The sequence below is a fragment of the Rhinatrema bivittatum genome, chromosome 6 (assembly GCF_901001135.1).
Source record: "Rhinatrema bivittatum chromosome 6, aRhiBiv1.1, whole genome shotgun sequence".
NCBI classification, from domain to species: Eukaryota; Metazoa; Chordata; class Amphibia; order Gymnophiona; family Rhinatrematidae; genus Rhinatrema; species Rhinatrema bivittatum.
The window spans coordinates 202,302,233-202,878,948 of NC_042620.1; the positions used below are offsets into that span (position 1 = coordinate 202,302,233).

Consider the following 576,716-nt stretch of genomic DNA (forward strand, 5'->3'; position numbering starts at 1 on the left):
TCCCAATGCTGCAGCACCTTTCAGGTACTGGGTCACACTGACTGAAAGAGTTAGAATGAAAACTGCTTCTCACTTAAAAAAAAATTACAGCTTTCTACTATATGGTTGGTTTCCAGATCTACAAAGCCAACTGGACTTTTCTCATGCCAAGCCAGGATTCTTTCCTCCCTAGAAAATCTCCAAGAACAAAAGCTAATGTCCACTTATTTATTTATTTAGACATTTTATATACCATCGTTCCATATCAAGATCACAACAATTTAAAAAAAATAACATTCAAAATTGTAAAATTAACATAAAACGAATGTTACATGGCAAACACTCACTCCTTCTTATGTTCATGACTTTAGGGTTTTTGAAAGAAAAAATATAGGAATGTAAAGCTTCAGATTCTTTCCCCTTTCTAAATCTTCAAAAGAGGGAAAAAAACCTCCAGACCCTTGACTTAGGTCTGCAGCTACTTCACTTGAACAAAACAGCCACTCTTGCCTGTGTGCCTTCCTGCTGCAGATAACAAAGAAAAAAACAGAACTCCCTATCAGCTACTACATCACAGTACCCCTTCTAGAAAACTGTAGGAGTGTCTATACTGTTCACATCACAATCCCAAGAAGAGGGCCTTCTGCTTAGAGGAGGTAATCAGAACATTATGAAATTCTTTCCAAAAGGGTAAGTCAGCTGGAGAGACATCCAACCATTTCACTAGAATACAACGCTTAGCAACAAGAGCCACTTCCATCAGAAATAGCTTGAGGCTTTCTTAGTGTATGGATCCTTTTTGTCCCCTACAAGGATTCAGTCAGGATATGCCATTAGTATGGGGAGGAGATATTATAGCAATAGTATGGGTGTAAACTTCCTCCATGTGGAAGGCGGCAAATGGTAAACTCCTCTTGTACTTAAATCATTGCTACCATCTTACTGTGTGGATTCCCCATTTGTTTTTATAGAGGCAGCATGTCTTAGTTGTCCTCTGATTTTTCTATTAAATGAGTTGGTGCCTCCATGGAGAATTTTAAATGGATGGGAGTTTCTTTCAACCCTCCTAATCCCTTTTATATTTCTACATTGATTTAAGTTTGGAGTACCCATTAACTAGGTTCTCAATATAGTTAATTTCTGATCTAACACAAAATGGAAGACGTTCCTTCATGTTTGAAGAACCTGGGGTCATCATCTTCTAAGAAGGATGACTTACCACCAACCTGGTGAGAAGGAGGGAGGGGAGGGGAGAAGGTAGAATGTACCCACAGAAGGACCCAGGAATGTCTACTGGAGATTTGGAGAACAGGAGCAAGAGGTTTCATCCTGATAGTGAAAAGGAGATGAAGACAAGAACCGGTGCCATTTAGGTACTGTGAGGAGATTAAGGAGACAATGTGGAAGAGGTAGGACATAAATGACTGGATAATATGAAATCCATTTTTGATACTTCACCTGCATTGGGTGGGAAGCAATCCACTTGCCCTATACCCATGGGAGGGAAGAAATCATCAGCCTAAAGACTATATCAACTGGCTTTGCCACCTTGAACTTGTACAAGACTTTACAAATGTATTTAAAAGCACTTGTACCATCTAAAAGCAGCTGAAAAGAATTTTATTTCATCATCTTACAACATATCTGTAAAAGTATTGTTGGAAACCATTAAAGCTTCCAGAGTGTTTCCTTGTTAATGACTTTATCACTTATCTGTGCTGTTATCATCATTGCTGTGGACAAGAACTGTGAGCTGGGAATTAATAGTACCAATACCAAAGTAATCTTTCTTCCTGCTCAGGGAACCCTAAAATGATATCTTTAACCATCTTAAAGTGAATCGCTTGGAACTGTAATTTGAGATATGGCCTCTGGAACTACTATCCGGGTTCAACTATTTCAGGGGTTACATTATAAAGGTATTAACAGGACATAGAAATCTCTGGTCATAGATTTCCTTCCTAGCCATGGTCATTAATTCCCCAATTATAGAATGCCAAAACTAGAAAATAACTGGGCCATCACATAAACAGTGTATTAAAGTAGCATTAGCCTGGTAATATTTCAGACAAGCATGCAAAATGAAACATTCCCACTTTATAAGCGTGTAGGAGAGATATATAACAATATGAAAGTATAATTCTCTATTACATTTTCAGCACTTGGATGGATGAAATCTATACAAAAAGTAAATTTTCATCACTGAATTTGATCTGTAAATCCTTTTGCCACACCTCAGTCAGTGCCACTAACAATCTATAGGATGTAATATTGTGTAAATATTTGAATAGGACTGACAAGGAGCCTTCCGCTTCATAAATATGAGCATTACAGTTGTGAAAGGTTTGGAGGTAAAGGGCAACAGTTCAGATCTTAATAAAATATAAATGTAATGCTGCACCTGGAAATAAAGAAAACAGTCTGTTATTTAGTCCCAATGTTTCTTTACATTGCACATTTCTGCAAAGTTGATCGCTCAGGAAAAGTTGATTCCTCAGGAAAAAGGCCAAAATTATAGTATAACCTTGACACACCAGAGATGGATATCTCAGGAACATACTGCCTGTGCCTGGGGTAAAGTTAGGGTTTCCCAGCAAAGGAAGACATGGTGACTCACAAGGAGAAAGAAACAATTTGCTATTTATAAATCTCCATACATCACAGACTGTACTTCCAGGGAAGAGTTCAAGGCATCTGGGAGATCCTGCAAACATGCATGCAATATAAATTTAAGATTTAGAGGCATAGTCATCTGTTCAAAATATAACTCAGAGTAAGTGCTAGCATCCAACAACCAATCCCCCAAATCCCTCAGCAAACAAGTCATAATATTTAAAATTAGGAAAATTAAGACCTCCTTCACTTCTAGGCAACACCAACTTAGAGACAGAGATTTGAGCACTCTTATTCTGCCAGATGAAGCAAATAAACATGTTCTGAAGGCTACAAATGTCTTTTTGAAAAATAGTATAAATGGGATCATATACTCTATAACAGTTTTGGCATCAGAATCATTTTTATCAATGCCATTCTTCCCTGCAGAGAAACGACAACCAAATCAACTTAACTTGACTTGAAATTTCCAATAATGTGTGGAATTTTAGATACATTTTTGGATCCCTATGAATAAGCAAGCCTAAATATTTAAGCATATCCTTACACCTCAAAGAAAAATTAGGCCACGTTCGTCATAAAGTATCCAAGACATCTAATGCTTCTGATTTGTCAAGGTTCAATTTAAGTCCAGAGAAAGTATAACACACTCTAAAAATTTCAGGCACCGTTGGTAAGAAGCAGTGAGCATTAGTCAGAAGCATTAAAAATGTCATCAACAAAAACCCAAGTCTTGAAATGCCTATTCCCTATAGACAAACCAGTGACAATTAGATCCCCCTCCAGCTTATGAACTAAGGGTTCTAAAGTAAGAATAAATAACAGTGGAGAAAATGGACAACCTTGTCTTGTTCTGTGTTGCAGTGCAAAGGGTATTGAAAGGCATCTGGCAAAGATTTGTGCAATAGGGTTAGAATACAGAGTACAAATGCTATCATAGATTTTCCCTGAAAACCATATTTAAATAATGCATGGCTCAAAATGACCAAGAGAGCCAGACACAGCCAGCATGGATCTACCCAAGTGAAATTTTGCCTCACAAATTTATTACACTTTTTTGAAAGATTAATAAATGTGGATAAAGGTGAGCTGGTAGATATAGTGCATTTGGATTTTCAGAAGCTGTTTGACAAAGTCCCTCATGAGAGGCGTCTAAAAAAAATTAAAAAGTCATGGATGAAGAGAGATTATTGAAACCTTTCTCCAAGTTTTCTTGAATATAATTTGACATGATTTCGGGTGTGGATAGGGGGTACATCCCACCCCTGGGGGCATCTCCCCTGGAAACAGGTCTATGGGGCAGTCGGTGCAGCGGTAGTTTTTCTGCCTTACACTTGCTAATAAAAACAGCAACAAAGGCTGCGTACTGGGATGGCAGGCCTGGCAAGTTGAGTGACTGCCCGAGCAATTGTAACTGGTGGCATAACCCAGGAAAGACATTGTGCTTGGCAGGTGGGGTCCTATCTGGCAATCTGCAAGCTGCTCCAGTCAATGTCCAGTTGGTGTAGCTTGAACCAGGGTAGGCCTAGAATAACTGGGTTGACAGCCTTAGGTAGAACATAAAATGTAATGTTTTCCTTGTGGAGGAGGCCCATCTGCATGGAGAGAGGTATGGTGACCTCAGTCAGGCATCCGGGTAGGGGTCACCATCCATCGAAGAGATGGTGAGGACCAAATACAGGATAGTGTAGGCAGTTTGTACTGGCATACAAGAGACTCTTCAATAAAATTGCCACATGCTCCAGAGTCTAAAAATACCTCTGTCTCAACAAAAGTCTTGCCAATGGAGAGATTGACAGGTGGCAAGGAACACGATTGACCCAGGTTTGCCTCTCTGACCAACTCTAATTTCTGGAGTTTCCCGATTTTACCAGACACTGGCTGGCAAAGTGCCCCTAGGTGGTACAGTAGAGGCACAGAGTGAGGTGCCTCTCTTCATCAGACAGTTTGAAATGATCCAGTTGATAGGTTTTTCAGAGGAGGCTATGGCTTCAAGAACTGGGGAAGGGGCTAGAGGGCACTGAAATTTAGGAGGCAACGTATAGAGGTCAGCGAGACACACCTCTCTCCCAGGCTTGTTTCTGGAACCTCGGGTCAATAAGGAGGCATATCTCAGCCAGCCAGCTCATCTTTTATCCACTCTGCCAGTCCTTTCCAGAAGATGGCTGTCAGGCTGTCATCGCCCCACTGGAGCTCGGAAGCCAGTGTGTGGAAGTGAATTGCATACTCATCTACAGAGCAAGCACCTTGCCATCTTTGCAATAGTTCAGCGGCCATGGATGAAGCCAGCCAAGCTCATCAAATATTAAATGAAATTGTTGCAAGAAGTTGTCTAAGTTCTCCAAGAGGGGATTGTCTTGTTCTCACAGTGGGGAGGCCCAGGTCAGAGCAGAGCCTTCTAGCATGGAAAGTATGTGGATGATGACCTTGACACAATCAGATGGAAACAAGGCCACTTGTAACTCAAACTGCATCCAGCATTGGTTAATGAAACTAATGACTCCTTCAGGTCGCCATTCCACCTCTGAGGTGGAGGAAGGTGTAGTATAAGTGTGGGCAGTCGAGGAAGAACAGCTGGAACAGATGCAGTGGCATGATCTGCTGGGCTGCCGAGCCTTGGAGTATATTTGCCATGGTGTTCAGCTGGTCTTGCTGTTTCACAAAACAGACTAAAAAACCACAACCTTTAGAGGGGGCAATTTCAGCATTTTATTTTAATTACAAAACCATTTAAAATACTAGATTCCCATTGTTGCAACTACCATCATGTGCACACTTTCTCCAATTGAATTAACTAACAAAAACCAACCCGTGTCAAATTATAAAACCTAAGTTCTTCACTATATGACAGACATCAATCTAAAAACTCAATCTATCTTGTCACTGTAGAGTCAATATTAATGTTCTCCTGGAATTATCCAGTATCACTTTTAATCCACTCAAAAAACAATACCAGGTACAAGAACAGGTATAGCGGTTTTTGTTATTAGTGGACACTTACTGTTTCACCTGGAGTGCCAATCTGAAAATGGCCTGAGCTAAGGATGAGTTCACCTAACTCATGGCCTCAGCAAACTGTGATGTGGTGTGGTTGTTGCAGCCTAGGAGACAAACTTAGTAGGCACTCATCGACAGCTGGCGAACACTCCCTGGAGAAGCTGGAATTCGCCTATACCAGCCCCGTTTCCCGCAAGTTGAGCCCTTGAGTTCCAGGGGCCGGCAGGACTTAGGAGGATCCCAAGGGAAATCAAAGAGTGAGTCCAGAAATGGGCTAAGGTTAGGACTGGCTGCAATCGGAGATACAGGATCTGGGCTGAAGGTCAGGTCTGGCAGCAGACAAAGCGTAGTCAGTGTCTGTAGCAGAGGTCAAGGCCCATAGCAGAGCTTAAAACTCGAGAGTAGGCAGACAGACTGGACAAGTCAGGGCTGAGCAAGGCAAGGCTGGAAGGCAGGATAAGATGAGCAATACACATTGTGCTAGGCAGGAGGAGCTGTTGCTGAGGCAATAACTGGAAGCGTGGTTGGGATTTAAATACCCAGCCGCACTGTTGTCACTGTTCCCGCTATGGGGCCCACATCATGTGTGCACACTCGCGCGCCTAGGGATCACCAATCCAGGAGTGATGGCAGCACCAAAGGGGCAGCATCGGTGTCCTGTGAGTTCGGGTGAGTGCAGTCAGTCATGGGCTGTCCCACAGCTGGCCAAACATGATAATCATGTGTGATAAGGAACAGGTAAATAGCACAAGAGAATACTCCATGAAGCTATTAGGTAGCACTTTTAAAACAAAATCGATAAAACATTTTTTCACTCAGTGTACAATTAAACTGTGGAATTTGTTGCCAGAGATTATGGGGAAATCAGTTAGTATAGCTGGGTTTAAAAAAGGGTTTGGACAAATTCCTGGAGGAAAAGTCCATTAAACACTATTAAACATGTAGATTTGGGGAAGCCACTGTAGATTCCGATTATGAGCAAGAAGGACTAGACCTATTCTTTGGGATCTTACTGGGTACTTGTTTTCTGGATTGGCCACTGACAGACAAAGATGCTGGTCTGACCAAGTATGGCATTTTTATGTTCCAATTTAACTCTCCTATCTCACATCTATGTTGTGGGCCATGGCCGCTCGTGGCCGCAACCTCCTACCTGAGCCACGGCGTCGGGCTGCCGTGGCAGCACCCGGGAATCCAGCCCACTCATCCCCGCACCTCGCCGGACCTTCCCACGGCGAGTACAGACGGGGGAGATGCCCCAAGCCTCCCCTTGCGGCGCCGGGCCGCTTTACTGGACTTCCAGGATCCAAGATGGCTGCCTCCTTCTTAGGCATGAGGCCATGCCTCCTGTGCTGATTTAAAGGGGCCTCATCTTCCTTATTGCTTGCACCTGCTCCTAATGGATTAGACCAGGGGAAGTATAAAAGGAGACTTCCTCTGCTCACTCTTCAACTTGGCAACTTGATGCTACAAGTCTGCTTGTTTCGGTGAGTCTTCTGGTACCTCGGGTTCCTGATTCCTGGTTCCTGCTTCTTCTTGGTGATTCCTCTGTGTGTGACTTTGGACTGGCAAGCAGTGATTCCTCAGTGTGTGACTTCGGACTGGCAAGTGGAGATCCCTCGGTGTGTGACCTCAGACTGGCAAGCAGCGATCCTCTGGGACTCACCTCGAACATCTTCCGGACCTCCCGACTTCAAGGGCCCACCTAAGTCCCAGCAGCCCAGGTCCCTACGGGCTCCTCCCTGGGGGACCACAGGCTTTCAGTGGCGAAGATCCAGTTGGCCCTTGCACCGACCTCATGCCTCCTCGACCTCTCAAAGGTCCACCTAAGTCCCAGCGGCCCGGGTCCCTACGAGCTCCTCCCGGGGAGGCCGCGGGCTTCCAGTGGCGAAGATCCAGTTGGCTCTGCTCCGACATCACGCCTCTTTGCCCTCTCAACGGCCATCTCAGTCTTCAGCGCCGAAGGACCAGCCAGTCCCATCTTCTGTTCCACCTCACCACTCGACGGGGGAACCTAAGGAGCCGTCTCCTAAGATGATATCAACCTCCCGTCGGTCCAAGGGTTCATCATCCCTCCTGATCATAACAAATTGCCAAGTCCATGAACCCGTCGGAGGTGTCTGCCCACCAGGCCATCCCTGGAATGGCCCAACGTATGATTGACCAGCAAAAAACCCTTGATGCCCTTGTCTCCGCGGTGGAAGGCCTGAATCAGCGCTTTGAGGCGTTAGGGCCCATGAACCCCACCTTGCCATCCCCGTCCATGGCTTCCGGGGGCCGCTCAGTAATCCACCTGCCTACACCGCCACGATTTTCTGGGGAACCCTGGGCTTGCAGGGGTTTCATTAACCAGTGCAATATGCACTTTCGCCTGCAGCTGACCCTCTTTCCCGACGACGCTACCAAAACCACCTTCATTCTCTCTCTCCTCGAAGGGAAGGCCCTGGAATGGGCTTCCCCCCCCTGTGGGAATGGGATGACCCCATCCTGAGAAACCTGAGAGAGTTCTGGGAGCTCTTCCGGATGAGTTTCGGTGACCCCATTCAGGATGTTTCCGCCGGGCCCAAACTTCTCCAACTGCGTCAGGGTTCAAGGACGCTTGCCGAGTTTGCCATCGAATTCCGGACCCTCTCTTCAGAGCTCAGCTGGGGCCCAGACTGCCTACGAACCATCTTCCTACAGGGACTCAGCCCCAGAATCAAGGATGAGCTTGCGGGCCGGGAGCTACCTAGGTCATTGAATGCCCTCATTTACTGGCAGGGCGTATTGATAGGCGCCATCAAGAACGCTGCCAAGAGGCTCAGATGACCATGAAAGCCTCGACTCCTTCGAGATGTCCTCATCGCTTGCCTTCCCCCAAAGGTGAATCGGGAGCCTCCCGGACACCGGCCAAAGAATCCATGCAATTGGGCCAAGGGAAACTCTCTACACAGGAGTGTCGACGGCGAATTAGAGAAGGACTCTGCCTTTACTGCGGCGTGGCGGGCCATCAAGTGGCCGCATGCCTGGTGCGGCCGGGAAACTCCCGGGCCTAGGACCTGAAGGAGATCTTTTCCTGGGCCTAATATCACCTGCACCTCCACTAATCCTACCAGTTGCACTCACATCTGCGGACGGCGAATTCCATACGTTAGCCCTGGTAGACTCAGGGGCCGGGGCGACTTTATCATGAAGTGTCTAGTGGAGCACTTAAAAATTCCACAGGTCTGCGCCCAGGCCCCGTTGGTCATCTCGTCTATCCAAGGCAAGCCCCTTCTGGGGTGAGTGACATACCTCACGGAACCCTTCCAATTGCGGGTTGGGCTTCTTCACCTCGAGCGGATGTCCTTCCACATCCTGGAACACTCCATCCTCCCCATCGTCCTGGGGCTTCCCTGGCTCCAAAAGCATTGTCCCCTGTTTGACTGGAGAACCCTACAGCTAACCCAATGGGGGCCAACTTGTCACGACAATTGCCTCCAACCGGTAGCGCCAGTGCAATGAGTGACCGCTCTTGCCAGTCTCCCAGGCCTGCCGGCCTCCTATGCCGCTTACTCTGACATTTTTTCCAAGCGGAAGGCCGAGACACTCCCGCCTCACCGAACATTCGACTGTGCCATTAACCTTCTTCCTGGCACAGAACCTCCTTGGGGCCGCACCTATGCCCTTTCACCCTCGGAGACTCAATCCATGTCCCATTACATCAAGGAAAATCTAGAAAGAGGCTTCATCCGCAAGTCAACATCCCTGGCAGGGGCCGGTTTCTTCTTCATTGGGAAGAAAGATGGAACCCTTCGCCCTTGCATCGACTACCGGGGCCTGAACACCATAACGATCAAGGACCGGTACCCCTTGTCCCTAATCTCCGAGCTTTTCGATCGCCTTCAGGGTGCGAAAGTCTTTACCAAATTGGCCCTCCGGGGAGCCTATAATCTGATCCACATCAAGGAGGGAGACGAATGGAAAACGGCCTTCAACACCAGAGACGGCCATTACGAATACCTTGTAATGCCATTCGGGCTCTGCAACACCCCAGCGGTGTTTCAAAACACCATGAATGAAATCTTCCTAGACCTGCTATACCATTGAGTGGTCATATACCTCGACGACATCTTGGTTTTCTCCAATTCCCTCACCGCTCACCGCCAGCATGTTATCTAAGTATTACAACGACTAAGAGAAAACCAACTCTACGCCAAGCTAGAGAAATGTCTCTTTGAGCAGGAGTCTCTCCCATTCTTGGTTTACATTGTCTCCAGTGAGGGATTCTGGATGGAACCCCAGAAATTAAAGGCCATTTGAGAATGGCCTCAACCATCTGGGCTGAAACCGCTCCAACAGTTTCTCGGGTTCGCAAATTACTGTCGCTCATTTATCTCCCATTATGCTTTCATCTTCGCATCCTTGACGGCCTTAAACCAGAAAGGCACTGACCCCAAGTACTGGCCCCCCAAAGCGGTATCTGCCTTCCTCTGTCTGAAGGAGGCGTTCCTTCGCCAGCCCTGCCTTCACCATCCTGACCCTCAATGCCCGTTTATTATTGAGGAGCCGTTCTGAATCATAACTCGACCCAACACAAGCCGCACCCAAGTGCCTTCCTATCTCGCCAATTCTCCCCCGCAGAGCGAAACTACGCCATTGGCGATAAGGAGCTGTTGGCTATTAAAATGGCCTTAGAGGAATGGCGTCCTTGGTTGGAAGGAGCTCAACATCCGTTCACGGTCTACACGGACCACAAAAATCTTGAGTATCTGCATCGGGCACAGCGCCTCAACCCCAGACAGGCACGATGGGCGTTATTCTTCACCCAATTCAATTTCGTCCTACGTTATAGGCCGGCCATCAAGAACTTTAAGGCCGATGCCCTGTCCTGGGTCTTTGAGGCTACAGATACCCCAGACCCTCCTCAATTTATCATTGAACCATCACGAGTCCTGCTATCCGCCACCACGGCTATCCCTCCCTGGAAGACTTTTGTCCCACCGCACTTGCGGAAACAAGTTCTGGCGTGGGCCCATGACTCCCGTTGCTCTGGCCATCCAGGACAACATCGGACCTTGCAGGTCCTTCGCCCTAGTATTGGTGGCCCAAGGTCAATAAGGATGTCCGATCCTAAGTGGAATCCTGCCATTTGTATGCCTGTCATAAAAGAATTCCAGGCTTGCTCCAGCCCTTGCCAGTACCCACCGAACCTTGGACCCATCTCTCGACGGACTTCGTGGTCGACTTACCTTCGTCCGGTGGCAAGACTGTCATTTGAGTAGTCGTTGATCGATTCAGAAACATGGCACACTTCGTACCACTCCCCGGCTTGCCTTCCACGCCACAGTTGGCCCAGCTGTTTGTCCAGCACATCTTCAAGCTACATGGACTACCCAAAAGTATCCTCTCAGACCGAGGCCCCCAATTTACTGCAAGATTCTGGAGGGCCCTCTGCCAGAAATTCGACGTCACCTTGGATTATACCTCCGCATACCACCCACAAAACAATGGTCTAGCAGAGAGGACAAATCAAACCCTCAAACAGTTCCTTCGCATCTATGTGAACAATAAACAAGATGACTGGGCAAGTCTACTTCCTTGGGCCGAGTTCGCCATCAATTCACATTCCTCCACTGCCACCGGATCTTCTCCCTTCCAGTTGGTCTATGGGAAGCAACCACGTCGGCCGTTGCCTGTTCCCATTACCATCACGTCTCCGGTGGCCCAACTCTCGGCAGACGAACTCCATCGTCTCTGGACCTCTACACGGCACGCACTGCTCAAGGCCAGCCAGATGGCAAAAAAGTATGTGGACCACCAACGGAGACCGTGTCCTCTGCTGAGACCTGGTCAGAAGGTATGGCTGAGTACCCAATTTATCTGCCTGAAATTATGTTCCGCACGACTGGCCCCGCGGTTCATTGGACCATTTCCCATCCTCCGTCGGATTGGTGCAGTGTCCTATCAGCTTCGGTTACCACCGTCACTTAAGATCCATAACACCTTCCATGCCTCTCTTCTGAAGCCCTTGGTGCTGTCTTGGCCTTCCAACACACCTCCAGCACCCCAAACCGTCATCTCTGATGACGACCTCACCTATCAGGTCCGAGAAGTGCTGGACGTTAAGAACATAAGAACATAAGAAAATGCCATACTGGGTCAGACCAAGGGTCCATCAAGCCCAGCATCCTGTTTTCAACAGTGGTCAAACCAAGCCATAAGAACCTGGCAAGTACCCAAAAACTAAGTCTATTCCATGTTACCGTTGCTAGTAATAGCAGTGGCTATTCTCTAAGTGAACTTAATAGCAGGTAATGGACTTCTCCTCCAAGAACTTATCCAATCCTTTTTTAAACACAGCTATACTAACTGCACTAACCACATCCTCTGGCAACAAATTCCAGAGTTTAATTGTGCGTTGAGTAAAAAAGAACTTTCTCCGATTAGTTTTAAATGTGCCACATGCTAACTTCATGGAGTGCCCCCTAGTCTTTCTACTATCCGAAAGAGTAAATAACCGATTCACATCTACCCATTCTAGACCTCTCATGATTTTAAACACCTCTATCATATCCCCCTTCAGCCGTCTCTTCTCCAAGCTGAAAAGTCCTAACCTCTTTAGTCTTTCCTCATAGGGGAGCTGTTCCATTCCCTTTATCATTTGGTAGCCCTTCTCTGTACCTTCTCCATCTCAAGTGTATCTTTTTTGAGATGCGGCAACCAGAATTGTAGATAGTATTCAAGGTGTGGTCTCACCATGGAGCGATACAGAGGCATTATGATATTTTCCGTTTTATTCACCATTCCCTTTCTAATAATTCCCAACATTCTGTTTGCTTTTTTGACTGCCGCAGCACACTGAACTGACGATTTCCCATTAAATCATGTCTTTCTATATGCTCTACAATTTTGATCTTGAGGATAGTTTCCACTATTTTTCCCGGCACTGAAGTTAGGCTCACTGGTCTATAGTTACCCGGATCACCCCTGGAGCCTTTTTTAAATATTGGGGTTACATTGGCCACCCTCCAGTCTTCAGGTACAATGGATGATTTTAATGATAGGTTACAAATTTTAACTAATAGGTCAGAAATTTCATTTTTGAGTTCCTTTAGTACCCTGGGATGCATACCATCCAGTCCAGGTGACTTGCTACTCTTTAGTTTGTCAATCTGGCCTACTACAGTCCAAAGGTTCACGATCCCTCCTGATCATAACAATCTAACACCCTTACATACCCCCCCCCCTCCAAATCTCCCATTGCTGTACAGTTCTATACTTAATAGCCCCTTCTTAGTGAATCAGAAGGTGTTTACGTTTACTGCCACTCACAAATTCTGTTATACACATCCACTTATGAAACAAACATATACATTTCATATTATAAAAGTAGCACCCCCAATAGATAGTAACTGCAGATCAAGGAGACTCATTCCAAGGGGCCTTCCTGGAGCTTCTATAGCTAGCATAGAAATCTTGAAATAGGGGGAAAAAATGAAGGAAGTGCTTCCACCTGCTGACAAAAAGTGGTTAAATCATGACACAAAATTACATTGAATAGGATCATTCTTTAACCAAGAAAAATGATGTAAAACAACAAAAGTTATGCAGTATTCTAACAGTTTAGACATAGTAAAACATCCTGAATCACAACAGCAATTTAAACCTGCTGTAATCAAGTTCCCAAGTAGGTTGATTGGACACAGTTGGAAACAGGATATTGGGCTTGATGGGCCTTTGGTCTGACCCAGTATGGCAAGTCTGGTAAGTCCCTTGTTATGTTCTTAGCAACTCCTTGTGTAGTTGGCAGGGTATGTTTGAGAGTAATCTGGTTGATTTGTGATTGTGTTGGGTAACTGAGATCTTGTGGATTAGTTATTACTCCCTTGCTCACAAGGAGTAATTAGGTTCAAGTCAGAGAATGGAGGTTTCCAGTCATCCTGAGATTACTATGAATGCGGGGGGGGGGGGGGGGGGGGGAGAGAGAGAGAGAGACCAGATGTGCACAAACTTACTCTCATACTCACAGTCATTAACACACTCACATGTTCACGATCACTTTCAGACATGTCATTTGTTTTTCACATTAACTATCATGTGAATATACTTCCCTGGGATCAGTAACATTATCAAAGGAAGTCCTTGCCCTCTTTTATGGTCTTGGGTTATAATCAGTAAAACACAAACACATATATTAGCTCTAGCAAGATAACCAATTAGCAACATTCCTTCCTGTTTAAATTAGATGAATATGTTCCTTAAGTACCACACCTTCAAAAGGATAAAAGCAAAATGCAGTAGGTCAGGAGGGTAGTTCTAAAATGGTCAGTGGCCTTCTTTAAAAAGCATATGGAGACAGACTTACAGATCTAAACATGCATACCTTAGAGAAAAGTGGGATAAGGGAGAAAGAGCTGGGGAGGGATTTGAACCTGGAGAGGGGGATAAAGAGAAAGAGCAAACTGGAAAGGAACTGACCATGAGATGGGGAGAGAGAGATAAGGTGGGAGAGAGAGCTGGGGGCTTAGTGTGTGTGTATGTTGGGGGGGTGGGGTTTGGCAGAGAACCATGGATTAGGGAGAGAAAGCCTTCTAGTCTGTCTGCTTCACTAGCACAGCAGCAGCAGGGCACCCAAAAATTATAGGTGTTGGCCCGGAGACCTATCAAATCGATTAGAATGCTGGAGTCTCCGGGTCAAAATTGTAGAGTTCCCAGGCATGCTAATCAGGTCACAAGTAGATTCTAAGCTACCCAAGGGTAGATTCTAAGGGGCGGATTTTAAAAGCCCTGCTCGCGTAAATCCGCCCGGATTTATGCGAGCAGGGCCTTGCGTGCCGGCGCGCCTATTTTCCATAGGCCTGCCGGCGCGCGCAGAGCCCCGGGACTCGCGTAAGTCCCGGGGTTTTTCCAGGGGGGCGTGTTGGGGGCGGGGCCGATCGGCGCGGCGTTTTGGGGGCAGGCCCGGGGGCGTGGTTTCGGCCCGGGGCGGTCCGGGGGCGTGGCCGCGCCCTCAGGAACCGCCCCCAGGTCGCGTCTCGGCGCGCTAGCGGCCCGCTGGCGCGCAGGGATTTACTTCTCCCTCCGGGAGGCGTAAATCCCCCAACAAAGGTAGGGGGGGGTTTAGATAGGGCCAGGGGGGTGGGTTAGATAGAGGAAGGGAGGGGAAGGTGAGGGGAGGGCGAAAGCGAGTTCCCTCCGAGGCTGCTCCGATTTCGGAGTGGCCTTGGAGGGAACGGAGGCAGGCTGCGCGGCTTGGCGCACGCCGCCTGCACGAAATCGGCAGCCTTGCGCGCGCCGATCCTGGATTTTAGCAGATACGCGGGTATGTACTAAAATCCAGCGTACTTTTGTTTGCGCCTGGTGCGCCAACAAAAGTACGCGAAGGCGCACTTTTTTAAAATCTACCCCTAAGCTTCTTATCCCAAGAATAAGCAGTGGATTTACTTATTATTGGGATGAGAAGCAGCTTATGGAAATTAGTTGATAATTTCAGATGATAGCCAAGCTCTGATGACTGGCTGGAGTTAGTGCTGTGTGAGAGTCCTTACAGATTAGTTGAGGGGGAGATAGTCATAGAAACAGTGGGGAATCCCTGATATTTCATAACTGGAATCATTTGTGTGAGTACCCTCGTATAGGACAATATCATACATGTATTATATAACACAGGACATACCATTATTCTTGCATTGTAAGTGGATCTTTCTCAGCTATAAATGTGGGCATGTTGATGAAAGGATTTGCAGATGAAAGCAGGGAGTCTTGTGGAGGTAAGATGGCCCTACCAAGAAGGATAGCCAGTGTGAGCAAGTAAAAGGTTTTGCTGTAGTTATAAATACATCAGACACTTGTAGTCATCCAGGTAGGTGATCTTCTCTGAGGAAGAATCCAAGGTAATAATGGCTTACTCAAAGGAGTCTTGAAATGACTCCAGTCAATGCCATTGAGATGGCTTTCCTTACAGGGTAACCAACCCCATCCATAATCCCCAGCTCAACTTGGGTTGCTAAACTCTCCTGCTCTTGCTCCCCTTTTCTGCCTTCCATGCTCATTGATTCATGACCAAAAAGACAGCATTTTCTCACTAGCTCCTGTAAAGACCAGCAGGCCGATACAGTAAAAGTCACGGGAGAGCGGGTGAGTGCCCGCTCTCCTGGTGCGCGCACAGGCCACTCTCCTGTGCGCACAATTCAGTAAAAAAATATATTCAAATTAGGGCCCACGGTAAAAAGAGGCGCTAGGGACACTAGCGCGTCCCTAGCGCCTCTTTTTTAACAGGAGCGGCGGCTGACAACCATGGGTTTGCAAACCGGACGCTGGCAAAATTGAGCATCCGGTTTTCAACCCGTGAGCCGTGGGCCGATTTAAATTTTTTTTTTTTTAAATTTTTAATTATTTTTAACTTTTGGGACCTCCGACTTAATATCGCCATGACATTAAGTCTGAGGGTGTACAGAAAAGCAGAAATTAATGTCTACCTTTGGGTAGGCGCTAATTTCTGAAAGTAAAATGTGCGGCTTGGCCGCACATTTTACTTACTGAATCGCACGGGAATAACTAATAGGGCCATCAACCTGCATTTGCATGTTGCAGGCGCTATTAGTTTCGGGGGGTTGGACGCGCGTTTTCGACGCGCTATTACCCCTTACTGAATAAGGGGTAAAGCTAGCTCGTCAAACACGCACCGGAACGCACTGTACTGTATCAGCCTGTTTGTTAGGGAATTACCATCAAAGGGTTTTTTGGGGTTTATTTTACAAATCTAATGAATGGAAGACACTGGCAGACAATCACATATTTCCTGAAGCAGAGGGCGGCGTTCCTGAAACATTGCAGCATTAGGAGTTTATTCAAGTCCATTTTGTTCCTCTGACTGAGCAATCACCAGCTATCTCCAAAAGATTTTTTTCAGATAAGTGAGGATATCGCTTTATGTGATTTTTTATTTGTATATTTGAAAATAATAATAATAATAATAATAATGCAAACAAACAACCATTTCCTTCTAAGTGAGTATGAACCTTTTACATCCGATGATTGTGCTTTTGACGCCATTTTGGACATTCGCCATCTAAACAAATTGATGCAGTGTCATTATTAAGGTCATTAAAATATTCCTTTAATTTTCTCAAAGATACCTTGATGTATCCAAAGACATTAGAGTAAAAAGACTTCTTTTTAGTATATATTGTATTTCACTCTGGGGTTCTCTTATTCCGGTATTGATTCACCATGGCAACCTTCCACAAGAAGAAACAGGGGTTCTCCTCCAGGTGCTATTAAGCAGTACTTCTCCCAGTGTCATCGAAAGGTTGAGAATGCACTGTTACTCACTCTAGTATCTGGAGGAACAGGATCTACCAATGCACCCAGGCTCAATGTGATATCTAGGTCAGGTTGCAAGCTGGCTCAGTCACTCACAGCCATAGACTCTCTGCTGGACACTTATTGCCACTGGTGCCAAAAAGCTGTCAATCTTCACCTGCCATACTAGACATTCTCCAAGTGGAGCTGAAGGACTTTCTCTAATCTTCCCTTTCTGCTTGAACATAATTAGGTTACAAAAATAAGAAAAAAGTTTAAGGAAAGAGAAACCTCAGTAGATAGACCACAGCTCTGAGCACATCCTCTCATCTGTCTGCAATCTTGGACTCTTCCTACAGATCTCTTTTTTTTTTTTAAGATCATTAAATGTGTTGCTAACATCTGATCTAAGCAACTTAATTTCTTTAACAAGTTCAAATATCACCACCTCTGCCACTGTAATATCCGAGCCATATTTAGAGACCAGAGGAGCTTAGCAGATACATCCAAGGGTGCTTCAGAATGGCCTAAGGATTCTTTTGTTGATCTATTAAATTTTGCCAATGAGGCAGTTTAAGAGAATATTTGCTCTGTCTTCAACAAAAAGAGAGGAAAGACTTCCAAATGTATTTGGCAAAAGGGAAAACAGCCAAAAACCAGGAGATAGTAATTCTTATAGCTCAAGCAGAGTCACATGACATGGAGACCACTCAGCTCTTTCTTATCCTAGGATTATACTGCACAAAAAGAAGGCAGTAGAGTAGACACAAGCAAATGGAAACTAGATCATCTGTCCATAAAAAGATAATAAATCCTCCAAACTGCACGAAAACGAGTATTAGATTAGGACTAGTAGATATTATTGGCTGATGCACACTTCCCCACAGCACAAAGTCAGCTGCAGTCACACATGAGGCCTGTTCATACTGATCCACAATGGTTACGCCACATCAGAGCAATTCGCATTGCAGCACAGGTCTATAAATATATTCAAATCCAACTTGGCAGTCAGCACATCAAACCAGACCAGAACAGAAGCAAAGTTTCTTCATCAGCCGTTAACATAAGTGCTGACCTCAGTGCACTACACTGCCTCTGTATGGCGCCTTGCCTAGGTTCCAGCCCAGCACACCTTCTTAGATGAGGCCCGCTATCACCCTAATCACTTCTTTTGAGCACAGCATTAGACCAACCAAAGCAGCCAAATAAAAACATCCCACAGGCAACCAGTAGGTTGAAACATGTCAGAAAGAACTGTAGCCAGGTATAAGAGATAAAAATAAGCAGAAAAAAAGGGTGCCAAGAGAAAAAAGCCTAAGCAGACATCTTGGATTAGCAACCCCCCTCCCCCCCACCACCCGTTTAGAGAAAAAAACAAAAATAGGTAATGCGGCCCTGCAGCCCGATTCCCCTTCTCCAGCCTGAACATTTCACAAAAGGTCTAGTTGGGACATGCGTCTCCACCCCTGCCCCCCCCCCCAACTAACTAAATATAATCAGGGCCCCTTGTCTCCCATGATTCCTTGGCCATAGGAAGAGCTTGAAAATCTTGTCTTTCCTATGGAATTCATTAATCCTCGCAAAATCACCGCGAGAGAGTGTTGCTGCCGGAGCCAGCAGCAGCAGCAGCAATGATAGTGGCCCTCGTGTCTCTCACCTGCTGTCTTGTCCCCTAGCATGATCCTGGCTTGTGTTTTTTAGCAAACTACAGTGAAACTCTCAAGCTGTGTCCTCCCGCTCTGCCTCCATCCCTGAATGTCGTGCTTTGAACCATACGGCATTACGGTGTCTCGTTTGTTTAAAGCGCGACAGCAGCCCAAGTTTGAAACGCTGCACTGAAGTTGTGCTGCATATAAACCAGGATGGAAGAAGAAGCAATCAGAGGGTGAAGGAAGAGGAGGGAAAGTGAGTGAGGAGCTGGAGTAAGAGTGAGGAAATGTAGAAGGGGGCAAGAGTGAGGGGATAAGGTGGTGAGGGGTAAAAGGGAATGATGGGGTTGAAGAGAGTACAGGAAGAGGAGGAAGAGTTAATGAGAGAATGGGAAGGAGAAGGGGACAAGGGTAAGAGGTTGGGTAGTGAGGGGCAAGTGAGGGAGGGATTGGGGTGAGAGTGAGAGGATGGGTAGTGGAGGCAAGAGAGTAAATGAGGGAATCAGATGAGATGCAGAGGAAGAGTGAATGAGGGGATGAGGCAAGAGGGTGAATAAGGGGTTCAGTGTGTAGGGAGGGGAGAGTGAGTAAAGAGATTGGGGTAAAAGAGTGAGCAGATTGTGAGGGGCTATGTGCTGTATGCTGTTAGTGAATCTAAGGAGGGGCTGCAGAGAGAGAGAGAGAGAGAGAGAGAGAAAAAGGTAATTGGAGGAGCTGTGAATGAGTGTGACAGAAAAATTTCAAAAAAGGGATTGGTGTTGAGAGGAGTGTAAGTGAATTATCCCTTCTTCTCCTGATCCTGGATCCCATTCCTCAGTCCAGGATCCCCGCTTGCTCTTCCCTCCTTCTTGATCCCCCTTTCCTCCCTTCCACTCATTCCCTTTCCCACTGCTTCTTGATTTTCCCATCCTCCCTGCCTTCTGTGCCTCTATCCCCTCCATCTTCTCTCCCTCTGTTCCTCCATCTCCACTGTCATCCTTTGGCATCCTTTCTCTCGCTCCATCCCCAAGATCCTTTCCTCTTGTCTCTATTCCCCTCCTCCCTTCTCAGGACCATAACTAAGATCTATTTCCCCTAAAAAAAAAAAGAGCCCAATAAATTGGGCATTAAAATGTCAGAAAATGGCTTTATTTTTACAAAGTAAAATAAAAATCAGCATTAATATGCAGATATATGCAAAGTTATGCAAACTTTGCTATATGATTGCTGCAGAAATTTGAAAAATCTGCCCAGAATTTGTTAATTCTTGCTGCAAAATCTTGAAAAATCTTGAAAAATCTGCTGCAGAAAAGCTGGGACACTGAATATAATCACTGTCTTTGAGTAATAATTATAAATGTAATAATTAATTATAAAGGTTGTTATTCAATAATATAGAATTTCACAACTTTTATGCAGAATTTCCCCAGCAGTATTGTAAAAGTACACGATAAGACCCAGTCCCTTTTCCCTGGCTCTCTCTGCCTCCTTCCCATGCTTGAGCCCAGCTCTTTTTCTCTCCCTTCTTTTCCAGCTTTTTCTCCCTAATCCAGGCTTCTCTGCCTATCCCCAACTCCCCCCCTCCCCAACACACACACTCTAAGCCCCCAGCTCTCTCTCCCACCTTAACTCTCCCCATCTCATGGTCAGTTCCTTTCCAGTTTGCTCTTTCTCTTTATCCCCCTCTCCAGGTTCAAATCCCCTCCCTTCTGTCTTTCTCCCTTATCTTAACATTTTCTCTAAGGTATGCATGTTTAGATCTGTAAGTCTGTTCTTTTTTAAAAAAAAAAAAAAGGCCACTGACCATTTTAGAACTACCCTCCTGACCTACTGCATTTTGCTTTTATCCTTTTGAAGGTGTGGTACTTAAGGAAAATATTCATCTAATTTAAACAGGAAGGAATGTTGCTAATTGGTTATCTTGCTAGAGCTAATATATGTGTTTGTGTTTTACTGATTATAACCCAAGACCATAAAAGAGGGCAAGGACTTCCTTTGATAATGTTACTGATCCTAAACCATTTTCCCAGGGAAGTATATTTCACATGATAGTTAATGTGAAAAACGAATGACATGCATAGGACTGGAAAGAATACGCAAAGCAGACACCATGGGAATTTGTAGACAACATGAAAGCAAGAAAGAGGGATTACCTCATAAAAGAGATTCTTCATTTGTCTTTGCCAGACAGCCTTCCTCCCCACAAAAATAACCGAGGCTATAAAAACTCAGCTCATATTGTGAGAGAGAATGTATGGCATGCACTAAATGATCTTTTCTATCAGTAGTAATATCAACTCCCTATACTCATGGCTGTCAGTAATAAGCACCATGAAGCCTGATCTTTTCATTAAATGCTTTCATTCTGTTGCCTTGTCCCTTGTATATATTGTACATGGAAATACGGAAACATGGAACATAATGGCAGATAAAAACCACAAGGCCCATATAATCTACTCATTCCTGTTCTAATACCACTGAAATCTACCCCATCTCAGGTTTTACCCTCACATTTTCTTTCTGCTAAAGGTGCTTTGTGCTTATCACACACTTTATTAAATTCTGTTATTGTTTTTATTTTCACTTTCTTCACTAGTAGGCTTTTCTATACATCCACCACTATTTTTATTAATAACGATTTCCTTAAATTATTATTGAGTCTATATCCTTTGAGGTTCATTTCAGGACCCCTTGTTCTGGAACTTCTTTTGCACTGAAAAATGTTTACTATTTGGGCCTTATCAAAGACTGGTTTGGTTTGAAGATTGTGATCCTCTTCTTTAACTCGGAAAATAAAGAAACGCAGATATATGCAAAGTTATGCAAACTTTGCTATATGATTGCTGCAGAAATTTGAAAAATCTGCCCAGAATTTGTTAATTCTTGCTGCAAAATCTTGAAAAATCTTGAAAAATCTGCTGCAGAAAAGCTGGGACACTGAATATAATCACTGTCTTTGAGTAATAATTATAAATGTAATAATTGTTTTTATTTTCACTTTCTTCACTAGTAGGCTTTTCTATACATCCACCACTATTTTTATTAATAACGATTTCCTTAAATTATTATTGAGTCTATATCCTTTGAGGTTCATTTCAGGACCCCTTGTTCTGGAACTTCTTTTGCACTGAAAAATGTTTACTATTTGGGCCTTATCAAAGACTGGTTTGGTTTGAAGATTGTGATCCTCTTCTTTAACTCGGAAAATAAAGAAACATCTTGAGACCCTCAAGATTTTGTGTGGACTGGATTTTACAGAGCAGTGTGAGATCAGTGTTCATAAGAACATAAGAAATTGCCATACTGGGTCAGACCAAGGATCAATCGAGACCAACATCCAGGCTTCAAGTACCTAGCACCCAAACACTAAGTCTATCCCATGCTACTGATGCCAGTAATAGCAGTGGCTATTCTCTAAGACAATCTGGTTAATAGCAGTTAATGGACTTCTCCTTCAAGAACTTATCCAAACCTTTTTAAAACCCAGCTACACTAGCTGCACTAACCACATCCTCTGGCAACAAATTCCAGAGCTTAATTGTGCGTTGAGTGAAAGGATTTTCTCTGATTAGTATTAAATGTGCTACTTGCTAACTTCATGGAGTGCCCCCTAGATCTTCTATTATCTGAGAGAGTAAATAACCGATTTACATTAACTTTTTCAAGTCCTTTCATGATTTTGTAGATATCTATCATATCCCCCCTCAATCATCTCTTCTCTAAACTGAACAGCCCTAAAACTTCCTTAGTCTTACCTCATAGGGCAGGTGTCCCATGCCCCTTATCTTTTTGGTTGCTCTTCTCTGCACTTTTTCCAGTGTAACTATATCTTTTGAGACACGTTATCCAGAATTGTACACAGTACTCATGGTGTGGTCTCACCATGGAACAATACAGAGGCATTATGACATTTTCCGTTTTATTCACCATTCCCTTCCTAATAATTCTTAACATTCTGTTTGCTTTTTTGATTGCCACAGCACACTGAGCCGACTATTTAAATGTATTATCCACTATAACACCTAGATCTCTTTCCTAGGTGGTAACTCCTAAGATAGTACCTAACAACATTGTATAACTACAGAAAGGGTTATTTTTTCCTATATGCATCACTTTGCACTTGTCCACATTAAATTTCATCTGCCATTTGGAAGCCCAATCTTCAGGTTTTGCAAGGTCTTTCTGCAATTTATCATAATCCGCTTGAAATTTAACTACTCTGCATAATTTTGTGTTATCCACAAATTTGATCACCTCACTCATCATACCCCTTTCCAGATCATATTAAAAAGCACTCGTCCAAATACAGATCCCCGAGGCACTCCATTGTTTAACCTTTTCCACTGTGAAAACAGACTATTTAATCCTACTCTGTTTCTTGTCTTTTAACCAGCTTGAAATCCACAAAAGGACATCGCCTCCTATCCCATAACATTTTAGTTTTCTTAGAAGCCTCTCATGTGGGACTTTGGCGAATGCCTTCTGAAAATCCAAATACACCACATTTACCAGTTCACCTTTGTCCACATGTTTATTCACCCCTTCAAATAAATATAGGAGATTTGTGAGGCAAGACTTCCCTTGGGAAAATCCATGCTGGCTGTGTCCCATTAAACCATACCTATCTAAATGTTTTGTGATTTTATTCTTTATAACAGTTTCCATGATTTTTCCTGGCACTGAAGTCAGGCTCACCGGACTATAGTTTCCTGGATCACCCCTGGGGCCCATTTTAAATATTGGGGTTATATTAGCCATCTTCCAATCTTCAGGTACAACAGATGATTTTAATGATAGGTTACAAATTACATTTTTAGTTCTTTCAGAACCTGCTTGTGATTAAACTACCTGAATAATACTGTTCATCTGCGAATTTGATCACCTCACTCAGGGGCAGATCTTATAAAACTACGCGCATGCGTACTTTTGTTCGCCCACCAGGCGCAAACAAAAGTACGCCGGATTTCAATAGATACGCGCGTAGCTGTGCGTATCTGTTAAAATCCGGGTTCAGCGCGCGCAAAGCTGCCCAAAATCGGCAGCCTGCGCGCGCCGATCCTCGCAGCCTGCCTCCCTTCCCTCCGAGGCAGCTCCGAAATCGGAGCGGCCTCAGAGAGAACTTTCCTTCCACCCCCCCCCCCCCACACCTTCCCCTCCCTTCCCCTACCTAACCCAACCCCTCAGCCCTATCTAACCCCCCCCCCCACCTTTGTTGCACAAGTTATTCCTGCCCCAGGCGGGCGTAACTTGCGCGCACTGGGCCGGCCGTCAGCGCGCCAAGGTCCGGTCCGGGGGCTGGTCCGGAGGCCTCGGCCATGCCCCGGAATGCCCCCGATAATGCGCCTGCTGTGACACGCCCCCCAACACGCCCCCGACATGCCTCCCCCCCCAGGAAAGCCCCGGGGCTTACGCGCGTCCCGGGGCTTTGCGCATGCCGGCAGCCTATGCAAGATAGGCTCGGTGCGCACATGGGGGGTTTGGGGTAGGTTTTCGGGGGTTACACGTGTAACCCTTTGAAAATCTACCCCTCATTGTACCTCTTTCCAGATCATTTATAAATATATTAAAAAGCACAGTCCATTTACAGATCCCTGAGGCACTCCACTGTTTACCTTTTTCACCTACTTACCCCTTGGACCAATATCTGTTTTTTACCCTTGCCTGAACCTCTGTTTTCGCCTGTCTGCTGCCATCTCAACCATTGCCTAGACTTCTGTTTTGCCTGTCTGCTGTTCATCTTGACCTTTGTCTGGCCCTAGATTATGCCACTTTTCCTACATCCAGAGACCCTTGCCTAAGTCCAGCCAGCCCAGGCAATAAGGGGAATAAGGGCAATAAGGGCTGGTAAACGTGAAGCTTCTGCCTGTTATCTGCCTCTCCAGGGTCCTCCTGCTCGCAGTAAAAACGTGTGGGGCTCTCTCCACAGGTAGAGCCAACATCACCTCAGTTTAAGGGTCCAGAGACACAACATGTAATATTGTTCTATTTAATATATTGTGAAAAAATAGCATTTATTTGGGCATAATTTTGAAGAGATTTTGGGCATAATTTTTTTCTCACATAATTCTCCAGTATCTATCTAGAGTTGCCAACAAGCAGATATTTATAGTCTTGCTTTTCTTAGGGAATGCAATAGGGAAATCAGAAATCCCAGCATGTAATTGGGTAAAACCAGGACTGGATCAACCTGTCCTGAAAATCTGGACCCAGTTGATAACCTTAGATCTATCTAAGATGCTCCTATAGTAGAATGAAAAGTCAATGTCATTTCAGAATTATAGACTGCTTCTTAATAACATGAATTGGAAATTCATAAGATGCCACCTAATTCCTCTCTTTACAACTAGACATTACTGTGGATCACCTATGTTGTTGCAGTACTGTTGCAGTTGGGTACTGCAGGCAGGATAGTGGACCCTTGGGCCGGGGTGACCAGGTAGGCCGGGAGGCGGAGCCACAGGCTGGTGGTGTTCACCCGGGAACCAGGAGCCCCCCAGGAGGAGCCCATAGGGTCCTGGAACCTTGGGACTTAGGTTATAGCTCAGAGTCAATGGTGGACAAGCCTGGGCAGAGGGTGTAGAAGCAAAGTCAAAAGAGGGAACAGTCTCTAGGCCGGCAGTGCAGGTCGAGGGCCAGCTGAAGGCAGGGCAGCGGGCAGCAGCAATACCTGTAGAGGCCGGACCGTGAGGCAGGGTTCGTAGCATGCAGAAGCAGGTACCGGCTGAAGACTGGAACAGAGTCTGTAGCTGGCTGTGAACTGGAGCAGGCTGTAGACTGGAACGGAGTCTGTAGCTGGCTGTGAGCTGAAGCAGGCTGTAGCAGAATCAGGAACGGACCAAGGTCGGAGGCAGGCAGCAGGCAGAAGTGAAGTCAGGGACGGACCAAGGTCGGAGGCAGGCGGCAGGCAGAAGCGAAGTCAGGAACAGTCCGAGGTCAGAGGCAAGCGGCAGGCTGAAGCGAAGTCAAAGGCAATCCAAAGGTCAGTCAGGAGCGAGGAACAGACGAAGCGCAACTCAGAACTACAAGGCAGTAGTGAACCTCGTTGCAAGGCAAAGCGTAGGCATCTGGACGCCGGTTATATCAGGCTACGGGCGTGGTGGAATTAGCACAGGCAGGGCCAGACTTCCGGGAGCTGTGCGTACATAGTGTACGTCCTCACACGCGCGCGAAGCAGCGGGGAGACGGGCAAGCAATGGCGGCCGCCACGAGGAACCAGCAGAGCCGTAGGCGTCCCGGGCATGCGGAACGCGGCGTTTCCAGCAGCAGAGGTGAGCCCTGTTCAGCGCGAAAGGAGGGGAAGCGGTGGAGACCGCAACATATGTTGCATATCATTTGTATAAATAACTGTTTTGCTTGATGAGTGCTGGCTAGTAATGCCTGAATCTCTGCCAAATGACATATTACAAGACACAGAAGCTTCAATTAGGAAGAAATAAAGAGAAAGGTCAACATTTGTCCAGCTTTTGTATTTGACAGGGGGTATAAAAACCAGTCTGTTTTCAGGATTTCCACAATGAATATGCATGTGATCTATGTGCATTTGCTTTTTCCATTGTATGTGAATATACCTCATGTTTATTCATTGTAGAAATCCTGAAAACCCAATTGGGTTGCAGCTCCGGAAGTCCGAGTTTAGGAACCCCTGCTCTAGAGGAATGTTATGTTGCCTTTGTGCAGGAGTGGTATGAGGAGTGACATGTAGAATCTGAGAGTTTGAGTTGCAGAACTTTGTCTCAAGGGAGTAATGATTCACTAATCTAAACTGTTATTGCTTCAAGTTGATTGTGATGCCTTAACTATAAATCGGCAGACTAAGCCCTATCTATTGTGAAATATCTGCAAAAATCCTGATATTCCAGCAGTTGAGCACATCTAGGATCAATATTCTGACTCACAAGTACTACATGGATAGCTAGGTAACCATCTTATTTGACATCTTGAAATGGGGAGAGGGGAGGGAGAATGGGGAGTTAGGAAGGGATTTAAGTAGATGATTATCTTCTGACTTTGTTTTGTTTATATAGTGCCATAGAAGTGCATAAGAAACACTGTACTTTGAAGGCCATTTTGTACTATTATATGTTGGTTTATTACAAAGTTTGAACACAATTGACATCTTGAATTGAAGTGGAAATTGCTCGATGCCAGTAGAAGGTCTCTATACCATGTCTTAACTCTACATAATTACCTCAGGCTGAGACTAGGAATATTAGATTGGGCATCCAAATGGCAGATGAAATTTAATGTGGACAAGTGCAAGGTGATGCATATAGGGAAAGTAATCATTGCTGTAGTTACATGATGCTAGGTTTCATATTAGGAACTACCACCCAGGAAAAAGATCTAGGAATCATAGTGGATAATACTTTGAAATTGTCAGCTCAATGCGCTGCAGCAGACAAAAAAGCAAACAATGTAGGAATTATTAGGAAGGGAACGGTGAATAAAACAGAAAATGTCATAATGCCTCTGTATCGCTCCATGGTGAAACCGCACCTTGAATACTGTGTACAATTCTGGTCACTGCATCTCATAAAAGATATAGTTGCAATGGAGAAGGTACAGAGAAGGGCAACCAAAATGATAAAGGGGATGGAACACCTGCCATATGAGGAAAGGCTAAGGAAGTTAGGGCTGATCAGTTTGGAGAAGAGACGACTGAGGGGGATTTGATAGAGGTCTATAAGATCATGGAAGGACTTGCAAAAGTTAATGTAAATTGATTATTTACTCTCTCAGATAATAGACGGACTAGAGGGGGCACTCCATGAAGTTAGCAAGTATCTCACTTAAAACAAATCGAAAACAAGTTTTTTCACTCAGCGCATAGTTAAGTTCTGGAATTTGCCAGATGTGGTTAAGGCAACTAGTGTAACTAGGTTTAAAAAAGGGTTGGATAAATTCCTAGAGGAGAAGTACATAAACTGCTGTTAATCAATAGGGAATAGCCACTGACTGTTGCCGGCATTAGTAGCATAGGATTTATTTAATATTTGGGTACTTGCCAGGCATTTGTGACTTGGATTGGCCACTGTTGGAGACAGGATACTGGACTTGATGGACCCTTGGTCTTACCCAGTATGGCATATCTTATGTTCTTATGAAAGACAGAAACCCAATATTTATTTATTTATTTATTTATTTAAGGTTTTTATATACCGGCAATCATGACAACATATCTTGCTGGTTTACATAAAACAGGGGTGCAGTATATACATCAAACTGGAACTGTGTGTCAGAAGGTGCAGTTACATATAACAGGGGTAGCAGAACTGGGAGAAGGAGGAAGAGAAAGGATAGAATAGTAGCGGTTAAACAATATACAAATTAAGTGCTATATACAATGCATGGTTGAAGACTGGTAGTTTTGAGGAGGTGATAGTGGGGTCGTTAGATTGTGTCCGGGAACGCTTGCTTGAAAAGCCAAGTCTTAAGTTTGTTTCTAAAAGTTAGGAGGCAGGGCTCCTGTCTGAGATCTGAAGGAATGGAGTTCCAAATGAGGGGACCAGCTGTGGAAGTGGCACGATCTCTTAGGGTAGCGTGTCTGGTCGTTTTCGCAGGGGGTGCTAGGAGTGAGCCTCTGTAAGCGTCTCTGGTTGGTCTTGACGAGTTGTAAATTTGGATTGGGATTTGCAGATCAAGGGTGGTGAGTTGATGTATTGTTTTGAATATGATGGATATGGCTTTGTACAAAATTCGGAAGTGTACGGGTAGCCAGTGAAGCTCTTTCAGTATGGGCGATATATGATCTCTTCTCCTGGCGCCTGTTAGTAGTCTGGCTGCTGAGTTTTGAACCATCTGCAACGGTTTGGAGTAGGATGAAGGAAGACCTAGCAATAGAGAATTGCAATAATCTAGTTTCGAGAAAATGATTGCTTGGATGATCGTTCTGAAGTCGTGAGCATGGAAGAGGGGTCTAATTCTTTTTAGTACCTGGAGTTTGAAGAAACAGTCTTTGGTTGTTTTGTTGATGTGAGCCTTGAAGTTCAGCCGGTTGTCTATGATCACTCCTAAGTCTCTAACTTGTGTGGTGGGTAGGTTGGTAGGAAGATTATTGTTAGGAATGCTATTCTCAGGCGAGATGAGTAGGATTTCAGTCTTGGAGGAATTTAGGATGAGGTTTAGGTTGTTGAGTAGTTGTTTGATTTTTGATGGCAAGATTCCCAGTATTCAAGAGTTTTAGAGTATGTGTCCTTGATGGGGATGATAATTTGAATATCATCTGCGTATAGAAAATACTTTAGGTTGAGGTTGGTGAGAAGATGGCAAAGAGGAAGAAGGTAAATATTGAAGAGAGTTGGGGATAGTGATGAACCTTGTGGGACTCCTATGGTAGAGTCAAATCTTGAAGATTCCTTGTTTTGTAGTTTAACTTTGTAACCTCTGTTGTTGAGAAAGGTTTTGAACCATGATAGTACGGTGCCGCTGATTCCTATGGACGATAGTTGGTTTAGGAGGATGGCGTGATTGACCGTGTCGAATGCTGCGGATAGGTCTAACAGGATTAGTAGGAATGATTGACCTTTGTCGAGGCCCATTATGATATAGTCTGTCAGAGAGGTGAGGAGGGATTCTGTACCTCGGTTTTTACGGAATCCGTGTTGGGGAGCGCAGAGAATATTGTTGTCTTCAATGAAGTCTGATAGTTGAGTGTTCACTAGTTTTTCCATGATCTTAGCGATGAAAGGGAGATTAGCTATGGGACGGAAGTTGTTGGGGTCCTTCGGGTCAAGGTTAGGTTTCTTTAGGAGAGGAGTGATTGAAGCCATTTTAAGATCATCTGGGAAGGTTCCTTGGGCGAGAGAGCAGTTGATGATGTCTGTCAATGATGAGGCTATGGTGTCTGGGATAGATAGAAGTAGTTTGGTGGGTATGTGGTCCGCAGGATGAGAAGTGGGTTTCATTTTTTTCATGATGGCTTGTATCTCAGAGGAGGAGATGGGTTCAAAGATGTTTAGGCTGATGTTTTTGTAGGGAGGGTGCTGATATGTTGGGAGGGTGGTGGAATTGGTAGGCAGTTGGGTTAAGAGATTGGTAATTTTGTTTTGAAAAAACAGAGCGAGTTCTTCGGCTTTGGATTGTGCTAGGTTATTGGGGATTTCTTGGGGAATGGTGTGAGTGAGGCTGGAGACATAAGCGAAGAGGGCTTTGGCGTCTAAGACCAGGTTGTGGATCTTAGAAGCGTAGTAGTCTTTTTTTGATTTAGAGGTGAGTGATTTGTAGTGGTGTAGAGTGGCTTTGTATGAAGAGATGGTACTGTCACAAGGGGTTTTACGCCATATCGCTTCTTTCTTTCTTAAACTTTGTTTTAGTTTTCTAAGTTCATTGGTGAACCAAGGTTGTCTGTTGGAGGCATTAGTGTGAGATTTTTTAGAGATTGTCGGGCAGAGCTTGTTAGCTATGTTTTCTGTTATATTGTTCCAGGAGTGAATGGCAGAGTTTGGGTCGGTGAGGTCTAATAGAGGGAGCTGTGAATCCAGCTGGTTGTTGAGGTCTTCCGTGGTGCATCGTTTCCTGTAGTGGAAGGAGGGTGAAGGGATATTGGGAGAGATGGATTCTTTCAGTGCGAGAGATGTAGAAATGAGGGTGTGGTCTGACCATGGAACCTTCATACTCTTCAGAGTGGATGACGACGTAATGCCTTTGTTGATGAAGATCAGGTCCAGAGTGTGACCCGCTTTGTGAGTGGGTTTGTTGACCAGTTGTTGGAATCCCATTGCTGAGAGAGCTGTGAGGAGGGTTACACAGCTATTCGATGGTGAGGGATTGTCTATGTGCATATTGAAGTCTCCTAGGATGATTGCTGGAGAATCCAGGTTGAGGAGCGTAGTGGTGATTTCAAGGATGGGAGAGACATCAGATTCTAGCAGTCCCGGAGGGGCGTAGACAAGAAGGATTTGTAGATGTTGTGAAGTAAAGAAGCCGACTTCCAGTTTTGAGTTGGAGGTAAATGGTTGTTGGGTGAAGTTGAGGCTTTTTTTGGTAGCCAGAAGGAGTCCCCCTCCTCTTTTTTTCAGTCTAGGGAGTGAGAAGAAGTCGTAGGTCTGTGTAGGTAGCTGGTTTATTATAGCTGTATCTGAGGGCTTGAGCCATGTTTCCGTTACTGCGCAGATATCTGGATTGGCGTCGGTGAGATAGTCATTGAAAATTAGGGATTTTTTTGTTAGGGATTGTGCATTGAATAGTGAGAGTGAGAAGAGAGTAAGGCCTAAGAGCTGGGTGAATGGTGCAATCAGAATAGGGGTGAGAGATTTTAGGTTGCTATGGAGGGCTTGTCTATAGGATGTTCTTTTAGGTATGATGCGATGTTGCAGGGTTGGGATTGGAAAAGCTGAAGACATTGTGATGGTTAGTTGGTTGGTGCAGAGGGTAGCTGGGCGGCAGGTGGGGGAGTGTGCCGAGGTTGATTGAAGATAGGTTGGTTAGCAGGAGCTCTGGATGGTTGATTGCTGGATGAGCACTATTTGGTTGAATGTAAAGAGAGTGCTGTCTGGGTGATTGTTGAATGAGCTCAGTAGGGTTGCTTGTTGAATGAGGTTGCTTGAATGAGGTTGCTTGTTGAATGAGCTCAGTGAGGTTGCTTGTTGAATGAGCTCAGTGAGGTTGCTTGTTGAATGAGCTCAGTAAGGTTGCTTGTTGAATGAGCTCAGTAAGGTTGCTTGTTGAATGAGCTCAGTAAGGTTGCTTGTTGAATGGAAACACTCACACAATATGGAAACACTCACACACTGGCTAAACCAAAGTTAACTTCCCCAACATATAAAGTATAGGAAGACATTATTTATTTATTTATTTATTATTTTTTTATTTTTATATACCGATGTTCCTGTATAAAATACATATCACACCGGTTTACAAGGAACTAAAACTGTCGCCTCGGGGGCGGAATACATTGAAACAAATAACGATAGCTAACTTAAAGAAAAATAAAAGACGAAATATAACTGAGATATGGTGATACTCTGAAACATATGTGCAGGGGAGAAAGGGGACAGGGGACTATAATGTCATAGTATTCCTCGGGTCTTAGTTCTCCGGGAATGCTTGGGTGAAGAGCCAAGTCTTTAGCTTCTTTTTGAAAGTCATAGAGCAGGGTTCTTGACGCAGGTCCGGAGGGAGCGAATTCCAGAGTGGGGGACCCGCAGTGGAAAGAGCGCGTTTCCTCAGTGAGGTTTTTGCCGGCTGGGTGAGTAGCATGTTCTTGTATGCACTTCTAATCGGTCTCTTAGTGATGTGCTGCTGCAGTTGAAAAGTTAGGTTGAGAGGGGAGATGTTGTGCAGGGCCTTGTGTATCATCATAACCGTTTGCACATTGTATCAGTTTACAGATAACGTATACCATGATAGAGAAAATACAAGGAACGATTTGGTTACATGGTATGGTAAACGGGGGGGGGGGGGGGGGTGGGGGGGGGGGGGGGGGGGGGACGGGACAAACATGGTATGTAGAGAGTATAAGGTGTTGAAGGAAAAATATATATGTAGAAATAAATATAAATATAAACAGAGCTATGTCCACATTAAAAGGTATGGTCTGAGAGGGTACAAGATGTTTATATAGTGGACTTGATGATAACTTATATATATATATATATATTATATAATTGAAACTGTAGTCAAAGTCATGTAGCGAGATAGTACCAGGGGGAGAACGTGCGGGTTAGGGATAGGCTAGCTTGAAGAGCCTCGTTTTCAATTTTTTTTTAAATTTGTGTGCACACCCTCACTCATTCTCACACATACAATCCACCCACTGATCCCCTCCCTTATTGCACACCCGCCCCCCCCATCATCCCCTCTCTCCCACAAACCCCTCATTCACTCACATATACACTTCACACTCCCCCCACTGCACCCTGCCACCTATAACCCCTCACCCACTCTCACACATACAGCCCATACCACATCTAAGACCACCTCTAAGACACAGCCCCACTGTCCCCTCCTATCCAAAATTCTTCCCTAACTTTCACCCCCAACTCCCCTTTGATCCCCTCACTAGCACCCACATAGAGTAAAACCTGCTCTCCCTCCTGAGCCTGTTGCAGCTTCCTTGAGGCAGCACACAGCAGCAAGAATGCAGCATCTCAGGTTGCTTCCTCTTCCTATGCAACGCAGAGCTTGAGATTCATGTTCTGAACTGTGGAGGTTGCCATTGTGCAGCGCAGTTCAAAGCACAACCCTCTGGCCCAGGCTGCACAAGAAGAGGATGCAGCCCAAGGCACCGTGTTCCTGCTGCTGTGTCTCCTTTAAGGAGGCTGCCATGATCACTGCAGACGAGTGAGGAGGGAAAGAGTGGGTAGGAAAACTATCGTACTTGTAGAATTGGCTCCAGATCTCCCACAGTAAATCCTCAGACAAAGAGGCATTCTGCTGGATTTTGCAGCCTGTCCCATGGCTGCTGAATTACAGAAGAGTAGGGGGCCATGTCTGAATTTGTCTCTTCTTAAGTTTGGTTTTGGTGGGAATATTTTGAGGTGGGTTCACAGTCTTTACCAAAATCCTGAAGCTCAGATCAAAGTAAATGGTATGGTTTCTCCAAGGTTCTCATTGTGCAGAAGAACAAGGCAGGGTTGCCCCTTTTACCTCTCTTATTTTCCCTTGCGATGGAGTCTTTGGCTGTTTGGATTAGGCACCATTCTGGTTTCTCGGGTATTGTAGGACCAGATGGAAGTCACAACTGGAGAGCGTGGTTTGCTAATAACATGCTTCTTTGTTACCACCAGTCCTGCCCAGACATTGAAAACAGTGACAGATGTTATTAATTTGTTCAGTAGAGTTTTGGGATATAAATGAGTTTAAAACAGATCCTTGGAATTCAGGTTAGTCTAGATACACAAAGAAGGATGGAAATAGTTTTTCCTTTTAAGTGGAGTAATAGCGCAATAAAATAATTAGAAAGAAGTGTTCCAAAGAAACTGGAGAAGCTTTTAAGTTGAACTATTTCTCTTTGCTTAGTAAAGTGAAGAATTACTTGAAACTGTGGTCTCCATTCCAAATTTCTTGGTTTGGCATGTTTGCTTCGATAAAATGAATATTCCTCCTCAATTTATATTTTTGTTTGAAATGTTGCCTACTTTTCTTTCAGCTGTGTTTTGTTTTGTTTTTTAGGAAACTCAAAAACTTAACTGAGTTTAAATGACAGAGTAAAAAACCTAGTGTGGGGTTTCAGATCTTGACTGATCAGAAGGAAAAAATCATTGCAGAGAGGATTTAAAAAGCCGCCTGTTAACACGCATACATGCTGCTGCATGCACAAGTGAAAAGTTTCCAAAAGGGGGCAGGTTATTGTGGGTAAATAATTACGCGCACTGGTGTGCACTGGAGTCCCCTGAGGTGTAACATACTTCTGCTATGGATGATGTGGAAGTTATAAAATAAAACTATCTAGGTAGATCAGTGGGGTTTTAAAGGTCAGGGCTAACAGGGGGGAAGGCTATTAAACTAGGGGGTTTGGTTTGGAAGTCCTAGCCCTTAAGTGGGCAAACTGGGAATGAACTGGTAAAACTGGCAATGACGTTGGCGCACATGTCTTTTAAAATCCCCCCACTTTCACAATGGAAGTGGCATTTGTGTGCACAGGTACACATCCACTTAAAATTAGGTGCATTCGTGTGTATGCCCAGGCTATTTTATAACATGCGCACATATACTCGGATATGTTATAAAATAGCCACGTCCCTGGGCACGGGCTGACAAATGTGCACATGTGCACCCACGCACTGTTTTTAAAAAGTTACCATCCTTATGTGCAGAAGCCTTTGAAAATTAATCCCTTACTGGCTATCAAATCTGACTCATCTAATCTAACTCCACGACTCTGACCTTCATTGCGGGAGCTTTTTCTAGCCAATAGAACGGTCCCAAAATCTCAGTAGCTACATTCTGTCTCACAAAGTTTTAATGCCTTTCACTGACTGTCTTTACGTGCACAATAATTGGATTAATATGCCCTTTGTCTCCTCTTAAGATTTGCATTCTAAGTTATAATAATTACTATATTGAAGAGATTGGCACAATTAAAAAATAAAATCTGCATCCCTTTGATCTAGAGTTTCCATGAAGTAGCAGTGCAAAAACTATCTATAAGGAGTAGATCAGTAGAAATAAATATTGTAAATTAGTCCAGAATGGGAAACAATAATTAATACCAAAACAAAAAAATCCTGCTTGTTCCACTTAATGTGATATTATTAAACAAATTATTAAATGACAAATGGGATGACATGGGCTGCGTTTTGGATGAAATTCTGTTTCAGAAGATAGTTTCTTCATCAAAATTTTCTCACTATGTCTCAGTAGAAATAAAAACACAAGCATAGTTTGAATAGGTTCTGGTTAGCACTCAAATAAAGCTACTATTTCCACTTTTACTGATCAGGCTAATTGATTCCAAGTTGTCCTTCCAATACATGCTAGGACTCGCAGTCCTATATTTTTTTTTTAAGAGAGATCAGAGTTGCACATGTAATAAGGTAAATCCAGGACTGTATCAGCCTAATCATTAAAAATGCACCCAGCTGATAATCGTAGACTCGGACACCATAGAAATTACTTCTTTTGGTTAATCCTGTGATATTTTAGCCTATGGTCTCTCTTTGACATTTTAAAGCAGCTATCAGCAGGGAAGGTTCAGTTGTATAACACTCTGAGTTGAGGGAAATGGGTTTGAAAGAGTGAGAGACAGCTGGGAATATGGAAAGAGGAGGGGTCCAGAGAGGCTCTGGATGCCATTCCCACATACACAGAGTCTGACCTCGACTGAAATAGGCTCAGCATGCTTAAATCTGCTAATAAACTAAAATATTACAGTAATATTCCAAAGAAGTCATTTGCAATGTTTTTGTGTTAACTGGAAGCAAAATAAAATAATCACAAACCCATGCTTGGAATTCATGAATAGAACTTTTGGCATTATACCCTTTCCAAACTGTTTTTTAATCCATATTTAAAACCTCTGTATCACTTTTGTGATGCAATGTGTTATGTCCGTCGGTCGCAGACGGCTGCGACCGCATTTACTTACTTCCTGCACTGCTCTCCTGCCCTCCCCGGGCCTGCTTGCGGTGCAGGCCAGCTTCCACCGCTGCGTTCCCCAGGACGCCTCGTGGCGGCCTGGATGCCACCGCCACCCACCTCGTCTTTGGGCCTTCCTAGGCGCACGCGTGTGCCACCGGGCCCTCCTTTGAAGCCTCTTTGGCGGGAACCTCGGGGGCGTCCCTGTTTGATGATGTCATCTAACCTGTGTATATAAGTTCCACCTTCGCCCTCAGCTAGCCGACTTGGCAACAAGTTCCGTAAGTCTCTACAACTCCTGCTCTCGTGTTCCTATGGCTACACTATTGGGCTTGTGGACTTGGACTCTGTCTGGTACCTGCTCTTTGGGGGCCAGTGTGCGCACCTATGGGGACTTGCTCTCCTGGCCTACCCCACTCCTAGGGCTGGCTCTGCGCCTCCTGAGTCCTATCCTGCAAGTTCCCCAGCTCCTCAGGATTATCCCTGGAACACCTCTGCAATCCATGAGTTCTCCCCGCTCCTCGGGGTTGCGCTATGTCCTGTACAAGACTGTCTGCACCTTCCCGCTCCTCAAAGCTGCACCTACGTGCTACTCAAGAGACTGCTAGGGCTTCCCCACTCCTCGGGGCAGCGTTCCTGTGCTTCAGTGTGACTGTCAACGCCTCTCCGCTCCTTGGGGTCGTGTCTACATGCTATACTGAGACTGCCTGCACGCCTCCGCTCCTCGGCGCTGTACATACATCACCAGGAGAGGCCTGGCTTGAGCTTCCCTACGCTGCAGGTTGGCCTATGTCATTTCATCGGCATCCTCTGTGCTGCGCAGCTCCGCCCCTCGGGGTTGCCTCTCCGGAGTGCTTCCTGCACGGCCTGTCTCACGCCTCCCACTTTGCGGCCTGTCTGGTGCCTTCCCCTTCGGGGTCTCTACCCAGGTATTGTCTCCAGCCTGCTTCCCTACTGGGATACTCTCCTGGCTCCTTGGGACCTCTCCACAGCTTTGCCCAGAGCTCCCTGCTGTGCCTGACCTCACCTGCTGATGGTGCGGACCTGTGGGGCTCCTCCCCACAGGTGGCAACAACTCGCATCTCGGGCCAAGGGCCCACATACCCATAAATCATATCACAATGAAAATCTTGTATCTATTAAAATCCCAGTTTGTCACACTATGCAGATTGTATGGGTGAATCGACTGCGGCATTTTTACTTCCATATTTAGGATCCATTTAACAATTCTTCCATATTCATGTCTGTGACATGAAGGAAAAATTAGTGGACGATTTTCATACATTTCTTCAAATTGTAGCTGTGCTGTAGAAGAAAACAGTGGATTATTCTTTTTTTTTTTAATTTATATTTTATTGAGTTTTATCACGGAGCACATTACATCCAATTTGTTGTCAGTAGTACTTATTAAATAATGTCTAACCACAACATGATAAACATTATATATATATATATAAGAGCATATACATATTATCGAATAACTGACATTAAAATATGTCTACAATAGTAAAATGACATGTGTAATCCTTTCTATAAATCTGAAAAATACTCCGTAATTTCCCCCCCACCCCCCCCCTACCCATGTGTACTATGCTGAGATGTAATAAATGAGTTTATGCAGTGTAAGACTTTATAGTCTTACACTGCATAAGATGACATAAGACAGACAGATAAGATGCATAAGATGCATAAGACAGACAGATGGAGACAGTAAGAGACTCCTGCAATGAGCTGGAGGAGGCGCTCAGTGAATACAGTCAGCCACCATCAAGGGAAAAAGAGTCTGAGACGACGTCAGTCCTCTCGAAAGCCTTGGGCCAGACATCCTGGCTAAAGACTGAATTCTAGAAGGAAAGAGTTTCATCTTCTCCTTACTCCCTTCTTCTTGTATCAAACACATTATCCACAATTGAAACAAAAGTAAATTAGTAAAATATTAGGATTTCCTTGACCATCATTACGGGCACTACCTCTCAGATGACTTTCAGTCATTGGTCCGGTGTATCAATACATACCTTTTAAACATTTTTTTTTATTTATGCAACAAAACTGTTCGTCTTTAGTAAAGTCCCATTCAGGGCATGGGCTGTGTTTCGACGGATTCTGCCTCAGGGGAAGTGTATCTTGAGTTTCATACCACACTTTCTTAGGTCCATGCATTCTTGTACAATGAGCTGCATTTAAGATCTTGACATTTGTATATTTCTCACTTACAATTTGCATTTAATATTTATATTGATGTTTTGTCATTCATTGCTTCATTTTTATTTCCTAGGAAAACAGCATAGAGCATCTATCACACATACTTCATTACACGGTTAAGGTTTGTTAATTGTTAAATTTGTTAAATATAATTATTATTACTTTCAATGTTCATTGTAATAAGGTTAAATAGTTGTAATAAGGTTCAATGGCTGATTGTTATTGTTCAATGTTCCATGTAAAAAAAACCCCCGGTCTAACCTCCCAGACCAGGGCAATCTTTTCGTTACTTGTAAACCGGATTGATTTGTATTGTATACAGAATTCCGGTATATAAAATTAAAAATAAATAAATAAATAAATAAATAGTAAGTACTTATATAACAGACGAGAACACGACAATTTATGATGGTACTGTATGCATTCCCTTAGTCTCTGTACATTGGTCTAGCCGTGCTTGTAGAGGTCACCACAACCCTTGTTTCTTCTGCTTGGAGACAGCCTGAATGTGAAAGGAGCAAAGCTTTGATAATCTGGTCCTTATATCAGATTCCTTGGGGCAACGTGCTAGATCTCCAGACCCTTGCTAATTCACATCGTGCTGCAAAAATTATGAGAAGTATGCTTTTCCCCTGTTCGGAGGTAACATCCAAGGGCAGGTTCAAAAGGGCATTTTCTGGAGTCAAAGAGAAGTCAAGCCCACTAACTTGCTGTATGATATTGTTAATTGACTGCCAGTAGGTCTCTAGACTGGGGCAAGGCCACCACATATGGTAGTATGTTGTCCTGTCTGACCACACCCCTTCCAGCATTTAGGATCACTAGAAGCATTATATTTATGAAGGCATGCAGGAGTCAGGTACCACCTAAGTAGCACTTTGTAGCTATTCTCTCCTAAGGAGGCGAAAGGAGAGCTCTTTTTTTGGTACATAAAAAAATATAGTCCCATGTGTCCTCTGAAAGCGAGGTGCCCAGGTCTGTCTCCCAAGCCTTCATAAATGCTGGTTTCTCCTTGGGGTCTTTGTTAATAAAGTTGTAGACTTGTGATATTGCCCTTTGAACACTATCAGCCTGGTCGCACCAGTTTTCAATTTGGGTCTTACCCGCCGCTAAATCTTGCCCCATTTTTTCCCCCTGTATAAAGTGGTGAACTTGTAAATAGGGGGAAACATCTCTCTCTGTTATAACTGGGATTTATCTTGTAGTGTTGAGAATGTAAGCACTGCCCCTCCTTCCCACATTTACCCAATATATCTTAATCCCTTATCAGCCCACTGTTGAAAGGTTGTGGATTGGCTCCCTGTGGGAAATCTTATGTTTGTATGCACACTGGAGTTGTAAAAATATCTCCGGTCGCCTACCAATGCCTCCTTCCACTTCTCCCACAGCTTTAAGGTATTACTAGTCGCAGTCGGTATGTATAGCAGCGGTTGCCAAGTATTTCTGGGCTGCCAAATCAAGGACCTAAGTGGTATTCTTCCACTCAGTGACTGTTCTACATCAACCCACTGTTTTTGCTCTCCTTTTCTATGCCAATCAAACATGGCTCTCATTAGGACGGCTAATAGGTACCAACTCAGGTTAGGGACTCCCAGTCCTCCCCGGAGTTTTGGTCTATACATGACAGCGGGAGAGACCCTGGGAGGCCTTCTTTTCCATACGTATGAGAAGATCCGACGTTGCCACTTTTTGAGCATGGCAGAGGGGTTATGGATTGGAAGCGACTTATTCTAACATGGCACTGACTGACATGTCTCTTGCAATGTCTGTGTTGTTGAACTTAAAACTTCAGTATTCTTTTGCAACTCCAAGCAGTGCTTTTCCTGGTGTCTGGCATGCAAAATGTAGTGCAGTTCACATTCAGATTTCTCCTGAAATAATTTTTAAATCAGTTCAAAACTAATTTGGAGAAAGCAGTTAAAGGAGAACTGTGTTAAAGGTGTAATTTTCTCATTCCAGCAGTAAACATAGTTCCATGACATACATACTTAAGTTTGGAATGCCGGACTAAGGCCAAGACCTCATCAGCATGTTTCTCACTGTGTCTGTGTTATAGATTATGGTCCGATTTACTAAGCTTTTTTTTCTCTATAACAGCGGTTACTCAAAACAATGATCAGTGCCTTTGTCATGTGGCATACAATGAGTGTGTGTATGTTTTGAGATTAAACATGATTTGAATGAGGAGTTCATTACAGCATGCCAAAATTCTTTCCAAGGGTGTGTCATCACAAAGTATCCAATTGCATTTACATCTTTTTTTTTTTAACTTTCCAGACATTTTTTGTGCCCTTGGAGGTTCAGGATGCTCGGATTACAGCTTGTGTGGTTACTCAAGCAAGGGCAAAATCTCATGAGATTCACAAGTGACCAAAGGCAGAGACTCAAGTTCTCTACAGTATTTTATATTGGGTTTTTTGTTTTTCATCTGTCTCTGATACCCTAAGTACATAAACTATTAAGAGAAAAAGAAGAGTTAAATAAAACTGACAAAAGAATGCAGTATTTCATTTAGAAACATTTCTGGAGCAAGATATTGACTTCTTCCCAGCAAATGTGAAAGTTAATTGGGGAAATGTTAGTAGTTAAATATGTTGTTTTTCTTCTTTGCAAATTAAACATATTTGTATTTAATTGACCTGGAGGAGCAGTTCTATAATGAGAAATGATGAGGCGGTTGCCTTAGCTGGCAAAATTATAGGTGCCCCAGCCACAAAAATTTTATGAGAAAATAAGGGTCTCATGTCCTGCAAGGAGGAACACAAGCTGCATGGAGGCATGCAGGCCATGGTAGAACCCATCCTGCCACAGATTGAGAAGAGCCCATCCCTCTGTGGTCTGAGAAGATGATGGAACCGCAATGGACCTTATCCCGCCGTGGCTCAAGAAGACTCCGAAGTCTGGAGAGGCTCGGATAGATTCCATCCCTCAAAGGCTTGATATCCAACAGGGCTGCAGCAGAGCACATCCTACCGCAATCTGAGAAGACCTAGAGGCCCAGAAGGGCCATGGGAAAACCCATCCCTCCACAGCCCAAGAAGGTTCATAGGCCCAGCAGGGCCTTAAAGAAAAAGCTTAGAAGAAAAGGTATTCTCTGATCATGTATGAAAATAAGCACTTGCGAGGGAGAGAGAACCTGTATGTGATCATGTGAGTATGAGAGAGAAAGGGTTTATGCCTGAAAGCATGTGTATAAGGGAGTGTTTGACGGGGGGGGGGGGGTGTGAGAGCATATATGTATGAAGAGAAAAAGGGTTTGTGAAAGAGAGGCTTGAGAGGCTATGTGTGTGAATGTGTGTATGTGTGGGTATGTATATATAAATGGAAGGAAGCATGTGTGCGAGAGAGAGCGCATTATCCTGTGATTAAACGTGTGTGTGTATAAGTGAGTGTGTGTGTGTGTGTGTGTGTGTGTGTGATTGAGCATGTGTGCAGTGGCGTACTGAGGGGAGGGTGAGGGGGCAGTACACGTCAGATGACAATCAGGAGAGAGGTGCCAGCGACAGACTCCTAGCAGAGGCCACTGGCAGAGCGGCGATATCCAGAGTGCCGGGAGTGCAACCCATCTCACTTGCGGCAGAAGATGACGGCAGCTCAACACGCTGTGAGCGGAGCCCATCCTGCACATGGCAAAAGATGAAGGAGGCCCAGCGCACCCCGAAAGAAGCCATTCCCCTCATGGCAGAAGAGGGAAGTGGCCCAGAAGTGCCATGAACAGAGCCCATCCTGCTTGTGGCAGAATATAAAGAAGGCCCAGTGCACTGCAAGTGGAGCCCATCCCGCTCATGGCAGAAGATGGAGGAGGCCCAGCGTGAGACAAGGGGAGCCCATCCCATTCACAGCAAAAGAAGGAGGAGGCCGAGCATGCTGCAAGCGGAGCCCATCCCGCTCACAGCAGAAGATGGAGAAGGCCCAGCATGCCGCGAGCGGTGCATAACCCACTCACAGTAATAAACAGGGACGAGAAAGGCTGGATAGCCGTCTGCAGCTGAAGAGGGAGAGACCCAACATGACTGGACCTGAACCTATGTGATTGAGAGAGGAAAGGGTGTGTGTGTGTGTGTGTGTGTGTGAGTAAGAGATTGGGAGCCTGCATGTGTGTATGAGAGTGAGGGTGAGTGTTTGTGTGCGAAAAAAGGAGCCTATGTAAAGGGGTGTGTGAGAGAGAAGGCCTGTAAGAAGGGAGTGTGTGTGTGTGTACATGAGAGAGAGAGGGAGCCTGTGTAATGGAGAGGGGAACCAGAGATCACTGGGAAGAGTGAACCTGGGTGGGGGGGGGGGTGCCAAAGGAAATATCCACCCCAGGTGCCAAATACTTTAGGTATGTCGCTGTGCTGCTTCACCAGTCCAACACCAAATGGCAGCTTTGCATCCTCATACTTTAAAGCACACATGCAACATGAGGTGTAGCCTTGACTTGGAGGGTGAGGAAGTTCTTTCCACCTTTGAGAGAAATGGTAGGAGCAAAGAGGTCCTGTTTTGGTAGCAAAACTCCCCATGCCAGGTCCCCTGCTACATTTCTCTGGGCCATTTAACACAGGTTGCAGGAGAAGCTTCAGAGCACAACCTTGTTAAAATGGCCATGTTCAGTTTAATACTGCCATTTTAATGTGATCGTATTCTTCATAAAAAGTATTTTTGCAAATCCCATATTACCTGATAATTTTAACACTCTAGTACATAGAACTCCATGAGTCACATTTAAGTGCTCCTTTTCTTAGTCTGCACATTTAAACAATTGTTAGAATGTAAATTTGATAGGATAATGAGCTGGTATAGTTTAAACCTGCATTCTGTGGAAACTTAGCAAAAGTCTCATGAACTGAGATCTTTTCTATTTACAGTTGGATTTCAGGGTTAGGGTTAGGAATATACTCATGATTCTCTAGAAAATGTAGTGACATTGCCAAGTTAGGAAGTAAACATCCTGCTGATACACAGCCTCTGTGCAGAATGTAAATGTAAGCTACAGTTTGATTTATAAGAATAACTTTCAAACCTAGATAATAAACAATTATCACCAGTATGTCTTTCTACAATATCTCTTTACCATCTTTCTCTGCCCTGTTGTTTTAGAATGTCACTTTTGAATAATGGTATTGCACTCTGGGACTATGTTTTCATTCATATAAATTTTCTTAGGTGATTGACTTCACTGTTAGCTCATAGCCTTGTCTCATAAACGTGCCCTAGATTTATTGACATAATCAAAACTCTGCCTGTTATGCCTTATCACTTAAATACATTTGTGGAGACTTAAATTATGTGTTCCCTTTAAACTGTGCACATAGAACTCTATTGCAACACATGACTGGTGCTGGGTAAATATATCAGAGTACAGCTTGGGAAGGAGGCAAGAAGAGGTCTTCTCTCTCCTCATCAGCCAGTGCAGAGGTTAGCTAGATTGTGGAAAACACAAACACAGGCTAAATGGGCCTACTAAGATTCAACACCTTCTTCTCATCCCCCAATCTCCCTCTCTTCTCTCGTGCTGTATATAGGACTGTTGGCAGTTTACATGGCACCCTGAGTGGGAGGAAGGGCCCCCTCTCATGGCACGACCAGACTGATGGGAGGGAGGGCCCCCTTTCACGGTATGACCAGACTGATGGGAGGGAGGGCCCCCTCTCACGGTATGACCAGACTGATGGGAGGGAGGGCCCCCTCTCATGGTACGACCAGACTGATGGGAGGGAAGGCCCCCTCTCACGGTACGACCAGACTGATGGGAGGAAGGGCCCCCTCTCACGGTACGACCAGACTGGTGGGAGGGAGGGCTCCCTCTGAAGATGATGCAGCCTCCTTCTGATGATGCGGCCTTGCGGGACCAACAGAGCATGAACTTGCGTCTGCCACGGCTACAGTGACAGTGATGACAGCATGGCAAACCCTACTCTGGCACGCTGGGTGGCCACCCATCACATTCACCACTTCTAAAGCCCTGGCTAAATGCCTACCCTTTCAGGAGCCTCTTCTTCCCACATTTCCCTCTTTTTAAGTTCCTGTCTTCCCTTTCTCTCCTTTCAGGTGTAATCCCATCCCCGGATGCAGCTGCATTCCGATAGGGTTATAAAAGATTTAATAATCTCTGCAGAGCTGGAATTACTCCTGACTAGCTCTAACACTGTTCTCTTTCCCCAAGGGTCAGGATCCTTTGGTGGGTGGGGGTGGGGGGAGAATTACTTTCAAAGCCCAGAGCACTAGGGGTGACCCTTTGTACCTTCTTTCTTGTCGCTAGTAGAGGGTTACCTTTCTTTCACTGTGGGTGGTGTATGTGCCAAATAAAACATTGGAGCCATTTCTCTCTTATTATAGTTCTTCCCTTCTTTCTATGTAGGTGTCTCTGTTACCAGGGGACAAGAGAAACATCCACCTGCCAGGGCTTGGTGGAGTGGAGTTCTCAGGTGGGCAGGATATCCTTTAGTTGGGCAGGAACAAATAGGTGTGAGAGAGAGAGAGAGTATGGAGAGTTTTGGTTTACTTTCCAGCTCTTAGATTCTGGTCTACTACAAACCCCCCCCCCCCGGATGATTACGGAGATCATCATCTGAGAGATTTTCCTGGTCTTCTGGCAGGTTTCAGCTGATGCTGTACTTGGAGCACTGAGTGAGTTGAAAACTCTTGTTGCATTTACTGTGGAATGATTGAGCTGTAGAACTGAGGAGAAAAGAAGAGAATCACAAGGTGATAGAGACGTCCACCTTTGGATCGTGAAATCTTGTAACTGTTGATGGGACTTGTTCTCCCCCTTGCAGCTTGTTCACATTATTTGGACTTTAACAATATTTCTGCTTCTGTGAATAAACAGATGCTTTGGAACCACCAACTCGTTTCTTAGTCTGAATGATTTGCCTGGAGTTGGACCCCTGGGTCCATAACACCATTCAGTTGTTTCCTTTGCCTGTAACGTGGGCAGCAGAATGTCTTTTAGTTTTGAGAGCAGAGCAAGCAAATGAACCAAGTTCCATCCCCAGCAACCATTGCCAATTCTTACTTTATGTTTACAGTTAATGTCATTCTTTCTGTGACCCTTTCATGGTAGGGAGCTAGGGTGCTAAGGGGCACAAAAGTATTTATCTATTGGTGCTAACTTCCATAGGCATATTTCCCCTTCTTTGCTTGTCCAAAGGTGTGGTCCTTTCTATCAGGCCGATACAGTAAAGTGCGGCCACGGTTACCCTGCTTCTAACCCGCTTTGTACCCACAATTTGGCCGCGTAAGTCCAACCCGCGATTCACTATCCCTTTTAACCCATCCTTACTGCTTCTTTAAATCAACGGGTAACCCTTTCCGCCCGCGGCATGTATATTGAGATGTAAACGATCGGATTAGCTATTCCCTCCCATACAGTAACATGCACCCCAATTATTGCCTTTTTAACCTGCAGTTTTGCCATGTGTTTAACCTGCTAATTTACCGCCTACCCTTACCCCCTGCGTTAGTGTGGAGCGTCAGGTCAGAGAGACAAAATTTCATGGGCAAACGACCCCCTCACCCCCCGGGACAAGACCTTTAGAGGAGCCAGGATCGGGCAAACTTTCCCCCAGCCCCCGCTCACCTGCCCTGGTCGCGTCCATGGGTGTCGGTCTCCCGTGCGGGCGCGCTGACAGCTCTGGAGCAGGAAGGAAGGACCTGTTGTTTCCAAGCATAACCTAAACTCTTGCCTGCCCAACCTAAAATCCAATGCACTGGGAAAGCCACTCTTCAGATCGCGACTAATCCCATCAGTGGAAGGACGAAAGTTCCTCTCTCCACTATGTCAATGCATTCTCCTTTCCACTGCAATGCGAACAGTATTCTGAAAAATAACTTTCAAACCCAGGGTGTCCAAGGTCATGGCGTGCGCTCATGGCAGCGAAGGTGCATGAACGCACGCAGTGACTTGAGCGCCTGGCTGGACGTCCGAGGTCACGGCGTGCGCTCAGGATGCAGCCAGGGCAGGTGAGCGGGGGCTGGGGGAAAGTTTGCCTGATCCTGTTGAGTGCAGGTTTTATCAAGCACAACAATGCTCCACCACCCTGGGTTTGAAAGTTATTTTTCAGAATACTGTTCGCATTGCAGTGGAAAGGAGAATGCATTGACATAGTGGAGAGAGGAACTGGGATGCTTAAAAAAATCTTTCGTCCTTCCAGTGATGGGATTAGTCGCGATTTGAAGAGTGGCTTTCCCGGTACGTTGGATTTTAGGTTGGGCAGGCAAGAGTTTAGGTTATGCTTGGAAACAACAGGTCCTTCCTAATACGTTTTTCTTTTGGTCTGATTTGATTGTATTTTTTTTCCCTTAGGGGAATTGTCTTGCTAAATCATGACCCTTGCTGTTAATGGCCGGCTGATACTTCTCTGATCCTTTTCTTTTGCTTAAAGTTGGGATGTATTTCCTGGTACCTGTCATTTCAAATACTGTACCTGTCATTTAAATACTGTATCGAGCAGTATGTGATCCGAACTGTGCGTGTGGCAAACGAGGGTGCGCCCGGCACTGCCGCACTCTTTCTACTGCGTCCTTACTGTATCGGCCTGATTGTAAATTTATCTCTCACAAATAGTCCTCTTCCAGACTCTTTGAAGCAAGAAATTATCCATCCTGTTCTGAAGAAACCAAATACAAACCCAACCATTCTGGCAAATTTCAGACCAATCTTATCCCTACCCTTCCTGTCTAAATTTATCAAAACTATTGTACAAGCCCAGTTATCTGATGTTATTGAAAAATATGCTTTTGCAGGTAAGATTCAATTTGGCTTCAGAAAGTTACATAGTACCAAGACATTACTATTATCTAGTACAGATACCATTATCAGAGGATTTCAAAATGGTGCAGAGTATGTCTTGGTTCATCTCAACATCTCCGCTGCCTTTGATACTGTCAATCATAACATTCTCCTTGCCAGATTGGAATCGCTAGGGATCATCGGGACCATCATTGGCTGGTTTAGCTCCTTCCTACAAAATTGATCTCAGCAGATACATCTGGGAAAGGCATGTTCAATGTGGCAATCAGTCTTGATGGGGAACCCTCAGGGTTCTACCTTGTCAGCCAGTCTCTTCAATAATTACATTGCTCCATGTGTAAAATATTCAGTACTCTTGGCATGCATTATAGAATTTATGCTGATGACATGCAATTTTTTATATTTCTTATTCCCTGTCCTAGACCGAGACTTTCAAACATGTTTCCTTCTGTTCACAATGCGTGGATAAATGGTTATTCCATAACAAACTCCTTTTCAATGTGGAAAAAACTGAGACTTTTGTTCTCAGCAACTTTCCCCTGCACAAAATTTGACTTCTTATTTCCAGTTTAACAATCATAAAGTTCCTGTGAGTCTACAGGTGCAGAATCTTGGAGTGACCCTTGACACCGAGCTGTCCTTTGAGCCTCATATACAATCTGTTCTGAGGGCTTCATTCTTAAAGCTCCAATTGGTTAAGAAATTGCATCCCCTGCTCGATCCCCATGACTTTTGAATGGTTCTGCAATCACTTGTGTTCAGTGGCATAGATTATTGTAATGCCCTATACGTCAGGCTCCTCTATAACTCAGTATGTCCTCTCCAGTTGGTACAAAATGCCACAGCGCAAATTTTGTCTGGCTCTAAAATGCATGACCACATTACATCAGTCTTAGCTGACCTAAACTGGCTGCCTATTAAGTGGCAAATCTTATATAAGTTTGCTGTAACTGTTTTCAGGCTATTGAACTTAGATCATCTCAGCTGGTTGAGCTCAATTCTAAAAGTCAATTGCCTGCCTAAGGCTTTGAGATCAGCCCATAAGAATTTACTGGAAGTTCAAATAGTAAAGTAAAGTTAACCCATATTAACATCACTAGGGATCGGGCTTTTTCAGTGGCAAGTCCCATTCTTTGGAACTCTCTTCCGGAAAAAATTAGAATGGAGCCTTGTGCAAAACCTTTAAAAAGGGCATTAAAATCCTATTTTTATAAGAAAGCTTTTACTGAGCAATGAGTAAGGCAGTTTATTTTTTCTTTTTTTCATCTGATGATTGCATCTTTGTAATTTACTCTGTGAATACTGTTTGATGTGATGTATTTTATTATGTATTGTCTCTGTTGTAAACTGCTTCAATAATTTTTCTGATGAATGCAGTATATAAAATTATATTAAACTAAACTATTTGTGAAGGGATCCCCCAAGTCCTGGAAAAATCCTACCTGAGGTCCACAAGAGCCAGGCTTCTTCACCCCAGTCTGTCCTATGTCCCAAGGGTGCAGATCCAGTGATGGGTCTCCAAAGGTCTTTTTTTTTCTGCTCTCTGGATTTCTTCTGAGGAACCTTTTTAGAGAAAAGGTCTGTAGCACAGTGAAACCAGACTAGTACAGCCTAGATTCAGTGTGAGGAGGGATGGTACAGAAACTCACTTCACTAACAAAAAAGGTAAAACACTTTCCAAATTTCAAAAGTTCCTCTGGGATGAAACAGTCACTGCAGCCCCTTCTATTACAGGGAGATGGGTTCACAGATCATCTGCCAGTCAAAATAAAAAATTAACTAATCTCCAACAGAAGTCTCTTCTTCAAAATGGGAGGCAGATCCTCACATCAGAAAGTGCGCTGAAAATTATCCCTTCTTCACAAAAGACAACAAGTTAGGTTGGTAGGTGCTAACTCAGACAGGGAAACCAAAAAAAGATCCTCATTCCTCAAAAGCTAAACCAAAATGACCACTCTCTCTAAGGGCTTGCCCCCCCTGTACAGAGATTAAACCATCACAGACAATCTAAGAGGGAGGTGCTGAAGGGAATGGTCTGTCCCTACAGCTGTACTCTCAGGGCAGGGAAATAGGGCCATCTAGTGGCGACCAGCTGGGCTCTACATTTCTTACATACATTCTTTGCAAAAATCAGAGTTGAAATATTTATTCCCAGACCAACCAATAAAAAGCTTAATACTAGAAAACCAGACATAGTGATAGAAGAGAAAACCACAAAAACAGCAACACTGGAGAAATAGAAACGTAAATGCATTTCCTTCTCTTCTGAGCAAAATACAAAGATATCAGAGATGCACATTTATGAAACTTGACAGAGAAAATCAGAGGCTTTGAAGTGTCTGAAAACTGGAATATAAAAATGAAATAAATAAATAAAAATAAAAGACTTCCCAGAAAAAAATGAGAAGGAAAAAACTGCATAATCCCAGAGAAACAGGAGAAATAGCAAAATATATTGTACTAGTGGAAAAACCCCTCAGAAATTAGGAATGGGCATTCAGGAGAAACTAAATAGGAAATGAGACAAAATTTCATATTTCTTTTTGGTTCATTTTCAAAATAAAATGATTTAAATTCTGACAGAATTTAGTTAGAATCTTGTTTTTGTTTAGAAAATCTTTAAAAAAAAAAAAAAAAAGTCATCCATCAGGCCTAGGCCTAGGCCCAAGGTCTGATGCCCAGGGAATAGGCCAAGATCCAAAGCAGGGGCAGCAGACTATATTCCTAAGTGTGACACTGGCGTCTCAGCCTATAAATAGGTCCAATGCAATGGCATCATTAGGCACAGGCCATGGCAAGAAGCAGGGGCCATGGCATAAACCCAAGCATGACTCTGGGGTTCTTGACTTAGGCTTGTGCCCATTGCCAGAGCCTTGGCAAGACCCAAGCAAAGGCTCAGGCCCAAACGATTTTTCCAGGGTTGGGAAATTTCCCTTCTCTATAGGGGATCCAATATTACAACCAGTCCCAGGTCCAATGCCGGGGCCCGGCACCAGTGCCTGGGCTTCAGCCTAGCCAGGGCCCAGGTCCAGGCACGATGCTGGAACCCAGCCGGGAGGCCCAATGCCAAACCCTGGGTCTCAGCCCTAATCCCGATACCTGGGCCTCAGCCCAAGCCCTGGTCCAATGACAGAAGCCTGATCCTGACATCAGGGCCTCAGCCCAAGCCCACTCTTGACTCTGGGCCCTAGCTGAGGCCCAGGTATTGAGATTGGGCCTCCAGGCCAAACTCATCATTAGGTCTTGGACTGGGTCCTGGCCTAGGCTAAGACCAAGGTGTCAGGACCTGGCCTCTGGGCCCCAGTGTTGGTCCCAAAGTCTGGGCTTCGGCCAAAGCCCAGGTCTTCCACCATAGCTGAGCCTGGAGGTTGGGTCCCAATGCCTGGGCCTCAGCCCAAGCCCAAGCCTAATGCTGGTGTGGCCTGACCCAGAGGCCCAGTCCTAAAGCCTGAACCTCGGCCCAAGCCCAAACCCGACACTGGTGCCAATTCAGGGCCTGGACTTGGGCTGGGCTGGGCCAAATTCCGGCACTGAACCTAGCCTTAAGCCGAGGCTCATGCGCTGAGATTGAGCCTCCAGCATTAGGTCTGGGCTGGGTCTGGGGACCAGGCACTGGGATCTGGCCTCCAAGTTGAGCCTCAGCATTTTCCCTTGGACTGGGCACTGGCCTACACTGAGGCCTAAGCATTGGGATCCAGCCATCTAGGCCCCAGCATCAGTCCAGATGCCTGGGCTTCAGCCCAAGCCCAGGCCAATCACTGAAGGCCAAATCCCAACTGGGCTTCAGCCTAGGCCGGGTCCCGACACCTTGACCTTGATCTAGGCAAGGACACTGAGGCACTGTCCTGACACCTGGGCCTTGGTCTAGGCAAGAGCCCAGACCCAACACTGAGGCCCAGCCTGGAGGCCAGGTTCTGACACCTGGGCCTTGACCCAAGCCCAAGCCTGACACTGGGGCCTAGGTCAGAGCCCAGTCCCAGGCACAACACCAGGGCCCAGCCCAAAGGCACAGTCCTTATTCCTGGGCATCAGCCCAAAGGACAAGTTCCAATGGCTGGGCATCAGCCAAGAGGCCAGGGCCCAGACTAAGGCTTGATGCTGGGGCCCATGCCAGAGGCCCAGTCCTGATGCTTGGGCATCTACCCAGAGGTCAGGTCCCAATACCTAGGGCCTTGCCAGAAGCCAAGTCCCAACACCTGGGCCTAGGACATATTCTGGTCCAAAGCATGAGTCCGGGGCCTGGCCCAGAGGCCGAATGCCCAGGCCCAATTCCAGAGGCCCAATCTCAATGACTGGGTCTCGGCCTAGACCAGGACCCAGCTCTGAGGTTCTGTCCTGATGTCTGGGCCTCAATCTAGGCAGGGGCCTGTGCCCAGGCCTGACAACAAAGTCCAGCTTGGAGGCCTGGTCCCAATGCCTGGGCCTTGACCCAAGCCCAGTCCTGAAGTTGGTGACCAGCCTGACATCTGGGCCTAGGTCAAACCCCAATCCCAGGCACGATGCCAGGGCCTGGCCCAAAGGCCAGGTCCTGATGCATGGGCCTAGGCCAGAGGCTGGACATAGGCTTGATGCCAGAGCCCGGCTAGAGGCTGGGTCCCAATGCCAGGTTTTCGACCCAGGGTCAAGCCCAGACCCAGAGCCCAGGCCTCAGAGGTCCTCTTGTGACATCTTCTTTCTTGAAATGATGGCATCTACTCAGGAGGGCACTCAATGGAGGTCACCTTTTTGATGTACAAAGGTTCAATTAGCTGCCACACATCAAAATGACACCCTTCGCTGGGGAGTATGATATGAATTAATTAACTCTGGCTCATCCAGAGCGGATGTCATCATTTCAAATAAGAAGAAAAAATATTGCAAGAGGACCTCTGAGCCCTGGTCTCCAGGCCTGGGCCTGATCCCGGGCCAAAGCTTCAGTGTTGAGTCCTGGCCCCCTGTCTAGGATCTGGCATCAGGACCTGGCCTCCAGGTTTATTTCAGGCGTTGGGCCTTGGCTTGAGTTGAGGCCCAGGTGTCAAGACCTGGCCTCTGAGCCAGGCCCCAGCATCAGACCTTGAACGGGTCCCTGGCCTAGGCCAAAGACAAGGCCCTGGCATCCAACTCTTGGCCTTACATGGGACCTAGGACAAGGTCATGGCAACCTATTGTGGCCTAGGCCTATGTAAAGCTGAGTCTTCAACATGGGCCTAGGCCTCTTCTGTTGATCTCCCCTGAATGAGGTAGGTTGGGGCAGGAGAGGATCCTGGCTTTGGCATTCTTCGGGGTGGGTGGGATTGGTAGTGATCATGGGAGGCCTCAGGAGGCCCTGTTTCCTTTTTTTCCTGATTTTGGGGGGGTTTCGAATGTTAATTTTGCTTTTTTTAAACTAAAGAAATGAAATAAACATTAGCCAAAACAAAATTCATTGGTGGAAACCCCTCCAAAAATGAAACGAAAATCAAAGCTAAATTTTTATCCTTGCACACCCCTATACACAGAAGAAATTATGTGGTAAAATGTGCTGCTTCTGCAGCAAAGTATTTATGTGTGTGGTGATGTCTATATGGAGGAGTAGTGAGGTAGGGGATGTGGTTGGGGTGGGTTATATGGAGGTCTATTTACATTTATTAATCATTTCTATGAAATTACCCAAAGCAATGTACAAACTATAAAATATAATATGTACAACAAAATACAGTAACAATATCAAACATAAAAAGTAATACAAAATATAATTCTATTATTAAAATAATAACACTACCCAATTCCACAAACTTCAAACAACCACCTCCCCTCACACCAGCTAATCAGCTAAGCACCCACTACCCCATCTGAAAAGCTGCACTAAATAACCACACTTTAGTCATCTTTCTGAAATGTTCATAATCCTTAATATCACAGAGTTCTCCAGGAACTTTATTCCAAATCATAGGCGCAATTACTGAAAAAGCTCTCCCCCTTGTCCTCTGAAGATATGCTTCCTTCACCGAGGATATACAAAGTTCCTCCTGACTGTGAGGAACATAAAGCTTGAGGAGGGGCATGAACAGGTAAATATGAATGCAGATATCCCAGGCCATTACAAACTTTAAAAGTGAGCACAATAATCTTAAATTGTACCTAAATTCAATTGGTAACCAATATAATCTGTACAGCAATGGTTTCACATGCTCCCTATAACTCACTCCAACCAGAATCTTAGGTACTCTATTTTGAGCTAGCTGCAGCAACCTGTGGGAGCCCCTTAAGTACAACATTACAATAGTCCAACCGAGATGTAATCAATTGGGATATTCAATCGTTTAGGACAAATTAGGCAATTTCAACAAAATTGCAATTTCAACAAAATTGCCTAATTTGTCGTGGTTCGGGGAATCCGAAAACCGAACCAAATTTTCTCGATTTTCGGGAAAATTTGGTTTTCAGGTTAGTGCATGCGCGCTAACCCGAAATTTGGGTCCCCCGAATTACAAAGGCCCGAACCGCGGGAAATACGAAATTCCCTGCGGCAGGCCAAAAATGAAGCCCAAACCAAAAGGTTCGGGCTTTGCACATCTCTAGTAATCAATGTATGGATAACCGAAGCTGAACACTTGGGGCAAAAATGAGATCAGCTGCTGAATTAATCAAAAATTTTAAAATAACCCTTTCATCATATCAGAAATATGGATCCAAAAGGACAAATCCAAGTTCAGTCAAATACCCAGATTCTTCACAACAGCAGAAAAGGATAGCCATCAACCTTTTATCACCCTTTGGGTCCTACATTCAGTTTCAACTTGTTCCTATCTAACCAACATGCTACTGCCTCCAAGCTCTTGTTCAATTTCTCCAACTCCTTTATCTAATTCTGAGTAACAGAGTAGAAGATTTGGATATCATCCGCAAAAGTTTGAAATTTTTAACCCACCAATCTTAAAACATTATACAAGGGAACCTATATAGGTGGCCAACTCTGGCCTTCAAGAGTCACAAACAAGCCAGGTTTGTGTCTCTCGAGGAAGCCTGGCCTGTTGTGGTTCTCGAGGACTGGAGTTGGCTACTCCTAAATTAAAGGTTGAACAAATAAGGAGAGTATGGAGTCCTGTGGAACTCCACACTCCAAAATTCATGGCAATAACTGAACATGTCCCAAGATCACTTTGGGAACAATTACAAAGAAAAGAAGTAAACGACTGAACCTATCCAGCAATCCCTCCTGCTTTCAATTTTCATAGCAGAAGCTTATGATTAACTGTAACAAAGGCCACCTTCAAATCTAAAAAGGTCACCATTACATTATGACCCTGAGCTAACAAATCCATCAAAACTGTCTCAGTACTCATAGCTTTACGGAAGCCTGACTGGCAGGCATCCAACACTGAGTGATTGTCCAAAAAGTCTAATAGCTGGCTGTAATGCCCTCACTTTTTCCAACACCTTACCCAAAAAGGGCAGGTTGGAAATTGGTCTGAAATTATCTTTAACTCCCACATCAAGTATATTTTTCTTAAAGTGGTACAACTCTTTTCAGAGAATCAGGAAAGAACCTCTTCCCAAGTGAGGCACTAACCAACAAAACTAATTTCTCCAAGAGAGTCGATTTGGCAGACTTAACCATTACCTATGCCAATGGAAATGGACCCAAGTGATGTGAATCTGCTGTGATCTCCGTGAGGAGATAGCAATCTGATGTGTTCTCCGTGCGGAGTTAGCCATCTGTTGTCAATGCTCTGTTGTTAAAGCTGGTATTAGCAATCTGTAGTTATTTAGAATAGTTGTGGGTGGATCCTTGGACCAGTGGCAGGTGACCATGCCCTCGGGGGAAACCCCGAGAGGGACCACTGGTCAGGCTTAGTGTAGAAGACAGACACACACTAGTTCTTTTATTAGATAATATGGTAAACCACCAGAGGTGGCAGTAGTGAGCTGGAAGCGCCCGGCTGGGCTGTAGTCCCTCGGGTATTGGAACAGCAATTCCAGGGTGGCTGAGCTGTAGAGAAATTAAGACAGTGAGTAGGCAGTATATGCAGAGTACTGGAACAAGTCCTTGATGGTAACACTCACACAATAGTCTCTTAAAGCAGCCCAGGAGTTGGAATGCATTAGGCCCTCGAGGAGCGAGTACCTGGTTCCAGGGAACGCTCTGAGAGATAGATACAACTCATTGATGTTAAGCAACAAAGACTTCTTAGAAGCAATATATCAAACCACCAAAGGTGGCAGTAGTGAGCTGGAAGCGCCCGGCTAGGCTGAAGTCCCTCAGGTATTGGAACAGTGATCCCAGGGTGGCTGAGCTGTAGAGAAACTAAGACAGTGAGTAGGCAGTATATGCAGAGTACTGGAACAAGTCCTTAATTTATTTATTTATTTATTTGTTTTGGAGCTTTTATATACCAAGGTTTAGCAATTAGCCTTCATCCCGGTTTACAGTAGAACAATTTGATACATTGAACAGGACAAGGAACATAGAACGGCAGAGATTACATTGAACTGTTAGAAAAATAACTTAGAACAAATCTTAAACGCTTGAACAAGGTCGCGTCAATTTTAACTAAACTTTAACAGCAACAAAGAACTGGGAAACGAGTTTCTAAAAACAAGACTATAGAGCAAAGCGATATGCAAGTTAAGGTGGGAGGACGGAGGGAGAAAAAAGGGGGGTGGGGTAAGGGAGGGACGGACGGCGGAAGAAAATGGATCACTGCATTATAAGGGTGGCAAGTTAAGAGGATAGTGAGAGGTGGAGAGCTGATAGCGGTGAAGTGTGGAGAGGGAAAGGGGAGGGAGAGCATTAGGAACTATTAGTGTGATCATCTGGCATGGGTGTTGTTGATGGTGGGGTTATGACGTTTAGCCCACGCCATCTTTGAATGTTTGGCTGAATAACCAGGTTTTCAGTTCTTTTTTGAAGGATTTGCTGTCTATTATTGAGCTTAGGTATTGTGGTAAGGAGTTCCATATGTTTGGTCCTGCAATTGAGAAGGCTCTGTTTCTCGTGCTCGTGAGCTTCGCCGATGGAAGTGAGGGTATGTCCAGGAGTAGTTTGCTGGCAGTTCTGGTATATTGCTGAGGTTTGTGTTGATGGATCATGTTGTTGAGTGTAGTGATCTCCGTTTTGTATTCGATTTTGAATTTGTTTCTCTGTTTGATAGGGAGCCAATACAGACTTCTTAAAACAGGGGTGATGTGTTCTGATTTAGTACTCTGGCTGTGGCTGTGCTGTACTCTGGCTGTGGCATTTTACAGCAGTTGGAGTGGTTTTAGATTAGATTTGGGAAGACCTAGCAGGAGCGAGTTGCAGTAGTCAAGGCTGTTGAAAATCAGCAATTGTAGTACTGTTCGGAATTCCTGATGGTGGAGAAGTGGTTTTAGATGTTTCAGGATGTCCAGTTTTTAGAATCCTTCTTTGGTTTTGGTTGTGATGTTCTTTTTTAAGTTGAGATCTTTGTCAATCCATATGCCGATGTTCTTTGTATCGCTTTTATCAGGATGTTAATGTTGTCGATTACAAGGGAGTGTGTAGTAGGGGTGTGCATTCGTTTTGAACTTAAATGTAAAACGCAACTTTTTTTTTTTTTAACTTAAAAAAGTGATGAGGCGTAAACGATCGGATTTCCAACGTATTCAACATAGCTATGTTGAATACGTTGGAAATCGCGATTGTTGATCTAAATAAAAATTTAAACCCCTCACCCTCCTTAATCCCCCCCCCAAGACTTACCAAAACTCCCCAAGCTGGCCAAAAGTTCCGTGAGGGTCCGGGAGCGGACGCGCGGGGAATCACGTGACGTCCACGCCACTCCGACGTGACGCCGACATCACGTGGTCCATCGCGGTTCCGCTCCCGGACCCCTCGTTGGACCCAAACGGCACTTTTGGCCAGCTTGGGGGGGCCTCCTGACCCCCCCCCCCAAGCTGGCCAAAAGTGCCTTTTGGGCCCAACGAGGGTCCCGGAGCGGACCCGAGGGGAATCACGTGACGCCGCGTCACTCCGACGTGACGCCGACCTCATGTGCTCCTTGCAAAGGAGTTCAGAAATGGCGTCCTGACCCCGCTGGACCACCAGGAAGTTTTGGTAAGTCTTTGGGGGGGGGGGGGGGGATTAAGGCGGGTGAGGGGTTTAAATTTTTATTTGCACATATGGACATAGACTCAACTTATGGAATTCTCCATATGTCCATATTGACCGCAAATGACCCCCCCTTTCGACTTATGGACTTATAAACTTAAACTTTTGGTCTGCACATCCCTACTGTGTAGTGATAGTTTGTTCAGGGAAATTTCTTCCTATGAGGATGCATTCCGTTTTATTCATGTTCAGGCACAGTTTTAGTTGGTTTAGCATGTTTCTAATTGAGGTTAGGTGGTTTGCTGCTGTGATGAGTGCCTCTTCTAGAGTGTTGGAAGTTGGGATGATGAACTGGATGTCATCGGCATACATATAGTAAGTTATTCCGAGACTGGAGATGAGGTGGCATAGAGGGAGAAAATATATTTTGAAGAGGGTGGCAGATAGGGCGGACCCTTGTGGTATGCCAGTTTCGAGGGGAAGGGGGTTTGATGAGTAGTTGTTCAAGGAGACCTTGAAGAATCTGTTCTGTAGGTAAGAGGAGAACCAGTTGAGGGTACTGCCTGTGAGGCCGATGTTAGCAAGCCTTGATGGTAGGCTTTTGTGGTCAATGGTGTCAAAAGCCGCAGATAAGTCGAAAAGTATTAGAAGATGGCTTATTTTGTTGTCGAGTCCTCTTAAGATTTCGTTCGAGAGGTTGATGAGTAGTGTTTCTGTATTACGTTTTTTTCTGAATCCATGTTGTGTATCGTGTAGAATTTTGTTGTTTTCCAGGTGTTCATTTAGTTGAGACAAAGCTGCCTTCTCAGTCAACTTGGCAAGTAGAGGAAGGTTTGAGATCGGACGGTAGTTATTCAGGTCTTTGGGGTCTAGGTTCTTCTTTTTTAATATTGGAGTTATGGTTGCAGTTTTTAGTACGGTTGGCAGCTCACCTTCTTCAGGATACTGTATAGGTGCTGTATACCACTCTATACAGTAAAATGGATTGCGCACGCCTACCACTTCATGGACGCGCTTTGGACGCCGCTTGCATTTGCATCTCATTTGAATACTGTATCGAGCGGTATGTGAACCAAATTGTGCTGGCAGCAAACAAGGGTGCACCCGGCACTGCCGCACTCTTTCTTATGCGTCCTTACTGTATCGGCCTGAATGTTGTAAGCAGCCATTACTTCTTAGCAGAAGTGGTATGCAGGAGCAAGTTCAGGACGTGGGCCCTCGAGGAGCAAGTACCGGTTCCAGACTGAGACCTGCAAAGAAAAAGAGAGAACGAGGCCCCCGAGGAGCGGGTACCTCTAGTGAAGTCCGAGGAGGCAGAGTAGCTAGGGTTGCGGAGAGCAAATCCCATCCGCAGCAACCAGGAGGAAGCTAGGTAACCAATCCCTCGCTAACTAGATCAAACAGAAAATACCTGTGCATATAATCTCACATTCAATTGTTTCCTTAGCTTCAAATAGTCATGCTCATCATGAAAATTTAAAGGAAGGGAATTCCTCAAATCAAAAGCAGCAATACTAAAAACTTTTTCCCTTGTTTCTTCTTGCAAGTGGTACTACTTAAGGAGGAGTCATTAAAAGAGCTTGGGAAGATGATCTTAAAACACATAATGGTACATAACAATTCAACCTTTCCTTTAAACAAAATTGATCAAGATGAATTGATTTGTGCACCACAGTCAATAGCTTAAACTGCACACGGGCAGAGAATGGAAGCCAAAGCAAGTCTTCCATAAATGGGATATAATTGTACCCCAATGCAAGCCAAATATACGTACAGACACATTTTGGACTTAGGGGTCAATTTTAAAAGGAGCACGCGCCCGTCCATGTTCATGCGGTTCCCAGCGCGAACACATGGACGTGGCTATTTTTTAACACGCACGCACCGATGCACGCGTGTTATAAAATACAATATCCGCGTGCACATGCACGGCAGATTTTAACATCCATGCGTGCATGTGTGGGCGGATGGTCTCCTCCGTAAGCAGGGGAGAAACATTTTAAAAGCTCACATGCAATGACGGGAGTAGGGCTTCCCCAGTTCCCTATAACTCTACCTAACCTTCCTACCCTTTCACCTCTCCTCTCCTCTCCTCTCCTCCACGACCCCTAACCCCTTCCCACCTACTTACTTTTTTTTGTTTCATTACTTACTGCTCGAATGGCGCTGTCCCAGCCCAACCCCTGCCCTGCCCTCCCCACCCAGACCACACGCCCCGGCCCTATGGGCCCAGCACTTCTGCGCATAATGGAGGTTATGACCATGACCAGGCGCTTCCGAAAATGCACACGGCACGCACTAGGCCCGGCAATGCGCGTAACCCTCATTATTTATGTGACTGGCCCTTTGAAAATTAACTTGTAATTGTAACACAATTATGGCCAATAATTTGCCATATTCATATATAGAGTACTGAAATAATGAGGTGGGTAAGTACAATCGCCTGTACCACTGTTCTGAAATCCTCTTGTGGCAGATCCCCCCCCCCCCCGGTCTGGCCACCAAATGTCACTGTATTATAACACTCTAGTAAGAAGCCATCCAAACCCCTCAATCCCTCCCAGCTGGAGGGTCTGGATTGGATCCCTGAACACTATTTAGCTCGGCCATTTTAGAACCCTTTGGGGTTCAGTTTGAGGAAGCAGTTGAAGAGTAAGGCTGTCTGATTTGTACATTCTGGTGAGGCCTCCCAGTTTCACCCAAATGGAGTTTCTCTTGGAAGTGATAACTCATCGTGCACTCCCTGCCAGAGGGTCCTTCTTCTATTAATTTGCAGAGAGATAGATTTTTAAACCTGATACACTTTAGTGGCAGAAGGGCTCTTACCAGGGGACCCAAGACCTGTGAGCCTACTCTAAGCCCTAGGTGGGCAAACACCAGTGATGGATCCTGCTGTGAGAGACAGATCTCTCACAGCAGGATCTCATGGTACTGACCTTTGCTTGCTCCTGACTACTCCTGATTGCTGCCTGGACCTGACCTCTGCCTGTTCACTGACTACTCCTGATCGCTGCCTACAACTGTCCTCTGCTGGTCCACTGACTACTTCTGATCGCTACCTGGAACTTGACCTCTGCCTTACTTGACTACTCCTGGACTGACTACAGGTACTGACCCCTGCTTTGGCTGACCATTCTGGACTGGTACTCTGGCCTTGATCCTCACTATCCACTCGGACACTCCCTTTTGGCCTCCTGTGACCTCTGAACATTCCTGTCTGAACATCGACCACGCATCCTTGTTCATAGTGGGCACTCCCCTGTGCTTCCTCTCTAGGAGACCCTGCAAGGCCCACCAAAGACCAGGCAGCCCAGGTAACCAAGGGCTCAACCTGAGGGAACTCCGGGTTGCTATTGGCGAAGCTCCAGTTAGCCTCTGTCTCCTCCTGTGCTCCACCTCCTGGTGGCAGGCGCTCTCTGGGTCCGACCGGAGGGCCATTCCGATCCTGCACTAGGCCAAGGGTCCACCTCCAGCGCAACAGTTAGATCCTCAAATACAGAATAAAGAGACCATGCAGTATAAATAGAAATGTACAAACAAAAACTGAACTGGAAATTGCAACAAGCCAAATTCTGTATGTGTTGCAACCGTCGCTGCCCGACGGCTTCACTCCGCCTACCTTTCTTTTTCTGTGACTCCTCCTGCTCCTTGTGGACGTCTGGCTACCGTGGCGTCTGCCCGCCATCCTCTCCGATGTCCCCGGACCGGCTTGAGCACTGCCTCCTGCCATGCTCCTCAGGTACCTTAGGGCGCACACGCCACGCGGCCCTCATTCTTATTTCCTCTATGGCGCGAACCTCAGGGGCGTCCCCCTGTGATGACGTCACGCTGCCCGGATATTTAAGCCTACTGTTTATTGCTAGCCATTGAGTTAGCAAGGGATTTCCTACGGATGGGATTCGCTCTCCGTACCCAGCTACTCTGCCTCCAACTTCTATTGGACTCTTTTCTGCTAACGGGGTACCAGCTCCTCGGGGGCCTCTCTGCTTCTTTCAGGTCGCTATCAGGAACCGGTACTCGCTCCTTGAGGGCCCATGTTCCCTGACTCGCTGCCTGTGTCCATCTCCTCTTCTACTTGGAAGAATTCGCTACAGACACCATCTGGGAGTACTATTACCATCTACTCCTCAGAGCTGTTTCCCTGGAACCAGGTACTCGCTCCTCGAGGGCCTGCCTCCGTTCCAGCGCCAGTGCCATCTCCTACGTGGAACTGCTGCGTGAGTACTTGCCAATGAGTCTCTGCTCCCAGGGATCTGGTACTCGCTCCTCGAGGGCCAGCTCTTTCTATCTCGGGGCTTCTCCATACTGGGGACTCTGTGAATATCTTATTGTATTCATTCTCTCAGTTCTTTTCACTACAGCACTGCTACCGGAGGAACCTCTGTTCCAGCGCCCTGAGGAATACTAGCCCAGCTGGGCTCCATCTTCTACTTGTTGTAGTTGGAATTGGCAATAAATGGGCACGGGCTGCTTGTTTTGCTGCTTTATCTGCCCATTGGTTTCCTTTTGCAATGGGATCTGACTTTCCAGTGTGGGCTTTACAATGCATGACAGCTACTTTGTACGGTGCCCATACAGCATTTAGCAATTGATGTATTTCGGACGCGTTAGCCAATTGCTTTCCTTCAGCTGTTAGAAACCCTCGCTCCTTATATAGGGCTCCATGTACTTGGATTGTGAGGAAAGCATATTTGGAATCTGTATAAATATTCACAGTCTGTCCTTCTGCCAATTGTAAAGCTCGAGAGAGGGCTATTAGCTCAGCTTTTTGGGCTGATGTCCCAGGAGGTAAGGGCTCAGCTTCAATAATGTCGTCTTCAGACACTACAGCATATCCAGCAACTCGAATTCCATCAATAACTTGGCTACTTCCATCAGTAAACAGTGTCCATGCTCCCTGCCATGGTTGATCTCTCAAGTCTGGTCTGCTGGAATGTATTGTAGTCATGACCTCCTCACAGTCATGTGCGACGGGTTCAGGTGCCGGCATAAGAGTAGCCGGGTTTAAATTTTTGCTATCCTGTATTTGGATTTCAGGAGTTTCACATAGCAGAGCTTGATACTTCACAAGACGTGAATTAGTCATCCATTTTGGTCCGTGAGTTTCTAGCAGTCCTTGAATGGTGTGGGGGGTCGTTACATTCAAGATTTGTCCAAAAGTTAATTTGACTGCTTCTGGAATTAGTAAGCATGCAGCCGCAATGCTTCGAAGACAACCTGGCCATCCTTTTGCAACATTGTCCATTCCTTTTGAGAGATATGCAACAGGTCGCTCCCATGAGCCTAGAGTTTGAGTCAATACCCCAATGGCCATGCCTTTCTTTTCATCGACGAATAGATGGAATGGCTTCATTACATCTGGCAATCCTAGTGCAGGTGGTTCAATCAAGGCATCTTTCAGTTGTTGTAAGCTTGTCAGTTCATGGGTTTCCCACTGAAAAGGCTGAGATTCTGCCTCCTTTCCCCGCAGCTTGTCGTACAGGGACTGGGCAATAACAGCGTAGTTAGCAATCCACAGCCTACAGTATCCTGCAGCTCCAAGGAACGCTCGGAGCTCTTTCTTGCAAGTGGGTACAGGTTGACCTCGTATTGAACTGGTACGGGATATTCCAAGGCAGCGGGTACCTTCCCGAATTTGGAATCCCAAGTATTCTACTTCCAATTCACAAATTTGCACCTTCTTTTTACTTGCACGGTATCCTTTTGAGTACAATGTCTTTAATAAGTGGAGTGTGGCTATAGCACATTCGTGATACGTTTCACGAAACAACAGAAGGTCATCCACATACTGTATGACTGGCCCATACGTGACTTGGTACATCTTCAAGTCTTTTGCCAGTTGCTCCCCGAACATCGTGGGTGAGTGCTTAAATCCTTGCGGTAAGCGAGTCCATGTGTACTGCTGCTTGATTCCAGTTTGTGCATTTTCCCATGTGAAGGCAAAGATCTTCTGGCATTCTTCTGCTACTGGAACGGAGAAGAAAGCATCTTTGAGGTCAATAACACTGTACCACTTGGAGGTAGGGGAAACTTGAGCCAAGATTGAGTATGGATTTGGTACAAGGGCTACTAGATCTGCTACTTGATCATTCACTTTCCGTAAATCTTGTACAGGTCGGTAGTCAGAAGAACCGGGTTTCTTTACGGGCAGTAGAGGGGTGTTCCAAGCAGATCGGATTCGCCTGAGAATTCCCAAATCATACAGCCTCTGCAGGTGTATCTCAATTCCTTGTCTAGCCATATATGGAACGGGGTATTGAGGTTGATTGATAACCTGTGCATTCTGCTTCATCTCTATCCATATGGGGGTAGCATCAATAGCTATTCCTCCCGGGTTCTGTTCGGACCACACTTGGGGTACACTATCCATTAGTTGTCTTCGTTGTTTGTTAAGAGGGGTGTCCCCTTCGTATCGATGTAGAGTGATTTGCTCAAGAACGGGGAGATGTAGTCTCCATTCCTCTTGTAGTGGACATATAAGAGAAACTGGACTATCGGCAAAGGATGCCTTGATTTCACCGCTAGGTTCGAACTGCAGGGTGGCCCTCAATTTACATAGGAGGTCTCTTCCTATGAGTGGTCCCTTCATACTCACTACCGCCACCTCTGGTGGCTTCACAAACTGTCTAAATAAAGATATAATCTGTGTTTTTGTGTCCAGAGCTGAGCCTGAACTGTGGCCCCTCACGGGACTTCCCCCCGTGGGCGTGGTCAGCAGCCACAGAGTCCAAGGGTCCACCCAAACCTTACAAAACATAACAGATTGCTAACTCCATGGATCCGGCACAGTTCAATGCTCTGCAAGCCATTCTGGGCCTGGCCTTGCGCATTGCTGAACAACAAGATGCATTGGAGAAACTCACTTTGTTTTCTTCCTTCTCCATTGCAATTTTTGGCAGTGGCAGTGTGAGTAGTGGGGCTGTGATGCCTACTTCTCCTCTTGGCCTCTCCTGTTTTGTCATTTTTATTATTTTTTCTTTATCGTGACATCCAGCAGAAAATGGTAAAGACGAAGGAGACCCCAGCTGTGCAGGGGGGGGGGACGGGACTTTTGCGCGGGTCCTTTATTGTTTTGGTGGCAGGGTGAGGCAGCTGCTAGAGGAGTTTGGTGGCGGGGGGGGGGGGGGGGGGGGGAGTTTTTGTCACTTTCAAAGTTTTCTGCCTGACGTTGCTGCCTCACCCTGCCTCATTATGGAACTGTCCCTGCCCATGAGCATGCGCAGAGTCAGAGGGCAGGCGATACTGGAAGAGAGGATTGTGTGGAGTTGATGGAGATCCCTGTCTAGGCCACTCAAGCCTGGAGAAGAGAGGGAGAGAAGTGGGAGTGGAATTTTGTGGTCATAGCCTCACTTTTGACTGGAAGAGAAGGAGTCTGCGTTAGATTTGAAAAAGATTTTTTGACTTTCAATTGAGCAGTTTGGAAGTAAGGCTCCCCCTCTGTATCTGGAAAGGCTGAGTCGCTGATCTTTAAGCCCACACTGCAATGCAAAAGCAAGGGCAAGGAGTTTTGTAGAGATTTTTTTTAATCAAGGAGTCTATTTTGGGATTTTGGAACTTTCTATTTTCCTAGTTTACGCTGGAGCTGCTCAGCACCCTACTCTCCAATGGGAAGGAATCATTAAGCCTGGCTGGTGGTGCAACAGGGACACAGAAACCACAGTTTTGACTATTGTGATTTTTATGCAGTCTGATGTTTCCATAGTGGTTGGGACTTTATTTTTTCTGCAAATAAACTTTTACTTTGGACACCAAAGTGGGCTCTGGCTTTTTATTTTTGCTTCTGAAAAAAGATTGCAGATTTTGACTTTAAGGTCCCTTTTTCTATTATTTCTTTTGGAATAGCAGTCATCTTCTTAACTACTGAAAATAGTTTTAAAGGCTTATTTATAGAATTTATAATTAATCATTAAAAATAAGCATGTTTAGGATTTGTAGCAAGCAATTTATACTCTTTCAATACCATGGTATAAATCTCCATATTCTCTGGCAATTTACATTTATGCTGTCTATGTTCAGCTTTTCTAACCAATGTCTTATTTTCTGCCAATTCTTTAGTGTACCACATGGCTGGTTGAGCATTTTTTTTTTTTTTAGTTATTTTAATAGGAGCAGCAGCTTCATATACAGTATTTGATGAACAGAAGTATTCCACTAATCTATTGCTGATTCTGACATCTCCAGTTTTAATTCATCCTTAGCATAAGCTTCCCACAATGTTTTAAACTGGGCCTTATCTACTGAAGCTGTAATGTATGACTCACTGAATTTGCAGTTATCAATTGTAAAATTTTGCTTCATGTGAACATGAATAATTCATGATCTGACCATGGAATCGATATACATTTTACAGAAGAAGTTATCTAATCCTCACAAAAGCGATCTGGGATCAGAACAAAATCCAAAATATGCCCACCACTATGAGTTGGAACATCAAACAATTGGGTTAAGTTTAATGTAAACAAAGAAGATTTTAACTTTTTCACATTAGGAGCACAGTCATCATCAAAGTGTAAATTAAAATCTCCTCAAATTATCAAATCGTTGTACTGCATATAAAGAGATGAAATCAGTGAAACAATTCCTCAATAACACTAACCAGTTGCAAAGGAGGTACATAAAGCAAACAAAAGATAGATGATTGCAATTTTAGTAAAATCCCATCAGTCCCTTTCAGGGCTGTAAACTCCAATTTACTTTTTCTTAAAAATTACCAGAACCCCTCCTCCTTTTCTATTTTCTCTAGACACACCTTCATATCCATAATCCAATGGGAATAAATTATTCACCAATACTGTGTCTGTACTAGAGTGCCATGATTCAGAAATATAAAAATAAATCAACTTTGTGATCCATTGAACAATGTCGAGATTTCATTATCTTTTCTCCTTAGAGATCATACAATAATATAAATAATATAAATAATGCTCACAGGATATTTTTTCTGAAGAAATGGTTATAGCTGGATAAATAAGACATGGTGCTCGATCAGTTACTCTTTTAAACTTAGAAAGAGCACTATGTCTCTCATGCCCCTATAACATAGGTATGTCAAAAGTGAGTCTAGCATACATTATTTGGAACACACTCAAATAAAAATAGAGAATTATAAACCAAATTAAAAACATCTTACATGTCCCACTTAGATAATTGAAGCAACTCATGACTTCCCTCATGGCCTCACTAAGGGACTCACAAAGGCGCAGGCCCTGCATTTATCGGAAGGCAATGAGGATATTGATTGACATCACGTTCTGAGCAAGACTTCCTGCCTTCCAGCGGCAGACTAGGAGCTCAAGAAACAAGCCAGGCAGCTACAGCACAGGTTCTCTTTCAGCTTACAGGTAGGTAGAGCAGCTTCAGCTGGTAAAGTGCAGCATGCCAATAATAAAGTGCAAGAGTACAGTCCCTCAGCAGGTCCTGCTTTTAAGGACTTGGAACTGTTGTTGCTCTTCTCTCAGGATCTGAATCAGATTTTGCTTCTGTTGCTGCTGGGCCTTAAAGATCTGTAACCAGCTCCCTCTGCTGCAGCAGTTGCCTCTATACAAAGACTTGACATCAAGCTTCCATATCCTTCCTGGATCCTGGCAGAGGCTTTCTGGGCAACCCTGCCTTTATTCACAGTCACAATTTTACCTTTTTCTTCAGGGTAGCATTCCAGCAGCAAAACTTCTTTCAAGGGACACACCCTGTTGCAGATCTAGTTTTCTTTCTTTTCTCAGGCTGGCAGCAGAAACTTTTCTTTCAAGGGTAATGCCCTGTGCAAACACACATACATAAACCTTTCCTCTTTTTTCTGATAGGAAAGAAGCTAAACAAAAAAAAAAAAAAACCTGCTTGCCCAGCACTTACTCATTTCCCCTCTCTCAGAGAGAGCTATTATGCTTACCCTGTTGTTTTTTAAATTGCTACTGTAACCATTTAGCTTTAGACTACCTCTTCAGCTAGGCCCAGGAAAATGTCCTTTCCTGTTTTATTCTCTGTGTGCCTTCCTTGCACAAGTCAGGCTCTATGTCCTCTTTAGAAAAAACAATTGTCAAACAGTGGCAAAAGAAAAAAATGTCCTCTTCTTTCTTTCTCTCTTCCTCCTCAGGAGGCTTGAGCCTGCTTTGCTGCTATATTGCCCAGTCTATACTCTATAAATGCTTAGAGCAACCAGGTTTCCAAACAGCTTCCTTTTTTTCTCTTTTCCTCCTGAAGCAAGGATCTCTTGCTGTACTTTGTTTAGCACAGGAAATCCCCAAGATGACAACACATGAGTGGTCAAGGCTTTTCTCAGTGCTTTTATTTTCACTGCTTCAATTCTCAGCATTCACAACAGTATTCTCAAACATGGAACATTAAACCATCCATTCTCCCTTGTCTCTCCTCTCTACTCACAGATAGGACAGTTATGTTTACGGAACTGCCTTCTTCTGGAGTTCATGGGCCTGCCTCTGCTTTCCCTGAGTCTGCATTATGTATCCTGCACTGGGAGCCCCCCGGTACCCATAATGCTCTGTTTTAAGACCAGATGGATTGAACAGGTTCTTTACATTGTTCTGAGGGCTTTCTCATGCATGCTCCTTCATACCTTTGTTACCTGTTTCTTTCTCTTCTCCACCTCTGCTTCATTTTTCCATCTTCTCTTCTCCCCTTTCCTTACTTCTTTCTTCTTCTCCTCACTTTCCTTTTATTTTCATAACGTCCCCCACCATTTTACCTCTCCACCCAATGTTCAACCCTCCATGTGCCATATGTCTGCCCTTTAAGTTCCTCTTATTTCTCCACCCCTTCTTCTGATTCTTCTCTCTTCCTTCCTCCTTTAGTTTCTTATTCTTCCCCTCCAATTTCCTCTTCTCCCCACTCTTACCATAAGATCCCCACAAGTTCCTCTTTCTGTTACCTTCCTCAAGTTCATCCTTAACCTTCTCCCTAGAGATTCTTCTCTTCCCTCAAGGTGTTTCTCCTTGCCCTGCATCTTTCCCTTTCATCATTTCAAATTCCTCTCCTTCCATTTCCCCCTTCAGTTTCTCCTTTTTCCCCATCCCCTATATTTCTCTTCCATTCTTCTCCCTCCAGGTTCTTCTCCTCTCCCTTCCCCTTCTACCTACTCTCCCATAGGGACGTGAATCATTTTTTGATGATTTAAAAAATCGTCTGATATTTTATAAATCATCAAAAATCGTTAGAGTGCGCGATACAATAGCAATTCCCCCGATTTATCGTGAAAAATCTTAAATCGGGGATTTGGGGGAGGGCGGGAAAACCGGCACACCAAAACAACCCCTAAACCCACCCTGACCCTTTAAAACTAAACCCTTACCTTCCCCCACTCTCTCGAACCCCCCCCCCCCCCCCAAAACCTTTTACGAGTACCTGGTGGTCCAGTGGAAGCCCCGGGTCCGATCTACCACTCTCGGGCCATCGGCGCCATTTTGATGCCACTAATGAAAATGGCGCCGATAGCCCAATAAAAAAAAACCCACCGACCCTTTAAAAATCGATTCCTTAGCTTCCCCCACCCTCCCGATCCCCCCAAAAACATTTTAAAATTACCTGGTGGTCCAGTGGGGGCCCGGGGAGCGATCTCCCGCTCTCAGGCCATCGACTGCCACTAATAAAAATGGCGCCGATGGCCCTTTGCCCTTACCATGTGACAGGGTATCCGTGCCATTGGCCAGCCCCTGTCACATGGTAGGAGCACTGGATGGCTGGCGCCATCTTTAAAGATGGCCTGAAAGCGGGAGATCGCTCCCCGCGCCCCCACTGGACTACCAGATAATTTTAAAACATTTTGGGGGGGGGGGTTGGGAGGGGGGGGGGAAGCTAAGGGGTCAGTTTTTAAGGGTCGGGGTGGGTTTATCGGATCGAGCGCAGCCGATAAACAAAAACCCAATTGGGCCAGACGATAAAAATTTTAAGATTTGAATCGGAACCGGAACCGATCAGATTCCGGTTCCGATTCACATCTCTACCATAGCCATGATAGCACCAGCACAGGAAGATATATGTGCCTGATCCTGTTAATTCTCTTGATACTCCTTCATGTGTTTCCTCTCTAGACAGAAAGTATATGGTACAGGGAAGGTGCTGCCTCAGCGAAGAGTATGTTTGCTGGGTTCAAGAAGTTGCTGCTTTCATTGACAGAGCCAGGGCCACTGCTGAGGAGTGGGGTGAGGAAGAGTGGATCTATTGCAGTGGAGCAAAGGGGTAAGGAGGAAGAAAATGACCACTGTCGTCAGCAGTAGAATGGGTCTACCCTGCCATAGTTGGTCTTTCTTTTCTCCTAACATGGATTTGAGTGCAGAAAGTGCTGATACAATGTACTAGTATGTATATATATATGTGTGTGTGTGTGAAGACCTGAAGGGTTTAGAACCATTGACCCTTGGAATGATGAACTGTAGCCTTTCAAGATGAGCCATGCTTAGGCTGGAGAATTATGGAAGCAGTAGCATTGTTATTTCCCAGGTATTTTGGGCTGGTTTTCACTCGGCCAGAGACTCATTGGCTCAAAGGAAGATCCACCCTATTAACATAGCTGTTTTAAGTTCTAGCCAGCAGACGTTTCTCCATTGACTTGGGCTGGGTCTCAATAGAGCTGCTTTGAACCATATTGAAGTGGTTGAATCTCACTCCTCAGTAACCTGTAAGGGAGAAAACATTCTTGACTACCCAGGGTTTTCCCCTGCAGATTGTAAGTCGGGAACATATGTTTGATTTTTGTTTTGTTCTCTTCCAGTAAAATAATAGTTAAAGTATGGCTACTGTGTTTGTGCCTTAATCAGACTCTGACAGTATACCATATAGGATCAGAGAAATGTGATGGTAGAAAATTACCATTATGGCCTATCTAATAGGGATGTGAATCGTGTCCTCGATCGTCTTAACGATCGATTTCGGCTGGGAGGGGGAGGGAATCGTATTGTTGCCGTTTGGGGGGGTAAAATATCGTGAAAAAAATCGTGAAAAATCGAAAAATCGCAAACCGGCACATTAAAACCCCTAAAACCCACCCCCGACCCTTTAAATTAAATCCCCCACCCTCCCGAACCCCCCCCAAATGACTTAAATAACCTGCGGGTCCAGCGGCGGTCCAGAACGGCAGCGGTCCGGAACGGGCTCCTGCTCCTGAATCTTGTTGTCTTCAGCCGGCGCCATTTTCCAAAATGGCGCCGAAAAATGGCGGCGGCCATAGACGAACACGATTGGACGGCAGGAGGTCCTTCCGGACCCCCGCTGGACTTTTGGCAAGTCTCGTGGGGGTCAGGAGGCCCCCCACAAGCTGGCCAAAAGTTCCTGGAGGTCCAGCGGGGGTCAGGGAGCGATTTCCCGCCGCGAATCGTTTTCGTACGGAAAATGGCGCCGGCAGGAGATCGACTGCAGGAGGTTGTTCAGCGAGGCGCCGGAACCCTCGCTGAACGACCTCCTGCAGTCGATCTCCTGCCGGCGCCATTTTCCGTACAGAAAATGGCGCCGGCAGGAGATCGACTGCAGGAGGTTGTTCAGCGAGGCGCCGGAAACCCTCGCTGAACGACCTCCTGCAGTCGATCTCCTGCCGGCGCCATTTTCCGTACGGAAAATGGCGCCGGCCATACGCGTATGGCCGGTGCCATTTTCCATACGAAAACGATTCGCGGCGGGAAATCGCTCCCTGACCCCCGCTGGACCTCCAGGAACTTTTGGCCAGCTTGTGGGGGGCCTCCTGACCCCCACGAGACTTGCCAAAAGTCCAGCGGGGGTCCGGAAGGACCTCCTGCCGTCCAATCGTGTTCGTCTATGGCCGCCGCCATTTTTCGGCGCCATTTTGGAAAATGGCGCCGGCTGAAGACAACAAGATTCAGGAGCAGGAGCCCGTTCCGGACCGCTGCCGTTCCGGACCGCCGCTGGACCCGCAGGTTATTTAAGTCATTTGGGGGGGGTTCGGGAGGGTGGGGGATTTAATTTAAAGGGTCGGGGGTGGGTTTTAGGGGGGTTTTAGTGTGCCGGCTCACGATTCTAACGATTTATAACGATAAATCGTTAGAATCTCTATTGTATTGTGTTCCATAACGGTTTAAGACGATATTAAAATTATCGGACGATAATTTTAATCGTCCTAAAACGATTCACATCCCTACTATCTAATCTACCATCTACTTCAACTATTTAGCTTTACAATCCCTACCATCCCCTCAGTGATCCTCTGTGTTCATTCTATGTTTTCTTGAATCCCGGATACTAGCCGTGTCTCTACCACCTCCATAAGGAGGCTGTTCCATGCATCCACTACCCTCTCAGTGAACAAATATTTCTTTAGATTACTCCTGAGTCTACCTCTTTCACTCTCATCCCATAATATCCTTGTTCTAGAACCTCCTTTTTTTTCTTTTTGAAAGAGGCCTGCCTCCTATGTATTGAAACCTTAGAAGTATTTAAATCTCTCTTTCATTTCTCCTCTATCCTGTCTTTCCTTTGGGTATACATATTTAGATATTTATATCTATCCCATATGCTTTAGAATGTAGACAACTGAACATTTTAGATCTGGACAAACTCCAAATAGGTTATATCCTTTTGAAAATGCAGCCTCCAGAACTTTATACAGTATTCCAAATGAGTTCTCACTAGGGACATACCAGGAACAATATCACCTCCTTTCTTCTGCTGACCATTCTTCTCTCTATGTATCTTTCTGGCATTTGCCATTGCCTTTGCCTTATCCACTTATTTGGCTTCCTTAAGATCTTCAGATATGTTCACACCCAGGTCCTGTTCTTCTCTTATACACTGTACCTCTTCCTTGGGTTTCTGCATTGTAAATGAACAACTAATTTTTTAATATTAAATCTTATCTGCCAGACCCTACATGATCCCTTGAGCTTCCTTCTCATATTTTCTGCACCTTCCTGGCTGCCTATCCTGTTGCAGATTTTGATATCATCAGCAAAAAGACAAGCTTTTCCCAACAATTCCTCTACAATATGACTCACAAAAATGTTGAATAGAATTGGTCCAAGAACCAAACCCTATGGTACCACTACTAACATCCATCTCTTTGGTCTGAACTCCATTTACCACTGCCCTTAGTCATCTTCCACTCAATCAGTTTCTAACCCAGTCATGTTAGAGCCCGTACCAAGGGCGCTCAGTTTATTTATATTACCTTTATAGAAATATGTCAAAGGCCTTATTGAAATCCAAGTACACCACATCTAGTGCTCTTCCCCAATCCAACTTTCTGGCCACCCAAAGAAATTGATCAGATACATTTGACAAAATCTACATCTATAGGTACTATTACTTCTTTAGACATGTTTTTAAAATTCTGAATGAGGCACACACTGCACGGTACACAAGACTGCACACATAAGTCTAAAATTAGTGAGCATGCACAAAATCATTTTGAAAGTTATGAAAAAAATTATTCATCATTTCGAGAGAGTGATTGGCCAATGGTTAGAACTTTAGATTGGAAGCCAGGTAAATGCTGTTTGAATCTTACTTCTGTCATTGACATTTGTTCTAATCTGACAAAAGTCACTTTATTTGCCATTGTCTCAGGTATCTGCTTAGATTGAAAACTTTCTGGATCATTATACCAGTAGGTAAGTTGCAAAGTACCCTAGTTTATGGCATTACATAAATGAAATAATAATCATCTTTATTCTGATTTTGGCATTTGCAACTTTAGCTAAGAAAAAGAATATTTTTTTTTTATATTTTCTCCTCTGTGCGAGCATAACTTTCTACAGGAAAGAGGGATGTTTTTCTTGTTTATAAAACAAATTTTCCTGTGGCAATCAGTTATAGGAAACAGAACTGATGCCATTTCACATATGCTCTGAAATTCTTTGTTTCACCCAGAAAGTTCCGGAGGAAGAGGAGTGGAAACGTCTTGTTATTTATACCTTTCATATCCTCTATATACAGTGGCAGGCTGCAACTTTTCCTTTTGAACTTAATTTAAAGGCTATGAATGAACCATAGGTCAGTAATAAATACTGTTAATTATGCTGTGAAATCAGTAGTTTTACATTTAGTTTTAATTGTTGCACGTTAGGAAAACCCCTAAACCTCCAATTATCCAAAAGTTTAGTAGAGCTGTGTGAGGAGTTCTCTCACCTCAAAATCTATTGCACCAACTAAGAAGCACCATATTTGAAACTACAACCTACTATTAGAACTCTGCAAAAAAATAATATAGAACTGGAAAAAGGACACTTTAAGTCAGGTGCAAACTAGTGGCATTACATATTTTTTCCATAATTATAGTCTTACCAAAATATACACAAACCCAGTCCTTTATTGTTAATCCAGTATTAATATACTGCCCAAAGTTTTTCTGTGCTATACTGAATCAATATCATCAGCATTTATTTATATCATGCTTTTTCAACAAGGGAGCTCAAAGCGTTTTACAATAGGAATAAGTCCTAAATGGATTTATAGAACAATGAATAAATAGAAAATAAAGAACAGTGTCAAAAATAGAAAATAACAAGGAATTGAATACAATATGTAAAACCTAGGAGGCTTTTTCAATAGGAAAAAGAGGTGTTTATATGTTGCAATGTAGAAACTGCAGAGAAAACAGATACAAGGACATCACAGAGTGAGCAGGAATGAAGGATACATAACTAAATAAACAGCAGTAATAAAATATATAATCAATAATTAATAGTGAATAAACAAATTTAGTTCACGAACAGCAAAAATAAATAATAAAAATTAACAAATAATGCCCACAAAGATATAACCCAAAAGTCAACAAAAGTATGTTACGGTTTAGTTCGATATGTGGATCCAAAGTAGCCAACAGTCTTACCTTAGGTCGTGACGGCTGGTCAAAGGGAAGTCCAAATCAGAGAGAATGGTAGGCAAAGAGTAACTTAATCCAGTCCAGTTTGTGGGTCAGCAGCAAAAAAGCACAGTCCAGAATCAGGGCAGGCAGCAGGCAACAGGTCCAAGGTAATCCAAAATCAGGGCAGGCAAACAGGAAGGTCTAAACCAGTCCGGGTCGAGGGTAGGAGGCAGGCAGAAAGGTCCAAAGCAGTCCGAGTCAAAGAAACAGCAAGGCAAAAGACAAAAACCCAAGGGAGCACCAGCACAAGCAAGCCTGTAACTGAGGCAATGCTGTGCTGGGCTCAGGTCTTTAAATACCCAAAGTTCCCACGCAAATGCGGGAACTTCCGGGTAGGAAGATGATGCGCCCCAATGGACGGAGTTTGCACGCGACTCGCATCGGGCCGTGCTGCCGCCAGAAGACGCTGCTGAACGGTGATCGTGCCGGGAGCCCTCTGCCCTGCGGATCCCCATGAGGTAACAAAGTATAGCATAAACAACAGATGACAGGTAACTACAAAATGTAAGGTAAATTTTAAAAGTCTGGTGCATGCCAAAACCGGGAGATACATGCACAAATCAGGCCAGCGTATGCCAAGTGGAATTTTAAAGGCACCCGAGTATGCGCATATCTCCTGCTACATGCACAAAAATATTTTCAAAAAAGGGGCATGGTCTTGTGAGGCCTGGGTATTCCTAAATTTCTCAGTGAAACCAGTGCGTAAATATTTACGTGCACAAGCAAGCGCCAATTTCCTCTGCCAAGTAACTTTTCCTCTGCTATTGATGGCGTGTAAGTTAGAAAACAGAAAAAGTAGAGGTGAGTGGGGTTTTAAAGATCGGGGTTAACAGGGTAAAAGGGAGGCTACTTAACTAGAGGAGTTAGGAAGTCCTACCCCTTACTTGGGCAAACTGAGAACAAACTTGGAAAACTGGTAATTGCATCAGCAGATGTGTCTACTAAAATCCCCCCACTTATGCAGTAGATGTGGCATTTGGCTTACTTAAAATTACGTGCACATGTGCACGCATTCAGCCTATTTTATACCATGCACATATTAACGCGCGTATGTTATAAAATGACCGTGTCCCTGGGCACGAGCTGGCAAACTCACGCACATGGGCGCCCATGCAGCTATTTAAAAGTTACCGTCTATAAGAATAAAAATAAATAAATGTACTTCTTAGGATAAAGAATATCTCAAAAAACATGGAAATCATTGCAAATATGCATACAAAACAAATATATAGTAAGCCAAAGTATGTGTCTACGGTAGTAGTCACCAATAAAAAGCACACGGTCCCTGAAAGAAAACAATCAATATAAAATATGCACTAATCGGAATTTTAACAAATGATTTGCAAAAATGCATCCAAATAATAATACAAAATATTAAAATATAGTAAAAACATAATAAACATATTAGGGTAGATTTTATAATGTGCAAGCATGCGTCCATGTGCACGCACTTCCCGGTGCGCACACATGGATGCGCCGATTTTATAACATGTGCACGCCGGCACACGCATGTTACAAAACACGGTGTCCGTGTGCACATGCGCACTGGATTTTACAATCCACGTGCACAAGTGCAGGCGGCGCGCATAAGGGGGGGAACTTTCGCAATTTCCGCATGGCAATGCAATCGGGCCTTCCTCAGTTCTCTCCCAGTCCACTCCAATTAAGGAGCGGACTGGGAGGGAACTTCCCTGCCCCCCTACCTAAACTCCCTCCCTCTTCCTCTCTCCTCCCCACCCCCTAAACCCTTTCTATCTACCCTTGGTTTTTTTGTTTTCATGCTTACTTCAGGGCCCGATCTGAAGTAAGTTGTGCGGGCCGGCCAGCTCCCGGCATGCAAGTCTTTGGGACAGTGTTCAATGGCGCTCTCCCAACCCGCCCCCCACCCTACCCCTCTCTTCCCAGAACACGTCCCCTGGCCTGTCCCTTTGAGGAGGCCTGACACTTGTGCGCGTACCGGGGTTTTCGCACATGGCCGGCCCCTTCGAAAATTCGCTTGGTGCACTCAAGGCCTAACCATGTGCATAAACCCCGGATTTTATGCACATCCGGGCAATAATAAAGAGTTAAAAATGAACAATATAAATTAATTAATTAATTAATTAAAACATAAGGGGCAGATGTTTAGAGGAGCGCACATGGGGTACATTTGTGCGCGTTACCCGGCACGCACAAATGTACACCCGATTTTATAGTACATTTGTGCACCTTGCACGCGCCGAGCCCGAGTGGAGCCCCGATGGCTTTCCCCGTTCCCTCCAAGGCCGCTCCGAAATCGGGCCCCCCCCCCACCTTCCCTTATCTAACCCACCCCCCAGCCCTAACTAAATCCCCCCCTACCTTTGTTTTCGAAGTTAAACCTGCCCGAGGCAGGCGTAACTTGCGCACGGCTGCCGGCGCGCCATCCCCCGGCACAGGCCGCTGTGCCAGAGGTCTCAGACCGCCCCAGCCTGCCGCCCCGCCCATGGCCCCACTCCGGGACCACCCCTTTCTCGAAGCCCAGGGACATATGCGTATCCCGGGGCTTGCGCGCGCCACCGAGCCTATGCAAAATAGGCTCAGTGCGCAGGGGTAGGTTTTCGGGGGTTCACATGTATATTACACGCATAACCCTTTGAAAATCTACCCCTATATTAAATTTAAAAATACTAAAAATGATGTGCACCTAGAAGGGTTGCACAAAAAAACTTACCATACATCTGGGCCCAACTCAATCCATAGATTTTTTTTTAGTTCAAATATTTTTATTAACATTTTACTATCAAGCAATAACAGAAATAAAAAGAGAAAGATTACAGCAAGGCAAGAAAAAGTAGTGCCGTAATAAAATATACAATCCCTTTGATAACAGCTCAATGTAATATCAGAATTCATAGGGATGGATCCTCTAAATAATCATCCAGTTCCTTCCACATCATCAGCCACTTGGCCATACAATGAAATTTAATGGCTACTGCCCTCGCATATCGATAATATATACACATTGAATTCCACCCAAAATGTTGGTTAAGTAGATCACTATTTTTCCAGTAAGACATTATTATCTTAATAGTTACTGCCATTCAGAAATAAAAGAACTTTTTATTGGGAATAGATAATGTAATGGGAAAGGTTGCTGCTCGTAAAATAATACAGTAACTTAGAGAGTATGAAAAGCCAAAAATACTGTAAATTTCATTCCAAATTGATTTCCAGAAGGCCTGTAGCAAGGGATAAGAAAAAAGCATATGAGATAGTGATTCCTTCAGAGAGCACAGGACCAATATAAATGATCAGTAGAATGACTAGCCCAGAATAAATTCCATGGTGTCCAAAACTCTTCTACGGGATGTGTAGAAGGGGTAAAGCTAGCACATTTTGGACGCGCTAGCTTTACTCCTTATTCAGTAAGGGGTAGTAGCGCGTCCAAAATGCGCGTCCAACCCCCCCCCCCCCCCCCCGAACCTAACGCCCTATTAGGTATTCCCGCGAGATACAGAAAGCAAAATGTGCAGCAAGCTGCACATTTTACTTTCAGAAATTAGCGCCTACCCAAAGGTAGGCTCTAATTTCTCCGGGCACTGGGAAAGTGCACAGAAAAGGATGGCGATATTAAGTCGGAGGTCCTGAAAGTTAAAAAAAGTAAAAAAAAAATAGAAAAAAAATTTTGAAATAGGCCCGCAGCTCGTGGGTCGAAAACCGGATGCTCAATTTTGCCCCTAGAGTGGGGTGATTCCGTTGGCATCTAGTGAGCTCTCACTGGTCTTTTAAAATCTGGTAGAGTTAGCAGATATACAAATGAGAATTTTCAAGGCCGAGGCGGAGGAGGTTACCATGTAAACAGCGGTTCAACATGGGTCAGAGGGTAGATACAGGCTGCTACACCCGGGCAGAGTTCCCTTTCCTTTGAGCCGGGATTGGCTCCCCGGAATGGGTTGGCTCCTAGAGTGGAGCATGAGCCTTCAAAGCGTGGCGACCTGAAGCAGGGTCTCACTGTGAGCATGGTCTCACTGTGTTGTGTTTGCCACAGTTTAAGTACCTTGGAGATCTTTTCTTGTTCTGAACATGGGTCAACAGGTGGTAAGAGATAGGCTACAACAATCGGAAGAGTTCCCGTTCCTTTGAGCAGGAAAGGGCTCCCTGGAATGGGTTGGCCCATAGAGTGTATAATGGTACAAATTGTTAGGATTTAAGCATTTGCAAACAGATCATGACTTCATAAGCAAGACGGAGGAAGTTCTCTTCTCTGCCCTGAAACTAAAGAAAACTGTTTGTTTTATTTAAGGATACATGCTGTGAAGGATTGCTAGTTTGAATTGCCAGAGACTGAGGTTTCCCTTTGCAATGAGGGTTCAGCCGTTAGGACTGGACATAAGGCCTGGCCAGACAGGCACAGCACTGGAGGACAGAGGTCAAGCCTACATAGGGACATAAGGCCTGGACGGACAGGCACAGCATTTGAGTACAGAGGTCAATCCCACATAGTGACATAAGGCCTGGACGAACAGGCACAGCAGTCAAGGACAGAGGTGAATCCCACCTAGGGACATAAGACCTAGATGAACAGGCACAGCAGTCGAGGTCCAACCCTTGTAGGGACATAAGGCCTGGACGGACAGGCACAGCAGTCGAGAACATAGGTGAATCCCACCTAGGGACATAAGGCCTGGACAAACAGGCACAGCAGTTGTGGACAGAGGTCAAGCCCACCTAGGGACATAAGGCCTGGATGAACAGGCACAGCAGTCGAGGTCCAACCCTTGTAGGGACATAAGGCCTGGACGGACAGGCACAGCAGTCGAGAACAGAGGTGAATCCCACCTAGGGACATAAGGCCTGGACAAACAGGTACAGCAGTTGAGGACGGAGGTGAATCCCACCTAGGGACATAAGGCCTGGATGGACAGGCACAGCAGTCGAGGACAGAGGTGAATCCCACCTAGGGACATAAGGCCTGGACGAACAGGCACAGCAGTCGAGGACAGAGGTGAATCCCACCTAGGGACAAAATACCTGGACGGACAGGCACAGCAGTCGAGGACAGAGGTCAAACCCTTGTAGGGACATAAGGCCTGGACGAATAGGCAAAGCAATCAAGGTCAAACCCTTGTAGAGACATAAGGCCTGGACAAACAGGCACAGTAGTTGAGGACAGAGGTGAATCCCACCTAGGGACATAAGCCTGGACAAACAGGTACAGCAGTCGAGGACAGAGGTGAATCCCACCTAGGGACAAAAGACCTGGACGGACAGGCACAGCAGTCGAGGACAGAGGTCAAACCCTTGTAGGGACATAAGGCCTGGACGAACAGGCAAAGCAATCAAGGTCAAACCCTTGTAGAGACATAAGGCCTGGACAAACAGGCACAGTAGTTGAGGACAGAGGTGAATCCCACCTAGGGACATAAGCCTGGACAAACAGGCACAGCAGTTGAGGACAGAGGTCAAGCCCACATAGGGACATAAGGCATGGACAGACAGGCACAGCAATTTCTTTTATTTATTTATTTATTTATTTATATTCTGCTTTTTATGCTTTTCCAGCACTTCATAGTGGATTACACTCAGGTACTATAGGTATTTCCCTATCCCCAGAGGATTTACAATCTAATTCAAACTCTTGTAGGGACATAAGGCCTGGAAGGACAGGCACAGCAGTCGAGGACGGAGGTGAATCCCACCTAGGGACATAAGGCCTGGACAAACAGGCATAGCAGTTGAGGACAGAGGTCAAACCCTTGTAGGGACATAAGGCCTGGATGGACAGGCACAACAATTGAGGTCAAACCCTTGTAGGGACATAAGGCCTGGACGAACAGGCAAAGCAATCGAGGTCAAACCCTTGTAGGGACATAAGGCCTGGACAAACAGGCACAGCAGTTGAGGACAGAGGTCAAGCCCACATAGGGACATAAGGCATGGACAGACAGGCACAGCAATTTCTTTTTTTATTTATTTATTTATATTCCGCTTTTTATGCTTTTCCAGGTACTATAGGTACTATAGGTACTCAGGTACTATAGGTATTTGCCTATCCCCAGAGGGCTTACAATCTAATTCAAACCCTTGTAGGGACATAAGACCTGGAAGGACAGGCACAGCAGTCGAGGACAGAGGTGAATCCCACCTAGGGACATAAGGCCTGGACGAACAGGCACAGCAGTCGAGGACAGAGTCAATCCCACCTAGGGATATAATGCCTGGACAGACAGGCACAGCAGTCGAGGACAGAGGTCAAACCCTTGTAGGGACATAAGGCCTGGACGAACAGGCAAAGCAATCAAGGTAAAACCCTTGTAGGGACATAAGGCCTGGACAGACAGGCACAGCAATCGAGGTTAAACCCTTGTAGGGACATAAGGCCTGGACAGACAGGCACAGCAATACAGGACAGAGTCAATCCCACCTAGGGATATAAGGTCTGGATGGACAGGCACAGCAGTCAAGGACAGAGGTCAAACCCTTGTAGGGACATAAGGCCTGGACAGTGGATGGACAGGCACAACCTTTGAGGTCAGGCCCATGTAGGGATGTACAGCCTGGACAGTGGATGATCAGTGTTATTATTTGTGATAATTGTGGGTGAATCCTTGGGCCGGTAGCAGATGACCACACCCCCGGGGGAAGATCCCAAGAGGGACCACCGGTCAGGCTCAGAGGTGGGAGACAGACACACACTAGATCTTTTATTAGACTGTATAGTAAACCACCAGAAGTGGCAGTAGTGAGCTGGAAAAGCCCGGCTGGGCTGTAGTCCCTCAGGCACTGGAACAGCGATCCCAGGATGGCTGAGCTGTAGAGAAACTAGATATAGTGAGTAGGCAGGGTATGCAGAGTTCAGGAACAGAATCTTGATGGTAACACTCACACAATAGTCTCTTGGAGTAGCCCAGAGGCTGAAATGAAGTAGGCCCTCGAGGAGCGAGTACCTGGTTCCAGGGAAAGCTCTGAGAGAGAGATGGTAACTCACTGGTGTTGTAGGCAGTGGTGACTTCCTGGCAGAAGTAGTATTCGGAAGCAGGTCCGGGAACGTGGGCCCTCGAGGAACGAGTACCGGTCCCTGACTACGACCTGAAAAACAAGAGAGAGAGCGAGGACCCCGAGGACTTTACCCCTGGTAAAGTCCAAGGAGGCAGAGTAGCAAGGTATGCAGAGAGCGAATCCCATCCACAGTGATACCTGGAGGAATCTCCCTTGCTAACTCGAACAGCTAGCAAAAACGAAGACCTTAAATATCCGGGCTTGATGACGTCATCTCAGGGGTACGCCCCTGAGGTTCGCACCACTGTTGGTACTTGAGTCGGGGCCGCGCCGCGCATGCGCCCTTAGGCCTCAGGAGAACATGGCGGAAGGCAGCGTCTAGCCAGTCCGGGGATGCCGGAGGAGGTCAGCAAGATGTCGCCACGGCAGCCAAGCTTCCAACAACCAAAGAGAGAGTCCAAAAGAGGTAAGATGGGAGGAGTGGAGATGTTGGGCAGCGATGGTCGCAACAGTCAGGCACAGTGTTTGAGGTCAGGCCCTTGTAGGGATATACGGCCTGGTCAGTGGACGGTCAGGCACAGTGTTTCAGGTCAGGCCCTTGTAGGGACGTATGGCCTGGACAGTGGACAGTCAGGCACAGCGTTTCAGGTCAGGTACATGTGCTGCAGTGCTTATATTATCTGGAGCATAGGAGGCAGTTGGAGCTGCTGCAAGGCTTTCAATTGCTTTTATTCATCTTGCCATTCACAGGGAGAATTTGGAAACCCAAGGAAAGGCAGGTTTACTTTCAAAAACTCTAGCATTTCCATCAACTCTGGTGCCAGCCTTGAGCGATCAGGGCTCATGATATCCCCTGTCATTGAAAAGACATGTTCACTGGGCACACAGTTTGGTGGACATGACAGATATTGCTGAGCCACTTTGGCTAGGTGTGGCCAGACAGTGGACTTGTGTGCCCAATATGCCAGTGGATCTATCTGCATGTTCTCTATCGCTCTGAGAGATACCGTGTCACTGACAGCTGTGCTGGTGTCTCCTTTGCTTGGGTGGGCTGAGAGTCACTCATGCCAGCTGCTTTCTTTCTTGCCCATCACACAACAGATGAATCTTTATGGGCAACATGCCTTTGGCGTTCTGAAGTGTCACTGGCACAGTGCTGCTCCTGCTTGGGCTAGCAGCACAACTCTCTGAAGTGCCCGCTGTTTCCACCTCTGCTTCACGCTCCTATTCACGGACTTTTGCTAACAGCAGGTCCTTCACCAATAAGGGACAATCGTACTGTAGGGTGAGTTTCCCTTTCACACAGGGATCACAGACTGTGGCGAGCATGTATGTGTTCTGTTCTGTTAAAGGCCTTAATCTCTCTTCCACCTGCTGCTGCAAAACATCCAGACAATGCAGCACCTCAACTGTCATTCCCTCTTCCTGTTTAAAGGCCTCCAAATGTTCATCCAGGAGATTAACAATAGGGATGATGTCAGCCAAGTGGCACTTCTGAACTCAGCTCCTCCGTCACATCCTTGAAGGGCTGCAGGATTTTTACCAGCTGACTCATGACTAACCAGTCATGATGCCCTAGGGGATTCTTCACACCTATGTCCATTGTACCAGAAAGTTCATGAAGGGGTGTCTGCAGCTCCACTAACCTCTCCAGCATCATAAAGGTGGAATTCCACCGGGTGGCAATGTCTTGAATGAGACACTTGTGAGGCATCTCCAAATCAGTCTGTTTTTGTCGGAGAACCTGCCCCGCCTTCACACTTCTGTGGAAGTGCGCTGCTATGTTCCTGCACTTCTGTATTAACCTATGCGGGTATTCATTCTCTTCGTCATTGGAATCCAACCCCAGAGCTGACTTCACTGGCAGGTGCAGAGTATGTGTAAAACATCGGATGTTCTTAAAGTGCCTGTCGTTTATTGCTTTAACCATGTTTGCACCATTGTCTGTGACAAAGAACCCTGCCTAAGGATTCCTGTCTTGCTGGTGTAGTTGCCAGCCCTCCAGCATCTGTCTGATGCATGCTAGAATATTGGCTGCAATATGGGTCTGGTCCGTCAGGTGGGTATACAGTAAAGCCCACCTCCACCCTGATACTTGTTCAGTAATAGAGCTGCTGCCTGCCCCTGCCTCAGCCAGGTCCCACCAGTGCGCTGTCAGGGAGAGGTAAGAGTGTGCAGCATTCATGGCGGTCCAGATATCAAAGGTGAAATGCACTCTCCTCTCTGCCTTAGCTATCAGCACTTGCGATTGCGACACTGCTTGTACAGGCTGGGGATGGCCTTTCTGCTAAATGTGGTTCTGGAGGGGACTTTGGAATTTGGAATTATGACCTTCAGAAAACACTTGAAAACCACATTCTCCACTAACTGCAAGGGCTGGTCATCAAGGGCAATCATTTCCCCAATGCTCCTGGTTACAACCTTTGAGACTGCCTGCCTCCTACCCCAGGATAGCGTTACTGCACTCCACCCCATTTCCTCCATGGTGAGTTGTCGTTTCTGCCACATGTCAGGCGGTTGCTGGCCTGCCACCTGACTGCTAGAAGGGGATGAGGGCGTGGGCTGACTCTGCTGCTTTTGAATCACTTTACGCTGCTTGGAAGGGGTCCCCTGACTGGTACTGCCACCATACCCAGTTGACAGTACTCTTATTGGGTGTTGCCTCTTCATATGATGCGTCATGCCAAAATTAGATAGATGTCCCATTTGCTTGCCTCTGCTAATATCCCTGCCACAGTAATTACACTGATCAAAACGCGGGTCATCCGTCACTTTAAAGTGGCTCCAGTTCGCAGAAGTCTTTCGTGATCCTCCCTTCTCTAAAGTCTTGGGGATGGATGCTGGCACTGGAGCTGAAGTAGTGGGTGCACCCTGAGAAGCAATGCCAGGGGCCTCAGTCACCCTCTGTGCCTGCGCTGACTGCTCTTCCTCCTCCTCCTCCTCCTCATCAGTTTCATCTCTCCCCTGCTGCACTGAAGTGGAGGCTAAGACAGGACAAACAGATCCTCCTAAAGTGTCATCAGCTATTACTTCTTCCGTTTCTGATGAGAATCCCACATAAAATGATACTTTATCTGAATCAGAAGCAAATGGTGACTGTGCTACATTGTCATCGCTAAGTGTTAGTCGAGACTTCTGTCCCCCTGCTGCTTTTGGGTGTCGACATTTTGTCTGGCATGACTCAGCCTTCCCTTCCCTCACCTCCAAAACTACAGGATCAGAAACAGATGGTGGCGATGGCGATGCATAATGGTCAGATTTCATTTTTTTCTGGATGGAACTGCCTGCCCCTCCAAAGAGTTTAGATTGCGACAGGTCCCTTTTTAACTTTAATGGGGGAGTGGCACTAGTGCCTTTTAAAGTGCCTCCTCTGCCAGTCCCAATCACTCGACTACATCTGGCTTTCCCTGACATTATGGATTTAATGTCACTGCCTGGTGCCTACTGGCTGCCCAATGTCACAGTGCCTTGCTATGCACTAATGTACCGAGTGTGGTGTGCACACACACGCAACATGCTTGTAAGCACAAAAGAGGGAGACTGGGGATTTCACTGCACAGACTGTCCCAATAATAAAGTTCAGTCTGTTAAACTACCCACTGCCCACTGTCACAATGCCTTGCTATGCACTAATGTAACGTGTGTGATGTGCGCACACACACGCAGCTTACTTGTAAGCACAAAATAGGCAGACTGGGGATTTCACTGCACAGACTGTCCCAATAATAAAGTTCAGTCTGTTAAACTATCCGCTGCCCACTGTCACAGTGCCTTGCTATGCACTAATGTACCGAGTGTGGTGTGCACACACACGCAACATGCTTGTAAGCACAAAAGAGGGAGACTGGGGATTTCACTGCACAGACTGTCCCAATAATAAAGCTCAGTCTGTTAAACTACCCACTGCCCACTGTCACAATGCCTTGCTATGCACTAATGTAATGTGTGTGATGTGCGCACACACACGCAGCTTGCTTGTAAGCACAAAATAGGCAGACTGGGGATTTCACTGCACAGACTGTCCCAATAATAAAGTTCAGTCTGTTAAACTACCCACTGTCACAGTGCCTTGCTATGCATTAATGTAACGTGTGTGGTGTGCGCATACACACGCAGCTTGCTTGTAAGCACAAAAGAGGCAGACTGGGGATTTCACTGCACAGACTGTCCCAATAATAAAGTTCAGTCTGTTAAACTACCCGCTGCCCACTGTCACAGTGCCTTGCTATGCACTAATGTAACGTGTGTGGTGTGCGCACATACACGCAGCTTGCTTGTAAGCACAAAAGAGGCAGACTGGGGATTTCACTGCACAGACAGTACCAATAATAAAGTTCAGTCTGTTAAATTACCCAGTGCCCACTGTCACAGTGCCTTGCTATGCACTAATGTAACGTGTGTGGTGCACACACACACACAGCTTGCTTGTAAGTACAAAAGAGGGAGACAAGGGATTTCACTGCACAGACTGTCCCAATAATAAAGTTCAGTCTGCTAAACTGCCAGCCCACTGAAGCCCAGTGCACAGAGAGACTGAGTGAGTTGAATTAAACAAACTCAGTTTTACAAATCTGGAATTGTTGGCACAGCAGGAACATAAGAAATTGCCATGCTGGGTCAGACCAAGGGTCCATCAAGTCCAGCATCCTGTTTCCAACAGAGGCCATAAAATCGATGAAATATATTTTCCAATGGAAATTCTAGCAAAATTGAATATATCTCTCCCAGCCTCAACACCCAAATGGTGCTTGCTTGCAGCCTAGCCCAGAGACTGAATGAAACAAAATGGCACTGTTAGCAGCTTCCCTCCCTGGCACAGAGAGACCGTCTCAGATCACCTAAATAAACTGCTTAAAAAACAAACAGGGCACAGGCACTGCAGCCAAATAAAGAATAAATAGCTTTTTTTCCCTACTAACTAGCCTAGCTAGCAATTCAATAGATATTTCTGAACTCAGACTAGCTCTGAGTGCAGCCTGCTTCCACAGAGACCATCTCCCCACACCACCCCTGCAAAGAAAGTGTGTGGCACACCGCGTGCTTAAGTATATATAGTGCTGGGTCATCAGGAAAATCGTCACCGAGCACTGAATGACAACGCGATTGGCTGCATTCAGTGCATTTCACAAAATGTTATCGCTGATACGCTGCATTCCGGTATCCGTGCCAACCCGTCTGACCCTTTCCTGTGAGTCACTGATGACTCACAGGAAAGGGCTGGTTTTTGGCTCTGGATAGTGGATACACCGAAATGGCATCCTCCGATTGCAAATGGTGGTGAAGAAAAGGGCGCGCGCGCACTGCACGCTGTGCAACAAATGAAACGGATGATAAGTTATATCCGTGGGGAGTCGCGATACGTTTTGCTTCCCCACGAATATAATGAATAGGGATATATACGTTGCGGATTGCCAATACGTCGAAAACGAATCCACATCCCTACTGGATTTTTAAACTTGCTCACAGCAAGTTGCAGGAATGAGAAGAACAAAGCAGGACTTAGCAGCACTCTAGCTGGTGGGCCATGGCGACATGGACATCCCCTTTCTGACATATATGCCCTACAGCTTGTGAGCCCTGAGCATGCCCAAACTCCTGTCTGTCTCCAGCTGTGACCAGTCAGTCACCTAAAAGAGCAAGGAGCTGATTGGTGTGGCAGCCCAGAGCAGTGGCGTAGCCACGGGTGGGCCTGGGTGGGCAGGTGCCCACCCAACTTAGACCCAGGCCCACCCAACTGGCACCGGAACTGCAAGGCTGTCGCGGGATCCCATCCCCGCGACAGCAAACAAGAGAACCCACGCCTCGCGCGCCATCACGGCACACATGGGGAAGCGCTGCTGCGGCCGTATGGCCAACCGGTCTTCCTCTTCGGGGGGGGGGGGGGAGCGGAAGCGCCGCGCGCAGCTTCCGCTTCCTCCCCCCAATGCAGGGAGATCAGCTGCCTCTCCTGCTATCTTCGGACCAAACGGCCCGCCGAATTTCCTGTTTGGGGGTGGGGGAGCGGAAGCGCCCACAGCTTCCGCTTTCTCCCCCAAAGCAGGAAGATCAGCTGCTTCTCCTGCTGCCACCGGCCTCCTGCTATCTTCGGGCGTCGGGCCGTACTGCCCGCCGATCTTCCTGCTTGGGGGGGGGGGGGGGGAGGGAGGAAGCGGACGTTGTGCGCTGCGCTTCCGCTCCCCCCCCCCCGACAGGAAGTTCGGACGCCCGAAGATAGCAGGAGGCCGGTGGCAGCAGGAGAGGCAGCTGATCTTCCTGCTCTGGGGGAGAAAGCGGAAGCTGTGCACGTGCTTGAATGTGTATGTGTGGATGAGAATGGGAGTGTGTGTGGGTGAAAACTGGAGCCTGGGTGTGTATGTGGGTGAGAATGGAAGCTTGAATATGTGGGTGAATGGGAGCTCGAATGTGTGTATGTGTGGTTGAGAATGGGAGCCTGGGTTTGTGGGTGGGTGAGAATGGGAGCTTGAATGTGTGTATATATGGGTGAGAATGAGAGCCTGGGTTTGTGTGGGTGGGTGAGAATGGAAGCTTGAATATGTGGATAAGAATGGGTGCTTGAATGTGTGTATGTGTGGGTGAGAATAGTACCTTAAATGTGTATATGTATGGATGAGAATGGGAGCTTGAATATGTGTGGGTGAGACTGGGAGCATGGGTTTGTGGGTGAGAATGGGAGTCTGGGTTTATGTGTGTGGGTGAGAATGGGTGCCTGGATGTGCGTCTGTGTGTGCATAAGAATATAAGCCTGGGGAGGGGTGAGAAAGTGAGAACTTGAATGTGAGCTTGTGGGGGAGGGGGGGGAGAGCATATGAGAGTGAGAGCTTGAGTGTGTGAGAGGGAGTCTGTGAGAGAAAGCGTGTATGTGTGTGTGTGTGTGTGTGTGTGTGTGGAAGGGAAGAAGACAGTAATAGAAGAAAGACACTGAAAAGGAATTAGGAAATGAGCTATAAGGGAAAAAATGGGAAAAAGAGACCAGGACCAACGGATTAGAAAAATACAAAGATCAGACAACAAAGGTAAAAATATATATCTATATTTTGAGATGTTAGCAATCAACCTAATAAACGAAGGTTGACCGACGTGCCGCAAATGCGCAGTAGAGAGCAGCTCTACCGCGCATGCGAGCACGTCGGTCACAGTGTGCCTCTTAAAAATAAAAATGGCGCTGTAGGAGCGGCAGGAGCGGTGGCCCGAAGACCCGGAGCGGCGGGAGCGGCGGCGGCGGCACCGGCCCGAAGACCCGGAGCGGCGGCACCGGCCCGAAGACCCGGAGCGGCGGGAGCGGCAGCGGAGACCCGGAGCGGCGGGAGCGGCAGCGGCGGCCCGAAGAGCGGCGGCGGCGGCACCGGCCCGAAGACCCGGGCTGGAGCGGCGGCCCGAAGACCCGGAGCGGCAGGAGCGGCGGCCCGAAGACCCGGAGCGGCGGCGGCATGCGCGCGAGGGAGGGACAGACGGACGGAAGGAAGTCTGTCCCTCCCTCGCGCGCATGCCGCCGCCGCTCCGGGTCTTCGGGCCGCCGCTCCTGCCGCTCCCGCCGCTCCGGGTCTTCGGGCCGCCGCTCCTGCCGCTCCGGGTCTTCGGGCCGCCGCTGCCCCTCCCGCCGCTCCAGGTCTTCGGGCCGCCGCTCCGGGTCTTCGGCGCAGATCGACTGAGGGGAGGAGGGAGGGGGGGGGAGGAGTGACTGAGGGGAGGGGGGGAGAGAGGAGGGACTGAGGGGGAGGAGGGGGGAGGAGTGACTGAGGGGAAGAGGGAGGGGGAGGGAGGCGTGACTCTCAGGGGAGGAGGGAGGGAGGAAGTGACTGAAGGGGAGGGGGGAGAGAGGAGTGACGTCAGGGGAGGTAGGTGGGAGGGTTGGTGAGAGAGTAAGTAACTGGGTGGGAAGGGTGGGAGTGACTGAGGGGAGTGACTGGGGGTGAGGAGGAGATGGGAGTGACTAAGGGAGGGAGGAGGGGGGAGTGACCTGAGGGGAGGGAGGGAGGTGTGGGAGAGAGCACGGAGTGACTGAGGGGAGCAGAGAGTGAGGGGAGGTGGGAGGGGAGCATGAGGGGGAAGGAAATGATCCAAAAAAATGTTAATGTAGCCCGTTTTAACGGGTCTTAACGGCTTGTTTAAATATAAGCAACACAAACCGCTCTCCTCAAAATTTATGGACAGGTAGGAGCCGTGTATAAAATCGTAATAATAAGAAGGCTAAAGTACCACAAATCACCGTGAATTATGTTTGTATCATTAAGTAAACCTCATACTTAGGCGTAGATGTGAATGCTATGCTGCATAATTTGGCATTATTTATCAGTAAAAAAACAACTAGTAGACCTGCATGCCTACAGCCCACCCATGTTAACCTTGTGCCCACCCAAAAAATCAATTCTGGCTACGCCACTGGCCCAGAGCTAGAGGTACATAAGATAAGAACAAAAGATATGTCATATTGGGTCAGACCAAGAGTCCATCAACCCAGTATTTATATGTACAACTTTTCAAGCAATTGCCAGGGATAATTTGGAATCTTTTAACTCAATCTGTTCTTTACTTCTTGCCTTTATTGGAACCTCTCTTTTGGGATGCTCTAACTCTCCTGTTTGTTAGTATCCATCGCAGATATTTCCTTCTGAACAATGCACTTCTAAGTGACTGTCAGCTTTCCCCCATGTTCTGGTTTAAAAGTTGTTCTGTCTCCTTTTTAAATGTGAGCACCAGCAGCTTGGCTCCACTCTAGTTAAGGTGGAGCCCATCCTTCAGAATAGGCTTCTCTTCTTCAAAATTTGGCCAGTTTGAAACAAAACTAAAGCTCTCTTCCCTGCTCTATCGTCTCATCCATACATTGAGAATCTGGAATGCTGCCTGCCTCTGGGGTCCTGCACGTGGAATGGGGAGCATTTCATCCTATGCTATCCTGGATTTTAACTTTCTACCGAAAAACTAAATGTTGCTTCCAGAATATTTTAGCCTTGCAGTTTTCTTCTATCCTTCCGAGCTTTCATTTTCCGTTATCTGTAGCTTCCCTCCCATTTTTTTAACCATTCCCATTTAGCCCATCCATTGCAGCACAAAGTTTGATCAAGGACCAGAATTCACAGTTCTGTCTGAAACCTAGTATATGCATACACCCCAAATCTGGCTAGGAGAAGCCTTCAAGAAAAAAACAAAACACCTTAAGTCCCTTCTTCTACGAGGCTTATACCACAACAGGGTCTTATGCACTGGCCACAAGGACAGAACTAAAGTTAATAAGGAGAGCCAGTGCCTGCTGGACAGTGATGTTGTCAGGCGCTGATGGACTGACCTCAACCAAGCTGCAAAACAGAGGAAAGAAAGAGACAAAAGAAATCCTCTATCAGAGCAGAGCTCAAGCCTTCCTGCTCAAGAAAATCTTCATGAGTACTTCCTGGATTAGAAAACACAGAAGATGTGTATAGATGGGGAAGGCAGTGAAGCTTGAAGATCGCATTGACTAGAGAGAGAATAGACTGCATTTTAGACTTGAGGTAATGGGAGAGAGGGGAAATTGCTCTCAGCACTATTGGAGCCAGGCAAACTCATCGTGGCACTCTGGCTGCTGTAGCCTGTTTGCATGTGAGAGACAGTTGTTTAATCTTATGTTTGGCTGGACTTAAGGGGCCCTATATTTAAAGTTATCCGGCCACATGTGGCTGGATAACTTAATTTTAACTGGCTATATTCAAAGCAATATAGCTGGTTAAGTGGCTTTAGTGTGACAACAACAACAACAAAAAAATGTGGCACAGCTCCAGCAGCCCAAATCCCTGAGCCCTACCTAATATAGAGGTCCATATTCAAATACATTTAACTAGCTATCTCAGAAGTTAACCAGCTAAATTAATATTTGGGCACATATCCGGCCAAATTCTAGCTGGCTAATAAGTAAAGCGGCTAGAATTTAGCTGGATAAATTAGGGGCATTCTGGGGGCATAACTGGGAGGAGCTGAGTTGGCCGGGTGACTTAGCCATCTAAGTCTGGTAGGGCAAAAGTGCTGTCCTAAAATTAGCCGGCTAAATTTAAGATATCTGGCTATATTTTAATAGTGCGGCTGCACATCTGAAAAGTTTCCAAAAAGGGGTGGGGCGTGGGCATGACCTGAGCAGGGCATGGGCATTTCGGGGCCTGGCCAAGAGACGTGCACATAAATACTTACGCGCTGTGGTGTGCGCCGAGGTCCCCTGCCACATAAATTTACTTCTGCTATGGATGACGTACAAGTTATAAAAGGGTCAAGCCATTTCTGAGGGGCCTAATGGGTCTGGGGTAACTGAGGGGAGTATAGGCTATCAAACCAGGGGGGTTTGGAGGACTTAGCTGTTAACTGGGTGAGCTGCTAAACTGACAATGGCACAGGCGCCTGCCCCTTTTAAAAAAACCCAGCTAATGTGGTAGAACTAGAAGCAGGATTTGTATGCCCACTAGGAATCTGGCACCCATGTGTGCGTGGCCAGGCTATTTTATAACTTGCGTGCATATACAGTGTGCAAGCAAGTTATAAAATGGCCACGTCCCTGGGTGCACGCCAATGTGCGCCCGCGTGCCAGTCTGAAAGTTATCATCCCTTATTTTTAGGAAATATGTTAGGACTGTTTTTTAAAGAAGTTTTTAATGTAAACCTATAATGCCAAGTATTTTCTTGTATGAGCTGTAAGTCTTTGTGTTACAAGGATATGCATGTACAGTACATGATTGTTACCCACACTGGACAATTTTATTGGAAAATGCAGTCTGTAAGATTTTAAAAAAAATAAAGTAATCATCATCACTGTCAAAGAATATCTATCCATAACCTATTCGTGTTTAATGCAATGAGCAAGTAATCACTAATGTAATTATTTACTTTTCTAAAGCAATCTTAACTACGATGACTAACAGACATTTTATACCATTTATTTATTTGATTTGGGTCTGCTTCTTTTCAGGGACTTCAAAAATAATAATCCACCAATTTTTCCCTCAGTATCCTATGTTCTTGACAGATGTGTATCAGTTTATTATTTCACTTGTGTCTGTTAGGAGAAACTGGATTGATGCCAGTAGCTATAAGGTGTTTCCTCTGGATCTCTGACCTCTATCACCCCTGGGAGAAGAGGGCAAGATAGCTGCCAAGGTCACTCTATGCAATCCTGCCTGTCTAGGACATAGCTTCATTAAGGGTGCTGTTTGATCAGAGCAAGTGATAAAACCTAAGGAAACATAGACCCAAAATGTTATAGCAGGCAAAGAGCGATAAGAGAAATTCAGTTGTCATTCCTATGACTCTTAAATGGTTCAGCACATTATTTAGGGGACTTTTACTCTCCATATCTCATTATCACTTGCCTCTCCCAGCTTCCTGTCCATGTACTCCTGGCAATGCTAGGGAAGGCTATTAGAGATTTTAACCCTCTTCACCGCAGCATTCTTTCCCCTAAGATTCATTTTGCTATTTAAACAAAAATCTGTTTTACTGTATCATAGCTAGGCAACTCTAGCACTGGTACTGGAGTACTACAAACAGGTCTAGTTTTCATCATATCCACAATGAATATGCATGAGGTGAATTTGTGGATATCCTGAAACCAGACCTGTTTGTGACATTCCAGGACCAGAGTTGCCTATCCTTGTATTATTTTCAAAGGGATGTCATGTCCATTTTATTAAAAATATCTAATTTATTTGGCAGAGAGACTAGCATAGTGGTTATAGCAGGGCTTCCCAAACCTGTCCTGGGACCCCACAGCCAGTCGGGTTTTCAGATTATCCACAATGAATATGCATGAGATACATTTGCATACCATGGAGACTCTGTATATGCAAATGTATCTCATGCATATTCATTGTGGATATCCTGAATGCCCGACTGGCTGTGGGATCCCCAGGACAGGTTTGGGAAGCCTAGGTTATAGTAATTGATTAGCAACCAGGAAACCAGAGTTGAAATCCTGCTTCTCCTACTGATATTTGTTTAGACTAGAGGTTTCAACCCAGTTCTCGGGACACACCCATCCAGTCAGGTTTTCAGGATATCCATAGTGAATATGCGTGAGATATATTTGAACACACACTGCCTCAGTTCTATGTACATCTATCTCATGCATCTTCATTAGAAATATCTTGAAAACCTGACCAATTTGTGGCCCTTAGGACTGGAAGTAAATACCAAGTGACTTTGGTTCTATTTAGTAGGCCAGAGATTTGCAACCAAGTCTTCGGAATACACCAAACCAGACAGGTTTTCAGGATATCTACAATGAATATGTACAAGATAGATTTATATACAGTAGGGGTGTGAATCGTGTGATCGATCGTCTTAACGATCGATTTTGGCTGGGGGGGGAGGGAAATCTGATCGTCGTGGTTTTTTTTTTTTGTTAAATCGTTAAAAATCGTAAATCGGGGGAGGGCGGGAAAACTGGCACACCAAAACAACCCTAAAACCCACCCCGAACCTTTAAAACAAATCCCCCACCCCTCCCGAAACCCCCCCAAAATGTTTTAAATTACCTGGGGTCCAGTGGGGGGGGTCCCAGCGCGATCTCCCGTGATCTCCCGCTCTCGGGCCACGGCTGCGTTGAGAAATGGAGCCGGTGGCCCTTTGCCCTTATCATGTGACAGGGCAAAGGTAGCGCCGGCGCCATTTTGGTTCCTGGCTCCCGACGTCACACGTGCAGGAGATCGCTCCCGGACCCCCGCTGGACCCCCAGGGACTTTTGGCCAGCTTGGTGGGGGCCTCCTGACCCCCACAAGACTTGCCAAAAGTCCAGCGGGGGTCCGGGAGCGACTTCCTGCACGTGGGCCGTATTGCCAATCTTCAAAATGGCGCCGGCGCTACCTTTGCCCTCACTATGTCGAAGCGCCTGGAGAGTGGATGACTCCACCGAGTCCATGGCCTTGGCAACCTGTTGCGCAGGAGGTGCACCCTTGGGCCAAGGTGGGATTGACTCTACCCCCAGGGCAAGCCCTATGTGTCCCCACCGTCGGCAGATGGAGCTGGCTGATTGATGGAGGCTGTATAGCGCCTATACAGTAAAATGGATTGCGCTTCATGGACGTGCCATGGATGCGCGTTGGACGCAGCTTGCATTTGCATGCCATTTAAATACAGTATCGAGCAGTATGTGATCCAGACTGTGCGTGCGGCAAACGCGGGTGCACCCGGCACTAACGCATCTCTTTCTACCGCACCTTACTGTATTGGCCTGTTAGTATGGGAAGCCTTATGTTCTTATGTTCAGTCCTTGCAGGCTAATGCCTCTGCCTTCTTCTGGCCCATATGGACAATTCATCTGCAAACACTTTCCACCAGTCCAATATGAAAGACAATCTGCAAATGTCCCGTGAATCTCCAGAGACCCAGTAATTTAAGAAACTTTCAGAGTCTCTGGGCAATACTCAAAGAGTTCCCAGGTATGACTATTGAAGAGTAAAATTAAGAAAATATAAATGTTCTTTCAGTCAGCACCCCTTTGTTGCTTGCTGAGAGTAAATTCCCAGTCACTATTCTAGGAATAGTTGACATACTTTTTGAGAGTATCCTATCCTACAGTGTACAGCTTCTTGCTTGGACCTTTTTATCATTTTATCTTCTGCCCAAGTAGTGCTATATGGGTTGTCAGGCAGAGATTTCAACAGTAGGTGACGCTGTGAGAAACCTTATAACCTAATAACAGCGCACACTGTTGCAGAAGTAATGATGAAGGCTAATTAGTTACTTATCAATTCATAGACTTTCCCCGGGCAAAGGCACCCCATGGGAAAAGCACCAATCTAATCTATTCATTTCAACAGCAGCAGCAGCAGAAAGAAAACATTTCTCTGTTTCTGAATGGAAAAGCCAGATGTTCACAGAAAAAGTTTTGGAACAAATTAAAAAAAGAACTCTACAAACAATACCCTAAAGACAGCATTAGTAGAGAATTAGTGAAAATGTATTGAGAGAGTGGTGCTAAAATCATAAATTCAATTTACAGAGCTTGATTAATGATTATATCTTAGTGGTAATGCTAAATAATTTTACTATTGAATTAAAGCAGTGTAAGGTATAGCATGGCAACTCAAAATTCATTCTATGGTCTAACAAAGCGGGGGATAAAATGAAGAAGAAATAGAACTACAATGCATATTGTAGCTGGGCAAAGCATATATTCATGGATCCCTACCAGCCACTTCAGTGTAAAAACAGTTATGCATTTTTAAAGCAGAGAGAATCTCAATGCAAATTCCTCACTGCTCAAGTGCTGAAGTGAAATGTCTAGGTTGAAAGAACATTGTACAAATGTCACCGTTGTGTGAGTTTCTTCACTCCGAAGGACATCAAATCTTCACAAGAGTGCATTGTTCTGTTCGTACGACTCACTCTGCATGTCAAAGTGGCCCCTAACCCCTACACTACTACCTAAACTTCACCTCGAGTTACTAGGTGGGCTCCTATAGTAGCATAAATAGCTAACTACTACACAGCCTTCATAGATAGTCTCTCTCTCATGATTGTGGTGTTAATGTACTTTGTGGTAATACCTGTGCTACAATAACACCCATTGTAATAAATAAGCTATTACCATAAAACACACCCCTCTTCCTATCACATGCAATATTTTGATGAATCTAGCCCAAACTGTGCAAGGCTCCTGAGCTAAACTCACTTAGGGCAGAGTCTGGGTTTAAGATGCCAACAGGCCTCTCTATATATGGAAGTTTCAGGTCAGCAGCAATGCACCAACCAGGACTGGAACAATCCAAGAAATTGAGAAAGCCAAAGTCACTTGGGTGAATGTATCCCAAAGATACAGGCCACTTGGAGTCTTCAGTAAAGGCCCAGGGTTCTTTAGCCAGGTCCTAGAGCAAGAAATTTGATAGCAAGATGTTCTATAATAAGATCCTGTAGCAAGAGGAATGGACAACCTTTTCATTGCTAAGAATACCTCCTTGTTTCCAGTAACCATTTTTCGAGGCCTATCCAGTCCTGGGATCTATTCATCAAAATGCTTTCTCCTGCCTCTCAAGCTTTTCATGTATCACCAGGTTGGCCCAATTAGGGCTTTGGTCCTCCCCCAAGAGTGGCTTCTTGTTCAAGTCTTGTTAGGAAATCACTCTTACAACCCCCTCCTATGGGTGATCTCCAGATGGCCAGGGTTTGGCTTTTGGGAGTACTGTCTGCAAACGGCATGGATTAATGCCAAGATGTGGATATTCTCCACAGGCTCCAGGATCATTATTTTGGACATAGCTTTTCAGTCTATGAAATACATTAGTTTGTTCTGGGTTCTATTTAAATCATCATGAAATGGGGGAGGGGAGGGTAGTGGGAGCAAACAAGACATCACAAGGGGCCCCCTTGAAGAAGCTGAGTGATGTCACTGTGGCAAAGCTGAACTTGTGATTGTGATAGACATTTTGGGGGAGGCAGAGCACCATTGCACTGCAACCAGTGCAATGGAAACTAGACTGCCACTAGCCCATTTTAGTCAGAGTAATCCCCTTACTATCTTTCACATTTAACATGGATCATACTCTGCACTGGAAGAATGATTCTCCATTTGTTAATACTAATAAACATGAACCATCTGAGTGAAAAATTCAAAAGCATAGAAAAAGATCCTACCCTGATAACCACAGCAACAGTGTCAAAAAACAATCCAACAAAACCTTAGCAGATTTGTATTAGATGACCATCATAGAAAAGTGCAAGGACTGCTAAGGAATCACCTGTTATGGTTATTGATGTTTGGGTGGATCCTTGGATACTGTGGCAGCTGACCACGCCCATGGGGGGGCAGTCCCGTGAGGGACCACGGTGTCAGGCTAGACTCTGGACACACAAACACAGATTGAATCTTTATTTAAACAGTTTTGGAAACCACCAGAGGTGGCAGTAGTTTAGTGGCAGCACTAAAGCCGGTCCGGTGACGCCGGAGAGGTCAGCAGACAGACGCCGCAGCAGCCAGTAGTCTGAGGTGAGTGGGAGGAGCCGCAAGAAGAGTAAGGTAGGCTGGGCGAAGCCGTCGTAGACCGACAGTCGCAACATCACCTTATATCTCAAGTTCTATTCTGCACCTATAAATTATAGGTCATGAAGAGCTTAGGCTAATGTTCAAACAATTTTTTTCAATCATATTTTTTTTTTTAATTTATACTTTATTAATCATTACAAACAATATTGACAGCAATATCCGCTTGTCTAAACAGAAGGTACAGGAGTTCACAATACAAGAAAGCAATATAATATACTTGGTAATACCCTGTTATAAAGAAAATAGAGTCTGGTTGATTACTTTCTGAGCAATATCACAGAAATATCTAAATAGTAATAAAGGTGCATTATACTAACATACCTTAGACTAGGATGTAGTGACAGGTAATTTTGCATCAAGAAAACTTCTTAACTCACTTGGTTCTAAGAACACAAACCTTTCCTGTTGGTATTTCACCACACATTTACATGGGTAGTATATAGTACACAAGGCTCCTATTGCCTTTACTTCCTGAACCATTTGTAGGAAAATTTTTCTACGGACTTGAGTTGTCCTAGTAATGTCAGGGAAGGTCCACATTTTTTGACCAAGGAATAACATTTCTCTATTTTTTAAACACAACTTAAGTATCTTATCTCTGTCTGTGGACTTCAGAAATTTGACACACAAGGTGCCTCTAAATTCAACTTGTTCAGTCATAGACTGTTCCAGGAAAGTTGTTAAATTACTTGATGATATCTGTTGTATTTTCTGTGAACTATTCTCAATTCTTTTTCTCCCCATTGCTATAAAATATATTTTCTCAAGCTTTGGTATCTCTCCTTCTGTTAATTTCAAATTTTCTTTCATAAAGTTCTTAAACTGTTCAAAGGAAGATATTAGTTTTACATTTGGGAAGTTTAATAATCTTATATTATTATATCTTATTTGATTTTCAATCATTTCTAATTTTCTGTTATTTAACATCTCACCTTGGATTAGACCTGTCTGGATTTTTTCAACTTGAATACACCTATTCTCTAATTTACTCAATTTCTCTTCATGATTTACAACTGATGGTTCAATTTTTGAGATCTGATTTTGCGTACCTATAATAGTTGCATTTAAATTTAGAATAATGGTCTTCAAATCTGTTAGGGTAGACCAAATAGTTTCTAGAGTAACTGGTTGTGTCTGAGACACACTGGAGTTGTCCAAAATGTTCACCAATCCTTGAGGACAAGCTTTGCTTCTCACTTCGGAGGCCTCTGCCCCCCCTCCACTCCCCTCAGGTGTTGATGTCGAGGGTACACCATTTTGTTTAGTGTTCCCCAGACTAAAATGTCTACTCACTTCTTCCTCCAAAATTCCTTCAATAGGGCTGGCTTCCTTTAACCCTGTGGGTTGGTTATCCTCGACCAAATTTGGTGGTAGTGAAAGACTAGGGGGTAGAGGAGTCTTAGGTTCCCCGGGGCTTAGCGAGATATTAAAGTCCAGTGGTGCTTGTGTTTGCTCTCCACCCACACCAATGCCTGGAAACATACCCGGAGTTTCTGCACCAAGCCGCGTGAAAAAATTCCCAATATTTGGTTGTATAGGAAGACTAGATATTGGGGTTGAAGGTTCCCCTCTAACCTTTCCTTTTCTTTTGGTATGCGGCATCGTGTATATAGGAAATATGATAACAAATATTGGAATCTTCACGCAAATGTAACACTCACCAACCAGACTCAACGGCAGCTGCTGGAAAAGAGACTCCTTCCACCTGTCCGCCGAATCCAGACGAAGCCGGACAAAGCCGCGCGCGCCCCTTAGGCGCGCGCGGCTTTGGCGGCGCGCCGGCGGCGGCGGTGCGCCGGTTAGACGCTGATTTTATGTGTGTCTGTTCCTCCCCTCAGCGTCGCAAGAGGCCAGGAGCGGGGCGAATCAGGTGGAGTCTCTGGTTCCTGTCCAGGCAAGTCTCTAGTCCCGAGCAGCTGCGGCTGTTCACCGCAGTGAAGCCGATTTTATGTGCGTCTGTTCCTCCCCTCAGCGTCGCAAGAGGCCAGGAGCGGGGCGAATCAGGTGGAGTCTCTGGTTCCTGTCCAGGCAAGTCTCTAGTCCTGAGCAGCTGCCTTCAATCATATTTTCACTGCGGCTACGATGTTCAATAAGATGTATCCTGAGAGGATGAGATTTACATCCTATATAAATTTTGTAATAAGGACATTGTACCCATGGCTTGAGATATAAGGTGATTTCTTTTACATACTGGATCCCCCTCCCAGGTTTTCCTTACAGTCCACCTTCTTGCATTCACCAGGGGAATATAATGCCCATACAATATTCATTGTGGATATCCTGAATACCAGATCTGTTTGTGAAACTCCAAGACTGCAGTTGTCTACTCTTGCACTAGAGGCATCTTGTTCTATATTTTAGGGGCAGAACAGCTGAATGCATGCATGTTAGTCTAGATGAAGTCAGTGGTGGGAAGGACAGAATTGCCTATTGAGAAGTTTGAAAATACCTCGTATAGGTGAGCAGAATTTGAGAAAGATATGTGTAACCCCATCAGGATGGCCGCTAACCACTGATGGGGCCATAAAAGTATTTAATGTCTCTTCAGGGCTATCTCTTACATTCTCTTTCTCCTCCAGGGTCAGGATTCTTTGTTGGTGAGGAGAAAGGCTTATCTTTCATGGCCCAGAGTGACAGGGGTGACATTTTACTCTCTTTTCCTGGGACAGGTATAGTTTTTCCTTCACTGTGTGTGTTTTAGGTGGCAAATAACACACTGGAGCCACTGATTGAGAGTACAAAAATAAAGTATTTCCTGATGGGTAATCAGATGAAAAATGAACTCAGTCCTCAGTTCCACAGATGAAATCTTACATTACAGTTTTTCCCTCTATCTGTATATGGGTCTTTATTGCAGGGAAAGGGAAGCGTCCACCCCCCAAGGCTTGGCTAAGTGAAGTTCCCAGGCTGAGCAGGAAAAACCTCTTCCAATACCAGCAAATGAGGATAAAATAGTCTATTGCACAGAGAGTCAAAATTCCTCTCTCTCCCCAGGGGCAAAGACTCCAGATGGGTGTCCTCAAAGGTCTCAGATTGATCTTACTCACAGTTAGATGATCTTCTATGTTCTCTTTCCCTCATACTCAAATCCATGATGGAAGGGATCTTTTCTGGAACATGCAACTCTGGATGATCCCCAGAAGGGTAGGAAAATACTTTCCTCTCTGATCTGCAACCAAAAAAACCCTTTCTCAGGTCACCATTATACCTCCTTCCTCAACAGTATAATGAGACAGGTCTTCCTACACTGGGCACCTTAGACACAGGACTCCCTGTGCCCTGGATCCACTAGATACCCGGAGCTCTCACAAGGCTCCTACCACAAAAATTCAAAATTCCAAAAAATAACCCAGAGGAAAGCCCCATGCAACCAGTTAGTAGACTGGTAGGAACCACCTCCTGACCTTGCTTAGGATTCCCAGGCAGGATTTTCCTGGATCCTCCAAGTAGGCCTGAAAATTCAATGAAACAAATGCTCCTTACTGCCACCTAACTCTCCAAAAACCTAAAAGCATTGCCCACAGACTCTCAGTAGAGAGGGAATAGTGCTTATAAAACCTATCTAGGGGATGGCCACTCCAACACCCTCAAAGGGAGAGGCTTCATCCCCTAATTATTATCCTCACTGTCCCTAGCTGAAGGAAGAAACTAGGGCATATGTAATGAGCCCGAGGAGTCAATTACATATGCAAGGGCCAGTTGATTCACACATTTGAAAGCAAAGTGTTTTAAATTTTATCTTCCTCTCAATCAGGAGCCAGAGTAGGTGATGCAAAATTGGCTTTGCATGATCAATGGATTTGGCCGCTAGCTGCCATGCTCTGCAAAAGTAGGAGGCATTTGAAATTGTATTGTGCAATGCCATGGAATAGAGAGTTAGCAATGTCAGTATGTAATGCTCGTTGGATCTTACATCTAACTGACTGGCAGAAATGTTCAAGTTTCTAAATATCTCATAAACATGTCACCCATCTACAAAATCTATTTTGTGGCAGATTTGTTATGTGAAAACTCAGTCCTTTTATGAGATCACTGCTGTTTCATGATGGATATGTTAAAGAATTACTCCACTTTTCTACAAGTCAAAGCTATTTCACAGCAGCAAACTGACAATCTTAAATCTTAGCATTAAGTCCTTTTTGTTCCAGTGACTTATGATGGAAAAGGAAATCATTTTAACCTTAATGCATGTTGATTAATTCCACTAACAGACAGACATGCCTTATATGATTGATCTTTGGCAACATCTGTGGGTACGAATTAGAAAATGATATCCAGTAAAACACATGCATAAAAATGTAGTATAGATACAATATAAAAACATATCTGCATAAGGAGGAAAGTATACTGACAGTATACTAAATCCTATAATGTTTTGGCACAAGCAATAGCAAAAGTATAGAAATAGCATATCTTTTTTATGTTGACTGTGAATGAAGAGAAGAGGCATGGGGGTAGCTTGTGGGAATGACAGCTACTACCTGGAGATTAATACCCTTATTCAATAAACATACTCACTGCCAATGTGACTCCAGCATTGCTCTATGCTTCAATGCCAAGAGGAAATGTGGTAAAAAGGATTTGCATTCACAAAAATACCGGGGAGTAGCTTGCTTGTTGCGGCGGTTACTACCCCAAACCAAATAAGTCTGATACTTCACTTTCAATGCATATCCACCAGCATAGCTCTCTGCTTCAACAGCAGGGGGGGAAGACTGATATACTTCACTTTCAATGCATATCCAGCATAGCACAGGAGGGAAAGAGGAAATGAGGATTTATATTCAGGCAACAACCAACAAGGACTGAATTATATAGTCTGGATAAAAAAAAATTATGGGTGTGGCTTGATTGTTATGGCAGTTACAACCCCGAATCAATTAAGCCTGATACTTCACTTGGAATACATATCCAGCGCAACTCACTGCTTCAACGGCAGGGGGAATAAAGAAAAGAGGAATTATATTCAGAAAACAACCAACAAGACTGAATGGCACAGGCTGGGTAAACAAATAAGCGTGGGAGTGGCTTGCTTATTGCAGCAGTACTACCCCTAACCAATTAAGCTAGATACTTCACTTAGATGCAGCTCCAGCACTGCTCTCTATATCAATGGCGGGGGTGGAAGTGGAAGGCAACTAGAACCAAAAAGTTACTAATAAGGGCCACGAGTAACAGATAAGTATGAGAAAAAAAAGAAAAAGAAAAAAAAAGTGTGAAAGCTTGCTGGGCAGACTGGATGGGCCGTTTGGTCTTCTTCTGCCGTCATTTCTAAGTTTCTATGTAAATGATTTTCAGGTATATTTATATATAATGCCCCATTATATGCAAATATAGTTCATGCATATTCATTGTGGATATTCTTAATACCAAACCTTTTTGTGGCACTCCAGAACCAGAGTTGCCTATCCCTGGGTTATGATATCATGAGACTTCATTTGCAACACCTTTCGGGAAAGGGGGGGAGGTGAAGGTTTACAGATTTGAAATGATCGCCCCCTCCCATCTAGTCCAGCCATCATTACTTTACTTTATTACAATTTGTTAATCGCTTAACACAATGGCCTAAGCGACGTACATAGCATAACATACATATTTCATTATGTAATACAGACAAAAAATTACTTTACAGTTACTACTTATAGAGGCAGAAGAAAACAGATATGGCGATTCCTCACATTACAAAAAAGCATGCCTATACAAAAAGGTCTTTAGCAAGGTCTTAAACATTTTGCATCTCCGCCGGGAACTAATTCCACAAAACTGGGGCAGCCAACAAGAAGGCACAGTCCCTTATCTCAGAAAGATTAACACACTTTATATATCGAATGTCCAGCATTCCTTTCTGGGAGGACCTAAGCAGACATGTAGGCTGATAAATTTTCAACAGAGTATTTGCCCATGGGCAGGTGTCTGAACTGACTAGTTTGAAGACGATAGTACCTATTTTATAGTCAATATGTTGAGGTAGTGGAAGCCAAAGCAAGTCCATGAGACAGCCCTTGAGAAGGAGCCACAGAGTGCAGTTTCTCAAAAACACAGTACATGTGCATCCTCAATATGGCCACAAGGTGGCTTGGTTTGAATAAAGATATTTGAAACAAAAGCTGGCCCAGTGGCTCAGTAGCAGTGCTGCACACAGCCATCAGGAGACCTGGGTTTGATTCTGAGACAATGCTTCTTTTTCCCAACCTGGCCAGGGCTGGGGGTGATGTAGAAGCTGTTTTCACACTGGGAAGAGGGTGCCTCAGATGTCACTCAACAGTGACACCCAATGGCCAGAGTTAGTGTCCACATTAGTCAAATTCCTGAGGTAACTGCAGTTTGTGGCTGAGCTGACTTGGAAAGGGAATATAAAAGTAGATGAAAAAATGTCAGCTTCACTGTTGCTTTCCAGTGTGCCTCCAAGAACTGATTCACCCAAACACACATACATCATTTGTTCAAATCCCAAAGCCTCAGACACATGTATGTTTACTCTCATTTTAGTCAGAAGTAGCTTTGATTATTAAGGTTGTCACCAGCACATAGTCCTATTTATGTCTATGGAAATTGTTTTCTCTTTATGTGCATTTAAATGTTTAATCAAATATACAAATTTTTGATAGAGAAATAAGAAATTCATATGCAATACTTTGAATGAGACCACCATTGGAGAAATCCAAGAGAAAAATACCTAAAGGGCTCCTAGGTACAATAACAGGAAACCATCAAAAAGAAATCTATTATTTGAGTTCTGACAACTTAATCTTACTTCATAATGGAACAACTCTAGTGCTACCTCAAGGTTCATTCTTAGAGTTCAGGAAAAATATCAATTGAGTTGACAAAAAATATATTTAACTGTGGCCAACACTACAATACACATACAGGGGAAACAAATAAAGCAATTGGCAGCTAGTGCCAACAACTTGGTGCACATAGGGGCGGATTTTCAGAGCCCTGCTCGCCTAAATCCGCCTAAATCCGGGCGGATTTAGGTGAGCAGGGCCCTGCGCGCCGGTGCGCCTATGTTCAATAGGCCTACCGGCGCGCGCAGACCCCGGGACTCGCGTAAGTCCCAGGGTTTGGCGAGGGGGGCGTGTCGGGGGCATTTCGGGGGGCGGGCCCGGTCGGCGCGGCGTTTTGGGGGGTGTCGGCAGTGTTTTGGGGGCGGGCCCGGGGGCGTGGCCGCGTCCTCCGTACCCGCCCCCAGGTCGCGTCCCGGCGCGCTAGCGGCCCGCTGGCGTGCGGGGATTTACGTCTCCCTCCGGGAGGCGTAAATCCCCCGACAAAAGTAAGGGGGGGGGTTTAGACAGGGCCGGGCGGGTGGGTTAGGTAGGGGAAGGGAGGGGAAGGTGAGGGGAGGGCAAAAGAAAGTTCCCTCCGAGGCCGCTCCGATTTCGGAGCGGCCTCGGAGGGAACGGGGGTAGGCTGCGCGGCTCAGCGCGCGCTGGCTATACAGAATTGATAGCCTTGCGCGCGCCGATCCAGGATTTTAGCGGCTACGCGCGTATCTACTAAAATCCCGCGTACTTTTGCTTGCGCCTGATGCGCCAGCAAAAGTATGCCAATTCGCGCGGTTTGAAAATCTATCCCATAGAAAGACACTTTTTCCTGTGTTCCCATGTCAGCTTGCCAGAAATATCTAAATTTTTCAGTCCTTTAAATAACACTTGATGGTTTCGGAAATACAGACCGAGTATAGAGTTCTGTTCTTGAGGAAACACAAAAGTAACTGGCAGAGTAGCTCTTCCATCAGTTTTGTAGATCTCTACAGGAAGCTAGAGAAGTCTCGAGTCTCAGTAAAAACATGCACTTAAGCTTCCATCCATCCCCCCCAAAAAAATATGTCTTTTCAGTAGGGAGATTTGACTAATGGAGAGCAGACCCCTCTCAAAAACATGCAAAATGTCACTGAGATTTGTCTTAAAAAGCTCCTGCGGGGAAAGGAGAGGGATAACAGCAAAATGTAATGCATGTAAATTCAGAAGACTAAATGAATTTTCCAAATTTTCCAGCCTATGATGCACCACTTTTTGATCCTATATCAGCCCAACTTGGACTGACTTCATCTGTGCAATAAAAATCTCCATTTTCCCAATTCTGTTCCCATGAGATACTACCCTGGCCTTCTGGACTTCAAACCAGAAGTGAATATTAACATTTAAGTAAAGCTAATGATGAAATTGTTTGCTCTAATGAAGACATCACATTCCAAACACTCTTCAGAGAGACAACAGAGGGTTTGACAATGGAATTAATCTTCAGCCCAGTAATAGCAGTGGAGATCTCTGAGGGATCGCAAATATCTCCCCCTTGCAGCAGCATGGAGCTTCCACCAGCTTCTGCACCCCACCCAGGGGAACCAGCTCCGGATTCCACTCTCCCAGTTGCTGCTGGAACTCTCCCATTCGCTGCTGGATCCCAGTGCATTGTTAAGATTTATGGCTCACGGGTCAGCCCAGTGAGCTGCTGCACTTACCCCGATGCCGCCAAAAGGCTCTGACTTTGGCAGGGTAGGAATGCTGTCAAGCGTGGCCCCATATGCCGCCATGCCACTGCTATCCAGGTTCTTCCTAAGGTGAGCGCATATGCGCAGATCCTTTCTTTGAAGGGCCCACGGTGGGAAAATTCCTGTGGCGCCCTTTGATGACATCATTCAACTCCCACTATATAAGAGCTCCTCAGTCAGCTTGCCACTGCCTCAGCAATGGGTCTCCTGCATTCGCAGTGCATGTTGCTCTTGTTCCTGATTTCTGACTGTCCTGGCAATCCTGTGTTCCTGTGTCTCCATGTCTTGTCCATCCTTGCCTTGTCCAGCCTCATCTTGTCCAATATTCCCTCATCCAACTGTTGTGTCCATCTGTTCCGACGCCCTCTCTCCAGCCCTTCTTACCTCTTTGGCGCCTCCCTCTTCACCCGCGGGAAGATTGGCTGCCGCAGCGTCCTTCTGCCGAAGTCCTCTGGCATCCCCGGATCGGCTAGACACTGCAACCCGCCATGTTTCCTGGAGGCCTAGGGGTGCGCGCACGGCGCAGCCCCGACTGAAGTACGGGCGATGGCGCGAACTTCAAGAGCGTCCCCCTGAGATGATGTCACCCGCGATGGATATATAAGGTCTTAGAATTTGCTAACAGATCGAGTTAGCAAGGATTTGGGTTACTCTACCTAAGCTACTCTGCCTCCTTGGACTTACCAGGGATACCCACTCCTCGGGGGCCTCGCTCTCTCCTTTGTTTTTCAGGTGACAGTCTGGAACTGGTACTTGCTCCTCGAGGGCCCTCGTTCCCAGACTTCCTCCGTATTCTCTTCTGCCTGGAAGTCATCAGTGAGTTAACATCGCTTTCTCAGAGCTTTCCCTGGAACCAGGTACTCGCTCCTCAAGGGCCTATACATTCCAGCTCCTGGGCTTCTATGAGACATTGTGTGAGTGCTACCATCAGGTTCGGTACATGAACTCTGCATACCCTGCCTACTCAGTATATTTCAGTTTCTCTACAGCTCATCCTCCAGGGATCGCTGTTCCAGTATCTGAGGGACTACAGCCCAGCCGGGCATCCCAGCTCACTACTGCCACCTCTGGAGGTTCAGTATACTGTCTAATAAAAGAACTAGTGTGTGTCTGTCTCCTAACTCTGAGCCTGACTGGTGGTCCCTCTCGGGATCTTCCCCTGGGGGCGTGGTCATCTGCCACCGGCCCAAGGATCCACCCACAACTCTCCTAAATAACAACACCAGCCTTCTCATTCAGCCTCATCTTGTTCAGCCTTCCTCATCCTGACTTGCCTCATCCAGCCTTCTCATCCAACCTTACCTTATCCAGCCTTGCCATGTCTAGTCTTCCTTCTCCAGCAGTGCCTCATCCTGTCCATCCCATCCAGTGTCCTTTGTATGTCTTTGTCTACCCTTGGCGTGACTCTCCAGATCTTGACATAAGAACATAAGAACATAAGAACAAGCCATACTGGTTCAGACCAAGGGTCCATCAAGCCCAGCATCCTGTCTCCAACAGTGGCCAATCCAGGCCATAAGAACCTGGCAAGTACCCAAAAACTAAGTCTATTCCATGTTACCATTGCTAATGGCAGTGGCTATTCTCTAAGTGAACTTAATAGCAGTTAATGGACTTCTCCTCCAAAAACTTATCCAATCCTTTTTTAAACACAGCTATACTAACTGCACTAACCACATCCTCTGGCAACAAATTCCAGAGTTTAAATGTGCATTGATTAAAAAAGAACTTCCTCCGATTAGTTTTAAATGTGCCACATGCTAACTTCATGGAGTGCCCCCTAGTCTTTCTATTATCCGAAAGAGGAAATAGCTGATTCACATCTACCCGTTCTAGACCTCTCATGATTTTAAACACCTCTATCATATCCCCCCTCAGTCGTCTCTTCTCCAAGCTGAAAAGTCCTAACCTCTTTAGTCTTTCCTCATAAGGGAGCTGTTCCATTCCCCTTATCATTTTGGTAGCCCTTCTCTGTACCTTCTCCATCGCAATTATATCTTTTTTGAAATGCGGCGGCCAGAATTGTACACAGTATTCAAGGTGCAGTCTCACCATGGAGCAATACAGAGGCATTATGATATTTTCCGTTTTATTCACCATTCCCTTTCTAATAATTCCCAACATTCTGTTTGCTTTTTTGACTGCCGCAGCACACTGAACCGACGATTTCAATGTATTATCCACTATGATGCCTAGATCTCTTTCTTGGGTTGTAGCACCTAAAATGGAACCCAATATTGTATAACTATAGCATGGGTTATTTTTCCCTATATGCATCACCTTGCACTTGTCCACATTAAATTTCATCTGCCATTTGGATGCCCAATCTTCCAGTCTGGTAAGGTCCTCCTGCAATGTATCACAATCTGTTTGTGATTTAACTACTCTGAATAATTCTGTATCATCTGCAAATTTAATAACTTTACTCATCGTATTCCTTTCCAGATCATTTATAAATATATTGAAAAGCACTGGTCCAAGAACAGATCCCTGAGGCACTCCACTGTTTACCCTTTTCTACTGAGAAAATTGACTATTTAATCATACTCTCTGTTTCCTGTCTTTTAACCAGTTTGTAATCCATGAAAGGACATCGCCTCCTATCCCATTACTTTTTAGTTTTCTTAGAAGTCTCTCATGAGGTACTTTATCAAATGCCTTCTAAAAATCTAAATACACTACATCTGCCCGTTCACCTTTATCTACATGTTTATTAACCCCTTCAAAAAAATGAAGCAGATTTGTGAGGTAAGACTTCCCTTCGGTAAATCCATGTTGACTGTGTTCCATTAAACCTTGTCTTTCAATATGCTCTGTGATTTTGATCTTTAGAATAGTTTTCACTATTTGTTCTGGCACTGAAGACAGGCTCACTGGTCTATAGTTTCCCGGATCACCCCTGGAGCACTTTTAAATATTGGTGTTACATTGGCCACCCTCCAGTCTTCAGGTACAATGGATGATTTTAATGATAGGTTACAAATTTTAACTAATAGATCAGAAATTTCATTTTTTAGTTCCTTCAGAACCCTAGGATGCATACCATCTGGTCCAGGTGATTTACTACTCTTTAATTTGTCAATCTGACCTACTACATCTTCCAGGTTGTTGCAGTTTGGGAAGCTGCAGTCCGGGAGTGAACCCTTGGGCCGAACTACCCCAATGGTAGGGCAGGTCGGGAGGCGGAGCCACAGGCCGAGGTATTCACCAGGGAACCAGGAACCCCCCAGGAGGAGCCCGTAGGGTCCTGGAACCTTGGGACTTAGGAGAACAGTCTGAGTCTCTATAGTAGAAGAAGGCCTGGGCAGAGAATATGATAAGGTAGTCCAATAGGAATGTGGTAGTCTGCGGGCTAGTTGGGTCGGACGTGTACTGGAGCAGACCATGAGCAGAACCAGAGGCTGTAGCGTGCTGAGGACTGGAGCAAGCTATGAGCAGGAACGAAGTCTGTAGCGTGCTGTGAGTTGAAGCAAGCTGTGAGCAGGAACGGAGTCTGTAGTGAGCTGAGAACTGGAACAGTCTGTGAGCAAGAACAGAGTCTGAGGCGTGCTGTGAGCTGAGGCAAGCGGTGAGCAGGAACGGAGTCTGTAACGTGCTCAGAACTGGAACAGACTGTGAGCAGGAACGAAGACGAACCCAGGTCAAAGGCTGGCAGCAGGCAGGAGCGGGATCAGGCACGGGCTGTAGTTGGTGGCTGGCGGCGAGCAGAAACGAAGTCAGGAACAGGCTGAAGTCAAAGGCAGGCGGCAGGCAGGAGCGAAGTCAGGTACAGGCTGAAGTCAAAGGCAGGCGGCAGGCAGGAGCGAAGTCAGGAACAGGCTGAAGTCAAGTCAGGAACGTGGAACAAACGAAGCGCAACTCAGAACTACTAACCAGTAGCGAACCTCATTGCAAGGCAATGAGACGGTAACCGAATGCCGGTTAAATCAGGCTTGGGGCGTGGCGTCGTTAGCCCGGGCGGGGCCAGACTTCCGGCGGCTGTGCGTCGATAGTGCGCGTCCTCACGCACGCGCGTGGTGGCAGGAAGATGGGCCGGTAATGGCGGATGCCCTAGGAGGCCGGCAGAGCCGCGGGAGTGGCGTTTCCACCACTGCAGGTAAGCGCAGTGCAGAGCGGATAGGGGGGAAGCGGTGGAGACCGCAACACAGGTTCACAGTAATTTGGGTCAGTTCATTTGACTCATCACCCTTGAAAACCATCTCTGGAACTGGTATCTCCCCAACATCCTCATTAGTAAACACATAAGCAAAGAATTAATTTAGTCTTTTTGCAATGGCCTTTTCTTCCCTAAGAGCCCCTTTAACCTCTCGGTCATCTAACGGTTCAACCGACTCCCTCATAGGTTTCTTACTTCGGATATATTTTTAAAAGTTGTTATTATGAGTTTGTACCTCTACGCCCAACTTCATTTCAAATTCTTATCAATGTTTTACACTTAACTTGACAATGCTTATGCTTTTTCCTATTTTCTTTTGATGGATCATTCTTCCAATTTTTGAAGCATTTTTTTTTTGGCTAAGACAGCCTCTTTCACCTCACCTTTTAACCATGTCAGTAATCATTTTGCCTTCCTTCCACCTTTTTTAATGCATGGAATACATCTGGACTGCGCGTCTATGATGCTTTGCTGAGTGATTATTTTCTTCTTCCCAGGGTTCCCAGCCGCAGCAGTGATTTCAGTGCAGAAAAGGAAGATGGTGGCTAATCCCACAATCTTGGGGGAAAAGACCACTGTGTGTGCTGCCTGTGGGGTTTGCAGGCCAATGTAACACAGCTCTGCGAAGTTGAGCTGCACTTGCTGGAAGGGGGGGGGGGAAGGAAAATAAGTGCTGCTTTGATTTTGAGGGGTTCCAATGCTATGAGGCTGTCTCCACTATCAGTTCCTGCTGTGGATAAAGGCACCACAGAAGGGAAACAGGGCCTCCTCTTTTCAGCCCCGCAGAACAGTTGGCTGGCAGCTCAACTTTGGAAGAAGCTGGATTGGCACAGATGTCCCTTTTTCGATACAGGCCTCCTCCTTGGCATGGGCAACCATGTCCAAGAAATTTATTCAGTGCATGCACAAGATCTTCTCCATGGGGCAGTGTTTAATTCTTAAATCTGCTCCACCACCATTAGAGGATGCTTGAGGATCCAAAAGACCTCAGAAAGAGGAATTTTGGGGGGAAGTTGATGCTTTTTTCTCAGGTTCTGATGACTCCCTGGAAGATTTTAAGAATGTGACAGATACTGTCTCTGATGGAGAGTTGGAGGAAGGAGAATGCTCTCCTGAAGGCGAGAATGGCTTCACCATGGTCTGCATCTTTCACAAAGAAGAGTTTATTTGTGATTACTCAGGCTTGCAGACCTTGAATATTGCTGATGGTAGGAAGAAGGATGCTTCTGTTTCCTCTAAGGATCCAGTTATGATCAATATTAGAAAGCACTCAAGGTCCTTTCCCCTGCATAAGGTGATACTGGATTTGAGTGAGAAGGAATGGAATTCCCCAGAGGCAAATTTAATATAATTCGCTTCTTATCTAAATTGTACACATTGTAAACTCTGGCGAGGGAGAAGCTAAAGTTACCAAAGGTGGATGCACTAGTATATTTGGTCACCAAGAGGACTACTATATCAGTGGAGGGAGGCACTGTTGTAATTATGTGTGTTTGTGGATCCTTGGATGCTGTGGAGGTGACCACACCCATGGGGAGGAGCCCCGTGAGGAGCCACAGCACTGGGCTAGACTCGTACTACACAAACATAAGAGTTCTTTTATTTCACAGCTTGAAGAGAACCACCAGAGGTGGCAGTAGTGAGGCAGTCTCGTAGTTGCAGTCTCATGGACCTCGGCAGAGGGAGCCCTTCTCTCCTTGGTGACGACAGGAGGTTCCGCAGCAGGTCTCCCAGCAAGGAGATACTGTGGATGAGATAGACTGAGAGTTAGAGTACTCACTAGGTGTTTGCTGTTGATATGCGATTCCACCAGGTCTGTTGTAGAAGGTACAGGCACCGAGGCAGAGTAGTGTAGACAAGAACGGATTTGAGTCCTTGCTAACTCAGGGAGCTAGCAAATGAGTGAAGGTAATATACCCGGATGGTGTGACGTCAGCATGAGAGAATGCCCTTGAGGTTCGCGCCAAGGGTGGTACAAAGACGTGGGTTGCGTGCGTGAGCACCCTAGTAGGTACCTGGGAGAAGCAATGGCGGGAGGCTGCACCATAGCCATTCCAGGAACGCCAGAGAGGTTGGCTTGTAGACGCGGTGGTAGCCATCTTGCCCAGGTAAGCGGGAGGAGTCATGAATAAGGTGAGGCAAACGGGGCGAAGCTGTCGAGGAGCAACGGACACAACAGTACCCCCTTCAAAGGGCGTCCACGCTGTTTCCTACAAGGTCTTGGTTTTTGAGGATGCAAGTGATGAAAGTCCTGTAGCATCTCTTTATTCAGGATATTAGACATTGGTGTCCAAGAGTTTTCTTCAGGGCCATACCCATCCCATGACAGGAGGTATTCCCATACTCTGCCTCGTCTTCTCACATCGAGAACTGCATCTACTTTATATTCGATGTCTTCTTCTGCATCCACAGATGTAACATCAGGTATCTTGTTGGAGAACTCACTAAGGATCAATGGCTTCAATAGTGAGACATGGAATGCATTGTGGATCTTTAAATTAGATGGTAGCTTCAGACTGTAGGTGAGATTGCCCAGTTGGAGGAGAATGGGAAACGGTCCAATGAAACGTGGAGCAAAGCGAGCTAAAGGAAGTTTAAGTCTTAAGTGCTTTGTGGAAAGCCAGACTTTATCACCAGGCTTGAAGTCTGGAGCCTTACAGTGATGAGCGTCGTATCCTTTCTTTGCTCGAAGTCCTGCTTTAACAAGCATCTCTTTTGTCTGAGTCCAAAGTTGTTGGATATCTTTGGCAGTAGATTGAGTTGCCGGGGATGACACAGATAACGGAAGTGGCAGTGGTGGCAGTGGTAGTCGTCCGTAGACCATTTCGAATGGTGTTGATCCGGTGGATGTTGCTGGATGAGAATTGATGGCAAATTCTGCCCAGGGCAACAGTTCACTCCAATCATTCTGGCGAGTGTTCATGTAGGCAAGAATAAACTGCTTGAGAGTCCTATTCATCCTCTCTGTTTGCCCATTGGCTTGAGGATGATATGCCGATGTGAAGTCGAGGGAAATATCGAACTTCTTACATAGTGCCTTCCAGAAAGTTAGCCATGAATTGGGCTCCTCGATCGGAGACTATGTGCTTAGGCAAGCCATGCAGGAGAAAGATGTGCGTAATAAATAGCTTAGTGAGCTCCATGGCGGTGGGTAAGCCTGGGAGAGCCACAAAATGAGCCATCTTCGAGAACCGATCTACGGTTATCCAAATGATGTTGTTTCCTCCTGAAGATGGTAAATTGACCACGAAGTCTGTGGCAATATGTGTCCATGGTTCTTCTGGCACTGGCAAGGGTTGGAGTAGACCCCATGGATGACCCGGCGGCGTCTTCTGTTTAGCACAGTTTGTGCAGGAAGCGACGTAGGAGAATGTGTCTTCCTTCATGGTGGGCCACCAGTAATAGGTCTGAAGTTTAGACAGGGTTCTATGTTGGCCAGGGTGTCCTGAAAGTTTAGAGTCATGGGCCCAAGCCAATAAATTCTTTCTGAGGTTCTTGGGTACGATGGTCTTTCCTGCAGGTTCTGAGTGGGTAGCTGCCAATATGACCTTCTCTGGGTCAATGATGTGTTACGGTTCCTCTGGAATGTCCACAGAGAGGAATGAGCAAGATAGAACGTCAGCTCTGATATTCTTAACTCCAGGGTGGTACTTGAGCACAAAGCTTAATCTGTTGAAAAACAGAGACCATTTCGCTTGTCTATGATTCAGGCACTGTGCGTGGCGGGGATACTCCAGATTCTTATGGTCCTCCTTTGAGCCAAGGGCGCCATTCTTCGAATGCCATCTTAATAGCCAGAAGCTCCTTATCTCCTATTCCGTAATGTTTCTCTGCAGGAGAGAAGCGATGGGAGAAGAATGAGCAAGGTTGTGGAACCTATGAATCACCAGCTTGGCTTAATACGGCCCCTACGCCAATGTCTGAGGCATCAACCTCCACGATGAAAGGCTTGGAGGGATCTGGGTGTTGAAGACATGGCTTGCTTGAAAAGGCATCTTTTAGCTTCTGGAATGCAGCTATAGCCTCTGGAGACCAATTAGCAACATTGGCACCTTTCTTCATCATAGCTGTAAGCGGCACTGTAAGTGAAGAGCAATTCTTGATGAAGGTCCTGTAATAGTTGGTGAAAACTAAGAAGCGACTGAGAGCTTTTAACCCGGTGGGTTGCGCCCATTTCTGGATACTCTCCAGCTTCTGTGGATCCATTTGAAAGCCTTGAATGGAGAGGAAATAGCTTAAGAAAGGCACTGACTCTTTGTGAAATTCACACTTGGATAAATTGGCGTAGAAATGGTTCTTACAGAGCCTCTGTAGTACTCTCTTAACATCCTACAGATGAGTGGTCATGTCTCAAGAGAAAATCAAGATGTCATCCAAGTAAATAACAACACACGTATAGAGGAGATCCCAGAAAATGTTGTTCAATAAATTTTGAAAGACAGCCGGGCTGTTGCACAGGCTGAAGGGTATCACTAGATATTCAAAGTGGCCGTCCCGAGTATTGAAGGCCGTCTTCCACTCATCGCCAGCTTGAATTCGAAGTAAATTGTAGGCTCCTTTCAGATCCAGTTTGGAAAAGATTTGAGCTCCTTGTAGTCTGTCAAATAGCTCTGATATCAGAAGCAGAGGGTAGCCATCCTTTATTGTTATTTCGTTGAGGCCTCTGTAATCTATACATGGACGTAGTGTACCATCCTTTTTGCCCACAAAGAAAAAGTCTGTGCCAGCAGGGGACTTGGATGGTCTTATGAAGCCTTTTTGGAGGTTTTTCTGAATATATTTGGACATGGCGTTATTTTCTGCCACGGGCAGGGGGTACACTCTACCCTTGGATGGCTCCATATTAGGTTTCAGATTAATAGCACAGTCATAAGGTCTGTGAGGTGGAAGTACATCTGCAGTTTCTTTTGAAAAGACATCTTGAAAAGATGCATATTGAGGCAGCAACCTCGGCATTACTGGGGTGGTAGGCATACAGGGTAATGGAGCTACCTCCATCAGGCATTTATCATGGCAGTCTGGACCCCATCTTGACAGTTCCAGTGTAGCTCAATTGAATTGAGGCATATGCTGCTGCAGCCAAGGTAATCCCAGTACTATAGGGTGCATGGCCTTCTCTAAAATAAAGAAGGAGATGGTCTCAGAATGGAGGGCACCGGTCCGTAGACACACTGGTTTGGTGCGTAGTGTTACTTCACCTGGTAAGGGTTCTCCATGGATGGATGAAAGAAGTAGTGGAGGCTTCGTAGTGGAAGTGGGGATCTGTAGGTGCTCCACTAATCGTTGAAGAATAAAATTGCCTCCTGCCCCGGAGTCCCTTAGGGCAAGAGTCTGGAACTCTAAGGGTCCGCAGATAAAAGATACAGGAAGAGAGAGCAGAGGAGAAGGAGTGGTGAGATCTAAGAAGAGTCCTCCCATTGGACTTAGGTCTGCCAGATTCCCGGACATATAGGGCAAGTTTGGACAGTATGGCCAGCTTGTCCACAGTACATGCACAGCCCTAATTTCTTCCACATTCTTCTCTCTTTTGGTGTCAGGTGGCTGTGGCCTAACTGCATAAGTTCTTCTTTGCTGGCTGCTGGGACCGAAGGAACAGGCCTGGGTGTGGACTGGACTCGAACTTCACCGAGAAAGGGTCTCCTGGAAGTCTTGGTCTCTTGAACCTTATCGCGAAGTCAGCGAACAATCCTTGTTGCCAATTTCACTAGTTCAGCCAAGGACTCAGGCATTTCACAAGCGGCAAGTTCATCTTTCAGACGGGAGTTCAGTCCCTCAAAGAAGAGGGTCTTCAGACATCTCAGGCCCCAGGATAATTCAGATGCCAGTGTCTTGAATTCTATAGCGAAGTCAGCTAGTGGTTTGTTCCCTTGTTTAAGGTGAACCAAAGAAGATCCTGCAATGGTATACCAGGCAGGATCATCGAAAACTGAGTTAAAGAGTTTGAGAAATCCTTCCAGGTCAGGAGAATCGGATCCTCGCGCTCCCACAGCGAAGAGGCCCAAGACAATGCTCATCCATCTAGATACAACAGGATATAGGTGGTCTTGGCATAGGCTGTGAGAAAGTGGCCAGGTTGTAATGCAAAGTGCATGCAGTACTGGTTAATGAAGTCTCTGCATCTCCAGACTTCTCCCGAGAAGCGGGTGGGAGATGCAAGAGGCACAGTAGTCTTGACTGTCACCTCAGACAGTTTAGCTTCTTTACCAGAGGTGGAAGGCGAGTTCATCTGTGTGTGCAGTAGATTAAATGCAGCGGTAAGTCCTTCCAGCACTGTCTGCTATTCGGAGATCTGCTGGGCCAGGCCTGGAATGGCCTGCAATGCAGTAAGCTGAGCCGGATCCTTCGAGTTAGCAATCTGTTGTAATTATGTGTGTTTGTGGATCCTTGGGTGCTGTGGAGATGACCACGCCCACATGGAGGAGCCCCATGAGGAGCCACAGCACTGGACTAGACTCGTACTACACAAACACAAGAGTTCTTTTATTTCACAGCAGGAAGAGAACAACCAGAGGTGGCAGTAGTGAAGCAGTCTTGTAGTTGCAGTCTCAGGGATCTCGGCAGAGGGAGCCCTTCTCTCCTTGGTGACATCAGGAGGTTCCACAGCAGGTCTCCCTGCGAGGAGATACTGTGGATGAGATAGACTGAGAGTTAGAGTACTCACTAGGTGTTTGCTTTTGATATGCGATTCCACCAGGTCTGTTGTAGAAGGTACAGGCACCAAGGCAGGGAGAGCAGGCCCTCGAGAAGCGAGTACCTGTTCCTTGTAAGGCACCTGAAATAAAGCAGAGGGCCCCCAAGGAGCGAGTACCCAGGTTAGCATATACCCCGAAGGGCAGAGAAAGAGAACATGCGCACCCTAGTAGGTACTAGGGATGTGAATCGTTTTTTGACGATTTAAAATATCGTCCGATATATTTTAAATCGTCAAAAATCGTTAGGGCCACGATACAATACCAATTCCCCCGATTTATTGTCAAAAAATCATAAATCGGGGGAAGGGGGAGGGCAGGAAAACCGGCACACTAAAACCCCCTAAAACCCACCCCCAACCCTTTAAATTAAATCCCCCACCCTCCCGAACCCCCCCCCAAATGCCTTAAATTACCTGGGGGTCCAGCGGCGGTCCGGAACGGCCTCCTGCAATTGAATCGTGTTGTCTTCAGCCGGCGCCATTCTGCGCCGCCATTTTGCAAAATGGCAGCGCAAAATGGCGGCGGCCATAGACCAACACGATTCGACTGCAGGAGGTCGTTCCGGACCCCCGCTGGACTTTTGGCAAGTCTTGTGGGGGTCAGGAGGCCCCCCCAAGCTGGCCAAAAGTGCCTGGGGGTCGAGCGGGGGTCTGGGAGCGATCTCCTGCCGCGAATCGTTTTCCGTACGGAAAATGGCGCCGGCAGTCGATCTCCTGCCGGCACCATTTTCCGGCAGGAGATCGACTGCCGGCGCCATTTTCCGGCAGGAGATCGACTGCAGGAGGTCGTTCAGCCGGGGTCCGGAACCCCCGCTGAACGACCTCCTGCAGTCGATCTCCTGCCGGCGCCATTTTCCGTACGGAAAACGATTCGCGGCAGGAAATCGCTCCCGGACCCCCGCTGGACCCCCAGGGACTTTTGGCCAGCTTGGGGGGGCCTCCTGACCCCCACAAGACTTGCCAAAAGTCCAGCGGGAGTCCAGAACGACCTCCTGCAGTCGAATCGTGTTGGTCTATGGCCGCCGCCATTTTGCGCCGCCATTTTGCAAAATGGCGGCGCAGAATGGCGCCGGCTGAAGACAACATGATTCAATTGCAGGAGACCATTCCGGACCGCCGCTGGACCCCCAGGTAATTTAAGGCATTTGGGGGGGGGGGGGTTCGGGAGGGTGGGGGATTTAATTTAAAGGGTCGGGGTGGGTTTTAGGGTGTTTTAGTGTGCCGGTTTTCCTGCCCTCCCCCTTCCCCCAATTTAGCTACGGACCGCCGCTGGACCCCCAGGTAATTTAAGGCATTTGGGGGCGGTTCGGGAGGGTGGGGGATTTAATTTAAAGGGTCGGGGGTGGGTTTTAGGGGGTTTTAGTGTGCCGGTTCACGATTTTAACAATTTTCACGATACTCTAAACACCCAAATGGCGACGATACGATTCCCTCCCCCTCCCAGCCGAAATCGATCGTTAAGACGATCGAGGACACGATTCACATCTCTAGTAGGTACCTGGGAGGAGCAATGGCGGGAGGTTGCACCATGGCCGTTCCGGGGACGCCAGAGAGGTCGGCTTGTAGACGCGGCGGTAGCCATCTTGCCCAGGTAAGCGGGAGAAGCCGTAAATAAGGTGAGGCAAACGAGGAGAAGCCGTCGAGGACCGATGGATGCAACAGGCATGACCTTAAAAAATGGACAGGATCAGAAGACTGAGTCAGAGACAGTTAGTATGGCACTGCAGACTGAGGCATGTAACTGCATTGTTGTGAGGTCTGGTTTATGTTTGGATCACATGTTCAAGAGGAAGTGCCAGATTCAGGTGAGGAAGTTGTGGATCAGGCTTCTTAACTGGAGTCAGGGGGAGCCAAGAGTCCTCAGGTGTGAAAGGAAATGGGTGAAAAGGAATCCAATTTTAGAATTGCAAATTGTGGGAGTAGAGAATGTTCAGGTAGACTTTCTCAGCCATAATGCAGTCAATCTGGAAGCGTGGTCATTGTCCAGGATGGTCTTCAATCCCATAGTCAGCAGGTGGGATCATCCTTTGATAGACTAATTAGCAACTGATAGGAATGTAAAAATATGCAGATTTTTCAGTCTCCAGAAATAAAAGGGGTCAGCCAGTCTGGATGCCCTAATTCAAGCCTGGCTGTCACAGGCATTCTGTATGTGTTTCCTACAATCACATTGGTGAGAAAAATGATTCAGAGGATTGCCAATCATCTAGAACTGGTTATTCTTGTTGTCCCGAACTAGCCCAGGCATCCTTGGTATACAGTTGTCATCCAATGGTTGGACGGTCAGCCATTGAGGCTTCCTCACTGCTAAGAGCTTTTGTCCTAGGGTCCTCTCTTTCACGAAGACCTAGAACAGTTTTGTCTTACAGCCTGGCGCTTGAAAAGGCTTGACTAATCAAAACAGAGTACTCTCCAGAAATTGTGATCAGCCTTTTGAAGGCTAGGAGAGTTTCTATGTCACTTGCCTATGTGCGGGTTTGGAGAACATTCGAGTTTTGGTATTCCGCACTCAACCTGGCTCCTAGGAAGGCCTTGGTTGCTTATATTTTTGACTTTCTACAGGAGAGTTTGACGAAGACATTGACCCTTAACTCCATGAAAGTGCATGTAGTAGCTATTGCATGTTTTTGAGGCTATATTATTGGAATGACTTTGTTTTCTTGATTCTTGAGAATTGTCAAACATATCAAGCCTCCAGGGTGGGATTCTATCCCTTTTTGGGACCTGAGTCTGATATTGTCCCTTTTGGTGGATCTTCAGTTTGAGCATATTTGGGACATTCTCTGAGGCTGCTTACATTGAAAGCTGTGTTTCTGGTGGCAATCTGTTCGACCACAAGAATATGCAATTTGCAAGCACTGTCGTATTGGGAGCCTTTTCTGGTGATAACCAGGGACACAGTCAGGATTCAGACAATCATTTCTTTTCTTCTGAAAGTGGTCACATCCTTTCATGTGAACCAAACTGCTGCTTACCTTCTTTTGACAAGTGTCAAGGGGGAGTGCATTCCTGTATACTTCATTCTTGGATGAGAGGAGAGTGTTGCTCAGGTATTTTAAACTCATGAATGAATTTCACAGGTCACATCACCTTTTTATTTTGTTCATTGGAGTTAAGTAGGGGAAAGTGGCTACTATTGTCCATTGGATTAAACAGACCATTACTTAGAAGGATAAGAGTAAGCACTTGCCTAGGCAGGTGTCACACATTCTACCATGGCACAGACTGCCTCTTGAGTGGAATTGCATTTGGTGATCTCGGCGCTCGTTCTCTACCGGTAAGCATTACTGTTTGGATGTCAGTGCTAGAGGAGATTCTTCCTTTGCTGCAAAGGTTTTAATAGCAAGGTTGGCAGTATCCTGCCCAGCTCAGGAATAGCTTGGGTGCATCCCATCCATCTGGACTGGACTGACTAGATGACGAGGAAGGTGAAATTTAATTTTACCTGATAATCTCCATTCCATGAGTATCCTGCTAACTGTTTCCATTTTGCAACTTACAGTGTCCGTACAATGCAAGGTTGAATTGGCTGTTTTTCCTGGTAAGCAGTAGGACTATATGTCAGTATATATATTTAGTTGTTCTTCTTTCATTTTCTGGGTAGCCCTCTGGTTCTGAAGATTTAAAAAAAATTTTTTGAGACAGTTTGTTACAGGTAATACAAGCATGCTGGGGTTAGCACAGATGTTTATAATGAATGACATCAGTGAACTTGTTGATCTCTGTCTCCATCTGCTGGCCAGTGAGCATAACCCATTCATCTGGACTGATCTGACTGGACTCAAGGAAAGGAAATTATCAGGTAAGATTAAATTTCTTCTTACATACTTATTAACACTCTCTCCCTTATATGCACATACACACAGGTTCTCTCTGTCACACACACGCACAAGCTCTCACTTATGTAATCACTGGCTCTTTCAGACTCACACATGCAGGATCTCTCATTCACTCTCTCACACAGGTTATCTCTCACTCTAGACCTCTTCTTTGACTGCTGGTGAGAGGGAAGGTGCTGGCAGACCCACTAGGCCTCTTCCTTAGCTTCCAGTAGGATGGGATGTGCCAGGATCACACTGGGCCTCTTCCTCGATTGCGGATGGGAGGGAGATGTTTGTGGCTCACTAGGCCTCTTGTTCAGCTGCTAGCAGGAGGGAATATGGGTGGTCCTGCTTGGCCTTTTGTTAAGCTGCCAGTGGAAGAGGACATTCCAGCAGACCCATTGAGCCTCATCATCCATCGGTGGGAGGGGATGTGCCGGTGGCTTTGGTGGGCTGCTTGTTCAGCCCTTAGTGAGAGGAGAGGTACCAGTGGCCTTGCTATTTATTTATTTATTTATTTTTAATTTTTATATACCGAAGTTCTTGTATGGACTACAAATCAATCCGGTTTACATAAAACGAAGAACTGCTCAACAGAGAGCGGAGCTTTACATGGAACCGAGGAACATATGGAACAGTATAACTGATTGACAATTTAACATAGTGCTAAATAAAGTAATAATAGTTTAACTGGAAATAAATAAAGCAATATAATATTTTATAAAGACAGTTTAACTGTTTAACGTATCAATAAATATAAATATAAGCAATGCCAAATATATATATAAAATATAGTAAATTTTTGAGCTCAACGGTAATTGTCCAGTAGCAGATTCTAAAATTAGTACTTGATGCAGTGTCCATAATTAGGGTAATTAGGATACTTAGGAATTGGGAAGTCTGTTCGTCACCGTAAAATTAATCGTCTGGGAAAGCTTGTTGGAAGAGAAATGTCTTCAATCTTTTTTTGAATTCTTGATGACTGGGTTCTAGTCTAAGATCTGGGGGAAGCATATTCCACTGGTGAGGGCCTTGCTAGGGCTCTTGTTCAAGTGTCAGCAGAAGGGGATACAGTATGTGTTGCCCCACTGGTGGGGATGTGCTGATGGCCCTTTTGGATCTATTAGTGGCTAAAGAAGCAGAGACATGGGGCACCGAAAAAGAGGCTTGGGGCATGGGCCCCAAGTGCTCCTAGCCAAGAACATCCATACTCAAAAGATTATAATTCCCTAAAGAGACTATTGGAATTAGCATTGACATTCTTTCTCTGTTTTACATATACAGACCACTGTACATAATATACTGCATCAGATTATTTTATTTTTAAATTAGTATTGTCCCATGAACAAATCTATCTTGGATTTTGATATTATTGTTCTCATGTCCAGAAACATCCCTTAAATCCATCTCATCTTAGGTGTCAGGCACAAGGGGTTTTGTACAGAAACACCACATGCACATAAAAGAGAAGTAGCCATTGGGGATTTCAAAGAATGCTTGTACAAGCACCATGAATCAAAAGCTTAAATATAAATAGGAAAAGTGAGGGTATAGAATCACCTACAACAATGGGAACATTTGCTTTGTTTCCCTGTAAAAGGATGTTTTTATTTCCTTCTAAAAACTTTACAGGCAATGCAAGTGAGAAGTTAACTGCAATTAACTTCCCAAGCAATCAGCTAAGGGAACTTAATAATTAACAATTTTAAAATAACAAGTTTTCATATCTGTGGCCAAGAAGAAAACTGCAGACAGAAAACTCAATATTTATATAGAAAACAAAAAATTGGCAAATTTAATGTTTATGGGCCAATACTATGGAAACGATTCCTATTGTTATAATTGAATTTGTCACACAGAACATAACAGCATTCTGAGAAAAATGTTATTAGGTACCAAGAAGAAAGCAAGTTTTGTTTAAATTTAAGAATATTAATTATATCGCATTGACCAATGAACCTGACTTTGTTTTAAGCTTTTTCTTAGTTTCCAAAAATGTTAGAAAATACATTACTGAAGAAAAATAAACCAATTAAATGTTTATCTACAGCAGCCTAAGCTTCCAGGCACTCTTTCTCCACCCTGTCACAGTGCCTCACTCAGAGGCGGATTACAGGAAAATATCAGCTCAAGGGATATTTTTCAAAACTGGTCCAGAGGGTATCTGTCCAATGCCCTTGTGTATGCTCCCTGCAGCATATGTTTCAACAGTTCCTGAAAGCACTCCAAACTGACCTTTCAGAGGTTATGTGATCTGGAGCCTGGCAGAATTCAGCCAAAAAATCAGCAACATAAATGTCACATTTTTTCTAAATAACTAAGTAGTACAGCATATCCTAGACCAGGGAAGAACTGCAGTGTTGGCAATGTGGACCCTAGGACAAGGAGGAGTTGGCACTACCTGCAGGGAGGAGTCCCGAGGGTCCCCACCATTGGCAGATAGAGTTGGCTGAAGCAGAGGCCTGGCTGGAGCTTTGCCAATACCAGCCCATGTTCCTTTTAGATTAAGCCTTCGGGTGCTGGGACTGGCTGATCTTAGGTGGGGGCCTCTGTGCTGCTGGAGAGTCATAGAGGCGAGGAATCAGTAAATTCCTTTTTTTAAACCTCCACGTTCCCATAATTTCCCTTCTGCTATCTATCATAGCCTACCGGTCCTTACACACTTCGCTGTCAATCACAGTCACATGATCTCATTTTTCGCGCGTTTCCCCACTTCGTTTCCGCCCATTTAAACGCTAGTGTTTCAGGACTCTGTCCTGTGACATCACTATTGAAGTGTCTTACTGACTCGCTTGTAAGTTTACTTCATATAATTTGTTTTGCTGAGTCTTTCCTTTATGTTTGGTACTTATCTGTTCATCTCTTTTTCTTGATGTTTTTCAGCTATCGAATCAACAATAGGAACCCTACCCGGTCCAGTTTAATCTAAAACAGTATTAGTATTCATAAGTTTTCAGATTTTTCACCGATTATCGTTTGCCCTCACCCCGTGGTTTTTAGCATCTTCTTATTAACTTCTTCTTAACTTCTTGTGAGTTTAAAGTTCGTTTCCCCGTTACTGAAACTCCTGGGTCATCTTTGTGATACAACTCTTCTCTCTTTCTTTAGGTCCAGTTGTTTAATACATTTTGTGATTTGGCGATGTTCCCAGCATCTTCATAGTTTTGCTCAGTAAACAAACTTAAGGTGTGAAGGTTTGTGCTAGGATCTTCAATTCTGTCAAGTTAATATCATTTTTGCATGGCTTTCTATCCTCGATACCATTTGACTGTTCATCCTCTTTACCTCATCCTTCCCCTACACATTGTTTCAGGTTTTCTACTCATTCGGTGACATGGCTGAGTTTCCTCTGTGGCTCCATGTGAAATAGTTTTACATCTGTCAAATTTAGTGCTGCCTGCTACCCTTCAGGAATTAGATGTTCCTTGATTTTTGATCGTTAGCTCACACAGTTTTTATTTCATCAAGTAGCTTAGCCGGATCGTTGTATCTCCCTTTTCTCTCTTTTAGAATCAATGTGCAGCATGACTTCTACTACTACTAAATACTAAGTAAGTGTTATATGCCTTGGAACAATCGCTTTTTTCTTATTCTTGGCTTTTACCACTCTTGTAATTTTACTTATGCATTCAATGGTCCACCAATACAAGGTTCAATTACTACGTGGATTGAGTACTTTTTTCATTATGGTTTGCTTTCTATCCAGGAATTTAGGTATTTAAGGGTCCCTTGTTTAGGCACCCACATCTTTAATTTTTAACTTTTATTTTTAATTTATTCTGTCTTTTCAACCTGATTTTTCAACTTGCTTGTCTACCTGCTCTGTTGGTTATCATTATGCATTATTTATTTCTACACATTGTCCTGGTTTTTCTCTCCTCTCAGCTTTATATATGATTGTATTTCTGTGCTCTCTTACCTGTACAATAACCTAGTAATGTTTTTGTCATTATAGACTTGTGGATACTATGGTCCCCCTGATGCAGCCCTGATGCGAAACACGGCTGTGTCGGGGTTCTTCAATTACATATTATAATTTATTTTTGAGTTGAATATTATGCACAACTGATGTGTGCGTATGTAAAATAAAAAAGTTTCTACTGTTAACTGTTATTGACCAGAATATTATTTGCCACACATTATTTTTGTTGATATCCTTGGTTAAGCCATGCGTGGTCCAGTTGCTCAGCCAGCACGTGGTGCACCGATCTGCCCTAAAATAGACACCAATCTGCCTTAAAAAAGAACATATCCAATGCCTCCTGATGCTTCAGAGTTTGACTGAAGGTCATCGCTGCTGACTGGGCTAGGAAGCCAGGCTGAGACAACATTGAGCAACTTGGACCATAAATTCAGATCTTCCTTAATGGTCATGCTAACCCACAAATGGTGGTGGTCGCGAACCAGATCTACCATAGACCGAATTACACTGCGCAGGAAAATCCTGCCCATGGGAATAACCTGTACGGCAAAGGCAAGGCTGTGTCTCAGCATGATTTCCTGCTGCTCAAGGTGACAGCCACCAACTCTGACAATTTCGCTAGTTAGTCGCTTGGGAGTCTGGAGTCTGGATTCCATTCATGCGGAATCAAGCTCGATCCCTAAGAAGATAAGGATGGTTACTGGGCCAAGGTACTTGTCTTCTGCCAAAGGGGCACCAAATCTGCTCGCCAGTTTACGAAACATGTCAAACAGCTTAGTGCATTCAAGCGAGCCTCTTTTCCTATGAATAAGAAATCATCCAGATAGTGAACTAGCGATGCTAGTCTGGTTGCCTCTTCAGTCGCCCAATGAAAGAAGGTACTGAATGTTTCAAAATAGGCGCATGAAATTGAGCATCCCATTGGCAGGCACTTATCATAGTAGAAAAACCACCCTCAAAATGGAAACTGAGTAGATGGAAACTGCTCGGCTGTACTGGGAGCAGTCGAAAGGCTGACTTGATGTCTGCTTTGGCCATAAAGGCACCCTGTCCGCAGGATCTTAATATGTCAAATGCAGGATCACAGGATGAATATTGCACTGAGGAGTATTCCGATGGAATATGGTCATTCATGGAAGTTCCAAGTGGGTAAGAGAGGTTATGTATCAATCAGAACTTTTTTTGGGGGGACTCCTTTTTGGGAACAACTGCCAGTAGGGACATCACCAGGTTTCCAAAAGGAGGCTCAGCAAATGGGCTGGCTCTGTGCCCGAGCTGCACCGCCTTTCTGAGTTTCTCTTGTATGATGCCAACCAGAATGCATGCTGAGGGGGCATTGGCCACCTTAGCTGATTGTGGCCGACCCGTGTAGGGGATAGGTAAACCTTCTTGAAAGCCGCTCCATGCATGCCCAATTTATGATCTCTTTTTGCATGGGCTTGGCTGCATCAGTTCCTTTCTCCTCTCCCTCTTAGTCTGGCCTTTCCTCCTATGTCTCTCCATCAAGCAGAACAAGTCAAAGTAGCATGGTGAATGACTTCCCCCCGATCTAGCTAACAGGCCGTGGATACAGAACCTGAACTTCGGGAGGGAGAGGAGAATGAGCTGGAAAAGCCGCTACTTGAGAAGTATGAAGGTGAAGACTGCGTGCAGTACGGCCGCTTGCACCTATCCCTGCCTCTGCACTCCCTTCGAGGAGCTTTTTCCATGTTTCGCGCATCAGGCTTACCCTGTTCCTCGGCAGGCTGTGTCATCTGTGAAGGGATCCTCAGCAGCGGCTTTGGAGTCAAGATCTGAGAACAGTGTTGCTATGATGGGACACGGATGAGTGCGCTGACAACAAATGATGTCGCGGGTTGCATGTGTCTATCTCTGTCTTGATGTGGGGCATCTAATGGTGCTGCAGGCCACTCTCTGTGACCATGAATACCTCTGATTTGGCCTGGGTAGTGGATTAAAAAGGGATAGGAGGTGTGCACAAACTTTCTCCTCTCTCTCATATATATATATATATATATATATATATATATATATATATATATATATATATATATACTCTTTAACATATATGCTCATTCTTACACAAACTCTCTTATATTCTCTCATACATATGCTGACTGGCTCACAAACTCTGGCTCATACACATGTTCACTGACTTGCTCTTGCTCACACACATACTCACTGGTTTAAATAGTTGACTCACTTGTTCTCTTTCACTAGCACACATGCTCACTGGCTCACTCTCTTGCTCACACACATGCTCTGGAAACCACAGCAAGCCTAACTGTATTATTATGCAGTGCAACAATGGAAAAACAGAAACATCATTGTTCCTCATAAAACATTAAGCAATAAAGTAAAAAAAAAAAAAAAAAAAAACATCATTCATAATATTAAACCCATATTAATAAAAAGAATACATGTCAAGCAGGCAACAGCCAATGAACATCCAGTAATTAAAATGACTCACTTTTTAAAAATATTTCCCAAACACCAAATATTCCAAATAGCAGACACATGAAATTTAAAATAATAGGATTAAAAATCTCCTGTTTTCCATACCTGGGATCTTTTGATTTCCAGTCACCCACGGATTGTTGTGGATTGGGTAAGGGGGGCTTCACAATCTTTATCCTCTCCCCACCCCCCCACCCCCAACACACGCTGCTACACACACAGGCTCTCTCTCTCATTCACATATATGCTGTCACAAACACAGGCTCCCTTGCTCTCACACACCCAAACAGTCTCTCTCGTTTTCACATACACACAGATTCTCACAGACCCATGCAGACTCCCTCGCACTCTCATACATATGCAGTCTCTCACACATACACAGGCTCTCTTGCTCTCATACATTACATAGTCTCTCAGACATATGCAGGCTCTGTTGGGGGAGCACTAGGGAGTGATCCTGATTCCGGGAAGATTTAGTGTGCCCAGACCATGGCACAACCTCAGAGGACTCCAGGGAAGCACCGCGGCAAGATGTGTTCAAGCACAGGCGGACAGGCAGAAGACCAGGGAGCCTGACCCCTGCCGAACCCATTGCACCAGAAGAGACCCAACAACGCAATGCTGGTCTCTGGGGTAGCCCTCCGGCCACTCGATAGCCCTTTTGGACCTGCCGCTTGGGAACAGCAGATGCGATGGGACGGACAGAGGTCAAGGACAAGAGATGGTACTGGAACAGGAACAAGACGAGGACCTTGGAGACTTGGACTAGATGAGGAGAAGTGAAGACTTGGACGAGGCGAGGAAACTTGGAACTCAGGCAAGGATTCAGATGTGGACGAAGGTTCAGGATGCTCAAACATGGATGAAGATACAGGATGCTTAGACAAGGATGGAGATAACAGGATGCTCAGAGGTTTCAGATAAGCAAACAGGATCCGAAGAGAGACCAGGACTTGGAACAAAGGTGAAGACAAAGGATCAGGAACCACAGATAAAGACAAGGTAATTCCCACGAAGAACGGAGTACCTTGAAGAAGTGAGGTGAAGCAGAGAAGACTCCTGGAATGAAGAGCTGGAACCAAAGGAACTCCAGGAGTTAACCAACCCCTTGCAAAGGCATCGAGAGATTGAAGAAAGTCCCTCTTTAAAGGCTGAAGAAGGAGACGCCTAGGAACATCAGCAGGAGGAGTGTCAGATCCCTGTTCAGTGCGGGCCCTTTAAATAAAGAGAAGAGGCGCAGCTGCATGCCTAGGATGGGGCAGGACCTCTGACAGTGAAGGCAGCATCCACGCCGCAAAGAGGCTCGCGCAAGTGCGGCACTAGGCTGCAAAACAAGGCCCCGATGATGGTGGCTTCTAGCCGCGAAGACAGGCATGGAAGGCGACAGCTCCCTGCCGCGGGAAGTCCCATGACGGCGGCTCCCTGGCCGCAGGAAGGAGACGATGTCGTCAGTGGCCTCTAGGCCGAAGGAGAAGGATGGCGGCGACCTCCAGGCTGTGAAGAGGACCATCAATAGTGGCAGCTCCCTGCCACAGGGAGATCCAATGGAGGCGGCTCTATCCGCCGCAAGTGGTAGCTTCAGCGGTGGCCTCTTGGGCACGGAAGAAGGCAGGCGATGTTGGCGGCCTCCAGGCCACGAGGAAAGCGGTGGTTGTCGACGACTAAGAGATGAGAGGCTGCTTGTGGGCCTATCCCACAAGCAGAATTGTAACAGCCTCTCTCGCTCTCTTATACACATGCAGGATCACACACACAAGCAGGCTCTGTCACTCTCATATACATGCAGGCTCGCTCCCTCTCTCATGCACACATGCAGGCTCTTACACACTACCACATACAGGCTGTCTCATATATACATGCAGGCTCTCTCTCTCTCACACACACAAGCATACGCACCTACAGCTTTCAGGTCTCTCCCTTTCTTCTGGGCATTGTCTTTGCCGCTGTTGGATGGCAGCCCTGCTCTTCACTGCCTGAAGGGAGGGGGAAGATGGCCACTGCTATTGCGCAGCTCTTGCAAAGTTGGGGGGGGGAGGGGGAGGGTCGTGCAGCCTTGCAGGCCTAACTTCCAGCCAGGGCAGGATGGGCTCTGCCATGGCCTCCCAGGCCTCTTTCCTGGCCACAGCAGGATGGGCTCTGCTGTGGTCCTGCACGGCTTTCTTTGGGCCGCGGCAAGATGGGCTCTGCCACGGACTAGCAGGCCTCTCTCCCAGCTGTGGCAGGATGGGCTCTGCTGTGGCACCAAAATGCTTTCTTCTGGCCATGGCCTTACAGGCCTCGCTTCCAACCCTGCATGGCTGTCTGCCACGGTCCTGCTGGTTTCTCTTCGGGCTGCAATAGCCCCTCTTTTTCTCTTTGGCCAGGAAGTTTCAAAACAAAATAACGTGATGGGAGCAACTGGCCCACCAGGGGAAGCCCAGTCCCCCAATAGGGCAATCCGCCACTGGTTAGGAATAATCAAAAAGGAATTGAGAATAAAACAGAAAATAGCATATTGCCTTTGTACTGATTCGTGGTGCGACTGCACCTTGAGTATTGTGTGCAGGTCTGGTTGCTTTGTCTCCAAAAAGATATAACAAAAATAGAAAAGATGCAGAGGAAGATAACAAAAATGATAAAGGGACAGAGAATCTATGATGAGAAGTTATGCAAGCTAGGCTGTTTAGCTTGGAAAAGAGACAACTGAGAGGGAACATGGTAGAAGTTTATAAAATCGCAAGTAGTGTAATGAGTAAATAAAGGATGATTATTTACCCTTTCAAAAATATTAAAATAAGGAGACCCTCTATGAAACTAACAACCAGCAGATTTCAAACAATCAAGCTGTGGAATCTGCTGCCCGGGGACATGATTAAGGCAACTAGCATAGCAGGCTTTAAAAGAGGTTTGGTCAAGTTCCTGGAGGAAAAGTCCATAAAGCATTATTAGCCTGGTAGACTAAGGAAAGCTATTGCTATCCCAGGCAGTAACAGGAAATAGATCTACTTTATGGGATCTGCTGGGTAATTGCAATACAGACTATCCATTGTTGCAGATAGAATGTTGGGATCAATGGACCTAGCATGGCATTTCCTATACTCTTATGAGGTTGAGCACATAGCATAGTAGAAACCGTCGGTCCCCAAATGCCGAAGAGGTAGCCTTATATGATGGAAGCAGTCAATGCTGATAGGAGAGTTGTTGGAATGTGGCTTTAGACTAATTCTATTAACTTACAGCACAGTATAAGACAGTATAAAAGACAGGAAACAGAGAGTAGGATTAAATGGGCAATTTTCTCAGTGGAAGGGAGTGGACAGTGGAGTGCCTCAGGGATCTGTATTGGGACCCTTACTGTTCAATATATTTATAAATGATCTGGAAAGAAATACGACGAGTGAGATAATCAAATTTGCAGATGACACAAAATTGTTCAGAGTAGTTAAATCACAAGCAGATTGTGATAAATTGCAGGAAGACCTTGTGAGACTGGAAAATTGGGCATCCAAATGGCAGATGAAATTTAATGTGGATAAGTGCAAGGTGATGCATATAGGGAAAAATAACCCATGCTATAATTACACGATGTTGGGTTCCATATTAGGTGCTACAACCCAAGAAAGAGATCTAGGTGTCATAGTGGATAACACATTGAAATCGTCGGTTCAGTGTGCTGCGGCAGTCAAAAAAGCAAACAGAATGTTGGGAATTATTAGAAAAGGAATGATGAATAAAACAGAAAATGTCATAATGCCTCTGTATCGCTCCATGGTGAGACCGCACCTTGAATACTGTGTACAATTCTGGTCGCCGCATCTCAAAAAAGATATAATTGCGATGGAGAAGGTACAGAGAAGGGCTACCAAAATGATAAGGGGAAAGGAACAACTCCCCTATGAGGAAAGACTAAAGAGGTTAGGACTTTTCAGCTTGGAGAAGAGACGACTGAGGGGGGATATGATAGAGGTGTTTAAAATCATGAGAGGTCTAGAACGGGTAGATGTGAATCGGTTATTTACTCTTTCGGATAATAGAAAGACTAGGGGACACTCCATGAAGTTAGCATGGGGCACATTTAAAACTAATCGGAGAAAGTTCTTTTTTACTCAACGCACAATTAAACTCTGGAATTTGTTGCCAGAGAATGTGGTTCGTGCAGTTAGTATAGCTGTGTGTAAAAAAGGATTGGATAAGTTCTTGGAGGAGAAGTCCATTACCTGCTATTAAGTTCACTTAGGGGTAGATTTTAAAAGAAGCGCGATCAGCCTACTTTTGCTTGCGCATCAGACTCAAGCAAAAGTACGCTGGATTTTAGTAGATACGCGCGGAGCCGCGCGTATCCACTAAAATCCTGGATCGGCGCGCGCAAGGCTATCGATTTTGTATAGCCTGCGCGCGCCGAGCCGCGCTGCCTCCCCCCGTTCCCTCCAAGGCCGCTCCGAAATCGGAGCGGCCTCGGAGGGAACTTTCCTTTGCCCTCCCCTCACCTTACCCTCCCTTCCCCTACCTAACCCACCCACCCGGCCCTGTCTACACCCCCCCCTTACCTTTGTCGGGGGATTTACGCCTCCCGGAGGGAGACGTAAATCCCCGCGCGCCAGCGGGCCTGCTGCGCGCCGGGCCGCGACCTGGGGGCGGGTACGGAGGGCGCGGCCACGCCCCCGGGCCGTAGCCACGCCCCCGTACCCGCCCCCCAAAACGCTGCCGACACGCCCCCGGAACGCCACGACGACCGGGCCCGCCCCCCGACACGCCCCCCTCCGAGAATCCCGGGACTTACGCGAGTCCCGGGGCTCTGCGCGCGCCGGGAGGCCTATGTAAAATAGGCTTCCCGGCGCGCAGGGCCCTGCTCGCGTAAATCCGCCCGGTTTTGGGCGGATTTAGGCGAGCAGGGCTCTGAAAATCTACCCCTTAGAGAATAGCCACTGCCATTAGCAATGGTTACATGGAATAGACTTAGTTTTTGGGTACTTGCCAGGTTCTTATGGCCTGGATTGGCCACTGTTGGAAACAGGATGCTGGGCTTGATGGACCCTTGGTCTGACCCAATATGGCATTTTCTTATGTTCTTATGTTCTTATACTGTAATATTAGTAGTTATGCTTCTTCATTTCAAATCATTACTGCATGTATCAAATACATCAGGAAAGGATGACAACAAGCCAGGACTAGTCTATTATTTCCTTCATAAAATGGGTCACTGTGAAAGCTTCTTCCAGCTTTTAACCAGTGGAGGATTTTAGATCGTCCAGCACAAGTGATATATCTCAGTTATTACCTATGAATACGTACAGTACATGAATAAGCATTCTCTTATAAATGTACAAGCTGCTCATTATTTTTCTTTTAAAAATCAGCATGTTACAGAAAACTGTATGAGTCCACTGATACATGTTCATACATTTTTGTCTATTTACTTTTGTTTTCAAATTATTTTTGTATACAGAGCTCCATCTAGTGGTAAATTGACCTTACAACCATCTAGAATTGCATGGTTCCAGGAAATACTCCATAACTTTATTCCTGTTTTATAAAACTTTCAGAAACTAGTTATCATTGCTAGTTAGGTGAGTATCTTGTTATAGTCACTTTTTAACAAAACTACATCTTTCTTTCATTGCCATTTCTGTTTTCTACTTTTTATTTGTGAATTGTGATTCTCCTTTGAGTCAGCACAACCATTTCCAGTTTTAAAAATAATGTATCTGGGCCAGTGTTTTTCCTATAGTTTGCTATGTGGATAAGATCTGGACTGGACGTGAAAATCCGTGATACCATAGAGCCAGCTGCTGTTACACCTGTTACAAGGTTATATTGGATATTAGGATAGCATGGAATGTGTCAGAGCTCTGAATGATTACTATATTAGGCTTGCCCATATTTCTTGTGCACCAATATTTCTTTCCATCTGGAAATAGACTTTATATTTGACAGTATGTATCTTATAGACGCCGATGTAACAAGACCCAAACTGAAATTACCGCTATTTTTCAGCACGTATTTTTTTGAGCGCACGGACAAAAACAGGTGGCCACACAGGATTTAATAAAGGAATGGCATGCAAATGAGATACATGCAAATAAACCTGTGCAAGAGCAAAAACTCGCACAGTTACCCACACTAAAGTCCTGATGCAGAAAGCCACAGGAAAAACAGGCACTAAAATAGGCATTAATGTTGCAGAGTTCCTTTATTTAAAGTGTTTTAGATTTTCAATCTCAGCAAATGTGTTTGCAAATCCATGGCTCATAATTCAAACGGTTCAGTTTTATAGGAGCAAAGTCTGAGGTCCAACATTAATCCAAAACTACACAGCATGGGACACATTCCCCACAGAAACTCGTCACTTGCAGTTCTATAAACAAACACACTGCATTCACAGAAACTCCCCTGGCAATGGCTTGTGACTGATTCTGCTGCATATTTGAGTGTATATACTGTACCTATATCGGATTTCCCTGTTGGATATATATTCCCCATCAGAAATCAGGCATTTGCCCTTTTGAAAGAGCATGCATTGCTGTAATATATTTATTGCACTTGTATCAAAACTAGTGCAATTAATGTATTACAGTGATGTGTGGGCTTTCACTGAGTAAATGCCTGGAGCCCAATATTGAGCACTGGGCGGATAAGTAACTTAGCCGGATATGACTTATCTTGCTAAGTTACAAGGGATATAAGTGCTGTATATGCATTCAAATATGCAGTCACAGTTTTCCTTGCAGACTGCTACTTTAACTTTTACTCATGCCCTGACCCAGGTGCTAAATAACCTGCATAAAAAAACATTCACTAAATGGTTCTCCCTTCTAGCACAGCTCTCCTCATGGACCATAAATACATAATAGCCTCCTTTACATGCTATTGCATGGGCCTGTGTTAAACAATCCACGGGTTTTTGCACGGGTTTGTATGCAGGTTTTTTTTGGCACCAAACATTTTATTACATACACGTGTAATATTAGCGTGGGAAAACTCACACAACGCACGCAAAAATCCGTGGATGGTTTATTATGGCTTATTACATCGGCCCCATAGTCTTTTATATGTGTCACGAGTCTTACAATATATCCAGTCCAGATTTTCTATTCAGACTCTGTTGTTCCTTCGTGCCATAACATTCATGCTCGGGCAGCATAGGATGAATTCTCTTAGCAACTGTATAGGATAGGATGCATACATTTCAGTGTTAATAAATTTAGGAGTGAAGGGTTTCCAGCTAGGCCAGAGTAATGCTTCATGAAAGTGCTGCCGTGACCCAGAGAAATGCCAAGGTTAAACTATGTTTGCATGAGAATTTGATAAGCATAAGACAGAGTGCTGCAGCAGTCAAAAAAGCCAACAGAATGTTAGGAATTATTAGGAATGATTAATAAAATGGAAAATGTCATAATGCCTCTATATCACTCCATGGTGTGACCACACCTTGAATTCTGTGTACAATTCTGGTTGCCGCATCTCAAAAAAGATATAGTTGCGATGGAGAAGGTACAGAGAAGGGCAACCAAAATGATAAAGGGGTGGAACAGCTCCCCTATGAGGAAAGGCTGAAGAGGTTAGGGCTGTTCAGTTTGGAGAAGAGACGGCTGAGGGGGGATATGATAGAGGTCTTTAAGATCATGAGAGTTCTTGAACGAGTAGATATGAATCGGTTATTTACACTTTCGAATAATAGAAGGACTAGGGGGCATTCCATGAAGTTAGCAAGTAGCACATTTAAGACTAATCGGAGAAAATTCTTTTTCAATCAGTGCACATTTAAGCTCTGGAATTTGTTGCCAGAGGATGTGATTGGTGCAGTTAGTATAGCTGGGTTCAAAAAAGATTTGGATAAGTTCTTGGAGGAGAAGTCCATTAACTGCTATTAATCAAGTTTGCTTAGGGAATAGCCACTGTTATTAATTGCATCAGTAGCATGGGATCTTCTTAGTGTTTGGGTAATTGCCAGGTTCTTGTGGTCTGGTTTGGCCTCTGTTAGAAACAGGATGCTGGGCTTGATGGACCCTTGGTCTGACCCAGCAGGGCAATTTCTTATGTTCTTATGAGACAAGGTCATGCTGAGTGTTAGGCTAATAGTGTAGCTGGTGATGGAAACATGACATAGACAAACGTTGAGAAAATCTACCTGATAGTCATATCATGAACTTATCTATAGCCCCATCCCACCTGGCTCACAGCCGATCTAGCCATGTTCTCTTTTTCCAGCATAGCTTCCATGCCTTCTTCTTCAGGTCCTCAATCTATACAGACAAATAAGTATACAGGGCATTGTAGCTGTTACTGGCACCTCCATAGTGGTATGTAACTATGGTTTCTACTGATGTCTGAAGTGAATAGCATGGGTTTTTCCACTCTCTTATTGCACCTAGATTTTATTTTTATTTATTTATTTATTTACCGGTTTTTTATATACCGGTGTTTGTTTACACATCACATCGGTTTACAAATCAACAGTTGGATAAAGAAAGGAAAATACATCGAACAGTTTAAGTAACTATGGGATTAACAATGTGTAACAATTATGTAACAAAAAAAGGGGGGGGAAAGCATGAAGGAACTAAAGGAGAACAAAAGGCTGAGAGGAACAGGTAACGATAATTCTTGAAATCGAGGGAGATTGTGGGTTGGGGGGTGCCGCCACCTGTCCTAAAAGTAGCCCAAAACAGGGACCCTCCATGAACTGCCATGGTACCCCTTTTTCATGAGGCAGCAAGCTGAGCAGTCTAGCCACTGGGAATATCCCTTTCCATTCCCACCAGCCCCCACCTCCATCCCCACACCCCTATAACACCCCTAGTAGCCCTCCATGCACACCCTAACCTGCCCCCACCTCTAACCCAACACCCTTATAACACCCTAGTGACCCTCTTCCATACCCTACTCTGTCTCCACACCCCTATAGACCTTTCTAGTGACCACCATACACACCCTAACCTGCACCCACCCATACTACCCACATTCTACTTATGGGGGTAGATTTTTAAAAAAAGCGCGTTTGCGTACTTTTGTTTGCGCACCAGGCGCAAACAAAAGTACGCTGGATTTTATAAGATACGCGCGTAGCTTCTAAAATCCTGGATCGGCGCGCGCAAGGCTGCCGATTTTGGGCAGCCGGCGTGCACCGAGCCGCGCAGCCTGTCTCCGTTCCCTCCGAGGCCGCTCCGAAATCGGAGCGGCCTCGGAGGGAACTCTCTTTCGCCCTCCCCTCACCTTCCCCTCCCTTCATCTACCTAACCCACCCCCCCGGCCCTATCTAAACCCCTCCCCTTACCTTTGTCCGTAGATTTACGCCTGTAAGAAGCAGACGTAAATCTACGGACAAATCTACGGCGCCATGCCCCCGGTCCCGCCCCCGAAACGCAGCGTCATCGGGTCCCGCCCCCGACACGCCCCCTTCCAAAAACCCCGGGACCTACGCGCGTCCCGGGGCTCTGCGCACGCCGGCGGCCTTTGGAAAATAGGCGCACCGGCGCGCAAGGCCCTGCTCGCGTAAATCCGGGCGGATTTACACGAGCAGGGCTTTTAAAATCCGCCCGATGATACACATGCAAGTTTGCGCATGCATGAAAAACCATGTGCATGTTTATGTACAACGTTTGCACAAAAGTTACGAGTATTTTATTTCAAGCACACATATCTGTGCACTCTAAATAAAATTCACATGCAAATGCATACAAGCCCATATGAGCGCAAATAAAGGGTCGCGTGCATGTTTTTGAAAGTTATCCTCCCTGTATTTAAATTGTTTTTTTAAAAATATAAAGATGTTTTGTTTTTTGACACTAAGATATGAGCTTTTCCTGATGTTGCAAGGGAAACCAAGAAAAAAAAAGTAGAAAAAAAAGGTGTGCTTTCTTGTTATTCAGAACTAAGGTCCTGCAGATTAGTGCTTCCTTTTATTTTAAATATCCTTGTGATTATTTTTCTTTGAACCTTCGTAACCTTCTCTGTAATAAAATTCCAGGTAGTTGTCCTAAGGCTTCTTGAGATACTTTTTTACTCATTCCTGAAGGTCTTGCTATTTGAGCCATTTGTAATTTTTAAATATTTCTTGTTGTTTTATGTTCTTCTCTTGAGGTCATTTGTGGATTGGATCTTTTTTCTTGGTGGACTGGAATCAGCAATGAAAATTGTGTGTGTGTGAGAGAGAGAGAGAAAGAGAGAGAGAGAAAGCATATTTCTGCATGTGAGAGAGAGAGCATATTCTTGTGATTGTGTGTGAGAAAGAGAGCATGTTTCTGTGATTGAGCATGTGTGAGAGCATATTCCTGTGATTAAGCGAATGTGTGTGTGTGTGTGTGAGAGAGAGAGAGAGAGCATGGTCCTGTGATTGAACATTTGCATGAGAGAGAGAGAGGGCATGTTCCTGTGATTAAGCATGTGTGTATGTGAGAGAGATCATACTCCTGTGACTGATCATGAGTATGTGTGAGAAAGGGAGAGAGCATATTTCTGTTACTAAGCATGTGTGTGAAAGAGAGAGCAGGTTCCTGAGATTGAATGTATGTGTGTGAGAGAGAGATCATGTTCTTGGATTAAGCATCTGTGTGTGAGAGAACATGTTCCTGTGATTAAGCATGTGCTGGGGGTGTAAGAGAGATAGCAGGTACTTGTGATTGAGCATGTGTGTGAAAGAGCATGTTCCAGTGATTGAGCATGTGTATGTGTGTGAGTGAGAGAGCATGTTCCTGTGATTGAACATGTGAGTGTGTGTATGTATGTGTGAGAGAGAGAGCATATTCTTGATTGAGCATGTGTGAGAGCATATTCCTGTGATTTAAGCGTATGTGTATGTGTGTGTGTGTGTGTGTGTGAGAGAGAGAGAGAGCATGTTCCTCTGATTGAACATTTGCATGTGAGAGAGAGAGGGCATGTTCCTGTGACTGAGCATGTGTGTGTATGTGAAAGAGAGAGAGAGATCATATTCCTGTGACTGATCATGAGTATGTGCGAGAGAGGGAGTGAGCATATTCCTGTTACTGAGCATGTGTGTGAAAGAGAGAGCAGGTTTCTGAGACTGAGTGTATGTGTGAGAGAGAGAGATCATGTTCTTGGATTGAGCATCTGTGTGAGAGAGCATGTTCCTGTGATTGAGCACGTGTGTGTGTGTGTGTGTGTGTGTATGAGCATGTTTCTATGATTCAGCATGTGTGTTTATGAGAGAGAGAATGTTCCTGTGACTGTGTGTGCACATGTGTGTGTGAGACACAGAGAGAGAGAGCATGTTCTTGTGATTGAGCATGTATGTGTGTGTGAGAGAGAGTGACAGCATGTACCTGATCTGAGCATGTGTTTATGTGTGAGAGAGAAAAAGCATGTTTCTGTGACTGAATGTGTGTATGTGTGTGTGTCTGTGTATGTCTGTGTGTCTATGTGTGTATGAGAGAGAGAGAAAAAAAGAAATGAGAACGTTTGAGAGTAATAACCCCCCTCTTCTTCTCTTGCTATTCTATGACAATCTCAGGCCATCTGGAAATCAAAAGTTCTCAGGTATGGAGAGCACAGAATTTTATTTTTTATCCTTCATTAGTTTTAATTATTGAGTATTATTTGTTTTATCTGCTGTTTTGAAATATTTTGTTTTTTGGGAAATTAAATAAAATAATTTTTATGATTATAATTATTGAATATACTATTTGTCAACTTTTTTGAATATTTATTTTTTTTATTAGTGTGTTTTTTAATATATTTTATTAGTGTGTTTTTTAATATTATGATTTATTTTTTATATTCCTTGATCTTATTGTTTTATGAGGAATGGTGATATTTCTGGTTTTGCATTGTTGTACTGCATGCAGAGTCTAGCTTCTTGTAATTTCTAGTTCAGTTTTTGTGTGCATATTTCTATTTATACTTTATGGTCTCTTTATTCTGTATCTGGAAAGAATCTGTCTGTGTTCCTTATGTGTGACTGAGCTGATGCATTCTGCTAGCCTATAGTTTCTGTGAAGGGATCTATAACAACCAGACTTATTTTATTTCCCTAATAGAAAGTGTATTGGTGTTTTATGGACTAGTGTAATATTTGTAGTTTTGTCTTTTTCATAGGTAGGGTTGTTACTGTTTGAGTGCTTGCAGTTAGTTCTGTTTTGGTATGGGATATTTACTGTATTGTAATGGTATTTCTGATTACTCATGACTTTCTGAGGGCCAAGCCAATATCCAACATGTTTTACAATAGGCTTAACACCATATGGGTTTCAAGTATCCTTTCTTGCAGTGTCTTCTGGTTGGTATCACTGTAGTGCATGTAAATATAATACACATGTTGTTGTACATGATATTTTTACCTCTGAAGACTGTACTTTGAATGTTCTTTTTCATGTAAAATCTTCCTTTTTGGGTCAGGGAAGAGGTTAATGAGAAATGTTAAAATAATAGCATATTTTTAATTGTGCTTGAGGAGAGCCAACTGGCTGGGGGTGGGGAGGGATTGTCATAAGACTATAAGGACACCTAATACATAAGACTATAAGGACGCCTAATACCTTTTGCACCAGTCCTGAATGAGGACTCCAAACACAGATCCCCACCATTCACTCATTTCCTACATCCCCAGGGGCAAGATGCTGGGGAAGGGTGGGAAGGGAGTAGTAGGGTTCCTGGAAGTCTTGTAGCAGGGTTGCCAGCTTACTAGAAATATTATCATTGACACTCTATCTGCCACTCCTCTGGGAACCCTGATCCCTGACTCACCACTTCATAAGAACATAAGAACATGCCATACTGGGTCAGACCAAGGGTCCATCAAGCCCAGCATCCTGTTTCCAACAGTGGCCAATCCAGGCCATAAGAACCTGGCAAGTACCCAAAAACTAAGTCTATTCCATGTTACCATTGCTAATGATAGCAGTGGCTATTTTCTAAGTTAACTTAATTAATAGCAGGTAATGGACTTCTCCTCCAAGAACTTATCCAATCCTTTTTTAAACACAGCTATACTAATTGCACTAACCACATCCTCTGGCAACAAATTCCAGAGTTTAATTGTGAGTTGAGTGAAAAAGAACTTTCTCCAATTAGTTTTAAATGTGCCACATGCTAACTTCATGGAGTGCCCCCTAGTCTTTCTATTATGTGAAAGACTAAGAAACCGATTCACATCTACCCATTCTAGACCTCTCATGATTTTAAACACCTCTATCATATCCCCCCTCAGCCATCTCTTCTCCAAGCTGAAAAGTCATAACCTCTTTAGTCTTTCCTCACAGGGGAGCTGTTCCATTCCCCTTACCATTTTGGTTGCCCTTCTCTGCACCTTCTCCATCGCAATTATATCTTTTTTGAGATGCAGCGGCCAGAATTGTACACAGTATTCAAGGTGGGGTCTCGCCATGGAGCGATACAGAGGCATTATGATATTTTCCGTTTTATTCACCATTCCCTTCCTAATAATTCCCAACATTCTGTTTGCTTTTTTGACTGCCATAGCACACTGAACCGACAATTTCAATGTGTTATCCACTATGATGCCTAGATCTCTTTCTTGGGTGGTAGCACCTAATATGGAACCTAACATTGTAGCATGGGTTATTTTTCCCTATATGCATCACCTTGCACTTATCCACATTAAATTTCATCTGCCATTTCGATGCCCAATTTTCCAGTCTCACAAGGTCTTCCTGCAATTTATCACAATCTGCTTGTGATTTAACTACTCTGAACAATTTTGTATCATTTGCAAATTTGATTACCTCACTTGTCTTATTTCTTTCCAGATCATTTATAAATATATTGAAAAGTGAGGGGCCCAGCATTTCAAATAACTACAAGGGCCAAACTCCATGGGGATGCCCTCCCCTCCAACTTGGCTTTCTCAGTGATTTGATCTACACCATGCCTTGGGTAGAAGAGAGCACAGTCTCATCCCTTGTGTTATGGAGTCTCAGTTTAGTGGAACCTTGTGCCGACCTGCAGGAGACTGGGAAAGGTGGTCAATGTCTCTAGTATGTGGCAGGCCAGGAGGCAGATGTTCAGGCAGGACGTAGAGGTGCTCTTCACCCTGGAAGCTGGTACTCCCCTGGGAGGAGCCCGTAGGAACCCAACCGCTGGGACTTAGGCAGCTTCACCCTTGGAAGCTGAAGCCCCCCTGGGAGGAGCCCGTAGGGGCCCGGCTGCTGGGACTTAGGCGGGTTGTTGATCAGGACTGGGAACTGGAACCAGACTAGGACAGTAGATCGGTACTATAACGGAGCTCGTGTTCTGGAACCAGGCAGGAACTGTAGCAGGACTCGGGTACTGGAACCAGGCAGGAACTGTAGCAGGGCTCGGGTACTGGAACCAGGCAGGAACTGTAGCAGGACTCGGGTACTGGAACCAGGCAGGTAATGTAGCAGGCAAGCAGGAACTAAGTAGGTACTGTAGCAGGCAAGCAGGAACGGAGCGAATAGCAAGGCAGCTCACTCCGGAGCACAACGCAACAGGGAATCGGGAGGTAAACCCGTTGCAAGGCAAAGACTGAATGTCCACAGCCGGCTTATCAAGGCCACGGCGTCTGACATCAGGAACTGGGTGGAGTCACCGCTGGCGGGAAACGGCCTAGAAAAGCATCCAAGTGGCGTGTGCACGCGCCTAGAAGCAGGGCATCCATGGGAAGCTTCCCGGCGGCGCGGCCCCCGTGGGGACACCACCAAACAGGGCACAAACCAGGCCTCCAGAAGCGGGAGTAGGTCCAGGAGCACGGAGGTAAGGGTCTGGTTGCGGCGCTCGCGGCCAGAACCGTAACAGTACCTCCCCTCTTATGCCCCCTCTTAGCCGGTCCAGTTTACTTGGGTGGTCCAGATGGAACTGCCATAATAAGTCCTTGTCGAGGATGTTACGGGCCGGTTCCCAAGAATTATCCTCGGGTCCGTAACCCTCCCAGGCAAGCAAGCACTCCCAGCGGCGTTGATGGAACTGGACATCCAAGACCTCACGTACTTGATACGTAACCTCATCCGGTACTGAAGGGTCCGATGGTTCAGGAGCCAGGGAGTGGTATCTGGATAAAACAAGAGGCTTCAGCAATGACACATGGAACACGTCATGTATGCTCATGGAGGAGGGTAGGCGTAATCGGTATGAGACTGCTCCCACTCATTCGGCGACTCGAAAAGGCCCACAGAACCTCGGAGCTCGTCTTCGAGACGGAATACGTAGCTGTAGATTTTTGGTACTAAGCCAGACGCGGTCTCCTGGGAGGAAGATGGGTGCTGGCTGACGATGCCTATCCGCCCATTTCTTGGTGGACTGGGCGGCTTTACGGATCTTTCCCTGAATAGACGTCCACAAGGAAATAAGCTGGCGAGCTGAAAGTTGCACTGCTGGGAGTGCACTAGGTTCAGGTGAAGGCAAGGGCGGTCGAAGTTGCTTCCCATAGACGACGAGGAAAGGTGAACTTCCAGTAGCAGCATGCGTGTGATTATTATACGAGAACTCTGCCCACGGGAGTAGCTTGGCCCAATTATCTTGTCGTTCATTCACGAACGAACAGAGAAAAGTCTTCAAGGTTCGGTTCGTCTGTTCTGTTTGCCAATTACTTTGAGGATGAAATGCAGAAGAAAGACTAAGTTGCACATTGAAGCGTTTGCAAAGTGCTTTCCAATATCGAGCAGTAAACTGTGGTCCTCGATTGGAGACAATATCTTGAGGGAGACCGTGAAGTCTAAAGATATGCTGAGCGAAGAGGTTAGCTAGGTCAGGTGCAGAAGGAAACTTTGGCAAGGGGACAAAGTGTGCCATCTTGGAGAATCGGTCTACGGTCACCCAAATGACCGAATTACCTCCTGAGACGGGGAGGTCCACGACAAAGTCGGTGGAGATGTGTGTCCAAGGCTCCACCGGGATGGGCAATGGTTGCAACAGGCCTCCTGATGAGCAGCTTTTGAATGGCACAGGTAGGGCACGAGCCCACAAAAGCTTGGACGTCCTGTCTCACCGTCGGCCACCAGTAGAATTGGTTCAACAAGTCTAAGGTCTCTTTACAGCCAGCATGGCCCCCAGTGAGGGTGTCATGGCCCCAAGTGAGAACTGCTCTCCGGGAGCGATGTGGGACGACGGTCTTTCCTTGGGAGGACACCAAGGTTGCTGCAAGGCTCACTTTCACAGGATCCAAAATATACTGAGGCGTGTCAGGAGTCTCTTCGACCTCAGAGGAGCGCGAGAGCACGTCGGCTCGAACATTCTTAGAGCCGGGTCGATAGCGTAAGGTGAAGTCGAACCAATCAAAAAACAGTGACCACCGGGCTTGCCTTGGGTTCAGGCGTTGGGCTTGCTTCAAGAATGCTAAGTTTTTGTGATCAGTGTAAATCGTAACCGGATGTTGGCTCCTTCCAACCACTGTCTCCATTCCTCCAGGGCAAGTTTCACAGCTAGCAACTCTTTATCACCAACACAGTAGTTGCTCTCTGCCGGGGAGAATTTCTTCGAGAAATATGAACAGGGTAACAATTGTCCAGAATCAGAGTACTGGCTCAGCACGGCCCCCACGGCCACATTGGAGGCATCGACTTCCACCACAAAGGGCCGGCTGGGATCCGGATGACAAAGGCAGGTGTCTAACAAGAACACTTCCTTAAGGGCCTCGAAGGCTTGGCAGGTGGGAACAGGCCAATCCACCGCGTTAGCCCCCTTTCGGGTGAGGGCAGTCAACGGGGCCACAATATGGGAGTAGTTAGGGATAAAGTGACGGTAGAAATTGGAAAAGCCAAAGAAGCGTTGCAATGCTTTAAGGCCCTTTGGCCGGGGCCAATTCTTAATTGCCGCCACTTTCTCAGGATCCATTGAAAAGCCAGTTGCAGAGACTATGTAGCCCAGGAACGGCAGGGACGTCTTCTCAAAGCTACATTTTTCCAGTTTCGCGTACAGACCATGCTCCCTAAGTATTTGGAGCACTTGACGGACATGCTGACAGTGTGAAGGCAGGTCCTGGGAGTAGACTAACACATCGTCGAGGTAAATGATTACGCAGGTGTTCAGAAGGTCCCATAACACCTCATTCATAAGGTGCTGGAACACCGCTGGAGCATTACATAAGCCGAAAGGCATCACAAGATACTCATAATGCCCGTCTCTGGTATTAAAAGTGGCTTTCCACTCATCTCCGGGACGGATTCTGACTAAGTTGTATGCACCTCGTAAGTCCAACTTTGTAAAAATCTTCGCTCACTGGAGCTGATCGAGGAGCTCCGGGATTAATGGGAGCAGGTAACTGTCTCGCTTAGTAATGGAATTTAGGCCTCGATAGTCTATGCACGGTCTCAGCGAGCCATCCTTCTTGCTGACAAAGAAGAAGCCTGCCCCTGCAGGCGACTTGGACGGGCGAATGAACCCCTTGGCCAAATTCTCTGAAATATACTCGGACATGGCCCGGGTTTCAGCTAATGATAAGGGATATACCCTTCCTCAGGGGGGGGGGGGGTCATAGTACCAGGTAACAGGTCTATAGCGCAGTCATACGGATGATGCTGCGGAAGGATTTCCGCCTTGGTCTTGGAAAATACATCCGTAAAGTCCTCATAAGATGCAGGAGGACCTAAGGCACTTTCATACAATTAGCTAGGCAGAAAGGGCTCCACTTGACAATCTGTAAAGTATCCCACTGAATCGTGGGTGAGTGCTTCTGTAACCACGGCAACCCTAACACCACAGGGTGGACAGCCTTATCCAACACTAGGAAGGCTATCTCCTCCAAATGGATCGCCCCGGTGCGGACAGTAATGGGTACCATGGACATTAGGACAGGTCTTGGAAGGAGCGTCCCCTGGATAGAGGTAATTCGTAATGGGACCTCCCGTCTACGCGTAGGAATTTGCAACTGGGAGACTAAGTCCTGCAGGATGAAATTACCTCCGGCTTCAGAATCCAGCAACGCCATCGTCTAAATGGACCCTCCAGGATATTCCAGGGTAACAGGCATGGTACATCGAGGAGCTGTAGCACAGCCTAGGAAGAATTCCTTCCGACCTCCTAGGCTTTGGCGTTTTCCGCACGCTCCTGGCAGCCTGCCAAGAAGTGGCCCTTCTGACCACAATATAAACACAATTTCAACAAACAGCGACGTTGCCTCTCTTCAGCAGAGAGCGGGGCCCGTCCCAGCTGCATGGGTTCGCAGGTGGGAGCATCTGGACGAGAAGTCTTAGGAGGAGACACAGGTCTCACCAGCACAACAGCAGGACTGTGGCGAGAGGAGCGCTGCTCCTTGGCCCGTTGTTGTAGGTGGCGGTCAATGCGGTCAGCCATCTCTATCAAGGCATTGAGGTCCTCCGGCAGATCTCGAGCAGCAATCTCATCCTTTAGGCGTCCAGAGAGACCCTCCAAGAAGATGGCCTTAAGACTACATTCCTGCCAACCTACTTCTTGGGCTAAAGTCCGGAATTCCATAGCATAATCTGCCAAGGAGCGAGCCCCCTGATGGAGTTGCAGCAGATCCGAGGTAGCCGAGGCTACTCGGGCGGGCTCATCAAAGGCCTGTCGAAAGTTCGAGATAAATTGTTGTAAGTTCGTTAGTGAGGAATCATTATTTTCCCAAAGGGGAGAAGCCCATATTAAGGCTATTCCATCAAGCAGGGACAGGATATATGCCACTTTCACTGCATCCGAAGGGAACTGTCGGAGCAACAGAGAGAACCGTATAAAACATTGGTTCAGAAAGCCGCGGCAGGTCCTTAAATCACCAGCGTAATGAGAGGGTGCCGGCAGCTGAGTCACTGAAGAGTCTTGACCCTCGGGTGCTGGTTCTGGGGCAGACGAGGCCCTGGCATCCAATCGGGCCGATAACTCCCCTACCGAACCAGTAAGGACCTCGAGGTATTGTTGTTGATACTGCAGCTGCTGGGCCAACCCTGGCAGGTCCAAGGGGACAGGCGCAACCTAGTCCATGGCCTTGCAATCTGTTATGGAGTCTCAGTTTAGTGGACCCTTGGGCCGACCTGCAGGAGACTGGGAAAGGTGGTCAATGTCTCTAGTATGTGGCAGGCCGGGAGGCAGATGTTCAGGCAGGATGTAGAGGTGCTCTTCACCCTGGAAGCTGGCACTCCCCCAGGAGGAGTCCAACAGCTGGGACTTAGGCGGCTTTACCCTTGGAAGCCGAAGCCCCCCCGGGAGGAGCCCGTAGGGGCCCGGCCGCTGGGACATAGGCGGGTTGTTGGTCAGGACTGGGAACTGGAACCAGACTAGGACAGTAGATCGGTACTGTAACGGGGCTCGGGTTCTGGAACCAGGCAGGAACTGTAGCAGGACTCGGGTACTGGAACCAGGCAGGTACTGTAGCAGGCAAGCAGGAACCAAGCAGGTACTGTAGCAGGCAAGCAGGAACAGAGCGAATAGCAAGGCAGCTCACTCCGGGGCACAACGCAACAGGGAAATGGGAGGTAAACCCGTTGCAAGGCAAAGACTGAATGTCCGCGGCCGGCTTATCAAGGCCACGGCGTCTGATGTCAGGAACTGGGCGGAGTCACCGCTGGTGGGAAACGGCCTAGAAAAGCATCCAAGTGGCGCGCGCCTAGAAGCAGGGCGCCCATGGGTGTCGCAATGAAAACACCTCAGACGGTCTTCAGGGTGAAGCGTGCTCCTCCAGGCTTTTGGGAAGGCTGCCCTTTTATTGTAAATGATCTCATAGTATTTGATATGATACATACGTCACATATTTTCCTGCTACAATGTTTTCCACCACAAGTGTTTATGCTGACCTTTTACTACGTGGGTGCAAGTGGGCAGTAGGTGCAAGCGGTCAGTCTTCAGGCAGGGAGGGGGGAGGTCATTAGCTGGTCATTTGTTCTAAACTATCTAGGTGTGAAACACCACATAAATGCAAGTAGGTCATGAGCTGCTGCAAGAGCTTTGCACTAAATATGTTTCCTGCTGACTTCCTGTTAGCTGGGGGCTTTTCATATGCTGCGGTCGGAGCAAACATTTTCTTTATAGGCCTAAGGAGAAAACCAGTTAGAAATGGCAATGGAGTTTCCCTTCCCATGACGTGGTTTTCCAGCGAGCCTGGAAAGCAAAACTCCTATCCCACATCTGGGAAGCTTCCCGGTGGTGCGGCCCCCACGGGGACGCCGTCGAACAGGGCGCAAACCAGGCCTCCAGAAGAGGGAGTAGGTCCAGGAGCACGGAGGTAAGGGTCTGGTCGCGGCGCTCGTGGCCAGAACCGCAACACCTTGTCTCAGGCAGCAGATCTGAGCCACCCCTTCATCACAGATTTTAGCATTTTCAAAGCGAACTTACATAAGTTCGCTTTGGAAACACTCATGTAAATGACTGAGTATGCACACACATTCACTAGTGTAAAGCTACATTTTCTCTTTGGAGGGTGTAACTTACTTATATACACTCATGAACATACTTTTTTTTTTTTTTAAGTTAGCAAATAGCTCATTTAATTTAGAACAATTTTATTATTTTCAACCAAAAAACAATACAGAGAATGCTGAACTCTGATACACTCTCTGTGAAATGTACAACCACTGTATATTCATACGTTCTCATTCTCCAGTTTCTTCTGTCCTTTATTTCCTGGCTACTCTAGCCCCCAAGTTCATTCTCCCTGTTATTTGTATCTGCGCTTCGGCCTTCCTGTTATATGGTTATGTTCAGTTAATCCCTCAGTTTGATGTAAACCGGCCTGATATGAAGCTTGTCATGAAGTTCGGTATAGAAAAATGTTAAATAAATAAATAAATAAAATGTTCCCCTTATGAACCCCTACTCAGTTCTCCAACCTCATCCCTAGATAGCACAAAAACCCACCAAAAAAGATCCCCCCGCCCCCTTTCCCCCCTATCCCTTCCTGAACCATATATTTTTTTCAAGCATTCCATTTGTGTTCAAGGTTGTGTCCCATAAGCGTGTTGATGCAAGAGTGTCCGTCCAAATTTAGTTCACTCATTGAGGATCAAATTGCGTGAGCGATGCAGGAGAGTCTGTATATACCGATCCCAGACTCTCATGAACAGCTTCTTGTTGCGTGGAGATTATCTTGCTGTCGCTGCCTCCATTTGAAGCATCCGGTGTAAGCAGTTACACCAAGTTCAGTAAGATGTACGTTATGCTGCACTCATGCTTATTAAGTCAGATGTAAACCCAACTTTTTGTTGACTGTTATTTGTAATTATTTGCAATTATGGGTATTTATTTATAATGATTTATAATAATTTAATTCTTGTTCTCTGCTTTATCTATAAGTTTGAAGTTCTTACGAAGGTATCCCTGTTATTTGTACCCACTTGTTTGATGTAATTTCCAACTTTGGTTCTATGTAAACCGACACAGTATGTACTAGTACATGAACATCGGTATATAAAAGCCTTTAAAAAAATAAAAAAATAAATAAGATGGAGGGGTAACTTCCCTCCAGTTCAACAAAATGACCTTTTTGGCCACCAAACAAGCTTTACGAATAAGTAACCGAGCCCCCATATCCCTCACCCGTAAGGGAGAAATACAGCCAAAAAGTAGCCATAGGGGAGACATTGGGATTGGTACCTCCAACAAATTAACTAAATACCTTACAATTTTGCCCCAATAGTTCTTTATAGGAGGACATTCCCAAAAAGCATGGGATAAGGTACCCCTAGGGCATTGGCATCTTGGGCAGGTTGCCGAGGATGATATTTTACATTGGTTCACCCCTTGAGCAGAAATATAGCCCCTATGGAGAAACTTGTACTGCATTTCTCTATAATACATATTTGCCGATATTTGTGATATTCGTTTAAGGCACCTTTGCAGTATGGACCTAGTGACTAGAAAAACCCCATCCCCATTCCATCGCTCAACCAGGATAGAGCATGTGTCAATATCCAGTATCTTATTTAAGCTCTTGTAGTATTTTGAAAGGGAGGGCGCCTTAGGTTGCTCGAACATGAATATTTTATCCATGTTGTGAAAAACTGAAGCTTGCTTTGAGACTAAGGGGAGTGACCTCACATAATGCTGAAGTTGTAAGTATGGGAAGACACACCCAGGCTGAAGATCATAAATCTCCCTAAGTTCTTCAAACAATAATATGTGACCTTCAGAAGATAGCACATGACCTAATTGCGTGATTCCCTTACTGGCATACCCACGAAAGACAGCAGTCTGAGACCCTGGTGTAAAATTCGGGTTCCTTTGTATAGGTAACAAATAAGCACAAACTCAAGCAGAATCCAAAATATGGTTAACCGCAGCCAAGACTGATAAAGTGGTTTAGAAAGGACATTTTGCATCAAAAACGTGGGAAGTACACTGGCCTCTGACTGGAGTACAAACTGAAGGTCGAACGGGACTGCTAGCGCTTTATCAGCATTTATATCAATGAATGTGTACTTATCCAGGAACCAGTCTCTCATCACCCGGAGGATGCAGGCCAGATTGTATAAAGCTAGATCAGGAACACCTAAACCTCCCATACCCCATTTTTCTCTTAACCATGCTAGTGGCACTCTCGCCTTTCCTCCACGCCAATAAAAGCTCTGCTGTGCTTTATCCAATTGGATCAATTCAGCGCGTTTTAAGTGAAGGGGCAAATTTTGCAAGAGGTAGAGCCATTTGGGCAAGATAATCATCTTGAAAAGATTGACCCTTCCTCCCAGCGATATTGGCAATTTTTGCCAACTGGGCAATTTGTCTCATGTGAATCTAATCAGTGGTAACACATTAAGTCTGTAAAGCTTAGTCAATGAATGTGGAATAAGGACTCCAAGGTAAGAGAAGGAGTCTCCTGCCCATTGAAGAGGGAAATCCTCCCCCCCAGCGACTCTGTATATCCTCTGGGAATCCGATTCAAAAAATCAAAAAACAAACCAGCCCCAAAAAACTCAGATACCTAGGATGTATGAGATGTGACTTATTCCAAGGATCTTCACGGGTTGGGAATGTGTTTTAAGCAAAATATGAAAAGTCTATAAGTTATGGACATGAAAAAAAGATAAAAATAATAAAAGTGGACCAAAAGGTTATACAACTTATCAGTTGGTTTAAAGTTGTTCCCATGAAGGTCCCACAAAAATAGTTGACAAAATAGGGCTGAGTTAACGTAATAAAACTATACTGAGGAACAGTGTGGTGGTTTTTTTTTACTTTTTTATCTTCTGGGTATGCCAGCGCTGTGGATTTGTTCATATTCAAACGCAGTCCCGAAAATATTCCAAATGCCCAAAATAACCTTAATAAAGGTGAAAGGGACTTTTGCGGATCGGTTAGGAAAACCAATATGTCATCCGCAAAAGCAGCATATTTAAAAGTTGCTGTCTGAAAGCTCATGCCTTTTATTTCCCGGGACATTTGAATGGAACAAAGTAATGGTTCCAGTTGGAGAATAAAAAGAAGCAGTAATAGTGGGCAGCCTTGTCTAGTGCCCCTACTAATGGCGAATGCCGTTGACTTTGAGCCATTGGCTAATATGACTGCCTCAGGGTCCCGATATAGTAGGTTCACTGCCTGGAGAAATAGCCCCTCAAAACCCATCCATTTTAGAACCTGGAAAAGATAGGCCCACTTTACCCTATCAAATGCGTTTTTAGCATCAAAGCTTATAGAGAGAAATGGGGCTTCCATTTGCTAACACATTGTCATAGCCACTAGTACCCTTCGAATACTAGTAGAGGCATAGTGATTCCGCATAAAACCCACCTGGCCGGGTCCAATAAGCGATGGAAGCACCTTCGCCAATCTATCCACCAGTATTTTTGCAAAAATCTTTTGATCAAAATTTAATAAAGAGATTGGGCAGTAGGATTCAGGCAAGAGTGGATCCTTCCCTGTTTTGGGGGATAAGTGTAATATAGGCTGTATTAGTATGGGCTGGAAGAGCTCCTTTTTCTAATAACTCCGCGTACGTCCTTACCAATGGTTCTCCAACCAGGTCAACCACACACTTATAGAATTCAGAATTATACCCATCTGGGCCAGGAGCCTTAAGGCGCTTAGCAGTTCTAATAACAGAGGTTACCTCTGCCAGGGTTATGGGTGCATTCAGTCCCGCTTTCTGCTCCGCCGTAAGCTGAGGGATGTCTATTTGAGAGCAAAAACGGTCACATGCTTCTAGATCCCAACCCCCAGAGGAGTAGACATCACTGTAAAATTCCCTAAACTTCTGCAGTATGGCATCAGTTTCCGTTAAAGCCATCCCCAGGGGAGAACGCAAGGCTGGTATATGACAGGTCCCCCGAACTGCACGCACCAGATTGGCCATCAATTTCCCTGCCTTATTGCTTTGTTGATAAAGCTGATACTGGTAGTACATAAAACTTTTACGGGCTCTCTGATGTAGTAAGATGTTTAGTTCAGCTTGCACCGTTAAATACCGAGCTCAGGCCGAACTAGTATTTGTCCAGTTTAGCACTGCCCGGGCTCTATTCAAGTGGGTAAGAAAATAAGAAAATAAGAAATTGCCATGCTGGGTCAGACCAAGGGTCCATCAAGCCCAGCATCCTGTTTCCAACAGAGGCCAAACCAGGCCACAAGAACCTGGCAATTACCCAAACTCTAAGAAGATCCCATGCTTTTTGCGGTCCATGGCTCTCCGTCTATGGGCCATAAATGAGATTATCTCCCCCCCGTATTACTGCCTTAGCTGTATACCAGAAAAGCACCGGGGATGTAACATGGACTGCATTTGATTCTGCATAGCTCCGCCATTTGGTTCTCACATACTCCTGAAATTTAACATCATTGACTATATAAAAGGGGAATCTCCATGTAGGGGAAGCAGCTTGCCGTCTGTCCAATTCCAGGTCCAGCCAGACTGGGGCATGATCCGAATTGACAATTTCCTCTATCCCTGCAGCACTTACTTTTGATACCGCACTGGTACTGATCAAGAAATAGTCTATTCTAGATAAGGTGCCATGCGCTCTAGACAAATGTGTAAAGTCTTTCTTCCCTGGGTGCAGAGTCCGCCAAATCTCTATCAGGTGTAAAGAATGCTCCAGAAAGGACGGGCCTTTACCACATCCTGAGTCTGTTTTTTGTGGAGGAGATTTATCCAGGAAAGGATCCCGTACTGTATTGAAATCTCCATCTATTATGATACAGTCTCCCAGGAGCGGTACCAAAAGTTGGTACAGTTGTCTGAAGAAGCTAGGACTATAATTATTAGGTGCATATAAGTTACAGAGAACCACCTTACTCTGACGTATATCTGCTTCTAATATAATATACTGTCCCATAGGGTCCTTAATTTCCCTATGTACTCGGAAAGGTACATTCTTATTGATTAGGATAGCCACTTCCGTTGATTTAGTTGTGGCGGAAGCATAATACACTTCTCCCCCCCAGCATCTCCGCAGTTTCTCATGTTCTGCATCATTAAGATGTGTTTCTTGAAGAAATGCAAAACTGGCTTTTTTCTTTTTTAAAAGATACAAAATCTTAGATCTCTTAATGGGTGAATTGATCCCGCATACATTCCAAGTAACTAAGCGAGTGTCAAAATTAGCTATTGTCTTCTGTAAGATTAGGTGTAGTATAGACACAAGTTTTAATCCACAGGGTGAGCCCTCCCAGCCGGGATTCCCCACTGCTTGTCCACCCCGGACAAACTCTTTTGGCATCAACCTGGTGAAACATTATATAAAAAATCACACTATAAACACTTACATGACTCATTACTCCCCCCCCCCCCCCTTCCTTCCTTCCCTCCAACCATTACATCCTCCTCCCTCACTGCATCATGTGATCTCCCTCACGAACATACTTTTTAAAATCACAAATTATATGCATATAGACTGGCTCAACCAAACCTTGCTCCCTGGAATGTCTCTCCTCAGTGTGCGTAAAAGTACGGGTTATGCACATGCTTTTACACACACAGAGCCTAGGTCGGTTTTAGAACACTCCTTTATGTGCATAAGACTGCACATAAATGTCTTTGAAAACTACTCCTTTTAAGTTTAGAGTGGCTGCAGGATAGTATGTGATAGAGAAATCAAGATGTTCAAGGGATGCTTATTACAACTCTCTTGCATATAGCATGTGTGATTGGATAGTTCGTGTGGCTGTCATCTTCCCTTTAGACTGAATGCTTTTTGCCATGTAAAGAAGTGTGTCTTTATTACAGCAACATTATGTGACTAGTTCTAAGAGCCATGAGGTAAGAAAGGATTTAGTTATCTTTTGAAAATTTGTCAGTCAGTGTCTAAATTTAGTTGGTCAAATTCTGGATGGGCCTGGAAGAGGGGTTAAGTCAGGGGGAGAAAGTTAGGTGGCCATGGATCGCCTAGATATCAGCACTTATTATTCATTTATTCACTTTATTGTCAAAAAAGGGTTAAATCCTTGTTCAGAACTAGGTTTGCAGATCAAGCTGTTGAAATGTTGATCAACTAAGTACATATTCAGTCACAATATTAATCAGATAAGTGTCACTGAATATCTAGTAGGGATGTGCATTGCTTTTAAACAAATGAGTAAAATACAATGAATGAGGCCATTTTTGGTTTGTTATGAATGCAACTAACCAAAAATAGCCTCTGACGAAAATACCCAAAAAATTTTGATTATTTTTGTATTTGTGTAATTTAAAAAAAAATAAAAAAAAAATGGGCATCCGGCAGGACTAGATTCCAGCTTGGTTCTCTCTCTGAGGTTTAGGTCCAACACTAGAGCCTGGCCTAAGGCCAGGTCCTGTCACCAAGACCCAATACCAGGTCCAATCAAAGACTCCCAGGCTGAAGCCCAGGCCCGAGACCAGGTCCCAGTCCTAGGCCCAGGTCTGACGTTGGGTTGTGGCCCAAGTTTAGATACCAATGCCAAGGGTCAGGCCTAGGTTAAAGCCTGATGGCAGGGCACAGCCCAAAGCTGGGTCCTTTCACCAAGGCCCAGGCCAAATGCTGGCGCCTGGCCAGATGCCAGGTCCTGTGGCCTAGGCCCAATGTAGAGGTCCAGCCTGAAGCTGGGTCCAGCTGATAAGACCAGACCTAGGACCTAGCCCAGGTCAAGGCTTGATGCCAGGGCTTGGCCAGAGGCCAGGTATAATCACAGAGGCCTGGGCCTAGATCTAGGCCTGACACAGGAACCTAGTCCAATGACAATTGCCATTGCCAAGGCTGAGGACTAGCCCCAGGCCCAGAGGCTTAGGACCAGGTCTTCCACTGTTTTCTTTCTTTTCATCGAATAAAAATGACACAGTCTGTCCAAAGGACATAGCGCAGTGATGCCACTGCTGCAGCTTCCTCCCAAGCAGATAGCACCATTTTGATGCATGGCTGTTAAAATATATGACTATACACCAAAATGATACTATCTGTTCAGGAATAGGGCAGTGCAGTGGCATCACTGCGCTATGTCCTTTGGATGAACAGTCATTTTTTATTTGACAGAAAAAGAAAGAAGATAGTGGAAAGCTTGGTCCTGGGCTTCCAGGCATAGGTTTGGATCTAGGCCTAGGGCCTAGACTTTGATGACGGGACCAGGCCTTAGTGTCATGCTTGGGTCTAGTCCTGGGCCTCTGTGATGGGACCTGTCCTTGGGCCTGGCCCAGTGTTAGACCTAGACATGGCAGTGTTAGTCCCTTAGTAAAGGCATCTGGCCAGACTTTGATATCAGGCTTGGGCCTAGGCCTGGGCCTTGGCAATGGGACCCAGCTTCATGCCAGGCCCCTGAATTAGGCCTGAGCCTTGGAAACAGGGCTTGGGCCTCAGTGATGAGACCCAGCCTCATGCCAGACACAGGCATCAGGCCTGGATCTCAGTTATAGGACCTGGCCTCTGGCCGGACACAGGCATAAGGCCTAGACCTAGGCCCAAACCTCAGCAATGGGACCAAGCCCTGTGATACAGAATGAAAGCAGATACCAACTTTGGGATTGATTTGGATGCTCTGATATAGGAATGTGCTAAAATATGAACTAAGTCTATCTGTTTTGTTTAATTGTGACCTTTCACACTTTTCATTTTCCAGTGAAGACTTTCCAGCTATGGCCAGTGAGATAATTTTAGGAAGTCAATATTGAGCAGGGAAAAGTATCCGGGTAACTTTAGGACAACTATTTTTCAGAGCAGGCTTAGCCAGTTCGTTTAGTCAGGTAGTTTTGAATATTCTCTCTTTGAAATTTGGACATGAAACATTCAAAGGTACAAAATTACCTGCATACTTTGCACCTATCTCTGCAGGTCAGGTCCACAGGGAAAAATACATTTGGACAGTCCATTTAAAAATCAAATCTCCATGCGTACTTTAGCTCCTCTGATCTCCCCCCATCTGGAAATGGCTCTTCTCCCTGCAGTTAAAAGTATATGTGATGTTTCATAGCATGCATGCTTTTAACTTGCAGTAAGGCTGGGCAATTTTTAAAAGACAAGGGAAAACCCTTGTTTGCTCATGTAAAACCTTTTAAAAAATGACCCTTTTACGGAGATTTGTAATCTCTAATTTTATATTTCTGGAAAGTATCAATAAATATTTAATGTACTAAAAAAAAGTAATGTAACAGCAGATAAGATGCTATTCTGTAAGAATCCAGAGTTTATTTGCCAAAATATTTTCTGAACTGTAAATTAAGCTGTGCAAGATCTCATTCTTGAGTAGACTCCTAGCAGCAATAAAGTAGTGATATCTGCCTGTTTCATTATGGGAAATAGAAGACTTACCGATCTTCTATTTCCCATAAACTTTAGAGATGCATCTTCAACATACTCTAGCTTATCACATCCTTGAGGCTAAGGTTTATTCTCCAGCAGGATGGGAATTTTTCACTAAACAATAGGCTGTGTTGAGAAATGGCATTCATAGATCTCAAGTGATCCAGTCTATTGTTATGATCCACCTGTGCTGACTGCAAATTCTACCCCTGTCTCCTCAACAAGCACATCCCATACACTGTTTCTGGAAATCCAATTAAATGCACAATAATTATTTTTATTAGAAAACAAAGGTACTTTACATTATCGGGGAGTGTTGTAAAAGAGGCAACTGGATAAACAAGCACTACTATTGTTTAGCAGCAGATTTTTGAATGGAAATTAATTTCCTTCATGTTTTCTGTAAACTGTCTTTCTCCAACATTTGCTGTAGAGGGCAGACAAAGACTAGATCTAGAGTTAAGAGCATCACACAAATAAACAAAAACATTTAGTAGGAGAAAATTCTCAATATCCTTCTAAATTGTTTATTAGGATTTGGGGGATTTGTTTGTTTTTTCTTTTCAATCTTTACCCAGGTGTTTCATTTAAAAATATTTTTCTCTCACTAAGTTTTTTCTCTTAATATCTGGTTGAGTTTCAGTTTCCAACAAGAGAGAAATAAAGGTGAATATGGTAACCACACTACCTTAATAAAAAATGTAAAGAGAGGAAAAAAAACAGTATCAAATAATACTGATTGCTGAGACATGAGATATACTGCAGCATAGTATGATTCACTATGTATTTATTTTTTCTATCAGTAGTCTTATATCCCTCTGAAGTAACTCCACATTATTAAGGACCAAAGGAAAAGTGAAAATAAGAAAGGAAGCACAGTCCAAGGATTAGATCTTCTGCATCTTTCTTCTGGCAGTTGAAACCATCTATGTTGCATGCAACAATCAGCAATTCCTCTGACTACAACCAGAAGCGTAAAAATAGGTGTGTTTTGGGTACTTGTGCCCCTTCATTTTTGGCTCAGACTTGCATCCCTAACAGTGGGATCATGTCCTATCTAAGTCAGCTTCCTAAAGCTATAGGAGTTAGAGGTTCTGGAAGCATTGGAATCACTGTCAGCTGGTGATCCCATGCACCTTTAAGGAGGCTAACTTGCATGAGAAACACTGCTGCCTTTCAGGTAGGCTTGTAAACGTTTGAGGCCATCAAAGCCTTTGTATTGTTTTTCTCTCTGTTCTAAATCTGTCTTGTGTGTGGCTAAATAGTAGAGTTCTCAATAGAGATAGTAGAATTCTGTTCTCTTGCTAACTGCCTGGTATGTGGCTGTGAGTTATAAGGGGACACCCCCCCCCCCCCCCCAAATAATTCAGTTTTATGCTGTTCTTTTGGTTTGGGGTTGCTGAAGTTCTTACACTTGCATTCTAGTTGGAATAATATTTGCTAGATATTATTCTAATTTCCAAGCTTGTTTTTTTCTTTTTTTTTTTTAAGTGGGAAACAGAGAAATAGTTTCTACTAGAGATTTTAGGTGTGCTTTGAAACTATTTTGAAACTCTTTCACAGCTACAGGTAGCCAGAATCTAGTTTGAACCAGCATCTCTAGGCACATGTCCTACCAGGCTGATCAGTGAGCAGGTTATACCTCAGTGTTGCTGAGCAGTGAGCATCTTCTGCTATAGTGAAAGCCTAATATTTTCTAACTGTTAGTAATCCCAACAGTTTAGTTCCCTCCGTCCCTCCCCCTCTACCCACCCACCCCTGAGTTTATTTTCTTATATAGTCTTCCCTGCTCTCCAAGTTAAGTAGCTTCAATTACTTCTTTTACCATTACATAGTAGTTCCTTATAGCTCAGATAATAACTTAAACTCCCAAGCAGGCCGATACAGTAAAGTCCGCGGGAGAGCGGGCGAATGCCCGCTCTCCCGGTGCGCGCACCGGCCACTCGCCGGTGCGCGCGATTCTGTATTTAAATTAGGCCCGGCGGTAAAAACGGGCAAAAGGAGGCGCTAGGGACACTAGCGCGTCCCTAGCGCCTCCTTTTTGACAGGAGCGGCGGCTGTCAGTGGGTTTGAAAGCCCACGCTCAATTTTGCCGGCATCGGTTCTCGAGCCCGCTGACAGCCATGGGCTCAGAAACTGGACGCCGGCAAAATTGAGCATCCGGTTTTCGGCCTGACAGCCACGGGCCGAATTCAAATTTTTTTTTTTTTTTTTTTACTTTTTTTACTCTTCGGGACCTCCGACTTAATATCACCATGATATTAAGTCAGAGGGTGCACAGAAAAGCAGTTTTTACTGCTTTTCTGTGCACTTTCCCGGTGCCAGAAGAAATTAGCGCCGAAAATGTGCGGCCTGATAATGATTGTTAAATAGGTTTTCAAATTCTACCTATTTATCTTTACAAGCTAACACTAATACTCTTAGTTTTACTTCAAATACCTACAAATAAAAATCCTTGCTAGATTTATATGATAAAAGGAATTAGCAATAAATTAACAAAATGTCTTTCATTCAATGCATCAATTGTGGAGCCTATATCCCAAGGCCTATCATTTGGAGAATCAAAGGTTCTCCCTTTTGCTTTTAGCTGTCTGCAATTAAAATGGAGCTCATTCATCCAAGGGAGGAATTGGTTAGGTTTCAATTAAACTCTTCTTCCTTGAACCACTTCGTATCTCACACCCATCTCCCAAGGAAACCCAGGAAAAAATGGTTTACAGTGGGCTCTGATAGAACAAGACATGTGACAAACAGACAACCACCTTCCCCAACTTTACAGCATCCTATGTATCAACCCCCACTCCCACACAAATGTCTGACATCCAGAATTCAAAAACCCAGGAACAACTGGATAACAGTGGGCTCTGGCAGAATAAGGCCTATAGTAAAAAGACATCCACCCTAATGCTTTTTCTGCATTGGAGAATGAAGAAACCTCAGCAATAGATATTGAAGTGATTTCTAAAAGTGAAGTCACCTAGTGCACCCAGAAGCCCTGCAACAGAATGAAATGTCATAAAAGAAAGCTGCTTCTGCTGGGAGACTCGATCATCAGAGGAACCAATTTGGAAGCACTTTTTGAGGGTGACACAAAAGTTAAATGCATTCCAGGATCCTCAGCTAGTAGAAATGCAAACCCGATAGTCCAAGTCATTGAAGATGAAAGTAGGAACTTTGATATCTTTATTTATTTATCGAGTTTTATATACCGTCTTTGGTTTCGCCATCACAACGGTTTACAAAGTTTCAATGTTTAACAGAGTGTTCAAAAATACATTTGCATGTTAAGTTCATACGCTTGTTAACATAGTTATCTTATTCGTTATAAGCATAGCTTGGTTGTAGATTGTTCAGGTTATCATACGTGTTTTGGATTGGGTCTGAATGTTTATGCAGTCATAGGTTGTTTTGGTAGGCTTTGGTGAACATCCAAGTTTTTAATTCTTTTTTGAAGGTTTTTATATTATGTTGTGTACTCAGTTCAGTTGGGAGAGAGTTCCATAGTTCCGAGCTTCCTAGGGATATGGCTCTCTTCCGAGTTGAGGTAAGTTTGTGACGAGTTGGTGGAATTTTTAATAGACCTTTGCTAGCTGAGCGGAGATATCAGTGTTATCGTTCATCTGAGGACCAATGACCTCAATAGAAATGGTATCCATGAAGTACAAATAGATTTCCAAAATCTAGGCAAGATAATAAGATACACTGCAAGGACCTTTGCCTTTTCAGAAATATTACTTGTTCATGGAAAGGGAAATGAGAAGCTATACCATATAAATAATTTCAATTCCTGGCTCAAAACCAGGTGTACACAAAATGGTTTTGGATACATTGGAGGCTGGGGTCGTGTATGGAGCAGTAAAAGGCTATATGGTAAGGATGGCCAACATTTGTCCATAATAGGAAGGAGGATGCTAAGTGAGAAATTCAGATCATATATTATAAGGCATTTAAACTAAAGAATGGGGGTGGCAGGAGATGGCCAATAAAATTGGCATGTCACCCACAAGCAATACAGGGCATGGGAGGAGAGAATAACACAATCAATCAGCTCAAAAAAGAAGAAAAGGTGCCTAGGAATTGCAACAAATCAAGGGAGAAAAATTGGAAAGCTATGACTACAAATGCTTGTAATTTCGGCAATAAAATCTCTGACCTGCAGGCCCTAATGATGAAAGCAGACTTGGACATTGTTGCTATTACGGAGACATGGTTCACGGATTCACATGATTGGGATATGGCCATACAGGGCTATAACTTTTTAAGGAAGGACAAAGAGGATGGAAAAGGGGGAGGAATAGCACTTTATTGCAAAAATAATATCCAAGCTACTGAAGTACAAGGAATGTGGGGTAGGGAAGAAGCATTATAGGCTGTCCTAAAAAAAGATGATGGTGCATCCATTTTTACTGGTGTGGTTTACAGGCCTCCAACTCAAACAGAAGAACTAGACAGAGATCTAGTCAAAGACATCCAAAAGGTGAGGAAGAAGGGAGAAGAGTTGATTGTTGAAGACCTTAATCTGTTGGGACTGTGGACCCTTGAGCTGGCTCGAGAGTTGGTGACCCACTGAGGGGAGGCCCTCTAGTGGTTCTCGTAGCCAGGAGGCAGTGCAGGGCCAGGAGACCTGACAGGAGCTTCACCTATACCAGCTCTCATTCCCTGCAGGTTGAGCCCTTGGGTGCCGGGCCAGCAGGACTTAGGCAGAGGTCTCCTGGTGGAGGGAAGCCCAGTAATTGGTCCAAGTCAAGACTGGTGGAGGTCCAGAGGAATGAAGAATGTCCAGAAGTCGAGGCGGGCAGCAGAAGTGCAACACATTAAACCAGGCCAGAGGTCAGGGCAGACAGAGGACAATTGGGAGCCAGAGAACACGCCACAGGTCAGGACGGGCAGAAGACAGAAGAATCGAGATACCAGGTTGAAGTCAGAATCGAGGAGACAACCAAAGGCAGGAACAGGAGAAGGAGTGGGACCACAGGAGCAGGAACTCAGGAACAGGTACTGGAACAAGCAGGAACACAAGAACGGAGGCTGGAACAGGCTGAAACACAGGAACGGAGTCTGGAACGCAGGAACAAGCAACTAGCTACTCAAGACGAGCTGACCTGTTGCCAAGGCAAGGAACAGAGTAGGGAGCTAGGCTTAAATAGCCCTGAATGATGACCTCATCTTCGGGGGCTGGGCCAAGATTTCCCACCACAGCCCCTTTAAGAAGAGGCAGCGGACGCGAGGAGGAAGTCAGCAGTGTCTGAGACCGCATGGGTTGTGCGCCTGCCCCACGCCACCGAGGAGAGCAGCAAACACCGGCGCTTGCCAAGCTGTGGCAGTCCGCAGCCGGGATTCCCAACAGTACCCCCCCTTACACCCCCTTCACAGAAGGCCCAGGCTTCTCAGGGTGGTCACGATGGAACTGATGAAGGAGGGATTTATCCAAGATATTGGAGACAGGCTCCCAGGTGTTCTCTTCCGGGCCGAAACCTTCCCAGGAGGTTAAGTATTCCCAATGTCTATCGTTATACCTGACATCCAGTAGGTCTTGGACTTGATAAACAGGGTCCTCTTCAGTAACCGCATCCAGGGGTTCAGGTGGCCTGTGATGAAAGGCAAAAAGGACTAAGGGTTTCAAAAGAGAAACATGAAACTTATTGTGTATCTTCAGACCCAACGGTAAGCGCAGCCAATACAAGACTGAATCCAGGCGCTCACTTACAGAGAAGGGTCCATTGTACTTGGGTGCCAAACACATAGAGGGTACTCTCAAGTGAATGTGGCAACTGCTCACCCATACCCGGGCTCCAGGATTGAAAAGCGGGGCCCGCCGAAGGTGTTTGTCCGCACCCTTCTTGGCGGACTCAACCGCCCGTTGCAGGTTAGCTTGAGTGGAGTTCCAGAGAGCGTGGAGCTGTTGAGCCATAAGCTGAGCTGTCGGCGATGGCACGGCCAATGGTAGGGGCAATGGTGGTGTAGGTTGCTTCCCAGAGACAATTTGGAATGGAGATGCTCCTGTAGCAGAGTGGACATGATGGTTATAGGAGAATTCCGCTCAAGGTAGTAAAGCTGTCTAGTCATCCTGTCTATCTCCCACAAAAGAGCAGAGGTATCCTTTAAGAATGCGGTTAGTCCGCTCAGCCTGGCCGTTTCCTTGCAGATGAAAGGCGGATGTGAAGTCTAGGTGAACCCCGAACTTCTTACACAGTGCCCGCCAGTATTTGGCTGTGAATTGCGATCCCCGATTGGAGGCTATATGTCTAGGTAGTCCATGCAGATGAAAGATATGTTGGGTGAACAACTGGGCAAGTTCGGGTGCAGTGGGGAGTTTCGGGAGTGCCACGAAGTGAGCCATCTTTGAGAACCTGTCAATGGTTAGCCATATGACCTGTTTCTCTTCGGATAGAGGTAGGTCAACTACGAAGTCCGTAGAGATGTGGGTCCAAGGTTCTTCAGGAATGGGGAGCGGCTGTAAGAGGCCCCATGGGCAGCCAGGCAGTGGCTTCTGTTGGGCACAGGTTGGACAAGAACAGACATATGCGCAGACATCTTGATCGATGCAAGACCACCAGTAGTAGCGGGTAAGAAGTTCCAGAGTGCGAGTCCTGCCGGGGTGGCCGGCGGTCAACGAGTCATGCGCCCAAGATAGGACATTCTTGCAAAGGCAGAGTGGTACTACCATCTTGCCTAGTGGAATCAAGTTAGTAGCTGCGAGGTGGACTTTAGCTGGTTCCAGAATGTATTGGGGTACAGCCAGGGCGTCCTTGGTCTCCGACGTGTGGGAGAGAGCATCAGCTCTAGTGTTTTTTGAGGCTGGACGATACCGCAGAGAGAAATTAAATCGGCTGAAGAACAAGGACTATCGTGCTTGCCGAGGATTCAACTGCTGAGCCCGGCACAAGTATTCCATGTTCTTGTGATCTGTATATACAATAACCGGGTGCTGAGCCCCCTCCAACCATTGCCGCCACTCCTCGAAGGCCATCTTTATCGCAAGGAGCTCTTTGTCCCCGATACTATAGTTTCTCTCCACGAGAGAGAATTTCCTGGAGAAATAAGAACAGGGTAATAGAGCACCATTACAAGAGAATTAGCTGAGAACAGCCCCCACCACAGAGTCAGAGGCGTCCACTTCTACCACGAAAGGCCGTGAAGGGTCAGGGTGATGCAGGCAAGAGTCACGAAGGAAAGCCTGCTTCAGTTCTTTGAACGCTTGGAGTGTCTCTGGTGGCCAGTCCTTGGCATTGGAACCTTTCTTAGTAAGAGCAGTGAGTGGAGCTACCAAGTGCAAGTAATGGGGAATGAAGTGCCGGTAGAAGTTAGCGAACCCGAGGAAGCGCTGGAGGGCACGGATCCCCACTGGCGTGGCCAGTCCTTGATAGCTGAGACCTTCTCTGGGTCCATATGGAATCTGGTGGTGGACACTATGTACCCCAGAAAAGGGAGAGACTCCTGCTCAAAGAGACAATTCTCAGGCTTGGCAAAGAGGTGGTGTTCTCGGAAGCATTGGAGTACATGTCGCACCTCCTTGTGATGAGTGGTAAGATCCCTTGAATACACCAGCACATCGTCCAGGTAGACAATCACAAAGGAGTGGAACATGTCCCGAAAGACCTCATTCATGAGGTTTTGGAAGACTGCCGGAGCATTGCACAGTCTGAAGGGCATTACTAAATACTCATAATGCCCGTCGCGGGTATTGAAAGCGGCCTTCCATTCATCGCCAGGCTTTATATGCACTAAGTTGTACGCCCCTCGGAGGTCGAGCTTCGTAAAGATCTTGGCTCCTTGTAGGCGATCTAGCAGCTCAGGGATGAGCGGCAGAGGATATCTGTCCTGACACATGATGGCGTTGAGACCATGATAGTCTAATCATGGCCTTAGGGAGTCATCCTTCTTGGCCATGAAGAAGAATCTGGCTCCTGCCGGAAAGGTCAAGGGTCAATTGAATCCCCTCTTCAGATTATCTTGAATGTAGTGCGTCATTGCTTGAATCTCAGGCAGAAACAATAGGTAAACTCGGACTCGGGGCGGAGTAGAGTCGGGTAATAAATCAATAGAGCAGTCAAAAGGCCGGTGCTCAGGGAAAGTCTCGGCCTTCTCTTTTGAAAACACATCAGCGAAGTCCACATAGTGAGATGGAAGGACCAAGGAAGTGGTTGCCAGAGGTAGTTGGGTTCGGGGTAATTCCAGCAGACAAGAGGAGAAGCAGACCGGACTCCAGGCTGTAATTTGGAGGGTCTCCCAGTCTATGCGTGGGGAGTGCTTTTGGAGCCAAGGTAGCCCCAACACTACAGGATGGATTGCTTTTTCCAGAATAAAGAAGGTGATCCTCTCCTCGTGGAGAATCCCGGTGCAGAGAGACACTGGAGCAGTAATGGTAGTTATCCGACCAGGACGGGGAGTGCCGTGGATGGAGGATATCCGCAATGATGGAGTCCTGGACAGCACTGGGAGCTGTAGCTGTTCCACCAAGTCCGCCAGGATGATGTTTCCTCCGGCGCCAGAGTCAATGAAAGCTAACATAGGGAACGATCCTCCTGAGTACAACAAGGACACAGGAACCATGCATTGGGGAACAGGATTCACACAGCCTAGGGTCAGCTCCCCTGTGACGCCTAGGCTTGGGAGTTTTCCAGACATTCCTTGCACTGAGCCAACAAATAAGAACATAAGAAATTGCCATGCTGGGTCAGACCAAGGGTCTATCAAGCCCAGCATCCTGTTTCCAACAGAGGCCAAACCAGGCCATAAGAACCTGGCAATTACCCAAACATGGCCCTTGCCGCCGCAGTAGAGGCAGAAGTCCAGAGAGCGACGTCGCTGCCTCTCTTCAGGAGGAAGAGGACTGCGGCCCAGCTGCATGGGTTCTTCACCACAGAGAGAAGGATTATATGGTCAGTTTTCACAGTGGAAAAAGGTAAACAGTGGAGTGCCTCAAGGATCTGTACTTGGACTGGTGCTTTTTAATATATTTATAAATGATCTGGAAAGGGGTAAGATGAGTGAGGTGATCAAATTTGCAGACTATTTATTTATTTATATCTATATACCATCATTCTGTAAACAATCACAGCAATTCAACAATAAAATGCATCATAAACAAGTAATAGCAATATTTACAAAGTATCAGAATCATACAATACAAATAAAAATTTTCTGTATACATAAAACGGTTTCTCAGCATTAAATCCCCACAATTCTGTCCTACTTCTAACCAGCGTATGCAAGACCAAATAACCAAGTTTTTAGACCTTTCTTAAAATGCTTTATGTCTTTCTGAATGTGTAGTTCGACTGGCATCATGTTCCATAGTTTCGGCCCAGTGATTGATATTGTTCTTTCTCTCACCTCACTCAAATGAGCAGAGTGCAATGTTGTTGTTTGAAGTAATCCCTTGTTAGTTGATCTTAGGTTTCATTGTGGAGTACATAAATATTATGTTGCACTTAACCAGTCAGTGTTATTATTGTTGATCACACTGTGAAGTATACATAACACTTTATAGTATACCCTGAATTTAACCAGTAGCCAGTGTAGTGATCTGAAGATTGGTGTGATATGATCATATTTGTTATTTCCTGATAGAACTCTTGCAGAGGCATTTTGCAGCAACTGCAGTGCTCTAACTGTACTTTGTGGCAATCCAAGTAATAGGGAATTACAATAATCAAATTCAGTAAATACGAGGGACTGTAAAACAGTCCTAAAATCATTATACTTAAAAAATGGTTTTAGTCTTTTAAGTACATTTAGCTTATTATATCCATTTCTTATTTTACTTAAAATGTGTTTCTTCAAGGTCAGGTTGCTATCTATAAACTTTCAAAAGGGAAACTTTGATAAAATGAGAAAAATTGTTAGAAAAAAACTGAAAGGAGCAGCTATAAAAGTAAAAAGTGTGCAAGAGGCGTGGTCATTGTTAAAAAATACCATCCTAGAAGTACAGTCCAGATATATTCCACAAATTAAGAAAGGTGGAAAGAAGGCAAAACGATTACCGGCATGGTTAAAAGGGGAGGTGAAAGAAGCTATTTTAGCCAAAAGATCTTCATTCAAAAATTGGAAGAAGGATCCAACAGAAGAAAATAGAATAATGCATAAACGTTGGCAAGTTAAATGTAAGACATTGATAAGACAGGCTAAGAGAATTTGAAAAGAAGTTGGCCGTAGAGGCAAAAACTCACAGTAAAAACTTTTAAAAATATATCAGAAGCTGAAAGCCTGTGAGGGAGTCAGTTGGACCGTTAGATAAGACCATAAGAACATAAGAAATTGCCATGCTGGGTCAGACCAAGGGTCCATCAAGCCCAGCATCCTGTTTCCAACATAGGCCAAAACCAGGCCACAAGAACCTGGCAATTACCCAAACACTAAGAAGATCCCATGCTACTGATGTAATTAATAGCAGTGGCTATTCCCTAAGTAAAATTGATTAATAGCCATTAATGGACTTCTCCTCAAAGAACTTATCCAAACCTTTTTTGAACCCAGTTACACTAACTGCACTAACCACATCCTCTGGCAACAAATGATCGAGGAGTTAAAAGGGCACTTAGAGAAGATAAGGCCATCGCGGAAAGATTAAATGATTTCTTTGCTTCGGTGTTTACTGAAGAGGATGATGGGGAGGTACCCGTACTGAAGAAGGTTTTCATGGGTAATGATTCAGATGGACTGAATCAAATCACGGTGAACCTAGAAGATGTGGTAGACCTGATTGACAAACTGAAGAGTAGTAAATCTCCTGGACCGGATGGTATACCCCCTAGAGTTCTGAAGGAACTAAAAAATGAAATTTCAGACCTATTAGTAAAAATTTGTAACCTATCATTAAAATCATCCATTGTACCTGAAGACTGAAGAATAGCTAATGTAACCCCAATATTTTAAAAGGGCTCCAGGGGCGATCCGGGAAACTACAGAATAGTTAGCCTGACTTCTGTGCCAGGAAAAATAGTGGAAAGTGTTCTAAACATCAAAATCACAGAACATATAGAAAGACATGGTTTAATGTAACAAAGTCAGCATGGCTTTACCCAAGGCAAGTCTTGCCTCACAAATCTGCTTCACTATTTTGAAGGCGTTAATAAACATGTGGATAAAGGTGAACCGGTAGATGTAGTGTACTTGGATTTTCAGAAGGCATTTGACAAAGTTCCTCATGAGAGGCTTCTAGTGTTGTGTTACGCAGCCATGGTGCTCCACAACCGTGGCACCCTACCTCGTCCGCGGCGTTCCCTCGCCGCGGGAGCCCTGGGGGAGGGTTCTGATCCGGGCCGCCGCTCCCGCGTGGCCTTCGGTGCTGCTCGCTGCAGGGGGAGCCGTCCTGCTCCCCCCTCGCGGCGTCCAGCGGCATCTCTCCTCCGCGGGGGAAAATCCAAGATGGCCACCGCCATCCTTAGGCGCGAGGCTTCGCCTCCTCTACAGATTTAAAGGGACCTAATCCCTTTAACTGGCTTCACCTGTTCCTGACCAGCCTAGGCAGGGGAAGTATAACGGGAAGCTTCCTCTGCTCATTCAGTGACTTGGCAACGTCCTCCAGCGTTGTCTGGTTTGCTTGGTTCGGTGAGTTCCTTGAGCTATGGATCCTGTTCCTGTTTCGTCTTGGTGTTCCCGGTTCCTGACTTCGGATTGGCTTACGCTGATTCTCTGGTGTACGACTTCGGATTGGCAAGCCGTGATTTTCTAGTGTGTGTCGTTGGACTGGCAAGTGGTGATCCTTCGGTGTGTGACCTCGGACTGGTGAGCGACGACCCTATGGCACTTGACCTAGGACTCCTTCTAGACTACCGTCTCCAAGGGGCCCGCCTAAGTCCCAGCGGCCCGGCTTCCTACGGGCTCCTCCCGGGGGGACCACGGGCTTCCAGGGCGAAGCTCCAGTCAGCCCTTGCACCAACACCCTGACCTCTCAAAAGTCCGCCTAAGTCCCAGCAGTCTGGGTCCCTACGGGCTCCTCCTGGGGGGACCACAGACTTCCAGTGGTGAAGAAGCAGCTCCTCTTCTCGCCTCTTCATCCGCCTCCGCAGTCGCCTCAGTCTCCAGTACCCAGGGTCAGCTGGCCCCGTCTTCTGCTCTGTTTCGCCACTCGACGAGAGAACCTACGGATCCTCCGAAAGGTATACCATCCTCCCATCGGCCAAGGGTTCACAAGCCTGAGCATAACATCTAGGAAATGTAAAAAGTCATGGGATAGGTGGCGATGTCCTTTTGTGGATTACAAACTGGCTAAAAGACAGGAAACAGAGAGTAGGATTAAATGGACAATTTTCTCAGTGGAAGGGAGTAGGCAGTGGAGTGCCTCAGGGATCTGTATTGGGACCCTTACTTTTCAATATATTTATAAATGATCTGGAAAGAAATACCGTGTTTCCCCGAAAATAAGACCTTCCCCGAAAGTAAGACCTAGCACATATTACATGTAAACGATCGAATTAGCTACGGTATTCCCTCCCATACAGTAACGCGCGCCCCTGCCGTTTTGCCGCGCATTTAACCTAACTTACCGCCTACCCTTACCCCTGCGTTAGAGGCAGGGGTAAGGGTAGGCGGCAAACTTTCCCCCAGTCCCCGCTCACCTGCCCTGGCCGCGTCCATGGGTGCTGGTCTCCGAGGCAGCCCCAGTCCTCTCCCCTCCTCCCAAAGCAACGAAAGCGGAAAAAAAAGCAAAAAAGCGAAAAAAAAAAAGTTGCAAGAGAGAGAGGGGAGAGAGGACGGGCAATCCTTCGCTCGGGATTGCCAGTCCTCTCCCCTCCTCCCGAAGCAAGGCGCGAAAAGCAGCCTTGCTCCGGGAGGAGGGGAGAGGACTGGCAGTGTAAAGCAACGAAGTGACTTACTTTTTTCACAGCCCTCCTCCGGAGACGGACATCGACGGACACGGATCGCGGCTCCCTTGCCTCCCGGAGGCGAAGACGGATGCCTGCACGGGCGAAAGCGGCCCCTGTACGTGCGATTGGGCCGCTCAATGCGTGAAGTCACATGCCGTGACGCCAAACGTCGTGACGTCACGCATTGAGCGGCCCAATCGCACGCACAGGGGCCGCTTTCGCCCGTGCAGGCATCCATCTTCGCCTCCGGGAGGCAGGGGAGCCGCGATCCGTCTCCGGAGGAGGGCTGTGAAAAAAGTAAGTCACTTCGCTGCTTTACCGTACACTGCCAGTCCTCTCCCCTCCTCCCGAAGCAAGGCGCGAAAAGCAGCCTTGCTCCGGGAGGAGGGGAGAGGACTGGCAGTGTAAAGCAACGAAGTGACTTACTTTTTTCACAGCCCTCCTCCGGAGACGGACATCGACGGACACGGATCGCGGCTCCCCTGCCTCCCGGAGGCTAAGACGGATGCCTGCACGGGAGAAAGCGGCCCCTGTACGTGCGATTGGGCCGCTCAATGCGTGAAGTCACATGCCGTGACGCCAAACGTCGTGACGTCACGCATTGAGCGGCCCAATTGCACGCACAGGGGCCGCTTTCGCCCGTGCAGGCATCCATCTTCGCCTCCGGGAGGCAGGGGAGCCGCGATCCGTGTCCGTCGATGTCCGTCTCCGGAGGAGGGCTGTGAAAAAAGTAAGTCACTTCGTTGCTTTACACTGCCAGTCCTCTCCCCTCCTCCCGGAGCAAGGCTGCTTTTCGCGCCTTGCTTCGGGAGGAGGGGAGAGGACTGGCAATCCCGAGCGTACCGTAGGATTGCCTGTCCTCTCTCCCCTCTCTCTCTTGCAACTTTTATTTTTTTCACTTTTTCGCTTTTTTTTTTTCCCGCTTTCGTTGCTTGCTTCGGGAGGAGAGGAGAGAGGACTGGCAATCCCAAGCGTAGGAGAACCGTCCACTTCCTGGTACCTGTCATTTCAAATGTCATTTGAAATGACATTTGAAATGACAGATACCGGTACCAGCGTGTCCGTGAAGCGTTAGGCCAACGCACCCAGGATACTGTATAGTGCTCTATACAGTAAAATGGGTTGCGCGGGCCTAACGCTTCACGGATGCTTCTTACCGTAGACGCAGCTTGCATTTTTTTAAATTACTGTATAAAGAGCGTCACTCTTCTTTTTCAGTCAATCTCTGATTCTGTGAGCACACAAGCCCAAAAGGGAAGAGAATGCAAGCTTTATTTTGTTTTGTTCAGCAACTGCCCTATATATTGGTGATATAATTGGACATCTAGATTGATAAAATCTCATTCAAATTGCTATAAGGAAGGAATCAAATTAACCAGATTAGTCTGAGTTTCCTTTCTTCTGCATTCTCTCAAAGATCAACAAATGAATGGAGAAGAATGGATGGAAATGGACAATGTGCTCAACGCCCCGTTCTCTCAGGATTCAGTAACATCAGTGGTCATTTTCTAGGTTTGAGTCAGCAGCAGCCTCCACCTTTCAGTTTTTCCCAATGGGGAAAAGGAAGCAAGTTAAAAATGATCCCAGCAGGCAGAAGTAGTTGAATACAGGCACCGAGGCAGGGAGAGCAGGCCCTCGAGGAGCGAGTTCATTTTTTTGTTCAACAATATAACGGTATGTGAATTCTTCTTCATGGAAAAATAAGACATCCCCTGAAAATAAGGCCTAATGCATCTTTGGTAGCAAAAATGAATATAAGACACTGTCTTATTTTCGGGGAAACAGGGTATGACGAGAGAGATATTCAAATTTGCAGATAATACAAAATTGTTCAGAGTAGTTAAATCATAAGCAGATTGTGATAAATTGCAGGAAGACCTTGTGAGACTGGAAAATTGGGCATCAAGACGGCAGATGAAATTTAATGTGGATAAATGCAAGGTGATGCATATAGGGAAAAATAACCCATGCTATAGTTACACAATGTTAGGTCTATATTAGTATATTAGGTGCTATAAACCAAGAAAGAAATCTAGGCATCATAGTGGATAACACATTGAAATCGTCGGTTCAGTGTGCTGCGGCAGTCAAAAAAGCAAACAGAATGTTGAGAATTATTAGAAAGGGAATGGTGAATAAAACGGAAAATGTCATAATGCCTCTGTATCGCTCCATGGTGAGACCGCACCTTGAATACTGTGTACAATTCTGGTCGCCGAATCTCAAAAAAGATATAATTGCGATGGAGAAGGTACAGAGAAGGGCTAACAAAATGATAAGGGGAATGGAACAGCTCCCCTATGAGGAAAGACTAAAGAGGTTAGGACTTTTCAGCTTGGAGAAGAGACGGCTGAGGGGGGATATGATAGAGGTGTTTAAAATCATGAGAGGTCTAGAACGGGTAGATGTGAATCGGTTATTTACTCTTTCGGATAATAGAAAGACTAGGGGGCACTCCATGAAGCTAGCGTGTGGCACATTTAAAAATAATCGGAGAAAGTTCTTTTTCATTCAACGCACAATTAAACTCTGGAATTTGTTGCCAGAGGATGTGGTTAGTGCAGTTAGTATAGCTGTGTTTAAAAAAGGATTGGATAAGTTCTTAGAGAAGTCCATTAACTGCTATTAATTGAGTTGACTTAGAAAATAGCCACTACTATTACTAGCAACGGTAACATAGAATAGACTTAGTTTTTGGGTACTTGCCAGGTTCTTATGGCCTGGATTGGCCACTGTTGGAAACAGGATGCTGGGCTTGATGGACCCTTGGTCTGACCCAGTGTGGCATGTTCTTATATTCTTATGTTCTTAACTCCAAGGTTTTGTGCCTGTTCTGTCAAATCTATTTTGGTGGAGTCTAACAGAATGAGTTGGGGTTTTTGTAGAAATCTTTTGATTTAGTAACATCATTTCTGTCTTTTGTTTATTAAGGTCCAACTTAATGTGTTTTAACAATTGTATTGCAGAAAGATCCATTTCTAAAGTCTTCAGGTAATGTTCAATTGATGTTTCTATTAGAACTATAAATTGAACATCATCAACGTAGATGTAATAGGTAATTCCCATTCCTGTCAATAGCTGGACAGTTATGAGCACAAATGCTCATACTCTGGACAATAAAATCCCAGACCTGCAGGAATGGTGGAAGCGGATCTGGATATCGTTGCTGTTACAGAAACATGGTTCACAGAATCACATGACTGGGATATAGCCATCCCGAGCTATAACTTATTAAGGAAGGACAGAGATGACAGGAAATGAGGAATAGCGCTTTATGTCAGAACCAATATCCAAGCTTTTGAAATGCAGGGCATGTGGAGTAGGGAAGAAGCATTATGGGCTAGCCTAAAAAAGATGCTGAAGCTTCCATTTAATGGGTATGGTCTATAATGTCCAATTCAGACAGATGAGCTAGACAGAGATCTGATCAGAGACATTGAAAAGATGGGAAAAAAGGGAGAAATGTTTTTTGTTGGAGATGTTAATCTGCTGGATGTAGACTGGAGTATCCGTTCTGTGGAATCTACAAAAGTAGAGAAATACTGGATGCCCTCCAAGGGGCTAAGCTCAAACAAATGGTAATGGATCCCATGAGGGACCATGAGGGACAGTGTGATCCTGGACCTAGTGCTCACAAATGGGGATAATGTCTATAATGTCCAGACAGGTGCCCATCTGAGTACAAGTGATCATCAGACCGTATGGTTTGATATTGCAAATAAGATACAAAGAAGTCACACAAAGACCCGAGTTTTAAATTTCAAATATATGGACTTTGACAAAATGGGGTTGTACCTAGAGGAAGAACTAGAAGACTGGGAAAAAATGGGCAAGGTAGAACAACAGTGGGCTAAATTAAAAGGAGCTATTACAAAGGCCATCTGTTGTGAGGCCCGATCGCAAGAGTGAGGGAGCGGTTAATGATTTCTGAAATGGGTTTGGCTATGATGTCAGGGATAGCCAAGAAGGATTTTGTAGGGATGGGGTCTTCAGGGTGTGTGGAGGCCTTCATTTTCTTTAGGAATCTAGTTATCTCAGAGGCAGAGGTAGGTTCGAAAGAGTCAAGAGTTAAGTGAACTGCAAAATGTGTTTGTGTAACTGTAAAGTTACTACATGTGATTTGGACCCTTGTCCTTCGTTTCTGATCAGGTCTTTGCCAGACAAACTGTTACCTCAACTACAGTTGTTGATTAATGTGTCTTTGGAGGAGGGTAATCTGCCAGAGGTTTTGAAACAGTCTGTGGTGACTCCAGTTTTAAAACGGGCCTTGTTGGATAAGTCTAGTTGTGCTAGTTATCACCCTATTTCTAATTGTCCTAAGTTGTTTAATTAGGTCAAGTGCTTATGACCTGGTAGACCAAGGTCTGCTGTTCGAACGATGTAAACAGCTAGGCTTTGGAGGTAAAGTTAGGGATTAGTTATCTTCCTTTTTGACAGGTCGATCATCTGTGGTGTGTGTGTGTGTGTGTGTGTGGGGGGGGGGGTTGTGTTAAAAGCATATAGATGACATTGCGGGATTCCGATAGGATCCCCTTTATCGCCTCTGTTGTTTAATCTCTTTCTGGAACCATTAGGCTCACTTATTCGAGATGAGGGATTTGAAGTGTTTATTTATGCTGATGATCTGCAGTTATTGTTTCCTAAGGAGGATGAATTGTCGGATTCACTGATCAAAATCTGTTACAGTCCCAGGCTGAGCCCGGGCCCTCCCACTCACCTCAAGGCCGGCTCAGGCCGCTGAGCCTCCTCCTCGGTCGGCAAGGCCCGATCCTGGCCCTGCTGCAGCGCTCCCTCCTCGAGGGAGACACCGCCGGCCCGACACGTCTGGCCCCGTCCCTAGGCACGCACGCGCAGGGGCTCCAGATTTAAAGGGGCCAGCGCGGGAGAAATCAGGACAGCCCTCCGATGACGTCAGACGCTGCAGGGGTTTTTAAACCCTGCAGCTAGGCCTATCCAACGCCTTGCAACGAGGTTCACTCTGGTTAGAGTTGCTAGTTGCCGCTTCGGATCCCTGATCTTGTCTTTGGCTTCTGACTTCTGGTTTTTGACTCCGGCTTCCGTCCCTGGACTTCCGATTCTGCTTCTGTCCTTGGCTTTGACTTCAGCTTCTGACTCCTGGCTTCCGACCTTCCGTCCACTGACTTCTGGCTTCAGCTTCCGTTCCTGGCTGGACTCCGGCTTCTGGCTTCTCTTAATCCACAGGTATCCGGTTCTTCGCCCACCAGGGAGGTTCGCCTAAGTCCCAGCGGCTCAGGTCCTCACGGGCTCCTCCCGGGGGGACCGCGGGCTTCCAAGGGTGAAGCCTTCCAGGGCCATCTCTTCAGCGCCGCCTCCCGGCTGCGACGTCCACTGTGGATTCCCACAGTACATCACCATCCGTCTCAGCCGACTCAAGGGTCCACGTTCCTAACAAAATCAGTAGAGGGTGAAAAAGGATTTTGTAGTGGTATGATTTTCAAAAGCTTTTAATGAATGTTTACAAAACAGAATGGATGTGTATAGGGAAGGAGAGGATCCCTAAGGAATTAGTTAATTTAATGATAGGCGATGTGGCTATTGCGAAAAATCAGAAAGAGAGGAATTTGGGGGTAATAATAGATGAGGCCCCGTCTATGGATTTTCATATTTCCTCAATGGTTCAGAAAGTAAGCTTTCAACTTAGCTGAGGAGACTCCGAGTTTTTTTAGTTTCCTGTTTTCAGATCACTGGTAAAGGTGTTAGTTTGTCCAGTACTAGACTATTGTAATGTAGTATTAGTTGGTCTCCTCAAAAAAAGTTTGCAACCTTTTTAGGAAGTACAAAACATGGCGGCGCATTTGATTTTTGGTCTCCCACGTAGGGTGAGTCTGACACCTTTATTAAGACGCCTTCATTGCTTACCTATTGCAGAGCGGGCTAATTTTAAATTAATTACCTGATGTACAAGGCGTTAAATGGTGGGGGCAGAGATTATCTACAAGAAAAGATTAAGAGTTATGTCCCCGCTCATAATTTATGCTCAGAATCAGCCGCCTTGGTGTTGGTTTCATCTAGACAAGACATTTCTAAGGTATTAAACAGGAAAAGGGTGTTCTCAGTTAGTGGCCCAGAGTTTTGGAATTTGGCTCCATTGGAGGTGAGGGTGGAACAGAATTACCTTAATTTTAGGAAAAAGGTAAAGGCTTGGCTTGTTCATTCATAGCGTGGGCACATAGATTCTGCTGACAGTTTTTACCTCAGGTTTAGTAAGGTATTAAGAAAATTTTTATTTTGTTTTTATATGATTATGTGTATATTTACATTGATTGTATTTTAACTGTGTTTTAATTTTGACCCCCTCTGGCCAGGTATGGAATCTGATGTGTGGTATATAAGAAATGATAAATAAATAAATATCATCTGCAGAGCAATGGGGAAACTGAAAGATCAATCAAATCTTCAAAAGTTTCCTAAGGGCGTACGTCAATGAATGCTAGGACGATTGGGCTTCTCCCCTCCCATGTGCGGAGTTCTGCCACAACAACCATGTGGGGAGTTATATGCGATCCTTCCTCTTCCAGATAGTCTTTGGTCGCCATCCTCAAGTACTACTTCCAGTACCTCTCTCTGTTTCCTGCCCAGCAGCTAATACTATGAATCGCAATCTCAAGGAGTTATGGCACAGAACACATCAATTGCTCACCTCAGCTGCCAGTCGGTTTAAAAAACAAGCTGACGAGACAACGACTGGCACCACAATTTAAGCCAGGAGATCTGCTATGACTAAGCACCTGGAAATTACATCTCAAAATGCCCTCAACCAAGTTTTCCCTTAGGTTCATTGGGCCATTTCCTATCCTGTGACTAATAGGGGCAGTTGCTTATAAACTAAAGCTACCACCCAGGTTGAAAATTCATAATGTATTTCATGTATCACTTACTTTTATCTTGGCCTTCATGCCATCCTCCAAGTCCAACAGCCTGATGTGAAGATGGCGGGGAGGAGCCGGCTGTCTTAGTACATGTGGGTAACAATGATATAGAAAAGTGCAAGAGGAAGGTTCTGGAAGCCAAATTTAGAATTTTAGGTAGAAAGTTGAAATCCAGAACCTCCAAGGTAAGATTCTCAGAAATATTCCCCTTTCCATGTGCGGCATCCCAGAACCAGGCAGGCAGAGCTCTAGAGTCTCAATGCGTGGATGAGACAAGGGTGCAAAGAAGACGGTTTTAGGTTTGTTTGGAACTGGGCATAATTTTGGGGAAGGTGGGGAAAAAGGGAATTGGATTCAGATAGCATCCAACGAGGGCCCAGACTTTTATGGTCTGGGAACTGATAAGCTTGGGGTTAACCTGCACAGAGTAGCAGGCTCTATCTTAACAAAAGGCATTGGATTGAGAGCCACGTGACCTGATGAGCGGGTAGGCTGCAGGCAGACCGCGCTCCTGGCTCCCCAGCTGAAAACGCAGTGTTTTCTGTGCTCACACCACAAAACGTGGTGGCTCCAGCTGAATCGGGGACCCTGCAAACAACGATCGACGCTTTTTTCCCCAGCAGAGAGCCCGGGATGGCGGCAAAGCCGCAAAGAAAAGAAAAAAATGTTGGGTTGGCAACCCGAAGGTAAAATGGCTGCCAGACCGCCGAGCCCCAACTTACCTACAGATAAGCAGGACTTAGTTGGGGAAGTTCCCCAAGCGGTGGTGCAGGCACTGGAACCACGATTTTCAGAGCTTGCTCATAAAATCACTGCAGGGAACGAAATGCTGTAGGAAATAAAGAATCAGGTGGCAGATGCACAGCAGAGGATTGCGGACGTTGAGTCAGAAACACAGAACCTCTTATAAAAGCAGGATACCCTAAAAAACAAGTAATCACCCTGGAAAAGAAAGTGGAGGACTTGGAAAATTGTTTGCGGAGGAACAACATAAGGTTTGTGGGGATCCCAGAAACTATACCTGAGAGGGAACTGGCCAAGACCCTGGAAACATGGCTATTGCAAGAGCTGGGATTAGCAGAGATGGTAGGCAGTGTCATAATTGAAAGGGCGCACAGATTAGGGATCCAGAAACAAGAGGTTACGAGGCCCAGAGTGGTAATAGCAAGATTCCTGAATTTCTGTCACAAAACAGCAATAATGCAAGCATACAGGCGCTGTTCTACGTTGACCTATGAGGGCAGTAAAATAATGATTTTTCAGGAATATTCAGCGGCAGTATCTGCTAAACGTCGGGAATTCTCACCTATATGTGCAGGTCTTTTCAACAGAAAAATGAAGTTCACACTCCAATACTCTGCTCGGCTCCAGTTGGAGTATAAAGGGGCCTGGCATAGTTTTGAATCAGTGGAGGAGGTGAAACAGTTTCTCACTAAAACTTTGAACTTAAGGTGAACCCACTCTCAGAAGTTCTCAGCGTCTTACTCATTCTTCAAGAAGGTTGGAATTGCTTTCAACTGTTTACAACATGCTCATATTGCTGTTATTATGGTTTATGAAAGCTGGCACATGCTCTGTTGTATTGTTTAGTTGAATTCCTATAAGCTGCATAGATGGGCAGGGGAGCCAGTACAGGGGAAAATCAGGTGGTCTCGTACCTCTATTATATGGAGGAGTTAAGTGGATGTACAGGATTTTGTTGAGCAACATGGGTTCAGGACTTGATATGCTTATTTCTGATATTGCTCAAATTGTTTTTTATTGTTGCACAACTGCTAAGAAAATGTATAATGTTCACATTGTTTTTTCTGTTACACAACTGCTAAGAAAAATGTATATTTTTGTAAACCGTTATGATGGCTCTACCGAATGACGGTATATAAAACTCAACAAATAAATAAATACAGCTTTTTAAAATGACTGAACTGCCAAAATGGCTGTATGTCCTGCATATGTTACTGGTCTGGATAGACAGTACGCAAATCACAGAGCTGCACACAGCGCTCCGAAGATACCTATGTCGTAATAAAAAAGCCAGAATTGGACTGGCAATGTTAATGCGCCCAATCTCTGAAGGAAGACTAACCTGACCTAATATTCACCGATACAATGTAGCTCATCTGCTGTGTCACATCAGGGACTGGCTGGGACCCACTGATGTTTTAACACCGAGGAATTTACTCCGAGACTGGTGTACACCATTGGAATTGAGCAATCTTTTGGTGGCCCTGAGATCCTCCCTACCGTATTTTGTAGCCTGTTGTACTGTGTGGAAACGATTATGCTCGCAATTGCACATCTCATGGAAGACACTAACCTTTGCACCTATCGTGGGACTACCAACATTTTCTCCCGGTTGGGAAAATCCAGTGTTCTTTCATTGGAAAGAAGCAGGTCTCACTCACATATCCCAACTACTAGATGCCTCTGGAAGTCACATGTGCTCCTTTGCAGAATTACAAGTAACTTTTGGGATATCACATAGGAGTTTCTTTGCATGCCTCCAAATATGGCACTTTCTGCATGCATGGGACGGACATCCGACGACAGTTTTCAATCAAGACATCTTAGAAAAATATTTCGCACCCCGACAACAGCGGGTATCCTGCGCCTTTATGGTAAAAGTGCTACTCCCTCTAGAAACATCTGACAGGCTAATGAAGTTAGAAAACATGTGGACGCAAGATCTGACTAGCCCCATCACTACGTTCCTACTAGCAGGATGTTTTAAGGCCATTGCAAAAAGTGTAGAAAATGTACAACTACGAGAAACCCAATACAAGCTGTTACACAGAATATACATTGCTCCGAATGTGGCCTGTAAATGGAAGTTAACAATGTCAGAGTCCTGTTTGAAATGTGCGGCTGCTGTTGCAACGTTTCGTCATAACTTCTGGGACTGTGATGCCATTCAACAATTCTGGGTGAAAGTTCTAGGCTATCTTGGGTGCCATCTCGCAGTGGACTTGCCTATGAACCCAAAACTGTGTCTATTACATTTAATTCAAGAATCAACACCAGGAATTTGTCATCAGGCACAACATAGCTTTCTTAGTAAGGCTCTTTTACTGGCCAAACAAACAATCTTAGCACAGTGGCTAGCCAAGGCACCTCCGACACTCATATAATGGAGATTAAAACTGCATAAGCTAGCTGTATATGAACAGCTATCGGCAAAGACCTCGTCCTCAGTCAAGAGATATGATCTGTTCCTAGAGGTCTGGAATCCATATCTACTATCTCTCAATCCTTGGGCTAGAAGTAAAATTCTGGACTTAACAGCATATTTCCGAGATCTCTTTAACGCCATGACGCTTGACGATGCACAGAGTCTATAACGGAAACCAGCTTAAATACTCTGTATGCCTTTGGGCTTGTTGCTATCCTGTCTTCCACAATTCAGTGATCGGGCGTTACGGAGAATATCGGCACATCACGAATACCTGAAGTGTTTAAGCCCTTGGCATTTAGCTTTCCTCTTTCCAAGGGGCCCAGCATCAGTCTATTGGCACTAATTGCTTTCTACTTTGGGTGCTAGGACGGATGTCAGGATCCTTAACATCTCATTCCAGGACATTGCGACCTGCACTTCTACAGTGCCAAGGTTGAGGGCTGACAGCCTCATAATCATTATAAAATGATAACTTTCCGACTTAAGACATCACAGACACGCCATCTCATAGCCTTATTATCTTAATGGCTCCAAAATACCAGTGACTAATGCTCATACTTCTGACCAAGGCAAGGAATCTCTGCCTCCATGGGACAATGTTAATGACGACTCTGAACAGCGCATTCGGGATGAGGGAGGGGGAAAGGGAGGGGGGTGGAAGGAGGGTGGTACGGGGGAAGGTTTGTTTAGTTTATAATTATCCATATATCTATGCTTTGTTGTTTGTCTGATGCATGGTATGTCATTCTACTGCTCCCAGTGCTACATCCTGGGGTCTCTACATATGATCTTTGTACCTGTATCTTGTCGTGTTGATGTTTATATTTGTTATTTGAAAATTAAGAAATATGTAAAAAAAAAAAAAAAGCATTGGATTACTACCCTTAACTAATAAGCCTTGATGCTTTTGATGCAACTGCAACATTGCTGTCTGCTTTGACAGAGAGAGGTGCTGGGTGGAGGGAAAGAGGAATTTGGATTCAGAGACAACCAACATGAGCCATGACTTTTTTTTTACAGTCTGGGGTATGATGCGCAGACATTGGGGAAAAAACACAGGAATGCTTCTATGTCCAAGTCCATAAGCAAAGCACGTCAAGCAGCACTGACTGATACATGGGGATAACCTGCATGGCGCAGCAGATGCTCCATGGGAAGCTTGTTGGGCAGACTGGATGGACATTTGGTCCTTTTCCGGTTTCATTTTTATGTTTCTGAAAGGATGGGCTCCACCTTAACCAGAGTGGAACCAGGCTGTTGGCACTAATCTTTAAAAAGAAGATAGAGCAGCTTATAAACTAGGTGATGTGGGAAAGCCAACCATAGCTCAAAAGCACACGGTTTGGAATGAGGTATCTTTAAAGATAAGAGATCAGGGCAATTGGGGCATCCAAGTAGAGAGGTTGCAATAAATGCTAAAGTGGACCAAGTGCTTTCAATAAAGAGCAGACAGAGCAGAAAGATTCCAAATTATCCTTGTCAACTGATAAGCAGGTTGTTAATACAAACAGAAAACATACTATGAAATGTCTGTATACAAATGCTAGAAGCACTCCAGGAGAGAGGGGGTGCCAGCATGGCCATTTGGCTAGGGCCTACAATGTTCAAGGGGCCTACTTTTGTTGGGCAAAATTTAAAAAAAAGCTAAATATATCTATTTCTAACATGTATAAAACTTTTTTTTCAATTGTAATTGAAGAATTTACTAACAAAAAAGCTCGTAAAACGTTAAATAAATAAAAATTATTTGGGAAATTAAAAAAACGATTTCTCTTAAGTATCACATTAGAACCTTACATAGGGGCCTACTTTTCTTAGCTGGCACAGGTCTAATTCCTGCTCTCTCCGGTCATGGCTAGAAATCTAAAAAATAAGCTGGGAGAGTTACAATGTATAACACCAGATGAAGAGGTAAATATAATTGGCATCTCAGAGACCTGGTGGAAAGAGGAAAACTAATGGGACACTGTGATATCAGGGTACAAATTATATTCAGGCTGATACAGTACCTGTATTGTTAACCTGCCCTTGGATGCGCGTTTTCCCTTACCCCTTATTCAGTAAGGGGAGGAAAACGCGCGTCCAACCCGCGGCACCTAATAGCACCCTCAACATGCAAATGCATGTTGATGCATGTTGATGGCCCTATTAGGTATGCCCGCGCGATACAGTAAGTAAAATGTGCAGCCAAGCCGCACATTTTACTTTAAGAAATTAGCGCCTACCCAAAGGTAGGCGCTAGTTTCTGCCGGCACCGGGAAAGTGCACAGAAAAGCAGTAAAAACTACTTTTCTGTCGGAGGTCCCGAAGATTAAAAAAAGTAAAAAAAAAAAAATGTTAAATGGGCCGGCGGCTATCGGGCCGAAAACCGGACGCTCAATTTTGCCGGCGTCCGGTTTCTGAGCCTGTGGCTGTCAGTGGGCTCGAGAACAGACGCCAGCAAAATTAAGCGTCGGCTGTCAAACCCGCCGACAGCCGCCGCTCCGGGCTAAAAGGAGGTGCTATGGATGCGCTAGTGTCCCTAACGCCTCCTTTTGCCTGTTTCTATCGCACCACCTAATTTAAATACTGAATCACGCGCACCGGGAGAGCGGGCGTTTGTCCGCTCTCCCGCGGACTTTACTGAATCGGCCCGATTGAAAGGATGGATGAAACTGGTGGAGGGGTGTTTATTAAAGACGGCATTGAGTCAAATAGAATAAAAGTTCTGCAGGAAACAAAATGTAATGTTGAATCTTTATGGCCAGAAATTCCAGGTGAAAAGGGAAATAAAATAGCAGTAGGGGGTCTATTACTGTCCACGTGGCCAGAATGAACAAACAATGAATTGCTAATAATGGGTGATTTCAATTAACCCAGTATTGATTGGTATTTTGTAAAAAGGTAAACAACCATTCCCTATATATCAACTACTGGCGGTATTCCCACACTTTTTAAATATTTTTCTTTAAAGGAGGTTAAACTCTCTTGTTATGGCAATGGGACTAATATAATCGTCTCCCTTAATAGGTTTGTATGGTAGGGCATTTTCTCATATTGTACAGGTTCTCAGACTTAGTCAAAAAGGCAAAAGATCGTGCTTAGAACATAGCTCAGAGTTTAAACTTGATTTATGTCAAAAGACTCATAGAACTCCAACGCAAAAAAATGAGTTTCAGAAGTTTTCTTACATCGTGTAAGACAATCCTATGAAGCTATAATCGTAATCTCGGGGAGCTAACTACTCAGACAATTTATTTTCCTCACGAATAATCTAACCCTCGGCAGTTCTTAACTTACAAAACTGACAACAGTTGCTCCTCCAACCAAACCCATCATCACCTTTACAGCCATAGCTGTGAGTATGAAAATTACAAATCCAATCCACGCTAAAGCTTCTTTATACGTCATCACAAAGGGACTGTGAGCGGGCTGTAATCGTCATCACGTAAGGCACGCCAGTTCCCTTCCATTGCTGCGTCGACTAGGTGCAATATGGGAAACAAAATGGCGTTCTGCGTTTGTCTGTGAGAAACCGCTTCTGTAACATCGCCGTGAGAGAGGAGCGCACTGAGCGGGCGGAGCGTAGGTACGCACCGCCTCCCCTTAACACAAGTAGGGAAAAGAATGTCAGCCGTAGCAGTGGGATTGTGACTGGAGAGCTATGGGGCGAGAGACTGGCAGGGACTGGGGATGCAGAGACATATGGGAGTTGACAGGAAAAGAGTGATTATATGTGTGTTTCTTTTCCTGTGTCTGTGTTCTTGTTACCTTGCAGGTTTTCAGTACTAACGACCCTGCTTTATTTACTTCTGTGCATCTCTCCTCTAGTTGGTCTCCCTCCATCCTTGAGAGGTACTCGCCGCGTACCTGTATGAAGATCAATATGCCCTATTTCTAGCACGTCTTTTGATTTCGTCATCAGTATTCAGCTCTTTTGATGTCTCTCTTAAATACTTTGTCATCTAGAGAATTCAGACTTGTTCGCTGCTATTTACTTTTATATGCCTATACATTCCTCATCACTTATCGCTAAGAGATCTTTACAGCATACCTTTTCATTCCTTATTTACTAATGTTTTTTGTTTCATTTACTTTGTAACTCTTGCTTGTTTAAAAGGACACCATTTTATCTAGTAATGCTAGTAATCCTATTGATTCTGGAACATGACATGTGAAGGAAGATCCTATGTGGTTAAAAGCTTATGCACTACAAAATATTTTTGATTGAGCTAATAAAATGTATACCTACAGAGATTCAGGGAGCATAAAAAGAACCTAGCTGATGAAATTACTGTTTCCAATTTTTTAAATATTTTTCTTCAGACCTTCTTTAACAATATAATGCATATTCATTGTGATGTAGGACATTTGTTTATCATTTTAAGAGCAATCTGGAGATTATATCTGATTTCAAGGTGTTTTTTTTATTTATTTAATTTTTGTGATTAATTTAGGAAGAAGTGTTAAGATAGAGGTCCCCAGTATTGGTCCTCAGGGATCACACACAAGTCTGATTTTAAGAAGATTCGCAATGGATTTTCATTATGCATATCTGTATACATTCTGATTTGAGAATTAGGTTATTTTTCATAGTAAATTATGTTTTTATTCAGAAAACCAAACTTGTTTGTAACTCTTGAAGGAACAAATTTAATAATAGACTACAAACATTATGTATACATGTTCCCACAATCCAAACTGATACGTATCCCTATCATAAGAGATAGTAACCAATAGAAGACTTATTAGCAGTGTACAGTGGTTTACCTGAACTTTTTTTTTTACTTGTAAAACCATAATTTATATATGGGTTGCTATAACTTTTGTATATTAAATAGGGTATGACTGTATTCCTTGGATCAATGCTGATTTACAATAAAGCCAGAACAGGCTGTTACCTGACCTATGAGAGATTACTTTATGCCTTCAGATTCTCACATTTTCTCTATTTTATTTCCTTTCATACTTTAACTGTTTTTTCTACTGTTGAGAATCCTAATCTGAAAACGTTGTTGTGACACAAAGCAGAAGGGAGCATCAGTGATATCAGAGCTGCTGTCAACCTTCATCAGGGATAGGCCCTCATTTTCTTGCTCTGCCCACATAAAGAACTAAGCTAATCAATATTTCAAAGGTAGATATGAAACAGAGAGACTATTGCAAACAGTGAAAGATTGTAAGGTCCACCTAAGTCTGCCCAGTTTCTTTCCTTTTGCACTATTCAGGATTGGAAATCTTTTAGAAAACAGGCTCCAGCCAAAATTCTTGGGTGGGGAGGGAGGAGAGAAATCTTTAAAGTTTTTAAATAATTATTAACTTTTTAATTTATCTACTTCATTTTTTGGCTTGGGTTTCTTTTTTGCTCTCCCCTTCTTCTCCCAACCTTTTCCCTTCCCCTCAACAGCCTTTTCTCCCTTTTTGTAGTTTGGCTTTTTGCTCTTGGCCTTGCCCTGGCCACTGCTACTGGCTTCTGGCTCAGCCCTGACCTCACCTATCAGCACAGAGCTGCTACTGCTTAGCCTTTGTCTTGGTTGCTGATGCTGTTTCTGGCCCTGGGCAGTTTCTGTTTTCTATGGCTCCAGAATTTCTGCTGCTTTTTTTTCAACCCCAGCTGATGATGACTTTTCTGGCTGCATCTCCTCCTAGCTGGGGCTGCCTTAGCTTTTTCATGCCACGGTGGCCAATACTTTTTTCTGGCCTGCTGAGGCTCTTTTCAGTCTGGCAACCATTGCTTCTACCCTTTTTGCTTGGCATGGCTCTTCCAGCAGCTGCCAAGTACCTAATTTTAGGAACCTGGGTGATCTAGCATCTGTGTTTTTTTTTTTTTTTTTTTTTCCAGCCCTGGCAATACTATAGATCACCTGTTTAATCTCTAGCTTTCCCATATTGTCTTTGAAATTGAGGATCCTCTACCCAATTAGTTCTTGAATTTTGTTACTTTTCTTGCAGTTATTGCATCTACTGGGAGGCTTTTCCATACATTCACCATGCCTAATAATTGGTAATTGAATAAGCCTAATAATTGGTAATACCTATAGCCCATGAACCCATCCCTGTTTTTTTGTTGTTGTTTTTTTCTTTTTTTAATTTGGAGATGGCAGCCCTCCATCCTTCCGCTCCGTGAAGGTGGAACACCAACCACTGGCCACTGGCATCCCGCTCCGTGAATGCCTCTGTGGCTACTGCCGCTCCGTGCAGTGTTTTGCTGCCTCCTTTTTATACGCTTCCTCTAGACCTGATGGATCCACAGTGTTTATCCCTCGCCCCTTTGAAGTCCTTCGAGGTTTAGTTTAGCAAAGAGAAATCTTGCGTTACCAATCTTTTTAGATTTTTTTTTTTTAAGGTATAAATAAACATGGGGATGAAGATGAGCCAGTTGATTATAAGATATTTGGATTTTCAGAAGGTACTTCTCATGAGGAAAATTAAAAAGTCATGGGATAGGAGCAAGGCTGGCTCTAGGGCAAATGGTGCCCTGGGCACAAAGTGCCTCCTTAACTGGCATCCTCTGGGCCTCTCTTCAGGGTGCCCCCCCCCCCCCCCCCATTTCATGGCACCCTAGGCTGACTGCCCAGCGATCAGTGGGTCTTAAAAAATAGTACATCAGGGCTACCATCAGGGCAACTTCGCATGTTGGCTGATAACCCCACATACTACTGTATTGCCATCCAACCCCAAGCACCTTCCACTTCTATAGCACGAGGTTCGACAACAGAATACAATCCCGGAAGTGCCTCTTTCCCTTCACAGCCAGGGGTTTTATTCCCTATAATTCTTAATTTCAAAGAAGAATGGGGCACTCTCTTCAAACCTAGATCTTTGAAATCTCAATATCTCCATCTAGAAAATTTCAAAATAACTTCACTGAGCACAATTCTCCCATTCATTCAGCAAAATGATTGGATGTGCTCCCTGGACCTCAAAGATGCTTATACGCATATACCAATACACCCTTCGTGTTGGTGTTTCCTTTATTTCAAAGTGGGTACACGTCACTACCAATTCAAAATTCTTCCATTTTGGACTCTTGGCCAACCCATAATTCTTCACGAAATGCCTTGCAGTGATAGTAGCCCAGTTACGCCATCAAGGGATTTGAGTATTTTGTAGGGAGGTTGGGGGGGGGGGGGGGTGGTGCAGGGATCTGTCTGCTAAAAGACATTGGTAGCTGCCCTCCCACCTTCCTTGCAATCCCAAGTCAGGCAAAAGACAATGTGTATGCTCCTCTGAATTAGACTTTTATTTATCAGATTTGTCAGGACCTAACATTTAGGAAAAAATAATTCCAATCTTTAACATTCTGGCTACTAAGCACCAGTTTTCCCTAAAGAATATTCTGTATCATGGGTGGTAACAAAACATCAAATAGGAAGTGGAGACAAAATGGGAGTGGTATAGCGCCAAGAGTTCATGGATCCTTATATTGAATTAATCAGAGAAATAAAGTGAGAAGAGCATTAAATCAAGCGTTTCCACCTTTTATTCATAAATGCTTGAGAAGAGGTTTTGGTCCCCTGACACGGACCCTGTTTCGCCACATGGGCTGCATCAGGAGGGAGGGAGGCCCAGAAAAACAACTGATACTATTGCAAAAGGGTTCTCAGTGCATGAGCCAATGACCATGTCTGTATGTTCTGTCAGGGTAAAATGCTGGTGTTGAGTGAAGGAAACCTTGTGGAGAATTATCCAAAAAGGAGTAAACTGAAAAAGCTGCCAAACAAACAGGCCGATACAGTACAGTGCGCTCCAAGGCCTAGGGTTCTATTCCCGGTACTTTCAAATCCCCAAAATATCAGGGGGTGTTCGTCCAATATTGGACCTACGGGCTCTCAACAAGTACCTTCAGTGGTAACCTTGGGATCACTTCTACCTCTTCTACAAAGAGGAGACTGGCTCTGCTCTCTGGACCTCCAGGACACATACACCCACATTGCGATAACTCCAGTTCATCGCAAGTACCTGAGGTGTTTAGTAGACCCCAAGCACTATCAATACCGAGTGCTTCCATTCGGCCTAGCGTCTGCACCACGAGTCTTTACCTAATGTCTCGTAGTTGTTGCAGCTTTCCTCAGAACCCAAGGTGTTCACGTCTACCCCTATCTGGACGACTGGTTAATCAGGGCTCCAACTTAGCAAACTGTTCGGTCGTCCCTCGATTTAACTCTACATACTCTAATTTTGCTAGGATTTCTCGTCAATTACAAGAAATCTTGTGTAGCCCCATCTCAAAACTTGTCGTTCATTGGAGCAGACTTGGACACCTTGCAAGCAAAAGCTTTTCTGCCTCAACAACGAGCGTTAACTCTCGTGTCTCTTGCTCACCGGTTGCAGTCTCAACATGCTGCAACAGCTCGCCAAGTCCTCATCCTTCTGGGACACATGGCATCCTCAGTCCATGTCACACCAATGTCCTGTTTGGCCATGAGACTCGTGTACTGGACTCTGAGGTCACAATGGATTCAAGCTATTCAGCCTCTGTCGACCATTGTTCACATAACCAACTCACTCCGTCTGTGTCTCGCCTGGTGGGAAAATCAAAGCAATCTCCTCCAGGGATTGCCCTTTCAAGTTCCAAATCCTCAAGTCATTCTCACCACCGACTCTTCCAACCTCTGGTGGGGAGCCCACGTGGACGATCTGCAGACACCAGGGTCTTGGTCTCCAGAGGAAGCTAAACAAATAAATTTCCTGGAACTTCGAGCAATGCGATATGCTCTCAGGGCTGTTCAGGATCGCCTATCAAATCAAGTCATCCTGATTCAGATGGACAACCAGGTGGCCATGTGGTACATCAACAAACAGGGAGGCACATGCTCCTTCCTTCTGTGTCAGGAGGCTGTGCAGATTTGGACGGAAGCTGTCTTCCACTCGATGTACCTCAAGGCCACCTATTTGCCGGGAGTGGACAATGTATTGGCAGACAAGCTGAGTCGGGTCTTCCAACCACACGAGTGGTCTCTCAAACCCTTGGTAGCGAAGTCAATCTTTCAACAATGGGGATATCCTCAGACAGACCTCTTTGCGTCCCCTTAGAACCACAAAGTGGACAATTACTGCTCCCTCATTTGCAGCGAACACTCTCAGCCCAGAGATGCATTTTCCCTCTCCTGGGCAACCGGTCTGCTCTATACATTCCCTTCACTTCCTCTTCTCTCGAAGACTCTCGTGAAGCTACGTCAGGACAAGGGAACCATGATCCTGATAGCACCTCACTGGCCACACCAAGTGTGGTTTCCAATCCTACAGGATCTCTCCATCCGCAGGCACATTCCCTTGGGAAAGGACCCCCTTTTTTGATCACTCAAAACAACGGGTGCCTCCTCCATCCCAATCTTCAGGCCTTGTCCCTGACGGCATGGATGTTGAAAAGTTAATCCTTCAACCACTTAACCTTTCAGACCCAGTTTCCCGTGTCTTGATTGCTTCATGGAATCCTTCCACGAGAAAATCTTACTCCTATAAATGGAAAAGGTTCACATCATGGTGCACTCTTCAGTCCCTTGATCCCTTTTCCTGTCCAATCCCAAAGTTTTTGGACTATCTCTGGCATCTGTCAGAGTCAGGTCTTAAGACTTCTTCCATCAGAATGCATGTCAGTGCGGTAGCCGCCTTCCATAAAGGTATCGGGGATGTCCCTATATCAGTACAACCCCTCGTAACACGCTTTTTGAAGGGCTTGCTCAACATCAAGCCACCTTTACGTCCTCCGGCCCCTTCTTGGGACCTTAACCTGGTTCTCGGTCGGCTCATGAAACCACCATTCGAGCCTCTTCACTCCTGTGACCTAAAATATCTCACATGGAAAGTGATTTTCCTTTTGGCTATCACTTCAGCTCGCAGGGTTAGTGAGTTACAGGCCCTAGTTAATATCTGCCTTACAATAAACTCCTGCACTCACCCCAAGTTTTTTTACCTAAGGTAGTTTCGGAGTTTCACATTAATCAATCCATCATACTACCTACCTTCTTTCCCAGGCCCCATTCCAATCCAGGGGAATAGGCTCTGCATACCCTTGACTGTAAACGAGCTCTAGCTTTTTATCTAGACCGTACAGTTGCCCACAGGAAGAGCACTCAGTTATTCGTCTCTTTCTACCCCAACAAATTAGAGCAACCTGTGGGTAAGCAGACTCTCTCCTCCTGGTTGGCGGACTGCATATCCTTTTGCTATCAGCAAGAGGGCATTCCTTTTCAAGACAGTGTTAAAGCACACTCTGTGAGGGCCATGGCGACTTCAGTAGCACACCTACGATCAGTGTCGCTTCCTGACATTTGCAGGGCTGCCACCTGGAGTTCTCGCCATACCTTCGCAGCCCACTATTGCTTGGACAAAGCCGGAAGACAAGATTCCATCTTCGGCCAGTTGGTCCTGCGTAACCTGTTTCCAACGTGTCGTACCAACACCCTTCCGCCTGCCCAGTGGGGTTCAGAATGCCCTCTACCAAATTCCACCCCAGTTGTTGTGCCTGTTGCACGCCGTTGGGTACATTTGGTGCATGTTTGGACATCCTCAGCTCGGTACTCATCCATATGTGAGGACTACCATCCTGCTTGTCCTGTGAGAAAGCAAATGTTGCTTACCTGTAACAGGTGTTCTCACAAGACAGCAGGATGTTAGTCCTCTCGAAACCCGCCCCGTGGTGTTGGGTTCGTAACGTTTTGTTGTTTTATTTTTCGGCACTGCCTGTAGCTTTCAAATAAGACTGAAGGGGGACCCCTGCTGGCTGCAGGGTTAGTGCCATGCTGGGCATGCCCAGTAGGGGTCAGTCAAAGTTCTGGAAACTTTGACAGAAGTTTTCCGTGATTGGGCTCCATCCTGATGATGTCACCCATATGTGAGGACTAACATCCTGCTGTCCTGTGAACACCTGTTACAGGTAAGCAACATTTGCTTTCTCCATAGACAGCAGGATGAGTTAGTCATGTTAAATACTGTTCTGCCTCCCTGAGTGTCAACTACCTAGCTAAATTCTGCTCCTAAATCGACTGAGGGACTCACGAGGCAATGTGTGCGGAAACTCCCGCACATTCTCAAAACAAAAGCTCTATGAGCTAAGAGAGAAGGGTCCGTTCGGCAGAGTCAGATGACATCACCAGTGTGTTATGACTAATTTATTCTGCTATCTATGGAGAATACAGTTTTTGTGGTAAGCAAACTTGCTTTACCCACAATATGTTTTTATTTATTTATTTAGGTTTTTTATATACTGGCATTTGTGAAAAAATCACATCATGCCGGTTTACATTCGAACAAGGTGTGCAAAAAATACAAAACTGAATTTAGTGCAGAGGAGTTGCAGTTATAATGAAACAGGGGTACTGGAACTGGCACAAGAGAAAAAACAGTAGAAGGTTAAACTCATAAATTAATAATTATTTACAGAACCGGAGTGGCTACATTCTTTGAATAGATGGTTGTGATTCAGATGTGGTCTGGGAAGGCTTGTTTACGTTATCATTGGACTGAGTGCTGGAAAGGAATGAATCGCTATTACAGCTGCGACCTACCATCTGAAATTCTCCTTTCCCTGCTGTAATTTGAGTTGTCCCTGCTGACGTCAGTGTGGGTGATTGGATAAGAGTCACTGAGGATGCCAAGAGAAGCACTATTGCTGGACTGAGTGCCGGAAAGGAGTAAATCGCTATTACAGCTGTGACCTATCATCTTAAATCCTCCTTTCTCTGCTGGAATGTGAACTGTCTCTGATTTGCCATCTCCTTCTATCCCCTGCTGACGTGTAAGGGTCACCGAGGATGCCAAAGGTGTGCTCATTATAGGCATGCACTCACAAAGGAGCGCACAGGGTAGCTTTCTGTGCTGCTTTGTATGCATTTTTTGTCAGTTTTGTGTTATTTTGTGCTTAGGTATTGTACTATTTTGTCTTGATTTCATTTCCTCCATGGAATTTCCTAATACTTACTCGATTCCCCACTGATTATGTGGTGTGGCAGATACAGTAATCCCACAACGAAGTGTGGAATGATGGGCAACCACACTAATATGAACACAAATATGAATAGTTCAATAAAGCTTTGGCATTTTGGAATTATTGAACTTTTCCTGTTTAAATTGTTTTTTCTGGTTTGTTTTACTTGGATCTTTGCAATTGAGTTTGCAACATACCTGTTGGATTGTGTGATGGCAGATACGATGTCATTAAGCCCAAAAGACATTGTAGTATGTGGTCTTCTATGAATTTGATCTCTATTGCTTGCCTTCTTCTTGCAGTTCTCCCTGCTTTAGCCACAGTTTCACTGCTTCTTATTAATGTCCAATCTATAGCTAAGAAAGTTCCTGTCATTTTTTATTTAGTAAGAGACTGCCACCCAGACTGTATATGCTTCTCAGAATCATGGCTGATATCTTGAGCTTTGTCAACCAAGCTATTTCATTTTTTTCTTTACTGAGAGACATTAAGTGTGGAAGTGGCCTTTTAATGATCGCTAGAGACGAGCCGCAATAAATTTAGTTTACTGCCTTCCTGGTTTATTGGCATACAACTGCTCCCATTGATTGATTGTGTTTCTATAAAATTTAAATCTACGATAGTTTTAGGGGATTTCAATCTCCATACGGATGCTTTTCCTCTCTCTGCATCATGTAATCTCCTGTTAGAGGCAATGACAGTATTTGGTTGGTCCCATCTCTGATTTAAAAGCCTGTGCACCATCATGGTCACACCTTAGAACTTATTTTTTGTAATCTTATCCATTTTCTTTTTAATGTGGTGACCCTTTGATTGAAAGAGTTGCATGGTGTGACTATCTTTTGATTTTGTGAATCTGTCTTACACAGTGAGTTGTTTGGATGTGGTCAGGTCTGCTAAATCTATATTAAGGCACTGTCATATAGATGTGGACATCCTTAGGACTCATTTATTGTTATGTTTTGGAATTTGTTGCTACAAATATACAGCAATCAGTAGTTGAGTTAGATTCTATCTTGTGCAAGGTAACAGAGCAATTAACCCCTTTGAAATGGATTATTGTACGTAAGAAATAAACTTCGGCTTTGTACTCTCAAGAGTTGAGATTTGCAAAAACACTAGAACGGAAATGGTGATGCTCACCAGTAACTGTGCATCTAGATTCCTATCAACAATCCCTTTCTATTTATAGAAATCGGGTTAATTATGCTAAACGCAAGATTTATTTAAAAAAAATAAAAGCTGCGTTTAGAATCTCTTAAGTGTTTTTCACAGTTCAGAAGTTGACTGTGTCCCCTGGTCAGAATTTTGAAGAGGATGCTTTATCTATCAGATCTTCATGTCTTTTCTGATTTTTTTTTTTTTTTTTTTTCATAAAAAAATTGTTTATCTCTAATGTTTTCCCTCCTCTTCCTATCCTTTCTACTTTGAATGAGGACATAGATGAGGTGGAGTTCTTTTTTCCCTATTACTGTTTCTGGCACTACCCAGATCATTAGTAAACTGAGTTTATCTGCTTGTTCTCTGAATCCTTGCCTCTTCACCTTCTTCAGGGCACTTAAGGAAGATCTTGCCTCTACTATTCCAGAAGGACAGCTTCCGAGGGCTCTGAAAAAAGCGATTGTTTGTCCCCTCTTGAAGAAACAGTCTGAATCCCCCCTATACTACTCTCTACTGTCCTATCTTCTTCCTTCCTTTTTATTTCCAAAATCATTGTATCTGCAGTTTTAAGGCAATTGACAGAGCTTATTGTTAACTCTATGCTACATTCTAACAGCATCGTTTTCGAAAGAATTTCAGTACTGAAACTGTTAGCCAGCTTTGGCTTTGACTCACACTATATCTGTTGGTCTTATTAACTTTGACTGCTGCTTTTAACACCATAAATCATAATAATCATAATAAAGAGGTTGGGATTGGAAGGGTGGTGTGTTTTTTTCATGGTTTAATTCTTCTCTCTCAGGATTGGAGACCCTTGTGTTGGAGTGAGGTTGGTGCAACCTACTGGGAAGTCCCAGTAGGTCCTCGCTGCCAATTGGCAGAGCAGACTGTGCAGAGACTGAGCTGGAGCTTTTGATTTTATTAGCTCCCTTCCCCTTTGGTTGAGTCTTTGGGTTCCGGGGACTGGCAGGTCTTAGGTGATAGTTTATGGGGTGTATGCTGAAGAAAGACTTCGTTGTCAGGCTGTGGTCAAGGCAGATGGCAAGCAAGAATAGTTGGTCACAGGCTATGGTCGAGGCAGGTGCGAGGGTCAGGTCATAGGCTGAGGTCAGTTCTGAGAATCAATCCGAGGGCAGGCAGGCTGAAGAGACGAGAACAAGACTGGACGAGGCTGAAGTAAAGGGCAAGATTGGAAGCACAGGAAGCAGCAAATCACACTCTCGAGAGAGTCAACCCGTTGCTGAGGCAGTGAATGAAAATCAGCAGAGTCCCTTTATAGGCGTAGGCAGGTGACAGCATCCGAGGGTGCCGTAGGCCGTTTTCCGCCACTGGCCCTTTAAATATGTGTGGGTTTTCCGCGTGTGAGCCTAAGGATGCAAAGGGGGCAGTGGCGTCCTGCCGCATATGGCAGGAGTGGCAGCGCCCTGCCTCTTGTTCGGGAATTGGCGGTGTGGGGTGAGTGAGCCAGTGAACATAACTTTTTTTTTTTTTTTTTTCTCAGTAACTGTTCACAGCAAATAAGGATTTCGTATCATTTTTCATCTTGGCAACAGATTGATACAAGTGTATCTTAGGGGTCAACACTTTCTGCAGAAATTTTTAATATTTATCTGACTCCTTTTATGTAAACTGTTAGCCACCCTGGGAGTATCATTCAAACTGTATGCGGATGACATTCATCTTTTTTTAGTAACATTGGCATGGCACGTCCTTTCAACTTTTTACTGTTTGTATGTCCATCAAAAGTTGGCTGTTTCACAACAGACTAATTTTGAATATTGAAAAAACTGAGATTGTGCAGATTTCCCAGGGATGGCATGCCATCTCAGTTTACATTTGATGGTTTTTTAATTCCTATCAAAACTCAGGCCAAGAACTTAGGAGTGATTGCCTCTTTTTCCATTCATCCACACATTAGAGGAGTTGTCTCTGCTGCCTTCCTTAAATTAAGGATGTTGTGCTGACTGAAACCACCATTTAAACCCATACAATTTTCATTCTGGGTTGCAAATATTCTTTTTTTCCATCACTTGACTATTGCAACTCCTTATTTCTTGGCCTGCCAGCTAGTATTTTGAGGGCACTTAAACTTGTGCAAAATTCTGCAGCATGTATTCTCACCGGCATTCCATTGTCTGACCATATTTTTCCTGTTCTTTGTACCCTGCATTGGTTGCCTATTTTTTTTTGGAAGGTTAAATATAAAATCTTGACCCTGGTATTTAGATTTATTAACAATCGCGTCACCCCTCGGATCGACTCTTGTCTTGAGGCTGTATAAATCCATCTGCTTTTTGCGCTCTGCCAATAAAGGTTTATTAGAAATACCCTCTTCTAAGGCTGCTCATTTAATCAAAACTCGTGGCGTGCATTCTCTGTAGATGTCCCCTTCTTCTGGAATGCTCTTCCAGGGGATCTTTGCTTGCTTTCTGACTGACAACTGTTCAAAAAAGAACTGAAAATATATCTATTATGAGGGGCATTTACTTATGAGACGTTCTCCCATTTATTAAGTGTCCAGCAATGATGTTTTTCTGTCGGTTATTACTTTGTGATTATGATTGTTGTCTTTTTATGATTTTATATTTTTATCATTGTTTTAATTGTGCACTACCTTGATTGTAGGAGAGAGTTAATAAATATAAAAAAAAAAAAACCCAAATACTAAAAATGAATAAATAAGTAAATAAAGTATAATGAAAACTGGTCGCCTTAGCCATTTACTAAACAAATTTGAAATGCATAATTCAGTTTCATTCTAAATGTTATTAATTATAAATGGAAAAATGGGGAAATTGCTAATTACACTGGTTTGCATCCAAAATGCTTCCAAAATGAATGTAGTCAAATATTACTAAATTTATTAAATTGTTTATTCAGCTTTCCCTTCATATGTTTTCTGAGAGCGAAAATGATGCTTTCCTAGCGTGTAGCAGATGGACTCAAAACAAGTGGGATATAGTGTGCTCGTACTAGCAGTTGGAGACAGATCTGACGTCAGCACGGGTACATATACCCCCACAGGAAGTGTAGCAATTCAGTAATTTCCGTCTCCAAAGCAGTTTGGAGCTCCCTCACGCTCGCTGAGTGTGTTTCCATACCTTCTCCAGGTTCTACCGTCTGGACGTTCAGGCCAGGGAGGACACAGCATTTGCGAGGGCAATCCTAAACGGACCTCGGGCAGCCTCCCGCCCAGTCCGGGAGTAGCTTTTGTACATCCCACTTGTTTTGAGTCCATCTGCTACACGCTAGGAAATGTTGAGATTACTTACCTGATAATCTCCTTTTCCTTAGTGTATGCAGATGTACTCAGCATCCCGCCCGGCTGCCGGTATGCATGGGGATTCGCCGACTCACGGTAAGCCATGTTTGCTTATATAGGGCTTCCACCCTGCCGGGTGTCGACGCCTTCCGGTTAAGAACACTGGCGGTCTCCAGCTACCATCAATTGGTCAGGGTAATCCTGTTCATTTAAACGATTGGTCAGTCACACATATATCCATAAAAGCTTTTGCAAGGAAGATTACTGAATTGCTACACTTCCTGTGGGGGTATATGTACCCATGCTGACGTCAGATCCGTCTCCAACTGCTAGCACGAGCCGCATCACTGGAACCCTCTCCCGCCAGATCTCCGCCAGGAACACTGCCATATCACTTTCAGAAAAAAATTAAAAACTTGGCTGTTCGCCCAAGCATACCCTTGAAGAAGCCTCAGGGTCACCCACACAGTCACATACCCCTCGGTTGCGTCCCTTCCGCAACTCAAAGGAACTGTTTTTCGCCTTATTGCACTTTGATAAAATTTGCCTAATCGTAGACACAATGTAAATTTGTATATAATTCCCACCTTGTAAACACTTTCTCCTGCGTATATGCCCTTCTCTCCAGTTAGAAATTGTTTAACCTGTCCTCTTCTAACAGCCTAGTTCCACTTCCCTGTTATAATGTAACTTCTTGCTTTCTTTGTTAACTGGTTTCCCCTAGTTTATTGTAAACCGGTACGATAAGACCTTGTCTTGAGTATCGGTATATTAAAAGAATTTAAATAAATAAATTAAATAAATAATGTTTGGCCTTTTATTTCATAGTAAATTTTATTTCATAGTAAATTTTATTTCTATAATTCTTTTGCTGATTTAATTTTTAAAGTGTTACATAAACAGGATAGGTGAAATTATGCAAATATAAATACATGAAAAGACCTAAGTTTACAATTTATGATTAAAATTCTACTATCTATGCAATAGACAGATGTAAAATGTAAAAACTTGACTTCAAAAGAAACTGTATAGCCACATTAAATTAGAATTTTTTAGTTGATAATTTAATGTGGCTATACAGTTTCTTTTGAAGTCATTAGTGTCAACTGTTTCCACTCAATATTACTTTTGAGGAGATGTTCTTGAAATGTAAAAACTTAACATGGAAATAGCCAATCAGCTGGTGTAATTGTCATATTTGAAATCAACACATGAACATCAATAATAAATGGCACATTTTATCACTGAAGCAGGCGACCTCTAAAAAGCAAGTTTGCTTACCATAAACAGGATGATTTAGCAATGCTGTCTGGGTGATGTCATCTGGACATCACGGGGCAGAGCTCTCTCTCTAAGCTCACAGAGCTTTTTTTCCCCGTGTGGCTGCGTGGCCCTTCCCATGCATCTTGTGGAAGTCTCCTAAGTTCATGATTAAGCTGATTTATATAGAGTAAAACTTTAGATGGCTCTCCAGGGAGGTGGGAGGGTTCGCATGGCTAAATCATCCTGCTGTCTATGGAAAATACTGTTTACGGTAAGCAAAATTGCTTTTTTCTGTTGATAAGCAGGCTTATTTAGCCATGCTGTCTGAGAGTCCCAAGCTGATGGTTGCTTGTGATAACTAATTATTATCAGTTTTGAACAGCAACTCGAGCATTTTTGTGGACAGCCCTTAAGTTCTTTGGACAAGATGCAACATTGCTGATACCAATGCACCGTCAACCGCTGATTGTTGATCGAGGTAGTAATGGGATGTGAAAGTATGAATTGATGACCACGTTGCTGTTGTACAAATATCTTGAATTGGGACATTATATAGCTGCGCTAATGAGGTTTCTGTAGCCCTGATCTGACACGTTTACTGAGCACCATTGAGTGTGGTGTGTAACAGAATTGAATACATTGTTATCCATCTGGATAGCGTTCTTTTTGTTACTGATTTCCCTGGATTGTTTGGATTAAAAGAGACGAAAAGTTGGGGCGGACGTCTAATTGCTTGAGTTCTTCTCTTGTAATATGCCAGGGCCTTTTTGCAGTCCAGTGTGTGAAGTGCCTTCTCCCTTCTATTTGCAATGGTGGGAAGAAGGTGGGCAGTGAAATTGTTTGATTTAAGTGGAATGATGATACTACCTTAGGTAAGAAGGTTGCATGTGTACACAGTAAGAGATTGTCATGGTGGAATTGTAAGTATGGGTAATAGATCACCAGGGCTTGAAGTTCACTCACTCGCCTAGCTGATGTGACTGTGACTAGGAAAAGTACTTTCTGTGTTTCAAGGATGAGGATTCCACAGGCTCAAAGGGAGCACCCATTAGGCTTTCCAAAACTATGTTTATATCCCACGATATAGGAGGTTTCCGTACTCGGGGATGTGAAGAAATTGAGGGGTTTTCTCCTGTGATATAAGCTGCTGTTATGCTTAGGTGTACATGTATGGATATCACTGCTAAACCTGAGGAGGAAAGCAAGTGCAAATACCACAGTAAGCATTCTAGGGAACAAGCCATAGGGTCATTTGCCCTCTGGTGGTACCAATCAGAATATCTTTTCCACTTGAAAGCATAATTTCTCCTGGTGGAAGGCATTCTAGATGCTATTAAAATGTCAGTAATTTGAGATGGGAGATGGAAATGTCCTAGGACCCTCCTGCTCAATCTCCATGCTGTCACTTGGAGGGAGGAATGCATTGGGTGAATAACATAGAAACATAGAAATGACGGCAGAAGAAGACCAAACGGCCCATCCAGTCTGCCCAGCAAGCTTCACACATTTTTTTTCTCATACTTATCTGTTTCTCTTAGCTCTTTGGTTCTATTTCCCTTCCACCCCCACCATTAATGTAGAGAGCAGTGATGGAGCTGCATCCAAGTTAAATATCAAGCTTGATTAGTTAGGGGTAGTAGGGGTAGTAACCGCCGCAATAAGCAAGCTACACCCATGCTTATTTGTTTTACCCAGACTATGTTATTCAGCCCTTATTGGTTGTTTTTCTTCTCCCCTGCCGTTGAAGCAGAGAGCTATGCGTGAAGTATCAGTTTTTCTTCTCCCCTGCCGTTGAAGCAGAGAGCTATGCTGGATATGCATTGAATAAGCGTCCTGCTCTCCTGTGTTAGTAACTGTGTGCTGTCCCCTAAGAATGTTGTACTAGATAGGCATACCCACTACTGCCTTGGCCATGCTGGAGCAATGAGTATCATGTTTGCCTTGTCCGATATACATTTCTGTATCGACTGGGATATTAGTGGAATTGGAGGATATGCGTACATGAGACTGATCTCCTTAGGTGTAGGGACTCCTTTTATTAAAATTGCAATTCACAAGTAACAAACTTAAAATATGCCTGACTCAGGCCGAGTTTCGCCCAGAAGCGGGGCTGCATCAGGGGCTGTAAAAATACAGAAGACAATTTAAATAGAATATTAAAAATTGTAATAAAAAATTGCATATTTAAAAACACTCCTCATAATTTTATAACACCAATAACATTAAAACAGGCAAATAATGGTTGATAAGAGCTGATATAAAATTATGAGTAGTCTCTAATTCCATTTCGTTTGCCACCTGGCTTTATTTGACAGTCTTTGGTCCTATGCGTACATGAGGCCTGTTGACCAAATGATCAAAAACGTGTCTTGAGATATTCACTGTTTGCTGGGAAGAATTGAGCAAAAGATGTTCAATTTTGTGTTGTGCTCTGATGTGAATAGATCTATGCATGGAGTTCCCCAATGGTGAAAAGATCCTCTAGGGACCATTCATGCAGGTGGAAGATTCTACCGAGTCTGTCTGCTTCCGTATTTGCCAGTCCTGGTAGATGGGATTCTTGTAGGATTGTCCCATTTTTCTCTGCCCGTTCCCAAATCTGCACTGCTTCCTTGCACAGAATCCTGGAACCTGTCCCCCCTTCTTTGTTTATATAGAACATGGCTACTTGGTTGTCCTTGTGGATCATTACACACTTCCCCTACAGCATTGGAGCGAAGGTATGCACTGCATTCTTTATTGCTCTCAATTCAAATAAATTTATTTGGAACTGGCTTTCTGCTGGGGTCCATAGACCCTGTGTTTTCAAATGAAGAAGATGGGCTCCCCAACTTTTTCGTTGAAGCATCCATGATGAGTATTAACTGGTGAGTGGTTTTCCTGAATTGTGCCCCTCTTGTCAATACTGAGGGCTTTAGCCACCAGGATATGTCCCTTTTCATTGAGGCTGTAACACAAATCCTCTTTGACATGATAAATCTCAGTCCTTCCAGGAATTGAATTGCTTTATCAAGTGATCCTGTAGAATTTGCAGATTTGGAGAGACAATGAGCCAGTCGTCTAGGTAAGGGAAAATCCTGATTCCCTGTTTCCGTAAATGAGCCACTACCACCAATAGACATTTTGTGAAGACTTTCAGGTCAGAGGAGAGTCCAAAGGGGAGGACCTTGTACTGGTAATGTTGTTTTCCCACTTGGAAACAAAGGTAACACCAATACGAACTGTGGATGGGAACGTGAGTTTATGCATCTTTTAGGTCCAGAGAAATCATCCAATTGTGGGATTGAAGAAATGACTGGATTGACTTCAGGCAAGTCATCTTGAACTTTTGCCTCTTGATAAACTTGTTGAGAGAACGCAGGTCAAAAATTGGGCGGAGACCTCCTGACTTTGGGGTTGAGGAAGTATTGGGAATAGTAGCCCTTGTTGAGCTGAGAAAGACTGAGAGCATGGATCACTTGTTCACTTGTTGACATATTAGAATCTGTGCTTCCTGCTGTAACAAAGGAATTTGGGAAAAGTCCCTCATGGGTGTCACTAGATGAGGCGTCAATGGGAGTTGAGTGAAATCCAGCTTGTACCCATAGGAAATTATATTGAGAACCCATTGATCGGTGTTGATCTTGGACCAGGCTTGGTGAAAGAATGTTATTCTGCCCCCGACATGCGATGGGTGATGACTGATCCTTTCTCAAAAACCCTGTTGTTGCTTTTGGGGTCTTGCGGGTCTCCTTTCAGGAGTGTGCCCACCTTTATCAGAAACTTGGAGTACATAAGGTTTTCAGGTGATGAAGAAGGCTCAGGGGTCCCTCTGGTGGGTTTGAAGGGATTCTCGTGGAGCTCCCCAGTGAAGATGGAGGTGAGTCCAGAGGCTGGTCTTTTGGCTCAGGGGAAAAATGCAGACCCTCTTCGTTTGTAGGAGATGGAGGATGTTCTGATGGAGGTGAATGATCCCCTTCAGATGGCATTAGAGAGTGATAAGGTTGAGAAGGCTATTCTGCAGGGAGGTTTGCAAAAAAGGACTTCAAGTTAGAAGTGATCTGAGACATTGTTTCTGAAGCAGAGGTAGCAGGATCTGTTTAGGGGAATTCTGCGCTACTGCGGAGCGCAGAATTTGCATAGAATTGCCAGCGGAGACCCCGGCATGCCGCGAACGGAGCACGTGAAGATGAAGGCCCCCTTGTGCCGTGGAGTATGCTCCGCTCGCGGTAAAAGATGAAAGCCCCGGTGAGATTGAATGTGTGTGAGAGAGGGGAGGGGTGTGAGAGAGCGGGGGGTGGGGTGGGTGGGAGGGAGGGAATGCTTGAGTGTGGGTGCCAGAGAGAAGGAGCCTATATGAGGGAATTGTGAAGGAGTGTGTATGTGTGAGAGAGATTGGGAGCTCGTGTATATGAAAAAGAGATCGTGTGTTTGTGAGGGTGCTAGCCTGTGTGAAGGGATTATGTATGTGTGAGACAGAGCCTGTGTGAAGGTGTGTGTGAGAGACAGTCATAGGTAGCCTATGTGAGGGTGTATGTGTGAGAAAGAGAAAGGGAGCCTGTGTGAGTGTGTATGCAAGAGAGAGGGACCCTGTATGAGAAGATGTGTGAGGGTGTGTGTATGTGTACTAGAAAGAGGGAGCATGTGTGTGTGAGAGAGAGAGGGACAGGGAGCCTATGTGAGGGGCAGTACTGAGAATGGGGTCAAACTCTGGGACTGGCGATAGAGTGGAAGGGGTTGAGCCTAGAGGTGGAGGGGAGAGATACTGGCAGGTGGAGGAGTTGGGGCCTGAGAGGTCAGTGGCCAGGGGAGTAGGGAGAGTGAGTGGAAGGGACACTCTTACAGTGAATTTCTAGGGAAATTCTGCTCAAAATATTAAAAATTCTGCATCTCTGTTTTCTGTATTAATTTAAAATGTAATTTAAGACTATCATGTAAATTGTGTTATTTTGACCAATATAAAGCTTGCAGAGTTTTGCAGAATTTTAAGTTTTTGTGCGTAGAATTTTAAATTTTTTTGTGCAAAATTCCCCCAGGAGTAGCTGTTGTATGTGTACCTCCTTTGCGTGATGCTTTAACTCTTGACAGGTCTAATGAAGAATGAGATCTGGAACCCTGAGATGAGTGGTATCTGAAACCTTTACCCCCTGGTTGGCGTAGTGCTGCCAAAAAAATACTCACGCCTGGGACTCTAGGTCTGGGTGCTGGAGGTTCTTTCCCTGGAAGTTTGGATCTACTCTGTAGAGGTGCCTGCAGAGAAGGGGAACAATGACATTTATGTTCCCTAAAAGAGTCGTCTGAGTCTGGGGAAGGGGAAGACGTTATATGAATCAGAGATTTCCTCTTCTATTTCTAGGTCTGCAGATGAAGAAGAGCTGTAGGTGCTGAAGGCTAATCTTCTCCATGGGGGAATGACTTCCTCAATTGCACCACTTTCTCTCCCTTGAGAATGTACTTGGACAAAGCACTGAGGTACATCTGTGTTCGTTTTGGACTTCCCACCTGTGATGGTGCGTCTGTTTTGTGGAGCGATTTGGTTGACACCCTAATGTGCATTGGATGCCCCAAGGCTTTATCCTGCATTGAGCGATATGTGTACAGTTTGATTTACATTGAACTCCATGCCCTTTTATATGTCGGGGGTCTGACTCTTTCATCTGCATCGATTTCTCTGATGTCTTGACCTACATCGATGGTCTCCATGCCTTATCATGCGTCAATTGGTCTGATTCTTTCACACATGTTGATCTTTCCCATGCTGTAATCTGTCGATTGGTCCGTCGGCTTAGCCTGCATCGACTGTTCTGATGTCTTTTCATGCGTCGATTGCTCCGGTGTCGTATTTGATGGTTTCTGAAGCTGTTTTGCCATTTTAATGGCAGTAGCACATGGGACCTTTTTTTTACCCTTTTGATTACTTTTTGCATTTCCAGATCCTCCCCCCCCCCCCCCCCCCCCCACTCACGACTATCGTCTTACCAGGTCTGGATGATGGAACTTCGGGCCCGGAGACGATTGCATGGATCTGCTGTCATTCAGTGAAGATGGGAGTGTAGCATCCTAAATACCGTTCAGAGTCTTAAGAATGTTTGCGGCTCTCTGGCGCGGGGCTCTGGGGCACATCCTTCCACAGTCCCTGCAGGCAACTTAATCATGTTCGGGTCCGAGGCACAAAGAGCAATAATTGTTCCCGTCAGTCTCTGACATGATTTTCCATACTGGCAGTACTTAAAACCAGATATATTGCTTTTATTTATTTTATTGTATATTTGGGATGTTCTATTTTTAATTTTGGATGATTTCTGTTTTCATTTTACTGCACATCGCGTTGGAAGATTTTATTGTAAAACCTGGAAAGCGATTCATAAACTTTATAAACACACAAATTTAGGCATCGTAGCACTTAAAAATGCTGTTAAACAGAAGATTCCTTTTCAAAATTTTTCGACGGAGATGAAATGAGAGACTCAAATCCACATGTCCATTCAGAGTGCAGAAAAAAAATTAACTGAGGACTTGCACAAGATGCACAGGGGGAAAAAGCTCTGCGAGCTTAGAGAGATAGCTGTGCCTCATAACGTCCGGATGACATTATCCAGACAGCAAGGCTAAATAAGCCTGTTTATTGCTGGAAAAATATTAGTATACCAGTGTTACATTTCAAAAGCAATTTTGACTTCTAATCTTGTTCTAGTGTGTTAGAAATTCCATGTCTTGGACTCTGGTGCAGGAAGCCCTGAGCAATATGTTGGCATTAGTCAAGCCAGATTTATTTATTTTTTACTAACTATATGAGTGTCAGCTGTTAATTTGGCAGTCTAGCTCTGGAAAAGTATTTAACTTTTACAGTAGAGTAGATCACTGTTGTGCAGCATAGCAGTCTTATTTTCTACACATACTTGCAATCTTCTTATTGCAGCCAGAGTACATGATCTGTGGGAGCTGAAGATCAACTATAAGATATTAGCTGGCTCCTGGATTTGTCATCTTAATCTGTTTGCTGGGTATTATACAATTATAGAAGATTATTATGGGATTGCCTAGGTATCTGCTGGGTTAATTTGTACTTGACAACTTTCACTGTATTCTATGAGCTGACTTTAAGATGTAAGATGTTTGTTAATATCTTTGAACCAGATGTTTCTTCCTGGGCTATATGACAGGTCTGAGGCAAAATCTTCCAGCTTGTGTGTACTGAATGCCAGTGTGATAAGTACAATGAAATTTAACATTAATGAAATGAGTAATTTGTTATGATGTGGCATTTAAAAGAAACAATGATTTTCATATATAACAATTTAAAGATTTTTTAAGATGGTTAGGTTGCAGTACCTCTTTTAGCTTCCATTTATTCAGAGACAGTGGTGCAAACTTACTTCTCCCCTTCACACTCCCAATGTGCTGCCTGTCTGTTTAGTAGCTTTGCTAGCAGGATGCAGAACTGTTTTTTGTTTTTTTTAATTACATTTCAGTAACATTTTTTTTTCTGAAGCTAGCCAAGTAAATTGGAGGTACATTAAAACTTGTTCTAAATAGGAGGAAAATAGTATAGACCCTTCAAAGGAAAAGTAATATGTTTATTGATTCTGTGAAGCAATTAACATTATTATCAGTGAAAGTACTTAGGTTTGTATGTAAGTAGAGTGGGGTTTCAAATTCAGCAGATTAAATAGTCAGCAAAGCTGAAATGTGGGCCAAGCCAATCCAGTATATAATGATAAATTACTACACTAAGCAACTTATTGGGCAGATCAGATGGACCATTTTGCTCTTTATTTGTCATAATTAACTATGTTACTATGTTATAATTAACTATATAAAGATTTTTTTTTATCTGATAGCTTTTTTTATTGCTTCTTTGGTTTTCTTTCTCAGAACTGGAATCTATTGAGGTTTCTGCTCCATGAGCTTTCATTCATCTTTTCATCTCTGTCTATCTCTTCATTCCCTCTCACATTTGCATGAAAGGATGGTGAAAAAGTAAAAATGTTCCTATGTTAGTGACTTGTGAGATTTCCTCCCAGTCCTCTCTCTGAAGGTCATCATTACAGGAAAAAAAAGTGCTATCACTTTACTGACATAAGAACATAAGAATTTGCCATGCTGGGTCAGACCAAGGGTCCATCAAGCCCAGCATCCTGTTTCCAACAGAGGCCAAATCAGGCCACAAGAACCTGGCAATTACCCAAACACTAAGAAGATCCAATGCTACTGATGCAACGAATAGCAGTGGCTTTTCCCAAAGTAAACTTGATTAATAGCAGTTAATGGACTTCTTCTCCAAGAACTTATCCAAACCTTTTTTGAATGCAGCTACACTATCTGCACTAACCACATCCTCTGCAACAAATTTCAGAGCTTAATTGTGTGTTGAGTGAAAAAGAATTTTCTCCGATTAGTCCTAAATGTGCCACTTGCTAACTTCATGGAATGCCCCCTACTCCTTCTATTATCTGAAAGTGTAAATAACCGATTCACATCTACTCGTTCAAGACCTCTCATGATCTTAAAGACCTCTATCATATCTCCCCTCAGCCGTCTCTTCTCCAAACTGATCAGCCCTAATCTCGTCAGCCTTTCCTCATAGGGGAGCTGTCCCATCCCCTTTATCATTTTGGTTGCCCTTCTCTATACCTTCTCCATCGCAACTATATTTTTTTTGAGATGTGGTGACCAGAATTGTACACAGTATTCAAGGTGCAGTCTCACTATGGAGAGGTACAGAGGCATTATGACATTTTCCGTTCTATTAACCATTCCCTTCCTAATAAGTTCTAACATTCTGTTTGCTTTTTTGACTGCTGCAGCACACTGAGCCGACGATCTTAAAGTATTATCCACTATGATACCTAGATCTTTTTCCTGGGTGGTAGCTCCTAATATGCAACCAAACATCGTGTAACTATAGCAAGGGTTAATTTTCCCTATCTGCAACATTTTGCACTTGTCCACATTAAATTTCATCTGCCATTTGGATGCCCAATCTTCCAGTCTTGCAAGGTCTTCCTGTAATGTATCACAATCCGCTTGTGATTTAACTACTCTGAATAATTTTGTATCGTCTGCGAATTTGATAACCTCACTTGTTGTATTCCTTTCCAGATCATATATATATATTGAAAAGCACCGGTCCAAGTACAGATCCCTGAGGCATCCACTGTTTACCCTTTTCTACTGAGAAAAGTGACCATTTAATCCTACTCTCTGTTTCCTGTCTTTTAACCAGTTTGTAATCCACGGAAGGACATCACCTCCTATCCCATGACTTTTTAGTTTTCTTAGAAACCAGTAGACATTTTATTCATTTATTTATTCACATATACATTTAAGATTCAAGGATGTCTTACTGCTGTATACAAGCTACTGACCTGTAAAATTTTGATTCTGTGCGTAGTGATGTCCTTACTCTTACATATCCAGCTCTCATCATGGACTTATGTATGACCTCATTGTTTACTCTTTACTGTCCAGTTATCAGGGAACCAGCATGCTTTGCTGCTGGTACTTTTTCCTGGTTTTTCTATATTTGCTCTCTTTTACATAGGCCAAGAACTGCAGTGGATAGTCACCTTTGGCTAGGACAGAGGGATATGCTGTACTCCTGAGAATTTTGGATGTTTGGCTGCCACCTAAAATGATGACCGGCTGTCATCATAAGAGCTGTTAGTGTTAGCTTGAGAGTACTTCCAGTATCAGCTGGCCCAAACAGCAGATGTTTGTGACAAGAAGTCAACCAAATCTTCTGCCCAGTAGTGCAGAGCGCTTGCCAGTGCACCACTAGGATGGAACTTTAGAATTATAAAAGCAAAATATAAAGCTGAATAAATTTGCCTTGAATTGAAGTAATGAACTTTATCTTTGTGCTTGTTTTTCAGATTTTAAAATAGTAGTAATGCTAACATTGGCCAGCAAATTGAAGCGGGACAATGGTGTCAAAGGAACTCGGTCCTCCAACACCACTGCAGATTCTACCCGAAGAGTATCCATTAGAGATAAATTACTTGTCAAAGGTGAGTGAACCTATTTTAGTTTAATGCTGCAGTATAGGTCTGTTAACTGCATTTGTTTTTGACTAAGAAAACAAAATTACTGGACTTTCTCAGTGGCGGAGGGTGGAGTTGCGGCAGAGGTGCCAGGATCCACATCCCTGGTGGCCCAAGGAGCAGGAGAAAGCTACCAGGTCTAAACAAAATTGCTAAGTCTATTTGAATAACTTCTGCAACTAGTTTTGCATGCTGATTTTTTTTTTTCCACTTTAAAAATATTTATATTTGTGAGTTGAGGCTTTATAGAAATGGTTTGTGTTAGTCTTCCATTGTTCACTGATCTTTGATAGCTTAGTGCAAAGGCTTTTTTTGTTAAGTGACTGAAGCTGTAGAAATCTTTTGAAGAATGAGTATGACAGTCTTTTATTAAACCAGTGAAAGTTTTGTCAAATCTTTTTTGTATCTCTTGGCAGACATTTGCAGCAAATATTTAGTAAAACTTAGCTTTTAACAGAGGGCCATTCTTAGCAAATGTAAAAACTAGTTCCAGACTTTGCTGCTTGTGGTAAGCATTTAGCAACGTTTTTAGATAATTTGGTGTGAATGCTGTATGATATGGTAAGCTTCCACTACAGAAAGATTTCAGGGTTCCAGCTATATTGTCTCCTATAGTCCTTTTGTGGATTGCAAGTTGGTTAAAAGACAGGAAACAGAAAGTAGGATTAAATGGTCTGTTTTCACATTGGAAAAAGGTAAACAGTGGCGTGCCTCAGGGATCTGTACTTGGTCTGGTGCTTTTAATATTTTTATAAATGATCTGGAAAAGGGTACAACGAGTGAGGTGATCAAATTTGCGGATGACACAAAATTATTCAGAGTAGTTAAATCTAAAGTGGATTGTGATGAATTGCAGGAGGACCTTGCGAGACTTGAAGATTGGGCTTCCAAATGGCAGATAAAATTTAACGTGGACAAGTGCAAAGTGATGTATATAGGGCAAAATAACCCTTGCTGTAGTTACACAATGTTAGGTTCTATCTTGGGAGTTACCACCCAGGAAAGAGCTCAGGTATCATAGTGGATAATACAGTGAAATCGTCGGCTCAGTGTGCTGTTGTGATCAAAAAAGCAAACAGAATGTTAGCAATTATTAAGAAGGGAATGGAAAATAAAACGGATGATGTCATAATGCCTCTGTATTGCTCCATGGTGAGACAACACCTTGAATATTGTGTGCAATTCTGGTCATCGCATCTCAAAAAGGATATAATTGCACTGGAGAAAGTGCAGAGAAGGGCGACCAAAATAAGGGGCAAGAATTGCCGCCCTATAAGAAAAGACTAAAGAAGTTAGGGCTGTTCAGTTTGGAGAAGAGACAACTGAGGGGGGATATGATAGAAATCTACAAAATCAAGAAAGGACTTAAACAAGTTAATGTAAATCGGTTATTTACTCTTTCAGATAATAGAAGGACCAGGGTACACTCCATGAAGTTAGCAAGTAGCTCATTTAAAACAAATCAAATAAATTATTTTCACTCAACGCATAGTTAAGCTCTGGAATTTATTGCCAGAGGATGTGGTTACAGCAGTTAGTGTAACTGCGTTTAAAGAAGGTTTGGTTGAGTTCGTGCAGGATAAATCCATAACTGATATGACTGTAATTAATGATCTATCTAATGTTTGGGTTCTTGTGACTTGGATTGACCACTGTTGAAAATAGGATACTGGGTTTGATAGACCCTTGGTCTGACCCAATATGGCATATCTTATGTTCTTATGTACATTCTAACTCTTCCATCTTACTTCTTAAACTTCTGGCATTGGCATACAGACTTTTCAAAGTGCGTTTTTTTTTTTGTTTGTATTAACCTTCTTTTCAGTTGATACGGATATTTTGGAATTCTTTAACTTTTACGGTATAGTAGGTCAGCTTAGGTGATTCTTTACTTATAGCCACATGGGATGCTTTTGCTTTTATTGGAACCTCTCTGTTGGGATGCCCTAACTCTCCTATTTCATTAGTATCCTTCAAAGATACATTCCTCCGAACCATTCACTGCTGAGTGACTGTCTGCTTTCCCCCTTCTTCTAGTTTAAAAGGTGCTCTATCTCCTTTTTAAATGTAATGCCAGCAGCCTGGTTCCATTTTGGTTAAGGTGGAGCCTGTCCTTTCGGAAAAGTCTCCCCCTTCCCCAAAAGGTTGTCCAGTTCCTTACAAAACTGAATCCCTCTTTCCTATACCATCGTCTCATCCACGCATTGAGACTCCGGAGCTCTGCCTGCCTCTGGGGACCTGCACACGTGTGTGTGTGTATGAGAGAGAGCGCCAGCATGTGTGTATGCAAAAGAGAGAGCCCGCATATGTGCATATGAGAGAGAGCCCGCATATGAGAGAGAGCCCGCGTATGAGAGAGAGCGCCAGCATGTGCGTATGAAAGAGAGAGCCTGAATATGTGCAAGAGTGAGAGCCTGCAAGTCTGTTTGAGAGCGCCTGTATGTGTCTATATGAGAGAGAGAGAGCCTGCCTGAATCTGAGAAAAAGAGAGAGCCTGTATGTGTATGAGAGGGAGAGAGAGAGAGAGCGGATAAAGATTGTGTGGCCTTCTTCACCCAAATCCACAACAGTCTCTGGGATATCAAAAGATGCCAGGTATTTATTTATTTTTTTATGGTATCGAGAACTGGAGATTTTTAAATTTAATGTTTTATTATTATTAAATTTTGGGGTGTTATTTCATGTGTCTGCTGTTTTGAAATATTTTATTGGTGTTTGGGAAATATTAGAACAAATTTATGAGACTTTTTAAATCATTAGGGCCCAATATTGAAAGATGGTCATTTAAGTAACTTGGCCGGATATAACCTATCCGGCTAAATTACACAGTATATTCAGTTGCACGGCTATGTTGCTGAATATCCGCATATATGTTTGTACTTGGCCATATCAGTTATAACCATCTAACATAGCTGGTAAACTTATGCGGCTAAGACTAAATATTGCCTCTTAGTTGCATAAGTTATGTGGTTAAGTCGCTCCACAATTGCCCGCCCACAGCGTATGTAGCAGATCTTTTAGCTATATAAGGGATTTATGTGGCTAACCAGAAGCCACTAAATGTAAGCGCATATTCAGCAGCCGCTGCTTAACTACACAAGTCCTATTTATCTGGCTATGTAGCGCTGAATGTGCTTTGAATTTTGGGCCTCCTATGTTTGTCATCTGTTTTGATAAATTAATTCTTTTCATGATTTTAATATTATGAATGTCTTGTATCTCTTGATTTTATTGCTTGATGTTTTGTGAGGAGTGATTATGTTTCTGTTTTTCCATTGTAGCACTGCATAATACAGTCGGGCTGCTTGTGGTTATGAGAGCATGTTTGTGAGCGAGAGAGAACTAGTGAGCCTATGAGCATGTTTGAGCAAGAGGACTATTTAAGCCAGTGGGCCTGTGTGTGAGTGTAAGAGAGTGACTGAGCCAGTGAGCATGTACCAGAGACAGCATGTGATCTAGTGAGCATGTGTGTGTGAGTTTGTGTGAGAGTGAGCATGTGTGTTAGAGAAGAGAGTTGTGCATATTTCCCACTCCTTACTAATCTATGGCGATCTCAGGGTGACTGGAATCAAAAGTTCTTGGGTACAGAGAGCAGGGGATTTATTTTAGCTTTAATTTTAATTATTGGGTATTTACTGTGTCTGCTATTTTAAAATATTTTATCGATGTTTGGGAAATAAAAAAAAAACCAATGTTATATGTTTGTAATCATTGGATGTTCTTTTCACCAGCTGTTTTGAAATATTTATTCTTTTTATGAGTTTGATTTTACTATTATGATTGATGCTTTATACTTCTTGATGTTATTGTTTGATGTTTAGTGAGGAATGTTTTTCCATTCCATACAGAGTCTAGCTCATTGCAGTTCTCAAGTTCAGTTTTTGTCTGCATGTTTCTATTTATACTTTATTATCTCTTCACTTTGTATTTGATGAGGGTCTGCCTATGTTCTACATGTGACTAAGGTGAGGTATTGTGCTAAGCAGACTTGTGGGGTGGCCCAGCAGATTTGCATGGATGGATGCTTTGTTTACTCAGTACTGGTCTAGAGTATGCTCTATTTCTTAGTTATTTAGGAAAATTGTGAAATTTATTTTGAAGATATTTGGACTTAATTCTGCCAGGTTTCAGAGTCGACCTGGCGTGTTGATGCATGGGCTACAGAGAGAGTGCACAACGGAGTCAGATACCCCATGGGCCGGTTTTGAAAAATCCCCCAGGCTGATATTTTCCTGCAGTCTGCCTCTGGAAAAAGTAGCAACTCACGCTACAGGGGAATGTAGGCGACCTGTTGCTGAGACGAAGAGAGGAAGTCTTGGGAAGCCCTATGTAGGCTGAGGCGGTGACATCATCGATGGGCACCTTGGGCATTTTCCCGCTGCAGGCCATTTAAGTAGCATGTGGTCTGGCTTACGTATGCTTGGATCAGTTCAGAGGGGCAGTGATGATGGCAGTATCCCAAGCCTCGGGCAAGGAATTTGGTGGCATCCTTCCACGAAGGCAAGGCTGGCAGGCTGGTGGTGTTGGATGAGTACTGCAGCTTGATGGGCCTGCTCATGTGCTGCGAAACATAACGCTACCCTTCTTACACAGGGTAAGATACTAGACTTGGTAGGAAGAGTTTCTACCTGCCATTTGTAGGAATGAGCAGCATAGTCCAGGTCATATTTGGAATACTCTATTCTATCTACTGTCAGAAGTTACTAGGCTTGCTGGACTGCTAGACCATTGGTCTGACCCAACATGGCACTGTTTATGTTCTTAAATGGCAAAACAGAAATAAAAAAAAAAAAAAAGTCAAATTTGATTAAAAAAAAAAAAAAAAAACAAGCAAAAATAGCAAGGTTCATAAGCATAAAAAAATGCAGTAAATAATTTTTTTCCCCCCTTAGTCCTCTGTGGTGCCTAAAACGTTTCGCTGGTATCTCAATTTTTAAAAAAATATTGTATCTCAGGTTAAAGTGGTGGTATTTAAAATTGATTAAAGACATATATGCTTCAGAATCAAGGGACATTTTATTTTTTGCAGTGGCTCTTCTAGATTTGGCCAGCAAAGGGGTTTACATCTAAAAAAACCCCCCAAAAACAATTGTTCTGTAGGAAGAATGGTGTATAGTGAAAGGACAATTATTTGTTTGAATCATGCCCTGTTAATGTAGATGTTGGTTTTGTTTTTCTTTTGACATATTAAAACCCTTTGCATGTTTATTTTTTTAACAGAGGTTTCAGAACTTGAAGCAAATTTACCCTGTAAGTACAGTTTAATGTCATATATTGTAATGAAACAATGCATGAAAGTTGTCTGATCTCCTCATGTTCAGGAAATTAAATCACATAGAAAAGAGAAATAGTAAAGTTTGCATTGTAATAGCATGTATTTTGACTTTCATGACACGGAATAATATTGCTGATGTATATTGTATCCTTTGATAAACTGTATGGAAGAGACTTGCAATTTGATGTGTAACATTTTTTTAAATTATTTTTAAGAAAATGGCACATTTGACAAGATATTCAGTCCATATATATTTATTATTTTTAGACTTATTAGATTTTTATATTTTACTTTGACACATCAATTACACAAATACTAGTAAATTATATATATGGATTGGCTATCTTGTTAAATGCACCATTTACTTAAATGACACAGTCACTTATTCTTAAAATTACTGTGTCTTGGGACACAGTTGATGGATTTGGTATTTGTTGGAACATCTCACCATTTCTAACCCTAAATAGGACAGTGGGAATGGATATTTGTAGATAAATTTGGGTTTAAAGATTTCGATTAATGGGTACAGGGCAGCAAACAATGCTCACTAAAGACAACAAATGGGAAAATGTGTGTGTAGACATTGCCCTTTCCATGTTGCAAATAACTTTAGGTGTGCATTATGTACCATAATTTGGAGGGGTAAGGGTTTGCAAGCTTTCTCTATCCTTTTGCTTTCTAACTTTCCCCATTTCTATATTGTATTCACCCTCATACACCATCTCTCCTTATTGTTCTCTTTCTCTCTCACACACACATATACTCAGGATCACACGTTCTCTCTATTTCACACTGATTTCCATACACACTGACTCTCACATTCTGACCACTCTGACAATACCCACTCACTGGCAGACAGTCGTTACCACACACACACACACCGCTTCTTACACCACACACATTCTTTTCACACTCTTGCATAGAAAACCTGATACAAAGTCAAGGGTACTACAGAAGATGAAAGGTCAGAAAACGATTTAGGAATAGAATGGTACATCAAAGATGATTACAAAATGTACAGAATTAAATGAGACCTAACACAAACCCGGGTTCCGTGTGTTTTAAATTGTTTGCTCGACCTTTGGTTATTTACAAGAACTACTCAGAAACTAATTTACTCTACTACTCTATTGGTTATCATTCACAGTATTATTTTATATCATTCTATTATATCATTCTCAGCATACACAACATATGAACAAAAAATGAAACTGGATATATAGTTAAGTGGCAAAAAGTAATATATATACTTACATAATGGTTATAACTAGCAAAGTTCTCGCGCAGGAACAAAAAAAAATGTCTCTAACTCACTTCATTTCTGTTCTGCCTTATATAGGTTAAAAGGCAAATTCAGCATACCAGCTGGTTTCTGCTTGCATGTTTTCATACCATAAATCTTATTGCCTTCTCTTGCTTAGTCTCTTCCCTTATCTCTCCCTGGCATTCCTTAGTACAGATTGCCTGATGCGTACCCACCACAAGTCTCCTCCATCATCCTGTGTCTCACTAGTCCTTCTGTTATCTCTTTGTTTATGACTCTTCCTGCAGAGCTTGGCATTCAAGGTTTTCTGGTATTCAAGCAGAAATAACATCAGTATAATCAATTGGTGACCCCGACGTGATTCGAACACGCAGCCTTCTGATAATTGAATGTAGTAAGCCCACAGGTAAAGAACCATCCTATGGGTAAAATAATGTGAGCGTAGTTAAAACTGACATTAGTATAGTGACTGCAGTTCCAATTTCCCTCAGGGAGTTCCCGGCATTTACTGGCACCTCGTTTAGTACAATTTACGACACGAGCACAAGTGTCATTATGGGGTCTCGCTACATACGGGGTATGAAATTCCAAGGCATCTGCAGGCAAGCGTTTTGTTGTTCGACCCCCAAAATGGGAGAGAGGTGTATTGCCAAGCAGTAGTAATGAGTGGCAACTGAGTATCATTTGCAATATCATTCGGTACTTTACACACTGGAATAAGACAAGATCCCAACATTGTATGTAGATCTAAACTATACGTCAAGCAAAAGGAAGTGACATTTGTAATATTGGCTAAACGCAGCCACAGATTGTGTTGAAAACGTGTAGGAAGTGAATCAGATTCTGTATCAAAAATACTGGATGCTGAAGAGTTCAATTCCCCCCATAGTCCCAGACAAAGGATAACAGTCCAAACAAATGTAGGCATAACGTTATGGACTGGGTCTGTAGGAGCGAATGTCTGACAAGTGTACCCAGGTGGAATGTTCTGTTAAACGAGCAGCAGTGTGGCTCAACCCTGTGATAGTGAATGGACCAACGTAGATCGGATCCTTCCAAGTCTTGTGTGTATAATTCTTTCTCAGCACTTGATCACCTACAGAAAAAGAAGCACAAAACGTCTTTTTAGGGGCTTTCAATGATTCAGCCTGTACTAAGTCTGTTGCCATTGCCACTAGAGGTTGCACCTTTTTCCAATATTCCACTTGGGTATCAGTTCGTTTTACTTTCATCGGATTCATAATCCGTCCTGTCTGTAATTGGAATGGAGTAATTTTATGAATGGTACCTGGCGTGTTAAGTATAATCATCAAGGCTAATGGTAGTACATCCAACCAGGTATATAATTTTCTTGTCTTATTTTTATTCAATGCTGTGAGCAATACTCTTAGTTTTGTTTTCAATATCCCATTATAACGTTCTACCAAACCATTTGATGTTGGTTTATAAACAGATACACGTCGGTGAATAATATCACAGACTTCTTGTAACTCTTTCATAATTTGGTTATTAAAGTGTGTACCATTATCGGATACAATTTTGATTGGGCAACCATGGGTAGGCAAAATTTTATGCAGGAAGGTATCAATAACCACATGAGCTGTTTCTTTTGTACATGGGAAAGCTTCGATCCAATGTGAAAAGCTATCTACCCATACCAAATACATACCGTTTTCCTTTGATTGCTTCAAGCATATCAGTGTAATCAATGTGCCATTCCAAACCTGGCCCCTGGGGAATAGGCAAACTTCCAGGACTCACAGCTGGGCCTCGACGAGCTATATGAGTAGAACAAACTAAACAGTTATGAATTACCTGTACAGCTAATGCATACAAATTTTGGTTCCAGTGATTACTTTGTATACCTGCTAATAATGCGGTGGCAGACAGATGCATGGTCTCGGGGAATATATGAGGGGTATCTTCCCCGATATGTTCCGGCAGGCATAAACTGTTGTGGACTCTGCATAATATAACAATCCTGAATATCTGTTGGTCGTAAGTGATCTTTAACCGGAGTTGTGGAATTTTTCTTCTCTAAATCTGCGATTTGTAATGTCATTAACTTATTGGACATTTTTAATTGCTCTTTATTAGAAGCCCCAACCATTTTTATATGTACTGAGGAAAAATGTAAGAGTGTGGCCCGGACCTCTGGCCATGGTTTAGTTGACAATGCTACCACATTATTTAAATTATTTTGCATGTTCGTTGGTAAAGTAGCATAAAACAAATGCAGGAACACTGGAATATTTGGCTGTATATCAGCATCCTGTCCAGTTTGTGCCTTATATATATCCATACATCTAGTTAAATGCCCAGAGAAATCTTTGGACACATCCCATTTAAAGGCAGTAATAGCAGTAAAATCAATTACTGTGGGATAAAGAACATTTAAAGCATTCACTAGGTCAATTCTGTCTTGTCCGTGGAAGGGAAGACCATCAGCAGTATGTGTCGTTAATCTAGGTAGAGCGCTTATAACCGCAAGTTGTTGTAAACCGATTCCACAAGCTGCACATAATGCTTTGAAATCCCCTATTGCCAGCTGTGTTCCAGCTGTATTTGTATCAAGTGCCTCTAGCCACAACCGGGCTCCTTTATGTATACTAGGCAGCTTCTGAACAATTGCACTAACATCAGTAGGAGTATATGGTTTGTATGTCGCCACTGGCTGATTATGAGCGTCAGATCGCAGGAATACAGGGCACTGTTTGCTTGTGAGCTCGGGTACATCAAGCAGGTGACTCCTAGTGTTAGAACTGGGCTTCTTATTATAAGCTTTAAGATATTTTCGCCAAACCTTATAGCCCTCTATCATATAATCATAATCCTTTGTTTTCTCACAATGTAATACTATCAGAGTGAACACCTCTTCAAGTTCTCCCTCAGACTGCGGACCTTGCTCAAGGCAAGGAATCATCTCTACCCCTGCTTCTGTCAACGCTTTCACTACTGTGTCCCACCATGGGACACCGAAGCGTTCTTCCTTATCTTCAGCCAACCTCTCAAATATCCATTGTGTCACTACTCCTTCGCCCTTTCTGTCTATGACTTCCTTACTTGGTAAGTCTACAGAACGATTCAACTTACAATATTCACTGTCAGAGGAACCATCCTCTGCTACCATGATATAATAGAATGATATAAAATAATACTGTGAATGATAACCAATAAAGAGTAGTAGAGTAAATTAGTTTCTGAGTAGTTCTTGTAAATAACCAAAGGTCGAGCAAACAATTTAAAACAAATGCTTCTGCCATTGGTAAGCACCTATGATTTCAGCTTAGCACTTCTAGAGAGCAATGCTGAAAGTGTACACTTCCCAGCGTAGGTGCTTAGTAACACCAGAATCACTGGGCTCGGATCATGGTAGACCGCTACTGCAATTCTGGCTAAAGATTAAAAAACATTCAGGTACCGGGAGGGTGGGAAGGTAAGGGGTGGGGAGGGGGGAGCCCAGGTCTGGCCCTGACACTTACATTTTTCAAAATATTAGATATATTTTGTGTGTGTGTGTGGGCTTGACCCACAAGGGTTGAGCATTTGGACCTTGGATGGGACCTGTTAAAGGCCAGTAGGCCCATGATTTTTTATTTATTTGTTTAAAACTTCACATTATCCCAGGACAAGCAGGATGCTAGTCCTCACATAGGTGACGTCACTGACTGAGCCCTATCACGGGAAAACTTTCTGTCAAAGTTTCTAGAAACTTTTGACTGGCATCCTGAGCCCACTCAGCATGCCATGATCCCTTGAGCCATAGGGGTCTCCCTTCAGTCTTCTTTTTTCCGTGAAGCCGTTAGCCTCACGGTTACAAGGAGTCCTGTTTGGTGAATTTTCACTACATAAAAAAAGTTTAAAAAACTCGGAAAAACTTTAAAGCGCCGTAAGAGTCTCCCTTTTTTCCACCATTGGTAAGTTTTTACATTTTTCCGGTTGGTTCCATTACCGCTAAACCGAGTCAGAAGGTCGTCGACGGCTGTCCGGCCTTCACTATGGCTATGGGTTTTAAGAAGTGCCCGAATTGTTCCCGCACTATGGGGTGGATTTTAAAAGCCCTGCTCGCGTAAATCTGCCTGGATTTACGCAAGCAGGGCCTTGTGCGCCGGTGCGCCTATGTTCCATAGGCCTGCCGGCGCGCTCAGAGCCCAGGGACTCGCGTAAGTCCCGGCGTTTTTCGAGGGGGGCGTGTCGGGGGCGGGGCCGATCGGTGCGGTGTTTTGGGGGCGGGACGTGGCATTTCGGGGGTGGGCCCGGGGGCGTGGTTTCGGCCCGGGGCAGTCCGGGGGCGTGGCCGCGCTCTCCGGAACCGCCCCCAGGTCGCGTCTCGGCGCGCTAGCGGCCTGCTGGCGCGCGGGGATTTACTTCTCCCTCCGGGTGGCGTAAATCCCCCGACAAAGGTAGGGGGGGGGGTTTAGATAGGGCCGGGGGGGTGGGTTAGATAGAGGAAGGGAGGGGAAGGGGAGGGGAGGGCGAAAGCGAAAGCGAGTTCCCTCCGAGGCCGCTCCGATTTCGGCCGGCTACACGAAATCGGCAGCCTTGCGCGTGCCGATCCTGGATTTTAGCAGATACGCACGGCTACGCGCGTATCTACTAAAATCCAGCGTACTTTTGTTTGCGCCTGGTGCACCAACAAAAGTACGCGAAGGCGCACTTTTTAAAAATCTACCCCAAAGTCCATAATGGAGCCACACATCGAGTGTGTACTTTGCTTCGGCGAGGGACATGACGTTTCAACGTGTCCAAGATGCGCCGAGATGACGCCGAAAGGCAGAAGACTGCGCATGGAGAAAATGGAACATTTATTAAATCTTCAACTAATGCCATCGACCTCAACTTCCACACAGTCATCTATGGCTGGAGTGATTAGGAAGGTCGTCCTCAAAACAAAATGTAGACCGGATGAAGCAGGTGATCGGCCTTCACCGACCCCTTCAAGATCATCGATAAAGTCTACATCTGTCATCAAAAAAGGCGTCGAACATCGGCAGAAACACCGTCATCGACACTGGAGGCCTCACGATCCTGAATTGGATCCGATAACCGGAGTTCCATCAACAAGTCTCGAATCAACTCCGAAGAAGCCTCTGAGAGAGGACTACAATGTCCACCGAGGCCTTTGACTCCTAGGCGATCCCCACCGATATCTGTGCCGGGAACCGTACCGCCACAGGGCCCTGCGGAGGTACCGGTATCGCCTTTGCTGCCTCTCCCCGTAGCTGCTCTGGGTGGACCTGGACAGTTACATCTGCCAGACAGTTCGAGATGCACTCCGTGACATGCCTCCGATGCCAGCACCGATCACGGTTCCGCCATCAATGCCAGCACCGGTTCCACTCCAGTCACCGGTGCCCATTCCGATGCCGTTGCCGACTCCATCGCCGGTTCCAGTTCAACCAATGCCGATGCTGGATATGTCCTTTTTCGCGCCAATTTTAGCGAAATTGGACACACTCATTAGTGCCTTCCGGGTACAACCACCTGATGTCACGGCGCCAAGACCGATGGAAGAAGAAATAATGAAGGAAGTACCGATACCTGAACCTATTCCGGGTCCATCGGGAATATCATGTCCACGGCCATCGTTTTCTCCACTATTTCCATCGAAACCACTGGAGAAACCGTCGATGCCATCTCTTCCTATTCCATCGACTCCTCCTCGTCCACGTTCATCGGACACTTGGGAGGATCCAAATACTGACTCTTCCTCAGAGGAAGTCCTCTCAGAACCTTCTCCTCCAGAGGAAAGAAGGAAATCCCCTCCAGAGGACCTTTCTTTTTCAAATTTCATCAGACATGGCTGATACCATCCCTTTTCAGCTGGAATCTGAAGAAGATACTAGACAGAAGGCTCTGGAGGTATTACAATTCGTGGACCCACCTAAAGAAGTCCTGGTGATACCAGTTCACGAAGTCCTAGTCGACTTACAACACAGGCTATGGGAGCATCCGTGCACCATACCACCGGTGAATAAATGAACTGATGCTACATACCTAGTCCAGCATATCCCAGGCTTCCAAAAAACTCAACTACCCCATCAATCGGTAGTAGTAGAATCAGCTCAGAAGAGGTAAAAAAGAATTAAACCTCATTCATCAAATCCTCCTGGGAAAGACAACAGGTTTTTGGACACCATCGGCAGAAAAATGTTTCAGGGGTCCATGGTAGTATCCAGAATTGTGTCCTACCAATTCTATATGACGCAATATCAGCGTAATTTGTGGAAACAAATTCAGGAACTCTCAGAATCTCTTCCCCAACAATTTCAAGATTCCTTCAATAGAATCATCCATAAGGGCCTAGAGGCTGGGAAACATGAAGTTCGTGCAGCTTATGATAGCTTTGAGACTTCATCTAGAATGTCTGCCACTGGCATAAGTGTCCGCAGTTGGGCCTGGCTCAAGGCCTCCGACCTGAGACTAGAAGTACAAGAGAAACTTGCTGATCTTCCTTGTGCAGGGGACAATCTCTTTGGAGATAAAGTACGAGAGGCAGTTTCCCAGCTGAAGGAACATCCAGAAACCTTGCGCCAGCTCTCCTCTGCGCCCCAGGAGTTCCAAACATCCTCACGAAGACTCCCAAGGAATGATTCAAAACGACCATATTATAGACCATGGAGGTACTATCCACCTCCTAGCTGTGGAAGGTCATCTAGGCCAGCACAAAGACCGCAGGCCCGACAAGCAAGAGCACCTAGAGCTCAACCCCCTCCGCAAACAGGCCCGACTTCGGGATTTTGAAATCTCACCGGGGAACAGAAGCCTACCCGCCAATCCGACCCCAGATTTGCCAGTAGGAGGTCGGATCACTTTCTTCCAGCACAATTGGTCGCACATCACTACAGACCAATGGGTATTCTCGATAACATCTCAAGGGTACCACCTGAATTTTTTTCACTGTACCAAACGATACTCCACCCACCTCATCTTGGACAGTAAACAATCAATCCACACTCTTGCAAAAAGAATTATCCACCCTTCCGAGAGCTAGGGCCGTGGAACCAGTTCCTCGACCTCAGCAAGGCAGAGGATTCTACTCCCGTTATTTCCTCATTCCAAAGAAAACAGGAGGCCTACGTTCCATATTGGACCTCCGGAAACTCAACAAATACCTGAAAAAAGAAAAATTCAGGATGGTATCATTGGGCACCATGCTATCTCTACTTCAAAAAGGAGATTGGCCCTGTCCTCTGGATCTTCAAGACGCTTATGCTCACATTACAATATTCCCTCCTCATTGCAAGTATATGCGATTCCTAGTAGGAAGTCAACATTTCCAATACAAGGTGCTACCATTTGGTCTTGCCTCAGCACCTCGAATGTTCACAAAGTGCCTGGCAGTGGCAGCTGCCCACTTGCACAAGGAAGGCATGCACGTGTTTCCTTACTGGATGATTGGGCTCATCAGAAGCCAAACAAGACAAGGAGCTCTCAACTCTCTCAAGCTCACAATAAACTAATCCATTCATTGGGATTCCTCATCGACTACCAGAAATCCCACTTCATACCATCTCACCTGTTATAATTCATCGGAGCAGAATTAAACACCATAACGTCAAAAGCTTTCCTTCCAAAAGACCGTGCACAGACACTCGCCTCGTTAGCAGGCTCTCTCCACGCACGCTAATAACAGCTCATCAATGTCTCACTCTTTTGGGTCACATGGCCTCCACAGTTCCCATCACTCCTATGGCCAGATTAGCCATGAGAGTTACTCAATGGACACTCAGAAACCAATGGATACAAGCCATTCAACCACTGTCTTATGCAGTTCAAGTAACTCAGCAACTACGGTCCTCGCTCCTATGGTGGACAAATATGGACAACTTGCTCTCACGCCTACCTTTCCAGCAACCGATTCCGCAAGTGTCGTTAACTATAGATGCGTCCACCTTTGGGTGGGGAGCACACCTTGGTCATCTGCAGACTCAAGGTACTTGGACAAAAATCGAAGCTACATTTCAGATAAATTTCCTAGAGCTTCGAGCTGTACGTTATGCACTGCATGCGTTCAAGGACTGCCTTTCCCACAAGACTGTTTCTGATACAACAGACAACACAGTAGCCATGTGGTACATAAACAAACAGGGAGGTATGGGCTTGTATCTCCTTTGTCAAGAAGCCGCACAGATTTGGAACTGGGCCCTAACACACTCAGTTTCTTCAGGCCACTTATCTGGCAGGCATTCACAACATAGTAGTGGATCGCCTCAGTCGTCAATTCCAACCTCATGAGTGGTCTCTGGATCCAGTAGTAGTGACCAAGATCTTTCAAAGTTGGGGCCAACCAACAGTAGACCTCTTTGTATCACAACGGAATTACAAAGTGGACAATTTTTGCTCCCTGCACAAGCAGAGAAACTGCTTACCCAGGGACGCCTTTGCCCACCACTGGAATTCAGGTCTTCTATATGCGTAGTTTATTTATTTATTTATTTATCTATTTATTTATTTAAAAAGTTTTGTATACCGCACAATGGGTAGGGGTCTATCCGTCTAGGCGGTTTACATATTTACACATACACAATTAAGCAATACATAAAATACAAACAAATTAAAAGTTTTTATAATAGACAATTATATTGACAATCATAACGTAATATGGTAAACCTTAATATAAATTGTATGCGCAGGTAAAAAGGTGGGTTTTTAGTAGTTTCTTAAATTCTGTACGGTTAGCTGTCAGGCGGATATGTTCTGGGAGTGAGTTCCACAGTATTGGACCGGCAACAGAGAATGCTCGTTTACGAGTCAAAGCTAGACTAACGGATTTTATTGTGGGTACTTCCAGAATGCATTTATCAAGGGAACGGAGTTGTCTAGTCGGTCTGTAGATTCTTAGTAATGAACATAGCCAGATAGAATTGGTATTGTAGAGTAGGTTGTGTATTGTAGACAAGATTTTATACGTTATACGATATGAGAGTGGAAGCCAGTGCAAGTGTTGTAAAATAGGGGTGATGTGGTCTGTCCGGGATACATTGCATATCATTCGAGCAGCTGCGTTTTGAATTAACTGTAAAGGTCGTATTGTGGATTGAGGTAAACCAAGATACAGAGAATTACAGTAGTCTAGTGAGGATAAAATTAGTGCTTGGGTAATCAACCGGAAATCATTCGGAAGAAGAAGTGGTTTAAGCTTTTTTATCATGTAGATTTTGTAGAGAAATTTTTTTTACAGTTTCAGATATATGGGTCAGTCATTGTAGTCTAGAGTCTATCACTATACCCAAGTTTTTTGCGTGAGGTTTTATGTTAATGGTTTGATTCTGGAAAGTGAAAGTTGATGGGGGTTGATGGATTGAGTAAGGTACAGTTGATAGGTAGATTAATTCTGTTTTGTTTGTGTTTAATTTCAACCTGTTGTGGGAAAGCCATGTTTTTATTGTTGTTAGGTATAAATGTAGTAAAGAAAAGGTTTAGACCAGGAATCTGTGAAAGGTATAATAAACTGTATGTCGTCGGCGTAGATTTTGAAGTTAAAATCTAGTCCAGCAAGTAGACGGCAAAGGGGTAGTAAATAGAGGTTAAATAATAGGGCTGAAAGTGCGGAACCTTGTGGTACACCTGTCTTAGTGGAGTACCAATCAGAAAAATAAGGACCTGCTGTGATTCTTTGTTTACGATTAGTTAGAAAAGAGGAAAACCATTGTAGTGCAAGATCTGTAATGCCAATCTGTGATAATGTAGAGAGTAAAATGTCATGGTTTAGCGTATCAAACGCAGCTGAGATATCAAGTAATACCAATATATAATTGGAATTGGAGTCGAAGCCTCTAATGATTGAGTCAAAAGATATTAACAAGGATTCTGTACTGTGACCTTTTCTAAAACCGTGTTGATTATTATGTAGGATATTATTTTCTTCAATGTATTCAGATATCTGATGTAATACTACAGATTCTATGATTTTTGCTATGGATGGTAGTGAGGCAATTGGTCGGTAGTTGGTGAAATCCCCCGATTCCGCTAATAACCAAAACTCTAGTGAAGCTACAACAGGACAAAGGGTCCATGATACTCATAGCCCTATATTGGCCTCAACAAGTATGGTTTCCAGTACTCCTCAATCTCTCGATCAGAGACCCAATTCGCCTGGGCACAGCACCCACTCTCATAACTCAGGATCAGGGCAGGTTGCGTCATCCCAACCTTCAATCCCTATCCCTCACAGCATGGATGTTGAAAGCTTGATTCTACAACCTCTCAATCTTTCAACTAATTTCTCTCAAGTGCTTGTAGCTTCACGTAAACCCTCCACACGAAAACTATCATGCTAAATGGAAAATGTTTACCACGTGGTGCACACAAAACAGTATTGACCCTTTTTTTCCTGCACTACACCATCTTTATTAGACTATCTATGGCATCTCTCAGACTCTGGTCTCCAGACCTCGTCTGTAAGAGTACATTTAAGTGCAATCTCAGCTTATCACAATACCGTCTGAGTTGCACCAATATCAGTGCAACCCCTCGTTAGTAGGTTTATGAGAGGTTTAATCCAACTTAAACCTCCACACTGACCACCGGTCACGGAATGGTAGTCTTAACGAGGCTCATGCGTTCTCCTTTTGAACCCATGAATTCCTGTGATGTAAAATTTCTCACTTGGAAGACTATCTTCTTAATAGCCATCACATCTGCAAGACGGGTTAGCGAGTTACAAGCACTTGTTACATACTCTCCCCTACACCAAATTCCTCCAACATCGAGTGCTACTTCCGTACACATCCAAAATTTCTCCTCAAGGTAGTTACGGAATTCCACTTGAATCAATCCATCATCTTGCCAACTTTCTTCCCAAAACCACACTCTCACCAAGGAGAGAGGGCTTTACACACCTTGGACTGTAAGCATGCGCTTGCGTACTACTTAGATCGCACTACAGCCCATAGGAAACCCACCCAGCTCTTTGTTTCTTTTGACAAAAACAAACCTGGAAAAGCGGTGGGCAAGCAAACTCTATCTAATTGGCTTGCAGATTGTATACAATTTTTATTTATTTATTATTTAGTGTTTTTCTATACCGGCATTCGAGATAAAAATCCCATCATGCTGGTTTACATTAAACAGGGGGTGTACAAAGAGAAAACACTGGAAAACTATAACAAGTGAAACAGAGAAACTAAAGTTACAATAAAACAAGGAAATTTCAACTTGGGTGAGGAAAGATAGTCTAAAGGAAAATAACCTAGAGAGCAATTATTTACAGTGTTCTAAGAATATCTGACTATGGTTGCCGTTGCATAGAAGAGTCAGTTGCATAAGAGTCAGTTGGGTGCTAGGAAGGCTTGTTTGAATAACCAAGTCTTAAGTCTTTTTCTGAATGTTGGAAGGGACGGTTCTTGACGAAGGTCCGGTAGGATGGAATTCCATAGCGCTGGTCCTGCAGTAGAGAAAGCCCGGTCTCTACATGTTGTATGTTGAGAGGTTTTGGTGTGGGGAACATGTAGTGATTCTCTGTATGCTTCTCTAATGGGTCTGGAGGAGGTATGTTTTCTGAATGGGATTTGTAAGTTGAGTGGAGCCTGGTGATGGATAGCTTTATAGATAATAGTAATAGACTTGTAAATGATTCTGTAGTGAATTGGCAGCCAGTGGAGGTCTTTGAGAATGGGAGAAATGTGATCTCTTCTCCTCGTGTTTGTCAGTATTCTGGCTGCCACATTTTGGACCATCTGAAGAGGTTTGATGTGAGATGAGGGGAGACCTAATAAGATAGTTACAGTAGTCTATCTTAGAGAAGATTATGGCTTGCAGAACCGTTCTGTAATCTTGAAAGTGAAAGAGTGGGTTTTATTCTTTTCAGGATATGTAGTTATGAAACAGTCCTTGGTTGTTGTGGTTGACAAATGATTTAGATTTAGACGATTATCGATAATAACTCCTAGGTCTCTTGTTTGTGTGATGTGCAGGTTTGCTGGTGGATTCGTAGTGATCTTAACTATTTTCCGGGAGATGAGAAGGAGTTCGGTCTTAGAGGAATTTAGTATTAAGTTAAGCTAGTGAGCAGGCCGTTGATTTCTTGAAGGTAGATTTCCCAGAGTTCAAGTGTTTTAGCGATGGATTCTTTCAGGGGGATAACGATCTGGACATCGTCGGCGTATAAGAAGTGTTTAAGGTTGAGTTTGGTTAATAGCTTGCATAGTGGAAGAAGATAAATGTTAAAGAGCGTGGGGGATAAGGAAGAGCCTTGGGGCACTCCTAGGGAGGAGTGTTGACATTGTGATCCTTTATTATGAATTTTAACCTCTTAGCCTCTGTTATCAAGAAAAGTTTTGAACCAGGTCAGAGCAGTTCCTGTTATGCCGATGTCTGGCAACTGGTTTAGGAGGATGGTGTGGTTAACTGTGTCAAAAGCTGCCGAGAGGTCCAGGAGAATGAGTAGGAACGAGTGGCCTTTATCGAGGCCCATGATGATGTGGTCTGTCAGGGATATGAGCAGGGATTCTGTGCTTAAAGCTTTTCGGAATCCATATTGAGTAGGGAACAGAATCTTGTGGTCTTCAATGTAATCAGATAGTTGTGTATTTACTAATTTTTCCATGACCTTAGCTAAAAAAGGAAGGTTGGAGATCGGGCGGAAGCTATTGGGATCTTTGGGATCCAGATTAGGTTTCTTTAGGAGCGGTTTGATGGAGGCCAGTTTAAGATCATCAGATAGATTCCCTGGGACAAAGAACAGTTAATGATGTCAGCCAGTGAGTTAGAAATGATGTCTGGGATTAGTAAGAACAGCTTGGTAGGGATTTGGTTGAAGGGGTGTGAAGACGGTTTCATTTTCTTCAAAACTACTTGGATCTCAGAGGCTGTGATGGGTTCAAACGATTTGAGCGATATGTCTTTGTTATGGTGGTGGTATGCACTAGAAGGTGAGGTGGTGTTGGAGGGAAGTTTTGCTAGGAGGTTAGTGACTTTATTGTGGAAGAAGAGGGCCAACTCTTCAGCTTTTGATTGAGCTTGGTTGAATGGAATTTCTGGAGCATTTATTTTGTGTTAATTTGGAGGCGTATGCAAAAAGAGCTTTAGCGTCGTAGATGAGGTCATGAATCTTATAAGCGTAGAAGTCCCTTTTTGATTTTAAGGTGGAGCTCTTGTAGTGGTGGAGAGCGAGCTTGTATGCGGAAAGGGAGCTGGGGCCAGGTGCTTTACACCATTTACTCTCTTTCTGTCATAGACTCTGAGTTTTCGAAGTTCGTTAGTGAACCATGGTTGTCTTTTGGAGGAGTTGGGGTTGAGGTTTTTTGTTATTAGAGGACATAGTTTATTTGCTACTCCCTCTGTTATGTTCGTCCAGGACTGTAGGGCTGAATTGGGAGTGGAGACGTCTGAGTGGGAGTTCTAGGGCCAACTGTTTGCTGAGTTCATCGGAGGAGCAGGATTTTCTGTAGAGAAATGGTGGGTGAGGTTGGTGAAAGTTACTGGTTTCTGCCAGAGTGAGGGTGGTGGAGATTAATGCATGGTCTGACCAGGGGACCTGCTTGCATAATGGGTGAGATGAGGGCGTGATCCTGGAATTTACAAAGATAAGATCCAGCGTGTGACCCGCTTTGTGGGTAGGTTTGTTGACTATCTGCTGGAAACCCATGGCTGACATGGCGGTGAGAAAAGCCTCGCAGCTAGTTGATAGTGTGGGATTGTCGACATGCAAGTTGAAATCTCCTAGGATTATCGCCGGGGAGTCCAGATTTGTGTGTGATGCTATAGTTTCAACCATAGAGGATGGATCTGCTTCCAAAAGGCCTGGTGGGGCATAAACAAGAAGTATTTGTAGTTGGTCCGATTTGAAGAGGCCTGTTTCTAGTTTGGAATCTGATTTAATTGGGAACTGTGCGAGTCTCAAATCTTTTTTGGTTGCTAGTAGAATGCCCCCGCCCCTTTTTTTCTGTCGGGGGAGGGAGAAAAAGTCGTAGGTCTGTGCTGGTAGCTGATTTATTATTGCTATATCCGTAGGTTTAAGACATGTTTCAGTTATGGAGCAGATGTTTGGGTTTGTGTCTATAAGAAGGTCATAGAGGATCAGAGATTTCTTGGAGAGGGATTGGGCATTGAATAATATCAGGGAGAATTGCGCTAGGCCTAGAATTTTGGTGATAGGTGAGATCATAATGGGGATGAGGGATTTGTAGGTGTGGTGGCGGGATATTATAGAAGATTTTCCTGTGAAGATTGTATTATGCTGCAGAATCGGAATGGGGAGACCCGGAGGCATTGTGGCCTGTTGTAGCTTCATTGTGTTAGGAAAAAGATGGGGTTGATTGAATGAATGATATGGGTGGTATCTGGCCCTGGCTTGCTAAGGATTTAGGGTGCTTAGATGAGTTGTAAGAGAGGCGGTGGTCGGTTACTGCTAGACTGGGTTTAATAGCTGATGTGGCCGATGAATGCTGGTCTAGGCTGATTGCAGGGTGAGTGCTGGTACTGAATTGGTGACTGCTGTGGTTGGTGATTGCTGGCACAAGAAAGGTATAGCTGGTGAAGAGAGGGGTTTGACACAGTCTAATAAGAGTCAGGAAGTAAGAGGGGGTGTACTGGTTGCCTTCTGGCGGTGGAGACTAGATGAATTAAGTCTAAGCCTCTGTGGTAGCTTTTAAAGTGAAGTTAGAAGGGGGCTGGCGCTGCACTATGGTGCTGCACGAAGGGGCGCACAAAGGGGCCAAAGCAGGCCTTTCTCTCCAGGGGCGAGTAAAGGCTCACTCAGTAAGAGCGATGTCAACCTCTCAGTAGCACACTATCGTTCAGTACCAATAACTGACATATGTAAAGCTGCAACATGGAGTTCTCTTCACACCTTTGCGGCTCACTACTTTCTCGACAAGGAAGGACAAACAAGATTCGGCCTATGGACAAATCTGTCTTAAAGAACTTGTTTCCAGCATGATCCAACTCCTTCCATATCTAGCCTTTCGTGATTTCAGGCTGCCTCATTTTTCCCAATAGTACACCAGTTGCACAAGTTGTACACTGCTGGTCCAATACAAAGATGACTCAGCCTGTAGCTTGCTAATCACCCATATGTGAGGACTAGCATCCTGCTTGTCCTAGGATAAAGCAAAATTGCTAACCTTGTAATAGGTGTTACCCAGGACAGCAGGATGTAGTCCTCATGAAACCCACCCGCCACCCCGCGGAGTTGGGTCCGATACGTTTTATTATTTTATTTTTGGCTAACGCTCATTGCTACAAACGAGACTGAAGGGAGACCCCTGTGGCTCGAGGGATCATGGCATGCTCAGTGGGCTCAGAATGCCAGTCAAAAGTTTCTAGAACTTTGACACAAAGCTTTCCATGATAGGGTTCCGTCAGTGACGTCACCCATATATGAGGACTACATCCTGCTGTCCTGGGATAACACCTATTACAAGGTAAGCAATTTTGCTACATCACTTAACTGGCTATATTCTTTCAGTCAGATAACATATCTAACTGGCAATATTCAAAAGAAAAGCAAGTTTGCTTACTGTAAACAGTGTTTTCGTAGATAGGATGAATAAGCCATGCTTTCTGGGAGCGTGCACGCGACCGGGAGTAGGCGGAGTTTTTATCAGTGAGTCACAGAGTTTTGACTCTGAGCGGCTGCGCAGTCGTCTTCCTGCGCGATTCCCTCTTCTCATCAGTCTCTTTGTAGCCAAGCTAGAGGTAATAATTAAGTGTCCTTCGTGTGACTCTCTCAGGAGGAAGGAGGGATCGCATGGCTAATTCATCCTGCTATCTATGGAAACACCGCTTATGGTAAGCAGACTTGCTTTTTCCCGTCGATACCAGGGTTGAATTAGCCATGCTGTATAGGAGTCCCAAGCTCCTGGGTTGTCCATTTGGTATGTCCTTGAAGGTCAGGACACCAACCCGTAGAGTATTAGACAGTCTCATTGGTTTTGAAGAGTCAACAAGGCTGCTGTGCCCAGCACTGCATCACAATACAGCTCTGGAATTTGTTGCCAGAAGATATGGTTAGTGTAGCTGGGTTCAAAAAAGGTTTGGATAAGTTCTTGGAGGAGAAGTCCATTAACGGCTATTAATCAAGTTTACTTAGGGAATAGCCACTGCTATTAATTGCATCAGTAGAATGGGAACTTCTTAGTGTTTGGGTAATTGCCAGATTCTGGTTTGGCCTCTGGCCTCTGTTGGAAACAGGATGCTGGGCTTGATGGACCCTTGGTCTAACCCAGCATGGCAATTTCTTATGTTCTTATGGTTGGTTTGAGATGAAAAGCGGAGACCACCTTGGGAAGGAAGGTGGGATGAGGACAAAGGGTAACCTTGTCATGGTAAAATTCTAAGTAAGGAGAGTAGTGAACTAAGGCTTGTAATTCACTTACTCTCCTAGCTGATGTGATGGCCACCAGGAATACTGTTTTCCATGTCAGATATTTAATGTGGCTTGTGTCTAAGGGTTCAAAGGGATGCATCATTAGCTGCTCCAAGACAATGTTCAGGTCCCATTGTACAGGTGGCTTTGTCACCGGCGGTCGGAGGTGGAGCATGCCTCTCATGAATCTGGAGATCAAAGGAAGGTGAAAAACGGGAAGGCCATTATGAGAGTGGTGGAAGGCTGCAATAGCACTGATACGTACCCGAACTGACATGGTAGCCAAATCCGCTTGGTAAAGAGTGTGAAGATACTCCAGCAGTTCGATGGTGGTAGAAGAGAACAGATCTAGGTTCTGTATAAACCTCGGACTAAAAAGACCAATAAAGACCAGCTCTAAAAGTCAAACAGTGAAGTTTATTATAAAGAAATGCGTGGGTTTCTTTAGGAGTAGCAAGCGTTACAAAGCAAGTGGTGTAAGCTCAAACCTACTCAGTGATCTATTGCTTGTGCACAGCATTATAAGAGTTTACCTTCAGCCAATCAACAGGTGTCTGTGTTTATCCGCCCCTTATCCCTTGTCAAATTAGTAAATTGTTGCATGTGTATTTGCCTTGTTGCTAGGGGTGCTTGTTCTGCCATTTGCACTTGCTATTAGTTTCCAGGAAATTAGTCTCCTTAGGTTTCGTTTTCTCAGCTCTGACGTCTCTTGTACTGACCATATTCATACATTCCCCCCTTTGAAGGGTTTCTCCTAGGAACCCTTCACACCTATCTGCGTCGCACATCGCCTGTCTTAGGTTGTTCTGCCTGACCAAGGCTATTCCTTAGTGGCTAGAGACTTACCTGTCCTAGTACCAATGTGCTCATTTTTCACATATAGCTATTATTTGTGGTGGGGAATGATGCGTTAATGTCATTGGAATCCAGGAGCATCAGGTTCAAGGTCTCAGCTTGATTTAACATGATCCGTGCGCTGGTCTGAGTTACTAACATTTCAGACACTTGGTCGCGACATCTTCGTATGCAGATACAAAGGCATGACAAGCAGAGGCAAACAAGTCCCAGTAAGGCAATTGTACACATGGAACCAATCAAAACTTTGAATCCTGAACCTAACCCATGGAGTGCGTCGATTGCTCAGAGTGTTTTTTGTGCGCCGTGCTCTGCGAACACTCTTGGGGGTCAACGGAGTCGGTTGCATCGAAGATGTTCCGTGTGTTGAGTGAGTTGGTGTTTCTGGATGCTTTGATTGCGTCGAGTGCATTGGAGCCTTCGATGCTGGGGAGCAGGGTTGACTGGGAACAGAGCCCTGTGGCCCGATCAACGCACCCTTGGCTCCTTTGTCCCGCTGAGGCACCGCAGCCAGCACCCTGACTCGTTTTTGAGGCTCCATGGGTTTATCAAACCTGAGCCCGGTTCCTGGGTCGATGCAGCGAGGGTCACTCGGGTCGAGGGAGGAGGCCCTCTTCATCGATGCCATTCCTTTCTTCGCCAGTCCCAACGAAGAATGAGTAGAAGTCGGGGTGTACAAGCCCGTTCTCAGCTGCACCATTTTTTCGGCACGTTGGGCCCTGGGGGACATACAACCATAGTCTGTGCATGAGGCTTGGTTATGGTTGGCCCTAAACAAATGTTGCATAGTTATGTCCATCAGTGATGGACATAACTTTGCCACATTGACAGTATTTAAATCCAGACGGCTTCGGAGCCATCGTGATGAGAAATTCTCCAAAAAAGTCGAAAATTGAAAAAATTGTGAGAGGAAAAACCCCACATGCTATCGGCTCGCGGAAAAAAAGAGACTGAGGAGAAGAGGGGAATCACGTGGGAAGACCGCGCAGCCGCACAGAGTCAAAGCTCTGTGACTCACTGAGGAAAACTCCACCTACTCCTGGTCGCGTGCACACTCCCAGACAGCATGGCTAATTCAGCCCTGCTATCGACGGGAAATATCCAGTTAGGTTTAAAGTTATCCAGCTACAGTTAGCTGAATAACTTTAATCAGGGATATTCACCGCAATCTTTTTCTCTTGACAAGCAGGGCTGAACTAGCTATTACATATGGGTGATGTCATCCTTTGGGACCAAATGGACTTGCCTCTCTTAGCTAGTAGAACTTTTAGGTCTTTTGAGCATGTGTGGGAATTCTTACATTGGTGTTGCCTCATGAGCCACCTCAAGTCACATTTTGTCTGAGTACTGCACAGACGTGCACTTAATCTCACCATATATTTTCTCTCAATTTTATAGTTTTTCTTCTAAAGTTCTTATTTTCACTATGTAGTTGTCTCGCTGCTTCAGCAGCACCCACAACAGCACTTTTTAGTGGTACCAAAAAAAAAGGGAAGAAGTTTGCTCAAAATGTCTGTTAAGAAGTGAACTGTGAATGGTTTAAAAATTGCATTTGCAGCAAGGTAATCTTCCTCACTACTGGATATGAACTGTTACCATAGCCTTGGGCCCAAAGCAAGACCAAGAAAACTGCTACTATTGTGGCCTGATGTTCCTGTGCAGTAAATGTACCATGGTTTACATAAAGTAGGAACTGTGTAAGTCTAATCAAAATCGCAGTCTGTCCTCTTCCCGCAATGCAGCATCATCTGCCTTGCCAAGAAGAGAGTTGAGATGGGTGCTTCTTGAAAATACCCCTGTTGGTAAAACAGGCTAAAGCATCGGAGTTGAGTAGTGCTGAGAGCCTTGCATTGAAGAAAAATCGGCGACACTCCATAGAGCCTTCAAGGTGCCCAGCTTTGAAAAGCATTGCCTTCATTATCTTCTACTCTGATGCACAGACCTTCTAAGTATGGTTCATCGGTGCTGTCGATGCATGGAGCATGGCCAACAGCATTGATTCACAACTCATTGGTGCACGGCTCACTGAAGCACAGTGCTGACATGCCATCGATGCATGGAATTTCATTACTGTTCATATGTGTGCCATCAATGCACTGCTATTTGGTGTCATCAGAATCAATGTACTTGGTGTCAATGAAGCATAAGTCAGCACTTCCAAAGCAACACTTGGTGTCAATGAAGCATAAGTCAGTACTTTCAAAGCTAAAAGCTTTTACTCCATCAACACATCTTATGATGCACAGAGCTCCAGACCGTGCACATCATGTCAGACTACCAACTCAGCTTTATTCTGGTCACCCAAGATCAGAGGCAAAGGGTGATGTGCTACCTCTACCCTCTCCATTCACTAGAGCTCTTGCTCCATCATGATTACTGGCAGAAGAATTTTGTTTAGAAACACCAGATCCAATATGTTCTTTGATACCACTTACCTCAAATAGACTTCCAATTATGCAGGAACCCATCTTAGCCTCTGAAGAGGATATTTCACCGCCCACTCCAGGTCAGGGGACACATCAGTCTCTTGACCAAATAGCATTCTGGTGAAGAATTTCTTTACCTCTTTGACTACGGAGACAGAAGGCACTTTCCATCATACAGATAGAAGAACAGAATCGAGCGGTCCAATCCCTCTCAATAAGGCCGAGCAGCTATCTTCTTCAAGGTATTCCTTCTATGAATTTAAGAGGCCATATGTCTAAAAATGCCCTTTCTAGCAGTTTCAAAGGTAAGGGCTTCTGCCTCGTCCTGCTTAGCAGCAACAGTAACTTCTAGCTTGTGCTCATCAGCATGTTCTCTGTCAACATGAGGCAACGTAACAGGTCCAACCAAAACCTGGGCCTAGTTGTTGATCCTTTCTACTATTCAACTGTTGCCCTCTCCACTATTCAACTGTTGCCCTCTCCAATGGGGGGAGAATCTAGAATTTCCTGGAAGAGTGGTGTCAGCCAGGGATCACTGGGTCCTCAAGATCGTGGAATCTGAACACCTTTTGCATTTCTCCTGGTTACTATCTCTTCCACATTGTGCAACCCTCAGTCCAGATGTGTTGCACTTGATGCAACTCTGTTTGGAAGTGGAAGCACTTCAACAACAAGTGATAGAACCAGTTCCTTTCGCTGCAACATGAACAGGGATTGAGACCCACTCTGGATTTGAGAAGCCTGAACAAGCATTTGCTTCAAGAAATTCAAAACGAATTCCCTCAGCCCAATTCTTCCCTTCATCCAGAAGGAGAAATGGATGAAAGCTTTCTTTCTGAGGGGTGCTTATGCCCACATACTCAAAATACCCCGCTCACTGGCATCTTCACTTCAAGGTAGATTCTTCCTATTATCAATATAGAGTACTTTCCTTAAGCCTGTCAGTTTCAAGAGTATTCACCAAATGCCTGAATGAGGTGGTGGTATACTTGTGGCATCAGAGATTCCAAGTCTTCCCGCATCTGAATGATAAGCTAGTCACAGCCAGCTCCTGAGAGGGTGTTTTAATTTCCTGCAAAAATTAATTCAACTTTTATAGACGTTGGATTTTCTGGTGAATTTAAAAAAGTCGAATTTAGTGTCAACCCAGAAAATAAAATTTATCGGAGTATGGATAGATTAACTGCAGGAGAGAGCTTTTCTTTTGTTGAAAAGATTACTAATTTACAAGATATTGTGCTTGATGGCCAGAGCAGTTCTGGTTGTTTTAGGTCATATGTCAAAACGAAACCACACACAATTGAGCTGTGATATCAATAAATACAAAACAGCAGCTCTCACACAAGAAGGTGCAATAATAATGATGAAGATACAATATAAAAAAATACAAAAATTCATAGTTTACATAACTTATTTGATGATAGTTTCCCCATTGCACTTCGGCTGTTTAGGTGCAAGTTTCGATGTCTCATAAGAACATGCCATACTGGGTCAGATCAAGGGTCCATCAAGCCCAGCATCCTGTTTCCAACAGTGGCCAATCCAGGCCATAAGAACCTGGCAAGTACCCCAAAAACTAAGTCTATTCCATGTTGCGGTGGTTATTATCTAAGTCAGCTAAATTAATAGCAGGTAATGGACTTCTCCTCCAAGAACTTATCCATCCTTTTTTAAACACAGCTATACTAACTGCACTAACCACATCTTCTGGCAACAAATTCCAGAGTTTAATTGTGCGTTAAATAAAAAAGAACTTTCTCCGATTAGTTTTAAATGTGCCACATGCTAACTTCATGGAGTGCCCCCTAGTCTTTCTGTTATCTGAAAGAGTAAATAACCGATTCACATCTACCCGTTCTAGATCTCTCATGATGTTAAACACCTCTATCATATCCCCCCTCAGCCGTCTCTTCTCCAAGCTGAAAAGTCCTAACCTCTTTAATCTTTCCTCATAGGGGAGCTGTTCCAGTCCCCTTATCATTTTGGTAGCCCTTTTCTCTACCTTCTCCATCGCAATTATATCTTTTTTGAGATGCGGCAACCGAATTGTACACAGTATTCAAGGTGCGGTCTCACCATGGAGAGAGAAAAGGCATTATGACATTTTCTGTTTTATTCACCATTCCCTTTCTAATAATTCCCAACATTCTGTTTGCTTGGTGTGTGTGTGTGTGTCTCTATTTTGGAAGTGTCTGAAAAGTCCACACTGGTCTCTGGATTGGAGGGTCCAAGCCAGCTAGTATTTCAGGGGAACTGGCTGTCTTTGGCAAGTCTTTTTCCTTACTTTCTCAGTAAGATCCTGCTTAAAAGCATCAAATTTCGTTTGAATTCTCTTCAAGTCTGCAAGCAATCGTGCATTTACTTCTTTAAACTTAGAACACTGAATACGCTCTTTTTGTAACTCATGTTTCAAGATGGCATTATACAAGGCTTCATGCAGATACAGATTCTGGCAATTAGTCAATTGATTTTTCATATCAATTATTTCCTGCTGTAGGTCAGCTACGCGTGTTTGCTCAGAGTTCTGTACTGCATCATGCTGTCATAAGTTAATTATCACTTGATCTTTCTTTTGCACGATTTGCTGGCAAGGTGCCAGATGTGCTCTTAAAGCATCAAGTTCCACTTCATGACAGACATAGCCAAAACTAATTATGTTACTAAAGTTTTTATTAGCTTGACAAACTTTGCTGAATCAACAGAATTCTGCTTGTTTGCATTTCACTTCTGTCTGTCTTCTGAGAGAGAAATCAGAATTCGTTTGAGACCCCTCTTGTGGCAGCAGCAAATAAAGAGATGAGTTAGTTAACTAGTATAAGGGAGGAAATTTTGAATGTAACTCATTTTCTGCAAGATTTCCCAGAAAAGCTTATAGGTTTGTCTTTGGGGGAAATAAATGAATTTGATTGAGTCCAACCCGAGGACATTCCCATGAGGCCCCTATGAATTGCCCTCCTCTCAATCCCAGCACAGCCTAGGCTCCCACTCTGAGAACCAGTACAGCCTACTCGGCCTCCATCATAGGCTGCCCTCTCCCCAGCCTCTGAAGCTCCAAGGGCAGCAAAGACTGTTTCGCAGTTTAGCCCAAGCTAACCCCCCGCCCCAAGCCCTAGCACAGCCACACATTAACATTTTCTGGAGGCTCCTATTGTTCTCTGTATAGCCTCAGACCCAGCCTAGCCTGCCCTCACCCCCAAGCAGCCTCAGTATAGCATGATGTCCCCCAGCCCTTGCAGAACCAGCCTCCCCAAGCCAAGCTCTTAGTCCCAACACAGCACAGCCTGCTCCCCAGAACCAACCTGAGCACCAGCCAGCAGGGGCATTGCTAGATACTCCAAAGATTTAGGGCACAGACCCATAGGCCTTTCCTTTTCTCCTCCTCCCGCCCTTTCCCCACAGGGCTGTGTACTTTTCAACAGACTAGAACTAGACACTTGGGGACTGGGGGAGTGGCAACCTGACCACCTTATCCTTCCTTCATTTGCTTTAATTTGCCACTGCTGCCTTTGATCCGGCCTCTTTTCTCTTGATCTTTTTTTTTTTTTAATAACATACTGGCTTTAAATTTGTAGCGCAATGTTAGCCAGAAATACAAGAAAAAGGTAATTAGAAATCATTACATAAGAAAAGATGAAAAGCAATTCTGCACCATAATAGTCCAACAGAAAAGATAGGAGAGATCAGAAACAAGGGAGTAATAATAATAATAATAATAATAATAAAGAAACACATATAAAAAAAATTCTTCCAAGAGGTGTCCCCTCCATTTCCATTTGCAAAATTAATCCAAATTTCACAATCCTAACACCATAATTCAGACAGTATTAGGATCTTCTCCCCTAGCAATTCTCAAATCCAAAAAATTATGAAGCTGTGAAAGCTCAAAAAATGCATATTTCTGTGAAAGAAATAAAATTTAAGGATTTGCATGGAAATCGTAATAGCAAACATGCAGCCAAGTCCACCACGTCATTACACATAGCCAGAAATGTTTTCTTCTTTCCTGGATTGCCCTGTCAAAATCAGGGAAAACCCAAACTTTAAACCCTATGAAAGTTAACTGAACAGCACAAAAGAAAAGTCTAAGAACCAAATCTCATTCTGTATATGAGGCAAAAATAACCCGACAAGGTGGCTCTCTGTTCTTCGTCAATTACTGTTTAATTCAAAAGAGCGGCGATACCCACATCCTCAGATTCTCCTGGAGCTTCAGTCACAGGCCTTGTTCTAGTAGGAAGATAAGCTTTTACTATGGAAGGAGTTGCTTCATTGGAGATCCCCAAAACAATGCACATATAAGATTTAAATAATTCCAAAGGGGAAATCATGGAAACAACTTGAAAATTAATTATATGCAAATTCAGTACTCTAACTGAATTTTCCAAGTTCTCAGTCCTTTGAGAGGCAACAACCTTGTCTTGAAATAAAAAGACCTAGCTTTGGAATAAGAAGACACAGCAGCCTTTTGTGTTTGAATATGAGAGAGGATATAATTAGTAGACCCAGTCAGGGAGGCTAATGATTTCTCCATAGTCTAAAGGAGAGCCCAAATACTGTCTAGGGTGATAGGAGACAGCTTGGCGCTAGGCACAACCAAAGGGAGCGATAAGAACATAAGAAAATTCCATACTGGGTCAGACCAAGGGTCCATAAAGCCCAGCATCCTGTTTCCAACAGTGGCCAATCCAGGCCATAAGAACCTGGCAAGTACCCAAAAACTAAGTCTATTCCATGTTACCATTGCTAATGGCAGTGGCTATTCTCTGTGTGAACTTAATAGCAGGTAATGGACTTCTCCTCCAAGAACTTATCCAATCCTTTTTTAAACACAGCTATATTAAATGCACTAACCACATCCTCTGGCAACAAATTCCAGAGTTTAATTGTGCGTTGGGTAAAAAAGAACTTTCTCCGATTAGTTTTAAATGTGCCCCATGCTAACTTCATGGAGTGCCCCCTAGTCTTTCTATTATCTGAAAGAGTAAATAACCGAATCACATCTACCCGTTCTAGACCTCTCATAATTTTAAACAGGAGCAAGTCAAAATCTTATGGGTCTTGGTTGACACTAATTTGATGATTTCTGTCAAAAAGCAGGCTGAATTAGCCATGATCTTTAGGGTGACATCATCTAGCGACACTGAATGGATTTTCTTCTTCAAGCTAGTAGAGTTTTTAGCTTTACTGAGCATATGCGGGAGCTACCACAGAAGACTCCTCAGTCTGTTTTTTGTCCACACTTCACATGGGTGGTCATTCTGTCTAGTGACCTATAACAGCACTTTTCAGTGCCTTTTGGCTTCAAAATAAAAAAGAAAGAAAAATCTTTTGTTGCCTCAAAACTTCTAGAACATTGCAGCTAAGAAAATCATTAGTGGCTTCAAATCCTGTGCCTGTGGCCAAATTAGGTCATAATGGATGGCCACGACTGATGATATATCTCTTAATCCGGATCACAACCAGCCCAATTGTGCGGCTTTTGGTAGAATGTCCTCATGCTCCCAAGTGGCAAAGATTGCGAGCCTCCAGCCATTAAGTAAGAGCAGGTCTGCTCCCAGAAATCACCACTCATCTGGTTCTTCTCTGAGCCACCACAGGAAGTCTTTGCTGGAGCTTCTTCTTAACGTGATGACCTGGACTGGAAAAATCCAAGTGCGTTATCTTAAATGCCTTTGATCCATGGAGCCTGTCAAACTGCCTTCTAAGTCTAGGCATGAGACTCCTTGGTGTACTCTGCTCTGGTACTATCTAAAAAGATGGACCCAATGCAACATTGATGAAAAAGTGTGCCCATAAAGAATGCATTGAAGAAAACTGAGCACGGCGTGTTGGAGTGCTCGACGCAATAAACACCAAAGCAATTGAGACACAACGCCTTGAAGTGCCCAGTACGCAAACCACTGGAGCACTTGACACATACAGGTCAAAGCAAACCAATCTACCCTCTGTAGATTCAAGGGCGCAACTCTCATTGCAATCAGCACCAACATCAATGCATATGGTGCAGAAAGATTAAAAAATCCATCCAATTACTTTGGGTGATTTTTCACATCTTTCTCGGGCTTTATGCTCAGGAAATACTGAAAGTGGCTGTACTTACCCAGCTCTATACCAACTTTGGTACTTCCTTGCCAGAGTGTTCCCTCTGGCTTTCGCCTCCCATCAGTAGGGCCTTGCTGGTTTCGCAGTTACTGTCTAGGTTTACAGTTGCCTCTAGGCTCATCTGTTCCTTTGTCCTATAAACTAACTCTTGGAGGAGAACAGGACCTTGTACTGGTTTCTGAAGAAGATGCCCTTCCATTGATACCAGCCCATAGATCGCAACAGGCAATGAAGCAGATCATTGACATTTTTCGCAGTTTCTTTTGATCCTTCATCACATAGCCAGAACTGCCCCACCCTAGCCACTGGTGCAGACCTACCCACCGGCCTGACATATTCTGCCCTTCTCGCCACAAAGTATGAAGCCGGGTGGTTTGCCATTACACATTTCCTCTTCCTTGAGACAGCTACAGTCATCAGCATCAACTGAACAGCCTTCATCCATGTCTGCTCCATTCGGATTGCAGAGCCTTCCTATATTGCCATGTTCCTCTTGGTCCAATGTCCCATCCCCAGAGGAGTCCCCATGCAGCTCCAATGGTTTTACTTCCAAACCGCCTTCAGGTCCATTGGATCATATATTGTCGCCAGAAGATCTTACCTATTCCAAGTTCATAGAAAAGATGGTCATGTTGCTCATTGTCACAGTACGCAAGAACTCCGACCTCAGATTGGAAGTCGTGGATATTCTCAAGATCTTAAACCTCCCTGCAGAACCATCAGCCTTGCCCATATACACAGTTTTAGACATAGCACTGATATGCATGTGGGAGACACCTTGATGCCATGTAGATGCTAGATTTGAAGTTTCATATGAAGAAGTCGCCCAGCTACGGGGTGGAGCAAATTCCATATAAATCTGTAGTTGTAGAGTCTATCCTTAAAGATAAAAAGACCTACATCAATAAGGGACGCCCTCTATTTTAAAAGCAGCCACCATCCCCGGCGTCGCATGCCGAAGGGGGGGCACTATTGCCCCCTTAGTACCTCCCTTTGTGCCTCCTGTTGTGCTTTACCCTACCCTTTCTTTCTACCAGAGTTCTGCGCCCTCCCTTACACCATGCAGCCTGCCCCCATAACTCATTATTCACTTACCCCCTTCCCACAACACTGGTTTACCTTGATAACCCTTGCCTGCATCCTGCCAGCCTTCCTCCCTCCCTCAGTGAAACACAGCAACTCAATAGTCTTGGCTCACCCATCACCTCTCAATCCTCCCATGTGACTTTGCCCTCCACTCCCCCACCTCTTACCTCTAACACCTATTCCTCTATTCTCTTTTCCCTTTCACGTTGTCCACTATGAATATGCACACCAACCCTCACATTCATTACCCTTCTCATAGAAGCACCACACATGCCTTCTCCCGCCCCCTTGCTCAGCACAGATCACTTCTACCAATCATGGTCTCCCCAGTAACACAATTTCTGGGCCTCACCACCCTATCTATATTTCTCTTTAATGCTCAATCACTCTTAAAAAAAAAAAAAAAAAAAAAAAAAAAAAAACCCAGCTCCTATCCTCCACGACCTACTCAGACTGCAATCCCGAAATATGTGCCATCATGGAGTCTTGGCTCAAGAACAACCGACTCTGTCTTCATAAATCAGCTTCCCACGCATTCCTATGACATATTCTCCATCCCAAGGCTTAAAAAAAGAGGTGGTAGCCTCCTAGCCACAAAAAAAACCACCTCAAACTCAAACCCCTAAACATTAATGTCCCCCACAAATTAGAAATTGGCCTTTTCAAATCCAAAGAGCTACAAGTCTGCCTTATATATGCCCCCCCCCCCCGGTCGATTGGAACATGACCCATCCCCCCCCCCTCATTGAATTTATATCTGACAATCCCAATATAGACACCCCTGCTGTAATACTAGGAGATTTTAACCTACATGTGGACGCCACCCCCACCACCTCTTCCTGTGAGACCTTCCTTAACTCTCTACATGCCCTTGGTTTCAGGCAAATTATCACTGCCCCCACTCATAAAGCAGGTCACACCCTCGACCTCATCTTTGTCAACTCCTGTATGCACTCCCCTGACCCACCTTTATGTATCCCTGTCCCATGGTCAGACCATGCCCTCTTCAACGTGCTCCTCTCTATAAAATGCCCTTCCTTTCCTACCTCTACTCACAGTAACAATATCTCTTTCCGCAAACTCTGCGCCACTGAAGACCTGACCTCCGCCTTTGACAAATCCATTAACAGCCTAGACCTTACCACCCTAGATGCTGCACTCTCCTTATGGAATCACGTAACCACCAATATAGCCAATGAAATTTTCCCCCTCATCAATAAAGAAATACACCAAACTCACACATCAAAAAAAACCCTGGTACACCCCAGACTTAAAAAATCTGAAAAATGACCTCAGAAGTAAAGAGAGAACCTGGCGCAAAAATCCCACCCCTAAGCACTCAGCCATCTACAAATCCACTCTACATGCCTACAGACTCTCCACCCTCCAGACCAAACGTAACTATTACGCTGCAAAAATCCATGACTACCAATTCAATGCAAAAGCCCTTTTCTCGTATGTGGCTGAACTCACCAAATCAAACCCACCCCCCCCCCCCCCCCACTGATGAACAAGCCAATAGTAAATGCGAAGAACTCGCCCTGTTTTTCAAAAACAAAATATCAAATATCCTCCTTCACTTCCCTATTCACCCCACTCCAGCAAACCCACTTTCCATAAATCCCAACACCAACTTAGCGACCCTCTATTCAATCTCTGCCAAGGAAATCGAATCTTTTAAAAAAAACAAAACCCAAACCGCTGCTCACATCTCCGACAACATCCCCACCAAAACACTCCTCTCCATCCCCACAATCATCGCAAAACCCCTTGCAGATATAATCAACTGCTCCCTCTCCCATGGCAAAGTCCCAGACCCCCTTAAACTTGCAGTTGTCAAGCCCCTCAAAAAACCTACCCTCGATCCCACCAACCAATCCAACTACCGTCCCATCTCTAACCTTCTCTTTCTATCTAAAATTATGGAAAAGGTAGTCAACTCCCAGCTTTCCGACTATTTGGAGAAGATCCCAATATTCTTCACTCTTCCCAATTCGGCTTCCGTAAATCTCGCAACACAGAAAGCCTCTTACTGTCACTCACTGACACTCTCCTCAAGGGCATGGACCACGGACAATCCTTTATCCTGGCCCTCCTTGACATTTCGTCAGCCTTTGATACTATCAGCCATAAAATCCTCCTTACCCGCCTCACCGAAATTGGCATCACTGGCACCGCCCTCCATTGGTTCTCCTCCTACCTTAATAATAGAGACTACACAGTAAAAATTGCAAATTCCGAATCCTCCCGCATCCCTCTTACCTAAGGTGTCCCTCAGGGCTCCTCCTTATCATCCACCCTCTTCAATATATACTTATTGCCACTCTGCCATCTCCTCACTGACCTTAGTCTCAAATTCTTCCTATATGCTGATGATGTCCAAATCCTCATCCCTATTCAATAATCCCTCCCTAAAGCCCTTACTTTTTGGGATAAATGCCTCGCTTCAATAAACACCCTCCTCTCCAACCTCCACCTTGCCTTAAACACCTCGAAAACTGAGCTCCTTATCATATCTAACCACCCTGACCATACACCACCCACTTCTTGTAACCTCACTCTCCCCTCAAATTTGCTCCGTTAGGGCCATGTCATTCTCTGTGGCTCACTTGCATGTAGTTCCCATCCACAAGATTTGCAGAGCGGCGACCTGGAGTTCCCTCCACACTTTCACCTCACATTACTGCCTGGACAAGGATGGCCGGCAGGACAGTCATATCGACAGTCTGTCCTTCTTAATCTCTTCTAGCCATGAAAACCCAACTCTCCCTCCTTGGGCCATATCCTTGGGTGCAGGCCTGCTCCTGTGGTTGTTGCAGCTCCTGTGGTTGTTGTGCACTTTGGCACCTGTTCTCTGCTGCACATGTTCGGAGAGGCCTGTAGCTACTTAATCACCCATGTGTGATGACTAGCATCCTGTTTGTCCTTGGAGAAAGCAGAGTTGCTTACCTGTAACAGGTGTTCTCCAAGGACAGCAGGATGTTAGTCCTCAAAAAATCCACCCGCTGCTCCACAGTTTGGTTTTCTCTCGGTTTATTTTATTTTTTCGCAAATTCTGTTATAAGACTGAAAAGGGTCCTCACGTGGACGGTTTGGTTCATTTCCTGAAGCAAAAAAACATTAAACTGCCACCTCAAAAAAAAAAAAAAAAAGGACCTTCTGCGGCCCAGGAATCACTGTGCTGTACAGATATTATTTAACTCCAACACCTACAACCTGTCACAAATTGGATCCAGCCAGGGTCCCCCAGGCCCTCCCGTCCCTCCCCCCATAACACCTGATCATCTGATATCACTTTGCCACTGTCCTCTTTGCCCATTTACTCCTATCCCGATTTATTGCTGGGGCAGGCGCAAATCGGTTTCACCCCTGCCACTAAGGATTTTGCTGGGGCTGGGAGAGGGAGCACATTCCTAGTAGGCATATTGTTGCATCTCCCTCATTCCTAGAAACTAGGGTGTTTTAGCTCATTGATATATTCACTTTGCCAGCTCACCTGATAGAAGATCTGAACTATGTTTCTCCTGCAGTGCAGCACTTTTACAGACATATTGTACTTGCTTCAGGTTTATAAAATATATCCTGTTGAATGCAAAACTTTCAAGAAAAATAATTTGTATTCTTTCTATGTGGGCATACAACCCATTTTTCATTGTTTCTGATATTTATTGTTGGATCAGGATAGCATATTATCATCTGAATGGTCAATTTGGAAATCATACATAAAATTAATTTTCTAATATATGCCTTCTTGAAAATGTCACCAAAGAAGTGGTTATAAGTCAATTGTGAAACTGTTCTTTGGTAATAAATCCATATCAAAGAACTTTGTCCCATTCTGCTTGTATACTTTTGTTAAAGCAGTTGTATTTAGGTCTTTCAAATTATCATCTAGCATGTATCATGCTTTCAGAGGTCTATTTTGGACTAATTTGTAAGGATATAGTTATTGCCTGAATCTTTTTTTTTATTATGTATGTTTGTGTTTGTTTAGAAAAGTGAGTACTTTTTTTTTTTTTCTTTATCATGGTCATACTTACTGTTATTCTGTTTAATATCTCTTCCTTTTCAGTCAAGTTCTCTTTGCTTTGCTAACAGAACAGTTATTTTGCTTTTATGTTTGAAATGAGAATCTGAGAGGTGTTCTGCCATCTGAATTATTGCAAAGTATTTCTGGGAGCCCTGCTGCTTTACGTATTTTCTTAGAATGACTGCATCTACAGGAGATCTGTTATCAACAAATCTCCCTGAAAAATAGAAAACAGTAGGTTGCTAATGTGCTTCACAGATGCAGTTAAGCTCGGCCTGTTTTACAACCTGCTTCTACAAACTATAATATTTTGGGACTGGTTTTTGTCCTTGCTACTGCTTTCATCATACTAATTTAAGCTGAAATTAACCTGGTTAGTTTGTGATTGCAGGATTCACTAATTTAACATTTCTGGATCAAACAGCCTATGTGACTGCTGTACAGCTGCACCTTCAGATATGGATAATTTTAGATCATTATTTAAAATATTCAAGTTATATTGTGTCAAGAAAAAGTTTGTATGGTTATTTTTTCTCAGCATTTCATCTTCTACTATTGTTTGCACACCGTTGAATAATGCTGAAAATAAACAAGGATCGAGATTCCATATAGGGAGCAATTTTCAAATTACCCGCATTCATGCAATGTCCATGGGTACTTTTATCTATAGTCTTTGCACCACTTTTCAACAGAAAAACATATGCTTACTTTTACTTTGAAACTTGCTTAAGGAAAAAGTAGTCTGAGAGATTTGCACCTCCTTTTTCTGGATTCTTTTTCTGACTAAAACTACGCTCATAATTTTGAAAATACAATGCCCCAGGAATGCCTCCGATACACTGTGGAACTTTGCACATACTTTTACCCGCATACAGGATGGTTGTTTTCAGACAGTCGATTTACATGTTTAAACGCTTTTTACTCATGGAAATCCTTTTGAAAATTGCCCTCTTAATGACTATGGTAAAGTGTATGTAGTTATTGATGGAAGTGTTCCTTGTTTTATTTGTAATTTGCAGGTACATGTAAAGTGAATTTTCCTGATCCAAATAAGCTCCACTACTTTCAGCTTGTAGTCAACCCAGGTAACTATATTTTTTTGTTTTTGTATTTTCACCTTTCATGGCAGGCAACTGGTAAATGAAAACTTTAATAAAGTAACAGAAACAAAATGAATTTGTACTCTACAGAGGAATTGTATTGTCCTTAGTTTCAGCATTTCAGTGTTATGGAAATATAGTGGTGTCGATGAGGAAATCATGGCAGTTTTGAAAAGTACCCTGCATTATAATTCATTTTTGTCTGTTAACTAGATGAGTAAGAGGAAAACAGTTTTGTTTTTTTAAATATTTTGAAGCAAGGGTGACATCTGGTGGTCAGATTCAGGGCCCATGGTTAGAGGATTCTAGAGAGGAGCCCTGGTATATGGTACCTAGCTGAAGGACTGTCACTGCAATGACTAATTTGGGTATAGTTTGTGTAATGGGGGGGGGGGGGAATTTAAAATATTTATCTATTTATGGCTGCCATTCCAAAAGGTCATGGCAATTTACGATATCACATTCATAATTACAGAACACAGCATATATCATAAAATAATAAAAGCAAATTAAATTAAATAGCCAAATAAAATAAAAGCAGCTTGTAACAAAACAAGATCATGGATTAAAATAATGGATTCCTTTTTTTAATTATCTTTTTGATATGTTGTAAAATTATAAAATAAAACAGTGAGCAATTATATGTAACATTTTAAGGTAAATTGAATTACAGTAAATTCAATTTCAGACCAGCTAATAGCAAAGCACAGATATAAAAAAAAAAAATACAGTACTTCAATCAACCTAAGGAAACACTCTGTGGAAAAATAAAGGAAAAGTGTTAATTCAGATTTTAGGTGGTGATTTAGATTATTTAAATATTCCATATTAAAAAACCACAATGAGCATTGGCTAACTTTAAGATAGCCAGGTATATTCAACGGTGTGACTGCGCCCCTGAATATACCCTGCTAGTTAGCTGGTTATATATAAACCAATTACTAACTAGCACAGCAGCTGTATATGGATTACTTTAATTTTTTTATTATGACAGTTTAAGGGATATCTACCCATTTCAGTCAATAGAGCAAACATGTCATATTGACAAGGTTTATACTTTGATTTATTTAACTCACTTGAGAATATTTCCATGGAAGATCAGATTACTGTTTGGAATAAGTTGAGGGATATTCTAGAAAAGGCCTGTTTAAGCAAGGGAAATTAGCTCCCTGGTTAAGGAATGACCTACATACTCTTAAGTGGGAAGCATGGCATTTAGACATAGTATAGTATGAACATTGAGATAATCTGAATAGACAAACACAAGTCATTCTGAGTTACATAAATTAGAAATTGAAGCTGCTAAAAAAGATGCTATGCTACAGCTATTCAAAACTCAATCACACACAGTAATTGCAAAGCATTGTATGGGGCCTGTTGCACCATATTTCTGGTCTTGGCAAGTCTTCAGTTAAATTGTGAAATTTTAAATAATTATTTCTCAGTTAGCAAAGAGGCCTTTCTAAGTCATATTTGCACGATTAATAACCCCCGCCCCTTTTTTTTTTTTTAAGAGAGAAAAAGTTATACCTGAATCATTTAAGGTATCGGTCAAAAAAAGAACTAGGGAAACAGTGAAAGCCCCACCAGTCTCTCTTCCAAATTTTAAAATAAAGGGAGAAGATGGGACAAGATGCACACAAACCTGTCATGATAGAGCCGCTCCATCTATGCAAAAGTGCAGGAGAGGGGAATAGTCAGTATGGTGTGAGCAGTTGGATCAGTTAGTTACCTTGGCTGCTACTTGTGGCTGCTGGAGCTCCTTGCCTCTGCTTCCAACGCTTAGAGAGAATCACATCCAGTATTCAGTGCGTGCTTTCTCCGTCTCCACCTGGGGATAAGATAAGCCTCAAAGGACTGGAGCAGGCTCAAGTTGGGGAGGGGGTGGTGCTGGTGCAGTGAGTGTGCTTGCACAGAGTTGGGCTTGGCTATCTGTGTTCTGCATGCTGCCTAATAATTACCACTCTCCATGACTCATGCTGTAGATAGAAAGAAAAGGTATATGTCTTAACACATGTTCTCAGAAAGGAGCTCCTTCACATTTAAGAGCCACTGTTGGTGTCTCTTATTGCTGTGAGCTACTGAGAGCAAAGCCTAGGTGCTAGTCTGGATCTGAGCATCAGACAGGTGGTGACTGACTTTTCATGGCACACCTGATCAGGTCTGAAGAATGGCATACTGATTGGGGAACACAGTTTTACATAACATATAGAGTTAGTTAAAGGAATTGATTCTAATATACTTAGAACATAAGAACATAAGAACATGCCATACTGGGTCAGACCAAGGGTCCATCAAGCCCAGCATCCTGTTTCCAACAGTGGCCAATCCAGGCCATAAGAACCTGGCAAGTACCCAAAAACTACGTCTATTCCATGTTACCATTGCTAATGACAGTGGCTTTTCTCTAAGTGAACTTAATAGCAGGTAATGGACTTCTCCTCCAAGAACTTATCCAATCATTTTTTAAACACAGCTATACTAACTGCACTAACCACATCCTCTGGCAACAAATTCCAGAGTTTAATTGTGCATTGAGTGAAGAAGAACTTTATCCGATTAGTTTTAAATGTGCCACAAGCTAACTTCATGGAGTGCCCCCTAGTCTTTCTGATATCTGAAAGATATCAGAAAGACTAGGGGGCACTCCATGAATTAAACTCCATGAAGGTTTTAAAAGGGTTACGCACGTAACCCTTTTAAAACCCCCCTGCGCGCGCAAGCCCCGGGATGCGCGTAAGTCCCGGGGCTTGCAAAAAGGGGCGGTCGGGGCGTGACCAGGGGGGTGTGGTTTCAGATTGGGGGCGTGTTCGGGGGCGTGTGGGCGGTCCGGGGTGTGGCCGAGTGCCCTGACACAGCGGCCTGTGTCGGGGCCTGCCGTGCCAGCGCACGTAAGTTACTACTGCCCGGAGGCAGTAGTAACTTTTCCGATAAAGGTGGTGGGGGGGGGGGGGGTCTAGATAGGGCTGAGAGGGTGGGTTAGATAGGGGAAGGGTGTGGGGGGGTGGAAGGAAAGTTCCCTCCGAGGCCGCTGAGACATCCACCGGTTCACCTTTATCCACATGTTTATTAACTCCTTCAAAAAAGTGATGCAGATTTGTGAGGCAAGACTTGCCTTGGGTAAAGCCATGCTGACTTTGTTCCATTAAACCATGTCTTTCTATATGTTCTGTGATTTTGATACTTCTCTGAGATTTAACTGAGGCTTTTGGTACTGTAGACTGTGCAATTTTATTAGATTATCTTCAGGACAGAGGGTTATCAGTTTTGCTCTTGGTCTATCGAACATTTGGGCATGCTCTGTCTATCTGGTCAAATGGATGGTTTTACTTCCTATGGCTCCATGCATGTGGAGCTGCTTTGACCAATATCTGGCCCCCAAAGGCTCTTCCCACCATGCAAGTGTTTCCCCTGAGGCGCTCTGCTCACTCTTGTCTTCTTTCATTTTCCCCATGGCAGCTCTCTAGTGCTTGTTCCCGCTGCTCCCCTCAGAACCCCAACACTATTAGCTACTTTCCCTCACCTTGGCTCTTCCTCTCTTGGCAGAAGGCAGCCAGCAGGCCACCTGTCTGCTGCTTTAGGACTGGCTCAATTCCTTCCATTGCTTTCCTGTGCTGCAGGTACCCCTCATCCTTGAGCTGTGGTTAAACTAAAAGAAAAAAAAAGCATAGGGGGTTTCCAGCCTGCCCCTCCCTACACCAGGAACACCTCCTCCTGGAGAATCAACAGACTACCCAGATTCTGTTCTGTGACCATGGATCCTCCTGATCAGAAATGTAATTTTTGCTTATTCACAAGCCACTGTTGCATCTTGTGCGTTCAGGAAGGGGAGAAGAATGTGTGTGAGCATGTGTGTGTAAATGACAGTGAGTTATGTGTAAGAATGAGCATGTGTGTGTGTGTGAGTCAGTGAGCACATGTGTAAGAGTGAACGCATGTATGAGCGAGTCACTGAATGCATGTTATATATGAGAGAGAGGAGAAAGTTTGTGCACACTCTCCACCTTAATTAATCCACAATAATCTGAGTGACTGGAAATAAAAATTCCCAGATGTGAAGAGTAGGAAATATTTTTATGTTCCTTAATTTTAATTATCAGGTGGTGGTTGATCTGCAGTTTTTAAATATTTTATTAGAGTCTGAGAAATTTTGAAGTATTGGATGTTCTATTTGTCAGCTGTTTTGAAATTATGTATTCTTTTTATTAGTATGGTTTTTACTGTTATGATTGACATTAATATTTCTTGATTTTGTTTGATGTTTTGTGAGTAACGATGATTCTGTTTTTGCATAGTTAAACTGCATAGAGAATCTGGCTTGTTGGGGTTTCCAGTTCAGTTTTTTGTCTGCCCATTTCTATTTAAACTTTATGCTCACTTTATTCTGTATTTGGCGATGGTCTGTGTTCTGCATATGTGACTGAGGTGAGGTATGGTGGGATCAATAACAGCTTGGCTTGTTCTGTTTTCCTAATAGATACATTGGTATTTTAGGGCCATATTTAATATTTTCAGTGTTACCTTTTCAAACGCAGTGTTACTGTGTGAGTGCAACAGTTTTTTTTTTCCAGTTTTCTGGTTGGCACTTCAGCAATGCATATAAATATAATATAAATGTTGTAACTAATATTTTTTCCTCAGAAGACTATACTTTTAATGCCGTTTTTAGGTAAAATCATCATAAATGCATAATTTTTAATTGTGTTTGGGGGGAAAATGGGATCAAGTAGGGGAGAGTACAAGACTAAGGTTTGCTTAGGGTGCCTAATGCTTTTGCACTAGCCCTGGCTGCACTGGCTCATGTGGAAAATTGGTTATCAACTTTGATTTTACCGCCTCAGTACTGGACAGCAGGTGATAGTGTTCCAAAAGCTGGAGCTGAAGGGGGTTAACCTTAGACAGAGCCAGCTGCTGGTGTGTCTGCCTGCTACTGTTGTGGACTCTGGAAGAAATGTCAGTTAAAAAGTGACAGTTGTTCAGCAGCAGCTGCAAGCAAGAGAGTGAGAAATACAGATGAAATCAGACTGCCAAATTGTCACTTTTTAAGTTAGAATAGTGTTTAATCTACCGTTAATTTCAATAGCAAGTAAAAGCAAGTTTGCTTACCGTAAACGATGTTTCCGTAGATAGCAGGATGAATTAGCCATGCTGTCATGGGATCTGTCAATCAGGCCCGGGAGACGGAGCTTGTCAAAGCAGAGTACAGAGCTTTGCTCTCTGCGGCTGCGCGTATGTTCCCGCGCAGGAAAGTAACGGAATCTCCTCAGTCTGTGATTAAGCTGTAGTGTAGTCGAAGACTTGGTGACTGCCAGGGAGGAGGGTGGGTCAGCATGGCTAATTCATCCTGCTATCTACGGAAACATTGTTTACGGTAAGCAAACTTGCTTTTTCCCGTCGATAGCAGGGCTGAATTAGCCATGCTGTCATGGGAGTCCCAAGCTCCCGATCACGTGATTTATGATATGTGTGTTTGCACGTGATCTTTGACAGTGTGGCAGTCACCGTGGACAAGGAGGATAGAGATTGCAGTATTGCTTGCCCTATCTTCGCATCAGTGTCTGCTTGTTGGTCAAGGCAGTAGTGAGATGTGAAGGTATGCAGTGATGACCATGTAGCTGCCTTGCAAATGTCTATGGGTTGCACATTCTTCAGGTGTGCCAAGGAGGCTGCTACTGCTCTGACTTGGTGAGCTTTAGGAGTAGAATATAATTGTAAATTCTGTTTGTCATAACAGAATTTGATGCATTGCGCTATCCAGCTAGAGATGGTGCGTTTAGCCACTGGTAATCCAGGTGCCTTCAGGTCAAAGGAAAGAAAGAGTTGAGAAACACGGGAGTCCGAGTTTGTTCTTTGTTTGTAGTGTGTTAAAGCTCTTTTACAATCCAGTGTGTGCAGTAGTTTTTCCCTATCGTTTGCATGAGGTTTAGGGAAAAAAGTTGGTAATTCCATTGTCTGATTGAGATGGAATGGGGTAACTACTTTCGGTAGGAAGGATGGGTGAGCTCGGAGAACTACCTTCTGTTGATGAAATTGCAAGTATGGAGGATAATGGACCAAAGCTTGTAACTCACTAACTCTTCTTGCTGAAGTTACTGCAACCAGGAATACCACTTTCCATGTTAGGTATTTTAATGTGTGTTGAGTCCATGGGTTCATATGGGAAGCGCATGAGCTGTTCCAAGATTATGTTGAGGTTCCATGGAACTGGAGGTTTGGATACCGGAGGACGAATGTCCTCCGGTATCCAAACCTCCAGTTCCCCTTCATGAAACCTCCAGTTCCCCTTCATGAAACGAGTCAGAAATGGGTGATTGGATATAGGCATCTCATTGATTGGTCTATGGTAGGCGCCTATGGCGCTGAGGTGAACTTTGATGGATGATGTTGCTAGTCCAGCTACGTATAGTGTATAAAGATAATCGATAAGCAACTCCGGTGAATAGTCCAATGGTGGTACACCTTTGGAAGTGCACCAGGCAAAGTAGCGTTTCCATTTATAGCTATAATTTTTCCTGGTTGAGAGTTTCTTTGATTGTAGCAAAATGAATTGTGCTGAAGTGGAAACTCCTTGTTCTGTCAGAAGGAGCCTTTCAATCTCCAATCTGTCAAGTGTAGAGATGAGTGTAGCGGGTGTAGGAGTATTCCTTGATCTTGGCTGAGAAGATCTTGACGATTCGGTAATAGAATTGGATCCTTGATGGATAGTCGAAGCAGGAAACTGTACCATAGCTGCCTTGGCCAGGCCGGGGCTATGAGTATCAGTTGAGCTTTGTCCGCTATACACTTCTGAATTGTTCTTGTTATGAGAGGTATGGGAGGAAAGGCATAGAGAAGGCCTGTCGTCCACGGAATGAGGAAGGCATTTTGGGCGATCCTGAATATGCTTGGTCTTATGGAGCAGAATTTGGGAACCTGAGCATTGATCTCTGTTGCAAAGAGATCTATCGAAGGTGTCCCCCACTGCAGAAATATTTACCGGACTATTTCTGTGAGTGTCCATTCGTGGGAATGAAAGATGCGGTCTAATCTGTCCGCTCTTGTGTTTGTAACTCCCGGGAGGCAAGTTGCTTGGAGATGTATGGAATTTTGGTGAGAGTGTTCGAAAATTATCAGGGTCTCCTTGCAAAGGGACCATTAATCGGACCCTCCTTGTTTGTTGATGTAAAACATCGCTACTTGGTTGTCCGTGTAGATCATGACCTTGCATCCGTTTAGGTGATCTTGGAATACTCGTAATGCATTGCGAATCGCTCTGAGTTCCAATAATTTTATTTGCAAATTTTGTTCCGAGATTGTCTATAACCCTTGTGTTTCGTAAATCTCGAGGTGTGCACTCCAACCTTTGTGAGACGCATCTGTGGTTAGGACTGCGTTGTGAGGAGGAGGGCTGAACAACGCTCCTTTGGACAGGTTGGAGTGTAGGAGCCACCATGTTATATCTTTTTCATTTCGGCGGTTAGCGATACCTTCTGCGTCAATGGTTGTGAATGCTGTTTCCATTGGCGTTTCAGTCCCCATTGTAGGCGTTTCATGAGTAGCCTGGTGTTGGGAACCGTGAAAATCGTCGTCGCCATGTGACCCAGGACTACCAAAAGTTGTCTCGCTGACAGTCTCCGAGTAAGGTACAATGTATGTAGAAGATGAAGGAAGTGCGATATTCTGTCATCTGGTAGGTATGCTCTGTTGCACGTAGTATCCAGGCGTGCGCCTATGAACTGTAACTGCTGTGTCGGTTGTAGGTGTGATTTCTGAAAATTGATCACCAATTCTAGTTCTTGTACCCAGTGTATCACCTGATGGAGGTGATCCAGTAAACTGTTTGGAATTGGTCCAAGTATGAACCAATCGTCCAGATATGGAAAGATGGTTATACCTTGTTTCCTGAGATGAGCCACCACCACTATCATGCATTTGGTGAATACCCTGGGTGCAGCCGAAAGTCCAAAGGGAAGAACTTTGTACTGGTAGTGTTGATGTCTGTAGCGAAACATAGGTAACGCCACGAGGATGGATGGATTGGAATGTGTGTGTAAGCATCTTTCAGGTCGATGGAGCACATCCAATTGTTGGTTGAATGAGAGGAAGAATTGACTTCAACGACTTCATTTTGAATTTCTCCTTGGTGAGAAATTTGTTCAATTCCCTTAGATCTAGTATGGGGCGAAGGCCCCCGGACTTCTTGGGTATGAGTACGGGGAATAAATGCTGCTGATTTGGAGTGTGGGTAAACTTGTCGAATTGCTTGCTGTTTGAGAAGCAAAGCAATTTCTTCCCCCAGTTGTGGATGGGATTTGTGAATTTTGAGTGTGGAAAGATGAGGCAATATGGGTTTTGCGACAAATTGGAGTTGGTAACCGTGACGTACTATCTCCAAAAACCATTGATCTGATGTTATTCTTTCCCAGGCTTCCAGGCAAGAACAAATTCTGCTTGGAGGAGCTTGATTTTGTGGTGACGGCTGAATAACTAAAAAGACGAGGTCGTTTTCGCTGTAGTAGCTGGCTGTTGTGCCTGCTGTGTCTGATTGCGTGGTTTACCTCTACGTTGATTTGATGTATTTTGTTGTGGAGCAGGACGCTGGTAAGAAGGGTATGGTTGGGTTCAAAAAGATTGATAAGATCTATAGGGTCTTCTGGCATATGATTGTCTACGAGTAGATCCCATATAACGACGTGCAGTTGAATAAATAGGGTGTGAGATTAATGACTGTATTGCTAGAGCTTCTTTTTTCAATTTACTTACTGCGTCCTGGAATTTGTCTCCGAACAGGTTATTTCCTGTACATGGGAGATTTTTAAGGTTCTCGTGCAAGTCTTCACGTATTGAACTTGAACGTAACCATGCCAGTCTGCGGGCTCCAATGGCTGTTGCCGATGCCCTAGATGATGTTTCATGTGCTTCGTAGATTGACCTCAAAAGGTGTCGAACACTCTTCCATGTCTTGAAGAGGCTGAGGTATTTGATCCGCCATTGTGGAATGTATACCCTTCATGGCTTGAATGCACTCATATAGGTATTGTACCATGTAGAATTAATGTTGCATAATTCGTGCAGTCAACATTGAGTTATGGTATTTTTTTATTTTAACTCATCTAAATATTTGTTGTCTTTCCCTGATGGGTAAGAGGAATGCGACTTTATATATATATATATATATATATATATATATATATATATATATATATACTTTATTACATGTTATCATAGTGCTTTCAACCCTGACAAGAATTTGTTGGGGAATTTGTTGGTATATAAGCCTCAGCACTAGGGGAGATAGTACTGCCAAAAATTTTTGGATATATATATATATATATATATATATATATCCCCAAAAATTTTTGGCAGTACTATCTCCCCTAGTGCTGAGGCTTATATACCAACAAATTCCCCAACAAATTCTTGTCAGGGTTGAAAGCACTATGATAACATGTAATAAAGTAATTCAAAAAATGTAGTTATTTTTAATAATGTAAAAATTTTTATTAATGACTTCAACCAATCACCAATAATGTGTAAATATATATATGTATTACAAACCATGAAGTACAATTTACTAAAACCTCACCACGAGCCTTAATATTTATTGACCATCCATCCTCTTCTAATATGACCCTCAAACTGACCCTAATCAATTAGATATTCCCTCCACTCATTGACGTTGTAGCAGATCTATAAACAAAATACACCACTTAGTGCATCAACCGTCTTAAATGTTGTATCTTCAATCACATTCCTTAGTTCACATATTAATCAACTACTGATGGTGTATGTCCTTTAGATGTCTTTGCATCCCATCCCGACAAGGTCCTCGTTTCGCCAAAATTGGCTTCTTCAGGGGAATATTTTAATTATGGCCAAACGTCAATGGAAACACATGACTTCCATCATTTATATATCTGAAACATAAAACTCACATAAGGTCAAACTACACTTACCCTCTAATACCTAAATACTTTATAATTAATGACATATATCCCAATGATAATACCCAACCCACCTATCAACCTTTCCATACATAATAAAACCTCAGTTAAATAACTTTTACTATAAGATTTCACAAAAAAACCTTACCCTGATACCCCCTCCTACCTGCACTCTAAGCGGAGTGGATACAGGAAAATGCACATCCCATTCACTCTGGCTCACTGGCTCCTATTTTTTATGTAAAAATTCTCCCGAATGTGAATGTGAACCTATATATTAATTTCAAAAAAATGAACATTTATTCAGACTTCAATGTGCCATATATAAAAAATTAAGACTTATATGTTGATATTTCAAAATATACATTTATCCGATGTTTTATAGTCTGGTATAATCTTATGAATAAGCCACTGAGACACCCCTATGTTGTTACCTCTATACCACCTCTTCAATCCGTCCGCACATGCTTCTGGTCAGAAACGCTCCGTCCCCGGTTTCAGATTTGTATCACCACATCTACAAAAACCACAGAACGTCAACCCGCACTCCTCCTGATATCATATTGAACTTCCCCCAAATACTCTACTAACCCACAAATAAACCTCATAGAATACCTTATTGGAGGGTAAAACCGCTGTCTTCAAATATGGAGTCACCACTCCCGTGATCTTAACAACCTTTCAACCAGTGCAGCGTTCAACCGCTCCGGTGTTTGTTTCTTATCCTCTCAAATTAGTTCAGACGGCTACTCCCAAAATCACTCTGCCTCCCCTATGGTTTCCTAAGCTCGAAAAATACAGAAACCACATCTAATCCTTCAGTGAAACGCTCATTTCATTAACGAAAAGGAGCTACAGCACTTACCTCACTCTTCAATGACCGTGCATGTCCTCCAGGAGCTCTATTTAAAAGCTCCAATCCTCTACTCCCTTTTATATATTCTTCCCTAATATGCACATCGTCCAATCCTGTTCCACGTTATTACCACCAACCAATAACATCACTACCCCTATAGTCCTTCCTGCAGGAGCTCCGTCCTTATGTTTCTCAATGTTATATCCTAAATCTAAACAAGATGATCAGCTACTACCGTTTACTAGCTAGAATGTGTGACTCCAACATAACACTAGACACTAATTTATGAAGAAAAAATAACCTCTACTCCCTTCCACCCTATAAAAACGCTTCCCACTCAATTGTCGCATTAAGTCCCTTTGGTGCCATTGTTTGCCAATAGTAAATGAGCCTTTGTTCTGTTTGCCGCAGGTCCTGAGAAATGTTCCCACCCCTTCTATTGGATCGTTGCTGCAAAATACAGAATTTGAGTTGGTCTTCAGTGTGTCCACAGTCTTGCCAATGCTTGACCAAGGGGGACTCTAATTTACCTGTATGTATACAACTTCTGTGTTGTATAATACGAGTACGAATTGACAATTTAGTTTGACCAATATATAGTTTTTGGCACGGGCATATGATGACATAAATAACCCTTTCTGTACTGCAATCAAAATGCCGGCTTAACACCTGCTTACATGGCAAAGTTGGATGCTGAAACATTTTTGTTAATATAACATGTTTACAAACAGAACATCCCTGGCATCTAAATTGTCCTGGTGCCGGTTCCAAATGCTCCTGACACGAATCCGAATGCACTAATAAATCCCTTAAATTGCGTCCTCTAGTACGTGCAAATAAAGGTCTATCCTGTAATGATTCGTGAAACGTTAAGACATGCCAATGTTGAAGTATAATCTCCTGAACCTTCTGTGTTCTTGGTGTGTACGGAAGTACACACACTAGTCTATTCTCTTCTGTTCGCTGCTTGGTTTGAAGAAGGGACATTCGATCCGCATATAGCCCTCTCTTATATGCTGATTTAATAACTTTGCCTGGATACCCTCTCACCAGGAACTTTTCCCGCATCTTACCTGCCTGTTTCTTATACTCATCTTTACTACCACACAGCCGCCGTAGTCGAAGAAATTGACCCACTGGAATGTTAGTCCGAAGATTCTGCGGATGAAAACTGCTGTAATGCAACAAATTGTTGCGATCTGTATGTTTCACATATATAGATGTTACCAAACGTTTTCCCTGCTTGTATACCTGGAGGTCCAGAAATGAAATCACCCTATCATTTGTGGTAAACGTGAATTTTAAATTGGAGTCAATGGTGTTCATCCAGAGTTTAAACTCCATAAAAGTTTGTACAGACCCCTTCCAAACCAAAAATATGTCATCGATAAATCGCACCCAACATAAGATATTTGGCCAATAAGGTGAAACGTAGATATGCCTTTCCTCGAAATCCGCCACATATAAGCAGGCTACCGAGGGCGCCATAGTGGCGCCCATGGCCGTACCCTGAATTTGCTGATAATATTGTTCTTTATACCTAAAAAAATTTTCAGTCAAGGCTATTCTAGCGACCTGTGTAATGAACCTACTCCTTTTTTCTGAGAAGTCATTTACATTCAACACCTTCTGTATAACATGTAATGAATCCTCTTGAGGGATATTGGTGTACAGCGATACTACATCCGCTGTCACCAATAGCCACTCATCCTCTACATCAGTTAATGTTTCTAGACGCAAGATGAAATCTGAGGAATCTCGAATATATGAACGGCTTTTTTTGACTAGTGGGTTTAAAAAAGAGTCAACATACTTTGACAAGGGTTCCAAGATTGAATGAATGCCCGAGACTATCGGGCGTCCTGGAGGGGCAACCAAAGATTTATGTATCTTCGGAACCACATAAAATACCGGTGTGTTTGGATATGGTTCCCACAGAAAATGTTTTTCTCTTTTAGTTATTAATTTCTCAGCTTCACCCTCCTCCAATAAATCAAAAATCCTATCTTGGAGTCTTGATGTGGGATCCTGTGTTAACAAAGTGTAACATCTTTGATCAGTGAGCTGTCGCATGACTTCTCTATCATAATCCTCCGTATTTAAAACCACTATGCCTCCCCCCTTATCAGCGGGACGGATAGTGATAGTATTGTCTTTTTGAAGGGCTATACACGCCTCTCGCTCTTCCCTAGTTAGATTATGTGCCAAATGTGACGATGACAATTCTAATGCCTCTAAATCTCGCATTATTAATTTCTCAAATACGGCTAGCGGTGGATCCACCCCGCCAGGGGGAGTCCACCTCGTAGATCTCCACAAACCCCTGTCTGTCAAACGGGGTTGGCCTTGAAAATAACGAGATATTTTTAATTTTCTAAAAAATTTTTGCAAAGATATGCGCATAGAAAATGCATCATAATTCATACTGGGAACAAACGATAATCCCTTTTGTAACAACAGCGTTTCTACTCGAGAAAGTGCTCTTGATGATAAATTAAATACCAATGAGTCATTCACTGTTGCGACCTCGTCTTGCGTTTGTCTATCTCCACATTGTTTGTTTTGTACTGCAAGATCCCTTTCTTCTTCGCAGTGGCTGCCTGCTGTGGGAAAAAATCAGACACTGGCTGTGCCTGTGTCGGCCCTCCCTGTCGTGGAGTCTGAAATTTCACCCTTCTACCCATGTTTTGTCTGTTGTTCACAGAGGGATCTTCATCGGAGGAATCACTAGAAGATGAATCAAACGTCCTCGCCCGTTTATATACTCTGTTTTTATTCATCCAGGGGTACACTTACCCCCGTGTATAGTCGGATTCATCCCTTTGGAATTTCTGTATTTTAGCTGTTTTCAATTCCTCCCAGTATTTATCCATGTCCGTCTTGAACTCGGACAACTGATTAGTAAAGGTATCCAGCGTCACCGCCGCTTTAATATTGTCAATATGAGACTCTATTTGTGTCTGTAACTCTACCACCGACTCATTAGACGTTTCAATAATCAGTAACATAAGGTCATGAGAACACTTATTTAAAATAGCGTTCCAGCGACTTATGAATTTGTCATTTTGAGCGTGTAGAAACTGCTCTTTATACATCCTCAAACCCCGAGGTATTCTTTTCATCCTACAATACTCATTTAACAGGGCTGAATGTAATTCAGTCCTTGTTAAACGCTTTTTCAAATTAACAACGGTATCCCAATCTGGAGGTGCAACATGTGTCTCAGTAGGGGCATCAAAAAGACGTATACCAGACAATACTTCCGCTGCCGCGGTATCAGTGTAACTAAACATTTCCGAATTATTTGTTTCTTCCATTGCCAAAAAAGTACCTAATATAGCTAACCAAAAATTTTTGGCAGTACTATCTCCCCTAGTGCTGAGGCTTATATACCAACAAATTCCCCAACAAATTTGTATATATATATATATATATATATATATATATATATATATATATTTTTTTTTTTTTTTTTATTTTTTTTTTAAATCTTTGCATCGCAGACTCTACCACAATTGAAGTGAGGTAATTGTGGTAGAGTGTATAGAGATGGTTTCCTCATACGAAATTTTTTTTTTTTTTTTCCTGGAAACGGCTGGAATTGCATAAGGCGTATCCCAGGACTTTTGTAAGACTGAATGCAGGATCTCTTGTGACAGAAGAGATGTTGGTTCCCCCGGAGTATCAAAAAACTTTAGAAGCCCTAGGGTTTCCACTCTAGGGTCTGCTTCTTTTTGTACCTCTAGATGCAATATTGTACCCAATTTTCCTAGGAATTTTGGGTATGTAAGGTCTTCCCGAGGGGAGTATGGGTCCTGCGGTTGTTCCTGCGGATCAGACATAAATCCCATAGATGATGATGGGAATGTTTGTATTGAAGGAGAATCAAAGATGTTTCCTGTGTATGAGTTGGCGAGGTTGGTTGAACCGACGGTTCTCTATTAGGGTGGGTTTGTGTTCCTGTGAACTGTCCTTAGCAATGTTAATCATTTTGAATGATGACTGAAGCGTTTCATATAACCCTGCTAAAGACTGAGACAATTGAAAAATGCCTCTCTTGTATGAGGGGGCATTGTCATACGATCATCTTGTTCTCATGAGACACCTGTTTTAGGGTGCTTTGAGTTATTTTGAGGTGAAGTATTAGGTACCTGTCTGTCATCTTGAATTTTGTTAAATGATATGTTCCTCAAATCTTCTGAATCTGTAGAAGTGGAAGAGGAAACAACCTGTATTACCTCTCTTTTTGAGAAGGTATTGGAAGGTAGTCTATAAGATGATGTAGAAGTCGAAGGACTTGTTTCCCATGCAGCACTTCTCTTTGCCAATTTTTTATGGTAAGAGCGGCGTGCGTGATTATGGTATTCATTAGATGACAAGTTTGTATGACTTTCCTTAATGAAAGTTCTGTGGTCTCAGCTCCAGAAGAAGAACTTTGTGAAAGAGGACGTCGTCATTTCAGTTCATACCTTAGTACTTGAATTGAGTAGATATGCCTTTTATGCGCAGATTTAGCTTTATGCGCGGATTCGTTTTATGCGCAGATATAGATTTATGCGCTGATGTTGTTGTGCGCGGCTGTATGTTTGTGCGCGATTATATGTTTGTGCGCGGCTGAAGATTTATGCGTGGATGTAGGTTTATGCGCATATCTTTCAGATTCTGTGCGTGCAAGGGTTATCGGCGCCGTGCGCATAGATGCTAGCGAAGTCGGCGCCATACGCACAGAATTCAATGGCGCCGTGCGCATGTGTGATCTGCGCGGTGGCTTCTTCTGCGCCGATCGCTACTCCTGCGCCGATACTTTTTTAAGCGCAGACGGCGTCGGCGCCGAGATCCCTGGCGCCGATCTGGTAAGTTGTGGCTCTACAGGCACTTCGGATTTTTTAGAATCCATTGGCCCTCGTCGTTTCGCACTCACTATACCTCTCATGGAGGATTGAGGATCTGGCGACAAATTTCTCTTTTTTAAATAGAGCCGATGAAGTTAACGGGCAGGCGATCTCCTGAAGCCTATAGGCCCTTTGTTTCAGTGCTCTAGGTGACATCTTAGAGCAAAAAATCACAATCTTCCTTATTGTGATCTGGTCCTAGACATCTGAAGCATCGGTCGTGTCCGACAACGACAGGGTTTGAACCCCGATTTTGAAATTTTAAATTTCAGCACTGAGGAGAGGACAGCTCTGCATGCGTTCCCTCTCGCGGAAAAAAACAGACTGAGGAGATGCCTTACTTTCCTGCGCGGGAACATACGCGCAGCCGCAGAGAGCAAAGCTCTGTACTCTGCTTTGACAAGCTCCGCCTCCCGGGCCTGATTGACAGATCCCATGACAGCATGGCTAATTCAGCCCTGCTATCGACGGGAAAACACATTTTTTGTAATCCCTTTTCCTTTTCCCTGCTTGTTACAATGTAGAATTTTGTGTTACCATTTTTGTTCACTATTCCTCCTTATTAATAATATACTCATTAATTTATTACTGCTAGGCTTGAGACTGAGTTGAAATCCAAGGTAAATGGGAAGCTAGATGATCCCAGTGTTATGCATGTGTGATCTGTGAGCACTTCTCACAGGACCCCCCCCCCCCCCAACTGTGTGGAATTAGTGTCCCCAGAAAAGCCCTTAGGGTAATTTGAGTGGGCAGCTGCCAGGAGAGGGCACACGCACAGGTGTGGGTGAGACCTGCCTACTTGAGGGCTCCAGCAGAGCTCTCAATCTGCATAGCATGTGTAATTTAAAAAATAGGTGATTTTACAGCAGTTTAATGTGACAACATATTGATAATTTGGGTCTAGGATAACACCCAGTTTTTTGCATTTTGGTTTTAATTGATAATTGGCAGCCTTCATAGGTAAAAAAAATATTGGAGAATAGATACTTGTACAATATTAGCAATTTTGTTTTATTGAAAACAAGTTTATTATGAAATAACCAGTGCTTAATTGCTGACAGATAAATAATGATAAATTCAAAGGTAGTTGTACTGCAATCTGCGAGGGTCTCTGGTTGGATCCGCACCCTGCTTGACACCACCTTTCTGACTTCAGAGCCCCTCCCCAGAAGTCGATGGGCTCCTTGAAGAGGGTTAGGCTGTAGGTGGGCCACCGCTGAAGGGCCATGCTTAAGGCCCTGTCCCTTAGTGTGTCTCTTTGTGCGCCTGAGTTGCAAATATGCCCAAATTTAATTGTTGAGAAGTACATCTTTTATAAGGTAGTATTGGGAGCTGTTTTATGGTATCTTGTTGTTTGTTTGAAAAGGTTGTTGTTCTTTTAAAATAGGAAGGCAACAAAGAGAACCCACATAAGTGTTTCCCACTCAATTGGGAGTTCCTGCATGTCTGTAAGAAGAATAGTGGGATTAATTGTGGTTTGCTGAATGTGCGTTCTCTAAATTCAAGATCACCTATGATGGCAAACCTAATTACTGATTTTAAGATGCAATTACTGACACTAACAGAAAATTGGCTCCATGATGGAGATAACCCTCTGCTTTCAATCAGCTTCTCTTGGGGCAGTTTCTCCAAATGGGTTTATTTTGTGCATGTCTTGGCAGGAATGAACCTCATTCATAAACAATAGCATGTTAGAGATGATCTCAATCTCTCAAATTTACTGCTATTGCCCTTAATATTTGCATTGTATCTCCCAGTGAGTAGTCCCTTTTTAACTACAGAGTGGATAGACGAAGGGGTGGTGTTGCATTAACTTTTTCTTCGAATAACTGAAATTGAATTAAGACTTCTGAATTGGGTGAAAGCATTGTGAAAATGGAATGGATTTGGTGTTCTAGATCTCGGTGGTTTATAACTCCCCAAGTCTTGATCTTCCTTTAATGAGTCGTTGGAACTTCTGGCAGAATGTGTAGCAAAGTTTGACCATTTGATTGTGCTAACGGATTTTAATGTCAATATTGATAATCCTTGTAGTCTATCAGAAATTGATTTTTAGGCATTATTTCTGATCTAAAGTTTAATTGATGTGGTGGGTCCTACATGTAAACATGTGTTAGGGCTGGCTGGTCTGAACTGAGGGGAACACCATATGAGGCATGCCACGAGACAGCAAGGCAGGTCTAAGGCCGGCCTTCCACCTAACCAGCCCCTCCTCCAAGGGTTAGGCCCTTGGAATCTTGACTGTGGCACCAAGTACATCTTTGTGAGCGCTAGTAAGGACAGGAACCTGGATCTTGAATGCAGGCAAGGACAGAAACTGTGGCTAGACTCCAGGACAAACACAGAACAAAGACTAGGGTAGGACACGGACTGAGGCAGGGCAAAGGCAGAGCAAGACAAAGATAGGATACACGAACAAAGAAAACAGAACATAAAGGCCGAAAGGCACACTGAGCTAAAGAGGCCTGGATAGGCCGTAGAGCAGGGAAGACCTAGATAGACAACAGAGCTAAAGAAGGCCTAGGTAAGCCACAAGGCAAGGTGAGGAGCGAGAAGGTCGGATGGCCACAAGGCAAGGCAGGAAGGTCTGATAAGGCCGCAAGGCTAAGGCTGAGGCAAGGCAGAAGGCCTGAAAAGGCCACAAAGCTAAAGCAAAGAGCGAGAGGGCCTGAAAGCCACAAGGCAAGGCATGGAGCAAGAAGGTCTGGAGGCCACAAGGGACAGCAAGGGGTCAGGGCAAGGAACCAAAGCAAAATTGATGTGAAGACATTGAAGCAGGGAACAGACAGGTTATGTAGAGCTGAAGCTTGGGTGTGGGGCAGGCAAGGAGGAGGAACCTGGTGAGGCTGGAGACAAAGTTCATCGAGGACTCCTGTTGGCTAGGAGGCTGCACCACAGGCTGAATTGGATGAGCTGTGAGGATCTGACATGGAAAGCATGGAATGGAGCTCTGAGGAGACCTCTGCTGGCAGGGAGGCATTGTAGTCACAAAAGGGCATACCTTAGACATGTTTTTTTCATTTGGGAATGTCCACGTAACTAGCTAGTCTACCTGTCTGTTACGTTTTTATCATAGTCTGATCATGGATTTCTTTTGTTTACATTTGAATCTTTTTTTTTTTTTAAAGTTGTGAAAAATAGTTGTGAAAAATAGTTATAATATGCTAGGAATTGATAAAACCATGTTTATGGAAAGAGCCACAGCAGTTTCCTTTAGAGTTTGCGGATCTGCCTATAGAACAGCAAGTGGTTAAGTGGAACTGCCCCCTGTCCCCTGTCAAACAGGTGGAGGTTTTCAAACAGTCAAATGTATATGGTATCATGGTAGACTTTTAAAAATGAAGAGGCAGATCTATCACTATGAGAGAATGTGGCATAGGGAAAAGACCGCTGAGAATTTGTTAGCTTGTAAATCAGCAATTACCTCTTATAAGATTGAAATCACAAAAACCAAATGGGATTTTATTGCTAGACAACTGATATTAGCTGAGAACGATCCAAACAGCTTTTCACTATTGTGAGTCAGATGTCTGGTATGTCTAGGAATAGTGCTTCTTTAGCTTTTCAGTTATCAGCTGAAAAGTTTGTGGAGTATGTTCAGCAAAAGAATCTGAATATTTAAAGTGTGTTTCCTTCTTTTCATATAGATTCAAAGAACTAAACAGATATTATTGATTCTAATACATTTGAGAGTGACCAATGCTTTAGTAGTAGACCAATTGGTCAATCGATTTCGAAGGCCTTTAATCCAGTGGCTGTCATTGGCATGGAGAAAGTTTTAGCTTCAATGAACAACTCTTTCCATTCTGGATTTAATACCGTCCTTCTTGATTAAAGATAAAGAGCTGGATCTAGCCAAATATTTAATGGCTTTGGCCCACAGCAGTTTGGCAGCCGGTTTGATTCTTGGTCTCTTGAAAGGGTCTTCAGTATATCCGGTTTTAAAAAGGAAATCTTTGGATGTTAATGATCTCAAAAAATATCGACTGGTTTCTAATATCCCAAATAACAGTGGTGGAAAAAATGTGTTGCTCAGCTTTGTGATTTTGCTGATAAAGTTAATGCCCTGTATTCAAAGCAGTTGGGGGTTTGTAAGAATTTTAGCAGTAAAACATTGGCACTGATAAATGAACTTAAGTTAATCTTTTTTAAGAGTAAGAATGTGATTGTGATGCTGATTGATATAAACTTGGCATTTAATACAGTAGACCAACTATTATTACATTTATATGAGATAGGAATTTCAGGAACAGTTTTGAACAAGTTTAGATCATTTTTAAAGGATCAGTGTGTGTTTGTCAGCTGGGGGGAAGATGTCTGCTTTAATAGAAGTGAGTTGTAGAGATCCTCAAGGATCCATTTTATCTTCTCTAATGTATTCTTGTCTCCGCTCCCTAAGATCATTGAGGAGCAAGGCTAAGGTTGTAACATATATGCTGATGATGTTCAAGCTTTAGCAATACCATTCCACCCTGCTTCTTAGGCATACGCAAATGAGCAAAACTAATTCATGCCTGTTTACAATTCCAAATGAATTTAGTCATATAACTGTGAAGATCATTAAATACTTTCAAAGGAATGTTACATGGCACATGTTGAAACAAAAATAAAAGCTTGGGTAGTATATTCATTTTTAATAAATTTATCTACCCATCCCAGGAAACAGGGAGGTCTGCCCAATCCAGCAAAGTTTTCTTAATTTTACCAGTAGAGCCCACAAAGTTATGAGTATATAGACCAGCCTAATCTTTAGGGATATAAATGCCCAACTATTTGAACCCTTCCGTCACCAACCGGAAGTCACTCAAACAGTCCAGAAGAAATACCTTCCCACCCTACGAAAACACCTCTGATTTATACCATTTAATCTTATAGCCTGCAATGTCCCATACTGATGCAAAAGACCAAGCAATGCAGAAGCAAAAGTCCTCAACGAGGTGAAATATATTAGTATGTCGTCAGCATAGAGAGAAATTTTATGTTCAGTGCTTCCTATCTGCACCCCCCCAAATATCAGGATGGAGGTGGATTGTTGAATCCAGGGGCTCTATAGCCAAATCAAAAAGTAAGGGTAACAGGGGCAACCCTGCCTGGTACCACGTGCTATAGAGAAAAAGGGAGAAAGTGAGCCATTAATCAAGAGCCAAGTTCTAGAATTAGCACACAAAGCTTTAATACAATTAAGAAACCTGTCGGGCAAACACACATGATGCAAGGCCGCAAATAAAAATGACTATGATATCCTGTCAAAGGCCTTTTCCGCATCCAGAGACAAAACTACCCCTGAGAGACCCCGGACACTTAGCCAAGTGAATAATGTTAAGCAATCGTCTAGTGTTAAGTAGACACGCGCCCTTTCACAAAATCAGTTTGGTCTCTATGCACCAGGGAAAGCAGAACTGACTCAAGGCTGATCTGTAAAACTTTCTCCAATATTTTCAAAACGGAATTGAGAAGCGAAATAGACCTGTAAGACCCACGCTCCATGGGGTTGTGCCCAGATTTATTAATGAGGGATATCTTGGCATCAGCCAAAGTATCCAGACCAGTGTTCAGATCCCCTGCAAGATTATATAAGGGTAATAAAAAGAGGCACCTCCAGCAGATATTTTTTAAAGAAATTAATGGAGTAATCATCAGGCCCTGGGCATTTATCTCCCGTCAACACTTTAGTCGCAGTCTGAATCTCGAGCAAAGTAATAGAAGCCACCAGCATCTCCCTCTGAATAGATACCTGAGGGAGCCCAAGACTCGTTAAGAGCCGATTAGTAACTGTGCAGGAGGCAGGTTAAGAATCAGTGTACAATTGAGAAAAATACTGCAAAAACATCTGCTCAATTCCCTCAGAGTTAGTCAATTCCTCTCCGCTCACCTCCTTGATCCGCAAAATAGTAGACTTCCTAGCTTTCTTCCTAACCGCCCTTGCTAAAAAGGCACCAGTTTTATTCCTGTGTTGATAACATTTAAGTTTAATACATTTAAGGGCCTTTTCAAGCTTATCCATCTCCAGGGATCTCAGTTCTTTCCTACAGGCCTCCAACTGCTTATAGGTACGGGCCAAGCAATCTTCCTTATGTTGATCCTCCAACTGCGTGGTCATGGCTGTCAAATCACGTACCTTAGCCATATGCTCATTTTGAGATTTTTGGGCTTGTTGGCATCATTATACCATGTTATTCCCTTGGCACATCTCCATAGTGTGGTGGTTGTCTTCATTATATGTTCCACATATGAGCTGGCTTAGTGGCTCGGATTTGACTCTCCTGGCACTGACAATAGAGAGGCTTCCATCAGGTTGAGCCCTTTGATGCTGGTGGCCAGCAAGGTATAAGAAGTGGGTTGAACCATGTCATGAACAGGGGATGATAAACCTAGAGCAGGATGAGGAATAGGAGTAATCCAGGAACCCAGGAGAGATAAGCAGGAGTGCTAAATTTAGAATCTGAAAGTGAAGTAGCCTTCCAGATGTGGAAATGGAGCCAAAGTATGATGACCAGAAGATAGGACCAAGCTCTGGCAGCTGATTGCTGCAACTGCCTCAGTATAAGTATGTCTATATAGGAAACAAGATGGCCACCAGCAGAGAAGCGAGGAATATTGATTTGGGAAACTAGAAAGACAGCTCAAGTGGCTCACAATGCCACCTGCAGGCTGGAGGAGCACTCAGAAACAGATCCTTATACACGTGAGGAGAGCCCAATAAACCCGCAAATTATAGTGGCTGAGGCCACTCAGGGTCTTCAAGACATCATCAGTATCACTTAACAACTCATGGACTCCTTGCTGTGTAGTGGAAGAATTCCAATATGGCTAGAAGCGAACCTTTAGAGTGTATAGCAGTGAATGATGACATAGACTTAATTGGCATATCAGAGACATGATTGAAAGAGGATAACGAATGGGATAGTATTATACCGAGGTACAAATTATGTCGCAATGACAGAGAGGAGCATCTTGATTGCTTTATGTCTGGGATGGCATAGAGTCCAACAGGATAAAGATCCTGCATGAGACTAAATGTACAGTTGAATCTTTATGGGTAGAAATCCCTTGTCTGTAGAGGAAGAGGTTGGTGGTACGAGTATGCTACCATCCACCTGGCCAAAATGGTGAGATAGACAGTGGAATGCTAAGGGAAATTAAGGAAGCTAACCAAACTGGTAGTGCAGTAATAATGGGAGATTTCAATTACCAAACACACAAATTCTCTTAATGAAAAATCCCACGATTGGAATAAACTATATAGAAACACGTGGTATTAAAGATTAAACAATCACAACGCTATGAAATTTTATCTTATATATTTAAGGACCATCATACCACCCACAGTGCTCACAAGTCAGACTTGCATCTCATGCACTTTAACGGGGTCACATTTAATCAATTGGTCCAGATGGAAGGCATCAAAGTTCAATTTTGAGTATTTTTATAAATTTTTTGCTATATGTATTAAAAAAGCAACTTCCCTTGTTTCTGAATTATCGGGGTTACTTATCCCGTAGCTGTCGGGGAAACTTGTCCGACGCGCGCGTTTCGCCACATAAGCTGCTTCAGAGACATCCGTATTCAAGCTCTCCTGATCCAGCACATCCCCATATCTTTAGCGGGGGTATAACCAAGCAAATTTCATGCGAGGTGCCGAAGGTCCATCTATTTTTCTGAAGTAAAAGGACTTATGGTTATGAAAAGATTTCAGCGATTACAATTTTCTTAAAAGTATTTAACGATGTATTTTTTGCAAGTGGGGAAAAAAGGTTAAGTTAGTCTGACTCACCGGACGCCGACACCATCTCCCTGCTCAGTGAATTCTAGCAGTGAGGCGGCTCGGGTCGGTCTGATTTTAAATGCGGCGGTATTATGGAAACCACCTGATACTTGAAATCATTAACCCACATTGGAGAGGGGGAAATCGTGTACAGATACTTAGACAATGCGAACAAAAGTGGATTTTTCAATTGAAATCAGTGACACCCGGTGGCCTAAATAAGGACATAGAATGGTTTCATTTTTGGTGATTGCCCGCCGAAATCAGGAATCACTTGACTATCAGGTGGTTTCCATAATACCGCCGCATTTAAAATCAGACCGACCCGAGCCGCCTCACTGCTAGAATTCACTGAGCAGGGAGATGGTGTCGGCGTCCGGTGAGTCAGACTAACTTAACCTTTTTTCCCCACTTGCAAAAAATACATCGTTAAATACTTTTAAGAAAATTGTAATCGCTGAAATCTTTTCATAACCATAAGTCCTTTTACTTCAGAAAAATAGATGGACCTTCGGCACCTCGCATGAAATTTGCTTGGTTATACCCCCGCTAAAGATATGGGGATGTGCTGGATCAGGAGAGCTTGAATACGGATGTCTCTGAAGCAGCTTATGTGGCGAAACGCGCGCGTCGGACAAGTTTCCCCGACAGCTACGGGATAAGTAACCCCGATAATTCAGAAACAAGGGAAGTTGCTTTTTTAATACATATAGCAAAAAATTTATAAAAATACTCAAAATTGAACTTTGATGCCTTCCATCTGGACCAATTGATTAAATGTGACCCCGTTAAAGTGCATGAGATGCAAGTCTGACTTGTGAGCACTGTGGGTGGTATGATGGTCCTTAAATATATAAGATAAAATTTCATAGCGTTGTGATTGTTTAATCTTTAATACCACGTGTTTCTATATAGATTTCAATTACCCCAATATTGACTAGATAAGTGAAACATCAAGACATGCTAGAAAGATAAAGTTCCTAGATGGAATAAAAGACAGTTTTATGGAGCAATTGGTTCAGGAACAGACGAGAGAGAGGGAACAATTTTAGATCTAATTCTCAGTGAAGCGCAGGATTTGGTGAAAGAGGTACCAGTGCTGGAGCTGCTTGGCAATAGTGATCATAATATGATCAAATTTGAATTAATGACTGGAAGGGAGACAGTATGTAAATCTACAGCTATAGCGCTAAACTTTCAAAAGGGAAACTTTGATAAAATGAGTTAGAAAAAAACTGAAAGGTGCAGCTACAAAGTTAAAAAGTATGCAACAAGTATGGACATTGTTTAAAAAAAAAAAAATTACCATCTTAGAAGCACAGACCATGCATTAAGAAAGGTGGAAGGAAGGCAAAACAATTACTGGCATGGTTAAAAAGTGAGGTGAAAGAGGCTATTTTAGCCAAAAGATCTTCATTCAAAAATTGGAAGAAGGATCCTTCAGAAGAAAATAGGATAAAGCATAAGCATTGGCAAGTTAAATGTAAGACATTGATAAGACAGGCTAAGAGAAACTTTGAAAAGAAGTTAGCCATAGAGGCAAAAACTCACAATAAAAACTTAAAAGTATATCAAAAGCAGAAAGCCTGCAAGGGAGTCGGTTGGACTGTTGGATGATCAAGGGGTTAAAGGGGCACTTAGAGAAGATAAGACCGTCACGGAAAGATTAAACAATTTCATTGTTTCATTGTTTTCTGAAGAGGATATTGGAGAAATACCCATTCTGGAGAAGATTTTCACAACTGATGATTCAGATCAATTAAACCAAATCACGGTGAATCTGGAAGATATGGTAGGCCTGATTCACAAATTGAAGAGTAGTAAATAACCTGGACCGGATGGTATATACCCCAGGGTTCTGAAAGAACTAAAAAATAAAATTTCAGAACTATTAGTAAAAATTGGGGTGAATAAATATATGGACAAAAGTGAACCAGTAGATGTGATGTATTTGGCTTTTCAGAAGGTGTTCGACAAAGTCCCGCATGAAAGTCTTGTAAGAAAACTAAAAAGTCATGGGATAGGAGGCGATGTCCTTTTGTGGATTGCAAGTTGATTAAAAGACAGGAAACAGAGTAGGATTAAAAGGTAAACAGTGGAGTGCCTCGGGGATCTGTACTTGGACTGGTGCTTTTTAATATATATATAAATGATCTGGAAAAGGGGTATAATGAGTGAGGTGATCAAATTTGCGGATGACACAAAATTATGCAGAGTAGTTATATCTCAAATGGATTGTGATGAATTGCAGGAACATAAGAACATGCCATACTGGGTCAGACCAAGGGTCCATCAAGCCCAGCATCCTATTTCCAGCAGTGGCCAATCCAGGCCATAAGAACCTGGCAAGTACCAAAAAACTAAGTCTATTCCATGTTATTGTTGCTAGTAATAGCAGTGGCTATTTTCTAAGTCAATGTAATTAATAGCAGGTAATGGACTTCTCCTCCAAGAACTTATCGGACATTTTCCATTTTATTCACCATTCCCTTTCTAATAATTCCCAACATTCTGTTTGCTTTTTTGACTGCCGCAGCACACTGAACCGACGATTTCAATGTGTTATCCACTGTGACGCCTAGATCTCTTTCTTGGGTTGTAGCACCTAATATGGAACCTAACATTGTGTAACTATAGCATGGGTTATTTTTCCCCATATTCATCACCTTGCACTTATCCACATTAAATTTCATCTGCCATTTCGATGCCCAATTTTCCAGTCTCACAAGATCCTCCTGCAATTTATCACAATCTGCATGTGATTTAACTACTCTGAACAATTTTGTATCATCTGCAAATTTGATTACCTCACTCGTCGTATTTCTTTCCAGATCATTTATAAATATATTGAAAAGTAAGGGTGCCAATACAGATCCCTGAAGTACTCCACTGCCCACTCTCTTCCACTGAGAAAATTGTCCATTTAATCCTGCTCTCTGTTTCCTGTCTTTTAGCCAGTTTGTAATCCACCAAAGGACATCGCCACCTATCCCATGACTCTTTACTTTTCCTAGAAGCCTCTCATGAGGAATTTTGTCAAACACCTTCTGAAAATCCAAGTACACTACATCTGCAGGTTCACCTTTATCCACATGTTTATTAACTCCTTCAAAAAAGTGAAGCAAATTTGTGAGGCAAGGCTTGCCTTGGGTAAAGCCGCTCCGGGGGAAGTCTGTGTGCGCAAGTTACACAATTGTGCACCCCGTTGTGCGCGCTGACCCCCAATTTTATAACATGCATACCTGTGTGCTCATGTTATAAAATTGGGCATCCATGTGTGTGCACACAACCTTTTAAAATCTACCCCTTAGTGTAACTGGGTTTAAAAAAGGTTTGGATAAATTCCTAGAGGATAAATCCATAAACTGCTGTTACGGTAATTAATAAGCAATTGTAGCTTGTGATTTATCTAATGTTTGGGTACTTGTGACTTGGATTGGCCACTGTTGGAAACAGGATACTGGGTTTGATGGACCCTTGGCCTGACCCAGTATAGCATTTCTTATGTTCTTATTTTTCCAAATTCCTCCACTCCAAATTGTTCAATTCATGCAGGGCCTGCTTCATTTGAAGCCTTTCATAAGGCTTCCCACTGTGACTTGGGACCTCAGTGTGGTACTGACCCCGCTGATGAAAACTCCTTTTGAAAACTCCACTGCATTCTTGTGGCTTAAAATATCTGACCTTGTAAGTCATATTTTTGGTGTGTTGATTTCAGTACACAGAGTCAGTAAGCTCAAGGCTCAAGTAACCTATCTACTTTATATTAAGTTTTATTATGATAAGATGGTTCTATGCAACCATGTTGAGTTTCTGTCTAAGGTGGTGTCAAGTTAACTTGATTAATAGCAGGTAATGGACTTCTCCAAGAACTTCCACTGTGCTTAGGTCAGCAGATTTATGGCATTGTTCTTCCCTGTTTCTGTCAGCATGGTGTTCAGGGCAGCGGTTACATGCTTTGACAGTAGGTCATTCATCATGTGGTCTATAAGACAACATGTACATGTCGGTATCTGTATGCATAGTGATGCTAACGTTATTTATTGCAGTTGGGTATTGGGCCTGCAAGAGCTTACCCTACTTCCAGCACACGTATGTCAGCATTCCTGCACGCCGCCTTTTCTTTTGTTTAGCAAGTCATTGAAGGCATCCTCATTGAGTCCTTTCACCCAGTGTCATATACCCAGGCTGAGAGAGTCAAGGACAATGTGCAGTGAGCCTGAGATGTGAGTATATAAGCTATGGTAGCCATATGCAGCAGCTAAGGTAATAACTGAATCTGCTGTGTGCATCTCTGACTTCCCACCTTCACCTGCATTTGTAGGTAGTCTTATTTCATATATAACCTTATTTGCATATTTCTGGCATTGACATGCAGACTTATCAAGTACATTTATTAACTGCATTTCTGTTATATATGTGTCCTCTCCCTACTTATCAGATGATACAGGCAGTTTTTTGAGTCATTCTATTTTCATGCCTGGTATTTAGGCTAGTGTCAATTTTACTTGCAGGCTATATAGTCCAATAATTCTCATCCTCGTGCATAAAGGCTGCTCAGGCATGCCCAATCGGGCGTGTACCCGGGCATCAGAGGACGGAGAACACAGTTTTCTTACTCTTACAGCCAACAGTGGTAAGACTTAAACTGTTCCATTCCACTTCAGTAATGGGGGCCCAGAGCATTCTTAGCACAGCAGGCAGTGTATGTCTCATAATCTGAAGGTCTTGAGGCAATCCTCAGAAGGTAGCAGTCGGCTCTATCATCCCCAGCACTTGCATGTCCATATTCCCTGAGTGTCATTCTTTGCTCTTCTTTTAACAGGTCAATTATGGTATCCAGGCCCTCATCACCTTCGGCTCAGACAGCACGTACATGTCTGATCCCAATGTACTGTCAGTTTTGGTCTGTAAGATATTTATTGTATCCGGGCTTTGTTCTTTCAGGCCCATATGATTCTTTTGCAATGCAATAAAACTGATTGGTTACATGGTTTATCACATCTTCCAAGAAGATTGCTGCATCCTCTTGAGCCTCAGTGTTATGCAGGTACTCTTATGGATGAGGACAGTCAAGTGCTAGCCTGTCATCTCTGTCAATAGCATTCTACCTGTTCAAGGCTGTACATATAATATAGCTCTGTAGGTGTGTCTGGAACAGGCCCCAGTTGCTCTTCTATGAGCCATTATCTTAGCTAATGTCGGCTAATATTAAGGCAGAACAGTTCTTCAAGTGTTCAACAAGGCATCATCATAACTTGTGCAGCATTGGTGCTATCTTGTGGTTAGTTTCCCTTTGGGCACTTGAATTTAAATGGGATTTTTACCTATCCTTGGTCTAGTCTCTACTGCAGGTAGGCAAGCGATTCAGTAGTGTCATGGTCAGGCTACATCTCTCAGATTCCAGCATGCTTTTCATTCTTGTGTTTGATGATATGACTATAAATTCCTTGGAAGATCCAGTGGCTCTTGCAAACTCATACTAAATAATAACTATTCTTACCTCAAGGTTTCAGACCCAACCCTATGCGATTTGGCAAATTTATTCACATGTGACACTTTAGGCATCTCACACTGCCTTACTAGAATGGGTCTTTGTTCCCGATTTGGATGCCATAGGCTTTGCTGTTAGAGAGAATTATTAAAGGGGTTCTGTCTTCGTTGGTGGTTTGCTGTCTGCTGCTCGCTACCAAGAGTGTAGCAGAAGTGGTTTTCCACTGGTTGCTGATACCCTGTGGCAGTGTCTCTACAGTTGGCCCTATCCAGATATCTTGGTATGCCAGTTTTGAATATGACTCCCTCCTATATTCAGCCTAGGAGCAATTTTACATGGTACCTGGAGGTGGAGGGGCAATCTTTGGAAATCCTGGATAAGCAATGTAGGAACATGGTAGCCTTGCCACCAGGCATCGTAGATCCTCAGTTGGGGGATATCAAAAGCTTGTTTTATGTGGCTTTGGCAACTCCGCATAAGAAGAATAACATAAGAACATGCCATACTGGGTCAGACCAAGGGTCCATCAAGTTCAACATCCTGTTTCCAACAGTGGCCAATCCAGGCCACAAGAACCTGGCACGTTCCCAAAAACTAAGTCTATTCCATGTTTCTGTTGCTAGTAATAGCGGTGGTTATTATCTAAGTCAACTTAATTAATAGCAGGTAATGGACTTCTCGTCCAAGAACTTATCCAATCCTTTTTTAAACACAGCTATACTAACTGCACTAACCACATCTTCTGGCAACAAATTCCAGAGTTTAATTGCATTGAGTGAAAAAGAACTTTCTCCGATTAGTTTTAAATATGCCACATGCTAACTTCATGGAGTGCCCTAGTCTTTCTATTATCCGAAAGAGTAACCGTTCTAGATCTCTCATGAATTTAAACACCTCTATCATATCCCCCCTCAGCCGTCTCTTCTCCAGGCTGAAAAGTCCTAACCTCTTTAGTCTTTCCTCATAGGGGAGCTGTTCCATATTTTTTATCATTTTGGTCGCCCTTCTCTGTACCTTCTCCATCGCAGTTATATCTTTTTTGAGATGCGGCGACCAGAATTGTACACAGTATTCAAGGTGCGGTCTCACCATGGAGCGATACAGAGGCATTATGACATTTTCCGCTTTATTCACCATTCCCTTTCTAATAATTCCCAACATTCTGTTGCTTTTTTGACTGCCGCAGCACACTGAACCGACGATTTCAATGTGTTATCCACTATAACGCCTAGATCTCAAGGATGTGATTGTGATACCGCTTTCTTTACATGAGGACCATTATTGCATATCTCATTGGCTATGTATCCTCATCCGTGAACCTGGCTGTTGATTTGGGCTCTGTTCTACAGGTAGTTTGGCATGAGCTTGCTTCCTTTATGTACCATGTGCCATCTATGTTGAGAAATGTGCTTGGTGAGCCCCTTCTTGGGGGCCGGTTAATTCAGATATACTATATTCCCCTTCTGTTATTTATTACTGCATACAGCACACCTGGCATAATAATCCTTGTGGGTTTTAGGAATGGGACTTTGACAGGCACTTGGATATATACGGCACGTGTTAGGGTTCCTAAATCGCAAAGATTGACTTTGGAGGGGCTGAATTATCTTGGTAGTAATGTGCAGTATGTTTACACTTTACTTGTGGCTTAGTAAGCTGAATGGATGCAGTCGCATCAGTGAGTGCCAACCTACAATTATCCTCCTTGGGTTACAGAAGACCCATGCTATCATTAGTAATGTTCAGTATCATGGCATAGCATGTCCTGCACAAGAGCTTCAAGGGGAGTTGCAGCTGGAGACATTTTCAGCTATTCAGTGGATTCTACCATGTTGGTTGATTGGAGTTGGAAAGTCCTTACTCCTTGTAGGCATCACTTAAGCTATTGGAATATGGCTGCAGCTAGGTTGGTGGTGAGCCCACGGCAAACAATTTATTGCTGACATGGGGCTTGTGGTGGGGTTGACCATGCCCTAAAGGTGCACTGCAAGTGCTACTTTAAAGTTGTTCAGTAAATACCAAGCAGGTACTCCTGCTACCTTAATGGCTGGTGTGATGCAAAAGCTGGTCAGAAAGTGAAGACCAAGCAGGTATCTCCTGCCACTGTATTGTAACCTAAGGTTACAAAATGGCACGAAATTATTCATAAAAACAACTTTAAAACATGGCTATTTCAACAAACTTACAAAGAAGGCATCGGTTAAAAAAAGCCTCAACAACATACACATCAAGATAAGAAACCTCTGCACCAAAAAATTCGGACAAATAAATATTACCATTGTTTAACAGTAACCCTGCCAGTTAGTAAAATTAAATATGACCATCCCACCATTAATAAAGCGAAATATCACTTTGTTACTGATAGCAAAGTTAAATGTTAACACAATGTATGTTTTAATTGTATCATTCATTCATTGTAAGAAGTTGTTATATTTGTAAACCGGAGTGAAGGTTTGTACCAAACTTCGGTATATAAAAACACACAAAATAAATAAATGAGTGGGTGAAAAGGTAGACGGGTCTCCTGTCAAGTGTTCTGCTTTGATGACTGGGATTGGTCTGATCACCCCCCAGTACTTCAGCTGCATCCTGAACAAGTGAGTCCTGGACTAGGACTTTGTCGGAGGGGCAAGGCTTCGATGGCCCTGCACCTCCAGCGCCAGAATATTATATTAGCATGATGCTAAGCCCTTATGAAATGCAACTTAGGTAAGGGCATGGTCACCATATAGGGATTGCATAATGGTCTAGGGTTTAATTCATGATTGAATTAGTAGTGTAATTTAACCTATGCGGCCATAATCATCCAATAAAGATCTTCTTTTGTGAATAATGTGCCAGAGAGCTTTATTCATGATAAAATTAACTGGAATTTGTGAGGGAAGGTGGAGAGGGTGGGATTGGAGATTTATCCCAGGACAAGCAGGATGCTAGTCCTCACATATGGGTGACATCGGTAATGGAGCCCTATGTACGGAAACCTTCTTTAAAAGTTTCCATGAAACTTTTGACTGGCACCAGAGTGCCTACTGAGCATGCCCAGCATGCCATGATATTCCCTGCCACAGGGGTCTCCCTTCAGTCTTCTTTTTTCCGCGAAGCACTTAGCATCGCAGTGTAATAGGAGTCCTGTGGTGAATTCACCACCTTCAAAAAAAAGTTTAACTTTTCCGGAAAAAAATCAATCCCACCGCAAGGGTTTCCCTTCGTTAACACTGCGGTAACTTTTTTTTCCTTCGGTTTCCGGCCGGTACCAATATTTTTTGGTCATCGCCGTCGATGGCTGTCCGGCAAAATGGCCTCCGGGTTCAAAAAATGCCCGAACTGTGCGCGGAATATGTCTATAACAGACCTGCACTTAGAATGTGTTCTTTGCCTAGGCAAAGAACACGATGTTAAATCGTGTACATTATGTGCAGAGATGACCTCAAAAGGCCGTCGTCTCCTCGTCGAGAAAATGGAGCAATTGTTTAACATACAATTGCTCCCGAAGGCATCGACTTCGATTCAGTCATCGCCATCCGGATCCGTCCGGCAGGTACTACTGAAAACATCGTCTGGAAACAGGAGACGCTTCTACGCCATCACCGTCAGTATCGTCGAAGGAGTCCACTTCTGGAAGTGAGAAACAAAAGGAGAAACATCGTCACTGGCATCGACGACACCTAGCATCGATGACCGAAGACCCATTGACAGGTACGGCCTCACCCGCAAAGATACCTCGGACAAGTGCGGAGGCTTCAAGGCCTACTGATTCAGGGCGATCCCCACCGATATCGGTGCCGGGCTCCGTACCTCCTCAGGGCTCTGAGGAGGTATCGGCATCGCCAACACCGCCTCCCCCCATAGCTGCTCTGGTATCACCAGCTATGAGAGCGGAACTTGACACATATATACGTCAAGCGGTGCACCAGGCTCTGCGCAATGCAATTCCGCCACAGCCATCGACACCTCCATCGATTCCGATGCCGAGAGATCCATCGCCACTGATGCCGCCGGCACCGACGATGCCACGGGAACGGCCTACGATGCCTACCCCGATACTCTCACCGGTTCCACCGGGGACTATACCGATGCCATCAAAGGATGTCTCGATGCTGCATCCATTCATGACTAAATTAGACTCTCTCCTGGATATTTTATCCAACAAAACACCAGAAGAGCCTATTCCAGGACCCTCTGGAATCCGAAAGCCTCCAAGGCCTCATTCTCCTTTTCTACCATCAAGGCCTAGGGAACCTTTGCTAGTGCCAGTCACTCACCAAACTCCACGGGATATGGGTACTGACACAAACTCAGAATACTCTTCAGATGGGGATATTTTTTCTGAACCCTCTCCACCTGACGACCACAGGAAGTCACCTCCTGAAGACCTTTCCTTTACAAACTTTGTAAAGGATATGGCTGACACCATCCCCTTTCAACTACAAACGGAGGTGGATGCAACGCAGAAAACACTTGAGTTCTGCAATTTGTAGATCCTCCTAAAGAAATGATAGCAGTACCGGTCCATGAAGTTTTTCAAGTCCTTCAGTACGGGATATGGGAGCACCCAGGATCTGTATCAGCAGTCAATAAAAGATCAGAGGCAACTTATTTGGTCCAACCTATACCAGGTTTTCAAAAATCACAGTTGCCACACCAGTCAGTCGTGGTAGAGTCCGCCCAGAAGAAGGCGAAACGATTGAAATCTCATTCATCTACACCGCCTGGGAAGGAGAGTAGATTTCTTGACAATTTAGGCCGAAAGGTTTTTCAGGGTTCCATGCTGGTATCCAAGATAACATCATACCAGCTATATATGAATCAATATCAAAGGAACCTTTGGAAGCAGGTTCAAGACCTAGCCCTGTCTCTCCCTGAGCAGTATCAAGAACCATTCCAGAATATCATCCATAAGGGCCTCGAATCAGGAAAACACGAGGTCAGAGCTACTTACGACTGCTTTGAGACTGCAGCACGACTTTCTGCTTCAGGCATAGCTGCACGCAGATGGGCCTGGCTAAAGGCCTCTGATCTCCGTCCAGAGGTCCAAGAACGTTTGGCTGATCTTCCTTGCTTGGGGGACAACCTTTTTGGGGAAAAGGTCAAAGAAGCTGTGGCCACTATAAAAGACCACACAGAAACACTAAAGCTATTATCATTAATACCTCAGGATACTCAACCTTCCACAAGGAGAATTCCAAAGCGTGATACCAGACGTCCATATTACCGTCCACGCAGGTATTATCCCCCAGCAAATAGACCCAGAACAGCCCACCCACCTCAACGCCAACAACCTAGGCAGAGGCCTCCAAGGGCACAACCACCACCACAAACTGCCACTACATCTGGTTTTTGAAACAAGTCAGAGAGCAGCAGCTTCATCAACCCATTCCCAAACATACCAGTAGGGGGTCGTATAATGTACTTCCAAAGCACTTGGGCCTCCATAACCACTGACCAGTGGGTATTATCGATCACAACTCACGGTTACAGACTAGATTTTCTTACTGTTCCAAAAGAAAACCCACCACTTCCATCTTGGACAGTAAATCAACATTCCATAATTCTTCAAACAGAATTATCCACCCTTCTGAGAGCCAGGGTCATAGAACCAGTTCCTGGACCTCAAAAGGGCAGAGGATTCTACTCCCGCTATTTCCTCATTCCAAAGAAAACAGGAGGCCTTCGACCCATTCTAGACCTCAGAAATCTCAACAAATTTCTCAAAAAAGAAAAATTCAGGATGGTGTCCTTAGGTACCATTCTACCTCTTCTTCAAAGGGGAGATTGGCTCTGCTCTCTGGATCTTCAAGATGCCTACGCTCACATTCCCATCTTTCCTCCTCATCGCCAGTACCTGCGATTTCTGGTAAAGGATCGACACTTTCAATACAGAGTGCTGCCATTCGGCCTTGCATCAGCCCCACGAGTATTCACAAAGTGCTTGGCTGTAGCAGTGGCACACCTCCACAAACGGAGAGTGCACGTGTTCCCTTATCTGGACGATTGGCTCATCAAGAGTCAATCAAAAGAAGGAGCTCTCACTTCTCTCAAGCTCACTATCCATGTGCTTCACTCCTTGGGATTTCTCATCAACTACCAAAAATCCCATCTTTCACCAACTCATCTTATACAGTTCATAGGTGCAGAGCTAAATACTGCAATAGCAAAAGCTTTTCTTCCAAGAGACCGTGCTCAAACACTTGTCCTCTTGACTCACACTCTTCGAAACCAATTCCAGGTAACAGCTCACCAGTGCCTCATTCTTCTAGGGCACATGGCTTCCACAGTTCACATAACTCCCATGGCCAGATTGACCATGCGACTACTGCAATGGACACTCAAAGCACAGTGGATACAAGCCACTCAACCAGTGTCCACTCCCATTCATATAACACCAGAGCTCAGATCTGCACTCATCTGGTGGACATCAATGAACAACCTGCTCAAAGGCCTACCTTTCCAGCAACCAGTTCCACAAGTAACTTTGACTACAGATGCATCCACCTTAGGGTGGGGAGCACACATTGGTCATCTAAAGACACAGGGCAAGTGGACAAAGCTCGAAGCCTCTTTTCAAATAAACTTCCTGGAGCTTCGAGCTATACGCTATGCGCTGCATGCATTCAAGGACTGCCTTTCACACAAGACTGTTCTGATCCAAACGGACAACACAGTAGCCATGTGGTACATCAACAAACAAGGGGGGACAGGTTCTTACCTCCTTTGTCAAGAAGCAGCACAAATTTGGGACTGGGCCCTGACGCACTCAATTCTTCTACGGGCCACTTACCTAGCAGGCATCCACAACGTAGTAGCCGATCGCCTCAGTCGTCAATTCCAACCGCACAAATGGTCCTTGGATCCAGCAATAGCATCCAAGATCTTCCAATGCTGGGGTCAACCGACAATAGATCTCTTTGCATCCCATCTCAACTACAAAGTGAACAATTACTGCTCCCTGTTGCAACAGGAGAGCAACCTACCAACGGACGCCTTTGCTCGCCATTGGAATTCAGGCCTGTTATACGCGTATCCACCGATACCACTCATAACCAAAACGCTAGTGAAGCTACAACAGGACAAGGGGACTATGATACTCATAACCCCATATTGGCCTCGACAAGTATGGTTCCCCACACTGCTGGATCTCTCAGTCAGGGATCCAATTCGCCTGGGAGTAGCTCCCAATCTCATAACTCAGGATCAGGGTCGGTTGCGCCATCCCAACCTTCAATCCCTGTCCCTGACAGCATGGATGTTGAAAGCTTGATCTTACAACCTCTCAACCTTCCAACCTCTATATCTCAAGTACTTATAGCTTCACGTAAACCTTCCACTAGAAAGAATTATTCCTACAAATGGAAACTGTTTACTTTGTGGTGCACTCAGAAAGCACTAGATCCTTTCACTTGCCCCACTACCTCACTACTAGATTACCTTTACCATCTCTCAGACACTGGTCTTAAGACGTCATCTGTAAGGGTACACTTGAGTGCAATCTCAGCTTATCATAACAAGCTGGGAGACACACCTATTTCTACACAGCTCCTCTTCAGTAGATTCATGAGAGGCCTAACTCACATTAAACCTCCAGTTCATTCCCCAAGCATACAATGGGACCTGAACGTAGTCTTAACCAGGCTTATGCGTTCTCCATTTGAACCCATACATACCTGTGACCTTAAATACCTTACTTGGAAAACGGTATTCCTCATAGCCATTACATCAGCTAGAAGGGTCAGTGAACTACAAGCTCTAGTCACATACGAACCTTTTACAAAGTTCCTACATGACAGGGTAGTCCTCCGTACACATCCAAAATTCCTTCCTAAGGTTGTCACGGAATTTCACTTGAACCAATCAATAGTTTTACCAACATTCTTTCCTAGGCCTCATTCTCACCAGGGTGAAAGAGCCTTACACACTTTGGACTGTAAACGTGCATTATCTTTCTATTTAAACCGCACAACAGCCCAAAGGAAATCTAATCAACTATTTGTATCCTATGATCCAAACAAACCAGGTAAAGCAGTGGGTAAGCATACTCTGTCAAACTGGTTAGCAGATTGCATACAATTTTGTTATGAAAAAGCAGGCCTTACTCTTCCAGGGCGAGTAAAAGCACACTCAGAGCGATGTCAACCTCAGTAGCACACCTTCGCTCTGTACCTATTCTGGACATTTGTAAAGCAGCAACATGGAGTTCTCTTCACACTTTTGCAGCTCACTACTGTTTAGACAAAGAGGGAAGACAAGATTCAGCCTATGGACAATCCGTCTTAAAGAACTTGTTTCCAGTGTAATCCCAACTCCTTCCACATCCAACCTGCTGTGATCTTCGGCTGATTCATTTCAACAACAATACTTCACTGTTGCTTCACTACAAAATGACTCAGCCTCTAGCTTGCTAATCACCCATATGTGAGGACTAGCATCCTGCTTGTCCTGGGATAAAGCAAAATTGCTTATCTTGTAATAGGTGTTATCCCAGGACAGCAGGATGTAGTCCTCACGAAACCCACCCACTACCCCGCGGAGTTGGGTCCGATACGTTTCATTATTTTACTTTTGGCTAATGCTTATTGCTACAAAACAGACTGAAGGGAGACCCCTGTGGCAGGGAATATCATGGCATGCTGGGCATGCTCAGTAGGCACTCTGGTGCCAGTCAAAAGTTTCATGGAAACTTTTAAAGAAGTTTTTCCGTACATAGGGCTCCATTACCGATGTCACCCATATGTGAGGACTACATCCTGCTGTCCTGGGATAACACCTATTACAAGGTAAGCAATTTTGCTATATGGAATTTGAAAGGAGGAAGTGAGTACACACCTGACACGATTGTGTGATTTATCTAGGTTTGCCTCAAAAAAAAAAGTACTAAAACACTTCAGTTGATGCAGAATTCAGCAGCTTGGTTATTAATGGGCTGTAAATTTAGCCAAAATATATTTTCAGTATTAGACATCTATTGGCTACCTATTGTTTCTCACATTAAATGTAAAGTTTTAACTCTTGAGTTTAAAAATTTACTTGGGATCGGATCTAAGTGTTTGAAAAAAAATATTAATATCTTATGTACCTAGTTATGTGTTCTGATACCATTGTGAATGATTGTGTGTTCCATCTGTGAAACCAAAAGATTATTAAAGACTCTGAATCAATCCTTTTTGTATGTAATTAGCCCTACATGTGAGGTAAACTACCACAACGTTTATGCTTGTTCAGTATTCTTTAGTATTTTGTCAGGTACTGAATTTTGACTGATTGCATAAACTATGATAAGTGATTTTTTTGCATTTTATTTTGTATTCCCACTAGAATTGCCAAAATTTGGTATTACCTAGAACCTCCACTGACGTGTTTATACTGCTATCTTTTAAGGCTCCAAAATTGAAAAAAACCAAACGCTTTTGTTATACAAATTGATGCGCTGTATTAAGTACAGACAATAATTCTGTATTTTGTTTATTTCAGAATTTTGGTGGTACAGTCTGTGACAACAGTAGTTTCTTTACTTTTGATTGAAAAGAAATTATTGTAGATCTATGGTTTGTTGATAGTAATTGTTTTAAAATTAGCATAAAATTAGATTATATAACCAGCAAAACCTTTAAAAACCATAATTAAAGATTTTACTGTGCATGTATAGTAAAATCTAAAAAAAAAAAAAAAAAAAAAAAAAAAGTACTAAAAAAAAACCACCCTAGAATCACCGCTAGCACATTTTTATGCCACCCTATTTTAGGCTCGGTTAGTGAAAGGTTCTTGTTTGGGTAATTGCCAGCTTCTTGTGGCCTGGTTTGGCATCTGTTGGAAACAGGATGCTGGGCTTGATGGACCCTTGGTCTGACCCAGCATGGCAATTTCTTATGTTCTTATGTTCTTAACACATTTTATTTGGTGACCAAATTGATACTCTGTTAGACACAAGTGTCAGAGTGCAGATAGAAGTGAAAGCACATAAAAAGATGAATCAGGTTGAACAGAATGTTGGAAAACTCACTGGCATGAAAACGTGCTGCTGGCAAAAACTGAAAGGGGTGGCGGGATAACATTTTCAGGAATCAAAAGTGATGAAAAGTCAAATAATTTCAACCTGCTGAGATCATGTGCATGCATTGTGAAGCCTTTAAAATCTTCACAGACATGAAATGTGTTGATGGCAGATCTAGATACTGCGTTTTTAATTGTTTATTAATATGTTTTTATGTGATGTCTTCTGTGATTGTATTTGTGTTAGGTTTATGGACATTTTTAGTATAATTATGTATTTGTTTTTATTGCAGTCTGGTTTTGGTGTTTTTCAGAAATAGTAAAAATAGAATAAATAAATATTAATAAACTAGAATGTTCGACAGGGTTTAACTTTTTCAGTTTAGTTGGTTATTTACTACTGCCTTTAAATTGATTATAAGAGTGTATTAAATAGTGGTGCTGAACAGATCTGTCATCTTTAATTAGGCTGGATATGAGTTATGATTGGCTTGGAGTCCGGTAGTTATGTTTATGGTGTGCTTATGTGTTTATTTCCTTTTTACTTAGATGATGGCCTAGGTGATTAGTTTGATATATTTTATATCAATATATGTGTTATTTTGCTGTATTTTGGGTTTTCCATTAGTATTAACATGCCTTTCAGCCAACAGGGGCTATGCAGTTTTCAAAAGAAAACTATAACTTGGGATTTTAACATTAGTGCCTTGATTATCAACTCAAATTACAAATTCAGAATTGACTGACTAAATTAGGAAAAAGTAAAACATTGGCTTTCTCATCACAAATTGCAGCTTAATCTTAACAAAATTGAGATAATTATTCTCTCTTCTGTTAGAGCACCGTCTTTGATTTCCAAGGTGTCAGCATGCCAATTTCACAGACTGTTCAAAAGCTCAGAATTATGCAATTGTTAGATCCTTTTATTATAAACTGTTCCTACTATGATGACTGAAGTCGCTTTTGGACATAGCCAACTTTTGTTTTGTACTACAATTGCTGATTCTGAATGGTGTAGGCTATTACAATTCACTGTACTTGGGTCTGAAAGCTTATTCAATCAAAGTGATGCAAATAATTCAAAACTCAGCAGCGAGGATATCACCTGGTGTTAAACTACATGATCATATCACTCTTATTTTGCAGTAATTTCACTGGTTGCCAGTACAATAATGCAGTCATTATAAAGATGCTAGTCTCATTCATAAATTCCTACACAACAATATCTTAATTGGGATTTCCTCAATCCTGTGGCTATGCAGAGCACCAAGAGCTCTGTGCTCAGCCAATAAAATGGTATTTGAAGTACCCTTAACAGCTAGCAGGCCTAATAGAGAAAGGGCCTTCTCTGTTGCCAGTCTGCATATATGAAATTCACTTCCTGAATCGCTGTGCACCATCTGTTGCACAAAGGCTTTTAAAAAAGCTTTAAAAACTCATTTGAAAGGCCTGAACTCTGAACAAATAAATATCATCATGAGCTGCTCAAGATCCTGCTCATAAGAAATATTTTGTTTTAACACAGCTCTGTTATATATATATATATATATATATATATATATATATATTTGTTTATTGTACATGTTATTTTTATTATGTATGTACATATATATAATCTGTATTGAACACAATGTGCAGAAATCCGGAATATAAATCTCTTTAAATAAATAACTTGGCAGATAACCAAAGGTGTCTTATGTGACCTTGAGAAAGTCCTTAGTGCTTTTGTATAACTTTAATATTATCCTATAAATCTAAATAAAATGATTAGTGCTCTGGGTACAGAAATCATGCATTCTTTGTAACAGAGTTTCAAAAATCCTTTGTAACATGATAGTCATTTTGTCATCCAATTTGTTTTATGGTGTACAGATAAAATAGTGACTAAATCATTAATCTCTAGCTAATCCACTCCTGAGCAAGCCATTAAAAAGCTATTAATGATTTTCCAACCCAGTGTGTAAAGTGACTTGATTAATTTTTTGGACAGTTGAAAAAGAATGCTTTCTATGAGAATAAAAAAGTTTGCAGGATTAATTGCTAGTGCCATGCACATGCCGACAATGCCTTTTGTACTCTGAGCTGAAATATTGAATAACAGATGTTACTGCTTTAAATATTCACTATTTTCTTGGATTACAGTTGGTGCACCCAATTTGTCTTATCAGTACTATATTTCTCCAGTAAGAACATTTTGCTTCTTAATTCTTAGTTTAATCCAGTTGAATCTGTGGAGACCCATATTCCAGGCCTATTTTCCACAATATCATGTTTCTCCAGCAACCAACAGGGCAGAGTTAGCCATGATACGAGGGTGACATAATCTGCTGGTGCCTAATAGACCCATCTTTCTAACTTAAAGTTTTACTACTGAGCATGTGTGGGGGAGCTCCTGTGCATGTGCTGCCTTGTGAGCCTCTCAGTCTGGTTTTTTTTTTTTTTTTAATTGAGCTTCCACACAAGCATGTATTCTCTCTCTCTCTCCCTCTTTGCTTTTTCAGTTTGTCTGCTCTTGCAGTCTTTCATTTTTTACTTTTTCTATCGGCTTACTACTGGTCCTGCTCATACTCGCATTTACTCAGGGTTGCAGAGTTCGAACTAACATCTTCTCAACCCAATTTGCGTCTCTTCCGCTCCATGCAGAGTTTCACATCAACTTCCTGGAGCTTCGAGCCATGAGTTATGCCTTTATGCCTTATAATACTGCCTTTGCAACAAACCTTTGTGCATACAGACAGACAGCATAGTGGCAATGTGGTATTTCCAACACGCAAGCACGCACAACCTCTTAGCTGCTCTGCTAGGAAGCTGCGCAGCTCTACCATTGGCCCTTGCTCACTCCATGCATCCCCGGGCCACTTATCTAACAGACTTACTGAACACACTAGCAGACCTTCTCCATATAGGTTTCCATCCTCTCGGATGGTCTCGGACTACATGTGTAGCGAGAAAAATCTTTTACCACTGAGGTCAACCGGGACCTTGCCCTCTGCGTCTGAATCGAACCATACGGTGGACAGGTTCTACTCCCCACACATGTCTCAAATGCGTTCCCATGGATGCCTTTGCTGCAACAAAGGCCTCTTATATGTATCTCTTTTGATGCCTCTCATAGCCAGCACTCTTATTATGCTGCACCGGGACGGGATTCACTGTTTTAAGACCCACGTCCTGGCCGAGACTAGTATGCTTTCCCATACATCTCAATCTATCACACCAGTAACCAATTCGCCTTCTCACAGGTCAGTCTCCTATCATGGACTCACTGATGTTCTCAGGTACTAGTAGCCTCACAAAAACCTTCCACACATAAATCTTACCATTCAAAATGGCATAATTTACCACATGGCGCATACAAAAGGGTATTACCCCCTTTTTTTCTACACCATTCATTTCTCTTACTCCCTTGGATTCTGCTCCCCAGACATCCTCTACATGGGTATACCTCGGTTCCAATTGGCATCCCACTTGGGAGTGGGGATACCCGATTAACGGTTCAACCCCTTCTGAGTCAGCTTACCATGGGTTATCCACTGATTAAACCGCCTCTATTTTTACTGGTTACGGAATGGGGGCCTATATTTAGTGCTTACAAGACTCATACATTCCCTGTTCGAGCCTTGCCATTCCTCTTACTCAACAGTCTGGCATGGGAAATTCTTTCCCTCATAATCATCACTTCTGCCAACAGGGTCAGTGAGTTCCACACCTTGTTAAATACTCACCCGACGTTGTGTTCCTCCATGACAGAGTGGTCTTACGAATTCAACTTCATATCCTTCTTAAGGTAGATGCAGCATCTCAACTTACTCAGAATATACTCTGCCCACTTTTTCCCAACACCTCTCTCTCACACCAGAGCGAGAGGGTTTTCCACTCCTTGGACTGTAAAAGTGCACTTGCATTCTATCTAGATCGCACTATACTCCATAGGAATTACACTTAACTCTCTTCTCCTGTGGCAAAAGCCAAGCTGCGAGTTCCAGTGGAAAACAGATCTTTTCCTCTAATTGACGGTCTGTATCTCTTTTTCCTACCAACAAGCAGGCATTTCACTACAACACCGTGTGTAACCACACTCTGTTAGGGCCGTGCCTTCAGCCGGTGCCGCTTGTACGTATTTGTAAGGCTGCGACCTGGAGCTCTCTCCATACCTTCGCAGCCATTATTGCTTAGATAAGACTGGCCGGCATGCTTCCATGTTTGGCCAGTCTGTCTATTCATCTTCTTTTCAGTTTAACTACCCAACATCCTTCCACCAACCCATTAAGGGTTTCAGGATGCTCTCCTTACCAAATTCCACCCCCGTCGTTGCGCCTTTTGTACGTCATTGCGCCTTTTGCACGTCTCACATGACAGCAGGATGTTTTATTATTTTAGTTTCACTTGCTCTTTTTGCTATAAGACGAGACTGAGGGGAGACACCTGTGGTCACAGGGATAATTGCATGCTCAGTGCGCCAGTGTCAGTCAAAGCTTTATAGAAACTTTGACAGAAAAGTTTTCTGTAACAGGGCTCTGTCCACTGACGTCACCCGTATGTGAGGACTAACATCCTGCTGTCCTGTGAGAACACCTGTTACAGGTGCTATCTCCTAAGTTTGTACTTGAGGCAATGGAGGGTAAAGTGACTTGCCCAAAATCACAAGGAGCGCGACAGTGGGACTCGAACCCTGGTCTCCTAGTTCGTAGCCCACTGCTCTAACCAATAGGCTACTCCTCCACTCCACTTTAGAAATTCCATGTGAGAAGGGAAATAAAATAGCAGTGGGGATGTCTCCCTGGCCAGAATAAACAGTTGATGAAATGCTAACAAAAGTAACAAATTTAGCACATAGTAATAATGGGAGATTTCACTCCCAGGATATGCTAAAGAAGTGTCATTTCTAGATGAAATAAATGACTGTTTCATGGAGCAACCGGTACAAGACTTAATTCTTACTCGAACATATGATTTGATGTGAGAAGTAATGGTATTGGTATTGGTATTGGGGCCACTTGGCAATAGTGATCATAACATGATCAAATTCAATTTGATCACTGGAGGGAGGATACCAAGGAAATCTACTGAGTTAGTCTCCCTTTTGAAAGTTAAATGCTATTATAAAATTAGAAAAATGGTTAGGAAAAACTGAAAGGAGCAACTGCAAAGGTTAAGAGTTTTTGATGTAACTGAACCTTCTGACTTCAAACTCTCTGGTTGGGGGAGCAATTCAACAGTTCCTTGATGAGTGGTAGCAGATCACCAAGGACCATTGGATCCTTAAAATTGTGGAATAGTTTACCATTTGCTTTTCTCTTGTCCAAAGTTTAGCCTTCAGTCTGGAGCCATGTAGAAGTGGAGTCTCTCAGCCACTGTTATCTTGGTACCTAATGATGATAGGAGGATATATATATATATATATTTCTGTTTTCACACTTTTGTTAGGTGTGGTGGTTTGAAGTATGAAAGCATCTTTTTCACTTGTTTACTATTTGTATTAATCATACTGATTGGATATTTGCCTTGATCCAGTTAATTATGTACTTTTTTTTTCATTTTTTTGATTTTGTATTTGTTTATAGTAAAATTTTAAATTGTTATACAGACCTCCTGGATTAAAAATGGCCCAGATACTTTTTTTTAGCTGAGCAATTATCTGTTTTAAAGTTCAATTTGAGTAATTAGTTATAGATGATTTCAATCTCTGTAAATAATGAATTTTTACATGCTAATGTGTTCTCACAGATCAAGCAGGATGGTAATCCTCACATATGGGTGATATCACAGGATGGAGCCCAATCACAGAACACTTTTGTCAAAGTTTCTAGAACTTTGACTGGCACCTACTGGGCATGCCCAAGATGGTACTAACCTTGCAACCAGCAGGGATCCCCCTTCAGTCTCCTTTTTTCCGCGCAGCAGTAGCCACGCAGCTTAAGGAGCTCCACAGAGATTCCTAACAGGAATTTTCCTCACGGAATTACTATAAAATTTTCTACCCCACTGGGGTCCCCCGCTTTCATTTTTACGTCCACGTTAGTCCGGTAAGTTTTTTACCCAATTCTAATCGATTCCTGTCGAGTTTGGCCTTCATGGCCTACTGGCCGTCGACCGCACCGCGGCTACATTTTTTCACGCCATAGCGTCTGAGTTCTGTCAATGCCCGGACTGCACCCATACAATATCCATTACTGACCCTCACAGGGTATGTGTAATGTGTCTGGGTAGCAAGCATGATGTCCTTACTTGCACCAAATGTGCCCTTATGACACCTAAAGATTGCAAGGCTAGAATGGAGAAAATGGAACTTCTCTTTTGCTCAAAAACCCCGACGCCATCCATAGCATCGACATCGTCTGAACAGACACAGTCTACGTTGCACCGGCTGGTGTCCGACCATCATCGACGACTCCACGGCCATCGACACCCTCTGTTCCCCCTCATGAAAAGGACAGAGGTGACCATCGACAAGAGCATCGACAAATCAGGTCTCACACAGTCGACACAGGCAAGACCTCGACATCATCATCGTCTGAGCTGCCATCGAAGAAAGCCCGTCCAGAAAAGGCACCGTCCCTATCTGGTTCAGGGTCACTGAGGCAACCTTCACCGGGACCGGTGATAGGAGCCGCGATTCCACCTCTTAACGGTGGTCCCTCTGGCTACGCTTCCGCCTCCTCCTCCAGCATTGGGTCTCCATGCTCCAGGTTTCCGGGAAGAACTGGATTAGATGATTCAGGAGGCCATCGGCAAAGCGATGCAAGGCTTCAAGGTTCTATCGACGCCGATACCGGTACCGATGCCTGAACCGGTAGCAGATTCCCATTCCAGTAGTGCTAGCACTGTTACGAGAATGGAAGCGCTGATCGCTGCTTTTCCTCCGAGGGATCTAACGACTCCAATGGACCCAGTGCCTTCCTCTCCGATTCCTCTTTCATCGGCAGACTAAGGAGAAACACCGTTCCTTCCGCCATCGGGAGTGCTTCCAATGCCTAGATCATTGGTTTCACCGATTGTATCTTTGTGTCCACCGGTGACACCATCGATGCCTTCGGTGCCTTGCCCGGGACCTTCAGGTATGCCAATTTTTCGTCCCTCCAAGGACCCTAGGGGTGCTGGAGATGATCCCTACGATACCTGGATTGACGATTCATCCCAGGATACCGATGACTTGCCATCGCCACCCTCTCCTGCTGAAAGCAGGAAACGTTTTCCGCCAGAGGACTTGTCCTTCATTAATTTCGTGAAGGAAATGGCTGAAGTTGTTCCTTTTCAACTTCAGACAGAACAAGATGACAGACATCAGATGATGGAGCTTCTTCAATTTTTAGATGCTCCTAAAGAACTAACATCTATTCCCATCCATGATGTCCTCCTGGATCTTCTCAAAAGGAATTGGGAACATCCTGGTTCTGTGGCAGCAGTCAATCGGAAAGCTGACACTACATACCTAGTCCAGTCAACTCCTGGTTTCCAGAAGTCCCAATTGGACAACCATTCAGTGATTGTTGAGTCAGCCCAAAAGAAAGCCCGAAGAGCCAAGCCTCATTCGTCCTATCCTCTAGGAAAGGAACAAAAATTCCTGGATGTTATGGGTCGTCGTATCTTTCAAGGGGCTATGCTTATATCCCGCATCGCCTCTTATCAACTTTATATGACCCAGTACAACAGGGTCCTCTTTAAACAAATACAGGACTTTGCTGAGTCCCTACCTCAACAGTCTCAAGACCAATTACATGCCCTAGCTCAAAAGGGTTTAGAAGCGGGTAAGCATGAGAATAAGATCTGTCTATGATGTTTTTAACACCGCTTCCAGGGTCTCAGCAATAGCCATTTCTGCAAGGCGATGGGCCTGGTTAAAGTCGTCCGACCTACGGCCTGAAGTCCAGGATAGACTATCTGATTTGCCTTGCACTGGAGATAATCTTTTTGGTGAGCAAATACAAAACACAGTGGCGCAACTCAAGGATCACCATGAGACGCTTCACCAACTCTCCTTGCTACCTTCTGAATATCCTGCTAAGCAAACATTCAGAAAGGAGCCCAAGAAATCCTTTTACCGCCAAAGGAAATCTTATTCTCCTCCGTCCAAAGGTCGATCTACTAAGCCTTATCAGAGAGGCCAGTCCAGACAACCTCGCAGGCAAAAGCCGCAAACAGCTCCTCAACCAGGTCCAGCATCTGATTTTTGACTTTTTCCTAGAGAGCAGCATTCAGATTCCACTAAACCATGTACCAGTGGGAGGCCGATTGTGCCACTTCAGCCACATCTGGCACTCAGTCACCCAGACCAGTGGGTGCTCACCATAATAACTCAAGGTTATCATCTCAACTTTCTTGCCGTTCCACCGGACTCCCCACCTCAACTGACGTGGAGAACATCAGACCATTCACCTCTCCTGGAACAGGAGATTTCCCTCCTCTTCCAGTCCAGAGCGATAAAACCAGTGCCCTACTCCCAACAGGGCCTCGGATTCTACTCTTGGTATTTTCTAAACCCAAAAAAGTCAGGTGGTGTACGCCTGATACTAGATCTTCGGGCCTTAAACAAGTTCCTCCATAGAGAAAAGTTCAAGATGGTGACCTTGGGTACCCTCCTCCCCCTTCTACAAAGGGGAGACTGGTTCTGCTTTCTAGACCTCCAGGTCACTTACACACACATTGCAATAACTCCGTTTCATCGGAGATTTCTGCGATTTCTCGTAGGCCCAAAACACTACCAATATCAGGTACTACCATTCGGCCTGACCTCTGCTCCACGAGTCTTCACCAAATGCTTCGTAGTAGTAGCAGCGTTCTTCAGAACTCAAGGTGTCCACGTCTACCCCTATCTCGACAATTGGTCGATCAGGGCTCCCACACAGCAAGCTGTTTTGACGTCCCTATGTCTCATCTTGCACACCCTAATCTCTCTGGGGTTTCTCATCAATTATCCAAAGTCCAACTTGGTCCCATTGCAAACCCTGTCATTCATAGGAGCAGACTTGGACACCCTCAAGGCAAAGGCATTTCTTCCTCGAGAACGAGCTCTCATCTCCTCTCTCACCCATCAGCTGCAGTCTCGACAGCGCTTTACTGCACATCACGTTCTGGTCTTGCTAGGACACATGGCTTCCTCAGTACACGTCACTCCCATGGCTCGTCTCGCCATGAGGATCGTACAGTGGACTCTAAGGTCACAGTGGATTCAGTCTTCTCAACCATTATCAGCTGTTGTCCACATAACCAACCCACTTCGTCAATCTCTAACTTGGTGGAGGAATCAGGCCAATCTCCTTCAAGGCCTGCCTTTTCAAGCTCCAGACCCTCAAATAACCCTTACAACAGATGCCTCCAACATCGGTTGGGGAGCACACGTTGCCAATTTACAAACTCAAGGGTCTTGGTCACCACAGGAAGCCAAACATCAGATCAATTTCCTGGAGCTACGAGCAATCAAATAGCTCTGAGTATTTCAGGATCGCCTCTTCAACCAGGTCATCATGATTCAAACGGACAACCAGGTGGCCATGTGGTACATCAACAAATAAGGAGGAACACGCTCCCGCCTCCTGTGTCAGGAAGCTGCGTAGATATGGGCGGAGGCCCTCTCCCACTCGATGTACTCAGAGCCACCTACTTGCCGGGAGTGGACAATGTGTTGGCAGACAAGCTGAGTCGCATCTTTCGACCACACGAGTAGTCTCTCAACCCCACAGTAGCGGACTCGATATTCCAACATTGGGGTTACCCTCACATAGACCTCTTTGCGTCACCTCAAAACCGCAAAATAGAGAACTATTGCTCTCTCACTCACAGCTAACATTCACAGCCAAGAGATGAGTTCTCCCTCTCATGGGCCACTGGTCTCCTCTATGCATTCCCTCCACTTCCACTTCTCTCGAAGACTCTCATGAAGCTACGTCACGACAGGGGAAGCATGATCCTGATCGCACTTCATTGGCCATGTCAAGTTTGTTTTCCGATTCTTCAGGACCTCTCCATTCGCAGGCACATTCCCCTGGGGAAGGACCCGCTTCTGATCACGCAGAACAACTGGTGCCTATGCCACCCCAATCTTCAGGCGTTATCCCTGACAGCCTGGATGTTGAAAGGTTAATCCTGCAGCCTCTCAACCTTTCGGAGCCAGTTTTCCATGTCCTGATTGTTTCACGGAAGCCTTCCATGAGAAAATCTTATCTTTACAAATGGAACAGGTTTAAGTCATGGTGTTTTTCTCAGTCCCTTGATCCCTTTACCTGTTCCACCACGAAGTTTCTAGACTATCTCTGGCACTTGTCAGAATCAGGTCTAAAAACGTCCTCCATCAGAATGCATGTCAGTGCGATGGCTGCCTTCCATAAAGGTGTCGGATGTTCCTATTTTGGTACAACCCCTCATAACACGTTTTCTGAAAGGCTTGCTTCACCTCAAGCCTCCACTGCGTCCTCCGGCCCCCTCTTGGGACCTCAATCTGGATTTGGGTCGGCTCATGAAACCACCTTTCGAGCCTCTCCAATCCTGTCATCTTTGCTTTCTCACATGGAAAGTGTTATTCCTTTTGGTAATAACATCTGCTCGCAGAGTTAGTGAGTTACAGGTCCTAGTTGCCTATCTGCCTTACACTAAACTTCTGCAGACCAGGCGGTACTCCGCACTCACCTTAAGTTCTTGCCTAAAGTAGTATCGGAGTTTCACATTAATCAATCCATCATACTACCCATCTTCTTTCCCAGGCCCCATTCCAATCCAGGGGAGCAGGCTCTGCATACCCTCGCTGCAAACGGGCTCTAGCATCCTACCTAGACCATACAGCTGCCCACAGGCAAAGTACTCATTTGTTTCCTTTGCTTCCATCAGATTGGGTCAACCTGTGGGTAAGCAGACTCTCTCCTCCTGGCTAGCGGACTGCATTTCTTTTTGCTATCAGCAAGTAGGCATTCCACTTCAAGACCGTGAAAAAGCACACTCTCTGTCAGGGCCATGGCAACTTCTGTAGCGCACCTTTGCTCGGTGCCGCTTCCTGATATTTGTAGGGCTGCTACCTGGAGTTCTCTCCATAGCTTTACAGCCCATTATTGTTTAGACAAGGCTGGAAGACAAGATTCCATCTTTGGCCAATCCGTCTTGCACAGCCTTTTTGCAACTTTATGTACCAACACCCTTCCGCCTGCCTGTTGGGGTTCAGGATGCCCTCTACCAAATTCCACCTCAGTTGTGCCTGTTGCACGCCTTTGGGTACATTTGGTGCATATTCGTACATCCTCAGCTCTGTACTCACCCATATGTGAGGACTACCATCCTGCTTGACCTGTGGGAAAGCAAAATGTTGCTTACCTGTAACAGGTGTTCTCACAGGTTAGCAGAATGTTAGTCCTCACGAAACTCGCCCACCACCCCGCAGTGTTGGGTTCGTTACATTTTCTTATTTTTATTTTTGGCACTTACTTTAGCTTTCAAACAAGACTGAAGGGGGACCCCTGCTGGTTGCAGGGTTAGCGCCATCCTGGGCATGCCCAGTAGGTGCCAGTCAAAGTTATAGAAACTTTGACAAAAGTGTTCCGTTATTGGGCTCCATCCTGTGATGTCATCCATATGTGAGAACTAACATCCTGCTGACCTGTGAGAACACCTGTTACAGGTAAGCAACATTTTGCGTTCCTGGCAATTGTGGCTGCAGTTGGTTTAAAGCAAATTGCTCATGAACCTACAAAATCTTTGGGTCATACCCTGGATTTATTTTGTTCAGAAACAGCTGTTCAAAGAGATAAGGTACTGTTATTATAGATAATTTGTTACAGCTTTTTTTATTGGATGTTTCATCTGTTGATTCAAATCATCAATGAATGACTAGAGTTGTTAGATATAAGATTGATTAGTCCAAATTCCAGAGTGATTAGGAGTCATTCTGTAAAAGTTGGATACACATGATGTGGTTAAATTGATAAAAATTCTGCATTCTTCTCTAACGGATAATTGTGACAGAGTAGTCCCTTTGCAAAATGTTAAAATTAAAGTAGATAAGGTTTTGTATAGTGGCTTTCTTCTGAACTAATAGTAAAACATCAAGAGCCGTGGAAAGCTGAAAGATGGTGAAAGGATCCACTGCAGAATAATAAGGAATTATATATGATTTTAATGAAGGATTATAGAAATCATCTGTGTCAAGCTAGAATAAATTATTACTCTAGCCAAATAAAACATTATATTAATCAACTTAAAGAGCGGTTTTATACAATGAATAAATTGCTAAGAATATCTGGCAGACTGATTCAGATACTGATTGAATGTGAACATATTGCAACTCATTTTGAAAGTAAAGTGGCCTATTTAAGTTAATTGTTCAGCCATCAAGTTGAGAACATAGTTAGATTCTGTCCCTATTATTTGGTCACAATTTAAATTAGTGATGGAAAATGAGGTTCATAGTGTTCTCTCAATTAAATTCTCCTTATTGTCAACTTGATCCCTGGCCTTTTTGGATCATCGAAAGTTTAAAGGATGCAACATATAGAATTTTAACTAGAATTCTGAACATGAAATTGGAAATGGGACATGTACTTAATAGATTATAGAAAGCAATTGTGTATCTTGTGTAGAACAATAGAGCATTGCCAATTGAATATGTCACATGTTGACTGATCTCCAATTTGCCCACTATTAGTAAAATCTTAGAGAAGTGTGTTTTGAAGCAACTAGAAGCCTTTTTGGAGGCACAAAGTATTTTGGTTACATTTCAGTTTGGTTTCTGTAAAGCCCACAATATGGAGCTACGTTTGGTAGCTCTTTTGGATGTGTTATGCTGCCATACTGGTGCAGCTCAATGTATTAGCTTTATTTGATACTGTCATGATACCGTAGTTACTAGTTATCTGTTCATTAGGTTTTGCCACAGCTGTGTTGATTGGTTTGTATCATTTTTGTCAGGCAGAAAGCAGCAGGTTCAATTAGGGAAGCCACGGACGTAAAAAAAAAATAAATTGCATTCAGGTGTCCCATATTAGTAGTAACTGTACATTTAATGATGGGCAAATTTTCCTTAAAAAAAAATATAGCAACTCCACCACCCCGTTTGTCTGGACAAGAAACATGATTAAAAGCAAAACCTGAAAGGGTTGTTGGTTTTAGGAGAACTTTTCTGGTTTGTAGAACCATATTTCTGTTGGACAGAAAACATCAATAGATTGATCTAACAATAAATCATGCTGTATATCAAAGATAACTTATTGTGATTTGATTGAATGTTCAGTAGCCATAAAAGAAATTTCTGATAAGAGACTAAGAAGCCAAAGATTTCCGTAAAGAGTAACTAAATTCCCATAAATAATCTTATATTGACATTTCTCCAACTACAAGGTCAGTCAGTCTTTTCTCCCTATATAGCTTCTATGCTGAAAATTGTCATTTAAAACCCTAAAACTAGGGCCTTATGTTTTTTTGAAGTGATGTATGAATCATTAAAAGAATGTTTGGAGGAACTGTTGGAATACAAATAAATAGGAAAGCAAGGCCAGAATAATCCTTGTTGGTGGGAGCAGGGCTTCGTTCTGGATAAAAACTGGGGTCTGTCTAACGTGCTAAACTATTTTGCTTGCTAAATTACATTACTTGTGCTGTGAAGTATAGTCCTTTCTGTTTATGAGCAAGCTTGATTGATTGTGCTATTTAAGTATAGTTCTTTTTGTTTGAGTATGTGATAGAGCTGATTCTTTGTTTATTTCCACCTCAGCCCAACTCTCACCCACCCCATCTCAAATCTACACTTCCAGACTATTGCCAGTTAGGGAGCAAGGATAAATTTTCCATAATGAAAACACCTAGTGCTGTGGACAAATAAGATCAAAATAAACTCTCACTCAAACTTGGTATATAGAAATAATGCCCATTTAGGGGGTTGAGGAAAAAAAATTGTGCATAATAGCAATTAGTTGGCTCACACAAATAAGTGCAAAATTAATGCAGACTAAAATTTAAAAAAAAGTTTAATTATAGATCATAGGTAAGCATATGAGAAAATTATTTTCCATTATTTGGAGAAAATATTGCTTTGTACCAAGAAAATGAGAGTAAGTAAATCATTTGTCAAATTTCTTTATTTTTAAATAACACAAATTATGTACATTTCAGATGGAACTTGATATTATATCTTTGTGGTAATGATTTATAGTTGGTCTGGTTTACTTTTATCCTCTAATAAGATTCTACAAAGGAAGCCACACTAAACTGCATATCTCATAAATACATATTGTAGTTTGAAAGGCTAAGGTAAATCATTCCATACTTCAGAGCAGTGAGTAAACAAGCAAACAGGACTACAATAGAGATTCTAAGTATGGAGGTGGAAGATAGTTTCCACAGGAAAGAGGCTAACTGATTTTACTTGCAGGACAACTGAAGAAAAGGTAGGGACTTTGGTAGGTCTTTCTCATTTCTTTCAACAGCTATCAAAAGCTACTGATAAAAGAATGACCGGGAAACATTGTATCAACAAAGCTGTCGCTGCTGTTACTACTTCTGCTGCTGTCCAGAGGGCTATCTTGATCCACAGTGAGGAACCAGTTCAATGTGAAATATGTCTGCAAGTTGACTCCCTCAATTAACAATTTTACACTGACTACATCCAGTTTTTCTCTTCAGTCAAAACAACTTGGGCACAAACTGAACAGTTCTTAATAAACTATTTTTCTATTACTCAAAGCTGGTTAAATCAAAACAAACTAGCACTGAATATTAATAAAACCGAAATTCTGTACCTTTCAAGGTTTACAGCTTCTAATGTTCCAAAGAAGATCCATTTTAAAAACCAATGCATTACACTTACTGACTCAGTCCAGAATCTGGATGTCATAACTGACTCATTAACTATCAATGACCATATTAAAGCACTAATACAACCTCACACTATAAACTTAGACTGCTATGATATCTCAAACCTTTCCTTGATGATGATGACTTTCTACTGTCTTAGAAGCACTTCTTTTTTTAGGCATTGACTATTGCAATTCATTATTCTCAGGTCTTGTGATTTATGCTATTTGTCCTCTTCAGATTATTACAAATTCAGCTGCTCGTTTACTAACCAATACACCAGTTCGAGAACATATCACTCCCTTATTACAATTACTCCATTGGCTTCCAATAACTTTCCATATACAATATAAACTAGCCACAATTATGCACTCCCTTATCAATAATTTACATTCCTCATGAATTAATGCCATAATGAAAATACACGCCCCTGCTAGAGCACGGCAATCATCCGGTCAAAATTTTGGATATTCCTTCTCCGAAGACAGCTCATTTGAACAAAACCAGGGAATGCGCTTTCTCAATAGCAGGTCAAACTTTTTGGAACTCATTTCCAAAAGAGATCCGAAACTTGAAGGAGCCCACATTAAAAAAAAAAAAAAAAAAGCCCTAAAAACCTATCGTTTTAAGCAAGCCTATGAAGGTTAAACATATTTTGTGTTTTTTATTGTGTTTTTTAATTATACTTTTTTTATGGTCTTATTTTATGTAATTTTTACTTGTGCTTTATTTTAGCTATTGATATGTTTTAATGATTATTATTTGTTAGCAAACTAACTGTGGTTGTTATGTTGTACCCTGCCCTGAGCATAGGAAGAGCAGATAAGAAATGTTTTAAAATAAATAACAGGTGGTGGAACTGAGAGGAGGTTTCAAGCTGAGAACAAGCTGGGTGAATGAGGTGTCCTTGTTCAGCCTGCGCTCTGCATGCATGCCTAGGGGACCTGCAGGGGTAAGATTGCATCCATGTTGCATCAGCATCCAGGGTAAGTGTGGCCAGTTACTGGGCTGTCCCATAGCCGGCCAAACATTACAGCCATCTTGTCCCCACGGGGTAAGGTAGCCAGGGAAGAACTCTCACTTCTATTCGGTCCTTGCCAACCTGAGATTTCAGGTGTCCTTGACTTGTGGGATACTGCTGCTAGTCCCCATGGATGCATGCCAGGGTCACAGTTTTTTTCATAGTCTTTATCCGCTTTACTAGCTCTCTTTGACTGAGCTTCTTCACAGTTCCAGAATCCACCAAGGCCTGTGTTAGAGAGCCTTCCACAGAAATCATAAATGTAGAGAATCCCTGGTTGGGAACATCCAAGAAATTACAAAAATATGGGGCCAGAAAGTTAATGTATATTGCCTCGTCTTCCCTGTGAGGGCAAAATGGTCCCTTTCTCTGCAGATAAAACATGGTGGACCAGATGTGTTTTGTAGTGGATGAAGAGAGTCTGGCAAGTCCAACTCTGCCACTTGTTGGGTCCTTTGACCCTTAGAGCTCTGATGCCCTCTCCCCAAGTTGAATGGTTTCTTTTGGGTCTGTAGCAGGTCCAGCATGTTCTGGGCCTGGTAATAGGCCTCTGCCACTTCAACACCATTCCAAGCATAAGATGTGAGTGTCGGCACACCCACTGCTGCATAGATCGTTCTAGTCTTTCTAGGAACTGTTCTAGCAGAACTGCTTTAGCAACGTCCACCACGGTCCTCCCTTTTGGACGCAGCCACTTCCGAGTGACATCCTTGAGTCTGTGGAATAGGTTCCTTAGGTTTTCCCTAGGTTGATGAACTCCTTGCTGAAATCGCTCTGTGGGCTTCTGGGGTAAGTCCTGCTCTTTCTAAGATGGCAGCCTTGACTTCCTGATATGTGGTCCTCCCTTCCGGATTGGCAGTTTGGAAGGCATTTTCACTACTCCCGATGAGTAGATAGGTAGTCCACCTATCTTCTAGCCAGTCTGCCAGTAAAGCTGTGCATTCAAAGTTTTTTAGAAAACAATTGGGATCTTCTCGAGTCATCTTAAGTAGTACCAGTGATGAGTCTTTATGGCTAGAAATCCCTTGTGTGTCAGGGAAGACTACAGTGATAGGGGTATACTACCGTCCACCTGGTCAAGATGGTGAGATGGACAGTGAAATGCTAAGAGAAATTAGGGAAGCTAACCAAATTGGTAGAGCAGTAATAATGGGAGACTTCAATTATCCCAATATAGACTGGGTAAATGTATCATCGGGTCACGCTAGAGAGATAACGTTCCTGGATGGTATAAATGATAGCTTTATGGAGCAATTGGTTCAGGAACCGACGAGAGAGGGAGCAATTTTAGATCTAATTCTCAGTGGAGCACAGGACTTGGTGAGAGAGGTAACGGTGGTAGGGCCGCTTGGCAATAGTGATCATAATATGATCAAATTTGATTTAATGACTGGAAAAGGAACAGTGTGCAAATCCAAGGCTCTCGTGCTAAACTTTCAAAAGGGAAACTTTGATAAAATGAGAAAAATTGTTAGAAAAAAACTGAAAGGAGCAGCTACAAAAGTAAAAAATGTCCAAGAGGCGTGGTCATTGTTAAAAAATACCATTCTAGAAGCACAGTCCAGATGTATTCCACACATTAAGAAAGGTGGAAAGAAGGCAAAACAGTTACCGGCATGGTTAAAAGGGGAGGTGAAAGAAGCTATTTTAGCCAAAAGATCTTCATTCAAAAATTGGAAGAAGGATCCAACAGAAGAAAATAGGATAAAGCATAAGCATTGGCAAGCTAAATGTAAGACATTGATAAGACAGGCTAAGAGAGAATTTGAAAAGAAGTTAGCTGTAGAGGCAAAAACTCACGGTAAAAACTTTTTAAAATATATCCGAAGCAGAAAGCCTGTGAGGGAGTCAGTTGGACCGTTAGATGATCGAGGGGTTAAAGGGGCACTTAGAGAAGATAAGGCCATCGCGGAAAGATTAAATGATTTCTTTGCTTCGGTGTTTACTGAAGAGGATGTTGGGGAGGTACCCGTAATGGAGAAGGTTTTCATGGGTAATGATTCAGATGGACTGAATCAAATCACAGTGAACCTAGAAGATGTAGTAGGCCTGATTGACAAACTGAAGAGTAGTAAATCACCCGGACTGGATGGTATACACCCCAGAGTTCTGAAGGAACTAAAAAATGAAATTTCAGACCTATTAGTAAAAATTTGCAACTTATCATTAAAATCATCCATTGTACCTGAAGACTGGAGGATAGCAAATGTAACCCCAATATTTAAAAAGGGCTCCAGGGGTGATCCGGGAAACTACAGACCGGTTAGCCTGACTTCAGTGCCAGGAAAAATAATGGAAAGTGTTCTAAACATCAAAATCACAGAACATATAGAAAGACATGGTTTAATGGAACAAAGTCAGCATGGCTTTACCCAGGGCAAGTCTTGCCTCACAAATCTGCTTCACTTTTTTGAAGGAGTTAATAAACATGTGGATAAGGGTGAACCGGTAGATATAGTATACTTGGATTTTCAGAAGGCGTTTGACAAAGTTCCTCATGAGAGGCTTCTAGGAAAAGTAAAAAGTCATGGGATAGGTGGCGATGTCCTTTCGTGGATTGCAAACTGGCTAAAAGACAGGAAACAGAGAGTAGGATTAAATGGGCAATTTTCTCAGTGGAAGGGAGTGGACAGTGGAGTGCCTCAGGGATCTGTATTGGGACCCTTACTGTTCAATATATTTATAAATGATTTGGAAAGAAATACGACGAGTGAGATAATCAAATTTGCAGATGACACAAAATTGTTCAGAGTAGTTAAATCACAAGCAGATTGTGATAAATTGCAGGAAGACCTTGTAAGACTGGAAAATTGGGCATCCAAATGGCAGATGAAATTTAATGTGGATAAGTGCAAGGTGATGCATATAGGGAAAAATAACCCATGCTATAATTACACAATGTTGGGTTCCATATTAGGTGCTACAACCCAAGAAAGAGATCTAGGTGTCATAGTGGATAACACACTGAAATCGTCGGTGCAGTGTGCTGCGGCAGTCAAAAAAGCAAACAGAATGTTGGGAATTATTAGAAAAGGAATGGTGAATAAAACGGAAAATGTCATAATGCCTCTGTATCGCTCCATGGTGAGACCGCACCTTGAATACTGTGTACAATTCTGGTCGCCGCATCTCAAAAAAGATATAATTGCGATGGAGAAGGTTCAGAGAAGGGCTACCAAAATGATAAGGGGAATGGAACAGCTCCCCTATGAGGAAAGACTAAAGAGGTTAGGACTTTTCAGCTTGGAGAAGAGACGACTGAGGGGGGATATGATAGAGGTGTTTAAAATCATGAGAGGTCTAGAACGGGTAGATGTGAATCGGTTATTTACTCTTTCGGATAGTAGAAAGACTAGGGGGCACTCCATGAAGTTAGCATGGGGCACATTTAAAACTAATCGGAGAAAGTTCTTTTTTACTCAACGCACAATTAAACTCTGGAATTTGTTGCCAGCGAATGTGGTTAGTGCAGTTAGTATAGCTGTGTTTAAAAAAGGATTGGATAAGTTCTTGGAGGAGAAGTCCATTACCTGCTCTAAGTGAACTTACACTTAGAGAATAGCCACTGCCATTAGCAATGGTTACATGGAATGGACTTAGTTTTTGGGTACTTGCCAGGTTCTTATGGCCTGGATTGGCCACTGTTGGAAACAGGATGCTGGGCTTGATGGACCCTTGGTCTGACCCAGTATGGCATTTTCTTATGTTCTTATGTTCTTAAGGGAGGTGGTCTGTTATGGCAGTTTGCACTGCCTGTGCTATCTGGGTTAGCATCATTTGTTGCTGCATAAGTTGTTTCTTGCAGTGACTGCTGCTGGCCTATTTGTTTTCCCACAGTGTTCTGCAGTTATTGCTGCCCTGCCGCAAGGAGCTGTACCACCTGCTCCTTTGTTCCTGCTTTTCCAATTGCCTCCAAACTGTATATCACTCCAGAGAAGAAGAGAGGGGAAGGAAAAACAAAACAAAAAAAACCTGCTGGCCTGTGCAACTCTCACTGCTTGAAACCCGATTTGTGCAACTTGGCCTGTTGCAACTTGGACTTGGGGGGGGGGGGGGGGGGGTTAAACTGTGAGGGTCTAGGAAAAAGATTGTTGGTGTTGTTTTCTCTGCTTTTGCTGTGGGTTTCTGTCTGTGCTTTCTGCTTAGACAAGATCCCACTTCTCCCACCATATGTGGTAACTGAAAGCAGACACGACTCATGAAACATCCAGGAGGATGTAAGGAGGTAGACTCTGGCTGGTTCCAAATAAACACTTTATTTACAAGCAAAAACAAAAGTACAGAATTAAGGCTGTTCACCTCAGTAGTTCCTTGTGTTAACAAAAAATCAAATGTATGTGGTGCTGGCATAGGCTGGCTTCCTGCCTTCTCCCTAGGGCCCCTCAAACCCTTCTGTGCCCTAATTTCTTATACTATGGTGAGTGGATCCTCCCATCACCCAGAATCTCTTGCGGAGGTGTTCTTAACAAGGACTGGGCCAGATAGCTGAGGCTGGTCTCTTGGGATATTCTGAGGGAGTTTCTTATACACTCCCTCACATGCAGATGATACCAAAATCTACAACAGGGTAGACCACTTGGAAGGTGTGGAAAAAATGAGGAGGGATTTATCAAAAGTTGAGGAGTGGTCTAGAATCTGGCAGCAAGAATTAATGCTAAAACAGAGGCAGGTAAAAGGAGGTAGCATTGCCTCTGTATAAATCTCATAGTCACTGAATTTGTATGTTTTTTTAAATGAAATAAAAAGATGTAAACATAAATCTCTAATGACTTCATTTGGAATACTGTTTATAGTTCTGGAGACTGCACCTTCGAAAGGATATAAACCAAATAGAGTCTGTCCAAAAGGCAGCTATTAAAATGGTCAGTAATCTTCATCATAAAACATTTGGGAACTTATTTAAAGATCTCAATATGGAAGAAAGGAGGGAAAACGGAGATATGACAGACATTTAAATACCTCCATGGAATAAATGCATAGGAGTGGGCCTCTTTTGATGGAAAGGAGGCTCTGGAACAGGGTCATGGGGTAAGGAACAAAGGAGGTAGTTTCTTGAGTAATCTAAGGAAATATTTCTTTTCAGAAAAGTTGATGGACACATGTAAAAGTCTCCCTGTGGAGGTGGTGAAGATGAGGGCAGTATCAGAATTCTAAAAAGCTTGGGATATGCACAAAGTATCTCTGAGGGAGAGGAAGCAGCTACAAAGCTGAACAAGAGATGTTGATGGGTGGAAAAAGACTGGAAGACTCATCTGCATACTGTTCCCAGCAGTCACAGGGAGAGAACTCCAGAGGTCACAGTGAGCAATCCAACTTTGAACTCCACAGCCCCAGCGTCCAGAGCGTACAGAGCGTCCAGAGTCCCCACACCCCTTGCAGTGGAAGAGGACCGGAAGCGTGCACCATTAGGCAAACTTCTCATTCCATTGGGAGCATTGAGAGAAGATCATCTTGGTAGCTGAAGAGGATCAGTGAGTATTGCTTTGGGAAATCTTAGGACTTAAAAAGGTTTGAGGGGAAGTGAAATAGTGGGATATATTTTTTAGCGCTTGTGTGTGTCTGAGATAATATGCAAGCTACAGGGAGTTACTTCTAGTGTCTCTTTCCCTCTCTCCCACCCACCCCTAGCTCATCCTTTAATTTGTAGGCAAGAGACACTTTCTCATTAAAAATCAATCAGGCTCTTATCTAAAGACACTATTGAACCAGCCCTTATTGAGAGTTTAATCCTCTTGTGGGTCACTACCAGATTAATAGTGAATATACCAATAAATCTAATTGTATGCGTTCCTACTCCATTAGCAACCTTAACTATGAACTCAACAAAATTTAGATAAAAGCAGCAGTCCAGCTGCAAGGGGGGGGGGGGGCCTTCCAGTCTTTTTCATAGAGTGTCACATCTATGATTCTTTACCTACTGGTGCAAAGAGCTCCTGCCAATCAGAGAACAAGTACGATCTCTGGAGGCTAGAGTGGCAGACTTGGAAGAGCTGAGGCAGACAGAGAAGTATATAGATAAGACCTTCAGGAACATACTAGCCAGGTCCCAACTCCAGTCTAGCAGCCCAGATGCTGTCTTGCATCAGGAAGGTTTCCTGGTCAGAGAACATTACCCTGGTGTAGCAGGAAGTGATCCTGTAGCAAGGACTTGCTATCAATTAAGTCATTGGCTCTCGCACCGAGGACAAGTCTCCCAGGGTTACTGCCCAGGAGAGGAGAGAGAGGTTGGCCATCATAGTTGGTGATTTGATTATTAGAAATGTAGATAGCTGGGTTGCTGGTGGAAATGAGGACCACCTGGTAATTTGCCTGCCTGATGTGAAGGTTGTGTACCTCACATGTCACCTAGATAGGATTTTAGACAGTGCTGGGGAAGAGTCGGCTGTCATAGTACATGTGGGCACAAACAACATAGGAAAATGTGGAAGGGAAGTTCTGGAAGCCAAATTTAGGATTTTAGGTAGAAAGCTAAAATCCAGAACATAGAAACATAGAAATGACAGCAGAAGAAGACCAAACGGCCCATCCAGTCTGCCAGCAAGCTACGCACTTTATCCATTTTTCCCCCTTTTTTTCTCTCCCACCTGTTACTATTGGCTTCCAGTACCCTTCAGCCCTAATTCCCCTCCACCCCACCACCAATTTAGAGAGCAGCGCCGTATCTGCATCCAAGTGAACATCCAGCTCAATTAGGGGTAGCAACTGCTGTAACAAGCAGGCCACACCCTTACCCCATACTCTTACCCACCCCTGTTTTTATTTTTTTGTTTTTTGTTTTTTTTGGAGATAGCAGCCCTCCATCCTTCCGCTTCGTGAAGGTGGAACACCAACTACTGGCCACTGGCATCCCGCTCCGTGAATGCCTCTGTGGCTACTGCCGCTCCGTGCAGTGTTTGAATGCCTCTGTGGCTACTGCCGCTCCGTGCAGTGTTTTGCTGCCTCCTCTTTATTCACGCCCTCTAGACTTGATGGATCCACAGTGTTTATCCCATGCCCTTTTGAAGTCGTTCACAGTTTTAGACTTCACTTCCTCCGGAAGGGCATTCCAGGCATCCACCACCCTTTCTGTGAAGAAATACTTCCTGACATTGGTTCTTAGTCTTCCTGGAGCCTCAGCTTGTGACCTCTGGTTCTGCTGATTTTTTTCTGACGGAAAAGGTTTGTCGTTGTCTTTGGATCATTAAAGTTTTTCAAGTATCTGAAAGTCTGAATCATATCTCCCCTGCTCCTCCTTTCCTCCAGGGACTACATATTTAGATTGTTCAATCTCTCCTCGTATGTCATCCGATGAAGACCCTCCACCTTCCTGGTCGCCTTTCTCTGTACCGCTTCCATCTTGTCCTTGTCTCTTTGTAGATACGGTCTCCAGAACTGAACACAGTACTCCAGGTGAGGCCTCACCAAGGACCAGTACAAGGGGATAATCACTTCCCTTTTCTTACTCGATATTCCTCTCTCTATGCAGCCCAGCATTCTTCTGGCTTTTGCTATCGCCTTGTCGCATTGTTTCGCAGACTTCATATCGTTAGACACTATCACCCCAAGGTCTCTCTCCTGCTCCGTGCACATCAGCCCTTCTCCCCCCATTGAATACAGTTCATTTGGATTTCCACTCCCCATATGCATGACTCTGCACTTCTTGGCATTGAATCTCAGCTGCCATATCTTTGACCACTCTTCCAGCTTCCTTAAATCCCGTCTCATTCTCTCCACTCCTTCCGGCGTGTCCACTCTGTTGCAGATTTTAGTGTCATCCGCAAAAAGACAAACCTTACCTTCTATCCCGTCCGCAATGTCGTTCACAAATATATTGAACAGGACCGGTCCCAACATCGATCCTTGTGGTACACCACTTAAAACCTCCCTCTCTTCAGAGAGAGCTCCATTTACCATCACACATTGTCTTCTGTCCGTCAACCAGTTTGCAATCCAGGTCACCACCTCAGCACTCACTCCTAAGCTTCTCATTTTATTCACCAGTCTCCTGTGCGGGACCGTATCAAAAGCTTTGCTGAAATCCAAGTAGATGACATCGAGTGCTCTTCCTTGATCCAATTCCTTGGTTACCCAGTCAAAAAAGTCAATCAGATTTGTCTGACAGGATCTTCCCCTGGTGAATCCATGCTGCCTCTGGTCCAGCAATTCTCCTGACTGTAGATAGTTCACTATTCTCTCTTTCAGCAGTGACTCCATTACTTTTCCCACCACTGAAGTGAGGCTAACCGGTCTGTAGTTACCAGCCTCCTCTCTGTTCCCACTCTTGTGAAGCGGAACCACCACAGCTCTTCTCCAATCACTCGGCACCACTCCCGTTTCTAGGGATGTATTGAACAGGTCACACAGTGGACCCGCCAGCACATCTCTGAGCTCCCTCAGTATCCTGGGATGAATCTCATCAGGTCCCATGGCTTTGTCTACTTTCAGTTTCCCCAGCTCTTCCCATACATTTTCTACTGTAAATGGAGTTACATCTACTCCACTCCCCTCCAGTCTCTTGTTAACTAGGGACGGTCCTTCTCCAGGTTCCTCCTTAGTGAACACAGAACAGAAGTATTCGTTTAATATTTCTGCCATTTCTACGTCTCTCTCCACACATTGATCCTTTCCATCTTTCAATTTCACTATACTACTTTGAACTTTTCTCTTTTCACTGATGTATCTGAAAAATGTTTTGTCACTTCTCTTTACTTCCTTGGCAATCCTCTCTTCTGCTTGACTTTTTGCTCTCTTGATTAATTTCTTCGTCTCCCTCAGTTCTACCAGATATTCTTCTTTGTGCTCCTCTCTTTGGGATCTTTTGTATTTCTTGAACGCTGTTCTTTTAGCCTTTATTTTGTCAGCCACCTCCTTTGAGAACCAGATAGGTTTCATTTTTCTTTTGCTTTTCTTTACTTTTCTAACATATAGATTAGTTGCCTTGGTAACTGCTCCTTTTAGATTGGTCCACTGTTGATCCACATCTCTCACATTCTCCCAGCCTTTTAGTTCTTTCTCCAGGTACTTCCCCATTTCATCAAAGTTTGTGTTTTTGAACTGCAGAACTCGGGTTCTTGTGCTTCTTTTCCGTATCTTTTTTGTGATATTAAACCATACCGTTTGATCACTGGTGCTGAGGTGGGCACCCACCTGGACATCAGAGATGTTATCTCCATTAGTGAGCACTAAGTCGAGTATAGCTCCTTCTCTAGGGTAGTTTTCTCTGAAATGCTCCCTGTTCTACATGCAGTTCCTCAGAGGCAGGCAGAGCTCCAGAATTTCAATGTGTGGATGAAATGATGGTGCAGCAAGGAGGTATTCAGTTTTGTAAGGACAACTGGGCAATCTTTTGAGGAAGAAGGGAGTCTTTTCCAAAATGATGATCTCCACCTTGACCAGGCTGCTGGTGCTATCTTCTAAAAAGAGAGATAGGGTTGCTTTTAAACTAGTACAAGGGGGAAAGCCAACAGTCACTCAGCAATGAATGTTTTGGAGGGAGGTATCTTCGAAGGATACTAATGAAACAGGAGAGTTAGGGCATCCTAACAGAGAGGTTCTAATATATAGAAACATATAGAAACATAGAAATGACGGCAGAAGAAGACCAAACGGCCCATCCAGTCTGCCCAGCAAGCATTAAAAGCAAAAATTGTCCATGTATGTGCCCATAAGTAAAGAATCACCTGAGCTAAAGGATTCAAAATTATCCCTATCAACTGAAAAGCAGGTTCTTTCTAAAACAAAAAAAACCCTTTGAAATGTCTTTATGCTAATGCCAGAAGTCTAAGAAGTAAAATGGGAGAGTTAGAATCTATAGCACTATATGATGAGAGACACATAATCGGCATCTCAGATACTTAGTGGAAGGAGGATAACCAATGGGAAAGTGCTGTACCAGGGTACAAATTATATTGCAATGCTAGGGACGATCAACTTAGTGGGGGTGACACTTCATGTCCAGGAGGGCATAGAGTCCAACTGGATAAAGATCATACAAGAAACTAAATCCATGGTAGAATCTTTATGGATAGAAATTCTGTGTGTGCTGGGTAAGAGTATAGTGATAGGAGTATACTACTGTCTACCTGGCCAGAATGATGAGGCAGATGATGAAATGCTAAGAGAAATCAGGGAAGTTAACCAATTTGGCAGTGCAATAATAATGGGCGATTTCAATTACTCCAATATTGACTGGGTAAATGTAACATCAGGACATGCTAAAGAGATAAAGTTCCTGGATGGAATAAATGACTGCTTCATGGAGCAATTAGTTCAGGAACCGAAGAGAGAGGGAGCTATTTTAGATTTAATTCTTAGTTGAGTTCAAGGTTTGTTGAGAGAGATAACGGTAGTAGGGCCACTTGGCAGTGATCATAACATGATCAAATTTGAACTAGTCACTAGAAAATATGCATGTAAATTTTATGCTCTAACATTAAACTTTCAAAAGGGAAACTTTGATAAAATGGGGATAATAGAAAAAAAATAAGATTGTACATCAGGCATGGCCATTGTTTAAAAATACTATCTTATAAGCGCAGTCCAGATGTATTCCATGCATTAATAAGGGTGGAAGGAAGGCCAAACGATTACCAGCATATTAAAAGGCAAGATGAAAGATTATTTTCGCCAAAAAAAGTCCTTAAAATTGGAAGAAGGATCCATCTGAAAAAAAAATAGGAAAAAGAAAAAGCATTGTCAAGTTAAATGTAAAACATTTATAAAACAGGCTCAGAGAGAATTTGAAATGAAATTAGCCATAGAGGCAAAACTCATAATAAAACCTTTTTAAATTATATCCCAAGCAGAAAACTTAAGAGGGAATCAGTTGGACTGTTAATGATCGAGAGGTTAAAGGGGCACTTAAGAAAAATAAGGCCATCGTGGAAAGCCTAAACGAAGTCTTTGCTTTCGTGTTTTCTAATGAGGATTTTTGGGAGACAATGATTCCAGACACTGTTTTCAAGGGTGGTAATTTGGATGAACTGAACCAAATCATGGTGAACCTGGAAGATGTAGTAGGCTAGATAACAAACTAAAGAGTAGCAAATCACCTGGTTACATCCCACATCCATTAGTAAAAATTTGTAACCTATCATTAAAATTTTCCACTGTACCTGAAGATTGGAGGGTGGCCAGTGTAACCTCCATATTTAAAAAGGGCTCCAGGGTGATTTGGGAAACAATAGACTGGTGAATCTATCTTCGTTGCCAGGAAAAATTGTGGAAACTATTCTAAATAACTAAATCACAGAACATATATAAAGACATGGTTTAATGGAACACAGCTAGCATGGATTTACCCAAGGGAAGCCTTGCCTCACAAACCACCTACATTTTTTTGAAGGGGTTGATAAACATGTGGATAAAGGTGAACCGGTAGATGTAGTGTATTTGGATTTTCAGCAGGTGTTTGACAAAGTCCCTCATAAGAGGCTTCTAAGAAAACTAACAAGTCATGGGATAGACGGTGATGTCTTTTTGTGGATTGCAAGCTGGTTAAAAGACAGGAAGCAGAAGGCATAATTAAATGGTCAGTTTTCTCAGTGGAAAAAGGTAAACAGTGGAGTGCCTCAGGGCTCTGTATGTGAGTCTGTGCTTTTCCAGATCGTTTATAAATGATCTGGAAAGGGATATGTTGAGTGAGGTGATTTAATATGCAGATGACACAAAATTATTCAGAGTAGTTAAATCATATGCAGATTGTGATAAATTGCAGGAGGACCTTGTGAGACTGGAAGATTGGGCGTCTAAATGGCAGATGAAATTTAATGTGGATAAGTGCAAGGTGATGCATATAGGGAAAAATATCCTATACTGTAATTACACGATGTAAGGTTCCATATTAGGAGCTACTACCTAGGAAAAAGATCTAGGTGTTATAGTGGATAATACATTGAAATCTTCTGCTCAGTGTGCTGTAACCGTCAAAAAAGCAAACAGAGCATTAGGATTTATTAGGAAGAGAATAGTGTATAATACAGAGCATGTCAAATTGCCTCTTTATCATTCCATGGTGAGACCGCAGCTAGTGAGTGTATTGTGTGCAATTCTGGTTGCTTCATTTCAAAAAAGATATAGTTGCACTGGAGAAGGTACATAGAAGAGTGACCAAATTGATAAAGGGGCTGGAATGGCTCCCCTATGAGTAAAGGTTATGGAGGTTAGGGCTGTTCAGCCTGGAGAAGAGAAAGCTGAGGGAGGATCTGATTATAGATCTTTAAAATCATGAGAGAACTAGAACGGTGAAATGTGATTACTCGTTCAGGTAATAGAAGGATTAGGGGGCACTCCATGAAATTAGCAAGTAGCTAACATTTAAAAGAAATCTGAGAATTTTTCACCCAATGCACAATTGAGCTCTGGAATTCATTGCTGGAAGCTGTGATTAGGGCAGATAGTGTAGCTGGGTTTGAAAAAAGTTTGGATAAGATCCTGGAGAAGTCCATAAACTGCTATTAATCAAATTGACTTAGGGAATAGCCACTGCTATTACTGGCATTAGTAGTATGGTACTTGCCAGGTACTTGTAACCTGGATTGGCCACTGTTGGAAACAAGATGCTGGGCTTGATGGACCCTCGGTCTGACCCAGTATGATAATTTGTTCTTATGGGCAAACTGAATTGACCATATGGTCTTTATCTACTTTCATGATTTTTGTTTTTACTTTTCATCCAATTTCTTTCAAATTCGTACCACAGATTTGAAAGCACATTTAGTGTTCCTAGGCTTATGCTTTTTATGTGCCCTCTACATCCTGAAATTTAGAATTCATTTTTCTCTTTATCTTCTATAGGGAAACAGGCTAGCCCAATTCAGGTGAAATCCCAGGGAGGTCAGAGCATATTGTGATGCTGCTGAACAGTTCTTCTGACTTTGGTTGACATAGAGTATTGACAAGCAGAACTGAATTAGCCATCACACAGTGATGACATCATAGTGGAAAGCCTAAATGAAGTCTTTGCTTTCGTGTTTACTAATGAGGATTTTTGGGAGACAGTGGTTCCAGACACTGTTCAAGGGTGGTAATTTGGATGAACTGAACCACCCTTATCTGTGTGGTCAATAAAAGTTTACTGACCATCTATAATGGTTCCCGTGTGCACATTTCCTTGTGAGCCCTTCAGTCTGATTTTGTTCTAGCTTTTTCTTGGATGTATGATCTCTCTTGATATTTTTATGTATTCTTTATATTTTTCTTTTTCTTCTCTGCCTCATTGTAGATATTTTTCTGCTGTCTCAGCACCCCTTAAACAGCAATTTTAAATGTTACCCTTAAAATATATAATGTGTGCTTGTAATGATTTTTCAGTTGCATGCAAGATGTCTGGGGAAAGATCCACTAAGAAGCCAGCCATCAGTGGCTTCAAATCTTGCATGTGAGGGCAGTAGATTTCGAAAACTGATGCTGCTGAGGTCTGCTACAGGTGTTTGGATCTAGACCATGAAATGGTAAACTTCTACAGTTGAGGTAGAATGTCTCCTAGGGCCCAACAATCATGGGACTGATAACTGTAGGATCTCTGGAAGGCATTCAAAGAATGCATCCATGAGTCTGGTCATAAGAGCCACGCCTCCTCTCAGTGTGTTGCTCCACCAGCTCTTGTGCAGAATTGAAAAAGGGTTCCTTCCGATACCATTTCATGGTGAAAGCTTCCTCTTCTGCTGTGGCAGTCTCAGAGCTGAGAAAGGCACAGAAGTGCTTGACGCCAGAAGAGGCACACTCATTGGTGCCTAAGTGAGGTCTGTCGCCAAGGTGGCGCTTTTTGACACCAAATGAAAAGAAACAGCATGATTCTGTGGCAGAGGCCCCTTCTTTGGTGCCAGTTTTGGTTGGTACTTCACCGCAAGTCACCTCATCTTTCATGGCGTGGAGAATCTCCATGGCATCAGAATATTTTTCTTCTCAGATGAGTGACATCATCAGATGGAGCCCTGATACGGAAAACTTCTATCAAAAGTTTCTAGAAACTTTTGGCTGGCACACTGAGCATGCCCAGCATGCTATAATATTCTCAGCCACAGGGGTCTCCCTTCAGTCTCTTTTTTTTCTGCCTTGCTGTAAGCATAGCGTATTAGGAGCTCTGGGAATTTTCCCTCACTTTTTCCTCAAGGGAAAGAAAATATTTTCAGTCACAAAAAAATTGTCATCGGGTCTCCCTTCAACATAGTATCGGTGAGTACATTTTTTTGAGTCATTTTCGGTCGATTCCGGTCACCCTCACTCTGTATCCGCTGGTCATCGACAGTCACTCGTCCTAACTTTCTAACATGGCCTCCGGATTAAAAAAATGTCCAGATTGTAACCGCACTATGTCGATTACCGACCTGCACAATGTTTGTGTTTTGTGCCTGGGATCAGGCCACGATGTCTGGGCTTGTTCAACTTGTGCCCAGATGACACCAAAGGGTAGGCATGCCCGATTGGACAAGATGAATGAGTTATTTAAGAAAATCACCCCATCGACATTGTCTCTAAGAAGAATATCTCCCTCTGTTGCAAAACCATCGAGGAGAAAAGAGGACCGGTGACCACCCGTCACCAACCCCATTGGTGTCCTCCGTAGCATCTTCCTCTGCATCTAAGGAACATCGAGGAAAAAAGACGCCATCGACACCGTTCCACTGATCCATCGGATGGAACAGCACAGCCATCGGCATCGAAGGACATCGAGCCGATGCCCAAGCGAGTCCGGGTACTGGAACCAACACACCCTTCCATACCCGAGGAACCGAGGCGCGCTCCACCAGGATTGGTGTTAGAGACTGTGCCACCACACTCAGTCATGGAAGTGCCAGTAGCGCCAGTCTTACCTTCTCCTGTGACAGTGGACCCAGACCCAGTTTCCAGGGAAGAGGTGACTTCCGTGGTCCAGCAGGCCACCTTTGGTACCAACTCCGGCATCGACATCGGATCCATCGATTTTTCAGCCTTTGCTGAACAAAATTGACGCCTTGATTGGTATATTTCCTCCACTGGCACCGATGACATTGGGGCTTCCGGTGCAACCATCGACTCCATCGATGCCTACACATCCACCGGTGATTCCTTCCATTCCGATTCCGGGTTCATCGGAGGAGGATGACAGGGACTCGGATTCCTTCCCAGGGCCATCGGGCCTTCATCATCATCGAATACCGGCAAGACCATCGATGCCAGTAAAGGATCCCTCAATGCCAATGCGTCCCGCTCCATCGGGCGATACCCGGCATCTGTTCCTATCGATGCCATCGAGACCCATCAATTCCCCATCGATGCCTTCATTACCTCCTATGCTGCCAAAGCAGATTCCATCTAAATCTGCTTTTAAAACAAATCATCATCTACAACAACAACCAGATGATTCTGAATCACCTTACCATCCTCAGTATACTCCTTGGAAGGATGTAGACACTGATACTGATTCAGAAGAACTACAGTCTGAATCTTCTCCACCAGAAGAGAGGAGGGAAGCCCCCTCGTGAAGACTTGTCATTCACAAACTTCATTAAGGAAATGGCGGACACAATTCCTTTCGAATTACTGACGGAAGAGAACTCAAGACACAAGGCTCTAGAAGTCCTTCAATTCATTGATGCACCAAAGGAGGTAATGGCAATACCAATCCACAAAGTCCTGTTGGAACTCCAGCATAGGTTGTGGGAGCATCCTTGCTCGGTACAAGCTGTAAATAGAAGAACAGATGACACATACCTGGTGCAACATACCCCAGGTTTCCAAAAACCCCAATTGCCTCATCACTGTTTGGTCGTCGAATCAGGTCAGAAAAAAAGCCAGGAAACAGAAGCCACACTCTTCTAACCCACCAGGAAAGGAACAGAAGTTCTTAGGTTTTTCAGGGGTCCATGCTGGTATCTCGTATTGCGGCATACCAGCTTTATATGACATAGTACCAAAGAAACTTGTGGAAGCAAGTTCAAGGTATTGCCAATGATCTCCCTCAGCAACAACTGGCTCTAAATACACTAATTGCAAAGGGGCTTGAATCTGGCAAACACGAGGCACGGGCAGCTTATGACTGATTTGAAACATGTGCCCGCCTATCAGCATCGGGAATTAATGCAAGGAGGTGGGCTTGGCTTAAGGCCTTGGACCTCAGACAAGAAGTCCAAGAGAGACTGACAGATCTCCCCTGTACTGGAGAGAATCTCTTCGGAGAAAAAATTCAGGCTACCGTCTCTCATTTGAAATATCACCACGAGACACTCCGCCAACTCTCCACACTACCATCGGATCAGCCATCCTCAATAAGAAAATCGACTAGAAGGGAAACCAGGAGACCCTTCTATAGGCCTAGAAGATACTTCACACCTGCTTCTTCAGGCGTTCATACCATCCACCACAAAGGGGACATGCACGCCAACCAAAACAGCAAAAAACCTAACCACCACCACAAACTGGTCCAGCAGCGGGCTTTTGAAGTCAATCAAGAGAACATAAGTCAACCTCCTACCAGTAGGAGGTTGACTCCATCATTTCAAACACCAGTGGAGTCTTAGCCATACTAAATCGGGGATACCGTCTAAAGTTCAAAACAAAACCCCCGCATTCTCCACCCATTCCACTTTGGACAAGCATGGTCATCACACCTCAACTCAAGTACAACTCTGTACTTTGTTGATTGCCAGGGCTATCGAACCAGTTCCCTGGTCTCAACAAGGCAAGGGGTTCTATTCCTGCTATTTCCTAATTCCAAAGAAAACAGGTGCACACAAAAAGATTTTGACCCTTTCTCTTGCCCCACTCCTTCTTTACTAGATTACCTATGCCACCTTTCACAGTCTGGTTTCCAGACATCCTCTGTAAGGGTACATCTAAATGCCATAGCGGCATACCACAAGGGAATAGGGGATGCGCCAATAACAGCGCAACCCCTAGTAAGTCTATTTATGAGAGGCTTACTTCACCTTAAGCCTCCCATTCGACCACCGGTCACTGAATGGGACCTAAATTTAGTACTGATGAGACTCATGCGGTCACCCTTCGAGCCTCTACATTCCTGTGAAGAGAAATTTCTTACATGGAAAGTATTTTTCTTAGTAGCCATTACATGGGCTAGGAGGGTCGGTGAGTTGCAAGCTCTTGTCACACACTCACCCTACACAAGGTTCCTGCATGACAGAGTAGTCCTCCGCACTCATCCCAAATTCTTACCAAAAGTAGTAACGGATTTTCACATCAATCAATCAGTAGTCTTGCCTACTTTCTTTCCAAGACCTCACTCTCACCAGAGAGAGAGAGTCTTACAAACATTAGACTGTAAACGTGCGCTAGCTTTTTACCTGAACCACACGGCGGTCCATAGGAAATCCACCCAACTCTTTTTGTTTCTTTTGACAAAAATAAACCAGGAGTTGCGGTAGGAAAACAGACTCTCTCCAACTGGCTAGCAGACTGTATCGACTTCTGTTGTGAAAAAGCAAAAATTCCTCTCCAGGGGCGAGTAAAAGCACACTCAGTAAGGGTTATGTCTACATCTGTAGCACACTATCGTTCAGTGCCCATTCTTGACGTATGTAAAGCTGCAACATGGAATTCCCTTCACACATTTGCAGCTCATTATTGTTTGGACAAAGAAGGATGACAAGATTGTCCAAAGGATGAATTTGTCGTAAAGAACTTATTTCCAGTATAACACCAACTCCTTCTACATCCATCCTGTTGTGATTTCAGACTGCCTTATTTTTTCCAGCAGTACACCAGTTGTTGTGCTTCTTGCACAAGTTGTATGCTGTTGGTATAATGCAAGAATGATTCAGCCTGTAGCTTGCTAATCACCCATATGTGAGGACTATCATCTTGCTTGTCCTGGGATAAAGCAAAATTGCTTACCTTGTAATAGGTGATATCCCAGGACAGCAGGATGTAGTCCTCACAGAACCCACCCGCCACCCCGTGGAGTTGGGTCCGATACGTTTTATTATTTTATGTTTTTAGCTCACGCATACTGCTACAAACAAGACTGAAGGGAGACCCCTGTGACTGAGAATATCATGGCATGCTGGGCATGCTCAGTAGGCTCCGTGTACCAGCCAAAGTTTTCCGTATCAGGGCTCCATCTGATGATGTCACCCATATGTGAGGACTACATCCTGCTGTTCTGGGATAACACCTATTACAAGGTAAGCAATTTTGCTTTCTCAAGACTGGGCTGAGAGCTATTCTGGATTTATACTCAATGAACAAATTCCTAATGTGGGAGAAGTTCAATGAATGACCTTGTCACAATTTTTCCATTCATTTAACTGGGTGATTGGATGTGTGCTTTGAATTTCAAGGATGTCCATACTCATTCAAACATAAGAATATAAGAACATGCCATTCTGGGTCAGACCAAGAACCTGGCAAGTACCCAAAAACTGAGTCTATTCCATGTTACCGTTGCTAGTAATAGCAGTGGCTATTTTCTAAGTCAACTTAATTAACAGCAGGTAATGGACTTCTCCTCCAAGAACTTATTCAATCCTTTTTTAAACACAGCTATACTAACTGCACTAACCACATCCTCTGGCAACAAATTCCAGAGTTTAATTGTGCGTTGAGTAAAAAACAACTTTCTCCAATTAGTTTTAAATGTGCCACATGCTAACTTCATGGAGTGCCCCCTAGTCTTTCTATTATCCGAAAGAGTAAAAAACAGATTCACATCTACCCGTTCTAGACCTCTCATGATTTTAAACATCTCTATCATATCCCCCCTCAGCCGTCTCTTCTCCAAGCTGAAAAGCCTTAACCTCTTTTAGTCTTCCATCATTCACATTGGTGGTACCTTCGATTTTTAATAAACGGATGCATTACCAGAACAAAATTCTTTACTTTGGCCTATCTGTAGCCCCAAGGGTATTTACCAAATACTTGGCAGTGGTAGTGACATACCTTGCTGGATATGGTCTGCATCTTCCCCCTAACCGAACTATCTGTTCTAATGGGGATTCTAGACTCCCTGGTGAAAACTATTTGGATACTACAGTCCCTGGGTTACCCGCACAATTCCACTAAACTGAACCTCACTCCTGTCCAGCGGATTCAGTTCATAGGAGCGTGGATAGATTCAATTTGAAATTGAGCATTCCTCCCAAGTGAAAGAGCCTTAGTGTTAAATGGGGCTGAAAGAGACTTTACTGAAGCAGGATCAAGCTCTTAGTAGAATAGACCTTGTCATGGGACACATGGCAGTAGTAGTTCATCATTCTGTTCATGCAGTTGCATATGAGAGACATACAATGGGGCCTTTATTTATTTATTTAAAGTTTTTACTATACCGACATTCATAGATGCATCACATCGGTTTACATTAAACATAATAGCAGAATTTGCTTTACAGAAAACACTGGAATTAAAAACAGTAAGTTGTGGCTACAGGGGGGAGGAACAGGGGAGGAAGTTGGGGTAAACTATATACATGAAACACAGATATTCGAAAAAAATTTTAGAAGCTTGCAGGTTATGGGCTGGCTAGCTATACATGTAATGGGAGTTGGGGTAAACTATATACAGAAAACGCATAGATAATTACATCTTGTACGGATATTGTCAACTGGTGAGGGGGGAGAGGTGCCAGTGGGATCTTCTGTGATAACCATTTTCCCACTGCATGAGAGTATTAGCTAGAATGAAGTCGGCTTTTAGATGGTGGTTGAAACCTTTAGTTCTGGATGTCGTGCTCTCTCTGAGATTGCTACCTCATCAAGTGACTCTGTCCACCAATACATCCACCAGAGTTGGGGAGTTCATACAGATAACAGCTTGAACCCAAGGAGCATGGTCCTTAGATGAGAGCGGTCTTCAGATCAACTTCTTGAAGCTATGTTCCATCTGGTATGCAGTGAAAGCTTTCTCTCACCTTCTAATGGGGAAAAGAAACTTGATTCAAACAAGTTCCATGTTCAGAGTAAACAAACAAGGGGGAAGAAGCTCCTTTGCCCATTTATTTATTTATTTATTTAATTATTTAAAAGCTCTTCTATACCGTTGTTCAGTTAGATAACCATCACAATGGTTTACAAAAAGGCACGTTAACGAAAAATATGAGTGGTATAGATTACAAATTAGCCATGTGCCATCATAGAATGGTAACAATTTAGTGTCAAAAACTATGTGTGTCAGTTAAGCTTATTTGTTCGGAACATATTATGCGGTTTTAATTTAACATTAAAATACATTTTGTAGGTTAAAAATAATAACTTCTAGTTTGGTGCGTCCTGAGAAGCTCTCAAGATCTGGATGTGGGCTGTCCGCAGTGGAGCTCATCAGAAGTGACATACCTTTGAGGATCCCAGAATACTCTAGTGGACCGCCTTAGTAAATCCTACTTCCTCGTAAATGGTCACTGGATCAGTAGGTACCAAACAGTTTGTTCAACCTTTGGGGTCAGCTGACAATAGACATTTGTTGTGCAGAGCAAAGTCAGAAAGTTTTGTTCCATTCTGCCAAACAGATTCAGTTCAGATCTCGCCTGAGTGGTCCAAACAACTTCTTATTTCTCTGGACATGTCCATGTCCTTCATCACTCAGGAGGACAATGGTCTCTGCCATCTGAACCTGCCTTCTCTAATCCTTATGGCATGGATGTTGAACACACAGTAGTTTGCCCCGTATTTCTTTCTAAAGAAGTAGAAGATATCCTGATTTCAGTCTGTAAACTTTTGACAAGGAAGTCTTTCAGCTTTTAAATGGAAGTGATTTTCGACCTAGTGCCAATCTGGATCTCTGGACATGTTCCGCTCCAGTCCACAGGACCTGCTTTGCTCTTATTTTCACTTTCTTCGTCAGTACACTATTGCAGTGTACCAGTAACAGGTATTTCAGTTTCTACTCATGCTTTGATGTCCAAGTTTGTAAAAGGATTGTGACACTTTAAGCCTCTGGTATTTAAGCTTCCAGTGCTTTGGGGCCTTAATGTCATTTTGATACAGTTTATAAAGCTTCTGTTGGAGTCAGCTCCTGTGAATGAGTCGATGAGTTGCAAGCTTTGTGCAGTACTCTCTTTATCTCCAGTTCTTCCACATTAGGGTAGTCCTTTGTACTTACTCTCAGTTCCTTCTTAAAGTGGTTTCAGCTTTCACATAAACCAAGCCATTGTTCTTCCTACTTTCTTTCCAAGACCAAATGCTCATGAGTATGAGAAGGCTCATCATTCACTGGATTATAAGAGGACTTTGGCCTACTGTCTGAAAAGGACTTAACCTTATTGAAGGGCTTCTCGGTTTGTCACTTTTGATCCTATGAAACTACTAGTGGCAGTTGCCTAAAGAACTCTGTTAAATTGGCCAGTGCATTGTATTGCACATTATGTGCTAGCTGATCTACAAATCACAGACTCTATCAAGCTCATCAGGTGAGAGCCATGGTGACTAGTGGCTACCTACTAGCTGCCTCTATTGAAGACATCTGCAAATTTGCGACTTGGTTGCCTGTGAACACCTTCACATCCCACTACTGTCTGGACAGCATGTTCAAGGGATGACAGTGGTTTGGACAAGCAGTTTTGTGCAATCTGTTCAATCAGTAGTAGTTCAATGAACTGGTGGGGGCCCGGTTGATTATTTTAGTATGTGTTCTGCTATGTAATCATCAGTGTGGGACTCCCCACATATCATGGCTAATTCAGCCTTGCTTGTCAATAGAGAAAGCAAGCTTGTGTATCTTTAAACAAGGTTTTCTGTAGACAGTAGGATAAATTAGCCTTGTTTAATTCTTGCCCTCCACCTTGGAGAGTCAGCTACATCGCTGAAGCTTGCTAAGCTCTGAAATTTACTGAGGGGCTCAGAGAGATGGATCCATTTGGCGCTGTTGGAATACATTACTCCTATGTGATAGCTAATTCATTCTACTTTTTTTTTTTTTTTTTTTACAGAGAACTCTGTTTACAGGTAAGTAAAATTTGCTTTTTTTGAAGCTGGCTTGTTGGTTAGGACCCATGATCACCAGCGGACTCCATTTTATGCCTAGTTGCCCCTGGGAGGGGTAAAATGTGTTTGTTAATGCACTTATTTCAAAGAAATCCACCTAATGAATGCAGTCATAACTATGTACACATTTCAGTACCAAAGAAGGAAACTAAGCATCCCACAATGTTCATGCATCTCCTTGTCAGTAATATTTTACAAGTGGATTAGAAGTGAGAGCCACTTTGTCTTATCCCCTATTGATTCAGTGTGAAAAGCTTTCATCCTGCTTGCAAATATCTTTAAAGCTCAATTTCAGGTGCCCCATGATTCTTTTTCCATGCACAATTTGCCTGCACAAAATGTCCTTTGAATTATGCTTGTCTATCCTGTAAAGTTGTTAGCCAGAATAAATGCTGCTATTTATGCAGTACAATGGTGCTTGGTTTTGAAAATGATCTCCATATTAATAATTATCTTGCCATCAAATGAGAAAGATGTACCACAATCAGTGTAAGTGTAGACTAGTAATCTTCTCTTTTTGATATGTAGGACATTGAGGGATGGTCAAAATACGCATAAGGACTCAGGAACTTTTCCCACTGCATATAAAATGATAGGAATCTAAAAAATGAGGTTAACTTCAATAGAGGGCATTTAGGATTCCAGATATTCTTTGTTTAATTCTTTTTATTATTATTATTGAACTGCAATACCATACTAAATGCTTGATCATAAAGGATAAAAACGCAAATGAAGCATACTGAATAATACAAATCACATAGAGGACAATGCTCATAGTAGTTTCAAGGAACAACGTTGTAAATGAGATTTAAAAATACCCTCCTTTTTCCTATCCTTAGGGGCTGAGGTAATAAGCCATGCTGACTTTAGCACATTTAACCTGTGTTTTAGAGTGAATTTTTCCACACTAAAATAATCCTGCTATGTAATAGCATGGTAAAAATGTGCTAAAATGTGGATTAAAACCTGCACTAGGAGTAGTGCAGGAACATGCAAATGCCATGGTAATGAGCCTGTTAACCAATACTATGCAATGCAGGGAAATTTGCTAAAGTAGGGCCTGCTTTCTGCCCAGCTTTTCACCACATTAAATTTAACTCCTGGGTCAGTGATGGAGTTAAACTTCCCACAGTATTTGTAACAATATACTTGAATGTAAGAAAATAGAAATGTTTATTTTGTGTCACTTGTTTTTTTTAATTAACCAAGAATACAAAGAAGTCTAAATGCTGTTCAACCTCCGTATCCACATATAAAGAACACAGGAACAGTTAATCCCAATGGCTGTATCAGATTAAGATAAAACTAATGGTATCCTTTCGTACTTCTTTTACCTTCAGTTGTTGGCATAATAGCATCTAATTTAATCATCTACCAATCCCATAGATGGTCCATAAACCATGTCATCAAAGATGACTTTTTTTTTTTTTTAGTTTTTATGAACAGGTAAAATTACTTATCTTATAAATGCCGCATTAAGGCCACTGATTACCCAGAATTATTATCCCATTTGCTGCTGCTGTAGCAAGATGGTATTGGAATTATTATGACTCAACACAAATGCCCAAACATTGCAAAGGTTTGGCAATCTCCCGCTTGCATCAGGGGCTATGTCTGGTTGTCTCCATAGACTGGTCTTCACAACGTCCTTACAAAGATAACAATTCACATAAAACGAAAAAAAACAAGTGGATATAAATTCAAAATATGGAAGAATACATTGAGTAGTGTGAACAAAAATTCCTTAACTGTGCCTCGTGTTATCAAAAAACTAGAACACCAAAGCGTGTAGCTTTTCACTCAGTACTTTTGGTCATTGGTCTCACTACCGACCCCGATTGAATTTTTAAAAAATGTTTCTAAATTGGAAATTAAAATGATGAAGCCATGTGTATTTTTCACAAATTTTTATTAAATAAACCTTTTGCTTTACTTTACTTAGTTTTAAAAGTCCTTTCTTTTGTGTTCAAGTCTCCTGCCCCACACAGTGTGTGTTTCATTTCTTCTTCAGGGGCAGTAACAATTCATCAATTCATGAAAGACATGACTTTGAAAGAGGACCCAAAAAGCAATTTAGAGCTGACTCCAACAAACAAATGGCTTTTGAAAATGGACCTTGGCACTGAAGTCAGTCTCACCGGTCTATAGTTTCCTGGATCACCCCGGAGCTCTTTTTAAATATCGGGTTACAGTGGCTACCCATCAAGCACAATGGAGAATTTTAAAGATAGGTTACAAATTACTAATAGATCTGAAATTTTCATTTTTGAGCATACTATCTGGTCCGAGTGATTTTCTATCCTTTAATTTGTCAGTCTGCCCTAATACATCTTCCAGGTTCACAATGATTTCATTCATTTTATCTGAATCATTCCCCTTGAAAAATGTTTCTGGTCAGGTATCTCCCCAACATTTCTTTAGTAAACTCCGAAGCAAAGAATACAGTTAGTCTTTTCATGATGGGCTTATCCTTCTCTAAGTGCCCCTTTAATCTCTCTATCATATAATGGTCTAACCAACTCCCATAGACTTCCTGCTTCAGATATATTTTTAAAAGTTTTTATTATGAGTTTTTGCCTCTGTGGCCAGCTTCTTTTCAAATTCTCTCTTAGCCTGTCTTATCAATGTTTTACATTGCCAATGCTTATGCTTTTTCCTATTTTCTTCAGATGACTATTTCTTCCTATTTTTGAAAGATATTCTTTTGGCTAAAATAGCCTCTTTCACCTTGCCTTTTAACCATGTCAGCAGTTGTTTGGCTTTCCTTCCACCTTTTTTAATGCATTGAATACATTTGGGCTGGTCTTCTAAGATGGTATTTTTAAATAATGTCCATGCCTGTTGTAAACTTTTAACCTTTGTAGCTGCACCTTTCAGTATTTTTCTAACAATTTTCCTCATTTTATCAGTCTCCCTTTTGAAAGTTTAATGCTTGAGCTATAGAATTACATAATAGCCCCTGTACAGTTAAGTCAAATTTGATTGCACTATGATCACTGTTGCCGAGGGACCACAAAACTGTTATCTCTCAAATCAAGTTCTGCATTCCACTAAGAAATAGTTCTAAAATGGCTCCCCCTCTCATTGGTTTCTGAATGAATTGTTCCATGAAACAATCATTTATTCCATCCAGGAACTTGATCTCCCTAGTATGTGCTGATGTTACATTTACCCAGTCAATAATGGGGAAATAGAAATCTCACATTATTTCTGTGCTGGCAAATTTAACCTCCCTAATTTTTCTGAGCATTTCATCATCTGTCTGATAATTTTGGCCAGGTGAATGGTAATATACCTTCATTGCTATTAGGGATGTGCATTCATTTAAAATAAAAGTGCAAAACGCAACAAATAAGGCTAATTTGTTTCATTTGGGGGCCCCAAATAAAACCTTATTCATTCATTTTGTTTTAAACAAATGCATCGGGCCTTGCCTACGGCCTAAAATGAAGCCCAAAGCAGGGCCCAAGGCTTACGCCCTAGGTGTCAGTCCTGGCCTCCATGTCGGGTCACTGCATCAGGCCTGGGCCGGATGCCAGCCTAGGCCTTGGCCTTGGCATCGGGACCCAGCCTCCGGGCCAGGTCATCACATTAGGCCTGGGTCCGGCTGAGGTTCTGGTGTTAGTATCCGGCTTCCGGGCTGTGGCATCAGGCCTGTCTCCAGTCGAGGCCCGGGTGTCTGGCCTAGAACATTTGCTGTGGCCTCGGCCTATGCAAGTCCTAGGCTTCAGGCCTAGTCTGAACTAGCAGATCACCACCAGATCATGTAAGTGATGGCTTGGAGGAGGGGGGATCCTGGCCAGGTATTTTTTCTGGGAGCATGGGAGGGAGGGCTTATTTTCATTTTTTGGCTGTTTGGGTTTTTTCTTTTTTTTAATTATTTGATTTGCTTTTTTCACATGACTGAAACGAATCAAGCAATACATTAACTGAAATTTGTGGAGGAAAAAACCTCCCAAAAAAGAACCGAAAAACAAAAACACATTTTTTTGCCCTGTACATCTCTAATTGCTATGCTGTTCCCGATACATTTGGGATTTTTACCCATAAAGATTCTGTAGGGCATTTAGTCTCCTGCAGGTGCTTTATCCTGTTAGACTCAATACCATTCTTAACATAAAGTGACCTCTTCCCCCCCCCCTCCCCCCGCCCACCAAGTTGATCCATTCTGTCATTGTGATATAATTTGTACCTTTGTATAAAACTGTCCTAAAACTGTCCCTTTGGTTTTCTTCCTTCCACTAGGTTTCTGAAATGCAATTATTTCTACCTCTCCATTCAGTGCTATACACTCTAACTCTCCCATCTTACACCTTAGCCTTCTGGTATTGGTATACAGACCTTTCAAAGTAGGTTTTTTGTTCGTATTAACAACCTACTTATCAGTTGACAAGGATAATTTGGAATCTTTTTAACTCAGATGATTCTTTACTTATAGGCACACGAACTACTTTTGCTTTTATTGGAACCTCTTTGTTGGGATGCACGTAACTCTCATGTTTCATTAATATCTTTTGCAGATACCTCCCTCTGAACCATGCACTGCTGACTTTTCCTCTTGTTCTAGTTTAAAAGCTGTTCTATCTCCTTTTTAAAGTTCAACACCAACAGCCTGGTTCCACCCTGGTTAAGATGGAGCCTGTCTTTTCGGTAAATATTTCCCCTTTCTCAAAAGGTTGCCCAGTTGCTTGCAAAACTAAATCCCTTTTCCCTGCACCTTTGTCTCATCAACACATTGAGACTTTGGAGCTCTGCCTGTCTCTGAGGTCCTGTGCATGTGTCAGGGAGCATTTCTTAGTATGCAACCCTGAAGGTTCTGGATTTTAACTTTCTATTTAAAAGCCTAAATTTGGCTTCCAGAACCTGCCTCCCTCACCATCCTATGTCATTAGTGCCCATGACAGCCAGCTCCTCCCAGCACTCTCTAAAATACTATTGATGGATGCATGAGGTCCGCCACCTTCACACCAGGCAGGCAAGTTACCAAGAGTTTCTTATGTCCACCAGCTATCTATATTCCTCATAAATGAATCACCAATTATGACAGCCAACCTAACCCTTCCCTCCTGGGCTGTAGCCCAGGGAAACTCGTCCTCGGTGTGAGAGCATAATGCATCACCTAGAGAGCAGGGATTTGCTACAAAATCTCTTCCTGCTACTCCAGGGCAATACTCTCCAACCAATAGACCTTCCTGCTCCAGGGCACACCATGGCTTCCAGACTGGAGTTTTGACTTGGCTACTATGTCCCTTTAGGTCTCCTGTATATACCTGTCTGCCTCAACTATTCTAAGTCTCCCACTTTAGCCTCCAGAGATCGGTCTTGTTCTCTGAGAGCCAGGAGCTCTTTACACTGTATGCACATGTACAGTCTCTCACTAACTGGTAGATAGTCATACATTTATTTATTTATTTATTTTGGTTTTTTATATACCGGTCTTCTTGCATTAGATGCAAATCAAATCGGTTTACATTGAACAATTAAAACTTGCTTGAAAAAGCATTACATGTAACAAAGAACATCAAAACATGAAAAACCTGTAGGAACAATAATAAAACACAGAGTTTGAATTGTTCATCTTTACCAGATGCCTTACAGGAAATCAAAAGATGGATTAAAAAATTAAATAACATATGGAAGTATCGAGAGAAATAGAGCATGGGAGCACTGAGTGAAAATTATGAGAGAGGAAGAGGGAAGGGGAAAAAGAACAGAGGGACCAGAAAGGTGGTTAAAAAAGGAAGGATTAGAGGGAGGAAATTATAAAAAGAGACAAACAAATCGAATTTGCCATGGTAAATCTACAGTAAGAAATCAGGGAAATGCTAGATTAAATAGCCAAGTTTTCAGTTTTTTCTTGAAGGATTGATGGCAGGGATCCTGTCTAAGGTCTGGTGGAAGTGAATTCCAATGAGAGGGACCTGCCGTGGAAAAAGCTCTATTACTTAGTGGAGTTTTGGCTTGAGGGACAAAAAGGGAGCCTTGATAAGCTTTTCTTATTGGTCTCTTTGATTTGTTGGTGCGAAACTGAAAAGTAAGATCAATTGGAGCTAAGTTGTTTAAGGATTTATGTATGATGGTCATGGCTTTGTAGAGTACTCTGTATTTAATCGGAAGCCAGTGAAGCTTGAAGAGAATGGGTGTAATGTGGTCTCTCTTATTTGCGTTGGTCAGGATCCTGGCTGCTGAGTTCAGTAACATTTGTAGAGGCTTGATGGAGTTGGCTGGAAGACCAAGTAGCAAAGCGTTACAATAATCCACTTTGGAGAGTATGATCGATTGAAGGACAAGGCGGAAATCGTGTGAATGCAAAAGGGGTTTTAGCCTTTTCAGAACTTGTAATTTGAAAAAGCATTCTTTAGTTGTGTTATTTACAAAACTTTTGAGGTTCAGGTGATTGTCCAAAAGCACGCCTAGATCTCTTACGTGGGAAGTGTTTTTGATGTTGTCCAGGATAGTTGCAGGAGGATTAGGATTAGAGGTCATGTCTTTTTGTGTTTGATCAATTATAATGTTAGATATCTCTCTAGGAATGAAGTTGTCATCCTGGGAGATGATGAGGTATTCCGTTTTTTGCTTGTTGATGACCAGGTTAAGTTTGGTAAGGAGCGAGCTGATTTCCTGAAAGCAATATTCCCAGAAAATTAAAGTGTTTTGAAGGGACTTCTTTATAGGGATGAGAATTTGTATGTCGTCTGCATATACAAAATGTTTGATTTTCAGTTTAGATAGCAGGAAGCAGAGGGGTAGAAGATAAATGTTGAAGAGGGTTGGGGAGAGGGAGGAACCTTGTGGAACTCCCAGATTTGAACTGATTGGCTTAGATTCTTTGTTATTAATTTTTACCTTGAATGATCTGTTGCTGAGAAATGAACGAAACCAATCTAGGGCAGTGCCTGAAATACCAGTGTCGGTCTAGAAGGATTGAATGATTGACCGTATCGAAGGCCGCCGAGAGGTCGAGGAGAATGAGTAGGTGAGGTTGTCTTTTTTCTGAACTAAGGAAGACTGAATCCAAGAGAGAGATCAGAAGGGATTCTGTGTTAAGGGATTTCCGAAAACCATATTGATATGGAGCCAGGATCTTAAAATCTTCCAAGTAGTCTGTAAGTTGTTTATTAACTATTTTCTCCATGACCTTAGCAATGAAGGGTAGGTTAGCAATGGGGCGAAAATTAGCTGGTTCATCTGTTGAAAGATTAGGTTTTTTTAGGAGAGGTTTCAAGATGGCTTGCTTGAGAGAATCTGGAACTTTACCTTGAGTTAATGAACAGTTAATGATTTTTGCGATCGGTTTCGCAATGATGTTTGGTATTGACATGAAAAGGTTTGAAGGGATGGTATCTAAAGGATGTGAAGAGGGTTTGAATTTTTTTAGGATATTCATAATTTCAAGTGATGAGGTGGTTTCAAAAGATTTGAATGATGAGGTGGTCTCGAAGGATTCTAACCTGGCGTTTTGATGCTGTGATGCTGTGGTCTGTGAGAGTTGGGTAATAGGAGTAGAGGTGTGAAAAAGACTAGTGAGCTTGATAATATTTTCTTCAAAAAAGGAGGCGAGCTCAGTAGCTTTGGCGAGTGCTTGATCATCAGGAATTGATGGAGGGTCGGGTTTAGTTAGAGCTGAGACGTAAGAAAAAAGAGCTTTAGAGTCAAATATGAAATGATGGATTTTTTTTGCGTAGAAATCTTTTTTTGTTTTAAAGATGGAGTTCCTATACTTATTGAGAGTGGCTTTGTAGATTGCTTGATTCATGGTAGAAGGATTTCTGCGCCAGGTATGTTCTTTGTTTCTAAGGTCTGATTTGATAGCCTTCAATTCGGGTGTAAACCAGGGTTTTCTGTTGTCCTGTGCTTTGTGAATCACCTTGGTGGTTAGTGGGCAGGTTTGGTCTGCGATTTTGTTGGTGATTGTATGCCATGAAGTAAAGGCTGAGCTCACGTCTGAAAAATCGAGATGTGGTAGTTCTTTTTCAAGATGATTGGAAATAGTTTCTGATGAACAGGGTTTCCTAAAGTGGATTGTGGTTTTGGGTAAATAAGGAGGAGGAGAGTCTGCAGTCTTGAGGACCGTTGTGATGATAAAATGGTCCGACCAAGGTACTGGTGTACAGGTTGGAGGGGAGGATGGAGAGATGCCTTCATTTACATGTGGCAAAAGACTTGCTTCTGGACTTCTGCTTTCATCTTAATAATGTTGAATTCTTAGTTAAGTTTAGGTTGCTAAGGGAGTAGGGATGGGTAAATTAGAGTCCTTTAAATTTATGTGGTATATGCACTGTTAATCGGGTAGTGACCTGCAACGGGATTATTAAACTATTGATACTGGCTAGGGCAATTCTGTGTTTTAGATAAATCTCTGATTTTTATTGTGAAAGTGTCTCTTGCCTTTAAATCAAAGAATGAGCTTTGGGATGGGTGGAAGAGAAAATAAGACACAATTACCTACCTTATGCTTGTTTTTTCTTCTTCTCCCCCAAAGTTTTAAGTCCTAAGGGTGTAATTTTCAAAGGAGGCTGTGCTTGTAAATGTAACATACTATCATAGCAATTTTGAAAAGCTATTTACTCAAGTAAAACCCCGTTTTTCTTGAGTAAATGGTTTTTAAAATCAGGCCTTAAGGTTTCCCAAGGCAATACTCACCAACCCTCTTCAGCCACCTGCAAAATCCTTTTCTCCTCTCAATACAGCCACAGGATTGAGGTTTTCAAGTTTCCATATTTCGGGAGAGATCGAAATACTTTACCACATTATACAAGTTGCCATTCAAGCCATTTGGCCAGAATTTGCCATATGGACTGCAACAGCGTTTTCTGAGCAAAGTTATCCACCACATAATACGACGTGCATATAAAAGGGGAAGATGGTCAAATTGAGACTTATTGTTATCAACCTGAGTGTAATGTTTCCAGTCGTTCTTCATATTTAAATGCAATTCTATTAGTCCATAGCACAGCCTGTGCTTTACCAGATAGTTCACTCTTGCAGGATACTTAAATGTGGTGAAACGTTCTGAACACAGCCCATGCTTTAGCAGATAGTTCACCTCTGCAGGATACTTAAAATCAGGGCGTTAAGTTCTTCAATTTAATATTCAGTTTACTGGGAAGACTTTTGAGAATAGGTCTGTCTTTCCCAACACAGATTAATTCACAGTTCCTTTGACTAGCTTTGTGTGTCAGTCCCCCCAACGGGGGTCTGTCTGTCTTATATCACCCTCTTGTGGCTTCCATAGTATTTCTTACGCCTATCTAGCCCAAACACAGTCCCTAATTCTATCACGCTTTAATAGCAGAGTCCAGCAGTATCTTTTCAAACACAGCTTCTAATGCTCATGGCTTCTATAACAGGGTTTAATCCTATCTGGACCAAACACACGGGCCGATACAGTAAAGTCTGCAGGAGAGCGGGCGATTCAGTATTTAAATTAGTTCCGGCAGTAGATCCGAGTAAAAGAAGGCGCTAGGGACACTAGCGCATCCCTAGCGCCTCTTTTTTGACAAGAGCGGCGGCTGTCAGTGGGTTTGACAGCCGACGCTCAATTTTGCCGGCGTCTGTTCTCGAGCCCACTGACAGCCACGGGCTCGGAAACCGGACGCCGGCAAAATTGAGCGTCCGGTTTTCGGCCCGACAGCCACAGGCCGAATTCCATTTTTTTTTTTTTTTTTACTTTTTTTACTCTTCGGGACTGACTTAATATCGCTATGATATTAAGTCGGAGGATGCACAGAAAAGCAGTTTTTACTGCTTTTCTGTGCACTTTCCCGGTGCCAGAAGAAATTAGCGCCGACCTTTGAGTCGGCGCTAATTTCTGAAAGTAAAATGTGCGGCTTGGCTGCACATTTTGCTTTCTGTATCCCGCATGCATACCTAATAGGGCCCTCAACATGCATTTGCATGTTGAGGGCCCTATTAGGTGCCGCGGGTTGGACGCGTGTTTTCCTCCCCTTACTGAATAAGGGGTAAGGGAAAACGCGCGTCCAATAGCAGGCTAACAGTGCGCTCCATCGGAGCGCACTGTACTGTATCGGCCTGACAGTTTACATTTCATATCAAACTTCTTCAGCAATGTCTTTTCAAATGCAGCTTCTATTGCTTGTGGGCTTGGTTCTAGGAAACCAAGCCCTACTGCCACTACCAACTGTAGCTTCTAGAGGGAAACTTGTGCACTGACTTTTTGCTCGCCAAACTTCAGCTACCACCACCCATGGCAGTATTTCCTACTACTCTCTGACCTGTATGTCTTTAGCAATCCACATCTTTTTGAGGGGTTCTCCACTATTGGTCTCCCACATCCATTGACTCTGGATCTGTTTCAGGATTCTCTTACACCCCCACCTCTATCTCCTCCATATCTCCTTCTGCCTTTATTAGGGCTCCTTCCTGTTCCCATCTCACCCCATCTTTGAGCGACTTCTCCCTCTTCTCCCAGCATTCCCAAGTTTCTTTTCACCCAAGATGATGCAAGGTCTATGAAGTCCCTCCCTCCCTGTACTAAGAACTTCCCTTTCCCCCAGGCTTTCTAAGTAAGGAAGTTTTCTTTCTCATCTGATGATTCTTTGGCTCTGAAGGTTCCTCTGGATTTTCTTTCCTGTCAGTTTCCCCTACTTGTTTCTTCACCCAGCCTCTCCCATGTTATGTAGTAACCATCACACAAAGTCAATCATAAGGAGACACACATACTATGGTTTTTGGGTTTTTTTTACCATATACACCCTTAACATGGAAGGTACAATGATGCATCAGACAACAGTGGGTCATCCTGCATCTGTACCCTATTTTTCAAGATTTGCCTACTTTTGCCATGAAAAGAGCACAAAATATTAAACCATGTGAATAAATCAACTTTTTATTTTCAGGTAGTGCAGCATGAACAAACATTTTTTCGAAACTTCCCCTGTGGGTGATGCAACATTTCTGCTAGGTTCTTTACTGGAGATATCTTAACATTTCCTGACCGTCACCCTTTTAAGCTAAGATATTTTACTTCTTGAAGTTCTAAAGGGGTTATTTATCTTATTTGATGTCCATATAAATTATTATATATAGATAAATTGCTCAGAATAGTGAGACCTAGGATACAGGAACTCTTAATTTGCATTCGATGTCAACAAACACAAGCTCCTCTCATGGTACATTGTGTTGCCGCACAGCATAATGTGAAAGGTTTAACGTTTGCTGTCTTGGGATGACCACAAGTTCAATGGCAACTTTGCACATTGGCTTTTATGCAGAGAATAAACATGTATTTATAAGTAGGATACTGTCTTTCCACAAGCATTGAATAAAGATATCAAATAGGCAGTATTTTATGAATAAAATGGGGTTAGAATACAGTTATTGAATGGGCAGTATTCTATTAACTATGATCAGAGGATGGATAGAGATATGGGTGGAATACATCTGGATATGATGTTACTTTCACATTTTCTGACTGGTTTAAGTTTAAATAGATGAAAAACCAGAAGGTTATATGTGACCACCATTTTGAGATATGAGATGGTAGTCTGCATGAAGAAAGTGATTTTAACATTTATGGTTGCTGTCTCTTGATGTTCATTTTAAAATAGTTAGTAATGTATTTTGTTTTGACAGATATTTGAACACTCAGAACACAGCCCTTGACAAAGGCAGGAGATCGCCGAAACTTTGTGATGTTTGGGCATTTGCGTTGAGCCATAATAGTGCCGATATCATTTTGCTAGAATTACAGCAACAGCAAATGGGATAATAATTTTGGGTGATCGGTGGCCTTAATGCAGCGTTAATAAAATAAGTGATTTTACTTGCACATAAAAATTTTAACAGATTTTCATCTTTAATTATGTGATTTATGGACCATCTATGGGACTTGTAGATGATTAAATAAGATGCTATTATACCAACAATTGATGGCGAAAGAAGCACATGCTATAATACAGAATCTTTTATTTTAATGTGAAACAGCTGTTGAGATTAGCTGTTCACTTTTTTTTTCACAAGATTAAGAAAAAATGGCTATAAAATCCTCTACCTCTTAAGTGCCAGGCTAAATTTCAGAGTGCTGGGTTCAACAAGATCATAGAAAAACTTAATATTATATATAATGGGGAACATACACTGCTGAAAGTTCAAGGACTACTTTGTCCAAATTGCAGTAACCAGATTTGATTCTGGAGAAGTTTTGCAAATCTTGCATAGTGTAATGCGCATAAAGGGATTTGAACTAATAAGTCCTTGGCAAACTTCTGATCATGTTTCTCCTCAAATATAGTGGAAGGGCCACATGTAAAACCAAGCCTTATTTGTTCTTGTTTTCTATTCCTCCAACAACAGCAACATCAATGAAGATATGGGCAGCCTATGGAAAAACATATATTTTGTCGAGAAACATATTCGCCAATGACAGGATGTCTAAGATGGAGGCAGTAAGGTTAAAACTACTATTGAAGTGTCAGGAAAAGGAGAGTAGTGTGTCCCCTGTATCTGATAGTGAAGAGTTGTACAGATCAGAATTAGAAGACAGTGAGTAAATGAGTTCAATTCTTAAAATTATTTTCAGAATAATTTCTTAGATTATTAATCAGAATTTCTAGATGTCCAGAGCGCTAGATGCTTGTTAATCTAGTAAACAAATGATGAAGATTCTGCTTTGTTGTATTTTTTTGCCTGGTGCCATTTTGAAATTTCAATAAAAGTTTGAAATTCTTTTTTTGTATCACATTAAAATTAAAGCGCAATCTGTTTGATATGATTTGTTTACTTCATAGAAATAGCTTGTTGAGTACATGGCATCTTCCACATCTGTAGAAGTTATATTATATTGTCATTACCTTTGATCCATTTTGCACAAGTATATTTTATGTCTCTTCAATTTTTGTAATACTGCTTTTGACATAAATAATTTTATGCATTAGATTGTTTCATAATTATTCAAGTAAAAATGTGTGTGTATATTTGTAGTTTGGCAAGCATTGCATTAAAAAAATTATTTCATCTTTAATGATCGATACTACAAACAAATAAAAGGCACAGCTATGGCGGCTTCAATAGCCCTTTTGGGGGCAAACTTACGTGTAGCCCAATTTGGACAAATCTGGAAAGAGGATACCCTGCCAAAGTGATTAAATGTGCTTAAGCATGGATTCTATGCCAATAGAGATCTTTATTGCAAATAGGTTCAAAATCACAAACAACAAGACCAATTTCTGTTACCTTTTTCAGAAAGGATGGGTATGATTCAAAAAATTATTTTAAAACACTGACATATACTTAAGATACATAAAGTGTTTGAAGATTAACTTCTATTTGCACATACTCCATGACAAACTGATACATACTTCATCTAGTACCCAGCCAGTAGACATATTGGAAAGTTTTGGAGAATTCACCTATATGCATTATGTAGTCTGTACTTATTTATTACAGTCTGTACTTATGTATTACAGATCAAAACATTTGAACATCCTGAGTTATCAGTTTGGTACACCTTGCATGGTCATTTTGATTCAGACACAACGCAAGTGGTGTATGCGATCATCTGCCCTTGCCGCAAATTATATGTAGGTCAGACTAGATTATCAGTCAAAACCAGTATAATACAACATAAAAGCTGCATTAGGACATTCAAACTCGAATCTCCTTCAGTGAAACACTGTATGGTTTACAACCATACGGAGGATGATATTAAATTCTTCATAATACAAAGAATACTATAGCCAAGGGGGGGATAATATATCTTTAGTGTTACGGCATCGAGAACAGTTCTATATTTATGCTTGGCATACTGTACAACTTGCAGGGTTAAACCTCTATATAGAGTGGGAAGTGCTGTGATATATCTTGGTTTTTCAGTTATTTTTAAGACTTTAATAAAGCAATATCAAAGATTTTGTCAAACATTTTTTTTAATTGCTTTATTTTTTTCAAAAATAAAATCTCATAAGTAAAGGTACAATAAGAACAATCTGACTATTAGTTGGATCATGTCATTCATGTTGCAGCAATTATCAATATCTCTCTCCGCTTGTGATGAGAAATGAAAATATAAATATATTCCTAAAATCTCGTGCTCTCACCTACAAAAAAGTTCTAATGAACTATCTTTTTTTATTATTTGTTATTCATGTTGCAGCGTCATACAGCTGCAGTCATGAATACAGACAAATACTGGTTAGCTCCTGCATTTTTCAGCCTTGTTACTATATTCCTGGTCGAAACGCTGCAGGAAGGAAGGCTCAAGTAAGTTCAGTGCGATAGTTCGCTTTTTGTTGGATTGCGGCTTTAGTTTTATTCCTTTTATTAATTCTAGAATGCTATTGTTTGTTTTTAGGTCTTCATTTGAAATATTGAAAAAAGAATTTAGCATACATTTTCATCATATTCTTGTTTGTGGATAATTTACTTATACTTAAGAGTTTTAATCCTACAAATGGCACATGCGTTTTTTACATAGTAGATGCTAACTAGCAGAGTATAGATTTGGTTACTATGGTATTTTATTTACAGTTTAAATGGTCCATTCGTATCATTGCATCGCCTTATCCTGATGAAGCCCATCTGCAGCAAAACAAGGGAACCTTTGTAGAGAGGAGGAGGTTTTTGTTTTTTTCCATTGTTTATTTATCAATTTGCAAACAGTACATGTAATTCAACTTCAAATGTGGATTGTAACCCATGAGTACAAAGATGAAATAAAATGTACAGTTTGGGTTCCCCCTGCCCCCCCCCCCCCCCCAAAACATTGAATTATTCCTATAAAACAGATGACCTTCTCTCTTTTACCCTTCCCATATAAACTTATTGAAAAAATACTTGAAAAAAAATGTGAACCCTAAACTGATCTCCACTGTTCTCCAGATTTAGGACTGCACCACACATAATATTCATCATTATAATGCTTGTATTATATTTGTAATTTCTGATGGTAGTTTGTCAATGAAAAGTTACCAAATTGGTAGCACCATTAATTGTTTAGAAGTGGCCATAGACTTTTTTGATATGTATTCAAAAACTAATAATTGAACCAACCTTCTTTCCTAGTGAACCAAACTAGGGCGTTCTGGCCCTATCCAGATGGATAGTATAGTTTTCTTAACAATTAGATGACATACGAGGAGAGATTGAATGACAATCGGATGACAATCGAGGAGAGATTGAAGAATCTAAATATGTACTCCCTGGAGGAAAGGAGGAGCAGGGGTGATATGATTCAGACTTTCAGATACTTAAAAAACTTTAATGATCCAAAGACAACGACAAACCTTTTTCGTCAGAAAAAAATCAGCAGAACCAGAGGTCACGAGCTGAGGCTCCAGGGAGGAAGACTAAGAACCAATGTCAGGAAGTATTTCTTCACGGAAAGGGTGGTGGATGCCTGGAATGCCCTTCCGGAGGAAGTGGTGAAGTCTAAAACTGTGAACGACTTCAAAGGGGCGTGGGATAAACACTGTGGATCCATCAAGTCTAGAGGGCGTGAATAAAGTGGAGGCAGCAAAACACTGCACGGAGTGGCTAGCCACAGAGGCATTCAAACACTGCACGGAGCGGCAGTAGCCACAGAGGCATTCACGGAGCGGGATGCCAGTGGCCAGTGAATAAAGTGGAGGCAGCAAAACACTGCACGGAGCGGCAGTAGCCACAGAGGCATTCACGGAGCGGGATGCCAGTGGCCAGTAGTTAGTGTTCCACCTTCACAGAGCGGAAGGATGGAGGGCTGCTATCTCCAAAAAAAAATAAAAAAACAAACAAAAAAATAAAAACAGGGGTGGGTAAGAGTATGGGGCAAGGGTGTGGCCTGCTTGTTACAGCGGTTGCTACCCCTAATTGAGCTGGATGTCACTTGGATGCAGATACGGCGCTGCTCTCTAAATTGGTGGTGGGGTGGAGGGGAATTAGGGCTGGAGGGTACTGGAAGCCAATAGTAGCAGGTGGGAGAGAGAAAAAGGGAAAAAAAAAGGATGGATAAAGTGCGTAGCTTGCTGGGCAGACTGGATGGGCCGTTTGGTCGTCTTCTGCCGTCATTTCTGTGTTTCTATGTTTCTATGTTTCTGTATTAGCCCCACCTTATCTATAAACAGTTTCTGGGGCATACTTAACTTCGGGGTTACTAGTACATATATACCAAATAGCCAGAATTTTGAGTCTTCCAATAAAAGGAGATTCAAAATATTAGAACAGCGTTAAAAATTATTGAACATTTCCAAAAGCTATGTAAATAATCACTATTCTTTTCTCCACATTTGAGACAATGAGGTGACCGACTTAAGTTCGCTCTAAATGCCCTATTGGGTGCCAAGTAAATTTGCCAAATTTAATTTTTTTCCCTCAAAATTACATTTTCGGAAATAGTTTTTATACACTGGCGCTGGAGAGGGGATTATTCCCAGAGGGGTTCAATACAGGATGTATAACTGTTCTAGCCAAACCAGGATAGGATCCTGCTTTACCTGCGTCTTACAGGCCTATCTCCTTACTTAATTGTAACTTAAAAATCTATGCTAAGGTATTGGCAAATAGATTAAGCTTGGTGCTCCCCGGGATTATATCCTCTAAACAGGTTGGGTTTGTTAAGGGAAGGGAAGGACAACCAGAACCCACATAGTTAAATTGATATACTGCAAGCTAAAGAGGATCCCGGCATTGGAATTTGATTCAGAAAAGGCTTTCATGGATTTACTTGTTTTTGGTGCTGAGGAGGAATGGATTTTCAGGAAATATTGTTAAATCTATTGCCCTACTGTATCTCAAGCCTCTCTCATATTCTAGCAAATGGAGTACGATCTAGTGCGTTTTCGGTTTGCAGAGGGCTGAGGCAAGGATGTCCCTTGTCTCCTCTTCTATATATTATGGCCATAGACTCCTTGCTTAAGAAAATTCAAAGTGATAAATTTATCCCAGGATTAGATATCAGGCATATCTGGTTCAAAGTAGCGGCTTTAGCCAACGATATTCTTGTTTTTCTTACGGACCCAGTGAGACCTCTTGAAAGAGTTTTGACTCATCAGTTTCATTTTGGGCTTAAAAATCAATAAAGACAAGTCCGAGGCTTTGGAATTTATGGGAAGTTTGAGGCAAGGCTGGGAAGACACTCCCCCCCCCCCCCCCCCCTAAAGTGGATAATGTCTGAAATTAAGTACTTCGGTATTAGGATTCCGATTGATGTACAGGACTTATATAAGGTGAATGTTTCCCCTCTCCTTTGTTCCTTAAAGGCAAAGGTAAAACAATGGAACTTGCTCCCATTATCTGTTATTGGGAGGATTCACCTAATAAAAATGGTAGTACTGCCCAAGTGGTTGTATATTCTACAGATGCTCCCTATTTGGTTAGCCAAGAGGGAGTTAAGGGAGTTCAATAAAAGTCTGACACACTTCTTATGGAGTGGAAAGAAGGCCAGGCTTTCCTTACCAACTTTGATGAAATCCATTTGTTTGGGGAGGGGCTTAAACTGTCCTAATTTAAGGCATTATAATTTAGCTTGTATGATACGGCATATTAGAGATTGGATTCTGAGCACATCCCTTTTCTCTCCCATAGGTTGTTTACAAAAATGGTTTGATGACTTCTCACTGTCTGCTATTATCCAATCAGAAGCTAGCATAATTCCAAACAACTTACTTGTGTGGACCTTCCAGATTGTGTCCTCTTGCCAGAAAGCCTGGGGGGTTTTGTGTTCTTTGCTAAAGATCACGGGAAGGTTCACTGCATACTTGTCTATTAGTGGAAATCCTCATTTCACCCCAGAGATGAAGAATGAGGTTTTTAAAGAATGGCATAAACAGGGTTTACACAGTATTAAACAAATGTTCATAGGGAATACTAATATGCTGCACAGTTTTCAAGAGCTGCAACAGAAATAGCTCCTAGAGCAGGGGTGGGCACTTCCGGTCCTCGAGGGCCACAAACCAGTCTGGTTTTCAGGATATCCTTAATGAATATGCATGAGAGAGATTTGCATGCACTCTGCCTCAGTTGTATGCAAATCTGTCATGCATATTCATTAGGATATCCTAAAACCTCGACAGGTTTGTGGCCCTCGAGGACTGGAATTGCCCACCCCTGTCCTAGAGTCATATCCAGCAAGACCCTAATCCAACACCTCAACCAAATTACTGCAGGCTAAACCACTGTGCTTGATGACCAATTTGGGCTAAGTCTGCTCTGACATAGACCCGCTCCACTTTCTTATCAGCCTGATACGAGAAATCCACACGGAATCGATGCCTCAGCAACAGGCCCTAATAGGCTACCCCAAAGTTCTGGATTCAATCTTCCCATGCAACAGGCACTCACCAGAAGAACCCCGGGAAATAGTTTCCACTTAGTGACTGCTCAAATGCCGCCACAGTTACCCAGACTGGATATGTCCAATATCAGTTGTGGAGAAAAAGCCGGGTTACATGTCACAAATTTCTCATGATGTGGATGCTAGCTCTTCATTGAATACTTTTATGCGCAGATGAGACAGTAACATGGAGAAGAAGGTAACACCATCAAATGTTACAAATTTGAGAAGCAGAAAAACCAAAATTCCTTGGAATTAAGGATTTAGCGGATGTGGTCCTTGAAAACATGAGCTTTCCCACTGTGCCAGATCCGCAGACGAGCAGAGGTTACTTCTGCTCCAGTGGGAGTGGTAAGTATTGAATAAAAAAAAAACTGGGGAAAGCTAGGATAGGTTTAGGGTCAGGGAAGAGAGGGGAAGAGGGAGGAAGGATATGCATGAAATAGATTTGCATACACCTGAGGCAGTGTGTATGCAGGTCTCTCTCAAGCATATTCATTAAGGATATCCTAAAAACCCGACTGGTTTGCAGCCCTCGAGGACCGGAATTTCCCACCCCTGACTTAGGGAATAGCCACTGCTATTAATTGCATCAGTAGCATGGGATCTTCTTGGTGTTTGGGTAATTGCCAGGTTCTTGTGGCCTGGTTTGGCCTCTGTTGGAAACGGGATGCTGGGCTTGATGGATCCTTGGTCTGACCCAGCATGACAATTTCTTATGTTCTTATGGATGGGGAATGGCTCTAATCACAGATATTATTCCGAAGGTGTGACCATCTCGGTACAAGGAAAGTTAATTTGGTTACTTATTCTTATGAGGACATGTCTACATATCTGGTGAAAAAGAAGCCACATTTGTCTGAGATTAAGATGATTGCTAAAGATTCTGCTCCCACTGTTGCCCTTAACGAAAATGGAGTAAAGGACCTCACAGCAGCGGTTATGGCAGTTTTAAACACCCAATTCGACAAGCTTTCAGCACAAATAGCAGAAGTGAAAATCTCCATGTTGGACTATTATTCTCGACTTGAAACTGTGGAAGTTTGAGTCAGTGGAATAGAATAAGACACCCTAGCTTTAAATGTTAAAATTGCTTAGCTGGAAAAGCTTGTGGGTTCGCACGATGCTAAAATTGATGACCTGGAAAATAGATCCAGGAGATCCAGTCTCTGATTTATGGGCTTTGCGGAAAATATAACTGATATTAAACTGCAAGATGTGATTGAGCAATGACTGCCTGTGAAATTGGGCAAAAACAGAGTGAGTTGTGGTTACTAAAATCCTCAGTTATGCACACAAAGCCCTTATTTTACAAGTGTCCCCCAAGAAAAAGGAGCTCCGATATGAGGGTCAGCGACTTTTAATCTTCCAGGATTTCTCAATAAGATTGATGTTGCGAGAGAATTTACGCCAATATGTACAAACTTTGTTAAACTGCAGATTTGGTTTGCGCTTTTGTATCCTGTCCGGCTGAAAATATAGGCTAGCAATGACATTAAAATGTTCAACTACACCAAGGTGGCGAAATTTTTGAGACTTCTTTATAGAAACATGTTTGCCAATTCCATGTGGGATGGGATGTGTTCACATGATATATTGGAATCCTGAACTGGTGTTCTCAACCAGGGTTTGCATTGAGGAATACTGAATGGTGCAATTGACTGAGGAGTTGGGGGGACTGCCAACATTTTTAATTCTTTTCCCTATCTTTTTCTAACCCCCAAACTTAAGAATTGCAACTGATGAGACACATATGGAGGCAGGTTAACATATACATGTTATGTATGATGATTATTCATTTGGAAATGTTTCTTGTTTGTATTTTTGAAATCTTATATGGGGACATAATGCCAATAAGAATTTTGCTATTCCTGTAAATGCCTGAAGAAATAAAAGTGGGAGTAATTTTGTCAGGGGGGAAGCACCTAATGTATTAACTGTGACTCAAGCTCTCTTTTCGGGATGGTGTGGTGAGCATATGGGATCGGAAAAGTAGTGGGGGGGGGGGAGGATAGGGTCTGAGAGGGGATTGGGGAGGGGTTTGGAGAAAGAGCAGAAGTGAGGAGTTGCTTTTTAAAGTTTGGAGAGAAACAGTAGTAAATGGAGATAATCCTATTGGGCAGCCATGTGTGTTTGAAGAGATTTGGAATTTATTGTAGAATGTTATGGAAAACTCATAAAGGAAATGTGTTGAGTTTAGCCTCAGATTCTCTCTTTCTTTGGGGCCATGGGGTGTTCTGTTAGATTAGTAACTTGGAAAAGGGTTGGTTACCCCTACAAACAGGGAAAATGTGATTTCTAATTTGAATAGACTTAAAAGTTCAATCATATTTTTACAGGAAACATATGTCAGAAAAAGAACATCTAAAAATAACGAAGATAAGTATTAATCAAGTCTTTGCAGTGCAGATTCTTCTCATAGTTGTGGTGTTACAATTCTAATTCACAAATCTGTTTCTTTACAATGGTAAAAATCAATTATTGATCCCAGGGGGAGGTTCATTATAATTCTAGGTTTCTTCTTCGGCAAATTAACAATACTAGCTTCAGTCTACCGGGCGAAGCAGTACGATCACACATATTTCACAGTTATTACCACTCTCATTCTTTCACTGGGGAGGGCATCAATTGTTCTTGGGGGGGGGGTGATTTAAATTGTGTGGCTGACCTGACCCTAGATTGTGAATCTTGCTCCAGGGGAAGCCATTGGGGAAGACAAAAGGTATTTCCTTATGTAACTCACTGCAGGTAATAGACGCGTGGAGGATATTGAATCCTTATACGAAAAATTTTACTCACTATGCACGCTTTACTGTTACCCAGGTAGAGAGTCCATCAAGCTAGGTTGAGAGAACATTGCACAAATCTCATCTTTGGGTGAGTTTCCTCACTCTGAAGGTCCTCAAATCTTCACAAGAGAGCACTGTGCTGTTCGTATGTCTCACTTTGAATGTCAAAGTGGCCTCTAACCCCTACACTAATACCTAAACCTCACCTCGAGTTACTAGGTGGGCTTCCTATAGAGATATAAATACCTACCTAGTATGAGGGAATTATGGCTAGTCTCTCGCTCTCTCCTAAAAATGGTCCATCCAGTGGTTGTATGCAGGAAATACAACAATTCTGAAATGTATCGCAAAGTGTGAAAAGGTTAGCGTTTCGCATAGGTATTAGTCACTTTGCGATAAACTGCCTATTACCATAAAACATACCCCTTTTCCTGTTGCATGCGATATTTAGTGCATTTTGATAAATCCAGGTCTAAGAGAATTAAAGGCATTAATCTGTGTTGTCGGACCCAGAAGCAATTGTGCATAAATAAGTTTTTAGTTTTTTCTTGAATTCTTTCCGGTTAGTTATGAGTCTAAGTGTAGTTGGGATTGAATTCCAGAACAGAGGACCAGCCACGGAGAAAGCACGGCTCCTGGTAATTTCTAGTCTGGCAGTTTTGATCGTAGGGACCTCGAGGAAGTTTTTATCAATTGATCTTAAATGACGGGGCTGATAGAGGCACAGAGAAGTACATAACCAGATGGAGGATGGATTATGGATTAAGTTGAAGATTATTAATAGAATTTTGTATTGAATGCATTGTTTAATAGGTAACCAGTGGGGATCCAGGAGGGCGGGGGAGATATGTTCTTTCATTACGGTGTCTGTGAGGAGGTGAGCTGCAGAATTTTGTATGAGTTGTAATGGGCAGATTATTGAGTGTGGGAAACCAATGTATAGAAAGTTACAATAATCTAGACCAGATAGGATGAGGGCCTGAGGTACTTTTCTAAAATATACTGGGAAAAGAAAATACTTTGGAATCCTCATTAATAGAGACACGAAGATGTGGTACCACTGATTATACAGGAATTTAGGAAACGTACTCAAAGTTGGATGAAGTTTCCATTATTGCTTTGGGTAGGATAGCTTGATTTAAGATGTCTCTTCTACCTAAATTATTATATATTTTGCAAATGCTGCCTCTGATTGTTCCCAAATGGGATCTTAAAGGATTTCAACACATTTGCTCTAGATTCATGTGGAATGAATGCAAGGCAAGGGTCTCTTTTGCTAAACTTATGATTCCCTCCTTAGGAGGAGGATGGAGTTTTCCCAATTTGAACTATTATCTAGCATGTGCCCTGCGGATTTTAGGGGATTGGCTTTGGAGTAGTAATTGTTTTGCAGATGTGACGGTGGAACAGAATTTGCTTGTCCCTATGTTTTGTGATTCTTATTTCATGCGGGACCTAAGAATTTTCCAGATTACCTTTCCCATAATGTATTGGTACAATATTTGAAATTTAGATGGAAAGAGGTGAGAAGGCTACTGTCACTTTCTTGGAAGTTATCTCCTTGGCTGTCTATTTGTGGCAATCCTTGGTTTAAATCAGGGGAATCAAGTAAATTCTTCACACAAATAACTCATGCAGGCCATAATGCATTTAATGCTTTTATTATTTATCAAAATAAATGAATATTTTCATTCCAACATTGCAGGAATTCCTTGGTTTTGAGGAAGCTAATGTCTTGCTTTATCTCCAACTTGCTAGCTTTGTCACAAAAAGTTAGTGATAAATACGATGTCCCATTTTTTGGGCCCGTTTCATAGATTATTATAAATGTTTCAGGGGAGGAAGCAATTATTGACGAGTTTTTATAAATTTCTTCACTCAATTACCTCTTACAAATTGTTTGCTGTGTTAGCGTGATTATAGAATGTGGATCTGGGTTCCAAACTTGAAGATGATGATTTTATTTTTGGCATAAACAATTTTTACAAAAATATTCCCTTGATATTGTTAAGGGAACAGTATCTTAGGGTAGTTAATAAGTTAATCATCTCCCCTTCCCCTCTTAGAGCATATCAAATGAAGCTTAAAGACACCCTGAGATGTGTAAAATACCCTGCAGATATGGCAACTTTGTCAAGGGTTGTGGATATACCCCCCAATTCATATTTTTGCAGAAATTGTGGTGCAGTATATGTCTGATTTTTTGGGATACTGATTCCAGTGGACGTATATACTTGTGTCTTGGGAGTATTCTCTGATGCTGTTATCTGTAACGAGTTTAAAACTAGAAAATGTATATTAATTAAATTGATCCAAAGTGATGTGCCAATGTTTGACTTTTGGTTTTTGGAAATCTAGAACTTTTGAATTTGGAATATAAGTCTTAGAGTATGACACCGCTGAGGAAAAAAATCAGCTTTCTACAAGATATAGAATCCATTCATTAAGAAATTTCCTGTTTCTCTTCAGGGAAAGTATGATCTCAACTCTTTTCTGGCTGCTTCTACAGTTGCTGCTGACTGAAGTAATTGGCTGAACCATTGTATGCTGTTTCTCCTTCTATGAACCTTGCTGGGGGAGGATGAAGGTGGGAGGAGAGGGGGGGATGTGGGATAGGTTACTGATGGTATTGCTAATTGTTGCACATATGATGTTGTTTTTATGCGAAAGCATTACAATTGAATAGAGATTGTTATAAAAAAAAATTAGGTGTTGAAGAACTGTGGAGCTAAATAGGCATCCTACATGGTGGCTATTTAGCAACTCTGTGTTACTTTAAATGTACCTTACGCTTCAAAAAATATCTCACAGTAAGTTAGGTATTCTAAAATTCCTCCCAGACTTGTTCAAAATGTACTGCTGTTTTTCTAGCCCCTCCTTTGCCCTCAACAATTTGTTTGGTAGTCAGGGAACAATGGTGGGGGTGCATACTGAGTGCATTGCTTCCTAAGTGACTGCAACCCTCTCATTCTTCTCCACTCTACCTACTCTACCATGGTGCATGTTTCACTCCATATTCCTTTCTTCTTTCTCCTCCATCTACCCCATCCAAGAGCAGTCCTCTGTCTCCTCTTCCAGACCTTCCCTGCAGCCTTTTCTGTTCTCCCTCCCCTCCTCATCTCATCTACTCTAACCCTCTTCTCCATCCCCCTCACTCTTCCCTCATCTTTCTTTTCACACTCTCATCTCCCTTGCACACTCTTCTCCTTTCTGCCTCACCCCCTGGACCTCTTGCTTCTTTTATCTGTGCCCCACACATTCTCTCTTCCTCTTCTGCATTCGGAAGATGCTTTTGCTACTTCCCCTGGTGCCCGGAAGATGCCCCTGCTGCTACTTCCTGCACCCGATCTCGCTTGGAGTTGAAGAATCTTCACTGAGAAAATGCACTCACCAGAGGTGAAAGGGTGAGTGCAGTTTTGAAACCCTGCATAAGAAATAAAATAGAAATACATATAAAAAAAACATACTTTACAATGTCTGTGGGGAGACTGTGAAGAGGAGGTTCTTTTATCTGGCTGCCCTGCTGACAAGGTCGCTGTCGGCTGACGTGTCTACCTGTGCCCTGCTGAGATAAAATTGCGACATGCAGTAGGTCCGTGTGAGAGTGTGAAGAGGAAGCCTCTTATCTGGATGCCCTGAGCCAGATATTAAAAAAAAAACTTAGCTGGATAAGTTGGATTTATCTGGCTATGGTCAGTGGGCTCTACTGAATCAGATAAGTGACTTATCCAGCTTAATTTTTAGCCAGATAACTCCAGAGTAGGGAATGGGCAGATATGTTATCCAGTTAACTTTGCCAGGAATATTCAGCGGTGCTGTCGTGCCATTGAATATCCCAGGTAAATTAGCTGGATAAGTGTATTCAGCTAACTTGCCGAGCCACAGAGTGGCTCAATATGGACCCTCCTGGTAACATCCGGGATTCCTGCTGACCTGGGACCAGCTGAGATAAGATCGTGGTGTTCAGCAGATTTGTGGGAGAATTTAAAGAGGAGGCTTTCCTACCTGTCTGCCCTGCTATCACCCAGGTTTCCTGCTGACTGGAACGCTCCTGGCTGATGTCACCACCTGGGCCAACTGAGATAAAATCACGACGTGCAGCAAGTCCATGAGAGAGTGAAAAGCAGATGTCTGCCTACTTGGTTGGCCTGCTAACATCCGGGATTCCTGCTTATTGGAACACTGCCACCTAGGCCCAGCTGAGATAAAATCGCAAAGTGCATCAGTGTGCCAAAGGGACGTGCCTCTTCCTCCAGTTTTGGAGGATCTTGATTTTTTTCACGATTCCTGGGTTCTTTAGTTAATATGGGGAAGAAGAGAAAAGATAACTTGAAGTTGGTACCGCCCTTGTCTCATTTTACCCCTCAAATAACCCAGTCAACTCTAGAATCCTTTAATTTTGCTAGTCAAGATTTGGGACATACTGAACTTGGAGCTTATGGGAATTCAGGCTCTGTTCAACAAAAGTCTTCAGTGTCTACTCCTTATTTAGTGGCTAAACCTGCCTTAACGTTAGATTCATTGGGTAGATATTCAAAACATAGCCAGATATACTTATCCAGCTAACTTAGATGGGCTATTCAGCTGCAGTTGAATATCCTGGCTGGCTGGCTATGCCTCTGAATATCCCTGGATAAAATACTACTTTAGACGGATAAGTCTTATCCGTCTAAATTTATCTGGCTAATTCTGAGTATCTCTATTTATTTATTTATTTATTTATTTATTTGTTTATTTATTTATTTATTTTAAAACTTTTCTATACCATGGTTTAGTGATATACCATCACAACTGTTTACAAATAGGCACATAAATAAGTTCGAAATGGATTTACTTTAACCAGAGGGTGCCATAGTTGTTCAGATACATGATTCGGTATTATAAGCTATATGTAAAGTGTATTAAAATTCTCTGGATAAATTCTCTGGATAAATTAAATTTAGCTGGATAAGTTATCTGGCAAAGAAACGCCACTCCATTAGGCCCATTGCCTGCCCACAAGTTATCTGGCTAAAAACATAGCTGGATATTCAGCGCCCACTACTAATCCTGATAAGTCCTACTTATCTAGCTAAGTAGCTTTTGAATACCAACCTCATTGTGGACAGTGGTTACAAATTTGAAGACAGCTCTGTCTTCTAGAATTGACTCTGTTCTAGGAAAATTAGGAAATTTGACTGTCCAAGTAAGAATGTTGGGGAGAGAAAAGCTAGGATATTTGTGGTATATTTAGTGTATGCCTGCAGGAATCAGTACACCACCTTTTCTCTGTTTTTCACCAAGTTCTGGCCAGTACTGCCTTTAGCTTTTCATACTTCACTGGGTTGATCAAAATGCCTTCCTTTTCACTTGAACTATGCTGTGGACAGGATGATAGGATGAGCGGTGGGTGAGCTTCAGGCCTGAATTAACTCCTACTCAGGGATTTTTGGGCTAGCGATCCCGTTACAGGGATTGCCTTTCATCCTTTGACAATCTTGACGTCTGTCCTGGTTGATCAGATCTGTCTGGTACTTTGGCAGGTAAAGTCGGCCACAGACTTGGCTGCTGTTGCCACTTCTTCTTCCAAGTGGGTATTTCTGCCCATTGTGCCTATCAGCCAATCATTGGGCGAGCATCTGCAAAGGTATTCTGTTTTTCAAATGCTGGTGGCCCTTAGTTTCTTTTTGGAGGGCTTTCTGGCCCCAGTTAGTTTTTTGGTTGCTTTGTGACACTGAAGGAAACTGTGCTGTCTTCTTCCAAGAGTTCTTCTCCTGGTTGATTTTCTAGGTCTTTTCCTAATCCAGGAGCATCTAGACCTACTTTACTTGTCGGGGTTCGCTGATCCAAAACCCTGACTAATTAGTACCGTGAGGCAAAGTATGCTTCTCGCTGGACTGCGCATCATGCCTCTGCTGTGCATTGAGCTATTTGTGTCTTAGTCTGTTCTATAGTTTTCTTTTGTAGAACCCATCTCTTTTCCTGCCTAGACTCGTTTTTGGGTCAGCTGCCTCACAGGCAAATGGGACAAAGGTGGTGCTTTCAGCACTGTGGTGTTCCTGTTTTTGAGCAGCCTTTCGCTTGCGATTCACACATGTGTTAAGACTGCCATCCTGCTTGTCCTCGGAGAAAGCAGAGCTGCTTACCTGTAACAGGTATTCTCCGAGGACAGCAAGATGTCAATTCTCACAAAACCCATTTGCCGCCCCTGGGAGCCAGTTTCTCTATGTATTAGTTATATCGTGGACTGTGGACTGAAGGACTCTGCCTAGAGGGCAAGGCGATAACTACAGATGCACATGCTCAGTAGGGCATGTTTGAAAGCTCTAGAATCTTTGAGATCAAAGATTCAGGCTGGCCTCCATCCGATGATGTCACCATGTGTGACGACTGATATCCTACTATTCACGGAGAACACCTGTTACAAGTATGCAACTCTGCTCTCTCTCTGCCTGCTCTGCCCTCTCCCCTCCCTGCTCTTCATCCGCCTCCCCCCTGCTCCCCCACTACCCCATCCTGCCCCCTCCCTTCACTTTCCCATTTCAACCGTCTCCCCTCAATAGTCTCCTCCTCCAGCTCCCTTTTCACTCTCCCTCTACCCCTTCAGCACCTACTCTGACCCTCCTCTTTTTCTCGTTCCTCCTCTACTTTTCTCATTTCCAAGCAGCTCTTCTGCTGCCTGCTCTACTGCTTTTTTTCTTGTGTTGCTGGTACCTCTTTTGTTTGTTTATTGTGGCTGATGATGCCTGGGAATCCCCACCAGCTCTTCTGTTGCTGGTGCATCCATTTATTTTTGTTTTTTGTGCTGGTGGGGGGCCCGGGAATCCCCACCAGCTGTTCCATTGCCTGCACTTGCGCTGCACTCACTGGCCCTGCGATTTGGATGTTGGTGCTTCTTCCTTGCTGCCTGCAGCCCTGCTTTTTTCTCTGGGTGATGTCATTACATAGTAACATAGTAATGATAGCAGGAAAGGACCAAATGGTCCATCCAGTCTGCTCAGCAAGCTTCTTATGGTAGTATCTGCCATGCCATACAGGTTGACCCCTAAGTTTCTCTTAAAGGTAGCAACTGCCACTCTGTGCAGTTATTCCCAAGCCTTATGATAACCCATAAAAATGTACTGCTAGCAAACCTTTTTCTGGGTAATAAGCCTTCTTGAAAATTCAAAGAGTACAGCCGTGTTTTGCTTATGGACTTGGCCTTAGCAGTCCTGTGCTTTTTCACTTGTGTCTCCATTATCAGTACCCTAGACTGTAAAAGTCAGAGCCCGTATTTTTTGTTGTCAGAATCCAATTCCTCTTCCCCCTCCCCTACCCCACCGTTAAAGCAGCAAGTGATGTAGTTGCGTCAAAAGAATCAAGGTTTATTGGTTAAGGGTCATAATCCCTTGCCTTCTGTTAAGGATAGAAATTGCTGCTTCATGCAGTTTACCACCATGTTTTAGTTCCCCAGACTGTAAATGTCAGGGCCCTCATTGGCTTGTTTTCTGAATCCAACTCCCTTTTCCCCCCTATTGTTGAAGCAGGAGAGCGATGTTGCAATTGCGTCAAGAGTATCAAGGTTTATTAGTTAAGAGTAGTCACCGCTATATCAGCAAGTTACCCCCATGCACTCTTTTCTTCAGTTCCATCTTCCAGTCATTAGGGATTCACATTCCATTTAATTTGAATTCTTTGACTGTTTTGTCTTCACCACCTTCAGAGGGAAGGGCATTCTAGGCATCCACCACTCTCTCCATGAAGCAATATTTTCTGGTGTCTTTCTCCCCCTGGAGTTTCATTTCATGATCCCTAATTCTACTGATCTCTTTTCAATAGTGGGGTTTGGTTGCTCTGTGAAGCATTGCCAAACAAAGATTGAGAACCTCACACAAAGGTGGACTCTATGGAGGTAAAATATGGATGGTAAAATTAGTGAATTAAAATCTCAATGACATCGGCGGCGGCTGTTACCAAGATTGCAATGTTAAAATAATCAAAGATCTTGTAGGTTGGAGTTTCTTGGAGAACTATGCCTGACATTTAAATCTCTGCTTTTTTGAATTTTCTTAAGGTTGTGGGGGGGAAGATTCCTATCACACCTTGAAGAAATATTTTCTGGAAACTTTGCAGTTTGATCTCAGAAAAGTTCCTTCTATAAACAAGATGGGTTTTTTCCCAGTTTCGTGTAAAGAGAGACTATCTCAAGATCAATGCCCTGATGCCATTGCTAATTTAGCTCAATTTCTTGAGGATTCTACAGCAAGAGATTTATGAATGTTCGATTCTTCTTGTCTCGTTCATCTCAGAACAAGAACTCAGCGAAGTAATGAAAAGATGCTTAAGATATTTCTGTTCCCTTTCACGGGCAAGATTATATGTATTTTCCAGACTTCGCTTCGAGCTACTCAAGAACGTAGATGAGATTTCCTTTCTCTTTGACCTCAGATTAGATCTTTAGGGTTCGTCCTTTGTATTAAGGTACCTTGTAAATGCATAATTCATTCTCAGAATGAATGTTTGTATTTTTTTCTACCCCGAGCAACTTAAATCCCTTAACTCCAGGAGTATATTGTTTTCATCCTTCTGGAAACTAATAGGTCCACATAGATCCGTGATATTTGGTTGTCGCTTACACATTAAGCCTGTTTCTTTTTTTTGATTCTTTTAATCTCCCATTTATTACGACCCCCTGCTAAATTTCCTTTTGGGAAAATGATTTATATTTGAATGTAATTTTCCTATTAATGTATTTATTTTATATAGTTAAGTCATTTGTGTTTTCTGGAAAGTTAAGGTACTGTCTTTGCTTTAATTGTTGAAAACAATAAAAAACCAAAAAAAAAAAAACCCCACACATGGCCTATCAGTGCCCAGTAAGAATTTTCTAGGGTTGTAACTGTTGCTCCGTGCATGTTTATCACAGTGCTTTTCCACCTACAGATCCCTAGGATGATGGCAAAGCACTGTGGTAATATGCATGGGGTTCTATTCCAGATATTTTCTGATCCCAAAAAAAAACAGGTATCTGTCCCATTCTGGATTTAAGGCATCTAATAAATTCCTCAAATGGGAAAAAATTCAAGATGAGTATCCTTGGTACCATCCTTCCTCATGACTGGGGGTTAACTGACCACCCTAGATTTAAAGGATGTTTTAATGCACATAGCCATTCACCAGAATTGCAGGAAATGCCTGCACTTTGTAGCAAAATAAGATCATTAGTACTGAGTCCTATCATTTGGCTTATTAGCAGCTTCGAGAGTATTCACCAAGTGCCTGGCAGCAGTAGTTGTACATGTCAGGAGAAATTGAGTCTTTCCCTATCTAGATGATTGGCTAATAGTGAGCAGATCATTGCTGGAAGCTGAACATACCATGTCCTACACTCGACACCCTTGTTTTATTGGTATTCATAGTAAACTTCTATCTAACGCCAATGTTTTCAAAGGCATTTACTTGAAGATCACGAAAGGAAAACTTTCTTCTCCTTTATAAAGGATGAAAAATTTGATCCACATAGCTTACAAGTTGTCCAACCAATTATCCGTATTAGCCAGGACATTCATGAGGTAATGGTAGGCCATATGGCAGCCGCGGTCAATGTTGTTCCCCTTGCATGTTTACACAATGGGGCAAGCCCAATGTAATTTGTGAGTTCATTGGATCAGCATACTCAGCCAGTGGCTTTCAGAATAAATATCACCATACCACTCATTTGTTCCTATGTTGGTGGACCCAGCCTTCAAATTTCTTCTTTGTGGTCAAAATGTTTATTCTCTGCAAATGCATCAGATATTAATGATGGATGCCTTCACTCAAGGTTGGGTTCCCATCTCAATATGATATGGTGACAAGGGAATTGGTCTGTCCAAAAGAAGCACTGTTATATAAACCTCTTAGAGTTGCGAGCCATATTAAAAGCTTTTCTTGTCTTTGAGAAGTGGCAAGAATCGAAATAATAAACAAACAAATCAATAAACAAATTGAAATAAACAATCAAGTAGCCATGTATTATATAAACAAGGCAGGGAAGCATGAGATCTGCAGTCCTTTGTAAGAGGCACATAAATATGGAATTCGACAACTGTAAGGAAAATACATTTGAATGCTATATATCTACCAGGAAAGCTCAATACATGCAGACTTCTTGAGCCATTGACTGCAGCCTCGGTAGTGATTTCTTCATCCCAGCATGGTGCATATCTTTTCTAGTGCTGGAAACACTGCAAGAGAAACTCTTAACAGTCCCATCAAATCACATACTTCCACTGTACTGCTTGAAAAGGCTAGCTACAAATTCTGTAGCATCGGACTTGTAGAACAGGTACATCCTGTATTCATTTCCACCTCTTTTTCTTATATCAAAGATCATCTTCGATTGTAAGCTCTCTTGGGACAGGAAAATACTTACTCTGTTTGAGCTTGCAATGCAAAGGCATGAGCTAAATTAAATAAGTAAACCTTGAAGTTAAGAAAGGAAGCCATTTTTTGCCTATATTCTGCTTTTTGACACTTCAAAGCAAGTTGCATTCATGTTTTGTAGATAGTTCCCTATCCCCAGAGGGTTCACAATCTATAGTAAGTTTGTACCTGAGGCAAGGGAGGGTAAAATGAGTTGGCAAGGTCAGAAGGAATAGCAGTTAGATTTGAGCCCTGGTTTCCCTGGCTCATAGACTGCTGCTCTAACCACTAGGCTACTCCTCCAAGGACAAGGGAAAAATGATCCTCATCACACTGTTTTCATTGTGTCAGATTTGGTTTTCCATGGCTACAAAGACTAGCTATTGCTCCACCGATATGGTCTTTAATTATTTCCATGCTGCTAATATATACCAACGGCTTACTTCTTCACCCCAACCTTCAGTTGTAAGTACTAACTGCATGGATATTGAAATTCAACTAGTGCAATTGATGCCATTTTCCTTGAAGATAAAAGAACAATGTTAGGCAGCAAGAAAATCTTCTACTAGATACGTTAGAACTTTTAAATGGAAAACATTTTCCATTTGTTTTACTCCCAGAATACAAGATCTGTTCAGCTACTCTGCTTCTCATTGTATTTCGGTATCTTCTTAATCTCTTGGAATCAGGATTGAAAACTAAGGGGTAGATTTTAAAAGGTGCACCCGGGCGTACATGTGCGCGCGCTACCCAGCGCACACACATGTATGCCTGATTTCATAACATGTGCGCGCAGGCACGCGCATGTTATAAAATCAGGGGTCGGCGTGCGCAAGGGGGGTGCACAATTGTGCACCGAGCCCGCTCCAGTCTGCACTGCCTTCCCCCGTTCCCTACCCCCCCACCCCACCTTCCCTTCCCTTCCCCTACCTCCCCTGCCCTTCCCCCCCCCCATCTTTTTCTTGGTTTTTTTTTTCTGTTTCAAACTTACTTCAGCCCTGGGGCTGAAGTAAGTTGCGTGCGCCGGCCCAGCAGCTGTGCGGAGCCTCTCGCCACGCCCACCCGCCCCAGACTGCCCCTTTTTGCAAGCCCCAGGACTTACATGCGTCCTGGGACTTTACGCGCGGCGCCGGGCCTGTTTGGAAGATCATTCAGTTTCTCACATTTATATGGTCGCTAGATTCATCAGAGGTTGTACATCTTTGTCCTCCAGTTAAAGTTCATCTGACTCATTTGGATTTCAACATAGTTATCTCTAAATTAATGAGTTCACCATTTGAACCTTTAGCAATAGTAGATCTCAAGTTCTATCTTGGAAGATGTTATTTCTAATAGCAGTGATCTCAGAATGCAGAACGTGTGAGCATCAGGCTCTAGTAATCCCTGTTCCTTACACACAGAGTTTAAAGATTAGATTGGTATTGAGAATTCAGCCTAAGTTTTAACAAATGTTTGGTCTCAGTTACATTTAAATCAATCTGTTGTACTTCCTATATTTTTTCTCAAGCATCATTCTAATAAAACTGAACAGACTCTTTACACTTTAAATTGTAAAAGAGCTTTCTTGTTTTCCTTGGAAAGTTCCAAGGCCTTTAGAAAATCTCAGCAACCTATTTCTCTTTTTTGATCCAGCTAAAACAAGGCTTACCAAAGAAAGAGCAATCTTACCTTCATGGCTTGCAAACTGGCATTTCTTCTGCTGCGCCAGTACTAAAATATATCTCCCTTCAAAGGTTAAAACCCATGTAGTATGGACAAAAATCAACTTCAGTAACTCATTTTTGTTTTGTCCAAATTCAAGATATCTGTAAAACCACTTAGTCTTCTATACATATATTTATCAAACACTACTGTCTTGAAAGAAGACTCTTGCAGTGATAGTTTTGGCCAAGCAGTTTTAAGAAATCGTTTTAACTAAGAGCTTCACACTCTTCCTCCTTATTCTTTTTCACTTGGGTGCAATTAATTTGTATCCAGCAAAAATGGAAATATTCTATTGCAACCCTCCACTTGGGAGTCCCTGCTTATGGTGGCTGGATTGTTCTGCTTGTCCATGAAGAAAGCAAAGTTACTTTCCTGTAATAGGTGTTTTCCATGGACAGTCAGATAAATCAGCCACACAATCCCCTAGAGCTGAAGTTTAACTATTGAAGAGACTGAGGAAATTTGCAGAGTGGTGACTGTTCAGGAACACCTTGGCATGCTCAGAAAGACATCTAGCTAGTTCTCAGCTCTGAGAGCACACATCCCCTTCTGTGCCTTATGTTGATATCACTACTGATGTGTGCTGGTATTTCTTCCAGCCTCAGGGACGGAGAGCACGAATTCAGAAAAGCAACTTTGCTTTATCTTGTTAAACTAGACAATCATCTATGTATAACTAAACCAGGGATCTGACATATAATTAGAAAAGGTGGGCTATTTGAAACACTTTGCTAGTGGAATGCTAGACTATTAAATCATTCTGCATAAATAGGATTAATCTGATTACAGATGCTTTATTCTGTTAGCATACTGTCCCCACAAATAAGCTTAATTATAACTAACTTTATAGTAATAATTAAAAATAATAAGTCTAAGAAGCACAAACAGAAACTTGTTCCTCTTTTTAAACATATTTTTTTGGTTTTTCAGATGAAGGTTATTACCAAACTGGAAAATTTCATTTGAAATTGAAGTTTCCTGAGGCTTAACAACATGGTAGTGAGTATTCAATTTTCTTTTAGTCTTTATCCTAATAATGATGTTCAAAGCAATTTACATAGGTAAGAAGTTTTTTTACCTGCATTACATGGCTGTTTGAAAATTGTACTTCTTCGGTGCGCCTAAAAGTAATTGCCATGGTTTCATCACATCCACATATTGTTAGGTTTAACTAAGAAGAAGGTGTTCTGGGGAAGAGGGGGAGAATAACACATTTAGGATGCGGGAAGAAAATAATGAATGTAGATTGCATTCATTCAGATCTTTGCATTTATTTTCAATGAAAAAAATACCCGAAGGAAAAAGCAGGTGCCTGTAGGGTCCTTTGAACCCATGCAGTTACAAGCAAAAATACGTGCCAACAATCTCTTTGACAATTGGTGGTAAGTCCATAGGTTAAAAGTACCTGGGGACTTTGTCCCAATACAGAGTGTTTGAATATTAGAACATAAGAAATTGCCATAACTGAGTCCAGACACAAGGGTCCATCAAGCCCAGCAGGTAATGGAACTTCTCCTCCAAGAACTTATCCAAACCGTTTTTAAAAACCCGCTTAGACTAACTACTCTAACCCATCCCCTGGCAACAATTCCAAAGTTTTAATTTATTGCCCCCAAGTAGTACATTCCATTTGATAGAAACATTAAAAGCAGTAGTACTGGACATTTTTCATATCATTTGAATGCAGGTAAAATCATTTTCTCCCTTTTTATCCTGATCACATTTAAATCTTGAGGAACTGCTGTTTAAAGTTCTTGAAAGCTGTTTTATGTAGCCTCTTCCATTGTTATGATTCGGAACTCTATGCAGGTGTCATAATGCTACTTGTAAAACATAAATACTGCATGAACAGCTGAAGAGTGGACTTGGTAGAGAGATCATTAGCTGCAGGAAGTGTGGCCATAGTAAGATCTATCAATCAAGGGTAATTGTGTAACTGCTCTCATTGGTGTAATGTCTGCAGGTATTTTTACTTGCAAGACTTTGCACTACTTTTGAAAATGAAATGAATGCACATTCTTCATTTTAAAATTACCTAGGAAAAATATCCGCACACACATTAACTCTGCTAATTTGTGTAAGTAGTTTTCCTGAGAAAAAAAATATACGCATATTTTTGAACATTCAAAAGTATTTCAGTATTATGTATTGTAGATTATTCTATTAGTTTGATTTTATGTGCCTGATGTATTATGATCACTTTTAGTCAAGAATTCAAATGTTTGCATCATTTGCATTTTTTATTTGAAAACAAAAATGTTGGAGATTGGGGGTTGCGCCCTGCTTGCTTTGCTCGCCAACCCCACTAATAGAGTCTCCAATCTAGACTCTGTTTGTACCTAAGTGGAAAATGCAAGGAATGACTGGGTGGGGAAATTTACTTCAATAAAAGGAATGGTAGGGCAAAAACGAGAGAATTCTCAACTTTGCCCCTCCTTTTTTTTTTTCCCCCTTGACTTTTAAGGGAACACCTAAAAAAAGACAGTGGTAATTACATCAAAAATTGTGTTTATGACTCCATGATCTGGATGGTCTCTGATATTTGTAACAAATTTGGTCCTAAATATCCATGTCATCCTCAAGTTGATGTTCAGACTGATACATCATGGGATTTATTCGCCCCAGTCACCAGGGATTAGATTGTTTTGATTGTCGCCAGAATGAATTCTCTTCTAGTCCCCTAACACACACACAATTTCATTAATAAAAGTTCTAATGAAAGAATCTCTGAGATGCATTAATTGACATTGTAAACTTGTCTCTAACATCAGGCACCTTTCCTGACTCCCTGAAGCAAGCAATGGTTCATCAAATTCTAAGAATCAAATGTTGATCCAGCCATTCTGGCTAATTTCAGACCAATCTCATCCTTTCCCTTCTGTCTAAAACTCATTGGATCCAATATTTAACTGCAGAGCAGCTAGTTAATTTAGCCAGGAATAGCTAGTCTGGCTAACTTAAGATTAGACGGATAGTTATATCGGCTAACTTTAGGACAGCCCTAAGGCACAAACCAAAGTTAGCCGCATAACTTGTACAGCTAACTCTGGCCTGCCCGGAATGATTCCCCCTGCCTTCTGACTGCCCCTGATTTATGCAGCTAAATTTTAGCTGCATATAGCTTCTAAAATCACTGCTTTGCCAGTCAGTTGTCTGTCTAAATGGTTTCTGAATATCGGCCTTATTGAATCTGTCGTATATTCCCAATTGTCTTGACTTTATTGATAAACATGCTTTTCTAGACAAATTTCAGTTCAGTTTTCAGAAACTACACAGCACTGAGACACTGTTATTGTCAAGTCCCCGCCCCCCCCCCCCCCCCCATTATCACAGAAAATTAAAAAAATCCCAGAAAAAAGTGGTTTACAAACGGGCTCAGATAGGATAAGACCTGTGATCTGGTCTGCCCCCACTTACACAGAGCATACAGGAACCCAAGAACAAATGGATTGCTGTGGGCTCTGGTAGAATAAGACCTGTGATATGGAGAAACCCATTCTCTCAAGTGAGACAAGTACAAAATGCCTTCTCTGTATTAGGTAATGAAGAAGCTCTAGTGATGGAGATTGAAGTGATATCTGAAAGGAAAGAAGAAATCCAATGCATGCAGAAATTCCATAATACAACCAATAACCATAAGCAAAAGCTCATTGTGCTGGGTGACTGTCATCAGAGGCACTAATTTAGAAATTCTTTTCGAGGGAAACACTATAGTTAAAAGCCTTCTAGGATCGTCAGCTGGTAGAAATGCTATTCAGATAGTCAATGCAATCAAAGAAGAAAGTAAGGACTCTGTAGTTGATATTATCATCCATCTGGAAACAAAGACCTTGCTAGAAACAACATGCAAGTGGTACAGTGGTATAGTCAAAGTGGGCTATAAAGTGATTGTGTGTATGCATGGTAGTCCTGTTGAGTGTGATTGTACAGAGACTGTCTAACAACAATGCAAAAATAGCATCATACATTGCATTATTTTCTTTTTGTATTTGTATTATTCAGTGTTTTATATTTTGCTGCATTTTGCTGCATTGATAAAATGTTAACAAAAAATTGCTAATCTCAATGACTATTTACAGCATGGTACACACCTCAGTTAAAGGCAATGAAATCTGCCCTATGTGTTTTCAGCGTCAATGGTGTAAAAACCCAAGCACTGGCAATAGGTCATGTTATCTAGTTGGTTGAGATAAATATAGATCTACTGTTACTGATTGTAAAAAAGCAATATTTTTCTGCTTGCAGTGCCTCTTTGTTGAATCAGCCCAAAGAACATTTTTGGATAATGAATTTCCTGGTTGGAAATTCCACAGGAAATACTGTAATTCTACCTGCCATTCTTTCTCTTGTGACCATTTTTTAGCTATTAAGGTTGAGCTGATTTGTTTTAGATTCACTAATTCACTGTGCCTAGACATACCTTGCTTTATTTCTTACTCTGATAAATGGTTTCAGTTCCAGCATGAATCGTGAGATGAAATTTGTCAGACTGTTAATTCTCTGAATAATTCCTGTCCATTTGCTGCTATGATATGCTTGTGCATGGAAGTTGTCTCTTATGAAACTTATTAATGCTTCACTTTTCTTAACATGTGTACCCATACTTTTTAAAGTGCATCTGTTAGTTCAGTAGTTAAGAAATTGACTCAAGACTCTTCTCTTCTGGCTGTTGTCCAATTTCATGCTTGCCTTTTGTCTCTAAAATTCTGGAAAAGTGTGTTTTAAAACAATTGCCAGTTTTTCTTGATAGTCCTTACATTCTTGACCATTTTCTGTTTGGTTTCTGGCCTGGCCCCAGTACTAAGATCTTCTTACTCTCCAGATTAGACGTTTCTTGTCATGGATGTGACTTTGGCACCAGTTACATTCTTGTACTTCTTGACTTCTCTGCTGCTTTTGATACAGTTGATCATCAGATGCTATTAACTAGGTTGGAGAGCATTGGGATCTCAAGTACTTTCTGTAAATTGTTTACCTCTTATTTACAAGACCATTCTCAGTGCATCAGGGTTAGTGCAATGTCTTTTTCCCCAGTTCCTTCCCTATCTGCTATCCTTTTTAAAACATATTTGACACTGCTGTATAAGATTTTGGCTTAGATGTGGATTTTTGTCTTGAATAACCAACCCTTTGAATCTTTTAGAACTACCTTTAATGAAGTTATATTGTCTCTCAGCTATCAAAAAATGTTTGACTAATAGACTAGCCTTAAATATAAGTAAATCCAAGATCTTGATTCTAAGGCACTTTGCCTCAAAAGAAACCCTGACTGTTTTCGATTTTGAAGGCCAACAGATCCTGATTTCTAATCAGCCTTAGAATCTTGGTATTATTTTTGATCAATCGTTTTTTTGTTTCCAGTGAACAATGTTGTTAAGACTATCTTTTTTTAAAATTGAGCTAGTTGAGTAAATTGAAACCTCTGCTTCCTGTAGATGATTTTAGAACAGCATTACAAGTATTGGCGCTAAATTATATTGACTACTCCAACTCCGTTTATCTAGGACATCCTGCTTCTACCATTAAAGCCTGCCATATGCTGCAGATTGCGACTGGAAGACTTGTTTCTGGTATTAAATTCTGAAATCATATTAATTCAGTACTCATTTCTCTACTCACTTTTAGTTCAATTTTGCATTAGCTTTAATCCATAAAGCATGAAGCCCTGGTGCGCCTGATGTTTTCAGTTCACTTCTCAAAATTTACAGGCCATCACGCTTCTTGAGATCAGCAGGTCAGCATTTTATAGATATACCATCAGTAAAATTAGCATATTTGTCCGAAACCAGAGAACATGTCTTTGTTGTGGAACTCTCTTCCCCAGTCTTTGAGAAATGAGGCACGTTTTACCACTGTCAAGAGGCACTTAAAAACCTTCTTGTTCAAACAGGTGTATGAATAATTATGCTATGTCCTTGGTAGATTTCTTTGAGGTATTTTTTCTCTGTTCATTAGTTGTCTCATGATGTTTTCTGATTTGCATTACATATTTTATATTTAGTTATGAATGTTTTAAATATGTACACCACTTAGGTCATTGGATACAGCAGGTTACAAATGTTTTCATAAATACTGTTTACAGTTTTAGAGACTGCATCTTCAAAAGGATGATGTTGATCCAGAGGGTGGCTACTAAAATGATCAATGGTCTACAGCATATGTGGACTAACTTCTAAACATGCACACCCTAGAGGAAAGGCTGGCTAAAGGAGATATGATACACATTTAATACTTCCAAGATTTCCATGCAGTGAAGGTGGGCCTCTTTCAGTGGAAAGGAGGGTCTTGAACATGGTGTTATGAAATAAGGGTGAAAGAGGGTAGACTCAGAAGTGTAATCTAAGGAAATATTTCTTTAGAGCGAGGGTAGTGAATGCATGGAACAGCCTCCCCATAGAGGTTGTGGGGACAAGGACGTATCTTAATTAAAGAAGGTATCAGATAAACACAGATGGTCGCTGAGGGAGTGGTAGGGATTGTAAAGCTGAGTTGCTGGTGTGGATGGGCAGACTAGATAGGTCTTTTTCTGACATGTTTCTATGGTTCTATGACAGCTAATATTTAATACTAAGAAGTTCAGAGTTATGCATTTAGATTGTAAAACTCCAAAGGAGAGATACAGTATAGGGTGTGAAATTCCTCTAAGCACGAAAGAAGAGCGGAACATGGGCGTGATTGTATCCGATGAATTTAAGGTGGCCAAACAGGTGGTTAAGTTGATTGCAAAAGCCAGAAAGATGCTTGGCTTCATAGGGAGAAGAATTGTTAGCATAAAAAAGGAGGCGATATTGTCCTTTTATAAATCCCTAGTGAAATCTCATTTGGTGTATGGTTCTGGAGACCGCATCTTTAAATGGATATAAATCTGTTGGAGTCAGCCCAGTGGGGGGGGGGGGGGGGGGGGGCTACTAACTAGGTTAGTACCAGATATATAGTAAATACGCTAAATCATTTAAAGGACCTTAATTGTATGTAATCCTACACACATAGCAACCTAAAACTTAACTAGGAACTGAACAAATTTAAGATGAAGGCAGCAGTCCAGCAGCAAGGGGGAGGGGGGGGGGACGACTCCCAGTCTTTTGCATTGAGTGTCATATGTCTGATATTTTACCCGCCACTGAGAAATTGTACGTGTGCATGCAATGCAAAGAGCTCATGTTGAGTCCGATCTCTGGAGGCTAGAGTGGCAGTCCTGGAGGAGCTGAGGCAGACAGAGATAGATGAGACCTTCATGGACATAGTAGCCAAGTCCCATCTCCAGTCTGGCATCCCTGGTGCTGCTTTGGAGAAGGAAGTTCTCGTGATCAGAAAGCATCAACCTTGTGCAGCAGGAAATGATTCTGAAGCAAGGACCTGCTCTCCAGGTGGTGCATTGTCCTCTCACACTGAGAATGTGTCTCCCAGGGCTTCTGTCAAGGAGGGAAGGGTCAGGTCAGCCTTCATAGTTGGTGATTTGATTATTAGAAATGTAAATAGCTGGGTTGCTGGTGGGCGTGAGGATCGCCTGGTAGCATGCCTACCTGGTGCGGTGGTGGACCTCCCGCATCACCTAGATAGGATTTTAGACAGTGCTGGGAGGAGTCTTGGTACATGTGGGCACCAACAACATTGGTACATGTGGGCTTGGTACATGTGGGTACCAACAACATAGGAAAATGTGGGAGGAAGGTTTTGGAAGCCAAATTTAGGCTCTTAGGTTTTGGAAGCCAAATTTAGGCTCTTAGGTAGAAAGCTGAAATCCAGAACCTCCAGGGTAGCATTCTCTGAAATGCTCCCTGTTCCACGTGCAGGTCCCCAGAGGCAGGCAGAGCTCCGAAGTTTCAATGTGTGGATGAGACGGTGCAAGGAAGAGGGATTCAGTTTTGTAAGAAACTGGGGAAACGTTTGGGGAAGGGGGGTGTTTTTTCCAAAGGGATGGGCTCCACCTTAACCAGGCTGCTGGTGCTAACCTTTAAAAAGGAGATAGAGCAGCTTTTAAACTAGAACAAAGGGGAAAGCCAACAGTCGCTCAACAGCGCATGGTTCGGAGGGAGGTATCTTCAAAGGATACTAATGAAGCATTAGAGTTGGGAGATCCCAATAGAGAGATTCCACTAATAACAAAAGTAGTCCAAGTGCCTGTAATTAAAAACTCACCTAAGTTTTAAAAAAAATAAATAAATTCCAATTTATCCCTGACAACTAAAAAGCAGAATGTTAATACAAACAAAGAAACACACTTTGAAATGTTTGTATGCTAATGCCAGAAGTCTAAGAAGTAAGATGGGAGAATTAGAGGATATAGCAGTGAATGATGACATAGACTTAATTGGCATATCAGAGACATGGTGAAAAAAGGATAACCAATGGGATAGTGCTATACCAGGGTACAAATTATATCGCAGCGACAGAGAGGAGCATCTTGGTAGCGGAGTAGTGCTTTATGTCCGGAATGGCATTAGGGTCCATCAGGATAAAGGTCCTGCATGAGACTAAATATATAATTGAATCTTTATGGGTAGAAATCCCTTGTGTGTTGGGGAAGAGAATAGTGATAGGATTATACTTCCATCCACCTGGCCAAAAGTGTGAGACAGACAGTGAAATACTAAGAGAAATTAGGGAAGCTAACCAAACTGGTAGTGTAGTAATAATGGGAGATTTCAATTACCTTAGTGTGGAAGAACGTGGTACTTGATAATTTTAAACAATCTCAACGCTATATAGATCTTTGTAAATGTTTAAACTGTATATTTAAGGACCATCATACCACCCCCAGTGCTTACAAGTTGTACTTGCACTTTCTGCACTTTCACAGGGTCATGTTTAATCAATTGGTCCAACTAACGTCAAATTTCAATTTTTTCTTTTTTCTGTAATATTGTAAAAAAGGCAACTTTCCTTATTTCCTGGGTCTCGGGGTTATTAGTCCCGGGGCTGTCGGAGCCTCCGACAGCCCCGGGACTAATAACCCCGAGACCCAGGAAATAAGGAAAGTTGCCTTTTTTACAATATTACAGAAAAAAGAAAAAATTGAAATTTGACGTTAGTTGGACCAATTGATTAAACATGACCCTGTGAAAGTGCAGAAAGTGCAAGTACAACTTGTAAGCACTGGGGGTGGTATGATGGTCCTTAAATATACAGTTTAAACATTTACAAAGATCTATATAGCGTTGAGATTGTTTAAAATTATCAAGTACCACGTTCTTCCACACTAAGTTATTCTAATCGTGGGATTGTTTATTAAGAGAGTTTTTGTGTTTAGATTTCAATTACCCCAATATTGACGGTTAAGTGAAACATCAGGGCATGCTAGAAAGATAAAGTTCCTGGATGGAATAAAAGATAGTTTTATGGAGCAATTGGTTCAGGAACCGACGAGAGAGGGAACAATTTTAGATCTAATTCTCAGTGGAGCACAGGATATGGTGAGTGAGGTAACAGTGGTGGGGCTGCTTGGCAACAGTGATCATAATGGGGTAGATTTTAAAAGGTGCGCGCGGGAGTAGATTTGTTTGCGCAACCCGATGCAAACAAATCTACTCCCGATTTTATAACATGCGCGCGCTACCACGCACATGTTATAAAATACAGGGTCGGCGCACGCAAGGCTGCGCAAAATCGGCAGCCTGTGCGTGCCGAGCCACGCAGCCATCCTCCGTTCCCTCCGAGGCCGCTCCAAAATCGGCGTGGCCTCAGAGGGAACTTTCCTTCCAGCTACCCCCCCCCCACACCTTCCCCTCCCTTCCTCTAACCCACTCAACAGCCCTAAGTAATTCCCCCCCACCTTTATTTTACAAGTTACGCCTGCCCAATGCAGGCGTAACTTGCAGCTGGCGCGCCATGTTCTGGTCTGGGGGCTGGTCACGCCCCCCCCCCCAGGAAAGCCCCGGGGCTTGTGCGTGCCGCCGAGCCTATGCAAGATAGGCTCGGATCGCACAGGGGGTGGAAGGGGCAGCTTTTCGGGGGTTACGTGCGTATCATTAAAATCATCTGATGTACCTGAAGATTGGAAGATGGCCAATGTAACCCCTGTATTTAAAAAGGGATCCAGGTGAGACCCAGGAAACTATAGACCGGTGAGCCTGACTTCAGGGCCAGGAAAAATCGTGGAAACTGTTATAAAGAATAAAATCACAAAACATTTAGAGGTACATTTAAAAAAACAGCGCACGCACGTACTTTTGTTCTGTTTTGTACTGTTTTGTACTTTTGTTCCAAAATCGGAGCGGCCTCGGAGGGAACTTTTTTTTTTTGTCCCCCCCCCACCTTTCCCTCCCTTCCCCTATCTAACCCACCCCCCCCGGCCCTATCTAAATCCCCCCCCCTACCTTGTTCGATGGAGTTACGCCTGCCGCTGGCAGGTTAACTTGTGCGCACTGGCGCAGGGCTTTTAAAATCTACCCCTTGGTATTTTGTATTTAGTATTTATTTAACATGTATTAATCGCCTAACACATGAAGGCCTAAGCGATTTACAATAAAAACAGACATAATCAAAATTAATAAATAGTAACAATTTAAAACATAAACAATCATTTCAGAAGAACAACATAAAACATAAATTCAACAAAAAGCCTGCTGCAATAAGAAGCCTTTCAGAAGAAGTCTGAATTTTTATACATTATCTTGGAGGTGAAGGTCTATAGGTAACGAGTTCTATAAATTAGGCGCTGCTGCGGAGAATGCTGTCTCTCTAGTTGTGGTGAGGCGAGCATGATGTACAGAGGGAACATCTAGTAAACCACATTGTGAGGATCTTAATTCATGGGAAGGCTTGTAAATCCTCAGCAGGGTATTGACCAAGAACAAGAGTCTGTAAATAACAATTTAAAGGTAGTCATTGCAATTTTGTACTGAATACGCTTTCAAATCGGCAGCCATTTCATTTTAGCAAGAATTGGTGTAAGGTGATCAAATTGACTAGAACCAGAAACTAGTCTTGCAGCAGAATTGAGAAGGATTTGTGGAGGGTGTAGGGAGCTATTTGGAAAACCTAACAGTAAACTGTTACAATAGTTGACATGAAGGAAGATAATTGCATGAACGATACTATGGAAATCATGACATAAGCCGGCCAATAGACATAATTTGTAGAAGCCAGCTCTATAATTGATTTAATTTGAGGTTGGAATGACAAAGTTACATCCAGAAAAACACCAAGACTTTTTTTATGGGAGAATTCAATAAAAAAAGTGAGGTTATCAAAAGAAATTGAATCATATTGAGAGATGGAATGAGGCCTATGAATTAGTAAAAGTTCAGTTTTAGCAGTGTTTTAATGACAGTTTGTTTTGATGCAGCCATTGTTTTATTAAGATCATACAAATTTGAAGATGGTCTATAGCAGGGGTGGACACTTCCGGTCCTCGAGGGCCACAAACCAGTCTGGTTTTCAGGATATCCCTAATGAATATGCATGAGAGAGATTTGCATGCACTCTGCCTCAGTTGTATGCAAATCTATGCCATGCATATTCATTAGGATATCCTAAAACCTTGACAGGTTTGTGGCCCTCGAGGACTGGAATTGCCCACCCCTGGTCTATAGTATCCTTCCAAATGGGATGTAGTTTAATGACAAACTAGATATCATCAGTGTAAATTTTATACCCATCTGTAATGCTAGCAAGAAGTTTTGTAATGGGAGCTAGATATACATTGAATAGCATGGCTGACATGGCAGAGCCTTGAGGAACACCAGAATTTAGATAATGCACTGTGGAAAGTTGATGGTTAAATTTCACTTGTTGAGAACGATTATTGAGGTAAGAAGAAATACAGCCCAGAACATTGCCAGAAATGCCACACTCACGAAGATGGAATAGCAAAATGTCGTGATCTCTATGGTATCAAATGCTGCTGATATATCCAAAGAAACCAGAAGAAATTGTTGGCCGTTGTCAAGCCCCTGTTTGATAGTATCAATCAGATACCAATAAAAGTTCTGTACTCATAGATTGAAAACCAAACTGATGGGGATCTAAGATTTCATAATCCTTTAGGATTGTTCCCTAGTTGCTTAATTTTTTCTGCATAATAATCTTTTTTGGAGTTAAGAGTTGTTTGATATTTACAAAGAAGAAGTCTAAAATTTGATGCATTTGCTGAGGAGGGCGTTTTGGGACCAGTCCCTCTCATTCCTCCTTAGTGATTTCTTCAAGGAAATCAAGGTGGGAGTGAGCCAAGGCTAAGGTTTCTTTCTAGTTAAAGATAGAAGCTTAAGAGGAGCAATGGTATCAAGAACAGTAATAACATGGTCTGTCCATTCATCAACACGCCTATCTAGATCATCAGAGCACAGAGATTCTAATAGTGGAGATAAAACATAATGAAATTTAGAGCTATCTATGGAAACGTCTCCTTGCTTGTGGTTGAGACTTAAGAAGGTTACATGAATCTTTAAGCCAAGATATAGAAAAGCTAATTAAAGAGTGGTCAAACCATGGCACATCAGTGACTTTAAGAGAATGGTGGTAGCAGCAGGGACCCTCCGGTGTCCCTGCTGCTACCACCATCTCAGCCTTGCCTCCTTTTCCCGGACTAATGGGCCTTTTGCTACTCTGGCCTCTTTGAGAGAGGAGTGCTGGGTGGTGCCTTCATGTTCCCGCCTGCAACAGCCCCTTTGCCATAATGTCGGGCTGAGGCAAGACTTACCTTGGATTTACCCAAGGGAAGTCTTGCCTCACAAATCTCCTTCATTTTTTTGAAGGGGTGAATAAACATGAACAAAGGTGAACCGGTAAATGTGGTATATTTGGGATTTCCAGAAGGCATTCGACAAAGTCCTGCATGAGAGGCTTCTAAGAAAACTAAAATGTTATGGGATAGGAGGCGATGTTATTTTGTGGATTTCAAGTTGGTTAAAAGACAGGAAACGGAGAGTAGGATTAAATGATCAGTTTTCACAGTGGAAATAAGTAAACAGTGAAGTGCCTCAGGGATCTATTTATTTATTTATTTAGAAATGTTTGTATACCGCCTTTACAAATAAAAATTTAGTCAAAACGGTTTACAGAGTTAAGACATATATAATCTAAGAAACTCATCAAAAATAAAAACAATCGAACAAAATTAAAAAAAAACAATCACAGTAAAACAAACAAGAAGCGTCTCACAGGAGTTGCGAGTAATATAACTCGGTTAGGATTAATTCAAACAGTGTGATGGGAGGGGAAAAAAGGGGGGGGGGGGAATAAGGGGGAGATAAGGTAGGGGGGGATAGGGAAAGGCAAAGGATAGGAGCACAGTGAATGTCCAATAAACAATAGTATAGGATCCTGATAATGTGTGTGTGAGCGTAGTTTATAAAAATAAGTTTGGAGAAGAAATGTTAAAGGCTTTTTCAAAAAGATAAGTTTTTAAGTGTTAAATTGTTGCATAGATGATATGTCGCAGGGTATCTAGTAAGGAATTCCACATGTAAGGGCCAGCCACAGAAAATGCTCTCTTACGTGTAAATTCGAGCCTGGCTAATTTAACTGTGGGTATGTCTAAAAGATTTTTTGATAAGGATTGTAATTCTCTAGATGGTTTGTAGATACGTAAGTTTGTACAAAGCCTGGTAGAAGAAGTGTTATAGGAAGTGTTGTACATAATTCTAAATTTTATAGGAAGCCAATGAAGGGAGCAAAGTATTGGAGAGATATGATTCCTGCAAGTTGAACCGACCAGTATTCTAGCTGCTGTGTTTTGCACTAATTGTAGTGGGTACAGTGAAGAATCAGGCAAGCTGATGTAAAGGGCATTATAATAGTCTAAACCCGAGAATATTAGTATTTGCAATACTGTCCGGAAATCTTGTAAAAACAGCAGGGGACGTAAATGTTTCAGTAGTTGAAGTTTAAAAAAGGATTTTTTGATAACCATAGAAATATGCTTTGTCATAGATAAGTTGGAATTGATGATAACACCTAGACTAGTGACATTTTAAATTGGGATAGAAGTACCGTTGAAAAGTAGATGAGAAGGGGGGCCACTAGTAGAACAAGATACAGAAGTTAAATGGAGTAATTCGGTTTTGGCCGGATTCAATTTTAATCTATACTTGGACCGGTGCTTTTTAATATATTTATAAATGATCTGGAAAAGGGGTATGACGAGTGAGGTGATCAAATTTATGGACGACACAAAATTATGCAGAATGGTTAAATCTCAAGCAGATTGTTATGAATTGCAGGAAGATTGGGCTTCCAAATGGCAGATGAAGTTTAACGTGGACAAGTGCAAAGTGATGCATATAGAGAAAAATAACCCTTGCTGTAGTTACACAATGTTAGGTTCTATCTTAGGAGTTACCACCCAGGAAAGAGATCTAGGTGTCATAATGGATAATACATTGAATTTGTTGGCCCAGAGTGCTGCAGCAGTCAAAAAAGCAAACAGAATGTTAGGAATTATTAGGAAAAGAATGGAAAATAAAACGGAGGATGTCATAATGCCTCTGTATCGCTCCGTGGTGAGACGGCACCTTGAATACTGTGTACAGTTCTGGTCACCACATCTCAAAAAGGATGTAGCTGCACTAGAGAGAGTGCAGTGAAGGGCAACCAAAATGATATGGGATATAGATTGGCTGCCCTATGAGGAAAAGCTAAAGAAGTTAAGGCTGTTCAGTTTGGACGAGTGACGACTGAGGGGGGGGATATGATTGAAGTCTACAAAATCATGAAAAGACTTGAACAAGTTAATGTAAATCTGTTATTTACTCTCTCAGATAATAGAAGGACCATTGGGCACTCCATGAAGTCAGCAAATAGTTCATTTAAAACCGAAGAAAATTATTTTTCACTCAGTGCATATTAAACTCTGGAATTCATTGCTAGGGGATGTGGTTTTAGCAGTTGTTGTTACTGGGTTTAAAAAAGGTTTGGATATGTTCCTAGAGGTTAAATCCATAAACTGCCTTTACGGTAATTAATAAGCAATAGTAGCTTGTGATCTATCTAATGTTTGGATACTTGCCAGGTGCATGTGACTGGTATTGGCCACTGATGGAAACAGGATACTGGGCTTGATTGACCCTTGGTCTGACCTAGTATGGCATATCTTATGTTCTTGTATTTTTATCATGGTTAATTCATCTTGTTATCTATGGAAAACAACATTTACAGTAAGCAAACATTTTTATTCCCTTTCCCCCCTTGTCTGTCTAGCAAATTCATTAATGTTCTCTGACTGGGAGACAGACTGAAGTTCCATAAGGCAGTGTTTTCCAACCATGTACCATGCTATGGAAAAGTTGCCACTGCCTGATGCTCAGGTTCAGACCAGGTTCAGCTCTCAGCATGTCACAGCAATAAGAGATACCAGTGGTGGCTCTTAAATGTGTAGGAGCTCTTTTCTGAGCATATATGTAGTTGCACATGCCTCTACTTCCTAGCCACAGTATGAACCCTGGAGTGTGAGAATCAAAGGGCTCCATGCAGAGCACAGATAGCCAGTTCCTGTTTTATGCAGCACACGCATTGCAGACAGTACCTTCTTCTCTTTCCCCCTTTTGAACCTCTTTTTTTGAGTCCTTGCAGCCAATATGCCCTCTAAATTTTTAAAGGCAGTTGAATGATGGTTACCATTTTATGATTCATTAGTTTATTTCAAAAATCACTGGAATGGGTTGCTGTTGTGGCAGGTTAATGTTTGTCCCCACCTCTGTTCTCCCCCTTTTGTTTTCAACATTAGAAGAGGGACTAATGGGGCTTTCCATGTTTCCTAAGCTCTTTTGCCTATATGAGTTTTCTCCATGTACAGGCTGGTGTGTCACACATTTTTATTAATGTAGGTATGCCTTGGGTTTGAAAAGGTTGAGAAACTCTGCACTAAGGAACCCTGTTCAAATCTGCTGTTGAGTGATGGCTAGGATTCCCTCTCTTCCCAAGATGGGAAACACTGCCTACCAAAGGAACAGAACCATCAGACCAGCTCAGCCTACTTTATTTCTTTTATAAAACCTATCTTTGTTCAGAGGGCAATTTTCATATTTTCTGTGGCACATGTTCATTTTCAGTAATCCTCTGTGGGATTCCATGTTCATTTTCAAAAGGAAGCAGGTTCAAAGTATGCACATGAAATACCTGTACAAATATGAAAATAAAACTGTATGCTTTTATTCCCCCAACCTAATTACACCTATTTTTTTATGCAAGGAAAAGTAAATACTTTTACCTGAATATTTGGGAATGGGAGGAGTGGTAGAAAATGTTAAATATGTTTTTACATGGGTAAATATGCATTTACTCATGTAAAATATTTGATTATTGCCTCCTAAAGCTTGCAATGGAGGGTATCATAAGACATTTCTTGGTGAGCCTTGTTCCTCTCCAATAAGGAAGGCCTCTACTTGACTATTCATTAATTTGTGGTAGACGAGCTTCTAGATTCTTCTGTCCATCCATAAAAGGGTTTTATCTTCTGAATAGTGGACATAAGGTTGTCTGGTAATCTAGCAGGTAGAGGAGCAACAAGGTTTCTTTCCAGGATACTTAGGTTCCCGTCCCATCTCGTCTGTGCAAAGTTAAGCAAGGTATTTAGCCTTACTCTGTTGAAACTGAGACTCTAAGTTCATTGGAGCATTTATTTTTATTTATTGTGGTTTCTGTGTAAATTAACACTCTATACATAATTACTTTTTGTTACCCCATAGTATATTCAGAAGTGTCCAGCTGTACTGCCATTTAAAGTACATTTTCTAATCACTGATTTTTGATATGATTTCTGGCTAAAGAAGGATTTTTTTTTATAATTTTTTTTTTTTTTTGTGGCAGCCTCCAAAAGTAAAATGCTTGACTAGAATCTGGCACCCAAACATCACAGAAAATGGAGACATTTGTTTAAGGTAATGACTCTGTTGTCTTTGCTATAATTGCAGCCGCTTGTAATTTTTGTTTAAATGAATGGATTTTTTTTTTTTATTTAATTTAATTTTTTTTGTAGTATGTACTGAAAATCAAAGCTCATGGAAATTGTTCTCACATAGTTTGAAGGAGACATTTGACTCGCTGACATACATGGATGAGTTAATAGTGGAGGGAAGAGAGTTTTGGATTTGTTAGGAACTAGGGAACATGCTGGGGAGGAGGAAGCTATTCCGATAAGATAGGCTAAACCTTAACCAGATTGGAGCCAGGTTGCTTTGCTAACTTTTAGAAAAGGAGATAGAGCAGCTTTTAAGCTAAAACTTGGGGGAAAGCGAACAGTTGTTCAGAAGTGCTTGCTTTGGAGGGAGGTATCGTCAAAGGATACTGGCAAACCAAGCAAGTTAGAATGTCCGGATAAAGAGGTGGCTGTAAAAGCTGAATAAAAATAGAACTGACTTCAAACTGCTTGTATTATGTGATAATCAGGTTGTGGCTTCATATATAAAACAGAAATTCATATAAAACAACTTTAAAATATCTGAAAGTGAATGTCAGAATTCTGAGAAATCAGACTGGACATTTAGAATGTATGGCACTAAAGGAAGATATATTCATAATAGGTATCTTGAACACCTGGTGAAGGAGGATAACCAATGAGACACTGTGATATCAGGGTATAAATTATATTGATAAGAGAGAGCAGATAAAATTGGTGGAGGGTGTCATATATGTAAAGGATGGCATAGTCAAGCAGGGTAAAAGTTTTGAGAAAACAAACTGTACTCTGGAATCCTTATGGAAAAAATCCCAAGGATAAAAGGGAAGAGTATAAGTAGTATGGATATATTATTGCCCCTCTGGTCAGGATAAAGAAACAGTCTGTAAAGTGCTTTGAGATTACACTGGCTATTAAAATGGGCAAAACAGTAATAATGGGAGTCTTCAGTTATGCTAATATTGATTGAGCAAATAACACATCAGGACAAATAAGGGAGGTGGTTCGTTGTAAAAGCCAACATGACTGCTTCTTGCAGCAGTTGGTCATGGAACCAAGGAAAGTGGGAATTTAGGATCTGGTGCAAGAGATAAAGGTGATGGCTACTTGGCAACAGTGATCATAACGTAATAATATTTCACATAATCATTAGAGGATGAATACTAAGACAAATTACTGCAGTAGCATTTAAATATAAAAAGGGAGACTATGGTAAAATGAGGAAATTTGTTAGGAAATAACTAAAAGAAGCAATTCACAAGGTTAAAATGCATGTGAATGAGGCTATTACTCATTCACTCCAAATGCAAAAAGATAAATGTACGTCTCAGATAAACTCAGCATCCGTTTTCATTACTGGCAGACAGGCAGGTTATGAAAACAGAGGCCGAGTTTACCGGCGTCGGTCTTCATAACCGGCAGCCTCGACGGGCCACGTTAGCAAGCGCGACCCCCTAATTTTCAAATTGCATGGCGCCCCCCTTGCGGGCGCCATGCGTGCATTAAGAAAGTGGGGCTGAAAAGTCAGCACCCGCTTTCCGCAAAGATTATTGCATCGGCCCCTTAGTCTTTGCAATTGCTCCTTTCAGTTTTTTCCTAACCATTTTCCTCATTTTATTATAGTCATCTTTTTGAAAGTTAAATGCTGTCATAGTAGATTTCATTTTTGTGCTCCCTCCAGTTAAATTTGATGATATGACCACTATTGTCAAGTGACTCCAACCCTGTTACCTCTCTCACCAAATCTTGTGTTCCACTAAGGACTAGGTCTAAAACAGTTTCCCTTCTTGTTGGTTTTTGTACCAGCTGCTCCATGAAGCAGTCATTTATTTAATATAGGAACTCTACTTCTCTAGAATGTCCTGATGTAACATTTACCCACTCATTATTAATGTGCTGCTTATTTTGTTAACTTCCTTAATTTCTTTTAGAATTTCATTATCTGTTAGTTCATTCTGGCCAGGTACATGGTAATACACCCCCATTACTATTTTATTCCCTTTTCCACCTGGAATTTTTAGCCATAAAGATTCAACATTGCATTTTGTTTCCTGCAGAATTTTTATCCTGTTTGACTCAATGCTCTCTTTAACATATAGTGCCACCCCTCCACCAATTTGATCCATCTATCATTTCAATATAATTTGTTCCCTGGTATCATAGTGTCCCATTGATATTCCTCCTTCTACCAGGTCTCTGAGATGTCAATTATATCTACCTCTTCATTCAGTGCTATACACTCTAACTCTCCCATCTTATTTTTTTTAAACTTCTACCATTTGTTTATAGACATTTCAAAGTATGTTTCTTGTTTGTATTAACAATCTGCTCATCAGTTGACGGGGTCATTTGGAATCTTTCTGTACTTTACTTAAAGGCCATAACCCGATCATGAGAATCCGTGAACCATGTCTCCATAACAGCAACAATGTCCAGGTTTGCCTCCACCATTAGGGCCTGCAGGTCTGGGATTTTATTGCCCAAACTTACAAGCATTTGTGGTCCTAGCTTTCCCTTGATTTTGCTGTACTTCCTAGTCACCTTTTCAGCTTTTATTTTTATTTTTTTTACAATAGAGAATCAACCATGAGCTTTTCTAGAAGATTGGTAGAGTAACCCATTCACCTCTCTAAGTTCACTAATACTGTTCTGTGCTAGTAAAAGTGAAGATTGATATATTTTTTGCAGCCAAATTCATTTATTTGAAGCCAATTACATGTACCATGAACAAATGTTCATTTAATGTAGCTTGCGTTTTCCTTCACAGTAATTCTAGACAACAGCTTTCTCATTTCATGGAACAGAGCTCATCCAAATACCTTAGTGCAGGTTTGGTAGAATGTGTTTGCTGGACTTTGGCTGGGGCAATCAAATTTAACATATTATTTTATTACCTTTTCCATAAATTTACTAAATAACATATCATTAGATAAATCTAGAGCCTGGTCTTTACTGACAAGACAAAACAATCTAGGTTAATTCTACCTCTAGAGTAGGTGTACATAGGGATATTGTAACCCTGAACAGAGGAATAACGGTATACTTATGCAAACTTTATAATATACCGTATTTTTCGCTCCATAAGACGCACTTTTTTTCCCCCAAAGGTGGGGGGAAAATGTATGTGCGTCTTATGGAGCGAATATAAAAAAAAAACCAAACAAAAATCTAACAAACCCCCCCCCGACTCCCCCAAGACCTGCCGACTTAATTTCCTACAACCCCCCCCCCTCATGACCTGACAAATTAATTTCCTGCAACCCCCCCCCTTCCTGACCCCCCCCCCCAAGACCTGCCAAACGTCCCTGGTGGTCCAGCGGGGGTCCGGGAATGATCTCCTGGGTGTGGGCCGTCGGCTGCCAGTAAACAAAATGGCGCCGACGGCCCTATGCCCTCACTATGTCACTGAGACCGACCAATAGCAGCGGTCGGTCTCAGTGACATAGTGAGGGCATAGGGCCGTCGGCGCCATTTTGTTTACTGGCAGCCGACGGCCCTATGCCCACACTATGTCACTGAGACCGACCGCTGCTATTGGTCGGTCTCAGTGACATAGTGTGGGCATAGGGCCGTCGGCTGCCAGTAAACAAAATGGCGCCGACGGCCCTATGCCCTCACTATGTCACTGAGACCGACCAATAGCAGCGGCCGGTCTCAGTGACATAGTGAGGGCATAGGGCCGTCGGCGCCATTTTGTTTACTGGCAGCCGACGGCTCACGCCCAGGAGATCGTTCCCGGACCGCTACTGGACCCCCGCTGGACCACCAGGGACGTTTGGCAGGTCTTGGGGGGGTCAGGAGGGTGGGGGGTTGCAGGAAATTAATTCGGCAGGTCTTGGGGGGTCAGGGGGATGGAGGTTGTTAATTTAAAGGGTTGGGATGGGGGGGGTTTGGGGGTTCCCAGAGAAAGAAAAGTTTTCTGATCTGGGGAGTGGACCGAAATGGCCCTCCCCAGACCCGAAAACAAAATGGGGAGAAAAAAAAAAGCTATGCACTCCCCTAATTTGCTCCATAAGACGCCCAGACGCAGAGCCGGTTTAGCACAATTTTTTTTTTTTTTAATTTTCCCCCTCTGAATCCTAGGTGCGTCTTATGGTCAGGTGCGTCTTATGGAGCGAAAAATACGGTAATGGTCCGACCAAGAGACATGGGTGTGCAAGACAGGGGTTTTACATGCTGTGTAACTTATTATTCTGCCTGTGACACCTTTTTCCCAGAGAACTCATTTCCTCTGTCTTGGCTGCAGGTGGTATTTGACCTCTACACTGTAGTTTAAGCATAGACTTTGAGTGCTGCCTTCATTGAGCAGGAAACTTGAACAGCATACACTTCTCAGCAGCCCCAAGGACATGTAAGACTGAAACATTCTTCAGTGCAAAATCCATCACTAGTCGAAAGGCCCTGCAGACAGATAACTGGTGCTGGAACTCCCTAGTCTCAGCTTGGAAGTACAGCGAGAGCAGGTCTCTCTGCTGAGGCCCTGTTCAGCTTCTGTGAACAGCCTGTTTCCTGACCTCCCCGGGCACTAGATTAAGTAGATGAAAAGTGTTTAGTTTCTACTGTTTAATCCTTGTTCACTGTTTAATCCTTGTTCTTTTACCTGTTCCTGATAGCAAATGTAATGTTTTTTCCATTCACTGTTCCTACATTTCGTTAATAAACTTAACAGATAATAAGCTCTGTCTGTCTTGTACTGATTAGCAATCCCGGTATTGTGTGTATTTGGTCTGTGCATCTTTTTCTAGGAACTCTGTGACCCTTGGGTTGTGTGGGGTCCCAGTATCCCTATAAACCATGAGGGGATAGTTTGCGGTTGGGGAACTTGCCTGGAGGCAAGCAGAACCCAGTTGGTAGGTGGAAGGTTGCCAGTGTAGGAGCATGTGTGCAGGTGGGCCTGTGCAGTGCTTGGTAAAACCCTCTGAGTGGCCACAGGGTTAGGGATAGCACTGCGGTGTTACATGACAGATCATTAGCCATCCCAGTAATCTCATTTTCTTGGGAGCAAATATTAGGCTAAAAAAATTCTACATTATGGATAATATTAAACTACTATGAAAGTCAAAAGACTGACACAGCGAAGATAGTCTTGAGACTAATCACATGAAGAGTCATCCAAGTACAGGTCAGTGCCTCTAATAACAATGTCTGGGTGCTGATATAAGTAGCTCAGCAATAGACCAATTAGATTCTTCAAATAATGTGCTGTATTGCCAGGAAGATGGTAGCCCACCATAATGCCTAAATAGTCTTGGACCCCTAGCTTTTTAAATAGGCATTTATAACCTTATATATATATATATATATATATATATATATACACATATATATAGGTTATAGTATGTAAATCAATACCCCCCCTCCAGTGTATTGCTTCCCTGGTTTTGTTAAGGGCTATGCCCTAAAGTTAACTGTATTTATCTGTTCTTTGTAAGGGCTTCGCCCATAAAGTTCATGTTTTACTGTGAACCGATGCGATGTGCGAACGGACATCGGTATATAAGAGACATTAAATAAATAAATAACCTAATGACCTATGTTCTAAAATTGCTCATAATTTTCAGGAAAAATTACTTAACATTTCCTCAGAATTCTCACATTTGCCCATTCCAAAAATAAATCTTCCTCCACTTTCGTGCTCATGGCTCACCTTTTCTGAAATTGATGCTTATACTGTATCCCGCTTGCTCACCAAACTGAAAGTTTCAAATTCATAATAAAGTCCATGTCCAGGCCAACTTTTAAAGGACACACGAGATTTCCCATCATCCATAGTTCAATTAGTTAACTTATCACTTAACAGGAACATCCCCCAACATTCTCAAACAAACCTCTTACACCCATATCTAAGAAAAAAACAACCAACCCTTTTGATCTTGCCCATTAGCCTCATTGCCTACCCTCACTAAAGTAATTGAATCAACCATCCTTCACCAACTAACCAAATACATCATTGACAATAATATCATAAATCAAAATCAATACGGCTTCCGACAATCATTTGTGGCTTTGACGCAAACACCAACTTTATCATAATTCTCCTTGACCTCTCCACAGCTTTGATACCTTAAATCATAACTTACTCCTTGCTAGTCTACAATTTATAGGACTTCGAGATACTGTCCTTCAATGGTTCAATTCCTTCATATTCAGTCGTTCTCAACAAATTAATCTAAGCTCTTACCACTCCGACTGGTATACCACCACAACTGGGGTCGCTCAAGCTCTTGTCTATCCACAATGCTATTTAACATTTATCTTCTTCCACTATGTCATATACTAACTGGTTTAAGCATAGATTTCAAGATCTATGCAGATGACATACAACTACTCATTCCATATTCTTCTTCCTGGAATCATACTTTCTCTATAAAAACTTGGCTGTCTCACAATAGATTAAAACTAAATGCTGCAGAAACTGAATTGATAACATCTGTACACTATTCCTAACTCACCATGTGGTCCCCCATCGCATCTTACATTTAATAATCACCAAATTCTCATTGTAACCCATGCACAGAATTTAGGCATCATTGTAGATTCTAAACTATCCATGTCAGACAACATATCTAAACTAGTAAAAACCTCATTTTACAAATTGAACCTTCTAAAAAGTCTTAAACCTCTTCTCTTTCCAGCAGCTTTCAGAACTGTACTTCAAGCTCTCGTTCTTTCAGATCTAGACTATTGCAATTCTTTATATATTGGACTTCCCGAATCAACAATCCGTCCACTTCAACTTATACAAAATTCTGCAGCTTGCCTCTTAACAAATACCAAAATGAAAGAACATATTTTTTTCTTTTCTCTCTAACCTCCATTGGTGCCATTCATTATACAATTCTAACACTAATTTTCAACTTAATCCAAAATCCATCTTCCATTTGGTTATGCACCAGCCTCGGCATCACTTAAGATGAATCAATAAATATCTTCCCACAGTCCCGATGGCCAAAATTGACAGATTAGAAATTACCAGAAAACACACCTTTTCCATGGCGGTTCCCTTGCTCTGGTACTCCATTCCGACCACATTAAGACTTATAACCAATCCAAAAGAATTTAAGAAAAAACTAAAAACTTATTTATGCTCTATTACCTTTCAGCTTAATAGCCCAGAATAATGTCTGCATAACTACTCTCTTCAATTATTCAGCTGCCTATTTAGTCAATTTGTTTAGTCAATGTTCTTATTTAATCTTATACTTAATTTGATTTTATCCTTAACCCTATTTTATTTTCAGTTTTATCTTCTATTTTCTATGTTTTTAAAGTTTTGTTTTTTTATTTACCATCCAGTATTGTGCTTGTAGACTGCCTAGACCTCTACTTGTGAATAAGCGGTATATAAAAGTTTTTAAATTAAAAAAAAAAAAAAAAACCTGTTACGGACCTGGAGGTGGACCCTTAGTCCGAGGTAGGGTTAGCGTTACTTAGGAGAGAATAAACCCTCTTAGGTTCCTACCGTCGGAAGGCAAGGCCGGGTAAAGCAGAAGTTGAACAGGTACTTCGCCACTGGAAGCCCGTAGGGACCTGGGCCGCTTGGACTTAGGTGAATCACTGAAGATTAGGTCTGAATGCAGGCGCCTACTGCAGGTCGTGGAATCCAGACAGCTGGCGTCTCCAGCAAGGTCGTAAACCAGTCCCGGAGTCGAGGCCGAAGAATGGTCAGAAGCCGGCCCAGTGGTCGAAACCAGGAGAATGGTCAGAAGCTGGTCCAAGGGTCAAGCCAAGAGAATCAGTCCAACGAGAGAGGAGAAGCTGAAGCTGGGATCAGAAGTACAGGAATAAGACCGAAGCAGACCAACAGCGGGGACCAGGATCAAGACAGGAGCTCGGAGCTCAGGAACCAAAACTGACTAGGAGCCACAATACCAAGGCAAGGTCTGAGGAGCAGACCTTACCTTATATACAGGAACTCAAGGAGGAGTCACAGGGAGGAGCCACGACAACTTCCTGTCGTGGCCCCTTTAAATTTAGTCTTCAGCCGCGCGCACAACTCTAGGCAGACCTGGAGAGGGAGGAGTCAGCCCGTCAGGAAGGAAGCCATGCGGCCAGGCCTCAGTAGCAGCAACGGCCGCGAAGAGAGCGTCGGGGATGGCTGCCCGGCCCCGGTCACGGACTGCCGCAGCCGGCGGCCATAACAGCAGGAGCCTTGGAGGCAGCTCGACGCTGCGGGTGAGTGGCCGGTCCCGGTTGTGGACCGCTGCGGCCGGCGGCCATAACATTTATTTTTATTTATTTATTTAACATTTTTTATATATCGATAACCGTTTGCACATCGTATAGGTTTACAGTTAACTTAGAACTGATAGGCAAAAAGGCCTTTACATGGAACAGTAACTGAAATTAGAACATGGGAAAACAGGAAAACATAACCTGCAGGTTGGGGAAAATGGTCTGTAACTAGGGGAAGGAAAGAACAATAAATAGCTGCTACACCATCTCCTCTTAACCTTGTTTAATAGAAGGTCAAATAACCTAGGGGACAAAGTTAAGAAAGCCCTATCCTCACATGTTGTTTTAACTACATTTGTAGATATAATTTATATCTGCCCCTTTTTCTAATATTAAATCATCAATAGTAACAGATTTGCCTATAACTGTCCTGGCATTGATTAATAACATAGCTAGTTCTTTGAACTGATCTTAAGTTGGGCCACCACTAATAACCTAAATTAACAACATTTTCTGGGAAACCCTTTTCCCCCTCTACCCCTTTTTCATCTGAAACATTAAACAATGCCTACCAAAAAAGCAACAAGTTATCAACAGCAAAATGTATAAAGCAAAAAAAATATCAATTATATTCCTCCCTTGCTGCTTACGAAGGAGCTCTCTAAGGAGCAAGCCTCTTTGGTGTTCATCCACCATTTCCAGGAATGGAAACTAGAAATACCCCTGGAAAAGGAATTGATGTCAGGCATTGACCTGCATCAAGTTCTGCCCTTTATGGAAGCTTTGCTGGAGTTCTGTTTTAACATTTCAGAATTTGTTGTAGCTCTGTTAAACATCTGTTCCAATAGACATACAAAAATGAGAAAAGTGGTATGGGTCATGCACTGTTTTGTTTTGGGGGTTTTTTAGGGGGGGGGGGGGGGTTTGCGATGCACATTAACATCTTTTGAACTAAAAGAATTGCAAATTAACATTCAAATGTTTGGCCATGTCCAGTATTTTCAGTAAATCAGCAGTCTGAAGTAATTTTCTGTTCTCTATAATGAATAGTCATTTAACATGTGTTTGCCTGTCTATTTCAGTTTACTAAGAGAGCATTCAATTGATGGAACTGGCTGGGCTCCAACTAGAACATTAAAGGTACTGTACATTTAGAAATCTGTTTTGGTATATAGCAATTCTTAAAACGTTATACAATAACATTTATAATATTTGAACATAACGGATCAAAAGTCAGCCATAATTTATTCCATTTTCTGTTGAAGAACTAGATCCAATGAGCTACACAAATGGATAACATTAACCATGTCATGCACTGAGTCAGGCAACTCTTCAAGACCTTTTTAGTAAAGCTTTTGAGCAAACGTTACCCACCCTTGGGGCTGCTGTACTCTGAGGACAAGCAGGATGGTAGTCCTCACACACAGTAACATCATCAGATGGAGCCTGATGCGGAAAACTTATGTCAGTTTCTAGAAACTTTGACTAGGTACACTGAGCATGCCCACCATGCCCTATACTACACATTCATGCGGGGACCCTCTTCAGTCTTTTATGCTGCAGATCTGTGAGCCTCGCGGTTTGATTGAACTCTAAAATGTTTGGTTTTTTTGCCTTGTGAAAAACTTCATTTTTTGTGTTTTCACTGTCTTTTCTTCGGTCCATCGCCGGGTTCCTCCCTGTGGTTGTCCCCAGTCAGGGTTTTCAGCATTCAGGTAGGTTTCCTTTCATGGTCGGTTCCCTCCATGGTGGTGGTGCCTCGGTGCCTGTCTTCCATGGATGCCCGCTGCCATTGTTCCCTGTTTTTCCCATTTTGTTTTGCTCTATCATTGCCGCGTCTGGTTTCCGCCTATGCTCCCAGTGCCCGAGGACCATGTTGATCGCTGTTCCTCATTAGGTTTGCATCCTCTGCCTGGGGGCATCACATGACGTCCGGGGTTGCCGCTTGTGCTTCCAGATGACTCCAAAGGGACATCTGCTTCAACTTCACAAGATGGACAATCATTTCGGGTCGAAGATGTCTGATTTATCAGCATCGGAGGACCCTGGAGCCACACCAGTGGACACCACACCATCGACAGTGGCGGGACCATCGGTTCCATTGAGGTCGCCGGTGGATAGGGATGCTGGAGACCAACTGTTGTCAGGTCAAGGACGTCAGGTTCATCGTTCCTGACCTCAGCACTGGGGAAATATTGAGCTGTACATCATGGGAAGACCAAGAAGCATCAACACTGGTCCCCATCAATACATGGTACCAGACACAGGGGGACACTGGCTTTTGCCACAATGCCCCTGAAGCGATTCCATGGCAAGGAACTCCAAACATCCATCGATGACCGCGACGGTCTTCACCGGTCCTTGTACCAGTCACCGATTCCTCTTGTGGCTCCAAGGAAAATCTGGCCACCCCTCCTTCCCCCCCTCCCCCCAGTCAGTGTTGGCAGAGACAACATTTGAGGAGGAGCTGGAGCATCAAATCCTTCTAGCAATGGAGCAGGCACTGCAGGGCTTTGGTCCCGTGGGACCGTAGCCAGTGCCACTTGTGCTCATTCCACTTTTGGAGAAGCTCAATGTGCTCATCGGTGCTTTACCAACCCAGCTGGCTTCTGTTCCCAGGGTGGCACCAGTGCCCGGTGGGGCACCAAGGCCTCCCCCTACAATACAGTGGTAGTCATTGGTTCCTCCGAGGAGGAAGCTTAACTAAAGCTGATAATCCCCCATCTAGTTCTATCGTTGCCTGCACCTTGGAATGTCGGCTGAGCATCTAGGGCCCCATCCCCTGTGGTACACAGTAAGGATGAGGTCTCCCATCAGACCCTTCTCCTCCAGAGGAGCGAAAGAAGTCCACGCCTGAGAACTTAACCTTTGCAGAATTTCTCAGGATTGAAGAAGATGCCACGCATAAAATGCTTGAGATTCTTCAGTTCATGGAGCCTCCTAAGAAGATCGTGGCAGTCTTGGTACATGAAATCCTGCTGTTTTAGGAGAACATCTGTTACAGGTAAGCAACTCCTATATCCCTTGTCTTCTTGTCAGTTTTGATGCTGAAAAAGCATTTGACAGGGTGGATTGGGATTATCTGTTTTTAGTACTGAAGGAATTTGAGATTATAGGATTTTTTTTTAATGTGGTGAAATTATATTCTTCTCCCAAAGCGCAAGTTTTGATTAATGGGCAACTTACGTAGGAATTTGAGATACAACAGAGAACTCATCAGGGGTGCCCATTGTCACCCCTGTTTTTTCTTTTGAATTTGAAACCCCTATTATGTACAATTCAGTTAAATAAAAGGATAGTAGGAATCCCTGTTCGATATCAGGAATTTAAAGTAGTGGCTTTTGCTAATGATTTGTTAGTTTATCTTTCCAAGCCTCAGGAACCCTTGTCTGAGTTGCTGAAATTGATTACTTTATTTGGTTCTTTCTCAGGTTTTAAGCTTAATATGGAGAAATCAGAGGCATTGGTCTGCTCTCAACAAATGAAGTCTGTGTGGGAAAGGGACTTCCCTCTGAGATAGGCGAATGTTGTTACTTGGGTATAATTCTTACTTTGGACCTGTCCCAACTTTATGACTTGTATGTGCTCCCTCTATTAAAAAATGTGAAAGACACATTTTTATTATGAAATTCTCTGCCATTGTCCTTAACTGGGCATATTAATCTTTTTAAAATGGTGCTATGGCCTAACTGGCTTTATATGTTGCAGGTCTTACCAATTTGCAGAGAAGGGATGTACATTATGCTATGCTCTCTAGGATTCTCTAGAGGAGAAAACGAATCTGTATGTCAATCTATTAACTACTGGGGGAGGTGTAGGGAAGAGGGTCTAGGGATACCGAGACTAGAGCATCATAATGTAGCTTGCATATTGCATCACTTGCGGGATTGAATTTTTCACACGACTTTGTATATCCTGCATACCTGGGAAACAGTGGGTGGTATCTTTGGTGTTTTGTTTTGCATGCGGACTATTCTGCTTTGCAATCTATGGCCTGGATTTATCAAAATGCACTAAATATCACCTGCAATAGAAAAAGGGGCATGTTTTATGGTAATAGGCAGTTTATCTCAATTTGCACTCATACCTATGCAAAGAGCTAAGTTACCGCAAATTGCGATAACTATTTTGCACTTTGAGATAAGTACCAAAATGTGGTATTTCCTACATACAACCACTGGGGGAGAGGGAGATAGACTAACTAGCCATACTGCCCTCACACTAGATAGGTATTTATATCTCTATGGGAGGCCCATCTAGTAACTCGAGGTGAGGTTTAGATATTAGTGTAGGGGTTAGGGGCGACTTTGACGTTCAAAGGGAGACGTACCAACAGAACAGTGCTCTCTAGCGAAGATGTGATGACACTCGGAGTGAGGAAACTCACTCAAAGATGAGATTTGTGCAATGTTCTCTCAACCTAGCTTGATGGACTCTCTACCTGGGTAACATCAAGCTAGATTGAGAGAACATTGCACAAATCTCATCTTTGGGTGAGTTTCCTCACTCTGAGGGTCATCAAATCTTCACTAGAGACTACTGTTCTGTTGGTACGTCTCACTTTGAATGTCAAAGTGGCCCCTAACCCTTACACTAATACCTAAACCTCACCTCGAGTTACTAGGTGGGCCTCCCATAGAGATATAAATACCTATCTAGTGTGAGGGCTTTATGGCTAGTCAGTCTCTCCCTCTCCCCTGAGGTCCCTTGATAGCTAGGCTTTTGCCAGGATACTGGGATTGGTGTGGAATGCTATTTTGAGAGAAACACAAATATAATGGTTAACGCCTTCAATAACTATGTAAACAATCACATGAATTTTTTGAACACTCTGAAAAACATCGAAATTTTGTAAACCGTTGTGATGGCGAAACCGAACAACGGTATATAAAACTCGACAAATAAATAAATATAAGTTTTTGTTGAGGACTTGCATGCCTTCAGTTAGGCTGGTTAGAGCCGGGGCTCTTAACCTCTGGGGTATGTCTTAAATGTTCTTCTGATAGGGATACTTTGGGTCATTATTTCTGGATGTGCCCAGTATTCCGAACATTTTGGGACAAATTGAAGTAATATTTACAACATGTTCTGCTGTGCTCACTTTCCTTGACTCTGGAAGGAGTGCTGTTTGATTGTAAGGAAGCATCTGTTGATATGGGAAGAGGGGATTGCCTTGTTTTGCATAAGGCTTGTTTACCGGTAAAAAAAAGAAAAAAGGTGATCCTTTCCGTGTGGTGTGGAACTAATGCATATTAGGCGTGGCGAAATAATTTGCATCCTTTAATGCAAATGGAGAATATGGACACTACCAGATCTTTTAAAAGTAAAATGAGGTTCATAACTATATAGAATAAGTATATCCAAACGCTCTCCCCTAAAGCGAGAGGTATGGTGGTCAATTATCTTTAATGGTGGGTGACTTTACCTGATGCTGTATGCAGTTTTGTTTATAAGGGAAGATTTGATCAGCTCGTATGTTGTTATTCTTTTGCTTTGTTATTATTCTCTTTGCTTTCTGGTTGAAGTTTGGGTGCAGTCTATCAGAGGGTGGGGTTTGAAGGAGAGGGGTTGGGGGAACATAATATAAATGAAAGCTGTCATTGATGGTTATGATTGATCTGGTGTTCATCAGAGCTCCATGTACACCAGTGTTGCTTGGTTTCTTTATTTTTGCTTATGTTTTCAAATAAAAGCCCAGCATGCACATTAATTAAGGGATGTGTGAATAAGTTGGGCTTATGCTCACCAAGCAGATTTTAAAAGCCACTGAGATATGTACACATATCAAAAGTTTTCAAATGGGGTGGGGCATGGGCGGGACATAAACCTGAGATGTGCATGTAACTATTTACGTAACCCAGTGCACAAAAAGTCCCTTGCCGCGTAACTTTTACTTCTGGGCACATTTGTTGGGTTTTAAAAGTCAGGGCTAAGGGTGGGGGGGGGGGGGGGGGGAGTGAAGGCTATTAAACTAGTAGGATTTGTAAGTCCTGTCTTTTAAGTGGGTGAACTGGGGAAGAACTGGTAAAATTGGGATTTCCTAGCATGTAGCCAGATGGATTCAGGACCAATGGGTATTGTGCTCTCCTGATAGCAGATGGGAAACGGAGTCAGATTTCAAAGCTGACGTCAGCCTACATATACCCGTGCAGCATGCTTTGCTCTTCATTATTTCTCCATCTCCCATAGCAGATGCGGACACTATCCAAAAGAGAATAGTGTAACATTTACAACTAAGAAGAAAGAAAATTTACCTGCTAAGAATAGAGCCCCGCTTCTCCTGCAGTGAAACCTAACTGTCCCTCCCACAGTCGAGACCTTTCCTGAGGTGATTTCGATATCCCTCAGAGGTGAGCCTTGATCCGACTGCCGATTCCCTGCGTGGACTTAGCCCCCAGAGTGGCTGATAGGCAGCGGGTGCAGATTTGAGCGCGGCGGTGAAGGTATCCCCCTCTCCCCCTGCAGCTGGAGACCGCCCGGCATGCGACTGGTAAGCGCCGAGGCCAGGTAAGGTAGAAATCTTTACTTCTAAGTCTCCGGTCTCCAAGGCTCGAATAGCCGTATCGATCTTCCTCCGAGGTTTTAAATTGGGTTGAGCAGCCTCCCTCTGGCTAGGCCCCGATCCGGTGCGAGGGTCCACACACGTGGAGACCCTCTGGGGGGGTCGCCATCTTGCTGCCAGGGTCGTCTGCGCCATTCCACCCCCCCCGCCCACCGCCATCGGTACACGTGGGGCAGGCCAGAAGCCCGAGGCGCATCCATAGGGATACACGCTTATCTGCACGCACAACTGCGCAAATAACTGTGCTGTGCGCACAAAGCCCGCCGCCCGCATGCACAACTTGTGCGACCACAGTACGCATAACTTCTGCGTTCCCGACGTGCACAACTAAGCGCATCCACGTGCATAACTCTCGCACGGACGGGTTTTTAAGCCCTAGACGCGCACAATGGCACCACCATCCAAGAAGGCCAAGGGACCCTTCCTTTGCCCAGCCTGCCACTTGAGATCTGCGCAGCCTGAATTAGAATCCCTCCTGTGCCAACAGTGTGAACAGAACCAGGGAGAACCAAATCAAGACTTCCCACAGCCAGGAGAGGGATCCGGAACAAATAATGATGGCACCCCGGACCTAAGTATTTCCAACTCGGCACCCCGACAGGAAATTTCTTCCGGGGCTTCCACTACAGTCCCTCCTGGTATCAACATGGCCCCAGGAACCTTCTCCTGGATGGAATTTTTTTAAAGGGCTGCAAACCTTTGTCCAGGCACAACCAGCCCCGGCTGTCCACTTGACTCAAGCTCTGACAGAAGCACAAGCCCTCCCCAACACCTCCCAAGGCTCTCGAGAAATGCCTCTCCTAACCAAGAGCCTCCCGGATGGGGATCCAGACACGTCAGATAAGGAAACAGACTCCCTGTTAAGAAGGGGAAATCCCCCCAGGGATGGAGCCATACCGTACCATGCTCCGTTTCTTCCACACGGACAAATTTCCAGCCCTCGTGTCCCAAACTATGACACGGAACCAAAAAAATAATCCCATGTTGGTGTACCTCTATAAAGCCTCATGCTATTTTCCTGTGTTGGAGCCCATCAAGGAACTGATTGACCTGGAATGGAATGCTCCAGAGGACAGTTTTAAAGGGGAACGGGTACTAGAAGCCCTGTACCCGCTGGAACCCAAGGGTAAGGAACTTCTACACTTCTCTAAAGTGGACACTATGATCTGTGCATTCTCAAAACACACGACGATCCCTATGGAGGGAGGAGCGGCACTGAAGGATGCCCAAGACAGAAGGCTGGAAGCCATCCTTAAGCAGTCCTTTGTTTCAGCAATGATGCAACAAATTGCTTCCTGCTGCGCATTGGTGGCACATTACTGTTTCATCCTCTCCAGAGACGTTACCACGCCCGGAGAAGTGATGGAACCTGCGGTCTCCTTTCTCACCGATGCTACCGCAGACTTTGTGCGCACATCATCTAGGGGTGTCGCTGCTGCAGTGGCAGCCAGAAGACAATTATGGCTCTGAAATTGGTCGGCTGACACGACTTCTAAAGTGAACCTCACAAAAATGCCTTTTAAAGGATCTCTCCTGTTCGGGAGCGAACCAGAGAAGTTAGCCAACAAATGGGGTGAATCCCCAGTACCCCAATTACCTGAAGACAGGAACAAAAGAACATATCAGCGCTCCTCCCCCAGAAGAACCAAGGGTAGAAGATCGCAGCATTTTAAACCTTACAAGAACACACAGTCCCAAGCACCTCGTCCTTCAGGAAGGTCTCAGTCCTTTCGGAACAGGCACATCAAGAGAGGAGCAAGCTCAGGGGCAGGCTCTGGCCATACCCCACAATGAGAAGACGCAGACCTAGGAAGAAGACCTAGGGGGCAGACTTACCCTCTTCTACCAAAGATGGGTCGAGATAACATCGGACAAGTGGGTCCTAACTATCATTTGAGAGGGGTACTCCCTGGAATTCCAAAGCATCCCCCAGTCAAATTTATGAAATCACCATGCCACTCCCACTCCAAGAGACTTGCAGTGGAAACCACACTAACAAGACTACTCAGCGTGAAGGCAATAGCTCCGAGGTCCATGTCTCAACAAAATACTGGCCACTATTCTATCTATTTTATTGTTCACAAGAAAGAAGGAACATTCCCATCCTGGACCTCAAGGCCGTCAACCGTTGCCTGAAGGTACCGCATGAAAACCCTACGCTCCGTTATAATGGTGGAACAATCCATCTATGATTTTAATTTTAATATAATTTTATGCATATTGTTCTCTGTTTCACTGTAAAGCTCTGTTAGCTGCATTCTGTTTATCGTGAACCGATGAGATGTTCCCAATGTTCATCAGTATATAAAAGCTTCTAAATAAATAAATAAATACAACTGGGAGAATTCTTAACCTCCCTGGACCTATCCAAAGCCTACCTTCACATCCTGGTCCATCAGGACCACCAGCGCTTCCTGTGCTTTGCAATATTGGGCAATCATTATCAATTTCGAGCGCTACCCTTCAGACTAGCTACTCCTCCCAGAACCTTCACCAAAATTATGGTGGTAGTGGCGGCAGCACTGAGGAAAGAAAGAGTTCTGGTACATCCTTACTTGGACGATTGGCTGATCAGGGCAAAGTCTCCGGAGGAGAGTCGCCACGTGACCACCAGATTCAAGAATCTACTACAAGTGCTCGGGTGGGTTGCGAATACAGCCAAGAGCTGCCTACAGCCCTCCCAGTCACTAGACTATCTGGGAGTCCGGTTCAAACCAAACAGGACAAGGTCGGGTAGATAGAGAAGATAAGGCCATCGTGGAAAGATTAAATGATTTCTTTGCTTCGGTGTTTACTGAAGAGGATGTTGGGGAGGTACCCGTACCTGAGAAGGTTTTCATGGGTAATGATTCAGATAGACTGAACCAAATCGCAGTGAACCTAGATGATGTGGTAGGCCTGATTGACAAACTGAAGAGTAGTAAATCACCTGGACCGGATGGTATACACCCCAGAGCTCTGAAGGAACTAAAAATGAAATTTCAGACCTATTAGTAAAAATTTGTAACCTATCATTAAAATCATCCATTCTACCTGAAGACTGGAGGATAGCTAATGTAACCCCAATATTCAAAATGTGCTCCAGGGGCGATCCGGGAAACTACAGACCGGTTAGCCTGACTTCAGTGCCAGGAAAAATAGTGGAAAGTGTTCTAAATATCAAAATCACAGAACATATAGAAAGACATGATTTAATGGAAAAAAAGTCAGCATGGCTTTACCCAAGGCAAGTCTTGCCTCACAAATCTGCTTCACTTTTTTGAAGGAGTTAATAAACATGTGGATAAAGGTGAACCGGTAGATGTAGTGTACTTGGATTTTCAGAAGGCGTTTGACAAAGTTCCTCATGAGAGGCTTCTAGGAAAAGTAAAAAGTCATGGGATAGGTGGCGATGTCCTTTCGTGGATTACAAACTGGCTAAAAGACAGGAAACAGAGAGTAGGATTAAATGGTCAATTTTCTCAGTGTAAGTGAGTGGGCAGTGGAGTGCCTCAGGGATCTATTTGGGTCCCTTACTTTTCAGTATATTTATAAATGATCTGGAAAGAAATAGGACGAGCAAGGTAATCAAATTTGCAGATGATACAAAATTGTTCAGAGTAGTTAAATCACAAGCAGATTGTGATAAATTGCAGGAAGACCTTGTGAGACTGGAAAATTGGGCATCGAAATGGCAGATGAAATTTAATGTGGATAAGTGCAAGGTGATGCATATAGGGAAAAATAGCCAATGCTATAGTTACACAATGTTAGTTTCCATATTAGGTGCTACCACCCAAGAAAGAGATCTAGGCGTCATAGTGGATAACACATTGAAATCGTCGGTTCAGTGTGCTGCAGCAATCAAAAAAGCAAACAGAATGTTGGGAATTATTAGAAAAGGAATGGTGAATAAAACGGACAAGTTGCAGTTTACAGATTCTCTCAAGGCTCATCAAGTACAAACCATGGCAACCTCCGTGGCTTATTTGAGGGCCAGTTATATTGAAGACTTCTGCAAAGCTGATACCTAGTCATCTATTCAGACAGTCATATCCCACTTTTATCTGGACAGTATGTCCCGAAGATACAGTACCCTTGGACAAACAGTTCTGCACAGTCTTTTCTACCAGTACTCCGCTTTCCACTGGGTGAGGTCTTGGTTGTCTGTAAATCATAACTCATAAAGCGGGCCACACACTGGACCTTATTTTCATCAATGAAGGTATCTCTCTTTCCTCCAAGCCCATTAGCTCTCCTGTCCCCTGGTCGGTCCACCAGATCATTTCCACGATGCTGGAGATCAAAGATCACCCTCCCCAATCCTTCCCTAAAACAACAATCCAATTCAGAAAACCCTGCCCATTGGACTACCTCAGCAATCAGCTCTCTAAGGAATTTAACCCAACTCGACCTTTCAGACGCAAGTACAGCCACCACTTCCTGGATCAGTATCACCGACAAAGTTGCAGACCAGACCTGCCCAACCATCACTAAAGTTCTACAACCTGCTCCGGACAACAGGAAACCATGGTTCACCCCTGAACTGAAGTCACTCAAACAAGACCTTAGAAGTAAAGAACACAGATGGTGGAAAAATCCCTCCATCTCTACACTAGCTGCTTACAAATCCCTCCTAAACTCATACAGGATCGCCATCCTCAGAGCAAAGAAAGATTTTTTCGTAAAAAAAAAATCCACCACTTCATCTTTGACTCGAAAGCTCTGTTTTCATGTCGCAGCACTCACCAAACCTTCCCCACCTATCATTCCAGATGACCAAGCACTAAACAAAGCCTCAGAACTCGCCATATACTTCAAGAAAAAAATCACCAACCTAATCGACCCCCCTTACAACAGCCAATTTCTTTTCTACTCTCCCTCTCTCGCCCTCGCCTCCAAAAAATTCAATTTTTGAAGCTTTTGAGTCCACATCATCGCTGGAGATAGAAAATATTCTCAAAAACTGAAACCTGCCTCACATCCATCCGACCCAATACCGTCTAACCTTCTCATCAAAATCCCAAATACCATCTCAAAGCCAATCGTGGAAATCATAAATTGCTGCTTAGCTCAAGGTCTAGTCCCAGACCAGCTAAAGCTCGCTATTCTAAAACCTCTACTAAAAAAACCCTAAACTTGTCCCCAGAGAACTCAGCCAATTTCCGCCCGATAGCCAACCTGCCTCTGATTGCTAAAATTATGAAAAAAATCATAAACAAACAACTTTCGGAATACCTAGATGAACATAACATTCTCTCCCCTTCTCAGTATGGCTTCCGCAAATCTTTAAACACAGAAACCCTCCTTATAACTCTCACGGACACCATACTTTTAAACCTGGAAAAAAAACAACCATATCTGCTGGCGCTACTAGATCTTTCCGCTGCCTTTGACACGGTGAACCATGCAATCCTATTAGATCAATTCTCAGACATAGGCATAAAGGGAACTGCACTCAATTGGTTTAAATCTTTCCTGTGTAACAGGTTCTTCAAGGTTAGGATCAACAGCAAAGAATCTCCCCCCGTTCGCTCCAACCTGGGAGTCCCCCAAGGATCTTCTTTGCCTCCCACCCTTTTCAATATCTACCTTCTCCCGCTCTGCCACCTTCTCACAAATCTAAGGCTAACTCATTATCTCTACGCGGACGATGTACAAATACTCATCCCGATCACAAAATCTCTTCATAAAACCCTGATCCACTGGAACAACTGTCTTCAATCAATCACCTTCTCGCCAGTCTTAACCTAGTCCTCAATACCAACAAGACAGAGATTCTTTTCATCTCTCTAGACAACAACACCCATCTCAACTCACCAATATCTTCTCAATCAGCCAAATTAAATTTAAATCACTCACCTTTCGTGAGAGACCTAGGCATATACTCCTGGATAACCAGCTTAACCTAAAAAAATTTGTTAACACCACAAAGGAATGCTTTTACAAACTGCAAGTCCTTAGAAATCTGAAACCACTCCTTCACTTCCGTGACTTCCGTTTGGTGCTGCAAGCCATCATATTGTCGAAAATCGACTATTGCAACTCCCTTCTTCTCAGCCTCCCTGCTAATACCATCAAACCGCTACAGATGGTTCAGAATTCCGCTGCCAGGATTCTTACCAATGCCAAAAAAAGAGAACATATCACCCCCATCTTTCAGAACCTCCACTGGCTGCTGATTAAATCCAGGATTCTCTTTAAAGTCCTCATGATTATACACAAATCTGTGCACAACCTCTCTCCTCTCATTTTAACCATCCAGCTACGTCCGCATACTTCATCCAGACCTATCAGAAGAGCCTACAGACACATTGTATGCCCTCCAAGCTAATATATCCTTAGGGAAGCGTGCCTTATCGACAGCTGGCCCCTCTCTATGGAATATGCTCCCCCCGGACCTCCGACAAGATCCTTGCCCGTCGGCATTCAAAAAAAAAAACTCAAAACATGGCTATTCAGCCAAGCTTTTCCTGAAATTTAACATACACTCTTTCGCAACTGACATGCCCATTCTTCACTACTTTCTGCCTACGACCACTTTCCCACCAGTTGGTTCACTTCTCCCAGTCCGTAAAAAAAATAAAATAAAAATGTGGTACTTAAGTTCTGTTATGTCTAGCAGTTTATAAGTCGTTGTTCAATTCATAAACTTGCAATATCATTTAAGCTCTCATATAGCTGTATACTAGCCACTGCTAAACATTATCTTGCAATTTTACTTAAGTTTGTATTTTAAGGATGGGCTTTATCATATTTGTTTACAATTAAGGTTGGGCCTTTTCATGTTGCACTCAAAATGTATTTCTCGTCAGGCTATAGTTAAGGATAGTTCTTAGTTTGTTGTCCCTGTGAAGATTTTATAGTTCCTCTTGCCACAGTTACTTGTATTCCTTGTTCCTTGTATCGCCCCATAGCGAATTAGCAGTTTCATTATAAACCGGTGTGATATGTATTTTATACAGGAACGTCGGTATAGAAAAGTTAAAAATAAATAAATAAATAAATTGCTCTGCAATGCAGCCCTCAGACTGGGATTATCCGTAGGTTATATCTGATTTAATTCTGCTTGTCAACTGAGAAAGCAAAGTTTCTTTCCTATAACATGGGTCTCCATTGACAACAGGATAAATTAGCCATAGATGCCCCTCTGCTTCCCTAGAGAGTTGACTATTAAGCTTAGCTTATGCTCTGGAAGAGACTAAGGTGTTCATTAGGCATGCAAATACATGCTGGAACTACCATACAGGCTTATAAACACTTCTGAGCTCTAAGACCTGTGTCAGATATCATCACCCACTGGTTTTGGGTATTGATATCTGACATAGGTTGTGCATTTGTTTGAAACTCATTAGATCATTTTCATTTCATTCATGGGCCTCCAAAATGAATGGTGATACCCATGAATGTAAATGAAAATTTGTCTCATTTGTTTTTTTCCCATTCAAGTCTATGGCACATTGTTCTTATGAAATATGCTATAGAGAGAAAGCTACAAGGCATAACTAATAACTATAGCAACCAACTTTTTCCTGTGTGAGAATGCAACTGACCTAGAGCTGAGACAGGAGACCTAGGCAAATAGACAGGATGGAGGACCAATTAAGCTGAAGAATTTATTTTTTTTATTTAAACAACCCTATGGTTGTATCTTTCCACTGAGAGATTATTTATCCCATTTTTACATTCCACCATTTCTCCTAGGACAAGCAGGATGGTAGTCCTCACACATAGGTGACATCTGATGGAGCCCAGCACAGAACTTTGATCTCAAAGATTCTAGAGCTTTCAGCATGCCCTACTGAGCATGTGCAGCTGTAGTGATAGCCCTGTCCCCTAGGCAGAGTGCCTCAGTCTCTTCCGCAGAGCTGTCTCGCGGTTATGGAGCTCCTGCTCTTTTTTTCTCAGAAAATGTTTTTTCGGTATTTAACTTCATAAGGGATATTTTCTAGAGCTGCAGCGTTTTTCTTCTGGTAATTTTGTTCTTGTTTCCAACTGTCTGCCAGCCGCATGGTGGATTCTCCCCATACGGCCTGACAGTTTGTTATTTAAAAAAAAAAAAAAACCTGATTCTGCAGGTGTTGTAATTGTGTCCTCTCCGTGCTCAGTCCCTGAGGCTCTGTCCCTGAGAAGTTTTCTCTGATATGGGGCCCCTTATCCTCTGCATCGGTTCGTCTCCTTGGCGGCCAGGGCCAGGGAGCAGCTGAGGTGGTCATTAGACTCTTCATTTGGGACCCCTTTGGGAATTGCAGTGGCGGCCTCCTTTATCCGAGGCTGGTGGCCTGTGGTAGGTTAGTCGCTTTGGCACCTCGGTGGTCTGTGATTGTGCATCTACTCTCCTTCGACGAGTCGCTAAGTCTGTCAGAATCAGGAGGCCCCAATCCCATGGCTTTCCTCTCCCTTTGAAGGGGGAGATTCCTCTGGGTTCTGGGGCAACCCTTTGAGATTCCCCTCAGGATGTCCCACTGTGCACCCTTTCGAGGGGTGTCATTTGTTTCCATTCCTGGACAAGGGATGTCACTACTCTGACAGGCACCAGCCCCAAGAATAGTTTAGTATAGCACTCTCCCTTGTATGCTTGAGGCACAGTAGGTCTATCCTCGAGGGAACTTATCTAGTGTTTCCCCTGGTGACCCTCCAGGTTTTCCCCCAGTTCAGGAGTTACCTTGGTCTTTATTGGACTCTAGCCGTCTTCCTCAAGGGTCACTATCGTCAGTCAGCCTTGCCTGGGGGACCCTCCTTTGTGAGGAGTGTTTCAGCCATCAGCTAGCTGATCGTGCCTTTCTCCTTTTGTCATGTCCATGTGAGGGACTTGAAGGTCCAGTCCCAACATGAGGGGCATTGCCCTCTGCTAGCAGTAGCGTGCAAGCTGTTCATTCCCCTTATTTTAGGATCGCCCTGTCTGCAGATAGAGCAGTCCTGGGTCATGCAGCACTGTCCATTGCTGGGCCACGTGCTCCCTTAGGAAAGGAAGTATATACCCTTATGGCTGGGGTAGTGATACCACAGCCAGGTGGCTTGGTAATCAATTCCGAATTCACCCTGAACCTTCCCTGATGCCCTTTGGGCTTCCAGGTTGGTAATATCAGGTTCTGCCGGAGTGTGTGCTTGCGACTCCCTGGCTTCCCGTCTCCTGGTGGAGCCTTTGGGGCTTCTCCCAGGGCAATTGCTCTCATTTTCCGTTGTTTTAAGAAGACCGAGGGCTCCATCTCTGTGGGATTCTCCCTGCTTTCTTCGGCAGTGAGTTATTCGCTTGGGGTTGATACCCAACAGGGCAATTTGTGCTTGCCCTAGCAGTTCGCCGGTCTGCCTCCTTGTGTTCTTCGCTCCTCCCAACTTCCAATTGGTTTGTCGGGGTAAGTATAGAGGAAGCTTTAGCACATCCCACTCGTTGGGATTGACCTGCCTGAACGCTAAGGAAAGATAAATTACTACTTACCAGATAATTTCCTTTTCTTTAGTAAGGGCAGGCCAATCTCAGACCCGCCCTTGACTGCTAATATTTGAATCTGTGGTTAGCCTTTCTTCGGGTGAGCTATGCAGAGTATAATTCCTGCTCTTCGTTGAAAACTGGAAGTGGCTTCTTTAGCCTTATTTTGCTATATATGTTCTTTTTTTTTTTTTTTTTTGGCTGCGCTCAGTGTTCCTGTTGGTTGAGAAATGTGATTGGTTGGCTGTTGCTAATAATGTTCAAGTATAATCAATTTTGTCTGCAGTTTGGCCAATGTCGGGTGAGCTGTCGTCGGAGTGGGACTATATGGCCATTATATTAGCTTTTGCTCTGTCTCTATCTGCTGGCAGAGGTGCTTAACCCACTTGTTTAGGATTGACCTGCCCTTACTAAAGGAAAGGAAATTATCAGGTAAGTAGTAATTTCTCCATATTATGCACACAAAACAAGCATAAATCATGTGTTGTGCACATTAAAAAGTCTTAGGTATACAAACATGATGTTTGTGTGTATAAATCCTGTCTGAGAGACTCCCCACCTCCTGAGTTAAAATAATGTATGATCAGCCTGTGCTAAGCACACAGTTTAACTCTGATGTGTGTGCACATTTTTTATTTCTGATGTGTTAGCATACCATTTGCAGGAGTTAAAACATTTTTTAGCATCTGTATTAAGAAACTGTGCAGAATTTCAGCATACAGTCTTAATACAGGACTTATTACATCATTCCCACTGCTGGGGAGGTAATTGCTACTAAAAGGTTACAATTTTGGAAATGAGTGACTCTCTGCCAGTTAAGCAAGAAAGTTGTCTACAAAGCTGCTAAATATCAGTTATTCATAAGAGTCCTTTCCGATGCAGCTTATGAAAGAAACTAGCATTTCTCTATGTCCTGAAGCAATATCTTTGCAAATAATTTCATCAGTGTCTTGGGAGACAAAATTTATCTGAGATGGAGTGAAGATGATCAAAACCAAAATAGAGCAGGGAAATGTAGGAGGTACCAAGTACAAGTAGAAAGTCATTTTAGATGCAACCAAGGACGTGTAAAATATATACATATTAAAAAAAAAAAACCATTTGAGAACTTCTTTTTAATACACAAAATGGATATAATATCTTACTGTAAATGCAGAGAATAATGAACATGAAAGTATTAATAGGCATGTTTTAATAAGATGTTTTTACATGTTACATATTTTATTCTTGATGTAAGTACTAAACTTACAGAACAAATACATTATGCAATATACAAGATAAAAGAATGACTTCTATCGAAAACCATTTTACCATATGAAAATTTTAGCTGTTAAATATATTGATAAATAGGATACAAAAATATGTCTGGTTTGTCCAGATAAACTGCAATACACACCAGCATGAATCACTGGGAAGCTGTACAGATGCACCTGTTTTGACGTGTTTAAATAGATTTTCCTCGATTAAACCCGATTGAAATCAGTAATACTACTCTCACAAGAGTCTTGAAAATGCTATTAAGAGGGGAAAAAAAGATTATGAAGAGTAAGCATAGTGCTCAAATTGCCAGCGCCCCAGGGAAGAATACCGGCCTTTTAATTGTATCTGTTCTTGCAACTCTGGATTTTCTTCCATCACCTGTTCCAACTGTGTGTTTACTGGCTCCACATCTGGGTTTCTTATAATATTGTATAATAATGTTGGGCATTTCACTCCCATGAGCCAGAAAGGCTAGCTCTTCTGTTCTGAGATTGCCAAGGTAACCTCTCCCTTCATTCAGCAAGCTGGGGGGAAGGGATAAACAATGAGTTGTAGGCTATAACTTGTATATAGACCCAAAAGGACCTTTATTTTCATCAGACCATGTAAATCACTGTGTATTAGCGCTAGTTGTGCAGCGGCTTGCTGTGTGGGAGCTATCAATTCACCCGCCACGTGGCTTCGATACTTTTTTGACGCTAGGGGCCAGCAACTACTTGCACTGTAGTGGCCTTCAGAGGCAAAACTGGGATGTTGATCAGTGAGCAGACTCAGAGGATCACAGGTTCCGTGCCAGATTTTCACACAGAATTTGTTGTGTCATTTACCACAGAGCCCTGCAGTCATAAGGTCTCAACTAGCAGCAGCCCCCTGCCCTCTCCATCGGCATGCAGCTTTTCTTCATGTAAAGGGCATAAGTCAAGGCAATAATGCTGGATACTTTGTAGACAGTGATCCATGGGAACAGTTCTGGTCAGCTACTTACCTTTACTGGGTTCTGTGCAGATGATTCAAGATCCTACTCTAGAACCTTAATTTTTTTGTCACCACCACGTACTCCTTGAGTTCCTCCAGAATTGCAGTTTCCTGTTTTGAGAAGTACATCCTGGCTGATTCTCCTGGCAGTGGCGAATGTCATATTGACACATGCCTTTGCTTGCTGCTGCTGACATGCAAGCACCTCAGTGCATGGGCCCCGAGCATTATCATTCATATCAGCTGTTCATCTACATTATTCATTAAGTCAATTTTGCATCCAGTACATGCTTTCTGCTGATAGCTGTGCTCATGTCATTGTCCCATTAAGATAGCTCATGCACTTTCGGCTTTCTTTGCATGGTGGGGTCATTAAGTCCACTGCCATCTAGCTTATTTAGTAAGTCAGTTTGCACTCTGACATCTATTCCCCTTCATGGTTGTTTCATTCACTTGTGCATTTCTGGTTGGAATGGGTAGATGCTCTAGCTGCTTCATCTTCGGAGTTTCATTCTCTATAGGGCACCCGCCATAATCAGTTGTGTTGCTACACTTATTCTCTGTCAGATTTTGCATGTATTCTGAAGGGGGCTGGGACACTGAAGTCTAGGTTCATATTATTTTCACTCAATAATCCACTTTGAGGGACATGCAACTCTGCATCATGAATTTTCTGAATTAAAAAATCGGTAATTGGGGCATCACGTGATGTGGTGAGCGGAGGCGGTTGTGTGCAGGAGAGCTCCGGGTGCCTCGATCCGTTTTGAGTATAATCTGCTATTAAATCGGCACAAAAACCCCTCCCAATCAGCATTTTCTCGTTTGCTGCCTTTCTCTATGTCTATAACTACTTATATGCAGCGCTCACCTGCGGGTATGCCGATACGCTCAGGGAGACGAGACAAGGACAAGGCAAGTGCGGGGCATCCTAAAATGGCGGTGGCTCCGTCGACCACAGCGGCGAAAAGTCTTGAGCCGGATCTCACGGAAAATTTTAAGGCGATTTTAACGGAGGCTCTTGATTCTAGACTCGGGGCCATTTCTACACAGATCGCGGATGTGAGAGCCGCGTTGGATGAAATAAACCCACGTTTTGATCGCCTGGAGGGTAGAGTGAATCTCGTAGAGGACGACACACTTGCGCTCACGGGCAAAATCGCTACTTTGGAAAAAATTGTGGAAGCGCACTCCTCTAAACTTGAAGATCTAGAAAATAGGGCAAGAAGATCCAATATTCGAGTCATGGGATTGCCGGAATCTCTGGTAGAAAGTAACTTGGGTAATTTCCTGGAGAGCTGGCTCCCTGAGGCCCTTCATCTCCCGGAGCTCGCCTCAGCCTTTCGAGTAGAAAGAGCGCATAGGCTGGGCCAACGTAAAGATGGGGATAGCAGACCGCGGATGGTAATATTAAAAGTACTTAACTTTGCCCACAAACAAATTTTGCTGCAAGCATATCGTAAAGTACCAGACTTGGCTTATGATGGCGCTAAGATTCGCTTATTCCAAGACTATTCAGCGAAAGTATCTGGTCTCAGAAGGGGTTTCTCACCTATTTGCTCTACCCTATTTGAAAAACAGATCAGATTTACGTTGCAGTTCCCTGCCCGACTAAAAATTTGGCATGAGAACAAGATCTCCTTCTTCGAGTCACCGGAGGAAGCTCAGAAATTTTTGACATCAAATCTGCAATAGGGAAGCAAAGGAGTTCAGCGGCCATTTTGGAGGCTTGAAAGCGATCTGCCAGGTTTAATTTTTTCATCGCAGGGCGGTAAGCTGAGTTCTGAAGAGGAGACGACAGTGAAGCAGCAGCCTTCATTCCCAGTTGTTTCAGATTATACCGCTTGGATTTATCTGGATGCGAGGAATAGATGACTCAGGCATGCAGCACTATTGGACTTTTAGACCAGCTGAGCGGGACCATTAGAGTTCAGGGCTGCAAAAGTCTGTTTTGTTCTCCTTCGCTTTCTTGCCCATTTATCTTCTTTTTTTTTCTTTACTTCTACCTTTCTTTTATTATGTGCTATTGGGGCAACATTACAGAGCAGCTAATTTTTCATGTTTCCTTTTTCATGATGCCTACGCTGCTAAGCGCCATCTTGAGGGAGCCCTTGAGGCGCTAGTAACGGTTTCCAATGTTTTCCGGGGAAACTGCTGTGTACAGGGCTTTCTTTACTCTTGTTTCTTTCTTATATTAATTTCTTATGGCGTACACTTTTATACTCTTATAATTGTGTTGTAGATAGGGAAGGGGGTAGGAAAGGGGCACCTGACCACATGCAGAAGTGATCTCTTCCCCATTTTCAAGGGGATATATACCTGAGGAATACTACTTTCCCGAAGATGGGGAAGGAAGTAAGGATTATGGAGTGTTGTTTTGGTTTTTTGGGTTTTTATGGGGTTGCGGGATGGGGAGGCAAAGGGGGGTGGGTTGGGACAGGGAGGGGGGGAAGGGGGGATCCTGTGTGAGGTTAATGGGGTTTCTTTGTACAAGCATTTTACTGAAGTGTGTGGGTGAAGAGAGTGGGGGACGGGGAGGCATGTCTGCTTCGCATAGTATGGCTCAGGGTTGGTTTCTTTTAGAATCTTTCTCATTTGGCTATAGGGTTGTGGGGAATTCACATATCTCTTTGACACGTGGGTGGGCGAGGAGATTCCAGCACACTGGCGCAATAGTATGGTTTATTTATCCGGACTCATGTCAGACACTCCAGCCTGGTGATGGATAATACCAGAATAATTTCTTGGAATGTAAATGGGCTGGGATCCCCAGTCAAAAGATATAAAATCCTTCAACAACTTAAATCTCACAAACCTACGGTTGCCTGTATCCAGGAGACTCACCTCACGGCCATTGAGAGTGGCAAGCTTAAACGGGACTGGGTGGGAGAATGTTATTATACTCCTGCGCTGGGGAAAAAAGGCGGAGTAGCCATATTGGTCAATAAAACTGCTTCCTTCACAGCCGCTAATATAGTGAAAGATGCAGATGGCAGATTCATATTGGTGACGGGTTTTCTTAATGGTCAGGAAGTGTCGGTGTGCAGCATGTACGCGCCAAATGCATATTCTCACTCCTTTTTCACCTATGTTTTGGAGCAGCTGGTTGAACATGCGAAGGGATACGTGTTTCTGGCTGGAGACTTTAACTTACCGGCTGATCCGAGCATTGATAGGACTCCCCAAGGGTCCGTGGTCCCAGGTAGACGGGGGAAGGGAGTTCCTTTTCTGTGTTCGGAGTTTTCTCTCTTGGATGCCTGGCGCACGCTTCATCCGTCAGAGAAAGACTATACACACATTTCTAGGGCCCATGCTTCACTCTCACGTATCGATTATATACTAGTGCCCAGAGAGGGGCTTCATCTGGTAGTGGATGCGGTGATTGGGCCGCAGGGGGCGTCTGACCATGCAATGATTTGGGTGGATGTATGTTTCCATGTCTCTGATAGAGGGGAGAGGATGTGGAGATTCCCAGGTTTTCTTAGCTCTGATCTGTCTTTTAAAACTTTTTTACAACAAAAATGGACGGAGTTTGCCCATAATAATTGTCAACACACTTCGAACCCAGAGTTATTTTGGGAAACGGCGAAAGCCGTTTTAAGAGGTGAGATCATTTCATTTGTGGCAGCACGCTCAAGGAATCTAAGTAAGCAAATTCTGGAATTAGAAGCCAAATTGGGTATCCTAAAGCGGGACTTGGTTCTCCACCCTACTTCAACAGCCCAAAGGGAATACTTTGCAGTTCTGCGGGATCTGAATAATGTCTTACATCAGAGGGCACAGAGGGCGTTCCAGGTGGCGGAGCGGAACTTCTTCCGCTATGGAAATAAGGCGGGGAAACATCTAGCCAATCTTGTAAGGGCTCATAGGGGAAAAACTTTCATACCGGCCATGAGAACGCGATCAGGCACTAAGGTTACCACCCGCTCAGATATCTGTGAAGTGTTGCGCCAATTCTATGAACAGCTCTACACTGATGATGTGAGGGGAGGGGCGAGGGAAGAGGATTCTTTCTTTGAGGGTCTTTCTTTACCCAGTCTGACCAGGGCTCAAATATCGTTTATTAACAGACCCATTATACCTTTGGAGGTCATTACTGCCATCTCCACAAGTAAAAGGGAAAAGGCGCCGGGCCCAGATGGCTTCTCTTTTGAGGTCTTACAAAATCAACTTGTTGCCCATCTGACAGATTTCTACAATGACGCTATCACTAGAGGGGGATTCCCTAGTCGTTTTAACACTGCCTATATTACTGTCCTCCCCAAACCTGGCAAAGACCCGCTCCTTCCGACCTCTTATCGCCCAATATCACTGTTAAACTGTGATTTAAAGTTGTTGGCGAAGATTCTAGCCAACAGACTAAACATGTTGTTGCCACATCTCATTTCTGTCCATCAAGTTGGGTTCGTTAAAAATAGGCCAGCTTGTACACATATCATTAAATTGCTGACTGCAATGGCATCCTCCCTAGCTCAAGGTTCACCAGCTTTAGTGATCGGTCTCGATTCAGAAAAGGCCTTTGATCGTGTCTCCTGGCCGTACCTTTTCTCGGTTTTGCAGAGATATGGTTTTGAGGGGAATTTCTTGGCCTATCTCCACATGTTGTATGCTCAACCCAAATCCCACATTACGGCTAATGGTTCCAAATCTGGGGAGGTGCTAATTCAGAGAGGGGTACGGCAGGGATGCCCCCTATCCCCACTTTTGTACATCTTGGCTATTGATCCCCTCTTACGAAAAATTGCTTCCTCACCACTCATCCGCGGTTATGGGAAGGACCCTCAGGTGTTCTCGATCGCTGCATTTGCAGACGACATATTAATCTACCTCACAAATCCACAACAGTCTCTAATTCCTCTGTTGAATGTTTTGGAGCACTATGGTGAATTTGCTGGGCTACGGATCAATAAGGACAAATCTGAAGCCCTAGATGTTGGGAGTCGGGTTCAGCCAAATTGGCAGGGCCCTTTCCCTCTCAAGTGGGTGACCGCCACCATGAAATATCTAGGTATACGGATTTCTTCAGATGTGCGAGATTTCCATAGATTAAATATAGACCCACTTATAGAAAAGACGTCCTTACTACTAAAGAAATGGCAGGGGCTTCCTTTATCATTATCCGGACGTATTCAGCTGATCAAAATGATGATCCTACCTAGATGGCTTTATGTCATGCAGATGTCCCCACTTTGGTTAACGGGTAAGGAGTGTAAGGGGATCAATGCCTTATTTCGGAAGTTTATCTGGAATGGGCGCAAAGCTCGGCTTTCGTTTACTGTCCTCACACAACCCCTACACAAAGGGGGCCTGGGTTGTCCTAATCTACGTCGATACAATTTAGCCTGCCTATTACGTCATGTAAAAGACATGTTAGGAGATACATCACATTATACTCCCCTCCAAATGCTCTGCTCATGGTGGAATCAGCAAACTTTAAACCCGTTACTTCAACTCCCTAGAACGCACTTACCAAGTGGGCTTGGGACACAACCTCTTTTAAGGGCCTGCCGTCAGGCTTGGGCTTACTTATGCAAGCAGGCGAAGCTACCCTCGAGGCTTACTCTATTTTTACCGATTTGTGGTAATCCTTTGTTCCTACCGGCAATGACTCCCTCCTCGTTCCACAAGTGGAAGGAGAAGGGATTAATATGGTTATATCAATGCATCTCTATGGAAAAGAACCAACTCTATTCCTTCCCTGAACTGCAACAACTTTACAGTTTATCCCCCTTAGACCATTTTGCTTATCGGCAACTCCGAGGTTTTTGTCAGGGGCACAAGCTGCTATCAGGGGGATCTATTTCATTTGAGGTGGTTCACAAAGTTCTCCCAATACATAAACCACAAAAGACCACAGTTGCAGCTTTCACTCAATCTTTATTACTGCATTTTCCAATGGACACTACATTCCAGGGTTGGCGGCAGTGGTCCAAGTGGTCTGAGTTCACGCTCACTTGCCAGGAATATGTGAAATGTTATGAGAGGCTGCATGAATGGTCAGGGAGTGTCTTATACAGGGAGATTCAATTTAAGTTTTTACGAAGGTATTATGTAGCCTCTGATAGAGCTTTTATGGCTCATATCACGGACTCGTCGGTTTGCCCGAAGTGTAAACTGGAGACAGGAACTTATGTCCATCAATTCTGGACTTGTAAAGTAATCCTGTTTTTTTGGAGGGAGCTTATTGCAACTTGTGGTTCCCTGTTATCGTTGAGTCTCCCTGTGGACCCACTTCTCTGGTTATTTGGAGTAGACAGAAACCTTATACCGGGTTTGGGAAAATCAGGGCTGCAGTTTATTCGTAGAGCGAGTCTGACGGGCAAGAAGGCAATCCTGGCATGTTGGACATCGGATGAAGCCCCACAACATGAACTATGGTTCAAGAGTCTGATCAAATTGTTTACCTTAGAATATCTCTGTATGCAGGAGGCTTCAGCTACTAAAATGAAACTTATGGGAAATGTTTGGAATCCTCTAGAGACATATTTACAACCCTCCACACTCACTTGAGGGGGGTGTGGGGTCCTGAAGTGCATTCCCAGGCTCTAGATGGATGAGCTATCGGGGAGGCAGTTTCTAACTCCATCCGTTTGCCTTGTCTTCTAATTATTGGCATGCCTATCCTCATGGTCTCTATGTACCGGCCAGTTTCACTCTCACTTCATACTGCACTCACACAGTTTCTCACGGGAGGGAGGGAGGGAAGGGGGGGAGGTAGAGAGGGGGGTAAGGGGAACAGTTTACCGTTTGTTCTACTGTTCTTTTGCTATATTGTTCTATTATTCCATTGTTCTGCAGTTCTGTTAGGAGAGGACGAGTTTGCAGGTTCTCACTGGGAACTACGGGGAAGTGGGGTTTGCCCTGCCTAGCTGAATGGACCGTACTGGGGATTTTTCTCCTGACTTTTGACTATGGGGCGGAGCTAGCCTAACTTCTGTCTTGAGGATTGTACCTGAACTTTTATTTCCACTGTGGGTGACAGGACGTCTATACTACATGTGGACTAAATGTGGGTTAAGATGTCATCTGATCGAGTGGTCAATTCTGGGTTCATAACTGTACAATCGAGATTTATTGTATGTTTTGTTATATGTTCCTAAAAATTCAATAAAAACAAGTTACAAAAAAAAAAATCGGTAATTTCCAAACTGTCCTTGGGATATTGTTGCCACTGTTATCCCAGCTAAGGATGGATTGTTAATCGGATTTAAGCATCAAATAGCAGTCAAGTTTTCACTGCCAGCAATTATTTGTCGAATTTTCTTACATGTCATATTCCTTTTCTTCTTAAATTTGAATTTATTAAAATTTATAGCCTGCCGTATCACACTGGAAAGGTTTACCTCTGGGAAGAGAGCAGCAGTGGTCCAGATGTGGGGGCTGTGTTTTTTGTAGGTATAATACAGTATGTATTGCCAAATTTGAGGGCCTATTATGAGAATGGCTTGATGCAGTTTCTGGCATTACCAAGATTTAAAAATAGGTGAAACCAAGCATCCTTTATAGTCAAGAAATTACATTTCACAGCTGGCCCCCCTACAGATCCTATGCAGGCAGCACATCATATCTGATAGCACCTGACAGTGCCCAGCAAGGAGGGCCCCCACACGTTTTCTCACCTCTCCTTCCACACCAGGAGACAACCTGCATGAAACCCTTTGCAGAGGTAAGTGACAATTACTGAATTGGCCTTGACAGGCTCGTGGCAATATGCAGTATGCATTACTGTTACTGAAGGGGGGCATTCACACATGTGGGTGTCAATCTGCAATACCGCTATCCAGTTCAGATGAGCCTGGCAACAATATGAAGTATTTTATAGTGATATTATTGTATTACCAAGTTTTGAACATGGGGGCCTCAAAGGTCTTTACAGCTAGATGCCTTCGATGCCGGCACCGATGCCGCCAAGGACATTTTCGATGCCCCCGGTGATTTCTTCGGGTTTCTCGGAGCCTCAACAGGGTCCTTCAGGTATCCAACCCCCTCAGGGTCCTACAGGTCAACAACCTGATCCTTATGACACCTGGGGTGATAATTCTTCCTTGGATACCGATGATTTACCTTCACCACCCTCTCCTGCTGAAAGCAGAAAGCGTTCTCCTCCCGAGGACCTCTCTTTCACAAATTTTGTGAAGGAAATGTCGGAATTGGTCCCTTTTCAGCTTCAATCGGAGCACCAAATGATGGAATTACTCCAATTTTTGGATGCCCCAAAAGTCATCACTTCCATTCCAATTCATCAGGTTTTTCTGGACCTTCTAAAAAAGAATTGGGAAACTCCTGGATCTGTTGCTCCAGTAAATAAAAAAGCTGACTCTACTTACCTGGTACAGTCAGCACCTGGCTTTCAAAAACCTCAGCTAGACCACCACTCTGTTGTGGTGGAGTCAGCACAAAAGAAAGCTAAAAGAATGAAGCCATACTCATCCATCCCTCCCACTAAGGGAGAGTAAGTTCCTAGATAGTATAGGCAGAAAAGTTTACCAAGGGGCCATGCTTATTTCTAAAATAGCTTCTTATCAGCTATACATGACCCAATATAACAGGGTCATTTTCAAGCAGATACAAGAATTTTCAGATACCTTACCAGAACAATTCCAACAACAACTTCAAACCCTAGTGCTTAAAGGGTTTGAAGCTGGAAAGCATGAAATACGAACATCTTATGACATATTCGATGCTTCCACTAGACTGTCTGCTACAGCCATCTCAGCAAGGCGCTGGGCTTGGCTTAAGTCTTCTGACCTGCGCCCGGAGGTTCAGGACAGGCTCTCCGACCTGCCCTGTTTAGGGGATAATTTGTTTGGTGAGCAAATTCAACAAATAGTTGCTGAATTAAAGGATCATCATGAGACCCTTAAGCAGCTCTCATCGATTTCTTCTGACTTCCCTTCTAAACAACCATTTAAGAAGGAACCTAAAAAGTCATTCTTCCGTCCACGGAAGTATTATCCCCCACACACCAAGTCCAGGCCGACGAGGCCGTATCAAAAGCTTCAGCCTCGCCAACCTCGAAAGCAAAAACCCACACCAGCTCCGCAACCAGGTCCTGCGTCGGGGTTTTGACTTTCAATTAGAGAGCAGATGCCTAATCCCTCTACCAAACATACCAGTTGGAGGTCGACTAAGTCACTTTATACAAAAATGGCATCATATCACTACAGATCATTGGGTGCTAGCGATCATTGCACAGGGTAACAATCTAAACTTTCTAACTCTTCCTGCGGACTCTCCGCCTCTAAAAGTGTGGAGACTTACCGACCACTCTGTTCTTCTAGAGCAGGAGGTATCTCTTCTCCTCCAGTCCAATGCTATAGAACCCGTTCCTCTTTCCCAATAAGGACTGGGGTTCTTTTCCAGGTACTTTCTGATCCCAAAAAAGTCAGGAGGACTTCGACCAATCCTGGACTTGCGGGCCCTCAACAAGTACCTTCACAGAGAAAAGTTCAAGATGGTAACCCTGGGCTCGCTTCTACCTCTGCTCTCTAGACCTCAAGGACGCTTATACCCACATTGCGATAACAGTCTCATCGCAAATACCTCTGATTTCTAGTAGGCCAAAACCACTATCAATACCGAGTGCTCCCATTTGGTCTGGCATCCGCACCGCGAGTTTTCACCAAATGTCTCGTAATGGTTGCAGCGTTCCTCAGGAAGGAAGGCGTCCATGTATACCCCTACTTGGACGACTGGTTGATCAGGGCCCCAACCCAGCAAATCACTTGGTCCTCCCTGACAATTCAAACGCTTATTTCGCTGGGATTTCTTGTCAATTACGAGAAATCCTACTTTCTCCCATCTCAAACCTTATCCTTCATTGGAGCAGACTTGGACACCTTACAGGCAAAAAGCCTTCCTTCCTCATCAACGTGTCCAAACCCTTGTGTCCCTAGCTTGCCAATTGCAGTCTCAACCTACAGCAACAGCTCGCCAATTCCTCATTCTGTTGGGACACATGGCCTCTTCAGTTTATGTGACACCAATGGCCCGTCTAGCCATGAGAGTCATGCAGTGGACTCTGAATTCACAATGGATACAAGCCACACAGCCTCTGTCGACCATTGTTCGCATCACCCATGCACTCCGTCTGTCTCTTGCCTGCTGGACAAATCGATCCAACCTCCTCCAAGGCTTGCCCTTTCATCCACCAGATCCTCAAATAATTCTCACCACCGACGCCTCCAACGTCGGCTGGGGAGCCCATGTAAACAATTTACAAACTCAAGGATTCTGGTCTCTAGAGGAAGCCAAACACCAGATAAATTTCCTGGAGCTTCGGGCAATCCGATACGCTCTCCGGGCTTTTCAAGATTGCCTATCAAATCACGTAATCTTGATTCAGACGGACAATCAGGTGGCCATGTGGTACATCAACAAGCAGGGAGGCACAGGCTCCTTCCTTCTCTGTCAGGAAACTGTGCAGATTTGGGCAGAAGCCCTCTCCCGTTCGATGTACCTCAGGGCCACCTACTTGCCGGGGGTAGAAAATGTCTTGGCAGACCGGCTAAGCCGTGTCTTCCAACCACACGAGTGGTCACTCAATCCCTTGGTAGCGACCTCTCTTTTCCAGTAATGGGGTTATCCACACATAGACCTCTTTGCGTCCCCTCAGAACCACAAAGTGGCCAATTACTGCTCTCTCATTCGGACTCAGCACTCTCGGCCCAGGGATGCATTCTTCCTCCCATGGTCAACAGGTTTGCTTTATGCATTCCCTCCACTTCCTCTTCTGTCGAAGACTCTTGTGAAGCTATGTCAGGACAAGGGAACCATGATCCTGATCGCACCTCAGTGGCCACGCCAAGTGTGGTTTCCCATACTCCAAGATCTCTCCATTCACAGGAGCATTCCCTTGGGAATGGACCCGCATCTGATCACTCAAAACGACGGATGCCTCCTCCATCCCAGTCTCCAAGCCTTGTCCCTGACGGCATGGATGTTGAAAGGTTAGTCCTTCAACCACTTAACTTATCGGATTCAGTTTCTCGTGTCCTCATCGCTTCACGAAAGCCTTCCACAAGAAAATCTTACTCCTATAAATGGAAAAGGTACACATCATGGTGCACTTCTCAGTCCCTTGATCCCCTTTCCTATCCAATTCCTAAATTTTTGGACCATCTTTGGCATTTGTCAGAATCAGGTCTAAAGACCTCTTCCATTAGAATTCATGTCAGTGCGGTAGCCGCCTTCCATAAAGGTATCGGGGGTGTCCCTATTTCAGTACAACCCCTTGTAACACGCTTTCTTAAAGGCTTGCTCCATTTGAAGCCACCTTTACGTCCTCCGGCCCCATCTTGGGACCTTAATCTGGTTCTTGGTCGCCTTATGAAACCACCTTTCAAACCTCTTCACTCCTGTGACCTTAAATATCTCACATGGAAAGTGATTTCCTTTTGGCTATCACTTCAGCTCGCAGGGTTAGTGAGTTGCAGGCCCTAGTTACCTACCCGCCTTACACTAAACTCCTGCAGGACCGGGCGGTACTCCGCACTCACCCTAAATTCTTACCTAAGGTAGTTTCTGGAGTTTCATATTAATCAATCCATCATACTACCTATTTTCTTTCCCAGGCCCCACTCCAACTCCGGGGAACAGACTCTGCATACCCTCGACTGTAAACGTGCTGTAGCTTTCTATCTAGACCGTACAGTTGCCCACAGAAAGAGTACTCAATTATTTGTCTCTTTCCATCCTAACAAGTTAGGGCAACCCGTGGGTAAGCAGGCTCTGTCCTCCTGGTTGGCGGACTGCATCTCTTTCTGCTATCAGCAAGCAGGCATTCCCTTTCAAGACCGTGTTAAGGCACACTCTGTGAGGGCCATGGCGACTTCAGTAGCTCACCTTCGATCGGTGCCACTTCCTGACATCTGCAAGGCTGCTACCTGGAGTTCTCTCCATACATTTGCAGCCCACTACTGTTTGGACAAAGCTGGAAGACAGGATTCCATCTTCGGCCAATCTGTCTTGCGTAACCTTTTTCCAACATGGCGTACCAACACCCTTCCGCCTACCCGGTGGGGTGCGGATGTCCTCTACCAAATTCCACCCCAGTTGTTGTGCCTGTTGCACGCCGTTGGGTACTTTTGGTGCACGTTCGGACATCCTCAGCTCGGTACTCACCCATTTGTGAGGACAACCATCCTGCTTGTCCTGTGAGAAAGCAAATGTTGCTTACCTGATGTAACAGGTGTTCTCACAGGACAACAGGATGTTAGTCCTCACGAAACCCGCCCGCCACACCGCGGTGTTGGGTTCGTTTTCTTATTTTATTTTTCGGCACTGCCTGTAGCTTTGAAACAAGACTGAAGGGGGGACCCCTGCTGGCTGCAGGGTTAGTGCCGTGCTGGGCATGCCCAGTAGGGGCCAGTCAAAGTTCCAGAAACTTTGACAGAAGTTTTCCGTGGTTGGGCTCCATCCTCGATGTCACCCATTTGTGAGGACTAACATCCTGCTGTCCTGTGAGAACACCTGTTACATCAGGTAAGCAACATTTGCTATATCAAAATGTATATTTTGTCTCCAGAGGCAAATAATACTGCTTTTACCTACTTGCTAAAAGTTTGCACATCTCTCTCTATTTGTAATCCAACTGGTAACTCATTCCAGCACACTGGGCCGTAAACCAAAAAATCATGAGTGCATAGTCTGCAATTTGTAGGCCCAAACCAAGGGAATCACAGTTGATGTTGCGGAGACTATAACTCAAGGGTATTTATTAACGAACATGGCGAACTGCCCTACAATAACTTATGCATGAAAACAATTTTAAATTTACTCTTAAGACCAACAGGTAGCCAATGAAAGTTACACATAACTGGAGTAAATTGGTCTGTGCAAGCGACTCCTGATAACATATAGGCTGCCGTGTGCTGAATCATTTGCAAAGCCTTTAAGTATTTTGGGGTCAACCCCATATATTGCAATAGTCTTACTGCCCATATAACAGCACCTGTAGAACAGATCTAAAAAGGTCATGAGGCAGCGGCTTTTTAATGGTTTAACAGTCTCAGCTTTTAAAACCCTGATTTTACTGCTTGGTTTACTTGAGCTTTTAATGAAAGGCTTGAGTCTAAAATGATTCCCAAGTTTCGGGCCAGATCTTCATATGTTGATCCAAGAATTGATACCTGCTCATATATGTCATTGTAATTCTTTTTTAATAGGTCTTTCTAACTATCAGCCACATAAACTGCAACTTATCCAACACATGGTAGCTTATTTAATTATCAACACTAAACTCACTGTTCATATTCATCCTATAAAGAAACTTCTTTGGCTCCTTATAGAATAAAGGATTAAGTTTATATTACTTTGTTTACTCCATCAGACTTTTCAAAACCATGCCTCTGGCTCTCTTTCTAGCCATACAACCCTAGTTGGCCACTGCAATCTTCTCAACAACTTTTGTTTAAGATCCCTGAGCATATAAATGTATTTGCAACTAAACAAAGAGCCTTTTCTTGTATAAGGCCTCTTTGTTGGAGTTCCTTACTGCATATGCTCAAGGAAGATGAGGATTTATCCACTATATTCTTAAACACTGTAAAACATGAGTAACTCCTGGGCGGGATGGATCCTGTAACTGACATCCAGGGGCACAAAGGAAGAAGAGATGGACCCTTTCTGCACACAGTTCTCTCAATTCTCCACGGATAGCAATTACACTCTGAGTTCCAGAATTCCCTGTGGGGGAGAACAGTAGTTCCAAGGCGCTCTTGCAGTAGTCCCCATACAAGCCCCTATCTGTTCTGATACCAGCAATAATAATAGTCACAGTCTCTTACATCCAAAAAGCACACTGAGAAGCAGTGTGGTTTCTGACTTATTTTACTGATAGTTGATTATATAACTGAAGAATATTTACAGCTTCATTTAGAGTTTAAAATAACATCAAATAAAAGAGCAAAAAGATTAATAAACCCATGACCTCACTCTTTTAGCAAAGTTTCTGAATTCCTCTGGAAGCACATAAGAACATAAGAAATTGCCATGCTGGATCAGACCAAGGGTTCATCAAACCCAGTATCCTGTTTCCAACAGAGGCCAAACCAGGCCACAAGAACCTGGCAATTACCCAAACACTAAGAAGATCCCATGCTACTGATGCAATTAAAAGCAGTAGCTATTCCCTAAGTAAACTTGATTAATAGTAGTTAATGGACTTCTCCTCCAAGAACTTATCCAAACCTTTTTTGAACCCAGCTATACTAACTGCACTAACCACATCCTCTGGCAACAAATTCCAGAGCTTTATTGTACATTGAGTGAAAAATAATTTTCTCCGATTAGTCTTAAATGTGCTACTTGCTAACTTCATGGAATGCCCCCTAGACCTTCTATTATTTGAAAGTGTAAATAACTGATTCATATCTACTTGTTCAGACCTCTCATGATCTTAAAGACCTCTATCATATCCCCCCCCCCCCCCAACTGTCTCTTCTCCAAGCTGAACAGCCCTCACCTCTTCAGCCTTTCCTCATAGGGGAGCTGTTCCATCCCCTTTATTGTTTTGGTTGCCCTTCTCTGTACCTTCTCCATCACAACTATATCTTTTTTGAGATGCGGCGACCAGAATTGTACACAGAATTTAAGGTGCAGACTCACCATGGAGCGATGTAGAGGCATTATGGCATTTTCCGTTTTTTTTTTTAACCATTCCCTTCCTAATAATTCCTAACATTCTATTTGCTTTTTTGACTGCTGCAGCACACTGACCAGACAATTTTAAAGTATTATCCACTATGATGCCTAGAAGCAGACTTCTTAACACTTGATCTCTTTCTTTTCCCAGTTACTCCAATTCCTCTGATTACTTATATTGACAATAATTCAATCCTCTCTTGAATTCCCAGTTTCTCATCACTGCGTTCTCCCCACTGTGGAGTGGTTAAAATAAAGTCCCAATATTTTATCAAAATGTAAGTCCCAATTCTCATACTTTTCATGAAGTTTTCTTAATTACTATAGGTTTCCTTAAGAAGTTCCAGATGGGACACTCTCCTCTCGTATGTAACACACCAGAATCAGCAGCAAACACAGAAACAATATTTCAAAAATACCTTTGGATTTTTCCTTCCTCTGCTAAAGGTAATGATGCAGCCCTCCCCATTACTTTACCAGTCTTCACCTTTCTTTAGAAAGAAAGACAACTTTTATCCAGTGGCTTGGATGCTGACTTCTGGGTACCAAGGACACATAGCTCCAAAGAAAAAAAGTCTTTAACTCCAATTAAATGATAATTAAACAAAATAGACAGGAAAGGTAAAAAAAAAAAAAAATAGGATCCTTTAAAGTTGAAATCCTCTACATCGAGTTACTAGACAGATCCATCCTCTGAAAGAGTGATGGCGGTCTGCCAGAATCCTTCCCTAACACTTAATCTGAGCTTGCACAGGAATGCCCAAATTCACTGTGAAGGGGTACCAAGGCTGTCACAGGAAAAAGTCTCCAAAAATAGGATTACCAGAGCAAAATAAAATCAGACTGGGACAAATTGGCAGGCAGACCCTCAAGGGAAAACCAGACTTCTCTCCCTTCAAAATTTGGAAAATATAAAGAGCCAGGAGACAGGGAGCTCATGTCCTCTTGAAAAGCTAACTAAAATTCCACGAGAAGTGATGGTGTTTGAGGATGATAAACAGCTAGCACACACCATCTACAGCTCCCACAGGGGGGAGCAAAACTCAAACCTCTTTTTAACTAATATTCTTTGAACCTCCCCATGCTTTTTAGTAGTTTCTTTTATTAAGGGAAACCAGAGGTTCCCTAAACATGGTTATTTATTTATTTTATTTTATTATTTTAAAATCTTTTGTATACCGCCATTCAATAAATATCATCGTGATTTACATGGAAACCATACAAAGTAATGAGCATACATTGCATGTAAAAACATAAAGTGGTACAATTAAAAATGAAAAAGAAAAAGTAAAATAAATAAAAATAAAACATATCTGATCAAATATCACATTACTTCTCATTTGGCCTTTGAATGATTGATTGTAAAATTGTGTTTGTATTTGATTAATGTGATTAAATGTTTTATTATTTTTTTTCTTTCTCTGTACTACTTTGTAACCTCTTGGGAGAGGAAATCATTAAATTTGAAATAATAGCATTTATTATGCATAATCTATATCTATAAAGCCCATATCACCTTCAGCTCTTGGAAATTACCAAGTACACCAGTTCTTATAGATTACATACTAGGCATGAGGAAGTTTATTGTTCTTACATTCAACTGACTTAAGATCTTTATCTTGCCAGTCTATATTTCAACAACTATAGAAGAATGCAAGAATTGCAAATTGACAACTTGTAACTTTATTTTATGTTGTGTTTAGTGTAATGATTTTAGCACTGAAGCTGGTAAATGGATATTGGTCATCTTTTCATATTCAGATACATCTGTACATTTGTTAAATAATTATTTGTGGGAGAGTTTGGGGAACATTATCTTTTTTCATAACTTGACTCAATTACACAATGTCTAAAGGTTTGGGGTTGGTTTTTTTTGCACAGAAATGTACTTATTTTACTTGTTATGCAATTCATATAATACTTGTACAGTTTTCTAGACCAGGGGTGCTCAAACTGGTCCTATGGGCCCCAGAGCCAGTTGGGTTTTCAGGATATCCCTAATGAATATGCATGAGATTTATTTGCATGCACTACCTCCTGTGTATGTAAATATTTCTCTTGCATAATCATTTGAAATATCCTGAAAACCCAATGGGCTTAGGGGGTCCTGTAGAACCGGTTTGAACAACCCTGCTCTAGACTGACTGAAGAGTAACTGGCATTCCTATTTAGAATGTATATGTATATTAGAGAAAATGTCATTGAACCTGTTTATTTTTTCTTTGCAGGATGTTGTCTGGGGATTAAACTCTTTGTTTACAGTAAGTACTGTAATATAATAAGACTGTCTTACTGCAGAGATAGACATGTAGCTTTAGCCAAATTTCAGCATCCTTCCATCTTGAAAAAATGACAAGTATTTGTGACAGATGTATTGAGGAACATTTAATCCTTGTATGAAACCCATTTCATGTTAAAGATCAGAACAGATAAAGTTTTGGGAAAGGAAATATCATATTGCCTGAATTAAAAAAAAAAAACATTTCTATTGTCACATCACCTATATCTCAGTGTAAGCAAAGCAATGTGGGAGTTGAAATAAACCATAACACCTGACAAGTTGCTGCCTATGCTCTGCATGACCCACTGACAGTTTCTGGAAAACGCTGCTCAGAGCCAGCCACTTGCCAGCAACTTTATTCCAGACAATGTTCACTTCACATTTAGAAATGTCAGTTCCTTTCCTGAGACACCAGGATTTCCCCAGTAAGATACTTTGGTCAACAGCTGTAGGCCAGACCAATTTTCTATGACCATATAGAATCTCTTTCTCAACTGTACCTATTTGCAATTCAAAATCCTTAACCTTAGGCTGTGGACATCTCTCCATCTGGGTCTGGGTGAGTCCTTTTCTGCTGGTTCTCCACCTTGGCTGTACTTGAAGGAAGTGCTCTTTCACTTAAGCTCTCTGAACCACACGGGAGATTTTTAAAATTAGCTCAGCTGTGCCTCCTGATTATTAGCACAGCTTTGTGTAGCTGCTGCTGTCACCCTAATTGGTTCTCTTCCAAAGCTCTACAAACTACATTTCCCAGCGACCCTATACATCCTGTTTCTTCTGACTTTCCAATCCCTTAGCCAACTATGGTTCACTTTTTCTTCCCCCCTTGAAGCAGTGTTGCCCCAGACCTCCTTTCAGAGCTCCCTTTGCCCTCTAGAATCTCTGTCTTGTCTCTCCAAGCAATCTTAGCGTGTGTGACACCCTTGTTTCATCACATATCGGAAAGTACAACAAAAATACCAAATCAAGTAAACATAGCAAAAAGATTCCAAGTGATAGATAAACAAATCAGAGAAAAATAAGTAGCTTAGACTTTCTTGCAAAATAGAAAATTATAGCAGATAAAAACAAAAATGGCCTATCCAGTCTGCCCAGCTGAGATTCATCCAATTTGCATAGATGTGCATATAAATTCCTATCTGGAACCTAACCCCAAGTGCCCCCATTGCATGTTTTTTATCTGATCTCTTAACCCTTTAACATCTCTGCTCTCTATATCTGTGCCAACATATCCAAAATCTGTTATAGTGACAGCCTCCACCACCTCCACTAGTAGACCTTTTTAAGCCTTGCCATCTTCAGTTTTCCTCCTTACAAGACCAATATATAAGCCAATACCTAGACCCCTTTCTGTCTTATTACCATGTTTTCTAATAATCCATATAGCCACCAAGGTTAGAAAGGCTCTTATAAAAATAAATATCCTGCCCTCCCACGCTCTCTGAAGTTTATGGAGGGGAATGGGAGGATTGTTTTGTTGTGACCCAGCAGTTTCCTTCTGTTTCTTTGTTCTTCCAACTTAATCAGAACTAGGTCTGGGATATAGCACCATGGGCCTTTATTCACCACTACATGGGAATTGTTTCTCCTATTTTATCTTCCCAATTTTTTAGTTAGTCATTGCATAAGAAGTTGCCATACTGAGTCAGACCGAGGGTCCATCAAACCCAGCATTCTATTTCAATAGTGGCCCATCCAGGATGCAAGTACTTGGCAAGTTCCTAAAGAGTAAATAAATCCCATACTACTAATGCCAGTAATAAGCAGTGTCTATTCCCTGTCGGTTTGACTAATAGCAGTTTATAGACTTCTCCTCCAGAAATTTGTCCAAAACATTTTTAAACTCAGCTACGCTAACTGCCTTAACTGCATCCTCTGGCAATGAAATCCAGAGCATAATTGTAAATGAGTGAAAAAAAAGTTTTTCCAATTTGTTTTAAATGTGGTGCTTGCTGTCTTCATAGAGAGCACTCTAGTCTTTGTAGAATCTGAAAGAGTAAATAACTGATTCACATTTACCCGTTCTAGTCCTCTCATGATTTTATAGACCTCTGTCATATCCCTCCTCAGCTGTCTCTTCTCCAGCCCTAACCTCTTTAGCCATTCCTCATAGGAGGAACATTCCATCCCCTTTATCATTTTGGTTGCTTTTCTATGTACCTTTTCTAGTGCAACTATATCTCTTATGAGATGCGGCAACCAGAATTTCACACAGTATTCTCTCACTATGGAGCGATAGAGAGGTATTATGACATTTTCTCACAGGACAAGCAGGATGGTTGTCCTCACAAATGGGTGACATCGAGGATGGAGCCCACCACGGAAAACCTCTGTCAAAGTTCAAACAGAACCTTGACTGGCCCCCACTGGGCATGCCCAGCAAGGCACCGACCCTGCAGCCAGCAGGGGTCTCCCTTCAGTCTTCTTTTTTCCGCGCAGCAGTTGCCACGCGGTGAAAGGAGCTCTCTAACCACGTTCCTGACAGGAATTCGGTATTTTTCTATCCGAAGAAAATTTGCCCCTCAGGGGTCTCCCTTCGACAAATTTTTGTCACTTTCGCGGAAACCGGTAAGTTTTTTCCCTTTTTTAATCGGCGGCCGTCGATTTTGGCCCTTGAGGCCTGTGGGAACTTACTGAGCCCGCGCCTAAATTTGGCCTTAAGCCATGGCGACGGGGTTCCGTCGATGTCCGGATTGTACCCGGACTATGTCCATCACTGACCCCCATAGGGTTTGTGTTTTATGTTTGGGTAGTGAGCATGATGTCCTGACTTGCACCAAATGTGCCTTAATGACACCTAAGGGTCGCAAGGCCAGGATGGAGAAGATGGGGCTCCTCTTCCATGCACCCACCCCAACGCCATCGATAGCATCGACGTCATCGGAACCGGCACCGTCGAAGTTGCACCACCATCGCCAACCCGCCGGTGACCGTCCACCATCGATGACTTCTCGGCCGTCGACTCCTGTCCCCTCCCCGGATGACCGAGGAGATCGGAAGGATAAGCATCGCCATCGACGGCACAAGTCTCGGCCCGTCGAGGATCCGCAACCATCGACCTCTGAACAGGCCGAGCCACCGAAGAAAAAGCCTCGGTCGGACCTGGCACCGTCCACGTCTCGTTCGCAGGCACCGAGGAAACCCTCACCCTCCCGGGGTGCGGGGGCCGTGATCCCACCGGTTACGGTGGTCCCTCCGGCCCTGCCTCAGCCTCCCTCTCCCGTCGAGCCGGGTATGCTTACCCCTGGTCTCCGGGCAGAACTGGACCGGCTGGTCCAGGAGGCCATCGAGAATGCGATGCGAAGATTCCAGCCTCCACCGGCACCGCCTCCGGCACCGATTCCGGCACCGCCTCAGGCACCGACCTCAGCACCGACTCTGCCACCGAGGATGGAACCGACCACCGAGCCTATAGTGGAAGCGTTGGCACCGATACTAAATCGTATGGAGGCACTTATGCGCGCCCTTCCATCGGTGATTTCATTAGCACCGACTACACCATCATCTCCGGAAGGACATTCATCGACAGGAGAAACACCGTTCCGGATTCCTCCGTCCGGTGTCGTTCCATCGGTGCCTTCACATACCTTTCCACCGATTTATCCTTCGGCTCCATCGATTCCAAGATCGGCACCGATTCCATCGGTGGCCCCGAAGCCCTCGATGCCGTTCACTGTTCCGCTTGCAGCACCGGTTCCATCGATGCCTTTGGATCCTCTACCAGGTCCTTCAGGACAGCAAACCTTACATGATCCTTATGATACCTGGGGTGATGATTCATCTTCAGATACAGATTTACCATCCCCACCATCTCCTACAGAGAGTAGAAAACGATCTCCTCCTGAAGATCTCTCCTTTATAAATTTTGTAAAGGAGATGTCAGAAGTTGTGCCTTTTCAGCTGCAATCTGAGACCGATGACAGGCACCAAATGATGGAGCTGCTCCAATTTCTGGATGCCCCCAAGATCATCGCTTCCATCCCCATTCACCAAGTATTTCTGGATCTTTTAAAGAAAAACTGGGAATCACCTTCATCTGTGTCACCAGTCAATAAAAAAGCTGACTCAACCTACCTCGTTCAGTCAGCACCAGGATTTCAGAAGTCTCAACTGGATCATCGCTCTGTTGTAGTTGAGTCTGCGCAAAAGAAAGCCAAGCGTTTAAAGCCACACTCTTCCACTCCCCCTATCAAGGACAACCAATTTCTTGATAGTGTGGGAAGGAAAGTGTATCATGGGGCTATGTTGATATCTCGTATAGCTTCATACCAACTTTATATGACTCAGTACAACAGAGCTATCCTTAAACAAATGCAGGACTACGCTGACACCTTACCGGACCAATACCAGCCACAGCTTCAAGCCCTCCTTCACAAAGGATTTGAAGCTGGGAAGCACGAGATCCGAACGGCCTACGATATCTTCGATGCTTCCACGAAAGTCTCAGCTACTGCCATCTCAGCCAGACGTTTGGCTTGGTTAAAATCATCCAACCTTCGCCCAGAGGTTCAGGATCGTCTAGCCGATTTACCCTGCTTAGGGGATAATCTGTTCGGAGAACAGATTCAACAAATTGTGGCGGAATTGAAGGATCACCACGAGACGTTGAAACAACTTTCGTCTGTTCCATCTGAGGTATCCTCCAAACCACCACCTAAGAAGGACTCCAAAAAGTCATTCTTTCGGCCACGTCGTTATTACCCTCCGTCGACTAGGCCTCGTCCGGCTCGATCCTCCACCAGACCTCAGCCACGCCAACCTCGGAAACAAAGACCTGCTGTAGCCCCACCCCCCGGGCCTGCGGCAGGCCTTTGACTTCCCGACTCGGAGCACATGCCATATCCCACTCCCCCACATCCCTGTAGGGGGTCGTCTGTGCCACTTTCTACAGCATTGGATACGGATTACCTCAGACCAGTGGGTACTGGCGATTATCGCACAGGGTTACCACCTCAATTTCATAACTCTTCCGGCAGACTCCCCGCCGCTTCAAGCGTGGAGTCTATCCAGCCATTTGGCTCAATTACAACAGGAAGTATCTCTTCTTCTGCAATCAAATGCTATAGAACTCGTTCCTCCCTCTCAACGAGGCAAGGGATTCTATTCCAGATACTTCCTAATTCCAAAGAAATCAGGAGGGCTACGTCCAATTTTAGACCTTCGAGCCCTCAACAAGTACCTTCAAAAAGAAAAATTCAAGATGGTAACCCTGGGCACGTTACTCCCTCTGCTGCAGAAAGGGGATTGGCTATGCTCCCTCGACCTCAAGGAAGCTTATACCCATATTGCGATAACACAATCCCATCGCAAATATCTGCGGTTTCTCGTAGGCCGCGACCATTATCAATACCGAGTACTGCCTTTCGGTCTGGCATCTGCTCCACGGGTCTTCACCAAATGCCTCGTAGTTGTAGCAGCATTCCTCAGGAAGGAAGGTGTCCACGTATACCCCTATCTGGACGACTGGCTGATCAGGGCCTCCACCCCTCAGATTGCCCGGTCCTCCCTACAATTGACAATCAACACACTCCTTTCCTTAGGGTTTCTTGTCAATTACGAGAAATCTTGCTTCGTCCCATCTCAAACCTTATCTTTCATTGGGGCAGACTTGGACACCTTACAGACAAAGGCCTACCTTCCGCTACAACGGGTCCAAACTCTCATGTCCCTAGCTCACCAGCTCCAGTCTCAAGACACTGCCACAGCTCGCCAATTCCTAGTTCTCCTAGGACACATGGCATCCTCGGTTCAAGTCACTCCCATGACCAGACTAGCCATGAGGGTAACACAATGGACTCTACGACAACAATGGATTCAAGCTTTTCAGCCTCTGTCCTCCATAATCACAGTCACACAAGCGCTGCGCCTATCCTTAACTTGGTGGACGACTCAGGTCAACCTCCTTCAGGGCTTACCCTTTCTTCCACCGGATCCGCAAGTTATCCTAACCACCGACGCTTCCCACATCGGTTGGGGGGCCCATGTGGACAATTTTCAAACCCAAGGGTTATGGTCCAACGAGGAAGCCGAACACCAGATCAATTTCCTGGAACTTCGAGCAATCCGCTATGCGCTCCGCACTTTCAAAGATCATCTCTTTCATCAGATAATCTTAATCCAGACGGACAACCAAGTGGCCATGTGGTACATAAACAAGCAGGGAGGCACAGGCTCCTTCCTTCTGTGTCAGGAAGCTGCGCAGATCTGGGCGGAAGCCCTCTCCCACTCTATGTACCTCAGGGCCACTTACCTGCCGGGAGTAGACAATGTATTGGCAGACCGGCTGAGCCGTGTCTTCCGACCGCACGAGTGGTCACTCGATCCTCTGGTAGCGACCTCTCTGTTTCACAAGTGGGGTTCTCCCCGCATAGACCTCTTTGCGTCCCCTCAGAACCACAAAGTGGACGATTACTGCTCTCTCATTCGGAGCCAGAACTCTCGGCCGAGGGATGCATTCTCCCTCAAGTGGACAACCGGTCTGCTCTATGCATTCCCTCCACTTCCTCTTGTGTCAAAGACTCTCGTGAAGCTACGCCAGGACGGAGGAACCATGATCCTGATAGCACCTTACTGGCCACGCCAAGTATGGTTTCCAATACTCCAGGATCTCTCCATCCGCAGGCACATTCCTCTGGGAAAGGACCCGCATCTGCTCACTCAAAACGACGGATGCCTCCTCCATCCCAACCTCCAAGCCTTGTCCCTGACGGCATGGATGTTGAAAGGTTAGTCCTTCAGCCTTTCAACCTTTCAGATTCCGTTTCTCGAGTCCTGATAGCTTCACGAAAGCCTTCCACAAGAAAGTCTTACTCATACAAATGGAAAAGGTACACATCATGGTGCACTTCTCAGTCCCTTGATCCCCTTTCCTGTCCAATTTCCAAATTCTTGGACTATTTATGGCATCTCTCTGAATCAGGTCTTAAAACCTCTTCCATTAGGATGCATGTCAGTGCGGTAGCCGCCTTCCATAAAGGTGTACAGGGTGTCCCTATTTCAGTACAACCCCTAGTAACACGTTTTCTTAAGGCTTGCTCCATCTGAAGCCACCCTTACGGCCTCCGGCCCCATCCTGGGACCTTAATCTGGTTCTTGGTCGTCTAATGAAACCTCCTTTCGAACCTCTGCACTCCTGTGAGTTAAAGTATCTCACATGGAAAGTGTTATTCCTTTTGGCTATCACTTCAGCTCGCAGGGTTAGTGAATTACAGGCCCTAGTTACCTATCCGCCTTACACTAAACTCCTGCAGGACCGGGCGGTACTCCGCACTCACCCTAAATTTTTACCTAAGGTAGTTTCTGAGTTTCATATCAATCAATCCATCATACTACCTATCTTTTTTCCCAGGCCCCACTCCAACTCTGGAGAACAGACCCTGCATACCCTAGACTGTAAACGAGCTCTAGCCTTTTACCTAGACCGTACAGTTTCTCACAGGAAGAGCACTCAATTATTCGTCTCTTTCCATCCTAACAAGTTAGGACAACCTGTGGGTAAGCAGGCTCTTTCCTCCTGGTTGGCGGACTGCATTTCTTTCTGCTATGAGCAGGCTGGCATTCCTTTCCAAGACCGTGTCAAAGCACACTCTGTGAGGGCCATGGCTACGTCAGTGGCACACCTTCGATCGGTGCCGCTTCCTGACATCTGCAGGGCTGCAACCTGGAGTTCTCTCCATACCTTTGCAGCCCACTATTGTTTGGACAAAGCTGGAAGACAGGACTCCATCTTCGGCCAATCTGTCTTGCGTAACCTTTTTCCAACCTGATGTACCAACACCCTTCCACCTTCCCGGTAGGGTGCGGATGCCCTTTCCCAAATTCCACCCCACTTGTACTGCCTGTTGCACGTCGTTGGGTGCATTTGGTGCAAGTCAGGACATCCTCAGCTCGGTACTCACCCATTTGTGAGGACAACCATCCTGCTTGTCCTGTGAGAAAGCAAATGTTGCTTACCTGATGTAACAGGTGTTCTCACAGGACAGCAGGATGTTAGTCCTCACGAAACCCGCCCGCCACCCCGCGGTGTTGGGTTCGTTTTGTTTTTACTTTCTAGGCACTGCCTGTAGCTTTGAAAATCAGACTGAAGGGAGACCCCTGCTGGCTGCAGGGTCGGTGCCTTGCTGGGCATGCCCAGTGGGGGCCAGTCAAGGTTCTGTTTGAACTTTGACAGAGGTTTTCCGTGGTGGGCTCCATCCTCGATGTCACCCATTTGTGAGGACTAACATCCTGCTGTCCTGTGAGAACACCTGTTACATCAGGTAAGCAACATTTGCTTTCTGTTTTATTCACCATTCCTTTGCTAATATTTCCTAACATTCCGTTTGCTTTTTTGACCCTTGAAGCACACTGAGCTGATGATTTCAAAGTATTGTCCACTATGATTTTAGATCTTTTTCCTGGGTGGTAACTGCTAATATGGAACTTAACATCTTTAAACTACAACATGGGTTATTTTTCCCTATGTGCATCACTTTGTATTTGTCCACATTAAATGGCAGTGAAGGTCTTGGGCCATTTCAATGACCCAGAGCTCCTTCCAGGACTCTGCAATCACAGGTAATAAATCCAGCATGAGTGTCATCCTTAAGTAATGACCATGGTTCTCTCCCCCTCAGGGGCTGTGAACACTGTGTCAGTAGCATCCCCAGCCCAGGACCTTCCACGTGGTAGTACACAACACTAACCAAGTGAGGTGGACTGGTTTAGAAACTGGTTGAATGATAGTCAAAGGGTAATGGTAAATGGCATTCACCCTGGGGAGAAAAATATCATTAGTGAATTGCTTCAGGGATTGGTCCTGGGGCTGGTTCTGTTCAGTATCCTTGTGAGGGACATCATGGAGGGGTTAGAAAGAAAAGTTTTCTAGTTTACAGATGAGACAGAGATCTGCAACAGAGTGAACACCACTGAGGAAATAGAATAAGAAGTGATCTAAACAAAGCTTGAGAAGTGGTCAAATGCTTGGCAGTTAAGATTTAGTGTGAAAATTGCAGAATCATACATTTGGGGTGCATAAATCTGAGGGAGTGTTACACATTGGGAGATGAAGAGCTGTTGTATACTCACCTGAAGAGAAAACTCAGTGATAGTGCCTGATCTCAAAATAGTGAAAGAGTGTGATAAGTGGTGGCCAGAACCAGGAGGATGCTTGGTTGTATAGAGAGTGAGGGGAAGTGAGATTGTGTTATACTGTGATGGTATGAAGAGATGTGGAGTTACAATAATATAAGGAGAGGTTGAAATGAGAAGGCGCTGAGTGACGGAGAAAAGAATATGTGAGGTTGGCACAGCCCGTTTCACGGAGGAAATTTGAAATCTTGTGATATTTCCCATTGAGGATTATCGTGGAATTATATAATCCTTGTTATTCCTAGAAACCATTACAGATTGGTGTGTGGGTACCGATGAGTAGTGGAAGGTTCAGTACAACGGAGAATTAGAGCTCCCATGTGAGAGGGATCGTAAGAGAAAATTGTGTCAAGATTAACCCCTGAGGAAGCTTAATTGCGAAACAAGGTCCTTGTCGGGGACTGACTATACAACATATATTGAATACGGTGGGAGCGTTAACAATTGTTGAAGAATTCAAGAAATGTACTAAAGAGAGATAATGATGCTGGATATGTATAGCAACATTGTATGAAGGCTCATTTATCTGTAATTCATGTACTGTATCTGCTTTATGTTAAATATGTTTATGGGAAAAGTGCAATATGGTGGGTAATTTTAAGTAATAGTATGAATGGTGTGAGTGAATGGGTAGTATGTATTTTATGGGATTGTGTGTTATATATATTTATGGAAAAATTGGAAGTTTTGGGGTATCCACACAATGTTAAAAATTGAATAAAAATTAAAAGAAAATTAAAAAAACTGTATAAGTATATACATTATTCTTACTATATATGCTCTTGATGGAATGATGTTTAAGTTATATGTTAATATTGTTTGGTAATTAATTATATGAGGTTCTAAGAAAGTTTTTTGACTTATTAAATAATTATAATCAAGGAATAGATTATGTCTTATACAACAAAGAACTTAATGAAAATAACCAGATTTTTTAAAGTTTTCTGAACTCGACGTAAACAGTGGTGAGCCTCTAATCAAATGGCATAGAGTCTAAAGTTGTGATGCGGCCACAGAAAAGGACTTTGCTACAGTCCTAGCCAGGCATATCTCCTCTACCAATAGAACAATCAATCATGCTTCTGGATTCAATTTCAGTGCCCTACTGGGCATATACCTATTCAATCTAGATTGAAGATATTGTGATACCAAGCCCCAAAGGGCTTTAAAGGTCAGTTAAGATATTAAAACTGAACTGAATCTTTAATGGAAGCCACTGTATTTCTCTTAACGGAAGAAATACTTTTCCAACATAGGATTTTAAAAATAACCATTGCAGCAGGATTTTGAATTAGCTGCACTTTATAAATCATTATTCCCTAGATTCATCAAAATGCGTTAATGCATTGATAACGCCCACATTAAGAAAAAAGGGGCATGTTTAGGGAAATTTTAGAATTACCGCATCATGTGGTAACTTACCGCTTCGCATCGGTACTATCATGTGATGCGATAAACTTAGCACACCCTGCGATAATCCCTATTTTTCACATCTTGAGAGAGAGTGACTATCTACAAGACCCTCATAATAGTGAAGTATTTATATCTCTATAGGAGGGCCATCTAATAGGTCGAGGTGAGGTATTAGTGGTGGTTTAGGGGCCAGTTTCTCATGTAGAGTGAGATGTACGAACAGCACAGTACACCTAGGTGAAGATTTGACATCATTTGGAGTGAGGAAAGTCTCACAAAGATGAAATTTTGTACTATGTTATCTCACCCTAGCTTGAACCCTAAACCACCACCGACACCTCACCTCGACCTATTTAGATGGCCCTCCTATAGAGATATAAATAGGTGCACACAGTGAGGCCCTCCCCAGAGGCGCTCGCTCGCTCTCTCTCTCTCCTCCCCCTCTCCCAAGCCCAGAAATGGCCAAAATGCAATTCCAAAAATGTATCACGAATTGATTATGGCCATTTCGGGCATATCAAACAGCCTAACGCCAGGAAAAAAGGTGGTGTTATTTCCGGCGTTAAAACCATGCAATAGCATGCGTTATGCTACCACACTGTGCAATATTGCCCCTCATTTTACTAAATCCCACCCAAACTCATCGCTGATCCTACCCCTCCAAAAAATTAACATTTGCACTGTGCATTATTGTTCATATCGCATTTTGATGAATGAAAACCCCAATAATAACCCATTACAGTAATCAATTTCACTAATAACCAGGGATAACATTCACTTCAGATAATCAGAAGTCTCTGAACTACTGCCTTGGCCACATGATGTTATCGCAGAATGAAATAGAGCAAGAACTAAAAGAAAAAAATACTAGAAATCACAAATAGTGAACGCAGAACTTCAGAGTATCATTATTGTTTGCTGACTTTTGTGGGATGATGTAAGACATAGCAGATAAAGTTAATGCAAATATTTTATTGTCAAACAGTACAGGGAAGATGTAACATGGTAATATATAGTTAAAAATTTGAAAGGGTTCCAATAGCATTTGATTAAAATTTGCCACTGACATTTTCTAAGTTAACAAGACATATCTTACTAATAGTAATAATCTAATCTTTCATTGCAAGATTCCTGCCATTCTAGCAACTGATTGGCCTCAATGGTTGGACCATTAGATGATTCGAGGGGGTTAAGGGAATACTTAGTGAAGATAAGGCCTTTGCAAAATGATTGAATTAATTCTTTGCTTTGTTGTTTACTGAAGAGAATGTTGGGGAGATAACCTGTACCAGAAACTAGAGATGTGAATCGTGTCCTCGATCGTCTTAACGATCGATTTCGGCTGGGAGGGGGAGGGAATCGTATTGTTATCGTTTGGGTGGTTAAAATATCGTGAAAATCGTGAGCCGGCACACTAAAACCCCCTAAAACCCACCCCCGACTCTTTAAATTAAATTCCCCACCCTCCCTAACCCCCCCCAAATGCCTTAAATTACCTGGGGATCCAGCGGCGGTCCGGAACGGCCTCCTGCAATAGAATCGTGTTGTCTTCAGCAGGCGCCATTCTTCAAAATGGTGGTGGCCATAGACCAACACGATTCGACTGCAGGAGGTCGTTCTGGACCCCCGCTGGACTTTTGGCAAGTCTTGTGGGGGTCAGGAGGCCCCCCAAGCTGGCCAAAGTCCCTGGGGGTCCAGCGGGGGTCCGGAAAACGATCTCCTGCCGCGAATCGTTTTCCGTACGGAAAATGGCGCCGGCAGGAGATCGACTGCAGGAGCTCGTTCAGCGGGGGTTCCGGTCCCCCGCTGAATGACCTGCAGTCGATCTCCTGCCGGCGCCATTTTCCGTACGGAAAACGATTCGCGGCAGGAGATCATTTTCCGGACCCCCGCTGGACCCCCAGGGACTTTTGGCCAGCTTGAGGGGGCCTCCTGACCCCCACAAGACTTGCCAAAAGTCCAGCGGGGGTCCGGAACGACCTCCTGCAGTCGAATCGTGTTGGTCTATGGCCGCAGCCATTTTGCGCCGCCATTTTGAAAAATGGCGCTGGCTGAAGACAACACGATTCTATTGCAGGAGGCCATTCCGGACCGCTGCCGTTCCAGACCGCCGCTGGACCCCCAGGTAATTTAAGGCATTGGGGGGGGGGGTTCGGGAGGGTGGGGGATTTAATTTAAAGGGTTGGGGGTGGGTTTTAGGGGGTTTTGGTGTGCCGGTTTTCCTGCCCTACCCGTTCCCCCGATTTACGATTTTTTGACGATAAATCGGGGGAATTGGTATTGTATCGTGGCCCTAACGATTTTTGACGATTTAAAATATATCGGACGATATTTTAAATCGTCAAAAAACGATTCACATCCCTACCAGAAACTATTTTCAATGGTGATGGTTCAAAGGAAGTGATACAAATCACTGTGAAGCTGTAAGAGATACTGTAATAAGTCAAATTGATAAATTAAAGAGTAACAAGTAATCTGAACCAGATCGTATACACCCCAGAGTGAAGAAGGAACTAAAAAATGAAATTTCAGGTCTGATAATGGTAATTTGTAACCTCTCGTTTGGATTGTTCACCATGCCTGAAGACTGGCGGGTGACCAACGTAACCCTGATATTTAAAAAGGGCTCTAGGAGTGATCCAGGAAGCTATAGACAAGTGAGTCTGACTTCAGTTTCAGGAAAAATTGTGGAAACTATTCTAAAGAATAAAATCACAGAACATATAGAAAAACATCGTTTAATGAGACACAGCTAGCATGAATTTACACAAGGGAAATATTGCTTCACCAGTCTGCTACATTTTTTTTGAAGAGATTAATAAACATGTGAATACTGGTGAGCCCAGTGGATGTAGTTTATTTGGATTTTGAGAAGGCATTTGACAAAGTGCACCATGAGAGACTCCCAAGAAAATTAAAAAACCATGGGATAGGAGAAAATGTCTTACTGTGTATTGCAAACTGGTTAAAAGTTAGGAAGCAGGGAGTAGAACTAAATGGTCAGTTTTCTCATTTGGGAAGCTTAAACAGGATCTGTGCTGGTACCTGTACTTTTTAATATATTTCTAAATGACCTGGAAAAGGAGCAATGAATGAAGTTATCAAATTTGCAGACAATACAAAATTATTCCAAGTTGTTAAATCACAAGCAGATTGTGAAAAATTGCAGGAGGATCTTGCAAAACTGGAAGACTGGGCATTTAAATCGCAAGTGCAAAGTAATGCACATGGGGAAAAATAACCCACCCTGTAGTTACACAATGTTATGTTTCATATTAGGAGTCACTGCTCACAAAAAGGACGTGGACGTCATAGTGGATAATACTTTGAAATCCTTGGTTCAGTATGAGTTGGCAGTCAAACAAAATCAAGCATCATTAGGAATTATTGGGAAAGGAATGGAGAATAAAATGGAGAATGTCATAATACCTCTGTTTTGCTCCATGATGAGGCTGCACTTAAAGGTGAATTTAAAAATCTAGGTGTGCCCCTGAATAGGGAATTGTGCGCTAATATAGGACATGCGTACATGCGCCAGATTTTAAAAGCTATCTTTATGCACGCACTTTTCCCAATATGCGAATATCTCAATCCGATTCAGAAAGGGGCATAGTGTAGATGTGAGCATTCTGGGGTAGGGCCAAGAGATGTACTCGCAAATACTTGCACACCTGGGCATGCGCACAGGTCTAGAGCTGCATAAGTTTACTTCTGCTATGGAGAAGGTATAAGTTTAAAAAAAAAAAATCCAGCTATCCATGATGGGTTTAAAGGGTTTTGGGAAATGGGTGGGAATGCAGAGTATCAAATCAGGGGGGTTCGGAAGATCTACCTCTAGTCTGGGCAAACTGGTGGACGAATTGGTGAAACTGGTCATGGTGTGGACGCGTGCCTGTTATAAAATTTTCAGCTGGCATGGCTCATACTCTGTGTGCAGCTGTGCATATCCAGTTGCAAAATAGTGCGTGCACATACATGCGCCTATGCTGTTTTATAACATATTATTTATTTTTATTAAAGGCTTTTATATACCGACTTTCTTGATACAAATCAAATCAACTCGGTTTACATCGAACTAATCAGTAACTATAACCAATCAATGAGACATTTTAAAAGGAGCATAAAAGGAGCATAAAGTTACATTATAACAAGGAAGCCTTAACTGGGAGTAGGAAAAAAAAGAGTGGGAGAATGAAGATAAACATATGTGCATATGTGCGCACGTTATAAAATAGCCGTGTCCCTGGGCATGTGCCGAATCACATGTATCAAGATGTGTCTGCACAGTCCTTTAAAAGCTAACATCCCTGAGTATTGTGTGCAGTTCTGGCTACCAGAAAGATATAGTTGCATTGGTAAAGATGCAGAGAAGGTTTTTCAAAATGATTAAAGAGATGGAATGGCTCCCCTATGAGAAAAGGCTTAAAGAGGTTAGGTCTGTTCAACTTGGAGAAGAAATGTCTGGGGGAGATATGGTAGAGGTCCATAAAATCATGAGTGGAATAGAAAAAGTAAATGTAAATACACTATTTACTCTTTCAGAAAATGCAAAGACTAGGGGATACTCCATAATATTAATATGTAGCATATTCAAAACAATTCAGAGAAAATTCTTTTGCATTCAGTGCACAATTAAGCTCTGAAATTCATTACTGGAGCGTGTGGTTAAGGCAAGTAGCATAGCTGGGTTTAAAAAAGGTTTGGACAAATTCCTGGACGAAAAGTCTATAAAACATTATTAACATATAGATTTCAGAAATAGCTCCTTATCTATTTGCTGTTTGGAATCTTGCCAGGTACTTGTGACCTGGATTGACCACTGTTGGAAACAGGATATAAGAACATAAGAAATTTCCATACTCTGTCAGACCAAGGGTCCATCAAGTCCAGCATCCTGTTTCCAACAGTGGCCAATCCAGGTTATAAGTACCTGGCAAGTACCCAAACATTAAATAGATCCCATGTTACTAATGACAGTAATAGCAGTGGCTATTCCCTAAGTCAACTTGATAAATAGCAGTTAATGGACTTCTTCTCTAAGAATGTATCCAAACCTTTTTTTAAACCCTTCTACACTAACTGCCCTAACCACAACATCTGGCAACAAATTAAAAAGCTTAATTGTGCGTTGAGTGAAAAAGACTTTGCTCCGATTAGTTTTAAATGTGCTACTTGCAACTTCATGAAATGCCCCCTAGTCCTTCTATTATCCGAAAGAGTAAATAACCGATTCACATTTACCCGTTCTAGACCTCTCATGGTTTTATAGACCTCTATCATATCTCCCCATAGCCGTCTTTTCTCCAAGCTGAACAGCCTTAACTTCTTTCCTCATAGGGGAGCTGTTCCATCCCCTTTATCATTTTGGTCACCCTTCTCTGTACCTTCCTCAATGTAGCTATATCTTTTTTGAGATGCAGTGTCCAGAATTGTACACAGTACTCAATGCTCAGTCTCTCCATGACATTTTCCGTTTTATTTAATATTCCGTTCTTAATAATTCCTAACATCGTTTGCTTTTTTGACTGCCACAGCACACTGAGCCATCTATTTCAATGTATTATACATTATGACATGTAGATCATCGTGTAACTACAGTATGGGTTATATTACTTTATATGCATCACTTTGCAATTGTCCACATTAAATTTCATCTGCCATTTGGATGCCCATGATCCTCGTCTCACAACAAATGTTAAGATTCATTGACTATTTCTGAAAATTATTTAGATTTACCAAGCTTCTCAAAATCAATTATACAACAAAAGCTGTACAAAACAAGATTATTATCTCATACTGTTGTAAAAACAGATACAAATATACGTCTTTATATTGCTATTGTAACAAACACAGACATGGGGCAGTACTGCCATTATGCAGCAGGTTGTCCGACTGACAAGCTGGTTGATTTATTTGATAAGTGGCAATGTACGTCTAATCTATTGAACGGTTAAACATGCCCATTTTCTGTGCTGAAATCAGAAATTGGACCCATCCAGGTGAAACTCAGTTGTGAAGACTACCTGGTTAAATCCTGTTGAATTTTAGCCTGCCACATCCATCCTATCTCCTCCCTAAACCTCCACCCTCTCCCCCCCTCGTTTCTTTTCCCGCATCCTCTACCTCAATCATGTTTGTTACCATTAACATGTTACTCCCTTCCAAGTTTTGATCACCCTGTTATATGTATTTTGTTCAGGTTACTTGTAAACCGATATGATGTACCCACAAATACCGGTCAAAAAAAGCCTTTAAATAAATAAAAATAAATAATGCTGTTTTCCCCTGAAGAAGCTCGTGGCAGGGTGCAATGATGGCCTTTGTAGCGGTCTACATAAGAACATAAGATTTGCCATACTGGGTCAGACCAAGGATTCATCAAGCCCAGTATCCGGTTTCCAACAGTGGCCAATCCAAGTCACAAGTACCCGGCAACTACCCAAACATTAAATAAATCTCAAGCTTCTATTGTTTATTAATTACCGTATTTTTCGCTCCATAAGACGCACTTTTTTTCCCCCAAAGGTGGGGGGAAAATGTATGTGCGTCTTATGGAGCGAATATAAAAAAAAAAACCAAACAAAAATCTAACAAACACCCCCCCCCCCCCCCCCCGACTCCCCCAAGACCTGCCGACTTAATTTCCTACAACCCCCCCCCAAGACCTGACAAATTAATTTCCTGCAACCCCCCACCCTCCTGACCCCCCCAAGACCTGCCGAATTAATTTCCTGCAACCCCCCACCCTCCTGACCCCCCCCAAGACCTGCCAAACGTCCCTGGTGGTCCAGCGGGGGTCCAGGAGCGGTCCGGGAACGATCTCCTGGGCGTGAGCCGTCGGCTGCCAGTAAACAAAATGGCGCCGACGGCCCTATGCCCTCACTATGTCACTGAGACCGACCGCTGCTATTGGTCGGTCTCAGTGACATAGTGAGGGCATAGGGCCGTCGGCGCCATTTTGTTTACTGGCAGCCGACGGCCCTATGCCCTCACTATGTCACTGAGACCGACCGCTGCTATTGGTCGGTCTCAGTGACATAGTGAGGGCATAGGGCCGTCGGCGCCATTTTGTTTACTGGCAGCCGACGGCCCTATGCCCTCACTATGTCACTGAGACCGACCAATAGCAGCGATCGGTCTCAGTGACATAGTGAGGGCATAGGGCCGTCGGCTGCCAGTAAACAAAATGGCGCCGAGGGCCCTATGCCCTCACTATGTCACTGAGACCGACCAATAGCAGCGGTCGGTCTCAGTGACATAGTGAGGGCATAGGGCCGTCGGCGCCATTTTGTTTACTGGCAGCCGACGGCTCACGCCCAGGAGATCGTTCCCGGACCGCTCCTGGACCCCCGCTGGACCACCAGGGACGTTTGGCAGGTCTTGGGGGGGTCAGGAGGGTGGGGGGTTGCAGGAAATTAATTCGGCAGGTCTTGGGGGGGTCAGGGGGGTGGAGGTTGTTAATTTAAAGGGTTGGGATGGGGGGGGGGGGGTTTTGGGGGTTCCCACAGAAAGAAAAATGTTCTGATCTGGGGAGTGGACCGAAATGGCCCTCCCCAGACCCGAAAACAAAATGGGGAGAAAAAAAAAACTATGCACTCCCCTAATTTGCTCCATAAGACGCCCAGACGCAGAGCCGGTTTAGCACAATTTTTTTTTTTTAAATTTTCCCCCTCTGAATCCTAGGTGCGTCTTATGGTCAGGTGCGTCTTATGGAGCGAAAAATACGGTAATAGTTTATGAATTTTTCTTCTAGGAACTTATTCAAACCGTTCTTAAACCCAGTTAAACTAACTACTGTAAACAAATCCTCTGGCAATGGAGTCCAGAGCTTAACTATGCTCTGAGTAAAAAAGGGTTGTCATTGATTTGTTTTAACTTCATGGACTACCCCCTAGTCCTTCTATTATCTGAGAGAGTAAATAACTGATTTACATTTACCTGCTCAAGTCCTTTCATGATTTTGTAGACTCTGTCGTCTCTTCTCCAAACGGGCAGGCAGCCATTCCATGCCCCTTAGTATTTTGGTTGCCCTTCTCTGCACTTTCTCCAGTGCAGCTATATCTTTTTTGAGATGAAACAACCAGAATTCCACACAGTATTCAAGATGCGGTCTCACCATGGAGTGATACAGAGGCATTATGACATCCATCATTTTATTGTCCATTCCCTTCATGATAATTCTTAATATTCCATTTGTTTTTTTGATCGTCAAAGCATACTGAGCCAACGATTTCAATGTATTATTCACTATGACACCTAGATCTATTTCATGGGTGATAACTCCTAAGATAGAACCTAACATTGTGTAACTACAGCTAGGGCTATTTTTTCCTAAATACATCACTTTGCACTTGTCTGTGTTAAATTTCATCTGCCATTTGAAAGCCCAATCTTCCAGTCTTGCAAGGTCCTCCTGCAATTTATCACAATCTGCTTGAGATTTAACTACTCCGCATAATTTTGTGTCATCCACAAATTTGGTCACCTCACTCATCGTCCCCATTTCCAGATCATTTATAAATATATTAAAAAGCACCAGTCCAAGTACAGATCCCTAAGGCACTCCACTGTTTACCTTTTTCCACTGTCCTCTGTCTTTTTAACCAGCTTGTGATCCACAAAAGGACATCGCCTCCTATCCCATGACTTTTTAGTTTTCTTAGAAGCCTCTCATGCGGGACTTTGTCGAATGCCTTCTGAAAATCCAAATACACCACATCTACCGGTTCCCCTTGTCCACATGTTTATTCACGCCTTCAAAAAAATGTAGGAGATTTGTGAGGCAAGACTTCCCTTGGGTAAATCCATGTTGGTATGTCCCATTAAATCATATCTATCTAAATGTTTTGTGATTTTATTCTTTATAACAGTTTCCACAATTTTTTTTCTGGCACTGAAGTCAGGCTCACTGGTCTATAGTTTCCTGGATCACCCATGGAGCCCTTTTTAAATATAGGGGTTATATTGGCCATCTTCCAATATTCAGGTTCGACAGATGATTTAAATGATAGGTTACAAATAAATGGAAATAAGTCTGAAATTTCATTTTTTTGTTCTTTCAGAGCCCTGGGGTGTATACCCATCCGGTCCAGGTGATTTACTACTCTTCAGTTTGTCAGTCTAGCCTACCACATCTTCCAGGTTCACAGTGATTTGGTTCAGTTTATCTGAATCATCACCCTTGCAAACCGTCTCTGGAACAGGTATCTCCCCAACATCCTCTTCAGTAAACACTGAAGTAAAGAAATAGTTTAATCTTTCTGTGATGACCTTATCTTCCCTAGTGCCACTTTAACCCCTCAGTCATCTAACAGTCCAACTGACTCCCTCACAGGTTTTCTGCTTCGGATATATTTTAAAACGTTTTTATTGTGTGTTTTTGCCTCTATGGCCAACTTCTTTTCAAATTCTCTCTTAGTCTGTCTTATCAGTGTTTTACATTTAACTTGCAAGTGCTTATACTTTATCCTATTTCTTCTGATGGATCCATCTTCCAATTTTTTAATGAAGATCTTTTGGCTAAAATAGACTCTTTCAGCTCATTTTTTAGTCATGTTGGCAATCGTTTGACCTTCTTTCCACCTTTCTCAAAGATGGAATACATTTGGACTGTGCTTCTAGCATGGTATTTTTCAACAATGTCCATGTCTGTTGCACCCATTGTACTTGTGTATCTGCACCTTTCAGGGGTTTTTTTTTCTGTTTTGTTTTTTTTTTAACTATTTTTCTCATTTTATTAAAGTTTGCCTTTTGAAATTTTAGTGCTAGAGCCGTCGATTTACTTACTGACATCTTCCAGTCATTATTTCAGATTTGATCATATGATCACTATTTTCAAGCGGCCCTACAACCGTAACTTCTCCCACCTGTGCTCCACTGAGAATTAGATCTAAAACTGCTCCCTCACTCTATTCCTGAAACAGTTGCGGCATAAAACTATCATTTTATTCCATCCAGGATCTTTCTCTCTAGCATGTCCTGTTTCACTTACCCAGTCAATATTGGGGTAATTGAAATCTACCAAAACGAATCGTGCAAGGATAAAACTTAAAGTTCCACCAAGAATTCAAGTGTATAAATACTCAGTTTTATTCTCACAATCAGTAGAACATGGCAACTCCACATATGTCTAAATGAAAGTATATCAGTCCCCCGACACGGTCCCGTGTTTCGCTGGTGGCTGCATCGGGAGGGACCACAGTAACAATAGAGTCTTTTAAATGGACCATGGAGCGCCATTTAAAAGACTCTATTGTTACTGTGGTCCCTCCCGATGCAGCCACCAGCGAAACACGGGACCGTGTCGGGGGACTGATACACTTTCATTTAGACATATGTGGAGTTGCCATGTTCTACTGATTGTGAGAATAAAACTGAGTATTTATACACTTGAATTCTTGGTGGAACTTTAAGTTTTATCCTTGCACGATTCGTTTTGGTTGCTTGCTTATGTGCAAGGTTTGCTTCTGTTGTCTCATTTGGGTAATTGAAATCTCCCATTATTACTGCAATACCAATTTGGTTAGCTTCCCTAATTTCTCTTAGCATTTCACTGTCCGTCTCACCATCTTGGCCAGGCGGACAGTAGTATACCCCTATCACTATACTCTTCCCCAACACACAAGGGATTTCTACCTATAAAGATTTGATTGTGCATTTAGTCTCATACAGGATCTTTATCCTGTTGGACTCTATGCCATTCCGGATATAAAGCGCTATCAAGATGCTCCTCTCTGTCATTGTGATCTAATTTGTACCCTGGTATAGCACTATTCCATGGATTATTCTCTTTCCACCATGCTCTGACGTATAATATCTTGCAACAACCAGAAGAACATTAAGGGGTAGATTTTTTTAAAAAAGCGCGTTCACGTACTTTTGTTGGCGCACCAGGCGCAAACAAAAGTACGCTGGATTTTATAAGATACGCGCGTATCTTATAAAATCCTGGATCGGCGCGTGCAAGGCTGCCGATTTTGGGCAGCCGGCGCGCGCCGAGCCGCACAGCCTGCCTCCGTTCCCTCCGAGGCCGCTCCGAAATTGGAGCGGCCTCATAGGGAACTTTCTTTCGCCCTCCCCTCACCTTCCGCTCCCTAACCCCCCCCCCCCCCCCTTGGCCCTATCTAAACCCCCCCTACCTTTATCCATGGATTTATGCCTCCCGGAGGCGTAAATCCGCTTTTAAAATCCGCCCGTAAGGGTTCATTTTACATTTTAACTGCTGAAAAGGAAACAGACGGGACCTTTGTAAAATTCACAACATTTGATAATATGCTGCTCAGATTTTCTGGAACCAAGTACTGCTGTTTGCATTGACAGACCAACAATTTAATTCATTTGTTAATGCACATATAGTTACAGTACATCGGAGTATGACAAGAATTTTTGTGGACAAACTGATTATGAAAAGCAGTTTTAAAAAATTGGACAATGTACAAGAAATTGGTTTGCATTTTTTGAGCATTTGAATATATTTTGTCACTTACCACTCTTTTTGTTACAATAGCAATATAAACACATTTTTATTTATTTATTTATTTAGCACTTTTCTATACCGACCTTCATGGTTAAATGACCATATCAGTCAGTTTACATCGAACTGGGAAAAACTGTAACAGAAAACAACTTTTATATACACAGAAGAATCAAAGTTACATTCAACAAGGAGAGTGAACTTGGAAGCTTAAGCAGCTGGAAAGAAAGGCCTAAGAAGGCATTAAACTAAGAACAATAACATCGTGGAATCAGGGCTAGTGCTTATTAAATAGTTAGGAGAGGTACTAGTGCTTATAAAGTACTTAGAGGAGGTACAAAGATCCGTTGCTCGTTAAAAGAGTTAGTCATCTAGTGTGTATCCAAGGGGTCTGGGAAGGCTTGGCGCATTTGTATCTGAAGGATACATTTTTGTATCTGAGTTTACAATAGTGTGAGAAAATGAATGATTAGATAATCATCTTTTTTCTGTATAGGTTTTGTTGTGTAATTGATTTTGAGAAGCTGATAAACTTTGAACCTGAGTGACCTAAATAATTTTCAGAAATAGTCAATGATGTGGAATAAAAATGCATTTATTACTTTGTAGCAATTTATTTTCCAAGTCTATTCACATTTGTTGTGAGAAGAGGATCATTGTGTGTTTTGTATATTCATTATATTCTTCTCAATATCTATCTATCTATATATATATATCTATATATATATTGTGCCAATAGATTTTTCACTATATATAGATGATTAAAAAAAAAAAGAACCCAATGGACACTACCGTATCCTTTCAGTACAAAGGCCGGCTATCATCTCCTATAAGAAGCCAGTGTTAAGAGCTGTAGCTGGGTTTAGCTGAAATAAAGTATTACTATCAGTGAGTGTTTCACCTAGTAAATAGATATTTCCTATCGCCCTGACAATGTATTTGGGGCAAGTGGGTTATGCACCTCTACCAACAGATGGAGACAGAGCAAAGCTGACAGAGCGAGTTGGAGAAACTGGCCAGGAAGAGGGGCGAATACCCAGTTCCTTGGTTGCCCAAAGATAAGCAGATGCTGCACTCCTTTGGCATGAGGATTCGTGCCAGGGTCCCAAGCCTTTTCGACCCTACAGAGAAGTGACTTTTCAGAGGATTCAACCTTTCTGTAGGTCTCTGTCCTTTTGTCCTAGACAGCCCAAACGGGGTGCAGGCTTGGGTAGTGGAACCTCCCGATACTCCCAATGAAGGTTTGCTGAACCATCCCCAGGAACAGGAGATGGGAGGGGGGGGCGCACCTCTTTTTTTTTTTTTTTTTTTTTAATATCAGAGGTGGGTTGAAATCACATCGAATCAGTGGGTCCTGGAAGTGATACAGCAAGGATATATGCTGTGGTTTCACAGTGTTCCTCAGGATGTGTTCATGGTTTCTCCCTGCCACTCCCCGCAGAAAAAACAGGCAGTGGAGTGTACATTGTCAAGGCCTCAGTCTGAGGGCTGTGATCCCAGTCTCCACGTCTCAAGAAAATATGGATTGATATTCCATTTATTTCATTGTGGCCAAGGAGGGCTCCTTTTGTCCCATGAATCTCAAAAGGATCAACCATTATTTGTAGGTGCTCATTTTTGCATGGAAACATTGTGTTCAGTGATAATGGCCATGCAGTCGAGGGAAGTTCTGACCTCCTTGGAGCTTTCTGAGGTGTACCTTCATATTCTCATCCAATTGGAGCACCAACGTTTTGTGCATTTCGCAGTGTTCGGGTGCTATTATCAGTTTCAGGTGCTGCCTTTTGATCTGGTCACCGCTCCCAGAAGTTTTTCCAAGGTTATGGTGGCGGCGGCAGAGTTGAGAAAGGATGGCATCCTGGTACACCTGTATTTGGACAACTGGCTGATTTGGGCCAGGTCTCACAAGGTGATCTCCCTATTGCAGAAGCTCAGTTGGGTGGTGAACCTGGCCAAGAGCAGTCTTCAACCATCTCAGTTGTTAGAGTATCTGGGTGTTCGGTTCGACATGAAACAGGGCAAGTTTTTCCAGCCAGATGCTCATATTCAGAAGTTGATGGTACAGGCGCATCTCTTGATAAACATTAAACGCCCAACAGTGTGATCCTATACACAGGTACTCCATTTGGCGGCAACCCTGGAAATGGAGCCATGGGCGAGGGCGCATAAGAGTCCTCTTCAGCACTTCCTGCTTTCTCACTGGAGCCCACAGTCTCAAGACTATTCGATTCGGCTCCACCTGCTGATGGAGGTCTGCTCTCAATTACAGTAGTTTTTGCAAGCAGATCATCTAAGAAAGGGAGTTTCCCTAAAATCACCGGACTGCTTAGTACTCATGACGGATGTAAGCCTACAGGGTTGGGGAGCTCATTGTCATGAACTGGCAGCACAAGGGCACTGGAGTGCAGAAGAGTCTCTCTGGAACCTCAATCAGCTGGAAGCCTGGGAGGTCTGGTTAGCATGCTTTGCAGTTCAGCGACAGGTTGAGGGTCAAGCAGTCCGGATAATGTTGTACAATGCAATGACAGTGAATTAATCAGTTGGCAGGGGGGAACCAAGAGCCAGCAAGTGTCACAGGAGATAGACCAACTTATGGAATGGGCAGAAGTGCATCTTCAGGAGATCTTGGCCTCACATATTGCAGGAAAATACAATGCAAGAGCAAAGTTTCTCAGCAAGGAGAATCTGGACTCAGGAAAGTGGGTACTGTCAGACGAGGTGTTTCAGCTGATAGTGGATTGCTGGGGCCTTCCATTTCTAGACCTGCTGGTGACTTCTCACAGTTCAAAGATTCCTCGATTCTTCAGTCACAGGAGAAATCTGAAGTCCTTGGATATCGATGCTTTCGTGCAGGAATGGCTGGAGAAAAAGCTATTCTATATCTTTCCCTCATGACTCATGATGGGCAGAATGTTTCGGAGGGTTGAAGGTCACAGAGGGATGGTGCTTTTGGTGGCACCTGATTGGCCCAGGAGACCCATGGTATGTGGATCTGCAACAGCTCCTGGTAGACTTCCCCCTCCGGTTTCCAGTGCACAGGAATCTATTGTGGCAGGGACTTGTTCTTCATGAAAATCTAACTCAGTTTTGATGTACGTAATGGCCCTTGAGAGAGCTTGCTTGCTGAAGCATGGATATTCTCCTGCAGTGATTACCACCTTGCTATGAGCAAGAACGTTCTCCACTTCCTTAGCCTTTGTACAGTTTGGCAAATGTTTGAGGCTTGATGTGAAGATTGAGGTGTTCTTTCTCATTCGGTTAAGATCCTGTTCAGTTTGGAATTTTTGCTGGATGGATTGAATAAGGGTTGGCCCTTAATTCATTAAAGGTGCAAGTAATGGCTCTTGCCTGTTTCAGGGTCAGGTGAATGGTGAATCCTTATCGGCTCATCCAGATGTGACCCGTTTCTTTAAAGGAGTGAAGCATCTTCATTCTCACTGTGGTTACCAGTACCCTTATGGAGTCTTAATCTGGTCTTGGATTTCTTGACGGGCCCTACGTTTAACTGATGCATGGCTTTTCCTTGCGGTTACTGACCTTGAAAATGGTGTTTCTTGTGGCATTTGTTCTGCACGTCAAATATCCGAGCTGCAGGCTTTGTCTTGCCGGGAGCCATTCCTTTGGGTGACTCTAGGGGTGATACAGCTGCATACTGTTCCTTCCTTTTTGCCATAAGTGGTCTCAGTTTTTCACTTGAATCAGTCCATTTCTCTGACATCTCTGGATAGGGAAAGAGATGCAGAGGAATATCTCCTGTTGCAACCCTTGGATGTCAAGAGACAAGTCTTGAGGTATCTGGAGGTTTTGAAACCTTTCCGTAAGACAGATAGTCTGTTTGTACTTCATGGTGGAGGTAAACAGGGCGAGCCAACTTTGCAGGCTGCAATAACTCACTGGATTAAGAAGGTAGTCACGGCCACATATGTGGATACTGAAAAGCCATTACCTAGCCAGGTTAGAGCTCATTCCACTAGGGTTCAGGCAGTGTCATGGGCAGAAGTTAGATTGTTGTCTCCCGTCGATATTTGCCGAGCTGCGACGTCCTCCTTACACACTTTTTCCAGGTGTTATCATCTAGATGTGCAAGCCTGGGAGGACGCAGTCTTTGCACATGCAGTTTTGACAGGACAGCAGGCAGCTTCCCACCCTATTCAGGATTACCTTGGGTACATCTCACTGGTCTTGAATTCATCTGTCTGGGTGCTAGGAAATGAGAATTACCTGATTATTTTTTTTCTTTTAACCAGACAGATAAAATCAGCTTCCCACACTTTGGCTGCTGAATGATTGTGTTATGGTCCTCCTGCATGGCTACGTGTTCCTTAGGCTAGTGTTAATGCATTCTTTGTCTCAGCTCAATGTTTCCTGTTGTCTGAGTACTGAAATAGTTATGTTATTAATCAAGTTTCTGGCTAGTCTGACTACAGTTGGCTTTTGAAGAGAATACTGGCAGATTGATGTCACTGCAGGAGTATATATACTGTGACGTCAACTTTGCTCCGTCTCTATCTGCTGGTAGAGGTGCATAACCCATTGGTCCTGAATTCATCTGTCTGGTCTAAGCAAAAGGAAATTATCAGGTAAGTAGTAATTTCTCATTGTTAAACGGAAGAGCTATGCCCTGTCAGGTAGCAGTATTGTGCCTGCAGAAAAGTAGTACATATCACAATCCATGACCACTTCAGTTTTTGGATACAAGCCTTTTGAGTGTGATGTAAAATTCTCGGAATGATCATTGGGAGAAAACCTAAAAAGAGTTGATAGCACATTAACAATGAGACAAATTGGACATGACTGCTAGGAGCAGTTTGATCCTGGTGAAAAGAGAAAGTGAAAATAAAATTAGTGAATGAACTTTGCTAATGCATCTGATATTATTTGCTTTATTGGTTGAAATGTGAAAAATTTCCCTGAAGAAGCCTTTTGTAAGGCAAAACTTAGGCCTTTGTTGGGTGGTTGAATATAAAGAAAAATGCTATAATTGTGATTCTGAATGCTTTTTGAGGGATTAGAAGTGATAGGATTGTCTTTAAAATTTATATACATTTTTAGAGATATGCTGTTTAAGCCACATTTGAAGTGTGATTGGTGTGGATGAAGTGTGTGTATGAGTGTTGTTTTATTGGTTAATATGGAGGGGGAGGGTATTAATATATGGTTTAATTGTAAAGATTTTTAATATATGAATGAAGTAATAAAAATGTTTGTGCTGAAAAGATACGGTAGGGTATATTGGGTTTTTTTTTTTATTATTACATGTATATATACTTGAATTAGATACAGCTAGTTAATGTACTTTTGCTATATACATATGTATGTGTGTGTGTATATATATATATATATGTATGTATACATAGATGTGTTGTGTTTATATAGCTGTATAAAATATGAATGATTCACATGGCTCTGCAAGAGATAATACATAAATGGCTAAATTTTAAAAGCCTGGGGCGTTCAAATACTGGGAGATACGCGCTTGACCGTGCCGTGCACACGCCGAGCACTTATTGAAAATAGCCCAGCCACATGCATATCTCCTGGAATGCGTGAAAGTGCCAGGTTCTTTAAAAGGGGCTGGGCAGGGCTGACCGGGACAGCGGCCATTAGGCCCTCTCCTGGGAAAGTGCACACCTTCCAGCTTGCCGGCACGAGGAACATAGGAAAAGGGATGTTAGGGGTTGGGGAGGAGAGGGGAAAAGGATGGCAAATTAGGTAATAGGTTAGGCAAGTTCCCTTCCAGTCCACTCCTTTATTGGAGCAGACTGGGAGGGGACTGGGAATGGACCGTTTGTGTCACCACGCGTTTTTTAAAAAAATCACCCCCCCCCCCCTTCCATGCTCGAGTAGGGACCCGCTTGCATATGCGCGCGCCGATATAAAATCGGGTGCGCATGTACGTCCGGGAATTTAATTTTATAACATGCGCACAGCAACGCGCATACGTGACTTTAAAAATCCACCTTCATGGGAATAATTTTGAAACAGCCCACATAGATTATAGGGCCAATACCTACATACTTTACACCAGTTTTCTGTGGGAAATTATGCAAATACTTTCACTTTGAAAATTATCCCATCAAAACCGCATGCACACATGTACATCTGCTAATATGTGCTCATAGGAAGTAATTCTCAAAGGAGTTACGCGTGTAAATATAACATTATTGTAGCAATTTTCAAAAGCCCATTTACATGCTTAAAGTCGAATTTTCTAAATGTACGTGTAAAATATAGCATATATGCACTTAAGTAGCCTCTAAAAGTAAAAATATATGCATGTATGTTCACTTCTGCGTGCACGTATATGCATGTAAAAAAGGGGTGGGTTAGGGACATTCTGTGGTGGGAATAACAGTTGCACATGTTGCTATTTTAAGACACATGCATATGTTTTCAAACTTGCATATTTTTACACCTGCTAATTATTTATTTTTGTATTTAAATATTTTACATTCTGTGAATCCATTTCATTTAGCATGGATTACTGCTTCACATATGTAAAATCTAGTATAAAACATATGAAACATGAATATAAAATATTATAATAAAACATACTACACAAAAAAAGCTAAAACATTAAAAACATAAAAGACAGCTCATAAATTGCCCTCAAAATATATTCTTCACATCTGAAAATGCCTGACTGAATAAAACTGCTTTTATATGTCAAATAATCATATTTCTGTCACAACTATAAAGATAACTTATTCCAAAGTAAAGATGCCGCAATTGAGAGAGCTTTTGACCTAGTGGTCTAAAGATGAAAATCATGAACAGATGGAATATGCAGTGGATGAACGTAATGGCACATACCATTTCAACTTCCCTGCATATAGGTGGAACTCTTTATTAATGGCTTTTTAAACCAGTATCAATACTTTACTGTATCTGCTGTGAAACTGGTAGCTAATGGGAGATCTTTCATATAAGGCTTCAAACTCTCTCTCCAACAAAGGTTAAAACTGTTCCGTACATGTTGCACAAATTATAAAACTTTTAACAAATAAGTAGGTAGCCCTGAATAGATAGCGTTACAGTAATCTAAGTGACTTAGCACAATAACTTGTACAACTAATTTAAAATCCGTAACTAGCAATAAATGCTTAACAGTTCTCAATTTATAGAATGCTCTTCTAACTACTCTAGTAATCTGAGTCTTAAATGACATCTTGGAGTCTAACACCAACACAAGATTTCAAGATTCCTCTTTTATATTTAAAATAAATTAATCAACTGTGATATTCAAAGGACACTCCAAGGGGATTCTTCCCACCCAAAGGGTAGAAATTTTTCTGCAGTTAAGCAGCATCCCATTATCGGACAACCAAGCTTGAACTTATCTGTAGCAGATATTAAACTGATCTAAAGCGACTACTCCAGTGGTCACACTTGGTAGATAAAATTGAATGTCTGCATATATTTTATAAATAACCCTGAGCTCAGACAATAACTTACCAAGAGTACTCCCTACTAGGATACAAATCAGAATAGAATTTTCCATACAATAGAACTTTTGCACCCTATTTTCTTTAAAAAAAAAAAAAAAAAAGACTGAAATAGTGCCATGCAATCCTACCAACTCCAATGTCCCTGAGTCCAAGTAATAACAGCTTATGACACACATTATCAATTTAATTGTTGTAATGTAAACCGAAGTGATTAGTAACATTGTTACCAGAACTTTGGTATATAAAACTGTTAAATAAATAAATTATCAAAGGCAGATGAAATATCCATTTGGACTAATCCCTATTTTTTTCTGTTCCATAGTACAATATGGGGTCGATTTTAAAAGGAGCATGTGGCCATCCATGTGTACGCGGTTCCCGGCAAGCATACATTGACGCACCGATTTTATATCATGTGCGTGCATTTTAAAACAGGCCCAGCTACACACGTAAACCCTGGTATGCACACAAGTGTCGGGCCCTGAAAAAAAAAAGGGGGGGGGGGCAGGACAGAGGTCGGCCAGGACAGCAGCCATTAGCCGCTGTCCCAGGCTGCCGGCGCACAAAAACTACTTCTGTTCCGGAAGAGCAGTAAGTAGTGAAATAAAAAAAAATTGGGGGTTGGTAGTTGGGGGTTAGGGGTCGGTCGGGGTGGAGAGGGGAAAAGGAAGGAAGGTTAGGCAGGGGGGTAGGGACGTTCCCTCCCAGTCCTCTCCTTAATTGGAGCATATTGGGAGGGAACTGGGAGAGGCCCAATTGCATTGCCCAAATTCGCCCCTCCCCCCCCGCGCATGCGCATTTGTTTCAAATAAATGTGCATGGCTGTACATACAAGGCCGTGCGCCATGTGTGCTGGATTTTAAAATCCGCGTGTGTATGTGCAGGCGATGCGTGCAGGAGGGAGAATTTTCAGTAAATACGCATGGCGACGCAATCAGGCCTCCCCCAGTTCCCTCCCAGTCCACTCCAATTAAGGAGAGGACTGGGAGGGAACTTCCCTATCCCCCTGCCTATTCTTCCTTCCTTTTCCCTTCTCTACCCTGACCCCTACCCGCTACCTACCTACCCCAGATTTTTTTTTATTTCACTACTTATGCTCGTTCGCCCTGCCCCCCGGCTTGCCCCTTTTTTAGGACCCAGCACTTGTGCGCATACCAGGGTTTACGCACATGGCCAGGCCCATTTTAAAATGCACGTGGCGTATGCAGAGCTTGGCCATGCGCATAAATCCCGGTTTTTACATGTGCAGGCCTTTGAAAATCCGGGCTAAAATTTCTTCTAACAGTAGTGATTGAATTCCATGATGCTTCCATAAACCAAACTACTATTTGTTTAAAATGTTATGTAGATTAATAAAGTAATCTATTTATATTAGTGCCCATTTCTCAAGGATTTTACTAAGAGAACATAAATTGGAAATAGTACAATAATTACTCAATAGCCCCAGTAACATTAGCAACATCTTTGAGTCAACCTCATAACAGTTTGTTTTAATGCCTGCAGAACAACATCTTTCACCAGTGATAGATTAAGTATCTCAAGAAATAATCCTCAAAACAAGGAATCTTGTCCTTAATTAAGAAAAATATGCAAGAATCCAAGGAACACAAGGTCAGTCAAATTTGAGAAAAAATTCCCTCAGGATAGTAGAAGTAAATTACAAAAAACAAATAACAGCAAAATAAGACAGCAACAAGTTAACCATGCCCTGAACCATCACTATTGTAGGAAGTTGTGCTAAAAATTATGCACTTGTTTTAAATTTTATTTATTTATGCAGTTTTTTAAATATTAACAAGTTAAACAAACTTGACAAGAAATAGTACACAGAGATCAAAATATAAGAAATATAAAAATGAAATTTCAGACCTATTAGTAAAAATTTGTAACTTATCATTAAAATCATCCTTTGTACCTGAAGACTGGAGGGTGGCTAATGTAACCCCAATATTTAAAAAGGGCTTCAGGGGCAATCCGGGAAACTACAGACCAGTTAGCCTGACTTCAGTGCCAGGAAAAATAGTGGAAACTGTTCTAAATATCAAAATCACAGAACATATAGAAAGACATGGTTTAATGGAACAAAGTCAGCATGGCTTTACCCAAGGCAAGTCTTGCCTCACAAATCTGCTTTACCTTTTTGAAGGAGTTAATAAACATGTAGATAAAGGTGAACCGGAAGATATAGTGTATTTGGATTTTCAGAAGGCTCAGCATGAGCAAGGTGCACAATTGTGCACCCCTTTGCGTGCGCCGACCCCCGATTTTATAACATGCGCACGCTTGCGCGCGCATGTTATAAAATCGGGTGTTCAATGGGATAGGTGGTGATGTCCTTTCATAGATTACAAACTGGCTAAAAGACAGAAAACACTGTCTCAGTGGAAGGGAGTGGGCAGTGGAATGCCTCAGGGATCTGTATTGGGACCCGTACTTTTCAATATATTTATAAATGATCTGGAAAGAAATACGACGAGTGAGGTAATCAAATTTGCAGATGATACAAAATTGTTCAGAGTAGTTAAATCACAAGCAGATTGTGATAAATTGCAGGAAGACCTTGTGAGACTGGAAAATTGGGCATCGAAATGGCAGATGAAATTTAATGTGGATAAGTGCTAGGTGATGGCATATAGGGAAAAATAACACATGCTATAGTTATACAATGTTAGTTTCCATAATAGGAGCTATCACCCAAGAAAGAGATCTAGGCATCATAGTGGATAACACATTGAAATTGTCCGTTCAGTGTACTGTGGCAGTCAAAAAAGCAAACAGAATCTTGGGCTGTGGCAGTCAAAAAAGCAAACAGGATCTTGGGAATTATTAGAAAGGGAATGGTGAATAAAACGGAAAATGTCATAATGCTTCTGTATCACTCCATGGTGAGACCACACCTTGAATACTGTGTACAATTCTGGTCGCCGCATCTCAAAAAAAATTTAGTTGCGATGGAGAAGGTACAGAGAAGGGCGACCAAAATGATAAAGGGAATAGAACAGCTCCTCTATGAGGACAGACTAAAGAGGTTAGGACTTTTCAGCTTGGAGAAGAAATGGCTGAGGGGGGATATGATAGAAGTGTTTGAAATCATGAGAGGTCTAGAACGGGTAAATGTAAATCGGTTATTTACTCTTTCGGATAATAGACTAGGGGGCACTCCATGAAGTTAGCATGTGGCACATTTAAAACTAATCGGAGAAAGTTCTTTTTCACTCAACGCACAATTAAACTCAGGAATCCGTTGCCAGAGGATGTGGTTAGTGCAGTTAGTGTAGCTGTGTTTAAAAAAGGATTGGATAAGTTCTTGGAGGAGAAGTCCATTACCTGCTATTAATTAAGTTGACTTAGAATATTGCCACTGCTATTGCTAGCAATAGTAACATGGAATAGACTTAGTTTTTGGGTACATGCCAGGTTCTTATGGCCTGGATTGGCCACTGTTGGAAACAGGATGCTGGGCTTGATGGACCCAGTATGGCATGTTCTTATGTTCTTAAGAAAATACATTTGAAGAAATTCAAGATTTCAAATACTTTGTTAAACCTCAAAGTGGGAAATTCAATACAGAATGAGAGTGAAAATATATTTATAATAAAACAAATCAGCCAAGCTCTGAGGGAATCCTCATGGAGGCTATTGACTGGATGTTAAGGGTATAGAATCCAGCCTGCATCTATCATTAAGAAAAATATTTATTAACGAAGAGTCAATGAAAACATATTTAACTCCCTGAAATGTTAACACTTATAAGTGAAGTACAGCCAAAACAAAGCCCCCAGATTCAAAACGGCTGGACACATCAGTAGAAAACATTTCCTTTTAGATTGGGTCACTTTAGCTACATCTGGAAACTTGAATTTTAAACCCTAAAAAAAGAACATCTTCAGAATAGTCTCGATCAGAGTCTAAAACAAAAGTAACAAGTAAAATAGAGGATTAATCTTCTTCATCCACATATCTTTCAAGAAATGAAGAGAGATGTGAAGAATCTAATGGGCCAACAACAGGATCATCTCTCATTTGAATGTCTTTCCAATTCACCAGAACATAATAAGCTTTCGATTATAGGAGGAAGAAAACTTTCTGTAATAGATATATTTTCCATAAAATATTTATGAAGCATCTGTACAGGAGAGACCATTTTTTTCTTTGGAAAATTAATAATCCTGATCTGACAACTAACAACATTTTCAAGATTTTCAATCTTATTTTGTAAATACAAATGGCCAGAAGAAACAGCTTCAAAAGAATTTTGCAAAACTGCCTCCTTGGTTTCCCAGGAATCCACTTTGAAGAAATTTGAAGTAATTGAGAATGCGAAGCTTGAAAGGAATTAGATAAATCTCGTTGTGAGACAAATTGAGCAACCTGAATGGAAAAATTTGTTATAGCTTCCCAAATAATGTTGAGCGTAATATTAGGAAGTTTAACCAATGGAGCAAGCAATAACTCTTTAGAAATAGACCTTTCCATAAAAGTTGAAGGAGGAATGGAGCAGGCAAGGATTCGGCTCCCTGTGCACACCAGCCAGGATCTCCACGGCTGCAAGCCATCATTTGGGCACCTCTAATGCCGCAGCATCTGGCATTTGGTTATCATCCAGTCACAATGGAGGCAAAACATTCTCGATAACAGTGACCATGGGGGGCCCGGGATGAGGAGGAGTATGGTGTGGCTCTGGAGTTAGAGATGACTCAAGGTCTGGGACTGCCACCGACATATCTTTGCTCAGCGAACTATCCAAAGACCATTCGACAGAGTCTAAAGGAAGATCCTGGCTCCGGAGAATATGTTTGTCCATCAGGCCGATTGGCATATAGGCTTTGGACACACCTGAAAACACTCTTGCCTTGCCCTTCCTCCTACCCATGAAAGAGTACAAAAAAAGTAAGTCTTCATCAATACCGACATATGGGCTACTTACAACACAAATATCACTAATATCCCCTGGTCGGACCACTCTCCAGTCTACTCCAATCTGACAGAAAAGAGAACTCCGAGATCCTTCTCCTAACAGCCACCCTTCAACATAGAGATACTTCAAGATAATCTACAAACAAAACTAACAAACTTAGACCTCTCTAACACAGAAAAGCCACCTCCTCCTGGCTCACCATCACGAAAACAATAGCAGACAAGATAAACCCCACGATAAAGAAAACAATAAAAAACCCAAAACACCAGAACCAATGGTACAATGACAACATCAGATCAGCCAAACGTGAACTCCGAAAAAAAGAGAGAACCTGGCAGAACAACAAAACAACTTCACTACTGAACACCTACTGATCACACTTAGCATACTACAAAAAACTTATCCACAATGCAAAAAAAGACCTCTACTCAAACAAATTCCAACATAACCCAAGAATGCTTTTCAATATCATAAAAAGCCTAACCAAACTCTCCAATGACCAAACATCACCAACATCCAATCTTTCAAGCAACGACTTTGCAGATTTCTTTAACGAAAAAATCAAAAACCTCATAAATAACCTCACCAACAACATGCAAGACCCGAAAATACAAATCAATCAAACACCAAGCTGGTCCAACTTTGATTCAGCATCATCACTGGGAAAACAAGCTATCATGAAAAAAATGAACCAGCTAAGCACCTTATCGATAGCATACCCATACAGATTATCAAAGCCATTGAACCATCAATAACCAAAACGTTAACAGACATTGTGAACCTATCCCTCGCAGAAGGAAACTACCCCGACTGCCTAAAATCAGCAATTATCAAGCCCATACTGAAAAAGGACAATCTTGATCCAGAAAACCCTCTAAACTACCGACCCATATCAAACCTAACATTCATTGCCAAAATTATTGAAAAAATCGTCCACTCCCAACTCAGCGACCACCTGGAAAGGAACAACATCCTACTCCCCATGCAATTTGGCTTCAGGAAACAACTGAACACTGAGTCACTACTCCTTTCATTAAACGACACCGTGCTCAAAGGCTTTGACAATGGCCACAGCTACCTTCTAGTCCTATTAGACCTATCAGCAGCCTTCGACACGGTCAACCATTCAATCTTGATTGACTGTCTCTCCAAAATTGGTGCAAATGAAAAAACCCTACAATGGTTCTCATCCTATCTATCACAAAGAACCTACCAGGTATCAATCAACGACGCCCTCTCAAAGAAAATAAACCTTGACACTGGAGTCCCCCAAGGCTCCGCCCTATCTGCGACACACTTCAACATTTATCCCTCCCGATATGCCACCTCCTCTCAAACCTTAAACTGACCCACTTCATATATGCCAACGACATCCAAATACTAATCCCAGTCCACAACACTCTGGAAGATACCTACAAAAAAACAGCCACTTACCTCACCAAAATAAAGCAACTATTAACCAACATGAGACTCATCCTAAACATCGATAAGACAGAAATAATCATGCTGGATAGAAAGAACATCACTACGCAACTACCACCACTCAACATAATGAACCAAAATGCGGCAATCTCCCTTGTCACTCATGCCCGAAACCTAGGAGTCATAATTGACAAGGAACTATCCTTCAAGAAACACATCACTGCAAAAATCAAAGACTGATATCACAAACTTCTAACCCTACGACATCTAAAACCTTTCCTTTCCCCCAACAACTTCAGAACAGTCCTTCAACTCCTCATCTTCTCCAACCTGGACTACTGCAACACCCTGCTATTCAACTTACCTCTCACCACCATCTGACCACTCCAAATCCTCCAGAACACAGCTGCCAGGATACTCTTAGGAAATGAAAAATACGATCACATTACTCCAACGCTCATATCGCTACACTGGCTCCCAATAAAATACAGGATAGACTACAAAATGCTAACCATATTACACAAAATAATATACGAAAAACAAACTGGCTAAGTGCATCCATATAAAACTCCACTCACCAAACCAAAACCTCCGTTCAGCTAACCAAAGGTCTTTTAAAAATCCCACCTACTCGGCCCAAACAACTCACTTCAACTTGGAAGAGAGCCATATCCCTAGGAAGCCCCAAACTCTGGAGCACTCTCCCAACCGAACTGAGAACACAGCAACATTTTAAAACCTTCAAAAAAGAACTAAAAACTTGGATGTTCACCAAAGCCTACCAAAGCACCCAATGATTCTGTTATAATCTTTCTCCCTACCGGCCCATAATAATATGTAGAACCAAAGCAAGAACTTAATATAATCAGTACAGTTTGACTACCGACCTACGTCTATAATGCCCTCAATAACTCTCAACAAGTGCACGAATTTTTAGAACACTCTGTTAAACATCGAAACTTTGTAAACCGTTCTGATGGCAAAACTGAACGACGGTATATGAATCTCTATAAATAAATAAGGAAAACCTTCAAATGAGATAAGAGAGAATCAACGGAGCAACTTCCCTTAGCGTGCGGCTGACTTGGATCCCCTCAAAAAATCTGATGCACCTTATTATCAAAAAATTTTGCTAAGACAGAACCCTTGGAGCTTTAAACATTAACATAATTAGGTTGCTTCATAGCCCTTTTAACTAATGATTAAGAGCTCCAATGGTCTATTTAGCAAATTATTATTGATGGTGATAAAATGTTTTTTGGCAACTAGAACAAGCTGGTCTATTACTTCTCAAGACTAGATAATATCTATCCTTGTCCTGGTCCAATTTGCATTTCCTCCATTTCCTTTCTAATCTACGCAACGCTCTTCTTAACATAACTAAGTCCTTATGGAACCATGGTGCCATGTGAGTGACATTTCTGCTTCAAATTTTTTACAGGCTCAGCTACATTATAAATATTAGCAAGAGTCAAATTCCACCAATGTACTGCTTCTGTGGGAGAATTTAAAGATTCTTCAGCCTGCACTTGTTCCCACTGAGAAAGAAAAGAAAATCATTATCTAGATCCCCTCTAGTCTAATTATATATTCTTTTTGTAAACATATCTCTTCAAAGCACATATAAAATATCAATACATAATGATTGGACCAAGGTACATGCATACTATGAATGCTGGAGATAATCTTCACCTTCAAGGATTCAGCCACAATAATAAAATCTAGCATATGTCCAGAAGGGTGTGTAGTGCTATTTATCAGCTGATGCAATCCCATAGCAAAAAGGGCATTAAGGGCAGAATCATCTTCATAATGAAGATTAAAATCTCCTAATATAAATCAGCTTAGTATATTGCGAACACGGAAATGACAACATCTCTAACAAAGAGTTGACAACTACTACAAGCTGCCATTGGAGAAAGCATATAGTAAACAAAAAAAAAACCCAGGAATGTAAACAAAAAAGCATCCCTTCACAACCCCTAGAACACTGGTGTAAGTGACATTAAATGTGTTTATTGGTTTGTACTGACAGGATGGGATGTCTGGGTGGATTGGAGTGAGAAGGTTACAGGCTGAAGAACTAGGAGGGTCTCAAAGACCTGGAGAAGGACTGGGCAAACTGGTGGACTAATTGGTAAATTAGTTAATTTCCTCAATGTGAGCATTTTTTTTAATTGACCGATTTACAAGTGTAAATCAGGACTTAGGGGAGGAAGTCCTACTTTACTTTCACATGTAAATTATACGCACATACATATTTAACATAGGTGGGTAAAGTATGCATGTTCAATCCATTGGTATATGTGGTTTCAATGCATTACATGTATTCGTGTGTAAGCCTATGTATGCGCATATGTTGTGTGGTAGACTTTACATGTATTATATAATACACACATGTATTTGTGCGTATTATAAAATACTATAGCAAATATGGATGCAGCTACATACACGTATATAAAGCCATGTGCATTTGTTTGGAAGTTATCCTCCTAAAGTTCACTTACACATGTAAAGCCTATTAACAATTCAATGGTAATTATTGTAGCAATTTTCCTAAGCTCTCTTGCCCAAGTAAAGTGCACTTTCACGTGTAAAACCCAGTTCTAAGTATGTAAATCCTTTTGAAAATTACCCCCATATTTTTTTCAGGAGCATTTACATGTATAATTTTGAAAATACAAAAGTCTGTACATTAAGGGGTCAATTTTAAAAGCAGCGTGCGGTTTCCGGTACGCGCACATGAACGCGCCAGCGAACGCATGTTATAAAATCCAATAGCTGCATGCATGTGTGGGCGGCATGCACGGGGGGACATTTTCGTAAAATACACGCGGCGACACAGTCGGGCATCCACCAGTTTCCTACCAGTCCTCCAATTAAAGGGCGGACAGGGAGGGAACTTCCTTATCCCCCTACTTAACCTTCCTCCCTCTTCCCCTCTCCTTCCTGCCTCCTAAACCTAATCTAACTATCCCCAAATTTTTTTGTTTTAGTATTCACTGCTCCTCTGGAGCAGAAGTAATCGCCACTCACCGGCCAGGTGCCGGTGCACGCTTCCCTGAACAGCGTTGAATGGCGCTGTCCGGGCCCGCCCCTTTGGAGAGGCCTAGCACTTCAGCAAGTAACAAGGCCCTTCTGAAAATGCGTGCGGCGCACACAAAACCCAGCCACACGCATAACCCCTGTTTATGCACATGACCCTTTTAAATTGGGCTGTAAGTGCAAACTCATTTCCATTCCCAGGAATGTCTCGCTCAATATGGGTAAATGTACATGCATAGAGGCTATCCATGCATGTCATTTTGCAGGTAAAGCTCTATTTTACTCGCAGAAATAGATTTGAAAATTACCCTCAAAGGGGGCAATAATCCAACTGCATGTGTTATTACAAACCCTGTAGGTAAATTTTGCTCACAGGGTTTGTACCAATAAGGAAAGAAAATCTATGCAGGTAGTTTTGCTTTATTGCCCAGTGAGAAATGAACTGCAAAGATTTGCTTCTGCTTTCTTTGTGGGTAATTTTTTTATTGGAAACATACAAAGTTTGTGTAATAAAACTTGTTTGTGTTTCACTCTCCTGGTTATGCCTCCAGAGTCTGTGGATAAAAATACATGTTCACCAGAGCACATAATTTTATCTGCAAAACAGTTGGGTAATATTCAAAGCCCTTACGTAAAATGTTTTTATGTATGGAAATGACTTTGATAATTACTCTTAAAGCAATGAAATGAAATGGAGAGAAATTTTATTGTAACCATTTTCTTTTTCTTGTTTTAAATACTATTTGTGCTAGTATCTTTGTGTTGCTATTTTTCTCTCAGGATCTTTTGAATTTTGATGATCCTTTGAATATTGAAGCTGCAGAGCACCATCTACGAGACAAGGTGAGTTGACAGCTGAGTGAATGCATTTTGTTTTGGGACCAGTAGGATTTTTGGCTTATCTTGGTATTGTTATAGAACAAACTATCACTTAACTGGTGATATGTTTGTTTTTTTCCTGCAATGGTTGTTATGTAATCAGAAAAACAATGATATTAGTGTTGAGCAATTTGTTCCTTTTTAACAAATTGGTGCATGTTAGAATTTGATTATTGCTTTTGGGATTAAAAACAATTTTAAATATGAAGTTGGTATATATTATTTTGAGAAATATCCTTTCAAAAACATCAGTAAAACTGTGTTGCACTATAAATAACGACAAAAGCTCTTGTCTGTGCTTTGTGGTTTTAGCAGCTAACTGTGGGGTCTGTTTACTAAAGTGCATTAAAACATTCAGTTCTAATGCAGTTTAATTACCTTAGTATTCTTTACATTGCAGTAATTTTGTACTACTTCCCTAGATCCTTCAGCCTTGCACACCCTTCTCAATTTTTGGGCTCAGAGCCTCCCCCTGAGATTTTATAATTAATTCAACTATCATTATGTCCCCACCTCTACCCTTGCCAGAACAATCCTGTAAAATCACATAACTAGAACTATTTTTAAATATTAAACTTTGTTCCCTGTACGTACCTGGATCAGTCCAGACAGTGGGTTATATCCCCCTTCCAGCAGATGGAGTCAGAACAGAGTTTGAGAGCGTCAGCATATAGAGTAGTGCACCCTCTGCTGGAGCTCAGTATTCTTCTGACTCCAGCAGATGTGAGTGGGGGGATCCACTAGCTCCCCCAGATTGACAGGGTTTCTTCATTTTTGGTTATTTCTTTCTTTTTCTCCACAGTATTTCCCTGTCTTATGTTTCTCTTCATTTTGGATCCTTAAAATTAAAAAAAAAAAAAAGACTCTTCAATTTTTGAGGAGGCGTGTGTCTGTGGCTCTGCCTTCTCTATTCTGTACTCCTTTCCTCTTCCGTTGGGGTAAGTGGAAGTTTTTTGAGTTTCTTTCTCCACAGGTTTGCTTCTTTTTGGTGGTGCCCCGTGGATGCCGGTGGTTCCGGCCGCTCCACATGTCGTTTGTGGGTCCCGCGGTTCGCAAGCTCCGCCCACGGGTGTGTGCTCAACTGAAACGGGGGTTTTCCCCCGCAGTTCCTGGACCCCTTCGGCGGGTTGTTAGGGCCATTCCAGGGCCCCCCGCGGCACTAGCTCGTTTTTGGGCCCCCCCCCCGAGGCTTTTTTCCCGGTGCTGACATGCCGCGGTCCTCGAGATGTGAGGCCTGCGGCGAACCGGGGAATCAATTTCTGAGGGAGGGGCTTTGTGAGCGGTGCTTCCCCGACGGGGAAGGCACCCTGCAGTCCTCCGGTGCGATTTCGGACCTGCCTCCTCCTCAGCCCGGGCGGCGCGGGCCGGCCAGGACGCCGCCTTTGGCGGGAACGCGGCCATTTTAGGGGGACAGCGTGAGACGGACTCGCTCCCAGATGCAGACAGGATTGGTTGCACTGGCTCTCAACAGGCTTTGCCCCCGGCGGGGGGTTTGCCCGACCGGGGCTCCCAGGACGGTCCCCCCCCAGGGATTCCAATCAGCTCCCCGTTTTTCTCACCTGATGTTATTCTGGCAATGCACATGGCTTATTTGCAGGGTATGGGAGCGCAGGCGCCGAATCCCCTGGGGGCCCCTCCACCCAAGGTTTCTAAACTTGCTGTTGGTATCACCGCCTCGCCCGTTACGCCTGGATCCCTGCCGGGTCCCGCTCCCGTGCCACTCCGGCGTACCACGGGGGCAGCTTCGCCGGTGAGAGACGACTCCCCGGAACCCCCGGAGGCGCATCCGGATGGATATACGGAGGGGGACGACCCTCGAGCCCTACGGATTTTTCAAAAAGAGCTGGATGAACTCATCCACCATATTATTCAGGAGCTGGATCTCGACCCACCTCCAGATCCGCCGATCCCTGAGGCTCCTGCCGTCGCCACCTCTTCTCGCAAAGGGGATCCAGTACTTGCCGCCCTCTGTCCTAGGGCAAGGGCTTTCCCTATCCATGAGTCCTTCCTACAGCTTCTCACCAGGGAGTGGGACACTCCCGAGGCGTCCTTGAAGGTCACACGCGCCATGGAAAAGCTATACCCGCTCCCTGAGGATTTTTTGGATCTTATCAAGGTGCCCAAGGTGGATTCAGCGGTGTCGGCAGTGACCAAGAGGACGACCATCCCGGTCACGGGTGGAACGGCCCTGCGGGATACGCAGGACCGTAAACTAGAAACCTTCCTCAAGAAGGTCTTCGAAGTCTCCGCCCTAGGTATGCGGGCCGTGATGTGCAGTTCGCTCGCGCAAAGGGCCAGCTTACTCTGGGTACAGCAGCTTCTCACCTCTCAGGAGTTGCCCCTCGAAGAGGCCGCCCAGGCGGACCGTCTGGAATCTGCCATAGCATACGGGGCGGACGCCTTGTATGATCTCTTTCGCGTAATGGCGCAGTCCATGGTTTCGATTGTAGCAGCCCGACGGCTCTTGTGGCTTCACAACTGGGCGGCGGATGCTTCCTCCAAGTCGAGACTTGGCTCCCTCCCCTTTCGGGGGAAGTTTTTATTTGGAGAGGACCTGGATCAGATCATCAAGTCACTGGGGGAAAATTCGGTGCATCGGCTGCCGGAGGATAGACAGCGTTCCTTCAGGTCATTTTCTTCCGGTAGAACCAGGGCCAGGGCACAGCGACGTTATAGGTCTTACCGGCAGTCCGGTTCCCGGACACAGCCGACAAGATCCCAGCCTTGGTCTCGTTCCTTTCGTGGGCGGAGGCCCACAAGAGAGGGTCCAGGGCAGGGAAATCCGCCCACAAAGTCCTCCCAATGATGCCAAAGGAGCCCACTTCTCACCTCCCCGGATCGGAGGATGCCTCATGGACTTCTACGAGGATTGGGCAGTTATCTCCACGGACCAGTGGGTGCTGGACACCATTAGAGACGGTTACGCCTTGGAGTTTGTCCGCCCCCCGAGGGACCGGTTCATCTTCTCCCCCTGCGGTTCGGATCTCAAGAGGATAGCGGTTCAACAAACACTAGACCGACTGCAGGAAATAGGGGCCATCGTTCCCGTCCCCTTCGACGTGGGCTGTGGCCACTATTCCATGTACTTCATCGTTCCCAAAAAGGACAGTTCCTTTCGGCCCATCCTGGACTTGAAGGAGGTAAACAAGGCCCTCTGGGTCAGCCGGTTCCGCATGGAGACTCTTCGATCAGTGATTGCCGCAGTTCCTCGCTTCACTGGATCTCTCGGAAGCATATGTGCACATTCCCATCCTGCTGGCTCACCGGCGGTATCTTCACTTCAAGATTCTCGGTCAACACTTTCAGTTCAAGGCGCTTCCCTTCGGTTTGGCGACCGCACCTCGGACCTTCACAAAGATCATGGTAGTGGTGGCGGCGGCCCTCCGCAAGGAGGGTATCCTAGTACATCCGTACCTAGACAACTGGCTGATTCGAGCGAAGTCCTTCTCACATGGTCAAGACCTCAGTGGCCAGAGTAGTGCAATTCCTACGCTCTCTGGGCTGGGTGGTGAACCTTCCAAAGAGTTCCCTTGTGCCCTCGCAACACCTGGATTTCTTAGGAGCGAGCTTTGATACCCGGCGGGGTATGGTGTTCCTGTGCCAGGACAAGGCGCAAGCCCTGAGGGAGCACGTGTCTCGGTTTTCGGCTTTGGAAGAACCAACCGCCTGGAATTATCTGCAGCTCCTGGGAGTAATGGCCTCCACCATCAACATGGTACCCTGGGCGTTTGCACACCTGCGTCCACTGCAGGCGTTCCTGCTATCCCGTTGGAAACCAGTCTCCCAGGAGTATCAGGTGATCCTGCCACTTCCACCATTAGCCAGGAAAAGCCTGGATTGGTGGCTTGTCCCCTCGCATCTGGCTCGGGGAGTCTCGCTCGAGGTTCCCAATTGGGTGGTGGTGACCACCGATGCCAGCCTCGCGGGATGGGGCGCCGTCTGCGAAAGAAGTGCCACGCAGGGGACTTGGACGCCAGAGGAGGCAAAGTGGCCGATCAATCGCCTGGAAACGAGAGCCGTGCATTTTGCTCTCCAGCGTTTTCTTCCCCTGTTGCGACAGAGAGGTGAGGATCCTCTCGGACAACGCCACCACCGTGGCCTACATCAATCGTCAAGGGGGGACAAGAAGCAAGCATGTCTCCCTCGAGTCAACTCCCCTGATGGAGTGGGCGGAGAGCAATTTCGTCCGGATAGCGGCCTCTCACATCGCCGGGGTGGACAACGTTCAGGCGGACTTCCTGAGTCGTCAACAGCTAGACCCCGGCGAGTGGGCTCTCTCCGACGAGGCAATGCATCTCATCGTCCGTCGTTGGGGGACTCCATGCCTCGATCTAATGGCGACCTTTCTCAACGCCAAGACTCCACGCTTCTTCAGCCGCAGAAGAGAGCGCGGCGCGGAGGGGGTGCATGCCCTCGCCCTTCCGTGGCCGTCGGATCAACTGCTCTGTGTTTCCTCCTTGGCCTCTGGTCGGCAAGGTTCTCCGCAGGTTGGAACATCATCGAGGGACTGTAATTCTCGTCGCCCCGGAATGGCCCCGTCGGCCATGGTTCGCAGATCTACTTCAGATGACGGTGGATGGCCCACTTCGCCTGTCCCATCTTCCTCATCTTCTGCGTCAGGGGCCGGTATTTTTCGAGCAGGCAGAACTCTTCTGTCTTGCAGCCTGGCTTTTGAACGGCGCCGTCTCCGCCACAAAGGCTACCTGGCGACAGTGATCTCAACGATGCTTCGTTCCCGCAAGCCTTCGACCTCCGTCGCTTACGTTCGAGTTTGGAAGGTCTTCGAAGCCTGGTGCTCCGACCGCGGGGTCCAAACCATGGAGACGACTGTCCCACTGATCCTTCATTTCCTACAGGATGGTCTGGATAAGGGTCTCGCCTATAATTCGCTCCGGGTTCAGGTGGCGGCCTTGAATGTCTTGGTACAGAAGGACTGCTCTCTACCCCTTCAGCCGGATATCGCATGTTTTCTGAAGGGTGCCAAACACCTATGGCCACCGGTCAGGGATCCTTTCCCTTCTTGGAGCCTCAACTTGGTGCTGCGAACGCTGTCGGGCCCTCCTTTTGAACCCCTGAGGGGGTCCTCCCTCAAGGACCTGACCCTCAAGACGGTTTTCCTGGTAGCCATCTCTTCTGCTCGCCGGATCTCAGAGCTCCAAGCCTTGTCCTGCCGGGACCCTTATCTGCGTTTTTCCGACTCCGGGGTTTCCCTTCGTACGGTGCTATCCTTCCTACCAAAGGTGGTCTCAGCCTTCCACGTCAATCAAACGGTGGAGCTTCCAGCGCTTGCTCCAGAGGAACCCCGGTCTCTCCGGCTCCTGGACGTCAAGCGTGTGCTGCTCCGTTACCTGGAGGTTACCAATGACTTCCGGGTATCCGATCATTTGTTTGTCCTCTGGTCAGGACTGAGGAGAGGTTCTCAGGCATCCAAGACGATTATTGCGCGCTGGATAAAGGACGCCATCTCATCGGCTTACATTGCGGCAGGGCGGGTGCCGCCTCGCAGCGTGTCGGCTCATTCCACGCAATCCCAAGCGGCGTCCTGGGCGGAATCTCGCTCCGTTTCCTCCCAGGAAATCTGTCGGGCGGCGACGTGGAAGTCGTTGCACACTTTTTCCAGACATTACAGACTACACCTGGCGCCTCAGTACACGGGTTCTTTTGGCGATCAAGTTCTCCGAGCAGGTCTCTCAGGACCCCACCCGGTTTAGGGAAGCTTGGGTAAATCCCACTGTCTGGACTGATCCAGGTACGTACAGGGAAAAGAAAATTATTCCTTACCTGCTAATTTTCGTTCCTGTAGTACCATGGATCAGTCCAGACGCCCGCCACTAGGGGTTTCATTAGGTCCTGCTCGGATTCTTCCAGGTAACTTTCATTCTGTTTGTCTCTGATTATTGTTACTGTTCACAGCTCCTCACAAGTTGACTGTTGGTGGTCCCGTTGACCGTTTGTTTACTTATATCTTTCTCTGTTCCTTTTTGGGGACGGATCTGGATCCAAAATGTTGTGTTTTGCTTTTGGGCTTTGCTATGCGTAATACTGAGCTCCAGCAGAGGGTGCACTACTCTATATGCTGACGCTCTCAAACTCTGTTCTGACTCCATCTGCTGGACGGGGGATATAACCCACTGTCTGGACTGATCCATGGTACTACAGGAACGAAAATTAGCAGGTAAGGAATAATTTTCTTATTTGCAAAATACGGGGGTGACTTTCAAAAGGATTTACACGGTAACTACTATTGTAGCAATTTTCAAAAGCCATTTACCCAAGTCAAGTTCAATGACATATATTGTAGCAATTTTCAAAACCTCACTTGTTTGGGTAAAATTCATTTACATGTATAAAACCCATTTTAAACATGTAAATGCTTTTTAAAATCAGGCCCTCTGTTTCAGAAATCATGTCACGGTCTGAGGAATATGTGTTCTGTGATTTTGGGAAATAAGGCTGCAAATAAGGCTGCAAAAAAAAAACCAAAAACAAGAAATATCTAAATTTATCAATTAAAAGATATTCATATTACCTTGGTTGAAGGTAATCTCTGAAATTGTTGGCTGGGCTGAACTGTAATTTACATAGGTAAAATATTCAAATTATGTTACTTCAATTACAGTGACACACAGTCCCTCAGCACTTTGTGAAGTAACACAAAATCCTGCAAAAAGTCACTCTCAAATTATATAGCAAAGCTGCTATAATATAGATTTAACTCCCAAAACTCAAACAACAACCCTGAATGAAAAAGCAACTGTGCAAATATTCCTCCTGGGCTTTAAACACCAATACACCTTCTAATGGGAAAACAGAACAAGCTGGATTACTACAAATCCCTACACAGAACATATATACTTGCAGAATACTTCACCTCCATCACACATACAGAATGCAGACCCTCACCAAATACATAATAGGGAATCACAAATTTAAAAACATAAATATGCAGATAAAAACTGAATTCTTCTTTGTTTTTCTATCCTCTCCAGTTCTCTCCCCCTTTTCTATTCCCTGCAGATAAGAGGAGAGGGGGGGAGCAAAATAGGAGAAGGGGCTGGATTAGAGAGGGTTCTTCTTTGCTCTTTGCTTTTAACTGTGCTCTGTGTACTCCAGGTTCACATCTGCCCCAATCAAGTTCCTTGCATTCTGCTTGGGAGGGAGGTGTTGGAGTAGGAAGCAGAGGGCTGATCTCCATTGCCTGAGAGTCATCGGGGCAGAGTCTTGTGTGCCTGTGCCCATAGGCAAAAAACAACCTTGCTGATGATGCCTTCTTGAGTTTGACACCCAGTTTGCCCCCCCCCCCTCCCCCCTTTTCTGGCTCTGGTGATTCATTTAGGGAAAAATCCAAATTCTAGGTACATGATGCTGGATTCTATATTAGGTGTCAACGACCAGAAATCATTGTGGGCAGTACTTTGAAAAACCATGCCCAATGTGTGGCAGCAGTTAAAAAAGCAAAAACAATATTAAGTATTAGATGCTAGAGGAAAGGAATGAATAACCAACTAAACTATATTAACTTTAGGTATAGCACTTCTGCATGAAAAGGGGTAACATGCACAGAGCAGCAATTATTACCCTTAACAGAAGGTACGGGGAGGGGGGAGTAACATGCATGGATCAGCAGTTACTACCCTTAACAGAAGGCATGGAGTAATGTACACAGAGTGGCCGTTACTACCCTTAACAGAAGGCACGGAGTGGGTAACATGCACAAAAGTGGCAGTTACTACCATAAACAACTTTGCTGAGCAGACATGATGGACCATTTGGTCTTTATCTGCCATCAGTTACTGTGTAACTATATTACTATTATTAGGAAAAGAATGGAAAAAAAAGAATATCATAATACCTCTTCTGTATAACGATCAATGGTGTAACTGCACCTTGAGTATTGAGTGCAATTTTGGTCACCCCATCTCAAAAATGATATGGTGGAATTAAGGTACAGAGAAGGGCAACCATAGTAATAAAGGAGATGGAAGGGCCCCAGTATAAGATTAGGATAAACAGTTTAAGGCTCTTCAGCTTGGAGAAGAGATAACGAAAGGAGATATGATAAAAGTCTATAAAATCATGAATGGGATGGAACAAGTAAACAAGGAACTGTTATATATGTTTTCAAATAGTAGTAAGACTAGAGGACGCTCCATGAAGCTAATAGTTGAAACATTCAAAACAAATCAGAGATCGTATTTTTTTCACTCAGCATTGAAGCAAACTGTGGGATTTGTTGACAGAGGTAGTGAAAGTAGTTAGTGTAGTCCATAAACCATTATTAGCCATGTATTCTTGGGAAAGCTACTGCTTATCCCTGGTTATCAGCAGGAAATACTGGATCTGTTCGTTGGGATCCTGCCAGGTACTTGTGACTGGGATTGGCCTCTGTCCGAGGCAAGATGCTGGTCTTGATGGACCTTTGATCTGAACCAGTATGGTATTTTTTATGTTCTAGTTAATTACTCAGATAATTCAGTTTGCATCAAATGATCTTTTTTTTAATATGTTAAAAAATTGTAAACATGTAAAACTTACTTAACTATGATTACACTGAAAACACCATCACCATGTCCTATAACAGAGATGTCCTTTAGAAGTCTCATATCCACATTCTGACAAGTTAGGAGGTTGCTTTTTCTCTGAGATCACCTATAATCAGAGTTCAAGGCTGTAAAGCTTTAGAGAAAGAAGAAACTGAGCTACTGAAAGTAAAGATGTTATCAAACTCAGCCTTTTTGAATCACCATCTATATTTTCTTCCCCATTCGTTTTGTCTTAGGAGGACTTTCGTAGTAAAGTTGAAGATTACATTAAGCGTTATGCCAGATGATGAAAGCACATGCAGCATTGGACCAGATGGATCTCACATTACAGAGCTGATGAACCTGCTGTCTTTGTTGCGTAAAAAAAAAAGAAGAAAACCTGAAACACTGGACTGAACAAGTCCTATGCCAATGTTGTGCCGAAGAAGAAATCAAACCTCATTAATGTTGGTGTCGTATGGAGACCTTGCCATAAAAAAGGCAGCGAGAAGTTTGTACTGTTTTTCTCAGTTGGAAAAATCTTGTTTGCTTTCTTTTAAAATGTTTGTTTGTCGAACCATATATCCTTCCAATGAGAGATGCTTGAGAATTTAAAACAAAATCACTATGGAAAAATATAAGAGCTTTACTTTATCTTTTACTCTTCTTGTTTATTAAAAAAAAAAATATATATATATATATATTCACACACATAAATGTGGACATGATCTGAGTGATAAGATGTTCTTTAAAAACCAAAAAAAAACTCAACAATGTTATTAACTATCTATTTTGATTGGAAGTGGAAGGTGAGCATACCTGAACCAAATTTTAATGGCTCTGTTATTTTTTTCAACTTAGAATTTACCTTTTACTTCTTTTGGACTTTCAGATTAATCATAACCAACCTCCATTGAGCTTTGGTACCAAAAGCCTTCATTTACAACTACCTGAGGAGGGAGAGAGGAGTTCTCCTATTTTATAATCTTCCTCCCCATCTAGCCCAGCCATTGTAGTGACAGTCTTATGCCAAGGGCTTGAGATCATGATTCGCTCTGGAACCCATTACATGTGTACCCTAAGTCTGGCCAGCAAGTATTATCATTGAGCAATTGCCAAGATTCCCTCCCCTCCAGGTGCTGCCTCCACAGCAACTCTAGCCAGCCCAGGGAAGAAACTGGACCTTGGAATCAAATCCAAATTTTATGCAGAGCCACAAGGCTAGCCTATGTCTCCATGTTTTTGGGGTATCACATCCTTGGAACCCTCTATTCCCTCCTTGGTAGTTTTCAACTAGGCTTGACTGCCTGACGGCAACTGTACTCTATTAGCCGATCTTTGATGGGGCCCAGCAGTAGATCACAGTTCAATCACAAGCTAAGGAGCTTGAACATGTCTTCAAAAATATGCAAAAAACAGCAGATCTTTAAAAAGTTGTTTTTACTTATAAAACATGCATTATACTATATAACAGTACTGTACCCGTTCTGTGTATTTTAACATAGCCCATATTTGATTGGCTCTGTCAAAATGCATTAACAAATGTATGACTTTTAGATATATCTAGTACTTGATTGTGCTATACAGAAAAATTTATAAACCTTCTCTTGGAAAATCATAAAATGCGACTTGGCAGGAGGTAAAAAATATAAGTTGATCTGGATCCATAGAAGAATCTGAGGCCTTATATGCACATAAATCTTGACTTGGTCAATCCTTTGTACTTTAGTATTTCTGTCTGGAGAAAAATTCTTTATATTTTATAAGATAAAACAAGTTAGATTTGAAGGCCTATGTTCAAAAGAAATTTGCCATTCTGTAATGGAAGAAGGTATAAGCTAAGGGGTAGATCAGTGGCTCTCAACTCAGTCCTTGGACACACCCATCTAGTTGGCTTTTCAGAGTGTCACAATGAATATGCATGAGATTGAATATGCATAACATAGTGCATGAAATCTTTGTGTCAACCTGAAAAGTCAACTGGTTGGGTATGTCCTGAGATTTGCGTTGAGAACCAGTGGGTAGATAATCAGAGGTCTGGCAAACCCTGCTAATAGTTTTTACTCACAGTGCAACATTAATGAAAGCAGAACTATGCAAATTGGGGAGATCTGGCAATTAAAAGCTAAAATACTGATGTCTTATTTTACTTTGGGATCTCAGGCAAGTCAGATTACTCACCTTTTGGATGATGATAATGTTTCTCCTCTTCTCCATGAACAGACAGGACAGTAATCAACCACACAAATGGAATGACGTCATCCAATGACTCCAAGATGGAAAAGCTCTCTTAGAGCTCAGAAAAGCTGAATAGGTTTCCCGATCATGCGGGACTATTCCCAAACAGCCATCAATGTGCAAGTCTCCTCAGTCTTTTTTTTTTTTCCTCTAGCAAATAATTGTTTTATTGTTATAATTATTGTACATGCTTGTTTGTGATTTTACTGTGAATGTTAATGATGTAATCTGCATTGGACAACCATGGTTGGAGACTAGCCGAATATAAGCAATTTAAATAAATAAAAGGATGCATTTTTCTCTCTCTCTTCAAGCCACTCAGAGTTTTTGTTTAACAGAAGCAAAAATAAACTACTTTTCATTTTTTCCCTTTTTTTTTCATGAGTCTCCAAAACAACATTTTTTTTAAATGTTGAGTAGTGTTGCATTTTCATCTCAAAATTGAGTTTGATCTCGCCTTAGCCCTCTTCACTATGACAGACAGCAAAATGGGCTTTAAAAACTGTCCTCACTGCTCCTACAAGATACCCTTGTCTGTTTAGGCTTGTCATGAGATGTTCCAAACTGCTTCCTGTGCTCAAATGTTCCTCAGGGCCAGGAGATATAGAAGCTTCACATTAAAATAATTCTTAAGTTCTCCTCAAGTTCTGGATAGACTAAGAAAAAACAATCGCTAGCTGAGGGACCATTGCCAAAATCAAAAAGGCAAAAATCTTCTTATGTTAAGTGCCATGACTCAAAGTCTGCACACATTTTCCCTCCAGTAAAGAAGAAACGTTGTGCTGTTTGGCACCAACACATTCAGGAGCCAGCATAGGTCCCATTATCATGGACAGTATATTGGTGTACAGAAAAGTGCCTTTATCACCATCAGTCTTCAACATGGAGACTTCTGAGACTGAAGGATCTTAATATGTATACCCTGGAAGAGAAGAGATGGGAGAATTTCAATAGAATTAATGATGTGCAAAAATCAAACATTTTCTAATGGAAAGGAAGCTGTAAAATTTAAAGATCATGATATGAAACTCCAAGGGAGAAGACTCAGGAGCAATGTCAGGAAATATTTCTTCACAGAAAGGATGATGTATGCATGGAATGCCCTCCCAGAAAAGGTGAAGATAAGAGTAATGAAATTCAGAAGAGCATGGGACAAACACAGAGGATCCCTGCTGACTTGAGAATGTAAATGAAGAAATAGGGTAACTTTTCTGTTAGAACATAAATTATGTAGCAATGGTATAAGCGCTAAGGGTTCTAGGATCCTTGTGTATAGTGCCTACTCTTTTGAAAACCGCTGGGACGCAGTGTAACTAGTTGAATTCTTGGGTTTCTGTCCCTCTTGACACAGCCCATGTGATGAAACACAGTCCGTGTCGGGTGACCAAAACTTTCCTGTACACAGTAAATAAAATTTGGAAATGCCTGGAAAATATCTTCAATGACTGGTTGATTTTTCACCTTTACAAGGATCTTAGAACCCTTAGCGCTATACCATTGCTTAATGGTTTGTTACCATTCAGTATACCGCTCATCCTCTCCACTCCCATCATTTGCTGAGAACATAAAATATGCCATACTGAGTCAGACCCAAGGGTCCATCAAGCCCAGTATCCTGTTTCCAACAGTGGCTAATCCAAGTCACAAGTATCTGGCAAGTACCCAAACATTAAATAGATCCCAAGGTACTAAAACATGTTGCATCTATAGTTTACATTTCGGCTTGGGGATGGCCTGCACAGAGTGGCAGTTGCTACTGTTCTTAACAGAAGGCATCCACCACCCTATCTGTGAAGAAATATTTCCTGACCTTAACAGAAAGTTTGGGCTGGCCTGCATGGTGTGGAAGTTGCTACTATCTTTAACAGAAGACTTGGAGGTAGCCTGCATGGAGCGGCACTTGCTACTCCCCTAAAACTAAACTAAAGAAAAAATAAATTAACAAAAACAATTGTTGGGCAGACTGGATGGACTATTTTTTAGTCTTTATCTGTCATCATTCACTAGGTTACTATGTTACTTAGCCAGTGCCAAACACAAGTAAAGATACTCACATCCTTGGCACCGACAATATCTTAGTTCTAAAACTCATATATCAGCACCAAGCAGACAAAGAAATTAATTCATTCTGAATCTACTCGAGGCAAGCATTCTATCCTGATTCTAGTTCCAGGGTCTGACAGTAGTTCTATTGAAATTCCTCCCCTTCATAGAAAAAACATGGCTCGACTTCATCAAAAACTATTTTGCTAACATGCCTGACTATCCGCCTTCTCCATTCCAGCTAAAACAGATGACTTGCATTTTTGAGTCTGTGGGTCCCAAAATCTGAAATTGAATCCACAATTCTATCCTGTCAACTCATACCAGAATTGATGTATACTGAATCAGTCTAAATTTTTACAGTTCCCCTTCCTGTAAGAGTAAGACAATCTAAGAAGACCCACCTACAGTTTTGTCTGGTTCATAGGAGGAATTAATATCATCATATACTTCGCTTTCATACTATTCTGACACTGAGTCTACAGATCTTTCTTTGGACCCCTCTCCACAGGCTCCCAAAAGTACATCTCTGCCAAAGGATATGTCATATCCTGCTTTTCTCCAAAAACTTGGAAAAGCAATTAAATTTACTTTGCAGGAGGAGTCAAAACTGAGGGAAGATATATTTGGTCTACTAAATTATATCCAACTCCCAAAACAAGTTATTGCTGTTTTGGTTCACAGAGTAATACAAGAACTCCAAATAAGGATGTAGAGCTCCTTGTCTACATTACCAGTATCAGGGAAATGAGATCTCTAGTACAAAGTTCAAACTTTTTGTGGTCTTCAATAGATACAGTTCACTCAACTTTAAAAAAGCAAAGTGTTCCAAGAAACATTCCTATACCCATCCAGGAAAAGATACCAAGTTTACTAGATACCATGGCAAGAAGTCTTTCCAATCAACTATGTTCACATTCAGAATAACTTTTCAGTAACTATATATTGTATAATACATATATAACCCCTTGCAAAAGCTGTGAGAAATGATCAGGTAGCTCCCATCAGACTCTATGGATTGTTTTTCTCCTTTCTTCAAGACACAGAAGAATATGGGAAACACTTAATTAGGTCCACTTGTGATGCATATGAAACATCTTCTTGGGCATTTGCAGTGGTCATTAGAACCAGAAGGTTAGAATAGCTTGGGGCTTCGGGTCTTTGCAAAAATGTTCATGAGAAGCTAGCTTATGCTGACTATGTTGTTATTGTTTAAAACTATTGTTCGATGTAAACCGAATTGATTTGATAAGTATCAAGAAATTCGGTATAGAAAAGCCCTAAATAAATAAAATAAATAAATAATCTCTTGAAGAGAAAGTAAAGAAATAGTGGGTCTTATTAAAGATCACTGTTCCACTCTCCTTACCTTGTCATCAATTACATCTGAGCAGCCATCTACAAGTAGGAAAAGTCACCTTCAGCACTATAGGAGCAGTATTTCAAGAAGAAGTTACGAAACCTGCTCCTTTCAGTGGCCTTGCCCATTACACAGTAACAACAGAGCAGGCCATATGCTACGGACAGAGCACAACCTAATACTCCAACAAACAGTCACAATCTAATTCTAGCTTTTGGCTACAGTATCAGCATGACTTCTTGATTGAATCCAAATAGCCTTCCAGTGTGTGTGTGTGTGTGGGGGGGGGGGGGGGAGAGGAGAAAAGTTCAACATGTCAGCCCACTATGGTCTGCCATAACAGCAGACCATTGAATTCTAAAATCATGCAATGGGAACACAATTTGAATTTCAAATCTTCTCACCTAAAACAGTCCTCCAAAAAAATCACTCAAAAATTGCAGAACAGCTCCAAATCCTCCAACAAAGCTGTCAGCCCTCCTTACCAGTTCCAATACCACAAAGGAACCTAAAATTCTACTCCAAATGCATCCTCATTCCAAAGAAAATGGGTGAGCTCCTTTCCATCTTAGACTTCAGATATCTCAACAAACAACTGAAGAAAGAAAAGTTAAGGATGATCTCTTTAGGAACCATCCTTCCTCATTTGGAGATCAACAACTGGTTTAACCACCTTAGATCCATGAATGCCTGTTCCCCCATATTCTTTCACAAAGCTCACATGAAATTTCTACCATTCACCATAGCCAGCAATTATCATTAATATCTTGGTTTAGTTTTTGGCCACTCTGCAGTACCCAGGGTAATCACAAATGCCTTGCAATTGTTCCTGTTTATCTAAGAAAGATCAATATATTTGTTTATCCATATTTAGACAACAGATTTGTATTCAGCTATACCCTTAGAGAAAATTGTTCTTCCACACATCAATATACCCAAATCCGATCTGGAACAGATTCATTTAATAGGCTTCATAGGAACCTGCCATAATACTTCAAAAGGGATTACACAAACCAACCTAAATAATTCTAACTTTTCAGATCAGAAGCAAGCATCTGCCCATTTCTACATAAAGATGTTGGGCCACATGGTGGCAAAAGTCTGGTACCCCTTATGCACATCTCAACATGAGACAAGCTAAGTAGCACCTGAAGTTTCAGTAGAACCAGTGAGTACATCCATTTTTCCATAAAGTAAATATATCTTTCACTCTTTTCCATTCTCTGACATGGTGACTTTTGAAGGGGCAGTTTTCCTCCAACCTCTGTTCCAAATTTACCATAACCACAGATGCCTGCAACCAAGGATAGGAAGCTCATCTGAACAAACTTTGTTCTCAAGGAGCTTGGTTTCCACAGGAAAGATTGCTGCACTTAAATTTTCTAGAGCTGAAGGTGATTTTTGAATAGCCTAAAAGTATTCTGTCTTTGGTTAACTAAGAAAATGGTGTTGATCCAAACAGACAACCAAGTAGGCAATATTCTATGTCATCAAACAGAGAGGGAACAAGCTCTTTTAATTTTTGTTAAGAAGCCTGCAAAATATAGTTATGGGTAATTTCCCAGAAGACATATCTAATCGGTATCTATCTCCTGGGGATCCAAAACAAAATAGCAAGCACGCTAAGTCACCAACTACAGCCACATGAATGGTTATTGAACCATTGCATAGCACAGAATATATTTCAACTTTTGGGCACTCTGCAGTTAGATCTGTCTGCAAACACCCTTGAACAGAAAGTTCCCATCTATTGTTCCACTTTACCAGTAAGGAACAGTCTAGTGATAGATGCCTTTTCAATCTAATGGAATCAGGGATTTCTTTGTATTTTCTCCAATTCCACATATAGCAAACTCAATTTTAAAAAAGAGAAAAAGATTTAATGATTTTGATATCCTTTTTCTTTTATCTTTATGCAATTTTACAATTGTAAACAAGATAACATCTTGAAAAGATACAGAGAAATTACAATATATTTTGAAAACAAAAAAATATCAATCCTCATGAAATAAACTTGTACATTTCTCTGTATAGAGTCCTCAAACTGAGAGGGGGATGGTTATACACAACCTAAAGAAACTTTTTTTTTTTTCACAAAAGAAATAAGCTAGGTAGACACAGAGATCTAATTTTCTATCAGGAACTTATAACTTCCACCCCGGAACTTGTTGGTGTCTCAGTATTTTTCCCCACTAAAAACTGTACCAATTGGGATGGGTCAAAGAAAACATACGTATTACTTCTATATTTTATTATGCATTTGCATGGAAACTTTAAATAAAAGGCCCCCCAATTGATAAAACCTGAGGTCTTAACAGCAGGAAAGCCTTCCTTCTTTTCTGTGTCTCTCGTGTAACATCGGGAAAAGATCTAAAACCACAACTGAGAAACAATTCACTCCTATGGTGAAGAGATAATTTCAACAGCCATTCCTTATGTTCCAGAGCTAGCATCACTAGTAGAGTAGCTGGCGTCGCCAATTCTATATCTGAAGTCTCCAGAATATGTGAAATATCCAGTGATTGGTTCTGAAAAGGCTCAGCTACAGTCCCAACCTCCGTTTGCCCTCTAGATTTAGGCAGGTAAAAAATCTTTGTTATCGGAGGGATAGCATTCTCATCTATCTGTAAAATGTCCCACATATATTTTCCTAGCGTGTAGCAGATGGACTCAGAACAAGTGGGTATAGTGTGCTCGTGCTAGCAGTTGGAGACGGATCTGACGTCAGCACGGGTACATATACCCCCACAGGAAGTGAAGCAACTTAGTAATTTCCGTCTCCAAAGCAGTTTGGAGCGCCTGCACGCTCGCTGAGCGTGCTTTCCAATACTACTTTCTACTTTCTACTTTCTAAATTTCTAAGAAGATAGGTAGTCAACCTAAACAATAGTTGCCTACAGCCTTCCCAATCACTGGAATACCTGGGAGTCCGGTTCGACACCCAGGCAGACAACGTCAGCCTAACCACCAAGAGAAGGTTAAAGCTCCAGACTCGTCTACAGTCCTTGATGGGAGCCAGCCGGCCCATAGCTTGGGATTACCTGCAGGTTCTCGGTCTCATGGCATCCACCCTGGAAGTGGTACCATGGGCGAGGGCCCATATGAGACCACTGTAACGCTTCCTCCTCTCTCGATGGAGCCCACGCTTCCGGAATTACTCCGTGCATCTACCTCTACCCGCCAGAGTGCGGACCCAGCTACAGTGGTGATTGCAGTCCGACCACACGAGCAGGGGGTTGAAGATGTCCTCCCCCACGTGGACCCTGCTCACCACAGATGCCAGCCTGAGCGGATGGGGAGCACACTGCGAAGAGCTCACCGCCCAAGGGCGGTGGAACAGAGAAGAGTCGGGGTGGAACATCAACCAACTAGAGGCACGGGCAGTCCGGTTAGCCTGCCTGCGATTCAGAGCAGTCAGAGTGATGTCCGACAACGCCACCACGGTGGCATACATCAACCGACAGGGCAGAACCAGAAGCCAACAGGTGTCCCTAGACATAGCCCCGCTGATGGCTTGGGCAGAGGCGAATCTCCAGGACATCTCCGCCATCCACATTGCCGGAAGGGACAACACCACGGCAGACTTCCTCAGCAGGGAAGGCCTAAATCCGGGAGAATGGCAGCTGTTCCCCACAGCCTTCCAGATGATTGTGGATCAGTGGGAGACTCCAGACATGGACCTACTAGCGGACAGGTCCAATGCTCAAGTACCCAGAAACTTCAGCCGCAAGCAAGACCCGTTCTCTCACGGGATCGACGCCCTGGTTCAGCCATGGCCTCCAGGGACCCTGCTATACGCCTTTCCTCCGTGGCCCCTGCTGGGTGCCCTTATACACAAGATTCAGAGGCACAGAGGCCTAGTTCTTCTAGTGGCACCAGACTGGCCAAGAAGACCCTGGTACACGGACATGAGAAGACTACTGACAGGGGAGCCCCTTCTCCTACCTCCTCTCAGGAACCTGCTACGTCAAGGTCCCATCCTCCACGAGGATCCGGCTCAATTCTCTCCTACGGTCTGGCCATTGAGAGGGCTAGGCTGAAGAAAAGAGGCTACTCGGAGCCGGTGATAGATACACTCCTCCGAGCCCGCAAGTTTTCCACATCCCTCACCTACATAAGGATCTGGAGAGTATTTGAAGCCTGGTGCAACACTCATGGCACCAATCCACATGCGACCACAATCCCTATTGTTCTGGATTTCCTGCAGGATGGGCTTCAGAAGGGTCTCTCCTTAAGCTCCATCAAGGTTCAGGTGGTGGCGCTGTCTTGCTACGGTCCCAGGAGGGATGGCAAGACCATTGCCACGCACCCAGATGTTTCCCGCTTCCTGAAAGGAGTCAAGCACATTCGTCCGCCACTGAAGTGGCCAGTGCCCCTGTGGAACTTCAACATAGTTTTGGATTTCCTCGCGGGATCCACCTTCAGACCCCTCCGGGGCCTGTCTCTCCGTTCTCTAACTTTGAAGATGGTGTTCTTGCTGGCTGTGTGTTCAGCACGCCGCATCTCGGAGCTACAAGCGCTGTCCTGCCGTGATCCCTTTCTCAGAATCACTCCTGAGGCGATCCATTTTCTCACGGTTCCCTCCTTCTTACCCAAAGTAGTCTCACAGTTTCACCTCAACCAAATCATATCCTTGCCTACCACGGAAGGTTTGCAGAAGTCGGAAGAAGGGCACTTGCTCCGCCATCTCGACATCGGCAGATTGCTGTCCAGATACCTGGAAATGACAGAAACAATACGTAGGACGGACCATCTGTTCGTCATTCACAGCGGGAAGAAGCAAGGGGAGGCGGCCTCTCGGCCCACAATCGCCCACTGGATCAAAGAAGTTATCAGAGCGGCCTACGTAGAGTCCGGGAAGTCACCGCCTCTACAGGTCAAGGCTCATTCCACCAGAGCGCAGGCGGCCTCTTGGGCAGAATCTAGGATGCTGTCGCCCGCGGAGATATGTAAGGCGGCGACGTGGTCCTCCCTCCATACCTTCTCCAGATTTTACCGTCTGGACGTCCAGGCCAGGGAGGACACAGCATTTGCGAGGGCAGTCCTACGCGGTCCTCAGGCAGCCTCCCACCCAGTCCGGGAGTAGCTTTTGTACATCCCACTTGTTCTGAGTCCATCTGCTACACGCTAGGAAATGTAGAGATTACTTACCTGATAATCTCCTTTTCCTTAGTGTATGCAGATGGACTCAGCATCCTGTCCGGCTGCCAGTATACATGGGTTTCACCGATTCAAGGTAAGGCATGTCATTTCTTACACGAGAGCGTCCACTCTACCAGGTGTCGACGCCTCCCGGTTGGGAACGCTGACGGTCTCCAGCTACTATCAATCGTTCAGGGGAATCCTGTTTCATTAATTAATTGATCGGTCAGTACGCATATATCCATAACAGCTTTTGCAAGGAAGATTACTAAGTTGCTTCACTTCCTGTGGGGGTATATGTACCCGTGCTGACGTCAGATCCATCTCCAACTGCTAGCACGAGCACACTATACCCACTTGTTCTGAGTCCATCTGCATACACTAAGGAAAAGGAGATTATCAGGTAAGTAATCTCTACATTCTTGAACATTTCCCTTGGGGGATTAAATGGAACCTATGGGAAATTTATAAAGCATAAATTTCTATTTTTAATCAGGTTCTCTAGGCTCTCCATTTTCATAGCTGTGCTGATCTTATCTTTTATCATTGCAGACTGTGTTACTTGTATTCCGCTTATCTGTTGCCTGTTCACTGCAATTTAATGTTCCAGTTCTTTACTGGTGTTGCTCAGCACTTTCACATTTTCCTCAATTTGTTTTACTCTCATTTACTGGGTGAACTTCTTGCAAGATTGAAGCTCTCATCTTAATTATAGTTTCCCAAATAGTTTCCAAGGTAAATTCAGAAGGCCTTACCACAGTTGGTATGTCTATAGTGGGGAATACCACCGCTGCTCCAGCTTGTCCCAGTCGGGGAGTTCCTCCTTCATCGCCAGTCTGCCTTTGAGCGTTCAAAGGGCTCGCAGAGGCCATTGCTCCTCCGCTCCCTGCTGGGTTCCGCCCATCAGCACTTCGGACGAATGGCGTCACCCTCGGTTCAGGAGCTACCCTCTCCTCTGCTGGATTCCCAGGCAGCGTTACTTCCACGGGCTAAGTGGTGACATCGAGCCAGGGAGAGAGGGGAGCTCAACTTCCCCTCCCCCGTTCTCCAGCGGTTGTAAAGCTCCTGCGTTTGTCTCCCTGCGCATAATGTGAACGTCCATGGGTCCCAAGACAGGCGTCGACACGGAGGGGACTGCAGGATAAGGCTCTCCCCGTGGTTTCCGCTTTCTCCCCATTAGGAAAATACTGCAGCAAGAAAATTATTTTATCGGACTTCAGGAGCTCAGATCGCATCTCTCTGCATAGCAGCCATCTTGGAACCGCCCCCTTGATATCCCCTTTCAAAACTGTTCAGTAACTTTTAAAACTGAGCATATTCCCAATTGTGATCATTCAGTACAATAGGAGTCTTCTTCACTCCAACCTTCAGTCTTTAGCTCTGATTGCATGGATGTTAAAAGTCAACTATTCTCTTCTATGCAATTGTCTGTTGAAGTGAGTAAGGTTTTTCTAGCTTCAAAAAGATGCTCTTCTAGAAGATCTTACAATTTTAAATGGAAAAGATTTAAGTGTTCTGTTGCCCTCTTAGTTTAATATCGCTTATACATATCTGACTCAGGATTAAAAACTCAGAGTTCATCTGACTGCTATAGGAGCAGACCATAAACATTTGGGATGAATTATTCTGCCAGCAACCTACAGTTGCCAGATGAATAAAATAATCTGGCTCATCTTTTTTTATATATATATTCCACCTTTTGTGAAATTTCAAAGCAAATTCAAGAATTGTAGTTATTTCCCTATCCCCAAAGAGCTTACAGTCTAAAAGCCTGGTTTGGTAAGGCTTTTCCACATTCTGTGTCAATGGTAAATTAGCTTAATAAATAAGGCCCTAACAGGTTGATTTTAAAAGCGTTTCTTGTGCAAAAATGCCAACGCATATTTACCTGTGTGAACATGAGGAATAAGTGGGCAGGAAAGGGGCAGGGCATAGATGTTCCAAGGCTTGGCCAAAAAGCATGTAACTCCAAATTTTTAAAATGGAGCCCACAGCACACATATGCTAGATATCTGCATAACTTTACTGCTGCTCCTGATGAGGAGCAAGTCTGTAGATCTCAAGTTTAGAACTTATAGGACAGGGTGATGGATCTGGTCAACTGGGCTGCGTGCAGGATGAAGAACCAGAGGGGTATGAACGATCTTGCTATTAACTGGACAAATTGGTGGACTAAATGTGAGCATATATTAAAATTTGCTGACATACATGTGTAAAAGCTGACATAGTCCTATTGAAGACACACATGAGCTAGCTGTGCTCAAGTAACCTCTTAAAATTTGGAGCATACTTACACATGGTTGGTGCATTTTAAAATATTTGCGCCTAAGTGCATGCATATTTAAAAATTTTAGCATATCCTCATGTGCTGATATGCCCATGTGTGGGTGCATGCATGCTTATTTTAAAATTGACCACTAAGTTTGTATATGAGGCAATGGAAGTGACTTGTCCAAGGTCACAAGGAGTGTCAACAGGATTTGAATCCTGGCTTCCCTGGTACAGAGCCTGCTGCTCTAACAAGTAGGCTGCTACTCCAGTTAAAATTCTCCTATTCCTTGGGATCTAAAAACAATTCTATTTCAGCTCATGAAATCACCGTTCAAGCTTCTGTTAGGGATTCCCAAACTTATAGGCCGATTCAGAGTAGTGCGCTTGGCCGAGCACATCGTTTAACATGCAATTGTCCGCACATTTCCCACCGGCATCTATTACCCCTTATACTGTAAGGGGGTATTAGCACATGAAAAACGTGCGGCCAACCCCCCTCCCCCCTGAAACTAATAGCGCTCATCACATGCAAATGCATATTGATGAGCCTATTAGTCGCCCGGAGTATTAAATGTAAATGTATTAAATGTAAAACGTATGGCCAAGCCGCACATTTTACTCGCAGAAATCAATACCTGCCCAAGGGCTGGCATTAAATTCTAAGCGACACTGAAAAGTGTACAGAAAAGCAGAAAATACTACTTTACTGTACACTCTCCGAGTTAATATCATAGCGATATGAAGTCGGAGGAACTTAAAATTTAAAAAAATCTAACCCGTTGGTGAGCGGGTTAGAAAAACAGATGCTCAATTTTGCTGGCATCTGTTTTCCTAACCCATTGCAGTCAGTGGATTCGACAACCGACAACAGTAAAATTGAGTGTCGATTGTCAGACCCACTGACAGCCGCCTCTACCGCTAATAAGGAGGCGCTAGGGATGCGCTATTGTCCCTAGCGTCTCCTTATTAGAAACATAGAAATGACGGCAGAAGAAGACCAAATGGCCCATCCAGTCTGCCCAGCAAGCTTCCCTCATTTCTTCTCCCATACTTATCTGTTTCTCTTAGCTCTTGGTTCTAATTCCCTTCCACCCCCGCCATTAATGTAGAGAGCGGTGGAGGAGCTGCATCCAAGTGAAATATCTAGCTTGATTAGTTAGAGGTAGTAGGAGTAGTAACCGCCGCAATAAGCAAGCTACACCCATGCTTATTTGTTTTTACCCAGATTATGTTATACAGCCCTTATTGGTTGTTTATCTTCTCCCCTGCCGTTGAAGCAGGGAGCTATGCTGGATATGCGTGAGGTATCAGTTTTTTTCTTCTCCCCTGCCGTTGAAGCAGAGAGCTATGCTGGATATGCATCGAAAGTGAAGTATCAGGCACATTTGGTTTGGGGTAGTAACCGCCGTGACAAGCCAGCTACTCCCCGCTTTGTGAGTGTGAATCCTTTTTTCTTCTCCCCTGCCGTTGAAGTTATGCTGGATATGCGTGAAGTATCAGTTTTTCTTTTCCCCTGCCGTTGAAGCAGAGAGCTATGCAGGAAATTCGTGATGTATCAGTCTTTCTCCCATGCCGTTGAAGTAGAGAGCCATGCTGGATATGCGTCGAGAGTGAAGTATCAGGTACATTTGGTTTGGGGTAGTAACCGCCGTAACAAGCCAGCTACTCCCCGCTTTGTGAGTGCGAACCCTTTTTTCTTCTCCCCTGCCGTTTAAGCAGAGAGCTCTGCTGGATGTGTGAAGTAACAGTTTTTCTTTTCCCCTGCTGTTGAAGCAGAGAACTATGCTGGATATGCATTGAAAGTGAAGTATAAGAATGGAGTGATCAAGCTAGTTGAAAGGCATCAGGAATAGAGGAAGGTGGAGGTAGTAATTTGGATATTTGGTTTGGGGGTAGTAACCGCCGTAACAAGCCAGCTACTCCCGTCTTTGTGAGTGCAAATCCTTTTTTCCACATTTCCTCTTGCTGTTGAATCTTAGAGTGATGTTGGAGTCACAGTAACCATGTGTATGTTTATTGACTAAGGGTATTGTCTCCAGGCAGTAGCCATCATTCTGGCGAGTCACCCACTCTTCATTGGCGGCCTCTTGACTTTATGGATCCACAGTGTTTATCCCACGCCCCTTTGAAGTCCTTCACAGTTCTGGTCTTCACCACTTCCTCCGGAAGGGCATTCCAGGCATCCACCACCCTCTCCGTGAAGAAATACTTCCTGACATTGGTTCTGAATCTTCCTCCCTGGAGCTTCAAAATCGTGACCCCTGGTTCTGCTGATTTTTTTCTTATGGTAAAGGTTTGTCGTTGCCTTTGGATCATTAAAACCTTTCAAGTATCTGAAAGTCTGTATCATATCACCTCTGCTCCTCCTTTCCTCCAGGGTGTACATATTTAGATTCTTCAATCTCTCCTCGTACGTCATGCGATGAAGATCCTCCACCTTCCTGGTCGCCCTTCTCTGTACCGCTTCCATCTTGTCTTTGTCTTTTTGTAGATACGGTCTCCAGAACTGAACACAGTACTCCAGGTGAGGCCTCACCAAGGACCTGTACAAGGGAATAATCACTTCCCTTTTCTTACTCGATATTCCTCTCTCTATGCAGCCCAGCATTCTTCTGGCTTTTGCTATCGCCTTGTCGCATTGTTTCGCAGACTTCATATCATTAGACACTATCACCCCAAGGTCCCTCTCCTGCTCCGTGCACGTCAGCCTTTCCCCCCCCCCCATCGAATACAGTTCATTCGGATTTCCGCTCCCCATATGCATGACTTTGCACTTCTTGGCATTGAATCTCAGCTGCCATATCTTCGACCACTCTTCCAGTTTCCTTAGATCCCGTCTCATTCTCTCCACTCCTTCCGGCGTGTCCACTCTGTTGCAGATCTTAGTGTCATCCGCAAAAAGACAAACCTTACCTTCTATCCCGTCCGCAATGTCGCTCACAAAGATATTGAACAGGACCGGTCCCAACACCGATCCTTGCGGTACACCACTTAAAACCGCTCTCTCTTCAGAGAAGGTTCCGTTTACCATCACACATTGTCTTCTGTCCGTCAACCAATTTGCAATCCAGGTCACCACATCGGCACTCACTCCCAAGCTTCTCGTTTTATTCACCAGTCTCCTGTGCGGAACCGTATCAAAAGCTTTGCTGAAATCCAAGTATATGACATCGAGCGCTCTTCCTTGGTCCAATTCCTTGGTTACCCAGTCAAAAAAGTCAATCAGATTTGTCTGACAGGATCTTCCCCTGGTGAATCCATGTTGCCTCTGGTCCATCAATTCTCCGGACTGTAGATAGTTCACTATTCTCTCTTTCAGCAGAGACTCCATTACTTTTCCCACCACCGAAGTGAGGCTAACCGGCCTGTAGTTGCCAGCCTCCTCCCTGTTCCCACTCTTGTGAAGCGGGACCACCACCGCTCTTCTCCAGTCTCTCGGCACCACTCCCGTTTCTAGGGATCTATTGAACAGGTCACACAGCGGACCCGCCAGAACATCTCTGAGCTCCCTCAATATCCTTGGATGAATCCCATCAGGCCCCATGGCTTTGTCCACTTTCAGGTTCTTTAGCTCTTCCCACACATTTTCTACTGTAAAAGGATTTTCATCTATTCCACTTCCCTCCAGTTTCTTGTTGTGTAGAGATGGTCCTTCTCCAGGGTCTTCTTTAGTGAACACAGAGCTGAAGTATTCGTTTAATATTTCTGCCATTTCTTCGTCTGTCTCCACACATTGATCATTACCACCTTTGTTTTACTATACCACTTTGGACCTTTCTCTTTTCGCTGATGTATCTGAAAAATGTTTTGTCACCATTTTTTATCTCCTTGGCAATCCTCTCTTCTGCTTGGTTTTTTGCCAACTTGATTGTTTTCTTCGTCTCCCTCAGTTGATACAAATATTCTTCTTTGTGCTCCTCCCTTTGGGATCCTTTATATTTCTTGAATGCTGTTCTTTTAGCTTTAATTTTGTCAGCCACCTCCTTTGAGAACCAGATAGGTTTCAATTTTCTTTTGCTTTTCTTTATGTTTCTAACATATAGAGCAGTTGCCTTGGTGATTGCTCCTTTTAGATTGGTCCACTGCTGATCCACATCTCTCTCGTTCTCCCATCCTTTAAGTTCTTCCTCCAGGTACTTTCCCATTTCCTCAAAGTCTGTGTTTTTGAACTGTAAAACTCGGGTCTTTGTGGTTCTTTTCCCTATTCTATTAGTGATATTAAACCATACCGTTCGATGATCACTGCTGCTGAGGTGGGCGCCCACCTGGACATCTGAGACATTATCTGCATTATTGAGCAATAAGTCAAGTATAGCACCTTCTCTCGTGGGTTCCAACACCATTTGTTTGAACAAAGATACTTGCATGGCATCCATTATTGCTCTACTATTTTTAGTTTCTGCAGAGGGGATTTTCCAGTCTACATCTGGCATATTAAAGTCACCCACGATCACCACTTCTCCCTTCTTACCTATCTTATGGATGTCTTCAATCAGATCTCTGTCCAGCTCTTCCTTTTGGTTTGGAGGCCTGTAAACCACTCCAATATAAATGGACACTCCGTCATCTTTTTTTAGGTCGACCCATAGAGCTTCTTCTTTACCCCAACTTCCTTGTAGCTCAGATGCTTGGATGTTGTTTCTGACATAAAGAGCCACACCTCCCCCTTTTCTATCCTCTCTGTCCTTCCTTAACAAGTTGTAGCCTGGTATTGTTGTATCCCATTCATGAGATTCTGTGAACCATGTTTCTGTGATAGCAACAATGTCCAATTCTGCCTCAGCCATTAGGGCCTGCAGATCTGGGATTTTATTTCCCAAACTATGAGCATTTGTGGTCATAGCCTTCCAGGTACTCTCTTTAAGGTTATTGCTTTTCCTGGACTCCTTATGAGATATTAGTTGAGATTTGTTATTCACTTTACTCTTTCTGTTTGTAGTTGTGCCACTGTTGACAGAGTTATCCATCTCAATTAGATTTTTCTTTTGGTTATGGATCTTGAAATACTGCATGCATTGTGTTTTTTCTCTCTTTTCTGGTAATACTGCAATGTTTTTTTCAAGAACTTCCTCAGTTTTTAATATAGAGAGGGCTTGTTCTTTTTGCATTTGGTACATTGTGTGTCTCCTTATCACAGGTCTAATTCTACCAGAGCCCACTGTAATCCTGGATTGTAAAGAATTTCTTAATGACCTGTTTGAGTGGGAGGGTGTACCTGTTGGCTGCTCATCTGTCAAGAATGGATGACTTTGGGTCCTACCTGAGCGTAATGGATCTCCTTTTCTTGACTCCTGGTTTTTCCGTGATATTGGGGAATTATTATCTGTGTAATGCAATGTGGGTGTAATACTTTTAATTGAAGCTAATTGAGCTTTTATCTCAGTCAGCTCCATTTTCAAGGAAGAGAGTTGTGCACAAATTGGGCAAGCTCTAAGTTTCCAGATGCTTTCCCTCAGAATAAAGGCTCTACAGCAGTTACATTGGATAGTCCTCATCTTGGTAGTTTGTGATTTGTATTTCCTTGACTGTTACCAATGTACTAATGTATCTCGCTGCCAATGGGAAGTTAGGCAGTCTTTATTAGAAAACAAGCCCCAGGGGTGGGTGGGTAGAGGGGTAGGGAGGGAGGGAGTCAAACAGTTTAGCCTGGGACAAGCTGGGTAAAGTAGGGCACTTCTGGACTGTTGCCTTTGCTTTTGGTCATTTGTTTTAAAAAACAGTCTTTATGCCCCAATTTTTAGTTTGAACCGATTTTTTGTGCCAACTAACTCCAAGGGAGAGTTTAAAAGGTGTTTTAAAAGCTGGAGAGCTGTCTACTTGGAGGTTTTTTTTTGGTTGGTTTTTTTTTTCCTTCTAGCTTTATTCAAACAGCAAATCAACTTACTAGATTAAAAACTTACTATAAAGAAATGAAACACAGACTATAAAGAAAATTAAAAACAGACAGGAATAATCACAGAACCTTTCTACAGTAATAGTAATTACTTTCTACAGTAATAGTAATAACTATAAAGAAATGAAACAGACTAAGAAAATTAAAACCCACAGGAATAATCACAGAACCTTGCAATAATCAAAAACCTTGCAATAATCAAAAAATATACTTAGCCACAATGCAGAGTTCACAATGTAATATACACGTCCACCAGGAGAAAAACCCTCCAACTTGTGCTCAGGAACACAATGGCTCCCCTCCTCTACGAATACCTTGCCCAAGGTCTGGGACACACCCAATTCAGTTAGATTACGTCACTTCTGGACTGTTGCCTTTGCTTTTGGTCAATTGTTTTAAAAAACAGTCTTTATGCCCCAATTTTAGTTTGAACCGATTTTTTGTGCCAACTAACTCCAAGGGAGAGTTTAAAAGGTGTTTTAAAAGCTGGAGAGCTGTCTACTTGGACAACACTTATTTGAATACAGAATTGTGCGCCCAGGAGAAGTGCCTGGGAGCGCTTCGGGAGAGTGAGCGCTCAACACGGAGCGCCGGCTGTCCCGCACTTTTTACTGAATCGGCCTGTTAGTCCTTGAGGATCAAAACCCAATCAAGTTTTTAGGATTTCCAAAATGAATATGTATGAAATCTATTTGCATGCACTGCCTGAACTGTTTGCAAATTGATCATTGTGGAAATCTAGAAAACCCAAATTCATTGTTGCTCTTGGACCAAGTTTGCAGACCCCTGCTCTAGCAATAGCAAAACTAAAATTCCTTTCTTGGAAAGTTTGATTTTTGATAGCAATAACCTCTGCACAAATGAGTTGCAAGCACCATACCATATACCCAGATTTTCCAGAACAGAGTAGTTTTAAAAAATCATCCTAAATTTCTTACAAAAATGGTCTCTCAATTTCACTTAAATCAATCTAATGTATTGCCAATATTTTTCCAAGACCACATGCCAGTAAGGCTGAACAGGTTCTCTATATATTGGATTGCAGAAGAGCTTTATTGTTCTCTTTAGAAAGAACAAAGTTTTACAGAAAGTCTTTGAAACTATTAATTTCCTTCAACTCAAATAGGGATTTTCAGTTATACAAAGAACACTTTTCATTTCTGATTTCATCTCTATTTGTTATATTGTATTCAATCAGGACAACAGCTTCAAAGTAAGATGAAAGCCCATCAAGGCATAGCTATAACAGTTTCTTAGCCATTATTTGCAAGGCTACCACCTTGTCTTCTGTCCACATCTTCACTGCTCATTACTTCCATAGAAAATGCTTCACGTCAAGACAACAGTTTTGGCCAAGCAGTTTTCAAAAGCTCGCTTAATTCCTTCAACTTTCTCAACCTCTTCAAAATTTGGGTTGCATGTTATTCACTACTTTATAAGAAAATAAATGTTTTCATGCAAACCCTCTGCTTGGGAGTCCCCATTTGTGTTACTCATTACTGTCCTGCTTGTCCACAGAGAAAACTAAAGTTACTTACCTGTAACAGGTGTTCTCCATGGACAGCAGGATTAATTAGCCACACAATCTCATCCTCCTCCTCTTAAGAGTTGAAGATTAGTTTGATAAAAAGACTGAAAAAGATGGAGGAAGCAAGATGGCCATGTGACCGGAAACACTAAAAGCTGCTTTCCCTATCCTTTCTGCAACATGTTTCTTGTTCTTATGGCACCTAAATGCAAAAGAAAGGTGAGGGGTTTTCCCCCTGAAACACCTTACCTTGAAAGGCAGCAGCTAATTACTACATTCACGTCTCCTTCACCTGGATTTTCAGGTGGAGGAGTTCCCAATGAGTATACCGGTGGAGGAGCACCAGTTTCTCCTGGGGAAGAGGTTTCCTTCAACTCCCGCATTGAATCATTCCTGCTGGCACCCAGATGCAACTTTCCCTCGTCAATCACATCAATGCAGAACGATGATCTGTCGGCCATGGAGGAGAGGGCCATTGAGCAGTCAGCATCTGGAATGCCATCTTCAAAGGATTTGATTCTGTCTCTCCAAACAGTTAATCCTTCATATTCTGATGTTTCTACCCTGGATTCAAGGGCAGGGAAGAGCCCTACAGACTTGGACCCTGGTGAGTCTCTGAAACCCCCTAAGCAGTTGACAGTAACGCTTGACTTACTTTGGAAACTGATGTCTCAATTCGGTCAAGATTTGTCTTTAGCAACTTACAAGTTGGATTCTTTGTTTCAAAGCTAGATCCATTGGTTTCTCTTCATGAAATTGATATGTGAGCTTGACAATTAGTTGGTTTCTCTTCAGCAGGATTTGGATAAAGTGGTTGCAGTTTAACTTAGTTCAAGAACGTGGAACTCTTTCTAGAAGGGTTGAATTTTTAGAAAATGCATCAAGACATCTGAATTTACATTTCTTGAATTTCCCCAAAATTATGGGTGAACTTCCTACTATGACTTTAAGGAGATATTTTTTGGATGTACTGAAAATAACTGATGATGTTTTACCATCTATAATAAGACTGTTTTCTTATCTGCTCCTTCTTGTTCTAATCTATCATCATTTAACATGCAACATCTGGATATGAAGTTTTTGAACATGATGACATTTTACTTGTTTTCTTTGTCATGGATGGAGATTAAGCAAAGTTATGTCTCTTTATTTTCTTAATCTTAATTCTAGTTTTCATGGCCAGAATGTATGTATTTTTCCTGATTTATCTAGGATTATTCAGGAGCAGAGAAAAGGTTTCCTTGTTCTTAGATTTGAGGTTTTAGTATTAGGGTCTTCCTTTGTTATGCTATCCCTGTAAATGTTACGTTAAATTTCATTCCAATAGTTATAAATTCTTCTCTCCTGAGCAGGTTACATCTTTTATTGATGTTAGGAAGAATTTAATTATCTCCAGCTCCCATAGTAGAATAGCAGGCTTGATTTATAATGTATACAGGGGTTTTGTGATCACTACAATGGTCTGTTTATACTTTCATTTTCGTCTTAGATATTCCTCTTAGTTTTCTTTGCTTCCCCCTTTTATTTCCTTTCTTAAAGAATGGTTTTGTATTAACCAGATGATGTCATGCATAATTTCTTTGTATTGTGTTTTCCTTTATTGATCTTCTCCATTCTGTATTGCCTAACAAGGTAATGGTTGTGTGCTTTGTTTACATAAATGCTTAATAAATAAAAAGTAAAAAAAAAAAGACTGAAAAGGATCACATGGCAGCAGCTGCATGGGAATAGCCACACATGCTCAGAAAAATACCTCAGAGAGCTTTTCCATCTTTGTATAGTGGATACCACCCCTCCCATGTGGCTGGTTTGTCCTGCTGTCTACAGAGAACACATGTTACAGGTAAGCAACTTTGCTTTCTCAGCCTTTTGGAAACTACAGTACAAAATTGGTAGGCAGACCTTTGATAGATTGACTGTATCTTTTCAAGTTTAAATTAATTGCAGAATACAGGTGTCAATTTATCCACAATAGTTTTTGCTCCAGGAGGTGTGAATTGGAGCCTAATATTGTCATTTTTCACTTATCTATTAAAAAAAGGAAATATTCAGTCACTATTAATGTGTTCTCAAAATCTCAAAGTTATTTGGAATGGCCTGTAAAAAGATATGTGGAGTGCACAAGAGGCAGAACCTATCTGTATTCTCCTTTATTGGCCTCCAATCTGCTTCTTCACCCACCCAGTCTGAATGACTGTTCAGCCACCTACATACAAGAGTAAATCTGATGATCCCCCTTTTTGCCCCTTATTAGAAAATTAGGGGAATTGGCCCATGCTATATTTTTTCCCTTTTACTGTATTCATTTCCTTTAGTTTGGAATCAGAAAAAAAAGTCTCAGGAAAAAGTATCAAAAAAAGTCTTTTTGGAGCCAATACTGGCTGCTTTTAAAGACACACCACCATGATGGCCGCAACACAGCACAGCATTAGTCTGTTCAAAAGCACTATTGACACTTCAACTAGATTTGTCAACTGCTTCCAGATTTTCAGGACAGATTGATTAGTTCTGGTTTTATCCAGAACTTGCAGTCCTGGTGTCCCTATTGCTTTCCCTAAGAAGAGCAAGACTACAAGTCTCTTTGTGCAGTGGATAAAACCAGAACTGGATCATCCTATCCTGAAAATCTGGAGTCAGTTGGCAATCCTAACCTCTCCGTGCTCCTTCACCCCATCTCACACTCATATACTATCTGGACTTATCCTGTAAACATGCACTCACACTTCTGTACATATCTCTTATTCAGTCACACACTACAGACCCTAGGAAAAACCACAAAGTCATCTAGGGGTAGATGTATTATTGTGCAAGTAGCACCTCATGCTATGTACTAATCATTTACCATGGATCTTGAGACATAATAAAAGGTGTTATGGCATCAATTAATCTTGTCATTGTCTCCTATTTAAATGTGGTAGTGGTCATACTAATAACAAATATGAACTAGGTAAAGTGTGTTACATGTTGTGATACTTACTGTGAAATTTTAATATGAAAAAAACTTGCCACCTGAAGGTGGTGGAAAGTGCAGATTACATGAAGGACAAAAACCCGCACTAGAAAAGGATGACTTATTGTACTAACATAGACCCTCCTATGGTGCTCTGGCTGCAGCAGCAGAAACAATAGGGGGGAAAAGTAAGAGAGGAAATAAATAGAGAAAGGACAGGAGTAAGGAGTCCAAGAAAAAAAACAAATCGGACAGGAGGAGAGACCTCAGCAAGCAGCACTGTGGAGGTGGCCACTTAGGCCCTGGGCCACTGTACTGTGCCTTCAACCTGTTTCGGTCACAGAACAGCTTTCACTCTTTCCTTGATGGCAATGTCTCAATGGAGTATGGTCTCTTTCCTCCAACTTTGTTTGGATGAATCAGTATCTTAGATGCCATCTTCCAGAGTAGTTGCAGTCCCTGTACATTTTTTGACAGTGGTCTGCAGGACACAGGACCCACCCAAACTGGTGACAGGCATGTTGATCTTCCACAACTTGTGCTTTACTATCATGGTACTCTTGCTGAGGACCCTAGGGACTGTAGAGTAGTGCCCCAGAATTTGATCAAAAATGGCCATTCTCCTGGTTGTAGCTAATCCTTGGTCTCAGTAGCAGTGTGCCTGTGCTGCCATTTCTACATCTAGTAGTTTGATGAGGAAGCTTTCTTTCTTCCTACCATCTTCTTTCTCTCCCTACCATCTTCTTTCTCTCTCCCTTCCTCATCTCTCTTCATCACCACCACCACTTCATCCTTCCAGTAGCATTGTCTACAAGTGGCTTTGATTACCAGGCTTTTATACTTGTTTTGTGGGAAGGTGTTTCCCAGAATATGTTAGAGGTGTTGTCTGATCAAAATAGCACATGGCTTTTTAACCTGATGATACAGATTTCTCATGTGGTGAGTATGATGATGTATCTTAACATGGTAAAACTATGCATTATTTTTGCATCTCATTAGCTTTATTTCATAGAGTGAAACTATTTTTATTTGGGGGAGGGGGGAGTTGCACAGTAGTTTTAAAAAATCACCCACAGTAACCTACCAAAATAATTTCAGTTTCCTAGTGTGTAGCAGACGGACTCAGAACAAATGGGTATAGTGTGCTCGTGCTAGCAGTTGGAGACGGATCTGACGTCAGCACGGAAGTGCAGCAACTCAGTAATTTCCGTCTCCAAAGCAGTTTGGAGCTACCTCACGCTCGCTGAGCATTTTTCCAAATTCTAACCACTAAAATTCATAGAAGAATCCTACCTGAAGACGAGCCCTGCACTCCTGCGGTGATACCATTCGGTCCCTCCCCCAGTTGAGTTTCCCGAGGTGATTTCCATGGTCCCTCGGAGGTAAGAGCCTCGGTCCGGTGGCCAATTCACGGCAGGGACCTAGCCCCCGAGTGAGAAGGGCTCGGGCACGGCACAGAGGCAGCCTCAGTCCCGGTGTGGACTTGGACCTCGAGCGAGACGAGTTCGGGCACGGCCTAGAGGCAGCGAGTGCACTTCCTCGAGCACGGCGGTGACGGTAATCACCCTCTCCCCCCGCAGCTGGAGACCGCCCGGGTCACAGCCGGTAAGCGCCGAAGACAAGGTAAGGCGTACATCTTTACTTGTGGGTCTCCGAGGAAGCGAGGTTTAGCGGGGTCTGCCTACGTGGCAGCCCGCCAAGGAGGTCGCCATCTTACCTGCCTGCTCGCCATCACCATTTCCCTGGTTCGTCGCCTCGCTCTAGCGCTCAGGCCAGACTGAGCGCACAGGCGACGGGCGCATATGTTGGGCACCCAAAAATAATTGGGCGCATATTGGATGGAGGCGCACATCGAAGACACCTTGATAGGTGCACGCTGATGAGCACACGTTGCTAAGCCCACGTTGATAGACGCACGCTGATGAGCACACGTTGCTAAGCCCACGTTGATAGGCGCACGCTGATGAGCACACGTTGCTAAGCCCCCGTTGATGGGCGCACGTTGCTAAACCCGCGTTGATAGGCGCATGCTGCTAAGCGCACGTTGATAGCCGTACGCTGCTAAGCCCGCGTTGATAGGCGCACGCTGCTAAGCGCACGTTGATAGCCGTACGCTGCTAAGCCCATGTTGATAGGCGCATGGTCATAGGCGCACGGTGATAGGCACACATCTTTCGCACATATTACAAGGCGCATACTCCAGCTGGGAGCGCATCGCAGACGAGATGGAGCGTAGGAGAGCCCATGCGTCCGCAGAGCCGGCACCTCCAGAATCAGGCATAAGAGCTCTAGACCTCTGCTCAGCATGCAACCTCAGAGCCACACAGAGCGAGGAAGCAGAATCCCTATGTGCCCGATGTGAGGAGGTCCTGGGAGTTCCAGGCCAGGACCGATCCCAGGCCAGCGTACTTGCCAGTTCCTCAGGGAACACCCCGGACCTAGCAGGCAGCGGTGAACAGCCAGGGAACCTGAGAGACCTGGTGCCCCTAAGGCTAGAACCTGCTTCGCTCTCCTGGGTGGAATTATTCAAGGGGATTCATGCCTATGTCAAGATGCAGTCTGATCCCCGAACAGACCCATACGTACCGGAGGACCCCGCCCCTGGATCCTCAAGACCTAGGCACGGCCACTCGCCACCCGGAAGCCCCACTCATGGGGATTCAGATTGTTCTGAGGAAGAGGGTGAGCCCCCCGAGGAGGGAGAGCTTCCCTCAGGGATAGAACCATATCGAACCATGAGACCTGGTCTCTCAATGCCTGTCGGAGCTGGCTATCCCGGGCCAAGGCACCCCAGGGGAACCTAGGATGAGCCCTCTGCTAGAGGGCCTGCGCCAATCAGCTCACCATTTTCCCCTCCTACAAGCAGCACAACAGCTAATCAATCTGGAATGGAATGCGCCAGAGGCCTCATTCAAAGGGGGTCGGGCCTTATCTGGCATGCACCCCCTCGACCCAGCAACCAAGGAGCTGCTGGTGTGCCCTAAGGTAGACGCCATAGTTTGCGCAATTGTGAAGCGCACCACCATTCCGGTGGAAGGGGGGCGGCCCTCAAGGAAGCACATGACCGGCGCATGGACGCCATTCTGAAACAAGCCTTTGAGGTGGCAGCCATGTCCCTACGAATTGCGACCTGCTGCACCGTGGTGACGCGTTCCTGTTTATCTCAAGCTAGGAACAACACCCCGGGAGAAGAAATGGAATCAGCTCTCTCGTTCCTCACTGATGCAGCCTCCGACCTAGTCCGTACGGCACCCAAGGGAGTGTCATCCTCAGTGGCAGCCAGGAGACAGCTCTGGCTATGAAATTGGTCGGCCGACTCCTCCTCCAAGACACGCCTCACAAGAATGCCCTTTATGGGATCCCTCCTCTTCGACAGCGACCTCGAGAAACTGGCTAATAAGTGGGGCGCCTCTCCATTACCCCATCTACCAGAAGACAGGTCAAGGAGGAGCCAGTGCCATTTTTCTAGGCCATCCAGAGGTAGAAACTCTCAGCGCTTCAACCCTTACAGGGCTCGCTACCAAGCACCTCGTTCTCAGTCCAGGAACGAGTCCTTCCAGAGCAAGCACAACAAGAGGAGAACCGGCTCATGTTCAGGTCCCGCCCGCAACCCACAATGAGAATCAGCCGACCCATCTGGGGGAAGAAGCCATAGGGGGCAGGCTAACCCTATTCTACCGCAGGTGGGTCGAGATTACCTCGGACCAATGGGTCCTCGCCATCATCCGAGAAGGGTATTACCTGGACTTTCTTCGGCTCCCTCTGGACAAGTTTGTGGAATCTCCTTGTCCACCCCTCAAGAGGGCGGCACTGGAAGCTACCTTGCGGAGGCTCCTGTCCCTAAACGCCATAATCCCAGTGCCTGCATGGGAGATAAATTCTGGGCATTATTCCATTTATTTCATAGTACCCAAGAAAGAGGGCACTTTCAGGCCCGTCCTGGACCTCAAGTCAGTCAACCGACACCTATGGGTCCCCAGCTTTTGCATGGAAACTCTGCGGTCAGTCAAAAGTGCAATACAGCCAGGGGAGTTTCTCACATCCCTGGACCTGTCAGAAGCCTACTTGCATATCCCAATCCATCGGGATCACGAATGCTACTTTCGCTTCAAAGTCCTGAGCCAACACTTTCAGTTCCGAGCCTTACCCTTCGGGTTAGCCACCGCGCCGCGGACCTTTACCAAGGTCATAGTAGTAGTGGCGGCGTCACTCAGGAAGGAAGGAATTCTCGTCCATCCCTACCTGGACGATTGGCTGATCAGGGCAAAGTCACCGTAGGAGAGCCACCAGGCAACCAAAAGAGTTATAGCTCTTCTGGAAAGCCTAGGATGGGTAGTAAATTTGAACAAGAGTTCCCTACAGCCTTCTCAGTCGCTGAAATACCTAGGAGTCCGATTCGACACCCAGGAAGTCAAGGTCAGTCTGACCTCCAAGAGGAGATCAAAGCTCCGGAATCGTCTGCAGGCCCTGCTGAGCGCCACCCAGCCCACAGCTTGGGATTACCTACAGGTCCTCGGCCTTATGGCATCCACTCTGGAGGTGATACCATGGGCGCGGGCTCATATGAGACCATTACAACGCACCCTCCTATCTTGGAGGAACCCGCGATCACAGAACTACACCGTACACCTACCTCTACCAGCCAGAGTGCAGAATCTGGTACGGTGGTGGTTGCAGCCCGGCCACATGAGCCGGGGGTCGAGAATGTCCTCCCCAACCTGGACCCTGCTCACTACAGATGCCAGCCCGAACGGATGGGGAGCATACTGCGAAGAACTCACCGCCCAAGGGCGGTGGAACAGAGAAGAGTCAGGGTGGAACATCAACCAACTAGAGGCACGGGCAGTCAGGATAGCATGCCTGCGATTTGACCACAGACTCCGAAACAGAGCGGTCAGAGTGATGTCTGACAACGCCACCACAGTGGCATACATCAACCGACAGGGCGGAACCAGAAGCCGACATGTATCCCTAGAAATAGCCCCCCTGATGACTTGGGCGGAAGCAAATCTCCAGGACATCTCCGCCGTCCACATCGCCGGGAAGGACAACACCACGGCAGACTTCCTCAGCAGAGAAAGCCTAAATCCGGGGGAATGGCAGCTGTCGCCCACAGCTTTTCAGATGATTGTGGGTCAGTGGGGGACGCCGGGCATGGACCTACTAGCAGACAGGTCCAACGCTCAAGTACCCAGATATTTCAGCCGCAGGCGAGATCCTCTATCCTAGGGGATCGATGCCCTGGTACAGCCATGGCCTCAGGGGATCCTGCTATATGCCTTTCCTCCATGGCCCCTACTGGGCGCCATTATACACAAGATTCAGCGGCACAGAGGCCTAGTTCTTCTAGTGGCCCCGGACTGGCCAAGAAGACCCTGGTACGCAGACATCAGAAGACTACTGGCAGGGAATCCATTACCCCTGCCTCCACACAGGGACCTGCTGCGGCAAGGTCCCATCCTCCACGAGGATCCAGCTCAATTCTCTCTTACGGTCTGGCCATTGAGAGGGCTAGACTGAAGAAAAGAGGATACTCGGGGCCGGTAATAGATACACTCCTCCGAGCACGCAAGTTCTCCACATCACTAACATATATAAGGATCTGGAGAGTATTTGAAGCCTGGTGCGAAACTCACGGCACCAATCCACATGCCGCTAAGATCCCTATCATTTTGGATTTCCTGCAAGATGGACTTCAGAAGGGTCTGTCCCTCAATTCCATCAAGGTTCAAGTGGCAGCGCTATCCTGCTACGGTCCCCGGAGTGACGGCAACAGCATCGCCACACACCCAGACGTTTCACATTTCCTGAAAGGAGTCAAACACATTCGCCCGCCACTGAAGTGGCCAGTGCCCCTGTGGAACCTGAATCTAGTTTTGGAATTTCTAGCAGGACACGCCTTCAGACCACTTCGAGGCCTGTCCCTCCATTTGTTAACCTTGAAGATGGTGTTCCTGCTGGCCGTATGCTCAGCACGCCGCATCTCAGAGCTACAAGCGCTGTCCTGCCGTGATCCGTTTCTCAGAATCACTCCAGAGGCTATCCATCTTCGCACGGTTCCTTCCTTCTTTCCCAAAGTAGTCTCACACTTCCACCTCAACCAAACCATATCCTTGCCTACCACGGAAGGTTTGAAGAAGTCGGAAGAAGGTCGAATACTACGTCATCTCGACATCGGCAGGCTACTGTCCAGATACCTGGAAATGTCAGAAACAGTACGAAAGACGGACCACCTGTTTGTCCTTCACAGCGGGAAGAAGCAAGGGGAAGCGGCCTCACGGGCAACCATCGCCTGCTGGATCAAAGAAGTTATCAAGGCAGCCTATGTAGAAGCGGGAAAACCATCACTTCTACGGGTCAAGGCTCACTCTACCAGAGCGCAAGCGGCCTCTTGGGCAGAAACTAGGATGCTGTCGCCTGCAGAGATATGTAAAATGGCGACGTGGTCCTCCCTCCATACCTTCTCCAGATTCTACCGTCTGGACGTCCAGGCCAGGGAGGACACAGCATTTGCGAGGGCAATCCTGAACGGACCTCGGGCAGCCTCCCACCCAGTCCGGGAGTAGCTTTTGTACATCCCACTTGTTTTGAGTCCATCCGCTACACGCTAGGAAATGTAGAGATTACTTACCTGATAATCTCGTTTTCCTTAGTGTATGCAGATGGACTCGGCATCCTGCCCGGCTGCCGGCATACATGGGGATTCACCGACTCACGGTAAGCCATGTTTTCTTATAATAGGGCATCCACCCTGCCGGGTGTCAACGTCTTCCGGTTGAGAACACTGGTGGTCTCCAGCTACTATCAATTGGTCAGGGTAATCCTGTTCATTTAATTGATCGGTCAGTTACACATCTATCCATAAAGCTTTTGCAAGGAAGATTACTGAATTGCTGCACTTTCTGCGGGGGTATATGTAGCAATGCTGACGTCAGATCCGTCTCCAACTGCTAGCACAAGCACACTATACCCACTTTTTCTGAGTCCATCTGTCTACACTAAGGAAAACGAGATTATCAGGTAAGTAATCTCAACAATTGTGCATTTAGTGCCATACAGGTTCATTATGCTGTTGGACTCTATGCCATCCCAGACATAAAGCGCCACCCCACTATCAAGATGCTCTTCTGTACCTTTGCGATATAATTTATACCCTGGTATAGCACTATCCCATTTGTTATCCGCTTTCCACCATGTCTCTGAGATGCCAATTAGGTCTATGTCATCATTCACTGCTATACAGTCTAATTCTCCCATCTTACTTCTTACACTTCTGGCATTAGCATACAAACATTTCAGAGTGTGTTTTTGTTTGTATTTACATTCTGCTTTTCAGTTGACAGGGATAAATTGGAATCTTTTAGCTCAGGTGAGTTTTTAATTATAGGTACTTGGACTGCTTTTCTTATTATTGGAACCTCTCTGTTGGGATACCTTAATTCTAATGCTTCATTAGTATCCTTTGAAGATACTTCCCTCTGAATCATGCACTGCTGAGCGGTTGTTGGCTTTCCCCTTTGATCTAGTTTAAAAGCTGCTCTATCTCCTTTTTAAAGGTTAACACCAGCAGCCTGGTTCCATCCTGGTTAAGGTGGACCCCCATCCCTTCAGAAAAGACTCCCCCTTCTCCAAAAGGTTCCCCAGTTCCTTACAAAACTGAATCCCTCTTCCTTGCACCATCATCTCATCTGCACATTGAGACTCCGGAGCTCTGCCAGTCTCTCTGGGGACCTGCACATGGAAAAGGTTATCCACTGCATTTATTTTTGCCAGAGTCAGAGGCAATTTGCCTTTAGCAATCCCTGAGTGGGAACTGAACCCGGCTTCCCTGGTACAGGGTTCATTGCTCTGACCACTGATCCAGTCTTCATGTGCCCAACCAGCTCCTGCCTTGCCTGAATGCCTCTGCTGTCACGCTTCTCCCTCAGACAAATACTTGGTTTGACTCTATGCCTGACCGCTGTCTGCCTTGACCCTTGCCTGGACACTGGACACACCTGACAGCTGCCTGCCTTGACCCTTGCCTAGGGTCAAAGTTCTTACTAGAGGGACTCCATCAGACCTCCCGTCATTTCCCACTATTACAAGCTGTCCAGCAGCTAATTGACCTGGAATGGGATGCCCTGGAGGATATGATAGAGGTCTTTAAGATTATGAGAGGTCATGAATGAGTAGATGTGAATTGGTTATTTACACTTTCACTTACATAAAGTATACACACAAAAATTTACTATTTCAAAGTATAGGGGCATTTTTCAAAATGGAATATTTTGGTGCATAGGCACAGGTACCAGTTCTCCAAGGGAAGGTATGAGTATATTTTCCCTTTGAACTGTACATGCTTTTAGGTGGGCAGTTTTCAAAAAATCTATTTACTTTGATATATCAGAAATGGATTTTGAAAATTGGCCTTCCCATGTCCAATTATGGGGTTTTTTTCATGATTATTCTGGCAGGGGTGTTGGGATCATCATGGTTATTGAGTTTAATTATCATAATATTGAGAGGAAAAGTAAAAGGCTGAAAACTCATCTAAGATACTTAATATCCTTGCAATGGCTCTGCAGTTAACTTTATCTAGATAAAGTTATCTGGATACTTTTAGGACATGTTTTTAACCTACCAGGTCTATATAGCTAACTTTGTCTGGATGATATTGATATTCCCACAAACCCAGATAAGGTTTGATCCAAACTTTTTTTTTCCATTTTATTTTTATTAAATTTAAAGAATATAGATAGCAATACTATCAATGAAATACAAAGTGGCAGGATAATCTAAATACATAGAAAAAATACATTTCCAAAAGGAAAAATAAATCTGAATACATAAAAAGATACATTTCCAAAACAAGGAAAAAGAAAATACTTTCTTTACTCCCAACCCCATCACTTCTTTTTACCATGAAATCGGGGGAGGAGAAACATAAATATTTCCTGTGCATATTTAAAGAACAGAGAGAGGTGTCAGGACATCTATTTCAATATACTTGGACTGATCTTTTAGCTAACATTTTGCGGCAAATGTGAATCTAGAAAAAAAGCGTAATTGTGAAGGCTCATAAAACACATCTGTTGTTTTGAAATTTTAGAACGCATTTACATGGATAACGCATTATCATATTAACTCCTAACTGACTTGCTTCTGAGCCCATTTGAAGAAACTTCTTGCGGCGTTGTTGCGTAATCCTGGCTATATCAGGGTGCAACCATACTTTGTCCATGAAACAATTTTCCACAATTACGAAAAAATAATTTCAACACAGATTCTTGATCGGAAGGAAAAATAAATGTCATAAGCAAGGTTCCACGGTATTCCACATTCTCCGTATGTGAAGATTCTAATACTGCTGATAAATTGCTTATATGAGCACCTGCTTCTCCATTTTACTGTACCACATTAATAAGTTCATCTTTCTTCTTCACCGGAGCTATAAAATATATCCTGGATAGTGGAGGAAAAGATTCCTCTGGAAACTGCAGGACCTCCTGTAAATACCTCTTAAAAACTTCACAAGGTGGTGTGAATTTAATACAGGGGAAATTCAAAGCTCTTAAATTTAAAGCTCTGGTAGCATTTTCCATATTTTCCATTTTTTTTAACATTAAATCTGATTGCACCAACTCATTCTGAACTGATTGCATGGATTCTATTCATTGTTCCAACGTTGAAATCGTATCATTATGAACAGAGATTGTTCCCTCCATTGCTTGTACCAGCTATTTGCTTTCCAACATGATCATAGTTAATGAAGTAATAGACTTTTGAATTGTGTTAAGAGCTTCCCAGACCAGCTCTAAAGTAATTATTCCAGGCTTTACTAAACATGGAAAAGCAGAAGTAGCTAAAAGTTCACTGTGGGACTTACCCAAATCCTGGTGCCTCACAGGATCCCCTTATTACCCCATTCGGGGTGGACACTTGAATTACATTTTGTTGAAAGTTGGGCCTCTCAGCCTCCTGGTGTAATTCATTTAGCATTTGTTCATGCTTTCGGCCACTGTCTCCAATAATTGCCATGTCGGATCGAGTCCCTGCCCTCACTAACACTGGTTCATCCGGCCTTCCAGAGCCGGCCAGTGCATTCAGGACATCGACGCATTTGTAGTCTGGGGGAGGGGGAGTCGAAGGAGTGAAACTTGCATGTCTAGTGGGGGAAGGCTGTGCGCTTCTCTGACTCCTGCAGCAGATGCTCCCGGAGATTCTGTGTCCTGAACGGCGAAGAAACGCTCAATTCGTTGCTGAGCAGGGCCAACATCGGAAGGAGTAGAGGGAACCTCCCTAAGGTGACTCTTTCATTTGATATGCAGCATTTTACCAAAGAAAATTAACTCAAAAGAGGAGAGCTGAAATGCTGACCTCCCTCCTCAAGACGCCATCTTGACTCCCCCCTGATCCAAACGTTTTAAAGAAATGCACATGAAACATATTTCTGGCTCAGTGAGGAATTTGTAACATAAGCCAATAAATGTACTAGAATGGTTTTCCCTTCTTTTATCAAATTAGTGGATAACGGATCCAGTAAGCTTAATTCCCCTAAGAGAAATATCCATTCATAATCAGAAACTTGAGAAAAACAGGCAAACACATTCATAGCTTGACCCTCCATATCTGTTTTGTCAGCAGAATCAATCTGACCCAGTAGAGGTAAAATATCAGCTGGGGGATCATCAAGAAAAATTGGCTGGATCTCGGAATCTTCCTGGCCTAGTGGAGGTAGAACATCAGCTGCAGGTTCATAAACAAATAACCATATATCAGCACTTATCAAAAAATATTCTAAAATCAACTGAACTCAAAGTCAAAGCTGAGGAACATAACCCTACTGATGAAGGATATGTAAATCACCTCATGATCTGTTCTAGTTTTTTGAGACTGTTCTCTGCTGCAAGAAACTGCTTGACCGCATAATCCTGTTTAGCTCATTTAATTAAACAGTCAAGATAACTCCGCGGATATCCAGGTTTCTCGCGAGGAATAGTGGTAAGAAAATCAATGAAAAAAATAAACCTCCTTACCTCTGGAGTATCACAAAAAATTAGAGATGCTTAGATTTGCAAAATGTCCATCATACTAGGCATCATCGATAGTGAAAACACTTTACTGGTCTGCCTTATTTATAATCATAGGTCATTTTGATAACAAAGATGTCTCACCAAGATCATTCAAACAGTGAATATGTTCGACGTAGGCTGATATATCCAATTTCAAATATTTTTGGATTTTTTTATATGCAAATAAAAATGTTCTCTTGATTGCAAAATAAACATACTGTGTCAAAAATTGAAAGACAATAAACGTATCGCATTGTCTTAAAACATATCTGAAAGATCAGAGGTTTAACCAATTCTTTTCCAAGGAATGTGAGTTCTGCATGTCATATCAGGTCAGTACTGCAATTGTCGCCGCCAATGCCCGTTATTACTGCCAATATCAGTGCCTGACACAGGTCCATGTTTTGGACAGAAGTCCTTTTTGTTGTAACCGTCCCGTTCCGACGGCTTCACTCTGCCTACCTTTTTTTCTTGGCACCTCCTCTTGCTGTGGATGGACGTCTGGCTGCTGCAGCGTCTGCCTGCCATCCTCTCCAGCGTCCCTGGACCGGCTTGGGCGCTGCCTCCCGCCATGCTCCATCAGTACCTTAGAGGGTGCATGCGCCGCACGGCCCTCACTCTTATTTCCTACGTGGCACGAACCTCAGGGGTGTCCCCCTGTGATGATGTCACACTGCCTGGATATTTAAAGCCTACACTGTTTGATAGCCTTTGAGTTAGCAAGGGGGATTCTTATGATGGGAATTCCTTACGGATGGTATTCGCACTCCATACCCAGCTACGCTGCCTCCAATTCTATTGGACTCTTAACACTAACGGGGTACCCGCTCCTCAGGGGCCTCACTTGCTTTTCAGGTCGCTATCAGGAAACCGGTACTCGCTCCTCGAGGGCCCATGTTCCCTGACTCGCTGCCTACTCATACCTTCTCTTCTGCCTGGAAGGTTTCGCTATCTTCAACACCAGTGAATACTACCATCTTCACATCAGAGCTGTTCCCTGGAACCAGGCACTCGCTCTTCGAGGGCCTGCCTCCGTTCCAGCCCTAGTGCCATCTCCTACGTGGAACCACTGTGTGAGTACATCACCTTCAAGGCTCTCAGGGATCAGGTACTTGCTCCTCGAGGGCCTGCTTCCCTGTCCTAGGGTTCTCCATACTGGGGCTTGTGCATATTCCACTGTACTCATTATTCTCAGTTCTTTCCACTACAACACTGCTACCGGAGGAGTCGCTGTTCCAGCGCCTGAGGGATACTAGCCCAGCTGGGCTACTTCTACTCCTCACCACTGCCACCTCTGGTGGCTTCACCACATTGTCTAATAAAAGATCAATCTCTGTGTTTGTGTGTCCTAAGCTGAGCCTGACCTGTGGCCCCTCATGGGACTTCCCCCCGTGGACGTGGTCAGCTGCTACAGTGTCCAAGGGTCCACCCAAACCTCACTAATTATAACAGATTGCTAACTCCATGGATCCAGCACAGCTCAATGCCTTGCAGGCCATTCCAGGCCTGGCCCTACGCACTGCTGAACAACAAGACACATTGGAGAAACACACTTCAGCATTTTATCAGCTACAAACACAGAAGACGCAAGGCGCTACTTCCAGTAATGAAGGTCAGTTACCTGAAGTAACTATAAAGACTATGGTACCTCTGGCTGCTCCACTTCGTTTCTCTGGAGAGATTCAAAGAACCAGAGGTTTCCTAAACCAATGCTGCATGCATTTCACTTTGCAGCCTGCACACTTCCCCACAGCCTACGCCAAGACTACTTATATTCTATCTTATCTTGATGGAATGGCCTTTTCTTGGGCTTCAACGCTGTGGGAACGTAAGGATCCAATCCTGCAGGATATTGATGGATTTTTTAAATTATTTAAATCCGTGTTTGATGACCCTGCTCGAGTGACTGTTGTTGGTTCTGACCTGGTGGACTTGAAGCAAGGCAACCAACCACTGGCTGATTTCGCAATAGAGTTCAAGACTTTTGCTACAGAATTATGCTGAGAACATAGATGCCTGAAAACTCTCTTCTTCAGATGTCTGAATACCCGCTTGAAGGACGACCTTGCCGCTCGTGAGACACCTGATTCGCTGGATGAACTAGTGGCTTTGGCTACTAGAATTGACCACCAGCTTCGTGATAAGGTGAAAGAACTCAAGGCTACTAAAGGACCGGTTCAGAAGGAAACTCGTGCTAAACTTGCACCTCAGGTGGTTCCAGCAGTACCTGTTGCCAGTGGAGAAGAACCGATGCAACTTGGTTGCAATCATTTGACTTCAAAAGAGAGAAGACTTCGGAAGAGGCAGGGCTTATGTACGTACTGTGGACAAGCTGGTCACGATGTCCCAACATGCCCTATTCATCCGGAAAACGGACGGGCCTAAGTCCTGCAGGAGGAATGTTCTTAGGCCTTACCTCGCCTTCTCCTCCGCTCTCTCTACCAGTCTCCCTGACTTGCGGACTGTCTACAATCCAAACTCTTGCCCTTGTGGATTCTGGGGCAGGAGGCAACTTTATACTTAGTCGCCTAGTGGAACATTTGAGGATTCCCCTCGTTACTTTAGAGACTCCACTACTCTTGTCATCCATCCATGGAGAGCCTTTGCCCGGTGATGTGACTCTTCGCACCGGAGCCCTCCATACGGAGACAATTCCCTTCTTTGTGTTAGAGAAGGCCTTGCACCCTATCGTTCTGGGGTTACCCTGGTTGCAGTTGCATCAGCCTCAAATCGACTGGTCTTCCTTGGAACTCTTCCGCTGGGGCCCAGGTTGTCATGGCAGTTGCCTCAAGGAAGTCTCTGCTGTTTTCTGCATGCCTACAACTCCAGTGATGGCAGAACTGCCGCCTCAATACGCATCATTCAGTGATGTGTTTTCCAAAGAAGCTGCTGACATCCTCCCTCCACACAGATCTTATGACTGTGTCATTTGGCTGAAACCAAACACTTAACCTCCGAAAGGATGTGCTATCCACTCTCTGCAAAAGAGAATAAGGCTATGTCCGAGTACATTGAGGAGAATTTACAGAAAGGTTTCATTAGACTTTCAAAGTCACCAGCCGGCACAGGATTCTTCTTTGTGGGGAAGAAGGACGGAACCTTATGTCCTTGTATCGACTATCGTGGTCTGAACGAGATTACGATTAAAGACCCTTACCCCCCTGCCTTTAATCTCAGAGCTGTTTGACAGGCTTCAGGGGGCCAAGATATTTTCGAAACTTGACCTGAAGGGGACCTACAACTTAGTCTGGATTCGCAGTGGTGATGAGTAGAAAACGGCTTTCAACACTCGAGACGGTCATTTTGAGTACTTATTAATGCCCTTTGGCCTGTGCAACGCTCCCGCCGTATTCCAGAACATGATGAATGACATTCTGTGGGATTTGTTGAACAAGAGTGTCAGAGTGTACCTAGATGACATCCTGATATTTTCTCAGAATCTGTCTACTCATCTAGAAGAAGTCAAACAAGTTCTACTAAGACTCCGAGAACACTGACTCTACGCCAAACTATCCAAGTGCGAATTCCATAAAGACTCCGTGCCTTTTCTTGTCTACATTGTGTCTAAAGATGGCTTCCAGATGGATCCCCAAAAATTAGAAAGTATCAAGAATTGATCCCAACCTACCAGCCTGAAGGCCCTGAGATGATTTTTGGGGTTCACCAATTACTATAGAAGCTTTAAAAAGAACTACTCTTCTTTAATGGTGCCCTTGACTGCTATGACCTGGAAAGGGGCCAATGCTTCTAAATGGTCTGCAGAGGCCATTTCCACGTTCGAAGATTTAAAGACTGCCTTTTCCACGGAACCATGCCTACGTCATCTGGACTCCAACAAGCCATTCATCGTAGAGGTCGACGCCTCTGACATCGGTGTGGGGGCTGTTCTGAGCCAGACTGGAGACTTCAAGTCCTTACATCCCTGTTCTTTCTTCTCATGACATTTTTCTCCAGCAGAGAAGAATTATGGGATCGGTGACAAAGAGCTCCTGGCTATTAATTTGGCATTTGAGGAATGGAGGCCTTGGCTCGAAGGCACTCAACATCAAATTACCATGTTTACGGACCATAAGAATCTAGAGTATTTCCACCATGCGCAACGTCTTAACTATAGACAAGCTGGATGGTCCTTATTTTTCAACCGCTTTGACTTCATGTTCAAATAACGCCCCGGAGATAAGAACACCAGAGCTGATGCCCTATCACACTCCTTTCTCTCGGAGGATATTCCAGAAGAGCCGCAGCACATAATCGACCCGAAGAAAGTCGTCTTAGCAGCTACTCATTCTGTGCCTGCTGGTAAGACCATCGTGCCAAAGCATCTCAGAAAGAAAGTGCTCTATTGGGAGCATGATTCCAAGCTGGATGGCCATCCTGGTCAACGTCGTACCCTGCTGAAGCTACAGAATCATTATTGGTGGCCAACTATGAAGGAAGATACTCTCCTATGTGGCATCTTGTGCCAACTGGGCCAAGCACAAACCTACTTCTGGCCAACCGTGGGGATTGCTGCAATCGCTTCCAGCTCCGGAACAGCCCTGGATGCATATCGCTACTGATTTTGTAGTTGATCTACCCCTTTCTGGAGGTATGAATACCATCTGGGTCACAGTCGACCGCTTCAGCAAGATGGCCCACTTCGTGGCACTGCCTGGCTTACCCTCAGCCTCGGAACTTGCGAAGCTCTTCATAGTCCATATCTTCCACCTCCACGACCTATCGAAGCACATAGTCTCGGATCGAGGATCACAGTTCACGGCAAGATTCTGGAAGGCCCTGTGCAAACTCTTTGACATCTCTCTAGATTATACATCTGCCTATCATCCTCAATCTAATGGCCAAAAAGAATAGGACCCTGAAACAGTTCATTCGGGCCTAGGTGAGTTACCATCAGAATAACTGGGCCGAACTGTTACCATGGGCTGAATTCACCATTAATTCTCATCCAGCCACATCAAACTGGATTAACACCATTTGACGTGGTATATGGACGCTCACCATCACCGCCACTTCCACTGAACCTCTCAGTGACATCCCCAGCAGTTCAATCCACTGCTGAAGAAATCCATCAATTATGGACTCAGACAAAAGCAATGCTACTCAAAGCGAGTGATCGAGCCAAAACGTTTTATGAAACTCATCATTCCAAAGCGCCTGTCTTTCAACCTGGTGACAAAGTCTGGCTATCCACTAAGCACCTTAGACTGAAGTTACCCTCTACTCGATTTGCTCCTCGCTACGTTGGACCATTTCCTATCCTCCGACGTCTTGGCAACATTACCTACATTCTGAAGTTACCACCTGGATTGAACATCCTTAACGCTTTTCATGTTTCACTTCTGAAACCACTCATCAGTGAATTCTCTTCCAAATCTCAGGAACCATCTCCTATCAACGCAGAAGATGACCTAGAATACAAGGTCGAAGCCATTCTTGATGTCTGCAAATGCGGCAAAACCTGGGAATACCTTCTCTCATGAGAAGGTTTTGGCCCTGAAGAAAATTCTTGGGAGCCTCTGGCTAATATCCTTGACAAAGAGATGCTCCATCAGTTTCATCTCTCGCATCCTTGGAAACCAAAACCTGGTACCCGCAGAGGAGACCGCCCTTTGAAGGGGGGGGGGGGGGGGTACTGTTACAACCGTCCTGTTCCAATGGCTTCATTCCGCCTACCTTTCTTTCTTGGCACCTTCTCTTGCAGTGGATGGACGTCTGGCTGCCGCGGAGTCTGCCTGCTGTCCTCTCTGGCGTCCCCGGACTGGCTTGGGCGCTGCCTCCCACCATGCTCCGTCAGTACCTTGGGGCACGCGCGCCGCACGGCCCTCACTCTTATTTCCTACTTGGCGTGAACCTCAGGGGCGTCCCCCTGTAATGATGTCATGCTGCCTGGATATTTAAAGCCTACACTGTTTGCTAGCCTTTGAGTTAGCAAGGGGGATTCTTATGGACGGGAATTCTTTACAGATGGGATTCGCTCTCCGTACCCAGCTACTCTGCCTCCAATTCTATTGGACTCTTAATGCTAACAGGGTACAGCTCCTCGGGGGCCTTACTTGCTTTTCAGATCGCTATCAGGAAACCAATACTCGCTCCTCGAGGGCCCATGTTCCCTGACTCGCTGCCTCCTCCTACCTTCTCTTCTGCCTGGAAGGATTCGCTATCTTCAACACCAGTGAGTACTACCATCTTCACCTCAGAGCTATTCCCTGGAACTAGGTACTCACTCCTCGAGGGCCTGCCTCTGTTCCAGCCCTAGTGCCATCTCCTACATGGAACCGCTGTGTGAGTACATCACCTTCAAGCCTCTTAGCTCTCAAGGATCAGGTACTCGCTCCTCGAGGGCCTGCTCTCCTTATCTTGGGGTTCTCCATACTGGGCCTTGTGCATATTCCACTGTACTCATTATTGTCAGTTATTTCCACTACAGCACTGCTACCAGAGGAGTCGCTGTTCCAGTGCCTGAGGGATACTAGCCCAGTTGGGCCACTTCTACTGCTCACTACTGCCACCTCTAGTGGCTTCACTACATTGTCTAATAAAAGATCAATCTCTGTGTTTGTGTGTCCTAAGCTGAGCCTGACCTGTGGCCCCTCACAGGACTTCCCCCCATGGGCGTGGTCAGCTGCTACAGTGTCCAAGGATCCATCCAAACCTCACTAATTATAACACTTTTTCATGGGGCTTAAAGATAGTTCAATGTGTCAGCATTATTTGTTAACTGTGTTCATTTCCAGCGATTGCCTTTGACACAAGAACGGCTTCCTTATGAGGAAAGGTTAAAGAGGTTAGGAATGTACAGCTTGGAGAAGAGATGGCTGAGGGGGGATATGATAGAGGTCTACAAAATCATGAAAGGACTTGAACAAGTAAATGTAAATTGGTTATTTACTCTCTATGACAATAAAAAAAATTAGGGGGTGCTCTATGAAGTTATCAAGTAGTAGGAATGTGCATTCGTTTGCAACGTATTGGCAATCTGCAACGTATACATCCCTATCCATTTTATTCGTGGGTTCGCAAAACGGATTGCGATCCCCCACGAATACAAACATCATACGTTTCATTCTTGTGGCTCGAAGTGATTTGATTTCTTAGCAGCCATTTGAAATAGGAGAAGGCCATGGGGGGAGTATCCATAGCAAAAACAAGCCCTTTCCTGTGAGTCAAAAGAGACCTCACAGCCCTGTCATAGTGGGTCAGACAGGTTGGCAAGGAGACCAGAATGCAACCTATCAGAGCTAAGCATTTCTCTAATGCGGCCAATCGCCGTTCTCACTCAGTGCTCTGCGGCACTATTCCTGATGACGCAGCACTATTTGTACGGTAAGCACGCGGCATGCCACGCACTTTCTTGGCAGGGATGGTGTGGGGAGGTGGCTGAACGTCTCAAATCTGTATTCAATTGCTAGCTTCTGTGATAGAATTTTCCATTGGAAAAGATATTTGTTCGATTTGGCTGCAGTGCTGCCACTAGCTAGCCATACTATTTTTTCACCGCATTTTGTTTTATTGGTCTGGTACAGCAGTGCTCTTTTAAGCCAAGGAGGCAAGGCACTGCCTGCTCGTGGGGGTCTGTGGGCAGTTTACAGACTCACCTATATTGGTACAGCAGTGCTATTTTAAGCCAAGGAGGCAGTGCAGTGGGGGTCTGTGGGCAGTTTTCCAGGCTCACCTATATTGGTACAGCAGTGTTCTTTTAAGCCAAGGAAAGGCACTGCCTGCTGTGGGGGTCTGTGGGCAGTTTTCCAGACTCACCTATATTGGTATAGCAGTGCTCTTTTAAGCCAAATCCCCAGTAGGCCTCTTTTGTAGTTACCAGTTTGTGGGCAGACAGTTTAGCAGACTCACCTAAATTGGGACAGTGGTGGTCTGTGAAGCCAGATCCCCAGTGGGCCTCTTTTGGAAATAATTATTCTAATTGAAATCCCTAGTAGGCAGTGATATTAAATCCATAACGTCAGGGAAAGCTAGACGTGGTCGATTGATTGGGACTGGAAGATGAGACATCTCAAAAGGGAGTGCTAGTCCCCCATTAAAATTAAAAAGGGACATGTTCCAATCTAAAATCTTTGGAGGAGCAGGCAATTCCATCCCTAAAAAACTGAAATCTAAAGATGATGCATCACCACCACCTGTTTCTAACCCTGTAGTTTTGGAGGTGAGGGGAGGGATGGGGAGGCTGAGTCATGCAAGACAAAATGACGACACCCAAAAGCAGCAGTGTGACAGCAGTCTTGACTTAGCATTGACAATGTAGTGCAGGCACTGTTTGCTTCTGATTCCGATGAAGAATCATCTTGTGTGGGATTCTCATCAGAAACGGAAGACTTAATAGCTGACAAAGGTTTAGGAGGATCCGTTAGTCCTGTCTTAGCCTCCACTTCAGTGCTGCAGGGGAGAGATGAAACTGATGATGATGAGGAGGAAGAGCAGTCACCGAGGCTCAGAGTGTGACTGATGCCCCTGGCATTACTTCTCAGGGTGCACCCACTACTTCAGCTCCAGTGCCAGCATCCACCCCGAAGGGATCAGGAAAGACATCTGTGATCTGGAGCCACTTTAAAGTGATGGAGGACTCGCATTTTGCTCGGTGTAATTACTGTGGCAGGGCTATTAGCAGAGGCAAGCAAATGGGATATCTATCTGATTTTGGCATGATGCATCATATCAAGAGGCAGCACCCAACAACAATACTGCCATCTGAGGATGGTGGCAGTACCAGTCAGGGGACCCCCTTTTCCAGGCAGCGTAAAATGGCTGAAAAGGAGCAGAGTCACCCCACGCCCTCAGCCCCTTCTAGCAGTCAGGTGGCAGGCCAGGAGCCCCCTGCCATGTGGTAGAAGCGACAACCCACCATGGAGGATATGGGGCGGAGTGCGGTAACGCTATCCCAGGATAGGAGGCAGGCAGCCTCAAAAGTTGTAACCAAGAGCATTGGGGAAATGATTATCTTTGATGACCAACCCTTGCAGATAGTGGAGAATGTGGGTTTCAAGCATTTTCTGAAGGTCGTACTTCCAAATTGCGAAGTACCCTTCAGAACCACATTTAGCAGAAAGTTCATCCCCAGCCTGTACAGTGTCACAGTCACATCCAAGCACTCCTAGCTAAGGCAGAGGGGAGTGTGCATTTACCTGCGATATCTGGACCGCCATGAGTGCTGCACACTCTTACCTCTCCCTGACAGCACACTGGTGGGACCTGGCTGAGGCAGGGGCAGGCAACAGCTCTATTAGTGAACAAGTATCAGGGTGAAAGTGGGCTTTACTGCACACCCACCTGGCGGACCAGGCCCATACCGCCGCCAATATTCTAGCATGCATCAGACAGATGCTGGAGGGCTGGAAACTACACCAGCGAGACAAGAATCCTCAGGCAGGGTTCTTTGTCACAGACAATGGTGCAAACATGGTAAAGGCAATAACCGAGGGCCGCTTTCAGAACATCTGATGTTTTGCACACACTCTGTACCCGGTAGTGAAGTCAGCTCTGGGGTTGGAGTCCAAGCACCAAGAGAATGAATACCTGCAGGACTTAATACATAAGTGCAGGGACATAGCAGGGCACTTCCACAGAAGTGTGAAGGCGGGGCATGTTCTCCGACAAAAGCAGACTGATTTGGACATCCCTAATAAGCATCTCATTCAATACATTGCCACATGGTAGAATTCCACCTATATGATGCTGCAGAGGTTAGTGGAGCTGCAGACACCCCTTCATGAACTTTCTGGTTCAATGGACATAGGTGTACAGAATCCCCTAGGGCATCATGATTGGTTAGTTATGAGTCAGCTGGTAAAAATCCTGCAGTCCTTCAAGAATGTCACGGAGGAGCTGAGTTCCAGACGTGCCAACCTGGCTGACATCATCCCTATAGTTAATTTCCTGGATGAAAATTTGGAGGGCTTTAAACAGGAAGAGGGAATGACAGCTGAGGTGCTGCATTGTCTGGACGTTTTGCAGTAGCAGGTGCAAGAGAGATTAAGGCCTTTAACATTAGAGCACACATACATGCTTGCCACAGTCTGTGATTCCCGTGTGAAAGGGAAACTCGCCCTACAGTCCAATTGTCTCTCATTTGTGAAGGGGACCTGCTGTTAGCAAAAGTCTGTGATCAGGAGCACCATAGGCAGAGACAGATTAGGCATGAAACAGAGGAGGAAACAGCGGTGGGCACTGCAGAGAGTTGTGCTAGCCCAAGCATGAGCAGCACTCTGTCAGCGACAGCTAGTACCTCCTCCTCCTCCACTTCAGTACGCCAAAGGCATGTTGCCCATAAAGAGTCATCTTTTGTGCTACAGGCTAGAGAGAAAGCAGCTGGCATGAGTGACTCTGAGCCCACCCAAGCAAAGGAAACACCAGCACAACTGTCAGTGACATGGTATCTCTCAGAGCCCACAGAGGACATGCAGACAGATCCACTGGCATATTGGGCACAAAAGTCCACTGTCTGGCCATACCTAGCCAAAGTGGCTCAGTGATATCTGTCATGTCCACCAACTAGTATGCCCAGTGAACGTGTATTTTCAATGACAGGGGATATCATGAGCCCTTACTGCTCAAGGCTGGCACCAGAGTTGATGGAAATGCTAGTGTTATTGAAAATAAATCTGCCTTTGCTTGGGTTTCCAAATTTTCCCTGTGAATGGCAAGATGAATAAAACGCTGTGCCTGTCCATCCACTGTCCGGGCCATATGTCCCTACAAGGGCCTGACCTCAAAAGCTGTGCCTGTCTGAGTTTAGTTCTGGTATTTCTAATTTCAGTTTCATGTATTTGTGCATCACTTCTTTCCAGAATATTCTTTTCCTGTTTTGCAACATTTGGAATGTAAGAACATAAAAAGCTGACTTCAGATGTTTGGAGCTTGCATAGTTCATATGCTCAATAGTTTTCCTGACTTTCATAATATGAGCCATGTTCCCAAAATCTTTCTTAGGTGCCAACAGTAATGTTTCTAGTACTATAGAAAACTGGTGGTAGTTGCACTCTAGTTCATCCTCTGTCTTCCCATAGTTTACAGAGGCACTGTGTAAACCACAAAATCAACAGTGGTTGATATTGTAGATTTGGACTTGAGTAGCGTTTTTCTTATTTCTGAGAGCTCTTCATGTTCCTTTGTCATCAGCTGAAGTGCATAAGTACAGTTAATAGCTTCTGGGTATTCACAAATAATCTCCAGCTCAGTTCTTGCTTCACAAATGGCAGTCTTTATTGCTCTAAAAGTATCCTCTGTTGAATAATCTTTCAGAAATGAAAAAGATGCCATTTTCTTCTGGCAATGAACCAGTACAAGAAGTAGTGACAGATCAAACCACAACATACCTGCACAAAGGAAATCCTCTAATGCTGTGCCTGTCCATCCAGGCCTTATGTCCCTACGTGGGCTTGTCCTCGAATGCTGTGCCTGTCCATCCAGGCCTTATGTCCCTACGTGGGCTTGACCTCAAATGCTGTGACTGTCCATCCAGGCCTTATGTCCCTATGTGGGCTAGACTTCTATCCTTGAATGCTGTGCCTGTCCGTCCAGGCTTTACGTCTCTACAAGGGTTTGACCTTGAATGCTGTGCCTGTCCATCCAGGCCTTATGTCCCTATGTGGGCTTGACCTTGAATGCTGTGCCTGTCCATCCAGGCTTTATGTCCCTACGTGGGCTTGACCTCTATCCTTGAATGCTGTGCCTGTCTGTCCAGGATTTACGTCTCTACAAGGGTTTGACCTTGAAAGCTGTGCCTGTCCGTCCAGGCCTTATGTCCCTACGTGGTCTTGACCTCTATCCTCGAATGCTGTGCCTGTCCATCCATGCTTTATGTCCCTAAAAGGGCTTGACCTCTAACGCTGTGCCTGACTGTCCTGGAGCCCTTTCTTGCTCAAAGGAAAGGGAACTCTCCCCGGGGTAGCCAGCCAGCCTATCTCTTAGAACCCATTGACCCATGTTGAACCAGACAGCTGTTCACATGGAAACCTCCTCCACGTCAACTCGCCACACTTTGAAGGCTTGTGCTCCACTCTAGGGGCGAACCCATTCTAGGTAGCCCTTTCCTGCACAAAGTAAAGGGAAATCTCCCCGGGCCAGTCTGTCTTGCCTCTATCAAAACCACAGGGACCTGACTACCTCAGCTCTGCCAGCCTGTCTTGCCCCTATCAAAACCACAGGGACCAGACTACCTCCGCTCTGCCAGCCTGTCTTGCCCCTTTCAACTTTCTGCTACTCTGCCTTGCTGACATACACCAGACGACTCACTCTACTCCTTGTGGTGATCTTGCCACTATCATGGTTCCTCAGTGTGTTGGTGCTAGTCTTTCTGCTTGCTATGTTCCCCCTTCATTGTGCTGTAGGATGTTGATGCCACTTGTCTTGCCACTTTGCCTGTCATGCTGCCTTTGAGGGTTCATGCATCTGTTATCGGTGCTCTCTTTTGAAGCTGTGATGTGTTTTTGACACTCTCGCCACTGCTTTGCACCTCTGTTGAAGCACTCTTGCAACTCCTGGTACCCCTTTGCCCCTTTAAAGTGCCTTAGGTTATTCATGCCACTTTGGTACCACTTTGCCACAGTCTCTAAATACCTTGGAGCTCTTTTCTCGTTCTGATGATTGCTCCCCAGAAGTTTCATGAGAATTGATAAGAAAACTCCAATTCTGCAGCCAAAAAATAGGCTGCAAATACTTCCCCCATTGACTTTAATGGGAAATTAGAAAATTAATAAAATGTATCAAAAAATAGGGTTTTCCCCCTACACAATGAATGCAATGGATATGGGTCCCGGTGAAATGAATAACGAATAGCAATGTATTTTTTCCTTCTGCACATCCCTATCAAGTAGTAGGGATGTGAATCGTTTTAGGACGATTAAAATTATCGTCCGATAATTTTAATATCGTCTTAAACCGTTATGGAACACAATACAATAGAGATTCTAACGATTTATCGTTATAAATCGTTAGAATCGTGAGCCGGCACACTAAAACCCCCTAAAACCCACCCCCGACCCTTTAAATTAAATCCCCCACCCTCCCGAACCCCCCCCAAATGAGTTAAATAACCTGCGGGTCCAGCGGCAGTCCGGAACGGCAGCGGTCCGGAACGGGCTCCTGCTCCTGAATCTTGTTGTCTTCAGCCGGCGCCATTTTCCAAAATGGCGCCGAAAAATGGCGGCGGCCATAGACGAACACGATTGGACGGCAGGAGGTCCTTCCGGACCCCCGCTGGACTTTTGGCAAGTCTCGTGGGGGTCAGGAGGCCCCCCACAAGCTGGCCAAAAGTTCCTAGAGGTCCAGCGGGGGTCAGGGAGCGATTTCCCGCCGCGAATCGTTTTCGTACGGAAAATGGCGCCGGCAGGAGATCGACTGCAGGAGGTTGTTCAGCGAGGCGCCGGAACCCTCGCTGAACGACCTCCTGCAGTCGATCTCCTGCCGGCGCCATTTTCCGTACGAAAACGATTCGCGGCGGGAAATCGCTCCCTGACCCCCGCTGGACCTCCAGGAACTTTTGGCCAGCTTGTGGGGGGCCTCCTGACCCCCACGAGACTTGCCAAAAGTCCAGCGGGGGTCCGGAAGGACCTCCTGCCGTCCAATCGTGTTCGTCTATGCCCGCCGCCATTTTTCGGCGCCATTTTGGAAAATGGCGCCGGCTGAAGACAACAAGATTCAGGAGCAGGAGCCCGTTCCGGACCGCTGCCGTTCCGGACCGCCGCTGGACCCGCAGGTTATTTAACTCATTTGGGGGGGGTTCGGGAGGGTGGGGGATTTAATTTAAAGGGTCGGGGGTGGGTTTTAGGGGGTTTTAATGTGCCGGTTTTGCGATTTTTAGATTTTTCACGATTTTTCACGATTTTTCACGATATTTTACCCCCCCAAACGGCAACAATACGATTCCCTCCCCCTCCCAGCCGAAATCGATCGTTAAGACGATCGAGGACACGATTCACATCCCTATCAAGTAGATCATTTAAAACAGATTGGAGAAAATTCTTTTTCACTGAATGCATAATTAAGCTCTGGAATTCATTGCCAGAGGTTGTGGTTATGGCAGTTAGTGTAACTGCATTTAAAAAATGGTTTGGATAAGTTCCTAGAGGAGACGTCCATAAACTGCTATTAATAAATAACGAATACTAGCTTGGGATCTGTTTAGTGTTTGGATACTTGCCAGGTACTTGTGATTTGGATTGGCCACTGTTGGAAACAGGATGCTGGGTTTGATAGACCCTTGGTCTGACCCAGTATGGCATGTCTTATGTTTTTATGTACGCAGTAGGAGAGTCCGACACGTACTTGTACATGTAACTACTTACACGCTGACTTAATGGTGTAGTCCTGACACGCCCATTTCTTGCCCATACCTCACACATCTGGTGAGAAAAATGTTTATGTGCATACTCGCTTGGGTTTTAAAATCTGAACAGCGTGCACCAGGCTGAGTCACACGCATATCTCCTGGCTTTGGCACATGTAAGGCTTTTAAATTTGACCAGTATATACATAAGTGTCTGAATTTTACTACGTAGAAAAACGGGGGTTAGAAATCTCACATGACTAGTCCTAAGGGCTCCTGCTCTTCTCCTTTCCCAGATCATCTCAATTGGGGAGGACCAATGATTAAAACACATCATGACAAAGTAAGGGGGTCATTTTCTATCTGTATCTCATAGCGATAAGAGGCTATCGCACGCGAAAAGTCCCTTTTCGTGTGCAATAGCTTGCCAGGGATGGAGTCTGGATACAGTCGGGGCGGCGAGGAGGCAGACGCAGCGGTATCTTCGCTGGCAGTGATAAGGTAAGCACCGTTATCGCCAGTAGTGCGCCCAATAGCGCCAACTTTCACAGTGGCGCTATTTGTTGCGAAATCCAGTAGTGATAACACCGTGGTGGTGCAATGGCTGCTGGCTTTCGCAGGCCCGCCCCCTGTTTTCGCTGGATTCACCATTCTGCATTAGAATGGTGAATCCAGGCCTAAATGAGAAGCTAAGGGAAACTGAACACAATTTTTTTTTGGGGGGGGGGGGGGGGGGGAACAAACAGACTTCCGTCCCACCTCCAAAAGTCCCTAGTTGCTGATGCTATTTGTGACAAACAGTTGGGCCACGGCCTCAGTAACCCACCCCATCGCACTACCTATGTGAGAAACTAATTCCTAATCCCCATGTACCTACTAGATATCAAATCAAACCTTTAAATAATTCACAAAAGACTAATGCAGAATAACCCACAGTAATGAATAACCTTCAAGTTAAGAGAGACAATCCAATAGAGATCTTATCTGGAGCCCAACTAATACTCTCAAGTTGTTTGTTGCAATACTTCACTCAATTAGCTGCTTGAAGTATTAGTGCTAGGCTAGCACAGGGATTTCTTATAGGGTGAACTCACTCACCCCATCCCCCCGGGCCAGCTTAACACCAGTAGCAGCAATGCTGGGTTAAGTGTAAGGGACAGCCCCAGGAAGATTGACACTGGATAGCAGAAGATGGTTTGCTGGTCCAGAACTGACATTTTTGGGGGAGGAACAGATTTAGGTGCGGATTTTAAATGGGTTACGAGCGTAATCCTTTAAAACCCTCCTGCATGCGCCGAGCCTATGTCCCAGGGCTTGTAAAAATGGGCAAGGTGTGGGCGGAGCATGGGCATGGCCAGAGGCCTCGCCACTGTTGCTGGGCCCGGGGATCGGGTGCCGGCATGTGGCCGGCATGCACAACCTACGCCTGCCTAGAGGCAGGCATAAATACTAAAACAAAGGTGGGGGGGGGGGATTTAGATAGGGGAAGGGAGGGGAAGGTGGGGGGCGGAAGGAAAGTTCCCTCTGAGGCCGCTCCGATTTCGGAGCGGCCTCAGAGGGAACGGGGAAAGCCATCGGGGCTCCCCTAGGGCACGGCGTGCACAAGTGTGCACCCCCTTGCGTGCGCCGACCCTAGATTTTATAACATGCGCGCAGCTGCACGTGCATGTTATAAAATCGGACGTAGATTTGTGCGCGCCGGTTACAAAATCTGGCCCTTAGCCTCAGAGCAGCACCAAATTGACTAGAGATATTCATCTAGCCACTTAATGTTGCATGCTTGATCCAGTGTCATTAGATTGGCACAATTTAAGCATTATATCGCTATGAATATGACAGGGAGTTCAAATCATCCAAGCCCCAGGTTATCTACTGGCATTTCAATAACACCTAGGGCTGTGCATTCAACTTAAATGAATGTGAAAAATGCAACAAATGAGACCATTCTTGTTTCATTCCTGGAATCTCAAAACAAATGGAGGGAACATATGAATTAAAACAAAAATTTTCAACTCATTTATTTATGTTTCTCTTTCAAGTCTATGACACAAAGTGCTATAGAGAAAAAACTGCAGGAGCTAACTGGTAACTATAGTAACTAACCCTTGCCTGTGTGAGATAGCAGCCAGGTTAGAGCCCAGGCAGGAGACCGAGGCAAATAAAAAAAAGGAGGACAAATCAAGGTGAAACATTGTTTTTACTAGCCTATAACTGCCATCTGGATCAAGTGATATTAACGTCCTCCTATTGAAAAGTCTGAGTATGTGCAAAGAAATTGAATTTGCTTTGTTGAATTTTGCAGAAAAAGGTTGTGTGTTCAGAAGCTCTCTTAGAGTGAAAGAAACGCTTTAAGAATTTTAGCACTGACAAAGGGGCTTTTTCTGATCTTCATTGCTGCATTCACAATGCTCTTAAGTACTGTGACAGAGCCAGGCACTGCATTCTGTCTGGGTCAGTATGGAACTGGAGAAGCAATGCTAGTCAACACTGACTTTTTGTCTCTCTGAGGCAGCATAGTACTACAGTCAGTTTACCTGTGGACAGACTGAAGTAAAGAAATATGAAATCTTGCCAGCCTTCTTGATTTATACTTTTCTGAAAATGGAAAAGGAGACAGTCCGCAGTTCACACACATACACTGTATATACATGTGTGTGTGTGTGTGACATGTTTTCACACATTGTGAAAGATAGCCCTAGAAAGATAGAGACTGAGTTTGTGCCCCTAGCAAACTAACTCTGGCCTAGATGCATTAAGCCGTGGTAAAAATAAAAGAAATATCATGCTTTGAGTGTGAAAAAATGTGGGCATGGCTAAGCATATTATAGGGCAAAATGAGAATGAGACAGACCTGTCACCGTAGATTGGAGATATTTTATTTGCACAATATTACAGTGGTTAAAAGAACCGAGCTCTAGCTGAGTTTCTCACAACGGCTGAGTCAGAGGCTGAATTATAACAAAGATAAATTAAACAGGTAAAACAAATGATAAAAATCACACACAAATTATTATATAAAACAATCATCAACCACAGGATGTATATGTTGGGGCACGCTAGGAGAGCGATCCCACTTCCTGGGAGATATGTGTCCTTGGGCCACGGCTCAACCCCAGAGGAACTCTGAAGAGGTACCATGGGAGGCGTGGCATGCCCGAGCATGGGCTGGACGGGAGCAAGGCTGGAGTGATGACTGGGAAGACAGGCCCTCCTCCGGACCTGCATGCTTTGGAAGACCCAACAATGCAATGTTGGTCTTGTGAACAGTCCTCCGACCGTTCCCAGCCCTTTCGGACCTGCTGCAGGGTACGGCACGAAGCAGCAGGCCGGATGGAGGCCATGGCAGCGAAGACTGGAACATAGAGGTACTGACGAGACTTCAGGAACAACGTAGACTCAGGCATAGACGTGGACTCAGGAATGAGGTGCTGGATGCATAGACGTGGACTCAGGCACGGACGTGGACTCAGGACGAGGTACTGGATGCACAGAGGTGGACTCAGGACGAGGTGCTGGATGCATAGAGGTGGACTCGGGCATGGACGTGGGCTCAGGACAAGGTACTGGATGCACAGAGGTGGACTCAGGAACGAGGGCTGAAGGAAGACATGGGCACTGTCCCTCAGGGTGCCCTACTCAGACCACCCGCGGGACTGAGTTGCGGACCACCCTGTCCCATGCGCGCCCTACTCAGCCCTGGAAGGCTGGTCGCGGACCACGTTGAGAACGGGAGAGCACAGGGAAGAGGAAGCGGTGGTTTACTGCACTCCAGGCAGTCAAGGCAAGTTGCTGCACTCCTGGCAGCCGAAAGCTGGTGCTGCACTCCTGGCAGCCGAAGACAAGTTTGCTGCACACTGGCAGCCTAAGGCAGGTTAAAGCATCAGGGTCAGGAACAAAGACTAGGACAGACCTCGGGACTGGAACATGGACATCTGGAACAGCAGGTAAGATCAGGACTGGAACATGGATACTGGATCAGGAGACACACCTCAGGGCTGGAACATGGACATCTGGAACAGCAGGCATCAGGACTGGAACAGAAGGCGGACATCAGGACTGGACGAGGAGCTCCAACAAGTAACAGGAAACACAGGACCTTGCAGAAGTGCTGGAACACGGACAACTCCTGGAGCAAAGGATCTCAGGAGTGACCAACTCCTTGCGAAGGAAAAGTTAGACTGGACGCTGAGCCCTTTAGTAGGGCTGACGAGGACAACGCCCAGGGAGGGGTCAGCAGGGGGTCCCACCCGGCTGGCCTTTGAAGAGGAGGAGAGAGGCGCGCGCCCGCGCCCTAGGAAACTGGAGAGAAGAGCTGGAAGCTGCTGGCGTCCTCAGCCACGTGGAGGGCCCAAGGAAGCCGCGGAGCAGCCCTGGACTGGAGCTGGGTGAAGGCAGGTCGCTGGAGCAGCTCCCAGCCGCAAGGACTGAAGCAGGAAGAAGCAGAGAGAGGTAAGGCTGGCTGCAGGGGGAGCAGGGAGCTGTAGCAGGCTGCAGGCACCGGCAGGGACGGCTTCCCTGCCGGGCGATGACCAGGGCTGAAGCAGGCACCGGCAGGGACGGTCTCCCTGCTGGCTGAAGACCCCGGCAGTGAGGCAGGACGTCGGGGGAGAGCTGGAGCAGCAGCAGCCGTCCCAGCTGCATGGAGGAGCTCCCGGCAGCATGGAAACAGCTGCGGGGACGGCCTCAGCTGATTCAGGGGAAGCAGCAGCATCAGCGGCCCAACTGGCTGCGAAGGTAAGAGCCTGCCGCGCTCCTTGCGGGCAGGATCGCAACAGTATAAGCCATAATGTAAAAAACATAAACAAAAATTACAAATTAAAACAAGTACGCACATAAAAAATATTCTATGAACTCATAAATACGTTAAAAGTACTGAATAACAAATAGATAAAAAACAATAATTATTAAAGAGTACAATAAAAAATACATAAATATATGAAAATACATTAATAGCCACATATAAGAGATGGTAAATAAGATACCCGCCGGGGTAAAGGGCCTCACACCAGCCGAACGGCACCGAAGCAATTCACACCCGCACCCCGCCACAGTGATCCGCCTCCTCACCGCCGAAGATCCGCCCATGACGCAGACGTAAGTGACCCGACTGCCGGATTTAAAACCTAGCTGCAGGCGCCCCGTGCCTGGAGTCACACGCCTAAGGAGCGTGACTAAGGGGCCTGCCCCTTTGAGCACATCCGAGCAGCCCCACCAACTCTATCCAAGAATTCCAACAGCCTACAATATTCTTATCCAGAAAACCCGAAGAATACAGCTGTCATAACCACAAACTACAGATGAATCACAAAACATCAAAACTCCAATCTGAAAGAAAACGTCACTTGGTAAATATACAAAATCAATGACTCAGAATTAAACATGTTGTTTTTAATCTTCCTCCTCATAAATGCCCAATCAATATAAAAAAAAATTCATTCTGATCTCTGACATCCTCCAAGATCACAAACTATACTTCATTGCCATTAGCTACGCGTTCTGTTGGACACGTATTTTGGACACTCAGATCCCCGTATTGCATCGGGGATTATGGACGGATGTCCAATCGCATGTTGAGCCGTGCGCTTCAGCCAGTGCACAGTATTGCATCAGCTTGTCTGTCTTTCCAAACACCTCCCTGGGAAAAGATTAAAAAATATATTTCACATATGCCTTTTCAGGAGAAGCTGCTGTGATGCCTGTCTTTTCGAGAGAAAGCAGCCAGCCACATTTGTATGCAAACTCCTTTTCCTCTGCACAATTAGGAATCTGAGTACAGAAGAACAAAATGGAACAAAGAGTCACGGCTGCCATTAGCTTAATCTTGAGAAATGGGGACCCAGCAGTAATTGGAACAATCGTGAAATCCTGAGGGAGCAGTGGGACAGCAGGGTCTCCCTAGCAGCAAGCAGAGTTGCTAAATGTTTCTGATGGGAACATTTTTCTTTTGGGCAGTTTTATTTTAAGGCCATGAGAAAAGAATTCCACTGCTTCACACCCTTGGCTTTCTGTGTTATGGGGAGAGGTAACAAGATGTTTTTCTTTTTAATATTTGATTTTAGTTTCATGCAAGAATGTGCTTGGGACCTAATATTAGCTGTTTGATGTTGATCTATCATTTTGCACCAATCTTCTATCAATACCAAGTACCAAAGAATTGGATAGCATGACTTTCCTTGTGCATTCTGTATCTTGCATAACAATGAACCGGTGGCTTATCATGTACTTTTGTGTAGAGAGCCCAGGGTATGTTAATAGGTATAGCAGAGCTGCCTCCTGTGAGTTCTATACTTGAATGGGAGAGAGTATTGTGATCTGATGTCAATATACTGTTTTTTAGGCCCAACTGATAGCTGTTTCATTATTTTCCTCTTTCTTAAAAACAAACATTAGAGAAGGCAGATTCCTCTTTGCCTTGTATGCCAGCATGAAGCAGAAGATGTCAATTGATCAAGGATAATCATCCTTGGTATTGTAATAAGCACTGAGAAGAACTAATAGAGAGTTCTGTAGCTGATCATCACATCTGTCAGAAATGTTATATTATCTTATTATATCATAACCTGTAACATCTTAATGCTATTATATAGGGGATCATTTTTATTCATTTATGAGACAATGTAATAAGCTGATCTAAACCTACTTTGGGTTTTTACTCTGGTTTTAGTTGGATTTTTCAGCACTAACCTTATGCATGTATGTAATATGGGATTTAGCGCCAAAGAAACCCATGATATACATAGCACGGAGGCATGCAAATCACATTTAAACTAAGCTAGTAGCTATTACAGGGCAATGCAGAGATCCTCATTAGCAGGGAAACATTTTAGTGGATGTTTAACAGGGAAAATTTAACGCCTGAGTCAGGGCAGGAGTAATAGTTAACTCACATTTCTGGTGGCTATTTTAGTCCATTGTGGTTCTGTGTTTAGGTGCATCTCTGAGCTTTTCTGTAGAAAATATGGATTATGTACATATTTTTAATGCTTTTGTACATTTTGCTAGTGGGCCAAAGAATTAGAGTGGCATAAACTTTAGAGCAAATAAGGAGGGAAGAGAGAGAAAGAAGATGCTTTACTGCTGAAGAAGGGAGGAGAGGCTGAGAGGAACAGGCAGTACTGGCTCAAGCCATTTGCAGAAAGGCACGCAGGCAACAGATTTTTCACCTGAGGACAACACTGCTGGAGTTACTGGAGACAGATGTGGTGCAGATGTATAGACTGAGCTTCAGGGCAATTCTTTCTTTCTATGAAGAAATCAGAGATGACATTGATCCTCTAACCCAGTAATGGCAAACTCCAGTCCTCAAGTGCCACAAACAGGCCAGGTTTTCAGGATATCCATAATGAATATCCATGAGATAGATTAGCATGCACTGCTTCCACTGTATGCACATCTTTCTCATGCATATTCATTGTAGATATCCTGTAAATCTGGCCTGTTTATGGCCCTAGAGGATTGGAGTTCGCCATCATTGCTCTAACTGTTCGTGAATGTGTCATTCCAAGCTGGGTCAAGCTTCTCAGTACCTTGCATTTTCTTACCATTGGGCTACCAGCGCTATTTTGTGGCACTTTGCCACTATCTGGGAAGAATAATCATTGAAAATTAAAATTTTCTTGCCCTTATATGTAACCTGTCTTTTGTCTACATGCTCTCAGTATCAAAAGTTTATTATGAAAATTTAATACATATGCCATTATCGGGCACAGCTTATCACCCTTCATACCTTTAGCCGTTATGCGATGGATGAGCTCAAAGCACATTTTTGGCTCACACAATTCTACGCCCAACTCCAATGACAGCTACATTTGGGAAATTTTTCAATAGCTTAGAACATAAGAACATAAGATATGCCATACTGGGTCAGACCAAGGGTCCATCAAGCCCAGTATCCTGTTTCCAACAGTGTCCAATCCAAGTCACAAGTACCTGGCAGGTACCCATACATTAAATAGATTACAAGCTACTATAGCTTATTAATTACCGTCATAGCAGTTTATGGATTTATCCTCTAGGAACTTATCCAAACGTTTTTTAAACCCAGTTAAACTAACTGCTGTAACCACATCCTCTGGAATTGAATTCCAGAGCTTAACTATGCACTGAATGGGGGTCCTCATGCCACTGTTCTTGGTGCTATTTGCTCCTCTTCTGGTGCCTTCATATATTCATACCTCTGTTTTGGCTATGTTGACCCTCCCTCATAAAACTGTGGAGTGTTGCTGCCGCTCTTCTTGTTGCATTGCTCTGCTCCTATGGTTTGTGGGTTTAAATACCAGTATGCCTACTGCTTTGACACTCTCTTTTTGCTTTGAATGTTTAACATCTACTCCTGCTTTCTTAAAACATTTTTTAAATTCCCTTATGGTACTTACTGATTAATGATCTTGCAATGCTAATCCGATGCTTTACATACTTGCTGCACCTCTTATAGTCCCTTGGGAATTCTCATGTTGTTGGTATCCTTTGACCTTTTTGAGTGCTGGCAGTTAGTGTGTTTCTGATTAGTGCCTGCACAGAATCTGACTTTGTGCCGTGTACCCGCTGTCTTTTCAAAATATTAGTTACAACTGGAATACTAAGTCATGTGCGGGGCTGGCATAGGACTCCCATCAAGTCCTTCCTTGACGCATTAGCCAGATGCCAGCAATTGAGATTCTGAAGCCTGAATACAAAAAGCTTCCTACTACTCCTGTATGAAGCAGTGGCGTAGCCAGAATTGATTTTTTGGGTGGGCACAAGGTTAACATGGGTGGGCTGTAGGCATGCAGGTCTACTAGTTGTTTTTTTACTGATAAATAATGCCAAATTATGCAGCATAGCATTCACATCTACGCCTAAGTATGAGGTTTACTTAATGATACAAACATAATTCACGGTGATTTGTGGTACTTTAGCCTTCTTATTATTACGATTTTATACACGGCTCCTACCTGTCCATAAATTTTGAGAGAGCGGTTGTGTTGCTTATATTTAAATTGCTAACATCTCAAAATATAGATATATATTTTTACCTTTGTTGTCTGATCTTTGTATTTTTCTAATCAGTTGGTCCTGGTCTCTTTTTCCCATTTTTTCCCTTATAGCTCATTTCCTAATTCCTTTTCAGTGTCTTTCTTCTATTACTGTCTTCTTCCCTTCCACACACACACACACACACATACACGCTTTCTCTCACAGACTCCCTCTCACACACTCAAGCTCTCACTCTCATATGCTCTCCCCCCCCCCCCCCCCCCCCACAAGCTCACATTCAAGTTCTCACTTTCTCACCCCTCCCCAGGCTTATATTCTTATGCACACACAGACGCACATCCAGGCACCCATTCTCACCCACACACATAAACCCAGACTCCCATTCTCACCCACAAACCCATGCTCCCAGTCTCACCCACACATATTCAAGCTCCCATTCTCATCCATACATATACACATTTAAGGTACTATTCTCACCCACACATACACACATTCAAGCACCCATTCTTATCCACATATTCAAGCTTCCATTCTCACCCACCCACACAAACCCAGGCTCTCATTCTCACCCATATATACACACATTCAAGCTCCCATTCTCACCCACCCACAAACCCAGGCTCCCATTCTCAACCACACATACACACATTCGAGCTCCCATTCACCCACATATTCAAGCTTCCATTCTCACCCACATACACACCCAGGCTCCAGTTTTCACCCACACACACTCCCATTCTCATCCACACATACACATTCAAGCACGTGCACAGCTTCCGCTTTCTCCCCCAGAGCAGGAAGATCAGCTGCCTCTCCTGCTGCCACCGGACTCCTGCTATCTTCGGGCGTCCGAACTTCCTGTCGGGGGGGGGGAGCGGAAGCGCAGCGCACAACGTCCGCTTCCTCCCTCCCCCCCCCCAAGCAGGAAGATCGGCGGGCAGTACAGCCCGACGCCCGAAGATAGCAGGAGAACGGGTGGCAGCAGGAGAGGCAGCTGATCTTCCTGCATTGGGGGGAGGAAGCGGAAGCTGCGCGCGGCGCTTCCGCTCCCCCCCCCCGAACAGGAAGACCGGTTGGCCATACGGCTGCAGCAGCGCTTCCCCATGTGTGCCGTGATGGCGCGCGAGGCGTGGGTTCTCTTGTTCGCTGTCGCGGGGATGGGATCCCGCGACAGCCTTGCAGTTCCGGTGCCAGTTGGGTCTAAGTTGGGTGGGCACCTGCCCACCCAGGCCCACCCGTGGCTACGCCACTGGTATGAAGGCTTTACGCTATTAATCTCAGCCACAAGACTTATATTTGCACTATGGATTTTGGAAACTAAAGGCCACAGTCCGTTCAGTGGCTGTGGCTCAGTATGTGAACTTGATGTGAACACCCGTTGGCGTTCCTGATACAACCTTGAGGGGCTTCCTTGGATAACAATTATACATTGTAATATAAGTGCTCTCCCTTGTTTGCTTTGAAATAAATAACCTTATGGATATGTATTGAACAGTACTATACTTTGTTGCCACACATTCTTTTTCTTTGACAATAGACCTAATACCATATGGGTTCCAAGCGTCATTTTCTGCAGGATTTTCTGTAAATCAATGCTTACTTTCTCCATAGCCCCCAGTCTCACCCCAATAGCTCCAATCACTGGTGCTCACTCATCATCCTGTCTCTTCTGAGCCCCAACACTGACTCTTTCCTCCTACCCTCTCCAGTGCTTATTTTCACCCCTCTCCTGCCTTGTCACTATTTCTTATCCAGCTCTGCTTGGTTCTTTGGCCAAGGCTGAGTCACGCAATGCCTAAACTTAAGATGCTAGCAAAGGTTTTGAAGATCAGTATGGGATTAAAGCCACATTGTTGCTCAAAGTTAGACAAGAAGCCATGTAAAGCCATATTAGGTACAGCAGTAGCATCACTATAGAGATGGGTGTGGGGAAGATGATCCAAAAAAGATAGAACATTGGGGTAGGGGTAGGATGAGACTCCAAGGGAGATAACATTGGTGGTAGGGAGAGCAGCTCAAGAGGAGAGAGCATGAGCATTAGATTGGAGGCATGAGGAGAGAGAGCGAGCTGGAATATTGTTGGATGGGGAGAAAGAAAAGAAAAATATTGGTACCAGGGGTTAGATAGGAGAGAAGAGAGAGTTGGGAGGTGTTGACTTGTAGTTACACATTCAGGAGCTCCTTTCCAACTCTTCCTCCTCAGTCCAAGGAAGAGTTTAAAGAACTGATAAGTTCTTTAAACTACATCTTGCTCTCTAAAAACAATGTAGTGATACATCTTGCTCTCTAAAAACAATGTAGTGATAAGCAGACCAAAGTGATCTGTACCACATTTACAGCTAGTTAATATTGGATGGATTTTATCACTGAATAATGCCAGTGTTAGCTAGTACAATTCATGTATAAATCCCAGGACCCATACTTTAGCATAGAGAAATAACTGCACATTTTCCAAGAACCGTGCTCTTTCATGAGTGAGTCCAAAGAAGATTCTTCATTGGGGGTATCATGCAGTACTGGAAATAGCACAGTACATATTGGCACCACTGTAAAGCTTTGACAGATCTGATGTTATATTTCTAAATGATTATAAGAGTTGGGCATTCTTTCATGCTGTATGGGAGCAGAAGGCATAATAAAAAAGATTATGCAGCCAAAGAAATACCAACTAGCGTTTATCATTCTAAAACTGAAATGAAAAATTATTTTTGGCCTCAGTGCAATCCATTTATTGAACATGCTCTTTTTGTGCTTTTCTGATTTGAACTGCAGCCCCAAGACTCAGTTTGACAGAAAGCTGAGGCCAGGTTCTTGCTGAGAACTAGTTTTCTTGTCATGAAACCAAATCTCTGGAGCGAAAAGCAGTTTGTACTTTACACAGTCAGGGTTCAGTAATAAGAGGAGCTTTGGAATATAAATTCATGTAATTTAGGTTGGATTTTGTTAACCCAGTGCCCCTGACATTTTGTTTCTGCTGTGTTTCTCTTCTGTAGGCTGTAAGTTAAAATAGTCATGGATAGCTAGTGTACAGTTCAGTTCTGTATGCAATAGATAGCTGTGGCTAGTAATTTGAACAGCAAAGCAACTTCTATATACTGTGCAGTTCAGTGCCTGGTTAAAGATGTCTCTCAGATGTGGACACCAATTCATGAGCCCAAATTTTGGTGCATTTGACAATGAAGTTACTATAGCAAAAGGGGCAAAAAAAAACCCCCTCCATGCTTTGTATTAGAATCAGAAGGAATTTCTCATGGAATTGGCAAATTGGTATGGCCTCTGAACATGCTCATCTATTATAGGGGTTATAGCATCCTGCAATACAGGGAAAAAGTTAAACTTACATTTATCTCAAAAGTGTCTGGTAGTATTAAACATGGGATGGAATAAAGAGAGAGCATCACATTCTGAATAGTCTCCTTTTGTCATATTGTAAGATATATACATTTTAGGGTCAATTTACTCATTTAAGCAGACTGGAGTGATTAGCTTTTTGGGAGGGCTGGATGAATATTTTATATACTATCACCACTTAGTTTAATTTTATTTGTAATTTTTGGTTTCTAAGAATTTCAAATAAATAAAAGGCTGCTCAGGAGCTTGAATAGATTCAAATTGACTGATGATGGATTTTAGGAAGAATGAATTATATGCCTAACTAGCGGACCCCTGCCATGCGTTGCAGTGGCTGAGTCAGATTCTTTGCCCTCCCTGCCCCTTCCCCTTGCTCATTTAGCTCAGTCACTCATCCTCTTCCCCCTTGGTCACTCCCCCCCCCCCCTTCCCTCCCCTGTCCCCACTCCAACTCTGTCCCCACACACTCACCTCTCCCCTCATTCTTCCTCCCCTGACAGTTACCTCCCTCCTCATTCTCCCTCCCCTCACTGTCACCTCAGTGACTCCCCACCTGGTGAGGGCTGTTTTGTAACCTTTCGGAGATGGTGCACATTTTGTGTATGTGTTTGTGTGTGCCCTCCCCCTTTGTACCCCAAAGTAATCCCCACAGAAACGTTGTGTTTATATAAGCCTCCCCCACCCTCCCTTTCCCCCCTCCCCAGGCCGGCGAAATAGACTAACCCACAAGAGTTGCAGAATCTCGGAACTGCCCCCTGGCTCCCCCCCCCCCCCCCCCTGCAGGCCCGACGATACCTTTCAAAAATGGTAGTCAGTGGAGCGGGCGTTCGTTCCGGCATGGAAGTATTGGCGCCGGGCCCTCGAGGTGGAGCAATGGGAGCAGTTGTCTCGCTCAGATAGTAAGGGCGAAGGTGTGCCGGTTGGCAGTTCAGAAAATGGCGTCGACGGGCCCTCGCCCTTACTATGTCACATGGGCTACTGCCGCTATTGGCGTTCCCGTGTCCTAGTAAGGGAAAGAGCCGTCAGCGCCATTTTGATTGCTGGCAGCCGACAGCCGTAGTGTATGCGATGTGTCCCGGAGCGGTGTTGCCCCCCCCCCCCCGCTGGAGCAGCCCGAACTATTCTGCAGTTTTCCGTTCGTTCGGAGATTGAGGGCAGTAAGTAGAAAAGTCATGTGTGTGGGGGTGTGAGGAGGGTGTTTGTGTGTGAGTTCGTAGGGTGTGGGAATTGCAAACATGTGGCATGTGAGTGGCCTCCCGGTGTAGCATGCTGGTATTTAGTGGGTTTTTGTGTGTTTTTTGAGGGTGTGTGAAATAAGTACAATTGGCATGTGTGCGGGGGGGGGGGGTGAGGAGGGTGGATTTGTGTCTGCTCGGAGGGTGTGTGAATCGCAAACATTGGTCACATGTGTGTGGGGTGTGAGCGTTTGTGCAAGGTGTAAGAGCTTCCGCTTACGTCCACCAGATGTCACTGTTTTGTGGAACTAAATCTAAAAACTTTTTTACCAGCCCCCGGTGTGACATATATGTAATGTAAGTGTAGAAGATCCTTGCCGTATGTGAGGTGAAACTTGTGTCCAAATTTGAACGCAATCGGTTAAGTGGTTGCTGAGATGAGCGATTTGGTACAAACTATTTAACATTTTTATTTATATAGATATAAAATATGCATGGGGCTCAGCATTTCTTTTAGGTAATCCAAAGTTACTTTGATTATGTCAGCAACATCTGGAATTGGGAAAAGAAAGCTCATGGAGCATGCTTATCTAATGATGTCAGCATGATCTAAGGACAAGAAACCCAAAAAGCTTGCCCATGTTTCAATGCCTGCTTCATTTAGATATCTCATATACTACTTTTGGCATCATAGGAATGAGAGTAAAACATTCTCAGAATCAAGAAGAATATACAAAATTTTTATTATAGTCAAAACAAAAAACTCCTAATAGTAGGAAAAGCATTGATCCCTCGGCTGATAAAAAGCAAACCTGTACCTTACATAGATCATTGGTGAGGGAGGGGGACACTTTTTTCATATCTGAAAATTATCCTCCTCGGTCTGGTTAAAAATACATGTGGGCATCTATAGCACATATAGGGCCGGATTTTCAAAGGGTTGTGCGCATAAATGGTCTTGCGCGCGCCGGGCCTATTAAAGGGGCGGTCCGGGGGTGGGATGGGGGTGGTGTCAGAGGTTCCCAGCACAGTGGCCCTTTGCTGCTGTGCCAGGGATCACGTGCCGGCAGTTGGCCGTTGTGCGCAACTTAATTCAGCCCCAGGGCTGAAGTAAGTTTGAAAATAAAAGAAAGGAAAAGGTAGTGGGGAAAGGGTGGGGGGGTTAAGGGAAGTGGGGTGAGGGGTATGGAAGTTCCCTCTGAGGCTGCTCTGATTTCGGAGCGGCCTGGGGGGGGGGGGGGAAGGCAGCACGGCTCGGCATGCGCAAGGTGCACAATTGTGCACCCCCTTGTGCGTGCTGAACTCTGATTTTATAACATGTGCGTGCCTGCGCCCGCAAGTTATAAAATCGGGTAGAGATGTGAATCGTGTCCTCGATCGTCTTAACGATTGATTTCGGCTGGGAGGGGGAGGGAATCGTATCGTCGCCGTTTGGGTGTTTAGAGTATCGTGAAAATCGTTAAAATCGTGAACCGGCACACTAAAACCCCCTAAAACCCACCCCCGACCCTTTAAATTAAATCCCCCACCCTCCCGAACCCCCCCCCCCCCAAATGCCTTAAATTACCTGGGGGTCCAGCGGCGGTCCGTAGCTAAATCGGGGGAAGGGGGAGGGCAGGAAAACCGGCACACTAAAACACCCTAAAACCCACCCGACCCTTTAAATTAAATCCCCCATCCTCCCGAACCCCCCCCAAATGCCTTAAATTACCTGGGGGTCCAGCGGCGGTCCGTAGCTAAATCGGGGGAAGGGGGAGGGCAGGAAAACCGGCACACTAAAACCCCCTAAAACCCACCCCCGACCCTTTAAATTAAATCCCCCACCCTCCCGAACCCCCCCCCAAATGCCTTAAATTACCTGGGGGTCAAGCGGCGGTCCGGAAGGCCTCCTGCAATTGAATCATGTTGTCTTCAGCCGGCGCCATTCTGCGCCGCCATTTTGCAAAAATGGTCTATGGCCGCCGCCATTTTGCGCTGCCATTTTGCAAAATGGCGGCGCAGAATGGCGCCGGCTGAAGACAACACGATTCAATTGCAGGAGGCCGTTCCGGACCGCCGCTGGACCCCCAGGTAATTTAAGGCATTTGGGGGGGGTTCGGGAGGGTGGGGGATTTAATTTAAAGGGTTGGGGTGTGTTTTAGTGTGCCGGTTTTCCTGCCCTCCCCCTTCCCCCGATTTACGATTTTTTGACGATAAATCGGGGGAATTGGTATTGTATCGTGGCCCTAACGATTTTTGACGATTTAAAATATATCGGACGATATTTTAAATCGTCAAAAAACGATTCACATCCCTAAAATCGGGTGTCCATGTGTGCGCGCTGGGTAGCACGTGCGTACATTTGAATATCTACCCCATACTTTTTAGTCTATTTGAGAGGAGGAATTCTTGAAGGTTGAAAAGTTTGCTAGCAAAACATGAGGAGATGTGATTTTTCAACCTACATATGTTGTTTTCCAACAGTTTTCTGCCCATGCAAAGTCCACAGGTTCTTTGTAACCCCAGACCTTGTAGGCAATTTTCAAAAGGAAAATTACCTATGTTGGGGTGTGCATGTAAGAAAGGAATTGGTTTGCTTCTTTAGTTCAAATTCTTATTTCATTCCTTACCATTAAAGTCAATGGTGAAAGCAATGCATCCAGTTTTTTACTTTAACACTGCGGTTTTCCATCCAATTTTTATGAAACTTAGTGGAAGGAATGAGCAAAAGAGCCAACAGCACTCAAAAACACTAAAGGTGGCATGAACAACCCATGTTACCAAAAGTGGCATAAGCAGCCCGAGCCACTATGAGAGGATCAAAATGGAGCAAACAGTAGAATGAACACTCCAAGGCAGCAATAGTGACATGAAGACCTGAAAGCATTGTGAAAGGGGCAAAGTAGCACCAAGAGAGGCAAGAACACCCCAAATCATCGTGAGAGGAGTAAACTATCACAAACAGTACTAAGGATGTGCAGGTTAAATTTTCATTTTGATTTGTTATGGGGGAGAGTGGGTCCATTTTGATTTTTTTTAAACTGCTTATTTTAACATGGAATGCACAACAATATACCATAGCATGCAACAATTCATATACTGTACATTGATCATGAAATGTTTCTCAAAGCAGGAGCTCGCATAATGGATAAACTCTTGAAGCATGTAAGTACCACATTAGCACAACCTATATCACATTTCCTTCCCCCAAAATATTACAAAATTAACTCCCCTTCTGTTCCAATATTCCCAAAATCCTTTCCATATTCTGTTGTATATTGTCATATCACGTTTCAACATAATTGTCAATTTTTCTATTAAAATAATTTCATAAATCTGTTTGTGCCACAAATCCACAGAAGGGACCGATTTCTATAACAATGTGATGGTAAATCTTCCCACAAGTAGCATCTGGTCTGCCAGTATTCTCTTGGAGGTGACCAGATGTTGACCTTCCTACTTCCCCAGAAGACAAAGCTCCAACGTAAGCAAAATCCCCATGCCCAAGGCATTTGATATCACCCCAGTGAGACTTCTTCAGAAAGTGGCCACCAAAGAGCAAGACCACCACATATGAAAATATGAACCCTCCATACCACAACACTTCCAACATAAGCTTGAGGACACAGGGGAAAAAGTTAGATTATAGAGTGGACATTTGTAAGTACGATGCATTAACTTCACCATCAATTCCTCTCTCCTACTACAAATTGAAATTTTATGGGCCACTCACCAGATATATTTACAATATGTCTCCTTGAAGTTTAAACAAAAATATCTGTTCCATTGCCTTATACAGGGGAGCAGGGGTTCCCCCAATCACACCTCCAAGGATAGCTTTGTATAATTGAGCAATGCTCCTCCTAGGAATATCTTCCTGCCAAAACATCCTCTCAAAAACTGATGGGGGTAAATGATTCACAACCACTTCCCTTGTGTCTCCCCAGTGCCTCCTCTAGCCTTGCATGAAGAGCCTCAGACACCCTCTCCACCCCATTTATGAACTGAAGATCAGTAAAGGATTTATACTTTTTACCACCCTCCATCCAGAGCTGCCCCACACTTTTCAGGCCCACTTTCCACCAATTCATAGCATCTCTGCTGAGGGTATGTACAGATAAAGAAGGATTATGCCTCAAAGGAGATAGCGAGGAAATGGGTCCTGTGGGGTGTTCCACCATTTTCAAGATTCTAATCATATTAGAAACTAGGAGAGTGGATTACCCCACTCTTTTAGCCTTCTGAGACATACTCTGCTGCAGCAGCATACAGTTAGATCCAGTCTTCTGGCCTAATGCATCTCCAAAATGTACTAAGGCTACCGCTGCCCCTGTGCAACCATACCAAGCCCCCTGGAGTCTGGCCACCCAATGGTAGACCTGTAGGTTGGGCAGGTACATTCTGCCCTTCTCCTTAGGCTTCCACAATGTACGCAGTTAAATATACATTTGTATATTATATTGTATATAAATATACAAAAAAAACAAACAAAAAAATTGAAAAACTGAAGGGAAATGTGAGAGGGAAAACCAGCGATGTGAAGACCCGCCCCCCCCCCACCGACGTCACGATGACCAGCCAGCGGCGACCCGATTAACGGCGCTATTACACCAGGCGTCGCACGCCGGGCGTCGCACGACGAAGGGGCGCGACAAAGGGGTTTTCCCCTTTGTACTCCCCTTCGTGCTAACCTTTGTGCTCCTTATATCATAACTGTATGTATATGTTTTGGTTAACAATTTAATCATTTTTAATGTGTATCCTTTTGCACTGTTTAAAAAAAAATTATTTCGTTAAAGATGTTTAAATGTATTAGACTAAGGAATTTTACTTCCTGCTTATTCAGTTTTATTGTAAACCAGTTTGATATGCATGTTATGCAGGAAAATCGGTATAGAAAAACTAAAAAACTAAAAATAAATAAATTTGTTTATTGTGCCAAATGAATTTGGAATGTAGACCGTTAGTACCGTAGAAAAAACTGTTTGGGAAAAAAGCAAGGAATATGCTTAAGCAGATACATAAACCAAGGGAGGACATTAATCTTCAAAATATTCATTCTGCCTGACCACAACACAAAGTGATAACCCAGTCTTGTATATCCCTCTGTATTTTACTAATCACTGGTGCAAAGTTGATTCTGTAAAGATTTGCCATACCTTTGGGCATGCAAATTCCTAAATAGGTGATACTGTCCTTAGCTTACTTAAAATGAGAAAAACACCATGTGATATCTCAATCCATCACCACCCTGATAGGGAAGCCTTCTGACTTACCCGTAGTGACCTTTTATCCTGACATTTTCCCATACTCAGCAAGTATCACTAATAATCTAGGACCAGAGTTCTTAGGGTTGGAAAGAAATAGGAACACATCATTTGCTTATAAATAACAAGTTCTAAACCCCCAGCAGGAAAGCCAGATATAACATGACATGTCCGTATTTTATGAACCAGTACATCCATTGCTAAATCAAAAAGCAAGAAGGATAGTGGACACCCCTGTCCACTGTTCCCTCCAAGGAGTGAGTAGGTGTGTGTACATTTTTTTTTGTGTGAGCAATAATTTTTTTAACCATTTTTAAACACCTGTATTAGCATTGCATTTCTGTATATAGCACAAAGAAAATGTATGTGCATGACTATGTAAATCCTGTGAGCAATGCTCCAAAATGCTTGAGTGATTGCTCTTGTGCTCAGCTTAGAGGGTACTATGCCCCTGTCTAGTTCCATTGGAAATGAGGAACAGACTTCAACACTGACAATTAGTCAGCACTCTAGCCATGGGATGATTCTACAGAGCTCTCACCCATGCACAAAAACGATTGGGAATTCAAAACTTCTTTATTTTTATTTAGAAACTTTTATATACCGGTATTAGTGGGGACATCATACCGGTTCACATATTAACAGAAGGTTTAGAAATACATTTCAACAGGGAAGGCGAACTGGGCAGGGGGTTAACCTAGGGCAGTAAGGAAAATAGCTTAAACAACAAGAAATCAACAAGAGGTCATAACAAGAAGACAACAATGTACAATGTGATTAAATTCCTTAATATAAGGAAAAGGGCGGTCTTTAGTACCGAGAACAGAGAAAGCCAACGCAGCCTATCAAAGGCCTTCACTGCTTCTAATGCAACCATTAGTCAACCACCACATCTTTCTTAGTCATACGTTTAAAATTGAATAGTCTACTAGTATTGGTGGTTGATAGTCAGCCCTTTACAAATCCGGTCTGGTCAGGCTGTACCAGGTATTTTGTCATAGGTTTCAACCAAAGCTGGAGCACCTTCACCAGTATTTTAATGTCAGTGTTCAATAGTGAGATTGATCTATAGGAACAGCATCTGCAAATCCCAGCTGTTTTTATGTATGAGCACTATTGTGGACTCCAGAAAGTTATTCTCAGTCTCAGGAGACTGCGGCAGAAAAAAAGAAGACCTTGAGTAGGAAAGCTGCCAATTCCTGTGAAAATATCTTATAAAAGTCAAGAGAAAACCTGTCTGGCCCTGGGTAATTCCCATTCAGTAGCTCAACCATAGCCTTTAAAAGTTCATCAGCCATTACTGGAGCAGCTAGCTTAGCCCAGTGGTTCTCAACCTTTTTTCTGTCGGGACACACCTGACAGATGGTTCTCACATGCATGACACACTGAACCCATGATCGTCATGGGGCTAGACGTAAAAGTACAGTTTGCATCCACGGAAAACCCCCCGACCCACAATAATGGATATAAAGCAGAATTACGACATTCCCCATACAACTCACCCTACAAAAAAGATGTTCTGGTGTCATCTCAGTAACAGCAACTCAAACTCCTTCTAGTACCAGGCTCAATAGCCCTACTTATGAAAAGACAGAAGTTTACCCCCAATACATTTCCTCTTGAGAAAACACAACAAATAAGACTGATACAAACACTTACATGCTAGTAAAATATCTCACCTCAGTAACAGACACATAACCGACCTAACATACTCCCAGGATCTGCAGTTATGTACATAAACTAATCCGCACACAGTTACACCTGTATTATGGAATGCACTCAACCAGTAACAACCCTATCTATGAAAAGGCAACACTACAAATATTAAATCAGGCCCTAAACACCAATACACCTCCTATTAGGAAAACAGAACTAGCAAGCAGCTATAGATCCCCACACAGAAATAATAGCAAAATTATACTAATAAGCAGAATAAATGTTTTAAAACAGCTATGAAGAGAATAACATCCAACAATTAAAAACTCATAAAAACTATTAGAAATTCTCCAAACACCAATAAAATATTTCAAAAAGCAAATACATCACATAAGATTAAATTATTAAAATGGCAGTCAATCAAGAAAGATAAACTTAAAAAGCCACCTTTACTTACCTCCTCCAGCAGCTCTCCTACACCTGTTCTCTTCCATGCAGGCCGTGGCACACACCAGAAGCAGCAGTAGTGGCTAAGCTCTATACTCATGGTCCTCTTCCTTAGGGCCCATGACCAGTCTCTCTGTCTCTCACACACACACACACACACTATACCGGTCACAACCCCATGACCAGTTTCTGTCTCTCACACACCAATCATCTCTCAACCAGTCTTTGACACACATACCAGTCACCTTCCTGAACAGTTTCTCTCATGCCATACACACACACACAGGCTTCCCACTCCTGTGTTCTGTCTTACATATACGGGCTTCTCACTCCCATACTGTGTCTCACACACACCCACACACCCAGGTTTCTCACTCCCATGCTCACTCTCTCCACATGCACAGGCTTCTCATTCCCATAATCACTTTCTCTCTCTTACACACATACGCACCAGTCTCTCTCTCATTCCCATGCTTGCTCTCTCCACATGCACAGGCTTCTCATTCCTTTAATCACTTTCTTTCACATACGCACACCCCAGTCTCTCTCTCTCTCAGACACCATCACCTTACCAACCAGTCCCTCTCTCATGCATGCACATACACACAAGCTTCCCACTCCCATGCTCTCTCAAATATACAGGCTTATCACTCCCATGCTCTCTCTCACATATACAGGCTTCTCAGTCCCATGCTTTCTTTCACACAGACCCCCACAACACCAGGCTTCTTATTCCCATGCTTTCTCACATACCCAGATTTCTCACTTCCATGCATTTTCTCTCTCTCGCGCGCACGCACACATCAGTCACCTCCCTGACCAATCTCTCACTCTCTCAGAAACACTCCAGTCATCTCCCTGACCAGTCACTTTTATTGTCTCTCACATATACACACACATCACCTCTCTGACTAGTTTCTCTCAGTCACACATTTGTTCATTTTCTGAACTGAAATAAACATTAAAAAAGCAAAACCAATGTAACCCCAATATTTAAAAAGGGCTCCAGGGGCAATCCGGGAAATTATAAACCAGTGAGCTTGACTTCAGTGCTGGGAAAATGGTGGAAACTGTTCTAAAGATCAAAAGGTCCTGGGAAAGCCCTGGCTGGGCTTTGTTCAGGTAGGCAAGGGTGTTGGAGAGCCTTGGGGGAGACCCATTGTGGGCTTTTGTCTTAAAACATAAGAAATTGCCATACTGGATCAGACCAAGGGTCCATCAAGCCCAGCATCCTGTTTCCAACAGAGGCCAAACCAGGCCACAAGAACCTGGCAAGTACCCAAACACCAAGAAGATCCTATGCTACTGATGCCAGTAATAGCAGAGGTCATTCCCTAAGTAAATTTGAATGATAGCAGTTAATGGACTTTTCCTCCAAGAACTTATCCAAACCTTTTTTGAACCCAGCTACACTAACTGCACTAACCAAATCCTCTGGCAACAAATTCCAGAGCTTAATTGTGCACTGAGGGGTAGATTTTCAGACCGCGCGAATAGGCGTACTTTTGCTGGCGCATCAGGCGCCAGCAAAAGTACGCGGGATTTTAGTAGATACGCGCATATCCGCTAAAATCCTGGATCGGCGCGCGCAAGGCTATCGATTCTGTATAGCCAGCGCGCGCCGAGCCGCGCAGCCTACCCCCGTTCCCTCCGAGGCCGCTCCGAAATCGGAGCGGCCTCGGAGGGAATCCTCTAACGCCCTCCCCTCACCTTCCCCTCCCTTCCTCTACCTAACCCACCCGCCCGGCCCTGTCTAAACCCCCTCCTTACCTTTGTCGGGGGATTTACGCCTCCCAGAGGGAGGCGTAAATCCCCGCACGCCAGCGGGCCGCCAGCGCGCTGGGACGCGACCTGGGGGCAGGTCCAGAGGGCGCGTCCATGCCCCCGGACTGCCCGGGCCGTAACCACGCCCCCAGGCCCGCCCCCAAAACGCTGCCGACACGCCCCCTAAACGCCGCGCGGCTCGGGCCCACCCCCGACACGCCCCCCTCGCCAAACCCCGGGACTTACGCGAGTCCCGGGGTCTGCGCGCGCCGGTAGGCCTATTGAACATAGGCGCACCGGCACGCAGGGCCCTGCTCGCCTAAATCCGCCCGGATTTGGCCGGATTTAGGCGAGCAGGGCTCTTAAAATCCGCCCCTGAATGAAAAATAATTTTCTCTGATTAGTTTTAAATGTGCTACTTGCTAACTTCATGGAGTGCCCCCTAGTCCTTCTATTATCCGAAAGTGTAAATAACTGATTCACATCTACTCGTTCAAGACCTCTCATGATTTTAAAGACCTCTATCACATCCCCCCTCAGCCATCTCTTCTCCAAGCTGAACAGCCCTAACCTCTTCAGCCTTTCCTCATAGGGGAGTTGTTCCATCCCCTTTCTCATTTTGGTTGCCCTTCTCTGTACCTTCTCCATTGCAACTATATCTTTTTTGAGATGTGGTGACCAGAACTGTACCCAGTATTCAAGGTGTGGTCTCACCATGGAGTGATACAGAGGCATTATGACATTTTCCGTTTTATTAACCATTCCCTTCCTAATAATTCCTAACATTCTGTTTGCTTTTTTGACTGCTGCAGCACACTGAGCTGACGATTTCAAAGTATTATCCACTATGATGCCTAGATCTTTTTCCTGGGTGGTAGCTCCTAATATGGAACCTAACATCGTGTAACTGCAGCAAGGGTTATTTTTTCCCTATATGCAACACCTTGCACTTGTCCACATTAAATTTCATCTGCCATTTGCATGCCCAATTTTCCAGTCTTGCAAGGTCCTCCTGTAATATATTACAATCTGCTTCTGATTTAACTACTCTGAATAATTTTGTATCATCCGCAAATTTGATAACCTCACTCATCATATTCCTTTCCAGATCATTTATAAATATATTGAAAAGCACTGGTCCAAGTAGAGATCCCTGAAGCACTCCACTGTTTACCCTTTTCCAATGAGAAAATTGACCATTTAATCCTACTCTCTGTTTCCTATCTTTCAACTAGTTTGTAATCCACGAAAGGGCATCGCCTCCTATCCCATATAGTTTTCTTAGAAGCCTCTCTTGAGGGACTTTGTCAAACGCCTTCTGAAAATCCAAATACACTACATCTAATGGTTCAACTTTATCCACTTGTTTATTAACCCCTTCAAAAAAATGAAGCAGATTTGTTAAGCAAGACTTCTCTTAGGTAAATCCATGTTGACTGTGTTCCATTAAACCATGTCTTTCTATATGCTCTACAATTTTGATGTTTCAAAGGGGATGTAAGGATCCATTGTCCACTGCTACTCTGACTTGCAGGTGACAATGGGTGAGCTATTTGTCTAGTCCTTCTAGCTCTGTGCTCCTCATTTCCCCTTGGTGGCCATCTTGATTCCTATAGGCCTGTACTTATACTGAGGCAGTCTCAGCTGTCAGTTGCTGGAGCTTGGCCCTTCTTTCTAGACCTCATACCTTGGATCCGTTCCTGTATCAAGAAGACTGCATTATCTTCAGCTTCTACCTTTAGCACTCCTATTTGTTCTCCTACCTGGGCTTCTGGATTTCTAGCTCGTTCCTACTCCTTTCTCTATTCCAGAGCTCTCATTCCCTGTTCATGCCAGAGTCTCACCCTGCTTTTCATGCCTCGCTGGCCACCAGCACCAGAGGGTTCAACCCAAAGGGAAGATGGCTGGCCTAGGCAGAAGTCTGTTTGTGATGGCCTGGTCTTGACTCCCCTGGCACTCAGCTGCTTGTTTCAGGAGCAACTCATGGACGACAACTGTCACATCAAGCATTGGTCAATATAGACCTCACTGAGCTGGGAATGCATGCTGCAGACCACGATAGCTGTCTGGAGAAATTGAATCAACACCTGATACACCTCATCTCCCGGGGCCCTCTGGATCACCCTTGCAGCAAGTATCGCCTTCCACGCCTATATCTCCTGCAGCTTTGGAGTGTATGCATAAGGAACCCCGGGTGGAAACATCACTATGTTCTTCTGGAGATCCAAAAAAACCTGCTAACATTTTTTAATCAGTGCTTCATAGTCTTTTCCCTGAGGGCTTCCTGAGCTTTGACCATAAGTCAAATGTGGCATTGATTGAGGAGGCTCTGGCTTGGGCTGCCCCTCTCTGGGAGAAGGAGGACCCTCTTATTCTCAGAATGTGATGCCTTTGTCACAGTGTTTAACAGCATTTTTTATTATCCTATCTGCTTGATTACTGCCTCTACTTCCATCCTCCATATGAAACAAGGGGACCTGTACTGAGATCAGTACGTTGTAGTGTTCTGCAAGGTTGTGGCAGAAATTGGCTGGAATAATGAGGCCTTAGTTGTGGGCTTCCTGAATGAATTAGCAGATTAGATCTAGGATGAATTGATCTGCCCAAAGTTGCCTCCACAGTTGGATGACTTGATCTCATTGTAACTATGGGTGGATGCCCATGTTTGTGAATGACAATCAGAGCTCCAGTATTCCACCATGAATCTTATGCCCTATGCAGCCCCATGGTCTAATCCTGTTATGCTGCCTGAGGAATCTATGAAACTGAGCTGTATTGGCACTCACTGTTCCCAAATAGAGAAAGCTTAAAGGAAGCAGTTGACACTTTGCTACTATTGTGCTGACCTTGGACACTTAGAAATTGTCCATTTAAACCCAGGTCTGGTCTATGTTCATTACCAGTCTCACAAGAGGAGATTCCTCTGGATCTTTTTGAAATGTCCCTCAATCATGTGGCTCAGCATCTTTCATTCCAGTATTCTTGCGGTGGCCTTCAGGATCAGCAAAGACCCTCACTCTTATCAACTCCAGGGCAGTGGGCAATTTCATTAGCCTGGATTTTGTTCCCTAGTACAAACTTCTTATCCAGTCCAATCCTGTACAAGTATCAGTTGTAGCTATTGATGGACACTCAGCCCCTGAATCAAGGAGGTGTGCAATGGGTCAAGGTGGATCTGAATATTCTAGTGGGTACATGGCACACTGAAACCATTTCCTTCTAGGTCCTTCAATCGCCTTCCTGTATGGTGCTTCTGGGGTTACCATGGCTTCAGTTACATAACCCACTCATCGACTGGTATTCAGGACACTTTGTCTCTTGGTCTCCTTCTTGCTTCTGGACCCAAGGCCTATAGCCCCCCCTCTTGTAACCTCTATAGTGGAAATTCCCGCAGGCCTTATTTTGCAGTACCATGCTTTTCCAGATGTCTTTAGTAAGGAGGGTTCCAACAGAACATACTTTTGTTCTATATGCTTGCCACCCAAAAGTTTTTAAATGGGGGCATGATTCCAAACTCACCAGAAATCCAAGGATCAAAGAAAACTTTTGAATTGATCCAAAAAATGGAGAGTTCTCACAAATTTAAAATTGTCATTTCAGGAGATCACGTGGGGCACTGAAGGGAGAGGATGTAACTCCCTCTCCCTCGGCACCAGGCCTATAACATCGGGCTTCATCCACCCCTCCACTGGTGCTAAATTAGCCTAAGCTTACACCGGGCATTGAATCGGCTGGGATGACCACGCGAGTGGTCCGGAAAGAAAGAGACAAAGGGAAGGATCGTTCCAAACCAGCGGAGTCACCTGTTATGGCGGCCGTCGGTGAGTCTGGCCCAACTCCGGTCGTGGCCATCGCAGACATTAAAAGCACGGTTTTGGAGGCCTTGGGCCCCGAATTTCAAAATATCTCTACTAAAATCGCGGATCTCTCTGCCAACTTCAGCAAATTTGAAAACCGCTTTGAAGAGCTTGAATCCCGCATTTCGGAGACACAAGATGGCCTCTGCGTGGCCCAAAAAGATATCGGAACACTACAAGCAACAATTGCAAAGCAAGCCACCCGCTTAGAGGATTTGGAAAACAGATCTCGCAGGTCTAACCTGCGATTTATTGGGTTACCGGAAACAATCTATGAAAAGAACCTTGCCGCAGTGCTAGAAACCTGGCTGGAAAAAGAACTTAATCTTACCCGCCGGCATGGGTGCAGGCGCATTGAAAGAGCTCACCGTCTGGGTCTTCGGGTTCTCAATGCTGCGAGACCTAGAATTGTTATTTTAAAACTCCTGAATTATGCGCATAAACAGAAAATACTGCAAGCGGCTCTCGTTAAAAAAGAACTCACATTTGAAAATTCCAAAATTTTTTGATTTTTCAAGATTTCTCTGCGGCGGTTTCAGCTCAGTGACGTCTCATGGCCCCGATATGCACGCAACTTATTGCTCAAGGAATACGGGCCATGCTAATATTTCCAGCTCATCTGAGAGTATCGCTCCCGAATGGTGTGAAGTGGTACAATACGCCCGAAGAAGCATCTGCTAACAGCATCTGCTAACAGCAAAAGAACCGGTTACCGCTCCCTCGGCGTCAGAAACGGTGGGGTCGTAGGCAAACTGAGTTTCTTGCAGCTCTCTTGGGAGAATGCCTCCACCACATGTTGCCGTTTGCCCGTTGCAGTACATGGAAAGGGGACCCGCTGGGAGGAAGCAGTTAAGTCGCCTCATGTTTATACCGGTTTACGTTGACTCTCACTTTATTTGTCCTTGCTTTACTACAATTGTTTGTAGTATTCAACTTCTGCATTGACTGTGTCTTGAAGAAATTAATCAAGTTGGCAAAGAGTCAAGCGGAAGAGAGGATTGCCAAGGAGATAAAAAATGGTGACAAAACATTTTTCAGATACATCAGCGAAAAGAGAAAGGTCCAAAGTGGTATAGTGAAATTGAAAGGTGGTAATGATCAATGTGTAGAGAGAGACGAAGAAATGGCAGAAATATTAAACGAATACTTCAGCTCTGTGTTCACTAAAGAAGACCCTGGAGAAGGACCATCTCTAAACAACAAGAAACTGGAGGGAAGGGGAATAGATGAAAATCCTTTTACAGTAGAAAATGTGTGGGAAGAACTAAAGAACCTGAAAGTGGACAAAGCCATGGGGCCTGATGGGATTCATCCAAGGATATTGAGGGAGCTCAGAGATGTTCTGGCGGGTCCGCTGTGTGACCTGTTCAATAGATCCCTAGAAACGGGAGTGGTGCCGAGTGATTGGAGAAGAGCGGTGGTGGTCCCGCTTCACAAGAGTGGGAACAGGGAAGAGGCAGGCAACTACAGACCGGTTAGCCTCACTTCGGTGGTGGGAAAAGTAATGGAGTCACTGCTGAAAGAGAGAATAGTCAACTATCTACAGTCTGGAGAATTGATGGACCAGAGGCAGCATGGATTCACCAGGGGAAGATCCTGTCAGACAAATTTGATTGACTTTTTTGACTGGGTAACCAAGGAATTGGATCAAGGAAGAGCACTAGATGTCATCTACTTGGATTTCAGCAAAGCTTTTGATACGGTTCCGCACAGGAGACTGGTGAATAAAACGAGAAGCTTGGGAGTGAGTGCCGATGTGGTGACCTGGATTGCAAATTGGTTGACGGACAGAAAACAATGTGTGATGGTAAATGGAGCCTTCTCTGAAGAGAGAGCGGTTTTAAGTGGTGTGCCGCAAGGATCGGTGTTGGGACCGGTCCTGTTCAATATCTTTGTGAGCGACATTGCAGACGGGATAGAAGGTAAGGTTTGTCTTTTTGCGGATGACACTAAGATCTGCAACAGAGTGGACACGCCGGAAGGAGTGGAGAGAATGAGACGGGATCTAAGGAAACTGGAAGAGTGGTCGAAGATATGGCAGCTGAGATTCAATGCCAAGAAGTGCAAAGTCATGCATATGGGGAGTGGAAATCCGAATGAACTGTACTCGATGGGGGGGGAAAGGCTGATGAGCACGGAGCAGGAGAGGGACCTTGGGGTGATAGTGTCTAATGATGTGAAGACAGCGAAACAATGCGACAAGGCGATAGCAAAAGCCAGAAGAATGCTGGGCTGCATAGAGAGAGGAATATCAAGTAAGAAAAGGGAAGTGATTATTCCCTTGTACAGGTCCTTGGTGAGGCCTCACCTGGAGTACTGTGTTCAGTTCTGGAGACCGTATCTACAAAAAGACAAAGACAAGATGGAAGCGGTACAGAGAAGGGCGACCAGGAAGGTGGAGGATCTTCATAGGATGACGTACGAGGAGAGATTGAAGAATCTAAATATGTACACCCTGGAGGAGAGGAGGAGCAGAGGTGATATGATACAGACTTTCAGATACTTGAAAGGTTTTAATGATCCAAAAACAACGACAAACCTCTTCCGTAGGAAAATAATCAGCAGAACCAGGGGTCACGATTTGAGGCTCCAGGGAGGAAGATTCAGAACCAATGTCAGGAAGTATTTCTTCACGGAGAGGGTGGTGGATGCCTGGAATGCCCTTCCGGAGGAAGTGGTGAAGACCAGAACTGTGAAAGACTTCAAAGGGGCGTGGGATAAACACTGCGGATCCATAAAGTCAAGAGGCCGCCAATGAAGAGTGGGTGACTCGCCAGAATGATGGCTATTGACACAATACCCTTACTAAATAAACATACACATGCTTACTGTGACTCCTACATCGCTCTAAGCTTCAACAGCAAGAGGTAATGGAAAAAAGGATTTGCACTCATAAAGAGGGGAGTAGCTGGCTTGTTACGGCGGTTACTACCCCAAACCAAATATGCCTGATACTTCACTTTCAATGCATATACAGCATAGCTCTCTGCTTCAATGACAGGGGAGAAGAATAACTGATACTTCACACATCCAGCAGAGCTCTCTGCTACAACGGCAAAGGAGAAGAAAAAGGGTTCGCACTCAAACGCGGGGAGTAGCTGGCTTGTTACGGCAGTTACTACCCCAAACCAAATGTGCCTGATACTTCACTTTCCATGCATATCCAGCATGGTTCTCTCCTGCATCGGCATGGGAGAAAGACTGATACATCACGCATTTCTAGCATAGCTCTCTGCTTCAAGGGCAGGGGGGAAAAAAAAACAAAAAAACCTGATGCTTCACGCATATCCTGCATAGCTTCAACGACAGGGGTGAAGAAAAAAAAGGATTCACAATCACAAAGCGAGGAGTAGCTGGCTTGTTATGGCGGTTACTACCCCAACCAAATGTGCCTGATACTTCACTTTCAATGCATATCCAGCATGGCTCTCTGCTTCTACAGCAGGGGAGAAGAAAAAAAAAAAAAAAAAAAAAACCAACAAGAGCTGTACAACATAGTCTAGGTAAAACAAATACGCATGGGTGTAGCTTGCTTATCGCAGCGGTTACTGCCCCTACTACCCCTAACTAATCAAGCTAGATATTTCACTTGCATGCAGCTCCATCACTGCTCTCTACATTAATGGTGGGGGTGGAAGGGGAATAGAACAAGGAGCTAAGAGTAACAGATAAGAATGAGAGAAAAAATGTGTGAGGCTTGCTGGGCAGACTGGATGGGCCATTCGGTCTTCTTCTGCCGTCATTTTTATGTTTCTATGTTTCTATGAAGAGATTATGGCAGGACAATATTTTATATACTTATATTTTTTACTTTTCACAGAAATCAATATTTGTTTTCACTTTGGTGTGTGTTTTTTCTCTTTGTTTATTTTTGGTGATTCCTTTGTTCTGTTCTGGGTTGAAAATTGCCCGCTATGATCGCCGACAAGGATTCTGTTGTATAATTCATTCGGCTTGTCTGATTGGCTAGTGCATGAACAGATCTGGCTTTAGCCAGCGTTCTCTTCGGAGGAGACTTGGGACTCTACATCATGCACCAGTTTTGGATTTTTTTTTCTTTTTCTCTTCGTTTTAGTTTTGTTAAGGACTTCGACCTGACTCATGGCTTGACACTATTTTTGGTCACATTGCGGGCCCCGCCTTAAGGCTCCTGGTGATGGCCTCCCGGGGTTTTTTTGGGAGATAATATTTGAGTTGCCCTAGACGAGGCTACATTACCCAGAGACTCACTGTCTGGTTTTTGATGTGTCTGTATCTTTTGTTTTTCCATCTCCTGGTAGACAAGGCATGGCTTCCCGGTCCTCTGGTGCAGGGAGTTCCTTATGGAGCATAATAAGATTGTAGGTCAGAAGAGGGATTCTAGTCTTGGAGGGATACCGGGGGGGTGGGCTAATCTCCAGGAGCCCTTTGCAAGTTGTTTAGGGACAGATATAAAGTTGCATGTACCCGCTTTACAGGTTAACCTATTTGGAGCCTTAATCACTCCTTGTTTTTAACAGTTTGTTGCCACATAATGTTTAGGTTGGGTTCCTTGTGTTCGCTGTACGGGGTCTGGGGTACTGGATTTATTCAGGCGGGTGGGTTGGCCTAAGATGGAACTGGAGGGGTGGATGAAGCCGGAGGGTGGGAAGGGGGGTAATAAATAAGGTAGTGATCTCGATCCTAGGAGAGGATCTTAATAGATGGTACCTGAAGGTGCTTGGGGACTGGGAGGGGAAGGGAGGAGGGTGGGAGTTGGGGTGTTAATGGGAGTTTTTTTGGTCTGTCTCTTGATCCTTATATTGTTGTCTCTGGTCACACTGGGATTGATGTGGGGAAATTCTGGTTCAACAGCTAGAGATCTTGGCTGGGAGGATCTCGGCTGTAAGATTGTTTTCTTATATTTTTTCCTTCTCATTTATGCATTAAGTTATCTCTAATCCTGTCACAAATATAATAACTTGGAATGTCTGCGGCATCAACTCTCCCATTAAGCATACCAAAATCTTGTTTCTCTTAAAACGGGAAAAAGCTAATGTAGCGTTTTTACAAGAAACACACCTGAACGATTCAGAACATCAGAAATTAGGTCGCCTCTGGGGTGGGGACATTTATTATGCCTCGGGCACTACTAAATCTGCGGGAGTAGCTATCTTGATCCAGCGTAATACGCCTTTCACATTGTACGCAGAAATTAAGGATCCTCAAGGAAGATATAATATATTGATTGCAGATATATTTCATACCAAAGTTATCCTTTGTAATATCTATGCACCCAATACTTATAGCTCTCATTTTTTAAGGAAATCCACCAACATTTGCTTCCTTATTTAAGCGAACTTATAATAATGGGAGGAGATTTTAATACCATTCGTGATCCAGCGTTGGATAAATCCCCCTCAGCTCCTACGCTTTCTAGTTGCGGTAAAGGTCCGTCCTTTCTGGAGAGCTCTCTGCATTTGATGGATATATGGAGGGTACTGCACCCGGGTGAAAAGACTTCACCCATCTATCTCGTGCCCATGGGACGCTATCTTGGCTGGATTATTTTTTGACCAGTGTTCATGGCTCTTCAAAAATTCGAAAAAACAAAGGGGACTACCTTACACCATGGAAAGACTTTTATTAGAAAAGCCCATATAAAATTTGTTGCATGAACAATAAGCTACATAGACCACACCCTCACTTTTGCAGTTTGTAAATTTCATCAGTTTGTATGGTTCTGATTGGTTATTGAACAAAACCTGTTTAGCCTTCGGATTCACAGAGCACACTGAACAGTGACCACATGGGTAGTGGCCCTGAGGTCTCAAATCTTTGAACTGTTTACGTGGAAGAGCAGAGGGGACAAGAAAATCTCTTAAATTACGTTCACGTCTGTTAGCTATAACAAGTCTACTGTTTTCAAAACACTCTAAGTTCCGCACAATTTCCCAATTTTTTCTAATAATTCCAACAATTCTATGGGTCATGTGATTGTATGTTAGGGGAAATGCCACAATATCCTTTGTTTCTCTCTTTTTGGATTTCAAAAGTGTATGTCTTTCTTGTATCTGTGCTCTCATATATCCAGCCTTTATATGTGGTGCTGGATAATGTTTCTGTATAAATCTCACTTCAAGTTCTCTTGCCCTTTGTTGAAACACATCCTCATCTGTACACAATCTTCGTATCCTTAAAAACTGGGAATAAGGAAGATTATTTTTCATGGATTTATTGTGACAACTAGTGTAATCTAAAAATTTATTAGTATCTGTGGGTTTCTTATACAGGTCCATACTAAATTTACCATCTTGTACTGTAATTTGGATATCCAAATATGAAACTGTTTCTTTGGAGTATGTCATAGTAAATTTAAGATTGGTATCTATACTGTTTAACCAAACCAAAAAGGAAGGAAGATCATTTATGTCACCTTTCCAAATCATAAAAACATCGTCGATGTACCTACGCCATAAAGCTATATTTTGCATATGTTGTTGGTCTAATTTCATTTTATCTTCAAAAACACTAACGTACAAGTTGGCTATCGAGGGAGCCATGGTAGCGCCCATGGCTACACCTTTGCATTGAAGAAAATATTTATGTTCAAATTCAAAAAAAATTTTTGTAAGTGCTATTCTTGCTAATTCCAAAATGATCCATGTAGGTATACGCTTACATTCTTCGCGTCTGTGTAAAACATCTTCAAAAATTCGGGCAGTAGAAATTGGCGACATAGTGATCTCAGATCATGCCCCTGTACAGTTGGAAGTTGCACTGATTCTGCAATCCCCAAGTTCATATTTTTGGAAATTTCATTTTTTCCTTGCTTCCGACAAAAAGTTCAGGGCTTATCTTCACCAGCGATGGGTGGATTATGCGGACTTCAATGCTCAGCAGAAGTCCTCTCCGGTCCTCTTTTGGTATGCTGCTAAAGCAGTTCTCCATGGGGATATCATTTCTTTCATGTCTCATAGGGCAAAGGCAATGAATCATAGACTTCTGGATTTAACAGCCCAAATAAAAAAAAAGTCCGAGCTCGATTGATTGGGAACAACACTTTTGAGACCAGAGCTCAATTTTTGACCATACAAGGAGAATTGAATACTTTATTACACCAGAGAGCCCGGAAAAGTGTCTTGTATTACCAATATAAACTATTTCAGTATAGTAATAAATCGGGTAAATTATTAGTGAACTTGGTGCGGTCTGCCCGGGGATCCCGCTATGTTCCGGCTCTGAAATCACCTACCGGCCAATTGTTAACTGATCGTAAGGATATAGTGCGTTGTTTTCAAGAGTTCTATGCGACCTTATATACAGTGGAGAGCTGGAATAGGGAAGCTTGCGACTAATTTTGTTCTAAGTTTCAACTTCCTCAGTTAACACCTGAACAACGAGAGCATCTCAATAGACCCATTTCCCTGGAGGAGGTTCGCTTGGTAATCCTCCAGGCTAAATGCCTAAAAGCACCAGGACCGGATGGCTTTGGAGCAGAGTTTTACAAGAGCTTGTTAGATGATGTGGCCAATCCTTTGGTACCGGCCTTTTCCGGGTTGCTGGAGGAAGGTTCTTTTCCGGCACATTTTAATCAAGCACATATCACCCTCATCCCCAAACCAGGGAAGGATCCGTTGTTGCCAGAATCATACAGGCCAATATCTTTATTAAATTTTGACCATAAAATATTTGCTAAAATAATGGCAGATTGATTAGCGGAAGTCCTTCCTTCCCTAATTGGAGAAGACCAGGTTGGCTTCATTAGGAAACGGTATGCTTTGACTAATATTCGGAAAATGTTTGCGGCCATGACTATGTGCCACCAAATGGAGGTCCCCTTCCTCACTATTAGTTTCGACTCAGAGAAAGCCTTCGACAGGGTTGAGTGGTCTTACTTATTCCATACATTACAAGAAATGGGGTTTGATGGTTTATTTTACAAAGCAATAGGTCTCTTATATTCCTGTCCAGAGGCGATTATCTTGGTCAATGGATCCAACTCTGAAGCTTTTCGCGTTTCCCGGGGTACGAGACAGGGATGTCCTTTGTCCCCATTATTGTTTATACTTCAGTTGAAACCTTTACTTTTAGCTATCCAATTAACTAAGGAAATATGGGGAATTAGGTTTCATTCGTCCCTGTTCAAGTTTGCTGCATTTGCAGACGACCTATTGGTCTTTCTAACAGACCCAGTCAAATCCTTTAGATCACTTCTTCAGCTTATTTGGGCATTCAGAGTCTTTTCAGGACTACGCCTCAATAAGCACAAATCCAAGGCTCTGGCTAGTTCGCCAAATTTGCAGGGGGAATGGGGGGACGATTTTCCCTTGCAATGGGCAACAGAATCATTCACATATCTTGGAATCATTATTCTGCGGGATTTAGCACATATTTATGCTCTTAACGTGTATCCGCTTTTACAGGTGACTAGGGACCGGTTTCTTGGTTGGGCATCTTTACCAATATCACTGGGAGGCAGGATTCAGTTGTTTAAGATGGTAATTTTGCCTAAATGGCTATATCTTTTTCAGAATTTACCCCTCACTTTACATCGGGTGGAACTGCGTAAACTAGATACGACGCAGAGGAAATTCTTTTGGCGAGGGGGGAAGGTTAGAGTCCCTTTGCAATGGCTACGAGTGCCTTGGGGGAAAGGAGGTTTGGGCGTACCTGATCTAGCACTTTACAATTTGGCAAGTAATTTGCCCCTAGTCCGGGATTGGCTTCTGGAAAGTTCAACGTTTCTTAATATTATGGCCGACAAAGCCTTGATTCACCCCTTTGCTCTTTCCTCTGTGTTACAAGCAGACGCTACCCAACTCAATACCTTTTTAGTACAAAACGCTATTAGTTACCCTCTTTGCCAGTCATGGCGAAAATTGATGTCTCTTCTAAAGCTGGATCGCACATGTGCTTATCTCCTGCCTATTCAAAGGAATCCTGCTTTTACTCCGGGCTCCCAAACTCTTTCCTTTCATAAATGGGTCAGCTGGGTAATACAAAATTAGGTCACGTGTTTACACCTGAGGGCCAACTTATACCTTTCATTGAATTGAAGGAGATATACGGCCTCCCTAACACGGGGGTATTCTCATACTTGCAACTCCAACATTATATTGCTTCCCTCCCTCATTCCTCGCGACAGGCAGCGTCCTTTCACGCCGTAGCCGCAATCCTCTTGCTGGAACAAGATAAACCTCCCTCTCTTTCAACTCATTATCGATTACTTAAGCAGTTACTGCCTTTGGATACCTGTTCTATACTGGTGGAACGATGGAATCATGACGGGGTGTTTCTGATTACTAATGTTATCATAGAGGCCTGTTTTCGGCGTATCTCTCAACTCTGTCAATATGTATTACCGCGAAATGCAGTACAAATTTATCCGCCGTGGTTATATCTCTGCTCAAGACGCCTATAATTCCAAACTTACCTCCTCGCCTCAGTGCCAGCGTTGTGGAGCGGCCTCTGGCTCCCTATCACATGCCTTTTGGGCTTGTCCCCCAATTCAGACTTTCTGGCGTAAGGTGACACGCTATCTGGAATTGGTGTTAGACCTTCATATCCCTTCTTCCCATTTTTGGTTGCTGTTTGGTTGCATTTCGCCTCGACGCGTGTGAGTTTTGGGATCTCGTCTATTTATACATAAAGCGTGTTTAGTTGCTAAGAAGATTATACTGCTACATTGGAGAACACCCGACTCTCCATCTTACTGAGCCTGGCGTAATAACCTCCACCGTATGATGCAAATGGAGGCTACGATTATGCGACAACTGCCGCGTCAAAAAAAGAAGTTTCTTGCCATCTGGAGCCCTTATGTACAGAGACTTCCCCACGGAGCTCGCAGCCTCATACTAAATGAGTGACAGGTTGATGCGACAATTACCTCATGTGTGACTTCTTGGACTTTGCCAGGTAACCATGTATTTGTTGGGAATTGGACCTAGGGGTGGGGATACAGGGAATCATACTAAGCATGCTAATATACATCCAGTGTTGGACGCAGTTAGGGAGTGTATAAGGAACCAACACTCTCTGTAATGTAATGTTCTTTAATCTTAAAATAAAAAATGTTTTACATAAAAAAAAAAAATTGTCATTTCATTTGTTTGTTTATTGTTCAAGTCTATGGCACATTGAAAAGTGCTACACTGAGAAAGCTGTAGTGAGACTGGTAACCATTGTCAACCATTGCCTGTGTGAGATAGCATCTGAGGCGGATGATGTAGGCAAATAGACAGGACAGAAAACCAATCTGTTATGCCTGTTGATCGCAGACGGCTGCGACCTCTCAAGCTCACCTCTTTTTTTTTCCCTGCTCCGTCAAGTCTGGGAAGAATGGTGGTCTCTGCTAATCCCCGTCAACCTCTCCGGCATTCCCAGGACAGCGTGGGCGCTGCTGACCGCCATCTTGAACCCGGAATTACTTAGGCGCGCGCAAGGGACTCTTTTGAACACGCCATGGCAGGAACCTCAGGGTCATCCCCTCCTGATGATGTCAACCTGCTAGTGTATTTAATCCGACTGGCCCTTGCCTTCTTCGAGTTAGCAAGGAATCCACCTCATTCAAGGACTTCCTGTTCCTGACTTTGGTCTTGGCATCTAATGCTCTGGCTACCCATTCCTTGGGGGCTCCCCTGCATTCCTGGCTATCCGCTCCTTGGAGGAATTACCTGCCTGACTGCTACTAGACCTGCTTCTCAGGTCTCTCTCTCTCTATCTCCAGGAACCATCTATTGTGAGTACCTCTACTGACTTCTACTATATGAACTGTATTGAGGATTTCACGCGGTGTATCCCGAGCCTCGAGCCACTACTGCCTTTCTTCAGTAGAAGCTATTCAGCTATCCTGCACTGCAGAGTATCGACACACCAACTATGGGAGCCACTTCCGGGTTCCGGCATCCCTACCAGTTCTTCAACATCTATTGTACAGACATCCTTAGCATACCCCGCTCCACAGGCCACTATCAGATCTGTATTCCTGAGGTGCCTATACTAGTTAGAGGGGATCCCCGGCCTATCCCGTTCCGTGGGTCACTACCGGATCTTCTCATCTGTGGCCTCGCTCTGGGTATTCCCCATTACTCAGGACTGTACTACTACATCTCCAACTCTGTGGACATTACCTTTTCCTTCCTTCATAATAAAATCTCTACTTCTAGCTGTGTCCCATGCCACTGAGACTATGCCTGCTGATGGTGAGGCTCACAGGGCTCCTCCCTGTGGGCAGAGATACCTCTTATCTCAGCCCAGGGTTCACATTCTTACAAAAACATAACACAATCCAAATGAAACAATTTTTTAAAACTATCCCACAGCTGGCATCTGGATCAAGTGATGCTGATGTCCTCCCTCTGAAAGGTCTGAGCTTGTGCAAAGAAACTCCATTTTCTCTGTTGGATTTGTCAGAGAAAACTGCTCTCTTCAGAAGCTCTCATAGAGTCAAAGAAATCCTTTAAAAAATAAGAGAGAATAATTTTTGGATTAGCAAATGGCATTTTCTGATCTTCACTGCTACAGTCACAGTGCATTCACTGTGACAGAGATTCAGAGGCACTACTTTCTGTCTTTTCACTGGGGAAGGCTAATGGACTGGAGATTATACAGAAGCAGTGAACATTGATTTTTTTGTGTCTAAGTCTTCATAGTGTACTGCATTGGTTATCTGCAGACAGATTACAGTGAAGAGAAGTGCAGCCTTGCCAGTATTCTAAGTTTATTCTCTTTCTGACATTTTTTTTGTGTGTGTGTGTGTGTAAAAGGAGTCAGTCATCAGTGCATATACATAAGGGATAGCCCAAGGAAGACAGAGACTGAGTTTATGCCACTAGCAAGTTGCTAACTCTGCTTGGCAAGTTGATAGTGCTTGCTAAGCTCTGAAGTGAACTCAATCTATCAACTTGATTGAGTGCATGTGTGACACAGACACAGTACTAGAGTGGTACTGATGAGTAGTATAGTATCAATAAAGTATATTGTGGCATCATCCCCCCCAGTAGCCACTTAGAATTCCATCATGCCATTTTGAGGAAAGGGGAGAGGAGGGAATGGCAGGTGTAGAGGATTGGGTATTGCTGAAGAATTTGATCAGTTTATCAGAAGTACAAGCAGTACTAGTAGCAGTGAAAAAAAGGGAGTCCTGCTGCTAAACAGCTTTATTAGCTGCAGAAAGCCAGGACTGGAAGCTGGCTCAAGCCATAAGAAATTAAAATTGGGATAGCATGTGCTACTGCTGTCTGTTCCTCTCCCTCTTACTTTGGAGATGAGGTAAAAGGTGGGAGAGCCATCAGAGGCTGGCATTATTAGGGCAGGGGCAGCAGAAGTACAACATCCAAAACCAGCAACACACTTCTGAAGTAATGGAGACAGAATTTTCAAAAACTGATTCTGAGGAAGATTCATGCCTGGGATTCCATGAATCAGAAGATATCAAAGAGTAGCCAAAGATAATTTGGGAGCTCTAGTCAGTAGCGTCTTGGCCTTCGATGAGGAGGTGTGGAGGGTAGATGATATTAATGTTGCAGATAGAAAGCATGGGTGATGCATGCAGTGCAAGTAAGACTATGTGTGATGCCCCTTTTCTTTTTTCTCATGGTCACCATCAATCTCAACTCCAGTGTCAGCAGCAGCAGCTATCAAGGCTGCAGAGAGATCACAAAAGACATCCATTATATGGAGGCACTTTAAAGTAAAGGAGGACTCACATTTTGCTCAGTCTATTCACTACAGTAAGACCATTAATCGATGGAAGATACTGGGGTATTTGACAAATGCTGGTATGCAGCATCACCCTTAGAAACACCATCCATTACAATTGATATCCGAGATTTTGGCAGAACTAGTCTGGGGATCTCTTCTGCTACTCAAAGTGGAAGCAGTTGCAAAAGGGTAGTAAAGAGAGAGACTCTTCCCCAAACTAACCTCACAACCTCTTCTACCAGTCGGGTGGCAGAACATCAGCCCCCTGCCATGTGTTGGCACCGGCAAACTATCATAGAAGAAATGAATGTTCTGTATCACTGTCCCAGGGCAAGAGGCAGATAGCATCCAAAGTAATGATAAGATGCATCAGGGAAATGATTGCTCTGGATGACCAGTCCATGTGAATAATGGAGAAACTCAGCTTAAGCATGTGCTGCCAGCTTAGTCCCCAATTATAAAGTGCCCTCCAGGACTACATTCAATAGTTTATTCCCTCCCTGTACAAACAGTGCTGAAGTTGCATGCAGGTACAATCGACCAAGGCGGGGGGGGGGGTGTAGCATACGTTTCAACAGTGTCATCTGGACCAGCTAGAACAGTATACCTATCCTTCATGGCACACTGGTGAGAGATGGCCAAGGCATGGGCAGACAACAATTCTAGTGGAGACCGAGCATCAGAGTGTAAGAGATCTGTGCTGCACATCTACGTTATGGATATCATCCATACCTTATACAATAAGAAAGATGCTGGAAAGTTGACAACAAGATCAGAGAGGAAGGAGTGTTCATGTAAGATTTTTGTGATGGGCAGTAGAAGATTGGGGCAATCAGGAAATCCCTTGCTTTATACCTTTGTTGCACCTAGCAGTGAGAGATGCCCTGAGGCTAGGTCCCAAAGGCCATAGTGAGGCATTTTCATTATACTGTGAAGGGTGGGCAGCTTCTCCAAGAGAAGCAGGAAGAATTTGGGATGCTCATAAGTGGCTCATTCAAGATGTTGGCACCCGCTGGAATTTCACCTGTCTGATGCTGCAGAGGTTAGTAGAGCAGTAGATATCCCTTCATGACATATCTCTGGAAATGAAGATAGGTGTTGATTGCTCCTTTAGGATATTATACTTGCCATGGTTTGTGAACAACATGGATAGACCCAGAATTAAATCTCAAAAAACACAATTCCATGAAGATCAAAGAAGGCTGCAACAAACTTCTAATACTCAAACGATTAAAACATCTCCTAAACCAACCTGACTTTAGAACCATACTACAATCCCTGATCTTTACAAGCTTTGACTACTGCAATTCACTACTATTAGGCCTACCCAAATCATCTACACGACCGCTTCAAATATTACAGAACGCAGCTGCTAGAATATTAACCAGCCATAAAAAAAAACAGAACACATCACCCCCGTCCTCAAAGCACTTCACTGGTTACCCATTGACGAATGGATTGAATTCAAAGTACTATCCAATTTACACAAAACAATTTACGGCAAGGAAATCGAGTGGCTAAACGCCATTATCCAGTTACATATTCCACAACGGACACAAGATCTGCAAATAAGGCATTATTATCAATCACCCCAGTTGCATCTGCTAGACTCACCATGGTACGGGAGAGAGTGATCTCACATGCTGGCCCGGCCCTATGGAATAGTCTACCAGAAAACATAAGACTACAGGGCAATATCAAGCAGTTTAGAAAACTCCTCAAAACCTGGTTGTTCCAACAAATTTATAGAGATGGCATAGGATAAATGACACTAAAACTCACTCCACCAAACTCACTCCCCTACACCTGTATTGCCAACATTCCAGGCCCATCATGTATACAGTAAATAATTATAAGGTTCTTCATGATTTTTCAAGATCCGAAGGTTAGATCCCGTAACTTAGTCACAAAAGCATAATTAGTTTGCCTCTTACGTCCCACCATACCTTAACACATAACTTATTTTTGTATCTATAAAATGACATCCTTTAACAGCTTATAGACCATTATTTATGTTGCTTTGACTGATTGTAACCCTATGATGTTATATTGTTAGTTCCGTTAACTGCTTTTCTTGATTTTCTCTGATTATAAAATTATTTAGTATTTTGTTGTTATATCTGTAAACTGTTGTGAAGGCCAGTTCCAAACAACGGTATATAAAAGCCTACAAATAAAATAAATAAATACATAAAAATAAAAGGGAGTCTTACCCTCCTGCCTCAGAACCTCACTTACAATTAAGAGATACTGGTGGCTAGGGTGCATGAGGCAGAAGTATAGTGGGGATGTAGAACAGGAAAGAGAGGCCACCCCAGAGTGTAGTGTGAGCTTGATCAGCATCCTGACAGCTACCACTTCTTCCTCCATCTCAATATGCCACAACCACATCTGTCTTGACACAGGCCCATAACTAAAGAAGCTGGCCCCACCCCAGCAAAGGGGACAATTGCAGATATATCTGTGATATGCTATCTCACAGAGCCCATCAAGGACATGGCCATCGAGCCATTAGTATATTGAGCACACAAGTTTGGGGTCTAGCTAGACCTGTCCAAGATGGCTCAGAATTATCTTTCTTGCCCACCAACCAGTGTGCCCAGTGAACCTTTGTTCTCATTGACAGGGGACATCATGAGCTGGTGCCAGATTTGATGAAAAAGGTAATCTTCTTGGAAATCAATCTACTTTTGCTGAGTTTCCATGCCTGTGGCAAAATGACTTAGGGGAGTTGCTGCCACTCTGCCTAGCTACAATGCCCCTGATGCTATACCTTGAGAATCTTGCTGCCATTCTACCTAGCTACCCTGCTCTTGACTGTACACTTTGGGGGTCTTGTTCCCACTTTGCCTTGTTGTCCTGCCCCTGACACTATACCTTGGGTGTTTTGCTGCCACTCTGCCTAGCTGCCACGCAGCTGATGCTACACTTTGAAGGTTTTTGATGCCTCCATGTTAGCCATTTGGATTCCAGGCTAGTTCTCTCACCCTACATATTTTTTGTTTATACTGGGGTGTTTTTTCCCTCAAAATAAAATGTGAGAATTAAAGAAAAATGCAAGTTTCTCCTCCCACCCCACCTTTTTTCTGGTTCACCTTACTTTTTGTTCTACCACTCTAGGATCTTGGCCTAGTTCTCCCACCCTGATTCTTTCTTGATTACTTTGGGGTATTTTGTCCCCAAAATAAAATGTTAACAAAATGAAAAAAAAAAAAAGAAATGCAATCCAATGCTTTATATAGAATTTACCCAGTTATCTTTAATTGTTTCATTCCATCTTGGATTTTTTCTTCAAACTCCCTTCCTTTATAGTTCTTACTAACTATTGGTCTTATCTGTCATTTAGCCTTCAATGGATCATACCACAGCAGAAATGCAGATCCCAAGAGCAGAACATTGCTTGCCCATTATTAATGTTTTTTAGGTAATGGAGGCAGTATTTACAAAAATTAATTCAGAAGCAAAATTATATCCTGCATTTCCTGAGTCACAGGATAATGAACAGCAGGTGGCTAAATAGAATGTGGGGCTTCTTGTCAGTAAAATGTTAGCCTCCAGTGAGGAGGTGGTGGATAAGAACATAAGAATATGCCATACTGGGTCAGACCAAGGGTCCATCAAGCCCAGCATCCTGTTTCCAACAGTGGCCAATCCAGGCCATAAGAACCTGGCAAGTACCCAAAAACTAAGTCTATTCCATGTTACCATTGCTAATGGCAGTGGCTATTCTCTAGGTGAACTTAATAGCAGGTAATGGACTTCTCCTCCTGGATATAGATGCTACTGACAAGGCTGAGATTATATACAGCAAAAGGCAAGAACACCTCCAGCCTGTACAGCCAGCCCTTTCCCCTAATGAAGCCATACAAAAATTATATGAGTCTTTTTCCAGGGATTTCCTGTGAGGGAGTATACCAGAAACTCCCTCAAGCTACCTTAAGGAACTGGCCACAGCAATCTAGCTGGGTCTTCCTTAAGGATCATCCTCGCAAAGGATTCTGGGCTCAGGGAGGATCCCTTTAACCTAAAATAAGTTGGCAGGGCCCAGAGAGGTTAGGGAGGCTCTGGGGAGCAGGCAGAAAGATACTATATTCTAAGACTTGTTGGGCGATATATTCAAAGCATGTTCAATGCTTGATAGCTGGATAAGTAGGACTGCCTGCCCACTTTCTAATTCAGCTAAAAAATAGCTAGATAATTCTTACTTATTCAGTTATCTAGCAGACCAATGAATATCCAGGTATATCCAAAGGCCACTGGATAGCTGGATAAGTCACTTATCCTATCATTTAGCTGAATAGAAGGTGGGCAGATCAGGGCAGCCCTACTTATCTGGTTAACTTAAGTGGATAAGTTACGATATTCACTGTTATCCGGTTATATTAATTGGAAGGCACCAATTAATTAGACCAGTCATGGAGGTGGTCTAACTTAGTCGGATATAACTTATCCAGCTAAGTAGTGATTTGTGCATGAATATTCAGCAACAAAGCCATGCCACTAAATATCCCTTGTAATTTAGTTGGATATGTTATATCCGGCTAAGTTACTTAGCCAGATACGGCTGAATATCAGGCCTGTTATGTTTAAGGACTATGTATTAACTGAAGCTAAGTTGAGCCACGTTTGTTTGTATTGACTTTTCAAAACTGTGTTACCTGAAGATGAGCTGAGCTGCATTGTTTGTTTTAAATTGCCTTTTTTCACTGTAAATAAAGAGCACCTAAGGAACAGCCTGCATCTGCCTCCTTTTCTCTGGCTGTGTCCAAGCCACTACCGCTCGAGTTACCATATATGGTGTCAACAAGGGATTTACTTCCCTATGTGGGAAGCACAGACAAGACCCCACAGCTGCAGTAACAGAAGAATAAGAAAAAAAACCCAATAGAGTTTCTTTTCTTTTCCTGGGGCCCTCCAGTTCCATTCCCCCAGCCTTACATAACAGGCCAAGGGGGCTATCCTAGTCAGGGGTCAAGTAGTGAGTAAGGGCCGGATAGACCAGCAGGTTTTTTTTGTTTTTTTTCCCCACTCTCCTATCTCCAGAGGCGTTCAGTGTGTGGAGTTAGCTCAGTAAACAGGGAAATTGGAGCAGGTGATCCAGATTCTTACTACTGGCCAGCAACAATTAAAAAAAACAAAAAACACCCTGCAAATGCAAATGAATCAGCAGCAGGCACTGTGAAAGCAGCTGATAGAACAGCAGATGGTTCTAATGTACATAGCCCAAGCTATTCAAATGGCCATAACCAGTCCACCTTCAGTGTTGCCAACACTTCTTAAGATGAATCCTGAAGAAGACCCAGATGGCGTCTTGAAAAACCTTGAGCATACCTCAGGACTGGCAGGTTGACCAGAGGACAGGTGGGTTACTATCTGGGGAATCTACTCACTGGGGTTAATCAGGATGCCTACCAATCAGCTAATCTGGAAGGCAAGGCTACCTACCTGGAAGTCAAGGCAGCCATCCTAGGGAGAGCGAGACTCACCTAAAAGCCTACTAACAGCAATTTAAGTGAGGAATTCTACAGACTGGAGAAAACTCTTTCAACCTATTCCACAGGCTTAAAGATGCTGCCTGGAAGTGGCTGTACCCGGAAGGGAAAACTGGAGTGGAGATGGCCAAGGAACAACTCCTGGTTCTATTTGTGAACAGATCATGCAGTTAGCTCACAGTCACCTTCCAGGGGGAACAATTCTTTTGGCTAGGCTTTTATAAACAGGTACATATTTCTGGTTCTGCCCTACCTGCTAGCTCTCAAAACCTGCCAGAGTATGGGTGGCATCTCTCACACCAATGCCTATAATTGAGACTCTTTTTGAAAGAGTAGGCATGGGTCTTGTAGGGCCACTAGAGATATCAACTTGAGGAAATAAGTACATTCTCCTCATACAGGACTGTGCCACTACAGAACATGAAGACCCCAATGGTAGAAACCGCCCTAATGGAGGTTTTTTCATGACTTGGGCTGCCCAAGGAGATCATGTTGGATCAGTTACCCCTTTCATCTCCAAGGTCATGAAACAGCTTTGCACCTTGCTCAAGATAAAAACTCTCTGGACCTCAGTGTATCAACCACAAACTGATAACCCGGTCAAGCACATCAATCGGATGCTCAAACAAATGTTGAGGAAATTTTTGGATCAAGATGGCAAGAACTGGGACGCATTAGTATCCTATGTGCTGTTCACAATCTTTAAAGTTCTGCAGAGCTCGATGGGTTTTTCTCCATTTCAGTTATTATATGGGAGGAGACCGAGTGGAATCTTGGACTTAGCTTATGAGATCTGGGAAGATGAAGCAAACCCTGGGAAGAACCTCACTGATTACATCCTCTGAGTGTAAGATCACCTAAAAAAGACTGGGGAGGTAGCCCACTTATGTCTAGAAAAGGCTCAGAGTTCTCCAGCTCGTCCCATGGTCCAGCGAGTATTCCACCTGGGGGACTGCGTCCTTGCCCTCCTTCCATCATCAGAAAACAAGCTGGTAGCCCATTGGCAAGGACCCTATGACGTTTTGGAAAAAACGACCCATGGATTACAAAATAGCTCAGCTAAATGAACAAAAGAAAACTGAAATTTACCACAAAAACCTCCTGAAGAAATGGGTGGCATAGGAGTGTAGTGTGGTACAGGAAGGAGAGTTTGGCCCAGAGGTTGGGTCTGAAGTGGACGGAGCCCAAGTTCCCTTCGGAGAAGAGCTGTCCACTACACAGACAGCTGACTTAAAGCAGCTAGTAGGGATGTGAATCGTGTCCTCGATCGTCTTAACGATCGATTTCGGCTGGGAGGGGGAGGGAATCGTATTGTTGCCGTTTGGGGGGGTAAAATATCGTGAAAAATCGTGAAAAATCGTTAAAAAATCGAAAAATCGAAAAATCGAAAAACCGGCACATTAAAACCCCCTAAAACCCACCCCCGACCCTTTAAATTAAATCCCCCACCCCCAAATAACTTAAATAACCTGCGGGTCCAGCGGCGGTCCGGAACGGCAGCGGTCCGGAACGGGCTCCTGCTCCTGCATCTTGTCGTCTTCGGCCGGCGCCATTTTCCAAAATGGCGCCGAAAAATGGCGGCGGCCATAGACGAAAAAGATTGGACGGCAGGAGGTCCTTCCGGACCCCCGCTGAACTTTTGGCAAGTCTCGTGGGGGTCAGGAGGCCCCCCACAAGCTGGCCAAAAGTTCCTGGAGGTCCAGCGGGGGTCAGGGAGCGATTTCCCGCCGCGAATCGTTTTCGTACGGAAAATGGCGCCGGCCATACGCGTATGGCCGGCGCCATTTTCCGTACGAAAACGATTCGCGGCGGGAAATCGCTCCCTGACCCCCGCTGGACCTCCAGGAACTTTTGGCCAGCTTGTGGGGGGCCTCCTGACCCCCACGAGACTTGCCAAAAGTCCAGCGGGGGTCCGGAAGGACCTCCTGCCGTCCAATCTTTTTCGTCTATGGCCGCCGCCATTTTTCGGCGCCATTTTGGAAAATGGCGCCGGCCGAAGACGACAAGATGCAGGAGCAGGAGCCCGTTCCGGACCGCTGCCGTTCCGGACCGCCGCTGGACCCGCAGGTTATTTAAGTTATTTGGGGGGGGTTCGGGAGGGTGGGGGATTTAATTTAAAGGGTCGGGGGTGGGTTTTAGGGGGTTTTAGTGTGCCGGCTCACGATTCTAACGATTTATAACGATAAATCGTTAGAATCTGTATTGTATTGTGTTCCATAACGGTTTAAGACGATATTAAAATTATCGGACGATAATTTTAATCGTCCTAAAACGATTCACATCCCTAGCAGCTAGTAGAGAAAAACAAGGAGATCAAGTCACTGTTGAAGGTGCCCTTTGCTTCCTTTTGGAGCCTTGGGATGATCAGCCCATGCTTGCTGCTGCTTTTGTCCTCTCATGGTGCCTTGGAGAATTTCTTCCTCTGCTGGTAGCATTTTGCCTTGGGCTATTCATATCACTTTTTGTACCATGTTGACATAGTCTTGATGTGTTGGAGTGCCTTCACCTTTCTGATGGCTTCTACCTACAAGTTTCATTAGAAATGATTAGAGAACCCCAATCTGGGAGCCCAAAATAGGCTGCATTTTTCACCCTTGACTTTAATGGCATATGAATGAATGATTAAAACAAACAAAAAAAAGATTTTCTTTGAAACAGGCCAAATGATTGTGACCTACAAAACAAATAAACTGAAATAAAATCTTTGTCACTGCACATCCCTAACAAACATTTTAAAGTGTGATTATGGAGGGCAGGTGAAACACTAATGACTGTTTTTCCAGGAGCCAGTTCTCACACCTCCTCAAATTGAGCAAACAACCTTTGCAAAATCACAGTTAAAAGATTATAATTAAATGTTAACCATAAATTATATGCAGGATTATTTTAAGCTCTCAAACTACCTACCAGAACATAAATATACACAGCCAGGGGCGGATTCCTGCTGATGACCGGCCCGGGGATTCGCCGCCTCGGCCGGCCCTGGAGATACCACGTGGTCTGCCGAGCGTGGCTCTGTCACGGCCGCGCTCGGCAGACCACGTGACTAGAGCGACCAGCCCTGTACACAGCCAGTAAAAGTTTAACCCTCTAATAATTTATTTGCAAAACTTCCTTGCAAAAAAGATTGTTAAAATGGTACATTTAAAGTATATGTCTTGATGTTTCATTCAAAATCCATATATGAAAGACAACAAGGACAGATGGTTCCTTACATCCCCAATAGAAATCCAACCTCAAAGGTCAATTTTAACAGCATTACTCACACAAAAATGCCCACATATATGCATATGTGGGCTGCATGCGAGTAATCCGGATTTCAGAAATCCGCAATTTACATGTATGTATATCTGTGCGTACGCCAAAATAAGTTTGTGGGAAAGGTGTAAGGCATGGGTGTTCTGGAGAGGAGCCAACACTTATGTGCATAACTCCATATTTTAAAACCAGAGGCCACAGCGGGCAGCAGCTTGCTAGCCACTTAACTTTACTGCTGATGAGAAGCAAGTTCTTAGATCTCATGTTTTACGGCTTACAGGACAGGATGAGGAGTCCAGATCAACTGGGGGGGGGGGGGGGGGGGCATGCAGGATGAAGAACCATAAGGGTCTGGAAGACCAAAATATTGACTGGTTAAACCATTGGACTAGTTGGAAAAACTGGGAATGTCCCTCGTACGAGCATGTTTTAAAATCTGTTTACATATGCATATTAAAGCCGGCAAAGTCCTATAGAAGATATGTGAAGTAGGTTTTCTCGAGTAACCTCTTAAAATTAAAAGCATACTTAAGCACGGTAGGCGTATTATAAATCATGTATGCACAAGTGCACACATGATTTAAAATTCCAGCATATTTCCACTTGCTCCAATATGCGGATGTATAGGTGCATGCACAATCATTTTAAAATTGGCCTGTCAGTGTTTATGAGATTCACAAAAGACGGGCATCACCCTTGATAATCTATCACCCCATGGATAGGAGTTATTGGTAACAATACCTAAAACGCAAAGACCCACTCCTAAACATCAAAATAAAAATGGGAAGAAACACTGAGCAACAATAATATCCTTTTCTATCAAAATAACTTTTAAATCACTAGGAGAGATTTAATCAGACATAGTTACATAGTTGGTTAAGTTGAATAAGGAACAGAGGGTCATCAAGTCTAGCCATAATGTGTGCCAAGATTTTTAAAATGTTTGGATTGCCTAATAGCAGTTGCTATTAATATCTGTTTACTTGATATAGCTTTGAGGCAAAGTGCCATACATAGTTTAATAAAGGATAAATATATGACCCAAGGGCATACCTTTAGCTGAACATAATTAGTGATTTTTCAAAGAGAAATTTTGATGGATGCTATACTTTACTACCTATGTTCAGATTAGCTATGGTATCAGAATTAAATATTTGATTTATGTATAAAGTGTTCTGGATGGAAACACGATACAAAAGTACAAATAATGCTTTCATTATAATTAAGAACAAAAGAAGTGCCATGCTGGATCAAACCAAGGTCCATTGACCAGTGAGCCTGACTCCAGTGCCAGGAGAAATAGTGGAAAATATTCTAAAGATCAAAAACACAGAGCATAAAGAAAGAAATGGTTTAATGGAACACATTCAGCATGGATTTACCCAAGAGAAGTCTTGCCTCACAAATCTGCTTCATTTTTTTTGAAGGGGTTAATAAATGTGGATAAAGGTGAACCAATAAATGTAGTGTATTTGGAATTTCAGAAGGCTTTTGCAAAGTTCCTCATGATAACCTCCTAAGAAAACTAAAAAGTCATAGGATAGGAGGTGATGTCCTTTTGTGGATTACAAACTGGTTAAAAAACAGGAAATAGAGAGTAGGATTAAATAGTCAATTTTCTCAGTGGAAAAGGGTAAACAGTGGAGTGCCTCAGGGATCTGTACTTGGACCAGTGCTTTTCAATATATTTATAAATGATCTAGAAAGGAATACAATGAGTGAGGAAATCAGATTTGCAGATAATACAAAAATATTCAGAGTAGTTAAATCACAAGCGGATTGTGATAAATTGCAGGAGCTCCTTGCTAGGCTGGAAGATTGGGCATCCAAATGGCAGATGAAATTTAATGTGGGCAAGTGCAAAGTGATGCATATAGTAGAGATGCGTATTTGTTTTAAACAAAATAGATAATGGCAATGAAATTGTCTAATTCATCTCTTTGCGGGAGCACCATGAAACGAAAAAAGACCCAAAAGTTCGTAAAAATTAATATTTTGTTTTAGTGTGCACTAACTGAAAATGTTAGCAATCAGTTTGAAAGTGTCAATTAGGAGAGCAGTTTGTTAACTAGAGTTATGCATTCCCATAGTTGTTTGTGTTGCCAAGATTGCAAGGTGGTATTTGTGTTTGTGTGTTGGGGGGAGGGGGGAGGGGCGGGGCAGTGCCCGGTAACAAAGGTGAACAAACAATTGATATAATAAATATTTAATACCATCAAGTTCTAGTCAGCAAATGCAAAAGCATGTAATTCAAATGCATATTTTGAATTTGCCAATCCCTTTGTATTTTAGGAAAGGGTTCCTGGCATTTTGGTACATGTATACTTTTAATTCCCTTGGTGCCTGTCTTTGTGTTTGGGTAGGGGGTGGTAACTGGTGACAGGAGAAGTGACTGAGGTGAATGTATGGGGTGACAGGTGAGAGAGAGGCAGCCTGGTGTGTGGGGGGGGGGTGACTGGTGAGAGGGGGAAGTGACTGGGGTGGCTATATGGGGTGCAGGAAGAAGAAAGAGACTGGTGTGGTGAGAGGGGGTGAATGGGGTGATTGCATGAGGTGACAGTAAAGAGAATGGTTGGGGTGGTGTCTGGTGAAAGAGAGGCAGCTTGGTATGTGGGGTGTGACTGGAGTGGCTATATGGGGTGAAAGGTGGAAGAGAGACTGGGGTTGTGAGTGAAGAGAGGGGGTTAATGGGGTGACTGTATGGGGTGACAGGAGAGAGACTGGTTGGGGTGGTGACTGGTGAGAGGCAGCCTGGTAAGTGGGGATGACTTTTGAGAGGGGGAGTGATTGGGGTGACTGTTTGGGGCGACAAGTGGGGAAGAGAAACTGGTTGAGATGGTGACTGTCGAGAGAGATGCAACCTGGTATGTGGGGGGTGACTAGCGAGAAGAGTAACTGGGGTGACTGTATGGGGTGACAGGTGAGAGAGAGACTTCTTGGTGTAGTGACTGGTGAGAGAAAGACAACCTGTTGTGTATGGAGTGGGACTAGTGAGACATGACTGGGGTGACTGTATGGAGAGACATGGGAAAGAGAGGCAGCCTGGTGTGTGTGTGTATGTGTGTGGGGGGAGTGACTGGGGTAATTGTATGGGTTGACAGATTACCCTTCACACACACCAAGCTGAATCACTCTCTCTCCAGCCACCACCCCAAGCAGACTTTCTCCCACCTGTCACCCCATACATTCACCCAAGTAACTTTCCCTCTCACCAGTCACCCTCCCCACACCCAAACAAATTCAAAGTATGCATATCCCAAAATGCCAGTGCTGTTTTTCTAAATTACAAAAGGGTTGGAGAATTCTAAATATGCATTTGCATTATATGCTTTTGCTGACTAGAACTTGATGCAATAAAATTACATCACTTGTTTGTTTACAATTGTTACCCCCACAAATATCACCTTGTAATCATAGCAACACAAACAAGTACCAGTAACTAAGGAAGCAGCCAACTGAATGCAGAACCATACCTCTAGCTAACAAATTCCTCAAAAATTGACATTTTTTAACTGATTGGTAACATTTCAGTTAGTGCGTACTAACTCCGAAATTAGGGAAACCCGAAATAAACACCCCCCCCCCCCAAACCGTTTTAAAAATGAAATGAAACAGATAATGACCCGAAATGAAAATGATATAAAAAAAATCAATGCACATCTCTAGCCATATAGGGAAAAATAACCCATGCTGTAGTTACACGATGTTAGGTTCCTTATTAGGAGCTACCACCCAGGAAAAAATTCAACATAAGAACATAAGATATTCCATACTGGGTCAGACCAAGGGTCCATCAAGCCCAATATCCCGTTTCCAACATTGGCCAATCCAAGACACAAGTACCTGGCAAGTACCCAAACATTAAATAAATCTCAAGCTACTATTTCTTATTAATTAATAGCAGTTTATGGATTTTTTCCTCTAGAAACTTATCCAAACCTTTTTTACATGCTGTTACACTAACTGCTATAACCACATCCTCTGGCAATGAATTCCAGACTTAACTATGCGCTGAGTGCAAAAGAATTTTCTTTGATTTGTTTTAAATGAGCTACATGGAGTGCCCCCTGGTCCTTCTATTATCTGAGAGAGTAAATAACCGATTTAAATTAACTTGTTCAAGTCTTTTCATGATTTTGTAGTCCTCTATCATATCCCCCCTCAGTTGCCTCGTCTCCAAAATGAACAGCCCTAACTTCTCTAGCCTTCCCTCATAGGGCAGCCGTTCCCTGCCCCTTATTATTTTGATAGCCCTTCTCTGCACTTTCTCCAGTGCAACTATATTCTTTTTGAGAAGCGGTGACCAGAATTGCACACAGTATCACCATGGAGTGATACAGAGGCATTATGACATCCATCCTTTTATTTGCCATTCCCTTCCTAATAATTCCTAACATTCTGTTTGCTTTTTAGATTGCCACAGTGCACTGAGCCAACGATTTCAATGTATTATCCACTATGATGCCTAGAGCTCTTACCTGGGTGGTAACTCCTAAGATAGAATCTATGCGTAACAGTAGATAATACATTGAAATCATTGGCTCAGTGTGCTGCGGCAGTCAAAAAAACAAACAGAACGTTAGGAATTAATAGGAAGGAAATAGTGAATAAAATGGAAAATGTCATAATGCCTCTGTATCGCTCCATGGTGAGGCTGTAGCTTGAGTACTGTGTACAATTCTGGTCGCCGCATCTCAAAAAAGATATAGTTGCAGTGGAGAAGGTATAGAGAAGGGCAACCAAAATGATAAAGGAGATGGAATAGATCCCCTTTGAGGAAAGGCTAAAGAGCTTAGGGCTGTTCAACTTGGAGAAGAGACAAATGAGGGGGGATATGATAGAGGTCTTTAAAATCATGAGAGTTCTAAAACAGGTAAATGTAAATCTGTTGTTTACTCTTTCAGATAATAGAAGGACTAGAGGGCACTCCATGAAGTTAGCAAGTAGCACATTTAAAACTAATTGAAGAAAATTCTTTTTCATTCAACTTAAAATTAAGCTCTGGAATTTGCTGCCAGAGGATGTGGTTAGTGCAGTTAGTGTAGCTGGGTTTATAAAAGGTTTGGATAAGTTCTTGGAGAAATCTGTTATTAATCAAGTTGACTTAGGGAATAGCCACTGCTATTTCTAGCAACAGTAGCATGGGATCTTCTTAGCGTTTGGGTACTTGCCAGGTACTTGTAGCCTGGATTGGCCACTGTTGGAAACAAGATGCTTGCCATACCCAGTATGGCAATTTCTTATGTTCTTATGAGCCCAACATTCTTTCTCTGATAGTGACCAATTCAGGTTGCAAGTACCTGGCAAATCTCATAAATTAGATCTGTTTTCTGTTATTCACTCTCAAGGGCAATAGCTTTCTTTAGTCTGTCTGGCTAATAATGTCCAAACCTCTTTTAAAACTCACTATGCTAGTTACCTTGACCTTGTCCGATGGCAACAGTTTTCATTGTTTGATTTTGTGCTGCATGAAAAAGTGCTTTGTATGATTTGCTTTAAATCTGCTGGTTGTTAGATTTATGGAATTTGCTTTAGTATTATTTTGAAAGGGTAAATAATCATCCTTTATTTACCTGATTCATTCCCTCATGATTTTATAAACTTGTATCCATTATTAATGCATCAGTACTAATGGTATTATATAAAAAATTGTATTGATTTGCAGTAGCACCATCCTCTTTGATATTTTATTTACATACCACTTTTCAGCCACTTCAAAGGGCACACAATCTAAATTTATACCAGAGGCAATGGTGGATAAAGTAACTTACCAAAGGTCACAAAGAATGGCAAAGGGATTTGAAACCTGATTTTCCTCGTTCCCAGGCTGCTGCTCTAACCAGTAGGCTATTCCTCCACTTGCTATTAAATGGAGCAATATCCTAGATACAAACAGACCGCAATTCCTTTGTCACTGATGCAATAATGAGTATTACTGCAAAAGGGCGGTTAATAAATGGCTGTGAAGAATGCATTAACAACAACTATACCTCTAGGAGCTGTAGGAACTTAAAGGAAGAAAATACATCTCTTTCCTTTCAGGAGAATATATATATCATTCCCACCCAGCCAGTCTCTATTAGAACTACCTGCCAATTACATGGCTATTATGCTATCTCGTTTGCATACTGTATGTAAGACCATCTTACCCTTGGTACAATCTAATTCATCCTTCTGGTTTCACAGTTCATTATCTGCTGGGAGAGATGTAACAAAGTTCCTTAGAGAGGTCAAAAGACTATTTATTTATTCATTCATTCATAAAAAAAAATGTATAGTATAGACTGTGCTTTTCAAGGCTCGGGGCAGGTTACATAATCAAGATACGTAATTAAAATAGAGAATTAACAGATAAAATTAACAAGGATAGAACAAATAAAAAGCTCATAAGGCTGCAAGCTAGAGGGAAGGGAAGAGGAGAGATTGTATATTTGTGAAGGCTTCATTAAATAAATGGGTTTTGAGGGCCTTTTTGAAATACTTAGTCTTTTAGGGACCGGATAGCTAGGGGGGAGGGTGCTCCAGTATGTTGGCCCTGCAATTGAGAAGGCTCTTTCACGAGTAATAAATAATCTTGCAGTTCAGGGAGAGGGCACTTTTAGAAGCTGCTGACTTGCTGACCAAAGGGGTTCTTATGGCAATGTAAAGTTTGAGGATGGACCTGATTCAAGGTGAGGTGACATTGTATTAAGGTTGCTAATTTGTATTTTATATACCAATGGAAGGATTGTAAAATGGGGGAGATATGATCATGTTTCCTGGTACCAGAAAGCAACCGGGCTGCTGAGTTCTGGGTCTGCAGGAGTGATCGGATGACATTCTCAGGGAGACGAACGTAGAGTGAGTTGCAGTAATCTAAAACTAGAAAAATGAATATTCTAGGCCCTCTAGACAAGTGGGAGTGAAAGCCTGCTAGTGGCTCTGTGGAAAGTCAGATGCCTGAAGAATCTGGAAGCACTATGGGGATTCAGCATGGCCCCCATAGGACCCTTTGCTGAATAGAACCATCTTACTGGCACATTGAGAAGTTGCCTGTGACCAGTCTTCCCTTGGACCACACTTCTTTGGGATCATCTGCGAATAGACTCCATCTGGGGAACAGCATCCTCAGTTAGCTTCTAATCATGTTTCAGCAGGAATGAGGTGACAAATTCCACAGTATGACATGATGGTCAGACAGTAACAGACTGCTGGACCTAATGATACAGACCACATGCTTATACCCTAGACAAAAACTTGAATTAAAGCCATTGGGAAGTCTACTCCTCTTGCACAGAGGAGCAGGGCAAAAAAGGAAAACATATTTGTTCAACACAAATAGGCATAGTGATTATAAATAGATGTTTTTCTTATTCTGCTGTAAATATCTGCAATACTGGTACCTCACAAAGAAAAAGCAAGTCCTTGGGAACACCTAATTTTTGTGTGGCATGCTATTTGTAAAGCAAAGGTAAAGAAAAGATTTTCTCTTCTTGGAGGTCCAACTCAACAACCTTTTGATCTACTAAGAAATGAACCCTTCTGCCTGTGCTAAATGGCAAATACCAAATACTGGCTACAAACAGCAGAGATTTTGCGGCCCTTATTTCTATTTTGGAACAGCTGGATTTGGATGTGACTCATGTGAAATCCAGTCACTAGTAATGGGTCTGTCTGTATCACCATCCCCCAGGAGACGGCATTGGAAATGATTACAGAGGTCTTGCACTCCACCTCATTCCATGGGAACTGCCTAGAAACGTCATCACTCAGCCAGCGCAGACCTCTGTAGAAATGTGCACATATTCTATAAGAGTTTATTAGTTTCATGTGAAAAAAAGAAATAGGCGCTAACAAGCCTTCCTGGGCCTGGGGCGTTTTGTTCGCATACAATGCCATATATTTCAGCCTCCCACAACAAATACAAGTCAAAAAGCTGTCTTTTTTACTTTTGTTGCGGTGGGGAATATATTATTTAATTTTGCTACAAATGAGTCTGAAACACATACCACTTTAACTTCAAGGGGGTAATTTCAAAACTACCCACATTGGTGCAAAGTCTGTAGGTACTTTCTACCCACAGACTTTGCACTAATTTTCAAAAGGAAAGTGTGTGCATACTTTCCCTTTGAAAATTATCCCCCCAAAACTACCTGCATCCATTTAGGCCTGCTAATTTTTCCTGGAAAAGTGTGCATACTTTGGAAAATGCAAAAGTATGTAAATACAAACCCGTCCTTAATCCCACCCTAGGAATGCCTCCCAGTGCTGAGGTAAAGGTACACCCCGAGAGGCCCTTTGTGTGCACATTTGCATGCATGTAGGCTGGGCAATTTTCTAAAAGCCCATTTCTGCTGGTAAAAGTACTGTTTTACTGCATAAATGACTTTGAAAATTGTCTTCCAAAATGTATTTGAGCCAGGACCCGGCTCTAAGCTAACCAGCACCCTGTATGAAAACTGAAATTGGTGCCCCTTTCCCTCTTAGTGACCACTCTGACACAGTGCTCTCTCCTACAGCAGTAGCAGTGGTTCTGGCACATATACCCCTTGCTCCTTCACCCATTACACACTTCCCACCCCTCTACCCAGCACTAGAATCCTCCCTGTCCACACTGTTCTGCATCCTCCTCTCCATTCTCTCCCTCCCCTTTCTTGCCCAGCAGCATTACCCTCTTTTTCTCACCTCCTCCTCCTCCCTTCACTTACCACCACAGATAGAAGCTTCCCTTCTCCTGCAGTGTGTTCCTGAGCCTCCTTTTTGCAGACATCAAATGGAAGGATGTGTGAGGGCGGGGGCAGAGATGCTCCCTTGAGCATGGCATCATGTGCAGGTGCACAGGTTGCACCCCCTCTAAAGCTGGCCCTGATCTAAGCCACTGCTGGAGTCAGACCGTTGGACTGCTGCTCTCCCTCTCCTATAGACGTCAAACATTTCTCCCCTCAATTCCCTCTCTTTTTCTTTCTTTGAAGCCCATTCCATCCACCTATTCACTCCACAACCTCTCCGGCTAGCTGTGATCTATCGATCCCCTGATAAATCTCCCTCCTCCTTTCCTTTCCTTTGATTCCTGGCTTTCCTTCTTCATTTGACCCATCTTCCCCTTTCCTTGTCCTTGATGACTTTAACCTCCATGTTGATGACCCCCCTCTAACTCTTATTCCTCAAAACTCCTTTCTTTAACTTTTTCATTTGATCTCTGACTCTGCTCTACCACCTCTGCTTATCAACATGACCACTGCCTTGACCCAGTATTTGCTTCCAGCTGCTGTCTCTCTGACTTCTCCACCTCAGTTCTTCCGATCTCAGACCATCGCCTGATAACTGTCGCATGAAACCACCCTCCCCCACAGACTCGTCCAGACACAACTTACACCCTTAGGAATCACGGGGTAGATGGTCAAAAGCTATTTAGACGGATGACTCGCAAGTTATCCACCTAAATGGCTAACGCGGAATATTCAGCCGCCTATCCGGCTAAATTATAGCTGGATAAAAAGGATGCATTTCAGGGGCGTTCCGGGGAGGGGCTGAGATATCTGGATAACCTAACTGAATATCGGGTATATCCGGCTAGGTTAGCCAGATGATTTTAGACGTGCTGTAAAAAGCAGGTGTAAAGTTATCCGGCCTTATGTAGCTGGATAAATTGCTACTTACCTGGATAGTTTTAAAAGATATCCGGGTAAGTAGCACTGTTAGTGTATCAGTAGGAAAAAACCCTGCAAAAACTCTTAAGGACCCGTGGTACCCAACCTGTTGTAAATGACAATTGCTGGTCCAGCACTCCTAAAATACATTGCGGGGCAACTGTGTTCACCCCTCCACCCCACAGTCTAAAAGTCTTTGTTTTGCTCCTTCCCTGATCTCCCATCTCACCCCCCCCCCCCCCCCCCCCCCGTGACGAAAAATCATCCCTGCCGGGTGCGAGGGTCCCACATACCCACTCCTGGCAGCTCCAGCGCCGCATTTGATAGGCAACGCTGGAGGCATAAACTAGGCCCAGTTTATGCTTCCAGCGCTCCCAGTACCTTGTCGTTACAGCTCCTCTCCTCCCTTGTGTGAAGCATTGTGCTGGAACCTTATTACACTGATTTGACAAGTCAGCATACTTCTCTCTTAAAAGTGCAACAGATAGCTGTGCGGCTCCCAAATCCAGGGATGGCTCTCCCATTAAGTTAACCAGGGGATCACCTAAAACGTTAGAATCCGGGGAGGAAGGGGGAAAAGGCAGCACTGGGGAAGATGGAGCTGGCAAGATTCCAAGGGCCCTGCCAGCCAAAAACGAGAAAAAGTGCTGATGTCAGAGCAATGAGGTTGGCAGAGTTCCCCAGGCTAACTCATGACAAGGTGCCAGCCTGTGTGAGTTGGCACTTCCTACTGCTGTTCTCCTGCATCTGATTTCTCTTTTCTGCAGGTGATTAATTGTGCCAAATTTCTGTATAATTGTCAATAAAACACAATTTCACTTCTGTTCTCTGCTTGTTGATGGAGTACTGGTAGCCACAGTTGCGTTGCAGGTTAGATGAGAGTGGTGGCGGTTTTTCTTAGTAAAAAGTGCCAGTACTAAAACATGATGAGGGGTCATCTTTGTCATGCCTGAAACTCTGCTCCACCCCAGTGCTCTCCCTTCCCCCTAGTGCTCTTTCTCCTGCACCCCCATGCTCTGTCATCTCAGTGCTCTCCCTTCTCCCTATTCTTCTTCCCTTTCCCCCTTATGGGTCCTTCCACAGTGCTCTTCCTCCCTTACTTTTAAATTTCGCTTAGCAATTAATTGTCAGCAGTCCCATGATCCTTCACCTACCTCACGGTCGTGTCACAGGGCTGTAAAGGAGGGTGCATGTTCCCTGCCCCATGGAAGTCCCTACCCCCATGCAACTGTGCGGTGAAAGCAAGAAAGACAGCCACATTGCTAGATAGCAGTTCATTGAGCTTTCAGTTGGCTGCATGTGGAATAATTGGACTTGCAATGCAAGGAGGGAGAGGTTTCACTAACCTGCTATTCTTTTACTGTTTCACTAGCTGAAAAAATATTACCTTAAGGTTACTTTACTAAACGTTTTCCATCAAAAACTAGAAAGCACATCCTGAATTCAGATTACCCTCACTTAGGACTAATCCCTTTCCTTATGTAGCCCCTATTCTAGTTCTATCTAGGAAGGCAGGGGGGTCACACTCAGTACCAGGACTTAGTCCATTCACAGTCCCACCAAACCCTGGCAGAGATTCTCCAAAAAGTGTGAGGGATGAGGATAGACTTCCAAGGGCCATAGCATAGTGTAAGGCTCTTTTCTGTGGGTTTAAGTGCAAACTGTGTCCCTGCATCTTCCCAGGGCCAAGAAATAGGCTGGACACATGAGTGGTGTCGCAAAAATAAAAGCTTTCTGTTCCGATTGTGAGATGGAAATTTATGGGGCCCCGTTGCCTCCTCTCTCCTTCCAGCTCTGGATTCCAGTTGGTATTGTGTCCAACTGTGACGGGGTCTATGTCCCAAACCAGAGCCGTCAGGTAAAGACTCAGGAACCAAAGATTCAGGCTAGAGACGTTCCTTCCCCCTGAGGTTGTAGATCCAGAGGAGCCACAGGTGTGGGAAATTAAGGGTGGAGCTGGTGAGGCCAATCCATGGTTTCAGGGGGAGGGCCAAAGTGAGGAGGGGCCGTTCTGAGCCAACCAGCTGTGAGTGGAGGAGGAGTCTCTGGAGGATAAAAAGGACGCCCTGGGAGAGCAGTCTCAGTCTCCTGCTGGAGACTGAGGAGGAAGGAACGGACACATGGCTGCTCTGGGTAACTTGGACACTGGATATTCCCCGACTATGTGAAGGATTGTAACCACTATCACAAGGAAGGTGAGCGTGGGGACTTCTGTTGGTTTGGACTTATGATAAAGACACTTTATCTAGAGAACTGCCAAGCGGGTGGTTGTATCCTGGGATGAGAAAAACCATCCCAAGAGATACGGTGGGTGGTGGCAGTTAGGCCCAGTAGGGCCAGACTTTTGAACATTGGATTTGTTGTTTAAAGATGGACTTTTGAAGCTAGACCAGAAACTGAGTTGCTAGCTCAGTGGGAAAGGCATCCGCCTCCCATCCAGGTGGAGGAGGTTCAAACCCCACCTGAGGACTTTGTAAAGAAAAGTAACTTTAACAACTATTTGAGTTCCTGAGTGACCAGGGCAGCTCATCCAGGGATTGGACCCTGGAACGGACCCAATTAACATAGTGCAGACTGATGAAAGTATCACACCAACAGAGAGATCTTTTGGTCTAAACTGGATCCAAAAATATGGCAAAGAGGGGAAATCCTCCTTCCCCCAACTCCTTTCTCATGGGCAATGAGAGTGGACATAGCAAAACTTCCTCTCCACAAAAACTCCGTATGCACTCAAAACAGATAACGAAGACCACTGTCACTAAGCACTGGATGTGGGCCAGCAAAATTGATGTTTGTCTTCCTATTCTTCTCAGTAAAAGAGGTTAAACCAATGCTGATCAAAAACAGGGAAAGTACGAGCACCAGCTCCTTCTTCTTCAGACTCCGGAACAAAAACAGTGCCCTGAACCAAGGGCTCACCTGCTAATATACTAGCAGGGAACTACCATTGCAGCGGTCACCAGTGGCAAGATTATACATTCCTGTGCCCCACGCTGCTTAATCCTCATCACTAGCTGATTTCTCCAGAGAACCCATTGGAAGTCTACACTTAACTAATTAATGCCACGCACTAAATAAAGGGAATTCAGCTTTAAAAGCTACCTACACAAGCAAACCCCATTTTTCGCTGTTCATATTTGCCTATTGCACCAGGTCTGAGTCTAAATATTTGGTTTTCAAGCAGAAAAAGAAAATAGTTTGAGGAGCCCCTAAGCTCACATACCCTTGCACAAGTCCTACCTAGACCCTTTCTGTATAGTTCAATTGGAACTTCTTTCAAGAATAGCATGCTTTTCTTCCCTGGCTTCTCAAAAAATTTATGTGCATGTGTCACCGAGTAGTCCTTCCTAAAATGCTCTTAGGGCAGAGCTACCAAGGAGGAGAAATGTTTAAATGGGAGATTTTTAGCCACATCCCTACCCCTCCCCCACAACCGATTTCCAGCTGTGCTTTCCACCTTGCTGCACCATGTCTGGAATAGACTCCCTAAGTTGTTGCCCAGGTAGAGTGTCCAGCAAGCTAGGTGGAGAGAACATTGCGCAAATCTCTTCTTGGAGTGAGTTTCCTCACTCCGGCCAGCAAATCTTCACTAGAGACCACTGTTCTTTCCGTACGTCTCATGTTGAATGTGAAAGTGGCCCCCAACCCCCTACGCTCATACCTAATCCCCACCTCGAGTTACTAGGTGGCCCTCCCATAGGGATACAAATACCTGTCGAGGGCATAGGCACTATAGCAAGTCTCTCTCTCTCTCTCTCTCTCTCCTTCCTCTCCCCCGGAATAAGCTGTTCGGAATTGTCGTGGACCGCGATAACCCTTTACTGACCTGTAACGCAAATGAAAGTGTAGCTATTAGCCGCGATAGGATCCGCGCTAACACTGCGGCTGTTTCGCGGCACACAATACCTGTTTCCCATTTTACATATGCTCTGCCCCAACTCCGCCCCCTGAATATAAAATTACGAATTTGCATTCACAAATCGCGTTAACGGCTGTTAGTGCGATTTGCGAATTTATCTCCCGCGATAACACCTTGGAAAATGACCCCCTTAGCCTGATAAATGCTGATTTTCAGTGTTATCTGGCTAACATAGCTGGATAACATCACGACTGCTCAACAGCAGTCCTGAAGTTAATTGGATAAACTTATCTGGCCACCTTTAAGACAGACAGGTATATTCAGTGGGAGTACTGCAGAATACCCTGACATCCTTAGTCAGATAAGATATCCAGCTAACTTTGCAGGCCCGACAGCAGCTGAAAATGAACTTCTAGGTCTCAAATAATATGTAGCAGAACTAGTAAAGGTGCAAAGAAGGGCAAGAAAAATGGTTAAGGAGATGGAACCTTTTTCTTATGAAGAAAGACTGAATAGATTAGGGCTCTTCAGCTTAGACAGGAGATGACCGAGTAGATATGGAACAGGTTTATAAAACTATGTGGTACATTTTAAAACACAGCGCGCGCGCGTACTTTTGTTCGCGCACCAGGCGTGAACAAAAGTATGCCGGATTTTATAAGATACGCGCGTATCTTATAAAATCCGGGTTCGGCGTGCACAAGGGGGTGCACATTTGTGCAACTTGCGCGCGCACTGCCCGTTCCCTCCGAGGCCGCTCCGAAATCGGAGCGGACTCGGAGGGAACTTTCCTTCCGCCTTCCCCTCCTTTCCCCTACCTAACCCAACTCCCTGGCCCTATCTAAACACCCCCCCCCCCCCCCACCTCTGTCACACAAGTTACGCCTGCTCGAAACAGGCATAACTTTGTGTGCTCCGGGCCGGCTGCCGCGTGCCATGTTCCGGTCCGGGGGCTGGTCCGGAGGCCGCGGCCACGCCCCAGGGCCAAAACCACGCCCAAGGCACTGCCCCTTGATGACGCGCCGACCGCGTCACGCCCCCGACACGCCCCTTGATGACGCGCCGACCGCGTCACGCCCCCGACCCGCCCACCCCAAGAAAGCCCCGGGACTTACACGCATCCCAGGGCTTTGCGCGTGCCAGAAGCCTATGCAATATAGGCTCGGCACGCGCAGGGGCGTTTTAAAAGGGTTACGCACGTACTTTATGCACGTAACCCTTTTAAAATCCGGCCCTATGTGTGGTGTGGAGCAAGCTAATAATGAACAATTATTTAGTACTAAGTCTACTGACACTCCATGAAACAAACTTGTAGCAGATTTAAAACAGATTTAAGAGAGGTTTTCATCAAACTATGCATTATTACACTATGGAATTTGTTTCCTTAGAATGTGGTCAAGGTTAGTAGTATAACTGAGTTTGGACAAGTTCCTTGGGGCTAGGTCCAACAATGATTATTAGCCAGATAGACTTGGGTGTCTCTATGTCTTAGTTCTGGGAGTAGGCAACCTGAAATGGACGTTTTAGGATGTACCGTGCTCTTCTAAGTGTCCTGGACTAGCCACTGTTGGATAGGAGTGTGCATTCATTTTGAAAAACTGAACAAAATACTCATGTTCATTACATGCCATTTTAAAGCAAAATGAAATAAAAACCCCATTGAAATTATTTGGATTTTTCTTTTCATTTTGAATTGCAGCCCCACCCTGGTCTCCCTCAGGGCCCTGAGGACTGCCCCATTTTTTTGTATGGCCAAACATACAGCTGTACGACAGAATGGTGCCAGCCTTGGGTCCTGTCAGTGCCATTTTGAAAGCAGGACCTGGCAGAGCAGGAATGACTGGAGCTTGCTTCTGCCCCATTATTGATTCCTTCTGACCCAAGGATTGATGTCTTTGGATCCTGGATCTTTGCTTCTGCCGCTGCCTAGCCTGCTCCCACTGCCCTGCCAACTGCTTATGCCCTGCCTGGCCCCTGGTAAAGTGCCTTGCTATTTTCTTCAGCTACTCTTACGGCTCAGCCTGTTTGTCCCACTCTGCCTCTCTCCTAGTTCAGTGTCTTATGTGATGTTGTACCAAAAAAGCAGGAAGGGAGGCGACCTATGAAAGCCATAATGGTATGAACAAAAGAAGATAGATGTCGGATGTCCTTTTAAAATCTTTAATAGGGTGGAGACGTATTAAAATGCCCAACTCTGGCCGGGTTTCACCACTATTCAAGTGGCTGCCTCAGGGGCTTTATCTTCAGGACTCAAGCACAGCTTTTCTCGCTTTAAGGAGTGGAGACAGCACGTCTAGACTTGGCACAAATAACTGGTTCCAATTACAGATGTTTTACTGATCATTAGTGTGCGTTAAATATGACTGACACACGAAAAAGCTGTGCTTGAGTCCTGAAGATAAAGCCCCTGAGGCAGCCACTTGAATAGTGGCGAAACTCGGCCAGAGTCGGGCATTTTAATGCGTCTCCACCCTGTTATGTGATGTTGTACCACCATTACTCATTCTGTCCTCTTGGTTATACTAGGGTGCTTTGACACCCCCCCCCCCCCCCCCCTCAAAAGAAAACATTTACTGCAACGAAAACCCTTCTCCTTCCCTGCCCCTCTCTGGACGTCTTGGGATCCTGAAGCCTTGCTTCTGCTGTTGCCTGGTCTGCTCCCGCTGCCCTGCCCACTCCTCATGCTCTGTTGCTCTCCTGGTTCAGCGCACTGCTGGGCTTCGCCACTGTTTCTGCCCAGTTTGCTCCTTCCCTTTCCACGGTGCCTTGTGAACTCCTGCCACTTCTGGTACCAATATATCCCTCTCGCAGTGAATTGGGGTGTTTAGCCATGCCACTGGCCCTCTAGTGCCTTGGGATATTCATGTCTGTGATGGTGCCTTTTGCCCCTCTTTACATGCCTTGTTCTTGCCACTGGTGGTGCCTTATGGTGCCTTGGGGTATTCAATCATGCCACTCTTCATTCTGTGTTGCTCTGCACCTATAGTTTGGGGGGTTTAACACCAGTGCTTCTGCTGCTTTGCACCTGTCTTGCTGCCTTTGGGAGTTTTTGCCTCTGCTCTTGCTGTCTTCAAAGTTTTTTTTTCATATCCCTTGCAATACTCACTGACTATTCGACTTGCCAGGCCAGTCTGGTGCTTTAGCCACTTGCTGACCCTCTTTGAATGCCTGTGGGGGTTCACGCTACTGTTGTTGGTGCCCTTTCCTCTCATGGTGCCTTGGAGTGCTCTTGCCACCTCTGCCATGATGCCTTGAGCTGTTTTTTGCCATGCTGGTGCCACATTTCCCCATTCTTGGTGTCTTGGGGTGCTGTTACCCCTGCTACTGATGTCTGCCTGCAAGTTTCATTAACCTTGGATAGAAAACCCCATTGTTAGGGCCCAAAATAAGATATACTACTTACCCTATTGACTTTAATGGAAACAAATTAAAGGACATAATGAATGAACTTAGGAACTGAAATAAATGAAACAAAAAATGACAAGCAAACTGACAATGTTTTCTGTGCACACCTCTAGATCATTAGCATACGATCTAAGTCAAATTTCCTAAATTTGATATTTCAATAGAAAAGCATTGGTTTATTATTTTTCAAGATTCTGATTACATAGTTCATTTTAGTATAATTTAGAAGGACTGCTCAGTGGACCTATCTGAACTGAAATTGCAGTGAATTTGTACAAGGCATGACAGTTCCCATAACTTGCAATTTCTGTCAAATAATTTTCTAATTTTGAGTTGACTTTGTGAAGAGGCAGAGTAAATTATTTAAATCATATGTAGCACTAGATCAGGGTTTTCTACACCTGTCCTGGTGACCCCACAGCCAGTCAGGTTTGCAGATATCCGGTAAATATTCATTAATGGCCCAGTGTATGCAGGATGATCTCATGCATATTCATTGTGATAACCTGAAAATTTGACTGGCTGTGGGGTCACCAGGACAGGTTTGGGAAATCAAGCATTGGATAGCAGTGACACAGATATTGAATGCAAGGAAATGAAAAGCCTGAATTGATATTGGCTATGACATGTACGTTTCCATAGTTTATAAGGTACTCTTGAAGTGATAAAAGCCTTTTTCTAAAAGTGAAATCTTCAGATTGCCGGCCTGCAATTCTGTTATGATTTCCAGTTCTCATTGTATATGTGTACTGCTTACAAATAACTTTTGTTGTACACTCAGTTATCACACACAAATTTGGATTCAGAAATTCTAAATAGTCCTTTTCTAATCATCTTCTTGTCTGATGTCAGCTCCCGAGTAGAAAAAATTCAGTCTTGAGACTGCATTCAAAAGACTTTTTTCACTAAAAGAACCCCCCACTTTAATTAGTTATTTGTAATAACCATCACTTGTTCTGTTCCTTTGGAAGGTCATTAATGATAAAGCACCTGTAACCCCCCTTTCCTCAGGGGTCGCTGTTAGAGACTATGGAGGGAGGTGAGTGCCACTGCTGCAGCCCTACAATCGAATAAAGTCCAACAGACCAGACTGACTCTGGGAGACCCAGGGGAAGACTTACCCACGGCTCAACACAGTCCAATATCCACCTCGGTGTTGGTTCTAAAATGAATTTTATTTGTAAATCCAAATGACAGACAACAGAAAAAACAATGGAATCTTGAATTGAATAGCTGGATACAGCCCAACAGGAAATGAAACAGATTCAGGAAATTCTCACGTATCTCTGAGCAGGAAGAATCCTACTCACCCAATTCAGCCCCAAGACAGTTCAAGTACTGGAGCTTTCCAAGCCAAGGATTTTACCCTTTTTTTTCTCAGTGTCCTCCCTCTGGTATTTATTTATTTAAAACATTTATTTCCCGCCTATTGCAATCCAATTATGCTAGGCAGGTTACAATACATAATATGATATAATTCATACAAAAACATATATAAAATTGACATATCATTAAAACAAAAGTAGAACTCTGCTTTCCTACACTTCTAAAACAGCTCTCTAACTCCCATAGGCATCCATACGGAAAAGTTTTAAATCTGACAACTCGCGTGATTTCCTAGGCAATGAATTCCATGTTATAGGGAACGTGGAAGGACACTAATCCTTTTCTCCAGTCTTGTTCCTTGTTGCAGAAATCCTTGGATGCCTCACAAGCTCTGCCTCTTCTCAGGACTCTAAAGACCACACCGCACAGATGCCCGGGGGCATCTTATACAGCCTCTCACTAAACCCAACCCATTCACCATGGAGGGGAAAGTACCTCCGCCAGTTAATGGGCAGCCT

At 43.7% G+C, this 576,716-nt stretch overlaps 2 protein-coding genes across 16 annotated transcripts; one reads left to right on the forward strand and one right to left on the reverse strand.

Annotated features, from left to right (window-relative positions):
* Nucleotides 1-96,365: 96,365 nt before the first annotated feature.
* LOC115093257 lies at nt 96,366-99,408 on the reverse strand. Its single transcript, XM_029604928.1, has 2 exons — nt 99,285-99,408; nt 96,366-98,338 (listed from the first exon to the last, which is right to left on the reverse strand). The coding sequence occupies exon 2, from the start codon at nt 97,837-97,839 to the stop codon at nt 96,565-96,567; it is 1,275 nt and encodes a 424-aa protein (XP_029460788.1). The 5' UTR covers nt 97,840-98,338; nt 99,285-99,408; the 3' UTR covers nt 96,366-96,564.
* Nucleotides 99,409-180,586: 81,178 nt separating this feature from the next.
* UBE2F (ubiquitin conjugating enzyme E2 F (putative)) lies at nt 180,587-463,885 on the forward strand. Of its 15 annotated transcripts, XM_029606414.1 has the most exons (12): nt 180,593-180,743; nt 200,105-200,220; nt 204,624-204,758; nt 210,012-210,041; nt 243,161-243,226; nt 353,886-353,954; nt 369,702-369,772; nt 379,047-379,104; nt 413,039-413,071; nt 432,696-432,725; nt 452,720-452,782; nt 461,598-463,885. In XM_029606414.1, the coding sequence occupies exons 6-12, from the start codon at nt 353,949-353,951 to the stop codon at nt 461,646-461,648; spliced, it is 312 nt and encodes a 103-aa protein (XP_029462274.1). In that variant the 5' UTR covers nt 180,593-180,743; nt 200,105-200,220; nt 204,624-204,758; nt 210,012-210,041; nt 243,161-243,226; nt 353,886-353,948; the 3' UTR covers nt 461,649-463,885. The 15 variants fall into 15 exon arrangements, 7 of the variants coding, with proteins under 7 accessions (XP_029462275.1, XP_029462277.1, XP_029462274.1 ...); XM_029606419.1 differs by lacking the exon at nt 432,696-432,725 and having other exon boundaries at nt 180,604-180,743; XR_003857450.1 differs by lacking the exons at nt 413,039-413,071; nt 432,696-432,725; nt 452,720-452,782; nt 461,598-463,885 and adding exons at nt 193,539-193,602; nt 332,151-332,339 and having other exon boundaries at nt 180,589-180,743.
* The last annotated feature ends 112,831 nt before the right edge of the window (nt 463,886-576,716 follow it).

Excerpts from the sequence above, each read along its gene's own strand:
- LOC115093257 (XM_029604928.1), bottom strand. The coding sequence starts at position 97,839 with ATGCCGCATACCAAAAGAAAAGGAAAGGTTAGAGGGGAACCTTCAACC.
- UBE2F (XM_029606413.1), top strand. The coding sequence starts at position 193,542 with ATGCAGATGTACTCAGCATCCCGCCCGGCTGCCGGTATGCATGGGGAT. Across the intron at positions 193,603-204,623 it reads TGGGGATTCGCCGACTCACG|ATTTTAAAATAGTAGTAATG; the intron begins GTAAGCCATGTT and ends CTTGTTTTTCAG. Across the intron at positions 210,042-243,160 it reads ACTTGAAGCAAATTTACCCT|GTACATGTAAAGTGAATTTT; the intron begins GTAAGTACAGTT and ends TGTAATTTGCAG.